Raw genomic sequence first — 576,716 nt, forward strand, 5'->3', positions numbered from 1 at the left:
AGTAGTTTTCTGGTGGCATCTTTAGGGTTCTCTATGTATAGTATCATGTCATCTGCAAACAGTGACAGTTTTACTTCTTCTTTGCCAATTTGTATTCCTTTTATTTCTGTTTCTTCTCTGATTTCCATGGCTAGGATTACCAAAACAATGATGAATAGTAGTGGTGAGCATGGACATCCTTGTCTTGTTCCTGATCTTAGAGGAAATCCTTTCAGTTTTTCAGCATTGAGAATGATGTTTGCTGTGGGTTTGTTGTACATGGCCTTTATTATTTTGAAGTAAGTTTCCTCTATGCCCACTTTCTGGAGAGTTTTTATCATAAATTGGTGTTGAATTTTCTCAAAAGCTTTTTCTGCATCTATTGAGATGATCATATGGTTTTTATTCCTCAATTTGTTAATATGGTGAATCATGTTGATTGATTTGCATATATTGAAGAATACTTGCATCCCTGGGATAAATCCCACTTCATCATAGTATATGATCCTTTTAATGTGTTGCTGGATTTTGTTTGCTAGTATTTTGTTGAGGATTTTTGCATCTATATTCATCAGAGATATTGGTCTGTAATTTTCTTTTTTTGTGATGTCTTTGGTTCTGGTATCAGGGTGATGGTGGCGTCATAGAATGAGTTTGGGAGTGTTCCTTCCTCTGCAATGTTTTGGAAGAGTTTGAGAAGGATGGGTATTAGCTCTTCTCTAAATGTTTGATAGAATTCACCTGTAAAGCCATCTGGTCCTAGACTTTGGTTTGTCCATTTTATTGGCATGGAGTTGCTTGTAGTAATCTTTTAGGATGCTTTGTATTTTTGCGGTGTGTGTTATAACTTCTTTTCATTTCTAATTTTATTGATTTGACTCCTCTCCCTCTTTTTCTTTTTTTTTTAACATCTTTATTGGAATATAATTGCTTCACAATCGTATGTCAGTTTGTGCCCTACAACAAAGAGAATCAGTTATACATATATATATGTTCCCATATCTCTTCCCTCTTGCATCGCCCTCCCTCCCATCCTCCCTCTCCCACCCCTCCAGGTTGTCACAAAGCACCGAGCTGATCTCCCTGTGCTATGCGGCTGCTCCCCACTAGCTATCTATTCTACGTTTGGTAGTGCATGCGTGTCCATGCCACTCTTGCCCCGTCACAGCTTACCCGTCCCCCTCCCCATATCCTCAAGTCCATTCTCTAGTAGGTCTGTGTCTTTATTCCTGTCTTACCCCTAGGTTCTTCATGACATTTTTTTTTCTTAGATTCCATATATATGGGTTAGCATATGGTATTTGTCTTTCTCTTTCTGACTTACTTCACTCTGTATGACAGACTCTAGGTCCATCCACCTCATTACAAATAGTTCAATTTCGTTTCTTCTTATGGCTGAGTAATATTCCATTGTATATGTGCCACATCTTCTTTATCCATTCATCTGATGATGGAAACTTAGATTGTTTCCATCTCCGGGCTATTGTAAATAGAGCTGCAATGAACATTTTGGTACATGACTCTTTTTGAATTATGGTTTTCTCAGGGTATATGCCCAGTAGTGGGATGGCTGGGTCATATGGTAGTTCTATTTTTAGTTTTTTAAGGAACCTCCATACTGTTCTCCATAGTGGCTGTATCAATTCACATTCCCACCAGCAGTGCAAGAGTGTTCCCTTTTCTCCACACACTCTCCAGCATTTATTGTTTCTAGATTTTTTGTTGATGGCCATTCTGACTGGTTTGAAGTGATATTTCATTGTAGTTTTGATTTGCATTTCTCTAATGATTAACGATATTGAGCATTCTTTCATGTGTTTGTTGACAATCTGTATGTCTTCTTTGGAGAAATGTCTGTTTAGGGCTTCTCCCCATTTTTGGATTGGGTTGTTTGTTTTTTTGAAATTGAGCTGCATGGGCTGCTTATAAATTTTGGACATTAATCCTTTGTCAGCTGCTTCATTTGTAAATATTTTCTCCCATTCTGAGGGTTGTCTTTTGGTCTTCTTTATGGTTTCCTTTGCTGTGCAAAAGCTTTGAAGTTTCATTAGGTCCCATTTGTTTATTTTTGTTTTTATTTCCATTTCTCTAGGAGGTGGGTCAAAAAGGATCTTGCTGTGATTTATGTCATAGAGTGTTCTCCCTATGCTTTCCTCTAAGAGTTTTATAGTTTCTGGCCTTACATTTAGGTCTTTAATCCATTTTTAGCTTATTTTTGTGTATGGTGTTAGGGAGTGTTCTAATTTTATTCTTTTAAATGTAGCTGTCCAGTTTTCCCAGCACCACTTATTGAAGAGGCTGTCCTTTCTCCACTGGACATTGCTGCCTCCTTTATCAAAGATAAGGTGACCATATGTGCGTGGGTTTATCTCTGGGCTTTCTGTCCTGTTCCATTGATCTATCTTTCCGCTTTTGTGCCAGTACCATAATGTCTTGGTTACTGTAGCTTTGTAGTATAGTCTGAAGTCAGGGAGCCTGATTCCTCCAACTCTGTTTTTCATTCTGAAGATTGCTTTGGCTATTCGGGGTCTTTTGTGTTTCCATACAAATTGTGAAATTTTTTGTTCTAGTTCTGTGAAAAATGCCAGTGGTAGTTTGATAGGGATTGCACTGATTCTGTAGATTGCTTTGGGTAGTAGAGTCATTTTCACAATGTTGGTTCTTCCAATCCAAGAACATGGTATATCTCTCCATCTATTTGTATCATCTTTAATTTCTTTCATCAGTGTCTTATAATTTTTTGCATACAGGTCTTTTGTCTCCTCTAGGTAGGTTTATTCCTAGATATTTTATTCTTTTTGTTGCAGTGGTAAATGGGAGTGTTTTCTTGATTTCACTTTCAGATTTTTTATCATTAGTGTATAGGAATGCCAGAGATTTCTGTGCATTAATTTTGTATCTGGCTACTTACCAAATTCATTGATTAGCTCTAGTAGTTTTCTGGTAGCAACTTTAGGATTCTCTATATATAGTATCATGTCATCTGCAAACAGTGACAGCTTTACTTCTTCTTTTCCGATTTGGAATCGTTTTATTTCCTTTTCTTCTCTGATTGCTGTGGCTAAAACTTCCAAAACTATGTTGAATAAGAGTGGTGAGAGTGGGCAACCTTGTCTTTTTCCTGATCTTAGTGGAAATGCTTTCAGTTTTTCACCATTGAGGACGATGTTGGCTGTGGGTTTGTCATATATGACATTTATTATGTTTGGAAAGTTCCCTCTATGCCTACTTTCTGGAGGGTTTTTATCATAAATGGGTGTTGAATTTTGTCGAAAGCTTTCTCTGCATCTATGGAGATGACCATATGGTTTTTCTCCTTCAATTTTTTAATATGGTATATCATATTGATTGATTTGCATATATTGAAGAATCCTTGCATTCCTGGAATAAACCCCACCTGATCATGGTATATGATCCTCTTTGTGTGCTGTTGGATTCTGTTTGCTAGTATTTTGTTGAGGATTTTTGCATCTATGTTCATCAGTGATATTGGCCTGTAGTTTTCTTCCTTTGTGACATCCTTGTCTAGTTTTGAAATCAGAGTGATGGTGGCCTCATATTATGAGTTTGGGAGTGTTCCTCCCTCTGCTAGATTTTGGAAGAGTTTGAGAATGATACGTGTTAGCTCTTCTCTAAATGTTTGACAGAATTCACCTATTAAGCCATCTGGCCCTGGGCTTTTGTTTTTTGGAAGATTTTTAATCACAGTTTCAATTTCAGTGCTTGTGATTGGTCTGTTCATATTTTCTATTTCTTCCTGATTCAGTCTTGGCAGGTTGTACATTTCTAAGAATTTGTCCATTTCTTCCAGGTTGCCCATTTTACTGGCATGGAGTTGCTTGTAGTAATCTCTCATGATCTGTTATATTTCTGCAGTGTCAGTTGTTACTTCTCCTTTTTCATTTCTAATTCTATTGATTTGAGTCTTCTCCCTTTTTTTCTTGATGAGTCTGGCTAATGGTTTATCAATTTTGTTTATCTTCTCAAAGTACCAGCTTTTAGTTTTATTGATCTTTGCTATTGTTTCCTTCATTTCTTTTTCATTTATTTCTGATCTGATCTTTATGATTTCTTTCCTTCTGCTAAATTTGTGGGTTTTTTTGTTCTTCTTTCTCTAATTGCTTTAGGTGCAAGGTTAGGTTGTTTATTCGAGATGTTTCCTGTTTCTTAGGGTAGGATTGTATGGCTATAAACTTCCCTCTTAGAACTGCTTTTGCTGCATCCCATAGGTCTTGGGTCATCGTGTCTCCATTGTCATTTGTTTCTAGGTATTCTTTGATTTCCTCTTTGATTTCTTCAGTGATCACTTCGTTATTAATTATTGTATTGGTTAGCCTCCATGTATTTGTATTTTTTACAGATCTTTTCCTCTAATTGATATCTAGTCTTATAGCATTGTGGTTGGAAAATATACTTGATACAATTTCAATTTTCTTAAATTTACCAAGTCTTGGTTTGTGACCGAAGATATGATCTATGCTGGAGAATGTTCCATGAGCACTTGAGAAAAATGTGTATTCTTTTGTTTTTGGATGGAATGTTCTATAAATATCAATTAAGTCCATCTTGTTTAATGTGTCATTTAAAGCTTGTTTTTCCTTATTTATTTTCATTTTGGATGATCTGTCCATTGGTGAAAGTGGGGTGTTAAAGTCCCCTACTATGAATGTGTTACTGTCGATTTTCCCTTTTATGGCTGTTAGTATTTGCTTTATGTATTGAGGTGCTCCTATGTTGGGTGCATAAATATTTACAATTGTTATATCTTCTTCTTAGATCGATCCCTTGATCATTATGTAGTGTCCTTCTTTGTCTCTTCTAATAGTCTTTATTTTAAGGTCTATTTTGTCTAATATGAGAATTGCTACTCCAGCTTTCTTTTGGTTTCCATTTGCATGTAGTATCTTTTCCCATCCCCTCACTTTCAGTCTGTATGTGTCTCTAGGTTTGAAGTGGGTCTCTTATAGACAGCATATATATGGGTCTTTTTTTTCTATCCATTCAGCCAATCTGTGTCTTTTGGTTGGAGCATTTAGTCCATTTACATTTAAGGTAATTATCAATATGTATGTTCCTATTCTCATTTTCTCAATTGTTTTGTGTTTGTTATTGTAGATCTTTTCCTTCTCTTGTGTTTCTTGCCTAGAGAAGAAACATTAGCATTTTTTGTAAAGCTGGTTTGGTGGTGCTGAACTCTCTCAGCTTTTGCTTGTCTGTAAAGGTTTTAATTTCTCCATCGAATCTGAGTGAGATCCTTTCTGGGTAGAAGAATCTTGGTTGCAGGTTTTTCTCCTTCATCACTTTAAATATGTCCTGCCAGTCCCTTCTGGCTTGCAGAGTTTCTGCTGAAAGATCAGCTGTTAACTTTATGGGGATTCCCTTGTGTGTTATTTGTTGTTTTTCCCTTGCTGCTTTTATTATGTTTTCTTTGTATTTAATTTTTGACAGTTTGATTAATAGGTGTCTTGGCGTGTTTCTCCTTCGATTTATCCTGTATGGGACTCTCTGTGCTTCCTGGACTTGATTAACTATTTCCTTTCCCATATTAGGGAAGTTTTCAACTATAATCTCTTAAAATATTTTCTCAGTCCCTTTCTTTTTCTGTTGTTCTTCTGAAACCCCTATAATTTGAATGGTGGTGCGTTTAATGTCCCAGAGGTCTCTGAGACGGTCCTCAGTTCTTTTCATTCTTTTTTCTTTATTCTACTCTGCAGTAGTTATTTCCACTATTTTATCTTCCAGGTCACTTATCCATTCTTCTGCCTCACTTATTCTGCTATTGATCCCATCTAGTGTATTTTTAATTTCATTTATTGTGTTGTTCAGAATTGCTTGTTTCATCTTTAGTTCTTCTAGGTCCTTGTTAAATGTTTCTTGCATTTTCTCTATTCTATTTCCAAGATTGTGGATCATCTTTACTATCATTATTCTGAATTCTTTTTTCAGGTAGACTGCCTATTTCCTCTTCATTTGTTAGGTCTGGTGGGTTTTTATCTTGCTCCTTCATCTGCTGTGTGTTTTTCTGTCTTCTCATTTTGCTTATGTTACTGTGTTTGGGGTCTCCTTTTTGCAGGCTGCAGGTTTGTAGTTCCTGTAGTTTTTGGTGTCTGTCCCCAGTGGCTAAAGTTTGTTCAGTGGGTTGTGTAGGCTTCCTGGTGGAGGGTACTAGTGCCTGTGTTCTGGTGGATGAGGCTGGATCTTGTCTTTCTGGTGGGCAAGTCCATGTCTGGTGGTGTGTTTTGGGATGTCTGTGGACTTATTATGATTTTAGGCAGCCTCTCTGCTAATGGGTGGGGTTGTGTTCCTGTCTTGCTAGTTGTTTGGCATAGGGTGTCCAGCACTGTAGCTTGCTGGTCATTGAGTGAAGCTGGGTGTTTGCGTTGAGATGGAGATCTCTGGGAGATTTTCGCCATTTGATATTACGTGGAGCTGGGAGGTGTCTTGTGGTCCAGTGTCCTGAAGTTGGCTCTCCCACCTCAGAGGCACAGCAGTGATCCTGGCTGCAGCACCAAGAGCCTTTTATCCACACGGCTCAGAATAAAAGGGAGAAAAAATAGAAAGAAAAGAAAGGAAGGAAGGAAGGAAGGAAGGAAGGAAGGAAGAAAGAGGGAGGGAGGGAGGAAGGAAGGAGGAAGGGAGGAAGAAAGAAAGAAAGAAAAAAGAAGTAAGGAAGGAAGAAGGGAGGCAGGGAGGGAGGGAGGGAGGAAGGAAGGAGGAAGGGAGGAAGAAAGAAAGAAAAAAGAAGTAAGGAAGGAAGAAGGGAGGCAGGGAGGGAGGGAGGGAGTGGGAGTGAGGGAAGGAGGGAGGGGGGAAGGAAAGAAAGAAAGAAAGAAAGAAAAAATAAAATAAGATAAAATAAAGTTATTAAAATAAAAATAATTATTAAGAAAAACAATTTTTTTAAAAAGAAAAAACAGAAAGAAAAAAACAGATGGATAAAACCCTAGGACAAATGATGGAAGCAAAGCTATACAGACAAAATCTCACACAGAAGCATACACATACAGTCTCACAAAAAGAGGAAAAGGGGAAAAAATCATAAATCTTGCTTTCAAAGTCTACCTCCTCAATTTGGGATGATTCGTTGTCTATTCATATATTCCATAGATGCAGGGTACATCAAGTTGATGGTGGAGTTTTAATCCGCTGCTTCTGCGGCTGCTGGGAGGGATTTCCCTTTCTCTTCTTTGTTCTCACAGCTCCCGGGGCCCAGCTTTGGATTTGGCCTCGCCTCTGCGTGTAGGTCGCTGGAGGGCGTCTGTTCTTCCACTCAGACAGGATGCGGTTAAAGGAGCCGCTGCTTCGGGGACTCTGGCTCACTCAGGCCTGGGGGAGGGAGGGGTAAGGAGTGCAGGGCAAGCCTGCGGCAGCAGAGGCCAGCATGACATTGCACCAGCCTGAGGCGCGCCGTGCGTTCTCCTGGGGAAGTTGTACCTGGATCCTGGGACCCTGGCAGTGGCAGGCTGCACAGCCTCCCCGGAAGGGGTGTGTGTATAGTGACCTGTGCTCGCACACAGGCTTCTTGGTGGTGGCAGCAGCAGCCTTAGCGTCTCATGCCCGTCTCTGGGGTCCGCGCTTTTAGCCGCGGCTCGTGCCCGTCTCTCGAGCTCCTTTAAGCAGTGCTCTTAATCCCCTCTCCTCACGCACCAGGAAACAGAGAGGGATGAAAAAGTCTCTTGCCTCTTTGGCAGGTCCAGACTTTTCCCCAGACTCCCTCCCAGCTAGCCGTGGTGCACTAACCCCCTGCAGGCTGTGTTCGCGCCGCCAACCCCAGTCCTCTCCCTGCGCTGTGACCGAAGCCCGAGCCCCAGCTCCCAGCCCCGGCCACCCAGGCGGGTGAGCAGACAAGGCGCTCGGGCTGGTGAGTGCCGGTCAGCACCGATCCTCTGTGCGGGACTCTCTCCGCTTTGCCCTCTGCACCCCTGTTGCTGTGCTCTCCTCCACGGCTCCGAAGCTTTCGCCCTCTGCCACCCGCAGTCTCCCCCTGCAAAAGAGCTTCCTAGTGTGTGGAAACCTTTCCTCCTTCACAGTTCCCTCCCACTGGTGCAGGTCCTGTCCCTATCCTTTTGTCTCTGTTTATTCTTTTTTCTTTTGCCCTACCCAGGTACGTGGGGACTTTCTTGCCTTTTGGGAAGTCTGAGGTCTTCTGCCAGTGTGCAGTAGGTGTTCTGTAGGAGTTGTTCCACGTTTAGATGTATTTCTGGTGTATCTGTGGGGGGGGGAAGGTGATCTCTGCGTCTTACTCTTGCGCCATCTTCCCCTCGTCTCCTCCCTCTTTTTCTTGATGAGTCTGTTTAATGGTTTATCAATTTTTTTTTATCTTCTCAAAGAACCAGTTTTTAATTTTATTCATCTTTGCTATTGTTTTCTTTGTTTCTATTTCATTTATTTCTGCTCTGATCTTTATGATTTCTTTCCTTCTGCTAACTTTGGGTTTTGTTTGTTCTGCTTTCTCTAGTTCCTTTAGATGTAAGTTTAGATTGTTTATTTGAGATTTTTCTTGTTTCTTGAGGTAGGCTTGTATTGCTATAAACCTCCCTCTTAGAACTGCTTTTGCTGCATCCCATGGGTTTTGGATCATTGTGTTTTTGTTGTCATTTGTCTCTAGGTATTTTTTGATTTCCTCTTTGATTTCTTCAGTGATCTCTTGGTTATTTAGTAATGTACTGTTTAGCCTCCATGTGTTTGTGTTTTTTATGGGTTTTTTTCCCTGTAATTGATTTCTAACCTCATAGCGTTCTGTTCAGAAAAGATGCTTGATATGATTTCAATTTTCTTAAAATTACCAAGGCTTGATTTGTGACCTGAGACATGATCTCTCCTGGTGAATGTTTCATGTGCACTTGAGAAGAAAGTGTAATCTGCTTTAGGATGGAATGTCCTATAAATATCAATTAAATCTATGTGGTACGTTGTGTCATTTAAAGCTTGTGTTTCCTTATTAATTTTCGGTTTGGATGATCTGTTCATTGGTGTAAGTGAGGTTTTAAAAGTCCCCCACTATTATTGTGTTACTGTCGATTTCCTCTTTTATAGCTGTTAGCGGTTGCCTTATGTACTGAGGTTCTCCTGTGTTGGGTACATAAATATTTACAATTGTTATATCTTCTTCTTGGATCGATCTCTTGATTATTATGTAGTGTCCTTCTTTGTCTCTTCTAATAGTCTTTATTTTAAAGTCTATTTTGTCTGATATGAGAATTGCTACTCCAGCTTTCTTTTGGTTTCCATTTGCATGGAATATCTTTTTCCATCCCCTCACTTTTGGTCTGTATGTGTCCCTAGGTCTGAAGTGGGTCTCTTGTAGACAGCATATATATGAGTCTTGTTTGTGTATCCATTCATTGAGCCTGTGTCTTTTGGTTGGAGCATTTAATCCATTCACATTTAAGGTAGTTATCTATATGTATGTTCCTATTACCATTTTCTTAATTGTTATGGGTTTATTTTTGTAAGTCCTTTTCTTCTCTTGTGTTTCCCACTTAGAGAAGTTCCTTTAGCATTTGTTATAGTGCTGGTTTGGTGGTGCTCAATTCTCTTTGCTCTTGCTTTTTGTAAAGCTTTTTATTTCTCCATCGAATATGAGTGAGATCCTTGCCAGGTAGAGTAATCTTAGCTGTAGGTTCTTCCCTTTCAGCTCTTTAAATATATCATGCCACTCCCTTCTGGCTTGTAGAGTTTCTGCTGAGAAATCAGCTGTTAACCTTATGGACGTTCCCTTGTATGTTATTTGTCATTTTTCCCTTGCTGCTTTCAATCATTTTTCTTTGTCTTTAATTTTTGCCAATTTGATTACTATGTGTCTTGGCATGTTTCTCCTTGGGTTTATCCTGCCTGAGACTCTCTGTGCTTCCTGGACTTGGGTGGCTATTTCCTTTCCCATGTTAGGGAAGTTTTCAACTATAATCTCTTCAGATATTTTCTCGGGTCCTTTCTCTCTCTCTTCTCCTTCTGGGACCCCTACAATGTGAATGTTGTTGTGTTTAATGTTGTCCCAGAGGTCTCTTAGGCTGTCATTTCTTTTTCTTTAGTTTGTTCCGTGGCAGTGAATTCCACCAATCTGTATTCCTGGTCACTTATCTGTTCTTCTGCCTCAGTTATTCTGCTACTGATTCCTTCTAGTGTAGTTTTCATTTCAGTTATTGTATTGTTCATCTCTGTTTGTTTGTTCTTTAATTCTTCTAGGTCTTTGTTAAACATTTCTTGCATCTTCTCAATCTTTGCCTCCATTCTTTTTCCAAGGTTCTGGATCATCTTTACTATTGTTATTCTGAATTCTTTTTCTGGAAGGTTTCCTATGTCCACTTCATTTAGTTGTTTTTCTCAGGTTTTACCTTGTTCCTTCATGTGGTACATAGCCCTCTGCCTTTTCATCTTGTCTGTCTTTTTGTGAATGTGGTTTTTGTTCCACAGGCTGCAGGATTATAGTTTTTCTTGCTTCTGCTGTCTGCCCTCTGGTGGATGAGGCTATCTAAGAGGCTTGTGCAAGCTTCCTTATGGGAGGGACTGGTGGTGGGTAGAGCTGACTGTTGCTCTGGTGGGCAGAGCTCAGTAAAACTTTAATCCGCTTTGCTGCTGCTGCGTGGGGCTGGGTTCCCTCCCTGTTGGTTGTTTGGCCTAAGGCGACTCAACACTGGAGTCTACCCAGCTCTTTGGTGGGGCTAATGGCAGACTCTGGGAGGGCTCTCGCCAAGGAGTACTTCCCAGAACTTCTGCTTCCAGTGTCCTTGACCCCATGGTGAGCCACAGCCACCCCCCCCACCTCTGCAGGAGACCCTCCAACACTAGCAGGTAGGTCTGGTTCAGTCTCCTCTGGGTTCACTGCTCTTTCCCCTGGCTCCTGATGTACACACTATTTTGTGTGTGCCCTCCAAGAGTGGAGTCTCTGTTTCCACCAGTCCTGCTGAAGTCCTGCAATCAAATCCCACTAGCCTTCAAAGTCTGATTCTCTAGGAATTCCTCCTCCCGTTGCCGGACCCACAGGTTGGGAAGCCTGACATATAGCTCAGAACATTCACTCCAGTGGGTGGACTTCTGTGGTATAAGTGTTCTCCAGTTTGTGAGTCACCCACCCAGCAGTTATGGGATTTGATTTTATTGTGATTGCCCCTCCTACCGTCTCATTGTGGCTTCTCTTTTGTCTTTGGATGTGGGGTATCTTTTTTGGTGAGTTCCAGTGTCTTCCTGTCAATGATTGTTCAGCAGTTAGTTGTGATTTCGATGCTCTCGCAGGAGGGAGTGAGCGCACATCCTTCTGCTGCACCATCTTGAACCAATCTGCAGTTATTTTTTAAAAGAGGAAGTCATAATTCTGAATCTGGGAATACTTAGAAATAGATTCCAAGTTTGCCTGTGGATAACACCATTCAGTAGGCATGAAAGCAGAATATGTGTATATTTGTTTAATGAGGACAAAAATTATTGTTTTAACTTGCATCAAACAGGTTTTAAGCTTAATGTTAATGGAATAATTTGGGTAATGCTTTTCCCAAATACCATACTTGACAAAGAATAGAATAAAGGAAATGCTTTCTAAACTGAAGAGAATCTTTTTTACTCTTAAAAAAAATACTTGTAATTCCTGTGGTTTGTTAGGAGGTACACAGCTCCTCAATGTATCAGTATATGCAATTAAAATTTTTGAGACACTACTTTAAATTTTTTTATCAAAGTATACTCCAGTTTCTCAAATCCCAATTCTATTGTATGTGTATTTGGAAAGGAAAAGTGTAAAAATTCTTCGGTATAGACATTTATAGTATTTTTGGCTAAGTACAAAACTGGTCACTCCATTATGATTTGACCAGTAAACTTTAGATTAAATTTGAAATATATAACGGGCCAAATGCCTGTTAAATTATTAGTAGTAGAATCTTTATGAACCAGAGACATTGCCTCTTCCTCTGGCTCTAACCATTTATTTTTTATCATTGTCTTAGTATGAAGCCAAAGAAAATGAGGCAACACCAAGTTAACCAACCCAGCGTGATTCTCTAAGAAAAATGAAAGGCAGAAAAAAGTAAACATTCTGACTACTTCTGTTTAGTAGTCTTTAAGTCTTACTCTTTAACATTCAGTCAACATATTGAGTGCTCACCATGTGTCAGTCTTTGCACTTTGCAAGAGGAATACACAGGTAAAGAAGGCAGAAGTTTCCATGCCTAACAGGGCTTTCCTTCTAGGTAGTAAAGACAGGTATTAAAAAGTTAGCAAATAAGTAAACAGGATACTTTCAGAAAATGACAAGTGACTTGAAAGAAATAAACAAGCTATGGAATAGGAAATAAGAAACTGGTGGGTCTGCTTTATAATAGGGGGCCAACAAAAAGCCCTACTGAGTGGTATTACTTGAGCTGACCTGTGGAAGAATTAGAATTTAACTGGTTCACAAAATTGAATGCAGGAGAATGGACTTAGCTTTGTAGCATCCACAAAATAAATTAACCCTTTATAAAAGGCTAGGGTATGAAAGGAAGTAGCTTTTCCTCTGCATCCAGTATGACATTTCAGTTTTGACACCTTCCCTACCTATATGACAGACTTTCAAAAGACAGTAAGAACAAGAAAAATAGAGAACAGTATTTCTGAAGGTAATAATAAAGTTTGGTCTTTATATTATTTTCCTTTCAAATATTATTTTTACAACTAAAAAATTATCCTCTGGATTTGAAGAATGATTCTGAATCTAGTATTCATGTATCATTAAACTTTTTTGATATTTGGCTTTAAAAATAAATGGCTCCTTTTGCTTCCTATTCTACCTAGTTGTTCTGACCATTGTACATCTTCTGAGCTGAGTGGAAATTTGCTGTTTATATGATAACTTACTATGACTGGAAAGAAATTATATCAGTGGAAAATAAGAGTACTCACTTTTATAAGCATCTTTGCTATTTGATTAAAAGGGAAGTTGAGTGTACTCAAAAAGCATCCTGAAGTACTTAATGGATTGACAAAGCTAAAGTGATTTTACAATACCTAAATTATTTGTCAAAACTCTACCCACTCCCCAACTCACAAATATTATCTCTCTCTCTCTCTCTCTCTCTCTCTCTTTCTCCCCACAATTTCTTAGATTCACTTTGTTCGAAGAAGGCCCTAATTTTCAGTCTTAGGTAGAACAGTTATTAAATTGTTCTAGATAGATGCTCATTCTCTTCTATTTTTAAAAAATCTTTTTATAAGAAAATGTTAAGTTCTCCTTTGACAGCCCATTTCTGGCATGAGAGCCTTTCTCTGTAGAATCAAATAAAAAACTGATGGTTTTGGAGTACCCACTCAGAGTTTTAAGGGATGAGAAATCCTTCTAGTCTCCATGATACCAGTAACCTAAAGAAAACACAAAAAGTTTCTGGAGTTCTGGATCCTTGGTGTTGTGTGATATAAGTGGCCAGATCAGGATGAAGAAGAGAGCTTTAGTAGAGTCAGCATAGACATCACTGGGGCTCTCAACTCCTATTCACTTGTCAAACAGATAAAGTGAGAGATTGGGCTGGTGTAGAAGCAATTCTTTCCACGTCATTACCAGCTTAGTCTCCTTGCCAGGAGTTTCCTTGCCAGGAGATAGCTTGGTTACCAAGGGCTCCCAGAAGTGTTCCTTGGCAGCTCTGAGTGAATCTAGAGTGTGATTTCATGCTTATGCTTTTCTTCAGCTCGTGCCTCTCTGTGTTTTTTGAAAAATTATCTATGAATTTTTAATAAATTGTTCATATTTGCATATTATCTGAACTGTATAGGGACTTGGACATTATCTTTTATGTATTTGTTCATTTTAACAAAACAAAACTTTTGCCTTGTGAAATGCACTTTTTCTTCCTTGTATAGAGCAGTATGTGTGTGGGAAGATTTTTGAATCGTTCCTGCTTATTTTTGCCAGAAGAAAATAAAAGTATGTCTTTCACAACCATTTTCTTATGGTAGCCAGCGTTTTCTGAGGCTATCAAAATGCCAGCAGGTGGCTTCTTTTCTAGTTCGATACAATGCAGCATAAATATTCTCTTCTTTTGCATAAAACAGCTAAATCAGAGTGAATTTGCTTCCTATATCTAAAGGTTAAAGACCAAGAGATAAAATGTGCAGAGTATATTCCTTGTAATGTGAATGCCGTAGGACTCATGGGGATGAGATGTAGGTTAATTTTGTAATAATTTATTCTTTTAATATATTTTTAGATATATTGAGATCCTTAGATTTTGGGTCATTTTATTAATAAGATGCAGAAGATTAGTTACAGGAAAGAAATACTTAACATCTGATTTAAAGCTCATAAATATAAAACGTATTTTGAAAAACATAGTCCCTGAATTGATAGACTGTGGTATATCCAGACAACAGAATATTATTCAGTGCTAAAAAGAAATGAGCTGTCAAGTCATGAAAAGACATGGAGGAATCTTAAATGAATATTACTAAATGAAAGAAGCTCATCTGAAAAGGCTATATACTGTATGATTCCAACTATATTACATTCTGGAGAAGGCAAGACTATAGAGACAGTAAGATCAGTGGTTGGCAGGGCTTGAGAGGGAAGGGGAAGGATGGGTAGGTAGAACACAGAGGATTTTTAGGGCAGTGAAAATACTCTGTATGAGACCATAGTGTTGAATACAGGTCATTACATATTTGTCCAAACTTATAGGATGGACAACGTTGAGAGTAAGCCGTAATGTAAACTATGGACTTTGGATGATTATGGTGTGTCAATGTAGGTTCATCAGTTGTAACAAATGACCCACTATGGTGGGGGATATTGATAATAGGGGAGGCTATGCATGTGTTGGGCAGGGAGTATATGAGAAATCTTTGTGCCTTCCTCTCAATTTTTCTGTGAACCTTTAAGTGCTCTAAAAAAATAGTCTTAATTAAAAAATCCCATAATCTCATGTTATTTTCACTTTAAAATTTCAACAAATAAAGGAAAATATTTCAGTGTTGATATTTTTATTTTTAATTAAAAAATAAGCAGAGAAAAATAATATAAGGATTTATTATTGGGGGTGGTGGGTGGGGGTGTTTGCCCCACTCTCCACTCCACTACTGCTTCTGCCAGCTTCTTGCCTATCCCTTTTTCCTCCTGCTCCCCTCAAAGGTGGAGGTATTGGTAATCTGGCTAGTCAGTGTCTGGGAAAATTGGGCAGAAGTACTGCAAGCTAAAAGGCAGGAGCTATGCCCAGTTCCCCTCTCCTACTTCTTCATGCACGCATTGAGTAGATTAAGCCTACTGAGGGCAGTCCCTGTCAACCGTCACTTTCTCCAATCAGGCCTAAGCCTAACTGAGTACTAAATCCCAAGATTTTGAATTTGAGGTTTCTGATCAGAACCTAGTCTCTCTTTCTTTTAATAACAGATCAAGATTTGTTTTGAAAGCCATTATTATTGGTTGGTAGAATTGACCTCATTCCTAGCACAGGATGGACAAGAGGACAGGAGAAGCCCCAATTGACTTAATCCAATAAGCATGGTCTACCTTCCCGGTCCTGAGACTGGTTCACAAATGGGCATGTAACCCATCAGAACTATAAAATACAAGAGAATATTTTTGGAGCCTCTAAGAAAAAATAGCTGGGGTCTTCCTTCTACTAAATGTGGGAGTGTGAAGACACGAGGGTTAGAGCTGTGTGGCCTTTTTGCTAGCAAAAGGAATTCACCATGAGGATGAAGCTCACTCACAGAGGAAAGCACAGCTGAGACACACAGAGAAACCAAATCTTGATGACGTTATTTCAGTCTGTGGGTCAAATCACAGCTGAAGGAAGCAGTAGCACTGAATCTTCATTTTTGTGAGTCTGCATATTTCCTATTTTTCTTTAAATCAATTGAGCTCAGTTTTTGTTACTTGGAATATAGAGGATGCCCTTGGCCCACTGAGCCCTCATAGCAGATAGGCTAATCTCTGTTACATGTAATGCCCTCTGTTCCCACAAGTTGAACAGTATGTTTGCCAAGGATCTATGTTTCTTCCTAAACTCATTTAAGCCAGTTGTGCTTTATACAGTAAATCTACAAATTAATTAAATATTAAATTAATAAAATATAAGTATGAAAAGAAATTTATTGAATATACCAAAACTAAGCTTAATATTTTGAAAAGACTCATCGAAATTAAGTCATACTAAAAAGGTATCTAATTTAAAATGAGCAAGACAAGAACAAGAGTTTGGAAGAATTAAACAAAACTACAATAGTATGATTTTGAGCTTAGTTTGCTTTGAAGATATCTTAAATTCTCATTCCACTTAAAAGAAACTAAAAATCACAGAGAGGCAATTTGATTGTGGTTTATACTAGAAAGTGAATTGAAGCTCCAATTAACAGACTCATGCAAAGAAAAGGCTTTGCTCCTACAACAAATGGTTGGCAAATAAAAGCATTTTCACAAATTTCAAGTTAAATTACAAAGTTGTAAATCATATTTTAATGCTTTCCTGCTTTAACCAAAATTTTTGGCTAACTGACAGCTACAGGTTTCCAAATTCTGTGAGATCAGAGGCTTTTACTGCTCTTGATAGGAAGGTGGAACTGGGGATGGGAAAGCAGCATTGCTGAAGTGCGGCTCAAACTGTCTCAGAAAATGAATGTTCATCTGTTACAGGAGGCTGGAGGGACCGTAAGGAGGAAGAGCTGTTAGTTAAGGCATCAAGGTGTGAGATATTCTCCTGTGTCTTTGACACAGGTAACCCTTGTATAGTAGTTAGCAGCTAATTACTGATGGGTTTTAGGCAGATTTATATTTTAGAAAAATCTAAAGTAGTTAGCAGCTAATTACTGATGGATTTTAGGCAGATTTATATTTCAGAAAAATCTAAAGTAGTTAGCAGCTAATTACTGATGGATTTTAGGCAATTTATATTTTAGAAAAATCTAAAGTAATTAACAGCTAATTACTGATGGATTTTAGGCAGATTTATATTTTAGAAAAATCACTCTGGTGACAGGTAGGAAGATGGATTGGAATGAGCAGGAAATATGTTAAAGGAGGATAGTATCAATGGATGTGATCACCAACTAAATAACAAGAGTGAGGAAGAAGCAGGAACAAAAGATGACTTGGTGGTTGTCAGTGAATGGAGAATGAGGTGCCTGAGAAATAGACTCTTTGGCCGTAAAGAGTTTAAAGTTGAGTAGTGTGCTGAGACCAGCTAAATATTTATTGGGCCCTTTTTGTGCCAGGTATGGTGACACTAGGCACCATGGGGAAGATTACTATTCTCTAGAAGCTCAGAGTTATGAGGAAAAACTACATGCTACTGTGGATATTTGCTAGGGTTTAAAATTATTTATTTTTGTTTGCTCACATTCAGCCCCTTTTGTAGACTGCCCCACAGAGTGTGGGTAAAAGAGTTGTTTATCTCCCATTATGGAGGCCAAATGTGGCCAGACATTTCCTCTCCCTTCTCCCTGAAAGTTATCATTCCTCTAGGGGACCCAAGATCAGCCAAACAGATGTTCTGTTCTTGACCAAGCTCAGAATTTGGAGTTATTGATGCAAAGACATTGGGTAGTTGGAGATCAGTTAGGGTGAGAGTCCAGCTACCTAGTATCCTTCCAGTAAATTCCTTTTGTGGCCGAGTTTGACTGCAAAGGTACAAACACAGACATTACAGGACAGGACACAAAACATGATTTGGTGGACTAGGAAAGGGAGAGACCTTTAAAGTGTGCCATCAGTACTGAAAGAAATTCAGTCCACCTTCCTTCTAATATGCACTGGGAAGAGCCTTCTCAAGGGGCATGATTATAACATTCCCTCCTCTGAGAGCTTAGCTTACAGAGGAGCCCTGAACTCTTTAAGATGTTAAGGATTTAGAATTGTATAAGGACTTCCATCTTTGGCACTGGTCTATCAAACTTTCATTAACGGCATATTGACAACTTACATAGGGAATATGTACATGTTTGTTATATCTACATGTTTGTTAAGATTAGTTTAATAGCAAATATAAGTGAAATAAGCCAGACAGCAAAAGACAAATACCACATGGTATCACCTATATGCAGAATCTTTAAAAAAATGAACTCCTAGAAATAGGGGGTAGAAAAATGGTGGCTTGGGGGGTGGGGGAAATAGGGAGGGGTTGGTAAAAGGATTCAACCTTTCAGTTATATGATGAATAAGGTCTGAGACTCTAATGTATAACATGGTGACTATAGTGGATACACTATAGTTAAAATTTTCTAAAAGAGGAGAACTTAAATGTTCTCAAACACAAAAAAAAGGTAAAGGTGTGAGGTGATAGATGTATTAATTAATTTAATGAGAGGACTTCTTTCACAATGTATACATATATCAAATCATCACATTTACATTTTAAATATCTTACAATTTTATTTGTCAATTATACCTCAACAAAGCTGGAAAAAATATTTTAATAGCAAATAATAGGTATATGTATTGTTCATTTTAGGGATGAATGAAAATTGTGACAAACCAAGTGTATTAAAAAACATACAAGCTCATGAGTTCAGGGAACCGATTACAAATGGATTTATTATGCTTATTTTTTTTACTATATTGTATAAAAATGGAAAAAGAGGGAAGATATTAAGCTTAAAGAGTGATTTTTAAAATATGATAGCTCAGAAGTTGGACCACTAATAAACAGAAGAGTGGACTGGTATAGTTATCTGTGCAATGAGAGCACTTAGCATCATTTTAATTAGTGCAAATTTATAATATTGTTTTTGCTCCCTAGTGTTTTTTTAAAAAATAAATTTATTTATGTATTATTTATTTATTTTTGGCTGCGTTGAGTCTTCGTTGCTGCTCACGGGCTTTCTCTAGTTGCCGCAAGCGGGGGCTACTCTTCGTTGCGCTGAGGGGGCTTCTCATTGCAGTGGCTTCTCTTGTTGCGGAGCACGGGCTCTAGGTGCACGGGCTTCAGTAGTTGTGGCACGTGGGCTCAGTAGTTGTGGCTGGCGGGCTCTAGAGCACAGTCTCAGTAGTTGTGGTGCATGGGCTTAGTTGCTCCACGGCATGTGGGATCTTCCCGGACCAGGGATCGAACCCATGTATCCTGCATTGGCAGGCGGATTCTTAACCACTGCGCCACCACAAAAGTCCCTCCCTAGTGTTTTTAAAATGCAGTTGCCTACACATCAGTTCTGGCTTCCCTCTCATTTTGCTTTGTTAAGAAAAGTTCTTCAAACCAGCATAATTTCTCCTGATAAGATTCAGGTGGTATAATAATATGAGTAAAGACTGAGTTGGGAATTCCTAGACAGTCCTGGATCTGCTACTTCCTGTTATTCTCTCTGGGCCATAGTTTTCTCATCTTAATATAAGACTTAATTGCACCCCCTTTATTTGCTTCATAGTGTTATTGTGAAGATTAAATTAATGCCAGATAGAGAATACCACTCCCATCACCCTCTATCCCCTTACACTGCTTGTCTATTCTTATAATTCCTCTTATACCTGTCATATTTGCTTACCAAATTATTCTCTTCCTGAGCTAGAATGGAAGCTCTGTGAACATGGGGACTTCACGAGTTTGATTCACTGCTTTATTCCAAAAGCACAGAGTGGTGCCTGACACAGAGCAGGTTCTGAATAAAATTTGATTGGCTAACAGTGAATAAAAATATTACTATTGTGAAAGCCTTTCTTGGGAAGCTTGTTTCTGATTGGGGATTAGGCCCAAAGTCTTTGATTCAAGGGAGTTTTTTTCATATTTGATTGATGATCTTATCTTTCTATTTTCCATTGTACTGCTATTCTTCCAGGTTATCTCAAGATGAGACTGACTTGACTGCATCTTCCTGAAGTTTTTTTTTTTTTTTTTTTTTTTTTTTGCCGTACGCGGGCCTCTCACTGCTGTGGCCTCTCCCGTTGTGGAGCACAGGCTCCAGACGCGCAGGCTCAGCGGCCATGGCTTACGGGCCCAGCCGCTCTGCTGCATGTGGGATCTTCCCAGACCGGGGCACGAACCCGTGTCCCCTGCATCGGCAGGCGGACTCTCAACCACTGCGCCACCAGGGAAGTCCCTTCCTGAAGTTTTTATGCACACTATTTGCTGTAGCTACTGTTTTTTATTTTTAAGTAAATATCTCAATATCTTATATTGTGTTCATTTGATAATATTGGTGCCTTATAGATGAGTGTTTCCTTTATCAATAGAGAAATATATGGAATTTTAGCTCGCACATAACATAGCCTAAATTTTGCTTTGCTCAATACAAGTCATAAATAAATTCTTATATAGAAGTGATTACATTTTTAGAATCAAAGTTGCCATAAATTAAACAGGAGAATCATGGGGGAAAAAAGGCTTCAAGGACATACGCAAGAGGCAGGAATTTAATCTTGGTAAGGGCAGAATGTGTCTGTCCTGTTTACTGCTGTATAACCAGTGCTCAAGAGAATTTCTAGCTCACAGTTGGCACTGACTGAGAGAAAGGAGAGATACTTGAAACAAGCAGTACAGAGCAGAAGTAGTCAGGGAGACAAAGCAGTAAAGAGGGCAAGAGAGAGTAAATGTTCTTCATGAAGTTAAAAAGAAAGGCAGTTCTGAGCTGGCAGTGGAGACAGCAGCACTGCACAATTCTGAGCCTCCTCAGGTTTTCTCTTTCCATGTTCCTCGTACCATCAAGAGTTCAAGCAGCCAGAGGATAAGTTGTGCACTGTGCAAGGTCACACTGACATGTGACCTCAAGTCCCTGACCCTGGGTAGAAAGAGGAGCAGAATCCCCACTGATTGATGATTCCTTATATAAGGTGAGGAGTGTTTAACACATTGCAGTGTGATTTTTATAAAAAGTGGTTAAGGGCTTCCCTGGTGGCGCAGTGGTTGAGAGTCCGCCTGCCGATGCAGGGGACAGGGGTTCGTGCCCCGGTCCAGGAAGATCCCACATGCCGCGGAGCAGCTGGGCCCGTGAGTCATGGCCGCTGAGCCGGCACGTCCGGAGCCTGTTCTCCGCAACGGGAGAGGCCACAACAGTGAGAGGCCCGTGTACCGGAAAAAAAAAAAAAAGTGGTTAAACATTTTAAAAAGGCTTAAAGGATCCAGCTTCAGTTACTTAAACAATTAAATAAGATACAGTATTTTCTGATGGTGCCATTTGCCAACAGAAATACATATGGGGAGAGTGTGTGTTTATGCATTTTCACATTTCTATATATATGCTAATATATTACTATATATATAAAATATTTTTACAAGGAGAAAAATATCTTTCAAATACATATTTCTATAGTATTGGTCATTGAAATATAATTAGGAACCCAGCCTCTATTAAGTTCAAAGGCAGTTACAGAATACAGGCATGCATTATCTGTAAATTAAATTTGTCAGAGGAAGGCACTTGCATATGGTGATTCATGTACTTTTGACATTCTCTATTATTTTCAGAAACTGATACACCAAACAGTGCCAGTTGTAGATATCTATTCTTCCCCCTTTGTAAAGGTACATAACTTTTTACAAATGTAAGCAATTCTTTTCTGTGTGTGCTTTGCATCTTTTTTACACATAGTGAAAAGCTAGCAGTTCACACACTGTAACATTAATGTAACATCTCTGATGAATAAATTATAATTTCCAAAGCATGACTCCTTGGAAATTTGAAAAACAAAACAATAGCATTAAAAGGAATGAGCCTGATTTGATCTTAACAGTTCTTGATTTAATCAAACTGCAGGGGATTTTCATTTCCATAGTAATGTTGTTTATTTTATTAAAAAAATATCTTTGAGAGCTAGCTTGATGTCATTGGTATGTTGTTTCCTTCCATTAGCCAATAAATTCGCTTTCATGGGTAAATACTTAGTTTTTGGCCCTTAGGCTAACAGAGGCACATGAACTGAGGTAGTCATAAATTGGTCAGTCCTGAATTCTACTAATGGAAGATTTTATAGCTTGTTTCTCCAAATGGAAACTTTCTGGCTCAGTTTGGCACTTTACATCCCATTTCTTCTATTTTTCTTTCATCCATTCCATCATTCTCTCTAATTACTAAATTTTTACGAGTGCCAGTCTTTTGAAGACATGATATCTGCTTGAGGATGCATTTATTTCCTTTGATGGGGAAACAAAAGAGAAGGCAGTTGGCAGCAGGAATAATTAAAGATAATGCCAATGATAGTAATGATGATGATAATGAAAAAGCCAATATTTATTGAGCGCTAACTGTGTGCCAGGCACTGTGTTCAGAAATGTATATATTTGCATTATCTTATTTAATCTTGGCAACAACCCTATGAGATAATAATAATTTTAGCTTACATGTTTTATGTGGTAATCAGTATTATAAGGGTTTTAAATGGATTATCTAAGTTGGTTTAATTTAGCGTGGTATAATGGCTGAAGGCTAAACATTTTTTAAAATTTAAATGCTACACACATTATAGAGGTGTAAAAATCTATTGTGACCACATCCTACAATCCTATAAAGGGTTTATTATTCTCAAGTCTATTTTACAAATGTGAAAACTGAGGCATAGAGATGAGAAAATTATCCAAGGTCAAATAACTAGCAGGTGGCGAAGCCAGCATTCAAACGCAGGTCTTTTCACAACAGATTTATGAATATTTGCACTTTATGATTATGCTCAGCAATAGAAATAAAGATGAAAATGCCAAAGAATGAGTGTTGTGTGCCTCTCAGTGACTGTGGAAAACAAACCTGAATGAAATAAAAATCAGACAGATACACTTTCTCCTTTCAAGTTGAATTGCTGTTGGCAATATTTAAACCTCAAATACACTCCTTCTTTGCTGAAGGAGTAGGGTAGAGGTAATGGGGTGAAGAAGGTTTTTTTTTTTTTCTATTCTTTTCACTATTAATGGCATTGGATGAATTTTTCATTGAGGTTTCACTTGTTTTTTTTCTTTGTAAAGCTAAGTTGATGATCTTTTCATTTGCTTTTTTTTTTGTTTCATGGGTCAGTCTGTATATTTGGCAGGGACACTCCCATATTTGGGTATGTTTGTCATTTTGTGATACCTTTTATTTACAGGCTTGTTACAAGAACTGACAAGACTAGTATCCTAAGATCTTGAAGGATTCCGGGTCTGTGTGTGTGTGTGTATGTGTGTGTGTGTGTTCCTGTAGTTAGTATAATTCTATCAATTTCCAATAGTTATTTATTTTAAATTAAAAATTATATTTGAAAATACAGAGAGGAATTAACTTCAGATTTGTGGACTAGAGGAAAAAGAAATTGCTTTAGTGTGTCTTGTGGCCTCAGTTTCCCCAGGCAAAAATACAGGGTCTGAACTAGATGTTCTCTATAGTACTTCTCCACACTGGAACCATAATACATGTTTGCATCTGCCATTGAATAGAATCGGAATAGATTATGACAACCTCTGTAGTACACACAACCTTTAAATTAAAAAAATCATTTATCTTTCTCTTTCTGACTTACTTCACTCTGTATGACAGACTCTAGGTCTATCCACCTCATTACAAATAGCTCAATTTCGTTTCTTTTTATGGCTGAGTAATATTCCATTGTATATATATGCCACATCTTCTTTATCCATTCATCCGATGATGGACACTTAGGTTGTTTCCATCTCCGGGCTATTGTAAATAGAGCTGCAATGAACATTTTGGTACATGACTCTTTTTGAATTATGGTTTTCTCAGGGTATATGCCCAGTAGTGGGATGGCTGGGTCATATGGTAGTTCTATGTGTAGTTTTTTAAGGAACCTCCGCACTGTTCTCCATAGTGGCTGTACCAATTCACATTCCCACCAGCAGTGCAAGAGTGTTCCCTTTTCTCCACACACTCTCCAGCATTGATTGTTTCTAGATTATTTGATGATGGCCATTCTGACCGGTGTGAGATGATATCTCATTGTAGTTTTGATTTGCATTTCTCTAATGATTAATGATGTTGAGCATTCTTTCATGTGTTTGTTGGCAGTCTGTATATCTTCTTTGGAGAAATGTCTATTTAGGTCTTCTGCCCATTTTTGGATTGGGTTGTTTGTTTTTTTGATATTGAGCTGCATGAGCTGCTTATAAACTTTGGAGATTAATCCTTTGTCAGTTGCTTCATTTGGAAATATTTTCTCCCATTCTGAGGGTTGTCTTTTGGTCTTCTTTATGGTTTCCTTTGCTGTGCAAAAGCTTTTAAGTTTCATTAGGTCCCATTTGTTTATTTTTGTTTTTATTTCTATTTCTCTAGGAGGTGGGTCAAAAAGAATCTTGCTGTGATTTATGTCATAGAGTGTTCTGCCTATGTTTTCCTCTAAGAGTTTGATAGTTTCTGGCCTTACATTTAGGTCTTTAATCCATTTTGAGCAAATACTGTATGCTAACACATATATATGGAATTTAAGAAAAAAAATGTCATGAAGAACCTAGGGGTAAGACAGGAATAAAGACACAGACCTACTAGAGAATGGACTTGAGGATATGGGGAGGGGGACGGGTAAGCTGTGACAAAGCAGGAGAGAGGCATGGACATATATACACTACCAAACGTAAGGTAGATAGCTAGTGGGAAGCAGCCGCATAGCACAGGGAGATCAGCTCGGTGCTTTGTGACCGCCTGGAGGGGTGGGATAGAGAGGGTTGGAGGGAGGGAGATGCAAGAGGGAAGAGTTATGGGAACATATGTATATGTATAGCTGATTCACTTTGTTATAAAGCAGAAACTAACACACCATTGTAAAGCAATTATACTCCAATAAAGATGTAAAAAAAAATCATTTAGACTTCAGCTATTAAGCCACACTAAATTAAACTAGCTTCAAACTCTGCTGAAAGGAACTGTAAGTGAATACATTTGTTGATAGATGAAAACTGGCTGGCATGCACAGTCATTAGCAGTGGGTGATAGTTTCTTTGGATGTAATGTGGAAAGAACAGAGAGCTGTTTTGGAATGCCTTTGAAGTTTTTTCTTCTAGTTCTAAATATCTGAGATTCTTTACATTTTTCAAAGCAGAATGCTCTATAATTTTTCCTGGGTCTTAAAAAGTCACATATGCTTTATGGTCATGGATTTTCAGGGTACTTAAAATCAGACCTCAATAAGAAAAACTCATAAGTTGAAAAGAGTAATTCGAAGGTAACTCTAAATTCCATGTCTTTAAAGGCTGCTTTTAATATGAAAAGTAAAAACAATCTAAGTGATAAGATTGAGCATATCACATGGTTTAAAATTTTTTATTTGAAACATATGCTCCAACATGGTTCGAATGGTTTAAAATAAGAAAGGAAGGAAGAAAATCAAAAGTTATTGAGCATACCCTATGTGCCAAGCATGAGTGTCAGGAGCTTGAAATGTTAGGAAAGCCAAAAACTTGCATAATTAGAAGAATCGTTGACTTCATAATGTAGTGCTAAAATGCTAAAATGCAGCTTCTGGTCATATGGAGTGCCTGGGATCTGTGAAAACAGCAGTGACATTCAGGGACATGGAATAAGGGCTTCCAAGGAGATAAAGCCAGGACTCCAAGGAAAGCTTGTGTTCTAGCCCCATAATGTAAAAAAGTTGTTCAATGTCAGTGCGCATCAGCAAACATCCTTCTAACAGAATATGGACAGAGCTATGAAGCACAAATTTGTTTAAACAGTTTAGACAAAATTCAAAGGGTAATAGTTGATATTCAGTCATTCATTCATTCATCCATCCATTCATTAAGTTATCTACAATGCACAAAAGCCTAGGACAGAAGATGTCATGGCCATAAGGAATTACAATACATAGTAGAAAGTGAGTCATGTCATAAGAAAGTATAGGTCAGGTTTGTGGTTTTTCAGAGAGAGTAGGGGCCACCAGGGAAAACATCATTGAACAGATAGTCTTTGAGCTGGACCTCACAGGGTAGGCTTGGGTGCCTCATAGAATGGCTCCTTTAGTATCCAAGACTGCATAAGTTATGATCCTTACTGGGGAGTGTAAGGACTCTTTGGTGGTGCTCTCCAGCATGTATCTCCTTTTCCTGATATATACTCCCATCAGCAAAGAGTGATCTTTATGAACTGAACTGATGGTAGGGAGGGTTGGTGAAAGGTATTGGAATTTGGTTGTAATGGGAAGAAGTTGGGGAGGGGGTCAGGGTACATCTGCTGTCTATAAAGACCCCAGCTATTTCTGATATCGTCTCTTTAGATGGCCATCTCTCTTTCACATCATAGATGACAAGAGATATTAGGACATCAAAACTAAGTGCAACATTATCTAGTAATATTTGGTAATTGAGAACTACTAAAATTTATGAGGGGGAGGTACCTTGTAATAAAGCATGGTATGTAAAATATGAACAGAGTATGCGTGTATATGTATCATAGGGGTGGAAAGACTTTCCTTCTACCTTCCTAGTTTTGATAGCTGGTTATATAAAATAAACTAACAACAGGTAGATTAACAGGAGAAAAGGTATGTAAATTTATTAATTTTTAATATTACTTTCAGGAGGGCATAACAGGAAAAAAGCTAAAACTCAAAAAAGCATTGAGTGGAGAGCTTATATACCATCTTCATAGGGACACACACACACACATACACACACATATGAAAATTATGGTTCATTCAGCATTTAGGAACTGTGATATAAAGAAAAAATCTTCAAGGTAAACATTTTTCCCATGGTTGTCCTTCTGAACCTAATCAAGTTGTAATTCTAGACTTTTATGTACAGATTAAGATGAAAAACAAAACGTTATGTGCATTTACCATGTATATATATTATCTTATTTTAAAAACACAAAACTCCTATGAGGTGGTCACAACTATTATTCCTTCTTTGCAGATGAGGAAATTGAAACTTAAATTTAAAAAATAACTTTCCAAAGATCATACACCTTGTTAGAGAAGGGGCTGGGATTTTAAGCAAAGTAGGTCTTTTCGGAGATTTGATGCTCTTTATATCAAAGAAGTTATCATTTAAATGTGCATAAGAGTATTTATGCAAGTATTTAATCGTTTGAATTTAACATGTCACATGTGTGATGTAGGTCAGTTAATAAGCAAACAACAAAACCAATGAATTTGTTACTTATATCCTTCTCCTTCCATTTCTATGTACAAAGCAATTTATCCAGCTGAATAATTACTCTTTGCTTCGCAGTAAATGGACATTGGTTGTCAGTTCTTAAATCTGACCTTTCAGAAAATTATTGGTCTCAGACGAGGTATATTGTCATAACAACTCCTGACCAAAACAGGAGACTGTACTTAATTTAACAAATATTTAGTGTCAATAATATTTCTTTCCACCCTCTGACCTGATTTTATTTGTAGTAAACAGCCTGCCTTTATGTGATTAGTGGATAAGATAAATTTATCTTTGTCCTATGTTAACTGAACCTTGTGAGAGTATTCATGTTACTGGTATGCTGTACTAACAGAGTGGAGTGGTCCACCATCGCTTCCAGGCAGGAGGTTTGGTACCTGTACAAGTTTTTCATCTAGTAAGCATTTTAAGATACCATAAAATATTCCTGAGAAATCATTGCTAACCATTTTACTTTTTATTTAATTTATTTTAACTATTAAATTTAAAATATTAATATAATAATAAAAGCTGAGATGATGTAAACATGATGCCATGACTACCATTTAAATTGAAATGAATTGAAAAACATACTTGTACTTTTATCTTGCATATTAGCCATTTTAAATAGTGATAAATATTGAATATTTATGTCCCAGCATGCTGTCATTTCTATCATAACTAATTGCCTAATAAGGTTTGATGAAGTTTTGTTTTGATGGTAAAGACCTTTGACCATATCAAACATTTAAAAATACTAAGTCATGATTGAGGGTTAAAGAAAATACTCTTAAGAGGCATGAGTGATTTTATGCCAACACACTAATCTTTAAAACAGCCCAAGTATTTTTGAGCTGCAATAATGGAAAAAACAACAATACTGGGCAGGAATGAAACAGGAAATGTTTAAATTGTTATTGCCTTAAGCAGAAACTGATGTAAGTAATGGTATTAAAAGTTATACAACATTTTGTCCCTTAATGTTGCCTGAATGGTTGAGATATATTCTTGTGCTATAGACCTTCCTGTTTGTATAGCTTTCACATTGAAGCTAATTTGATTTTTATTGGCATAAGATATTTTCCTTTAAACTCCCAGATCAGCTCCCTAAAACAATATTTATAGGTTTCAACTCTCCTGAACAGAATCACCAACATTCATGGACCCTAGAAAAAATAATCTTGTTTAGAAGCAAAACAGTGTCATTTGATTCTATGTCAGATGGAAAATGGAATGTTTATTTTGAGGAGATAACTCAAGGTATAAACTACTTACTCTAAGTAATTTGTTTTACTGTTGTTTTTATACCAATAAAAAGCTGACTTTAGGCCATTCTATCAACGCTGTTGAGGTCTTAATATTTATATTTAGAAGGAAGTTCCTTTATATTTCCTCACTGTCTTTTGCAAATATTTATATTTTTATATCTTCAGTAAATGGTCTTAAGAATTTGAACTCCATTGCTTTTTGTCTGCATTAGCCTTAAGTGCTGAGAAAAATACAATCATTCACTTTTCAGCATACATAAGCTCATTTAGTTGCACTGAATGCTCACACATCACATTATACATTTCCAAACACAATTATAGTATGGCCTAACATAGTCTAAAATTCCATTTTCCACAGCCAGTAAAAACAATTTTTTGGACCAGGTCCAAAGTATGCCAAGTTTAACTTGTGTATTACAGGACTGTTTTAGCATACTAAACCCCAAAGGGTTAGCTATCTTTTCTACTCTTTTTTCCTTGTTCTTGTAAAGGAGATAAGAGTACTAAATTAAGTACTGAAGCCAATCTCTAGGTAAATTATAATTATATAATTATATATGCATGCATGTATGTGTGAATAGATGATAGATAGATAGGTAGCTAGATAAATTTCTTTTAGTAGAGGGTGGTATATAGAAGCCAAGCTCTGGGTGCTAGGTATGCCTATTTCTACTGAACTGTCACTGCTTGCAGGCCTGTCAGTGGACAGAACAAGGAAATAGATAGATTGATTTCTCTCCAAACTCAAAATTCGCAGATAGCATTTTGCAAAAGTATGGTATAGACATGCATTTAGTCATTGCCAACCTATTTTATGCAAGGCAGTGTTAAAAGAGATGTATGGAATAAAAAGATGTTATTTCCTCAACATCAAATAAGACAGGAAAGTTAATGATGGACCAAAAGTAGTAAAAAAAGATATTGCAATTATGCTGTAGATTTCTTAGAAGTGGAAGTAAGGATGCTCAACAGGCAGAGAAGGGACATCTATATCAGAGTTGGTTCTCAGGGAAGGCTTCCAGAAGCAAGGGATATACACACTGAGGGTTGAACAGTAAGCGGGAAATGGCTGGGAGAAGAAGTGAAGGAAGTATATTCTAGGCAGAAGAACTTAGAAACTGTAAATTTCTAGAGAGAGAACATAATGATCTATGTGAACTGAAAGTAATTCAATATGGTTGAAGCCCAGAATGTATGTCTATGTAGTGTGTAGTGGGTGGGGAGATTTTGAGACATGTAGCTAGAATATATAATATATGTTATATATGAAACATAATATCATGCAATATATCATTTTATATAATATGATATTAAAGGGTTTAAACATCTTGAGGGTGTCTGGGAGTCATTGAAAGATTTTAAGCAAATGGGAATTCTACCTTTAAAGAATGTTATTTAGTCCATTGTCAGAGACAGTATGCATGTAAATAATTATTATCTAAGACAGAAGCTTTTATATATCCCAGGAAAGTTAGAGAAACAATGGAATGTAAGGTAAGAGTTGGAAAATTATTTCTCCTTGAAAAGCTAAGGGAAATCTCTGTGAAGGGAGAACATTTTGGTTGGGCTTACAACTCAGGTAGGGTTGTAGACTACTCATTTATTACTGATCATTTTATCTTTAAAAAATAATTGTGAATATAAATAATACACAGGTGTCATTCTCCTAAAGTTAACCTTGCTTCTGAAAAATGATATCATGTTTTGATCTGGCAAATTTTATTGTAAAATTTATTGTAAGATACAATTTTTTTTTTTGCGGTACACGGGCCTCTCACTGTTGTGGCCTCTCCCGTTGCGGAGCACAGGCTCCGGACGTGCAGGCTCAGGGGCCATGGCTCACGGGCCCAGCCGCTCCATGGCATGTGGGATCTTCCCGGACCGGGGCACGAACTCCTGTCCCCTGCGTCGGCAGGTAGACTCAACCACTGCACCACCAGGGAAGCTCTAAGATACAAAATGTAAAGATAATGCTGAAGTATAAATTACAATGAAGTCAATTGTACATTGATTTTTCAATGTCTAAGATTTCAATACAAAGTTAAAAACTAAAGTTATAACAATCTTTAAAAAAAGTTTTATTTTAATATCATTTTAAAGTTAAAGAAAAATTGCAGGAATAGTGCAAGGAACTCCAGGATCAATTGTTTATATTTTGCTCCATTTATCATTCGTTCTCCCTCTCTCTCTCTCTCTCCCTCTCCCTCTCTCTCTCTCCCTCTCTCTCTCTCTCTCTCTCTCTCTCTCTCTCTCTATATATATATATATATATATATATGTATATATGTAAAATTCTTATTTTATTCAATGGGTAACAATAGATTACAATCATTATTTAATTTGGTGTGCAAATTGTCCCATATTTGATCAATGTAGCCTCTCTAATCTGTTTCCTGTATTTCTTTGATATGTCCCCTTTATTCTTTGAATGTTTCCTTTTAAGTTTGTCTTATACTTTCCCTCCCCAGCCCTAGATTCAGCCTATTTTATAAGGAATTCTGATTTCTTTTAGTAGTGAGTGGTATATAGGAAACAAAATTTGGGTGCTTGGTGTGCTAATTGCTAATGGTGTCTCGTTGCTTCTCAGCCTTCTCAATGGACATAGCTAGACATATATATTATATTCATTATCTATAGTTCATGCCAGTACCTCCAACTTCTATGCAATACCACAGGATATATTTTAGTCTTCCCCTTTCTCATATGTGGAGTTCCCTTCTCCAATCATGAGAAAACTGACTCTTGATATCCTTAATAATCCTTTGCTCAAGTCAATAGAACTTTTTATTTTTGATAAAAGATGAAAAAATTGATATAGAAGAATACATTTTTGTAAAAGAATAACATGCATGTGTAGTGAAAAAAAAATTTGTGGGAAGGGGATAAAGCTGAAGGAGGGCTGGTATTACCCAGTGTTTAAGCATGCTAAAAGCTACATTAACTAAACCAGTGTGATATTGGAACACAAAAATCAACAGAACAGGAGATAGACTGGGCCAAATAAACATGAAAATTGAATATTTGATAAAAGTGACATTTTAAACTAAAGGAAAAAATAAACAATATTTTTAAGAAATAGTATTGGGATAATAGGTAATTTGGGTAATTTGGAAAAATCAAACCATATCATACTGAGAATATGCCTTAAATTTTAGATACTGTTAATTCATTTCCCAAAAGAACGCTATTTTTATCTGAATTATTTTTTAAATGATGCAGAAAATATGTCAAGAATTTATTTTTCTTTTGCATGAATAAAGAAACATAGGCATTTATTGGAATTGAATGGGAATATATAATGCCTGCATATAATTAGGAAGAATAGATAGCTGACTATGTGGTAAAATTTAAAAGGCACCTATAACTAAATAGCATTTAACCAACCTACCATAATTACTTAACTTTAGAGTTCTTGATAATCATGTCCTGGAATTTAATTGCAAGTATTTATCATCTGCTAATACATTAGCAGATTTTATTTCTTTGTCAGGTCATCTGGCTCACAGTGTCATATTAAGCAATGAAACACAGAATAGTTAAGTTTTTACAGAAATCAGTATGAGAAGAAAATACACAGAATGTTGACTCTAGATGATTGATGTAGTTTAAGAGGTGAACATCGAGAGATCAAAATGTAAATGCTGGGATCCTAGAAGTTAACCCTGAGAGAAAGTTGAAGAGACATAAGAGACAGACTCTGACTACTTAAATAATATGCCTAGGGCCAGCAGAATGTCACTTTAAGATAACCACAAAAAAAGGTTATCCAAGTGAACGCCAAGCTGAAGAAGACATAGAGCAAATTTGTCTCGATCTTTTCTTGGATTCATATCTCTATTGAGTTCCCACACATGTCTTCCCCAAAGAAGACATTCCTTGGAAATTTTAAATCAAGGCATTAAAATAGGGAAGGAAAAAAACCCCAAAACAATTCCTTGAAGTGTTGTCATGTAGAAAGATGGTCATATTTCTTCTTTCTGTGACCCCCAAATTTTGTACAGTTAGCCCATATCTTCCTTTTCTAGTTATTTCCATAGACAGCATTAATTGAAGTGAGTTTGGTGTACCTAATCAGAAAAATTACCTAACCTCCATGGTTTACTGGTTTCAGAACTTTTGTCTTACTGAACATGTGATTGTTCCAGCACAGAAATTGCTTTCATTAAGACCATCAGTGGCTTCCATATTGATAGCTTTAAAAGAAGCATTTCTGTTCTCTTTTTACTTTTTAAAGTTTTAATTTGTTCTCTTTTTAATTGCTGTGCACATTTGGCACAAGTGACACCTTTCTCTTACTTGACATTCCGTCCAATTTTGTTGTAGGAAAAACTTTCCCTCCAACTCTCTGGTCTCTCTGACATCTTCACTGATAACGCTTCCCTCTCTATCCTTTCACTTGCCAGGATTTTGTTCTTGGGTCTTCACTCCTCTAACCTACATGTTCTCTCCGAGCTATACCATCCACATTCATAGTTTTATATTTATGTTGCAATACCTCCACCTTCCACACACACATTTTATCTCTATAACTGATTTCTTTCCTCTCTCCCTGTAATTTAAACATCTAATTGCCCATGAAACATCTCCTTTTGGGCCATCCTTTGGTATTGCAAACTCACTATGCCCCATCAGTGACCTTTTAAATTTTTAATTAAAAATTAATTAATTTTTAATTAAAATTTTTAACTTTTTAATTTAAAAATTTTTTTATACAACAGGTTCTTATTAGTTATCTATTTTATACATAATAGTGCATATATGTCAATCCCAATCTCCTAATTCATCCTACCACCACCCCCAGCCCCATCAATGAACTTTTGATCATACTTTTTTCTTTTTATTTCATTATTTTTCTTTTTATTTCATTATTCTTCTTCTTACTATCTGATTCTTCCCAGTTGGTGGTGGTACCATCCACCCGGATAATAAAGCAGAAATGAAAGTATTGTCTTAAAATCCTTTTCTTTCTCATTCAGTATACCGAATTATTCACTAAGCCCTAACAGATACCTGTTAGTATCTGAATAGGCTTTCTTTTCCAATTAATGCCTTTGCCTTACTTCAGGTCAGTATCATCTCTCACCAAGATTAATTACTCTAACAGACTTTTTACTGATATCCCTACATCCAGACTTGTTCGTCTCGAAAATGTCTTCCACGTGTTTATCAGTGAAGTCTTCCAAAACTGTAAAGCCGAAGGTGCCATTTTCCTGGCTGTAGCCCACCAGTGACTACCCATTGCTGGTTGAATATAGTCTAAGCTCCCCATATGGCACATATGATTTGTCATCTGTCTGATTTTCCAGCTTTACTGCCTGCCACTCTCCCACACACTTTTACCCTCAGTCATAGGAAGATACCTTCCAGTTCCTTAAAACTATGGTATTTTGCGCTTCTATGTTGTTTTTCACTTTCCTTTGCCTGGACTTTCTCCATTTCATCTTCCTAGTAAACAATTCTCCCCTGCTGAACTTCTACTTACTGGCTAAACCTTGCTAAAACATAATAAATTCCTCTATGAGTCTTTATTTCTCTCCCTTCTGAGTTTCTTTTGTCCTTTTTATTTATTTTATGAATCCATGTATTGAATTGGATTGAAATTACTTTTAAAAGTGGATTATTTTTTTCCTTTTAAACTTGAGCTCCCCGAGGAAAGAGCCTGTGTTTTAATAATCATTGTTGTCCTAACCCCCTGGTACATCTTTCGTCACACTGGCCAGTGAAATTAAGCCATGTTATTTTTAAAGGTAGTGTATAAAAGGTAAAAATTTACCTAAAACCAAAATTTACTTTTCAATATCCATAAACAATGTGCTACATTGGAGACTAAATACTCCTTTTCCATACTCCCAACACAGCCAGATTTCTCTTTGTAGTTGGAAGAGATTGTTGTTTCTTTGACTGTATACCAGGTGAAGAAGTTAGTATAAAAAAATGTCCCTATCTTGAAATACAAGTAGCATGCAACAAATGAAATTCTTATATTATGAGAGATTCTTGGGGATGGAGATCAAGGAAACAGCAGATTTACTTCTTTGAGCTCAGGGGCACTTGTGAGTAAGCCCTTTCTGAGATGGAAATCAAGAGGAATTCTGGAAAGGTTGAGAAGGTGAAAAACTTGACAGTGAAGGTTCCTTCAGATTCCAGGAGTCTATGATTCTATTTATAACAAATAACTCACTATCTCAAGGCCAAAAATGGATATCCATGAGCTCCTATACTGAAACAGTGTATACATTTAAAACAACAGCAATGTTCTGTATTTGTTGAACAACTGAGGAAAGTGAGTTCACAATCTCCACAATTTTAAGAAGGTTAGAACCAATTAATAATGATACTTGGAGCTCATCATTGGAAAAGGGAATTGTTAATGAAACAGGAGCAAAAGAAGAGGGAGAAGATAAAAATGCAAAATGACTGTGAGAAACAGAGAAAGGGAATCAAAGTGAATCATATTAGATGGCCTTAATCATTGGAGGCACTAGTGGTTAAATGCACGGGCAATGGAGGAAAGCAGTCCTGGGCTCAAATCTTTGCCTGGCCAGTCCCAGTTGTGCAATATTAACTATCTCTAAAATAGGGATTCTAACTCCTGTGCCAGGTTGTTGTCAGGAGACTTCAATGTAGTAGGGTTTGTAGAGTATTCAGAAGTGCCTGGTTCATAGTATGTGCTTAGTGAATGCAACAGTTGTCAATATTATCCTTGTAGTGGAATATAGTGGGTAGGTAACCACATAGGTAACTCTGAACTTTACAAGTCTATGAATGGGACCCATCCAGCTTTTTTGGTGAAGGTTAAGTATCTGTCTAATAATGTGATTTTGAAAGAGGGTAGGGAATTCTAATTAATGAATTAATTTTTTAATGATTTGGGTTGCTGGTGAGCATGATTTTAAAAAGGGGATTGCATTACAGACATACACCTCAGCATTGCAGAGCCATTCTGTATATTGAGGATAGAACCACAACTTCATTTATATATTTAATCTGACTTGTTTTTTTCCTAGAGTTTGTCAGTGATATTTTGACCAAAAATTTTATTTATCTACTTTTATTCAGTAAAGATTATACAGCAAACAAGTAGTAAAACTTAAAATTTAAGACCTCCATATTTAATCTGCTTTTTTCAGTTCACTTACCCATGCATGTGTAATGCTTACATTGCGAGAATGACCCAAATCAAACTAATGTGTCTCTGAAATCGAGCCTGAATTCTTGCTAGGGTGGTACCTAATTCAAATGATCAGAGTATTATATTTTCCAAGATGTGATAGTAAACCAAGATGCCTTTTTCTTGAAGATCTGAAATTCATCTGAAACAATTAATAGCAGAGGGAAGTCTGCTATTAAAACATATTCTAGTGTGATTATGGGGAGGCAGTGTTAGTAAGAATAAAGATATCAGCGTCAGATAGAACTGGATTCAAATCCTATTATACTATAACATACAAGACATACAGCCTTTGGCAGCTTATATAATTTTTCTCAATTCTAGTTTCCTTCAGTGTTCCTTGAAAGTAAGAAAATCTACTTTCTAGGTGTGTTATGTAGAATTAACTGAAATAGTGCATATAAGGTAGTCTGCCTAACATATAGTAAATGACTGATAAACACATATCAACTCCCTTGCTCCCATACTTTCCATTGGGCCAGGTGGAGAAAAGAATAGATGAGGGAAGACTGTCATTTTCTAGGACTATAGAGCAGGATAAAAGTTCATAATGTTTAAAAAAGATGCAGAATTTCTAAGATAGACTTGGTTTCCAGTATTTTGTCAGGTATTGGGCCTTGTGTTAGATGATGCAGTAGAAAATGTGTTTGGTGCTGGGCTTGGGAAAATGTTCAGTGACCAGCTTAAATCTGCTATGGATTTAAATTTAGAGTTTAATTAAATGAATGTACAAATAAATTATGGTAACTATAATATGTCATGGAACAATTGATAGGAATGATGCATTGATATGAAAAATAAGATCATACTTCCAGAGATGAGATTTACAAGGGTAGATCATTTCAATGCATATGGAATAGGGGAAAGTCAGCAGAAGTAGAGAGAAAAGCTAAAGTGGACTGAGTTTTTTGAGAAGTGAATGGATAGAAGGGTACAAATATATGTGGTCTGTAGTTATTCTCTCTGTTAAAAACATTTTTATTTTAAAAAGGTATAGGGGTAAGCGAACTATTTCTTTACATTTGAGTTATTTATGTAGAACCTATGAAACGTACTATTAAAAACTTGGCAAACTGAGGGGCTGCTTCCATTCAAAGTCAGTGTGAGTCACGATTATCTCTACTGCTGTCTAATTCTAAAAGCTTTGAGAGTCAATAGGCTAGCATTTAGGAATTTTCCATTTACTGACATTGATTCAATACATTTCTTGGTGGTAGCTCCACACATTTATTCATAGGCATTACTGGAAGCTTAAGACAGATTTAAAAATACCTGCCAATTGGATTTAAAATCATGTTGAAACCAAGCTTAAAATTTGGAGGAAAGCTGGTAATGATGACTCAGTACGGAAGCTAAGTTAATGATTTAGTGATGAATTTCAGATCTGCAGAGAAACTGAACCAGTCTCAGTGTGCAACTACCTTTAGACAACTTTCACTGACTGAAGAATTGCAGATAAGAACATTTTTGGCATGTTTCGAGAGTAATGGAATCCTTTGAATCAAATGCTTTTAAACCGTAATATCACATTGATTATTTTCCTAATTGCAGCTCCTCTTCTTATGTGATGGTGCAGCCTCTGTGATTCTGCAGGCTAATGTGACGGGAACCACTCCACACTGCTTCAGTAACAATGTACCCTCCAAATCATGTGTTGTTGCCTGGTGCTTAAGGCTGATATAACACTGCTTGCCTTTCCTCTTAGCCTGTTTGTTGAATATCTATTCATCCTTCAAGGCCCTGTCCAACCATCTCTTTCTTAGTCCTCTGACTCAAAGGGGATTTTACATTAAGGAGGTCTCTTTTTTTTATGTTTATTTAACTACTTACTATGCAAAAGCCACTTCCTTTTATAGTAGATTTAATGTTGCTTGATACACATTGAGCGGTGGGTTGGTGTTTGGTTATGAGAATAGTTTTTAAATGATTCTCTTTGTTGTTGATGTTTTCACAGAATGTCACACTCATTCAAAGGAAGTTGTTTGACTGCCAGCACTAAAGGCTGTCAGAACTTGTGGGAGTGCTAAGTGGAACCAATCAAATTCTAACTGACCTGTTTCTACACTTCAATGACAAAGAGGAATTTCTCCTACTTTGTGAAGTGGAAAGGCTCAGCTCCCATACCTGGCTGAAGAGTTAGCCAATTTGGGGGACAGATTTTCCTTGCCACTTGAAGCTATAAACCTGGTCTTCCTTATTAATTAATTTTAGAAAATAATTCTGATGTAATTTTTATTGAATAGACAATAAACTTTAAGTCTGACACACAAACAAGAAAATCTAGTTTAAATCCATTAACTAGGTAGAATGTGCTTTTTGCCCCAAGGCAGAAAACATTTTTAGTCAAATTGAGAACCATTTCCAAAGTGATTTTTAGATGCCTTGTCAGTTTTAATATCCCCATTGTATTTATTCTCAGATAAGTAGAGTTCCTGATTTGAAGAAGTGTAATGACAAATATTTTAAGATGAAACACATACGTAATTATTAGAAAATGTTTTGAAGCATCGCAAGAGATCAGTGAGAATCTATTTTTAGGTTATTACAGACAACACATGAGGGAAAACACATTTTCGGGATAACTTGACTAGATTTATTTTTAAGGTAGTCAGGAACAGTTAGATATTCTGATCTTCCCCTTAGTTTATTGCATCCTGCAGAATGGATGTATTCATTCACTGAACAGATGGATGTATACACAAATAATTGCACAAATTATGATATTGCTATGAGGGAAACAGTGCTGAAGTTACACAAAATTCAAATGGGCTTGTCAGAGTAGTCACCTCTGTGAGGAGGGGAAAGGGCAGCTGCATATGAGCAGTGGGCAGGAGGAAGATCATCTTAGGCAGAGGGAGTGGCACATGGAGAAGAGGCAGGAAGGAGTGCCAGTGTCGATGGAACAAAATGCCAGTGTGGCTAGTGTGGAATGAGCCAAAGGGTCAAGGTTTTGAGATGGAAGTATAGGTAGATGAGGGCCAGATAGGGCAGAAGGTTAATATTGTGGTATAGGTACTCACTATGTACCCACAGAAATGAATGAATAAAAAAGCTTCATAACATAATGGGAACAAGGTGCTTTTCTCTCTTCCATTTTGATGAATATGATCTTTCCTTTTTGCAGTCAGCCAGGCATCCATCTTCTTCATGCAGTGTGGGGAGTGGGGTTAATATTATCAAAGTGAAAGACAAATAAGAGGCCCAGCTTTGAATACCTAAATGGAAATTTTGAGCCTTCAACAAGACAATAGTGCTGAAAGCCAGGCTTTGTTCACACCAAAAAGGGTTTCCTAAATTCCTGTGATCCAGGCTCATAGACTTGAACACTGAGTTTATTATAAACCATGGACAAAAGACACTCAAGAGATAAAGTAAGGGATTTTCTGCCATATGAGATGGGGAAAGCATACCTCTTCTGCCCTGGTAAAGGATAGAAAAGGGAACCCTGATAGAAGGCAATTTATGCAAATGGTCAGACAAGGTTTTTTGACCTCTTACCTCTGAGCTGAAATCCCAGGGTGGGGAGCATGTTTCATTGAAATTGAAAGCTTACAGCACAGTTTTCCAGTGACTTAGTGAGTAGACTACAGCAGAATAAAAATGGTGGTATGGTATGGTATGGTCAATCCCAAGACTTCCTCAGTGCTTGTGTTGGATTGAGGGCTCAGAAAGTTCTGCTTGACCAGTGGGGAATTCAGAAGTCAGCTGAGATGGGCCAGTGTATCTGCCATGCTCCTGCCATGCCCACAGCAAGGGGTCAGGGGATCCCACAAAGAAGTCAAGCATTAACAACCTTGGCAAAGATCCAGATGAAGGATGTATAGGGGAAGGAAAAAATTTCCCTTTATGCTTTTTGGGTTCTTCTGGCTGGTCTAAGAATTAAATTGACATGAGACAGATTAACAGGTTAAAATCAAATTTAATTACATACGTAATGGGACCACATAAGAAAAATGAGACCCAAGGAGAAGTTAGGCAATTATATAAGATGGCTTATATGCCATCTGAGAGAAGGAGAAGGAGTAGAGTTTGGGACTTCAAAGGGCAGGAAGGCAATTCACCTGGAGACTTTGGTCTCCAGGTCCAGGAGTTCCCCCTACCACAACTAGCCCATATTCTTCATAGATATCTATGGTGATAATGCTCTTCCTGGATCAGGCCCTTTATCTAAATTCTTTTAGGCAGTTAAGGAGGTAAAAAAGAAAGACTTCCTAAGTTATTTGTTTCTTAAAAATAATCAGCCTAAAATAATCCTCCTGCCAAAGAGACACATTTTGGCGTGGCAAACTTTGCTTCCCTACAGATGTGACTGAGACTTAAGAGTCTTGCAGCTCCAGTAAAGGCTGAGATTGGGCTCAGTTAGAAGGAGATGATCATAGTTCCCAAACTGATCCAACTGAACAAACCAGCCAGGGATTTCAGCAGTAGATGTCAGCAGGGAGCCAAGTGACCAGACAGATAAGGGACGTGTTGCAGATTCCAGAGAACACAAAGGAGAGCAGGAACCTGCTGGTTTGGGTCTGAGGCTACCTTTTTCCTGCCACTACAAGGTCACAGAAGCCCACCTGTCTATAAACTCAGATACCTCCTTGAAGAAAAACTGTGGGTTGGAGGAAATACATAAAACTGAACATTTACCAGATATGACTAAGATTTTAGAAAAAGAATATACAAGAATATGATGAGGTAGCATTAATTAGCACTTTGTGTTAATTCATTCAATAAATAACCATTGAGTGTGTCTTATTTATCATGCATAGGGAATACAATAGACACTAACCCTTGTCCTCCTGGAGCTTACATTCTAGTGAGAGTAGTTCCCAGTTGAAGCTATAGAAAAAAAGAAAACAGAAAACACATAATTAGAAAAATAAAGATGGGACAATTTATTTTCACATTCAATAGTAGTGTGTTATATATCTTTAATTCCACAACAATGGGGATGAAAAGTATTCTGGTGGTATGCATGACCTTGCTGTGGTTAAGAAGAGCTAAAAATGGTTACAGAGTTTATTCCTGCTTGGACACTAACTTTAAATAACTTGACGTCTTAACATGCAGTCAGTCATAGAGTCACAAAAATATGGGGCTGGAAAGACATCTTAGTTTGACTGGTAAGGAAACAGATGTGCAAAGAATTGAAGATACAATCACTGCTATAGTTGGGATTTAAATATATGTTCCTTGACATTAGTCCAGGGCTCTTTATAATGGAACAGAGCTTCCATTCAGATCTTAATAGAACATATTCATTGATTACTTCACCTTGATATCAATAGGCCCTTTCTTGGGCAGGCTCTTATGAGTATGGAGAACACAATGGGCCATGCAAAGATGTTTAAGGAGGGTAGAGGATTAGTAGAAGAATAGACACTCATTAGAGGGGTTAGTTTCTTCTGTTTCTCTTTAGCATGTGAATGATAGCCCAGAAAAGGCCCAAGCAACCTTAGAGGCAGAGTGTCCACCAAGGTGACAACCTACTCAGTAGGGGTAAAAGCGAGGACTCAGGAATGAGGCATCTGGGTTCAAATCCCAGCTCTACCACCTGTCAGCTAGCTTCATAATCAGTTGGGAACCTTGTAGCAGGAAAGTTTTTAAATAAAAGATCAAATGCTGTCTCTAACAGTGTTGAGTTTTTGTTGTTGTTTGGTTTGGTTTGAGTTCTGGCACATTTTTAGGTGAGGCTCACGGTGTGAACAGGCAAAGGAGTTTTCTGTGGGAGGTAATGCCTGTAGGCAGAATGAACTGTCCGGTCTCCTCTTGGCGAGGAGCTCAGGGCTGTGAGAACAGAGGAGCTAGGGGGCCTCGAGGAAGGTTCGGAAGATGGAGGAGGTGAGATCTTGCCGGTGGTGTTGATGGTGCCTTTGCTGTCTGAGCTGGACTCAGAGTTGCTGCCCCTGCAGTAGGCGCCCAAGCCTGGGAGGATGCAGATACAGACGGCAGCAGAGGAGCAGTGGATGGAGGGGCCGCTCAGGCGGCCAAGAGACACGCAGGATGGGGCTTCTTGATTCTTGTCATCTGGGTCAGGGGTCGATGACAGTCTTTTCACACTGTTGTCCCTCTCTGAGCTCGTATGCTTCACAGCTCCCGCCAATAGCTTTGCCTGGGAGAATTTGTTCTTGGTGCTTGTACGTATGTGTAGTGGGTGGGAGTGAAAGGGTTAGGCTAAGTCATACTGAAAAAGGGTTCACCATAATAGGAAAAATACAAAAATCATTTCTGATCCCCACCCCCAGAAAAAAACTATTCAAAATAAATTATCCTTAGTATATTTTAATAGGAGATTTAGTCTGTTTATTTTTATGATAAATTTTAGTATTTTGCACAGTACAGTTGTTGAAGAGTATATTTTTGCAATTTAAGCAACAATAGTGAGGTTTTTTCATCTTACTGAATACTACATTAAATTTGAATAAGTTAACAAAGCAAACTTTTCTCTCAAATATTAAGTTTAAATGCTGTTAGAGAAAAAGTTAATGAAAACATTTAAGAAATACATATTTTTCTTTGTGCCAAGTGACTAACTTACAGTTATCTTCTTAGGGCTCCTTAAGTTCTAAGATTGGATTTAAAAATAAATATAGTGTAAGATATAAGTGGGAATCTAAGTTTTCTACCTTAACTTCAGAGCAAAAAGAATATAAACCTAATGCAAGCAATGATGTTATTTTATGGATTTTCTGTAATTAGTTTAACAACGTTCAGATTCTGCAGTTGATAAATCAAGCCTTTGAGCCTCAAGTAAGATTGTATACTTGCTTGTCATTTGAACTGTACCTTGGTTAGATGTTTATTAGTATTCCTGTTGAGTTCCTTCCATCATGTTAATGAAGAAATCATCTCAGTTTTCTAAAATCAAAGTGGACAAAACGAAAGTTAATAATAGAACTAGGACTAGAACCCACTTATTTTATTTTTAGTTCAATGCATTCTCAGACTGATTCCATTTCCTAGTGTGGATTAGAACTGCTCAATATGATCAATGATTTATTTTTAATTCTCTTCTTCTTTGTCTCTCCTCTGGGAGGAAAAAAAAAGGTGTTCTTCCTCCTGTGGACATATTTAGAGGGTGCTAAGAGCTACAGGTTGTCACCATAATGATCATATCCCCCTCTGTGACATTTGATCCTTATTTGTATGGATTATTCAACTAAAGCATGTGTGTCTCTCAGTTTTTTCACCTTTTATTACATGTATATTTTTAAAACATTTTAATCATGCTTTGAGATGGTTTATTTTATTACATAACATACCTCTGGCCTGGAATCTCATGACATTATCGATTGAGTAGAAATTTTTTTAGTGATTTAGATGCAGGAATGTCTCCAAAATAAGTTATATTAAAATATGGGGATTCGCCTTATCTGTAACTTGAACAAAAGTCCCTGCAGTGTGAGTCTCAGTCTTCCAAGTAAAACAATTTTTAATGTAATTTATTTTCAGCTGTTCACAACTTCTTATATCTACTTTTCTTTCTTTTTATTTTCATAAATTAAAATTTGATTGTATAATATAAAAACCTTAGGTTCCCAGGGAGTTTTGGGGGACTTAAAAAATTGTGTTTATGTGTGTGTGTGTTTCCATATCTTTTTTGCAGTTTCCCCTCTTAGTTGGAAAGCTACACTTGGGTACAGATATCTGGGTACAATGTCACTGATGGAATTAAGAAATTTTTGTTTTTCTAACTTTTGTAGCTCCGGCTAGCTTCACAGGGGTTTCTATCAGTTGAAATGGCATCTTCGACTTCAGCCAAGTGTAGGTTATTAGGTTATGAGTGCCAAAAACGTTGAGTCGTCTCCACACTTCATCCAGCAAGAATAAAAGCAAGATTGTAAAATAATTATAATCTCTTGAATCAAAGCCAGCCATGCAGCCTGAGTCCATCTTTCTTCATTAATTTGTATACAGTTCTTATTTTAACAGAACAAATTTTCAGAGGGTACTCACATGGGACTGCTGAACCAGCTGTACAACTTTTATTTTGAAGAAAAAAGTTGAGCCTCAGAACGGGCTGTTATAAAGACAGGGAGGGACTTAGCTTTTCCGAGCTTGACCAGCATGTGGAAGGAGTGCTCTCATGGCTGCAATAACCTAGTGAGCTCCTACCTGGGTGCCACGGGGGTAGGAAGGTTTCTGTTTGTTTTGTTCTGTTTCTGAGGGTCCTGTGCACTCCTCTTGTCCATGTCAACGTGACTCGGTGTTTTTGCACACCCTGCTCTGTGGGGGAGTGCCCCAACGTGCCTGTCTTATGTGGCCTCTATGGACACACTGCTCAGCTGGCAGAGAGCAGGGAAGTTTTCTCGAGCACCCAAAAAGAGAAAGAGAAAACTACTTTTTCCTTCTGGGCTCCTTGCAGCACAATAGATCAGGATAAGCTTCCACATTCCCTCCCTGGATTTCTGGAGTGGTTTCCAGGAACAAGTTAAACTTTCACCTTTAAATGGATGACCATGTCACAATCAGGAGGAAACATCTCCAAAGACCCATCTTTAGGTAAGTCATGCTACATCCTAGGTGGCTCCAGGGCTATCAGGAAAAGTAATTTCTCTTTTTCATACTTAACTTGGGAATTCTGGCACTAAACTACGGCAAAGCAATAAAGAGTGTGCCTAAAGTTTAATTTAATGCATACTGAAGGAGTCCTTTTATTTTCTATTTTCTGAAACCCTATGCCCAAGCTTTTATTAATTCTTCAAAATGTATTTTAGAAATGCATTGCATTAGCTTTTTATGCACATGAATGACATAGCACTGGAAAAACTTCTGAAACATTATGCAATCCCTCTCTGTTTCTAGTGGTTGCATAGCCCTGTAAATGGGAAATGTTGTGCTTGGTTCTTTCAACTGATTTCGCTCAGAAGTAGTATTTCACTGCTGTGAATGCTACACTTTTTTGAAGTAATATATGGGGAGACAAATTTGAACTTGATGGCTATTATACTAGAGTGTGTACATCTTACAGCTAGTTCAGGAGTATCTGTATAGCAGTTAAAGAAACAGTAGGGCAATAGGAGATATTTTACACTGGGGTGGAATCTTGGGCCAGGCAGAATGTAGATCTAGTATAATGGATTGGGCTAAGGTTTTATTTTGAGGGGAGAGACACTCTTTTTCTAAGACAGCAGCAATTTCTTCATTGACTCTATAACTCTTGATTCTTTAGTTACCTGTTATGTGCTTTAGAATCCAGAATTGGGAATTAAGAATTTTAAAGTAGCTAGAAAATGAACACAAACAATTTCTGCCTCTTAAAACGACAAGTTTAAAAAGTTAATTGTATAATAAATTTGTGTTTCCCCCCAGGTAATATCTTAAATATAGCAAAGATACTACATGTTAACAATACTAAATGTTAAAGTCAATTTGCAGCCACTGGTTGTTGATCTTGAATTAACAACAGGATGATAGAAGTTTATGGGTGGAATTCCTGACATTCCATCGTTGTTAAATAATGAATAAGAGTGGGCCTCAAGGAGTATAGTTATATAAAATGTTTCAATTTTATGTATTGATTAAGCATTACAACAATATTATTAGTAGAAAATAATATACTCTTGCAATGCTTAAAACAAAATGTTAGCCCAAATCTGTTTTAAAACCTTTTGAAGATAAATATTTTTAAATCTATGTTATGGATTTCATATAATGTGTCTACTTATATATGCATTTGTAAATTTAACCAAAAATCCAAAATGACCCCCCCCCCGCCGCAAATGTGTATTCGCCTGCCATATTTCTTATGGCAGGAACTGGAAAAGTTCTTCCAGTCCCTACATAATTCACTTCTATTTTCTCTCAAGTGCATGTGTGACTTCAAAGAGGTATGAGAGTTGCACAGATAATTCTAAACTCAACCGCACTGAGGCATCGCTTGAAGAGGGCACCTTCAGAAGTTCAGGAGGGCAAGGTTATGTTGGATAAAATCAGATCCACTTAGCCATCAACTTTAGTGTATTACTCCATTGTGGAGCTGTTGTGATTTGTGGCAGGTGATCTTTCATTGGTTTATGCCAAATCCTTGTCTCCTCCTGATAAATTATATGCTAAGGTGCCACTCGCAGGGGAATTGCAATTCGACTGTGCTTCTGTTATTTTTCATATAAAGAGCAGATCCTTTGTGGAAGGTGGGATTCTTTGTCCAGATAATTAGAATAAAATTTGGTAAATTCAAATGATTGCTTTATGATCCTGATGACCTAGAAGAGAAAACACAGCTACCAAAGAGGACATACTTTCACCCAGGCAATTATTTCAAGTAAGTGTTGAAATGGGTCCCTGGCTGAAAACAGATTAAGGCTAGATGTAGGGTGGGACTGATTGGTCAACTGGCATGTTGACAGCTGACTTTGCTTTAATCAGGATGTGATTGTGATGAAGGAAAAGGGAGGTAGAGAGTATCTTAAACGATCCAAATGACTAGATGTAATTCCTCAGAGAAAGTTTTAGGCTGTTCTTTAGTAATGGGCTTTCTAATAGCTAGTTGTGCTTTGGGGCAAGCTGGGAAGTGGTTTAAGCTTGGCGTTGGCATCTTTGGCCCATATCCCATGTCTCACTTCATTTTCTTTGTCAGCCTCCTTTCGCAGCTCCCTTGTCCTCTTGGGCTCTTCCTGGGCTGTCCAGCCTTTCACACTGAGACATCCTTCTAGGCCTGCCCTTTCTGGTCAGAGACCCATGTACCAGACCTTTCCTTCTCAGTATGTACTTGTGTACAACCCGCTTCCTAAGGGCTTTGCACACTGTTTCTCAATCCACATGGTAAGCGAATCTGTGCTAGAATGTTTCATATGTGCTAGTTTACAAGTTTAACAGAAAATTTGTGAAGTATCTTTGCTTTTTATAAATAATTCATTTAAAATTTTAGTCTTTAAGAGAGATCAGCCCAGAATTTATTTTAGGAACATCTGACATATTGACACCATTCAAATTTCTATATACATGCTACTTTCTTCTGGACTTGAACCCACAGCTTTAATTCAATTCACCTGGCATTCTCTGGTTGAGTAGACCTGTCCATAATCTGGGATATGGCACTGGGGAGGCCAGACATGATAACAAGAAACAAACCTTACTGACCCTCACAAGGCAGATCATCTAGTATATATCTAAGTAACCATGGCACAGGCCGATCATGGGTGCCAAAAAAGAGATAACAGCATTGTGGGAAATTATAATGGAAAAGACAGATTTCAGACTAATCTGGTACTGAGTGAATTGAGAAAGATAAGAGCAAGATTTTTTAAATTTAATTTTTGAGACTGAATTAATATCAATTTTTCATCAACATGATCTCCCTAAATTTCAGATAGTAAAAGTCATCCATCAGGTGTAAAAAATTTGAGAGATTTTTAGAGGAGATGATGAATACTGAAATTCCATTGCGATATGCTATTGGGAAGTCTGGGAGGAATCTTACGTGCTATTAAGAAACTGTCTCTAAGAATGTTTCTCCTACAGTGCTGATTCTCAAATCATTTCACATAGTTAGGTTATTAAATCTATATTTTAAAAGTCTATCATGGAAATTTTAGATATACATTTTCATGTCAGATCTGTGAAGCAAGGAACAAAGGCAGAGTTTCTTTTATGGCCGAGGCGGGAGTATATATGATCTCTTTCATGCATTTCACATGTTACTTTGGGATCAATGAGACTATTCAGTCCTGAGCATATATATATGATGCATCTCAGACATATTTTGTGGTTCTGCCTGCAGATGTTCTTGTAGCTCAGACTTGTACCAAGAAGAGATGGTTCTCCCTTTACTCAAGAGAAACACTTTAGGCTTTATATTGTAATTTTCTAGGAAGGAAACACTGTTACAAAACATGTATTAATGTGTTTTCCATCAACAACACTGAGTTTGTTCCTCAGCACTTAGAAAATAAAATTGCATAGATCTTTAAAATCCAAGATATGAATCAACACGATATGAGAGCCCTCAGATACACACATTCTTTAGACCTTTAAAAACTTTTTTCTGTATTACTACAGAGTTTTATCTCTAGTAATCATAATCTCTTTATATAAAAAGATTCATCAATTTACAGCACATTTCAGATGAAGTACCTTTATGTAACTTCAGTAAAACAATTGCTGAAGACACTTCCATCTTATTGCATACTCATATTGCTTAGTGAACTTTCTATATTCCCAGGGGATGAATCAATCTTAGACTTTGATACACGAAAAATCTGTTTCTCCTAATAAAATTGCATCAGTGAAAATAATTCTTATCTGAATTTCACTGCCATGAAGTGTTTAGTGTTTAAGTCTGGGTTTTTGTTGTAATTATCTCCTCCCACTTGATTTGATATTTTATTTTATCATATTCTATTGTATGTGCATCTTTTCTTTTTCTGTTTGTTGCTTTAAATTCTTTCTGAAAGTAGGTACAAAAATGAATTAAAAAATAAATTGAAACTCTTATTACATGTTAAGACTTATTTAGTATTTTTTAGAACCAACAACCTTTTGAAACTCTTTCAGAATTCAAAAGTGGATAAGTTATTTTTGGGGTGACTTCTCATTAGAAGTAGCACTAAAAAGCTACAAATGAAATCATACAAATAGTTCTTCGTCAGCCCTAGAATTGAGAACCGGTCTACGCATCCAGGAGCTGAGACAGTAAAGTACAAGTCAAATGGCTGCCAGGGCCCAAGACCAATGAAAATCATGTTGGGTTCTTCATAGCATTTAGAACATGCTGTTTCTTCTCTTTATGTCTTTTCAAAGTTTTATTTTTACAAGTGTCTGTTAGCAGAGGAATTCTGAGTGTATTTTTGGCAAGCATATTCTCTTCACATGAAGATGTAGAAAGCAGTGAGATGCCTAGGAAAAGAAAAGCGGTCCTAATTTTGTTTGTTTGTGGACCTACTGGGGATGGTTAGTACCCTATTGCTGGGTCTGAATTCTAATTTCTAGGTTGTGATCTATTCTTTATAGAGGAATAGCATAAAATATCTGTTACATATTTAAAATCATATACCTTTTGGACTGTAATCATTTTTATTTAGTCCCACTTTATGCTCAGTGTATTAACATCAGTGTCAAAGCTAGATCAGAAGTTGCTAATATGCAGGGATGACACCACATTTCTGATTTTTAGACAGTAATAAGGAATCAGTAATATTACTGATTTTTAGACAGTAATAAGATGGAGCACCTGACTGCTTTGCCAATTTACAGTAGTTTTCTAGGTGTTAATTATTCCATGTTTCAGACCCATTTCCTTCAGTGTTTTGGGAACAATAGAAAACGTGAACAAATAATATAAAATGCAGAATCACTTCAAAATTTAAACAAGTTGTAATACATTATAGGACATTGGCATTTTTGTCTCATAAATATTTAAGTATTTATGACATTCTGTGCTTTGTCTCTTTTTAACACCTTCTCACAAAAAAATGTGTACTTTAGAGAGAAATGTATTTAGTATAAAGTCATCAAAGTGAAAAGTAATTACATGGAAAAAAAAGTGTGAACTGTGAAAGTAGTAGGGTATATTAAATACCTTTTCTTTTATGAAATGTATTTCCTCATAAGAAAAAGCTCTATGTAAGTCAAATCCAAAATATAACTCTATATTTATGAAAATATTTTACCAATTTTTGTTTCTAGGAGATTGTGAATTCATTTATTTAAAAAAATAGAGAAAAAGGAAAATGAATTGACTTGCAATGGCTACATAGTTATATACTGGAAATTTAGTTTCAGGGTTTTTTTTAAATGATAATTTTTATGTAAGTGACAATTGAGTGATAGAACAAAATAATTAACAGTTAAGTTATTTCCACTTGCTATGAAAGTGAAAAATACTTCTGGAGGTGGGAGGGAGGGAGACGCAAGAGGGAAGAGATATGGGGATATATGTATATGTATAACTGATTCACTTTGTTATAAAGGAGAAACTAACACACCATTGTAAAGCAATTTTACTCCAATAAAGATGTTAAAAAAAAAAAAACTTCTGGAAAATAGACATAGTGATATGAATTTAAAGTCTATGACATTATCAGACACAATGCTAATTAATAGAAGAACAAATATATTTTATAACAGACATGTTCATTACAAATTAATCTTTTAGTTGTCTAGGTCAAGATATTTCTGCTGGTCAAAGGTCGTTGTATGACTTATAGGGAAGGAATAGACACAATTGATCTTTAAAATAAATTACAAAGATCAGGGTAAAACAACAAATACATTTGAATGTAAGACAGGAAATGTTTATCAAGGAAAAAACTGTCAGACATTGTGGTGCCTTTTTTTACCCCAGTTGAGATAAAAGTAGCTCTAATTTTTTTTTTTTTTTTTTGCGGTACGCGGGCCTCTCACTGTTGTGGCCTCTTCTGTTGTGGAGCACAGGCTCCGGACGCGCAGGCTCAACGGCCATGGCTCACGGGCCTAGCCGCTCCGCGGCATGTGGGATCTTCCCGGACCGGGGCACGAACCCATGTCCCCTGCATCGGCAGGCAGACTCTCAACCACTGCACCACCAGGGAAGCCCAGCTCTAACTTTTAAATGGTCATCACAAATAGATAAACTGTAATTTGTCATACATTTTAAAGTCAGGAAGTAATTCAGTCCTTCTGATATTATTTCACCCACAGTTTACAAAAATTTCAATTATGTCCAATAAACTTATCATCACTAGTGGCAGCAACAGCAGTAGGTGGTAACAATACCAAGAGCTACTATTCATCAAAATCTTAGCATATTTTTAGACAAGGTACAAGCATATATTCTTCAGGGCAAGTTCATGAGGAAGTATTAAATTCATAATAATTTGGGGTATGGATCCAGGAAAAAGGAATAGATTAAAACATGGGAAAGCATCTCTCACTCAGGAGCTATGCAAATTTTGTTTTCTAAGCTAGAGGTTCTTGGTGCTGTTTGCATTCATCTAGGACATCGGTATGATTAGAAACTGCTTTTCAAAGATCTGAAATGTTTGAATTGAGGAAAATCAAGATTATGCAGGTAAAATGATCTAGTGGGGATAATTTTAACGGCTTTATACCATCTGGAAAATTTAATATTTGGAATAATCAGCCTGTTACCTATAGTTTTAGGTAAAAAACAATGAAAAATAATAATAATAGCAATGAAAAAATAATAGTAAGTTTAAAGATGACCTGTAGGTTTATAGAGAATAAGCTTAAAGAAGTCTGCAGTATTTATAAACCTAGTCTCTTTGGTTCTGTGACTCAACATGACATAATTTTGATCGTTCTCATGGGAAAGCTTCAGTTTGTTTATGTATTTGATTAAGGCTACTTGGACCTGATCTCTAATTGAGAGAAATCCAACGTTTCCTGAATTGGAGCTGCTGGAAGTGTAGGGGGCAATTCACAGTGCATTTGAAGGAACAGATGATAAAGCTTCCAGAGTTACCTTTGTAACATCCCAAGCCTGCTCCATTAGAGTCATATTTTTTGTTATGGAGAACTGTAAATTCTGAGTCAAATTTGTGTCCATTTTTGGTGTTTTGGTGACTCTAGCTTTTAGGATCTTAGGATGTTATTTTTAGAAGTGTTATTACATCAAAACAAATATTTAAATATTAATTATATACTCATTAACAAATTGTTTTTAGGCATTGAAAGTCATGGGCTTTTATTATGAAAATCATCGCTTCAGATTTAAAAATATTAATATTTAATTTGACATTTTTAAGGATCAAAGAGCTTGGAACAAATTGTTTGAAGACCTGTGGTAATGAAGAACAGTAGGGTTGTATCTTTAACATACAAATGTGGCGATTTTCTGAGTCCTAATTAAAGAAGGAAAAGAAAATTGTAGTAGGTCAAGTCACTTTTAAATTGTATCATTAAATTAAAATTTGGATGAAATTAGGGATGTGATAATCTGGACCACCTGTCCGTTGGAGATCTGTAAGGAAGATTTCAAATGCTTATAACCATTCCAGTGATGGTGTCTTTGAGAAACAACTAATAGAAAAAGAGACTCTGTAATTTCTGTGCCCACTAATTAAGCATTGGCTTCTCAGTCCAGCTGCATCCAATTGTTTCTAATTCTGAGATCCCATGTCATTTTATCTGCATCTCTTTTAATGCACGTTTCACTCCAGTCTGTTATAATTACTTAAGGGGATCAACTCTCCTCCAATACTGTAGGATTCCTAAGGCTGGAATCCATATTGAATCTCTGTATTTCCTATAACTTTTGGTAGAATGTGAGTCATAAGAACTTACCAAGTCTTTAAACTTAAATACCTAAAGGGACCAGGTCAGTACTGTAAATGTTTGAAACAGGAAGTGCTGGGAACTGTGATAGATGGAAAACACAAAACATTTGGTTTCACATTTTTAAAAACACTGATAGACTGAACAAAATCCAACTGAAGCCTGTTAGCTGGTGACCCTTAAAACGAATGAATGATAGAATGAATAATTTGTTTCCTTAGGTCCACATAGTGGTCATCTCTCCATTTTCAGGGTGAATGATGGCCAATAAATCTTGGATGAAAATTCTGGCATCTACATCCAAGAGGATTACTAGAGGAGTGGGTACTTGGCTCTTGTTTCTAATACCAGTTAAAGAATGAGAAAACCAATATACTCCACAACATACTTATACTGATAATCTGTATATAATTTTGTAGCATTAAAGGCATAGGTGAAGAAATATATAATTGTTGAATGAATAAAATGCATGCATTTTAGCCCCAACTTGAATTATCCTAGAATCAGGGAATTCAATGCTGATATCTTTGAACAACTATGACTTGTTAGAAAGTACTTTCTCAAGTAGAAATCTGTCTTCCTATCAATACAACTTTTTCTCTCTTAGTAGAACTGGCACAAGAAGGATCCAAATGTTCTCTTTCACAGGACAGCCTTTCAAACACTGAAGACAATTGTGTCAGCTATCACTGTTTTTAAATCTCCCTAAAGCATAGCGACTTAAAATGACATGAGTCTATAGATTAGCTGGGTGGTTCTGTGATCTGTGCCAAAGTCGGTTGATCTCAATGAAGCTTTCTCATGCATCTGTGGCCAGATGGTGGGTCTGCTGTGAGCTGCCTCGTCTAGGAGGACCTTGGTTATACAACTTGGGTTTCCTCCACGTGTACCTCTTATCCCTCCAGCAGGCTAGACTGGACATGTTCTCACGGTAATAAAAGGAATTCATGAAAAGAAGGATAAACTCACACTTTTTCAAGTCTCTGATTGAGTCAAGTTGCTACTTCTCATTGGAAAAATCAGAAAGTTATAAGACCAAGCCCAGAATTGGTGGGGGAGGGCATTAATAAAAGGAAACACATTAATTAATACAATTAATGCTCTCCGAAAGCTCTTATGCTCTTTCTGATTCTTCTTTCCTTCAGTCCAGCCATAGTTCATTCAGCCATTGAAGATACAGCAATAATTTGAATTTTTCTTTCATGCTGTTAAAGTTATCTGAGTGACCAGGGAGAATAGGAAAAAATATATATTAACAGAATAGTGAAGTCTAGTTGACCCTTCGGTGGCTGATGGGTCAAATGTGCCTTACCTGACTCCAGGGGTATAGCATGCCTGAGATTCCTGGTTTAAAAAGTTTAAAAAAGTTTAAAGTTAAAAAAGTTTCCCCTAATTGCCTAAAACATGAGCTATTACACACATAATGACCTATACTTTCCTGACTCCTCTTGGAGAATTGATTTTACCAAGTGTCATGCTAACAGACTTGAGAAAATTAGTTGTTTTAATAAAAGCTGACTATAGTTAAGTATATAATTTTTGGCAATTCGATTGCAATGCCATTAAAACTAAGACATGGAAAGAAGGCCTTGTAAATAGTAAAATAAAATAATACTTTCTTATGCATTTGAATAATATTCGTCTCATCCATAATGTGTATTCTCTAGGGATTTATGATTATTATCTTTTAAAAATGATTTATTTTTATAGGATAGATTTATGGTATTGTTTTCTATTACTGAACCCTCCCAAACACTACCATAATGAGTAAATGTTTTCATAAAAGCACAAATTACAAAATTTCTCTTTTAAGTTATTGATTCACAAAATGAATGTTTGCTACTGACATTAGAATTGCAGCTTACAGAACTAAACTGAACTAAACTAAACTACACCAAACTAAAACAAAACAAAACAAACTTCTGAAATTAACCTCAGGGATTCTGCTTCAGTAGGTCTGGGAGTAGAAAGCTTTGATTATTTCTTCATGCTCCCTGTTCTATGCTGATTGACAGCTAGATTGGGAGCCACTTTCCTTAATGATATAATTTACATAAAATAGGAATGGAAAAGTAGAGTAGTTTGGAAAACCTTTTAATAAAATTAGGATCAACATTGGAAATGTAAGCCCAATAATTTTTTTCAGGTGAAATGAATTTTGTTAATTTAATAAACAGGTAAAACATATTCTATGTGAAGCAGTATATCACCTCCCCTTACTCTCCCACCTCTGGCAATCACCAGTCTGTGCTCCGTATCTATGAGCTTGTTTTTTGCTTTGTTTTGTTTTAGATTCCACATATAGGTGAGATCATACAGTACTTTCTTTTTTCATTCAAAAATGTCTATGGGTACAGGGAATCTGTGCCTATGAAGAGGGCTAAGTTTCTCCTCTAAAAAATCTGAAACCCTTTTTTAGGATGTAGGTCTATAAAGTACAGAGACAAATTACCATGGACTCCAGAGCAATTGTTCTCAGCATTGGCTGTCTTACAATCACTGGGGAATTGAAAATCCCAATACCAGGGTTGTATCTCAGACCTATTATATCAAAATTGCTGGATGAGACTCAGGAATCAGTGTTTTTTTAAAACTCTCTAGGTATTTCTAATGTATAGCCAAGTTTGAGAGCTACTGCCTTAAAGAGAAGCACACATGAAAGACAATGACATAAGAGGGAGGAACAATTGAGAATGAACATTGAAGGGTGCCTAGGCTTTTGACAGGCAAGTAGCAGAAAGAAAGGACATCAAAAAGATGGCATGGCATAAGCAAAGACATGGGAATATAAAAGTTCATAAGTGTTTGGGAGAGTTTTGCCAATAGGGAGAACTCCTGAATGGCCAGCATAGAGCTGAGCTTCTGTGTGTGGAAAAGATGTGTAGCTGAAAGTTTGGTTAGGGCTAGCGAGTCAAGGGCCATACTGCATTTATTTTGTAAATATGTGCTGGCACCCATCTGGTCTGTTGTTAAAACCGACAAACCTGATGAACCAAACTCCTGAGCTCGGTATTTCCAAAATGCTTTTTCATCATAGGGCACTATCCCCCCAAGATACTCTGAACAAAACATCAAATAAGTTTGGAAAATACTGCCTGTCATACTCATTCTCCTCTTAGAGATTTACAAAGAATATTAGAATTCGTGCAGTAAAATAAGATTGTTTACTCCAGTATTTCCCAAATCATATTCTATTTCTATATAATGCTTATACTAATAATGCTTATTAGTATCTCCAGAAATTAATGTTTCAAAGTACACATTTTTGTTCCCCTAAATTTTTTCAGAAAATGTCTCCTTTATTTTTCTGAAATTCATTTTGTTTTTGGGTAGTCTTGTTTTCATCCTTTAATTACTTCTTTTCTTATGTTACCTAGAATATAGTCTGACCCCAAGAAATTTCTCCATAGTTAACATTTTTTATCTACTCTTAGAGAAGCTTAGGCAAAAAAAATGTTGCCTAGTTGAGAGAATAGTTAATGTTCTATTACATAACTGTGATGGTGTGAGTTTAAAAAAAGGAAAAGAAATATTTTGAAAAGATTGAGAAGTGATGAACAAAGTCACATTATTGAAACAGCTGAGGGCAAATTAAGAAATAACAGATGGGAGCTATGTGTGGATTATCACACCCAGGTATCACTGTACACACAAGTTTGGCAGCATTTTACCCAACTCTTTTGCTTTTTTAAAAGAAGCATTGCCCTTAAATTCATGCTTAGTGAAATGTAGACTCTTCAATCTACAAATAACTCCATATTGAATAATGATGGCTTATGCTTGTGTAGAATCCCATATCAAGGGTTTAAAAAATTATTTTTACATGTTATACTACCTGTTCACATGATATCCTTATGAAATAGAATGAAAACTATATAGATCCCTATTTCATAGGTGAAGAAAGAAATTGAGGCTCAAGGGGTCACAGCAAGTCAGAGGAAGAAACATTGAAGAGTACTGACATTAAGAACAAGCAGTTAAGTGTGGCTTCTATTACAGATTGCACCTTCCTAACAAATACTGTTAGGAGACCTTAATGTGTATGTCAGGGCAGCTATACAATCATTCCTTGGGGTATAACACATTCTCACTTGCCAACAAATTCACCTGAATCATTTAAAAATTTTTTAGCTACTCAGAATTATTTAATACACACGATATACATGAAAATTTTCTTTTCTGGAGGTGAAGCAAGGAAAAAAAATGAGCAAAAGTAATTACTATGTGTCCTCTGAGCCGTATGATTTACTGTGAGGACTTTACAAACATAGGTTTTTTGTTTGTTTGTTTGCGGTATGCGGGCCTCTCAACTGTTGTGGCCTCTCCCGCTGCGGAGCACAGGCTCCAGACGCGCAGGCTCAGCGGCCATGGCTCACGGGCCCAGCCGCTTCGCGGCATGTGGGATCTTCCCGGACCGGGGCACGAACCCGTGTCCCCTGCATCGGCAGGCGCACTCTCAACCACTGCACCACCAGGGAAGCCCACAAACATAGGTTTGACATGGCACATATGAGGCCCTTACTAGGAATTTTAGGATATAAAATACTGTCTCTAGAAGAAGTAAAGAGGAGGGAATAGAAAGGTAAAGTTCAGGCAGTTACTTGAAAGTGTTTCTAAACAGAAGAGATTTGTTTCTACCATAATATAAACTGCATTTTCCAAGGTAGCGGAAAGACCCTTGCAGATACTGAAGGATGTGGCTTCTAGATTGTGTAAGACTAGAACTAACTTTCACTGTGACTTCATTATGAATTCATTAATAGAAATGATTAAAATATAATTTGACAGTTGCCACCTTATTAATCTTTTTTTCTCAGGCTTTACTTTCGGTAAATATCCTAATACTCAAAATGCTTGAAATTTACTGTTTTGATGGTGTTTTATTGTAATGTATTTAAGGTCATTCTTGAGTGCCATAAAACTCCCATGTTTTGTTATTTAAAAGTATTTTTCTTTATTGTGATAGTTTTTCTAAAATATTATACTAAGAATCTATTTTTTAGAGGGAAAATAAATCCCACATTCTATTAGGCAAACAATACAGTGCCCTTATAAGGCTATTTTCTCTGTCTTAAGAATCAAATATTTATAAAATTAAAAAAAAAGATATTTGGTTTGTGGTACAGGGTGGTAAAGACACAATTTGTTTAAAATACATTCCATTTCTAGACTAGATTCATTATTTCTTGATATTTGCTTATTTAAACAATGGAAAACACTTTCTGACTACATTCTGACTACATTCTAAACAGCTGTTGTTACTAAATAACCATTTACCTAAACTTTATATAAAAATTCTTATTAATTCTGTATACCAGTTTTTAGACAAACTCATGTGGAAGTTGAATTGTTAAAGTTGAATAATTTTCATCGATGTATATCATCAGGATAATTTGTTCTGCTTAATCCTTCTTCTTACCTACCAACACATTGTTTTCCTCTCTCTTATTAGCGCAGTTGGGAATTTAGCCCCATTTAATGGAGTCTATGTCAACGCTGCGCTGGTGAAGGACTCTAGCTTACATCTAATTGTTTAACTTGTTTCTCTCATAAATGTCTAGATAAAAATATGATTGTTGCTCCTTCCCACTCTCTGCTCTTTTCTTTCCTCCTCCTCTGCTGCCAGACCCCAGAATGCCTAGCATTACTCAGAAAACTAATGGTTATGCCTATTAGTATGTTATCCTGAGGTGTTCTACCTCCGAGTGTAAACATTAGAACATTTAAGGCCACCTTAGAGCTGTGAGTTTAACTCTGAGGAGACAATGGCCTTAGGACTTCCAGGTGGAGTATTAGTTCTGAATTTTCCCTTAAAGATTCAGATGCCAAGGGAAGGATCTGGAATGCCATGTTTAAGACTTGTCTTAGACTAGAACGTTTAGGTGACATCTCCATAACTTATTGAGTAACTTGAAGAGCTCATTCTAAAATAATTTTCCCTTAAGTTTTGTACTCCATCAAGTTACTGTTCAATCTCTCTTTCTTCCATTCATTAGTTTTTAAAATGTAGACTGCCTGTTGCTTCCACATCCTCTCATTACTTTCTCCAGTCTCTTGCAAAACTATCTCCTTTCATAATCTCAATTATCTTCTCTGTTAGGTGATTCCTAAATCTACATTTGTAGATCTCAGCTCTATCCAGAGTGACAGTATCTTCCCATCTCAGACATGTTTCACCTGAATGACCTCCTGATACCTGATACTAATCTGTCACAAAGAGATTTATTATAACACATACTTACTCTATAAGAGTAATTTCAGGAGCATATGTGTGCTTGTCTCTTGCAACATTAGTGCCTATGAGAGTTAATAGTTTTACACACATGTACACACACACACATTACTACACTATTTCCTAGAACTTTATTATGTTTATGTAAAATGTAAATATTTAAGAGGATGATATGATATTTAGTGTTTCCTAAATTGATAGTGGAAATCTTTGTGTTAAATATCTACAAAGATATTAAAGTCTCCAGTAAACTGTCGTTTGAGAAATATTGCTTAGACGAACAGCCTAAGCCCAGCTACTTTGTTGACAGCTATTAAGGAAAGCATAAAATGTTTCCCTCTTGCCATTGAGACTTGAAATCTCAGTTATTTTTGTTGCCTCCCTACTTCTTATCTTCCATAACAAAACAAATATCAAGTCCTTTCAGTTATGTCCTTAGAAAATTACACATTTCTCTCCTCTTTGTGACTTTTTACTTCACAACATTTTCCCCCTTATCTAAAATGTTATATTTTCCAAATTGACCTTATAATCTCCACCCCTTCCTTTCACAGTTCCTTGTTTCTAGAGTTATCAGATTAGTCTTTAGAGCTTTGTCATGGTTATGTCACTACCTTCCATAATTTTCAATGACCCTTCATTTTCAACTAAGTGACATATTGACTCTTCTGGCATTCCAAACACTTTATACCTACTGTTCGTTTACCTCATCTCCTTCCTCCTTTCACAAATCCCGTGCTACAATCATTTTGGATGACTCATTGTCCCCTAGGACTGTCTTATACTTCCCTTCTTGAGCTTATGCCCACTCTGCTTCCTCTACTTCAGTGCCTCTCCTCCATCTCCTGTCTGAATTTACTCTCTGTCCTCTTCAAGTCCATGCTTCAAGTCCTAATTCAAATGCTACTGTCTTCATGAAGTGTTCCCTGATTTTTCCAGCAAAAATAAGCTTCTCTGCTTTTGTGCTTTAATGATAGTAACACTTTTTTTTTTCTCATAGCTCTGTATTTCTGAGCATATTTGTAAAAAATTGGTATAATAATTTATTATTTAGTGCATATCTTATCTTCCCTTATTATAAACTTATTGATGACTGAGGCTTTGTCATGTTATAGAATTATAAAATGATCAGGTTGAAAAAACCTTATGTCTAGTGCAACTCTCTTATTTCATAGATGAATAAACAAAAAACTTTAAGACATTAAATGTTTTGACCAAGTTCTCACAACTACAGAGTCAGGTCAGAATCAGGACTAGAACACAAGTCTTAACTCTCAATCTAGTGTTCCTTCTAGTCTAACTTCTTTGCATCTCTTATGCTTCTAGCCCAAGGTAATAATCCCTATTGAGCATCTACTGTGAACCAGGGATTTTACCTACCTATTGTATCTAATAGTAAGAGTAACACTAGAATGTGGGCATTAATACCCCGATACTACAGATAAAGAAACTGAAGTTCAGTGAGGTTAAATAACTTTCTTAAGTAGAAAAATTTGGAATCAAAGCCAGGTCCACCTAACTCCAGAGCCTATGCTCTAGGGTCAAAGATTTAATAAATAAAGAGGGCTATTTAGTTTAGGGTGGAAGTTTGAAGTAGCTTTCTTGGGAACCTGAATTGGACTGCCACCTATGGACCAAGTCTCAAACTTTAAAATTACTGTATTTAGTTGTCATATAATGCAAATTAAAATCATAAGGAAATGCAATGATGTGCCTTCTGGAATGGCTAAATGTGAAAACCAAAAATTTACCCAGGGCTAGTGAGGCTTTAGAGTGGAGTTTCTCAGCCTCAATGCTAGATCAAATCTTTGTTGCAAGGGACTGTCTTGTGCATTATAGGATGTTGAGCAACATCCCTGGCCCCTACCCACATGATGGCAGTAATATACCCCCAGTTGTAATGAGAAATAGGTTTCCAGGCATTAACAAATATTCCTTGTAGTATAAAATCATGCCCAACTGAGAATCCATTGATTTAGAGAAATCAAAACTCTCATACATGATTGGTGGGACTGAAAATAAGTACAGCTTTGGAAAACTGTTTGCAGCATCTACTGAAGCTCAACATATGTACACCCAGAAATTTCACTCCTAGGTGTTTACCCAAGACAAGCACATATATATCATATATTCATCAAAGACCTGTACAAGCATGTTCTTAAAAGCACTATTTGTAATAAACTGAAATAAAATACCATCAAGTGCTCTTCAACAGTAGAAAGCATAAGTACATTGTGTGGAATACTATAAAGCCATGAGAAACAATGGTCCATAAATATATGCAATAATATGGGCTAATATCTCAAAGATCTGTTGAATAAAAGAAGCCAGACACAAAAGAGTACATATTGTATAATTCCATTCAAGGGTTAGGAACAGGCAAAACTAATATAGGTATTAAAAGTCAAAAAAGTGGTTACCTTTGGAATCCCTTGAAGGAAGCATGAGAGAAGATTCTGGGCCTTGGTGACATTTGTTTTTTTAATGTGGCTTCTGGTTATATGGGTATATTTAATTTTCAAAAATTCATCAAGCTAACACTTATGATTTGTGTAATTTTCAGTATGAATGTTACAATTTACTAAGAAGTTAGAAAAAAAAACGGGAGCATTTTCTATTTGGGGAAAGACTTACACATTCCATATTAACTGACTGCAGATGAAGCTTCAGAGAAAACCTGGTGGTGGTGCTAGAGCAGCTTTGAGGGGTATATACTTTGCAGATGACTTTGCATGGTGTGGGTGGGCATAAAAGGAATGAACAGTGCTTCTCTTCTGTGCCCTGTTAATGGAAACCTGTCAAAGATATTATTATTATTTTTTTTAACATCTTTATTGGAGTATAATTGCTTTACAATGGTATGTTAGCTTCAGCTTCACAACAAAATGAATCAGTTATATACATACATATATTCCCATATCTCTTCCCGCTTGCGTCTCCCTCCCTCCCACTCTCCCTATCCCACCCCTCCAGGCGGTCACAAAGCACCGAGCTGATCTCCCTGTGCTATGCGGCTGCTTCCCACTAGCTAATTACCTTACGTTTGGTACTGTATATATGTCCATGCCTCTTTATCGCTTTGTCACCGTTTACCCTTCCCCCTCCCCATAACCTCAAGTCCATTCTCTAGTAAGTCTATGTCTTTATTCCTGTTTCACCCCTAGGTTTTTCATGACATTTTTTTTTTTAAATTCCATATATATGTGTTAGCATACGGTATTTGTCTCTCTCTTTCTGACTTACTTCACTCTGTATGACAGACTCTAGGTCTATCCACCTCATTACAAATAGCTCAATTTCGTCTCTTTTTATGGCTGAGTAATATTCCATTGTATATATGTGCCACATCTTCTTTATCCATTCATCCGATGATGGACACTTAGGTTGTTTCCATCTCCGGGCTATTGTAAATAGAGCTGCAATGAACATTTTGGTACATGACTCTTTTTGAATTATGGTTTTCTCAGGGTATATGCCCAGTAGTGGGATTGCTGGGTCATATGGTAGTTCTATTTGTAGCTTTTTAAGGAACCTCCATACTGTTCTCCACAGTGGCTGTATCAATTTACATTCCCACCAACAGTGTAAGAGGGTTCCCTTTTCTCCACACCCTCTCCAGCATTTATTGTTTCTAGATTTTTTGATGATGGCCATTCTGACTGGTGTGAGATGATATCTCATTGTAGTTGTGATTTGCATTTCTCTCATGATTAGTGATGTTGAGCATTCTTTCATGTGTTTGTTGGCACTCTGTATATCTTCTTTGGAGAAATGTCTATTTAGGTCTTCTGCCCATTTTTGGATTGGGTTGTTTGTTTTTTTGTTATTAAGCTGCATGAGCTGCTTATAAATTTTGGAGATCAATCCTTTGTCAGTTGCTTCATTTGCAAATATTTTCTACCATTCGGAGGGTTGTCTTTTGGTCTTCTTTATGGTTTCCTTTGCTGCGCAAAAGATTTTAAGTTTCATTAGGTCCCATTTGTTTACTCTTGTTTTTATTTCCATTTCTCTAGGAGGTGGGTCAAAAAGGACCTTGCTGTGATTTATGTCATAGAGTGTTCTGCCTATGTTTTCCTCTAAGAGTTTTATAGTTTCTGGCCTTACATTTAGGTCTTTAATCCATTTTGAGCTTATTTTTGTGTATGGTGTTAGGGAGTGATCTAATTTCATACCTTTACATGTAGCTGTCCAGTTTTCCCAGCACCACTTATTGAATAGGCTGTCCTTTCTCCACTGTACATTTCTGCCTCCTTTGTCAAAGATAAGGTGACCATATGTGCGTGGGTTTATCTCTGGGCTTTCTATCCTGTTCCATTGATCTATCTTTCTGTTTTTGTGCCAGTACCATACCGTCTTGATAACTGTAGCCTTGTAGTATAGTCTGAAGTCAGGGAACCTGATTCCTCCAGTTCCTTCTTTCGTTCTCAAAATTGCTTTGGTTATTCGGGGTCTTTTGTGTTTCCATACAAATTGCAAAATTTTTTGTTCTAGTTCTGTGAAAAATGCCAGTGGTAGTTTGATAGGGATTGCATTGAATCTATAGATTGCTTTCGGTAGTAGAGTCATTTTCACAATGTTGATTCTTCCAATCCAAGAACGTGGTATATCTCTCCATCTATTTGTATCGTCTTTAATTTCTTTCATCAGTGTCTTATAATTTTCTGCATACAGATCTTTTGTCTCCTTAGGTAGGTTTATTCCTAGATATTTTATTCTTTTTGTTGCAATGGTAAATGGGAGTGTTTTCTTGATTTCACTTTCAGATTTTTCATCATTAGTATATAGGAATGCCAGAGATTTCTGTGCATTAATTTTGTATCCTGCCACTTTACCAAATTCATTTATTAGCTCTAGTAGTTTTCTGGTAGCATCTTTAGGGTTCTCTATGTATAGGATCATGTCATCTGCAAACAGTGACAGCTTTACTTCTTCTTTTCCGATTTGGATTCCTTTTATTTCCTTTTCTTCTCTGATTGCTGTGGCTAAAACTTCCAAAACTATGTTGAATAAGAGTGGTGAGAGTGGGCAACCTTGTCTTGTTCCTGATCTTAGTGGAAATGCTTTCAGTTTTTCACCATTGAGGATGATGTTTGCTGTGGGCTTGTCATATATGGCCTTTATTATGTTGAGGAAAGTTCCCTCTATGCCTACTTTCTGGAGGGTTTTTATCATAAATGGGTGTTGAATTTTGTCAAAAGCTTTCTCTGCATCTATTGAGATGGTCATATGGTTTTTCTCCTTCAGTTTGTTAATATGGTTTATCACATTGATAGATTTGCGTATATTGAAGGATCCTTGCATTCCTGGAATAAACCCCACTTGATCATGGTGTATGATCCTTTTAATGTGCTGTTGGATTCTGTTTGCTAGTATTTTGTTGAGGATTTTTGCATCTATGTTCATCAGTGATATTGGCCTGTGGTTTTCTTTCTTTGTGACATCCTTGTCTGGTTTTGGTATCAAGGTGATGGTGGCCTCGTAGAAGGAGTTTGGGAGTGTTCCTCCCTCTGCTATATTTTGGAAGAGTTTGAGAAGGATAGGTGTTAGCTCTTCTCTAAATATTTGATAGAATTTGCCTGTGAAGCCATCTGGTCCTGGGCTTTTGTTTGTTGGAAGATTTTTAATCACAGTTTCAATTTCAGTGCTTGTGATTGGTCTGTTCATATTTTCTGTTTCTTCCTGATTCAGTCTTGGCAGGTTGTGCATTTCCAAGAATTTGTCCATTTCTTCCAGATTGTCCATTTTATTGGCATAGAGTTGCTTGTAGTAATCTCTCATGATCTCTTTTATTTCTGCAGTGTCAGTTGTTACCTCTCCTTTTTCATTTCTAATTCTATTGATTTGAGTCTTCTCCCTTTTTTTCTTGATGAGTCTGGCTAGTGGTTTATCTATTTTGTTTACCTTCTCAAAGAACCAGCTTTTAGTTTTATTGATCTTTGCTATTGTTTCCTTCATTTCTTTTTCATTTATTTCTGATCTGATTTTTATGATTTCTTTCCTTCTGCTAGCTTTGGGGTTTTTTTGTTCTTCTTTCTCTAATTGCTTGAGGTGCAAGGTTAGGTTGTTTATTCGAGATGTTTCCTGCTTCTTAAGGTGGGCTTGTATTGCTATAAACTTCCCCCTTAGAACTGCTTTTGCTGCATCCCACAGGTTTTGGGTCGTTGTGTCTCCATTGTCGTTTGTTTCTAGGTATTTTTTGATTTCCTCTTTGATTTCTTCAGTGGTCACTTCATTATTAAGTAGTGTATTGTTTAGCCTCCATGTGTTTGTATTTTTTACAGATCTTTTCCTGTAATTGATATCTAGTCTCATGGCGTTGTGGTCAGAAAAGATACTTGATACAATTTCAATTTTCTTAAATTTACCAAGGCTTGATTTGTGACCCAAGATATGATCTATCCTGGAGAATGTTCCATGAGCACTTGAGAAAAATGTGTATTCTGTTGTTTTTGGATGGAATGTCCTATAAATATCAATTAACTCCATCTTTTTTAATGTATCATTTAAAGCTTGTGTTTCCTTATTTATTTTCATTTTGGATGATCTGTCCATTGGTGAAAGTGGGATGTTAAAGTCCCCTACTATGAATGTGTTACTGTCGATTTCCCCTTTTATGGTTGTCAGTATTTGCCTTATGTATTGAGGTGCACCTAAGTTGGGTGCATAAATATTTACAATTGTTATATCTTCCTCTTGGATCGATCCCTTGATCATTATGTAGTGTCCTTCTTTGTCTCTTCTAATAGTCTTTGTTTTAAAGTCTATTTTGTCTGATATGAGAATTGCTACTCCAGCTTTCTTTTGGTTTCCATTTGCATGAAATACCTTTTTCCATCCCCTTACTTTCAGTCTGTATGTGTCTCTAGGTCTGAAGTGGGTCTCTTGTAGACAGCAAATATATGGGTCTTGTTTTTGTATCCATTCAGCCAATCTGTGTCTTTTGGTGGGAGCATTTAGTCCATTTACATTTAAGGTAATTATCGATATGTGTGTTCCTATTCCCATTTTCTTAATTGTTTTGGGTTCGTTATTGTAGGTCCTTTCCTTCTTTTGTGTTTCTTGCCTAGAGAAGTTCCTTTAGCAGTTGTTGTAGAGCTGGTTTGGTGGTGCTGAACTCTCTCAGCTTTTGCTTGTCTGTAAAGGTTTTAATTTCTCCATCAAATCTGAATGAGATCCTTGCTGGGTAAAGTAATCTTGGTTGCAGGTTTTTCTCCTTCAACACTTTCAATATGTCCTGCCAGTCCCTTCTGGCTTGCAGAGTTTCTGCTGAAAGATCAGCTGTTAACCTTATGGGGATTCCCTTGTGTGTTATTTGTTGTTTTTCCCTTGCTGCTTTTAATATGTTTTCTTTGTATTTAATTTTTGACAGTTTGATTAATATGTGTCTTGGCGTATTTCTCCTTGGATTTATCCTGTATGGGACTCTCTGTGCTTCCTGGACTTGATTAACTATTTCTTTTCCCATATTAGGGAAGTTTTCAACTATAATCTCTTCAAATATTTTCTCAGTCCCTTTCTTTTTCTCTTCTTCTTCTGGAACCCCTATAATTCGAATGTTGGTGCGTTTAATGTTGTCCCAGAGGTCTCTGAGACTGTCCTCAGTTCTTTTCATTCTTTTTTCTTTTTTCTGCTCTGCAGTAGTTATTTCCACTATTTTATCTTCCAGGTCACTTATCCGTTCTTCTGCCTCAGTTATTCTGCTATTGATCCCATCTAGAGTACTTTTAATTTCATTTATTGTGTTGTTCATCGTTGCTTGTTTCATCTTTAGTTCTTCTAGGTCCTTGTTAACTGATTCTTGCAATTTGTCCATTCTATCTCCAAGATTTCGGATCAACCTTACTATCATTATTCTGAATTCTTTTTCAGGTAGACTGCCTATTTCCTCTTCATTTGTTAGGTCTGGTGGGTTTTTATCTTGCTCCTTCATCTGCTGTGTGTTTTTCTGTCTTTTCATTTTGCTTATGTTACTGTGTTTGGGGTCTCCTTTTTTGCAGGCTGAAGGTTCGTAGTTCCTGTTGTTTTTTGTGTCTGTCCCCAGTGGCTAAGGTTGGTTCAGTGGGTTGTGTAGGCTTCCTGTTGGAGGGGACTAGTGCCTGTGTTCTGGTGGATGAGGCTGGATCTTGTCTTTCTGGTGGGCAGGTCCAAGTCTGGTGGTGTGTTTTGGGGTGTCTGTAGACTTACTATGATTTTGGGCAGCCTCTCTGCTAATGGGTGGGGTTGTGTTCCTGTCTTGCTAGTTGTTTGGCATAGGATGTCCAGCACTGTAGCTTGCTGGTCGTTGAGTGAAGCTGGGTGCTGGCCTTGAGATGGAGATCTCTTGGAGATTTTTGCTGTTTGATATTATGTGCAGCTGGGAGGCCTCTTGTGGACCAGTGTCCTGAAGTTGGCTCTCCCACCTCAGAGGCACAGCACTGACTCCTGGCTGCAGCACCAAGAGCCTTTCATCCACAGGGCTCCTTAATTTGGGATGATTCGTTGTCTATTCAGGTATTCCACAGATGCAGGGTATATCAAGTTGATTGTGGAGCTTTAATCCGCTGCTTCTGAGGCTGCTGGGAGAGATTTCCCTTTCTCTTCTTTGTTCTGACAGTTCCCAGGGGCTCAGCTTTGGATTTGGCCCCGCCTGTGCGTGTAGGTCGCCGGAGGGCGTCTGTTCTTTGCTCAGACAGGACGGGGTTAAAGGAGCCGCTGATTCGGAGGCTCTGGCTCACCCAGGCCGGGGGGTAGGGAGGGTCACGGAGTGCGGGGCGGGCCTGCAGCGGCAGAGGCCGGCGTGACGCTGCAGCCTGAGGGCGCCGTGCGCTCTCCCGGGGGAGCCGTCCCTGGATCCCGGGACCCTGGCAGTGGCGGGCTGCACAGGCTCCCCGGAAGGGCGTGTGGCTAGTGACCTGTGCTCGCACACAGGCCTGCTGGCGGCAGCAGCAGCGGCCTCAGCGTCCCATGTCCGTCTCTGGGCTCCGCAATCTTAGCCGCGGCTCGCGCCCGTCCCTGGAGCCCTCTCAAGCAGCGCTCTTAATCCCCTCTCCTCGTGCACCAGGAAACAAAGAGGGACGTAAAAGTCTCTTGCCTCTTCGGCAGGTCCAGACCCCTCCCCGGACTCTCTCCCGGCCAGCCGCGGCGCACCAACGCCCTGCAGGCTGTGTTCACGCCGCCAACCTCAGTCCTCTCCCGGCGCTCCGACAAAAGCCGGAGCCTCAGCTCCCAGTCCCGCCCGCCCCGGCGGGCGAGCAGACAAGCCTCTCGGCTGGTGAGTGCCGGTCGGCCCGATCCTCTGCGCTGGAATCTGCCCGCTTTGCCCTCCGCACCCCTGTTGCTGTGTTCTCCTCCGCGGCTCCCAAGCTCCCCCACTCCGCCTCCCGAAGTCTCCACCCGCGAAGGGGCTTCCTAGTGTGTGGACACTTTTCCTCCTTCACAGCTCTCTCCCGCTGGTGCAGGACCCGTCCCTATCCTTTTGTCTCTGTTTAGTTTTTTCTTTTGCCCTAACCAGGTACGTGGGGGGTTCCTTGCCTTTTGGGAGGTCTGAGGTCTTCTGCCAGCGTTCAGTAGGTGCTCCGTAGGAGTTGTTCCACGCGTAGATGTACTTCTGGTGTATCTGTGGAGAGGAAGGTGATCTCCGCGTCTTACTCTTCCGCCATCTTCCCGGAAGTCAAAGAAATTATTAATAAATGTAGAGGACAATTAGAAGTTGATGGGCATACATTTAATTTTTAAATTTTCTATGTTTGTCCACATATCTAGCAAGTTTTATTATTCTACGTTATTAATGAAAGTGATTATACTAGTCTCATGAAGCAGAGTTTGAGAAATGGAAATGCTTTACACATAATGACACAGACCATGTGATCCCAGTTATATTATTCTATTATATACCCATGTATTACTTGTATTGCAATTTTTATATATTCATTAGAGAGATATTCCCACATTCATATTTAGATTGCCAATCATTGTTTTATAGTTGGGAACAAGTCATATCAAGACTTATACCAAGTCATATCAGGCCTTATATAAGATAAATTGTACTCTAATAAATGTTTATTCACGGTTTCAAACTGTGGGTGCATTTTAAAATGGTAAATTAGTTGAATTGTTTATTATACAATTTTGAATTTTTTCACAAATTTATTCTTAGAAAGTATAAATTTAGAAACCATTCATTAGGAGATGTCATATGGAAACAAGAGACATGGCCAGTGTTAGGAGGAGAGAGGAGAATTAGAGAGGAATGGAGGAAGTCACCAGAGAGCCGCAGAGCAGCAACCGACCAGTAACGAAGATGGAACAAAAAGTCTTGCTTTGGAACAGATCTGTGTCTCTGCCCAGCCTCTAGCTAGTGAGACAAATCACTTCACCATTTTGAGCTTCAGTTTTCTCTCTGAAAGGTGAGTGAATTGGCCTCAAGTGAATTTTGCAGCTCCTGAATTTTGTGAACACCTTTGTGAGAATGAGCAAAGGCCATAGAGTTGATCTCTGTTGGTAACATTTAAGTGAGACCTTTAGAAGAATAGAAGAAAGCAGGAAACTATGTAGTACTAAAGAAGGAGCAATGAGTATAGATCATTTATATAAATAGTTTATAAGAAAGTAGATTTTTAGCAGGAAAGATATCACAATTAATTTTAAATGTATTTTAGGAAAATAAAATAAACCCTCTATTTAGTCCACCAGTTATCACAAGTAATTGCTGCCCAAGATATTTAGGAGTCTGCAGCAGATGGCAGGTCCAGCACCAAGGCGAAGGGATAATCATGATAGTTACGTTGAATGAGCACCTAAGACGTAAAAGTGCCTTTTGTTTGGTATGTATGTAAGTTATGTCATGCTAGTGAGTATTTTTTAAAGTTGAAAAATTAAAAGTGAAGCTCAGAAGCATAGCTAACTTGCTTAAAATCACACAGCTAGGAAGCTAGGAAGTAGCAGAGCCAGAATTCAAACTCACATCTGCCAGACTACACAATCCATGCAAAGTCTAAATACTGTACTGTCTAAAATAGCTGGGAGTAATAGTGTGGGGGAATGAAATATGGAGGGAACATTGGGGAGCCACTGTTTTTTTTTATTGACAAGAACTTAAAAAATTATTATTTTTACATAAATTAATTGACTAAATCCCATTGGCTCAAACCAGTAGCAGTGCCTTGTGGGGCAGGGAGGCAGTTGTCCTTAGGTGCAGGCACTGTGACTGACATTTTCCATAGAGAATTTAAAAACAATAATAACCTGCTATAGCTCAGTCTTCTTTTTATTATTACTGTGTGCCAGCAATGCTAAACAGCCCTAACTCCTCCTAACTCCTAAATAATTGGTATAACTCCCAAATAATCGCCATGGTACTGAGTTTTAATTATCTACATATCTATATACATTATTATATATACATGTATATATCATGTGTATATATAGTATGTGTCTATGTGTATGTATATATTGGGTTGGCCAAAAAGTTCGTTCGGGTTTTTATAAAACTTTATGAGAAACCCGAACGAACTTTTTGGCCAATCCAATATTTTATATATACATACATATATTACTTATTCTTTAATAAACATTGTGTTCTACATGGGAGATACTTTGGGGGAAATTGCAGTTATTCAGTAGACTCCCAACACATGCAGACTCACCTACATACATTTGTTTCAAGAGTAAGCAGTCAGCCAAGTTTTGTTTTTTGGTCACTGGGCTGTCATTTATTTCAAATGTACTGTTTAAAATGTGTTGAAGAAAGCAAAAACTGTACTTAAATCGGACACAAACAATTTTGAGCAGTTATAAACTTTGGAAAAGTTTACCAAGTATAGTACAAATTTATGCAGACTTTTCTGGTGAAGTTACTTTAGTGGCAATTTTTTGATCAAAGAGGCATTTGAAAGCTATTAGACTCAACCCTGAAGAAGCAAAGATATGAACAGCATTTTATTGTGAAGTGAGATTTCATAAATCTCTGCCAAACTATAACTTTAATACTTTTCCTATATATTTTTATATCTGTTGCTTCATGTGAAGGAAACATTTTTAGAGTAAAATTAATATAAAGTGCTGTTTGAATCACTCTGAGCAAAGATAGATTGACAAATCTGGCTATACTGTCTACTGAAGATGAATATGTGAAGACAATCAATTTTGACAACTTTGTTGAAAAATATGCAGAAGTCTCAAAACAAGAACTGTAATATTATTGATTTCTTTAATAGAACACCATGTAGATATATTTTTGTTGTCTCTTATAATTAAAAAATCAATCTGTTGCTTTTTCATTTTTCTGTAATATCTATAATATATTTTAAAAATTATTTATATTTGTATATGGGCATACCAGCACAATTCAACTAGAGAAAATGTTTACTCTCTACATTTCCTTTCTGGCCATTATAATTATTAGTCTCACTTCATGATTATTTCTGAGAATAATTTTTTCATATATATAAGGGGAGTATTAAAAAATGATCTACTCTGGGTATCCAGTATGCTACGTATGCCACTGGCTAAAACTAAGAATTATTTTTTAAAATCTTGATTGATTGTGGGAAACAGCTTTTTATTGCTTTGTCTTCATCAGATATCAGAGTATAGCAGTTGATAATACATACTTATTGAATGAAAAGACAAATGATGAATGAGTAATAAACAACTGCTTAAAATAAGCCATGTTTGGTCTGCTAGCATTACTGGAAATCTACATTTTTACTCTGAGCCCAAGATCCTAACAATAATTTGACTGCTAATCAAAAGTACTCCTTTAGGTTTATGGCTAAAGATGAAAAGTCCTAAATAAATGCAGTAAACTTCAGAATTTTTAAAGCCTGATTCCCTAAAAATACTCTGTAAAAGATTTTGGAATTTCAGTCCTGGATTGACCTTTTGTTTTTTCATCTCTGAAGTGAGAATAATAATAATAGTAATGCCATATAGGTTTGAAATGAGAGTAAAATGAGATACTAGAGTGAGAGGACTTAACAGTGCTCAAAATAGTCTAAGCATTTGATAAATTATAGCTATCATGATCTATATGTCATGAGCTATCATGAGATGGAAACTTATATTTTTTGGTAAATTTATTCTGACCTAAAATGAGTCCATAAGCCTTTCCATTTGAGGAGAAAATATTTGTGAGTCAATGTTTTTTTCTTTAACAAATTTTAGGACACTACACTAGGATTTGGTGACTATAGATTTTGTCAGAATTAAGTGAAAGCCAGAAAATGATGAAAATGAGAAAGGAACAAAAAACATAAAGTGAGAGAAAGAAATTAAATCTTCTCTGAGAGACATATTTACAGCTTCCTGCAAGCTAAGTTTATGTCAGACCATTTAACAAAATCCTATCTAGAATTTAGGCTCATGAGATGCAAGGTTCCACTGACCCTGGTGGCATCCTGCAGTTTAAGGCAGCAGTAGGCCCCCTTTCAATATCAGCTCTGTCTTCTTGTTCTCCTTGTATAAATGATACTGGAGAAGTAGAAGAGTAACAATTCATTTATTTCTTTAATTTCCTATGTACTCCTCATTTTATCCTGAGATAGGGCTGTACCACTGAATTTTATATATTTATATAGTTTCAAAATTCTGTTCTCAGTCATGCCATCCGCCAACATGTGCCTTGACTACCACTAAATGTACACCATTTTGTGTGATTCATTCTGTTGTCATTTGGATGTTATTGACCCATAGTAGACGCTCTTTATCGCCTGCTTTTTTTGGTAAAAGCAATAGTCCTCTCTCACATTTTTCCTTTGGGCCACTACAGAAATAATATAGCTAAGTATCTAGTGTATTTCTATAGTTCATTTACATTCCTGTTCTACTGTTTTAAATTTAAATCTGACACAAATGCTGGAGGAAGAGGTAGTGTTTATAATTCTTCCTACACATATTACAAATGATATGATTATGGGTTGGAGACCATAAGTGCAGAGTCAGGAGTTATGTGTTTAGTAAGTAGTGAATTCCCATCAAGAGCACCTTACAGTTTTTGATAGAAGTTTGCAGTGAAACTACTGTTTGTAGCAAAACAGTATTGGATTGAGAAGCTGCAATATAAGTTGATATAAGCTAATTAGAAACTTGAATTTATTTCGAAACCATGTTCAAAATTTCTATTGAACAAATAATCATGTTAAGGGTGTGGTTGCATTGTTATTACAATAGTAATGCCACAAGTGGTTACTAAGCAACTCTGAAGGAACAATTTTGTGTGACTTATTTTCACCACTGTTGTATTTCTGTAATTTTGAGGATAGGGGACAAGTTGGCCACCAGTAAAGCAGCAATCAATAGAGATTTATGCCCAGATCTAAATCTTGACAAGCAGTCTTCTGTTATTTTCATTTATAAACATTGTGAGACTAAGCAGTTCATTTTCTCTTCACTTCAGTCCCTGCCCACTAACCTAAACTTCTTTTAATAACCCTTTGCTATGTGGTGCACTGAAATTCAAAATTCCCCACTGCTTGCAACTTATTGAAATCCATTTTTTTCTTAAATAGAACTAGAAATAGTGGTGTGCTGGTAAATTGCCTCTATAAAAAGAAATATTAACGCCTTTATTTCTAGCATTAGCCAGTTTCCATGGTGTAAATATTTCCATCATGGACTCGGAATTGGGAAGACATAGCACAGTGAGCTCTCAAGAGCTGCCAGGGGCTGGCTCCAGCCCAGCACTGGGGAGGGGATCAGAGATCACCCCACTCTGACCTCTCAAGTCACAGAGGAGGAAACTGAGGCCAAAGTAAAAGTAAATACTTACTCTTTCTCTCTTTTTTCTCCAACTATGGGTACTTAATTTAATAATTTACTGTAAACTACCTGAGGGCTGAGCAATTTATCCAGAAGAGGAGGTAATGGTAAGCAGAGGGCATGATGTTACTCTATAAAGTATATATGGGAGATGAGATAAAGCTAACATGTGTTGATAGCCAGAAGCCAAAACAGATCGATGACAGAAAAATGCTGTTCCCACCTACAGACGTTACTCTGTAACCAAACGGATTAGATTGACAATTTAAAAATCATTGAGCATTGGACTGGAGAGGTATCTGTAGCTTCAAATAATCTGTTACAAGTTTGTGTTTTCCTATCTCTTTGATTGCCGAAGTCACAGAGTGACTTCCTAAAGTTTCACTTAGATGCTGATCCAGTGATGCTGTTGCTGCTGTTCCTCCTGGACCACACTTAACCAGTGGAGTGTTAGATTTTCTCTCTAACCCTTCACTTTGCATTTTCTCTTGGAAAAGTTAATTAGAACTTACGCATAGATGAGGCTTAACACTGCCATGGTTTCAAGATGTTCTGGTTCTAGTTTCTGTCTTCCTGCCCTTCATGTAGTTTCTCACATTTGTTAGGCTTGATTTTATCATCTCACTCCTGGTTTCTTCCTCATTACTTTTTTGGGATCAGTTCTGCTAGGCTATTCTTTGATTCCTGTGGGATTGCCCACCTTTCAATGTTCTAATGCTGTCTTCCTGATATCTTCAAGAATAGCCAACTCTTACCTTTTGTTTAGCACCTCATCTTGAATCTCCCCATCTATTCTCTATCTCTGGTCTCCACATCCACCATGCCCATTTTCCTGGTCTGAAATTGTCAGATGTAAGGTCAAAAGGCTATTTTTTTGTCTAATATATTACTTAGTTATTAATTATAATTTTATTAAGTATTAATTAATTAAAATATGATTTAATTAAGACTCTCTCAAAAGTCTAATGACTTCTAGTCAATAAAGTTGAACAACAGCAATAAAAATGGATCTGTTCCATTCTGTATTTGACCTTTTTTTCTGGATATGGGGCACTTGAAAAATTGACTAAAAGTGAATTGTTAGGAAAAATTGCAACTCTCAGGTGAGAGAAAAACTTGGACTTCTGTTCTCCTTTCTGATATAGAAGATCTTCTTGGGATGTTCTTTTGCATGCCAAGATCTTATCCCAAGATCTTCTTGGGATAAGTCATTTCTCTTGAAACTTGGTCTGTGGGACAAAATGAATTTTACATATTTCTCAGTGATTTCCCTCTGCTCTTCTCCTGGGCCATTAGTCAAAAGATATCCAAGACAGAAAAAGGTGGAGCTACCAGGTTTGGAGCTTGGATGAACTTCCAGTCTATCTGTAGCATGGAACTTCTTCTTGGCTTGTTCCATATTCACTGAAGCCATTTTCAAAGCATACTTTTCTTCTAATAGAATATGAATATTTAAAAAATTTATTCTTATTGACATGTGATACCTCAGATTAAAACAAGGCTTTTGTCTTATTCTGTGAAGAAAAAGTCTTGGGGGATAGACAGTTTTTTTCATGTACACTTATAATTCATAAGTAAGGACTTATAGCAAAAAGTAAACACCAGTGGATTAATAAAAACTCCCCTTTAGTAGGAGTTGTTTATGTTTTGCACTGGACTTGAAGGCCAGAAATGCTCTGACATTTTGACAAAGGTGGTATTTTCTACTAAGCTTTGTGGAAAAAGAAATCTCTGTGACAGGTTTAGAGCAGGTTGACCAAGATAGCGCCTGCCATTATTCATCCCAGCAAGTGGTCCTTCTCTTGCCTGCTGTTTTGGCCTCAATTTCCTAACCTTTTCCCCAATCGGTCCTTCCCTTCATTATATTAAACTCAAAATATAATTTCAGGGCTTCCCTGGTGGCGCAGTGGTTGAGAGTCCGCCTGCCGATGCTGGGGACGCGGGTTCGTGCCCCAGTCTGGGAGGATCCCGCATTCTGCGGAGCAGCTGGGCCTGTGAGCCATGGCCACTGAGCCTGTGCGCCCGGAGTCTGTGCTCTGCAACGGGAGAGGCCGCAGCAGTGAGAGGCCCGCGTACCTAAAAAAAAAAAAAAAAAAAAATTTAGTGGCTTAATTTGAAAATTCCCCTCAGGGTTACCCTTCAGAGTCATCTGAGAAGCTAATTAGGGCTACAGCACCTAAGGAGACATTCAGAGACTCCTGCAAGTAAAGCTGTAAAGAGGTAGGACAGTCATGATATGCATGCTCTGAAAGCTCTTTCTGCTGCCATAAACGAAGTCACGTTGTCTGGGAGCATTATTCATAAAGGGTTTATCTAAAATTATTATAATATAGATGAAGCAAGCATTTCTCACTTAATAGAAGTATATTTTAAAATGTAAAATCTATTGCCTCCATGTCAGAGAGGTTGCTAACTTGAAACAATGCTTAGGAACAGAGAAAGGAAAATTTTAAGTTAGTTTGCTCAGTATCTGCTATATATCAAGGACACTTACTCTTCATTTAGTCATGGGAAAGACACAAATAGCTTGATAGAAAAGTGTTCAATGACATGAACAAAGAATTAAAGATTAAAATCAGTTATTACTAATTATTGTGAATCATATTATATTATCAAACTGTTCAGCAGCTATTAAAAAAATGAAATAGAGGTCTATATTAATCTGGAAATATTCCCCAAATATATTAATATTGAAAAAGTAAGCTTGTAAATTCTACCTTCAAATGGTTTCACTAAAAAGCAGAATGGGACTCTATAAGTTTAAATATATGTATAAGTGATTTGTAAACTGAGCATGGAGAAAGTTGTAGAAGGGTACATACCATACTATAATGTTGATTAGCTTAGAATCAATGGTATTGGTAAAAAGAATGGGAACACACTAGCTTTTAAATTTATGTACTAATGTATATAATTTTTAACTCTTTAGAATAAGCATATATTAATTTTATTATTAAAAATGTATAAAATTGAGAGCATATCAGTAGTTTCTGGGGATTAAGATTTGGGGGAGGGTTTGACTCAAAAGGGCAACATGAGGGTGTTTTTTGGCTGAGGAACTGTTCTGTATTATGAGTATGATGGTAAGTGATGATACATGAATCTGTGCATGTTCCAAAATTCATAGAATTTTACATCAAAAAAGCACATTTAATTGTATGTGAGTTTGTAAGAAACTATAAAAATCAGTTAAGAAAAAACAATGAATTGTTTTTAAATGTTGAGAAATGGGTAATAAAAAATAGTCCTCCAAAATCTACTAATTATAGACTAGACTAAAAGAATTTTTTTCCCAAGAGAAAACTATGTTATTATGTTGAAAATTTTAGGGTTATTTTCCAATTTGAGCCCACTTAGTCACTGATGGTCAGGAGAGCAAGTCAGTTAATCGATAGGGTAGATCAATAGGTATTATTCACTGAGTTTTATAAATAGCTAAACTAAAGCTAAAGCTAGGAGAGTTTAGTAATTACAGTTAATAGGACTTCAAGTTGAAATCCAAACTTTGGGAAAAAAAAGAAAGTCAAGATTTCTAAAAGTGAGAAATACACAGGATACAAACTATTTGTATGAATTAACTATAATAAGTTAGTAATGAAAAATCTAGCACGATTTGAGATAGAAATATACTACTCCTTTACAGTAAGAGTAATAAAACAGACCTTAGACAATAAGTAGTTACTCGTAGCCATGTCTACCCAGGAACTCCTGCAGGATCTGTGGATATAGTGATTACAAATTATTGGAATCATCTAAGTGTATAGCTCCAGGATGATGAAAATAAAGTAATATAATATTTTTATAAAGAATCTTAATTCAACTCTGCAAAAGAACTTGACCTACACACTTGCAAAAATCCATTAAAAAGTGAAATAGTAGAGGATAAAGAGTCAATCGTAAATAATTTAACATGGGGTCATTGTAGTAAAAAAGAAGTATAATAAATTTGAAGTCTGTTTGGTAGTGCTACATTCATATCTTATGACAATGTTGAACCCTGCGTTTTCATGTTAATAAGAGTAAAGCAGCAAAAGAGATCAGAGTTGCATAGATAAGGTTGACAGTTTGCATTGTAATTCATGGATATGTTCATTTCCAGTAATAATAGTGAATATTAAATATCTGTCTTCCTTTTAAGTGATCATAATTCAAGATAGCACATTTTAAATATAAACTGTTTTACAAGAGTAAAATAGAAATTTCCTCATTGACTTCATTCAACTCAAGATTTTAAATTTTGTATTTTAAAATTTCCTTTCATTTTTCTTTTTCAGTGTCAAACACTGTTTTTAATTTTTGCCTCTTCTATCTAAACCATGTCCATCCTTTCTGAGCTCAGTTGAAATTTTTCATGTAAACCTCTTTGGAAATAACACTTTTTATTTTCTGAAATCTTACTATAATTAGAATTAAATACTCAGTATTTTTTGTTCAGTGCAAGTTAATTTCATCTCTCTGAACAGATTGTAACTTAAGTGCAGAGACTATATCATGCTCCTTTGACATTTCCCTAGCATCCATTCATTCAAGCAATAAGTAGTTACTGATCACCTTCTCTGCTTAAGGCACCATGATAGCTGGGGAAGGAGATACAAAGATGACCTAAAACTTGTCTTGATTTTAAAGAATTTATCATTCAGTAGGAGATATAAAACTTGTTGTGCATATTACTCCAATACTAGACATTGTTTGGTACAAAGTGTGTTGAAAAAAGAGACAAAAAGACACTGGAGTATTGGTACAATTGGTGGAAGGCATTTTTTTCTGACTGATTTTTGAAACATTTAGTGAAACTACTATCCTATTCTGGTTTCTAATCCCAGATATTTTCCCTTATGTCTGACACTAACACTAATAATTTTAAAAATTATATGTACCTTTTTTTCTGGGAAAGAATTTATTGAAAAATACCCTTTTTTCCTGATTCATTACAATGATGTACAATCCCCTGTATTACAATGTGCCTGAAATTAGGTTGTGTCTTTTAATAAATGATGTCTCACAATGCCTTTTGAGGAGATGGCAATCATGACATATTAGGTTAAGCAATATGAAATTGATATTCAACAGTTTTTGACCTACAATAGCAGCAATTTTATATGACAATATAAAATTTTACATTGCCAGCCCATTTGTAAATTTTGTTATTTCTGTTCATCTTCTCATCACCTCAGGTGATGTTAATTATATTACTGCTACTACACATGTTGAGTTCATTAATCGCGCATAAAGAAAGGCATGAAAACAGAGCAGTGGGGCCTATATTTGACATTGGAGCAGATATTTACTATGGGGTACATGACCTTAATTATCCATTTTCTTGCAACGCAAAAACAAAATGCTTGAAGAGATCTCAAAAGTGAGAAACTCACAGGTAGATAAAACTGTGCTACATTGTTCCTTAGATATATGCACAAACATTGCTTTTACTCGCCAACCAATACAACTGGAAGTAATAGTAGTTGCAAAATCACCTGGATTGATGAAATAAATGCCCAAGTGATGATAAATGTGCCAAAGTGACAATTAGTGTCATGCAGGAATATTGTAAGAGCATTTGGTTATAGCTTAAGTGACAATTTTTGTCTTTTTAGTGTCTTACAGTGTTTTGGATTCAGTGTGATTGAATAATTTAAATATTTGTTCTTTCTTGCAAAACTTTTAAAAAGTTGTTTACACAAACTATGCTATAAAGAAACAGACTCTTCAAATGACTATAAGCTTTTGGAGAACACTCAATTAGCATATCTTCTTTTTTATCCAGTCAAGGCTAAAATGTGATTTCATTTACTTCTCCTTTGTGTTGTATTAGACGTAAGTTCTATTTCAAATTTTTCTTTATATTTATAAAAATTCAAGTGAACTGTCATATACTAATCATTTCCTATATTTATGATATGATCTCCTCTACAAGTGGTTGTGCTTTTGTGTACAGTACTATACAGTAAACTACACAAAAGCACAACCACTTGTAGAGGATGCACACACATGACAATGTATGCCAGACACGTGAACTAACTTACATGGTTGGACATTTGAGCTCACGTTCGCATTTTTGAAAGTTTGCAACTTGAAGGTTTGTATGTAGGGGACTTACTGTACGAGTCTTTTACCTTCTTGGTTAGAATACTTCCTAGGTATTTTGTTCTTTTTGATGCAGTTGTAAATGGGATTTTCTTAATTTTTCTTTCTGATGATTTGTTATTAGTGTATAGAAATGCCACAGATTTCTGTATATTTATCTTGTATCCTGTGACTTTACTGAATTTATTTAATAGTTTTAACAGTTTTTGGTGCCATCTTTAGGGTTTTCTATATCTGGTTTTATGTCATCTGCAAATGGTGACAGTTTTACTTGTTCCTTTCCAATTTGCATGCCTTTTATTTCTTTTTCTTTCTTGACTGCTGTGGCTAGAACTTAGAATACTATGTTGAATAAAAGTGATGAGAGTGGGCATCCTTGTCTTGTTCCCAACCTTAGAGGGAAGGCTTTCAGCTTTTAATCACTGAGTATATGTTAGCTGTGGGTTTGTCATATATGGTCTTTATTATGTTGAGGTACTTTATTTCTATTCCCACTTTGTTGGGAATTTTATGGTAAACAGATGATGAATCTTGTCAAGTGCTTTTTCTGCATCTGCTGAGATGATTGTATAATTTTTATTCATCATTTTGTTAATGTGATATATCATGTTGATTGATTTGTGGATGTTGAACCATCCTTGCATCTGTGGAATAAATCCCATTTGCTTGTGTTGTATAATCTTTTTAATGTATTGTTGGATTTGGTTTCCTAGTATTTTGTTGAGGATTTTTGCATCTATGTTCATCAGTAATATTAACCTGTAATTTTCTGTTTTTGTGGTGTCCTTGTCTGGCTTTGGTAATAGGCAATTCTGGCTTTGTAAAATACGTTTAGAAGGGTTTCCTTCCGCTTCAATTTTTTAGAAGAGTTTGAAAAGGATGGATATTAAATCTTCTTTGAATATTTGGTAGAATTACCCAGTGAAGCTCTCTAGTCCTGGGCTTTATTTGTGGGGAGGTTTTTTGGGTTTTTTTTTAACATCTTTATTGGAGTATAATTCCTTTACAGTGGTGTGTTAGTTTCTGCTTTATAACAAAGTGAATCAGTTATACATACACATATATCCCCATATCTCTTCCATCTTGCATCTCCCTCCCTCCCACACTCCCTATCCCACCCCTCTAGCTGGTCACAAAGCACCGAGCTGATCTCCCTGTGCTATGCGGCTGTTTCCCACGAGCTGTCTATTTTACATTTGGTAGTGTATATATGTCCATGCCATTCTCTCACTTTGTCCCAGCTTACCCTTCCCCCTCCCCATATCCTCAAGTCGATTCTCTAGTAGGTCAGTATCTTTTTTTTTTTTTTTTTTTTTTGCGGTACGCGGGCCTCTCACTGTTGCAGCCTCTCCCGTTGCGGAGCACAGGCTTTGGACGCGCAGGCTCAGCGGCCATGGCTCACGGGCCCAGCCTCTCCACGGCATGTGGGATCTTCCCAGACGGGGGCATGAAACCGTGTCCCGTGCATCGGCAGGCGGACTCTCAACTACTGTGCCACCAGGGAAGCCCGGTCTGCATCTTTATTCCCGTCTTGACCCTAGGTTCTTCATGACCATTTTTGTATTTTTTAAAAATTCCATATATATATGTGTTAGCATATGGTATTTGTTTTTTTCTTTCTGACTTACTTCACTCTGTATGACAGTATCTAGGTCCATCCACCACACTACAAATAACTCAATTTCGTTGCTTTTTATGGCTGAGTAATATTCCATTGTCTATATGTGCCACATCTCCTTTATCCACTCATCTGTCGACGGACACTTCGGTTGCTTCCATGTCCTGGCTATTGTAAAAGAGCTGCAATGAACATTGTGGTACATGACTCTATTTGAATTATGGATTTCTCAGGGTATATGCCCAGTAGTGGGATTGCTGGGTTGTATGTTAGTTATATTTTTAGTTTTTTGGGGTATTTTTGTTTTTTTTACATCTTTATTGGAGTATAATTGCTTTACAATGGTGTATTAGTTTCTGCTTTATAACAAAGTGAATCAGTTATACATATGTTCCCATATCTCTTCCCTCCTGCGGCTCCCTCCCTCCCACCCTCCCCATCCCACCCCTCTAGGTGGTCACAAGGCACCGAGCTGATCTCCCTGTGCTATGCGGCTGCTTCCCACTAGCTATCTATTTTACGTTTGGTAGTGTATATATGTCTGTGCCACTCTCTCATTTTGTCACAGCTTAGCCTTCCCCCTCTCCATATCCTCAAGTCCATTCTCTAGTAGGTCTGTGTCTCTATTCCTGTCTTACACCTAGGTTCTTCATGACATTTTTTTTCTTAGATTCCATATATATGTATTAGCATACGGTATTTGTCTTTCTCATTCTGACTTCACTCTGTATGACAGACTCTAGGTCCATCCACCTCACTACAAATAATTCAATTTCGTTTCTTTTTATGGCTGAATAATATTCCATTGTATATATGTGCCATATCTTCTTTTTTTTTTTTTTTTTTTTTTTCCTGTGGTACATGGGCCTCTCACTGTTGTGGCCTCTCCTGTTGTGGAGCACAGGCTCCAGACGCGCAGACTCAGCAGCCATGGCTCACAGGCCCAGCCATTCCACAGCATGTAGGATCTTGTCAGACCGGGGCAGGAACCCATGTCCCCTGCATCAGCAGGCTGACTCTCAACCACTGTGCCACCAGGAAACCCTGTGCCACATCTTCTTTATCCATACACCCAATGATGGACACTTAGGTTGTTCCCATCTCCTGGCTATTGTAAACAGAGCTGCAATGAACATTTTGATACATGACTCTTTTTGAATTATGGTTTTCTCAGGGTATATGCCCAGTAGTGGGATTGCTGGGTCATATAGTAGTTCTATTTGTAGTTTTTTAAGGAACCTCCATACTATTCTCCATAGTGGCTGTACCAATTCACCTTCCCATCAGCAGTGCAAGAGTATTCCCTTTTCTCCACACCCTCTCCAGCATTTATTGTTTCTAGATTTTTTGATGATGGCCATTCTGACTGGTGTGAGATGATATCTCATTGTAGTTGTGATTTGCATTTGTCTAATGATTAATGATGTTGAGCATTCTTTCATGTGTTTGTTGGCAGTCTGTATATCTTCTTTGGAGAAATGTCTATTTAGGTCTTCTGCCCATTTTTGGATTGGGTTTTTTGTTTTTTTGTTATTGAGCTGCATGAGCTGCTTGTAAATTTTGGAGATTAATCCTTTGTCAGTTGCTTCATTTGCAAATATTTTCTCCCATTCGGAGGGTTGTCTTTTGGTCTTGTTTATGGTTTCCTTTGCTGTGCAAAAGCTTTTAAGTTTCATTAGGTCCCATTTGTTTATTTTTGTTTTTATTCCCATTTCTCTAGAAGGTGGGTCAAAAAGGATCTTGCTGTGATTTATGTCATAGAGTGTTCTGCCTATGTTTTCCTCTAAGAGTTTGATAGTTTCTGGCCTTACACTTAGGTTGTTAATCCATTTTGAGCTTATTTTTGTGAATGGTGATAGGGAGTGATCTAATTTCTTTCTTTTACATGTAGCTGTCCAGTTTTCCCAGCACCACTTATTGAAGAAGCTGTCCTTTCTCCTCTGTACATTTTGCCTCCTTTATCGAAGATAAGGTGACCATATGTGCGTGGGTTTATCTCTGGGCTTTCTATCCTGTTCCATTGATCTATAGTTCTGTTTTTGTGCCAGTACCATACTGTCTTGATTACTGTAGCTTTGTAGTAGAGTCTGAAGTCAGGGAGCCTGATTCCTCCAGCTCCGTTTTTCGTTCTCAAGATTGCTTTGGCTATTCGGGGTCTTTTGTGTTTCCATACAAATTGTGAAATTTTTTGTTCTAGTTCTGTGAAAAATGCCAGTGGTAGTTTGATAGGGATTGCATTGAATCTGTAGATTGCTTTGGGTAGTAGAGTCATTTTCACAATATTGATTCTTCCAATCCAAGAACGTGGTATATCTCTCCATCTCTTTGTATCATCTTTAATTTCTTTCATCAATGCCTTATAATTTTCTGCATACAGGTCTTTTGTCTCCTTAGGTAGGTTTATTCCTAGATATTTTATTCTTTTTGTTGCAAGGTAAATAGGAGTGTTTTCTTGATTTCACTTTCAGATTTTTTATCATTAGTGTATAGGAATGCCAGAGATTTCTGTGCATTAATTTTGTATCATGCTACTTTACCAAATTCATTGATTAGCTCTAGTAGTTTTCTGGTAGCATCTTTAGGGTTCTCTATGTATAGGATCATGTCATCTGCAAACAGTGACAGCTTTACTTCTTTTCCGATTTGGATTCCTTTTATTTCCTTTTCTTCTCTGACTATTGTGGCTAAAACTTCCAAAACTATATTGAATAAGAGTGGTGAGAGTGGGCAACCTTGTTTTGTTCCTGATCTTAGTGGAAATGCTTTCAGTTTTTCACCATTGAGGATGATGTTGGTTGTGCGTTTGTCATATATGGCCTTTATTATGTTGAGAAAAGTTCCCTCTGTGACTACTTTCTGGAGGGTTTTTATCATAAATGGGTGTTGAATTTTGTCGAAAGCTTTCTCTGCATCTGTTGAGATGACCATATGGTTTTTCTCCTTCAGTTTGTTAATATGGTTTATCACATTGATTGATTTGCGTATATTGAAGAATCCTTGCATTCCTGGAATAAACCCCACTTGATCATGGTGTATGATCCTTTTAGTGTGCTGTTGGATTCTGTTTGCTAGTATTTTGTTGAGGATTTTTGCATCTATGTTCATCAGTGATATTGGCCTGTGGTTTTCTTTCTTTGTGACATCCTTGTCTGGTTTTGGTATCAAGGTGATGGTGGCCTCGTAGAAGGAGTTTGGGAGTGTTCCTCCCTCTGCTATATTTTGGAAGAGTTTGAGAAGGATAGGTGTTAGCTCTTCTCTAAATGTTTGATAGAATTTGCCTGTGAAGCCATCTGGTCCTGGGCTTTTGTTTGTTGGAAGATTTTTAATCACAGTTTCAATTTCAGTGCTTGTGATTGGTCTGTTCATGTTTTCTGTTTCTTCCTGATTCAGTCTTGGCAGGTTGTGCATTTCTAAGAATTTGTCCATTTCTTCCAGGTTGTCCATTTTATTGGCATAGAGTTGCTTGTAGTAATCTCTCATGATCTTTTGTATTTCTGCAGTGTCAGTTGATACTTCTCCTTTTTCATTTCTAATGCTGTTGATTTGCGTCTTCTCCCTTTTTTTCTTGATCAGTCTGGCTAATGGTTTTTCAAATTTGTTTATCTTCTCAAAGAACCAGCTTTTAGTTTTATTGATCTTTGCTATCGTTTCCTTCATTTGTTTTTCATTTATTTCTGATCTGATTTTATGATTTCTTTCCATCTGCTAACTTTGGGGTTTTTTTGTTCTTCTTTCTCTAATTGCTTTAGGTGCAAGTTAGATTGTTTATTTGAGATGTTTCCTGTTTCTTAAGGTAGGATTGTATTGCTATAAACTTCCCTCTTAGAACTGATTTTGCTGCATCCCATAGGTTTTGGGTCATCTTGTCTCCATTGTCATTTGTTTCTAGGTATTTTTTGATTTCCTCTTTGATTGCTTCAGTGATCACTTCGTTATTATGTAGTGTATTGTTTAGCCCCCATGTGTTTGTATTTTTTACATATCTTTTCCTGTAATTGATATCTAGTCTCATAGCGTTGTGGTCGGAAAAGATACTTGATACAATTTTCTTAAATTTACCAAGGTGTGATTTGTGATCCAAGATATGATCTATCCTGGAGAATGTTCCATGAGCACTTGAGAAAAATGTGTATTCTGTTGTTTTTGGATGGAATGTCTTATATATATCAATTAAGTCCATCTTGTTTAATGTATCATTTAAAGCTTGTGTTTCCTTATTTATTTTCATTTTGGATTATCTGTCCATTGGTGAAAGTGGAGTGTTGAAGTCCTCGACTATGAATGTGTTACTGTCAATTTCCCCTTTTATGGCTGTAAGTGTTTGCCTTATGTATTGAGGTGCTCCTATGTTGGGTGCATAAATATTTACAATTGTTATATCTTCTTCTTGGATCGATCCCTTGATCATTACATAGTGTCCTTCTTTGTCTCTTCTAATAGTCGTTATTTTAAAGTCTACTTTATCTGATATGAGAATTGCTACTCCAGCTTTCTTTTGGTTTCCATTTGCATGTAGTATCTTTTCCCATCCCCTCACTTTCAGTCTGTATGTGTCTCTGGGTCTGAAGTGGGATCTTTTAGACAGCATATATATGAGTCTTGTTTTTGTATCCATTCAGCCAGTCTGTGTCTTTTGGTTGGAGCATTTAATCCATTTACATTTAAGGTAATTATCGATACATATGTTCCTATTCCTATTTTCTTAATTGTTTTGTGTTTGTTATTGTAGGTCTTTTCCTTCTCTTGTGTTTCTTGCCTAGAGAATATCGTTTAGCATTTGTTTTAAATGTGGTTTGGTGGTGCTGAACTCTCTCAGCTTTTCCTTGTCTGTAAAGGTTTTAATTTCTGCATCAAGTCTGAATGAGATCCTTGCTGGGTAAAGTAATCTTGGTTGTAGGTTTTTCTCCTTCATCACTTTAAATATGTCCTGCCAGTCCCTTCTGGCTTGCAGAGTTTCTGCTGAAAGATCAGCTGTTAACCTTGTGGGGATTCCCTTGTGTGTTATTTGTTGTTTTTCCCTTGCTGCTTTTAATATGTTTTCTTTGTATTTAATTTTTGACAGTTTGATTAATAGGTGTCTTGGCGTGTTTCTCCTTGGATTTATCCTGTATGGGACTCTGTTCTTCCTGGACTTGATTAACTATTTCCTTTCCCATATTAGAGAAGTTTTCAACTATAATCTCTTCAAATGTTTTCTCAGTCCCTTTCTTTTTCTCTTCTTCTCCTGGAACCACTATAATTCGAATGTTGGTGCGTTTAATATTGTCCGAGAGGTCTCTGAGACTGTCCTCAGTTCTTTTCATTCTTTTTTCTTTATTCTGCTCTGCTGTAGGTATTTCCACTATTTTACCTTCCAGGTCACTTATCTGTTCTTCTGCCTCAGTTATTCTGCTATTGATCCCTTCTAGAGTATTTTTAATTTCATTTATTGTGTTGTTCATCGTTGCTTGTTTCATCTTTAGTTCTTCTAGGTCCTTGTTAAATGTTTCTTGCATTTTGTCTATTCTATTTCCAAGATTTTGGATCATCTTTACTATCATTATTCTGAATTCTTTTTCAGGTAGACTGCCTATTTCCTCTTCATTTCTTAGGTCTAGTGGGTTTTTATCTTTCTCCTTCATCTGCTGTGTGTTTTTCTGTCTTCTCATTTTGCTTATCTTACTGTGTTTGGGGTCTCCTTTTCGCAGGCTGCAGATTCGTAGTTCCTTTTGTTTTTGGTGTCTGTCCCCAGTGGCTAAAGTTTGTTCAGTGGGTTGTGTAGGCTTCCTGTTGGAGGGGTCTAGTGCCTGTGTTCTGGTGGATGAGGCTGGATCTTGTCTTTCTGGTGGGAAGTTCCACGTCTGGTGGGGTGTTTTGGGGTGTCTGTGGACTTATTATGATTTTAGGCAGCCTCTCTGCTAATGGGTGGGGTTGTGTTCCTGTCTTGCTGGTTGTTTGGGATAGGGTGTCCAGCACTGTAGCTTGCTGGTTGTTGAGTGAAGCTGGGTGTTGGTGTTGAGATGGAGATCTCTGGGAGATTTTCGCCATTTGATATTACGTGGAGCTGGGAGGTCTCTTGTGGACCACTGTCCTGAAGTTGGCTCTCCCACCTCAGAGGCACGCAGTGATTCCTGGCTGCAGCACCAAGAGCCTTTCATCCACACGGCTCAGAATAAAAGGGAGAAAAAGTAGAAAGAAAGAAAGAGGATAAAAGAAATTAAAATAAAGTAAGATAAAATAAAATAAAGTTATTAAAATAAAACATAATTATTAAGAAAAAAAAATTTTTTAAAGTAAAAGAGGGCTTCCCTGGTGGCACAGTGGTTGAGAGTCTGCCTGCCAATGCAGGGGACAGGGGTTCCTGCGCTGGTCTGGGAAGATCCCACATGCCACGGAGCGGCTGGGCCCATGAGCCATGTCTGCTGAGCCTGCGTGTCCGGAGCTTGTGCTCTGCAATGGGAGAGGCCACAACAGTGAGAGGCCCGCGTACCATAAAAAAAAAAAAAAGTAAAAGAAGAAAACTAGAAAAGGGACGGATAGAACCCTAGGACAAATGGTGATAACAAAGGTATACAGACAAAATCTCACACAAAAGCATAAACATACACACTCACAAAAAGAAGAAAAGGGGAAAAAATAATAAATCTTGCTCTCAAAGTCCACCTCCTCAATTTGGGATGATTCATTGTCTCTTCAGGTATTCCACAGATGCAGGGTACATCAAGTTGATTGTGGAGATTTATTTTATTTATTTTTATTTTTGGCTGCATTGGGTCTTCGTTGCTGCGCGTGGGCTTTCTCCATTTGTGGTGTTCAGGCTTCTCACTGCGGTGGCCCCTCCTGCTGAGGTGCACAGGCTCTAGAGCACAGGCTTCAGTAGCCATGGCACAAGGGCCCAGCTGCTCCGCAGCATGAGGGATCCTCCCATACCAAGGCTCGAACCCGTGTCCCCTTCATTGGCAGGAGGACTCCCAACCACTGTGCCACCAGGGAAGTCCCGATTTTGGAGATTTAATCCGCTGCTCCTGAGGCTGCTGGGAGAGATTTCCCTTTCTCTTCTTTGTTCACACAGCTCCAGGGGCTCAGCTTTGGATTTGGCCCCGCCTCTGCATGTAGGTAGTCCAAGGGCGTCTTTTCTTCGCTCAGACAGGACGGGGTTAAAGGAGCTGCTGATTCGGGGGCTCTGGCTCACTCAGGCTGGGGGGAGGGAGGGGTATGGAGTGCGGGGCGAGCTTGCGGCGGCAGAGGCCGGCGTGACATTGCACCAGCCTGAGGCGCACCGTGCGTTCTCCAGGGGAAGTTGTCCCTGGATCCTGGGACCTTGGCAGTGGCGGACTGCACAGGCTCCCCAGTAGGGAGGTGTGGATAGTGACCTGTGATCGCACACAGGTTTCTTGGTGGCGGCAGCAGCAGCCTTAGCGTCTCATGCCCGTGTCTGGGGTCCACGCTGTTAGCCGCAACTCGCGCCAGTCTCTGGAGCTCCTTTAAGCAGTGCTTAATCCCCTCTCCTCGCTCACCAGTAAACAAAGAGGGAAGAAAAAGTATCTTGCCCCTTCGGCAGGTCCAGACTTTTCCCCTGACTCCCTCCTGGCTAGCCGTGGTGCACTAAACTATTTTTAGTTTTTTAAGGAACCTCCATACTGTTCTCCATAGTGGCTGTATCAATTTACATTCCTATCAACAGTGCAAGAGTGTTCCCGTTTCTCCACACCCTCTCCAGCCTTTATTGTTTGTAGATTTTTTTGATGGCCATTCTGACCAGTGTGAGATGATATCTCATTGTAGTTTTGATTTGCATTTCTCTAATGATTAGTGATGTTGAGCATTCTTTCATGTGTTTGTTGGCAAGCTGTATATCTTCTTTGGAGCAATGTCTATTTAGGTCTTCTGCCCATTTTTGGATTGGGTTGTTGGTTATTTTGTTATTGAGCTGCATGAGCTGCTTGTAAATTTTGGAGATTAATCCTTTTTCAGTTGCTTTATTTGCAAATATTTTCTCCCATTCGGAGGGTTGTCTTTTGGTCTTGTTTATGGTTTCCTTTGCTGTGCAAAAGGTTTTTTTTTTTTTTTTTTTTTTTTTTTTTTTCCGTGCAGAAGCTTTTACGTTTCATTAGGTTCCATTTGTTTGTTTTTGGTTTTATTTCCATTTCTCTAGGAGGTGAGTCAAAAGGGATCTTGCTGTGATTTATGTCATAGAGTGTTCAGCCTATGTTTTCCTCTAAGAGTTTGATAGTGTCTGGCCTTACATTTAGGGCTTTAATCCATTTTGAGTTTATTTTTGTGTATGGTGTTAGGGGGCGTTCTAATTTCATTCTTTTACATGTAGCTGTCCAGTTTTCCCAGCACCACTTATTGAAGAGGCTGTCTGTTCTCCACTGTTGGAGAGATTTTTGATTACTGTTTTAATCTCCCTACTAGTAATCAGTCTAATCAGATTTTCTGTTTCTTTGTGGTTCATTCTTGGAGGATTTACGTTTCTAGGAATTTATGCATTTTTTCTAGGTTGTCCAATTTGTTGGTGTGTAATTGTTCACAGTAGTCTTTTATTGTCCTTTCTATTTCTGTGGTATCAGTTGTAACTTCTCTTTCATCTCTGATTTTATTTTTTTAAGCCTGTCTCTCTTTTTTTCTTGTTAGTCTAGTTAAAGGCTTATTGATTTTGTTTATCTTTTCAAAGAACCTGCTCTTAGTTTCATTGATCTTTTTTTTTTTAGTCTCTATTTCATTTATTTCTGCTCTGATTTTTATTATTTCCTTTCGTCTAATTATGACCATCTTTTTTTTCTAGTTCCTTTAGGTGTAAATTAGATTATTTGGGATTTTAAAAGTTTTCTTGAGGTAGTCCTGCATTGCTATGAACTTTCCTCCCAGAACTGCTTTTGCTGCATTCCATAGATTTTGGTATATTGTTTTAATTTGTCTCTAGGTATTTTTTAAAATAAATTTTCGTTATTTATTTATTTTTGTCTGTGTTGGGTCTTTGTTGCTGTGCATGGGCTTTTCTCTAGTTGCAGTGCGCGGGGGCTACTGTTCATTGCGGTATGTGGGCTTCTCCTTGCGGTGGCTTCTCTTGTCAGGGAGCACAGGCTCTAGGTACGCGGGCTTCAATAGTTGTGGCACGTGGGCTCAGTAGTTGTGGCTCGCGGGCTTAGTTGCTGTGCGACAAGTGAGATCTTCCCGGACCAGGGCTTGAACCTGTGTCCCCTGCATTGGCAGGCAGATTCTTAACCACTGCACTACCAGGGAAGTCCTAGGTATTTTTCGATTTCTCTTTTGATTTCTTGGATGACCCATTTGTTGTTTAGTAGCCTGTTTTTTAATATCTATATTTTTTGGTTTTTCCTGCTTTCTTCTTGTGATTGCTTTCTAGTGTCATACCATTATTTTAGGATAAGATGCTTGATATGATTTAAATCTTCTTGAATTTTTTGAGACTTGTTTTGTATGAGATCTTTTAAATAACTTTTTAATTTGGTGTAAAACTAGCATACATGCTATTGTTCTCAAAATGAATAAGGAAATGTATCACATTGTTATGAATGGATGGAGGGAATGGTGTACTCTACCAAGACAGGAGAGAAAGAAAACTTGGAAAGTTTAAAGAGCAGCTGAGTTTTCTAAGATGAACTGGTTTTGGAGAGGGGATCAGGGCAAGCATGAATAAAGGCAGAGGGACATGATAGAGCAGGGGACTATAGTAGAGAGCCTAAAGGAGAGAGTGTAGGAAAAGAAAAGAAAAGAAGAGAAAAGAAAAAAAGAAAAGAAGAGAATAAGATTTTGGTGGATCTGGTCTATGATGCTTAGAAGTGTGTCATAATGATGGTGGTCTAGATTCTTCAGCTTTGCCTGTGAGTTGCTGCAAAGTAAGGTGCTCATTCAAGAGTCTGGACCATCATGAATAAACAGAACAGAAAATATTTCATCTTGACAGAATCCACACCTACTACTTTAGGCCAAGTAAGATGATCCTGACATATATCCACTTTTGAAAAGAAAAGATATTTTATAAATAATTCATGGCTATCTTTGCTTCAAAGTAAGGACAGCCCTGTTAACACTTTATACTTAAACCTTTATTTTATATTTATTTTACATTTATTTCCACCTAAACTTTACAGAATGATGCATTTTTTCCTCCATTTGCAGGATTATTTACTCCTGCAAAATCCTTGCCTGTGAGCATTGCTTTATTCCTGTTTATGCTGTTAAAGTTCAGCCAGATGGAACTCTTCCAAGCCCTTATTTCTGTCAGATATTTGAACAGCTGGGATTGTGTAGTTTCTGAGTTTGAAGGAAAGGATCTGTAGAGCTCGTGTCAGCAAGAGCATGAGCTCTCATGATCTCTCTCAGTAGCTTTATATTCACACAGTTTCACTTGGAAAAGACTAACATCTGTAATTTGTGCCAAGATGGAAGAGAGCGTGAAAAGGAATTGTGTCTAATATCTGGCTTTTAACATTTCAGGCCATTTGTGATTGCTTTATTAAACTCACTTTAGAAAATTGTAATTATACCATTATTCTATCTTGTGAAGTCATTTGGCATGAAGTATGGACTTAAGTAGCTCTAGAATAATTTTTTTTTGAAAGGGGTTGAGATTCACCATGTTCAACTTAGATCACTAAGTAGAAGATAATTAAGAAAAACTGGTGTTGGTGTAGCATGTGAGATTTATCTCAAAGATTAAGTAGGTTTCAAAAAGTGTTCTTTACACTATTAAAAAATAATGGAGTTTGTTATTTTAAATTCTGAAAGTAATTATAAATGGGATTTAAACAAAATGGTTTCTTCTCTCTTCTCATTTTTAATGGCTTAATGTTCATAAAAACTAATTTAAAAAGTTTTGTCAAAAATAAATTTCCACTTGTTGCATGTACCTTTGTGAAGTATGTTGAAAGTCTAAGCAAATGCTATGATCAGATTAGAAACTATCCAGTTTTGATGCAGATAAAGCTATGCTAAAATAGTATTGGCTTTTAAAAATATGAAAATATTGGATAATAAAAATATTTCATAGTAAAGAGTTGTAATAACAAAAAAAGCAGGATGTTACTAGTAATGTAATTCTGATTGGAGATGAAGTGAGAAGGCTAGAAGACTGAGAGCCTTTGAATAATACAGTGAATGACATCTGAGTCACAGCTCATTAGTTGCAATTTGAAACTAATTGAATATCTATGTAATGTTAAACTTTTAAAATAGTAGCATGCAAATAGCTCTAAGTATTATATAATGTATAGAGTTCCTTCAGTAATTATTTTCATGAAAGCTAATACTTGGAAAATTCTTATAGTTTTGACAAAAATGTTAGAATAGGAAGGGACTCGTAGAAATCACATGGTCCAATCAGTTCTGTTTAATTAATTGAGGCGTAACTTACATATAGTAAAACACAGATTATATGTGTTTAGTCCAATGAAATTTGAGAGTTGTTGACACATGTAACTAAAACTCCAACTAAAATATTGAGTATTTTCATCTCTCCAAAAATTTCCTTGTGGCCCAGTCAATATTCACACCCTCCCATCACACAGAGGCAACCTTTGTTCTAATTTCTCTTACTTTACCTTGGTTTTGCCTGCTCCAGAACTTCATTTAAATGGAATCATTCATTATGCACTCTTTTGTATATGGCTACTTTAGCTCAACATAATATTTTTGAGCTTCAATCATGTTGTTTTGTGTATCAGTACTTGATTATTATTATTAATTATTTCTGAGTAGTATAATATTTCATTGCATAAAAATGTCATAATTTATCAGTTATCCTGTGTGGACATGTGGGTTATTTCCATTTTAGGAACATTATGAATAAATTTACTATAAACCTTCTTACCCAGATCTTTTTGTGGACAAATACTTTCATTTCTTTTGGGTAAATACCAAGGAGTAGATTTGCTGGGTCATAAAGAGGCTGTACATTTAACTTTAAGAAAAACTGCCAATCTAATTTCTGCAGTGGTAATAAAATTTTTCTCTCTCACCAGCAATGTAGGGGAGGTCTACTTGCTTCACTTTCTTAGCAACACTTGACAAAAAATATTTTATTCTATTCTTGTGGGTTCAAAGTGGTAACTCATTAGATTTAATTTGTATTTCCCTTACTATTATAATGACTATAATCACATTGAACATCTTTTTATGTTCTTATTGACCACTTGAATACCTTCTTTTATGAAGTATTTAATCAGGTATTTTGTCCATATTTATCGGGTTGTTTTCTGTTGATTATAGATTTGTAGGAATTCTTTAAATGTTCTGCATGTGAGTCTTTTGCCAGATACATGTCTGGTGAATATTTTTGTCTAGCTTGTGACTTGACTTTTCATTTCCTTAGTGGTATTCTTAATGGTGTTTTTTGAAGAGTGGAAGTTTAATTTTAATGAAGTTAACTTTATCAATTTTCTTTTACAGTTAGTGCTTTTTGTGTCCCAAGAAATTTTTGCTTACACAAGGATATTTTTCTGTTTTTTTCTCTAAGCTTTATAATTTTATCGTTCATGTGTAGGTCTTTGATTCATGCTGAAATCAATTTTTGTTTATGATGTGAGGCAGAGGATAAAATTTATTTTTTCCGTATGTGTATATAGGTGTTCCTGATGATATTCATCAAGCGTCTGTTATACCAGTCTTCGAGAGTTTTCTATTTTAATTTGATGCATGAATAAATTCACATACAAATTTTTAAATATCACATAGAAAAATAATATTAAGCATATGCTACAATCACTTATCTTTTATGTGGATTTATCTACCTAACAAAATTTAAAAATTTTGAACACATATGTACCCTGGCTAATATTTTTCCTCCATCATTCCCCAAATTCTTAGTGAATATTTATTGATTGAATGATTGGATTATTGGGGTGGAGAATCCATTAATATTTATTAGTTTTTTTTTAACATCTCTATTGGGGTATAATTGCTTTACAATGCTGTGTTAGTTTCTGCTTTATAACAAAGTGAATCAGCTATACATATACATATATCCCCATATCTCCTCCCTCCTGTGTCCCCCTGCCACCCTCCCTATCCCACCCCTCTAGGTGGTCACAAAGCACCAAGCTGATCTCCCTGTGCTATGCAGCTGCTTCCCACTAGCTATCTGTTTTACATTTGGTAGAATTTATAAGTCCATGCCACTCTCTCACTTTGTCCCAGCTTACCCTTCCCATTCCTCATGTCCTCAAGTCCATTCTCTACATATGCATCTTTATTCCTGTCCTGCCCATAGGTTCTTCAGAACCATTTTTTTTTTTAGACTCCATATATATGTGTTAGCATAGGGTATCTGTTTTTCTCTTTCTGACTTACTTCACTCTGTATGACAGACACTAGGTCCATCCATCTCACTACAAATAGCTCAATTTCATTTATTTTTATGGCTGAGCAATATTCCATTATATATATGTGCCACATGTTCTTTATCCATTCATCTGTTGTTGGACACTTAGGTTACTTCCATGTCCTGGCTATTGTAAATAGAACCGCAATGAACATTGTGGTACATGACTCTTTTTGAATTACGGTTTTCTCAGGGTATATGCCCAGTAGTGGGATGGCTGGGTCGTATGGTAGTTCTATTTTTAGTTTTTTAAGGAACCTCCATACTGTTCTCCATAGTGGCTGTACCAATTCACATTCCCACCAGCAGTGCAAGAGGGTTCCCTTTTCTCCACACCCTCTCCAACATTTATCGTTTGTAGATTTTTTTGATGATGGCCATTCTGACAGGTGTGAGTTGATACCTCATTGTAGTTTTGATTTGCATTGCTCAAATGATTAGTGATGTTGAGCATTCTTTCATGTGTTTGTTGGCAAGCTGTATATCCTCTTTGGAGAAATGTCTATTTAGGTCTTCTGCCCATTTTTGGATTGGGTTTTTTTTTTTTTTATATTGAGCTGCATGAGCTGCTTGTAAATTTTGGAGATTAATCCTTTGTCATTTGCTTCATTTGCAAATATTTTTCTCCCATTCTGAGGGTTGTCTTTTGGTCTTGTTTATGGTTTCCTTTGCTGTGCAAAAGCTTTGAAGTTTCATTAGGTCCCATTTGTTTATTTTTGGTTTTATTTCCATTTCTCTAGGAGGTGGGTCAAAAAAGGATCTTGCTGTGATTTATGTCATAGAGTGTTCTGCCTATGTTTTCCTCTAAGAGTTTGATAGTGTCTGGCCTTACATTTAGGTCTTTAACCCATTTTGAGTTTATTTTTGTGTATGGTGGTAGGGAGTGTTCTAATTTCATTCTTTTACATGTAGCTGTCCAGTTTTCCCAGCACCACTTATTGAAGAGGCTGTCTTTTCTCCATTGTATATTCTTGCCTCCTTTATCAAAGATAAGGTGACCATATGTGCGTGGGTTTATCTCTGGGCTTTCTATCCTGTTCCATTGATTTATATTTCTGTTTTTGTGCCAGTACCATACTGTCTTGATTACTGTAGCCTTGTAGTATAGTCTGAAGTCCGGGTACCTGATTCCTCCAGCTCCATATTTCTTTCTCAAGATTGCTTTGGTTATTCAGGGTCTTTTGTGTTTCCATATAAATAGTGAAATTTTTTGTTCTAGTTCTGTGAAAAATGCCATTGGTAGTTTGATAGGGATTGCACTGAATCTGTAGATTGCTTTGGGTTGTATAGTCATTTTCACAATGTTGATTCTTCCAGTCCAAGAACATGGTATATCTCTCCATCTGTTTGTATCATCTTTTTAATTTATTTTAAAAATTTAGTTTCTATTTCATATTGGAATATAGTTGATTTACAATACTGTGTTAGTTTTAGGTGTACAGCAAAGTGATTCAGATATACACATATATATGATTCTTTTTCAGATTCTTTTCCCATACAGGTTATTACATAATGTTGAGTAGAGTTCCCTGTGCTATACAGTAGGTCCTTTTGTCCTTTTCTAGTTACCACATATCTGTGAATACCTTTAAGTAGTTGCACATGGGGAACTTCCCTGATGGCACAGTGGTTAAGAATCCACTGCAGGGGACACAGGTTTGAGCCCTGGTCCAGGAAGATCCCACATGCCGTGGAGCAAGTAAGCCCATGTCCCACAACTACTGAGCCTGCCCTCTAGAGCCCATGAGCCACAACTGCTGAGCCTGTGTGCCACAACTACTGAAGCCCGTGTGCCTAGAGCCCATGCTCCACAACAAGAGAAGCCACTGCAATGAGAAGTCCGTGCACCACAACCAAGAGTATCCCCTGCTTGCCACAACTATAGAAAGCCCAAGCGCAGCAATGAAGACCCAATGCAGCCAAAAATAAATAAATAAAATAAATAAATGTATTTTAAAAAATGGTGCACGTGATTTGGTGACTCAATGCAGTCATATGTAAAAGTCTAATTTATTTTCCTATGCTATTAATATTTCCACTTTCTTTCTTATCATATTTCTCCTCCAAGTATTCCCTTTTACATGTGTTTTAAAACTGTCTCTTCCTTAATTCCTTCTTCACTGCCTTTAAACAAGCTCAGGCATTAAAAAAACAAAACAAAAAAACCCCACTACCCAGTTTTCAGTTTTGCTACTCATCAGGTACCATCTTTTATCTTTCTTCAGTCCTTTACTTCTTTGTTTATTACATGGGATGCTCTCATATACTGTGAGGAGTCTGTGACTCTTCCCATGAGAAATTTGGGTTTCACTTTAAGGAAAATCTATGAAATAGCCTTCCTATTCTGGTTCATCTGGGTAAATATCTTAAAATCAAGTTCTACCACAGTTTTAGAACTGCCCTTGGAATTTGTGTTTATAATTCCACCATGACCAAATGATAACCTAATGATAAGTCTGTTCAAATTCTCAAACAAGGAATGTGGCTTTACTAATAGATTGTGGAAGAAGTCATTTGCACTGTTGATTTCTTTGCCCTCTTCTTCCCTCCTTCCTTTATCAATCCCTTGTCATTTGGCTTTGCCTTCCACCATTTTATTAAAATTGGAAATTGATCTCTTAACAGTACCCACAACAGACTTGGCCATTCTTAGGCCTGTTCAAAAAGAGCTTAGATAGTACTTGCCCCCTTCCATTATTGCTGTGATGCCATATTTGATACTAAACTCTCATACTCAAGATGCATGATCCAAGTAAATCAGCCAAGCTCCTCTAATGCCTTTTTCCTTCAAGTCTTCTTCACTGACAACCACAGATGAGAACTGACATTCTATGAGGTCATGAAACAGCCGAGCCTCAACGATTCTGCCTTGTCACTACATGGTATCCTAGTCCATAGGACTTGGGCTTTTGTCTTAGTCCCATTTCACAAGTATTGAGTAGATACCCCACCTGTACATTATTGCCACCCTCAATCCCTGTGCTTATGACATCCCTGCTTCTGGGCTGTCGTGGCCAGTCTTTCCTCTATCCAGGAAGTAGTCTTGTATTACACTTCAGGTTGGTGTTTGAGCATTTTCTTCTTATGGGAATGCTCCCCAGGTGATAACCACTGGTCTGCCTTATTCTTTAGCATTCAACACGGTTCTGAATTTCTCTGTTTGGTTCTCTAGTGTGTACTCCAGTATTCTCAGATTGGTTATCCAGTATGAAAAACTTCTGAATTTGGAGTAAAGGTTGTGGCATTGCACCTTCTTAGACATTGCACATTCTCACTCTCCAGAGCCAGACCCTGGTTGAAGTGTGTGTCTCCCATCTCCACCCTCCCTAGCCCTGGATTCCTCACTAATTCAGAATGTTCTGTTTCCTTTGTACTTAAAGAAGTGCTATGATACTGGTGTATAACAATGTTACCTGTTTAATTCTTTGCATTACTATTTTCACATCATCACTGTTTCAAACATTTCAGTGTCTGCTGAGAGAGAGTGGGGAGAGTTTTCTCACACTTTTATTTGCAGCTATTGGCATCTTATCTCAGTACAATCCTTTCCCTTCACTCAGCTCCCTCAATCCTGTTAATAGTAAACATTTATCAGAATAAGTTTTCATGTCAGGAGATCTGATGGTCTTACTTAAAAATAACATTTCAAATAAAATATTGCTTGGAGAAGTTTCTTCTGGTTTTCTTTCCTTAACAAAACAAAATTTGTCAGGATCTTGATCTTAAATAGAAACTGATGCTTGTAGGTATTAAAAGAGTAATTTAATGTGGAAGAAATCTATATTTAAGAAAGGTTTATAATGCATATTTTATAACCACTTTTTCCGTGATCTTTTTTGGGACTGTTCTAATGTTTTTTAATGATTTTAGAATTGTGTGACATTAAGTTGTGATTCCACCCAGCTGCTACTTTAGGTAGGCAAAGACTTTCTGCCTAGCCTGTACCTCTTGGAAAATTTTTTCTCTTGTAATTCTCAGACATGTTAATTCATCCCATTTGATTCATTCTCCCTTTCTTCTTCTCCATCTCATGGTAAACTTTATAAGGGTTCTCTTTGCAGTTTTTTTCTCTTTCTTCTTTTCTTTGTCTTTGCTGGAAGGTCCCTGAAGGCATCGGAAAGATCATAATTTCAGTATCCTCAATGATAGTCCATTTAATAAACTCTTAAGAATTCTCTAATCCAATGACTTCCTCCCTGTTTCAGCAGCATACTCCCATAGTCCTATTTTTGAGATCTTGAATTTTGAAAGTTCCCTTTCTGACAACAGTCTTCTTCCTATCCTTCCATAAAGCTGTTCATAATACTTCAGTTTTTCACCTACTCTTGGCCTTCTTTCTCTTCCTACCCTGATTGAAGAGTGTTTTAATCTCTTTAACAGCAGTCTCACCAGTAACAGCAACCAACAAGAATTTGAAGAAAGATGGTCAACAAATACTTGAAACTCGCTTTTATAGTTTGTGGTGTTTTGTCAGGTTTATGGTTATCTTGTCATAGTAAAAAAGCCTGTGATGACTTAACATGGGCTTGTGACAATGATGCTTTACTCTATTTCTATACCACTCTGATTACTCTTTGTCCCACATTAGCCATGACTGCCAAGTCTACTAGTCAAAACAATTTTACAATTGAACATTAATGGACTCAAGAACATTAGCAGGAGCAAATATAAGCAGGATGCCATAGTAACCCATGGAGTCTGAGGAAATTATGGTCTATTAAAGGGACAGATAATGTCCAAAAATAAAGCTTTACATAAACAGATTGACTTCTCATACTTGAAATGTCTCTTAATGTGAAATGAGCTTCCAATTTCATACTGTCCATACTTCTCACTATCATCATAGTACTTAAAAATTTCTGGTAAAACTTAATTCATTTAAAAATTTAAGAATGATAGATTATTAAGTTAATTGGGGGAGAAGAGAAAATTACTTTATATAGAGGTAGTTTAGGGTTTTTAAGGTTATGTGATAAATTTTAAGAGAAACAGAAGGCAAATCATAGGCAATAGATTACTATGATTTTAGATTCAGCATTAACCGAAATGTCACTTAACCCATAAAGGCTCATAGGAAAACACCTCTCATTCTATTTATTTTTTCTCATCTTTTTACTTATATTGGTCATTCCCAACTCTGCAAATAAATATTTATTACAGTGGATTTCATACTTTTCACCCTTGAAGGGATTTTTTAAAAAGTCAAAATAGCACTAAACACAGAAGGAATAATTAAATTTTCAAAACTACGCTAGTAGAGATACTTCTCAGTGTCTATTCCTATAAAAGCAGTCACAACTGCAGAGAATTCACATCATCACCTTTCAACAGTGTGTCACTGAATATAGCTCTTTATTGCCACATTAACAACTCTTAGTACTAAGGAGGCAAATTCCTGCACGTTACAGACACTTTAGCATCTTTCAACATTTGGCTACACACCTAGGAAGAGTGTGGTAAATAGCAGAGGTGAGAACCACTGATTTATTAAGTGTTTACCAGGTGCAAAGCCCTGTGATAAGTTCCATGCACTCTTTTCATCTCCTACTTTGAGTTCAGTTCCATAGATGGCTATACAAAATGAGGAATAGATTTCTACTCAAGGAAACTAGCAAGTGGATATTTGTATTATATTCAATCAAAAGGATTCTAGGACGAGTCAGCACATTTTTAATATTGAGAAAAAGATAAAAATCTAAACATTAATTCTGTCATTTCAGGCCCAAGATATTGGTGAGAGAAAGGGAGGTTAAGGAGAAGAATATAAACAGGAAGAAGGAAAGATAGAGCATACAAGGAGCCAGTGATTTACAATGAAGAATTAACTTAGGAATGTGCATTTCCATTAGTTTTACAATTTGTCCATTTTGTGATTGAGGAGTTTTAGTTTAGAAGATTTAGTTTAATATGATTCTCCTTGCTTTGTAATACATATTTAATATATTTATACTAAACTGCATTAAATGTATAATGCTTAAAGTCATGCCAGCAGAGGGATGATCTAAAAAAAATAGCTGTGTTTAATTTCATGAAGACAGGAGAAAACAGCGATTGTAGAAATCATCAGATATTTTAAAGGATAGCTTGTAAAGCAGGAATCATATAAATTCATTGTGACCCATACATAGGATGATTATATCTGATTTGCCTGGAATTGTCTCAGTTTACACTTGCTGTCTCCCTATATTTACTAAGGGTGTCCTATTTCATTCTCAGAAATGTTCTGGCTTGCATGATAAAGAATATAAACACCCTATTCATATACTGAAGTTATAGTGGTATAGATTTTTAAGTCAAATTTAGGAAGAATTTTCCATAAGTTAAAATTGTTCAATAATGGAAGGAATTGCTTTAAGAGCCAATTGAAACATTAGACGTTCTCAATCAGATGCTGAAAAATTATTAATTAAGGGGGCCTAAACCAGATAATGTTTAGAGCAGCAGATCTATTAATGTGAATTACATAAAGGTGCCAATATTTGGTCCTTTTAGACTTGCAAAAATGTTAACTTCATATAGTTCAACCTAGCATAATGTCTGTCAAACTCTAGGAGTCTGTATTATGTTTATAGTCTCTTTGAAAAGATATAGACATATTGTCTATGTCTATTTGAAAAGTAACCTACAAATTGTTTTATTTTGAATCTTAAAACTTCATCAGGAATAATAAAAATTAAACTATCCCTTTATTTGCTATGCCCTTAATAGAATAATAAAGTATATAAGTCAGAGGGACAGCATTGAAAGCTGAGAGAAAAGTTGGATGTATTTTGATGCCAAGCTCTCATGAAATGTCAGAGCTCTATACTAGCACTTCCTGTAAGGGATAAGATTCCTAGAAAAGAATTCAGAGTACGTTTTTGAAAAACAGTGTTCTAATGTAGTCTGGGAATGCTGTAAAAGCCATGTTAAATTAAATCATGATTGATAACAGTTAAGATTAGTGAAAGGCTTAAAAAAGTAGACTAATATTTATTGATTTGTAAGATTGCTTTATAATTGTGTTTACCAAACAGAAAACAGTCTCAGGCACCCCTGTTATGTGGGAAATTGCATTGAGGCAATCGTTGCCTCTAAGCATATTGACTGACAGACATTCGCAGGAGTCAAAGGACAGAAAGACTCACAGATCCAAATTAAGGTTCTTGAATCAAATGGTTTATTGAACCAAATGAAAACACACAGCAAGAAGCAGGGGAAAGAGTTGAGGATAGGTTAACATACTTCGGATATAGTACAAGAGGTGTGAAAGTACCACCGACCTAAATCCTATATTGCAGAATATTTATATGTCCTGCCTCTCTCTCTGCTACATCAGACTTTCTTACTGAAAATGTGATTAAACATTACATTGAACAAGAGGGCTCAGGGAAGGTAGGTACTTGCTACCAACACGTTCTTGTTCTATTTAGGAGGAGGACCTAGTCAATTGCTGTCACTTTCACATGACCTGTTGAATAGCCTTGACTTTTCTCTGCACATGTGGGGCAGAACATACATGGGACCAAAATGGACCCATGATGTGTGTCACAAATGGGTGGCTGACTTAGTGATGATGTACCTTTCAATCTGAGGGTGGCATGATTTATATCTTGTGACTTGATTTTTCTGTTTCCATCTGTGATACTCCTGTTTATGCCATTCACTTTTAATCATATATTCCATTTACTCTATCTATAATATAGATATCCATATCTTACAAGTTACTAATTTACTTTCTATCTATACGTAACACATGAATTTTACCTATGCCTTTGAAACCAGCTGCTTGCTCACTGTCTCTAGTTAATATTTCTTGAGAGTTTCATTTATTCCATTTTGTTTTCTTGTTTTCTCCAAAGCAGAATTGAGTATTCTTAAATAATATGGCAAATACACATTGCAGTCCCACAGGAGGAAAGTAGGAGAGGAAAATAAGGGTGAAAGGCTGGATGTCTCCATTTCAGTGTCAACTTGAATAGCTATGATTTGTACTTTTACTATTTTGTGTATTCTGTACAAGATCTTGTGTGACTTAATGATGCTAATAAAAGAATCTGAAAATCAATGCTACATAAGGTTATTTACTTTATTATTTAATGTTTAGGTTTGATTAGTAATTCCATAATTATAAATGAAATTTTAAAATGCATGATTGCAACATTGTTGGGGGTCGAAATGAAAATGTTAGTGAAAATGCTAGTGGTAGAAATTTGCCAGAAATCAGATTTCATGTTTAAAATGAATGTTAGCAAAATAAAAATACCTTCGTAGATGAAAAGCTGTGGTTTAAATAAAGTTGTCCCAAATCATAGTCATCATTTCATTCATTCATCAAACTATCCATTTTTCCATCTTTCTAACAAGTATTATTTAGATGCCAGACACTGTCCCAAGAATTAGTGATACAAAGATGAATAAGACTCATCTCCTGTGCTCAAAAAATTCATCCTGGTAGAGAAGACAGAGAATAAAGGATCTGTTAAAATCCAATGTGATAACATTTTTAAAGGGGTCTGCTTTGGAGACACAGAGGAGGAGTGGAGTGGGGAGGCACTGTAAAGGAAAGCTTCATAGAGGAATTGAAGATTGAGCAAGAATTAATGGAGGTGAGGAACTAATTGGAATGAGGATAAGAGAAACACACTAGTAGATAGAGGAAATGGCATTATTGAGGGCATAAAGGGAAAACAGATGTAGATTCCAGGCACAGAATTATCAGGAAATGAGACCAAGACAAATCTGGTTATGAATAGTTTTCATGTTATGAAATAAGGATTAGAATTTACTCTGAAGCTTAGAAAGAGTGTCTGAAGAATTTTAAGAGAATAGCATAATCATGTGATCATGTTTGCAATTGAAAAGATAACTTTGGGAAGAGAAGAATGGAGAGGAGAAAGCCTCGATTGATTAATAGCCCATGACAGCAATCCAAATAGAAAAAGAGCTGGTATAAGGAGTAGAGGAGATTCTCAAGTTATTTAGTTAGCTACTGAGAATTAGACCACATCTCCTGACTTCTGAATAGCCCAGTACTATTTCTAGCTCTTCATACCACCACCACCACAGAGGAAATACTGGCTAATAGCGTACACATCTGTAAAATATCTATTGGCTTGCACTTCAATTTTAGAAGATGTGTGTTGAATTCTTAGTCATTTCACTTGTTGCATCAGAAATGTTTTCTCCAAGCTTAGTTCCCTGTTATGAAATTTAAAACTGATGAAGTTCACACATATTTGTGAAATGCAATTAGTTTATTAATATCAGTGTAGTTAATATCACTTTTGCCTCTTATTAAGATACAAAGCAAATTACTACAAATATAAAATGTTATTCGTGTTATATAGAATATTTTCCAAAGTTATTTATGCTCATTTTTAAACACAATAAGTACTGACTCTATCTCTCCTCAATCTATAAAACTCATGCTCATCAGAGCTCTAAGTCTCTCAAATCTTGTATCTGTAGTTTGCGGTAAACATCTCTTAGTGAGACCATTGCCTTGTTGGTCTCTAGAGGCATTCGTTTCTAATCCCTCCTGACAAAACCACCCCATGGTTAATATTGTTGTTCTAGTAAGTGTTGCACGCTGCAGCTAAATAGTCTAGGAGAATTTGAATTTCCTTTCTGACTTCATCTCTTCCTACTCTGTTCCCAGCCCCACCCTGGACTTTCACTTTTCCTCAAATACATAAAGCTTGCTCCCTGCTTAGAGCCTCCGTATGTGTTGTTCCTTCTGCCAGGAGCACACTTCTCCCCAATGATCCACGTTGCTGACTTTTACCTCCCTGAAGTCTATGTTCAAATGTCATCTTCTTAGTAAGCTTCTTCCCTGAACATCTTACTTAAGGTTGCTTCCCTGGATCAATCCCTCTCCTCTGTTCTAGCTTTTTAAACAACACTTAGAATTTTGTAATGTATTACATACTTCATTTATTTATTGTGAAAATAATTCTGTCTCTCTTCCCCTATTAAGACATAATGTCTTTGTCTTGTTTTCTTCCTTCTGTATGGCGATATATGTGCATATACCTGTATGGTTATTAAATATCAACAACCACATTCTCGACAGACAAATTTGAAAATAAAAGGAAGATAAAAATGTAATTTGAAAATTTAAAGAAAAACATTTTTCGCATCTTATTCTGGTTTGTCTGGAACATTGTCAGTTTTAGCACTAAAAATCCTGTGTCTTGGGAACACTTTCAACCCTTAGCAAACCAGGACAGTGGGTCACCTTTTATTCTTGTGATTACCCATCATTGTTTAATGTTTTTATCACCTATTTCTGTCTTGGTGTGAGATGGCTATGCCACTGCTGACCACTATGTTTCCAATAATTCTTAGTAAGATTATATATGTCTACCCCACAAATGGCCTGGGGAGCTTCCTCCTTTAACTGATAAATTTCTAAATTGTCATTTCTTTGTCTTCTGGCTTGGTTTGCAGGATGAATGCATGTTCCTCTCACCAATACTTCTCTTGTTATTATGAAGGAACTACAAGACTAGTAAACAAATTCTGCCACTGATTTGCTCAAATCATCTCACCACCTGGCCTCAGTTTTTTTCTTTCATAAAGTGAAGGGAGAACAGATGTTAAACCACATCCTTTTTACCACTAACATCCTAGGGTTCTAGTCTGTGGTATTTCTTCTGACCTGCAATTGAATCTGTTCCTTTTGCTCGGGAGATGTCTTAGCCACTGCTACCCTCTCAACTGGAAAATTTGGCACTTGGGGAAAAACAGGAGCCTTCTTGGACCACAAAATGTTGAAAAAACTTTTAGTTTCCTTACCTTCTCTATGTTAGAGCCTTACTTGCCCTTTCCAACTAAGATTTCCACATGAAAAGTGTGGTGTGGTTCAAAAACATTTTGCTTCTAAAGTGGCTTTGTTTCCTGCTGAATTAATTTGTTTTTAAAGGACCCAACTGTCTTTTGAACAATTTAAAACTTAATTTGAATTTAATAATTTACCAGCAATTTCCTCATAATACACACCTATGTATGACTGAAATAATACATACACATCTATGAGATTGAATTGTGTATTTGTGTGTATAGAATAGATTAAAGGAAACCTGACACTTCCTATATTTTCCTTATACCCCACATACCTAGGTTTATACTGTAGTTTTATGAGTTTGACTAAAACCTAGATGACAAACAAGTAGTTTCATCTATAAACAGCTCTCATATTTGGATCAAAAATGGGGAAAAAATGTTAGCAAAAGCAAATGTCATCATTTGCAATTAAATACTTTACATTTAAATGATTCTTTGATATTTAGAAATCACTTCATTCATTTATGGATCTGCGTACTGACTGGAATGAGAGCAGGTGTTCAAATGAGATTGGCTTCAGATGTTTGCTCTACCACTCAATAAATTTTTGTAGGTACTTGGGGGAATCAGGTCAGCCCTCTGATCCTTGGTATAGGCAGGTGTATAATGGTGATTGGAATGTCTGCCTCATTCAGCTTAACCTTTTCTAAGTTGTTGTAGGACTAAATGAAGTAATGTACCTAGGAGAGTATTAAATACATAGCCATGATTATTTTTTTAAATTATTTTTTATTGGAGTATAGTTGATTTACAATGTTATGTTAGTTTCAGGTGTACAGCAAAGTGAATCAGTTATACATATACATATATCCACTCTTTTTTAGATTCTATTCCCCTATAGGTCATTAGAGAGTATTGAATAGAGTTCCCTGTGCTATACAGTAGGTTCTTATTAGTTATCTATTTTATATATAGTAGTGGGTATATGTCAATCCCAATCTCCCAATTTAACCCTCCCCCCTTCCCCCTTGTTAACCATAAGTTTCTTTTCTACATCTGTGACTCAATTTTCTTTTTTGTAAATAGGTTCATTTGTACCATTTTTTTAGACTCCACATATAAGCAATATCATATGATATTTGTCTTTGTCTGACTTACTTCACTCGATATGATAATCTCTAAGTCCATTCATGTCACTTCAAATGGCATTATTTCATTTTTTATGGCTCAGTAATATTCCATTGTATATATGTACCACTTATTCTTTATCCATTCCTCCATCTATGGACATTTAGGTTGCTTCCATATCCTGGCTATTGTAAGTAGTGCTTCAGTGAACATGAGGGTGCATGTATCCTTTTTAATTATGGGTTTCTCCAGGTATATGCCCAGGAATGGGATTGCTGGATCATATGGTAGCTCTATTTTTAGTTTTTTAAGGAATCTCCATACTGTTCTCCCTAGTCATAGCCATTATTAATATTACTCCTGTTTATAGAGAAAGAAACTGAGGGTAGAGGAGGTTAAGTGATTTTTCCAATTGACAAAACTCCTAACTTGTGGAACCAGGACTTGTTTACTAGTCTAGGGATTTTTCTCTGAAAACCACAGTAATATTTTGAAGCTTGTCAAGTGTCCACTCAATAAAAGATCAACTAAGTTCAAGGCTGCATTATGACTTTCTTGGACTATGGACACTTTGCTTTCATGGGTTCCTTTCACCATAGGAAAAAAATAAATCCAGGTGAGGTTCATTATGATATATGCATTACTATTATATTCACTTTTTCTTCATATTTTAAAGGAGATTAAAATTAGAACATTTCCATGGGTCTCTAAATATATCATGGACCCTAGACACTGTACTCACTGTGCCTAATGGTTAAATGAACCCTAAGTTAGAAAAAAACTGCTTCATACTGGAACAAACAATAAAAATAATGGATCCTTCTATCCCCATGTTTGGTCTTGCAATTCAGAGAGTGTTCTAGTGAGGTCTTTAAGCTGCCCCCACAGAGCCTCACAAAGTATGCTATAGTTAGCTTCTGAACCAAGTTAGATAAAACTGGGATATTGGCCAAATCCTATTCCTTCACTCTCTATGAGTGATAGACGGCATTATACAAATTTAAAAGATCATGATAAAGAAGTTAATATTTTAAAATGTAAAATACAACAATTCTTCCACGTGAGATAATACAATCTAAGATGAATCACAAAAAATGCTCGCTAGGAAATGTAGTAATTCATCATTTGTTCTCCAGAAGCAATGTGTATGTTGAGTGTTTCCAAACAGTGTCAGAGTCAGTGTCTGGAGTCAATGAAATCAGGAAGGAAAAGGAGCCCAGAGTCATGCATTTTAAATCTGTAGATGTCCTATGATAATTCCTGTGAAGAAGAGGAACACTACATTGAAACTTCTATAGCATGTCCTACGTGATATTTGGGTTCCACTTTGAAGACTATAGAATTTAGGAATTGACGGTTTGAACTCATAAAATCATCAGACCATCTTCAAGAAACAAAGATAAATAAACAAGTCATTGCTGGGTAATCTCGGGATAAGCCTACCCTTCTTTGCTGGGTATATTTTGATGTGGCTTGACCATCTAAGTTTCCCCAGACAGGAAGGTTTATGAATGCAGGGGATAAAAGCTCATGGGAAAATGCCTTCTGTAACCTTTTCCCTGTTACTTTTCTTGACTTCTGGGAGCTTTATTCTCAGCAGCATAAAGTGTGTCTATGACATACAATCCTGTACAGATTTTAACTACTCAATTATTATGCTGACATGGACGTCAAACAACAAAAAAAACTTTACTAAAATGACATCAATAATCTTTCTGATGCATAAAATTGATGTTTCAAACTGAGGGAAATGTATTAGTTCAGATATAAACTTAGGCATCTGAATCCTTAGACCCAGCAACCGATCTCAAACTGAAAAAGTCATTTACATTAATCACTGAGGTGTCAGCTGAAAGGCTGTAAATTTGTCATCTCTAAAAGAGGTTTTACATTACAGAGTCACTCCAATGAAACCCCTCAAGTATAGGATGGAGGGCTTTATTGCCATTATTTATTACAAGTTTTAACATGATCATTTTTGTTTTGCCCTTTAAAAAAATCAATTAAGTGAGTTAGTGTGCTCTGAAAGAGTGTACTTAAATTTTTCTTCAAATGCATTCTAGTTATCATCAGTTTCAAACTAAGGAAACAGAACTGTTTATATATAATTTAACTTAGATTTGTTACACTTTTTAAGAGTTTGTTTGGGAAGACACTGTGCCTACCTTTCCCCAAGACCCACTCATGTGTGTTCAAACAATGTTAATTAATTTGTTCAAGAAACATACAGAGCTACAGTTAGAAACTATAATAGGCACTGAAAAGTAAAAACAAAAACAAAGGAAGAATGAAAGAAAGAAAGGAAAAAGGCAATGTAGAAAATTGATTAACAGTGGGGGTTATGGATTCAGATGGCCTCTGAATACTGTCTCTTCCAATAACAAGAAAGAAAGCCTTGAGGAAGTTACTTCTCTCTGCCTTAGTTTCCTCATCTTTAGCATTGGAATGATAATAGTCTAACCTCCTAAGGTTGTTATAAGGATCAAATGGGTTTATGCATTTTAAGTTCTTAGATTCATGCCTGGCATTATTGAGTAAGCACTCAATAAATGTTAGCCATTAACTGAATATCCCTGCTGCCAAGAAACTCATAGTGTTTCAAGAAAACAGCAAAATACAAATGCAGGTGTACCATATAATACAATGCAATAAATACTATGTTATAAATCTGAACAAAGTGCTAGAGGAGGCACAGAGGTGATTCCAAAGGAAAAATGTGGTGATTAGGCAATGGAGATGACAAGGGATTAAAAAACATCATTGGATAACACAAAGGAGGAAAGATCAATTCTGATTAGTGAGTCAGACCAAACTTCATAGAGGTGGTTGCCTGAAAGCATATTAAGATTTTAGAAAGCATGCAGATGAAAGAGCATGAGCAAAGGATTGGGGGTATAAAAATATAAGTTGACTTAAGAAATGTCGAGTGGTTAGGTGTCCCCTGAGGGAGGGAGTGGCTGAGTTGAGGAAGATGAGTCTGGAAAGTGAGAATCAGGCTGTCCATAGCTTCTGATGAGGATATGAACATTAGAAAGCCCTTAAAGGATTTACACGAAAAGGTGATACCATTGTATCTGTCCTTGAAAAGATAACTCTGAGTGTAGAAGAGTGGAGTCATGTACACTCAAAGCATGAAGCTGGGAAATTCAAGTAATTATGATAAAAAGAGAAGGTGGCTAAGAACTGGTTGAAAGGCGACCAACAAATGTCCATCCACTAGAGGTAAGAACTGCAACAGTGCTCATCACAGTGAAAGGGGCGCCCTATCCCACTTCCATCTCCCTTTATCTAGAATTCTAGAGCTCAGGCATCAGTGGGACCAAAGGCTTCCTTGGGACAAACTGCTTGGAAATCTAATTATTTCATGATCTACTGATAACAATTTATTTCTTTGAGGCATGTATTTAACTCAACGGAGCTGCCTTTAAAATGCATAATGGGACAATTGAAATTAAAATCATGGAACCTAACATTACTTAGACAAAACAGAGTTAGTTATAAAGCTAGTTTCTTCCAGACACCATCCAAAGCAATTTAATACTAAAATACAAAATGGACACAGTAATATTGTATTCTTACTCTTAGGAATTACATTACTGCTTAGATTTTGAATAAAGCATTATTATGAGGCTCTGTGGAAAAGAGTAAACTTTGTGCTCTAAGTATTTATTATCTCTTTAGATGCCAAGTGTTCTTGAAAAGCTCATGGATAGTGCAGAAACATGTTAAAGACTCTTACAGCTTTTCTTTGGAGAAAGTGTCTTGAGTGGTTATTGGATGTTTAATGTGAATTTGAAGGTAATATTATTTTGTACTTTTGTCTTTTTAAGTTGAATTATTTCAATTTCAGAAAACATTAAGAGGTATTTTGTACAAACATTTAAATTTCTCATAAGTCTTTTACCCAGGGCGTTATTAATGTTAATTACTTCTGCTGAGATTTGATATATATGAAGTAGTGATATTCTTATTTAAATCATAATGATTCAGCCAAAGAAATAAGCAAATTTTCTGCAACTCTCAAAAGCTTGTTGGCAGTATAATTCAGTAAAACTTAACCTTTTAGTATTGTAGTTTGACTTCTTATTTTAAAGAAAGGCCAGTGGGGTTTCCCTGGTGGCGCAGTGGTTGAGAGTCCGCCTGCCGATGCAGGGGACACTGGTTCGTGCCCCGGTCCGGGAAGATCCCACATGCTGCGGAGCAGCTGTGCCCGTGAGCCGTGGCCGCTGAGCCTGCACCTACGGAGCCTGTGCTCCGCAACGGGAGAGGCCACAACAGTGAGAGGCCCGCGTACCGCAAAAAAAAAAAAAAAAAGAAAGAAAGAAAGGCCAGTGAATTTGTGATAATTAATGTAATATTTGTTCTTTAAGATTTTTCCCTATATACATGGCAACAAATTATTAATCAGTTAAATTAATTAATCTAAGAAAGAAATAGAAAATTTTATTCAAACCAAATTTGAGGATTATAACCCAGGAAGAGCATCTCAGAAAGTTCTGAGAACTGTTCCACCAGTAAGAAGTCAAAGCACAGTTGTAAAGTTTTTTGAGACAGGGCAGTATATTAAATGACGTGTTATTGACAGTTTACACAATCCAGAGCTAAGCGTTATCATGACCTCTTATAAGCTGAAGAAGGAATGTTATCTTTTAAGGACTTGTTGATGCTGGAAGGATGTTGCTCTTTATGGTTGAGCAGGTATTTGTGCTGATGGGAGAGGTTTGGTCGATGCATAATGTAGATACACAATGCACAGTGCAGGGAGAGAGGAGGCCAAAGGCAGAGAAAATTTTTTGTTTAAATTTTTCTTGTCTTGGCATAAAATATCAATTTTATTTCACACACATTAAATAATTTAAAGCAATGAACTGATTTCAGGGATGATGAAAGTATTGATGTCAGCTAAGTGTTTAGACAGCTAGTTCTCCTTTCTGGTCTTCCTTTTCTCATTTCTCTCTTAAAAAATTTCTTTCTTGCTCTCTTTCTCTATCCATCATTTCATAAGACCCCACTTATCATAAAATGATTAGATCATAAGAAGTCAATGAGAAAGTTCTGTTTGTGTCAATAAATTATTAATTAGTATAATAAAAATTCTAAAGATATTATTTTTCATTTTTAAATAGATCAAAAAAGGTATTTAATATAAGATATAAGATATATATGATATATATATATATATATATATCCAAGCCCATGAAATCTCTTGCTTTTTCTTTTATTTTCTCTGTAGCCTATTATGCTATCAAAGCATTCCTTAGTTACTATTAAAGTCTTCTGTCTTTGGAATTTCAACAATTTTGTAAAATATCTTTGCATTTTTGTATGGTTCAATTGTTTCTTAATTTCAACACTCAGCAGGGTAGTTTAAAAGCTCTTGTTACAATCAAACTGACCTTTAGCTGTTTTCAAATTGTGCAGCTCTTAAATGTTAGATATTATCCAACTTGGACTTTCCTATTCTGTAATATAAACAACTCATAAAATTGTTGGTAAAATTAGTTTCTCTCCAAATCCCTATAACTCAATGCAACTTGAAAACATTGCAAAGAAATAATTTTAAGGGGGCGAGTCATTTGAAATCAAAAGCCTAAAATTTCATTAAATGTGTTCTCAATTAGAATTGTTCACTTTGAACATTACATTGAAAGAACTACACCGAAATCATTTGTCATAGAAATAACATTGCTACCAAAACTCTACCTTAATTAAAATCATTTTTAAAAGTTACCATGAAGTTATTTTTAAGAAATAAATGACTTAGGCAGTTTTAATTTGATAGCAATGAGTTTAGTATTAATGGATACATGTAAAATTCAGATGAGGATGATATATGCTTATAATAAAAGCCACGTAAACCATGTAGACATGAAATCCAGTCATTCAGAAATGATTGAAATATTCTTTTGAATGTTTCTTAGTTTTACAATTTTATTTTCAAATCTAGACTTAGAAGAACGAGAAAAATTGGAATAAAATTTACTTTTTAAAATGACAATCATTTTGGCCTAAAATTTTATAATACTTATATACTTACATTTATCATCTTCCCTGCACTATGAGTAGCAAGTCAAATTCAGGAATTGATTAATTTAATTGTTGATGGGGATATGTCACTATGTCTTAAATATAGAAATATCCATATTTATTTTGCTGTAATTGACCTATTGATATAACTGGCAATAGAGTATTCACATCTACATATTTCATTTGCATTTAATTATGTTTCTTGTGTGTATGAGAAAGAGTGGCTAATAGTAAATATTCATGTGAGTTAAAACACAAGACCTTTACTTATCCTCCTTGTTCTCCAGGTTTGGTTTGTGTATTTACTTTACCAAGTGCATTAACAAGTTAGTAAACTGTATTTTTTATTTATATTTAAGTTCAGAAAGGCAAGAATTAGAACATGTGTATTCAGATGTGGGGTGATCAGTAGGTAAGCCTATATCCACATTCCATGAGTAATTTTCATAATATGCATTTCATACCAAAGAATTCTGGATTTAGCAAATGCTATTAGGCTGCTACTTTTGATAAATGCTGACCATCTAAATAATTAGCTGATTAATTTTTAGAAAACAGGTAAAATAGAAGCATAATTGAACTCAGTTGGTTTTTTGGTTTGTTTTTTAAGTTTTCAACTGTAAAATAGGTGTGACTTTTCCATATGTACTTGTGATACTAGTTGTCAAGGCACATTTTTGCCTATCCATATGCTCATACTTAACTACCATTACTTTGTAGTTATTTCATTGGAACTTTAAGGTCCAGCCCAAATGAAATGTGCTGTTCAAGTATTGAATTTTGATTTATGTGCCTCACATATTTGAGATACACTATAAGTTGCTGATTTTATTTTTTATGATTTTAAAATTCTTGCTTTAGAAGCAGATTAGCTAAATGGTTTCCTTGACTCAAGATGAAATGTATTTACTGCTTAAATGAATGCAGCAGCTGTGTTTTGTTTACAAAATCTTATCTAAAATAAATGCTTTCTGCCATATATCAAGTCAGCTCTTGTAGGCAAGTCCCTTAGTCCAGCTGGCATTTGGGCAGAACACCCATACAATTAAAAGGAAAATTAACATTTTTAAGGGGATGAGCATTAGTTTACAGTAAGTTAAATGTCCTTGTCTTGATATCTCTGAAACAGTTTCTTTCTTTTCTTTCTTCCTTAGTTTATTTTGTTCTTTCCATTTTCCTTGGAAATGAAACCTAAAGTTGAACTATTTGGATATCCCATTTTAATTTCACTTCAGTATTTTATATTTGTGTCCCTTTGTCTTGGAATAGATTTAACCCTACTTACAAGCAAATAAATTAGCCTACTACCAGTTCATAGATGCTGGCAGAAGACACAAGACTCCTGGATCAGAAGCAAAAACTTTATTACTCAGGGCCCTGCAAGCAGCATGAGTATCAGCATGTGTATCTGCTACCCTTGCCCCAAATCCCACAGGGGCAACTTAATATGGATTCAGATGGACACTGCCTATGCAGTGACTTTATATCACAGCTGAGGAACATTGAGCTTGAGGAACCCACCTTTTTATAGCAAATTGTAGACAAGGCTTCTCTTTGTCCCAAAGGGAGACATTGTTACCTCATCCCTCAAGGTTGTTTACTGCAAAGACAACCTGAAAAATGGTCTGGGTAAAAAGCAGGCAGTCTGGGCACAGCCAGCAGGACATACAGGAGTACTAGAGACCCACGGAGGACTCCATCACATAACACCCTTATGTATGGATATTGTAAATACTTTGACATGAATAACCCTATTTTCGGTAGGTATATGTGCATATTTCTCGCATTTTTTGGTATATGACTAACTGAACATGTATATGATAAACTATGTATTTACCAGTTCACTTCTTAATCCAGATTATGTCTTAGAACATTAGCATCAAGTAAATTATCAACATTAACTAGTTATGGTTCAGGTTCATTGTCTTAAAAAAATAAACTTATAAGATTCAGTAAAGTTTATATGCACACAATAGAACAGAGGTAACAGGGTCTGGACTGTGATTTTACATTCGGAAGCTGAAGTAGACTTGTGACTGATCATAAAATGTCAGTGTAAGGAGCCAATGCTGACACCTGAAATACATCAAATGAAATGATTAGTTTGTAACATGCATGGAAAAGCATTCCAAATTTGTAAAGAAAAATGACATTCTCTGATATGACCCTGTGGGATATTTTCATGTCATATTCACCATTTAGCTTTTATACTCCAAACTTCTATTGATAATCAGATCCTAAAAACTATCTTCCAGATATGGGCAATCACATGACAACTTTAAGTTATTCTCCAAGAAATTGGATTTCATCAGTCTGAGATATTTAGAGAAAAACAAACATCTAGAAACTACCCTTAACTGTGGCATTGTTAATGTATTAGAAGATTTGAGCACTTGTCTGCATTTATAGCTATTGAAAACAATGGAAATTTTGATGACTACTTTGAGAAACAGCAGGATAAATTGTAGAAGCAGTGAACTAAGAGGGCAAAATGGTCTATAGTACTCAAGTAGTGCTAGATGTCAGAATTTAACGAAATTATTTCTAAAATCCTTAGAAGTCAGGATCTGCCTATTTCAAATGCACTTTTTCTTTAAATTATCCCAAGAAGAATATGTTCTGTTGCTCAGTGTGCTTTTTGTTAACATTGCTGAAACAAGGGAAAGCAAAATGGCCATCCTTCGCTACAAGCTAGGCTTGAATTTGTCATAATTCATAAAAATAAAAAGAAGCTATACAAGTTACAGAGTTGTGACAACCAGAGCCATTCCTTGGGATAAGGAAAATCAGGATCAGAATATTATAGGGCAGGGAGTAAAGACAGGTGGGTGAGTCAGCTGGTGAGGGTAATAATGGTAGTAGTCACGGTGGGAGTCAAACATCCTTACAGCTGAGTACTGGGGGCCTCTACCCTGGTCCCTGCTCTGGCCTCCTCTGGCCATATCCACCTCACAGATAGAGGAGTCCACAGAGACAACTGGAAATGTCCTGTACAAGCCGCTCTTCTTGACCACTTTTGAGGAACTTGGAATGCCAGAATTCCATGCCCAAGTCAATTAGAATCTGATTCTAGGCCCTGCATGAGCTTCTTCCCCAAGTCTATCTTCCTGAGGGTGGGTTGGCCTGTTGGTAATAATATATCATTTACTTCCTCTGCTATGATATGATTTCCTTCACATATATTTTACTTCAATTGATTCTCATGTGATCTCAGAACTTCTCCCTCAGGTAGAGGCAGATTTCACCTAAATGTCTTAAAATTCTGTAGCTAATACCTATAGGTCTAACTTCACCTACTTATTATCATCAAAAACTGTAAATAATTATATTGCAAGTGGCCTCCATTGAGAGCTCACCAGTGTTACTGTGATTATTTCTCTTGTCTGAATCTTACCTGTAGAACTTTAATTCACAAATATGCATTGTGTGTTTTCTCTCTAAGGACATGCTTGACTTCCAAGAGCTCTGGAAATTTCCTGCTCCTTCTTACCTTAGCTGACCTCCTGAACTTGACTCCTTGCTTGTTTGTTTTTGCTACTTTTCAGCTCTCTCCTTTTCAGAGAGTTTCCTGTCCTGGTCTCTCTTTGGTTAAACCATGGTACTTTATCTTTCTTTTCACTATCATTCAATTCTCTCTGGGTATTGTCTTTTACATCATCTTCTTTTTCAGCTCAAAGATGCTTTTGTTTCTGATTTTAGTATTTCAAATATAATTGCAAATGTTGCAGAAAGGTATAAGCATGTATAAGGGATTTACCACAAGCATTTCTTTTATAGGAGTTCCCTTGTGATGAATGGCCATTTTTGTACGTATCTAGGGATGGCTGTAGCTTGGGACGGGGTGCTCAAGGAAAGGGGAAATGGCTGCCTCAATTTCCCTAGAGCCCACCCTGAGCTGGGGCCTGGCATGTCGCTCCAGCGGCTGGTGGAAGGAGGAACCTGGCCTTCCTCAGACCTGCCAGCCACAGGGGGGCTCCTGATTCCTTGTGAGGGTCTGAAGGCAACTGTGAGAATCCCATGCCCCAGTGAGAGAGTTTCTTTGGCCAGATCTGTGCCAGGGGGCCCCTCTCTTCTTCCAACCTTGTTGAGTTTGGATTGTGTTGGTTCTGGCCAGCTCGAGATAGCTCATGAAATAAGAACTATGCAACTTTGGTGATTCCACGTACAAGCTGAATGCTGTTATAGTTGCATTTAAAACTGTTATTTTACAACATAGATATAAAGGGTAAAATTCCTGCTAATAATTTTAACTTTTTAATTTTTCTTTCCTGGGAATCTAATTATGTACCAAGTCAAGAGAAAGACCATAAGAAAGAGGAAAAAATTTATACTTCTAACTGCACTTTTTACTGCTTTTTTTAAAAAGGGGACCTTGTATTTTTATTTTGTACTGTGCCCTGCAAATTATGTAGCCGGCCTGTATGTAGACATTCTTTGTGAGAAAACACTTCTGCTTTTCCTCAAATAAGGATACAACAGCCAGCACACTAATGCAGAACAGAACATCCTTTAAAACCTAGCAATTTAACTCCTAGGGAAATACCTAATAGAAATACATAATATATTCATCTAAAGACATGCACAAGAATATTCAGAGAAGCACTATCTCTCATAGTCCTAACCTGAAAGCTATCCAAAAGCCAATAAATTGTGGGAACAAATTATATCTAACAGGAACAATGTACTAAGGAATCCATAAAGATCATGATGAATGAAAGAAACCAAATACAGAAGAGTACATACAGTATAATTCCATTTATATAAATTCAAAAACAGGCATGACTGATCTATGGTTTTAGAAGTTAGGATAATAGTTACTCTTGTTGGGGGGTTGGATAAGTACAAAAAGAAGGCATAAGTGGAACTTCTGAGGTCCTGATAATATTTTACTTCTCGATCTTGGTGCTGGTGTCAATGATATGTTCATTTATGAAAATTTATCAAGTTGTAACTTAACATTTGTGCACTTTTCTGTATGTGTGTTATACTTCAATAAAAAGTTGAAAAAATATAGCATGAAATATCCTCCATTCTTCTATTCACTGCTACTATAGAGTATGACCTTAATTCTGTGTTAATGTGAAGTTCAGTGGAAGAACTAATATAGCAAAATTAATTTATTTTCTTTTTTATGCTAGAGTTATAGGATATGTAAATAAAGAAGAAACCATTGTTTTTGATTAAGACTTTGTAAAATTAGAAGGAATAACAAGAGGAAAAATATATTTCTATCACAAAGGTCCCCCTAGACAGCAATTGGCAATGACTTGGAAGGGGTGACATTTTGAGAGATGTTCTATGAAGGTTCAGGAATTAGAACCATCCTTGCTGAGGTTAAAGCAATGTGTTTTTGTAATTAAACTACAACTGGGTGTATAAGAGGAATGTACTCTTGTTGACTCAGTCTAATTAGGTTTTTTCCTCTCTTTTTTCTTTATTGTCAATATTGATATATGAGCAATTAATTGAGGCAGTTTTCAAATATCCTCAAACAGTTTCCTCATAGGAGCAGTGAAAACTTTGTATAAATTTTGGCAAATTGGAGAGGATTAGACAAATACAATTTCTTACAAAAATGTAAGAATTGTAGAATATTTAAAATAATATTCTCTACTTTCCCATCATTTGTCAAATAACTTCAAATCCACGAAGGATGAACAATAATAGAAAAATAAATGTCTAATCACAGAATATTTAGCTAACTTATTATTATCTGTCCCTACCATATATGGATTCCTATATGGTGTCTCTGCCAATGGTCTCTTTAGACAGTTCAGCTTCCTTTCTATCACAAGTTAGTTTCTTCAAAACCAAATCTGGTAATATTAATCTTGTAGTTACAAGTTTATTTGACTTCCTATTACCTTTTGAATAAGATCCAGTTTACTTAATTTAGTCTACAGTGCCCTTCACAGTTTGCTCCTAACCTGGTCCCAGACTGCCTCTGAGATGAGGTAGTTAACTGTTTGAAATTCCATTCTGCTTCTACTATATAACCACAGCGTGACAAAATATTCTCCTACTGTTACCCTCCAGAGACTTCAAATATCTTTCCTTTTGAACATATGTGTGTGTGTTTGTGTTGATGGTTTAATTTTCAGATTAAGTACCATATCTAGAAGCCTATGGCTTTGGACAACAATGCAGTTTGACAAATCTTAAACTTCCTAATCAGAAAATTGATGGTTCACAGAAATTTCAAGTGCCTTTCAATGTCAGAAATACTACTAAAACTTCCACCAACCTGGTCTCTGACCAAGAACAACAAAAAACATCACAGAAAATCTAAACATAAATGCCTGTCACTGAAAAGCCTTCCCATTCAATTTGTTGTTGTAGTTAAGATCCCAAGGACTCAATGGCCATATTATTTTACTGACCTGTACTGGCTCCGTTGGAGGTCAGTACGTGATTTTGGCAAAGAGAAATGGAACGTGTGTCTTTTTCAGGCAGATTCTATGTTTATCCTGTTTACTTATGATATTTAAAAAAATTAAATTGTTCACCCACAGACGCTTCCCTTTTCCTCAGTAAGCTCCATTTTGTAATCTGGACTTGAGTATATCAAAATCCTGCTCCTGGCATCCACAGCAAAGAGCTTTCTGACCAAAAAACCTAGGCAGTCAAAGGTCTGGTCTGTACACTCACTTGGGTTATTTTCAATTCTCCTGAGACTAAAATCACCATAGCAATGACATTTTATTCTACCTACCTCCTTATTGGAGATGCCTATTAATATACCATTTATCAGAACAGATTAGTTTATTTTGGTGTTATAATAACACTTTTTACAGGAACTCAAACTATCCCTCCTCCTTTGCACAGCCTTTTCTGTCTTGAATTCTTTCCTCTGTTCACAAAATCATCAAGCTCTATCTGTTTTAGTAGGGAAAAGTATAGCATAATTTGAGCCCCCAATTTAAAATAAGGTACAATTACTGTCCCAGGCATGTAGTAGTCCAAAGCTCTGTCACAAGGTAAGATTTTGAGATTCAGGGCTAGAACTAAGAGTGTAGCTGGACACAGAGCTAAGGTGAACTACGGACTGCTCTATGTATTGAAGAAATGGAATGGGTAGGATCATGTGGGCTTCAAAGAGGCAGATGGATAGATGTGATCCACACACCTCAGTAAAATGTGCCAAAGAGAGGAAATATAGCTGGATCATGTGTAAGGAATGAGGAGAAATCCTGAGCCATGTGAGAACATAGGATGAAACTTTTCTAGGGAATCTGTGGTCCACTGCTAGGTGGTCTGAGCTGATTTTTATGGGAAATATAGACCCCCAAATGCCAGCGACCACAGAATACTGAAGTGTTCTATGCATGTTCTTGGCCTCATTCACCTTTTCTGTCTACTCCTTTCCTCTTAACTCTGATCATTTCCCTTTTTTACTGGAAGGGTCTAACAATCTCCCTAAATTCCTGAAGATTCTCATCAACATACACAGAGTGGAGAAATGATCCCTTTCTGTCTTTTGTATACTTCCCTTTGCCCACCCTGGCTTCTTCAGGCTATTGATGTAAAATCAGTTTATAATTTAATAGGTACATTAGTTTTCTTAAAAGATTTGGGTTGACAGAGAAAAAGTAGATCCCAAACAAATAACAAACATACTGATTGGCTTTACATCATCATAGCATGAGGTAGTTTGAGTTCAATAAGGTCTTCAAATCTCCAGGAGTGGATTTATTGCATTTGTGGCTGGCATTAATTTTTTTCCCATAAAAGTACTTGTTGCTTCCTTTATAGATGACCATGTACCACCATAACTCTATACCTTTTTCTTGTGCTTTTTCCCTCATCTAGCATAAATATCTTTAAATTTTCAACTTTCATGTCCCTCCTTCATGAAGCTATTTCTGATCCTCTCTATCAAAATGAATACTTTCTCCTAAGTGTTCTCATTGTACTTTGTTTATATCTCTTTGTTAATGGCTTTGCCTTATGATTGTTTATGTGCATCCCTGTATTTCCCACCAGATGAAAATCTCTTTGAGAATGGAGAACATGCCCTATTTATTCTTATTGCACAGTATCTAATATGGCACCTGTCTTAAGCACTTGATGTATGTTGGAGAAAGTTTTACTACATTATGGATAAAAAGCAATGTCCCAAGGGCTGAATTCATGCTACCGTTAACAAAGTTTTCAATCCATGATTGTATCAGAGGCAAAGGAAGTAATAAGTTATTAAGATCATGAGGGAAACATAATTTTAACAAAATGAAATGGATACCCAAGTTCATTTATATTGATACTGAATAGATGACTTACACAGAAGCATAGCACAAATTAACTATTACACTGCAGACTCCGAAGGTTTTAGTAGTAATTTTAGAGTTTACAACCCTAAATTAGATTAATAGTTGAAGTTAGGCAAATTGTTTTCTTTGTAGCAGTCTGTGTACACTCCCTCCCTCTGGGTTATTAATGTGAGATAGGGCCGATTGTCTATTAAAGGGGTATCTGGAGCTTTAAACAAAATTACAATTAAAAAAAATTCCTTATCAGTATTTAAATCAAGAATTTTCTGACCAAGTAGCTTTCACATTTAGGCCAGAGGGAAAAGCAAAACTCAGCTTCTTGCTATATTCTTTTTTTTCTCACATGGATGAGGATTTAAGCATTAATACTCAGATCTGCCTTTACAAGCCTTTATCTCAGATTTCATTTCAAAGAAATTTCTTGGAAAAGAAAAGAGGGTCTTAACCACTTACTTCTTAACTAGCTGTCAAATGAAGGAAAAGTGCTTCTATGGAGGACAGGTCAATTTTTTCAGCTGTCTTTTGGTGAAATAGTTGAAAATATTCTTGGTGTGGGCTTTAGAGTGAGACAGGTAGGAGCTCAAATGCCAGCTCTGCCATTTATTTTCTGAATGATCATGGGATTGCCATTCAAACTCTCTGAGGTGATTTTTCTCATTTTTAAAACAGGACTTAACCATTACTTGTATAAAAATACGTCAATATGCATATATTCGTATGTGTGTAGATCATTTCTAGAAGGCTATAAAAGAAACAGTTATAGTCTTTCCCTTCAGAAGAGAAATTAGGTGCCTTCCAGGTATCAGGGATGGATGAGAGATGTACTTTTTATGGTATACCCTTTTACACCTTTAGAACATTGTACTGCTACATGTATTACCCTTTCAAAAGTAAATTGCTTGATTAAAAAAACCAAGAAAGTATAAAGTAAAAATTTGAACCCAGTTCCTGACATGGTATTCAATAAATATTATTGTTTCTACCTTTTCTATTTCATCCTGTAACTTTCTCTGAGCTGGTATTCATGGAAAATATACCCACTCTTCTATGGAAATTTTAATTCTACTCTTTTTTATCTCAATTCATCTCTGTGTTTCACTAGAGGAAGTTTTAGGTTTTACTTTTTCAATTGTTTGTGACCACAGAGTAAGTTAAAATTCAAGATTAATTTGAAAAAGGTCAAGTTTTTTGTTTTTCACTTCTTGTGGATAGGGCTAATATATTTTAGAAATTTAAGTCTTTTAGATTATTTCAACTAAAATGGATAAATTTAAAGATACTGATATTTTTAGGAAGTTCAAATTGCAATGACTTAGCTTGTCATCCTTTCATGTAAGACATATACGTCTAAAAACCTGATGATAGCTCATTCATTCCTCTAAGAGATGTTTATATTGTCTGCTGTGGATGTGTCAGACGCTATTCTAGACTCTTGAACGAGACAGATAAATATCCTTCTCGTTGCCGAATTTACATTACAGGAGACAGACGATAAACAATAAACATGATGAATAAGCAAATTATTTAGTATGTTAGGAGGTGGAATTTGCCATGGAAATAAGACAAAGAAGATCGAGATAAGGAAAGATGAGAGTGCCAGGATTTGTGGTGACTTTAACTACAGTGGTTAGGGTGACCTTTGGAGAGAGAGACTTGAGCCAAGACTTGAAGTGGATGAGAGAATAAAACTGCACAGATTCCTGGGGGAAGAGCAGAGGGAACAACCATTTTACACTCTAAACAGAAGCATGGCTGAGTGTTCAAGGATTAACAAGTGAAAGGATGCAGAAGGAATGAGCAAGCGGAGGTGTGGTAAGAGAGGAGGTTTGGGGGTTAATAGGTTAAGATCATGTAGAGTCTTGTAAGATGTATTAAAGAGAGGCCAGCTTTTACTCTGAGTGAGATAGGGAGGCATAGAGGGCTTGGGGCAGAGATTTTAAAAGGATCGCTCTGCCTGTTCTGTTCAGACTAGACTATAGGAAGGCAAGAGAGGAAGCAAGAACTAGTATTTGTCCCTGTACTGTAGGCAAGGAATTGTGTCCAGAGTGGAGGTGCTGGATTTGATATGGGGTATGGTTGACGAACAAAGCCCCAAACAACTTGAAGCTATGTAGGCGGAGTACCTGGAAGAATGGCCTCTCCATTAACTGAGATGGAGATAACAGAGAGGATCGAAAATGCAGGGGGCAATATTGACAGCTCATTTTTGAATATATTAAATATGAGATGTCTATTAAATACCCAAGTGAAGATGGCGACGAGGCAGAGAGGTTCAGACTGAAGATATAAAGGTGGTAGTCACCAGTCTAAATAAAGACTCTGAAATGAGTCACCACCTCCAGCCCAAAAATTAAGTTCAGGGATCTATCTACCTGTAAAGGATATCCTGGTTGATCCTAAAAGCAGAGAATTCAGACCTAGAAAGCCAAGGGAAAAGGCAGTGATCACTGAATTGGAATGTAGAGCATGTAGTTGTGTCTGTGGTTGCTTCAGAATGAGGTGCCCATTTCTGTATACTGTGTTTGGGATGAGCTCATTTTTTTTTTTCTGCAGAGGCTTCCTTCAGGGAAGACAAATAACTGTAACCGGCACTTTGAACCTGATCTCTGGATAGAAAAAATCCTCCTAAAATCTTTGAAATCTTGCATGTGTGTGTGTGTGTGTGTGTGTGTGTGTGTGTGTGTGTGTGTGAGAGAGAGAGAGAGAGAGAGAGAGAGAGAGAGGAAATGAGAAAAGCAAGTAAAGAAAACCGCACACACACAAACACTATTACTTTAAAGATGCAAGCAGTTTTCTGCCTTGCAGAGGTGAAGACACCTTTCATGCAAAATATTTCTTTGTCCAAAGGAAAGCACAAAAGTGATGACATCATTGCATCATTGTAAAGCAGAAGCCATGGCTGGAAGTGTAGGTGTTTAAGAAGCCAAGGCAGCAATGAGCTGAATGCTCTGAGTGATGTACACAATGGTGTGGATCTGGGGATGCTTATACTGCTAGAGACCACGTTTCCTTTTTTTGGTCTTTATCAGAGATTGGTTTAATATTAAAGCCTGAACTCAGTTGTGTTGTGGGATTTAGAAAGGAAAGTTTGCTGTCCACACTTTGGCCATTTATGTCACCGTATGAGAGTAGCAGGTCCCCAGGCCACTGTCAAGGGCCCAGAACAACTGTAAGTGAACTACAAGGGTGACCTGAGGGAAGCAATAATGCAATGCTCATTGGAACTGGGAAAATAATATATTTACAGCTTGGGCTTCCAGTTACTCTTAAGGATGGAGGAAACACCAAAAGGAGGCTCCTTTTGGAGGCCGAAGCTAGTAGAATCTTGGCATACATATGAATGTAATTTCATTCATACACCCAGGGTGGTAAAGTCTGGAGACAATTAAATTATGTATAACTAAGTTATAATAGCTAAGAAGATTGAAGCCAATTTGCAGTCATTGCTAAGAATCATAAAATGAAATGCATTTGTGTATGCTGATGTTCTTGGGGGGTTTTTAAGCTTTGTTCTTTGTAAATATTTTATTGCATATTTGAAAGCTTCCTCATATTTATATATTTTGAAGCATAATGCAAGATATAAATAGTATTTTTCAATAAATACCAATGATGGTATCAAAAACATTAAGTGACTACTATGTCTTACATGTTGTTATATAATTCAGGAGAAATATTAAATATAGCCTATGGATATTCTTGTCAAAGAGGACATTTACTATTTTAGTTCCTAAAAATGAGAAATCATAGTGATAATATACTAATTCTCCCAGTTTGGCGCTCAATTTAATCATGATTTTGATAACTATATCACGAAACTCTTTAATTGTCTGAAGATGTAGATCTGTGTAAAATGCCAGCCTTGTCAATTAGGCTGCAAAAAATTTTAAGAGTAATAATTTTTAAAGATTGGGGCAATTTTAATGACAGATTTTCTAGCTTTTTGTCTTAGAAGAAACATAGTATTCTACAGTTTCTAAAGGATAAAATTCAAAAGAAGATCACCTAGTTTGGTCTACTGCCTATGACATTATACTGAACACCTTCAGACCTCTTTCATGTTTAAAAAATGTATGTATGCTATAAAGTGGTTGATTTTGTATAGTGTTGTATATCCATCCAATAATAAAATTACCAAATGAATACCATATGCTTGCACAATAGGCATTAAATATGATTATTGAATTTAATTTATAAATCAGCCTATATTTTCTGAGTATGTTTCTCATGATATCATCATATAAAGATGTTTACTGTATTAAAATTTTCACTTTCAAACCATAGACCATATGAGAAAAGCAATAGTTACTTTGCTGCTCTTTTTCTAACTTCTTGAAATGAATACTTTGCTCATTGTTAGCCTTTCTTCATATCTAATATCTACATTTAGTGCTATATGCATTTTCCTCTATTTTGTCTTATCTGCATTTAATGTTTTGATATGATGTATTTTTGTTTATAATTCAGCTCAAAAATAGCTTATATAATATGATTAATCCATGGATATTCTCTGATCCATGGATTAATCACAAAGGTATTTCTTAATTTCAAAGCATATGGGGGATTTTCTAGTTATATTTTCGTTGTTGGTTTCTATCAGTGAACAGCGAACACACTCTATGTTTCCAAGTCTTTGAGATTTGCTTTATAATCCAGATTCCCAGCAGCAAATGTTAGCAAAGTCTGCTAATATATAGCAGATAACTAAAGAAAAGAATGTACCAAATTTAAAGTTTTTTCAAAGAAAGTATACCATGTAAAACTCTATACTAAGAGTTTATATAAACACAATAAAACTCTAGAATAAGAACAATTTTCTTCCTATTAGTTGCTCATTCAGTGAAATTACAAGGAAAGTTTTATAGCTAAGGGCTTATACTATGTCTGAATAATGGCTAAGACAAAACTGCATCTCATACTTGTGTATTGAAATATCTGGCTAGGTCAGGATGGTGTTTCTGGGGATGCTGAATCTCAGGGAGAGTAACTAGAAGGCAGATTGTAGAGTACCCATATGGGTACACCCTGATGATAGAAATGTGACATCTTCAAATATGTCATTAAAGGACATGCAAGAGTTATAGCCACAAATATTTCTATATCTTTGATAGTTACAAACTTAGGAAAGTAACCTACCTCTACAACAAGCATGACTCAGAAATGACTTCATTAATAGAGTGTACTGGATGGGGGATCAGAAAACTGGAGTTTGGTGTCAGATTAGCTACTCCTTGGATTTAAAATCTAGGTAGGACTCTAATCATCTTGAATATCTGTTCTCTCCTTAGTGAAATGGAAAGAATTACTCTTGCCCCTCCTCTCAAGACGCTGTGAGAATTGGGACCAAAAGTAATGGTGCTTGAAAAAGAGATTTTAGACTGTAAAGTACTATTAAAAAATCAGATTTTATTATTAATGAATAGCCAAGTGCCCACATTAAGCAGTGCCAGAGGATGCCAGAGAAATACAGTCACTGACCAACCCCCCTCAAAAAAAGGTATACTTTGGAAAATTCTAGGAGGAAATAGTGCTTTAAGTCAGAGTCCTAAGAACTCAAAGGGACATTAGAAATTAAGTTACATATCCAAACTCTCCATTTTACAAATGAGGATTCTAAAACATAGAAAAATCTGTTTGACTTGTCCATGGTTCCGCAACTAGTAAGCCTGGCAAAACCAGGCTTTATTACTCTAAGGTGGTCCTACCATAGCATTACATTGGTTAGTAAGAAGGGGAAGTTATGCCATTAATAACATCTTATTCCTTGTGTGACATTTCTAAATATTCATGTTAAAGTTGAACATATATATTAATCTAATGTATGTAAATATGTAATGAAATGCTTGTTTAGAATTTGAATTGGATTACATAAAATTGGTAATGTGTTCATCAAATAACATGTATTTATATTTCAAAAATTTAATAACTTGTGTGCCAGGTGCTATGGGATGAGCCTGCTCTTGTTGAAAAGGGAGTTACTGACCACATTTTGGAGCCTCTTTAACCTTTTATGGTATCTTCCATCCATTTAACAATGAGATTTTAGGGTCTCAATAGAGAGAAAATATATCTTTAAAAATTTTTATTTTTAAAAATCATTTTCCCTTGTGTTTCTTACAAAAAAGCCTAGAGAACAAGAATATGTTTATGTTCTTAATGGAAGTCCACTTTCTGCCATGTCTTATGCCTGATTCAAGGAAATATAATATTTATGCTATTCCAAAAGATTTCTAAATAAAAAAACTTCTCTACAGTTAACCCATTTGACATGTGAAAATATTCATCATCAATAAAATATTGAACTATTTTCAATTCCCATATTTCAGTTAATTTCTTCCTGTATTAACATCAGAGCTATCGTCTCTGACATTCTAGCTATTTTAACGAGGCAACATAACCATATAATTTTTAGGGTAAAATCTTCCTTAAAAACTTTTCCTACTTGAAAATATGAAGATTCTAGATCTAGCTATGAGGTAGCTTTTTGTTTGTTTGTTATTCTGTTTCTAGTTTCAAAGTTTCCATTTTCTCCTGTTTTACAAGGGGTATTTTATGAAGTGAGTTTTATGACACAAGGTGTTTTTGGCTTAGATTAATGGCCAAAAGAAAAGGGGGGAGTGGGTGACGAAAATACGCTTCAGAAATTTTGTTCTTCAGAATTCATTCCACTTGGAAGCTCTCTGAAAGTTTGACAACAAGGTAGTCTTCAATGATGAGAGCAGATGTTAGCCATGCAGAAGTTATGGTAGTGTATTTTATTAGACAAACTTTCTGAAGAATAACATATAAATTTGATGTGTATGTCTGAAAGCAAATGGAAACACAAATTGTATATTTTACAAATGGCCTTAAAAGTATCTATTTGCTTATTTTGAAACTACTTTTGATAATTCTGTAAATCCTGCAGACTGTATATACTTCATTTTGCTGTTTATCTTGGCTTTATCATAATTCAACAATCCCCATAAATTGTTCTTCAATAAAAGTTGCATTTTATAGTATAATCTCAGTGATCTATGCCCAAGCTATGAAACAGGAGGTTCCTCACTTGAAGGCAGGTTTATATCTTTACAATGAATTAAGATAATGAATATATGGTTATCACCCCCTCTACCCCAAGTAAATCGGGTTAAGGACTTTAGAAAATAAACATTATTTTCCTTCTTTCACAAAACATAAACATAATTGCATTATGATTCACATTATGAAATTCACATGAAGTAGACCTGCTCAATCAAAATCTCATGGAGTGTTATTATTTTTTAAAAAGTTCTGCAGGTGATTATGATTCAACATTTTTGTGAACTTTTGTCATAGATGGAAGTAGAATATTTACTTTTCCCTGAAAGTGGGATCAGCCCTTGCCTTATACCCAGTCATTCAAGAGTTTAAAATGCATACGTTTCCCCTAGATTGAACAGAACACTTAGAATTTGGGGCACTTTTATGTGAGCATTTTTACCCAGAGAACTGGATTGAGTCACTTTTCAAAGCAATTACATTCTGATGATTATTCAAGACTACATATTATTAATGAAAACATATTATTCAAATTAAATTAATTTAATTTTTGTTGAATCCAGATTATGTTTGCATTTTATAGCGCTCTTAAAAGTGCTTTTCGAGGACTAGATTTTTGTTTGTTTGTTTGTTTGGCTGCACTGGGTCTTCACTGCTGCGCGGGGACTTTCTCTAGTTGTGGTGAGCCGGGGCTACTCTTCGTTGCGGTGCGTGGGCTTCTCATTGCGGTGGCTTCTCTTGTTGCAGAGCACAGGCTCTATGGGCACAGGCTTCAGTAGATGTAGCACGTGGGCTGAGTAGTTGTGGCTTGCAGGCTCTAGAGCACAGGCTCAGTGGTTGTGGTGAGCGGGATTAGTCACTCTGCGGCATGTGGAATCTTCCCGGACCAGGGATCAAACCAGTGTCCCCTGCATTGGCAGGCGGATTCCTAACCACTGTACCACCAGGGAAAGGAAGCCCCCTCAAGGACTAGATTTTTATTGCCATATTTTCATTTGTAAAATGGAAATTCATGGATATTTCATGGATAAAACATCTAGTTTATACTAAACATTTCCTTAGGTAACTAAGAAAATAATATGAAAAGGGCATGGTAAGGGCTTCCCTGGTGGCGCAGTGGTTGAGAGTCCGCCTGCCGATGTAGGGGACACGGGTTTGTGCCCCGGTCTGGGAAGATCCTACATGCCACGGAGCGGCTGGGCCCGTGAGCCATGGCCGCTGAGCCTGCGCGTCCAAAGCCTGTGCTCCGCAACGGGAGAGGCCACAACAGTGAGAGGCCCACGTACAGCAAAAAAGGAAAAAACAAGGGCATGGTAAGATAAATGCATCATTGAGAAGTACAAATTACATTGAAACATTTCACCATCTATTAAGCAAGTGTAAAAAGTTGTCTCTTGTGCTTCTTTTAGTTCTACAAGGGAAGGCCTATAAAATTTTCTTTTGTGCAATGATTCAAAGAAAAGGAAATATGACTTTGAGGTTTGAGCAAGGTTATCCTTTCATAGATATATAAAAAAAATATCTTCACAAATTCATGAAGAAGACTTTAATTAAAATTCATGTTCTTCAGTAAGGCATTAATAAGCACCAGATGAAAACAAGGTTAAGTAATGGTTTCAAACAGCTCATTAAATGCAATCTAGTTACCACTGAAATATTGACTATTGCCATTGGTGCAGTCATGCAAGAGAAAACAGATGAGTTACCTGCCTGTCATTTCAGACCCTTGCCTCCTGTTTACAAATGAAACCATATGCTTAGCAGAGGTGACAGGGACTATTGTGAAGAATGAAAATGGTTTTGATCACATAGGTGCTTATGTCAGTTAACATTCTAAGTGCTCAAACATCAAGAAAAGGGCTCTCATGTTAGTTCAAGTAAGTGAACTAACATTGATTGAAAGCAGTTTACATGCTCAATTCTTTAATTCCTTGTGAGGTAAGTGGTATTATCCCCATTTTACAGATGAGGAAACTGAGGCCCTGAGAGGCCCAAGAAACCCCACATAAAATACTGGGTGGTAGAGTCAGAGTTCAAGTGCAGGTGTTTCTGGTGCCAGCACTCTCCCTTCTACCCTTGCCCCATTTGAGACAGGAAGAGAATGAACTCAGTGGATCCAGAGTGTCATACATCTTTGAATGACTTCTCATGTCTGCAGCATTACTTCTAGAATGATGGTGTTAGAACACATCAGTCAGTCCACTGTGCTGACAGTGTGTAGGTACTGCTGATGGACATACCAAGGTGGGGTATCCAGTAGGAGAAATACAACTAAAAGTCAAAAATGATATAGGTATAAAGGCTCTAGAACTTCAAATGACAGGTAGCACTTAGAGGACCAAAACTGACAAAGAAGGTTTTGGTTAGTGTCTGATATTTTACCCTAGACACTACCAATGATAGTGGAATATCAGTCTTTTCTTTGAGGGAGAAAAAAAAAATTTATCTTTATCTTTAACATACTGAAATAGATCATCCCGGTTTTTTGCCCAAGAGGCAGAAACATACATTTAGTCCAGTTTAACAAAACTCTATCCTGTGATAATTATTACAACAGGTGACCTTTTTGGATTAGGAACAAACCTATCAACCATGTATTGGAAAAGGAAAGCAAGACCTTTTTTAAAAAAATTTTTATTATAGTTGATTTACCGTGTTGTGTTAGTTTCAGGTGTACAGCAAAGTGAGTCAGTTATACATACATGTATATCAACTCTTTTTTAGATTCTTTTCCCATATAGGTCATTAAAGAGTATTGTGTAGAGCTCCCTGTGCTATACAGTAGGGCCTTATTAGTTATCTATTTTATATAGGGTAGTGTGTATATGTCAATCCCAACCTCCCAATTTATCCCTCCCACCATTTTCCCCCCGGTAACCATAAGATTGCTTTCTACATCTGTGACTCTATTTCTGTTTTGTAGATAAGTTCATTTGTACAATTTTTTTATATTCCACATATAAACTTATTTATATAAGCAATAGCATACGATATTTGTCCTTCTCTGTCTGACTTAGTTCACTCAGTATGACAATCTCTAGGTCCATCCATGTTGCTGCAAATGGCATTATTTTGTTCTTTTTTTTACAGCTGAGTAATGTTCCATTGTATATATGTACCACATCTTCTTTATCCATTCCTCTGTCGATGGGTATTTAAGTTGCTTCCCACTCCTGGGTATACACCTGGAGAAAACCATAATTCGAAAAGATACATGCACCCCAGTGCTCATTGCAGCACTATTTACAATAGCCAGGACATGGAAGCAACCTAAATGAGACCACTTTTTGATGAACTTCTGTTTCCTCCTAAGTGCCTGGGCATCTGAAAGTACAAGACAAGGCCATTCCTCATACGTGGGATTAAAAAATATTCATCTGAGTAAATTTTAAAGATCTTATTGGCTTTATTCAACAGTTCATGAATTGGGCAGCATTTGATCTAGCAGACAGAAAGGAACTCTGAGGAGCTGTACAAAATGAAAGACTTTTTCAAGCAGAAGGGAGCAGGAATGAGGAAGTTATACTAGTAAAAGGTGGATTGGCTGTATCAAGGTCACTTTCCTTTAGGGCATGGCAGGGGTCTTTCAGACTACCTCACTAGTGCTGATCTAGGGATTCCTGATTGACGGGTTTAAGATTCCATTTCTGGGAAAGACCAAAATTGTAATTAATTTATGTCTCAGTTTGGTGGTATGGGGCTTAGCATGACTCCATTCTGAGTCTGATGTCTTATTTTTAACAGTGGAAACACTGGTGAAAGCTAATTTCCAGACTCCAGGGGCTAATTTTTACAGCGGAGGAGATAAAGTGACATGTTATTTACCAAAAGCTTCAGTTAATTAATAATTTTATGACTTTGAAAATGACAGAATTATTCATTATTCTGTCAAAGATTCCACACACAATCTCCCATTTAGATGGTAAAGTCAATGTAACTCAGTATTATGATGTGATGAACTGAATATATTCCAAACACTGTTAAAGTAAAATTAACTGTGAAACTCCTAACATGTAGGAGACTTTCTTTCTTTCCATTTAGTGTACTAATATTTTTTCTTTTGCATATTTTTCATGTAAAAGTTCACAACCTTTCTTTCTTTCTTTCTCTGCTCAAATGCTTTCCCTACATTTGAGGTCTTACACTTTACACTATGACATGTAATTCAAAGGGAACATATGGAAACCCCAAATAAGGAAAATAATACCTAACACATACTTACCATTTACGATGTATCATGTACCCATACTCTTATTACATTTTAATACTCATAGCCAACTTGTGGCATAGGGACTATTCTTTCATCCCCTTCTATAGATGTGGGAACTAAGGTACAGAAAAGTTCAGTAACTTACCCAGTTACTGAACTATGATGCTTTTGATCAGCTGCTCCATAACTGTGTGATCTCCACTAAGTTACTAAACCTCTCTGTGCCTCCATCTGCTCATCTGTAAAGGAGGGCAGTGGAAATATAAAATAAACATATAAGCTTCAAAGAGTTTACAGTCTTCTTGGTAGAGATGTTGAGTGCCTCTGGAATTCAAGAGGAAAGGTAGAGCACAAAGTCTGGAGACCAGCCATGTAAAGCATGCAGGGAAGCCCTGAGAGGTAATGAGACTTTCAGGAAGAACACACTAAGAAGTTTACCAAGGCAGGACCCTACGGGGTAAAGGGAAAGGGCAGTCTGACCTGGGTACCAAAGGATAAAAAGGTGAGTGTGGGAAGGAGATTAGAGAGGGTAGAGCAGCACTGAGTGATGCTAGAGAAGCCAGGGAACTGGCCAACAAGGCCAAACATAACTTTTTATATTTAAAGCCATGTCATTATGTTTGGTGATGAGGTCATCACTGACCTTTGGAGAGACGCCTTCCTAGAGCTGCAGCGGTGGAAGTGGGGTTGCAGTAGATTCTGAGGAGGGAGAGCAGGAGGCAGAGGCAGTGTGGAGAGTGACTGTCCAAGCAGTTTGGCCTGAAGAGAGGGCTGCAGCCAGAGAGAAAGCAGTGCTGAGAGAAGGGCTTGTGGATAGGGCTCATCTATGAGTGTTTCTACATAACATTTAAGGATCAGAGGAAGAACAGGGAGAGACTGAGAAGAGGAAGAGCAATAAAGTAAGATTCAGGAGAAAGAAACAAGCCTATAGGCCTTCTGAAAACATCTGCATTTTAACAATTTCTTCAGTGCTGTTGCCCAAGAAATAACTGATGAGAATTTGAGATCCATTCAACAGCTAATATTTACTAAGTTGTCACTACACATCTGATACCATTTTAAGTGCTGGGAATGCAACAAGAATAGCAAAGATAAAACAGGCAACATTTCTGCTCTTACGACACTTTCATTGTAGAGTCTGTTTCAAATAAATAGGAAACATGCAAATGAACAGATAGAAAGTATGTCCGGTGGAGATAAGTGCTATGAAGAAAACCAGATTGGAGTAAAGGGTAGAAATGGCCCCTGGAGGGATGGGGCTGCTTTTGTAGGCAGGGAGTAGGAAGGCTTATTTGACAAGGAGACATTTGAGTGGAAATCCGAAACAATGAGAGTCTGAATTTTATCAGTATATGGTGAGAAAACATTTCAGTCAGATGAACAGTGAGTGCGACAGGCTACAAGTGCAAAGATTTCGCAAATTCAAGGAATAATTTGCCAATAATAATTTGCCAATAATACAAGATCACTATGGCTGCAGTGGAATGAGCAAAGGTCGTGATGGGAGCTCGGCAAATTTAAATTGTACAACCTTATAAACAGGAGTCGCTATGCCTATAGGTAAAGACAGCCCTAGGAATGGATTACATTTGAATTACTATTTTACTTTTACTATATATAGTTTCTTATGCCTCGGTAGTAGTTTTTGTATTTGGGGATATTAGACCAGTTTGAGAACCTAATGAAAGCCATGGATTTTCTTTTTTAAAAAGCACATATTTACGCAAAGAAAAGAAGTTGCTTACAATTTCAGAGGATTCTGGGAATTCTACAATCCCTTCTATAGACTCTAGGTTAAGAATTCTTGCTCTAGAGGAAGAATTGGTGAAATGCTTTCCCAAACTGTTCTTCAGTGTTACTTTGATTTAAATAATGCAGAGACCCTCGCTCACTTGTCCTTAAAGAGTTTATCATCCAGCTCACTGTCTCTGCAATCGTATTTCCACGTAGAACCCTGGAATCTCAGTTCCTTGATCCCATTCCAGTCATTCTTAACCACCTGCTGCCATGGTCATACTCTAGACCTAATAACTGTAGCCCTTCCACAATCTCAGTTTCTAACAACTACCTTCTGTCTTTCCAGTTCACTCCCTCCAATGTCCCAATTCCAGAAACTTTGATCCAAATGGAATCTACTATCCATTAATCCTACCACCTTTTCATTTTGCCCCTGTCTCTGAACTGTGTCCTTATTTCTCTCCCCACACAGGTCATACTCAATGATCCATAATTGCATTCATGACCTTCCTTACACTCTCAATGTCCTTGTTCCATTACTCTCTATATTATTCTTCTGGTGAAACCCCAACACTGTTAAATTCAACTTTCAAACTATTGCACCAGTACTTGGGCAACATTGATAGCACATCTACCCACCTTACTGCACCCATGTTTACATATTCTGCCTTCACTCCTATAAATGTAGATAAGCCTGCCCATGAAAACCACCACTTCTATTTATACCTTAAATTGCATTCCTTCTCACCTTCTTGAAGACTTTATCCATTGCTCCCTCTTTACCCCACATCAATTTGTCCTATTGGATCAGTGCTTTCAGCATAAAAACCTACTTTTATTTTTTCCACTTAGAAAAAAACCTTCCTCAACCCACATTTTTCTCCAGCTTTCTCCCCATTCTTCTTTACCATTTATAGCAAAATCCCAGTGTGTTATCTGTATGTGCTTTCTCTACTTCCTCTTTTTCCATATTTCTTAAACTCACTTGAATCAGGCTTTGTCCCCACATCGCCACTAAAATGGCTCTTGTCTCCAGTGACCTCATGTTGCTAAACGCGGTAGTCTTATCTCTGTCTGCTCAGGGGAACTATCAGTAGCACTTGTGTTAACTAAATGCCCCTCCTTCTTGAGATCGTTTCTTCCCTTGGTTCCACCACTCTGTTGGCCACTCCATCTCAGTGACCTTTGTTGATTCTCTCTCATCTTCTCACCTTTAAAATTTGGAGTATTTTTTAATACTTTGACCTCCATACTCCTTGAATGCCTAAGCATGTCCTTGTCTCAGGGCTTAAGCAATTCAATTTTCCTCTGCCCGGAATGCTCTCCCTGCAGAAATCCGCATTGCTTACTTTTCCTTTCACTCAGTTCTCTATTCTAATATCACTTTAATCTTTTTTTTTTTTTTTAGACAGGCCACTGGCCACTTTATAAAATATCCCTCACCCTGGTCTCACCAAGTCAGTCCCTCCCTCTCCTCCTTACACTGCTTTATTTTCCCCCAGTATTGATCACCATCTAACATTACATATTTATTCAATTGTTTATTGTCTATCTCTCCTCAGATGTGTCAGCTACATTAGGACAGGAGCTTTGTTTTATACACCATAGTGTCCCCGAAGGCTAGGCTAATTCTTGGCGTGTGCTAGACATTCAATAATTATTTGTTGAATGAATGAGAGATAAGGAACTGACTTAGCATAACAGGTTTGTGTGTGATGTACTGTTTACTCAAAATAGCCTGTGAACTTTTTGAGGACTGGAGCCATGACTTGCTTATGTTATAAATAAGTGAATAAAAACGTTAATATACAATTGTAAAATGTTGAATAAATGAAAATAAAAACTGCATTGCTAATATTCAGAGAAAAGTAATGTTGTGTGCCTCCCCTCAATCTTTTTTTTTTTTTTTTTTTTTTGCGGTACGCGGGCCTCTCACTGCTGTGGCCCCTCCCGTTGCGGAGCACAGGCTCCGGACGCGCAGGCTCAGCGGCCATGGCCCACAGGCCCAGCCGCTCCACGGCATGTGGGATCTTCCCGGACCGGGGCACGAACCCATGTCCCCTGCACCGGCAGGCAGACTCTCAACCACTGCGCCACCAGGGAAGCCCCCTCCCCTCAATCTTTGACCCCAATTCACACATACACAGTTTTTAAAGGGCTGTGTACTCACCTTCTCAAGTAACTGCAGGCATATATTTTTTTAATTGTGGTAAAATACACATAACATAAAATTTACTATTTTAACCATTTTTAAGTCTACAATTCCATGGCATTAATTACATTCACATTGCTGTGCAATCATCACTATTATCCACCTCCACAACTTTTTGATCATCGTCATCTGAAACTGAAACCTTATACCCGTTAAACCATTCCCCATTCCTGGTAACTACTGTTCTACTTTCTGTTTCTATGAATCTGACTAATCTAAGTGCTTCATGTAAGTGGAATCATAGCATATTTGTCTTTTTTGCAACTGGTTTATATTACTTAGCATAACATTTTCAAATTTTATTCATGCTGTAGCATATACCAGAATTTCTCCCCTTTTAAAGGTAAATTATATTCTGTTATATGCATATGCCACATTTTGTTTATCCATTCATTCATCAATGGGCATTTGGATTATTTCTATCATTTGGCTATCATGAATAATGATTCTATAAACATTGGTGTACAAATATCTGTTTGAATTCCTGCTTTCAATTCTTTTGGGTATATACCTAGAAGTGGAATTACCAGATCATATGGTAAGTCTTTAATTTTTTTGAGGAGTTGTCATACTATTTTCCACAGTGGCTGCACCATTTTATATTCCTATCAGCAATTCACAAGGGTTTCAATTTTTCCACATCCTTGCCAATGCTGCTTATTTTCTGTTTCTTTGTGGTTTTATGCTAACCATTCTAATGGGTGTGAATTGACATCTCGTGGTTTTGATTTGCATTTTTCTAATTATTAGTGATGCTGAGTATCTTTTCATGTGCTTATTGGCCATTTGTATGTCTTCTTTGAAGAGCTGTCTATTCAAGTCCTTTGTCCATTTTTTTAATTGGGTTGTTTGGGTTTTTGTAGTTATTGAGTTATAAAAGTTCTTTGTAAATTCTGGTTATGAATTCCTTATCAGATAGATGATTTGTGAATATTTTCTCCCTTCTGTGTGTTGCCTTTTCTTTTTTTCTTTTTGATAGTGTCTTTTGATGCACCAAGGTTTTTAATTTTGAGAAAGTCAAATTTTTCTCTTTTCTCTTTTGTTGCCTGAGCTTTTGGTGTCATGTCCAAGAAGTCATTGACAAATCCAATATCATGAAGCTTTTCCCATTTTCTTCTAAGAGTTTTATAGTTTAAGCTCTTATGTTAAATCTGTGATCCTTGTTGAGTTAGTTTTTGTATAGAGTATAAGGTAAGAGCACATGTATACTTTTCAGTCACATTTGGTGTCATATGTTGGGACAATATCTATGTGTCACTAAATTAATTACTAACCAAAGAGTCTATATTTGCCAATTATTATCATACTTGAGACTTATATCTTCCTATTTCTAATTTCTCAGCATGGTCATCCTTTATTACACTTTTTGCTCCTGTTAACAAATGTTCATTCATACCCTAAGATTTTAGCTGGATGTGTTGTTTGTGTAGGAAAAAGAACAATGAATTCAAAGTCCAAAACTTGGATTAAATCCTAGCAATAACTAGTTCTATGACCCTGAGCAAGTCATTAAACATTTCTGAGCTGCAGGAGTAATAGTACCTACCTCAGAGTTTGTTGTGATAACCTCTGTTAAAGCCACTGGCGCATGATAAACACTTTAATGTTTGCTGAATCTATTGCCCAACACTGAACGACTAATTTTTTCTGAATGACTAGTTTCAGCTGACTTGTGTCGAGGGCAGTCAACCATGCAGTAGACAGAGGGTGGAGAGGGCAAGCCACCTACACTGGAATTAAAAAGGACAGGGGCCAAGGGATATCACAGAGGAGTGTAGATGTGGAGTGAACATGCTTGCTGCAATAGGTAACCACAGAGCAGTGATTTTGTTTCCTTATAGATTTGGGACAAAATATAAAATTTCAAGCAAAAAGTAATGGCAGTAACAAATTTGACCTCTAAAATAGAAAAATGTTTGGTATTAGGTAGAAAGTCTAAAGTGCTTGGAATTGGGCAGAAAGTCTAAATTTTTAAGATCACATGGGAGCTCTCTGATTTCCATCTCTTTTAAATTTTCTCACATAAAGGTAATTATGAAAAGTAAGTTGTTACATTTTGAAATCCCCTAAATTTAGGCATTAAAATATTTTATGCATATCATTTTATAATTAGCATATTATAATTTAAAAATACACCTAAAATTGTATACATTGATCCCCAAATGAATGATCCCCAAATGGAGCTTTATAAAGAGGATTAATGTAAGGTAGTCAAGCTCTGGTGAGGAAATTAAGGTTGGATAGATTCTGCTCCCTGCTACCTAACCACTGAGACATAGAAATTTTAGTGTTATTCCCTCCTCAATAAAATTGAAATAATATTTCTTACCTTATCTCCCTCGCAGTACTATCATGAGGTTTAAATGAAATGAAGCATATAGACTTGTAATGAGTATTTTTTTCCAGGCACTAGCCTAGAAAATGGACAGTAAAAATTAATAGCACCAGTAATATTTATGGCCCTATCTTCCGGTCTCCTACTGTATCTCAAAACAGGGATGTCTTCTCTCCTGGCTGTAGTGAGTCTCTGACTGATTCCCTGGCTCACTAAGAAAATCTGTGCTGTGCCTGAAAAAATTATCTGTTGCTCTAGAAATCTGCAGAGCATCACTTCAGTGCCAGGCTCTGTAGCTGTGTGTAGGATGTTGGGGATATACATTGGCCTAGTCTGCCAGATATAAGGCTCCTGTCAGAAGCCCCTTGAAACTGATGTAGCCTCTCACTACTGGAAGAAGTAGGGCCCTCAGATGGCTGCTCTCAAAGCTCCTAAGTTGCTGTACTTTTCTATACCATCCTCCTTGTGGCCCATGGGAACTTCCTGGCTCTGGTCACTGATGACAGTTGGACCTACTTTCCCAGGCAAGGACCCTACAAGCAGGGCTTACATTGGAATTGAATTTTTCCAGTTCTCCTCTGACAGACACTAATGTCTTCCAAAGAATTCCCCCTTATTTTCATAGACTTAAAAGAAATGTTTAGCTCCAATTGCTAGACATTAGGGAAGCAGTAGAAATGTTTTTTAAAAAAAAACTTTCTTGGTCTGCTTTCAGCCTGTGTTCAATTTTCTAATTGTCCCTATCTTTCTTCATTATTTTAGTTATTACTTCCCTAGTAGAGAACGTCTCTATATAACTTTTGTGACTGAATCTCTACCAAAGAAAAGCTAATTTCTTATTTGGGGAGGAAAAGTTGGAGTTTTTTCCCCCTTGATAAAATCATAAGATATGTTTACCGGCATTGACAATAAATGAATATTTTTAATTATTAAACAAAGAAGAGAGAAACTGGGTGTGTTTTCCTGACCTTTATTTGGATATATCTTCTTGGAATATCCTTTTTTCCCACTGCTTTAACTTGTTTACAAATCCAAAAGTCCTTACAAAGCCATTTATTTTAGATATTTGTTAAAACTCATCAAGGTAAAATAATATTTGTTTTATTTTGTAATAAATTAGAAAAGACACAATTTTTTGTAAAAGAGTTATATTATACATAACACTCAGAATATTGAGTACTCTTGGGCATTCAACTAGAATTCATTTTGTGGGAACTAAATGTGTTTAAAATTTTACTAACTCATAGAGTTACAGTATTATTTTCATGGAACATCATCTCTGATTTGATTTCTGGGTCTAATGCCTAGTTATTTATTCATTTCTGAGAAGCCACTTAATTTCTCTACTTTATTATTTCTTTTATAAAATAAAAAAATAATAACAAATATAGTTTAACGTATTTACTCCACTGGAGTGTTCTACAGATGTTTTCACTAAACTTCATAAAGTATTCTGAATGTCTCAAATGAAAATCCCATCAAGATGAAAATGAAAAATATTGGTGAATCACATAACCTTTTGCTTGTGTAGCAGAGATTCTGCATCATGAGAAATGAATTCAGCTTCTAATATCCAAGAAACTGTGAAGTCTGGGATTGATTCTTTGGCTTATTATTTGCCCAACACAATAGTAAGAAATTTCCAATACAATATTGCATTTAATCCTGGGGATGTAGATTCTACTCTCATTTCCTTTTATAAAAGAAGTTTAGGAAAAAAACCCTAACTTGCCCAAGATCACATAGCTGGTAAGTGGCAGGGTGGGATTTAAAGTCCAGTGTAATTTGGGAGCTCTCATTTCCAGTGATTAGTGACAGACCAACAAACTTTTTTTCTAAAAACAATTACTTTGAAATCATAAAGCCAGAGTAGACAACATTTCCTAGAACTCTTGAATGGTGAAGCTGGAAGAGAACTTAAAAGATTATCTAGCCTAGTGGCTTATAAATTGGTTCTTAGCCTTGAAACTCTTCCTGCAACTAAAAAATTAACTGGCAGCTCAAATATGTTTAGAGAGCTCTATCAAAGAGATTAAGGGCAGAGGGTAGCCTTGTGCAATTCTCATTTCAAGGTGCTTTCTGAGGGAGTCCCAAAGAATCTTCCCAGAATCAAGTCCTAGGGGAGAAAGTTGAAAAACCACAGTAAAGTCCAAGAGTCTTCATTCCATAAATGAAAAAACTAATTTTCAGTACTATAGTTAAAATGAAAGAAACGTTTTCAAAGTAATAAAGTCTCCCTTCTTTATGCCTTATTTCTCATTGCAGATCCACATGGCAGGACACTGACCACATTTTTTTTCTTCTTCTTTTAATCACTGAAACCCATTACTAGCAGAGTCCTGGCACCTAAGAGGAACTCATTGTTTTTGTGTAAATAAATTAAAGAATAAATGCGCAAGATAACTTTCTTAAAAATATTTGTGTGTGTGTGTGTGTGTGTGTGTGTGTGTGTGTGTGTGTGTGTGTGTACGTGTGCTAAGACTTGGGGAAAAAAAGTAATTTTTATAGCCACATGTTGATCCATAACTAAAATCTTCAGGCTGTTCTAACATATTGCCTTGGGGAGAGCTTGTGAACTATTAAAAATGGGACACCATGTCCCTTCACAGAGAAATATGCAAGAAATGGAGAAATATGTCAATTGGAACTCCAGGAGAGCTGGGAAATTCTGGCTGTGATCTCATGAATTGGAATACAGTCAGAGGGCATCAGTAAATGTTCTTAGTGGAAAATGCCATTACTCCTGGTTTTTTTGTTTTTTTCGGTACGCGGACCTCTCACTGCTGTGGCCTCTCCTGTTGCGGAGCACAGGCTCCGGACGCGCAGGCTCAGCGGCCATGGCTCACGGGCCCAGCCGCTCCGCGGCATGTGGGATCCTCCCGGACCGGGGCACGAACCCGTGTCCCCTGCATCGGCAGGCGGACTCTCAACCACTGCGCCACCAGGGAAGCCCCATTACTGCTGTTTTTAATGACCATTTTGGTTTTATATCTCCTTCAACATGAAAAACATCTATCTGCTTTAAATTAATAGTCACACAGCAGTCATTAGCAATCATTTGCCCTAAATGGTATTTTTTGCTTCTCGTTGAAACCAGATTTATTTTCCTCAAAACACTTTATTATCACCCATTAAAAGAGATTGAATGTGTAAATATTAAGATAAATTAGTATTTAATTATTGTATTCCTGCTAGTGATATAGGACAAAATATTTTGCAGATATGTAATATTTTACAGGCAGGATATTTCTCATTTAGGGTAGTAATTTGGAGGTCAGATCCCATGGGGACAAAGGAGTCACAAAATCAGTAATAGTGAATCTGCTATTCTGAACCTTCAAGATACTCTGTCAAATAATATGTGTAACTTTATATTTAACAGAAGCCTTTTTTAATAAGTAGCCCATTTGCAAATTGTTCAATTGAACTTAGCTAAGAATATAGGAAAAGTGATTTGATACTAAAGATTAAAAGTTAATTTTTAAAAAGCTAGTTTTATTGAGTCCTCAAAAGAGTAAATTCAAAACAAATTCCTAGTTATGGTCAATAATATCTACTTATTGAGGTAACAAAGATAAAGTAAATTAAAAAAAATACATTTCTTTAGTTCTAGAAAACATTGTTCTCTTATTTGGATTTATAATACACCTTTACAATATAATAGTTATTTAAAATATTTCTTAAGCCTGTGTAAAGCTGTATTTTTCTCTCAAGTTTCCTTCTGCCAATTTCCTACTGGTCAACGTGGCCTGCATGAAAACAGAAACCTTGCATCCCAGCACCTTGCAGAGGGTCTGGCATATTACAATAGGTACCTGCTACGTGAACACATTGGTGCCATGATCTGCATACTTTCATCCACTCAGACAACCTACTAAACCAACCTAGCACACTCTTGGCTCTGTGGATATAGTAACAAAGAAAACAGGCAGGAGCCTCCCCTATTGAGCTTGTTTGTCATTAATTTCAGTGTCATACCAAGCTTCATTCATGACTTTGAATATTTATTAATTAAACAATTACTATATTTTTCCTGTCTTCACTATGAGCCAAGACAACTTGTATACCTTCCAGCTGGCCCTTATTTTATAGATCTTAGTGAATGACAGTCACTGAAGATAGGCAATATAGAGCCTACCAGTTGTTCAGTACAAGAGATGCAGACCACAGGCATAGTATGCATTCTTCTGCAGAAGAAAGAAACTTGGAAGTGGAAAGCTGCTTTCTGATTTGACATAGCCTCTGAATCCTCTAGAGACTGAATAAATATTCAGAATCTTATGGTCTAATACTGAAGAAAATAATCCCATTGTATGACAATTAAACAATGTGCATCACATTTTTTTGCTTTGTCATGCCAATTTTCAGAGGAACTACATCTTTTTGTATTCCTTGATGGGTTGCTGTGCTTGTCAGCAGGGGCTGAAGTCATTCTGGCAGCTTCTAAAGAACAGCTGTACAGATATGGATGACTCAGCTAAAAGAAACAGGCAGAGGGCTTATGCATACTTCTCACTTCTCCTATTGTTCCTTTGAGCCATCAGAAAATCTGTCTAGGCAAAATTATCTCTTAGGTTGGTTACCACAGAAGTAAATAAAGTCCATATAATGATACACCCTTTTAATGCATTTATTCTAATTGTTTAAGCAAAGGAGCTCTGATATAGAAGTATCAGAGTAAATAAAAATACATTACTGGGCTTCCCTGGTGGCGCAGTGGTTGAGAGTCCGCCTGCCGATGCAGGGGACACGGGTTCGTGCCCCGATCTGGGAAGATCCCACATGCCGTGGAGCGGCTGGGCCTGTGAGCCATGGCCGCTGAGCCTGCGCATCCGGAGCCTGTGCTCCGCAATGGGAGAGGCCACAACAGTGAGAGGCCCGCGTACCGCAAAAAAAAAAAAAAAACATTACTGCTAAATATGGGCAGATTTAAAATGCAAAATTAAGGGCAAAACCATAGTGAGCATTTTAAAATTTGTTGATTAATTTAAAGCCAGAAAAGAAAAGTTAAACTAGGATTAGGATTAATTTATTCTAGAATCTTTAAAAATAATCTCCTTTAATAACTAAGACTTTCATCATCAATGTCCTAGATAAGTGTTTGTTTTAATAATATCAGTTAGACTTGGTAGAATATGTTTAGGTTATATAAAGATTAGGTGTTCGTTTTTCTCCTAACCCCACATAAATCTGTTGAGATTTGAGCCAACAAATCTCCTTACAAAAACCAAAAAAGATCAGTTTATCCTTGGATAACAAGCATATTGCATGATTTTTTTTTTGGCAAAATCAGAAATTACCAAAGCAGGAAAATCAATACATGAGGAGAAATAACCTTGTACTTTCAGGACATAAAAGCATGAAGGGTAAAATGAGAGAGGGAGCAATGGAGTAAAAGAAAATATTCATTCTCAAAGGCAGTTCTGAACGCATTATATATACTTGGGAAGAGTGACTAAGAAAAGAGGATAATGAGTAATTCATGTTGAGAATGCTAAGACATTGAAATTAATGGGCTTAACAGAATCTTCTTAAAAGTTATAAAAATGAACAGAATATAGAAGAGCCCATATCATATGGAATGGAATTAGGTGTAGCTCCAGAGAAAATTAGGACCACTGGTGTTCTATGAAATTTTAGAAGCCACAGAATTATCACGTTGTTACAAAGGTATTGCTTTCCCCATGGAGTCTCTATGACATTGAAGTGAGCATTTGGCAGCAGCCTCGGTCCTGTGGGTGAAGTTCTTTTCATTTACATGGTTGTCATATGGGCATCAAGACGTGAGTGCCAGGGAGGATGTGAAACCAGCACACTATTACTGCAGCACTGAATTTTCTGGGAAAGAGCCTTCCTACCTCTTTCAATGCTTTCTGTGAAAACTTGTTTCTTGATTATATAGATTTATGTATATGATGTTGTCAGTCTTTCAAAATGGAGGATACTAAGAATGGCAAATGGCAGGGCTCATTTCTTCGTGTGCAACAACATTAGGATGGGTTAGGCCAGGGGATAGCTTGGTGTGGTTTAGTGATTTTCAGTAGGGGACAACTGGGGTAGGAGAATGCATGTAGGTTGAAAAGAACATAGTTGGCATTGTAATTTTGTATTTGGAAACAAAAAAATATTACTAGATTTATATTATATACCAGAGGGATTGAAATTCTCGGCTAGTGAAAATATACAGATTATAGTGTATATATTGAGGGGACATATTATATCAGCTGGAAGTGTGGGGTGAGATTTTCATGTTTGTGAAAAGCAGAGGGAGGTTTTAAAAGCTGGAGAAACTGGTGTAATTAAAAGAAAATGAATATTGTAGCCAGAAAATCCTGTACTGCATTCCCAGCCCTGCTTGTTGTGTGGCCTAGAGCATCTGTTTCTACTCTCTGAGCCTCATTTCATAGATCTGTAAATCGGAGATAATCATATCCACACATAGAGTTAGACAATCATATCTATATATTAAAAAAAGTTAAACTATTTATGGTGCCTGGCACATGGACTAACCAAATGGTAATGCAAGCTCTCCCAGTCTCTGCCGGTTTCCCTCTCCCTCTAACATTTGCTCTTGCTGTCTTTCTGGCTTTCCCATCTCTATTTTTTTCCCACCTACCATATAAGCATACTCAAGAACTAATGAAAAAGTAAAAAGAGTATCACTTCTGTTCTTAGGTCCCCACCTTGTTACCACTCTGGCTCTCTTCTTCCGTTCACATTACCACTTCTTGGTCCACAGTCACTGTCTCCACCTTCCCACTGTCCATTGAGCTTTCACCCTTTGCAACTGACTTTGATCTCCATCAGTCCACTATAACTGGTCCCATTAACATCCCCAGTTCCCTCAGTTGCCAAATTTAATAAGTAGTTTTCAGGATTTTCTTTCTGGACCTTATCTTCAGGAGTACCAACATTATACCAACATTATAACTTCAGGAGTACCAACAATAAAACTATTCATACTTCCTTGATGTTTTCTCCCTCAGCTTCCTCACTGCCAGTTCTTTTCAATCTCTCCTTATAATGTTCATCTTTTCTTGCCCATCATGTAAATATTGTCATTTTCATGATTCCATCTTTAATATCCTTTCCTTCTGTTTACAAAGTCTTCTAGAGATGTTTGTTCACATCAATAACTTCAACTACTCTTCATTACTATATATGTAGTCTCTGAACAATGTGTTTTGGAATCACTTATGAACACTTAGAAGAAGTGAAAATCTGAGGCTTGACCAGACCCTCCTCTGCCTTCATTCTGATGAATTTCAAGTGCAGGTCACCACCTCAGAGAGATCTTGGTTCCAGACCAAGTGCCCTGCTCCTTCTGGGCATTTTTGCTTGGATGTCCCATAAGCCCCACATGTTTGGGGTGCTCAGAACTGAGCTGTTCATTACTCTCAGCCTAACCTGCCATGGCCACTATCATGGAGATGCTCACTAATCTCCCCCAGTTTCCTAAATCCTAGCATCTCCCTCTCTTTCATCATCACATCTCATCAGTCATCAAGCTCCTCCTTTCCACCCTCACTGCCTTCTTGTCTTTTATACTTGGGTAACAAAATAGTCTCAGTTTCCCTGCCATAGTCCCATCTCTTTTAGATTTGTCCTCCATCATACTGTAATATGTCAGTAGTATTCCCTACTCTATTTTTCGCTAGCTCCCCCAGAAGCCTCTGAATAGGTTCCAAACCTCTTAATAGTGCATATGGCCCCTGCCTGCCTTCCAAGATCCTTACCTGCCACACCTCACACAGGGGTCCTAAGATCCCTTGTGTTTAATGATTTGCAGTTTACTGCAGGCTTCCTGCCTTCAAACGTTTGAACATGTTGTTCTTTATGCCTGGGATTCCTCCTTCACCTGACGAACTCATACTATAGCTTCAGTACTTATTTCAAGGATAAACCCCAAAGATCCCCTCAGGAAATGTCCTACATCATCTGGATTGAAAGATACACATACTTGGTTTGTTTATTTGTTTCATAACAATCTGTGCTTTCCTTTGTCACAGCATTAGTCATTTTATGTGATGATCATCAGAGCACTTGTCTGTGTGTACTGCTAGTCTGTGAGAATGAGAATAGCACCTTTCAATTAAAAATCTGCCACACCATGCACAGTACCTAGCACATAGTAGGTATTCAATTGATACATGTTTGTTAATGTATTGGCTTGTGAACTAATGGTTCTTTTAGGTGGATGATGATGGCACTGTGAGTGGAAGGAAAGATACTATTTAGGATGTCTTAGCTCAATGAGTCATGATTATATCAAATAACACTTTTTTTCTTTTTTTATTGACGCATAGTTGAATTCCAATATTATATTAGTTTCAGGCATATGACATAGTGATTCAACATTTTTATACATTATGAAATGATCACCACAATGAATCTAGTTACCAGCTGTCACCATACAGTTATTACAATATTATTGACTATATTCAGTATGCTGTATGTTACATCCCCATGATTTATTTATCTTACATTTTTTAAAAATTTTGTGATAAATGTTCAAAGATCATCTGTTTTCTTAAAAAAAATTAAGCACAAATATTTAAAACTTAATTCTGGATCCACAAGTGTCATAAGGCATAAATGCATGAGAGTATTAACATCTGCTTAGCCTGGAAATATGTTTAAGTGTGGGTATTAAAATGCATTGCATAACTGAACTAGTCTAAACTCCAAACCAGAAATTTACTATTTGAAAGCAAGATGAAACCAAAATAGAAGCCTTTTAAACCTAAACACAGCCTGGTCAGAGGAAGAACAATGAAAACATGTCCATTCTTAATGTCTTGCAAAAGGATGTAAGTAATTTTTCACTTTTTTTAGTGAGTGCTGAATTCCAACAGGAATTTGGCAGATTTTCTTCACTTAATTTTAAACCAACATGTATCAGAAATGAAAGAAGCATCCATGTTTTTACCTCTGATTTTAAACAATTATAATACCCAATTTGGATAACTTTGAAATGTTTTAATGTATTTAGAGTGTGTAGTCTATGTAATGCATATTTGGAAGTAAAAGTACAGTATGTAATAATCTATTGAAATACAGTTTAAAAAGAGAATAAAAATTTAAAAATAAACTGCATTCCTGATTCTCTGAATATCCTCTTTTCAATCCAAAGTGAGGACTCCAGCAACCTTTTTCCAAATATTGTTAGCTATTAATATTAAAGTTGGTACTGCAAATTTATTCTTAACACGATGAGCTTAATAGAATGTAAAGAACTTTAGATTAGAATTCAGAAGACCCAGTCTTGTCTGAGCCGCTTACCAAATGTGTAGCCTTAGACAAATCACTCATCCCCTTTGAATCTCAGTTCATTCCTTTGTAAAATAGAAACAATAATTCCTATTTGCTTATTTAATAATTTATTTACTCAAATGATAAAAATATATGAAAGCTGTTTGTAAAATTTTAAATACATATAAACTAATGTATCAATATAAGTAATGCATTGCAACTTGAAAAAAATAATGCATTTTTTCAAAGTTTGACCACATACATTACCTCATTTTTATATGAGGGTAATCTGTTACCCTGTTGTTCATGAAGATGAATCAGGATAATCTGACATTGCATCTTTATTTCTTGATAACCTGTGTATAATATTATTGACATATTATTGACTCTTAGATGCACCTGCCTAGCATAGGTCCTCCAGCCACATTTAGAGCCTTATGCATTAGTGCTGGGAAACATCAGGATGTCCCCTCTGAACTCACAAACACTTTGCAGATTCTTCTGGTTCTGAAAAATTGATTCCTTGGTCAATTTTCACTGCTTGTGAAGTCACTTGTGAGCAGAGCTTTGCCAAGGCCCTATTGCCAGTATCCACCGTGGAAATGATAATGTGTTTACTGGGAGGTGCTTTCTTGTGGTTCTTCCAACACTGCATTTCCCATAATCCTCTCTGCTGAAACCACATGGTAGTCCTTGAAACTGTGGGAATAAACTTCTCTCCTCTACTCTGTGTCGTACTTAACTGCCTGAGCACTTATGGCATCCTACTTGTGCCTCTGAGTCTATCCCATAAAAACCCTCATGAAAATAGTTTCCCAGCTGTGTAATCTTTCTCTCTAATGGGATCAGTCCTTGAAGTTGGGCATGGAGAGCATTACTTCATAAGAAAGTGCTGAACTGTTTTCCACACTAAGTCTACCATTTTGTATTCCTACAATATATGAGTTTCAAGTTGTTCCATCTCATTGCCAGCACTAGGTTTTCTCAGTCTTTTTAGATAAGTTAGCCTTTAATATTTGATTAAATATTTATATAATTATTAAAATGATTTCTTAAGGAGACTGCTTATAATATCTCTTCTTCACAACCTACTAATCTTTTATCCTGTATTTAAAGTAGATCTATAATTTGTCAACCAGTAAACAATATAGTATTCCCTATTAGATACTCATAGCGGTAGAAGCTTCATGCTTTCTACCAATTCTCAATGTGCCCATCAATGGAGATCAAGGTGGGATATGAAAGTGTACAAAAAGAAGCCAAATATGGAAAGAAAATAAACTGCCAACTGGAACAAAATGAAGATGTTTGCTCTCACTGCTTCTATTCAATGTGGTACTGGAAATTCTAGCAAATGCAGCAAGACAAGGAAAGAAAGAAAATATATCTAGGTTGAAAAGAAAGAACCAAATCTGTTATTAGCAGAATAGATAGTCATCTGTGTAGAAAGTCTGATGGAACTTATTTTAAAAGGCTTCTAGAACTAATAAGTTTAGTAATGCAGTAGGATACATAATATTTATGATAGCAACAAAAAATTAAAAAATACTTAGGATAAATCTGATAACGTGCAAGGTTTATACATTAAAATCTATGAAACAGCAGAGAGAAATTGAAGGAGTCATTAATACCTGGAGAGGCATGCCATGTTTATAAGTATATCAGGTTTATGGGTCAGAAAACTGTTAAGATGTTAATTCACCCAAAATTGTCTTATAGACTTAATACAATTCCCATCATAATCCCAGCAGGCTTTCTTTTGTGTGTGTGTAATATAAAAAGCTCATTTTAGGGCTTCCCTGGTGGCGCAGTGGTTGAGAGTCCGCCTACCGATGCAGGGTACACGGGTTCGCGCCCCGGTCCGGGAAGATCCCACATGCCGCGGAGCGGCTGAGCCCGTGAGCCATGGCCGCTGAGCCTGCGCGTCCGGAGCCTGTGCTCCGCAACGGGAGAGGCCACAAGAGAGAGGCCCGCTTACCGCAAAAAAAAAAAAAAAAAAAAAAAAAAAGCTCATTTTAAAATTCATATGGAAATGTGAAGAACCTAAACTAGTTAAAACAACTTTTCAAAAGAAGAATAAATTTGGATGACTAATACTACCTGTTTTCAGGAGTTACTAAAAACCACAGTAATCAAGACAGTATGGTATGTATTAGTGTTAGGTAGAAAAATAGAAAAATGTGATAGAATAGAGTTTATAAATTGACCCACATGTATGTGGAAAATTGACTTTTTGTTGTTTTATTTTTATTTTATGTTATTTTTTTTGGCTCTGCTGCACGGCATGTGGGATCTTAGTTCCCCAACCAGGGATCAAACCTGTACCCCTTGCATTGGGAGCATGGAGCCTTAACCACTGGACCACCAGGGAAGCCCCTGGAAAATTGACTTTTGAAACAAGGCTACAAAGGCAATTCAGTGGAGAAATAATAGGCTTTTCAACAAATGATGCTCCCCAAAGTTGGATATCTATATACAAAAATAAAATAAACTCCCATCAGTACCTCACAATATATGTAAAATAAGTCAAAATGGATCATAGCCCTAAATGTAAAACCTAAAACTATAAAATGTCTTAAAGATATCATAGCAGAAAAGCTTAGTGATTTTAATTAGGCAAATATTTCTTAGATATGGCACAAAGTATATAATCCAGAGCATTTTTTAAAATGATAAATTGGACATCATCAAAACTTAAAAAAAACCCAAAAAACTTCTGCTCTTGAAAGACACTGTTAAGAGAATGAAAAGATGCCATGGACAGGGAGAAAATATTTGCAAATCATCAATGTGAAAAAGAACTTTTATCAAGAATATATAAGGAAATCTCAAAACTTTATTTAAAAAAAGAAAAGAAAAATAACCCGGTTAAAAAATGGGAAAAAAAATTGAAAACACTTCACCAAAGAAGATATACAAATGACAAATAAGCACATGAAAAGATACTTATAGCAGTAGAAGCATTCATCATTAGTGAAATGCAAATTAAAACCACAATGAGATATCACTACATAACTATCAAAATGGCTAAAATTATGAGGAATAACTATATAAAGTATTTGCTTGATGATAAAGTATTTGTTTGATGTGGGTGTACTGGAATTCATACACTGCTCTTGAGAATGCAAAGTGGTACAGTCACTCTGGAAAAAAGTTTAGCAGTTTCTTAAAAATTTAAACTTATACCTGTATATAATACAACCATTCCATTCCTAGGCATTGATATGAGAGAAGTGAAATCATACATCGGTACAGAGACTTCCATGTGAATGTCCAGCTGGGGAATGGATAAAGAAATTTTGGCTTATCCATTCAGTGGAATATTATTCCTTTAAAAAGAAACATACTTCTGATATATTCAACAGCCTGAGTGAGTCTTGAAATAATTGTGTTTAGTGAAAGAAGCCAGCCAAAAAAGCTATAGACTTTATGTTTCCACTTATATAACATTTTAGAAAAGAAAAACTATAGGGACAAAAAAACACATCATATGTTGCCAAGGATTAGTGGTAAGAAGAGAATTGATGGAAAAGAGCAATGATGCAACTTTTAAGGGTGATGAAAATACTCTAGATCTTTATTGTAGTGATTGTTGCATGGCTGTATATATTTGTTAAAACTCATTGATCTGTATACCTAAGAATGACTTTTTAAATTACATAAGTTATATGTCAGTAAACCTGACTTATAAAATGGAGTTATGCACACACTAAACAGTAAACAGCATTGATGAATTTGTAGAGAAAATCAGGAAGTGCCAGAGTGGGCAGGAACATTTTCCTGAAGTAGGTTAACTTGAACTTGGTTGGAAAATAGAGTTCCTATCTGAATGGGTGAAGAAAATAATGCAGTTATAATATTATTTAGGGCAGACTTACTACAGTAACAGTAACCCTAATCTTAATAGCTTAACATAGTAATGGTATATTTCCTGCTCACATGGTAGCCCACCATATTCAAGAGGCAGTCTTCAAGGCGTGATGTAGGAACCCAGGTCCTAGAGAGTCTAGGTCCTTGGAATCCTCCACTATATCTTCCGTATCAGGGAAGGAATATAAAGAAGTAGAGCACTTGCATGACAAACTGTATGGGAGATTTTAGAAACCAGGTATGGAAGTTGTGTATATCATTTCTTCCGGAACTCCATTAGCCAGAATATGATCACATGGCCTCATTTATCTGCAAAAACATTGGGAAATGTAGTTTAAGCTGGGTTCCTAGGAGGAAAAGGATACAAGTTTGGTGAGTACAGAGTAGTGTTTCTGCCACAGGTATGGATGTGTGAAAATGAGATGTGCAGTCACAGAGTGTTGAGGAATCTGTTTAGATTTAGGAAGCTGGTAACATTTGTAAGGGAATATGGGAGGAACTAGAGGAGTACACCGAACACCAAGATTAAGCAGTTTATATTGTCTTTGGGGCAGTAACTGGCCAAAGATGTCTTTGTATCAATAAAATAGGATGATATTTGCCTATCACTCAAAGGCATACTGAGGATGGAAGAAGATAACATACTGAAGCTGTCTTTCAAGGTTTATAAAGCACTAAATGAGCATATGACATATTATGTATTACTTCTAAGTTTCTACAATTGCAAAACAATTGCAAAACAATTTCTATATTCAATGACTTTCCCTGGAAAGTGCAAAGTTTTTCAGCAACTTTTGAACTTTGCTAATTATTCCCTCCATACCCCCAAAGGAATAATTATTTCCTTTGCCTATCTTATTCGTCTCTGAAGAAAAGATATTAATAAATTATTAACTGTAAAGGAAAGGAAACCAGAGGATTTCTTAGAACACTTCTCTTCTTTGCAATCTTTGTGGCTAAGGATATAGTATTAACATCTGTGCTAATAAAAATAACAATAAAAAACAAAAGAAAGAAAAAACAATTCACTAAAGAAGACATACAGATGGCCAAGAGGCACATGAAAAGATGTTCAACATCACTATTTATTAGAGAAATGCAAATCAAAACTACAATGAGGTATCACCTCACCCTGGTCAGAATGGCCATTATCAAAAAATCTAGAAAAAATAAATGCTGGAAAAGGTGTGGTGAAAAGGGAACCCTCCTGCACTGTTGATGGGAATGTAAATTGATACAAAAACTATGGAGAACAGTATGGAGGTTTCTTAAAAACTACAAATAGAACTACCATATGACCCAGCAATCCCACTACTGGGTATATACCCTGAGAAAACCATAATTCAAGAAGAGACATGTACCACAATGTTCATTGCAGCACTGTTTACAGTAGCCAGGACATGGAAGCAACCTAAATGTCCATCAACAGATGAATGGTTAAAGAAGATGTGGCACATATATACAATGGAATATTACTTAGCCATAAAAAGAAATGAAATTGAGTTATTTGTAGTGAGGTGGATGGACCTAGTGTCTGTCATACAGAGTGAAGTAAGTCAGAAAGAGAAAAACAAATACCGTATGCTAACGCATATATATGGAATCTTAAAAAAATAAATGGTACTGATGAACCTAGTGGAAGGGCAGGAATAAAGACGTAGACATAGAGAATGGACTTGAGGACACGGGTGGAGGGGGGATGCTGGGGCAAAGTGAAAGTAGCAGTGACATATATACACTACCAAATGTAAAATAGTTAGCTAGTGGGAAGCAGCAGCATAGCACAAGGAGATCAGCTCGGTGCTTTGCGATGACCTAGAGGGTAGGATAGCGAAGATGGGAGGGAGGCTCAAGAGGGAGGGGATATGGGGACATATGTATGCATATGTCTGATTTACTTTGTTGTACGACAGAAACTAACACAGTATTGTGAAACAATTATACTCCAATAAAGATCTATAAAAAAATAACAATACTGTGCACAAATAATGTTGAAATGTAGAATAATAATTATTTCAAAAAATGAAATTAAGTCCTGTTTTGTTTCTTCTTTCTACAGATTTCATTTTTGCATTATTTGTATTTTTCTTTTATCTTTAGTATGTTCATTGTGTCCTGCCTCAATTACCCTGATAACTCTGCTTCTCTCCCTAGGGCTATAGGCCAACTGATCACTTCTAAAACCAATTTTGTTCATTACATTGGCATTCTCTCCCCCTTTCTTTTAAAATTACCTTCTCAATACCTTTGAATCCAATTTTAACTATTTTACTGAGTTACAGGACAATTTTTCCACCATTCCTGAGCTAGTCACATCCATCACTTGTAGTTATTTCACCTCTCCATATTGTTATGACACAAACACTCTTAAAATTGTCCTTTTGATATTTTCCCCAACTGTATTTTCATGCATATTTTTATCTGGCTGCATATATCTGCAAAATAAGTTTTTCTTTATCAATTCACTCTTTTCAACTTTCAAACAACAGCTCATTTTTTGAATGAGATTTTAACTGAAATGACTGATTTGATATTCAAGTTGAGTAATTTATCCTTTCTCATCTTTGATATTTTCTTATCAGAGTCCACCAAACATGAACACAGCAAATCCTTTATAATCTTAGAGGATAATTGTGATTCCATCACTGGGTCCTCTATTTTTCTCCTATCACTCTGGGTACATATTTGTTTTCCTGCTTTCTAGACCCCACATTTCATTATTAGAAATGGAAATGTTTTAAAGTTTTGGTTAGTCATAAGAGGAATAAGTGATCTTTCATTGTGATTACTTGTAATTATGCAGTTATAATAATAATATTATGGTCAGTATTACTCTGTACTCTACACAACAAAATCTCGATATAAACATAAAATGCTGATTTTTCTTTATCTAATTTTATAACATTTGAAGTAAAAACATATTTATATTAAATATATAGTTTATCAGTTGTCTCTCTTCAGAATTAATAGCAAATTGAGTCTCTTAAATAAACATAAAATCATATCCAATTTTTCACCTGAAAGGAAAACCTGGGTTTCATGAAGTTCTTAGAGAGTAATTTGCAAGCCCTCTTTGTCACTTTTTTTTTAAAAAAAAACAAGATTAAGGCCTACCTTTTAAACCTACTAACAGATGTTTATGTGACATTTATGACAAATAGTAGAAATAAGAAGTAAGGACAAAGAAAATACTATTTAACTCTAAAAAGGTAAAACAAACATGGCAGATCATGGATAAGTGGTAGCAGTAAGCTGGTTTTTACTAAATTCTAATAGCCTTTTATGGGATAGAGAGTGCACTTCTTAACTACAGAGAAAAAACCACATACATTTTGCCTTCGACTGAATAAAAGAAATTAGTTGGGTTGTTTCTTACATTTTTAATTCTTTATGATGTAACTCATGCTATATCTGAAAAAAAATACATAGAGGTACAATTGGATGAAAGTGAAAATTTTCTGTTGAACAATTTATGGATGTAAAGAGGGAGGAGGCAGTGAGTCCAAATACGTATGTTTCCCCCCAATTAGTCACATTTATATTATCAGTATTGTCTAAAGTTTTAAAACTGTGCTTGGCCAAAGTTTACTTCATATATTATAATTACTTATTTGTTCCATAGCTATTTCTGTTAATTTCTGAATTGTTCTATTTTATTTCATCCTTTCAAGTATTCTGCCTGTTTGAAAAGAAAAGGGGAGGTAAAATGATATACATAGGAATTTAGTTAATTTACAGTTGCTTATTATGCAGAGATTTGCTTTCTAAAGTTCTCAATGACTTGAACTTACATTTCAGGTTCTTTATTAAAGATTTATTTCAAGGTATTTTATTTAGCACTTCAATCTCTAATTTATTTTTAGCAATTTAAAAGTGATGATTTACATAAACCACATTCATTTTTATTGGAGTCAGGAAATTTCTCTTACATTACTACATAATTGATTTAATTATAGCATTATGCTTTAAACAACAACATTTTCATGCTTCTAAGTTATTACATATGTTACATGTGGTGTTTCTTCCTGAGTGCTCTAACATGGAAATGATTCTTTTCTGATTTAGGCTACAGTTATTAAACTTGTGCAGAATAATATTGTCAGCAAGTCCTGTCATCTGAAAAAAAGAATAATTTCCCCAGTGGATATTATTTTTCAATAAAATTGTCAATGCCTTAATGCTAAATGTTCAAAAAAGTTCACTTTTAAAGATGGTCTATTATGAATGTATTGTTTTTACTATAAGAGGACTGATTTTGGATTGTAAAATCCTGGCAATAATTTTATATTATGTATGATTTTTATAAACTTTATAATGTCTTCATAGAGATATTGGTAATCTCTTGTGACTTGGAGGACTTTCCAAAGTGTTTCTTGTATATAGAGACATACCATACAGAACTTTAGACCATGAAGGAAGCTTAGAAGTAATTTAGAGCAAGGATAAGCAAACTACAACCCATGGATTAAATCTGGCCAGTAGTCTCTTTTTGTAAATGAAGTTTTTTTGGAACACAGCTACCCCCTTGTAAATCATCCCTTACCCCATGTCCTGAGGAACAGTATCTCTTATACAGCAGCATTGAAAGTTGAGTATGGAAAGCACAAATCACCCAGGTGGGTCACTAGGAGAGACAGTACAAGGGGCTACTTCTAGTTTGACCCTTGGTTCTCAGATCCATGTGTTCTAGCTACTTAGAGACATAGCACCACACAATAGCCACTGTCTCTTAAAAGATAGTACCCCAGTCCCACAGAGTAACAGTGTCATCATAAACTAGTGGTTTACTTGTGCCTCTAAGAGACTAATCCAGCATTATATCAGGCCAGCAGATTTGGGGTAATGCAATATATAGTAAAATGAGTGATATCTCATAGTCATGTACTTTTTGTCACCTTTCCCTTGCTGTAATATGGGCCATTTTATTCTTTCATTCAAAAAGAAGTTATACAGGATCCCATGACAATAAATCTCTCATTCTCTGAGCCCTTAGATAGTATTGCTGGATGAGACACTTGGGCAGAAAAGGCAAATCCACACCAAAATATTTATCAATCCTAGTAATGACAATTCTTTGCCCTTTCCAGGGAGGAAAGGGTCAGATATTACCAACTTGCAACCAGATGACTGGTTGGTTTCCTCAAGGGATTGTATCATACGAAGTGATCATTTTTGGTTTTTTATTATGACAAGTCAGTCATTCAACAGAGGCAATAGCTAGATCTGCCTCAGAAGAGAGAGCCCATGCGTAGTCTACATCTGCACCACAATAACTATTCCTCCAATGGGCCATTATACAGTAAGTGTAGTAGCCACAGGGGAAAACTTGTTCCACGAGACAGGTATTTCTATCCATTCCGTTGTTCAGTGTTTATACTGCAAGGTGTACAAGAAGCAAAGCTCTACACTCTTTGTGACTACCTCCAATAATTCCTTCCACTATTTCTTTTCTAGGCACTATTGTCTCCAGTCTTCCAATCCTGGTCTTTCCAAAGCTCTTAACCACACAGTCAAATCATTTACCGCTGCTCAGTATTCCATACATATCCTTACCTTGAGCCAATTCTCCATCCACACAGTTGATGACTAGATACACTACTTAAAGCCCTGCCCACTGGGAGGATTTCCCCATACTATTGTCTTTCAGGGCTGTCACTGAGTGAGGAAGTAGTGTGACATTTTCAGCTCCCAGTGGTTTATTGCAATGTGTTATCAATGAACCAAGCCCAGATTTTTCTCCAGCTCCATCAGCTGGTCAAACAGAATCCCCCCATGAAGCCATAGGAGTGAGCTGAGAGAGAGGTGTCACTGCAACACAGAAGTCTAGTCTACCTGTTCCTGAAACTTACTTTCTCAGTATACTCAGTATATTAGGCTTCATCCCATAAGTAACATTTCCTAATGTGTTATAAACTAAATGTCTTCAAAAATCTGTGTTTGTTAGTGCTGGAAATGCAAAGTACAATAACTTGTTCTTTACCTTGTGGCATGTATTCTGTCATGTTCCCAGCAATCAGATTCCTAAACCTTCACCCTTGAATCATTATAGGATTTATCTCCTACCCTCTGTCAGCCATATGTCACAGTATGGGTTTCCTTATCACTTGCTGCTCAAGTCTGAGTAACATGCTGCCATTAATATAGTAGATTAGTGTGATGTTCTGCAGAATGTCCAGATGGTCAAGGTCCCTGTATTGTGTCAGAGAGCAGGAGGATTAACAATCCTGGGACATGATCATGAACATGTGCTGCTATCCAGTCACATGAATCTAAACTGCTTCTGATCCTCCTTTCTGATGGGTATTGAAAAGAAAACATTTTCCGCTTCAGTAGTTGCATATCATGTAACAGAAGCTTTGTTAATCTGCTCTAGAAATGATAACACATTTAGTACAGCAACTGCAAATGGAGCTATTATTTAATTCATTTGTGGTTAGTTGACCATCATCTGTCATGATCTAGCCTGGTTTTGCAGGGCCAGAATGATGAATTAATTGGAGATATGATGGAAATGACCATCTCTGTACCTTTAAGTCTTCCATGGTGTGCTAATATCTGCCATTACACCCAGAATGCCATATTGCATTTGATTTACATTCCTTGCCAGAGGGGAAGAAGCAGTTTTAAGGACTTGTACTTGGTCTTTTCTGCCATAATGCTTCTTACTGTAAAGATATGGAAATCAGTTCAAAGATTTTGCCAGTTGATAAGTATATCTATCCAGATTCTGCATTCAGGGACTGCAGAAATAATCATAGGATGGATCCATGGACACAATAGTTCCACCATGATATAGATCTGAGCCAGGACTCCATTTATCACCTGCCATCTATATACTCTAAGAAAGCCTGTCCATGATGGTAGTTAAGGTCCCCTGGTATCCAAATGTGAGTATTTTTTCCAGTGTACAGAGTATTTTTTCCAGTGTACAGAAACCATGGTATTTGGGGGGAAATATTGGAATTTTTACTCAATATATTTGTTGTGCTGTTGCAGGCTTCTTCCACAAGGGGACCCTGTTTTCCTAATTGATGGTTTAAGTCTAGAACTAGTTCTGCTCTGGAAACTGGCTAAGAGTTTTTAAATTTCCATTATGGCAGCAAATATCAACCTTCTGTTCACCTGATATTAATCTTTTTTTGAGTGTGTATGTGTGTGTGCGTGTGTGTGTGCGTATGCATACCAACATTAGAGTCCAGTCCTTGTCTTTCAGCCCTTATATTCCAGTATCCCTTAAGATCAATTCTCAGACATGTTCTCTCAGTTTTTGCTGGTATGTAATATCAAGCTCCTACAGTTCTTTGTGAATAATCTCTTTCCTCTTATAAAAGGCACTGTACTTCTCAAACCAGGTCAAGCTGAGACTTGACCCTAGCTGTTGGTTTGGAAGTAGTGAAGTAAAGTGGGGGAAGATCAGCTTCTGAGCCATCTGCATAGACTCCAGGGAAGAAAAGACTGCTATACTTTAACAAAAGAGTGATACACCTCTGTTAGGGTTCAAGGGAATTTGGAGATTGTGTTACCAAGTGCATCCACTCCACATCCTATGGTCACATTCCTTTCTTAAGAGAACCTTACTGTAGCATAAGGGACTTTTCAGTTCTGTGTTTCAGTCTTTCTCACAATAAAGTCTTGGGCCTTATTTACAACATATTCCTCTAGTTATAGAGCATAAGTGTCTATTTAAATGCTGCCATGAAGACTTTCTGGCCCTCACACCTTCCCCTGAGTTGAGAGTGGGCTCAACTAACTCTGTCATTTTCTTTCCTTAAGCACTGCAATGATAGTTAACAATAACCATTCAATTCCATAGCTCCTTTAATTTCCATTGATCCCACAGCTCTTGAATGTTATGCATAAGTACCTCCTTCCATCTGTCTTTTATCCCATTTCTTTTTTTAAAAAATATTTTTGTATGGTTTAACTTTTTTTTAATTTTTATAAATTTATTTATTTTATTTATTTTTGGCCGTATTGGGTCTTCGTTGCTGCACGCAGGCTTTCTCTAGTAGCTGTGAGCGGGGGCTACTCTTAGTTGCCGTGCGCGGGCTTCTCATTGCAGTGACTTCTCTTGTTGCCGAGCATGGGGTCTAGACGCATGGGCTTCAGTAGTTGTGGCTCGCGGGCTCTATAGCACAGGCTCAGTAGTTGCGGCGCACGGGCTTTGTTGCTCTGCGGCATGTGGGATCTTCCCAGACCAGGGCTCGAACCCGTATGCCCTGCATTGGCAGGCGGATTCTTAACAACTGAGCCACCAGGGAAGCCCTATCCCATTTCTTCACAAGTGAGCTAGCAACTGTGGGGCTGGAGCACACCACAGATTATCACTATTGCAATTACAACCAGCAATGGGATTCTTCTTGCCATCTGGCTGGCAAGTTATCCAATTCCACTAGCTTGTGTATCTGCTTTTTAATATAGAAAACCACTGTCTTTGTTTATGCTCTCCCAAATGCTGACCTGTTGATCCCTGGAAACAGTGGTAAGGAAGTGGGGAAGTGATACATGGAAGAATGTGTTATCAAGCAAGTTATTAGTGTGGGAAACTGGAACTTACTGGGGAACTCTAGGAAGCAATGTAGAACACACGTCTCAGAGTGATGCCATGCAAGCGGTGAGGGAGATGGGGTATTATTATGGCAGCCATTGCTGTTGTCAGTTACTGGTTGAGGCTACTTTCAGAATCAGGTCTGACCGAGTACTCAGTGGCATCCAGAGAAAGTCTCAGGTAAAGATGTGTAGATGCTGATATTGGAAATGTAGGAAGCCTGGATTAAAGTAATAAAACCAAAATAAATAGCATCTGCTGTAAATGACTGGCCTAACATCTCAGAGTCTATACACGGTAGAATGGAAACAAGAACATGGGCTTTAAGACTCCTGTTTCGGTGAACCTACACTAAGCTGTTTCTTTCACATTCATTTCAACATTCCAAGAATGTTGTCTAGTTTGTACTTGAGTGTGGCATATATAAAAATGACTCCCAATCATATTTAATGATTAAATCTTCTCTTTGTTGTCAGCCCAAGGATAAGAGAAAAATAGCTCTTGACTTTTCTCCTCTGAGCTCAGGAAATGGAGTTTACTAAGCAAGGACAATGCTCTTATGCCAGTGGGAGGAGGAGAGAGGAAGAGGACAAGTAAGATTTTTTTCCACCAATGGAAGAGATCAAAACAAACAAAAAAAAGACATTGGACGCTTGATGCAATAGATAATAGTTTTTGTAACCCAGGGATAGCCAAAATTTACTTTATAGCTAACTAAGGCAGTGGCAGAATATAAATCTTAACATATCCACTAGCTTGCAGGTTAGATTTTAGAGCCTATGAAAACAATTGTACAGGGTATTCCTTACTTGAAGATGAGTGTCCTCTTCATTACTTGGCTTCATTTCTCTTGGGAAAGAGGTCCAGGGCCACCCACTGTACACCCTTAAGGAAGGAACAGAGAGATATAGAAAGGGTTCTAGGAGCAGCCATGCACACACTGACACGTCCACATGCTTGCAAAACCAAAGGTGCTCTCTTTCTTCAGTGCACCTCTGTTAATAAGCAAGCACATGTGTGCCTAACTCTTACCAAGTCCAAGCTCTCTCTGCTTGCCACAGGACAGGCCAATGAATTGGAGGCGTTGAGGCAAGGAATACGACTTTATTCGGAAAGCCGGCAGACAGAGAAGATGGCAGACTAAAGTCTCTAAATAACTATCTTATCGGGGTTTGGATGCCAGTTTCTTTTATAGCACAGAGAGGGGGAGGAGATGAGGAAGTAAAGTAAAAAGGCCATAAGTTTTGCAAATATCACCTGGAATGGCCAGCCTCAGGGAGGGGATGTGTTAATTTCTTCTTTCTTGTAGCCATCCACAGGTGGACAGGTTCCGGATGTTTCCCTGAACAAAGGCACTTTGGTTCAACATTCAGGCAGAGGGGCAGGGTTCCCCAAGGCAGGCCATTATGTATAGATAGTATCCTTTTAGTGAACAAAAGCAGCTGAAAGCAAAGGTTAAAGAAAAAGAAACAGATCCAACATGTAGTCAGATTTCGCTCTTCCCTGTTACATAACCTCACTTCCATCTTCCTGTATCTATGACAGTGTGGTGAAGTAACAAAACTAAGAGAAAGGCAGTGAAAATCTTCATGGTGGGATTGGTATACAGCAGCCAGAGAGCCTGTACATGCATTCTGAAGCAATCCCAAAGCTCATGTGGAGGCAGTTTAAAGGATAATCATCTTCACCTAGCACTGCTTGCTTCTTCTTATTTCCCAATTTGCATTTTTAAGAGAGAATCTATTGATTCCAGCTAAACTTTTTGTGCCAGGCTACATCTAGATACTCTGTAAACTGCCTGCCCTTGGACCAGTGCTCACCTTTTGCCCAATTTGTTATTGCCGAAAGGCACAGAATGATGTGATATTAAATATGACTGCCTAAAGTGTATCCTGTAGAAGAGACTTAGGACCTACCCTTAAAATAGAATGTGTGAGCAACATTGTCGATATCTACCTATCACATGTATGTTATCATGCTTAAGTGAGATCATGTAGATGAAAGTACCTTATGAATTATAAAATTCTAACCATATATGTGTTATTAATCCCATTATTATTAAAAACATAACTACAGCAGGGAAACGTGTTCTATAAAAGCCAAAAGTAAATGAAAAAATACTTTGTTAGTTGAAGTTTATTAAAAAAAAATCACATTAATGACCCCAGATGAACAGCTCTCTGACTAACATTTATCTGTCACATGTTTATTTATGTTGTATTATTCATACACTCACAATTTACTTGGAAGTTGTGTGTCATCATTACTTCATTAAAAAGTTTTTTGTTTGTTTATTTGTTTTGCTTAAAAATGTTAGCAAATAAATGCTTTCAGTACCAGGTGAGAGAAAAAAAATACAAGCCATTAATACTGAAGTAACTAAAATGTTCAAAGTAATAATGTTGTTGAACCACTATCTTTTATTGATATATATATTTTTAAATCTAAATGCTAGTTTTCTTCTAATTTATTTTATATTTATTTAGTCAAAATAAATCCTGAAAGTTTTCTTGAAGGCATTTATTAATAATATGAGAGCTCTAGCTTTTTTTGTTGTCAGCAAATTCTATCCTACATTCAAATCTCTGAATCTCAGAGGAGGGATTTGATGCAACTTGTTTTGTAGAGGATCCAGAGCCTTTAACTCTTAATTAGTAGTTTTTAAAAGACTATCTAATGACTGTCATTCTAGGGCATAAATTTAAAATAACAGGAGATCTATTCAAGATGGCGGAGTAGAAGGACATGCTCTCACTCCCTCTGGCAAGAACACAAGAATCACAACTAACTGCTGAACAATCATCGAGAGGAAGACACTGGAATTCACCAAAAAAGATAGCCCACATCCAAAGACAAAGGAGAAGCCACAATGAGACGGTAGGAGGGGCACAATCACAATAAATCAAATCCCATAACTGCTGGGTGGGTGACTCACAAATTGGAGAACACTTATACCATAGAAGTCCACCCACTGGAGTGAAGGTTCTGAGCCCCACATCAGGCTTCCCAATCTGGGGGTCTGCCAACAGGAGGAGGAATTCCTAGAGAATCAGACTTTGAAGTCTAACAGGATTTGATGCAGGACTTCGAAAGGACAGTGGGAAACAAAGACTCCACTCTTGGAGGGCACACACAAAGTAGTGTATGCATTGGGACCCAGGGTAAGGAGCAGTGACCCCATAGGAGACTGAACCAGACCTACCTGCTAGTGTTGGAGGGCCTTCTGCAGAGACAGGGGGTGGCTGTGTCTCACCGTGAGGACAAGGACACTGAAAGAAAAAGTTCTGAGAAGTACTACTAGGTGTAAGCCCTCCCAGAGTCCGCCTTAGCCACAGGAAAGAGCCTCGGTAGGCTCCAGTGTTGGGTTGCCTAAGGCCAAACAATCAACACGGAGGGAACCCAGCCCCACCCACCAGCAGACAAGTGGATTAAAGTTGTATTGAACTCTGCACACCAAACCAACAGCCAGCTCTACCCACCACCAGTCCCGCCCATCAGGAAACTTGCACAAACCCCTTACATAGACTCATCCACCAGAGGGAAGACAGCAGAAGCAAGAAGAACTACAATTCTTCAGCCTGTGGAACACAAACCACATTCACAGAAAGATAGACAAGATGAAAAGGCAGAGAGCTATGTACCAGATGAAGGAATAAGATAAAACCCCAGAAAAACAACTAAATGAAGTGGAGATAGGAAACCTTCCAGAAAAAGAATTCAGAATAATTCTAGTGAAGATGATCCGGGACCTCGGAAAAAGAATGGAGGCAAACATCAAGAAGATGCAAGAAATGTTTAATAAGATCTAGAAGAATTAAAGAACCAACAAACAGAGAGAACAACAGAATAACTGAAATGAAAACTACACTAGAAGGAATCAATAGCAGAATAACTGAGGCAGAAGAATGGATAAGTGACCTGGAAGACAAAATGGTGGAATTCACTGCTCTGGAAGAGAATAAAGAAAAAAGAATGAAAAGAAATGAAGACAGCCTAAGAGACTTCTGGGACAACATTAAACGCAACAACATTCGCATTATAGGGGCCCCAGAAGGAGAAGAGAGAGAGAAAGGATCCGAGAAAATATTTGAAGAGATTATAGTCGAAAACTTCCCTAACGTGGGAAAGGAAATAGCCACCCAAGTCCAGGAAGTGCAGAGAGTCCCATACAGGATAAACCCAGGGAGAAACATGCCGAGACACATAGTAATCAAACTGGCAAAACCTAAGACAAAGATAAATTATTGAAAGCAGCAAGGGAAAAACGATAAATAACATACAAGGGAACTCCCATGAGGTTAACAGCTGATTTCTCAGCAGAAATTCTACAAGCCAGAAGGGAGTGGCATGATATACTTAAAGGGCTGAAAGGGAAGAACCAACAACCAAGATTGCTCTACCCGGCAAGGATCTCATTCAGATTTGATGGAGAAATCAAAAGCTTTACAGATAAGCAAAAGCTAAGAGAATTCAGCACCACCAAACCAACTCTACAACAAATGCTAAAGGAACTTCTCTAAGTGGGAATCACAAGAGAAGAAAAGGACCTACAAAAACAAACCCAAAACAATTAAGAAAATGGTAATAGGAAAATACATATAGATAATTACCTTAAATGTGAATGGATTAAATGCTCCAACCAAAAGACACAGGCTCACTGAATGGATACAAAAACAAGACCCATCTATATGCTGTCTGTAAGAGACCCACTTCAGACCTAGAGACACATACAGACTGAAAGTGAGGGGATGGAAAAAGATATTCCATGCAAATGGAAATCAAAAGAAAGCTGGAGTAGCAATACTCATATCAGACAAAATAGACTTTAAAATAAAGAATGTTACAAGAGACAAGGAAGGACACTACATAATGATCCAGGTATCAATCCAAGAAGAAGATATAGCAATTATAAATATATATGCACCCAACATAGGAGCACCTCAATACATAAGGCAGCAGCTAACAGCTATAAAAGAGAAAATCGATAGTAACACAATAATAGTGGGGGACTTTAACACCTCACTTATGCTAAAGGACAGATCATCCAGACAGAAAATAAGGAAACAGAAGCTTTAAATGACACAATACACCAGATAAACTTAATTGATATTTATAAGACATTCCATCCAAAAACAGCAGATTACACTTTCTTCTCAAGTGCACATGGAACATTCTCCAGGATAGATGACATCTTGGGTCACAAATCAAGCCTCAGTAAATTTAAGAAAACTGAAATCATATCAAGCATCTTTTCTGACCACAACGCTATGGATTAGAAATGAATTACAGGGAAAAAAAGGTAAAAAACACAAACACTTGGAGGATAAACAACACGTTACTAAATAACCAAGAGATCACTGAAGAAGTCAAAGAGGAAATCAAAAAATACCTAGAGACAAATGATAATGAAAACACAACGATCCAAAACCTATGGGATGCAGCAACAGCAGTTCTAAAAGGGAAGTTTATAGCTATACAAGCCTACCTAAAAAACAAGAAAAATCTCATATAAACAGTCTAAACTTACACCTAAAGGAACTAGAAAAGAAGAACAAACAAAACCCGAAGTTAGCAGAAGGAAAGAAATCATAAAGATCAGAGCAGAAATACATGAAATAGAAATGAAGAAAACAATAGCACAGATTAATAAAACTAAAAGCTGGTTCTTTGAGAAGATAAACAAAATTGATAAACCATTAGCCAGACTCATCAAGGAAAATGATGGAGAGGACTCAAATCAATAAAATTAGAAAAGAAAAAGTTACAACAGACACTGCAGAAATACAAAGCATCCTAAGAGACTATTGGAAGCAACTCTATGCCAGTAAAATGGACAACCTGGCAGAAATGGACTAATTCTTAGAAATGTATAACCTTCCAAGACTGAACCAAGAAGAAATAGAAAATTAGAACAGACCCATCACAAGTAATGAAATTGAAACTGTGACTAAAAATCTTCCAACAAACTAAAGTCCAGGACCAGATGGCTTCACAGGTGAATTCTTTCAAACATTTAGAGAAGAGCTAACACCTATCCTTCTCAAACTCTTCCAAAATATTGCAGAGGAAGGAACACTCTCAAACTCATTCTATGAGGCCACCATCACCCTGACACCAAAACCAGACAAAGATACTACAAAAAAAGAATTTTACAGACCAATATCACTGATGAATATAGATGTAAAAAATCCTCAACAAAGTACTAGCAAACAGAATCCAACAACACATTAAAAGGATCATACACCATGATCAAGTGGGATTTATCCCAGGGATGCAAGAATTCTTCAATATATGCAAATCAATCAATGTGATACACCATATTAACAAATTGAACAATAAAAACCATATGATCATCTCAATAGGTGCAGAAAAAGCTTTTGACAAAATTCAACACCATTTATGATAAAAACTCTCCAGAAAGTGGGCATAGAGAGAAGCTATCTCAACGTAATAAAGGCCATGTATGACAAACCCACGACAAACATCGTTCTCAATGTTGAAAAACTGAAAGCATTTCCTCTAAGATCAGGAACAAGACAAGAATGTCCTCTCTCGCTACTATTATTCAACATAGTTTTGGAAGTCCTAGCTATGGCAATCAGAGAAGAAAAAGAAATAAAAGGAATACAAATTGGAAAAGAAGAAGTAAAACTGCCACTATTTGCAGATGACATGATACTATACATAGAGAATATTAAAGATGCTACCAGAAAACTACGAGAGCTAATTAATGAATTTGGTAAAGTTGCAGGAAACAAAATTAATGCACAGAAATCTCTTGCATTCCTATACACTAATGATGAAAAGTCTAAAAGAGAAATTAAGGAAAGACTCCCATTTACCAGTGCAACAAAAAGAATAAAATATCTAGGAATAAACCTACCTAAGGAGACAAAAGACCTGTATGCAGAAAACTATAAGACACTGTTGAAAGAAATTAAAGATGATACCAACAGATGGAAAGATATGCCACGTTCTTGGATTTGAAGAATCAATATTGTGAAAATGACTATACTACCCAAAGCAATCTACAGATTCAATGCAATCCCTGTCAAATTACCAATGGCATTTTTACAGAACTAGGACAAAAAATCTTACAATTTGTATGGAGACACAAAAGACCCCGAATAGCCAAAGCAGTCTTGAGGGAAAAAAACAGAGCTGGAGGAATCAGACTCACTGACTTCAGACTATTCTACAAAGCTACAGTAATCAAGACAGCATGGTACTGGCACAAAACCAGAAATATAGATCAATGGAACAGGATAGAAAGCCCAAAGATAAACCCATGCACCTGTGGTCAACTAATCTATGACAAAGGAGGCAAGGATATACAATGGAGAAAAGACAGTCTCTTCAATAAGTGGTGCTGGGAAAACTGGACAACTACATGTAAAAGAATGAAATTAGAACACTCCCTAACACTCCTAAACTCAAAATGGATTAAAGACCTAAATGTAAGACCAGACACCATAAAATTCTTAGAGGAAAACATAGGAAGAACACTTTTTGACATAAATCACAGCAAGATTTTTTTTGACCCACCTCCTAAAGAAATGGAAATAAAAACAAAAATAAACAAATGGGACCTAATGAAACTGAAAAGCTTTTGCACAGCAAAGGAAACTGCAAACAAGACAAAAAGGCAACCCTCAGAATGGAAGAAAATATTTGCAAATGAATCAATGGACAAAGGATCAATCTCCAAAATATATAAACAGCTCTTGCAGCTGAACATTAAAAAAGCAAACAACACAATCCCAAAATGGGCAGAAGCCCTAAATAGACACTTCTCTCAAGAAGGCATACAGATGGCCAAGAGGCATATGAAAAGCTGCTCAACATCACTAATTATTAGAGAAATGCAAATCAAAACCACAATGAGGTATCACCTCACACAAGTCAGAATGGCCATCATCAGAAAATTTAGAAACATCAAATGCTGGAGAGGGTGTGGAGCAAAGGCAACCCTCTTGCACTGTTGGTGGGAATGTAAATTGGTACAGCCACTATGGAGAACAGTATGGAGTTTCCTTAAAAAACTAAAAATTGGGGCTTCCCTGGTGGAGCAGTGTGTAAGAATCCACCTGCCATTTCAGGGGACACGGGTTTGAGCCCTGGTCTGGGAAGATCCCACATGCCACAGAGCAACTAAGCCTGTGTGCCACAACTACTGAGCCTGTGCTCTAGAGCCCATGAGCCACAACTACTGAGCCCGCGTACCACAACTACTGAAGCCTGTGTGCCTAGAGCCCGTGCTCCACAGCAAGGGAAGCCACCGCAATGAGAAGCCCACACACTGCAACGAGTAGACCCCGCTTGGCGCAACTAGAGAAAGCCGTGAAGAAGACCCAATGCAGCTAAAAATAAATAAATAAAGCAGATGCAACATTAAAATAGAAATAAAAAATGTTTTTAAAAAATTTTAATAAATAAATAAATAAAAATAGAATTACCATATAACCCAGCAATCCCACTACTGGGCATATACCCAGAGAAAACCATAATTCAAAAAGACACATGCACCCCAATGTTCATTGCAGCTCTATTTACAATAGCCAGGTCATGGAAGCAACCTAAATGCCCATAGATAGATGAATGGATAAAGAAGATATGGTACGTGTATACAATGGAATATTACTCAACCATAAAAAAGAATGAAATTGGGTCATTTGTAGAGATGTGGATGGACCTAGAGTCTGTCATACAGAGTAAAGCAGGTCAGAAAGAGAAAAATAAATATCATATATTAACGCATATATGTGGAAACTAGAAAAATTGTACAGATGAACCGGTTTGCCAGGAAGAAATAGAGACACAGATGTAGAGAACAAACTTATGGACACCAAGGGAGGAAAGGGGGCGTGGGATGAATTGGGAGATTGGGATTGACATATATACATTAATATGTATACAATAGATTACTAATGAGTACCTGCTGTATAGCACAGGAACTCCACTTCCCTGTACAGAAGAAACTAACACAACATTGTAAAACAACTCTACCCCAATTTAAAAAGAGAATTTGGCTTTCTACTGTGTTTTTTAACTTTTAAATACCACATTATAAGTTTGTTCTATCTTTACACTAAGATTTTCTGATGTAAACAGAGGGAATAATTTAATTCATTAAATTGAAGAAGCTATTCTGTCCCAGACTTTAAAGTTTAGTGGTTTCACTGAGTGTAAAAATAAATTTTATTTGGGGAAAAAAGTCCTGAATAAGTAGAGAAAAACATATTATATTTCTATCCCCAGATATTCCACTCAGATTTTTAGGCTCAGTGGAAAGAGAAGAGGACACAAGTTGGTCAGGTAAGCCTTTCTTTAGGCATAATTTGACCAGTTTGTTTGCTAGTAAATTTAGCCTTCAGCTACAGCTATCTTTCTCAATGTTAGTTTAAGCAACAAACTTGCTTTGCCTTTTTCAGCTCAGTAGAGTTGGTTGGGGCATTAAAGTGTGCCTAGCTCAGTGCGTAGAAATTTCAACACACTTCATTAATGAGTCAAATTTACTGAACACTAACCATGTATTAAACAATGCTAGCATGCTGGGTAGTAGGGTAGTAGATAAAACATACAAGGATCTCTGCCTACTTACACTGTGGGACTGTGGGACGAATAGATAGATAAGTGAATAGTTACATAGATACATAGATAGATATATTAGATAGATAGATAGATTGATAGATAGATAGATAGAAATACTAAGTAGATTTCTGATGGAAAGTAACATATCAAATTGTCATAAGTTCTATACAGAACATTACAATAGATGAATGTGCTAGAAAGTGACTGGGTGACTATTTTAGATTGGGTTGTCAGGGAGGGCTTCTCTGAAGAGGTGTCATTTAAGCTGAAGTCTTAGTGAGAGGAAGGGTGCCAGCCATGTGAAGATTATAGAAGAGTGTTCTAGGAAGAGAGAAGGGCCAGTACAAATACTCCAGGAAGGAATTTGGATGGTCAAGGAACCAAAAAACAATCAGTGTGAGTAGACCCTAGTGCACGATGAAGAGATAGGCATGAGACAAGTTCAGAAAGGTAAAAATTTTGTTTAACCAAAAAATCCCTCTGGCTCCTGCCAGGAATTAGATGGCAGAAGGACCAGCGCTGGAAGCACAGAGACCAGTAAGGGAAGTGGGGCAACATATGGCTAACTGTCCATCACACCCATCACTCTCTTTCCTTGGCACACAGTTGAATTGCCCTTCCCAGTCTCCTTTAAAGTGAGATGTGACCATGTAACTGATTTCTCCTCAGTGTAAGATGAATGGAAGTTATGAGCACCACTTTGATCTCTCAACATAAAGCCTTCTACATGCAACAACCTATGCTCTTTCCCACTCCATTGGCTTGATATGCCTGAGTCCAGTGATCATGGAAGCCATGTATTGAAAATAGTGGCACCATATGAAGGAAGGAACTTAGGTCCTAAATCATTTATTAACCAGAAACTCACAACTCTTTATGAGTGAGAAATAAACTGTGATTGTGTTAAGGTACTAGGTTAGAGTTTTATCTCTTATAATAGTTAGCAATACTTTAACTAAAATAGGGACTAATGCAGTAAAATAAGAGAATTAAGGTGGTAGCAGTAAGGAGAGGAGATGAATAAATGACATATATTGGAGGTAAAATTGACAAAAAATTGGACAAAAGGGTTAATGAAGGAGAAGCCAGAGGGGACACTTACTTTGCTCACTTGTGAGCTGTGTGAAACTGATTGTCGTTTTCAGTGTTAGGTACCATAGGAGGAGGAATACAGTGCTCATGATGGCACCTGTAGATTTTAAGGTCTCTAAGTAACCTCCCAGAGCAGCTTTTTAGTAGCATATTTGAGTCTGGAGATGAGGTGGTGGAATAATATTCTTTGGTGGAATAATAATAATATCAAGCATTAATTGGGCTCATATTATATGTCAGTTATTCAGTCACTGTGCTAAGCACTTCACATTCATTATTTCATATGCTTCATTTCCTCAACAACCCAAGCAAAGCATACACTGTTTTTTTTCCCCAACTTTGCAAATGAAAACACTAAGAGTCGTGTATGGTAACTTATTTGCCATTTATCGCAGTCTCACACTTTGATAGTGTGTCTGAACCTATAACTTCCCAGTGGTTTACAACATTTGATTTTTTTTTTTTTTCTTTTGCGGTATGTGGGCCTCTCACTGTTGTGGCCTCTCCCGTTGCGGAGCACAGACTCCGGACGCACAGGCTCAACAGCCATGGCTCACGGGCCTAGCCGCTCCGTGGCATGTGGGATCTTCCCGGACCGGGGCACGAACCCGTGTTCCCTGCATCGGCAGGCGGACTCTCAACCACTGCACCACCAGGGAAGCCCTTCTTTCTTGTTTTCTCTGGCATCACCTTATATTTATTAATTATTATTATTAATTAGTATAATATTTAAGACTGGCTGGCTACCTATCTAAGAAACTACTTACTAGTTTTGTGTGATCTAGGGCAAGCTACTTAATCTCCTGCTATCTCAGATTCTTCATTATAGAATCAAGATAAACATAAATTACCTAACAGAATTGATGTAAGATCAAATGAGTTAATAAGTGTAAAGCATTTAAAAGAGTTTCTGACACAATGTAAGTGCTTAATAAGTGTTAGCAATTATTTTATGGGAAAATGTTCAGCATGTTTATATACTGATGACAGAAATTTATATAAAGGAATGATTAAAAACCTAGGAAAGAGAGGATTTAATATTATGTTTTTATTTTAAAAATCACCACTCATCTATATTTTCTATTGACTTAGATGAAGGAAATCTGTTTTTTTTTCTTCTGAATAATTTTAGCCATCATGTCCCTTAAAGCAACACCAATTTGTTGCATATCTGACAGTTAATAACATTATAATGAAATTCAATCTATATTCATTTCCATTCAAAATATATTTTTATTACTCTGTAGCAAAGATAGTGAAAATAAAAAATTAGCCAATGATTCTTCAAGTTTGTGAGTTTGCTCAATTTGATTTTGTGCACTAATTTTGTATTATAATTCTTAGTCATCTAATTAAACTCTTGGTGATACATCAGTTGATAAACTCCTCTAATGCAGCTATTTACCTGTAAGTATAAATATTACTTTGGATTTAAGATTCTTTCTAGCTAGAAATTAAGCCAGATAAACCAATCAAAAACTGGGGAGGGGGAAGGGTAAGCTGGGACAAAGCGAGAGAGTGGCATGGACATATATACACTACCAAATATAAAATAGCTAGTGGGAAGCAGCCACATAGCACAGGGAGATCAGCTCAGTGATTTGTGACCACCTAGTGGGGTGGGATAGGGAGGGTGGGAGGGAGACGCAAGAGGGAGGAGATATGGGGATGTATGTATATGTATAGCTGATTCATTTTGTTATACAGCAGAAACTAACACACCATTGTAAAGCAATTATACTCCAATAAAGATGTTAAAAAAAAAAAAAACTGCTTTCATCATGACCATTTCCTAAATTCCCTCATGTAGTGTAAGGTCCAGACGCCTTACTAGAATTTAAATTCATAGGTAATGGGGCTTCAGTGGGGCCTTATCCCTTCTTGCCAGTAGCACATCCCTGTGTTTTTCCATATAAGCCATCTCCTTACCTTACTGCCTATTGAATTCCCAAATTCATATATGCTTTCCTGCAATAGGACGGGTAAAGGCTATCACGTCACTAGCTACTTGAAAACTGGGACCTAATTCAGTTGTACCTGGGAGAAAAAGAAGGTATGTACTTGATAATAGTAACGTTTACTATTACAGAACAACCTCCTTGAGCTTCTAATGCCCCAGTTATCCTAAGTGCTGTTAGGTGTCAGTTGTCATTGACATTTTACTCCATCCTTAGAATGAGATGTTAAAATGGAGTTTGATAATGTACAATTTTTAAGACACAATGCTTTTCACAAGTATTGGTATGTTGCCATGGAGTTCTAGCTAATCACTAATTTAATCAAAAGCATTCTCCCTTGTCTGGCTTTCACTTTATAATCTTTAAATGTGTGTCAAAAAACACCAAGTTAGAGTGATGCTACTTTGTGTCATCTGTTTGGGGATCAGGACTGCAGTTCCTAAGAATGATTTATTTTCTTCTGAACGAAAGTGGTTTTTGTTTCCTTTCAGAAAAACTTCAGATATGTGTCTTTCCTTGTTAAACTAATGGTCACTCATGATTTGTTCTGAGTTAATAGTTGAAAAGATTAAATAAAAAAACAGCTTCAGAAATAAAGTCAAAAGCCCAAACAGAGCCTCATATTGTTTTATTATTTTCTCAAATCTAAGAGTTTATATTGTACAGCATTTAAGGAAGGCTGCCACTGAGTTATAAAGTGTGTATGTGGGGTGTGTGTGTGTGTGTGTGAAACTCAGGTACCCTTCATACCAAAACCATGTTCGCATATTGATAAAGTAGACTCCTCAAAGGAGAACAGTTTAAGCAATGTGTTGTGTTATTCTCAGAAAGATTTGTTGGTTGAAAAATTCCATAAGAACCACTGTAATTATGCTGTATAGGTGACCATTTACTACTAACTATGGGACTTATCTGGCTGTATGTATGTGGACACTCAACAGATGTCCAGTACTATTTACTTTGCTATCACTTTTACCAATCCTTAGGAATGATTACATCATTACAGTTTAGAATGTAAGGATTTGAGAAGAAAATATTTCTTCCCTATTGCTTATTGACATTGATCAATATTTCAGGTATTTGCTAAGTATAATCTTAGTCTTATATTTAGCTTGGTATAGAAGGAAAAGGCATGGATTTTTGAGAAATATTTACTAGTTTTAGATTTACCTCTTCCACTATTTAATTGTGTAGATGTGAACAGTTTAGTTAAAACTCTGAGCCTCAGTGTCCTCATTTTAAAATTGAGAATAATTCATTAAGGTTTTTGTGAGAATTAAATAAGTTTTATGATCTTTAGGTAGATTTTATATAGTTTTTTGAATAAACAGGACTGCCAATGGTAATTTAGGACTAAGAGATTTATTATGCCACAAGACATACATGTAGACTATATATTCATATATTGGATTAATCATTTATAATGACAAAATATTCAATTAAATTATTGGTATATGTAGGGAAATAATGCCAATTTGGAAGCTCATGTATGTGTATAAATACACATACATAACTAATACAAAACTTCAGTATTAAGATATGAGATATGATATGGGTGTAAGGGGATGTCAGTACTTGGATCCTGGGGTATCTTGTATGCAATGGAACAGAGTTGAAATTTGATGAGAAGTGATGCTTTTGTGCTGAGTTTTTGTATGCTTGAGTTAAGGTTGCTGCAGGCTGTATAGCAGTAACAAGGACACTTATGAGCCTGATTAGTTCAAAGGGGTGAATTTTATCTACACAGAAAGCTTTTCTTAGGGAAAACAATTGATAATTAAAGTCAAGCTTAGAGATTGGAGGAAGGGTTACCAACCTGAAAAATGTATATCAAGTTGACTGTTAGCAATGCTGTATTTTATACTTGAAATTTGCTAAAAGGATAGTTGTTAAAGTAAATCTCATCACACACAGACAATGACACACAAATAACTATGTACAGATGATGGATAAGTTATTTAACTTAATTGTGATCTTTTCACAATGCATACTGATATCAAAACATCAAGTTGCATACCTTACATATATACAATTTTTATATGTTAAATGTATCTCAGTAATGGTGTTTTTTTAAAAAAGGATGCAGTGACTTCCCTTGACAGTGACCATCTCTGGGAGTAGAGGAACAGCCAAGACCTAGTTGAGCGTGGTTAATAGAGGAAGGTTTACATAACAGGGAATGATTAAAGGAGGGAGCTCAAGAGCAAGAAGATAATGAGGACAAGTGAGGGGAAGAGTGGAAGAGAGGTTAAGATTATGGTTAAAAATCTTCTTTATGGGGTGAGTGAGTTGAATCATCAGAGTTAACTGGATGGGTCTACTCCAATTTCAAGATTAAACTAGATAGTACAAACATCCTGTCTGCAATAATACCATCACTGTGTTGAGTGTGACATGGTTTCAGATGATGGGAAGTCACAGGTACTGGTGGAATGATCTAGATGGTCAGTAAAAAAAGCATACAAAACTATATTGGTAATGTATTGTTTTCTTATCTTCAACATTTTAGTCCAAGGTTTATTTCTTTAAAATATCTTAACTGCATTTAATATTAAACTCAAAAACATGTGGCTGTAGAAGCTGAATTAACCACTTGCTTGTTCGCTGCATTAAAAAATATTTTCCCCTTTCGATCAATACTCACTTGCTGAATCAGATTGAGTGTACAACAGTCTAAGCAGCCATTGAGAGAGGTAGCTTTAAAAAATAATAACATGTTTACAACCTCATTTCTTGAACATACTGACATTTGTCACACTCCTCTGCTTTCTTCAGTTCTCTTCTGGTTGTAAAAGCACATGGTGAATGTAATGTACCTTGAGTGTAAATAGTTATTTTCCCTTTCTTAGCATCAGTAGCAGCAGCAGCATTTGCTCAACATCTGGCTCTTTCATGGGGCAGTTGTTTACTGGAGTTCAGATCAAGCCTTCTAGTCCATATGGTTAGTTAGCATTCAGATAGGTTTCTTGACATTACTTTGCTATTTTATCGCTATCATTTCAAAGCTGCATGACTGTTTGTTCTGCAGGCTTGTTTTAAGTAGTTTCTTTGAAAAGTAATGTCCTTTTAAATACCACTAAGACAAAGCACTCATTATAACATTCTTCATCATGATTTTTTCATGGGACATTTTAAAACCAAATTGCAGTAGAAAACCAGCATCTGTGTTACAGAACTTAAGAGCGTATCACACACACCTTTAAATAAAAATTCTAAAGTAACTGTTGAAGACAGAAAATTAATGCTAAAATTAACAAATGAAAATGACTCATGCATTTTAGAGTACACAGACTCCCTGAGCATACGTCTCCTTGAGCCTTTATAGTTGTAGAGTCATGGGGGTGGATGGGAGTAACGAAGTGGAAAACCATTGAATTGCATGCCAATCAAGACACTGAGTTTCTCTTTTCTATAACAAACTCGATTCTCCCTACTATCCAAATGGACTTTCAGCTATAATTCTTTCTTTTTTCTTTTTTTTATGTCTTTATTGGAGTATAATTTCTTTACAATGTTGTGTCAGTTTCTGTTTTACAACAAAGTGAATCAACTATAAGTATACATATATCCCCATATCCCCTCCCTCTTGAGCCTCCCTCCCATCCTCCCTATCCCACCCCTCTAGGTCATCACAAAGCATCGAGCTGATCTATTCCTTGTTTCTCCAGTCATTTTTTCTGCCCCAGAAAAGACAGATTTTTCTCCTGTTTGTGAAAAACACTCTGTAATTTTTTCTATACCAAATGGGTTATGCCCATTTGCACCAGCCTTCTGTTTCCTCCTTCATTATTAATATTTTTTTAATTATTGAGGTACTTCATCAAAAATTAGTTTTCATCTTAGCTATACCTTATTATCTTCTTTTTGTTAATTTAGTTAGGCAGCAAGAAAAGAAAATGCTTACTTTTGAATAAAGGTAGTGGGTGGTCACATGTATCTATTTTTTTCCTACTTGAGACCTCCCTTAAAATAATACTAGAAGAGTAAAATTTTATAAACTTACAAAATCAAAGGAAAAATGGTGGCATTAGAGAGTAGGATATTTTAATGAATTTTTGAAATATGGAAACAGAAGGACTGTCAGAACAGAACAGAGTGACCAAGCACGTGACTTCCTTTAGCAGAAGAAATGAAGCACATTTTTCAAATTTTGAGAGAAAATGCTTATCAATCTAGAATAGTCTGTCAAGCTGTCAATCAAATGAGAAGAAAGAACAAAGAATTTTAGCAGAGATTCAAAGATTTATGTCACATACACATTTTCTTGGTAACTACTGGAGAATGTGCTCTTTCCAACAAAATGGGAGAATTTAGAAATGAAGAAGTCATAGAATCCAGAAACAGGGGCTCTATACCCTGTTTAGAGTGAGGGAGTGTGGGCAAAGGAGGTCTCAGAATGACAGCTGTGTTTCAAATCTGGAAAACAACTCATCCAGATTTGAAGCAGAAGATAAAGAGCTCTAAGACAGATGTCCCCAGAATAAAAGGGGGAATTGCTGATTGATATTTAGCAGATATAAATGGGATTTGGGGGGGAAATTTAGAATAGTCATAAAAAAACAATGATAGTAAAAAATAAAGTGCTTAATAATTCAGGAAATTTTTAATAATCCAGGAATGGAAATGTAATCATTATACACCATTTGGCCGTGTAATGAGCATTATATACATAATCATAAAATATAGACATTGATTATTGATTAAGAGTTGTATAGAGCAGTATTGGGAATTTAGAATAAGGTAAAATGGTCAGTCAGACATGTAAAACACCTAAATCTTCAACTACCATAACAGGAAACTGATAGGTAGCATCCAATATTGATAAATCAAGAAATAGAAAAATAAGTATACCATTAAAAAATAGGGAGAAAAATCCCACAAGAAACAGACAAAATATTTTAAAGTAGATGTCTTCTGTGAACAGAGCATAGAGTGAGGCTAGGTGGGTGAAGAAACTGCTAATTTTTAGGAAAGGATTTCAAATATATAATATTTAGTTATATATTTAAAAATTAAATATATGTATTTAATTTTGTGCATGATTTACTCTGGTAAAAAGTAAAGGCCAAAAAACAAGAAAAAAGAAAAACTTTCATATTTGAAATCTTACAAAAATCTTCTCCTTAAAAATAGGTCAGTGCTATAAATCTGAAGACCCAAAAGCTACAGGGTAGGAAACCAGGATTGATTCACTATGGAAAGAAGAGGAAAGCAGGATTTCTAGAAGTCAGATCCATGAATGTACAATCTATAAGGAAGGTTACTCTTCCCCTGCAACCAAAACTACTTTGTTTTGGTTGGTCATAGGCTCCCCATGAAACCAACCCTGAAGAAGAATGAAAGCAAATGGGGCTTTGATCTTTGCTATCTGGCTATTGCTTTCTAACTCAGAACACAAAAGACAGGCCCAATTTCTATACGGAGATTATTCCGGAAGTTGAAAAACAGGCATAGCTGTTAAGCCCAAAGGGGCATGGACCTTAAATAAATAAGGAAACAAAGAGAGAATAACCTTTTTACCTTATTATATATCTTAGAGAGCCCTCTGGTTCTGTTGTGGTGGCATGCTTTGTGAGTTCCTATAGGTTATAATGATTTAGGTTGTGCTTGCTAAGAATTACAGGATGGTGTTTTTTCTCCTACTACAAGCTAGTGTTGAAAATCTGCTTGTCCTCTGCCTATTAACAGTGAATATTCATTGCCTATGTAATAATATATATAATAAATATGATTTCTATAAAAAACCAAGCTAAAAAAAATGAAAATCTACTTTTTAAGAATCCTGCCTAGATACCTTATTTTCATTATACCCTAGTTATTGTTTAATAGAAGATAATTTATGAAGAATCTCTAAGACACTATGAAAGTCTCTGTTATTTGCCAATACAAGGGGTCTGAGTTGAAAAAAAATAAGGAAATGAAGTTGAACCTTGGAATTTCAACCTTAAGCTTTCACGTAATGCTTGTGCTCCTGCCATTCTGAGCAAATCTGTTTAAACTGCATTTGGCTTACTTTAAAAAATTAAAACTAAAATAAAGGAACTTCAAGCCTTCTTGGGTTGGTCAATTCTACCAGGTTTTTCTCCCCCCGCCACACATTAACCATTGCTGAGCTACTATAGAGAATGGGATTGCGTTTACCAGGGTGAGGACTCTTTCTGGAAAGTCAAGCAGGTATTGACTTCTAAGCCGACTCTTACATTTGGATCTGCATGAAATACTGTTTCATTTTTATTTTGAGAATTGACAAGAATCTGTATGATCTTAAAATATTGCCCATAATGCATAATGTCTCCACTTACCTATATACCCCAGACAAAAATGTGTAAAACCGCTGAAGAATCAAAGTGATTCATAAATCCCTCTGATATGAATGTCAATTTTACTGATCACTGCTTCTTTGAGGACCCCATTCTAATACTAGACCTTCTCTCTGTCTAAGGCTACCAAAACATAGAATTGAAGGCTTTGGGTCAGCATTTCTGGTTAAAGATTTGGAAAAAACAATGCTAAAATTTTATGCCTTAGGTCATTTGCCCCTGCAAATTGTGGAGTGTTTGAGGCATAACCACTAGAAACTTTGAAATTAGAAGCTTGACTTAATTATTTAAGCATATTAAATCACATTTTTCACTAAATCACTAATTAGGCCCGTTTCCTAATTAGTCTTTGTCTTGATGCAAGTTGGAATCTTTGTGGGGATGAAAGAAAAGACTAAGAATTCAAGATTTTCTCAAGAAATTGACCTGTTTAATCACCATATTAAAGACGTTTTCTGAAGAAATCATGATCTTCCAGAAAGATCAAGATCTAGAAGTCATCATGTCCTTTTGGCCAGACACAGATGGTATATATGTCACAGGGGACATGGATTTGACATAGGTCTAGTGCTGTGGACTGATTGACCTTAAATATACTGTAACTAATGGTATAACAATATAACATTGCCAGGCACTCACTGTAACCTAGTCATGGCAGGGATTCAAAAGAGTTGGATAAGGACCCTTTTTGATTTTGTGAATCATTCCAGGTAAAGAACTTTCTGATAGTGTCTCACACCACATTATTGTCTCACAGGGCCATTCAATTTTATTTGAAATGCCTGCTGAAACTCCAGAGCTGTGCATCCTAATACAGATGGGGCTGCATTTACCTCGATTGTGTTGGAGGAATTTGCAGAAAAGCACCTAATGTGGGGTGTGACTCTAGCATCTAACAACTCTCTAGCAAGAAAATCCAGACCACTGAGAATTCCCTGAAAATAAGTCATGGGAAAAATTGACCTAGGGCAGTTTCTTATTGTTTAGCATGTCATGTTTAAAATCAGAAATCTGTTTCATGTTTAAAATCAGAAATCTGTCTTGCTGAATTGCTTGCCTTGTTTGCCTCAATTAGGAGCAAAGGCCTTAGAAGCAAAATTATGTTGAGATTTCTGTCTGTGACTGTGTAGTGAGACTTCGGTAGTCTCCTGGGACAGGATCAGTGCTTGGTCTGTATTTTCAATAACAAAAAATGCATACAGGTGAGCGCAGCACTACCTCTGTGTGGATCTGCTAGGAAGGTGTGGTTTCTCCAAAGAGTTGCTATTTGGAGCATCTCTTCTAGGGCCAATTTTTAAAAATTTTCACCTACATTCTAGGAACTCATGAGAGCCATGTCTTTATTAGTTAAGAAAGAGAGGGAGAGAGAGAGAGAGAGAGAGAGAGAGAGAGAGAAAGAAAAAAAAAGGAAGAAAGAAAGAAAAAAAGGAAGGAAGAAAGAAAGAAAAAAAGGAAGGAAGGAAGGAAGAAAAACAGAGAAGGGAATGGAGAGGAAATATTTTCTTGTTATTATATTCATCCTTCAGCTCTGGATTTAGCTGCATTTTTAATTGTTTTACATGTTGAGAGTATTGGTATAAATAGTACAAAAATTTGTAGTTCTTTTGTTAAAATATACTTTTCAGAAAGGTAAAATCGTGAGTCATGCAAATACAAATAAAACATGTACCAAAATTTTGCTTAAATCAGTAGTGAGGAAATCAGTGAGAAGTTATGGCTTGCTCAAAAGGCATTTAAGAAGCTAGATGTATATAAGCAATGTTCTGATAAGACTGCTAGGGTAGATGCACAACTGGCTAATGTCTAACAAGGTCTTAAACCTGTGAGGTTGTTTGTTCCACTGAATAAAAAGTTTTGTCATTTCCACCAGACAGAAATCTACAAGTATAATGAACAAATAATTTCATTAAATCTGGATCCTTTAATCAATAGCAAACTGACCTACATACATTCCTCTAGATAACCCTTCACTGGATTTGTCCCAATGTTAGAGAGAAGACATGCCACTCACCTTTCTGCCATATTTCCAAATCTCAGAAAAAATTTTTGACAATTTCTGGTTACTGTGTATTTGGGTTCTTGACCTGTTTGCCCTTGGATCTATTCCTTGTTCTATCCCTGCTCTGCTCTGTATCATCACAGCTGAATTTCCCAGCCTCCTGTGTCAACTGGCATCTGGCTGGATTTGGCCAAAGGCAGACACTGCCAGGAGATTACAGGATAGGTGAGGAGGAAGAGAAAAGCCAGTGCATTTCTCCCTCCCTCTCTGCACTTAGGAAAACCTCCTTGCATCAGCTGTGTCTCTTCTGTGGTTCCATATGCCCCTTCTGGACAGGACCACTGGTGATCCGTTCTTCTGCAGGAACCCCCAAAGGTGCTAGGATCTGAGGACACTGCCTCTTTCCTTTGATCCTCCAAAAGCTTCCTGTAGTTGCTTATTTAGAGGGACCTACACTGTTCTCCTGGTTGTCTTACCATCTTGCATCATCCCAGTAATCAATTTCAAAAAAAAATGTATTCTCAGTTTTAAATGTTCAAAGTTGTTATATTTCCTAGTTAGAACATGACTAATTCATTTGAGAATCTTTTGTTTATTTTTTTATTCCTATTGTTAAGCTATACTAAATTTGGGACTCAGTAATTTATACAAGTGATGATGCATTTTCAGAACTGCTTCTGTCAATGTCAATATAACATTCCTAAGATCTCATAAGGAAAGAATTATTTCCAACAATCCTGAGAGATCATGTATACAAAAGTTACATTTCTATGGAGGCAAGGAAAACTCAGCAAAATCAAACATGAATTTTTGTCCTCCAATTTTAGTGGTGTCTTGAAATCCAGAGTATTCATATACAACATGGAGAGAGACAGGTAGTGGGGGAGATTGGGAGGGAGGGAGAGTGGTAAAGGGAGAGTGTTAGGGACAGGAAAAGGGGGAGGGGAAGAAGGGGGGAAGGAGAGAGAGAATTATTCAAATTAGGCTAAAATAATTTTTCTAATACATACAGCAACCTTCACAATAAAAGCCATCTTCTCAATCAATTAATTAGAAGTCAGTTTGGTCACTTATTATGCCACCAATTTCATCCCAACAGAAGGATTGCTCTTTCAAGACACTCTTCTTTAATTGATCCCAATTTTTCTATCTCTGAGTGTCAAGAGTAACAGAAGGACTTCTCTACTTCCCTGAACACTGATAGGATTTTGATGGTATTTGCCATGGAAATATTTCTGCTTCTTAGGTTTTCTGATGTTTATGATTTATTGTAATTGGAAAAATTCCATGTTGACTTTTCTTTTATATTTTTGTAAGCACATTTCTTTAAAAATCTATTTTAATATGATTTTCCTTCTCTGGTAGTGTATTTTTGAAGCATGTTGGTACAAGTACTGCATTAATTAGGAGTAAATGTCCCAAGCGCATTTTTAAACATTCCTTTGTTATTTTTGGTGGAACTGGTGCTGAAGTTGCTTTACTCAGCCAATACAGTCATAGACTTTACTGGTTTCTAGCCCCTTATTGCTTTAGGAGCACCCCAGATTCATCATGCTCTTTTTATGCCCAACCTCTTGTCTACTCACTTTAATTCTTTCTAAACTACATTCTAATTTGACTTTTGTAGCACTGCTCAATATACTTTTCCCCTTTCTCTGATTCTGCAAAAAATATGTAATAAATTCAGCCATCATAGTTTACTCTACTCTAATATTTTATACTATTGATATTCCCCCATATCTCCCTTTCTCTTTTTCACATATATATTTCCTTTTCTGTGTCTACCTCAAATCTAAAACATATGTCCCTGTTTTCAGTCAGTTTAGTCCATGAGCCTGGAACATGTGATGAACAGGTATATATTTAATTATCATGTGTAATATTCTTTCCTTTGGCTTCACTATGCATCCAAAAGAGGCTAGAACAACTGGAGTTCAATATAACCATCAACTCATGATTGGAATATTTTTTACCCTCTTAAAGCTTTCTTTGCTTCAATTCAAGATGAATTTTAACATCTTGTTATTTTTCAGTCCTTTAAATTTGTCATGGTCAGTGGTTCCATATGACCAAGTATAGGACCTGACTTCTAAGTTGTCACTTGTTTTGTGAGCAATATATCAAATATTGTACTTTAAGAGGGGATTATTTCATTAAAACTCTTTTTATTATTATCAAAAAACAGCAGTCAATTTCCCAGAATTAAATAATCTCAATGGTTTAGTTCGGTTTAGTTATTTGTTCTTTAACATACTTCCAAATAATATCTTTTACTATTTTTTGATTTATCAATTTCAAACTTTACCAACTGACATCTGTAATGTTAATAGAGGAATAGCTCTTGTACATTAATTTCACCAACTTCCCTACCCTCATCTTCTCAAAAGAGTTTTATTGTACCTTATTTTGTTTTTAAGTCACTACTGTTTAAGCAGTGTAATTTCTAAATATTATTCACTTCTCAATCAAGTAGTCAATCAAATGACTTATATCTTGTATAACTTTTTTCTTTCTCCTTGATTTCATAATCATTGTATTTTTATAATTTTATGCTCAACTGATCTGTCAAAGCAAAGTTCCAAATATCCCATCAGTTCCATTTTCACCCCCAGAGACTTCCCTCCTACTTCCTTTCCTCTGTACTCCTAGTTAATTCCTAGGATGGACACATATCTCTCCTTTGGAGGCTTCCCTTTTTCACTTATCTGTATTAGAGTTAGTGTTATGTTCTTGTTTTGGTCAAAGGTATCCCCCAGTGGCTTCCTGAAATAGAATGCATAGAAAGTCAAATTTTTAGACTCATTGAGTATCTGAAAATGCCTTTATTCTTTCTTCAAACTTGATTGATAGTTTGGCTGAGTGTAGAATTGTAGGTTGACCCCAGGACCAGCTATATTATGTTCAGGGCCCAGTGCAAAATGAAAATGCAGAACTTCTTGTTCAAAAATTATTAAGAATTTCAGGATGGTGACAGCAGAGCACTAAGCTAAGCGGGGGGAGGTCCTTCTAAGCTCAAGGTCCTCTATGACTATCAGGTTTAATGCTCATGAGACTGACCCCAGTAGGCTCTTTCAAAATGGAGATTCTTTGTTCTAGAAAATTGGGTGGTTTTTTTGAGAATTTCCTCCGTTCCTGATTTCTAGAACTTTAGTTAGCTAGATATTACATCTCCTGAACCAGCATTCTAATTTTCTTATCATTATTATTTTATTATTCATTTTGCTGTCTTTTTGTCCACTTTGTGGCATATTAGACTTTATCCTCTACCCCTTCTGTTGACATTTGTATGTAATAAATCATCAGTTTCAATTCCCAAGAACTCTTTCATCACCATTTATTCTATTTTTTAAAAGTACCATCATGTTCTTTTTTCACGAATAAATCTTCCCTTACTTTTCTCCGTTTTTTTTTAAATTGAAGTATAGTTAATTTACAATGTTATATTAGTTTCAGGTTTACCACATAGTGATTCAATATCTTTATAGATTATACACCATTTAAAGTTATTATAAAATATTGGGTTGGTCAAAAATTTCATTTGAGCTTTCAGAATGAACTTTTTGGCCAACCCAATAGTTGGTTCTCTGTATCTATGAGTCTGTTCCTGTTTTGTTATATTCATTCATCTGTTTTATTATTTAGATCCACATATAAGTGAAAACACAGTGTTTGTCTTTCTCTGTTCAACTTATTTCACTAAACATAATACCCTCTGGGTCCATCCATGTTGTTGCAAATGACAAAATTTCATTCTTTTTCATGGCTGAGTAATATTCCATTGCATATATGTACCACATCTTCTTTATCCATTCATCTGTTGATGGGCACCTAGGCAACTTCCGTATCTTGGCTATTATAAATAATGCTGCTATAAACATTGAGGTGCATATATCTTTTCAAATATGTGTTTTCATTTTCTTTGGATAAATACCCAGGAACTTCCATACTGTTTTCCATAGTGGTTGTACCAATTTACATTCCCACCATCAGTGAACTAGGGTTCCCTTTCTCCACATCCTTGCCAACAGATGTCAGCCATTCATCTGTGAGGTGATATCTCATTGTGGTCAATTCAGGTTTTTGTTTTTTTTTTATGTTTTCCTTTGGTCTCTATATTGTTTCTGTTTCCTTCAAGTTTCTTTTTTTTTTTTTTTTTTTGCGGTACGTGGGCCTCTCACCGTTGTGGCCTCTCCCATTGTGGAGCACAGGCTCCGGATGCACAGGCCCAGCGGCCGTGGCTCACGGGTCCAGCTGCTCTGCGGCATGTGGGATCCTCCTGGACCAGGGCACAAAGCCGTGTCCCCTGCATCGGCAGGTGGACTCTCAACCACTGCGCCACCAGGGAAGCCCCAAGTTTCTTTATTTGTCTAAATATATGTCTTTCATGTTTGAGGTTTTCCTTCAAGGCTTGCAAATTGATGACAGGCCATTAATATTAAAGAGTGTGGCTCTGAAAAGTGATTAGAATCTCTTTGTCATACGTGGTGCTTGTCACCTTCTGGGCTTTAGCAAGTACAAACTGTTGGTTTCCAAAATTTCATTTCTCTGGGTCTTTTCAGTCTCTCCTGCAGTGAATCCCTCAATCTTCATCCTGTAAATAGGTGGGAGAAAGGAACCTGGGGTATCATCACTCAACATGCTGACTTTTGTTTAATTTCTCTGTTTTCAATCTGGCAGTCCTGCCTCCTTTCCAGGTTTGCTATAGGAATAGGTAAGGGTAGTCTCCTGTTACTTGGGGTGGAGAAAGTAATCTGAAAGTTCTAAGAAGATTTTCACCCTTTTGTTTTGAGCCTAAAGACAGTTCGGCAGAAGACCTAAATAGACAGTTCACCAAAGAAGACATACAGATGGTCAACGTCACTAATCATTAGAGAAATACAAATCAAAACTACAATGAGGTATCACATCACACTGGTCAGAATTGCCATCATCAAAAAATCTACAAACAATCAATGCTGTAGAGGGTATGGAGAAAAGGGAACACTTTTGCACTGTTGTTGGGAATGTAAATTGATACGGCCACCTAAGGATAAACCTACCTAAGGAGACAAAAGACCTGCATGCAGAAAACTATAAGACACTGATGAAAGAAATTAAAGATGATACAAACAAATGAAGAGAAATACCATGTTCCTGGATTGGAAGAATCAACATTGTGAAAATGACTATATTACCCAAAGCGATCTACAGATTCAATGCAATCTCTATCAAATTACCAATGGCATTGTTCACAGAACTAGAACAAAAAATTTCACAATTTGTATGGAAACACAAAAGACCCCAAATAGCCAAAGTAATCCTGAGAAAGAAAAACGGAGCTGGAGGAATCAGGCTCCCTGACTTTAGACTATACTACAAAGCTAAAGTAATCAAGAAAGTATGGTGCTGGCACAAAAACAGAAATATAGATCAATGGAACAGGACAGAAAGGCCAGAGATAAACCCAGACACATACTGTCACCTTATCTTTGATAAAGGAGACAAGAATATACAGTGGAGAAAAGACAGCCCCTTCAATAATTGGTACTGGGAAAACTGGACAGCTACGTGTAAAAGAATGAAATTTAGAACACTTCCTAACACCATACACAAAAGTAAACTCAAAATGAATTAAAGCCCTAAACGTAAGGCCAGACACTATCAAACTCTTAGAGGAAAACATAGGCAGAACACTCTATGACATAAATCACAGCAAGATCCTTTTTGACCCACCTCCTAAAGAAATGGAAATAAAACCAAAAATAAACAAATGGGACCTAATGAAACTTCAAAGCTTTTGCACAGCAAAGGAAACCATAAACAAGACCAAAAGACAACCCTCAGAATGGAAGAAAATATTTGCAAATGAAGCAACTGACAAAGGATTAATCTCCAAAATATATAAGCAGCTCATGCAGCTCAATATCAAAAAAACAAACAACCCAATCTAAAAATGGGCAGAAGACCTAAATAGACATTTCTCCAAAGAAGATATACAGATTGCCAACAAACACATGAAAGGATGCTCAACATCACTAACCATTAGAGAAATGCAAATCATAACTACAATGAGGTATCACCTCACACTGGTCAGAATGGCCATCATCAAAAAAAAATCTAGAAACAATAAATGCTGGAGAGGGTGTGGAGAAAAGGGAACCCTCTTGCACTGTTGGTGGGAATATAAATTGATACAGCCACTATGGAGAACAGTATGGAAGTTCCTAAAAAACTAAAAATAGAATTACCATACAACCCAGCAATCCCACTACTGGGCATATACCCTGAGAAAACCATAATTCAGAAAGGGTCGTGTACCACAATGTTCATTGCAGCTCTATTTACAATATCCAAGACATAGAGGCAACCTAAGTGTCCGTCGACAGATGAATGGTTAAAGAAAATATGGCACATATATGCAATGGAATATTACTCAGCCATAAAAAGAAATGAAATTGAGTTATTTGTAGTGAGGTAAACATTGTAAACATTGTTTACATTGTAAAGCAACTATACTCCAATAAAGATGTTAAAAAAAAATACTTTTCCATTATATATTCTCCAGCAGAGTTATTTTGCTCCTTTAAATGTAGAATGTAAATATATTTGAAAGAGCAATAGTGTCTGCCATACAATTGTTCCCATTTTTTTCAATGATATCAATTTTGGGGGGAATGATTTATTCTATAAAATAAAGGTATCAAGGAGCTTTACACTTATAACATTGGCCTCTGTGGGGAAAAAAAAGTATCTTAAAAAGACTTTAAATCTATAAGCCTTGCTTTTTATACTAAGATTAGAATTTAATTTCCTAAGCATTGTCCTACAGAGTAGACAACACAATTTCATTATTTAATGGCTTCTTATCATCATTTTTTATCATGTTAAGATTAGAGGCATGCAGGACTTAGAAAATGACATAGATACTTCTAGTTCTGGCAGTACCTATTTGTGTTTTTGTGCACTCCTGCGTATGGCCATATTTTAAAGTTAATGTTAATATCACTATAGATATTCTTTTAGCTTTACCTCTTCTGCTTCTTAAGATGACATTCTTACAACCGTATCCTTCTCACTTTTGTTCGGTTAGGTCAAAAATGGGGACATTGACAGAAATATGATGAGTATCAATTCTCTCTTAAATTATTGATGTATATATCATTCATGCTTTACAGCATTAGGGATATCCTGGACATTTTTATCCTAGAATTAATGAATACATGCATAGACAGACGGAATTTTTCAGTATAATATTCTTAGTCATGTAGGTGGTCCTTTTGCATGATAGGGTCATGTAGCAATCTCAGAAGGTAAGTTTAGAGTATATGAAGTGCTTGATTCTGAAAACTACATCCCTTTATACTGAGTATTTTTTCATTTAGAAAGTGTCGGTTCTATATTTGAATAAAAAAATAATCATTTTCTACAGTTCAGTACTCTGTTCAATGGTAGAAATTATTTTTCTTCTGCAACTGCTTGATTGAATCACAGATCCAATCAATTATTTTCAAAGATGGTTTCTGTTTTCATTTCTATCTTCTTTTAAATGTTCTGATCGTTAGAAGGTAAGGAAGTCCCACCAAAAAGCTACGAACATCAAAGCTGTTCAGCACCTAATATTCAGGCTGATTTAAAAGTCTTGTGAATTATCAAAATTAGTGTCATTCTCCTTGGAGAAAGATCATTAACAGTTTAATGCTACTTTCGATTTTTTATCATGCCTTTCATGATAGTATATATTAAAAATTTAAGCATTTTAATAAAATTGATGAAAAATAAAGATATGTAACAGAAGCATCTATTTAACATATATGCTTTTTCTATCTCAAATTACATATTTCACTGTGTAATTTATAATTTGACAAGTATGAACATCTGTGTACACCTATGAAACCATCACCACAATGAAGAAAACAAACATTTCCATTACCCTCAAACTTTCCTCCAGCTCCTTTGTAACCCTTCCCCTCCTTTCCTCCTTCATCTCCTCACTCCCAGGCAACCTCTGATCTGCTTCCTGTCACTGTAAGAATAGCTTACATTTAAAAAATTTTATATAAATCGAATCATACATATGCGTCTATCGTATTTCACTCAGCATAATTATTTGAAGTTCACTCCTGTCATTATGTGTATCAATAGTTCATTCCTTTTATTGATGAGTGAACTTCTTTGGATGGATATGCCCCAATTTGTTTTTCCATTTACTTGTGGATGAACATTGGGGATGTTTCCAGTTTGGGGCTATTACAAATAAAGCTGCTTATGATGCTCATGTACAAGTATGTGTAAGGACATATATTTCTTTTTCTCTCCATCAAAGAATAGAGTGGTTGAGTCACATGGTAGATACATGTGTAACTTCTTGAGAAAATGTTTTCCAAAATGATTGTACTTATTTACATTCCCAACAGCTGTGTATGTAGTTTAACTTGCTTTACATCTTTGCCAATATTTGGTATGATCAGTTATTTTAATTTTAGTCATTCCAATAGGTATTTGATTATATCTCACTATTATTTTAGGTTGAATTTTTTCTGGTGACCAGTAATTGTGAGCATCTTTTCATGTTTGCCATGAATATATCTTTTTTGGTGATAGAAAAAAATCATTGGCAGATTTTGTATTGGATTGTTTATCTTATTATTGAGTTTTGCAAGTTCTTTATATGTTTTCTGAAAATCCTTTATCAGATATATGGTTTGCAAATATTTTCTCCCAGTCTGTGGCTTGTCTTTTAATTCTTGAAACAATGTTTTTGAAGAACAGAAGTTCTTAATATTGGTGAAGTTCAACTTATTTTTTTTCGTAGGTGTTGTACCTAAGACATCTTTGGCTGACTCAAGGTCAAAAAGATTTTCTCCTACGTTTTCTTCTAGGTTTCTAGTTTTAAGATATACATTTAAATCTGTGATGCATGTATGGATCAAAGTTCCTTTTACACATGGACATTTTTAATGATCCAGCACAATTTGTTGTAAAGGTTATCCTTTTTCCTCTAGATTATCATTGCATCTTTTTCTGAAATAAATTGATTATATATTGGGGGTCTATTTTTAGACTTTATATTCTGTTCCATTGATCTGTTATACTATCTTGTTGCTAATAATGTACTATATTATGCCATTTATTCTGTACTGATTACTGTAGCTTTAAAATGTCTTGAAGTCTTATAAGTCTTGAAGTAGTATAAATCCCCCAACTTTGTTGTTTTTGTAAAATTTGTTTTGACTATTTTAGCTCCTTGATTCTATGTGAATTTCAGAATCAGCATGTCAATATATACAAAAACAAAAATCCTGCTGGGATATTTACTGGCGTTGTATTGAATCTATAGATAAATTTGTGGAGAAATGACATGTTAACAATATTGGGTCTTCCAATCCATAAACATGATGCATCTCTCCATTTATTTAGGTCTACCTTTATTCCATTCATCAATGTTCTATAGTTTTCAGTGTATAGGGCCTGCACATACTTTGTCAGATTTATATCTAAGAATTTTACATTTCAGTACTATTGTAAATGGTATTGCTTTTCATTTTAATTTCAGATTGTTCATTATTATATAGAATGATATTATTTTTGTATCTTTTTTATATTATAAACTTGTTAAAATCATTTATTACTTTTTATTCTAGTAACTTTTTGTTATATTTCATAGATTTTCTACTTAGACAACCATGCTGTCTGTGAACAAAGACAGTTTTATTTCTTTCTTTCCAGTCTGGATAGCTTTTATTCTTGCCTTATAGCTTTGGCTGAAAGATCTGGTGAAATTATGAATAGCTGTGGTGAGACTAGAGCCTTGTTCCTGATGTTTGAAGGAAAGCATTCAGTCATTTAACATTATTTATGACATTAGCTGTAGATTTTTGTAGGCTCCCCTCTATTCCTAAAATGCTAAGAGTTTCAATCAGCAATTGATGTTGGATTTTGTCTAATACTGTTTGAGTATTTATTAAGATGATCATATGGCTTTTCTTAGTCTCTTAATATAGTGAATTACATTGATTTTTTTTCAATTTTATAACAACTTTTCATTCCTGGGATAAATCTCTTTTATGATGCAGTATTCTTTTATGTACTGGTGGACTTGATTTCTTAAAATGTTAAGAAATGTTTACATTTATGTTCATGGGGCATATTCATTAATATGTTACTGCTGCTGCTTCTTTTTCTTCTTTTAATGTTTTCATCTGGTTTTGTTATACGGGTAATTTTGTACTCCTAGAATGAGTTGGGATTCTTTTTCTGGAAAAGTTTGTAGGGAATAGGTATTATTACTTCATTAAATGTTCGTAGGAATTCACCAATGAAGTCGTTTGGGCCTGAAGTTTTCTTTGTGTGAAAGTTTTTAACTACAAAATCAGTTTATTAATTTCTTTTTGAAATTTAGTAGCTTGCATCTTTTAAGGAAATTGTTTATTTTGTCTGAGTTTTTGAATTTATTGGCATAATGTTGTTTATGTTATTTTTTTTAACTTTTATTGGAGTATAATTGATTTACAATGTTTTGTTAGTTTCAGGTGTGCAACAAAGTGAATCAGTTATATATATATATATATATATATATATATATATATATATATATATACTCTTTTTTGTAGGTTCTTTTCCCATACAGGCCATTACAGAGTATTGAGTAGTATGTTATTGTTTTAATTGTAACTTTTAACATCCTTGCTTACTTATTCTATCATCTTTGTAGTTTTGGGGTCAATTTTGACTGACTGATTTTTATCCTCATTATGGATCAATGTTCCTTCTTTGTGGGCCTTGCAATTTTTTTATTGGTTGAAAAATCAGTTGGGAAAACATCATGCACAAAATATTAAAATTATAGTGAAAGCCAGAGAAATATCAATTTCATAAGTGAGGGATAAATGAAGTGTGGTTTAGTTTCTAAGTCGAGAGATCACAGTGGATAAAAATCTTCTAAGTACCAATGATATAGATAGCATCCCAGATATGCCTGGTAATTAAACATGATTCAGACAGTTAAAGATGGGATACAGGAGAAAGGGATTTCAGTAAGAAATAAGAACTTGAATCTAGGATGATGTGAGAGTGTTTGAGGCACAGTGACTAAATCAGTTTGCTTGGAAATTAGGGAAAAGAAGTAATGGGAAATGTATGCATTCCAACATTTGATAACATTATTTGCATAAGTCATGCCATTCCCAGAGATTGCAGATATCTTGAAGACAGGTACTGTGGTGCATTACGTGTGTGTATCCATATATATGCATTCTTATATGTATTCATATACACAATTTTTCTTACACAGCCCCAGTTGCAGTAATAAATGCTAAATAATTATTTATTTAACAGACTTGGGTTTTAATACCTTCTTGGCAATATTATCTGCTTACAAACAGCAGGTCTTTGCTGTTTGATAGAACAGCTCTTGTTTGCTACCGTGCAGGGAAGCCAGTGGAGTCTCTATCCACAGATTGCTGAATTGCTGGGCCAGAAAGTGCTCAAGTTAGAACATAAAGTACATATACTTATCTTAAGCTTTGGGAACCAGTAGAATATACCTAGTCCTGGTAATACTGTACTGTTTTTCACCCGGCTTGCTTACTCCGATGAAAGAAACCAAATCATTATTTAAAAGAGTTTTTACTAAATTTAGGGAACTTATTTATTTTATCATATGACTTTGTGATTTCTTCTTCAGTTCTGAGAATTTGCTCATAGGATAGTTTAGGAATTACATAAATAGTCTATATCTTCTTAAAAAAATAAAAAAATTTGTACAGATATATTCAGTAAAGCCTTAATGCTTTGGAACCCACCAGTTTAAAATGTATGATCATTTGAAAATGATTCATGATAATATTTGGCCTTGTATTATCTACAAAGGGAAACTAAAGCCTAAATAAGATCGTTGGGGATTACTGTATGCATAAATTGATTACAAAAGCAAATTCACATTGAAATAACAAATATAGAAATTGTTTCCTTAACATGCTGTTCTAATTATAAATAATCTTTTTACAATACAAAGGTTTTTTCTTTTTATGTAAATAGAAATGTGTACTCACTAAAGGAAATTTTGTGCATACAGGCAAAGGAGATAAAGGAAGTCCTAATAATCCTCCAAAATATATTTCTGTTTTTTTGGTATTGACATAGTGAGTTTAGAGGTGTGTGTATGAGAGTGTGTGTGTGTCTGTGTGTGCATCTGTGTGTGTCTGTGTATAGGTAGGTATGGTTTTACAGAGTTATAACCATATCTAATTAGTTTTTCTAGTTGGGTGATAAAACTTTTCTGGAGTATTTTTTTCAAAGCTATTTCTTGTGTTAGATTCTAGGTTTATACCCCTATTAAGATTTTTCAAAGCTATTTTTTGTGTCAGATTACAGGTTATTACCCCTATTAACATATAACAATTTATAATGTTTGTTGGTTTTAAACTACATCAAGATATCTCTGTGAAAAAGCATGTTCATTGTGTAAGTATTAGAGCCTTTTGATGTCCCAGGTTTCATCACGTGTGATCTGCTGATGGATGACTCCCTGGGAACAACTGCAGGCTGTCATGAGTTAGGAAGTGAACCTGAGTATAGTTTACCAGGAGTGTCCTCTCTTGTTTTATATGATAATTTCTCTATTCTTGAGTTCCTTATTTTGTTTCATTTTTTAAAATTAATTTTTATTGGAGTATAGTTGCTTTACAATGTTGTGTTAGTTTCTACTGTACAGCAAAATGAATCAGCCATGCATATACATATATCCCCTCCATTTTGGACCCCCTTCCCATTCAGGTCACCACAGTGCATTAAGTAGACTTCCCTGTGCTACAGAGTATGTTCACATTAGTTATCTATTTTATACATAGTATTAATAGTGTACATGTGTCAATCCCAATCTCCTAATTCCTCCCACCCACCCCTGTTTCCCCCTTGGTTTCTATACATTTGCTCTCTGCGTCTGTGTCTCTATTTCTGCTTTGCAAATAGGACCATCTATACCATTTTTCTAGGTTCCACACATATGCGTTAATATACAATATTTGTTTTTCTCTTTCTGATTTATTTCACTCTGTATGATAGACTCCAGGTCCATCCATGTCTCTACAAATGACCTGATTTCATTCCTTTTTATGGCTGAGTAATATTCCATTGTATATATGTACCACATCTTCTTTATCCATTTCTCTGTCGATGGACATTAAGTTGCTTCCTTGTTCTGGCTGTTGTAAATAGTGCTGCTAGAAACATTAGGGTGCATGTATTATGGAAAATAGTATGGAGGTTCCTTAAAAAACTAAGAATAGAACTACCATATGACCCAGCAATCCCACTACTAGGCATATACCCCCAAAAGACCATAATTTGATTCATTTCTTATTCATTTGATTTATCAGTTAGGATTGCGTTCAGCTGCATTTAAAAGCAATCTCAAGACCAGTCCCTCCCATCAGAAAACTTGCACAAGCCTCTTAGATAGCCTCATCCACCAAAGGGCAGACAGCAGAAGCAAGAAAAACTACAATCCTGCAGCCTGTGGAACAAAAACGACATTCACAGAAAGATAGACAAGATGAAAAGGCAGAGGGCTATGTACCAGATGAAGGAACAAAATAAACCCCAGGAAAACAACTAAATGAAGTGGAGATAGGCAACCTTCCAGAAAAAGAATTCAGAATAATTCTAGTGAAGGTGATCCAGGACCTCGGAAAAAGAATGGAGGCAAAGATGGAGAAGATGCAAGAAATGTTTAACAAAGACCTAAAGAATTAAAGAACAAACAAACAGAGATGAACAATCCAATAACTGAAATGAAAACTACACTAGAAGGAATCAATAGCAGAATAACTGAGGCAGAAGAATGGATAAATGACATGGAAGACAGAATGGTGGAATTCACTGCTGTGGAACAGAATAAAGAAAAAAGAATGAAAAGAAATGAAGACAACCTAAGAGACCTCTGGGAAAACATTAAACGCAACAACATTCGCATTATAGGGGTCCCAGAAGGATAAGAGAGAGAGAAAGGACCCGAGAAAATATTGAAGAGATTATAGTCGAAAACTTCCCTAACGTGGGAAAGGAAATAGCCACCCAAGTCCAGGAAGCACAGAGTCCCATACAGGATAAACCCAAGGAGAAACATACCGAGAAACATAGTAATCAAATTGGCAAAACTTAAAGACAAAGAAAAATTACTGAAAGTAGCAAGGGAAAAAATGACAAATAACATACAAGGGAACTCCCATAAGGTTAACAGCTGATTTCTCAGCAGAAACTCTACAAGCCAGAAGGGAATGGCATGATATACTTAACGTGATGAAAGTGAAGACCCTACAACCAAGATTACTCTACCCGGCAAGGATCTCATTCAGATTCGATGGAGAAATCAAAAGCTTTACAGACAAGCAAAAGAGAATTCAGCACCACCAAACCAGTTCTACAACAAATGCTAAAGGAACTTTTCTAAGTGGGAAACACAAGAGAAGAAAAGGACCTACAAAACCAAACCCAAAACAATTAAGAAAATGGTCATAGGAACATATATATCAATAATTACCTTAAAAATGAATGGATTAGATGCTCCAACCACAAGACACAGGCTTGCTGAATGGATACAAAAACAAGACCCATATATATGCTGTCTACAAGAGACCCACTTCAGACCTAGGGACACATACAGACTGAAAGTGAGGGGATGGAAAAAGATATTCCATGCAAATGGAAATCAAAAGAAAGCTGGAGTAGCAATACTCATATCAGATAAAATAGACTTTAAAATAAAGAATGTTACAAGAGACAAGGAAGGGCACTACATAATGATCAAGGGATCAACACAAGAAGATGATGTAACAATTATACATATATATGCACCCAACATAGGAGCACCTCAATACATAAGGCAACTGCTAACAGCTATAAAAGAGAAAATCGACAGTAACACAATAATAGTGGGGGACTTTAACACCTCACTTACACCAATGGACAGATCATCCAGACAGAAAATTAATAAGGGAAACAGAAGCTTTAAATGACACAATAGACCAGATAGATTTAATTGATTGTTATAGTACATTCCATCCAAAAACAGCAGATTACACTTTCTTCTCAAGTGCGCACGGAGCATTCTCCAGGATAGACAACATCTTGGGTCACAAATCAAACCTCAGTAAATTTAAGAAAATTGAAATCATATCAAGCATCTTTTCTGACCACAACATTATGAGATTAGAAATGAATTACAGGGAAAAAAAAACATAAAAAACACAAACACATGGAGGCTAAACAATACGTTACTAAATAACCAAGAGATCACTGAAGAAATCAAAGAGGAAATCAAAAAATACCTAGAGACAAATGATAATGAAAATACAATGATCCAAAACCTATGGGATGCAGCAAAAGCAGTTCTAAGAGGGAGGTTTATAGCTATACAAGCCTACCTCAAGAAGCAAGGTAAATCTCAGATAAACAATCACCTGACACCTAAAGGAACTAGAGAAAGAAGAACAAACAAAACCCAAAGTTAGCAGAAGGAAAGAAATCATAAAGTTCAGAGCAGAAATAAATGAAATAGGGCTTCCCTGATGGCACAGTGGTTGAGAATCTGCCTGCCAATGCAGGGTACACAGGTTCGGGCCCTGGTCTGGTAAGATCCCACATGCTGTGGAGCACCTAGGCCCGTGAGCCACAACTACTGAGCCTGCGGGTCTGGAGCCTGTGCTCCGCAACAAGAGAGGCTGCAACAGTGAGAGGCCCATGCACCGCGATGAATAGTGGCCCCCGCTCGCCGCAACTAGAGAAAGCCCTGGCACAGAAACAAAGACTGAACACAGCCAAAAATAAATAAATAAAAATTTAAAAATAAGAAATAAATGAAATAGAAACAAAGAAAACAATAGCAAAGATCAATAAAACTAAAAGCTGGTTCTTTGAGAAGATAAACAAAATTGATAAACCATTAGCCAGACTTATCAAGAAAAAGAGGGAGAGGACTCAAATCAATAAAATTAGAAATGAAAAAGAAGTTACAACAGACACTGCAGAAATGCAAAGCATCCTAAGAGACTACTACAAGCAACTCTATGCCAGTAAAATGGACAACCTGGAAGAAATGGACAAATTCTTAGAAAGGTATAACCTTCCAAGACTGAACCAGGAAGAAATAGAAAATATGAACAGACCAATCACAAGCACTGAAATTGAAACTGTGATTAAAAATCTTCCAACAAACAAAAGTCCAGGACCAGATGGCTTCACAGGCGAATTCTATCACACATTTAGAGAAGAGCTAACACCCATCCTTCTCAAACTCTTCCAAAAACTTGCAGAGGAAGGAAGGAAGTCAGAAAGAGAAAAACAAATATCATATATTAATGTATGTATGTAGAACCTAGAAAAATGGTACAGATGAACCGGTTTGCAGGGCAGAAGTTGAGACACAGATGTAGAGAACAAACGTATGGGCACTAAGGGGGGAAAGCGGCGGGGGCGTGGGTGTGGTGGTGTGATGAATTGGGAGGTTGGGATTGACATGTATACACTGATGTGTATAAAATTGATGACTAATAAGAACCTGCTGTATAAAAAAAATAAAATAAAATTCAAAATTTAATAAGAAATAAGAAATCTCAAAATAATAGTGGCTTGAACACAACATTTTATTTTTTGTTATCTTATGAAGTAAGTCCAGATGTAGGTGATTTCATTCAGGTGGATTCACAGCATGGGACCCAGACCAATTCCCTCTTCCTTCTCTGCCATTCTTAGTGGGTAGCTTCCTTTAGTCAGATCACTTTATGATCCTATATAGCTCCTGGACCTTCAGACAGTTCCACTGCATTCCAGGCAATAAGGAACAGGCAAGGGTAAAAGAGAATCCTTTCTAGCTGAGTTAGCCTTCTTCAAAATAATCGTTCTGAAAGTCTTACTCAATGACCTTCTTATTCTCCTTAACTAGCATGCAGTCATTTGACCATACGTAGCTTTGAGACAACCTGGAAGATGTAGTTTTTTAGTAGTGAAAATTGCTAACTTAAATAATATAAGAGTTCAGTTATTCAGAAAGAATGGAAGGTAACCATCTGAAGTTCACATGGTTTTTAAGACCACATCATACAACCAAATACAGCAAAGCCGTACAACCAAGCTCTACCAACACTTTTCACAAGAAGGATACATGACTGGAATATTTTTAAGCCATTGCAAAGTATCACACTTTTGCTGCCCACATAAAACATAATTCCACTAAGTATAATGTGCTTGGGTCATAAGCATTACAAAAATCCCTCAAAATTCTATGTGTTGTTCCTTTGTCATCACATTCGGTGTTTTACACAAGCCTCAAAGCCAGGCTTAATTTTTTCTTTCTAAGTAACCTGTTTTAGTTATTATTTTTGTTTTGTTTTACTTTGCTGACTCTGTACAAATAAGACTTGTTTATTGATACATGGATTTATTTTGCAATGTTGTTGTCTGCTAATATTTTATCATACAAAAGTATATGGTACAAAAAGTAATTCTTTGTAGCTTCCTGAATAAGAAGTTTTAATCTAGGTGTGGTTTTTTTCCATGGAGAAATAAAGTATTTCTTATGGATGGAGAAATGTCAAATACCCTTGCTGAAATTCTTAACTTGCCTTTATACCCTAAACCTTGATATTGGAAATCACCCAAAGTAAATTTAAAGAAAATGTTACACTATCTTTAAGACAGTGCCTAAAAGTAGATACACTCCATTCTCTCTGAAATACATTTTCTTAGGAATGGAATTAAATTCTGTCTGCTGATTTAGGAAAATGGGTAACTTGTCTTTACAATGTTTATTTATAGTGTGTACTGACTAAAGAATATGTTTTCTTTTTCTGCCTAGTAAAGGGCAGTATCTTCAGAAACACTGGATTTATAATTAATGCATAAAAGTTTTTTAAAGTGTTAGAAACTTATTGAGGTAATTTGTATTATCTCACTCCATGAGATATCTATTGCTGCATAAAAAATTATCCCAAAATTTAGTGACTTAAAACAGTAGTATTAATTACATCACAGTTTCTGTGAGTCAGAAGTCTAGGCATGTTCTAAAATTTCTCAGACAATTGGGATACATCATCCCATGGGCAAAACCAAGAGAAAATATTTTATAGTTTTCCTTCAAGTGAAAAACCATTGCAGTAAAAATACTAAGCATGCATACATATATTTTTTTCTCAGCTTAATTATATTTTCTTGAATCTTTTGCCTTTTATTTTTGTTTTTACTGCTATATACAGTGAATAATTGCTACAATGGTAGTCAAAAGAGTAGACTTTAAATATTCTCTTAGTGCCAACTCTGAAGGAGCAAAAGAGCCATAAGATAAATTCTACTGTTAGAAATACTTTTATGAAAATACCTATATTGTTTTGAATTTTCAGAAAAACTATGTTTGAAATATGGTACCTAAACTAGCAACCTATAGCCCTAATATTATTGAGAGGTGAATATAATTTCTGAGTCATTTAAGTGATAAAGACTGATCTTAATTATACCCCAAATATACCTAAAAATATTCCTATTTAATGACCTGGAAAGATATACTGAAAGTTTAACCCAATTTGTATATTTAATATTGGACTATTTTCCATACAGTTATGATAAATCTCTTTTTATTTTTCTTTCTTTTTGGCCAACTTTTGGAAATAGACTAAGATGCTTAGTGAAGCAGCTGGAAAAAGGTGATGTTAACATCGTAGACTTAAAGAAGAATATTGAATATGCAGCATCTGTGCTGGAAGCAGTTTATATCGATGAAACAAGGTAAGTTTTAACCTCTTCTCACTTTTAACTTTTTGCCTCTCTCTTTTTTTCCCTTTTTCTTGACCCTCCTTTCATATCTTAGCCATGAAACCAAAATCAAAATCTTATTAAAACTTAAAATGTTCTTCTTCATGTAGCTATGGAAGAATTATGATTCTTTCTTTAAAAAATACAAATTTTAATCCAAATGCTTGAATAATAAAAAATAGTCAATAATAAAGTCAAAAAATAAACAAATTAAAGTCTCCTTTACCCCTACTCTCACTGTCCTTAGGCCCAGATTTTTAAATGTCAGAGACAGTGTAGGCTTACACTGATTTTCACTGATGTAAGAATTTTCCTATTATCTCAAGATTGCGGAGTTCCTTCTGAAAAAATGGGTGTCACATGCCCACATATTCTCATGATATTTATCTATCAGACCCTCTGTGCAGGGCTTGCTAAGGGGCAGTCTCCAATGTGTATTTGATTATCACCTAAACCCCATCACCCAGCCTGATAATTAGCAGAATGGTAAGGAGATTAGGAAATGGCAATTCATTTGAAGAGTGTTGTTAGGCTAGTGCTGTGGCTCTCAACCAGGCCATTTGCCTTCCAGGGGTCATTGGGCAGTTTCTGGAGACATTCTTGTTTTGTTGATGGGGGCGTGCTACTGTTAACATAATGGGTAGAGGCCAAGGATACCACTAAACATCCTAAAATGCACACGAAAATCCCCCACAACAAAGAATTATCTAGCCCCAAATGTCAATAGCATGGAGGTTAAGAAAACTTGGCCTAAAGGGAGGACTGTAAAGAGGGACCCTGTGGAGGGAAGGACATGCACTTCCAGACTTTAGCACAGAAAAGGTACTGAGTTTTTTCAAAGTCATGAGGCAGGTGGAGTAGAGAGGTCTTTTAAAGGTATTGACCAAAGGATACTGACTTCAGAGGGTGGAAAACAGCCTTCATGGGGTGATTGTTGATATAGAAGCCAGGGTAGGAATTGTAAAAATTCAGCCCAAATATCAGAGAACAAAGTACCCTCTTGGTGTAGTAAGCTGTCTCTGAGGGACGCACAAAAGCTCCCCAGGAGAAAAAAATAACCAACATTTGGGTATTTGTCACACAGATGACAACAAACACACCAGTCTTGTAAGACCCTTTGACCCCTACCTCCTCTCCAGATTGCTGAGCAAGGAGAAGCAGCAAAGTGGGTGGGACAGGGGACGGGGCATGGAGAGTGAAGACATTCATCATGCCCCTTCTCTTCCACAGGTGTCCCTGCCTGTGTCAGGCCTGAGCATGGGCAGGTGAGAGACGTTAAGTCAGATGTGAGACAGGTTTTTATATATCAGTGTGTACTGGACTTAGAGACACACACACATACAACAATTTATTTAATAGGTAAAAAATTCACGACTCAAAAATCAAAACAATGTGAAAAGGTATGTTATGAAAGTCTCGTCTCCACCTGTTTCCCAGTCTACTCAAGTTCCCCAAGTCATAAATTTCTTATGTATATTTTCAGTGATTTATTATAAATTTTTATTTCATATTTTCCCTCTGCCTTTCATAGAAGGTAACATACTATTCAGAACTTTCATTCTGATTTTTTTCCCCTCAGAAAGGAAACTTGATCTTCCTATATCATGGGCTGACATTTAAATTTTAGACAATAAGAATTTTTACTGGCAACTGATAGAAAAGTGCGTGGTGAGGACCATGCTGCACAGGTGATTCTTTGTCCGCAGAATGGAACTCTGTTAAAGCACAGTGTGAAGTCATAACTTAAGAAAAAAAATCATAGATATACTTTTAGAATGATTTTTTGGTTAACTTTCACTGAATATATATAAATGTATATGATTCTTCTATGTGAACAGAGATTCAAAGTGTAAATTTTTTTAAAATCAGGTATTTTTCCTATAATTTCCTTGCCTTCATTTTTGTGTGTGCTGTTTCTTGTTCACAAGTTGACTGAACTTAACGTATTTAAGATTTCTTCAATCTGTCCTGGACATTTCATTTTTTATACTTATTTATAAAACTGAAGAACTTTTACCTTTAATAATTATTTGGAGATTTACACTATACATCTTGTAATGACATAATGCAACTATCCATTTTGCCTAAGTGTCTCATCTTTCACTTGATAGGCTATTATATGCTTTATCTATTAATTTCTCTGTTGTATTTCCTTTTCCAGAAAATTATGATTTCATAGATATTTTTTAACTTAGTTCCCCAAGATCCCTAATTCACTTAAACATATGTTACATTTCAAAGTATAGTTCCTTTTCTTTTGAAACTTGCTCTTTTGTGGGAAGAAAAAAATGCTTAACTGCTTCATGATACAATGTGGATTTTTTTCCTCTTTACAGCAAAGTATCCCAGCTGTTAACAACACATCATTCCCAACTTTTACTCAAATGGCACAAAATTTTTCACTCTTTTATTTTAATGCCTCCATGGCATCATGAATTTTAAAATGGATTAATGATAATACCCCACATTTGTACCATCTTCCAAGAGCTCTTAGCTTCATTATCTCATATTAATCTCACCACAATCCTGTGCAGTTGGCAGGGTGGTCATTACTTTCCATATTTTACTAATGAGAGAGCCAAAGCTCTTGAAGTAAACTGGTTTGGCAAAGGTCACAAACCTAGACTTTGGCAAAACTGTGACTAGTAACTAAGGTATGAATTTTTTTCTTTTTAACATCTTTATTGGAGTATAATTGCTTTACAATGGTGTGTTAGTTTCCGCTGTATAACAAAGTGAATCAACTATACATATACGTATATCCCCATATCCCCTCCCTCTTGTGTCTCCCTCCCACCCTCCCTACCCCACCCCTCTAGGTGGTCACAAAGCACTGAGCTGATCTCCCTGTGCTACGCGGCTCCTTCCCACTAGCTATCTATTTTACGTTTGGTAGTATATATATAAGTCCATGCCACTCTCTCACTTCATCCCAGCTTACCCTTCCCCCTCCCTGTGTCCTCAAGTCCATTCTCTACGTCTGCATCTTTATTCCTGTCCTGCCCCTGGGTTCTTGAGAACCTTTTTTTTTTTTTAGATTCCATATATATGTGTTAGCATATGGTATTTGTTTTTCTCTTTCTGACTTACTTCACTCTGTATGACAGTCTCTAGGTCCATCCACCTCACTACAAATAACTCAATTTTGTTTCTTTTTATGGCTGAGTAATATTCCATTGTATATATGTGCCACATCTTCTTTATTAAGGTATGACTTCTTACTTAGTGCTCTTCCCTCTATAACTGGCTTCTCTCAGAGTATTGCTATCAAACAGGATGGGTTTCAATGACCTCTGAAAGATTTAGATGACAATGTGTAAAACATTCTGATGAGTAGAATTGTGAATTCTCGAAAAAACAATCCCTAACATTTATGACTAATAGCCTATTATTATAGCTATGTGCCAAGAACTCTCCTAGGCATTTTAATGCACTATTTTATTTAACCATCACAGCAATTCTAATGAGATAGAAACTTTATTATTACCATTTTACATATGAGCAAAGAGAGTCACAGGAAAGTTAGATGGCTTATGCAAGGTAACACAGAGGGTAACTTAAAGAGTGGAGTTAGGGTCTTGGCAGCCTGACTCTAGAGCCTGGCTTTTAAGCACAATTCTCATCTGCATCCCTTTAGCCACTTCTGACCAAAAGATGATTTCAGAGACTTATTGGAGGTTTTGATGAAAGCTCACATGATGTCAGGGTTGTGGGACCCAGTGGTGTGTGGACTGTGGTTACATCTTTTCCCAGCTCTTCCTTCAGTGATGTCATATCGTTAGCTTGAAATTGGCTACAGGGAGAGTATTTATACCATGGAAATTGGCAAATGCTACAAATCAGGATTTGTTTTTATTCTGGAGAGCCTGTGATTAAATATTGTCATCATGCCACTGGTTAGACCCAAGATTACCTTGTACATATCTTCTAAGACTGTGATTTTATGATTAAAATATCAGCCTAAGAAATTTTAAAGCAAAATTACTTGATGTGGTTTGATTTCCTATAGACTTAGTAAAACACAGCAGTAAACTGAGGATTTTTTTGTTGAGATGTATATATAATTATTAAAATTGCATTTGCCTTAGAAATATTAGTAAAACAGAGATAATTTAGAATGAGGAGGGATGAATAAGCATTTAGTTTCTTTTAAACTTTAAATTAAAAAACTGCTGACTTTTGAGATTTTTTAATGGAAAATTCTCTTTCTAGGAAAAATGTTTCAGTAAGTATTCAAGAGAGGCATTTTTTTTGGGGGGGGAAGCTGGATTACAAAAAAAATGATTAAAACATTATAAAGCAGAATAAAACAGAAATTATGAATTGGTTTAAATCCCCCCCCCCCCACTACACACACACACATATATCCCTTTTCCCACTAAGCCTTAGCAGGATTTCAATTAAGAAAACAAATCACAACACAAAATGTCTCTTGAAATATGATATGAGTAAGAAAAATAGAAAAGAATTTCTGATAGAATTTGAATTCTGACCTTCTTTGAGGGATGATAGCACAATTCCCTAATGAATATAATTATTGGTTTTTTAAGAAAACACTTTCAAATGCAAATGCCAACATTTTATGAGTTCTGCTTTCAGATGTGTCCCTAGAGGCTATTGTTTTTCAAAGCCGCATAGTTATAATCCAGAAACGTGACTTTAAAAAAAATAATTCTTTTTGATCATCCTTATTTGGATTTGGATGCTGCCAGGAAAAGTAGCATCCTTGGCCTCATGAATTGCTATTCATGAGGGTAGGCAGCTGACTGGGAGGTATACTTTCAGTGATGGATATTATGCTTATTAATACCTCCCTACAACACAATTTATAACTTTATTTTCTTAATGTGAACCAATCTAAGTCTTATGATTACCACAGTTTGATCACAGACTCTGGATTCAGAAAGAATGAGGTGATGAAAGTCTGGATGCTCCACTCAGTACTCTCTTTCTTTAAGCAAGTGGCTCAACTTCTATACTTTCTAGCTTTATCATCTGTAAATTAACAATAATGACATGCTAACCTCACAGGGTTGATTTGAGGATTAAATGTAGCACCATATCTGACAGAGTAAAAGTTAAATAATAACCAATTTTTGTTGTACTAATAAAATGCAGATACTTCTGGGTACATAACACAATAAAGATGTATAATTTATAGAAAAATATCAAATAATTTATTGAGAGAAATTTTTTTTTTTTTTTTGCGGTACGCGGGCCTCTCACTGTTGTGGCCTCTCCCGCTGCGGAGCACAGGCTCCGGACGCGCAGGCTCAGCGGCCATGGCTCACGGGCCCAGCCGCTCCGCGGCATGTGGGATCTTCCTGGACTGGGGCACGAACCCGTGTCCCCTGCATCGGCAGGCAGACTCTCAACCACTGCGCCACCAGGGAAGCCCGAGAGAAATTTTTGATCCTGAAAAAATGAAGTCAGATGGGCTCAAGTTACCAGGAAGTGAAAGCAAAGTGCAAACTGATGGAAACAAACCTTAATAATATACACATCTTGATAAAAAAAAAATCTTCAATTGACTCCTATGTCTTACTACGTCTAAAGGTCCTTCATTTTGAGAGGTTGTCTTGAGTGAGAATGCATGGATGTCAATCAGTACTTCAAGAAGTTAGTCTGCTAGCAACTGAGTGAAATCCAGGGCACCTTGAAGTCTAAGTCCCTTGAAATCATCAAGTACTGGAATTTACTAAGGAATATTCACTCATGACACAAATATCTATTGCGTATGTGAAGTGAATACCAGGCACACTGGTCATCAGAATCCAGGCTACAACCGTGCAGATAGCTGGTGGTTAGAAATGAGTCAAGAGGTGGGAAGATAAATGGAGGAACAAGGACTAATACCACAAACAAGAAACAGGGATGTTCGGAGTTAGAGAGAGAAACACAAGCACATTGACAGATTACAAGAGGAAACACTAAGTAGCCTCAGTAAATTATATACAGAACATGGGTATAACATGGTATAAAAACTGTAGAGTCAAGATTCCAAACCAGACATGGTTGGACTTGCTGAATGTTAAAGAGTTTAGTTCCCTGGCAAAGTTCCCTATGCCCATTCTCAAAGACATGGCTTCTAACAAAAGAACTTAAGGTTAAAAAAAAAAAAAAAAGGTCTGGAATGCACTAGATATATGGGCCCTAGAGCTCAGAAATATGGTGCCATATTACAGATGTGAATTGGGGGATTATAATCCAGGAGTCTCAGGGTTTTTTTTTTTTTAATGCTTTATTTCAATTTCACTATTCAGAGCTCCTATACTAATTCAATATGTTTCTCAGCCCAAAGTTTTTAAGAATGCCCAGTGAATGTTTACTTATTTAACCAATGTGTCCTGGCTGTCACTTTCCTCTACAGCCAGCTCTCTGGCTTCAAACTACTGATTTGTTCCTCTGCAGTTCACCTATTTCCCCCTCAAGTCCAGCAATCCACAGGCTGGTACTGCTCCCAAGCATGAGCTCAATCTCTTCCTCCGGTTCCCCAAACTGAAGCTAGCATCAGCTAGGCTCACTATAACTGCTGCAAGACCTCTCAGAACCCACAACTCAACCCCTTCCATAGAGGTCCCCTACCAGGCATTTCTCTGCATCCTCTAAGGTCTAAACCCATCTTGTAAAGCCACCTTACCATCCCCTATGGAAGTGTCTTTCAACATGTTTTCCTACACTGAATTCAGGATCTCCAGCTACAAGGCCAAGAAAAAGGAAGTGGGCTATCAAAATTAATGTCAAGGTGTGCATTCATCTCCAGGATCAACACCTATGCTCAAAGACTATGCAGTCTAAATCCATATTTAGAAAAAGAGTGACATTTTTCCAAAAGACACAGAATCTGCAGTGATGTAGCTGTGCTCACAATGAAGATAATTGTGCACATTACTGTTCAGAGTTGTCTAGTCTCTTGCAGTCACCTTGTCTCCGTCTTCTATGCGCCAGAGTTGAGACTTTATTTTTGTGTAACTTAAAGACCTATTTAAAAGATTTTTTCATAAGACAAAAGAGCAGTCTGCCTCTGAAGGTAAAATAAAGCCTCTGCAGAATAAAACAAATTATTTTTTGACTTTTCAAATGTCAGTTTTTCTCACCTCCTACTATTAAGGTTTTCAAAAACTCTTGGAGTTCCATCTCAAAATGGTCAACATGTTATCCTTGTAACTGAAGTCAAGGGAGAGGATGAAAATGCCAAATAGAGGTGTGGAGTGAGAGGGTGGTTATGGAGGGATGTGGGAACACAGCATTTAAAGTTAGGCATGGAGCTACTAAAGAGGATGCTCAGGAAGTATAGACATAGAAGCTGGAGGCAGATCTGTAAAATATGGAGTAGCAAAAGCCGGCAGAGAGTGGGGTTACTAAATATTGTAAATCAAATAACACAGGGAGAACCACTGGATGCAGTTAGGAGATTCCTGATGCCTCTGAAGTGCAGTTTCACAAAGAGAAAAAGGTACCTGCCAGATTATGGAAGTATGAGGAACTGAAGTGAAATGGCTCTGGAAGAAAGCAATGTGGACTGTTTTTCAAGAATTTTCTAGTAGGAAAAAGCAGCAATAGAATGGTCTATTAATGGGGACATAATTTTTTTCATACTTTTTCTAGAGTGGAAACCTTCTGTTAGCCTTGAGATAGAGTTTAAAAAGAAATTCTGGTTAAAGAGAAATAATAGCCATAGAAATATTAGGTCAAGAAATTATTCCTTGTAAGTTGGTGCAGCCACTGTGGAAAACAGTATGAAGTTTCCTCAGAAAACTAAAACTAGAATTACCATATGATTCATCAATCCCCGCTCCTGGGCATGTATCCAGACAAAACTATAATTCAAAAAGATACATGCACCCCTATGTTCATAGCAGCACTATTCACAATAGCCAAGACATGGAAACAACCTAAATGTCCATAGACAGATGAATGGATAAAGAAGATGTGGTACATATATACAATGGAATACTACTCAGCCATAAAAAAGAACAAAATAATTTGCAGCAACATGGATGCAACTAGAGATTATCATACTAAGTGAAATAAGTCAGAAAGAGAAAAATACCATATGATATCACTTATATGTGGAATCTAAAATATGACACAAATCAACCTATCTAGGAAACAGAAACAGAATCATGGACATAGAGAACAGACTGTTGGTTACCAAGGGGGAGGGGGTTGAGGGGGGGATAGAGTGGGAGGTTGGGGTTAGCAGATGTAAGCGCTTATATATAGAATGGATAAACAACAAGGTTCTACTGTACAGTATGGAGAATTATATTCAATATTCTATGATAAACCATAATGGAAAAGAATATAAAATATATATGTATAACTTAATCACTTTGCTGTACAGCAGTAATTAACACAACATTGTAAATCAACTGTACTTCAATAAAAAAGAAGTTATTCTTAAGTTATCTAGGGAAACAGACAAATAGCCAAGCATAGGTGGAAAATGTGGGTGAAGATGGAGCTAACTAGAGCGCAGCTAAGGGTCTTCAAATAAGCAAAACTTGCATAGCACTGTAAAATCAAAAAGGTTAGTAAGCATTGATTTTAAACTCAGTTGCTCAGCAGGGGTAAGAGGTGATAATAATTTTTACCAAAATATAGACTATGGGCTCTAAAACTCATGGATCAATGTGATGTAGAGAGTAAACCTTGGGTGGTTAATCACTACAACTGGCAAGTCATGATGGCACTGACACACGTGTACTCCTTAAACATTTAGAGCAAGAGTAGGGAAGAAGGAAAAAAGAAAAGAGCTGGACTAATGAACACCTTTCATTAACATTTCAGTTGTAAGTGACAGGAAACCCAACCAAACCATCTTAAACTCTCATTGCTGAAACGTTGATGGCTAATGCTGACTATAATCATAGGTCAATCAGGACAAAAATGATGTCAAGGGATCAATCTCTCTGTTTCAATTACTCTGGAATGACCTCCTGATGCTTTAAAGGTAGCAAATCAAGACAGGCAGTGTATCCAAGCGTTACATCCTCACACCTTCAAGTCCAGTGGCAATAAGGGAGGCTTTCCTTCCCAGAGGCTCTAACAAACACAACTTTTCTGTTTCATTGGCTCTAGTTAGGTCATATGCTTATCCCTCAAACTATCATGCCCAGAAGAACTGAATATGCAAGTTCACTGGTCAAGCATCTCATGAGGCAAGTAGGAGGTCAATTTTATTTAAATCACATGCCTAAGAATTGAGTGGAAGAGAGTGCTTTCCTAAACAACAACTATGTCATCTCTAGAGTGAAAACTAAAATGTTTATGTTAGTACCGCGTGCAGTGGGACCTGGAACAGGGTCTGTGCAGGACGTTGAGCAACTCCTGTCCTAGGTTTGCTCCTACTAATGACAAGCCTATGGGCAAGAGATTTTTTTTTCTCTAGTCATTAATTTTCTTACACAGAGATGAAGTCACCAGTCCCTTTGTGTTCTGGAATTCTGTGGTTTTATCCACAGTCCCAAAGTCCCTTGTAAAGACTTGCTTATGCCTAAACTACCCTGGCCCCCAGGAGGGTGACAGAGCCTATTGCTTATCATATGCTTAGTGGGGGAGCATTTATAAATTTGGGCTCCTGTATTTTTTAGAGCTGTTTCCATTTGGAGGAGTCCCTGAGGAAATCAATTTGAAGGGCATGTGCTAAGACATTGCTAGAGATCAGTGAATCATTAAAAAGCAAATTATGATTTTTATGAATTCCATTTTTATGGTGTGAGTTGTAGGGAGGGGTGGCTATTTGGAGTGCTGTGTTTGTAGGCTGTTCTCACCCTGTAGACTGAGTGTGAAAACCAGGCTTAGAAAAAGTTGCAATACATTTTGGTTGATTTTCATATTTTCTGCCATCTGTGGTGTGTTACTTTCTGCAAACTTTCAAAAACAGCCTCCCTAGTGAAAGGGGAAAAAAATAACCTGACCAGATCTTTTGAGAGATAACTGACATAAAAAGCTCCACATATTATGTAAGATCTTACTGTTGTGATATTTTAGATCAATAAAATATAAATGAATATGTCCTGGATTTGAAAAAGATAAAAATTTTATTATTCTTTTCTAATGATGATATTAATAACAAGATTATTTGATGGTTAATTATATCCAAGGCAACATATTATGCAATTTGCATATATGATTACAAGTAAGTCTCAAAAATTCTATGAATTAGATACATGTATTATTTTCACTATAAAGTTAAAAAATTTGAGACATAAAGAAAATAATTCACTTGCTTAGAATCATATAATCATTAAGTATCAGAGACAAGTTCAAACTGAGATGGAGCGTACCCAACATCAATTGTTTTCTTCCCTGGCAATAGAACGTTTTTTTTTTTTTCAATTATTCGCTCTTCTCTGCAAAGCCAAGTGATTCAGGGGAGACCAGTCATAGCACCAGGCTCAGGATGAGTGTGTCCTAATTGACCTAAACCAGTAATTGGTTTCCAGCTTCCTAACCAATGAGTTTGGATATGGACATATGTTACAATTCTGGCCAATGAGACTAATGGGGGTTCTGCAAAAGATTTCCTCTCCATAGAAAGGGAGTCCTGTGTGTCTGGGGATTCTATCTGTATATCATGCTTGAAAATGATACAACCATCTGGCTACAAGCTTAGAGCTAAACCTAACACTAAAGTTGGCAGCATAGAAAGATGGAGGAAACCTGAGTCCTTGATGATATTGTTGACCTGCTGATTTAAAAAACATAAATCCCTGCTGGAGTCTACCTACCTTTAACTTTCTTGTTAAGAAAAATAATAAAGTCCTCTATAATTTAAGCCACTTTGGGTTAGGTTTGATGTCACCTGCTATTGAGAGCGTCCTTCTAGCCACATAGGTCTGCCTTGCTCCAAAGCCCATGTTCTTAATTTCTAATCTTTGTAGGTAGTCACATTATCCTAATAAGAAATCCTAACACAAGTGCTTGTTATCTAAGATAGTTACTTAGAATCTATTTTCCCATAAAACAAGGTAAGACGTTGATTGAGTTTCCAAGGCAGCTTATAAAACATACTGATCCCATGATACAGTTAAACAGCATAGGTGGTTCTTGGGCAAGTATCAGGTACTGGATGTCAGAGACTTAAGTTTTTTCTTAGTAAATAAAAGGGTGGGGTTAGGGGGTGGAGTGGGCATCCAGCATCCTTCTGCTCCAGGATCCTAGAAATGTACTGTGGTGTTCCATTTCCCCACTCAGTGTTTGTCTTGGTTTGGAGAATTTCAGGTTGGACTCAGTGTCCCTTCTCAAAATCTCTTCTATCTTCCTTTCTGACTCCTCTGGCTTAACCTAGGGCATCTTTGGATAATAATAGGAATGGAAACTCTGCTCTGACTCATCACATACTCTTCCATTATCTTGGGCCTTTCCTCCTTCCCTGGGACCTAGATTTTGAAACTCAAATCCAGGAACAGGAGTTTTTCCTTCCCCAGGTTATTCTGTGTCATACATGAGTCAATGAATGAAGCCATGGCTGACTATATGGACAAAGGGCCAGGGTAACAGGAATTTTTTTTCTAATTGTGATATCATCTTTGTACACATGAAGCAGACCTGACTAAAAATGACTTTATTCCTCACCAAACCACTGTAAATATCTTAATATTTTATAACCTCTAAGACCAGAGACACTCTGCCTATGTTTTTATACATTTATTCACTTATTCAACAAATATTTATGAAGGACACTATATACATTGATAATTATTTTGTTATTCTGTTTGGCCCTTGTTAACTCCTTCTTGTCATTGCCCCTACTCTTTTAGCTTCATTGGTTTAGAAAGAAATATATTCCTTGTCTTCACTCACACCCATGTCCTTCAAATATACCCCAGTTCTTCTTAGTACCCCTTCTCTGCTCCCCACCCCGAGAATTTGACACTTCTGTATAGCATGGTGACTATAGTTAATAATACTACAACACATTTTTAAGAGTTGCTAAGAGTAGATCTTAAAAATTGAGAAATTGACTCTTCTATTTTTCAATTAAGTAACATACAGATCATTCTTATTCATAAAATGAGTATAAAAGATTCACTAATTAAGATACTTTTACTGAGATTCTTCTGCCAATCCCTTCCTGTATTGTTCACCAGCACTATCTCTGACAGTGAAATAATGGGCAAATGGACATAAGCAGTACTGCTAAGTCCACATTATAGAAAAGGATTAAACCTTACGTTCTTGGTAGAGCTCTTCCATTAATTGACACGTCATGAATGGATAAGAGCAATTCTCCAAGTGTTCACAAGAATCACCTGGAGGGCTTGTTAATTCAACAGGTCTGGAGTAGAGCCCTTGAAATTCCAGTTCTAACAAGTTCCCAGTTGCTGCTGATTCTGCCGGTCCAGGGACCACACTTATAGAGGATGACAAAATGAGGCTACAAAAGGAGAGATGTACAGAGAATGTTAGAAACCTAATGGTTAGAATTTTAAGGTCTTATCAAAGGAGTGTGGCCCAAATATTGCCCCAAGTTGTATATGAAATGACCCTGGGAGCTGAAATGCCTCCCCGAGTCAGGAAACTTCACCACCTACTAGGAGCAAAAAGCAAGGGGCGCTGGAGATTAGCAGCACCTCAGCAGCAACTCTTGGGCACAGAAGAGGGAGCCCTATCCTTTAGTCCATGACGTGGGCACCTCTCCCAGATCTGGGAAACCATAGCCCTTAGGCTTCATCTCTGGGCTGCAGCCCCAACCTTTTTCTTCAGCCTGCAACTCAGTGATCCTTGGAACAACACTTACTTAGATGGAGCCTGGAATACCCTCCTCTATGTCTCATTCCCTTGATTAGAAGAGGCAAAATATCATTCCTGAAAAGTAAGGCAGGGAGAAGATGATAGATATTGTATTGATAGTATTGTCATAAAATATAAATGTACCATTTTAACAATTTTCAGTGTACAATCCAGTGGAATTAAGTACATTATTTACAGTGTTATACAACCATCCCACTATCCATTTCCACAAACTTTTCATTATCCCAAACAGAAACTCTGTACCCATTAAACAATAACTCCCAGTCACCCCCCTCCCCTCAGCCCCTGGTAACTTCTATTCTTTCTGTCTCTATGAATTTTCCTATTCTACTCAGTAAAATTTTAAAGTAGGTAAAAAATATTTTTGGAGGTTCCTCCCACTGCCTCCTCACAGCCCATAGAATGCGTAAGTTGTTCTTTGGCTCCCCCAAGTCCACTTTGACCAATTTCTTCCAGTAATGTCTGAAACACTTCCATCCCCAGACACCTTCCTTTTACTGCACCTCAGAAATAGGAGATCTGCTTAGACTAATTCATATGGATGTGTGAATGGCTGGGAGTTTACTGAGGGCTTGCTTTGTGTCAGACACTGTTCTAAATGCTTTCTGTGCATTTACCCATTTCATCCTCCAACCCCACCACTAGGGATACTATTATTATCATCTCTATTTTATTGACAAAGAAACTGAGATTCAGGCAGACGAAGTATTTTTTCCAAGACCACACAACTAATAGGTGATGAAGCCAGGATTCCAACTCCTGAGGCAGTTCTCCTAACCACAGAGGATGCTTACTAATCAAAAAAAAAAAAAAAACGATAATTAGTGGAATGTCAGGCTTTGAGCCTAAAGGAGTATTTTCAAAGATATTTTTGAGCCAAAAGGACTTCCTGGTGGGAAGCCAACAGCCATCAGAGAAGCCTAGGGCAGTTTCTGCTTCACCCGTTCCCTCCACTTTCATCTCCAAACTAACTCCCAAAATCTTGATGCTAACTCTCTGAGATCCTAACCCCTTCTCAGAGCCCTCCCCCAACATTTCTTGGACCTTCCTGCCTGTCTTGGGGGACGACCCTCCTCTGCTGGATCTCTGCTTCCTCGGCTGGATACAAAAGAGGTTCAGAGCTCTCTGTAGGCATTAGCTTGGAGAAAGCCACATCTAACTTTAACACTCTCCTTTGTCAACTTCATTTTGGCCAAATTTGCCTCTTGGAATTGAGCTAAGGTCAGCGTAACTGACTTATCTACCCAAATGTTCAGTCTTCAGTCGCTCAGATATAATACTCATCTTCTCATAGTTAAAAAGAAAAAGATTGATAAAACCAAAGGAAACATTGAACAAAAGCTATCAGGTAGGCAGAAAAAGAAAACTGCCCCCCCCAAAAAAAACCCACAAAAAAATGTTGAAATAAATCTGTGAGCCTGCCATTTTATGTCTCTTTTGAAACAAGGCAAATAATAAATAATAAATAAATAAAAGTGCATGGGTGGTGGCCTGGAAAAATTAATTCAAATGTATTTAGTACTCAGGAAGTAGGTTACTGACAAGTTGATAAGGCTTTTCAAATGTATTACCTCTTTCCATCCTGACATTTAATTTATTGCACTTCAAAATACTGTGAAATTCTACCATCCAGATACATTTCTCTCTGAGAAAATGATTCAGCATACCAATCATGGGAAATAAATTTAAGCTTCCTCCAACCAAAACTCTGGTGGACCAAACTCCTTTAAGATCAATTATTTTTAACCCTGAATTTCAAGGTAGAGATGGGATAGAGAATAATGATTACTGATATTTTTTATTGTTTCAGTGTGAAGGTAGTCTGGGCACTTAGTAAGCAAAACACACGTTTGAGGTTAGGGATAGCTCAGCAGTTAAAAACTCAGACCCTGAAATCAGAGACTTGAGTTCAAAAAATAGCATGGCCACTTCTGGTTATATGATTTGAGCAAATCACTTAGGGTATCTGTGCGTCAATTTATTCATCACTAAAATAGGGGTACTGATAATAATTGTGTCTCCCACATAGTGAGGAAGGAATGAAGTAAAGCTTGGAAGATTAAATGAAGTAAACCTTGGCTCCTTGCCTGGTTCGTAGTAGGTAAGCATCCCGTATCCTGGGCACTGAGACCCCAGAGTTCTCTACCCAAAGGTCTCCTAGCCTGTCTCCTAAGTCTTCATGGGTCTCCTCCTTAGGTCTTTCCTCCTGAGGGGGCCCAGGACACTGTTGGTGTGTGCACCCCTCCACCCCTAAAGAGTGGCCAAGAAGCAGCTGCTTTCAAGGCTGATGGGTTGATGGAGATTGTACTGGGGCCATGGTGTCCACCTGCTCATATAGTGAGGGCCTGAACAGGAGGCAGGCAGGTGCAGAGAGCCAGCCATAGTCCACTGGCCCAGCCCTGTCACACAAAGAGCTGAGAATTCACAATTCCAATACAACTTGTCAGACTTTTATGAAACATTAAAAGGTAGAAGGATAGAACAAATATCATATTTGTTCACTTGATATATAACTTTTAAATATTTAATGTGGTATTTCGGAGAAATGTGCTCCTACCCTGAGCCCAGCAGATATTAGAGGTAGAGTTGAATGAGTTAGTTTCTTGTTGAAGTGTGTTCCTTTATAAGAATAATAAAGCAGGAAAAACAAAATTTCAAACTTGAGAAGCCAGTTTCCGGCAATTATGCATCCGGCAGATGAATTTTAGTACTTAATAGGTGTAAATGTGGGCACTGATTGCCTGGAAATAACTGTGTGGGTACACGAGTGTAACCATTTTCCAAGAGTCTACTGTGGGCAGAAATATTCTCACTGATATTACTGTAAGAGTCAAAATCCCATGACCTCTCCTTCTGTGGCTGCCTCTTTCTTTATGCCCTTTTCCTACAAACTTTCTAGTTCAAAATATAAGCCCTTTGGGAGTTGTGTCATCTGATTTGAAGAGAAAATTTGGAGTATAAATAGCTCCCAAAGATCAGTACTGCGCTGATTGGATGCAGGGTCAGTTTTCACAGCTTGCCGGCCCTGCATCGACCCACAGCTTACGTTTAGGGACCCCTCACTTTCTGCTTTATTGACTCCATTGGGGCTAAAAAAAAAGAGTTGCATCAAACACCAGTTGAAGCATTTTTCAGAGGTCCATAGTGTTAACATTTTACACATATACATTTTACTCCATATACTCCTATCGTTCTTTTCTGTATAGTGCATTTTAAGAATTCCCAAGGAAAATGTACCAATGATTTTTTTTTCATGTTGTAAGTTTCTTAAACACAAAGTCTTAATTTTTAAGAGCCCTCATGGAGTAAGCAATTCTGCTCACCCTGCCATCCAACCCTAGGATGAAGAGCAATTGAGCTGTTGGATGTTTTGGAAGCAAGATTCATTATAGTATTTGAGATCTCATTTTATCAAGCTTCTTGCACAAATTTATGTCAGAAATGAAATGAAGGCAGAATGTAGTCACGTGTTTTACATGTGACATAATCTTATATAAGTATTTAGATATCTTCACATCTTAGATAAATGTATAGAAAAATTGTTTCTGATAATTCTCTAACAAAAGCCCAGGATTACTATTTGATATTATACTATAGTTTTCATTCCTGCCCTATCTAGCATGGTCAAATGAAATCTGAAGAGCTCCTTTTGGTGCTCAGAAGAAGAAACAGTATACAGGGCAGGTGCCAGGGAAAGGGAAAATAAATAAGGGAGAGAGAGGAGAAATATGTGCCATTAGGTGTGTCGGATTATTTTTTAAATTCATTTAAATTTGTTTTATCTACCTGCCTTTCAACTTTCTTCTATCCAAACTTGAAAAATTATCTTAAATAGTTTGATACAAATTATTTGTGTCTTTATTAGGAATTTCTTACCATACTCTACTTGATAGATGAGGCTAAAAGAGTTAGTTCTGATAACTGATACTTAACAGAGATACTGAGGTCCTTGGTTGAAGGCATGTAAACAGTGCATACAATTTTAAAAATGTTTCTTTCCTGGGCCATTAATTCAAAATGCTATTAGAAATGTTTAATATCTTTTCTTTTTTTACATTTTTTTATTGAAGTATAGTTGATACACAATATTGTTTTAGTTTCAGGTGTACAACAAAGTGATTCAGTAATACATACATATATATCTTTTTTTTTTAGATTCTTTTCCCTTATAGGTTCTTTTATACAGCTGAGTAATATTCCATTGTATAAATATACCACATCTTTTTTATCCATTCATCTGTTGATGGACACTTAGGTTGTTTCCATGTCTTGGCTGTTGTAAACAGTGCTGTAATGAACATTGGGGTGTAGGTATCTTTTCAAATTACAGTTTTCTCCAGATATATACCCAGGAGTGGGATTGCGGGATCATATGGTAGCTCTATTTTTAGTTTTTAAAAAAACCTCCATACTGTTCTGAATAGTGGCTGCATCAATTTACAGTCCCACCAACAATGTAGGAGGGTTCCTTTTTCTCCACACCTTCTCCAGCATTTATTATTTGCAGACTTTTTGATGGTGGCCATTCTGACTGGTGTGAGCTCATACCTCACTTTAGTTTTGATTTGCATTTCTCTAATAATTAGTAATGTTGAGCATCTTTTCATGTGCCTTTTGGCCATCCGTATGCCTTCTTTGCGGAAATGTCTATTTAGATCTTCTGCCCAGTTTTTGATTGTTTTGTTTTGTTTTGTTTTGCTTTTTATTGAGCTGTATGTGCTGTTTGTATATCTTGGAGATTAATCCCTTGTCAGTCACATCATTTGCAAATATTTTCTCCCATTCTGTAGGTTGTCTTTTTGTTTTGTTTATGGTTTCCTTTGCCGTGCAAAACTTTTAAGTTTAATTAGATCCCATTTGTTTGTGTGTGTATGTGTTTTTATTTCCATACTCTAGGAGATGGAGACAAAAAGATATTGCTGCAATTTATGTCAAAAAGTGTTCTGCCTGTGTTTTCCTCTAGGAGTTTTATAGTATCCAGTCTTACATTTAAGTCTTTAATCCAGAAAAATGTCTAATATCTTTTCCATGTCAAATATACATTTCCCTATAATTTGCCTCAAAAATTGTAAAGAGATTGTTCAAGGGCAAATTAACCAAAAGGCAATGAAGAGATGATTAACAATAGTGAACTACTCCCAGGATGCTGCTGCTCTTATCAATCAAATAATATGGGACTCTAAAAGACTAAACTTTCTTATACCATCTCCATTCTCACTCCACTCCTCAAAGATAGTCACTTGTAATAGTTTAGTGTAAATATTTCTAGATGTTGATCCCCCCAGTCTGTGCCATGCACTGTTGCACATGCTGGTGATATAACAGTGCACAAGAACAGACCGACTCTCTGATCTTGAGGTCTTTACAGTCTAGTGGATAAATCATAAAATGAATGAACAAACTGATAAACTTATGGCATGACATCAGCAGTGGTAAGTGCTAAGAAGAAGTCTATAGAAGGATAAAGACAATAAAAGTGTTTACTCTTTGAGTAGCGGGGTCAAGGAAGCCCTTTCTACCTAAATGCAGTGAGGAAATGATCCACACATCTTGAAAAAGAGATTCTAAGCAGAGGGAATGGCAAGTACAAAGACCCTGAGCAGAAGCAAGCTTGGCAGGTTTGAGTATACCAAGGAGGCCAGCATTGCTGAAGCAAAATGAATAAGGTGGAAATTGTTAAAAGATAAAGGTAGAGACATAGCTTGTGGTGAGCTACATAGGGCTGTATGAATTAGGCACTGACATGGTCTGACTTATACTTTAAAGGAGGCTGACACTGGCTGGAAATTCTGACAGCAGTAAATGTTGCAATCTTGAGTCTGAAAGTAGTCTGGAGGCAGGATTACTTCTTTGGGGGACCTCCGCCTTACCGCTAAAGGCCTTTAATTGATTGGATCAGGCCCACTCACATTATGGAGGGTAGTCTGCTCTACTCAGTCTATTGATTTAAATGTTAATCACATCTAAAATATACCTTCACAGCAACATCTAGACTGGTGTTTGACCAGACAACTAAGCATCATAACCTAGCCATGTGAACATATAAAATTAACCATCACAGAGGTATTTTTTGTTTTTCCAAGATTTCCTTTTTTAGTTATACAATAGAATATTTCATGCTTTTCTCTTTATGTACTCTCCTCCTTTATTTCTATATTCATTAATTAATCTATATCACTCTTTTTTCCCTGAAACTATATCTTATTTCATTTTCAATAAATGACATCATGCATCATGACTAAGGGATTGCCAGACTCCTGGGTACCACATCCCTATATGAACTGTCATTTTCATGTGCTAATTTTGTCATATTCGATGATCTGTCATGGATAATTTATGATTTTAGGACATATAGCCCTAAAGTCATCCACATCAGATTTGCAAAGGAGCAATTGACAACCATTACTATGTGTCTGTCATTGTACTTAGAGTAGCTAATAAAACAAGATAGCAGTAGAATTCCTGGAGCATGGTGACATCACAGGATTATAGCACAATGATTCCCATTCCATCTGTCCTGCTCTGTGGTTTTATTTGATCACTGCATGAGGAATAATAGAAATGGCATAAGCCCTGAAATTTTCAAACCATGTAGTGTAGTGACTTGCCATAATTGGCTAAGGAATCTAATTTTAAATGGTCAAAAGTAGAAAAAAAATATTTTGCTTTGAATTACGATGTCCATGTGTTAAGTATAAACGAAAGTCATCCAAACGTAAGAGCCAAATGAGAATTAAATATGATTTAGGGTAAGTATTAATCAATATTTTTTAATATCTTTATTGGAGTATAATTGCTTTGCAATGGTGTGTCAGTTTCTGCTGTACAACAAACAAAGTGAATCAGCTATACGTATTCATATATCCCCATATTCGCTCCCTCTTGCTTCTCCCTCCCACCCCTCTAGTTGGACACAAATCACCGAGCTGATCTCCCTGTGCTATGCAACAGCTTCCCACTAGCCTTCCATTTTACACTTGGTAGTATATATATGTCAATGCTACTCTCTCACTTCGTCCCAGCTTCAATATTAACTTCCAAGTATGTCTTTTTTATCTTCATATGTATAAATATAATTTTACAACTCCAGCACTTAAGTTGTATATAGTTTTTCATAAGGCATTTCATAAATGCATTCACACTTATTTAGTACTATGAAAAATAAATATTGGCAAATGACTGACATCGATATGCTTATAAACAGTAGCATATAGAGGAAGTCATATTATCTTTTGAGTCTCTTTTTGGTAGTTTTTGCTCTCTGGAGATGATGTGTGACTTGTTCTGAAGGCTGTAGCACTCGCTGTCATCTCTGGCTACCTTCCTTCCATCGGCTCATAATCCTTAGGCCTCACTCTGTGCAAAGAAATTTACTAGCGCGAATGGAACCCAAAGGTCAAAGCTAAAGTGCGCCAAAAATAGCTCTGAGTTATTAAATTGGTGCGCCAACAAGGAAAAAAACCTAGTCAAGCAAAGGGCAGAGCTGACCTGTATTCTTCCTGAAGGCAAAGCTCAATTGCTTTGTAAAGCCCCTTTTGTATTTTGTGGGGAGCCTTTCACACTATCTTGCCAGTTCAGACCTTTAGGAAGTTCTGGATCACTGGAGCTGCCCACCCTTAATGCAGCTATTGTTACTGGTCAGTCCTGTCCACATCATCTACCTGGAGCTTCTGCTGGAGAGTGGCAGGGCAGTGCTTTCAGCTCCTGGTCACTTCCTCCTCACACAGCTGATTTCCTCAGCTAGCAGTTCTAAGCCCATCAGATCTCCACCCTCAAGACATCATTTGCTTTAACTTTTCCACCTGACACTGGCTAAATCACCTAAAATTAGCTTTCAAAATAATCCACTTGTTTTCATCTTTATTTTTCAAGTTATTATTTTCCTAAAATTTAGGGATACCCATCAAATAAAATAACACATGTGAATGACTTCTGTAAACTCCAAGGCCTTATTCAAATAGCATGTACTTTCTGTACTAAATATACACAAGCTTATTAAATATAAGACAACTTTTATAGCTTCGACTCCCCTTTTTCTTTCCACTCCAGTTGCTTCCTTTAATAGACCTTTGTTTACGAACTCTCTTCCCTATCTTATATTAGTTTCATTTATTATTGGAAATATATATTATTATATATTAATATATTATAAATATATTAATATAACCGATATCTCCAGACTCATATCATTGTACTTAAATGTTTGGGAATGCTCAAATGTTCAAGTCCATTAGTCTTTGCCCTCAGAAGATGACCAATTTGAGAAATTCAGAGATTTCAAAATGTTAACCCAATCATTTTTTAAGACAGTTCATATTAAAAGATGATCAGAGAGTGACTTGTTATACTTTAAATCCTATTGCCATGCTTGTTTTGTTATTAGTTTTTCTTCACTTTTTCCTAAACTTTAACCACTATAAATTTTTGTAGAAGACTGCTGGATACTGATGATGAGCTCAGTGACATTCAGTCGGATTCGGTCCCATTGGAAGTCCGGGACTGGTTGGCTTCTACCTTTACACGGAAAATGGGGATGATGAAAAAGAAATCTGAGGAAAAACCAAGATTTCGGAGCATTGTGCATGCTGTTCAAGCTGGAATTTTTGTGGAAAGGTAAGTGAAGTTGTTGGTATCTCAAGACAAAATTTAAAAGACAGCAAATATACTTACTATGTCAAAGTTATGAGAGTCCTGTATTTTATTTATTGAGGAAAACTGTAATCATAAGTATAATTGGAATGAACAGATTTAGGACTTTATGGTGAATTTACCTATAACAAAAATATCTTGTCCTGGATTTATTATTTTCATTTATATTTAAATTGACATAAAGACTAAAGGCAAAGGCTTTTGAATGACCATTCTCCTCAGATGAACTTTTGTGAATAACTGTTTATAATACATTTATAAACACATTTATATGCTTTACACCTAATAATACATTTATATGCTTTACACCTAATTTTACCCAAATACAATGTAACACCCAATAAAATAAGTTCTATACTATATACCAAAATGAAGCAGGCCTTTTCTTGGCACTAAAAAGAAAAGACCATTCTCTTACCATTGTGGAAGAAAGCTCTCTCATGTCCACTTTCCTTGAAGAACTTTTTAACCTTTCTGTCACTGAAGCATTTCTGTCACTTGTTGGCCCCTAGAAACACCAGAGTTTCTAAAGTGAAATACATGTTAATATGACCCAATTTAAATTCTTTAGCCTTTAAGAGGACAGCTTATTTTTCTGTCTGGAAACAAGATGTTTCAGAACTAAAACTACGAAAAGACTTGAAATAACATCTAATATCTGACAATGTTGAAAACTAGTTCTTAGAAATCCCTTGGATTAAAAAACAATTACATTACATTAAATTATACATAAAAAGGTTATTTTAACATTTTTGAAACAAATAAAATCGAGGAACAGAGAAATTTTTTATCAATGTATCTAAAATTAAACTTAAGGGAGACCACATCAATTTTTATCTTCAGACATCTCTAATCATTACCTCTAATGAACTTCATAAACTTTCGTTTTCTTCTTCTAACAGAACAATGAGAAGCACTCTTGGGTTTCTAAAAATCTAAATGACAATGCATTGCAAGAAGTATTCGAAGTGATTTAGAGATGTATTATAACCATAAGACATGAAGCATCTAGGATCTTGGTTTATGACTATATTATCCAAAATAACAACCACTCAGTGATTATTCAAATTATTTTGACTACTTCTTGACTATATCTAGTTGGCTTTGATAAAAGAACCCTCATAATAACCATTATGAGCTTATAATCATGATGAGTTAGGTGAGATGACAACCCCCCCACCCCTAGTGCATGAACTGCTCCCAGCTCTGCCAGGTGGGACCAGAAATCTGAAACAGAGAGGTAGAGAGGGCTGGAGAGAAATAATTTTTATAATTATGTTCCTATTTTTTAAAACAACTTAGGCAAGTATATGGCATTATTGATTTTCCTTAATATAAATTCGAAAACATCTAAATCATAGTTCAGAAAGTCAGTGAGAGAATCAGAGAAAAAAGAGTGTATGTTTGCTTTAATGAAGGAATGTATATTTTGTCTTTTTTGTTTAAGAAAATATTGCAGAACTTGGCAAACTGAAAAGAAATGTAAATTATTAAAGTAAACCAACTAAATTTCCATTCCCATTAAATAGAAAAATCAAGACAAATTCTGTGAAATATATTGACACGTTAAACTTTCAGTTTTTTTATATGCTACACAGAAATATCAAAACGTACTTAAGGTAACTAAATTAGCAAGCAGTCTTAAAGAAATTAATGTGCTAAAAACACATGGAAATGAAATTTTTAAATTACTTTTGAATCCCCATTAGTAAGTGTGTAAACAGAGTGAGATATGTTTATCCTGAATTTTCAAAAACAACCATCTTCAGTCTTGAAACTTAGAAAGTCTTTTTGAGTCTTCTCTCAGGCAGCCCCTCCCAAGAATCAATACCTCAACAAGTCCAGGCAATTTGCTTACCCCGGTGTATCCTGAGCCTACTCACTTTCTCAACTCCACTCCTGCAACCCCAAACTGAGCCTTTGTCACCTGCCATCAGAAATATGGCAATAGCTTTCAACTCTTCCTCACTTGCCCTCTCCAAACAAGTCATTCTGTAGTGATTTTTAAAATATAAATTAGTTCCTGTCATTCTTAAGCTTAAAACCATCTGACTGTTTTTACCATTTCACTTGATATACCATTACACTTGGTATTAAAGGCAACTTCTGTATCATAGCTTTGCATGACTAAGCCCCTTACCCCTTCTAGACTCATCTAATGCTACTCCACCCTTACCTGAATATCTTTACTAGTGTGATTTCAACTCCATGAATATCCCTAAACTCTTGCTTCCCTTGGGACCAGTAATCCTGCTATTCCCTCTATCAGAAGAAATGATTTTCCCCACCCTTCACTCTGGCTAGCCCTTTCTATCTTTCCAGAGGCCTTTCCTGGTTACTCTGTATACTGTTCATCACTTTCTCTATCCCAACCAGTGGTTTACCTCATAGCATTTAGTGCTGTTTTTAATCATATATTATTTCTTATTTATTGTCCCTCTTTGCCACTGAATTAACCCCATGAAATTTTTCTTGTTCTTCACTGAATAGTCTCTTGCTTAGTACTGTGTCTGGCATAAGATAGTGGGTTTTTTTTTAAGGTTTTGAATTATATTTTGTAACTGTAGTAAAAACCTTCCAAGAATAATCTACCGTATTTCCAGCTGGACTTTAACCACCTATAGGAGAACAGGAAATCCATTATTCTTTTTCAGCAACTTTTAATATAGTGACTATTTACTCAAGTGTGAGGCCACTGTATTAAGGTTTCTCCCACATTCATTTGATTCCAGAATGAGTAGTCCTAATTTTCCATCCTAATTTTCTATTTCTAAGTTTTCATCCTAATATGCTATTCCCAATTATAGGGTTAGAAAATGATAATGGGGAAGTTTCTCCTTCTCCTTGGATGAGTAATCTTCTTCCTTGTCTTTCTTTACATTCCATATAATGAGAATATACAGGGATGTATGTATGCATGTGTGCTCTTTGCTCCATCATACTGCCTTTTGTGCCATGAAGTCACACTGATTTAGTTACTTAATTTTTTTTTTTTTAGTTACTTAATTTTTAAGGTTCCTTATTCCTGACCTTTTTATTTCCTCGCCCATCATCCTTCCATTTCCCCCATACTTCCATTTTTTAGTAATGATTCAAAAAATAGATAGAAAAGCCTGTTTCCTGAAAAAAAAAAAAAAAGGAACTAAATATCATTACTGACAGCAGTTATTTTCTGGGTCTTTTGTAGTGTGATTAAATAGTTTCCTTGCCCTGCATTATTAGAATAATTATATCTATCTCAGTGGAGTAATTAACACAGGTATTTTTCTTATAAGAAATCTTCCAATTGAGATAGAGGGTAAGGATAAATTTTTATGATAACTGATTGCCACACCTAAAAATTATTTAACGTCATTTAAGATAAACATAAAATGGGAACATGGAAATAAAGTAACAAGGTCTCTGTAATAAAATGGGAAGATACTTTATCAAGGAAGTCTAGTCTCTATGTAAGTAAATACAATATTTTAATTCTGAGCTTCCAAGAAGTGAAGATTAAAAAGGAAAACATGAAGAATTACTTAGCTTTTATAATCTTGAAAAAAATGATAGCTTGTACATAGAAACTGAGTAATATCTTAAGGATTTTTAATATAAGGTACATTGAATCAAAAGGTTAGTATCTCCCATAGTGGTTTTATAAAAGATGCAGAATATTTTCTTATGTTCTTATATTTCTTATATTGACCCCCAATATAAATTAAAGATATAATCATTAAATTATGGTTTTGTCCAGGCATCTTGGGAAGAGAGTTTACTTCAGTATAGCCTAGGAATGCAGCTTGCTTGTGGACTAACAATATAAAAATTAAGGGACATGATTAATAATCAGTTAAATTCTTTCTTCACAGGACTTTGTGGAGGAGCCATGTTCCTTTCAGTCCTGATTAGAAACCTATTGCTATTTTTACCCATTAGGGTATCATGTTGATTCTATTTTTGCATGAATCAATGGAGGAGTTTCTTATATTTGGTTTAAGTCATCTTGGTTGTCCATTGGAAGCTGGAAAACTCCAACAAATTACTGATTAATAAAAAAATATTTTTGTTATTGATGCTATTATAAAAATAGAAACACCCTGTTCTTTCTGGATAATCTTTATTAAATAATATTAAATGACAATTTGAACAAACTTAAGCAATTTTTGTCAATATGTTCTCCAATATTTTTAACTTAAAAAAAAGGCTCTGTAAATTCTGATGATAGTGCATATTCTCTCCTATAATTTTTACTTTGTGGAAAAAAAAACCTATAAGGAAACATTTCCATGACATTCAGCTTCCAGACTGAGAATTTTGGAACACAAATAGACACAAAATAAGACTACTGTGCTGTCATGCATGTGGTGGCATGCTAAAAGGTGTTGTTGCTGCCCGTGCAAAGGACAGTCTCTGTTTTTAATAAGATGACGTTTAGGGAAAGACCTCTTCACATAGAATCTAAAATCACACTGACTTTGTGGTTGTGATGCAAATGTACTATTTGCATCTGTCACATTGTAGATGCTTAATAAGCGGTGACAATAGTTATCATTGTTGCCACAAAGGGAGACTGTGACATGATACAAGGTAAACACATCAAAGGTAATTTTTTCTTTGTTCTTAAGAAATAGCTGAAAACTTTGAGTAACTGATTTTTACATATACACTTATTTTTCTTTTTCAGAATGTACAGAAAATCCTATCACATGGTTGGGTTGACATATCCAGAAGCTGTCATAGTAACATTAAAGGTAAAAAAAATGTTCAATTACTTTAGTTTTTCAACTAGTCATTTTTTCTAATCTCCTTAAAAGGACTAGGAGAAAATGAGAATAGGTCTTTGCTGCAGCTTACATGTTGGAATGTAAAAAATATTTTAACCATTTACAAAATGTCATGTGTTCAAGTCATGACTCATTGTAGATTTAAATGAGGATCAATTTACCCTAACAAACTATATCAATACATACATATACACACACACACGTGTGTGTGATGTTTTCTTCTTCTTCATGCTTTATTTAGGTGGATCTTGAATTCAGTTTTTTTTTTTTTTTTGTGGTACGCGGGCCTCTTACTGTTGTGGCCTCTCCCGTTGCGGAGCACAGGCTCCGGACGCGCAGGCTCAGCGGCCATGGCTCACGGGCCCAGCTGCTCCATGGCATGTGGGATCTTCCCAGACCGGGGCACGAACCCATGTCCCCCTGCATTGGCAGGCGGACTCTCAACCACTGCGCCACCAGGGAAGCCCTTGAATTCAGTTTTGAGATGGCACCAGCAGTTGTCAGAATACACATATTTTGTTACTGTATATTATGAAAGAGTTGAATGCTTTATAAATAAAAAGATATTTCAGTCAAATATGGTTAAAGGCAAAACTTATATGGAGTGAAATTGTTTAGAATTTTAGGTCCGAGAAAATATAAAAAGTAAGATAAAATTAAGAAAGGAAACAAAAAAGAAATTCATATCTTTTGTCTCTGGCTTTCCCTGTGGCTGCCCTAGTCTGAGGCCCAATTGCAGTATTATATGTGTTAGAAATAACTAGAGTTGAAAATCCGAAGTTGTGAAAGTTTTTGACTTGCTTGTTCCCATTGCATGTGTGTGTGTGTGTGCACGCGCACACTATTCCTAGACTTTATTACTAAAGAGGCATTTTGTAGGCTCATCGTTCTACATTCCTTATTTCATTCCATCACTTAATTTGGGTAGGAAATTCAACTTCGTCTCCTCTAACAGTTTTATGGTGGTTTTCCTGTATTAACCACAAATTTAAAGAATACTAGCAACAGAATATACTGGGTTATTTTATTTTTGATTTATTAAACTCCTTTCCTAGTTTAAATCTATATTGCTTTCTTTTGTTCTTTAATTTCCTTTAAAGCATCCCCTTTGCATTTGTTTTTTCTCTGCTGCATATTAGATTTTAATCTTATTCATTTAAAAAGGTAGTTCGTTTTTCTTAGAAGCTTTTTTATATTCATGTTTCTAAAGCGATAATAGAGGCAAGTATATAACTGAAATGTCACATTATCAGATATTAATTACTCCTTGGCTCTTGAGAGATTTTGATTTCCTCATTATTTCCTGAACTGTGGGCATGAAAATTACTTATTTTTATTTATTTTTCTTAGAAACCAGCTAACAGAGTATTCTGGTATGAGAGAATGTAAACATTTTTCTAAAATGTAGTGTAGGGAAATCATGAACTAACAGGTTGAAGAGAATTATCACTAAGTTAAGAATGTTTTAGTAATTCTAATTTCCTGAGATACCTCCTTGTCTTGTTTGTTCTCAATCTGACAAAGTAAAAGCCAAGCATCTGCAGTAGTTTACAGATGTAAATCACCATTGTTGATTTAAAAAATCCCCCAAAATGGAGAGCTAAGCTTTTACTCAGTGGGAAACCCCTACTGGGAACTGTAAATAGCAGCCTGTAACATTCTGAACTAATTCTGTGTTAGCTTTGGAATTTGGTGAGATTTGTTGGTCTCCTTTGAGCTTTGTTGATGGTAAATGCCTTCTAACAGAACTTTGAGAGATTTTTAAATTTACAAACTGATCAAGCGAGTATTTCAGGATCAAATTAGGGCCAAACGCAAGGAATTTAACAAAGGTACCCAAAGAAACCAAAAAATATTTCACTGGTGTTTTGAAATGATTAAAAACACGTTTGATGTTATTGTTGCTATTTGTGGAAAGAAATAGTTTTAAGAGATGGTTTGGATACTTTTTATCAGATTTTCAGTTTAGTTTCAGCATGTTACAGCATGTATTGTTGGCCTCTGTGAAATGTGTTAAATGAATGAAGTTCTAAACAGGGCCTGCTCAAATTCAAAATTAATGTATAGCTTTAAGGTTGTCCACTTACTGTTCAATACTAAACCTGTTGTGTGTATGCAAACACTAGACCTTCTTTACTAATAATTTATGATAATCATTAGAACTGATTCTGCTGTATTTATGTAGATTTTTAAATTTCAGTGATTTATTTACTGTTGCAACTCAAGCTTTACCTTAATGTACTGATGTACTTAATACCTCCTTAATGTACTGATACCACTTGCTACAAGTCCATTTTGTGGACCCCTCTGGCAAGTTTTTGTCCTGGAATTACCTGAATCAAAGTCGTGAGGTGGCTGGAGTAGTTGGATATACCTGCTCATTGCCCTCTTTTCCCACAGTTAGGGGGGACTTTCCTAGGGTATCTATTTCCCTACAGGCCTGGCCACTTCCCCCGGGGAATTGCCTGAAATGCCAAAATTCCTAACCTCCCCCTCAATCAAGAGACCCACTTCCTTTATCTTACCATCTGGCCCTGGTAGAAAGTAAAAATGAATCAGCCAAGGTTAGAGTGAGTAATAAGGTAGTAGTACTCTACCGAGAGAGCGAGCTCTGTCTCTCTAGGGTATCTTCATTTTAAAAAAAAAAAGACATAAAATATCAAATCTTTAAACCAAATTAGTAACTTTTAAACGGTAGAATTTCAAGCAACGTAGCAGGTGGGTGGATGGGTGGGAATGATAAATTGGGGCTATCTTCCCTCTCTCTCTCAATTACATCACCCACATAACCTGCAATTCCACCCTGAAATGAGGCCCACTCTGGGAAAATGATTTATGGCATGCATTTGGAGAGAGGCTAAGAATATGGGCAGTGTTATAGAGTTATCAGGTTTACTACATCATATTGGATAACCTTGGGATTAAGGGGAAGATCTTAAGCATTATTGACCTCACTTTTGCGGATACACAGATACTAAGTGTCCCTGTCACATCAGACACTGGTAAAAATGAAGTTTGATGTGCTGAATTGAAATCTGACCTGCTGGATGTACAATGCCTGAGCTTTCCAAGAATTTTTTCATAGAAAGAAACAGAATCATATGATATTGCCAACTAAAATATTTACTTTTTTTCCTACAGGATGTTGATAAATGGTCTTTTGATGTATTTGCCTTGAATGAAGCAAGTGGAGAACATAGTCTGAAGTTTATGATTTATGAACTATTTACCAGATATGATCTTATCAACCGTTTCAAGGTCAGAAACATGGAAGAAAAGTAAAATGCTCTTAGAATGAGTTATCTGAATAAGAATGAAAATGCAGAACTTTGGGTCATTAATCAATTCATTTAATAATGTTTCTGGATTGTCAGATCACAGAACTAAGGGGACGAGTTCACCACTTGATATAGCCATTCTCTACAAATCAATGACATTTCTGTATATCCACTGGGGTATCATAAGGCCATGATAGACTCATTCCAACAGGATACAAACATCCCCCTGAATTATTCACAGAACGCTCATGTAAAGATTGGAATCTATGTCTTAAAGAAATATGATTTTCCTAAAATGCAGAACGAACCATTATTGGCAGCTTTTTTTAAATTGAAATGAAAGAGTTTCTAATTAACTTCACTTAGAGCCATCTCAGCAACAGATTTGATTCAGATTTCTGAGCCTGTATCTATGGAATCATGTTATTTTTAGAGTTAGAATTTACTGGGAGGTCATTTATTTTAACCCCCTTGAATTACCGATAGAAAAACTAGACTTCACCAGTTGTAATTGGAAAATTTTACCCCTTTAAGAACTAGCCTTCTTATCTGACTCTGGAAGATACAAAATTTAAAGATTGCTATATGGATAAGACTGTTATTTCATCTATCTTAATTAAACACTTGGGGGTTATAATCCTTCTCAGCATTGAAAACTGACAGGTTAATGAAGTGTTTTTTCAGAACAATCCACATTTAACTTTAAGAAACTACTGCCCACATCTGACTCACTAATGTATCCCATCCCAAACATCTTTGTGCTCATGTTGATTTAGTGCCACTCTTTTGGTCAAAATATAATCATAATTGTTACTTTCTGCAGATTCCTGTTTGTTGCCTAATTGCCTTTGCAGAAGCTTTAGAAGTTGGTTACAGCAAGTACAAAAATCCGTATCACAATTTGATTCATGCAGCTGATGTCACTCAAACTGTGCATTACATAATGCTTCATACAGGTATCATGGTAAGAAAGTCTTTGTAACTGAAGTTTGTTAGTTTGCAACATCAAATTCCATTCCCTTCTCACTGTCTCTTTAATACTCAAAAAAGTATTATAAGTAATAATCTTCTGGATTTTTGAGGGTTAATGAGTTATTTACAATATTCATTTTTCAAAAAATATTTTAACTCAGTGAATAAAGATCTCCAGAAGCAAATGAAAATAGGCCGCAAATTTTTCAAAATTTGGACTATGTAACATTTTTCATTTGTAAATTCCTTTTCCCATAGGTATCAACCCCCAGAAAAATGACCTAGAGAAAAATTCTTTGGAATAAAAGTTAGTTGTAGTGCTCTCCCCTCCTTTCATCACCCAAGCTGAGCTCAGTAGCTTTTTCTCTTTTACATGTTTGCATTGCTAATTACAATCAAATCCTAATAGGGATTTTTGGAAATTATTCATTTGGATTTTTCCGAATTCTTCTTCCTTCTCTTTGTATTTGAACAAATCAGTTGATGAGTGAATAAATGGTTCAGCAGTGCAAATCCTGGGACAAAAATGAGTAGATGTTGGGAAGTCTGGGACTGCCTAGAATTTCTATAGTGTCTTAGAGCATAGGATTACTTCCAAGGGATAAAAAGGGACGGGAAGTCCTTCCTTCTGAAGGTTCCAAACTGGGATGGGTTCAAAGGGTATGAGCCATGTGAGATCCCCAGAATCTGAGTACATTTTTGATTCCTCATGTATCAGCCTAGGCTGAAGCAGTACCATATAATGCATATAAGTAGAATGGTCCACCAAACCTCATAATTTACATTGCCTACCTGTTTAGATTTCAAAAGTCACATTCTTTTTATTGGTAAGTCTCATTGGCATTCAGATCTGTGTAACTAGTACTCCTCCATATCTCATCATTCTGCCCCAGAGACTGTGTTCCTTACCTGGTCCCACACAAAGCCCTTAGGGCCACAGTATAGAGTCCTGAAGATCTTGAAAACTTGTAGCAGGTATATGATTCTCCAAGTTTATTGTATACAGATGATAATTGTATACATTTTCCTCCAGAATCCAGTGTGTGGTTTCCTACACATAAGATCCCTTTGCTATGATTCATCCAAAGGTATCTCACGTGATGAATGAAGAAATTATCTATTTTACTTCTCCATCTTTTTTGCCTCCAAAATGTTGCAGATCCATCAATGCCTTGGGCTCAGATTCCACTCCTGCCCCGTGTTCCAATTATCTGTTTTCTCCAAAACAAACTACTCTAAACTCAGTGGCTTAAAACAATAATTTATCATTGTTTCTCATGGGTGTCTGTAGTTAGAAGGGTCCCAACTAGAAGGTTCTCATTTGGGGTCTCTTGTGTGATTGTGACCAGCTAGCAACTATGGTCAAAGACATCTGAGGACATCACTGGGCAAGACATCCACAGTGGTTCACTCACATGGCTGGCAGTTGATAATGGCTAATAGCTGGGAGCTCAGCTGGGATTTTAATGAAGAATTTTCTTCGAATATCACTACCAGTTCAATAGAAATATGCATTATATTGGCAGGGTCACTAAGTAATTATAGCCTGCTTTGGAGTTAATGCCTACTATGGGGAGGTAAAAATCTCAAAAACCTTCACTGATGCATGACTCTCTTGTGGCCTTCTAGAAGGTTGAATTATATGTGATGTTAACCTTATACCTTTGTTTTCTCTTTTTAAGATGTAAATGTGGCTATCACCCAGTTAAGATATAAATGTGCCCATCGAGCCAAATCAAATGCAGTCATGGCTGAACTTGGTCCTTGGTTGAAGTTTACTCACCATTCATTCCAGGAGTCTGATTTGACATTTAAAGGGAGGGAGTAGAACTTAGCAATAATAAGTAGAAACTCAAACTTTCAAAGATATAGCTTCGAAATATTGTAAGCTTTTTTAAAGTAGTATATGTAACTTTCTATCTGTTTCTCTTTCTAGCATGTGTGCGTGTGCACACACACATACACACAAATTATTTTAAAGCTCTGTTGGTTTAATAAGTCTTCATTGTCAGAGCTGTTTCTTGAACTCTGTGTTTTCATTTGGTTTGATATACGCGGCAATTAGTGTGAAGAGCAAAGTGCCTCCTGACAGCTGCAAATGCTGTTAACACTTGAAAAACTTGCTTTAACATCTTCCTGGTTAGATTTGCTTTTCCTTTCTAAGGCCTTGGAATTAAATCTGATTGTGAGGTGGTTTTCATTTCAAGTGTTTGGCATTTCCTCTTCCCTGAATTCTGTGGCTTTGAAAAGTTAACTGAAAAATGAAATATTTAAGTGTTAGTCTGAAACAGAAACTGTACTAATTAAGTTTCCTCAGAACAAAATGGAGTGGAAAAGTAATGCCTACTTTGGTATAAAAAAAATCTCTGCTTTAATTATGAAGTACAACCAGAAGATATATGCCATTTCAGGCTGTTAGGAAACCAGGATTTTGTTTTGAAATACATTTTTGCTTAAGTACCACAAGTGTAAAGGGAACCAAATAAGAGACTCCTAGTTCAGCTTCAGAACCTCTGTTCTGAAGGTGACATTGAACAGATGAGGGATGCTATATTGGTGGGTAAATAGAGAAATGCAAATCTGCAATGTGCATTTACCCTCAGACTTGCAAGGAAGACTTGTTCCAGGATCTAACAAGCCATTCCAACTTCTCTGGAAGACCGGGGAAATCTGGCCGAGCCTGGCATGACTCTTAGAAAGCTAAAGTTGTTAGTAAAGATCACATAGTCACTTTTTGAGATATATAACTTCACTCTACTTTAGCAGGTTTGATTTAGAAACATTTCTAAATTTATTCATCCTTTACCAAAAAAAGTGTCGGTGGACTCTTCACTTATCCCTTAGTTTGGCCATTACAAAAATAGTCGGGTGGAAGACTGTCAGTGTTGTCCAGGATTGGGAAAATATATTTAAACTAATGAGAAATTTTATGATTGATGATGAAAGGAAAGGCAAAATGAATTTTCAGTTTATTGACTATTTTGTCAAAACTATGTTACATTGCCAGCTTGAGGGTTTTTTGCAAGTTATTTTAATAAGCTTTTCTTTAGATTAAAAAAATGGTAGTAGGAGAGTATTAGTTTTCATACATATGAATGTGTTCGTTCTTTGAAACAAAAAACAAAGCATTACAGAAATATTCATTTAACTGAAACCCCTGGGCTTTGATATGGAGAAGACAGAGTCACTTACTTTAGTGTTTTAGTCATCTCCTGCTGTTTCAAGATGGTTTTATCAGCATGACATTTATGGAGCACTCCAGTAGCAGCCCAGCACTGTCAGATAACTAGTGCAGCCTGTCACCTGCAAAATGTTCGCAGGACCATTGCCTGAAAGGGATTGGGATGAAACCATTGTCCTTCAGTTTGTTAATGTCATATTGGGACACTCTCAGGCCTGGGAATAGGCAGTGCAGAGAGGATGCCAGGACACCCTCTGTCTCCCTCTCTCTCCGTTTGTCACTTAATTAATTTGTAGCCACGTGTAGTGCCACGGTGATAGGGGTGTGTGGTAGCTCGATCCATTTGCTAAAGAGCAAATGCTTCACCGAATGCTGCCAAGCCACTTCCAAATGTCTTTTTGAATATGAAATCATCTGAGGGCCTTGGCAAGGGAACACTTGTATTTCAGGGCTCCTGGCACTGTGTTCCCTCTAATACTGAGAGTAGAAGAAAAAGAGATAACTTGAAAACTATTCCTTTGGAACTTGTAGTCCACTGACTACACCCAGAAATAGCCCCTCACACTCAAATTACTTAATTTTTCTCCAATCTACAGAAATTCGCCACTATGTCTCTGTTCTGCAAACTACATGGAAATTCTGTTCTTGTAAATGGCTTCCAATACAACAGTGTTTGGAAAAGTGGGAAGAGTGTGGGCTTTCAAGGCAAGCAAACACAGATTTAAAACCCTACTTCCCCACTTCCTAGCTCACTTGCTCTCCATATCGTTCCCTTGTCACTAAAATGTGGTTAATAATACCAACTACCTTGTAGTACAACAGTGAGGAGTAATGATATCATATGTGTAATCCTAACCTAGTTCCTGAAACATAATAGCTATTAGTAAAAATTATTAGTAATTTATATATTATATATTAACTTATGTGTATTATATGTTAATATTATTATAATATACTCACTTTCCATATTGAGTAAGTTATAGCAAGGTACTTCAGTCTATTCAAAGGGATAGAGAAAAAAAGGTCCGACCCTACCTATCACGTAAGCTAAAGGGGTTGTTAATTACGCCCTTTTAGACACACCGGCATCTAATATGTCAATGTGATTTTCTGACCTAAAATTCTCCCAGGCCTATACATATACACATATACATTCTCTATCATACACACACACACACACACACACACACACACACACACACACACACATTAAATAATTCAGATATGAAAATTACATCCTAAGTCTTAAAGCTTTGTTAGCTTCTCTACCTATCAGTATATTTAGTTAAATTATCTAGAAATTCTGCTTTTGAAATCTTAGAAGAATGTATTCAGCATATTACCACCCTGGAATAATGGAGGCTATTGTCATCCATAGAAGGAAGGAATATTGTGATCTGTGGAAAGAACAGAAATTTTGGAATCAGACAGATTTTAGTTTGAATTCCTGCTCTGCCACTTGAGAGCTATGTGACTTTTGGCAGGTTGACTCAATTCTTTAGGCTTCAGCTGTGTTATTTGCCAAATAAGATTTAAAACATTTACCTAGTAAATGGTAAATAGGGTGATTATAAAAATTAAATGAAACCATCTACCTAAAAAGTCCAGTTAATGTTAGTTCTTTCTCCTTTCTTTCCATCAACATTGTACATGCTATTAATGGAAGTCAATGTCTCTCTCTGGTATAATTTGAGGACTGAGCTTTTTACAGCAAGTCTACCTGAGCAATTCTCTAGGCAAAATGCAGTTTAGATGAAGCACAATGTCTACACTGCTCATGACTCTTCATTTTAACCCTTTATTTCTGCCTATTAAGAATCAGAAGAACTTAGGTTATGTACTGACCACTGTTCTAGTTGGGAAGAATGATATGATTCAGACTTATTCTCTCTGACTTGTCATCATGAGTAATTTACAAAATTCATGAATTTAAGCAACCATTTTCTGAGTTAGAATTCTCATTCAACACCAGTGTAAAATGAATTGTCAACTAAGGACATAAAAATCAGCCCCCAATTCTACTTTCACTAATATGAAATAGATGTATTTTTCAATTAAGTGTGAATGTTCAATGTTTCTCTCTTCCCAAACTAGTTTATAATGTAAACTTAATTGTTAAGACTATACTGTGGCAATAAGTAAGATGAATTGATGAAGGAAGTACTATTTATAGGAGGCAGAGATTAATGAGACTAAAAACAGGAAACATGTATAATCAATTTTGAAAGTTAGAAAGATAATAATTTTAAATACTTATGAGATAATCTATAATTAAAATTCAGCTCTTATTTCCTAATTTAATTATTTTTACAATTGCGCTTCATATTCTGTATTATCGTAGTAGATATAGAATATTGCTTTTTAAAAATCACAGGTAAGTCTGTAAATCTTAAATATAACTAATAGGAAATACTTAAGAAAATAGGTGATTTTTTTTCTAATAACAATTTTCTTTATTAAAACAATGGATTTCTGGGGTTACAAAATCTGGTTTAACTTCAATTGCTATTCAGTTCATGGTGTTTAATTCCACAGTCTCAGTGGGGACATTGGAGGCTCAGTCCCAGTTCAGCCTCTAATATAGACCTTTAATGAGGTAATTTCCTTCCTTTTAATGACTCACAATTAAATGCACCTATAAACACAGTGCAGCTAGTTATATCAACTCTCCTTAGTTCTAAAAATTATTTCTGCTTCAGTCATCCAACTGTGAGGCATTTATTCTTGAATTGCAATCACTAAAGATATGTTAGCTCATTATTATTTTCCAGATTCAATACCTTAAACAATGTATTTAAAGTAATAAGTTCAGTAAAATGCCATTTATTCTGTATTTTACTGTATATTAAGACTTGTAATAGGCACAGCACATACATCAACTTTAAATTTCTTTTAAAGTCCACAGGGGAATGATCACTAATTTTATTTTCATGGAAACTGTGCCTGAGAGGGTAAATAGCTTATTTGCCTGAGGATTAACAAGGCTTAAAATCAGGATTCTCTGATTCCACAGTCTCTTTCCACTATTCCCAATTAACTCCTCCAAATGCAAAACTAGTGAAATTCAATTCAACAGACAAATGCCAAGTTCCTACTATGTGCCAAATACCATGATGGGTTATATGAAAGGAGCAAAGATGAATAAGACTGTGCCTTTAGCAATCATGAGACTCAACAGTGTCACCTCCACTGTTAGACCCATGGACCTACAGTGGCTTCCTGTTGCCTTTTATTCAAAATCTTAATTCATCAGCTCTAATCAAGGTAGCTTATCAATTCTTTCCCATACTCCACCTTCAATCTCACTTCACTTGACTCTCCAACACAATTGTACTATTAACAATTCAATTTCCGTACAGGCCTCTATAGTATCATTCCATATTTACTCTTTCTATTTAGAATCTCTCTGTTTCCAACCTTGCATTTAGCTACCAATCTTTGTCCATCCTTCTTCCAAGATCCACTGCCACCAAATAGGTGTCCTATCTGCCCTTCTATTCTGTGAGTTTTCATCAAGTATGCATGTACTTTATATTCTTCTGCTGCTTTGTGCAAGGTCTTTTTTTCAAGTGTATGGCGTAAAACCACTAAGAGCCAAGTTCCACATCACTTTGGATCCTCTATTCTTACCATCAAGTACCACCTACTTACAGCGCTCTCCAATAGAACTTTCTGTGGTGATGCAAATATTTTGTATCTGTACTGTTCTATAAGATAACCACTTGCCACTATTGAGCAGTTGAAATGTGGCTACTGCAACTGAAAAAGTGAACTTAATTTTACTTAATTTTATTTATTTTTAATTTAAATAGTCATATGTGATTATCATATTGAACAATGCAGTTAAAGTGTTATGCAAAATGTGAGTAATGAATAAACTATCAAATTACCTAAATGGACTTATAACAGTAGAGAAATTTTATTAAAACCATCCAATTGATAACAACAACAAAAAAATCAATGTATATGAAGCAGTGCTCTGGATTTTACGTGAAAGCATTTATTCTTTCATTGCTATTAAGTTTAATTGTATAGTCATAGAATATATGTATCATGAAGAACAAACTTGATAAATTCTTGGAATCTCTTCTAAATCTCTAAATATAAAAACTAAGTTCAGTTTCTCTAATGACCAAAGTGAATATTTTCAACTCACAGGTGGAAAATTTTCTAATAGTAGGGTCTTCTACAAAAGTTGTGCTAAAAGACATTTTAGTGTTGTATGAGTTATATGTTAAAAAATCACTAAACTGAAATGATTTCATGAGATCCCAAATTGGTAAGGCTGTAAATTCAAAATCCATTTAGAGTTCACCTTTTAAATCATAGAAAATTACTTCTTTTCCAATTAGCAAGGAAAATTATAATGTCTGAATTTTTAACTTAACAAGCCATGAAACAATCATCAGCCTCATGAAGAATCCATTATGCACAACTAATGGAGGTAAAATAGGGAAAAAATTATTTAAAATTCATATAACAGTTGTATATATTGATTTATACTGTGTGCAATGAAAATATTTATTTTTTAGAAAGACAACATTGACTCCGCTTTTTGATATGATGGAATCTTTGTTTAATTTAATAGCACTGGCTCACTGAACTGGAAATTTTAGCAATGGTCTTTGCTGCTGCCATTCATGATTATGAGCATACGGGAACTACAAACAATTTTCATATTCAGACAAGGTAAGTTAGATAAAGGATTAACTTTTCTAAGTTAAAACTTGAAATTTATTTTTCTGAATATTACTTATTTTTAAGAGGATTTTAAAATAATAATGAAGATGTCTAATAAGAATGGATTTTAGCAAAATGCCTTAAGCTTGGAACACCTCAATCAGCAATTCTTATTTATCAAGAATCTTGTATTTTGGTGGCATATTTAGCAATTTACAGAACATAAAAATGTATAAGGTAATTTTTCTTTGCCCAGAACTTGCACTAAACTATCACACAACTCAGACATTTATTCACTGGGACAAATCTTACAATATTATTGTTCACGGCCTCAGTCTGGTGTCATTATATATTTGAAAGTAATGAAGTTCCGCTTCTGAAAAAAAATCTAAAGATCAAAGAAATCTTATTTCCAGGTTAGCATGCAATATTAAATTTAAACTAATTAGAAAATTGGATTTTTAATTATGGTGATAATGGCAGTTATTAGAATCAAAATACCAGAGTAGAGGTGCATTAGTCTGTTACAAATATTACATAATACTACAGATTGGGTGGTTTAAATAACAGGCATTTTCTCACAGTTCTGAAGACTGGACATGCAAGATCAAAGTGTTAGCAAGTTTGGTTTCTTCTTAGGTCTCTCCCCTTGGCTTGCAGATGGCTGACTTCTTGCTGTGTCCTCACATGACCTTTTTTCTGTGCTTGAACATACCTCAGGGTCTCTTCCTCTTCTTATAAGACATCAGTCATATTGGATTAGGGCCCACCCTTTGACCTCTTTTAACATTAATTATCTCTTTAAAGGCCTTATCTCCAAATACGTCACATTCTAAGGTACTGGGGTTAGGACCATAAACATATAAATTTGGGGGAACACAATTCAGTCCATAATAGAAAGGGGCTCTAAGCTCTTTTTGGCTGAAAAGAGATTTCAGTACCCGGGAAACAGAATTTGGTTTAAGACCCATCAGGATCCAATTCACTTGTTTACATAGGATCCTGAATTTCTATGTCTTTCACTAGTCAGAGATGCTTAAGATGGAGATGTAAGTCGAGAGACTGGTTTCTTTCTGGAACTACTGTAAAGCTCTCTATTCTTGTTGAGGGAAAACTAAACCCAGTTATTTTTTGTTTGTTTTTTTAAATTAATAGACTTTATTCCTTAGAGTAGATTTAGGTTTACATAAAAATTGAACAGAAAGTACAGAGTTTCCACATACTCCTTCCCCAACCCCACATTTTCACCTAGTGCTAACATCTTACATCAGGTGTGGTACATTTGTTACAATCGATAAACCAATATTGATACATTATTATTAGCTAAAATCTATAGCCTGCATTTTGGTTTGCTGTTTGTGTTATACATTTTATGGGCTTTACAAATGTATAATGCCATGTATCCACCATAATAGTATCATCCACAATAGTTTCACTGCCCTAAAAAGTCCCCTGAGCTTCATCTTTTCATTCCTCCCTCCCTCCTTCCCCCTTTACCCATGGCAATCACTGATCTTAAGATCTCTAGTTTTGCCTTTTCCAAAATGTCATGTATTCGAAATCATGCAGTATGAAGCCTTTTCAAACTGGCTTCTTCCGCTTAACAATATGCATTTAAGGTTCCTCTATGTCTTTTCATGACTTGATAGCTCATTTCTTTTTACTGCTGAATAATATTCCATTGCATGGATGTACCAGAGTTCACGTATTCTACTATTGAAGGATGTCTTGGTTTCCTCCAAATTTTGGCATTTATGAAAAAGCTGCCATAAATGTTCATGTGCAGGTTTTTGTGTGGTCTGTTCATTTGTATTTTAAGAGCAATATTTCTAAAAATTGATTTTCCAGCTATAGGAATTTGTTGTTTTGATGTGGGGAGCATGGAACATTTCATTAAAATACTGAACATTTTAGGGCTTCCCTGGTGGCGCAGTGGTTGAGGGTCTGCCTGCCGATGCAGGGGACGCAGGTTCGTGCCCCGGTCCGGGATGATCCCACATGCCGTGGAGCAGCTGGGCCCATGAGCCATGGCTGCTGAACCTGCGTGTCCGGAGCCTGTGCTCTGCAACAGGAGAGGCCACATTAGTGAGAGGCCCGCGTACTGCAAAAAACAAACAAAAAAACAAATACTGAACATTTTAGAGCTTCAAGGGATCCTACGGTGACTGAGGTCCACATTATAGATCATCTGGTCTAAGCCTCACAGTCTAAGAAAAGAAAACAAAGATCTTAATAGGTGAAATTACCTAACTATATGCACATAGTCAGCTGATGGCAATAGCAGGGTTGAGAAGCTGAGATGAGGGACACTTACTCTCAATCCAGTCTATTTACATAACTCTGCTCCCATGGGCAGAGACAGACATATAACAGTCAATCTTTTACAGTCTTAAATGGATGGACTTGAAAATTATGGCCCCTTGACAGAGACAGAGGGAGAGTTGAAATTCAAACAATGAAATGTTGGGGAAAGCATTCTTTCTATCCCTAGAGTCTCCCAGATTGACAGAGCATAAAGTGAAAAGGAAGACCTTGAAGTCTGGTTGTACAGCAGGGATGTTATTAACCTACACTTTTGTAGAGTATAGAGATGTCCTGTCTTCATTTGTGTTAAACATCAAAGGAAAGGTAAACTATGCAGATCATTTTTGCTTAGCAAAGGCTCTTCTATATCCACCAAATTCATAATAAGTGGGATTTTAATTAAAGACAGCTCATTACTGAGCCGGGCCCAGTGTAGGACCACAGTTTTAGGAATTGGAGAAGGGAGCAAGTGATTTGCTTCCAATAAATATTTCTTGCTCTTTCTATTTTGAAAAGTAAAGGCAATGGACTGACCTCCAGCAGCAATATTAAATTATCACTTCTAGATTTCTCCTTTTACCATTGATTTACAACTGGATGAAGAGTCCTAATGTACTTATACTTTAGACTGCAGAGAAGGAAAAGGAGATGGAGAAAAGAAGGAGGAGAAAGAACAGAGAGAGTAGGAGGATGAAGAAGAACACACTTTTTACCATTTTATATTAAGAAGCTCTGTATAAACACTGGGAAAGGTCTATTATTTTACTTATTTTCTTATATATTGTCTATCAGGATCAATTATTTAATAGATTAATTCTATAAGAACTTGAACATTTTATGAAAAAAAAAGTTGTAATGATCACAAATGCAACAATATGATGTGCTTTTTGAAATTATTGGCTTCACATTTTGTCCAAGTATATATTGGTTTTATGTTACTGATATCAATAATTCTATCGTATTTTATATTATTCTTGTTACTTGGATTTAGAGTTGCTTTTCTAATATGGAAACCTACGTACTAGATAATGAAAAATGACTGAAAAATAATTTAAAACATAGTGCAAGGCTAGATTTGAGTTCAATACAGACATTATAATTCATACAATCCTTGAAAGTGTAAATAAATAGAAATAATTTCCTCTTTGTGAAAAGAAAATGCCAAGCTACATGTAACCATGGACACTGGGTATTGCTTAGAATCTTGTTCTTTCCATAGCAGTCAAAGATTATCTCAAGCATTAAGACCATTCTGTATTCTCAGCGTCCTTTTGGATTTATGAGACAAAATCACACATAATTTGCTACAATTAAATCTGGTTAAAAAACACATCTTTGCTTGTTGCTGAGAGAAAGGAATAGTGATACTTAGATCCACATCATGCAATAACCCTGGCAAAACTGCCATGGCTAGATTTGAGATTGTATGATACAAAATATGTGATTTGCAAATCACAGTTTTCCCCATGATCTCAGCAAATTTCTGGAGATACTTGGACAAGATCTATTTAATTTTCTCTCCAACAAGGATTGCATGTATGCTCTCCTAGTTCAGTTTTCTGTGTATCGAGCTATGATTATTGCTAATAAAATTTTTAGGCCAAGGCTGGGATGATTAAAAGAAAGTCTATTTTGGGGTTATATGCTATTAGCTAACTACACGTGTTATTCTACTTTTATGATAGTGCTAGGAACAAAAGAGGAAGTAATTATTCCACTGCCTAATAGGTCATTTCCCCTATATTGGATTAATAATCAAGCTTGGTTTATCCACCAGACTATTAGATACAGATCTCAAATAGGTTGCTTGCTACAGAAGCCAGATTTCTTAGTTCTTTCTTATATTTGTCATTGTCTACTCTTTGGTAAACTTTCAGTGCTAAGGTCAGTGCTAGATCACTACCCACTGAAAAGCCTGAAATAGTCTTAGTGAGACATTTTTAGTGCTGACAGAATATGTGTCTACAGGAGAAAAGAAAGGTGAGAGGAGTGTGTTGTGTGTTGGTGTAAGTGGTAGCAAAATTGTTACAGGTTTCACCTCGACTTTCCTTTGGTGCTATTTTTACTGCCTACCTACAAGTTGCCAACTTATTTGCATGGGACACTGCACTGAACATAGTAGCTCTGCTTCCATTCCACACTTGCAAAATGATCTGGCAACTTAAGGGGATAGAGGAAGAAAAAGCAAGGGCTCAATTATACAGATTTGAGAACACTTGGAATATTTCACACTTTATGCTAGAATACCAATTTCAATAGTGCAACTTAAGTACTTTATTTGATGATCAAACGATATAAAAATACAAACAGGTGAGACATAAAAGCCTTCCCTTAATGAATTCATCATTTTAAAATATAATGCCCATTATAAATTGGTGGTGAAACATACATTTTAAGTTTTGTTTTACAAAATGGTTTTCCCAGTTTAACGGTAGAGGACCTATAATACTCAAATCGAATTACAGCATTATAAGAGAAAAAAATAGAATCATAAATAGACCAAATGATTTTTAACATCCCCTCTGCCTTCTACCCAAAGTAAATTTAGTCCAAGGGAGTAAGGGTGGTAATCAACTATATAGAATAGGTACAAAAGGATTGGTTCTTTCAGTGATTAAATGAGGATGTTAGGTGAGTTTTTTCTCTCTCTCTGTGTCATATGTAGATCTTGCAGGCATCTGGATTGCAAATTGAAAGGAAAGGGCATAAATACATTTAAATTATGATAATACAAGGAGACTAGGCACATGACCAAGTGGGATTTATGCCTAGGTTTGACATTAAAAATTCAATTGAGGTAACCCGTCATATCAATAGGCTAAAGGAAAAAACACACAATCATATCAAGGCTAAAGAAAAAAACACACAATCATATCAAGATACAGAAAAAACACTTACCGTAATCCAATAGCTATTCATGATAAAAATATTCAGTGAATTAGGAATAGAGGGAAACTTCCTCAACCTGACAAAGCATATCACAAAAAACCTACAGTTAACATCATACTTAACAGTGAGAAACTTGAAGCTTTCCCACTAAGATCAGGAATAAGGCAAAGATGTCCCCCCCTCTCTACTGCTTTTCAATATCATATTATACAGGTTGGGAAGGAAGACAAAACTGTCTTTGTTCATAGATGACATAATGGTCTATGTAGAAAATCCAAAAACTTAACAAAAATACTTCTAGAACTAATAAGCAATTATAGCAAATAGCAAATTTTCATGATACAAGGTTAAAACTCAGTCACTCTCATATATACTGGCAATGAGCAAGTGGAATTTGAAGTCAAAATTTAATAAAAATTTTATTTAAAAAATTTAAAACTAAAATTCAATAATGTAAAATATCATTTACATTAGCATCCAAAAATTGAAATACTTGGGTATAAATCTAACAAAATGTACAAGATGTATATAAGGCAAACTACAAAACTCTGATGAAAGAATTCAAAGAACTATATAAATGAAGAGATATTCCATGTTCATGGATAGGAAAACTCAATGTTGTCAAGAAGTCAGTTCTTCTCAACTTGATCTATTGACTTAATGCAATCCCAATAAAAATACCAGCAAGTTATTTTGTGTATATCAGCAAGCAGATTTAATGTGTATATGGAGAGGCAAAAAGACCCAGAACAGCCAACTCAACATTGAAGGAGAGAACAAAGCTGGAGAATTGACACAGTCCAACTTCTAGACTTACTATAAGTCTACAGTAAACAAGACAGTATGGTAATGGCAAAAGAACAGACAAATAGGTCAATGGGGCAGAATACAGAGCTCAGGAATGCACTTACATAAATACATTCAGCTGATCTTTAACAAATGAGCAAATGCCATACAATGGAGCAAAGATAGTCTCTTCAACAAATGGTGCTGGAACAACTAGACATCCACATGCAAAAAAATGAATCTGGACACAAACCTTACACTCTTCATAAAAATTAACTCAAAATGTATGATAAGGCTTCCCTGGTGGCGCAGTGGTTGAGAGTCCACCTGCCGATGCAGAGGACACGGGTTCGTGCCCCGGTCTGGGAAGATCCCACATGCCGCGGAGCGGCTGGGCCCGTGAGCCATGGCCGCTGAGCCTGCACGTTCGGAGCCTGTGCTCCACAGTGGGAGAGGCCACAACAGTGAGAGGCCCGCATACTGCAAAAAAAAAAAAAAAAACAAAAGTATGATAGACCTAAATGTAAAATGCAAAACTCTAAAACTTCTAGAAGGTAACATAGGAGAAAATCTAGATGATCTTAGGCGTGGCAATGACTTTTTCAATACGACACTAAGGCACAATTCTTGAAAGAAATAACTGATAAACTGGACCTCATTAAAATTAAAAATTTATGCTTTATGAAAGGCAATATCAAGAGAATTACAAGATAACCAGAGTAGGAGAAAATATTTGCAAAAGATACATCTGATAAAGGACTATTGTGCAAAATATATAAAGAAGGCTTAACACTCAACAATAAGAAAATAAAGAACCTGATTTAAAAATGGTCCTTAACAGATACTCACCAAAGAAGATACACAGATGGCAAATTAGCTTATGCAAAGATGCTCCATATTATATGTCATCAGGGAAATGCAAATTAAACGAGATATCACTACACATCTTTTAGAAAGGCCAAAATCCAGAACATTGACAACACCAAACACTAGTAAGGATGTAGATCAATAGGAACTCTCGTGCATTGCTGATGAGAATGCAAAATGGTACAGCCGTATTGGAAGACAGTTTGGTGGTTTCTTAAAAAACTAAGCATGCTCTTACCATGTGAGCCAGCAATCACTCTCCTTGGTATTTACCCAACAGAGCTGAAAACTTATGTCCACACGAAAACCTGCACAGAGGTGTTAATAGCAGCTTTATTCATAATTGCCAAAACTTAAAAGCAACCAAGATGTCGTTCAGTAGGTGAGTGGATAAATAAACTGTGATACATCCAGATAATGTAATGTTATTTAGTGCTCAAAAGAATTGAGCTATCAAGCCATGAAAAGATATAAAGGTAGCTCACATGCATACTAAAAGGTTCAAGAACTCAATCTGAAAAGGCTACATACTGTATGAGTCCAACCATATGACATTCTGGAAATGGCAAAACTGTGAAAACAATAAAAAGATCAGGAGTTGCCAAGGGTTCAGGGGATGGGAAGGGAAGGATGAATTGGCAGATCACAAAGGATTTCTAGGGCAGGGAAAATACTCTGTATGATACAACAATGGTAGATGTATGTCGTTATACATTTGTCCAAACCCATAGAATGTACACCACTAAGAGTAAACCCTTAATGTAAACTATGGACTCTGGGTGATAATGATGTTCAATGTAGATTCATCAATTTCAACAAGTGTACCACTGTGATTGGGGATGTTAATAATGGGGGAGGCTATGCGTGTGTGGGGACCAGGGGGTATATGGTGAATCTCTGTACTTTCTGCTCAATTTTGTTGTGAACCTAAAACTGCTCTAAAAAATAAATGCTAATTTTTAAAAATTATCATATAGTAAAAAAGAAAGGAAACTAAGTACTTCCATAAGTCTAGGTGTTTAATTATAGGATTTTTATGGATGATATTGTGTCTTATGACTTGAGTAGTTTTCAAAGACACTCATGAGGTCTAAAGAAATCCTCTACTTGGCATTTTGTTTTTAATTCTTAGGTCAGATGTTGCCATTTTGTATAATGATCGCTCTGTCCTTGAAAATCACCATGTGAGTGCAGCGTATCGACTTATGCAAGAAGAAGAAATGAATGTCCTGGTAAATTTATCCAAAGATGACTGGAGGTGAGTTTCAGAGGAAACCTAGAGGAAATTTAATGTTAGGGAAAAAGTTAAGTGATGTAAACTGAAGAAAACAGATGAAAGTCAACAATCCTTTACTCACAAAACAAACTCAGTTCCCTTTGACTGGATGATTCTGAGAATGATTAGTGCCTAGAAGACGGTTCAGGAGCCAGGCTCTGTTACATGGAGCTGAACTATTTCAAGGCCAGTTCAACATCTATATGCATCATAGCCAATCCATAAGATTATGTACCACATAAGAAAAACCTTAAGATACATAACTACATACTCCCAGGAATGGAGCTCTACTCAGCTGTACCAATATGTGGTCCTACATGAATTCAAAATTTTAGCATCACACTGATCCCTTCATATATTACTTTTCTATATGTGTTTAGCTTCTCTAAAAATCAAAGAACTCACTATTTGGGGAAAAAGTTATGAATATAACATACTAAAATGACCTAGATGCAAAGGGTAATCTTACATGTTTCTCCAAGGCATCTGTCTTCTTAAAAAGAAAAAAAAAATTACGTGAAATGGTATTGCTTATTGCCATGCAGGGAAAAATAACAAGATGCACCCCTACTGCTCAGCATAACATTCCCTCCTTTCTTCTTGATCCTCAGGTCATCATCATCCCCTTCATTTGACTATAGGCTTGCCAGATGTAACAAATAAAAATACAGGACATCCAGTTAAATATAAATTTCAGATAAACATAGACATTTTTTAGTGTAAGTATATTCCTAATTTTCTGTGGGACCTACTTACATTAAAAAAAAAAAAAAAGGAAGCCTTTATCTTTAACTAAGATCTTGTTAAAAGTCAGTTAATGGCCTGAAAAAATTCCTATTCAAATTCAAATGTCAAAGTGTTCTTTAGGTTTGTTTCTGTTTTTGTGTTTTTCTTTAAATCAAGGTGAAAAGAAATGTCCAAAGAAGTAACCTGGAATTAAGATCTGCCTTAAAATACATAAATAAAAGTTTAATTCAGAGTTTAAAACAAGCCCTAATTTCCCATGGTTACTTCTCCAAATATTAAAACTTCCTGGATTTTCAAGGCTGGAAAAAATATGGGCTCACTTTTGCAACTGTAGAAAAAGCTCTGAAGTTAGGGGAAGGAGGCAATTCAGGCCTCTCATTTTATGCCACAGGAAACAATAGCACAGTTGGGTCACCAGCCTAGGAAGGCCAGGATCTAATTGTGAAGCCACCACTGCTGGGTATGGGGAAAACAGAAGGGCAAAGGTAGAAGCAGGGACACAGTGCAGAGGTGTTTCCTAAGGTCTGAGAGATTGACTGTTTATATCTAGAGTATTAATTTATTTCTTCATCAGTGATTATCATTCCCAGAGGTAACATTTGTATTATTAATTTTATTATTCCTTTGAATTAACGTTTTTCTTCTCAAAGTTATTCTGTTGCTATTTCAGTGTGATTTTTTTCTATTACACTTTGTTCTTTAACATCTTTATTATTTATTCTCATAATTTACTCCTCTAATATTTTATATTTTTGTACAGTAGCTAAGAAGTTACTGTACAAAACATCCTAATTGAGTGTTTTTATAGAATTTTTCTTTTCAGCCGCTCCACAAGGCTTGCAGGATCTTAGTTCCCCAGCCGGGGATAGAACCCGTGGCCCCAGCAGTGAGAGCACCAAGTCCTAACCACTGGACTGCCAGGGAATTCCCAATTTTTTTTAACACATACTATAATATCACATGATTTATGATTTGATTTATCATATGATTTAACACTGTTTCCAAAAAGCTGTAAAAGATTTATTTAATAGTATAAACTTGATACTATTTTACCAAGAATTAAAATATGGATAGCGGGACTTCCCTGGTGGCTCAGTGATTAAGATTCTGCCTGCCAATTCAGGAGACAGGGGTTCAAGCCCAGATCTGGGAAGATCCCACATGCGGCGGAACAACTAAGCCCGTGTGCCACAACTACTGAGCCCACGTGCCGCAACTACTGAAGCCCGCGCGTCTAGAGCCCATGCTCCACAACAAGAAAAGCCATGGCAATGAGAAGCCCGCACACTGCAACGAAGAGTAACCCCCGCTCACTGCAACTAGAGAAAGCCCACACGCAGCGACGAAGACCCAACACAGCCAAAAATAAATAAATTAATTAATTAATTAATTAAAATAAATAAATAAATAAAATATGGGTAGCTAGCTTTTTAAGGGTTTGTAGGTTTTCTGTTTGCAAATCTAGTTTTTAAAGTAACTTTAGTAACTATAAATGCAGTAATTTTTAAATTTTGGCAAGAAAAATGTATAAATAAAGTAACATTTCCTTTGTGTACTAGTTTGCCTATTGATATTAGTTGATTATTGACAATATCTAACATTTATTGATTACTGTTAAAAAACAAAGTTCAACTGAGTAAATTTTAAAAATCTTATTGGCTTTATTCAACCCAATTCATGAATTGGGCAGCATCCCATCTAGCAAATGAAAAGGAGCTCCAAATAACTGTACAAAATGGCAGACTTTTATAAGCAGAAAGAGGAAGACAAGGAAGTTATTCTATCAAGGAGCTGATTATTTCAGGCAAATTCACCTTCCTTTGGGGGATGACAGGGGTCTGTCACGTGGATTACCTCACTAGTGCTGACCAGGTAATTCCACATTGATTGGTTTAAGTTTCCAATCCTGGGGGAGGTATTAAGTCTTGTTTGGTGATGTGGGCTTAGCACAAGGACTCCATTTTGGGTCTGTTGTCTCTTTTTTAACATCACATCTGCAAAGTACAAAGTATTTATTAAATTTTATAGATTTCATAAAACTTTTGTCTCATTTTTCCTAGTTAACATGAATATTTTGGTACAGTTGGTATTGTAACATGGGTATCTCGTAATTTAGAAGAAAAAATGTAATTGAGAATAAGTATTAACTATCTTTGATAGCTTCCATTCCCTTAATATTTGGGTAAAAGAATTCTAAGCAAGCTATACAATATCATGAACAGTAATCAGAGTATTGTTTTCTTATTGCTCCTATCTAAAAATCCAACTGAATTGAGCACCCATAATTTTCAGCAAGAATCTCCAGTATGTGGTTGTTCTTAAAAACAAATCATTCAATCATACCATCTTTAGGTAAAATATCTTTGACACAAGATCATAATTCAAGTTTAGCATACACCTGTAATTTAGCTTATTCTACTGGCCACAGAATGAAATAAAATATCATTTCCAGTATAAGCGACTTTTTTACCTATCTGTACTGAGCAAGCAATGAATTGTAGAACATGCAAGCCTTTACTGGCATTACTCATCTCCTGCTTACTGTGAGAATGAGTTATTCATTCATAGACTTTGTGATATGTTCACCGTATTTGCAGTGTCTTGGTTAAAATTTTAACAGTACCAGTAGCTCTGTCTATGATATGTAGGATCGAGGTCCCCAGGGCTTAAACAGAGAATTCCCACTCACTTATAGCCTTGGTTTCTCTGGAGTCCTCATGATGGAAGCTCGGTACAGTGGAGTGATCCAAGTGTCAGCTTTGCTAGTGGGAACTCTTGGGGGTGAATCTTATCTCTGCTATGTACTAGCTGTGTGACTCAGCAAACAACTCAATCCCCTCTGGTGGGAAATAGTAGTACCCCCTCACATAAAAGCACCTAGAACACTGCCTTGATTGAAGAAATACTGAATAAATGGTGGTGGTTTTCTTAATTACAAATTCTGCCTTTAGAATAGTTTTTTCTTTAAAATTAGTTAGGATTCTTTCTGATACTATTATTTCTAAAAATAATATTTAGAAATTATGAGTGGGGGAGGGATGTAGGTGTGGGAGGGAAAGCATCCAGTTCTTTAAAAGGAGATGTTGCCCAGCATCATTCACAAATCACTCTCCTGGCAACATCCTAAAGCCAAACTTTTGTAAGCTCTTTTACATTTAAAATGTAGCATCTTTTGTGCTCATACCATTAGAAAAAAATAAAATGTAATTCGCAATATTAAGGAAATATTTCACTTGAGAACAAAAAGGGACCAAACAAACCTTTCTGCTTTTGATGACTCCACAGGGATCTTCGGAACCTAGTGATTGAAATGGTTTTGTCTACAGACATGTCGGGTCACTTCCAGCAAATTAAAAATATAAGAAACAGTTTGCAGCAGCCTGAAGGGTAGGTGTTTTTTTGTTTTTTTTTTCATGTTAAAGGTATGTGGGCTTGGACTCAAAGGAGACTGTAATTGGTTACTTTGTTCTGATAATTTGAGCATGTCCTTGTTTTGACAGGCTTGACAAAGCCAAAACCATGTCCCTGATCCTCCATGCAGCAGACATCAGTCACCCAGCCAAATCCTGGCAGCTGCACCACCGATGGACCATGGCCCTGATGGAGGAGTTTTTCCTACAGGTGCCTCTTTCATGTTCTGTGTCTATGCAAATGTTTTTGGAAATAGTGACTGTGCATATCGACGTACATCTTCTCTGTAAAGAATCCAGGCCTTGTGACTTGCTATTACCAACTTGGCCACAACACATTCTTGGGACTTCAGGCAGAATTTATTAATCTTTCAAATGAATGTATTAAATAATCCTATGTAGTATAATACACGTTTTAAAGAGGGTCAAGTCTTGGATCTCAGATGCCAATCTCAAGAGAGAAAGAAATTAACAAATGAGTCGCTATCTGCTGTTAAAAGGTAAAATGCTAGGGTTAGGTTTAGGGTTAGGATTTGCAGAGGCAGCAAATAGCTTTCATCATAAAAAGAGAAAGGGAGGATTTATAACACTTCTGCATACATCTTGCTGGTTAGAATTTAGTTATACATGTATAGTTCCAAGGATGGCTGAGAAATATAGCTTTTAGCTGGGTGAACATGTACCTAACTGCAAAAATCTATTGTTATGTGAAAAAGCAAGCCTGGATATTGTTGACAAAAAATTAATCAATAGCCAATCTAAGAAAGAAATGGAAAATTTTATTTGAGCCAAAATAAAGATTATAACCTGGGAGACAGTCTCTCAGAGAGTTCTGAGAACTGTTCTGAAGAGGTAAAGGGGGAGGCCAGTATATATGTGATTTCGGCAAAAGGGGTGCATGCAATCAAGTATGCATCTCAGTAGAAGGTTGCTGCTAGTCACAAGGAACAGACATTTTAGTTAATGGTTTTAGTGCTTTTCTAAGTATGGGAAGATGCAAGAATCCAAGTTCACAAGAAATTTCTCCTGAAAATATCTAACTATCTGAAGGCCAGTTCTGTCAGTTTCCCCCCAGCACAAAGCACCACATCCTGATCTTCACCCTGAATTCCTTTCAGGGTGTATTGTAAGTCAGCAACTTCAGTGCCTGATGACTTGATTATTGTAGGACTGGATGGCGGGCAACATTCTTTATTTTACAATCTCTCACCTTTAGGTCTTAATTTCGACCAAGATTTGGGAGGCATTTCATGACCAATTTGTTCCATGGCACTAGGAATACTCATTCCCAGGTTGGGCAAGAATTTCGTTGTTAGGCCACTCAGTGTACTATTACTGGACTAAACCCTGTTAACAGTGGCCAGAAACTTCTGGAACGCCTGTCATACTAGTCTCTTATGGTTCAGGAAATGGTTCCCTCTTGTTGCTTCTTCCCATATCTAGAGTTACACTATTGTAATCATTGATCTTATAGAACTGTATATTTGGTCAATTGTTTCAAGTTGCCTAATCATCATTAATTTTATCACAGTCACACATTTAGTAATGCAAGAAACAATAATCTTGTAAAATAGGCAGAATACAAGTACTAAGGTCATAGTGAGTACTTAAGTTAAAAACTTCCATTAGGTGTGACCCAGTATCTCTCCAGGTCATCTGACCAGTCTGCTTTGCACCAATCGCTATCTTTAAGGGAAATGATGCATTGGCATTGTACATAAAGTGCACCAAAGATGTCTGCACATACGAGGTGAGCAGTGGGTCATCTTGACCCCTTACAAGATTGCAAAAAGCAATGTTAATTTCTAAGGAGTTACATGGCTGGTGCCAGAAGGAAAAGAATTGATCTTTATGATTGAGCAGGTATTTCTGCCATTGGGGAGGTTTGGTTAATGCATAATGCAGATGCACAATGGACACTAGAGGGGCGGGAAGAGGCCCAGATGGGCAGAGCAAAAAATATGTTTAAATTTTTCTTGTCTTGCCTTAAAATGTGAATTTTTATTTCATCAATATGGAGAATGACCAGTGTTCTCTACAACAAGTATATGTTTTTTTTTCTCTATGGTGTCCTTATTCTGTTTCTACTCCCACTGGGGTACTACAGTAAAATGAGCCAAGTGACTCAGGAAAGTGCTCTACTTACAATTATAGTTTTATTATAAAGAATACAACTCAGGAACAGCCAAATGAAGAAGTGCATAGGCCAAGGTCTGGAAGGGTCCCAGATATGAATCTTCCACGCTCTCTCCCCGTAGAGTCAGGGTGTGTCACCTTCCTGACACATCCATGTGTTCACCAACTAAAACGTGCCACTGAGTTTTGGTGTCAGGAGTGTTTATGGGGATTCATTACATAGGCATGACTGATTAAATCATTGCCCATGTGATTGAACTCAACTTCCAGCCCTCCTTTCCTCCCAGATGACGCTGCCCCAATATTCCAACCCTCTAATCATGTGATTGGTCTCTCTGGTGAGCAGCCCTATCCTGAAGCAATCTAAGGGGTCTTATGCCATGAATCACATAATTAGCATAACAAAGAGTCTCCTATCACTCAGGAAATTTTATGGGTTTTTGAACCTTTGTGCCAGGAACCAGGAACAAAGATCAGATACATTATTTATGATGCCACAGTCCTGTTTAGAGAAGCTCTTTTTTAACTTCTGTATTTTCAGATTATTTGATTTCTCAACATTGTTCTTTATTTGTAATCTTTATTTTTTAATGTTTCACTTATTCTGAAAACATAAAGACCAAATACATTACTGTAGTTAGATGACTATGGTTTTTGTCTCCTATTGTCAATAGGTATATGGTTTCACTTTGAAATAGCGTTGCATAGTCCTAGAGAAAGTTACTAAGTAACATGTTCGAAATTCAAATATTTTTACATTAAAAATGTCTTTAGGGCTTCCCTGGTGGCGCCGTGGTTGAGTCCGCCTGTCAATGCAGGGGACACGGGTTCGTTCCCCGGTCTGGGAGGATCCCACATGCCGCGGAACGGCTAGGCCCGTGAGCCATGGCCGCTGAGCCTGTGCGTCCGGAGCCTGTGCTCTGCAACGGGAGAGGCCACAGCAGTGAGAGGCCTGCATACCGCAAAAAAAAAAAAAAAGTCTTTAAAAAATATTTTAATACATTTTGTGCTTAACAATAAAAAACCAAATGTTAAAATCTGTTCAATTCTAAAGGCAAGCTGCATGCTATGGCCAATTAAAAATTATAATTTTAGTTACTCAACGAATCATCAGACAATGGTAAATATAAAATAGACTTAGAGAGCTTTAATAACAACATTCTCACATTAGAGATGAAAAAAACAGAACCAGGAAAAGATAAAATGACTTTTCTTGGGTTAAGAAGAAATATTAAAATATTTTTAATTGAATGACCATGAAAACACAACATATGAAAATTTGTGGGATGCAGCTGAAGCAATGCTAAGAGAAAATTTTATAGCTTTAGATGCTTATATTAGAAGAATGTATAAATCAGTTATCTATGTTTCTACCTTACTAAGTAAGCTAAGAAAAGTTAAGAAAATTAAACCAAAATAAGTTGATGGAAGGAGATAATAAATATAAAAGCAGAAAATCGATGAAATAGAACAAGACAAACAATAGCAAAAATTAGCAAAAGCAACAGTTGTTTCTCTGAAAAAAATAAAATAAAATTACTAGCAGGATCAAAAAGAGAAAAAAACAGCATAAATTGTAAAGGAAAGAAGAGATATCGTTACAGATCTATATATATCAAAAGGATAAAGAATGTTATACACAATATAAATTTAATGACTCAGATGAAATTACCAAATTATTTGAAAGATACAAATTACCAAAACAGACACAAGAAAAAAACTGTAATCTGAATATCCATATATCTGTTTTTAAACACTGTAGTTTAAACTCTTCCTGTGAAGAAAATTCCAGGCTTAAATGGCTTCAGTTTTTAATTTTCATTTCAATTCTTAATTCTCAGTTCAGCTGAGAGAGGGTGAATTCTCTCAAACTTTTCAGGAAAAAATAATGCCAGTCTTACACAAATTCTTTCATGACATGGAGGAAGAGGGAAAATTGTCAATATAACCCCTGACAAAAGCTAACAAAGCCTTTGCAAGTAAGAAAATTGTACACCCATATCTGTCATGAACCTAGATGTACAATTCCTTAAAATATTAGCAAATCCAACTCAGCAATATAGTAAAAGGGTACACATCATGACCTCCATTGACTTACTAATCAAAAATCATTTAGGTACTTTACCATATTAAGAGGAAAAAAGGGGGGGGAATCCTATTATCATCTCAATACTTGTAGAAAAAGCATTTGACAAAATTCAAAAGACATTTATTATAAAAACTTTCAGCAAACTAGAAATAGGAGACCTCTCTCAACCTGGCAAAAGGTGCCTATAGTTAACAATACTTCATGGTGAAATATTGAACACTTTCATTCTAAGATTTGGATGTCTACTCTTACCACTTCCATAACATTGCATTTGAAATTCTAGGTAGTGCAATAAGGTAATAGAAGGAAATAAAGAATAGATTGGATAAAAAGAAATAAAACTGTCTTATTTCCAGAAACATGAGCATCTACATAGAAAATCTTAAAGAATCTGTTAAAAGCTACTTGGACTGATAAATGAGTTTATCAGGGTTGTTGAATCAATTGTATTTCTGTATGCTAGCAGCAAAAAATTTGAAAATGAAAATTTAAAAACAATATTATTTATAATAGCATAAAAATAGTAAACTATATGGGAATATATTAATTAAATGCATATAAAACCTTGATACAGAAAACCACAGAATATTGTTGAGAAAAAAATTTTAAAGATCTATATAAATGGAGAGATATACTATGTTAATGGATTGAAAGATCTAATATCGCCAAGATGTCAATTCTTCCAAAATTGTTTAATATATTTAACATAATCCTTATTAAATATTACAATAGTCTTCTTTATAGAAGCTGAAAGAAAAGCTGATCCTAAAATCTCCATGGAAAAGAATCTAAAATAGCCAAAATAATTTTGAAAATGACTAAGAGTTGAAGGACTTACACTTCCTTATTACACAACTCGGTATAAAGCTACAGTAATCAAGTCAGTGTGTTACTGACATAGGGACAGACAAATAGGCAATAAAATAGAATAGTGATTCCAGAAATAGTTCCATACTTAGACGATCATTTGATTTTCTACAAAATCACCAAAACAGCTAAATGGGGAAAGGGAAGTCCACAAATAGCAGTGGAACAACACATTATATGTATGGAAGAAAAGGAACCTGCCTGTCCTCTACCTGTACCATGTATAAAAATTAAATTCAAGATTAACCACAGGCTTAACACAAAACTATAAAGTTTCTACAGGAAAACTCAAGAGAATGTCTCTCTAATCTTAGGGGTAAGCAAATATTTCTTAGTGAAGACACATATAGCACTACCTATAAAAGAAGAAATTTGTAAAGTGGACAAAAGCAAAATTCAAAACTTCTGCTCTTCCAAAGATACTATTAAGAAAAGGCAAGCCATAGACAGAGAGAAAATATTTGTACTACAGATATCTGGCTACAGGCTTGTACCAGATTGCATAAAGAATTGCTACAAATCAGTAATAAAAAGAAAAGCAGCCCAATTTGATCAGACACCTCATAAAAGAAAACACACAAATGGGTAGTAAGTACGTACAAGTATGTTCATTTTCATTACTTATCAAAGAATTGCAAATTAAAAGCACAATGAGATACCACTACACCCTCACCAGAATGGCTAAAATTAAAAGGACTGACAATATTAAGTGTTACTGAGGATGTGGAGCCACTGGAAGTCTCAGGCATTGATGGTGGGAGTATAAATCATTACAATCCATCTGGAAAACTACTGGTTGACATCTATTAAAGTTAAACTTAATATCGCCTATGACCCAGCATGTCCACCCATAGGTGTATAACCTACATAAATTAGTGCTTATGCTCACCAAATGTCTTATGTAGGAGTAGTTGTAATGGTATTACTTATGATAGCCCGATATTAGAAAAAGTCCAAATGTGCATCAAAAATAGTAATGCATAAGTAAATCATAGTATAGTCATACAAAAGAATGTCATACAATAAGAAATGGACCAATAATATGAACCACAGTGAACCTCAAAAAAATGGATACTATAGGGCTTCCCTGGTGGCGCAGTGGTTGAGAGCCCGCCTGCCAATGCAGGGGACAGGGGTTCGTGCCCCGGTCTGGGAAGATCCCACATGCTGCGGAGTGGCTGAGCCCGTGAGCCATGGCCGCTGAGCCTGCGCGTCCGGAGCCTGTGCTCCGCAACGGGAGAGGCCACAACAGTGAGAGGCACGCATACCGAAAAAAAAAAGGATACTATATGATTCCCTTTATATGAAGTTCAAAAACTGGCAAAATTAATCCATGGTGATTGAAATCTGAACAATGGTGGCCTGCCTATATGGGGTAGGATTCACTAGAAGAGGGTAAAGGAACCTTTTGTGGGTGATGGAAGTGTTCTATATCTTTATTGAGTGTTAGTTACACAAGTGTGTTCATGATTTATACTGTTAAGATTTGTACATAAATTTTTCCTTAATTTAGAAAAGGAATATATCAGAATGAAGGTGCTTCACTAGTGACTTAAACAAAATACTCTAAAAAAAATAAAAAACTCTAATAAATCCCAGAAACTCTTGAAAATTACTGTTAGATCTCCAAATAACACCATGACTTGTATTACCCATCTTTTATTGATTTAAAACCAAAGATTTTCATGAATTCAATGAAATTGAGGCCTGATGATTTTGAAGTTCACTACCTTATTCTTGAATTTTCTAGAAAGGTGACTGATAACTGTTAATGAAACTCCTGGCATGCAGTAATTTTTGACATCTGAATTTCAGGGTAGAGGCACTTTGTTTTGTGAGGCTACTTAGCTCCTCTGTCATTCTCAGAGCCTGGTAAACAGTGACTCAGATATCTGAATACTAGAGATTAAAATACATCCAACACAAAAGGTCAAGTCTTGGAATAGGTATAGCATCATGCTGCTTGGAATGTTTTTGTGATCTTCATTTTTCAGAGTGTGTTAGAGTGAGGAGGTGTCAGGTTTTCATTTTGTTTTGTTCTTTGATAGGACTCTTGGCAATAATAGGCATTTATGTAACCCCAAAATATTCAGAAATGACAGTCTTTGCTTGAATGACCTTAACATATAAGGCACGATACTTACAGCCCAAAGGAGAGGAAAGTGTATGTGTTAATATGGGCTATTATAAAATCAAAACATCTCTGTTTGCATTGCCTCATCTCTTCAACTATGAAAATCTTCTCAGATCATAATAAATTAATATAGGACTGAGTTTTAAAATGGAATCATATTTAATAATGGAATCTTAGATTTTCTCTGGATTTTTAAAAGTAAATGACTTTTTCTTCCAGTTTTTTATTGAGATATAATTGACATCCAGCACTGTATAATTTTAAGGTGTACTGCATAATGATTTAACTTACATACATCATGAAATGATTACCGAAATAAGTTTAGTAAACACCCATCATCTCATATAGATAAAAAAATTAAAGAAATAAAAAATTTTTTTCCTTGTGATGAGAACTCTTAGGATTTGCTCTCTTAACAATTTTCATGTATAACTTACAGAAGTGTTAACCATATTTAACATGTTGTACATTACATCCCTAGTACTTATTTGTCTTACAACTGGAAGTTTGTACCTTTTTATTACCTTCATCCAATTGGCTTTTAAATCCCCTTCAGAAATATATTTAGCAAAACAGGAGAATGTAGAGCTAAAAGTCAAAATAAGTGAGTTTGCACTAACAGCGATTATGTTTTACAAGCAAAACAAGTTTATTTTTACGAGACATACTAAAATATGACTGACTCCAGAAGGAATCCATTTTTTATGCTTTCAACTAACTAAATGAATCTCTCAGTACCCTTAATTTTCTTAGCCATACCACATATTTTAGCCTTTTGGAGGTAGATACAGCAATGAATCTGAAACCCCTTGGTTTGTGCTTTGCTCTGAATATTTTTGACATAAGCTATTTAACTGGATCTATGTATCTATGCAGATGCCCTAGAAATTGGCAAGACTGCAATGGTTTTTCCATGTTTCTTCTTATTCCTGCTCATCCTCACATAACCACCTGTAACTATCACTTTGTAGAACCCACAGTGCTAATAAATAACTTCTTGGTATGGATCTAGCCAAGATAACAGGTTTTTTTTTAATTAAAGTATAGCTGGTTTACAATGTTGTATTAATCTCTGCTGTACAGCAAAGTGGTTCAGTTATATATATATACATCCTTTTTAAAATATTCTTTTCCATTATGGCTTATCACAGGATATCGAATATAGTTCCCTGTGCTATACACTAGGACCTTATTGTTTATCCATGACAGGTTTTTTATCTCAGTTGAAACATCACGTTTATAAAGACATTTGAAAATATATTCCTTCATTCCTTTAGAATGTACTAAGAATCTAAATTATGTAATATGTCACACGATCTACTGGTTATTCTAGGGAATTTGAGGCAAATCAGACAAGATCTGCCCAGAACTCATCGCTTCCCTGAGCTGCAGTAAAAATGTAAACATTTATGTTTCTTGTTAAAGTATTTGATATACATCGGGCAAACATAAGAAGTCTAATAATGCAAAGTAAGTGATCATTGGACTTGGCTTCAGAAACCCAAGTGTGAACATTAGCTTTCTATCTTTCCAGCAGTGGTGGATATGAGCCTTCACCTTCTTACCTATAATAAGGGATTAATACCCATTCTGTCTCCTCCCCAGGATGGCTATGAGGAACAAAATGATACAATGAATGTGAGAGGTCTTCTTACATTATAGACATGATACAAATGTGAGGAATTGGTATTATTTGTTATCCTCCATGTCTATGTTAATTTCCATATTTTTCCAAGGTCAAGTATCAGAGAGCCATTGACTATGAAATATTTTATTTGACAGTCACTTAAAGCCTTTGACTGAACACAGGTTTTAAAACACATTCCCTATACAACCATGAAGCTTAAAAAGCAGCCAGTTAAGAGAAGCATTTTTCTTTTGCTATGAAAAATATAGCACTAGACTTGAAATCCATTCAATGGGTTTTGAGCAAAATTAGAGACTGGATATAAATTCAAAAAGTTAGTAAAAGTACTCAAAGGAAGGAGCTAATTTTGGAACTTTCAAGAGCAACAATAAAATTTATGTGTGTGCATGTATGTGATATATATATAGATAGATATGTGTATATATATATATATGTGTGTGTGAGTGTATATATATATATACACACACATATATATATATATATACATATATATATATATGTTTTAGAAAAATCCAGAAAAAATTTGGGATGCATTGTCTCCTAAGTCAATTTTTCATTAATTTTTCTACGAAGTTCATTTTAACTAACAAATGGGCTTAAATAGACATTAAAAATTTTAAAACGCAATGTATTTCTGGAGGACAAACCAATTTCTGGATTCAAAGCTTTTGTATCATCCTTAAAAATCTCATCAGCTTTACCCTATTCTTTGGTGTAACTACTTAGGTACACCTTGTAAAACCATGGGAAATTGTAACCAGAAGAGATTAAAATTGAATCTAGAATTTGCAGTCTTGACAAATTTTTATTTCTGATTCTTAGTAAGCAGCTGATGGTAAAGGAAGTAAAGCACGTCCCCATCTCCGAGGCATGTTTCATAGCAAGCTTGTGATATTCATGAATGCAGTTAACACACTCCCTTCAAGTGTTCGCACAGCTCGACACAGTTGCCTCTGCCCCCGACTGTAATGGGAGAATTTGGAAGATGCTCCATTCATTTCAACTATGACTGATAAGACTGATAGATTAGAGGTGGAAGTACTAGTCAAGAAAATAACCATTAGTAGAGGAGACAGGTTTTTTTGTTCTTATTCTTTTCTTGAACATGTTAGGTTGGCAAGATAACAAGAAGTTAATAAAATTAAAAATTTTAAAAAATAGTTTCCATTAAAATGTGTTCATATTTTATACTATGTGAATTTTTTCCTTCTTCAACTAGTCCTTTTGTGTGATACATGAAAAAAGAATCTATATCTGAGCAAAATCTACATTTGCCAATAAGTATAACTTTATCAACAAGGAGAAACAAATAATTGGAAATGCAAGTTATTTGGAAAGAAAGGTCAAAATGGTTATTTTACCCTAAACTGTATACAGTAAGACCCCTCTATTTTCTTCAAAATTGCTAGAAGTAGTATAAAGTGTGTTATTTCAAAATAAATTGTATTTTCTGTAGCAATAAAAATATATTTAGTTAGTACATTCTCAGCTGAGGATCTGTCACTAAAAATAATAGATACAAGAAACAAAAAAAAAAACCCAAACTTCACAAACATACAGAACTGTAGCTATGAGCCAGGATAAAAAACCAAAGCTTATAGTATTAAGAGGCATAAAAGTGTTACAAACATTGATTACACAGGGGTACTAATGTCCTGCAAAATATTTATAACACGAAAATACAGCTATACCATATCATAAATTTTACTGAAAGTGAATATGTTACTATAATAATCATTAAACTTTTATACAGTTTGGGGGCTTTCTTAGAATTTGGAAGGGCCCATTTTTAGAAGGAATGAAGGAAGGTAATTAGATGAGCTAAATCCCTTAAGTAAGTTGTTCCAAGAAGGCCAAACTAGTGCATCTTCCCCTCCTTTCACAATTAAATTTGACGGACTGGCGGTCCCTCAAATTCTACCCTCGGCCTTATAGTGGCCTCCAAGCCTGTGGTCAGGATCTTCCTATATGCTTGCTGTTGATGTTGCTTCTGAGATCAAAACCTCTTCAACACAAGAGGTTTCTCAAGATATCTGTACTTCACCCTTTCTTATCTTCTGCATTTCTTTAAAACTATAGAAATTGTTTTGGCTTCACAGAAAATGCAAAAAGGGAAAAAGAAAAAAATTTGCCACTAAATCACTAGATTTGACACCTTGTTGACAGCTATCAGAGTATTTCACACCATTTAGGAAAGCATAAAAACAATTACAGGCATTACTCATTTATTGTGCTTCACTCTATTGTGCTTCTCAGATACTGTGTTTTTCACAAATTGAAGATTTGTGGCAATCCTGCACAAAGCAAATCTATCAGTGCCATTTTTCCAACAGTATTTGCTTACTTCATGTCTCTGTGCCACATTTTGGTAATTCTAACAATATTTCACACTTCTTCATTATTATTATATGTATTCGTTGTAGTGATCTCTGATCAGTGATCTTTGAAGTTACTATTGTAATTGTTTTGGGGTGCCACAAACCACGCCTATACAAGAAAGCGGACTTAACTGATAAATGTTATTTGTATTCTGACCGTTCACTGACCAGCTGGCCATTCCCCTCTCTCTCTCCTCCTCAGGCCTCCTTATTCCCTGAGACAGGGCAATATTGAAATTAGGCCAATAATAATCCTTTAATGCCCTCCAAGCGTTCAAGTGAAAGGAAGAATTGCACATCTCTCACTTTAAATCAAAAGCTAGAAATGATTAAGCTTAATGAAGAAAGCACATCAAAAGCTGAGATAGGCTGAAAGCTAGGCCTCTTTTGCCAATTAGCCAAGTTGTGGATGCAAAGAAAAAGTTCTTGAAGAAAATGAAAGGTGCTACTCCAGTGAATACATGAATAAGAAAGCAAAATAGTCTTATTGTTGATATGGAGAAAGTTTTAGTGGTGTAGTTAGAAGATCAAAAAAGCCACAACATTCCCTTAAGCCAAAGCCTAATCCAGAGCAAGGCCCTAACTCTCTTTAATTCTATGACGGCTGAGAGAGGTAAGGAAGCTGCAGAAGAAATTTTGAAGCTAGCAGAGGTTGGTTCATGAGATTTAAGGAAAGAAGTCATTACCATAACCTAAAAGGGCAAGGTGAAGAAGCAAGTGCTGATGTAGAACCTGCAGCAAGTTATCCAGAAGCTCTAACTAAGATAATTAATGAAGATGGCTTCACTAAACAATAGATTTTCAATGCAAGGAAATGGCTTTCTATTGGAAAAGATACCATCTAGGATTTTCATAGATAGAGAGGAGAAGTCAATACCTGGCTTCAAAGCTTCAAAGGACAGGCTGACTCACTTGTTAGGGACTAATGCAACTGGTGACTTAAAGTTGAAGCACTCATTTACCGTTCTGAAAATCCTAGGGCCCTTAAGAAATATGCTAAATCCACTCTACCTGTACTCTATAAATGGAACAATAAAGCCTGGATGACTGCACATCTGTTGACAACATGGCTTACTGAATATTTTATTTAATTTTGGCTGTGTTGGGTCTTCATTGCTGCACGCAGGCTTTCTCTAGTTGCGGCGAGCAGGAGCTACTCTTTGTTGCAGTGCGCAGGCTTCTCATTGTGGTGGCTTCTCTTGTTGCGGAGCATGGGTTCTAGGCATGCTGGCTTCAGTAGGTGTGCACGTGGGCTCAGTAGTTGTGGCTCGCAGGCTCTAGAGCGCAGGCTCAGTAGTTGTAGAACATGGGCTTAGTTGCTCTGGGGCGTGTGGGATCTTCCCAGACCAGGGATCAAACCCGTGTCCCCTGCACTGGCAGGCGGATTCTTAACCACTGTACCACCAGGGAAGTCCTACTGAATATTTTAAGCTCACTGTTCAGACCTATTGCTCAGATAAAGATTCCTTTCAAAATATTACTGCTCATTGACATTGCACCTGGTCACCTGAAAGCTCTGATGGAGATGCACAACAAGATTCATGTTGTTTTCATGCCTGCTATCACAACATCCATTCTGCAGCCATGGATCAGAGAGTAATTTCAACTTTCAAGTCTTATTATGTAAGAAATACATTTTATAAGACTATACATGCCATAGATAGTGATACCTCTGATGGGTCTGAGCAAAGCAACCGTCTGGAAACCTTCTTGAAAGGATTCACCATTTCAGATGCCATTAAGAACATTTGAGATTCAAGGGAAGAATTCAAAATATCAACATAACAGGAGTTTAGTAAAAGTTTATTCTAACCCTCATGGATGACTTAGGGGTTCAAGACTTCAGTGGAGGAAGTAACTGCAGATGTGGAAGTAGCAGGATAACTAGAATTAGAAGAGGAGCCTGAAAATGTGACTGAATTGCTGGAATCTCATAATAAAACTTTAATTCATGAGGAATTTCTTCTTATGGATAAGCAAAAAAAAAAAAAGTGGTTTCTTGACATGAAATTTGTTCATGGTGAAGATTCTGTGAAGATTGTTTAAATGACAACAAAGGATTTAGAATATTACGTAAACTTAGTTGATAAAGGAGCAGCAGATTTCTAGAGGGTTGACTTCAATTTTGAAAGAATTCTACTGTGGGTAAAATGCTGTCAAACAGCATTGCATGTTACAGAGAAACCGTTCATGAAAGGAAGAGTCAACTGATGTGGCAAACTTCATTGTTGTCTTACCTTAAGAAATGGCCACAGCCACCCAACCTTCAGCAACCACCACCCTGATCAGTCAGCAGCCATCAACATTGAGGCAAAACCCTCCACCAGCAAAAAGATTACAACTCACTGAAGGCTAGCATTTTTTAGCAATAATGTATCTTTTTAATTAAGATATGTTCATTGCTTTTTTAGACACAATGCTAGTGCACACTTATTAGACTACGGTATGGTATAAACATAACTTTTATATGCACTAGGAAACAAAAAAACTCATGTAACTCACTTTATTGCAATGCTTGCTTTATTGTGGTGGTCTGAAACCAAACCTACAAAATCTCCAAGATATGCCTGTACTAGTTCTTCGTTATGGCCTTTCCAATAAGAAACCCCAACAAGTCCCAAGGGAATTGCTAAGATGGGCAAAAACTATCAGGCCTGAGAACATCAGGCTATCTTGTGTTTCCAAGTTGATGAAACCACTTTCTGTGCCTCTCTACCTGCAGGCATATCCCCAAGAAAAGATGCAGACATCCAGGGGCATAATTAAGTGGTTGGTTAATTAATTGAGTTTAGTGACCTAGGAACCTATAATTCTGCTGCAACCACTTGTGTGATTCAATATACCAGAACATACATGTATTCAGTAAGCTATTGATTTTTAAAAGTATATTTTTGACCTCCTATGAGTAGCACCCTCAAATGAAAGAACAACCTCCAAGAAAAATATAAACTAGTTGATGTACACAACGTCTATTGCTTTTGACCTCTGATTTCATCTTGATGAAAAGTAAATGGGAGAGAGTAAGGAAAATTGTAAAGTTTGTCAAACTTATATTCAGGTTTCCTGACTCTCCCTTTACATATCTTTTCCCCTCCCTTAGGAGAACCTCCCTTGTCCTATTGGATTTCTGATTCCCTCATAGTCTGGCTACAGGGCCCCTTACTAATCTTGCACTCATGGTCTTTATTCACCCTAAAGAATAAATGACACTTTGAAATATTTATAAATAAGTTAAATAATTACTTCACTATAGCATTCAATGTGCTTAGCAATGGAAACTTAATATTCTAAATCAATTGTGGAGTACAAGAAGCAAATAGACTATAGAATCTCCCACATCATCTGTAGGAAGATCAACCCTACATATGTCTGTCATATGCTTAAGTCCTATATAAAAATGTTGCTATCCAGCATTCCATGAAATTTAGCTCATGGAAGGTAAATCATCACAATGCCTTTTGCAGGCTGAAACAATAATTTTCAGGTCAAAGAACTTAAGTGATATAAAACTACATCTTTTAAAATATCACCAACACCTTAACTAATAAAATCAATGGATCATCTTTGCATACATCAATTAAGAATCCCTGACTGAAGGCTGTTGCTGTGTCTTGCCCTGGTGTCCTGCCTGCCATCTGCTGCAAACAGTGGGGTGTCACTCCAGGACTTTGCTTCAGACAAATTGTGGTTCAAGATGGCAGAGTAGAAGGATGTGCACTCACTACCTCTTTCGAGGGCACCAGAATCACACCTAACTGCTGAACAATCATCAAAAGGAAGACACTGGAACTCACCAAAAAAGATACCCCACATCCAAAGACAAAGGAAAAGCCACAATGAGATGGTAGGAGGGGCACAATCACAATAAAATCAAATCCCATAACCACTGGGTAGGTGACTCACAAACTGGAGAACAGTTATACCACAGAAGTCCACCCACTGGAGCAAAGGGCCCCACGTCAGGCTTCCCAACCTGGGGGTCCGGCAATGGGAGGAGGAATTCCCAGAGAATCAGACTTTGAAGGCTAGTGGGATTTGACTGCAGGACTTTGGCAGGACTTGGGGAAACGGAGACTCCACTCGTGGAGGGCACATACAAAGTAGTTTGCATATCAGGACCCAGGGGGATGGAGCAGTGATCCCTTAGGAGACTGAACCAGAACTACCTGCTAGTGTTGTGGGATCTCCTGTGGGGGGTGGGGGTGGGGCGACTGTGTCTCACTGGGGGGAAAAGACACTGACAGCAGAAGTTCTGGGAAGTACTCCTTGGTGTGAGCCCTCCCAGAGTCCACCACTTGCCCCACCAAAGAGCCTGTAGGCTCCAGTGCTGGGTTGCCTCAGGCCAAACAACTAACAGGGAGGGAACTCAGCCCCACCCATCAGCAAACAAGTGGGTTAAAGTTTTACTGAGCTCTGCCCAGCAGAGCAACACCCAGCTCTACCCGCCACCAGTCCCTGCCATCTGGAAGCTTGTACAAGCCTCTTAGATAGCCTCATCCACCAGAGGGCAGACAGCAAAAGCAAGAAGAACTACAATGCTGCAACCTGTGGAACGAAAATCACATTCACAGAAAGATAGACAAAATGAAAAGGCAGAGGACTATGTACCAGATGAAGGAACAAGATAAAACCCCAGAAAATCAACTAAATGAAGTGGAGATAGGCAACCTTCCAGAAAAAGAATTCAGAATAATGATAGTGAAGATGATCCAGGACCTCAGAAAAAGAATGGAGGCAAAGATAGAGACGATGAAAGAATGTTTAATAAAGAACTGGAAGGATTATGAACAGTACAATAACTGAAATGAAAAATATAATAGAAGGAATCAATAGAAGAATAACTGAGGCAGAAGAACGGATAAGTGACCTGGAAGACAGAATGGTGGAATTCACTGCTGTGGACCAGAATAAAGAAAAAAGAATGAAAAGAAATGAAGACAGCCTAAGAGACCTCTGGGACAACATTAAACTCACCAACATTCGCATTATAGGGGTCTCAGAAGAAGAGAGAGAGAAAGGACCCGAGAAAATATTTGAAGAGATTGTAGTCGAAAGCTTCCCTAACATGGGAAAGGAAATAGCCACCCAAGTCCAGAAAGTGCAGAGAGTCCCAGGCAGGATAAATCCAAAGAGAAACACGCTGAGACACATAGTAATCAAATTGACAAAAATTAAAGATAAAGAAAAATTATGAAAAGCAACAAGGGAAAAATGACAAATAACATACAAGGGAACTCCCATAAGGTTAACAGCTGATTTCTCAGCAGAAACTCTACAAGCCAGAAGGGAGTAGCACTACATATTTTAAGGATGAAAGGAAAGAACCTACAACTAAGATTACTCTACCTGGCAAGGATCTCATTCATATTCAATGGTGAAATCAAAAGCTTTACAGACAAGCTAAGAGAATTCAACACCACCAAACCAGCTCTACAACAAATGCTAAAGGAACTTCTCTAAGTGGGAACCACAAAAGAAGAAAAGGACCTACAAAAACAAACCCAAAACAATTAAGAAAATGGTAATAGGAACATACATATCGATAATTACCTAAATTAAAACGTGAATGAATGAAACGTGAATGAATTAAATGCTCCAACCAGGGGCTTCCCTGGTGGCACAGTGGTTGACAGTCTGCCTGCTGATGCAGGGGACGCGGGTTCCTGCCCTGGTCCGTGAGGGTCCCACATGCCGCGGAGCGGCTGGCCCGTGGGCCGTGGCAGCTGGGCCTGTGCATTCGGAGCCTGTGCTCCGCGGCAGGAGGGGCCACAGCAATGAGAGGCCCGCGTACCGCAAAAAAAAAAAAAAAAATGCTCCAACCAAAAGACACAGGCTTGCTGAATGGATACAAAAACAAGACCCATATATATTCTGTCTACAAGAGACCCACTTCAGACCTAGGGACACCTACAGACTGAAAGTGAGGGGATGGATAAAGTTATTCCATGCAAATGGAAATCAAAAGAAAGCTTGATTAGCAATACTCATATCAGATAAATTAGATTTAAAAAATAAAGTATGTAACAAGAGACAAGGAAGGACACTGCATAATGATCAAGGGATCAATCCAAGAAGAAGATATAACAATTATAAATATATATGCACCAAACATAGGAGCACCTCAAAACGTAAGGCAAATGCTAACAGCTATAAAAGAGGAAATCGACAGTAACACAATAATAGTGGGAGACTTTAACACCTCACTTATACCAATGGACAGATCATCCAGACAGAAAATTAATAGGAAACACAAGCTTCAAATGACACAATAGACCAGATCGATTTAATTGATTTTTTTTTTAAGAAGATGTTGGGGGTAGGAGTTTATTAATTAATTTATTTATTTTTACTGTGTTGGGTCTTTGTTTCTCTGTGAGGGCTTTCTCTAGTCGTGGCAAGAGGGGGCCACTCTTCATTGCAGTGCGCGGGCCTCTCACTATCGCGGCCTCTATTGTTGTGAAGCATAGGCTCCAGACGCGCAGGCTCAGTAGTTGTGGCTCACGGACCTAGTTGCTCCGCGGAATGTGGGATCCTCCCAGACCAGGGCTTGAACCCATGTCCCCTGCATTAGCAGGCAGATTCTCAACCACTGCGCCACCAGGGAAGCCCCGATTTAATTGATATTTATAGGACATTCCATCTGAAAACAGCAGATTACACTTTCTTCTCAAGTGCACATGGAACATTCTCCAGGATAGATCACATCTTGGGTCACAAATCAAGCCTCGGTAAGTTTAAGAAAATTGAAACCATATCAAGCATCTTTTCTGACCACAACGCTATGAGATTAAAAATCAGTTACAGGGAAAAAAAACCCATAAAAACACAAACACATGGAGGCTAAACAATACATTACTGAATAACAAGAGATCACTGAAGAAATCAAAGAGAAAATCAGAAAATACCTAGAGATAAATGACAATGAAAACAAGATGATCAGAAACCTATGGGATGTAGCAAAAGCAATTCTAAGAGGGAAGTTTATAGCAATTCAATCGCACCTCAAGAAACAAAAAAAATCTCAAACAATCTAACCTTACACCTAAAGGGAGTGGAGAAAGAACAACAAACAAAACCCAAAGTTAGTAGAAGGGAAGAAATCATAAAGATCAGAGCAGAAATAAATGAAATAGATACAAAGAAAACAATAGCAAAGATCAATAAAACTAAAATCTAGTTCTTTGTGAAGAACAAAATTGATAAACCATTAGCCAGACTCATCAAGAAAAAGAGGAGGAGGACTCAAATCAATAAAATTAGAAATGAAAACGGAGAAGTTACAACTGACACCACAGAAATACACAGCCTCATAAGAGACTACTACAAGCAAATCTATGCCAATAAAATGGACAACCTGGAAGAAATGGACAAATTCTTAGAAAGGTATACCCTTCCAAGACTGAACCAGGAAGAAGTAGAAAATATTAACAGACAAGTAATGAAATTGAAACTGTGATTAAAAATCTTCCAACAAACAAAGTCCAGGACAGATGGCTTCACAGGTGAATTCTATCAAATATTTAGAAGAGCTAACCCCCATCCTTTCAAACTCTTCCAAAAAATTGTAGAGGAAGGAACACTCCCAACTCATTGTACGAGGCCACCATCACCCTGATACCAAAACTAGACAAAGGTACTACAGAAAAAGAAAATTACAGACCAATATCACTGATGAATATAGATGCAAAAGTCCTCAACAAATACTAGCAAACAGAATCCAACAACACATTAAAAGGATCATATCACCATGATCAAGTGGGAGTTATCCCAGGGATACAAGGATTCTTCAGCATACACAAATCAATCAATGTGATACACCATATTAACAAATTGAAGAATAAAAACCATATGACAATCTCAATAGACGCAGAAAAAGCTTTTGACAAAATTCAACACCCATTTATGATAAAAACTCTCCAGAATGTGGGCACAGAGGGAACCTACCTCAACATAATAAAGGCCATATACAACAAATCCACAGCAAACATCATTCTCAATGGTGAGAAACTGAAAGCATTTCCTCTAGATCAGGAACAAGACAAGGATGTCCCCTCTCACCACTATTATTCAACATAGTTTTGGAAGTCCTAGCTATAGCAATCAGAGAAGAAAAAGAAATAAAAGTAATCCAAATCAGAAAAGAAGAAGTAAAACTGTCACTCTTTGCAGATGACATGATACTATACATACAGAAAGCTAAAGATGCCACCAGAAAACTACTAGAGCTAATCAATGAATTTGGTAAAATAGCAGGAAACAAAATTAATGCACAGAAATCTCTTGCATTCCTATAAACTAACAACAAAAGATCAGAAAGATAAATTAAGGAAATAATCCCATTCACCACTGCAATAAAAAGAATAAGATACCTAGGAATAAACCTACCTAAGGAGATAAAAGCTTGTACTCAGAAAACTATAAGACACAGATGAAAGAAATTAAAGATGTCACAGATAGAGAGATATACCATGTTCTTAGATTGGAAGAATCAATATTGTGAAAATGGCTATACTACCCAAAGCAATCTACAGATTCAGTGCAATCCCTATCAAATTACCAATGGCATTTTTTTTACAGAACTAGAACAAAAAACTCTTAAAATATGTATGAAAACACAAAAGACCTCAAATAGCCAAAGCAATCTTGAGAAAAAAAATAACCGGAGCTGTAGGAATCAGACTCCCTGACTTCAGACTATTTTACAAAGCTACAGTAACCTAGACAATATGGTACTGGTACAAAAACAGAAATATAGATCAATGGAACAGGATAGAGAGCCCAGAGAGAAACCCATGCACCTATGGTCAATTAATCTATGACAAAGGAGGCAAGGATATACAATGGAGAAAAGACAGTCTCTTCAATAACTGGTGCTGGGAAAAGTGAACAGCTACATGTAAAAGAATGAAATTAGAATACTCCCTAATACCATACACAAAAATAAACTCAAAATGGATTAGAGACCTAAATGTAAGACTGGACACTATAAAACTCTTACAGGAAAACATAGGACGAACACTCTGACATAAATCACACAAGATCTGTGATTGACCCACCTCCTAGAGTAATGGAAATACAAACAAAAATAAATAAATGGGACCTAATGAAACTTAAAAGCTTTTGCACAGCAAAGGAAACTATAAACAAGACGAAAAGACAGCCCTCAGAATGGGAGAAAATATTTGCAACCAAATCAATGGACAAAGGATTAATGTCCAAAATATATAAACAGTTCATATAGCTCAATATTAAAAAAACAAACAACCCAATCAAAAAATGGGCAGAAGACCTAAACAGACATTTCTCCAAAGAAGACATACAGATGGCCAAGAAGCACATGAAAAGCTGCTCAATATCACTAATTATTCAAGAAATCCAAATCAAAACTCCAGTGAGGTGTCACCTCACACTGGTTAGAATGGGCATCATCAGAAAATGTACAAACAACAAATGCTGGAGAGGGTGTGGAGAAAAGAGAACCCTCTTGCACTGTTTGGAATGTCAATTGATACAGCCACTCTGGAGAACAGTATAGAGATTCCTTAAAAAACTAAAAATAGAATTGCCAAATAATGCAGCAATCCCACTAGGCATATACCTAGAGAAAACTATAATTCAAAAAGACACATGAACCCCAATGTTCACTGCAGCACTATTTACAATAGCCAGGTCATGGAAGCAACCTAAATGCCCATAGACAGGAGAATGGATAAAGAAGATACGGTACATGTATACAATGGAATATTACATCAGCCATAAAAAGGAATGAAATTGGGTCATTTGTAGAGACGTGTATGGACCTAGAGACTGTCATACAGAGTGAAGTAAGTCAGAAAGAGAAAAACAAATATCATATATTAACGCATACATGTAGAATCTAGAAAAGTGGTGCAGATGAACTGGTTTGCAGGGCAGAAATAGAGACACAGATGTAGAGAACAAATATATGGATGCCAAGGGGGAAAGCACGGGGTGGGGTGGGGGGGAGGAAATGGGAGATTGGGATTGACATGTATACACTAATATGTATAAAATAGATGACTAATAAGAACCTGCTGTATAAAAAAATTAATTAATTAAATTTTAAAAAAAGGAATCCCCAATATCATATTTCCCATGAAGTCTATGAGTAGCCTTATTTCTACTTTAATAATAGTAATATCATCTATATTTTAGCAAGTTATTAATATTATTCTTTCACTTTATTCTCAACATGTTAAAATCAAATTCATAATAGTCTTTAAATCAAGCCCTCATCCAGATCATCTTATTTCTATTAGTGGCCCCAAAGTCTCCTTTTCATTCAGGTTTGAAGCACAAGCCTCACCCTAAACTTACCCCAAGCCATCTCCCACACTGCCAACAAATTAGTGTTTCAAAAGTAGAATTCCTCTTATGTCAATTCCATATAGAATAAAGAGGGGAAAAGCCAGTGCCTCCCCATTACATGTAAATTAAGTAGTAATCCTTTTCCTTGTGGTTTAATACCATCCAAGATGTGCATTAGACTTCATAAATACCTCTAATTTGCACAGCTCTGTGTTTTAGCTAGTATTATGAATTATGATTCTTATTAGCTAACATTTAATGACTATTGACTATATATTAGTCAGTGTCCTTAGGCTTCACATAAATTATTTTAGATAACCTCAGGATAACCCTATTAGGTAGATACTATTATATCCTTATTCTTAAAAACAAGTCAACCGAAATCACTGAGTTGGGTAACAGGAGAATTCATTTCGGCAAAGTCTGTGATGTGTCTGAAGTAACAGAGACAGCCTGTTGAACAGCAGTGATTTAGCTCTGCGTCTTGTAACTCCAAGGCTAATGACACAGTAATTTCTGCCCCCCCGCATCTGTCCCTTAAGCCAAGTATAAATATCAATTCCAAATGGAATGGATGTTATTCTCTTGGGGAATGGTGAGGCTTGCTGGGAAAGGTCACAGAAATTCTTGCCCTATTTTCTCTAAGTCATGACATAGTGAGACATTCCTATTTGTAGCTACTTTGCCTACTTCTTTGGTGACTGTATCTAGATTTTTCCAAGCAATTCTCATTTCAAACTTTCTCTCCCTTCTAATCAGAGGCATAGTTTAGCGTAAATGCACTAGAAAACATCATCAATAAAAACTTTAAAGCCACATGTTGACATAAAGTTGTAAAGATCATGATGAAAAGCTGCTAGAGGAAGCAAAGGAAACTGAAGTTCTCAGACAGGTTTGCCTTGTAATATGGGCTCTGCTACAAAGTAAAGGCCACTCCCTTTTGTCCCCTGATCTCAACCATATATTCTAAGTTGTGGTCTTATGCAAGGCCAGTGTACCCCATGAAGGTATACAACCAACAGATTAGGAGAAAATAGAACCCAAAGCATTCTTTCAAATGTCTGGGCAGTTGAAGTGAATGGGGCAAGTGAAGTATCCTACCTCCTTTTTCTTTGTGAGCACATCTTGAATGCAAAGAATCAATGTTTGATAAACCTTATCATAATAAAGCTTTGTCCAGAGCAGCCACCTTTATTTCAGGAAACGAAAATCTAATTATGATGTTAACCCAAACAAAAACGGAATTCTTTAACCTTTGTGCTCAATCTACAATTGATAAGACCAAATAATAAAAAATCATTGACATTTCAATTTTCTCTGAGAAGAATACATTAAAATAAAATTTATGCACACAGAATGTAAGAATGTTGCAGATATTCCTCATTACTTGCTGTAGGAGATTCAGTAAAACTTGGTTAATAAGTAAAAAGATGTTTCAAAATGCTCATACACTTTTAAATTTAAAAAGCCGTCCAATCATGAATTCTTGATACTGAAGGTCTGCTGATGTATTTGGCATGAAAAATGAAGCAGAAAAATCCATGAGATGGATTGTTAATTAAATGCCAAATAACACACCGAGAAGACTATTTTATGGTGACTTTAGAAAATTCCAAAGAGCAAAGGTTTGTCTCTTTATAATCGAGGGGTTGTAATACCAATGTGGAGTCTCTAGGTGCTGAAAATGTTCATGTTTTTTTACTTCTGCAATGTGTGCCATATGCAACATATCCCCAAAGGAGACCATGTGAGTAAAATTATATGAACTTGAACAATAGCTTTTTGTTTTGTGATAAATACACAATGCTAATTAAGAAATAAAATATGCAGCTTTTAAGCCTTTTTATCTAAGCTGCTTTTAGTTTCTCCACACCAAGTCTGTACTAATGGGCTTTCCTTTCCGCAGGGAGATAAAGAAGCTGAATTAGGGCTTCCATTTTCCCCACTTTGTGATCGGAAGTCAACGATGGTGGCGCAATCCCAAATAGGTAATACTGAGGATTGGTGGTTGTGGAGAGCGGGTGTGTGCCTGTCAGTTTTCAAATGGATACATGATGTTGTTCACCCATGAAAACCTCACTCCATATTCATGATGAATTTGATCTTTAGACTGATCTATATGGTGGTGAATGAAGAATTTTGAAACATTCTCACAAAATGAACTCAATAAAGCAGTATTAGTGAATAATAATTGTTATTCTCTTTGTAATCCTTTTACAAAATAGAGGACTTTCTTCTTTTGCAAGCAACAGCATTTCTTGTTTTGTTGCTGATTATTTTCTGTAATTCAATCCTTTGTATTTAGGGCAATCCAATGAAAATATTAATATATCTGTTATCACTGTTTGCATAATATTCTTAATATACAAGCTCATATTCTTTTGGGAAAAAATTCTTATGATATGAATAGGGAAGCCAACAACCGGAAATCTGTAAAATGATACTGCTCCCAACCATATTTATCCTTTTCATTTGTGCTTATATTGGAGACTTCAAGTCCAGCCCATGATTAAAACATATTATTGCTATGCTGCATGGTTCATATATTTGTAATAGTTATTCCCTGGGCCAGCATCTTCATTACTGATCTATATGATCAATAAATATAAGGATGACTGCCTTACCTCTCTAGTTGGTCTGGTACCACCTCCTACAAAGTGGTGGTCAGCTGTCAGAAAGCTTCTTGCTCTCACCTTTCCCCTCTTCCTACCCATGTTCCAACAGCTGTTTTCCTAGCTACCATAACGCAGGTGACTCTCATCATTTAGAAGTTGTGAATATGTGAGGTTAAGGACCTCCTTGGGCAAGCTGAGAAGAATAGAAGTGTGTGAGGCTTATTGCCGTGATGTAAACTGCTGCCATGTTAGTAGAGGTGACTCATTTGATAGTCTCTAGATCCCAGGCATTTAAAACCATAGACAAAACGTGAAAGAACACCCTGGTGGTCAATTAACATTGACTCAACTTGAAGTCATCAATTCAAACACAAAACTATTGAAATTTTTGAATTAAAAATGCATCTTAGGGCTTCCCTGGTGGCGCAGTGGTTGAGAGTCTGCCTGCCGATGCAGGGGACACGGGTTCGTGCCCCGGTCCGGGAAGATCCCACATGCCGCGGAGCGGCTGGGTCCGTGAGCCATGGCCGCTGAGCCTGCGCGTCCAGAGCCTGTGCTCCGCGATGGAAGAGGCCACAACAGTGAGAGGCCCGCGTATGGCAAAAAAAAAAAAAAAAAAAAAAAAATGCATCTTAATGTATGCTATGGTGAATACAATTACTTGAAATGTGAATTACTTTATCCAAGTTTCTGATGGATAGGATACTTTTTAAATATAGATATTTCCCAGGACACTATCATTTAAAAAGCATCCTCGCAGTGTTCTCTTATGTCCAGATGGTAGTCTGTTGCTCCCAGTCGTGTTTAAGGCAACAAGTGCTTGATTTCCAGCACCACACCTCTCCTGGGACCTCGGGTGTTGAATGTACACAGAGCTTGTCTCCTCCTCCACCTAAACACAGGTGGTAAATGCTCCTAAAGGACCGTGCCCCATTCTCTGTGTGTGTCATTTTCTAGTTTGATGAGTACTTTCAATGTAAAATTCTTTATTCAATCCTGTCATCTCAAAGTGGCGGGATTAATGCTGTTCTCCGTTCTGATTTAACAGAATACGCCCACACGTTGCGAACTTAAAGCTTTACATCCTGGGAATAATAAACAGCAATTTGAAATATTAACACACTGGCAGAAAGCTCTGACTGATACAGTGTGAGACAAAAAAGTGGTTGCCTTCCTGTGGCTTGAGAAAAAAACTTCAATTATTTAGTTTCTTTGAAGCTTACATATTATTTCTTGTTAGTCAATAATAAAATTCAACGAACAAGTGAAGACCTTTCAGAAAGAAGAGTGATCCCTCTCATTAACAGAGGAAAATAGATTGACTCTGGTTAGATCTGAAATTATTGTTAACAATAAGATGAGGCTGAATATTAAGTAGGAAACCCAATACACTTGAGTTAGCAAGCTTAAATTGTATCACTTCCACTGCTTGAGAGATGATTTTGTAGAACAGTTAAACTCTCTCTAAAGATTGTGTTATTGGATTAAAAATAATTGCAATGGGCTTCCCTGGTGGCGCAGTGGTTGGGAGTCCGCCTGCCGATGCAGGGGACACGGGTTTGTGCCCCGGTCTGGGAGGATCCCGCATGCCGCAGAGCGGCTGGGCCCGTGAGCCGTGGCCGCTGGGCCTGCGCGTCCGGAGCTTCTGCTCCGCAACCAGTGAGAGGCCCGCATACCGGGGAAAAAAAAAAAAAAAAATTGCAAGGGGTAAGCTGAACCAATGTTGTAGTTGAAACTTGTTATCAGGAGCATCAGAATCTCTGCATTATTACTAATGTTAAAATTCAGGAAATTGTAACACTTGAATATATTTATTTATGTTTTTGCTTTTGTAGGTTTCATTGATTTCATAGTAGAGCCAACATTTTCTCTTCTGACAGACTCAACAGAGAAAATTATTATTCCTCTTATAGAGGAAGACTCAAAAACCAAAACTCCTTCCTATGGAGCAAGCAGGTTTGATGTTTTCTTTTTTGCATCTTTTCCTTTTTACTTATGATTATCTTTATTATTCCTTACATTAGGCAGGAAATTCTTAGAAGAATTATTAGGTAGTATTGCCACCTAATGGCTCTACAATATATTGCATCTGCCTTTGAAATTAGGAATTTGATGTCCACTACAAAAAATATCAAAGTACTAAGGAGTATAACAGAATTGTATTCAATACTCAAGAGAATAAATATTATTTTAATTTTCATTAAAATGTATGAATTATGTCCTGGATATAGTAACATGTCTGGTAGTGGTGGGCAGTTGGGAGACGGGCATTGTGTTGGCTTGCTAACAAATCAATCACAGCCCAATTGTATGTCTAGAAAGATGCCTACATCAAAGTTAGCCTTTTAGATGACATGAATACAGTGGATCTGTATAACATGTAACTTAAAATATTTCAATCTAGATTTTTTTCAATGATAAATGTGTTAAGGGATGTTATTTAAAACTTCCAGTTGCAGAAAAATTATGCTAAATTCTTGTCCATCTGAACACATAGTTTTTCCAAATAACATACCAGCATTTCCTAAATGTTGCCCTAATGAGGAAACTGAGGGAATGTTCTACCTGAGAAAGATCCACATTATCCTAGAGATTAAATGGTGACGGAAGGGCAGGGACCATTACCCCACTTTTAGCTCCAGAATGATGATGCCGCTGTGCTGCTCACCAGTGGACTCACCACTAAGTCAGCTCATCTCAAGGGTCTGCTGCTGTAATTAGGCCTCACCCACCCGCACCCCATAATACATGTGGGCCCTGACCTGCTGCTCTGGGAATCCCAACAGAGCCTGGCCCTCTCCATGAGGGGAGGAAGGTAGGAGGTGAGCAGCTCTGACAGGTGCTCAAAACTGGGCCTGAGCAGCTGCCTTCCTGCTTCTGTAGCTGGTTTTGTAACGTGTTTCAGGCTTTGCTTCCTCATCCCATATACTGCCCTTGGTATTTCCTGTTTTCTTTGGTGGTTACTATTAGCTCAAGCACCTTTATGTTATCACATCTTTCTCATTCCTCTAGACGATCAAATATGAAAGGCACCATGAATGATGGAACCTATTCCCCAGACTACTCCCTTGCAAGCGTGGACCTGAAGAGCTTCAAAAACAACCTGGCGGACATCATCCAGCAGAACAAAGAGAGGTGGAAAGAATTAGCTGCTCAAGGTACGGTTGTTTATGAAGGTTTACTACCATTTCTCTCTGTCCTAACTCCTCTGAGATGTTGGATTTTTTCCCCCTAGATTTCTTCTTTTATAAAATATGCAAGCCCTTGGAGGTGTTTAGAATTTGGCTACCCTTTGACTACTCATAAGAAAATTGGTTTCTATGTTAAATAAAAAGACATTCTGCTCTGTTTGTGCCATGTGGGCTGCAGAAGTATTGACATGGGTGGCAGTGAAGTGGATGTGAAGGATGGGACAATAAAAGAGCGACAAGACTTTATGTGGCACAGTAACGTCCTGTTCATTTCTAAAGGTGCTTTTGATCCTGTGTTTTAGGCTTTCCAAGTAGTTTTGTGTTGCATTAGGAATGCAACACTTAGTGTTAGAGATTTGAGTATATGTTTTTTTCAGCTTTGCTAAGTTACTTCTTTGGCTGACAGGTTCACGGATGAGTTGGGAGAATCGTTTGTAATCGGCTACCAAAGAAAACAAATGGGAGGCTAGCTCTGTATTTCTGACATGTTTTTTATTCAGATTAATTAGTCTATTTGGTTTCCAAGGCATGTGAGTTAGTATCAGTCATTATCCTTCATGCAGGAAATTAGCTTTCAAATTCCACATCTGGCCCATCTCCTTTCATGCTGCATCCCATAGACCTATCTCTCTCATGCTTTATACTCCCTGCACAGTGGCATTCTGGCAGGTTCTTATAATACCCCAGGGCCTTTGCAATGATTGTTTCTTCAGCCAGGAATTCTCCTCTTGGAGCTTTTGCAAGGCTGATTCCTTCTTGGCTGGCTGATTCATTCCTTGGCTGGAGTGTTCCTCCCTCTGCAATCTGTATTTTATTTCTAATTTGAAAAACACAGTACTTAATAACTTTTTAAATTCTCACATGGATCTTACTGTTATCATTCCCATTTTACAGATAAGGAAACTGAGGCAGAGGACAGTTATGTGACTGGCCTCAAATCCCACAACTAGTAAGTGAAGGAGCTGAAATTCATTCTTCCTCTACAAATGTAGTGCCCTAAAACCCCATGCTAGGCCGCCCACCAAAAAGACCCTCCTTGACCACTAAAAGTAATGTCCTCTGTCCTGGTTTCCCCTATTCAAACCCAGTTTAGTCATTTCAAAGTGGTATCACTAGTCCATAATCAATGATGTTGATTTATTCCTTTCCTTATCCTCTGTCTTCCACATGGGAACGTACAATCCTCAAAAGTCGGGTTGTGGTCTACTGTGTTTCCCAGGGTTTCCTCAGCTCCTGGTACAGTGCTGGGCATATCACAGGCACTCAGTAAATATTTGTTTAATTAAATAGTTAGTTAATCCTGAATGGGGCTGCATTATTTCTCCACCTCTGCTATTAGAAAACTTTTAAAAATACCAATCTAATGCCTTCATCTGAGTCTGTAACTTGTGTTCTCCCAGCCACTTAAGTCTGATCTTAGTTGAAAGGAAACAGAGTTTCCCAAACATTTGTGGCTCTATACAGCCATTACAAGGACTACTTCCTCGATGTATAACCTGTGTGATCACACAGTTCCTCCCCCACCCCCCACTCAGAATGGCCTATGCATAATTAAATACTCTAGTATCATCATCTTGAAATTCTTAAAAAATTTGGAGCTAGGGGCCTTATTTTTATTTGGCACTGCGCCTTGCAATTATATAGCTATTCCTGGCCCTTACGAAGGGTCTTTGTAGTCATACATTATTGTCACTCAATAAAAAACATCACACAATACAAGATCCAGATGACCATACTAAAACATTTTCAAACCCATCTAACTGGAGACTTCAAGTGACTAGAATTTCCCCTCTATATGAACAAATTATACTCATGATATTGACCCTGAAGCACTATAAGATATAAATCGCTAGACCATAAGCTGTTTGAAAACAGGAACAATATCTATTGTATTGTCATTATTTCTCAGAGCTGGCATGTCCGTGGCATACTACAGGTGCTGTAAAATTATTTACTGAATGTGGTTTTGAATGAAAGAATGAATGCTTAAACTTCACTTTGAATATATTCATTCAGAAAGGAAAATGAATGAATATATTAGATTTTCAGCAATGAAGGGAAGAGAGGAGGGAAACAAGATTTCTGAAACCCCTCCTATGTACCAGGCATTTTAGACGTATTGTCCTATTTTCTCCTACAACCTTGTGAAGTAGAAAGTATTATCCCCATTTTATACTTTTGGAAACCGAGGATCACACAGCTTCTAAGCACTAGAGTCAAAACTGATTCTTTACCCCAAGGTTTTTCCCACTCCCTCCTATTTTACTGTCCCATATCTTTCAAGAAAGTTTGAAAAAATTGACTTGAAATATTTATCTTCAACAAATCCAAAGAATCCAATTGACCAAGATACACTCTGTTCTAAGAAAGTTTTAACTAAAATGAACAACAGTGAACCCCAAATATCAACCCATCACCTGGAACCTATTTGTCATAAAAGAAAACATTGTGTCAAAATTGTATTAGGGCTACAATTGCTCCCTTTCTAATAAACTTTCTGGCACTGTGATCTATTGAATGTTGTGTTGCACACAGAGGTAAATTTTAGATTTGCATAAAGTTTTCAACTTACATTTCTGGAATTGAGTAATAATAACTTAGTTCTGCAGTTAGAAAATGTAGAACCAAGATTTGAGCACAGGAAGTCTGGCTTTAAGCAAATTAAAATTATAAAGTACTTTGATAATATAATTTCCAAGGGGTATTTGTGTAGAGTACACATAGTTTGAATAAAGCAAATAATGTCCAATTTTCATTATTTATAAAATTGTACACTTGGTTTCTATTTCCAATGCAATGGTGATCTAGATAAACTTAAAGAAATATGGTAAAAACAACTAACAATGCTGGATGAAATATTGTTGAAAAGAAATTGACACCCTTAGGACCTGTCCAAATAAAGATAAAACAGAAATTCAGAGAAATAAGGAAACTTTGGAGCCACAATCTCTCCTGAGGGCCCTGTTTACCTCTACTGAAGTCATAGGTTTGCAGACTGAATTTATTACCACGTCGGGTTTATGCCAGAAGTGCAAATTTGGTTTTACATTTAAAAATTCTATTACTGCAATTCACCATATTAATGATAAAAGGTGAAAAATGCTTCTCAAAGGACGCAGAAAGAACATTCAAGAAAATTCAATATCTGTCCATTTTTTTAATTCAGGGGGATAGTCCTAATCTACTATTTTTTTCCCCACTTTTCTTGCCTTCATTTTTACTGCTTAAGTTTTTGTTCTATCCTAATTTATTTCCTTTATGGTTTGAAACATTTGCACTCTATTCCTATTATTCTCATAATTAATTAGAAGATTTTAAATGTATAATCAATAGTAAATAACAAAGAGGTTAACCAATAATTTTACCTTTCCACCAAATAACACAAAAACCTTAGAAAACTTTGTAACTGATATTTTTTAAAGTTTTAGAAATACAGACTTTATATTTAATAATTAACATTTAAAACATCTTCTTGAAATTCAAGAATATGAGACTGCTTTCTAACATTGTTTTGAAAAATCAAACTAGTGCAGGAAGACCCTCTCAAGGTTCTTCCTCAGCCAGTCAGAGATGTTCCTCAGATAATCAGTGGAGAGCTATCTCAGCCCTTCCAGGGCTCTTTGATTGCTAGGATTTTTCTGTTAAATCCTGCTGGTCTACCAGTTACCCCAAACTTGGACCACAATCTCAGGCTTGCAAAGCTGTGGGTTTTCCCTGTTTATTCTAAACTAAATCCACCTTTATGTTGGAGAAAACAGGGTTTTGTTTCCCTCTTGTCCCAACCCAAACTGAGTCTACCTCCTCTGGCAGCAAAGCTGTTTTCCACTCTCAAGCTGGGGTTGGCGGAGGAGGTTGGGAGTAGCTCCAGGCAAGAAGGTCACAGGTTCCTCTTGTTCTTACCTAAATCTCCAGAAATTTTTCAATAAATGCTTCTCAGAGTGTTGTGTTGCCTTGATTGATTTCCGGTGTGATGGAATAGTTGTTTTTGTTAATGTTTTCCAACTGTATACTTGTTTTCTGTGGAGAGGAAACCCTCGGCCTCTTTACATCACTCTAACGGGAAGTCCTCTCTCTCCACGTCGGTTTTTGGGAGAATTAAATGAGTTGATTTACGTAATCTACTTACAAGTACCTAAAATAGTAGCTACTACATGAGTTGGCTTTTATTATTGTAATTATTATTTACTGTGCTTCTGGGATACAGTAAAAAACTAAAGAGACAATAATACCTACCTTCATGAAAGAATGGGAATTAGGAGCAGGACTGAAGTTTTAAATAAGGTGGCTAGGAAAGGCTTTACTGAGAAAGTGATAATGTAAATAAATACATGGAGGAGGTTAGAAAGACTTATGGGGAGGTCTGGCATAAGAGGTGGGGGAATAAGTTTTCAGAAAGAGGAAATGACTAGCACAATATCTGGGATGTGGAGCTTGGCTGACATGCAAGAAATAACAGGAGGCAAGTGAAACAGGGAAATTGGGCAAGTGGGAATAATGTAGGCAATGTGTTAGATGGGTAACATGATGTCACATCATTGGTTTGGGTCCAAGAGAGATAGGAAAACCTTATGTATGATTTTGAAGAAGAAAAGTAAAAATGAAATGAACTGGGGCTTCCCTGGTGGCGCAGTGGTTGAGAGTCCGCCTGCCGATGCAGGGGACACGGGTTCGTGCCCCGGTCCGGGAAGATCCCACATGCCGCGGAGCGGCTGGGCCCGTGAGCCATGGCCGCTGAGCCTGCGCGTCTGGAGCCTGTGCTCTGCAACGGGAGGGGCCCCAGCAGTGAGAGGTCCGCGTACCGCAAAAAAAAAAAAAAAAAAAAAAAAAAGCTGAAGATGCACGTGCCGTATTTCCCAACAATCTCACTTCTGTATTTTTACCTTAGAGAGACTTTTGCTCATGTGCATCAGAAGACATGAGCAAAACATCCATTGCAGCATTGTTCATGAGTGCAAAAATCTGCAAACAACAGTAAAATGAATTCATAAGCTGTGATTCATATTCATATTATGAACCAGCATACAGCTGTTAAGAAAAATAAAACTTCACTGTGAATATCAACAGGGATGAAAGACACAAATGATATTAAGCAAAATATGCAAGCTGCTATAATATAGCAAGATACCATTTATAGAAAGTTTAAAAAAACTAAAAACTGAATAATAGGTTTTAGAATACACACATGATAAAACTAAAGAATGATGGGGAAAATATTCAGAATGGAGAATCTAGGGAAAGGATGGAGAATTTATTTAGGAGTTAGTAATATTTTACTTCTTTGGTTGGGTTCTAGACATACATGTTCATTTGGTGATTATGGTTATACCTAACATATATGCTTTATATATGTAAATATCCATTTTTTATGAATAGAATATTTCATAATAAAAAATTTTAAAATGTGATCTGCTGTGAAAGCACAGCAACTAGAATAGACATCTTTTTTTTTTTTTTTTTTAGACATCTATTTTAAAGTCAGTGTGTATCAGATACTGCCATTGTAATTTCCCATTGCCATCACCTCTGGTCTTAAATATACTGAAGATGAAGTTTTCCTTATTGCATTGAGATGAAAATAAGCAGGTTATATGGTGCTTGATTAAACATCACGGTTCTGAGCAGAATCCCGGATGTTTGGTCATCATCATGCCGGCTCTGAAACTATATTTCATAGTTGTCTCAAAAACATCCCACTAATCCTAGAGCAGTAGAAGGTGTGGATGCTTAGGCCCCAAGGTTTGTAGCTCCTGGGTCATCACTAAAACAAAACACTTTTTTAAAGGGTCATTTCATTCAGTAAGCCTTCTATTAAGGATCTGAGAACAATCTGTTTAAGAATGTTGTATGTAAATGCATTCCTTTTTGACACAGTGTGTTTTCAAAAAGTAAAGCCAGTGAATGGCAAACACAAAAAGGAAAAAATTCTTTCCTCCAACCCAAACTGTTTTTGGTTAAATTTATCCATTTAGTGTGAGGAAAATGCCTTCATTGTCTGTTCAGCTTTCCTCAGCATCTTAAGTCTCTGCCCAGTCTCTATGTTTTTCTGTATTACTTAAGAGCAAACAGGAGATTTTAAGAGGGTGTGTGACTGTCCTCTAGTGAGGCAGGTGGAGGGAAATGGTGAGGAAAGTCACTTTTCTATTTCTACCTATGGAGTCTCAGGCCAATCACATAACTTTTCTTACCCTCAGTACATGTTATTATTGGGAAAATCCTATTTGTCCTAATGAAGGAGCAGACATTCCCATAAATTCTGACCAATCCGCATTTATGCTCCAGAGTTTTGAATGTCTGTGATGCAGCTTTGAGAACAAGGCACCAAGGAAATGAGAAAAAATAAAAGAGTACATTTGCCTATACTGATGGCCAGTGGGTGAGAGATGCCCCCAATTAACAACCAAGGAAGTCCTATACAGGAAAGAAATGTATACATTTTAAAGTGCCATATAAAAGTAACTCATTTTCACTGGTGGCCTGCCATCCTGCGTCATGAGCAACACCTGGGTCTGAAGCTGAGCTGGAGTAGATTAGGTCTTGTTTAGAACAGTACCTGAATGGCAAACACAAATATCTGTTCTCCCTTGAAGCAGAAGGGTTGCTTTTGTAAGTCACCTGAGAGACTGGTTCCTCTTTAGACACAAGAATTCCAAATTGACCCAGGTCCACCAAATCCACCTAGATTGGAATAAAAACCATAAATCAATCCCAGATCTGTTTTCTTTTCCATCTTCTCAAAGAGAATGTGTACTTGAGAAAACTAGTTATGTCCCAGAATGAAATCTGGGTGGTCAGTCTGGAATGGAATGCACTATGTTTTTTACTGTACTGAGTAATTTTCTGATTTATTTGATATTGATTCAGACCCCAAAATACTAGGCTCAAAGATGATTAAGAAGTGAGAAAAGGAAGCAACATGGGAACTGAGACGCTACTGGAGTTGCACTGTGCCCAAATCACAGCTGTTTAGAACCAGAAGGAAACCTAGAGCTAGCTTAAGGCAAGCTTGACATTTTAGAATATGTATTAAAAATCTCAAACATAGCAGTGTTTTCTAGTTTCTTTTTGTGACTTACTTCCTACATAATTGCTTGAGAGTCATAGAATATGTTCAATATAATATTATTCATTTGAGCATTTTGAGACCTGCTTTTGGCTTAGTAGCTCATCTGTTCCACCAAAAAAGAAGGAAAAAAAATAGGATTTTGATTAGAATTTCTTTGATATCAGTTTGGAGAGAATTGTCATCTTTATGGTATTGAGTCATCCTATTCATATATATCTTATCATTCCTATGTCTTCTTTCATGTTTCTCAGAAAGCTCATTTTTCTTTGATAATAATAACAATAGTAATGATGATGGAAAATATTTGATAGTGATATTAGATGTTAGGCACCATACTAAGCATATAATATGTTATGTAATCACTTAATATTTATAATCAACAAAACTATATTTTAAATTTCTGAATATATTTTGTTGGATTTTCCATCAGTATTTAATATTTTTTATTGATTTTGTGAATGAGTATTTCTTGCAGGTGTATACAAATCCAATTTGCCTTTGAATACTTATCTTCTGCAAATAATGACAGTTTTTTCCTTTCCGAAATGTATATCTTTTATAATTGTTTCTCTTGAGTCAACTGCACTAGCAAGTTTATCCAGAATGATCTGAAATGGAAGTGATAATGGCATTCAGCTTGTCTCTGAATTTAAAGGGAAGATGTTTAATGTTTCAGCATAAGTGTGATATTTCTTACTTTCTTTGATCTGCTCTTTATGAAGTTAATTTCCCATCAATATTAAGAAAATAAATTTAAAATAAAGTGTTTAGTTTTAACAAATGTCTTTTCTGTAGCTTTTTAAAATAATTCACTATTTTTCTTTTTAATTGGTTCATACAGTGAATTATATTAATAGATTTTCTAATGTTGAACTATCTTGTATTCCTTGGATAAACCCAACTTAATTGTTAGGTATTAACTTTGTAAAAGTGTATGTATTACTTTGGCTGGCATTATAAAATTTATATTTGTGGGTGAGATTAGCTGTTATTTTTCTTTCTCATACCGACCTTGTCTAGTTTTAGTATTGAGGTTATACTAGCCTCATAAAATGAGTTGGAGTTTTAAAATTCTTGAGCTTATGTGAAATTGGTAGAACTATCTTTAAAAACCATTAAGACTAGTGTTTTATTTGTGGGATAATTTTATCTGCTGATTCAATTTCCTTAGTGTTTACATAGGATTTTTAAAGTTATTTAGTTTTTTATTTTTTTTAATTGTGAAATATAGTATACTGAAAAGGAATACATAAAAACATATGCACTATTTATAAGTAAATAACAAAGTGTACATTCTTATAATAGACAATCATTATAGTGGCCTACAAAGAAGTAGTATGCTGGCAAAGTTTAACAACTAGTTCAAAAAAAGTATGTATATATATGCACATATATATGTATATATATGTATGTATATATACAGGTTTATTATTACTATACAGGTTTATTAATATAAAGAATGAGTAGCACATAATTTATAAGTAATAATAAAATATACAATAGTCTATTATAAATTCTATACAGCTAATTGATTATCACAGAATGCTTTCACTGATTTTTGACAAACTCTTGTGTCCATTGTCGACTTACGGTTGCAACAGACAAATGGGTGTCATTCAGACTGATATTTTCATTTCTATCAAGGAGTAAGATGAAAGTACATAAATATATGTCAGAACTTAGAAAACATAGGCATATATCAACTTTACTTGTTCATCAGAGATGCAGATGGTTTCTTGGTCATTTAATTGGTTAGTGGCATTTGAATGCTGGAAGAAAATTCCCTCAATTTTTGTGCTATTTATAATGTAGCAGCTATAGACATGACACAGTCTTAAATTCAATCTCTATTTTTATCATTATCTCCACCATTTTAGACATCAATAAAACAATAATTTGAGCCCCAGTTCGGAAAGTTTGATGATATCCATGGTGTGAATATCCCCACCATGGCCAGTTTCAAGCTATCCATATAATTTCTCTAAACATGGAGTTGGGAAAAGGTGCATGTTATATATTTGCATTTTACAGATATGGTAGAAATAACCTCGCAACACAGATAATAGTAAAATGTATCAAAATAATTAGGCAATGATGAGTTCTGAGTATTTATCACCTTTTTTTTGAATACAGTTTATTTAATTGTAAGTTTATATAATTTTACTTTTAAGAAGTAGTTTTAACAAATAGTTTGTAAAATTTCTGAAATGTAACAATTGGGTCTTGGTGCAACATACTGCTGCCCATAAAGCTTTCTGTGATCCACCCTCATCTCCTTTATCTTGCTGAGTCAATTTGCATTTCTCTTCTCCTCACCCGCTTGCCTTACTCCAGACACACTGACCTCCACACTGTTCTTTTTTTTCCTGTCTTACAACATGTCAGATACCTTTCTGCTTTAAGAGCTTTGTACCGGCATCATTGTTAGAAACGCCTCTCCCCCAAATACAACATAGCTGCCTCCCTCTCTGCTTTCAAGTCCAGCTTCAGCTGTCACCTTGTCAATGAATGACTCCTCCCCTGGAAAAAATTTTCAAATTCCACCCATGTTCCTCCCTTGCCCCCGATAACCCCCACCAACTATTTCCCCATAACACAACACTGTCTAGTCTATAAATAATTGCCTTATTAGCCTTAATTTTTATTGTCTCTCTTACCCCATTAAAAATAAGGTTCATGAGAACAAGGATGTTTGTTTTGATCACTGATGTATTCCAGGCTCCTAGAACAGTGACTGTCATGAATTCAAAATTCAAACAATTATATGTTGAAAAAAAAATAGGAGAGACAGAGAGGGGGAGAGAGGGAGAGAGGGAGGGAGGGAGGAACAGAGGAAAGGAAGAAGGAACAAAAGAGAAAGGGAGAGAGGGAGGAAACCTACCATCTAGGCCAAGAAATAGAATATTGTGCCATGCCTTAGTAGTTCTATACGTCCTTCTCTAATCATTTCTTTCCTTCTCTTCCTTCCATGATCTAATCACTACCCTGAATTTTGTGATAATTATACCCTTGTATAACCTTAAACAATATATAGCTTAGTTTTGCTTATTTTAAAACTTGGTGACAATGGAATCATGTCATATAAATTCATTTATGTTTAGCTTTCCACTCAATGCCATGTTTTTTGAGAATTATCCATGATGACCCAAATAGCTGTTGTCTCATTCAGCAGAGATGTTTTCTTGGATCCTGACAGAAAACATGAGACAGAAGAAAATGTATCCAAGTACTGTGTAGATTTTTAAAAACTATTAAGTATTTAAGTTTTTCAAATAGTATATAACTATACTATTTCTTAGGCCACAAATCAGATGCACAGATAATGTAACTTCCATTATTTTTCTGTGACCAAACATAGTTTCCAGCTGAAGTCCCCTTTGTTACATGTTTGTAGAAAGCATAAGCTTATCAGTCAAATGTTTTAATTGAATCAGAGTAAGCCTGGTCAATTTAGGATACTGGGGAGGAAAAATTCAGATTTTTTAACCTCCTTTTCCTTCTTCTTTAGATAACATCAAAGTCCCCAGAGACTAATGAGGTGTTATGGATTTGGGATAAGTACCAGTCCTTGTTTGACTTCTGGACACTCTCCCTCTCATCTTCCCAGACCTATACCCTCCCATCTGCTTCTGGCAATTATCAGCTCCTGCTTCTGACACGGGACCCCTTGTTTCTACCATTATAGGCTGTCAAACCTTTGCTCTCCCCAGCCTGCTTACTCTCTCTCATTCTTCTTTCCTCTTGATGCTTCTCATGGCCTGAGAACAGGCTGCTCTTCCTTACATATGACTGAAGACTGCAGGGTTCTCCCAGGCTCTTTACCCTGACCTTCCATATAGGCACTACTCCAGTCCTTGTACTTGAGAGCACCTACCTTGCTGCTACCTTTCAGAATTCCAGATATGGGAATTCTGAGGAGACAAGGTCTCCTCTACTCCTAGATGCCTTAATTTATCTATAAAATCTTTCATACTTTCCCACTTAGAAATAACCCAAAATGTGACAGGTCTGGCTAAACCCAGGGTCCTGTCTCAGAGGCTGTAAGTTTCTAGCCCTCTTGTATCTTCCAACTCTCTTCTCTCTCCCATCTTCCTCTGGTTCCATAGGAATGGAAAAAATTGCCACTGGAACAATGAGTCAAACCTGTGCCACCTCCATTCTGAAGGCTACCCTTATCCTTCTTGCTACTCTTGGTAAAAACCTCAGTCCATATCCAGGAAATGAGAAACCTAGATATCTTCTGGAGGTATGAGTGGGGAAGTATAGAACTTGACTAAGTATTTTCCAAGAAACTTTGTCCCATTGATGGATGTGGCTTATGAATCTGAAGACTAAGTGTATGCATTGTTTCTGGGTACGTCTCTAATAATATCTATGTCTACTTGTCTGAATGGGCATGGACCATGGTGACCAGTGGGAACAAAACCAGATAAGTTAACAGTTCACAGCATCAGCACAACAAGACAAACAGCTTTTGCAGTTGTTTCAGAAGAGAAATTAAAAATAAAGTTTGATTGTTAAATTGACTTTATTTAAAACAATATTACTCAATTAACATTTATCAAGTGTTTTTTACTACTTTGCAAGAAAGAAAAGATTGAAAGTTCATTTTTCTTTTAATTTGAATGATTTAAAGCTAACTGAATCATGTGATACAAATTGAAATAACTTTAAGTTCTTTGAGGTTTTTCAGGGTGGTTAATATTTTTAAAAATGTTTCAGAGGGAAACTGACATTTTTGATCATAGAGAAATCTGTTTTAAAGATAAAAAAAAATGAGACAACCTTCTCTGTTTTCTACCAAGGTCCAGGGCAATCTTAAGACATGTTTAGGAACTTTAATTCAGTTAAACTATTTTTTTCTAAGAAAATACTTACAGGATCCTAAAGGCCTCTTTTAAAAATTGAGTGCTATAACAAATAGCCAATTTATTCTCATTTTCACTCAATGTCTAACTTAGGGAACTTTAGGGACAAATGTAAGAAACTGTTGTCTCACACACACACACACACACTGACTCCCACAGATTGTTCTGTCCGTTTTGAAAGTTCCACTATTTAAATCGGGCTGATTCCTCCTTTTGGTTTCAACATGGTGTGAGAGAGTTACCACTGGAGCAATCAGGAGTAATCCCATCTGAATGCCACCCTTCTCTTCCTCCTTTGCTTCTCTGGGGGAAACCTGGATCCGTGTCTTTGGGCGTCATCAGGAAACAAGGCTGAGGGGCTTCAGACTCTATTCCCAAAACCCTTAGGACACTTAAAGAGGCTTCCTCAGTAAATCATCTTTAGAGCTGAAAGATGATAAACTGCCCGGGAAGAATAAATTTTTAGCCCAAGCATCACACCCAAACCAGTTACACAGCAGTACTTTCACTCCCACAGACTTGTATCACTCTGCACTCTGATCTCCTAGAGCTTTACTAGACTTTTTTTGCTTTATTTGGCAGCAGTCCCTATTAGTCCCTAATAGTGCACCTCACTCTTACGTCTGTTGCTTAGAGAAAATAAAAATAGATTTTTTGAAAAGAACAAAAACATGCCATGTTACTTTGTATTGAATTACTTTAAAAGGTTATGTTTATAAATATTTTTTCACAAAATATTTTGTTACTCCTTTCCATTATCTTTTAATAAAACATAGTGCATTTATTTACTTATTAATTTTTTTGGCTGCATTGGCTCTTTTGTTGCTGCACGCAGACTCTCTTTAGTTGCAGCAAGCAGGGGCCACTCTTCGTTGCCGTGCGCAGGCTTCTCGTTGCGTGGCTTCTCCCATTGTGGAGCACGGGCTCCAGGCACGTGGGCTTCAGTAGTCCTGGCGCATGGGCTCAGTAGTTGTGGCTCACAGGCTGTAGAGCACAGGCTCAGTAGTTGTGGCACACGGGCCCAGCTGCTCCGTGGCATGTGGGGTCTTCCCGGACCAGGAATCGAACCCATGTCCCCTGCATTGGCAGACGGACTCTTAACCACTGTGCCACCAGGGAAGTCCCCAAACATAATGCATTTTATGTTATAACTCCTAAACTCCCAGGATAGTTTAAGCATAGTTTTGAGAAAATATTTGCATACTTTTATATTTCAGAAGAGACAAGTAATCAAACAGAGAAGCAAAGCCTTTCAGAGATAAAAACTAGAGCTCACTTATTTTCACTAGAGCTCACTCATTTTCTAATTATGGTTCAAAAATGTAAGTTAACAGTTTAAATGAGATCTTGCTACTAATTTTTAAAATAAATAATCATATTTTAAATTATTTTAAATCATATTTTAAATTATTAGTAAATTAAATTATATATTAAATTATATATTCTATTATATATTTATTGTATTATTCCTATTTCTAATTTAGTCTCTTCAGCTAGCAATCTACATTATATTATTAGTGCAGTAGAGCAGAAATATGCATTTGATGGAATGGAACATTTGGAAGATCAGAATTATAAAGTTCTAAGAGGTGGCATTCACCAAAGTCGCTTAACCCTAGAAGAGCTTAAGTGACAGTTCACACAATGAGTATGTGCTTGTGTGTTATTCTTTCATTCACTCGCTCATTTATTGTAAAGGTATTGCTCAATAGTTTTCAAGCATATTAGCATCATCGGGAATACTTTATTTTTTAAACGTTCGGCATGGCTTATCTCTAGTTCACAGAATTAGGTCAAAAATAGAACACTTCTGGGCTTCCCTGGTGACGCCGTGGTTGAGAGTCCGCCTGCCGATGCAGGGGACACGGGTTCGTGCCTCGGTCCGGGAAGATCCCACATGCCGCGGAGCGGCTGGACCCATGAGCCATGGCCGCTGAGCCTGCGCGTCCGGAGCCTGTGCTCAGCAACGGGAGAGGCCACAACAGTGAGAGGCCCGCGTACAACAACAAAAACAACAACAACAACAAAAACAACAAAAAATAGAACACTTCTGTGCGTTTAAATGAATGCAGAGGACATGAAAGGGAGAGCAGGAAACTTGATCAGCTCATGGTCAAGACAAGCCAAGTACAGATTAGGATCTGAGCCAGCTTCACCCTGGCCAGCTGTACTCAGAAAACAGCAGTACGTACCTTGATGATGCTGTCCCTTAAAATATCTGTCTTTGGTCACATGTCTCTACCCTGGAACATTTGCCTTCTCCTGGAAAAGTCAGTGGACTTTCTCTCTACCCTTATCCTTGTTCTTTCCTCCTCATGGAATGCACTTCTTGCACCCCCTCCTGCACTTTGCTTACTAAAATCCTACCTATCTTCCAAAACTCCATTAAAATGCCTTCTCCAAGAAGCCTATCACTTACATAATAAGCATAGCCATCTTATTCGTACTGCAGTTGGAATACTTATGTTCTGCCTTGCAAGTCCCAGAATGGGAAGAGAAAAATGTATTCAGAAGGAGTGTACCAAAATCAGTGTTGGTATAGGAGTGGGATTGGGGGAGATTTAGAAAATGATTGCAATTACACATGCCTTAAGATTCTGACATTTCCCTTTGGAGATGGGCACCATCCTCCACCCAATGAGAACCATTGCATATGATGAGATATCACAATCAGAATGTGTTACACATGCTAAAACTACGGAGTCTGACAAAATATTGAGAACTACTAATGAGGTCATTCCAAAAACATTTACACAGGCCTACTGGGTGCAAAACAAATGCCTGTAGATTTTTTTGAGAGCTGAACTCATGGGATGTTCAGCTTTAGATCTTTGATGGTTCCTGCTCATGGCTGGGTAAGAGCTCTGTCAGTGTTGAGTAGGGGAGAGTTGACTTGATTCTAGGGAAGTCTCATTTTAATGGTGAGTTCATATAAATGAAATGGTATTACCCACTATATTGTACCATATTTTTTTTTTGTTAGCTAAAAGATCTAAAATAAATCTACAGATAAATGACAAAAGAGAAAACTAAATGTGGGGGACATTCCCCCAAAGCTCCTCGCTTTCTTCAATGCCTGCACTTGCTACATTTTCAGGCACCCAAAACCTGGTCCCTAGCTCTAATTCTACTTTGCAATAAACTGCAATAAATAAGTATAAGAGCTCACAGGAGTTTTGTAACCTCTGAAAACTCTGGGGTAAGGAGTGTGACAGTGGATATTTGGGGAATGAAGAAGCTGGTGGTGGGGAAGCGAGTTGTGGACAGGATGCTGCACTGTTGAGCAGAGATGATGGGGGCAGAGGAAGACTGAAGAGTTGGGGCATGAGGTAGGGAACAGCTCTTTGAGACAGTTCTCCCTTTCAGGTCCTACTCTCCTCCAGCAAGTGTAACTAGACTTTGTACCCAGAATTTGACTGAGTCCTTCACATTGCTCACACTCAGCTAGGTTCAAGACTTTGTCAGTTTCCCCCAATAATAAACTCAGTTCCACGTACATTGGAAGATTTATTGTCTTAACATTATGCTTCAGAGCAAAATTTAAATCATCATTTGTCACCACTCACCTCTGTTCTCGCTCCAAAACCTCTAATCTTTCATTTCTCTTGACTTAAGGTCTCTCCTCCTCTCTTTCCTCTCTCTGCCTCTAAAATCCCCTCAGCTGCACAGAGCAATTTAGTTCTGGCCTCAAATTTAATCCATTCAACAAAACAAAAGCCTAACAATTGGCCTAAAATGATATCTACAGTTCTTGAAATAAGTACCTTTTTTTTTCAGAAGCAAAAACCAGTTCACAGAAATGTTAAGTTTTCCTGATCAGTAAACATCTTTAAGTAAAACCTCATGAAAAAAAAAAAAAAAAAAAAAAAAAAAAAAAAAAAACCTCATGCATGGTAACAGCTCTAATTTGACCAAAAGACCTGGAGATTTCAGTCTACTTGCTGGAAATCTATGGGGCCCTGTGAGAGAAAGGGGATCCATTTCTGCAGATTGTTTAATTGGTGTCACAAACCACATAAGTAACAGCTACAAATTCCTTGGTTGACCTGGCTCAGCTGCTATGACAACATCAGCATCTTTATGTTTTGAAATATCTGTTTAAGTGGCATTTTGTAGCATTTCTCTTTACTAACATGGTGAGTGTCAATAAATTTTCTTTGAGCAGCTAATCCCTAATTTTGTCATTTCTGCAATAAAGTTTATCCATACATTTTCACTTTGGATATCCCCTTTCCAAAACACCAAAAAGGTAATGTGACTTTCATAAACTAAATTTATCTTTTATATTAATTCTATCATTGTCTTGCTGAGCAAATGCTTTAATAATTTTCTGCCATTAAAAATGATTTATAAAAGTTTTACGGGACAGATATCTTTGAAAAAATGTCTATATTTTAGTAAGTGTGAACAACAGGGGAAAAATGGCTTAATATATTGTTTTTTTGTGAGATTTGAGAATGACTTTTCCAATGTATAATTCAGTTTAAGGTTAGCCAAGGTATTTTCCTCCTGAAAAGTTTATTTTTTTGAGAATTGCTCTTCTACCCCTTCTTTACTGTGATCCCCTAATAGTTGACCTAATGGTTATGGTACTAGACTAGTAGGAACACCCCAATAATTAATTAGCTGAGACTGGCTGGTGTCTAATATTGAAGAATGTATTTTCACAAAGAAGTTTATTTATTCTTACTCTCTGGCTCTGCCTTCAGGAAAAAAAAAAGGCTATAATTTACCAATCAGATGTAATTTCAAAGATAAGGCAGATAATTATACTGAGGAAAGACAAAAAAAACATAGCAGGTATTAAATTACACCCAAGAAGGCTGCATAGTAGAGTATAGAACCCTGGAAATGGACTATCTCATTTGATCCTGTTCCCATCACTTATTTGCTATGTAATCAAACAAGTTATTTAATCTGTTTCAGTTTGCTGATTTCTAAAGTGAGGATCATAAAAATAGCTGTTGTGAGAATTAAATGAGTAAATACTTGTCAAGTTTTTAGAATTTAGTGTTTTCTACTATAATTCTTATTATTCTCCTGCACTCACATATATGTCTCCAAACTATATGGAGATCTTATAGAAGGCTTCCTTAAAGAAATATACTATGGAAAAACAGTACCTGCTCATAAAAATTTTGATATGAGTTTATGCTTAGCTCATGAGAAAATATGCAGTGGATCAATTCCATCAATCAACTGAGTGAATTGCTGTACGGTAAATTGATCGTAACTCTTCTATCAACTTTCATTCTTAGCTTAATCCATCAAGATAGCCTATAGAGTGTATCTCCCAAATATCTCTCAGATCCATACAATTTTCTGCATGAGTGAATGAAGGAATGGAATTGGCTTATTCTGGATATCTGGTAGAGTTACCCGATTTATAGAGCTGAAATGAACCACCTTTATCTAAATACTTTCTGTTGAGGACTCTGCCACTTAAGATACTTGCCTTTACTTTTTCTTGGCATAGAACCCTTTAGGAAAAGAGAACAATTCTAAAAAAGAGTATTCTGCAGACCTAAATGCTCTCAAAAAGAATAAATTTTAGCTAATCCAGCAAACTTGGTTTGTGGCAATTCACTTCTTTCCCAAAAGAATATTTTACCATCGTAGTTATTATCCCCAAAAGTATGCCTAGATTTAGGCCTTCTATACAGCCCAAACTTTTCATTCCTGAGTTTACTCCTTCTAGGACTGTTGTTCATACTTTGCCTAACATAATTTTCCCTTGTTAACTATAGGAATCTAGGAAATTCCCAGAAATCATGCAAAAAATGTTTATAGCTGAAGTCTTTGACCTTTCTTAGATATATTTAATTCCTCCGAAGAAATTATGAAAAATGAAGGGGAAAGGAAAAGTGATCCAAGAAATCTCTTCAGGTGAGGGTTAGTATATAAGCCCTCTAGGGAAAATGATGAAAACCTTCAAGAATCTGATGCTCAAACTTTATTTCTATATCATTCTTCAAAACCCAGCCTAGGCTAATTTTTTAGCAAAACAACTTGTAGTGAATGATCTTGGAGGACTTGGACTAATTGTGATTTGTATCAGGAAACTTTTGTGAAGGTTAAGAGAGAAGTTCAGCACAAGAACCCACACAATAATATTATCTCATTACTCTGGACATGGGATTCTTTCAGAAGGGGTCTATGTTTCCATATCATCCTTCCATCTGGACTAAGCTTCTGTGCAGGTCTGTTGGTTACAGAAAACCCAGAGTCATCAGTAAGAAATAGAAATCTCATCAAATAAAACAAGTTCAACAAAAATAAGGCAATAGTTTTTTTTTTTTTACATCTTTATTGGAGTATAATTGCTTTACAATGGTGTGTTAGTTTCTGCTTTATAACAAAATGAATCAGTTATACATATACATATGTTTCCATATCTCTTCCCTCTTTTGTCTCCCTCCCTCCCACCCTCCCTATCCCACCCCTCTAGGTGGTCACAAAGCACTGAGCTGATCTCCCTGTGCTATGTGGCTGCTTCCTACTAGCTATCTATTTTACATTTGGTAGTGTATATATGTCCATACAATTCTCTCACTTTGTCACAGCTTACCCTTCCCCCTCCCCATATCTTCAACTCCATTCTTTAGTACGTCTGTGTCTTTATTCCTGCCTTACCCCTAGGTTCTTCATGACATTTTTTTATTTCTTAGATTCCATATATGTGTTAGCATACGGTATTTGTCTTTCTCTTTCTGACTTAATTCACTCTGTATGACAGACACTAGGTCCATCCACCTCACTACAAATAACTCAATTTCGTTTCTTTTTATAGCTGAGAAATATTCCATTGTATATATGTGCCACATCTTCTTTATCCATTCATCCGATGATGGACACTTAGGTTGTTTCCATCTTCTGGCTATTGTAAATAGAGCTACAATGAACATTTTGGTACATGACTCTTTTTGAATTTTGGTTTTCTCAGGGTATATGGCCAGTAGTGGGATTGCTGGGTCATATGGTAGTTGTTTTTGTAGTTTTTTAAGGAACCTCCATAAGGTTCTCCATAGTGGCTCTACCAAATCACATTCCCACCAGCAGTGCAAGAGGGTTCCCTTTTCTCCACACCCTCTCCAGCATTTATTGTTTCTAGATTTTTTGATGATGGCCATTCTGACTGGTGTGAGATATCTCATTGTAGTTTTGATTTGCATTTCTCTAATGATTAATGATGTTGAGAATTCTTTCATGTGTTTGTTGGCAGTCTGTATATCTTCTTTGGAGAAATGTCTATTTAGGTCTTCTGCCCATTTTTGGATTGGGTTGTTTGTTTTTTTGTTATTGAGCTACATGAGCTGCTTATAAATTTTGGAGATTAATCCTTTGTCAGTTGCTTCATTTGCAAATATTTTCTCCATTCTGAGGGTTGTCTTTTGGTCTTGTTTATGGTTTCCTTTGCTGTGCAAAAGCTTTGAAGTTTCATTAGGTCCCATTTGTTTATTTTTATTTCCATTTCTTTAGGAGGTGGGTCAAAAAGGATCTTGCTGTGATTTATGTCATAGAGTGTTCTGCCTATGTTTTCCTCTAAGAGTTTGATAGTTTCTGGCCTTACATTTAGGTCATTAATCCATTTTGAGCTTATTTTTGTGTATGGTGTTAGGGAGTGTTCTACTCTCATATTTTTACATGTAGCTGTCCAGTTTTCCCAGCACCACTTATTGAAGAGGCTGTCCTTTCTCTACTGTACATTCCTGCCTCCTTTATCAAAGATAAGGTGACCATATGTTCGTGGGTTTATCTCTGGGCTTTCTATCCTGTTCCATTGATCTATATTTCTGTTTTTGTGCCAGTACCATACTGTCTTCATTACTATAGCTTTGTAGTATAGTCTGAAGTCAAGGAGCCTGATTCCTCCAGCTCCGTTTTTCGCTCTCAATATTACTTTGGCTATTCGGGGTCTTTTGTGTTTCCATACAAATTGTGAAATTTTTTTGTTCTAGTTCTGTGAAAAATGCCAGTGGTAGTTTGATAGGGATTGCATTGAATCTGTAGATTGCTTTGGGTAGTAGAGTCATTTTCACAATGTTGATTCTTCCAATCTAAGAACATGGTATATCTCTCCATCTCTTTGTATCATCTTTAATTTCTTTCATCAGTGTCTTATAATTTTCTGCATACAGGTCTTTTGTCTCCTTAGGTAGGTTTATTCCTAGATATTTTATTCTTTTTGTTGCAATGGTAAATGGGAGTGTTTTCTTGACTTCACTTTGAGATTTTTCATCATTAGTGTATAGGTATGCCAGAGATTTCTGTGCATTAATTTTGTATCCTGCTACTTTACCAGATTCATTGGTTAGTTCTAGTAGTTTTCTGGTAGCATCGTTAGGATTCTCTATGTATAGTATCATGTCATCTGCAAACAGTGACAGCTTTACTTCTTCTTTTCGGATTTGGATTCCTTTTATTTCCTTTTCTTCTCTGGTTGCTATGGCTAAAACTTCCAAACCTATGTTGAATAAGAGTGGTGAGAGTGGGCAACCTTGTCTTGTTCCTGATCTTAGTAGAAATGCTTTCAGTTTTTCACCATTGAGGATGATGTTGGTTGTGGGTTTGTCATATATGGCCTTTATTATGTTGAGGAAAGTTCCCTCTATGCCTACTTTCTGCAAGGTTTTTATCATAAATGGGCGTTGAATTTTGTCGAAAGCTGTCTCTGCATCTATTGAGATGACCATATGGTTTTTCTCCTTCAATTTGTTTATATGGTGTATCACATTGATTTGCGTATATTGAAGAATCCTTGCATTCCTGGAATAAACCCCACCGGATCATGGTGTATGATTCTCTTAATGTGCTGTTGGATTCTGTTTGCTAGTATTTTGTTGAGGATTTTTGCATCTATGTTCATCAGTGATATTGGCCTGTAGTTTTCTTTCTTTGTGACATCTTTGTTTGGTTTTGGTATCAGGGTGATGGTGGCCTCGTAGAATGAGTTTGGGAGTGTTCCTCCCTCTGCTATATTTTGGAAGAGTTTGAGAAGGATAGGTGTTAGCTCTTCTCTAAATGTTTGATAGAATTCGCCTGTGAAGCCATCTGGTCCTGGACTTTTGTTTGTTGGGAGATTTTTAATCACAGTTTCAATTTCAGTGCTTGTGATTGGTCTGTTCATATTTTCTGTTTCTTCCTGAATCAGTCTTGGCAGGTTGTGCATTTCTAAGAATTTGTCCATTTCTTCCAGGTTGTCCATTTTATTGGCATAGAGTTGCTGGTAGTAATCTCTCATGATCTTCTGTATTTCTGCAGTGTCAGTTGTTACTTCTCCTTTTTTATTTCTAATTCTATTGATTTGAGTCTTCTCCCTTTTTTTCTTGATGAGTCTGGCTAGTGGTTTATCAATTTCGTTTATCTTCTCAAAGAACGAGCTTTTAGTTTTATTGATCTTTGCTATCATTTCCTTCATTTCTTTTTCATTTATTTCTGATCTGATCTTTATGATTTCTTTCCTTCTGCTAACTGGGGGTTTTTTTGTCCTTCTTTTTCTAATTGCTTTAGGTGCAAGGTTAGGTTGTTTATTCGAGATGTTTCCTGTTTCTTAATATAGGATTGTATTGCTATAAACTTCCCTCTTAGAACTGCTTATGCTGCATCCCATAGGTTTTGGGTTGTTGTGTCTCCATTTTCATTTGTTTCTAGGTATTTTTTGATTTCCTCTTTGGTTTCTTCAGTGATCACTTCGTTATTAAGTAGTGTATTGTTTAGCCTCCATGTGTTTGTATTTTTTACAGATATTTTCCTGTAATTGATATGTAGTCTCATAGCGTTGTGGTCAGAAAAGATACTTGATACAATTTCAATTTTCTTAAATTTACCAAGGCTTGATTTGTGACCCAAGATATGATCCTTCCTGGAGAATGTTCCACGAGCACTACAGAAAAATGTGTATTCTGTTGTTTTCGGATGGAATATCCTATAAATATCAATTAAGTCCATCTTTTTTAATGTATCATTTAAAGCTTGTGTTTCCTTATTTATCTCCATTTTGGATAATCTGTCCATTGGTGAAAGTGGGGTGTTAAAGTCCCCTAATATGAATGTGTTACTGTCCATTTCCCCTTTTATGGCTGTTAGTATTTGCCTTATGTATTGAGGTGCTCCTATGTTGGGTGCATAAATATTTACAATTGTTATATCTTCTTCTTGGATCGATCCCTTGATCATTATGTAGTGTCCTTCTTTGTCTCTTCTAATAGTCTTTATTTTAAAGTCTATTTTGTCTGATATGAGAATTGCTACTCCAGCTTTCTTTTGGTTTCCATTTGCATGAAATATCTTTTTCCATCCCCTTACTTGCAGTCTGTATGTGTCTCTAGTTCTGAAGTGGGTCTCTTGTAGACAGCATATGTATGGGTCTTGTTTTTGTATACATTCAGCCAGTCTGTGTCTTTTGGTGGGAGCATTTAATCCATTTACATTTAAGGTAATTATCAATATGTATGTTCCTATTCCCATTTTCTTAATTGTTTTGGGTTTGTTATTGTAGGTCTTTTCCTTCTCTTGTGTTTCTTGCCTAGAGAAGGTCCTTTAGCGTTTGTTGTAAAGCTGGTTTGGTGGTGCTGAACTCTCAGCTTTTTCTTGTCTGTAAAGGTTTTAATTTCTCCATCAAATCTGAATGAGATCCTTGCTGGGTAGAGTAATCTTGGTTGTAGGTTTTTCTCCTTCATCACTTTAAATATGTCCTGCCAGTCCCTTCTGGCTTGCAGAGTTTCTGCTGAAAGATCATCCCTTAACCTTATGGGAATTCCCTTGTGTGTTATTTGTTGTTTTTCCCTTGCTGCTTTTAATATGTTTTCTTTGTATTTAATTTTTGACAGTTAGATTAATATGTGTCTTGGCGTGTTTCACCTTGGATTTACCCTGTATGGGACTCTCTGTGCTTCCTGGACTTAACTATTTCCTTTCCCATATTAGGGAAGTTTTCAACTATAATCTCTTCAAATATTTTCTCAGTCCCTTTCTTTTTCTCTTCTTCTTCTGGAACCCCTATATTTCAACTGTTGGTGTGTTTAATGTTGTCCTAGAAGTCTCTGAGACTGTCCTCAGTTCTTTTCATTCTTTTTTCTTTATTCTGTTCTGCAGTAGTTATTTCCACTATTTTATCTTCCAGGTCACTTATCTGTTCTTCTGCCTCAGTTATTCTGCTATTGATCCCTTCTAGAGTATTTTTAATTTCATTTATTGTGTTGTTCATCATTGCTTGTTTTATCTTTAGTTCTTCTAGGTCCTTGTTAAATGTTTCTTGCATTTTCTCTATTCCATTTCCAAGATTTTGGATCATCTTTACTATCATTATTCTGAATTCTTTTTCAGGTAGACTGCCTATTTCCTCGTCATTTGTTAGGTCTGGTGGGTTTTATCTTGCTGCTTCATCTGCTGTGTGTTTTTCTGTCTTCTCATTTTGCTTATCTTACTGTGTTTGGGATCTCCTTTTTGCAGGCTGTAGTTTCGTAGTTCCCGTTGTCTTTGGTGTCTGTCCCCAGTGGCTAAAGTTGGTTCAGTGGGTTGTGTAGGCTTCCTGGTGGAGGGGACTAGTGCCTGTTTTCTGGTGGATGAGGCTGGATCTTGTCTTTCTAGTGGACAGGTCCACGTCTGGTGGTGTGTTTTGGGGTGTCTGTGGACTTACTATGACTTTAGGCAGCTCTCTGCTAATGGGTGGGGTTGTGTTCCTGTCTTGCTAGTTGTTTGGCATAGGCTGTCCAGCACTGTAGCTTGCTGGTCGTTGAGTGAAGCTGGGTGTTGGTGTTGAGATGGAGATTTCTGGGAGATTTTTGCTGTTTGATATTACGTGGAGCCAGGAGGTCTCTTGTGAATCAGTGTCCTGAAGTTGGCTCTCCCACCTCAGAGGCACAGCACTGGCTCCTGGCTGTAGTACCAAGAACCTTTCATTCACACGACTCAGAATAAAAGGGAGAAAAAGTAGAAAGAAAGAAAGAAAGAGAGAGAGAGAGAGAGACAGAGAGAGAGAGAGGGAAAAAGAAAGAAAGAAAAGAAAAGAAAGTAAGATAAAATAAATTTATTAAAGTAAAAAATAATTATTAAGAAAAAAAATTTTTTTTAAGTTAATAAAAAACAGAAAACAGATGGATAGAGCCCTAGGACAAATGGTGAAAGCAAAGCTATACAGACAAAAACTCACACAGAAGAATACACATACACACTCACAAAAAGAGGAAAAGGGGGAAAAAAAATAAATCCTGGTCTCAAAGTCCACCTCCTCAGTGTGGGATGATTCGTTGCCTATTCAGGTATTCCAAAGATGCAGGGTACATCAAGTTGATTGTGGAGATTTAATCCACTGCTCCTGAGGCTGCTGGGAGAGATTTCCCTTTCTCTTCTTTGTTCGCACAGCTCCCGGGGCTCAGCTTTGGATTTGGCTCCGCCTCTGTGCTTAGGTCACTGGAGGGCGTCTGTTCTTCGCTCAGACAGGACGGGGTTAAATGAGCCGCTGCTTCGGGGGCTCTGGTTCACTCAGGCCGGGGGGGAGGGAGGGGCACGATACAGGGCGAGCCTGCGGCGGCAGAGGCCAACGTGACGTTGCACCAGCCTGAGGCGCGCCGTGCGTTTCCTGGGGAAGTTGTCCCTGGATCCCGGGACCCTGGCAGTGGCGGGCTGCACAGGCTCCCCGGAAGGGAGGTGTGGATAGTGACCTGTGCTCGCACACAGGCTTCTTGGTGGTGGCAGCAGCAGCCTTAGCGTCTCATGCCTGTCTCTGGGGTCTGCGCTGTTAGCCGCGACTTGCGCCCATCTCTGGAGCTCCTTTAAGCAGCGCTCTTAATCCTCTCTCCTCGTGCACCAGGAAGCAAAGAGGGAAGAAAAAGTCTCTTGCCTCTTCGGCAGGTCCAGACTTTTCCCCGGACTCCCTCCAGGCTAGCCATGGTGCACTAACCCGCTGCAGGCTGTGTTCACTCAGCCAACCCCAGTCCTCTCCTGGCGCTCAGACCTCCGAAGCCTGAGCCTCCTCTCCCAGACCCGCTCACCCCGGCGGGTGAGCAGACGAGCCTCTCTGGCTGGTGAGTGCTGGTTGGCACCCATCCTCTCCGCTTTGCCCTCCACACCCCTGTTTCTGCGCTCTCCTCCATGGCTGCGAAGCTTCCCCCCCTCCGCCACCTGCAGTCTCCGCCCACGAAGGGGCTTCCTAGTGTATGGAAACCTTTCCTCCTTCACAGCTCCCTCCCACTGGTGCAGGTCCCGTCCCTATTCTTTTGTCTCTGTTTATTCTTTTTTCTTTTGCCCTACCCAGGTACGTGGGGACTTTCTTGCTTTTGGGGAGGTCTGAGGTCTTCTGCCAGTGTGCAGTAGGTGTTCTGTAGGAGTTGTTCCACGTGTAGATGTATTTCTGATGTATCTGTGGGGAGGAAGGTGATCTCCACGTCTTACTCTCCGCCATCTTCCCTGCCGTCTCAAGGCAATAGTTTTGATGTTTTCTTCGATGTAGAGATAGTAGAGCACTTACAATTTATTTTAAATGAGTTCATCATGAGAATAATCCTGTTGTATTAGCCATTATAGATTAGAGATAGCACTGCTCCCACAACCGTGGCTAAATGTTGTAGATCAGTAAAGTGCTTTGTGACTAATTGCTTAAAGTGCTTTTATTTTAAAGCATGGATTTGCAATTTATAAAGGAGTACTGTAGTAGGAGTATTGCATACATGACCAAGAGAAGCAATTTATTCCACTACTAACTTCAACAACTATAAGTAGATAAGGCTCTCTCCACACGTTTCTTCAAAATAGCCCCTCAGCATAACCAGCCTAAGTCAGACAGGAACATGTACATAGGAGAGAAAAAATAGCATGGAAGGCATTTTGTAAGAATACTAGTCTTTCTCATTCCAGGTTAAAGGATAGATGATTATGTGAGATTGATTTCTATTTTGGCTGATTCTTAGACCTTAATTAATGAGTTACCAACTAAGCCCTCTAAGATTTGGTGACTAAAGCTGAATAAGATGGAAAAAACAATTAATTGTTTGGGAATTTGGTATCACCAAGTCAATTTAGTTTATGCATTTGTCAAACAATATGTATAGAATATCATCAGGGGCATCTAAAGCCTCCTAGAATTTTGGATTATTCATGCCCCCAATATTTTATGAATCTTTTTTCTGTAGTAAGTACCTACTTGCTGAAAATTATGTATTCCACTTGATGAAGATTGTAAGTGGTTTTTGTATCCAAGGGGAAAATGATGAACAAATTCAAAGGAGACATACTTTCCTGATTCTTTCTTCTCTCATCTTCCCTAGATGGAAACTCATACCAAAAAAAAAGTGCTCTCTCCACTGAAGAATTTGATCATAAACACTAAAAAATTAGTAATTTGTGATGTTTGCCATCTTAGAGTAGAAGCAATTCATTGCTCTTGCTATGCATGAATATGCAAGGTAAACAATGTGTGCAGTTTGCGATCCCTAAGATCTAGAGTGGTTGGTTGGCTCTGGTATTACAGGATGGCTAGTCAGAAATCGAGACAAAAATGATGGTGGAGGGCTTCCCTGGTGGCGCAGTGGTTGAGAGTCTGCCTGCCAATGCAGCGGACATGGGTTCGTGCCCCGGTCCGGGAAGATCCACATGCCGCGGAGCGGCTGGGCCCGTGAGCCATGGCCACTGAGCCTGCGCGTCCGGAGCCTATGAGAGGCCCGCGTACCGCAAAAAAAAAAAAAAAAGATGGTGGAGTTTTCACATTTACACCTTTTGATTTTTTTAAACATAGATATTTACCTCAGTCATATATTTATGCTGGCTTTTAAATTGAATAACTTCTCATTATTCCTGGAGTCAGAAATTTCTATTATTTCTTCTCCATGGTATGAGAACATGGCAAGAGAACGTCTGGGTCCTTCTTGCAGCCCTTCACTTTGAAATCCTCCTGAGTATAGGCCTGTGTGGGTCTTGGGATTTGAGTCTTTCTTAGCCTGTCTTCTACTGCAAGTGTTACTACAGGAAGTAATAGTAAAAAGTGAGTTTTGTTTTGTAGGGAGGGCTGCTTGCTATCAAACTACTCATTCTTCTCTGAAAAACTGAAGTTTGAATTTTAGTAGCTTGTCAGAACATGAAGATTAAAAATGCCATGTTTTTTCAACTTGAATCTTTGCAATTGCACGTCTCCAGGCAACACAAAATGCATTCACTCTTTCAGATCCAATAGAAACTTGCCCCTGTGGGTCAGGGAGTTAGTACTGGGTGACCAAACTATTCAGGTTAGTACATTGAGGTTGAAGGCTCAGCTCTGCTCCTTAGATGGTATGTGATCTCGGGCAATAGAAATTGTTGGCAGGATTAAATGATAAAATATAAGAAGCACCTGGCATAGTTCTTGGCACATGGTAACTATTCCCTTAATATTAACTACTGTTTTTGCTGTTGCTGCTAATATTATTAATAGTAATAAACTTTGCAATTTTTACTCATTAATCTGTATCTAACAGATCATTTATGATTTAATAAATCAATATGTAACAGCCTATTCATGTTAAAATACATGTAGACAGATTATAATAAGAATTTGAAATTTAAAGTTGTTTATGTAATTGTATCCTTTTTAAAGGTTTTATGTGAAGACCTACAGTTTAAAATCTGATCACACCTTCTTCACGTCCATGTTTGGATCCATTTTAAAACACAAGAGCTCAGAACCTTATGGAAAATTGTAGGCCAGAGATTGTGGATAAGTGGGAAGATATATCATGTACATGCCTCATTGATTTTTCTTTCTGACATTATTAAAATTGAGCAATTTGAGAAATAATTTTCTGATAGTAGTAGCATTATGTTATAAAATCTCACATTGAAAGTAGAACTTTCAGCGATTTTTTTAACTTTCAAATTGAGTAGAATTGGTGACAAAGCAGTAAAATCAAGAATTGATCTTTTTAGTAGTTACCTAGAGCCACTAAACATGAATGATACTCTATTCTACATGTATAGGAGAGTGAGAATTAATGGCTTATGTTTAGAACAATAACCCTCAGGTTTTTTTGCAGGATTATCTATCATTAAAACAAGTTCAGTTATGTTCAGTATTCTCCATTTAGGCACAAAAGTAGGTTTACATATTGACATGTTTAAACATTTTTACTGAAAGCAATTGAAATTTTTTTTTCTTAATCTAGCTTTAAATAGAAAACCCAATTAACTAGAATACTAAAAGCAAAGCCAAAGTGTTTCTATCATTTTACAATTTTTTTCCAAGTTTTAACTTTTAAAACTAGTTTAGATTACCTAAAATTAGTACTCTTTATGTATTTTTTTGCTTATAAAAGACAAAGAAAATGTGAATTTTTGTTGCACCTCTCAGATTCAATTTTCATCCCATCTTTTCCCTGATTGAGAAAGTAGAGAAGACCCATACTGCCTCTCACGTTAAACTGGCTCTAAGAGCCAAATCTTAAAATTTCCGCAACTGTTCCCACCACTCTTTACAGCAGACAAAGTATGATTTGAGTGGTCTTCATTTCACTACCCTAGACCTTCTTTCTCCATTGCTACCCTCCCAACTTCCCTACCTTCAAAGACAATCAATGCCCTTACTTTCTCACCATCTCCCTGCCACCAGAGCCTGCTTAAAAAAGAAAATAAAAGATCTGTTATTCAATCAGACAAATTCCATCTGAGAATAAGAGCATTTCAATAGGTGTGAGAGCTTTCCTCTAAAAGAATGACGCTGAAGGAGAAACCATTACCTTAGTCGGTGGGCTGGAACTCTGAGTCAAGTTTTCGCAACTGGGCTTCACTTCTTCCTTGGCACATCTTTTTCTTTCCAATCTGCTGCCTTCACTCATATTCCTTTCTGCTCTTCCATCTCACCTCCTCACTCCCCTCATTAGGAGAATATTCCTATCCTCATGCCACCAAAACACATACATCCTATAGACCCAGTTTTAGACTGAACTCTTTTAAGAAGGCATCTCACTACCTCTCTTCATTGTTTAAACTCTAGTTTCTATGGAACTTTTAAGATTTCTGGCTGTTTAATGTGCTATTTCCTCCCCAAGTGGAATGAATTGTTACAGAATGGCAGATGAATATACGTAGAGATCGTGCATTCATTTTCCACAGATCACCTCTGATCATCTCTGTGCAGAACTCACCACATCTTTAGGTGCTTAATACATGTGTATTAGGATTCACTCACATTGCTAATGTGAATCGGTGTGTTTTGTACTGCTTTAGTTGACCAAAAAATAATTTAGCCTTTTCTTGATTTGTATCTTATATAACACTTTATGAAATAAGACATTACTTCCTCTAACTTTACAGGGTTGAAACTAGCACATTTGGAAAGAGGTGGAATTTTTCTTCAGCAGCCTCACCTCTTTTTTTCTTCTCATCTCTCTTGGTATTTAGTGTTCACTCCTTCCTTTGCTTACTGTTACCTTCATGCACACAGCAAAATTTATCCTCAGGCCGAAAATACACAACAGTTTCCTCTCGAGAGGCATTTAAATGAGGAGTATTTTCTCCTGATGTGAAGATTTCTTATTCCCAACCTACAAGGCAAATCATATTATACAGATGTCTAAACACCGTTTAGAATCAGAAGCTCCGATTTAGCCCACATTACGTTTCTCCAGTAACTATAACTTTCAATCCTAGATCATCAATTCTTTCTAGTTATTGGCAACATAAGCTACATAAATGGACCAAAAATAGAACTGAATCAACCTAGACAGATCTGCCTGCATGAGGAAATACTGCTATACATAGCAAAGGTAATGTTTTTCTTATGAAGAAATGATAATGCAGCATAACGCAGAACTAGTATTTCTGCTGAAAGGACTACACAAACCAATTTTTGCCAAGTATTTTTCAAACACTATTTGCTGCTTCTGCTAAATATGGAAAATTAACTGGAGTATTTTTTAAGGGATAATATGGGGGTCTGTCTCCCACACTCTCCCAGGCCATGGTGCCGTGGAGTAGTCAGTCATTCCTTCTGACCATGTGTTCCTCATTTCTAAAATGGAAATTATGGTGATAGTTTTACTACTCCATGCAGGGATTGTTGGGTCAGATAAGTGAGAAATGTATGAGGGCAAATATAAACCATTAAATTAAATCAATTATTGTGTTTATAGAAGAAATTATCTTTTTGCTAATTATGAATTCTACATGTTAGGAAAACACAACAAGCACATCAAATCTGTTATATCTTGGATATTACTATTCAGGACAAAACTAATCTTTGAAAAGAGAATAGATTTAAAGTCTGTGTAAAGAAAAATATTAGTAACTAATAGAATAAATGGCGTATAGATATGGCAGAAATGGTAAAGGTGGTATGCAAATAATTGTAGTTTGGGAAATGGAGGGCAAGATTCCGGTTGGACTTTGTCAGAGAGATTCAGCCACTAGACAGCCTTGAAACCTTGGTCAGATGACTCAACCTACATATCAGTTTCTACACTTTGCCGTGAAGATTCAGGTAATTAAGATAAGTGAAGCACTTAAAATAGTGCCCACCACCTAGCAGTTGTTCACAAAGTGTTATTACTGATATATTTTCAATTGTATAATAATTTATCCTAGCAGGTTATTTTTTAAATACTAGTTCAACAAGACCTAACTGGACAACTGGAGTCTCTAATACCCAGCTGATCATGTGCCTTACATTATTCTCTGCAAGTATTATTTATATCATCTACAAAGCTAACATATTATGATTCTAATACAATAATAGTGAGCTCAAATTGCAGGCTAAGATTTAGATTAGCTAAATTTAAAGGATTTTTGTTTATTTGTGTAGATCTGTCCCTCCTATGACCTCTATCCCCTCCTTGCACCCTTCTGATTTTACACTGTGTTTATAAAGCAAAAACCATATTTCCATCATTTTACAAATTACTTTTTTCAAATTTCAACAGTTAGATGAACACCTAAAAGCTCTTTGAGATGAACAGAATTATCCAAGTTTCCTTACTTTCACTGCCTTTTTCCTGGCTATCAACTAAGCTTCTATGCACCTGCTTTGAACAAACCCATTGCATTCATTCCTAAGGTGTAGCTTCCTATGTATGGGAACTTGCAAATCTCTTCAGTAAAATGAAATTCCTAGGTCAATTTATGGATCTTGTTGACATAATAGTGACTTAAAAGCCAATAATTTTTACTTCAGGTTATCTATTTGTGATCTACACTGAAGTAAATCACTTGATTATTCTGGGCCTGTTTCTTACCCATAAAATAAAGTTAGACTAGATCAAAGATTTTAACCCAGGTTATATAGATAGAGCCTGTACACTTGGAGAGTGATTTTTTTACTAACCTTTAACTAAAATTTAGGATTTCCTTCATTTGCAGGCAAAAATGCACAGAGTAACACTTGGGGTATTTGTGTTTGTCACCAATAGAAATCATCAATATTTTCATAAGATATTTAAATTCATGGGGATACCTTGAAGTATTATTTGATATTATTTCAAAATTACTCAGCTGATAGACCTGCAGCTAGACCTTGTTATTTAACTCATTGGTAAAGAAGCACATATATTACTGTATCACATGTTAAGGATTACTTAAAGATGTTGATAATTGTATTTTAATAAAAATGAAGTCCCTTGTAATCCCATGTATTTCATTTCATTTATTTATGACTTTTACTTTAAGGAGGTCATTCGTTTCATCAAACTAAAAGAGAGGACTCTGATTCAAAAATGTTTGGAACCTTGGATTTTAGGGATGCTTCTCAAGGTCTTTTACACAGATCACTCTTGGGTCATGAAGATTATCTAAGACGATCTGTAATGAATTGAAAAATGCAAATCAGTTCTTCTTTTCTGTCAGAATGATATGGCTTTCTTTTTTTTATGAAAGCCTAAGCGTTACTTTCAAGTAACCCTTCCAAGTAACCCTTTTTTATGAAAGCCTAAGGGTTACTTCCAAGTAATCCAAGTTAGTTGTAAAGGCTTCTACAACTAAAGATTTATTAACTAAAAGTAATGTGATTTGAATTTGCTAATTCAGTATTTTCCTAAGCATTCTGGCTGCCACGCGATTGATTGGCAATGTTGTATACCTGCCCCTGAAAACACCTGGAATTTTATGGTTTCAAGGAATATTTTTTTTTCCAGTGCTTCAAAAATCTTGTCTTGAATTGGTCATAGTTTTAAGTTGCTACTTTTCTAATTGCATGTATGGAATTACTCTTGGATGTAGTCTACGTAACATTTAGGGATTTTTTTTTGTAATTGCTGCATTTTAACCATTTGCCATTTTGCTCCTCTTCCACTGTTTTGTTATTGGTGAGTTCTTTATCCACTAGAAGTAAGAGCATTCGATTATTGGTAAAGCTCAGTGTTCTTTGTCCATTGTAAAAGATTCTCAAAATTTTTGAGAAACAGAGAATTAGTTAATTACTTATATTCCTTTCTTTTTAATTCAATCTGTTTTTTCCACTCTGTTCCATTCTATTCTAGTCTATTTTGTTCTGTTATAATCTAGTTATAAGTAACACGATATTAAATCAGAAGTATAAGCCAAGACTATATGTCAGAAATGTCAGAAACAAATTGACTTGGGAAGCAGAAATTTCACAGAAGATCCAAAAGTCAATAATAGGATGCTTATAACCTTCACCCAATTCAAACAATTGAAAGGGCCAGGTTGTTGATGGTTAGAATAGAATTTGTGAAAAAGATTTCTTTAATGAGTTCTCTGCTATTGGGAAAGATGTAGAAATGCTTCCCTCTTCGCCTCAGATCAAAGGAAGATAGCTTCACCCTTGGAGAGCTTGAAGTTAGGAGGATATTGGGAATGGAATTTAGTTCCTACGTGAGAGGTCTAAAAGGTTAGAAGGTGACAGATAAGCTGAAGAAGAGGAAGCTGTATAGGTTTCAGCCTTTTCTCAAGTAATTTATAGGAATAAAGGCCTAGTGAATGTTCCATGTGAACCAAATGTAACCTACCTGTATTTGTAAGCATGATTGGACCTCAGGAGACAGAAGCTGGAGATGTACCAACAAATTTCCAGGGGCTGTGGACATTGTAAAGGAACCAGAGTTTCATATGTCCATACCAAGGTTGTGCTAAGTCTCCAGCCATGGTCTTGGCAAGAGGTCCCTGGAGAGCCCATGAATGTGCTTACAGAATAGAGTCAGCTCTAAACACCTGCCTGGTCTAGTGAGTGCAAAGCCATCCTACAGTAGTACTAGTCATAGAGGAACTTTGCTGTTCTTCTTAGCCTTCTTCTCTCCCTTGCTCCAGCTCAGGAGTCCAAGGTAGCCAGTTGAGGGAGGGCAAACAGGAAATGAAAGAAACATCAATCATGCCCTCCCCTCCATCACCACCCTTTCTAAGCTCTGCAACAAACCCAAGGTTGGGAAGAAGTTTTATCTTTGTTTTAAGATTGATGTGTATTATATGTGACCAGACCTAAGACACTGGCATTTTAATGTTATCACACGATGTTTTTATTAACTAAGAATGACTGGAAAAGTCCTGATACTCTCTGAAAGATTGAACTTGGGACAGAAGATAAGTTTCTCCCACTGAATATATTTTAAAGAGAAAGTAAGGGACAAAATAATTTTGCTTTGTGATAATACTCCCTAAGTTCTATATGTTCACTAATTTTATAATTATATAATTGTTGGAGAAATGATCTCAAAATCAGTTGGTGCAAAGTTTAATTGTTAGTATATTTTCAATCAAATTTCAGATGGAGAGAACATTCTATCATATATGACTGTTTTCTGAAATAGCAAGTCATATAGTCATATATAGTCATATATAGGCATCATAATTGACCCAAAAATTAATTTCTGCTCATTTTTTAACTTTCTTATATAATAAGACTCTTTTATCTGTACATTTTGCTTTACGTTTCTATTTTTGATAGATTCTCTGCAACCTCTCTAGAAATGTTGGAACATTTTCCATGCTAATTTTTTTCAAGGTTTATATAGAAGCCGAGTGATTCTAAGATGATAAATTCCAATAGTTTGTTTTGGCAGATGATGACTTATCTTAAACATTACATTCTCTTGTACTCATTTGTTTTAAATTCATAGCAACTAAGCAATGTGTGATAAAAGACACTGAACATCAGAGGGTTTGTTTCAAAGAATTTGTTTCAATTAAAAATATTTGGGGAAAACATGCATAATTTTTATGTTTGATTTAAAGCATATTTAAACATGTTTCATCTGTTTCATTTCTGTATTCCCAGATTAAATTGCAACTTTACAAATTTGTATAACCACCAGAAGATGATTTGTTATACTCTATAAATCCACAAGCTGAAAAGAAAATATTTGGTATCTTTGGAGAAATGTGCCACAGATCCATTGTAAAATCCAGTCTTCAACATTTTCCTAATTGCTTTAGTTTCCTGACCTTATTAGGTTTTTTTCCTCAGACCTATTTTGTTTTTGTTTATTTGTTATTTGTTTGCTTATTTTTTAGGTGAGCCTGATCTTCATAAGAATTCAGAAGATCTAGTAAGTGCCGAAGAAAAACATGCTGAGACACATTCATAGGTTTGAAACACCTTAAAGGCTTCTGTCATTTTAAACATGAGAGGTAATTTTATTTTTTAGATGAGAAATTTATTTCTGAAGTGGATGGTTTGTAAAATATCATTAGAAACAAAGTTATCTTACTTATATGTCCTCCTGGATTCTTCTTTTAAATCTCTGTTTTCTGGAGCAAAACATTAACAGGTAAGCTTTAAATATTTAACTTTTAAATTTACCTTTTCAAAGGATTCTTGACTTATTCATCCATAAAAATTATATTTACTGAGGCCTTTTAGTCCTTTAAAAATAATAAGCTATATCCATCCTATGGGGAGGTTTAATCCTGGTTTCTTCCACTATTCCATAAAAGAAATATGAATGTTTTATACCAATTTCCTTTTCTACATCATGTAGGAAATATGAATGTTTACACTGAGTGATAATAACAAAGCAAGTACATATTATGAAACAACATCAATATTTGCTAAAATCCGTGGACATTTGCATCAATGATTCCCTTTTTAAAAATTCAGCTTCTACAACCTAAGTGTCCATCAACAGATGAATGGATAAAGAAGATGTGGCACATATATACAATGGAATATTACACAGCCATAAAAAGAAACGAAATTGAGTTATTTGTAGTGAGGTGGATGGACCTAGAGACTGTCATACAGAGTGAAGTAAGTCAGAAAGAGAAAAACAAATACCGTATGCTAACACATATCTATGGAATCTTAAAAAAAAAAATGGTCATGAAGAACCTAGGGGCAAGACGGGAATAAAGACACAGACCTACTAGAGAATGGACTTGAGGATACAGGGAGGGGGAAGGGTAAGCTGGGATGAAGTGAGAGAGAGGCATGGACATATATACACTACCAAATGTAAAACAGATAGCTAGTGGGAAGCAGCTGCATAGCACAGGGAGATCAGCTCGGTGCTTTGTGCCCACTTAGAGGGGTGGGATAGGGAGGGTGGGAGGGAGACCCAAGAGGGAGGAGATATGGGGATATATGTATATGTATAGCTGATTCACTTTGTTATACAGCAGAAGCTAATACACCATTGTAAAGCAATTATACTCCAATAAAGATGTTTAAAAAAAAAATCAGCTTCTAGGGCTCACCTTTGATTTACCAAATTACCAACTCTGGGAGTGATGCCTTAGGAATCTGAATTTTTAATAATTCACTCTACTGCTATTTCTGTACACTAAATTTGAGAACTACTGTCTTGGACCAACAGAGAAGGTGCAGGCAGTTAGAAGGGAGTTAGAAGGGAGGAATGTGTTTCTTATACTAGAAATCTCTTAGTATCTCCTTAAAAAAAATATAAAAATGAGTCCTGCTATCTTGTACCTTGATGGTAGGGACAAGAGAAAATGCTGCAGGTACCACGTCAAGCCTTTGATATACTATCAGTAGCTCCTTAAATGTTGTTTTAGATATGACACAGTTAAAATGTGATCAGCTTTTTTTTTTTTTTGTGATTAACTTTTAAGATGATTCATTTCTCAGTATTCTTGAGTTAGTTGTAAGACTCTTTAATTAATAATAATAGTTTCATTAATAACAACTATCAGTGTCAGGCACTGTGATCAACATCTCATATGTATTATCTCATTTAGTCCTATCAACAATTCCAGAGTTAGTGACTGTGATTACTATTTTACATAGGAATTGTAAATAGAAATCAAGCCACAAAGTTGATGGAGATTTTAAAAACCAGCTCTGTATTAAACAATTTAAAGATATTGTCTCATATTAGCTACAGCAATTTTTCTGCATACCCTCCATCCAAACTTTAAAGATACATAAATACACACATGCACGCATGCACGCACGCACGCACACACAGAAGAGACAGGAAGAATTCCAACTGATTTAAAGAATATCTATTATCTACTGATAAATCTCTTATTTTTACAAGCTATATGAAGTCCAACATGAAATTGCCATTCAGTGATTGATGCCTATATGTGACTAAAACATGATCTTCATTTTCATTTGGATTTTATTTCAGGATAATGAGAACAGCACTAAAATATCCTAAATCCTCAATTTTCCACAAACCTATATTCTCCTCTTTCAACACACACTTGGAAACAGGCCATTTCATGGACTCATATAAGAGAAGAACATAAATTCTGAACTAGTAATTCTAGCCAAATAAATACACTCAAAGTTGCTACCAGAGATTTTGGCCAGTGCTTCTGCCATTGCTCTTCCTCCACAATTTGGCCTTCTTCAATCAAGCCAGAGAAATTTTTAAGACAAAAAGTTGGACAGTTTTAATTTTTCATCAGTTTGAACCCAGTTACTGCATAGGCAACTGTGCAATATGTGTGCAGAAGATGAGGCATTTTAAAATTTGACTTTCTTGCTTTGTTTTATACAGAGTGCTGTAACTACAGTAAATTTTTCAAGATGTTAAGTAAAAGGAAAGCAAAAACAAAATTATAGAAAAATATTTTTTGCAGCTCTGAGGCTATTTAGATTGTCCTTGTTATTTTAAATACATGGGAACAAAGTGAGAGCCGGGGCTGCTCAGAAGCTGTGGTTGAAGCCCTATAACAACAATGGAGCATCAGAGCCCTGGCTCTGTGACCTGATGAACTCTTCATTGTAGCTCTCAAGCTGGGAAACCACAGTGAAACCTGCCCCTGAAAGCAGTGGACCAGCCTGCCTCCATCCCTGTGATTTCAAAGCACTAATGCATCACCTACATGGGCGTCATCACAATGCAAGTCACACATTGCCTACGATCCAAGATGACAAGAACCTCCAGCCATTGTTGGAGACAGACACTAGAACTGAGAATGGAATTTGCCTTCTGGGGTGTTGATCCCATCAGGATGTAACAAAATATATCACAGGCCAAGGGATAAGTGACAAGAAGTGTGTGTGTGTGCGTGTCTGTGTGTGTATTCAAAAATGTCTATGAAAATGGAATCCCACACTTTTCTGTACAGATAATGTTATTTGACATGAGTTTATAATTTTACCACACAGAAACAAACTGCAACCCTTGGAGACTCTGCTTCCTTGTCATGTTTTGCCTGAGCATGTGCAGAGCCTTGCCTTTGCTCCAAACTGAAGAGCTATATTTATTTGTTATTAGCTGACAAGAAAGGTCAAGCACAAGTAGGTGTTGTAACTTTTCACTGTACAAACTCTTCAATGATTGTGAGACTAAGCGAATATGTCTTTGTGAATGGTAGAATTGGGTGGAAAAAATTAAGAGTAGCCATCAATTAAAGAAAAAAGTGAAGGTGGGTTGTCCATCCTAATGAGTTTTCTGTTGCACATGCTTCTTCCCTGGGTTCCACAATGCTAAGCAATATTTTAGAAATGGATGCAATCACAAGCTTTCAAGTCTAAGTAGTGGGATTTTATAACTCACAACTTAGATCTCTTTTCATGTGTAAGCCATATTCTATATGCATATTAGGTATGCATTTTAATTTAAGATATATTTGTGCATAGACTGTGTATAAGATGCTTTTAAATGTTCTGTGAATAAGTTCCTTAGATTTTGTTTCACCTGAAGCATATGTAGAACACAGCTAAATAATTGAATTGTATCATAGACATTATAATGCAATTGATATTTTAAATGTAAGCAGTAAAGATTGATCTATAATGATGTGTTGGGGGAAATTTATAGATACGTACATCATGGTGACTTTTTGTCCTACAATGGATTTCTTATTTCTATTTATGGAGAAACTGCAACTACTGCTTTTAATGTCTTTTTTAAGGTAGCTATTTACAAGCTAGAAAATATTCTGCATTTAAGATTAGAATATGACTGTCAGGGAAGTCTAATTACTATTGTTCCTATTTGAGCCAGGTGTCTCTCAGTAAAGCTATAGAGTCTCTCAACAGAGAAATAAATTGAAACACTGCTTCTTAATTGTCATAAGAAACATGTCCACTTTGTTCCTATTAATACTTTAAGATATATAGACTATTACTAAAAAAAATAGAGGAATATAATGAAGTCATTATTTTCTGTATATGGGGTTTAACCTAATTTTCCAGGTTATGTAATTTATAAAGCGCTGTGACGGAACTTCCAGGGGAGTGGAGAAAACTCGCTCCATCTCTTCAGAAGAGTTGTCACGCTATTGATGCACTTTTTTCCCCCTAATCTCCCTCCCTCACTCCCTCTTTTGCTCCTTCCCCTCCCTTCTCTCCTGCTCTCCTTTGTATCTTCCTTATTCCTTCCTTCCTCTCTCTAAGACAGGCACTAACTCATGTTAATTAGCGGGAAGTCAGAGCAGAGGGTACCAGTGCCCATCCCTTCTGCCAACATCAATGTTGAATCCATCCTAAAGAGAGGGATGGATGAATTCGGCTGCTGAGCCTTAAATGGCCTGCTTTGCATTTGTATCCTCAGCTACTCAACATATATCTAACAATTTCATATGCCTCTTTATTTAGCTGGTATCTCTTTTATTTAATTTTTAACATGACAAGCTACAATTCTTGTGTTTTTATTCTGCTGTAATTCTCTGTATTTCCTATTGTATATGATTGTTAAATAAATCATACTTGAGGGAAAATATCATGAACCATTTGGTGCCTGATGTAATTCAATTTGGTGGGGCATTGAAAAGTTGGCAAAATCAGGGAAAACCAGAAGTACACCATCTTGAAAGTTGATATGAGTTCAATCAGAAAGTGATTTTTGCTCTATGAAAGAAATGTTCACTGAGCATTTATTATTGCACCTATTATTTGCATACTCCTGGCTAGATGCATGGCACATATAGGATTATGGAAACCTGAATCTTTCCTCTAGAAATTTCCTATTTTATAAAGGAGATAATCTATACACATGAATAACTAAAATGCCACATGTGAAAGTAACCACGTGCAAGTAAAATGCACCTCCGGGTATTAAAGGAGGTAAAACCTGCCTCCATCTTCAGGGCTTCCAAGAAGACTTCTTGGAATGGGTGGCACATGAGTTGATGTTTCAGTAACAAATAATAAACAAAAGCTCATATTCATTGCCTATTTTCTATGTACAGGCTCCAGGTAAACACTTAACAAATATTATCCCTAATCCTCAATAATCCAGCAAAGTGGGTATCAATATGAGTAAGGAAACGAAGTCTCAGAGAAAGAGCCTTGTCTAAAGCCATGTGGGTCTCAAGCAGCAGATTCCAGACTGGAATTGGTCCTAGAATGCTGATACCAAAGACCTCTTTTTCTTTCTACTACATCTGTGTAGGATGGGACAGAAGCACAGTGGAAAGGACAGCTCTGTGAAGAAGGACAATGTGAATAAGGTAATACCAGAGAATAATAAAGAAGCAAAGAGTGTCAAGTCAAGGTGAAGACCTAGAGAGTTTTAATTAACTGAATTAAGAGTAATCGGTACAATATGTGTCACCTCTCAGGCTGTGTCTCTGTGATGCTAAAGCATCTGATGAAAATGTAGAAATTTATCTAGTCAGCAGATACATGACACTTAACTGAACTTTTTACTTTAAATGTGATTCCATGATAAGTTTTCACCTAATATCAAAAAGCTTTCAAAAGCCACATTTTAATTTTGAAAATAATTTAATTTTGTATAATGTAGGTATAAAACACATATTTCCTTTGGAAGCTACGTTAAGCCTTGTATCTTCTGTTTAATTGCTTTCCTAAATATCACAAAGTTTATCCATCCTTTAGTACAAGCCTTAAACTACAATGAAAACATAACATTTTAGAGTCAAGAAACAAGCACCTAATGATGTCCCACGTTACATACATGCAATTTCTTTGGAGGGAATTCCAAATACTTAAGATACAAATCCCATGTATGGACCAACATGTATATTTAAAGCTCTTTTGGGGGCTATTTGTCCTTTAGTAACATTAATAAATTTCTAGGTTATTTCCTTACCAGTTGTGATGGTTGGAGAGCTTCCTTTGCATCTCAAGCTGATACCTTTTTATCTCTGATAATTAAAGATTCAATTATTTAGTTCTTATTACAGTCTTACTACTGCATTACATTATTTTCTGACATTATCTCTTTTACTCCCTGTAACTAACTGCTCTTTGAGGATTTGTTATCCCCATCTATGGATGAGAAACCATGGCAGAAGAAGGTAAATAATTTGTGTAAGATCACACAGCTATTAAGTTGAGGACCCTGGATTCGAAGTCGGAGTGTGGCTCCCCAAACCACTAGATAGACTGTCCCTGGCCACTATGGGAGGATTGGTCCTGTCTTCTCCACCCACTGTATCCATTACCTTCCTTTTCTAACCTTTATTCCATCCTACGCTTTATTCTCTATCCAGGCACTTGTCCCTAAAAACTACCGCTCTGAGAGGACAGAATTTTCAGTGACCAACTGCAGGGGCAGGTGTGCTTTGATAACCAATTAAATCATGTATTACGGCAGAAGAGGTGCCTTTGATTTCTGTGGATGGAGGAATTATTTCCCATGCTTAATATGTGACCTTAAAAGTTTGCTTTTCAAATAACCACTGGTGTTCAGTCTAGAACTTTGCTACTGAAAGTGTGGTCCCTACTTGGGAACGTCTTAGAAATGAAGAATCTCAGGCCCCATCCAGAATTTTGAACTGGAGTTGGCCTTTTAAGAAGATAACTGGTTGATTTCTATACATATCACTGTTCTATGCAATAATTAAATATTGTGGAGATAATCTGAAACACCCACTAAGCACTTAGACATTAGGTTTTTTCCTCTACACTAGACAAGAGCTCCAGAGTTCATGCTCTCAACACTGTCCTACTCCCTCAAAACTAAACCAAACCAAACCCCAAGAAATTGCTGAACTGGACACAGTCTATGATTTCTCCAGTTGTTGAGAACCTTGCTATGGCATAGCACTTGGGTCAACTGAAAGTTAAGTTATATTGTTTCTATAAGTATTAAAGACCCATTTCCTTTTTTCTGCTCAAACAGCATTGCATGGTTTAGATCTTTACGATCTCACTTGTGTTCCACATTTGGCTTCTCTGCTTCTAGCTCTTTTCAATTTTTCTTTTCTGCATACTGTTATTATATTAAATATCCTTAATTCATTCTTTGGACCTATCACTCTTCTTCTCAAAAACAGTTTCTCCCTGTCTACACCAGGGGTCAGTAAACCTTTTCTATAAAGAATCAGGAAGTAGATACTTTAGGTTTTGCAGGCCACATTCCATCACACTCTCTCCTCTCCTTTTCGTCCACCTCCTTCTTCCTCTTCATTTTCTTCTTCTTTCTTCTCTTCCTTTCCTTTTTTTTTTTTTACAACTCTTTAAAAATGTAAAAGCCAAACATAAAAACAATGTAAAAGCCATTCTTAACTTGGGGGACAGGAGTGGCACACAAAAACAGGCCATCTGGCAGATTTGGCCCCTGGGCCGACACCTGCTTCCTTTTCAGATCAAGGAGTGTGTACCCTAGCATGAAAGAGAGAGGTTGCTAGTGTAAGTGGCTGTCATCGCTAGGAGCTCTAGCTTCTCCAGGGCCTGTGTAGCTACCCTGAGGATAAGGGAGATGATGACTTCCAGTACCCCTGTCCCCCATTCATGGCCCACAGAGCAGTTTAGCAAGGCTGACTACAGCACTGGTTCTCAACCTGTAGCAGGCATCAACATCACTTGGAGGGTCTGTTAAACCGCAGATGCTAAGCCCCACCTCTCAGAGATTCTGATGCGATAAGTCCGGGGTAGAGCCTGAAGCGATGCTGATGCTATTGGACTGGAGATCTCACTTTGAGAACCACAGGCCTACATGTGAGTAAGGTTTAAACCCTTTAGCATAATACTCAAAGCCCTTCACAGTCTAACCCCAGCTATCTTTTTTGCCATAGCTTTCGCTACACCGCTCACTACTCCTGGATCTCTGCTATGCCTCTGCACAGGACGCCTCCTCTGCATGGATCTTGCGGCTCCCTTTGCCATCTTTACCTGTCACTGTCCCCCCTTCCTCCAAGGACCTGAACACATGCCAGCTCTCCCAGAAAGCCTCTTCACATCACTCTGGTCAGAACTCTCAGATCCTCTTTTCTGGACGAACGCATCTCATACCCCTCCATGCTGGAAACTTGCAGCTCCCCATGTCATATGTTTGCTGCCAGATTTTAAGGTAAAGAAGCGCTTAGCCTTACATATAGTAGGTATTCAGTAAATATTTGTTGAGTAAATGAATATGAATAAATAACTGAAGGCAGGAAGGAAAAGCTTATTCTTGTTTGTCCTAAATGTTTGATATATGATTGAGTTAATCCTTTCAGAGAACATCTCTAGTTAATTCAATCAAAATGAGACTCACTTTTCAAACACTTCAGGTCTACATAATTCCAAGAAACCATTTATGTTTTTCCTCAGAGCAGACAAATGGGGAGTGCATCAATTCTTAATTAATTCTTAATAGCATGCTAAAAGCAAACCTGAATTATACGAGAAAAACATTGTCTCCCCATCTGTCTCATGTCTACCCTTGGGAGATGGGTCTGCTGGTGCAGAGATATATTAACTGTAACTAATCTTACCAACTTTGCTAAGGAGAAAAGCTCGCATTTCCTGGTTGATTTCCTATAGCCTTGATGATTAATAATGGGGACCATACAAGCTTTGGAGCAACAGTGACCTCAATTGTCCTTGGTAGTTGGTAGTTGTTAAGCTTAACCTAACCTCTCACCACAAAGACTGATGGAGTGATAAAATAATAATGAAGAATATTTGAAGGATCTAGACAGTACTTGACACATTGTTGGTTCTCAGTTAACAAAGTTCACAATATTATTGTATATTTTATATTTATATTTTATATTTATCCAGATGCTGTTATTTCTCATTGAGTTCTTCTGTGGAAGACCTGAGGCAAGAAATATCTCACCCAAGGACTGAATTTGGCCCTTAGTTCAGTTTCAGACTTTGTCGGTAATGGTTTCTGTGATCTTGTATAAGCCTCAATTTTCTCACCAATGAAATGGAGATAGTAAGAGTACCTATTTTATAGGATTATTAGAACGATTAAATGAAATGGCCCATGTAAGGTGCTAAGAATATTGACTGACACATTAAAAAACTGAAATAGTATGAACTATAAAAATAAGAATCTACCAGGAGCTCCACCTTCTTCCTTTAAAATTAACTCATGCTTATAGTTGTACGGTTTTGACTTCAGTAGCAATATCCTAGAAGTCCGCGTAATGGGGAGGTTGTTCCATGTAGAGAGTAGTCCAGCTGTTTTATAACAGAGATCATATCATTGACTTCAGCATTTATGTCCTTGCTTTAGAAAGACAAAACTACATATAGATATATTGAAATACATGTCAATATATATGATATATATAGAGAGACAGATAGCTATATTGATATATATCATATAGACATTCGATTTTAGGGAAATTTTTTAAATGCAAATATTAAAAAGAAAAATATTAGCATAAAGATAAAATAACAATAACTTCTAGACTTCCTGGATGACATGTTAAAACACATGATTAGACCATCCAGGTGCACTTAGAAGCAACAATAGCAGTTTCTCAAAAAAATAAATAAAACAACAACAACAAAAACTGCAGGCACACACCCCAGCAAACCCCAGCATTTCACAGAGTCCTTATCAGCAAAATAAAAAAGCCTTTCTTTGGCAGAAACAAAAACGGAGAGGAACTTTGATAATGTGGAAACTGTGTGAGAAGAGCAGATGCATCCACTATATGTGGTAAGTCAGATGCCATCTAGAAGCCAAGTGGGTCAACATTGAAACCATAATCTTCCAAGCCACCAGAGACAAGAGGGCTGCTAGAAATAACCCTGGTGCAAAAGACACATTCAGATGGAGATGACTTGGCAGCCGTGGGCAGGAACTTACTAAGAGCAAGTTGTGTGGCCAGGGATGGGGAGAGAGAAGGAGCTGGCCTCGCCTTTTCCTGGGGCTCTCTCCCTCTGGCTCCTTTCTCTTTCCATCTCCCCTGGCACCACAGCCCTTCACCTTTCCGTTGAGGTAGCCTCCCTTTCTTCCTTTCGTCTAGTTTGTTCTAGCTTTCCCACCTAGCTTTCCCTTAATAGAAAATAACATGGAAATGATAACTTAGGGAAGTATTTATTTTAAAAAGTTTTAATTCTCTGTGCTTAATAGCAAATGGGTTAAATCTCTTCTCACTCTTTAAAAAAAGTTTCCTTTTTTATTTCAGTGTGGTTACATTATATATATGTACATATATATTTGTACACATACGTATTTTATATACATACATATAGAGGCTCCACACACACATATATACCTCAATAGAAAAAAATTTTGACTCCACATTACACAATGAAAAAAAGATTTTTATGACTTAAGTAAAAATGTATTGATTTTGACAATTGTATTTTTCTCAAAATATTGCATTAAATTATTTTATACCAGTACAGCTTTTGGTGGTTTATGATGATAATGTCTAATTTTTAATACTTTTCTGCCCATATTATGAAAAATTATTTTTTTAATTTCATTTAGATATCAACCAGTTCCAATAAACTACTTCCTATGAAAACTTTATTTATACTGACAATGAAAATGGATAGCTCAAGGTTAGTATCATACAGAAGTCCAGGGTAACTATACTAGTATAGCATGGTTAGTAGTAGTGTAATGAGTAATATAATTCCTATCTTAGTCATAATTGGCCTTCATGTCAAATTTTAATCTTTAGACTGTTGAATGTTTTCAAAAGCAAATAAAGGACCCACATAATGTTTAAAACACTGGACAAATATAACAAATAAGTGACAATTTCAAAATAGGAAATCTATGTCCCATTAGGGCAAAGAAGAAAGTGAGAGCAACATCTGGTAACGTAACTAGTACGATTAGGGAAAATTTTAATCTTTAGACTGTTGAATGTTTTCAAAAGCAAATAAAGGACCCACATAATGTTTAAAACACTGGACAAATATAACAAATAAGTGACAATTTCAAAATAGGAAATCTATGTCCCATTAGGGCAAAGAAGAAAGTGAGAGCAACATCTGGTAATGTAATTAGTACGATTAGGGAAACACATCCACAGAATTTACTCTGCAGGGGAAATGTAATGGGAAACCACCCATTTACTGCAATGCCTTGGCAAGTGCTAGCCTCTAAAACATAAAGAAGAGAGAGAAGATATTCTCCTATAATTCTTTAAGAGATGTTCAACCATCTCCAAGTAATTTTTGTAAAGTTCTTATTGTTCCACTGCTTTGATTCATACAAAGCCATGTTATACCTTTGCTACTGTAACTGTACTGTGGCGGAGGAAAGTTATTCTCACGTCTTAGGGTTCCTGGTTGGGTCTAAAAATTAAACTGGTAGAGACAGATTAATAGGAAATAAGTATACAATGTATTTAATATAAGTTTTACATGACACAGGAATCTTCATAAGGAAATGAAGATCCGAAGAAACAGATCTGAGTCTATTTGTGCTAGCATTTATGAAGTATGGACAGCTGTGGAGGAATATGACAGGTTAAGGAGTGTAAGGTAAGTATAGTAAACTGGGGGAAACCTAGCAAGACCTCTTTGTTTGGATTCTTCTCAGTCCCTTTGTCTTCAGAGACAAAGATGCTCCTTTCCTCCAGGTATAGGGAGGACACCTTTCACATGAGGGTTTTATAGCCTGTTTCAGGGGAGAAGGACAGTGGGAAGGTCACAGTGAGCCTCCGGCTTCTGTTTTCTCAAACTCCTCCAACTTAAAATATTCACTATGCCAAGGTGCCATATTTTGGAGTAGCGTGTCCTGAATCCCATCACTACTTTTGAGAAAAAAGGATTTTTAAATTCCAGGGAAACTCATTCCTCAGTTAGCTTGAGGAGAGTATCAGTTAGAATGTTCTCTTTGGTTCCTCCTTAAGCAGCATGTTGTTTTTTTAATACCATGATATATATAGTATATTCTACAATTATGCATTTAGGTCTGAGGTAATTATGCTCATTTACATTATTTTTACTTTCTCGGCAATACAAAATCTGGGAGATGGTACGTGAAAATTACCATTCCTCAAATTCTGGGGGTTGGGGAGTGCAGAGAAGATGAAAGGTAATAATAAGAAATAGCAATTTGTGAAATTATTTTTATTTTACAATTTATTAGAAATCAAGAAAAAGAAACAACTTAAAAAGATTGATGTCTTGCTCTCTAAGAAGATATCATACATAAGATTGTCATAAATTTGGCAATTCTTTTTTTTAAGATATTAAAGGTTATTTTAAGTATAGATTTAAACATAGAAGAGATTTTTAAATGAGCCAAATACTTCAAAAAGAGTTTCAAATTTGATTTTTTATTGGCCATAGGTCGTTTTAGTTTGAAGTCGATGCCAAAGAATTAAACTCAGATTCCTCTTCCCATCCAGCCTCATTAGCAAAATTATCCCCGTGTGCTTCGTGTATGAAATGTAGAAAGCTTACTTCTAAGTGGATCTATAAAGCACTATAAGAAAACGTAAAACCCTCTTGTTCTTAAGGAGGATGTGCTTTTTCATCCTAAAAACTATTACAACTTCTCAAACAAATCATAAGCTAGTGGAAAAGTTCGTTGGACTATGGGTTCATTTAGGGCCACTTTCTTTGGACTCTAGTTTCCTGATCCATAAAATGAATCCTACCTGTCATACATATTTAATGTGATTATTAGCTGAGAAACATAGGTGAGGCCACTTTATTAATTGTAAAGAACTAAACAAAGAGTTACTAGCAAGATGGCAACAATACTAGCCTTCTCATTTTTATAACTCTAACATTTGAATCAGTAGTTGGTATGTAGTAGACTATCTATATATATGTATTTGTGGAACTAAATTGAATCAAGACCAATAGAATTTGAAAAAGAAACAAAGGAATAAAAAAATACAATGGAATTTGAAAAGCAAGCAAGAAAATATATTTAAAATCCTCCTTATTGTAAGAGAAAGCTTGTATTCCAGAACTAGAAAAACTAAAAATGAATCACTTAAAATTTACTCAAATTCAAGATCACACTTTTGGTTATAGAGAGAAATAAATTAAAATGAAAAGGAAGAATTTGGCAAATAGTGCAGCATCAATGATTAGCAAAAAAAAATGAAGGAACAATTTCTGAAAAATATGTCAATATTTATGTATAACATATCTAAAGTGCTTCAGAAAGCAATCCTGGAGAAAGAAAATAACACACGATGATGGAGCTGGAGGTGATGGTGGTGATGGTATTTGTTTTGTGTTGGTATTTTTCCAAGCTCAAGTAGGAACACAGCAATAACAAGTCAGCTTCTGTTTGTTATCAACTCATTTTGCACCTGGAGGAGAAAAAGAAAATAACTAACTACTTCAGAACACCGTGGAAACATTCCAGAGAATTTAATACCATGTCATGTAAATCTCTGCAAAGGGAAAAATCTGTTAAGCATCACTTAATGGCAACAAACTTGTATGCTTAAATAGAGTATCCAATTAGGCATTTGCAGCAGGAAATTTTTCCTGGAAAGTTTCCTTTTAAATCTTAAAACAAAGAAACAAACAAACAAAAACTGATCACCATTTTTTAGGTCATTTTCTAAGGATAAGTTGTGAAAGAAAACAATTGGTTACAATGCTAAGGTTGTTACCTACATACATACTATACATGCATACATACGTGTATGTGTATTTCTAACTCAGTTTTGTTCTGTTGGCTGTCAGACAAGCATGCAAAGATACACCTTTTCTCTTCTGATTCCATCTTCCCTTAATGCTGCTGCTTTCTGTCTGTTCCCACCTCTTCTCTCCTTTGCTGCTTGCCTGCAGTTCCTGAAAGAGTCAGAGGGAGAAACAAAGATCTTAGATTTAGAAGGAGCCTCACATGATCATCTGGTTACCCCTCCCCCATATCATTCTCCACATTTTACTGAATAGGAAACTGGGTCCCAGAGTAATTAAAGAACTTCCTCAATGTCACACAGTTATGACAAAGAGGAAATGACACACTCTGCTACATCACCTCTTTCTATTTCCTTCTAGTTTATCACTATCTGAAATGACCTAATTCACTTATTAATTTACATATCTATTGACAGTCTTCAAATACTAGAATATTCATCCATGAATTTAAGGACCTTAACTATCTTGTTAACACCTGTGTCCTCAACACAATGTTTAGCATGTCATAGGCATTCATATATATTTATTGAATAATAAACTGGAATACTGGTTTCTTGTTTCCAATGTACACTTTTATAAACTACACCAAATTATCCCATGAAAAATAGTATAGAATAATTAAGGATGTCTGACTTGTTCTAATTCACACAGCAGCGAAAAGATGCCCTCCATCATTTTCCTAAAGCTCTTCTTCCTCCGAAATTTAGTTCTTCAGAATGTTATGATAATAACATATAAAATCTAATAATTTAATTTCTTTAACAGATTTCACATTTCAGTAACATAGACATTTTTAATGATTAATATATCTGCTGGAGCTTTGAAGACTGGTTTTTGGAATCAAAGACTTGGAAAACTAAGGACATTTCTTCCCCCATCCTCCTTCAGAGAAATCAAATGCTCAAAATTACATGTAAGCATAAACACTTTAATGTAGTTAGACAAGCTTTTCTATTATCAGTTTGCACTTTACACTGTTTGCTTTCAGATGTGGATAAAGAAACAGAATTTTTAAATCAATACAATATAACTGGTTTATTTATGAATATATGAATATATATGAATATATGAATATATCCATATTGTGACTAAATAAACTCTGCAATACTTGCACTTAAGTTATTTGCTATGACAATACTCCATACTGGTGTTTCCAATACTTCACTCAATGGTGTATCACTTTTGTGATTTTGAGGTACCACTTCTACTATGGTTATTTAACATTTTTTAAAAAATTGATTTAAAATACACTAACACTTTAAGCTTGTCTCATCCTAAGCAACAATAGCTTAGGGGCTGGTGATTATGTATCTTTTCTAATATATAATAGTATTTATAAATATAAAAAATAAGTATAAAAATAATTTGTCCGTGGCTAACCTAAAATAATGTTTCCACAATGTAGAAAGCATTGGCATAATTGAATCAAAATTTTAAATGGATGGTGTAAACTTTTTTGAGAATAGAAAATAGTCTGAGAATTTTGTTTTTTATAAAGATGCTTACCTTGCACAACTCTGGGGTTAGAAAATCACTGTTTAATAGAAAGAACTCTGGCCTAGAATCCTGCTCTGCCCTTCTACACTCTCTGCTTCAGTTTCTCATGTTTAGGGGGACACAAAAAATACTCAGCTTGTTACTGACCAGGATTCTTGGCCTCCTTCATCAATAGAAATTGATCAGAGGCCAGACAAGAAAATCAGGCAAGGCTTTATTGGGCCACCTGCTGTGGCAGGGTGCAGCGAGAACAAACAACAGGTTCCCTTGCTTGCTGGCTACAGAGGGGGTCGGGCTCTTTCCTTATATGGAATGAGGGTAGGGCTGTGTCCAGGGGTCAGGCCAGAGGGGTGGCTTAGATGTTTTGCCCACCCCTTAGGTGGTGGTGTGTGCAGGGGGCATGTGCAGTACCCCGCTTTTGCTCCAGACTTTTCAAAAGTGGCCGTTGGGTTTTTTGGTCTCTTTGTATCTTTTGTCCAGAATTTGCCCCAACTGCCCAGGCATGCAGTTGTTTTTAGTCCCATACAGTTTCTTTGTATTTTGTTGCTTGAGGAGAGGTGTATCCAGGTGTAGGCACTGCAGCACTGCAGCAAAGGGTCCCAGGTCCCAGCCTGTCTCAAACTTATCCACCTGACTTAATCTTTCTCAGATTCAGCGTACACAATTGAAGAGATACAAGAGCGAGCGGCCAGGATGATGAGAAAAGATTGGGAAGAACTGGTGATATTTTATCACAGAGAGGAGACCACTTAGGAGATGACACCAGAGTGTTCTTCAGTATCTGAACAGCTGTGCCATAGGAAAGGAGGTAAAGTATAGGAGAAGGAGAGAGTTTAACACACAAAAGAACAATTAGAGCTCCTTGGCTGGGTTTGGGGTTCAGCTGGAGCTATTCAAGAATTAGAGAAGCAATCAATCACTTGTCTGTGCTGTTGGAGAGGATCATGAACTAGAGAAGGTTTAGATAGATAGTCTCAAGTCCTTTCTCATTCTAGTAATAATAATTGCACCAGTTATTAAATGCTCATTATGCTGGGCTAAACATTTTATAGGTCTTTTCTTGTTTAATTTTCAAAATAATGCAATACGGGTAGGTATGATCGTACTCATTTTACAAATAGAGAGACTGAGTCTAAAAATTTGGTAGGTGTTGAATTTGAACCCAAGTCAGAGTGACTCAAACCCTGTCTACTAACTATTATATTATATTATAAATGTTCTCTGGAAAAGATAAAGGTTTTGTTTTGTTTTGTTTTGGTCAGAAACTCTCTTTGCCCATTCAGCCAAACAGAAGCCAAGTTGTCATCATGAAAAAAATTTTGTTGTAAACTGTAATTGTGTGAAAAGGAAACTGAAAAGCCATTATCTCAGCTGGTTTCCTTCAAATTTCTGAGAAAGTCAACATTTTTCCCAAGGAAAACTTATGCTTTTAATTGTGATCTCTGTGTTTTGAGAGTGGAGAACAGAATAAAAGAAACCAACATTTCTGAAGGAAGACTTATTCTTTTAATTTTCATCTCTTTTCATTTTTAAGAATGGAGAACACAATGGAAGAATCCAGAAGCCATTGTGTTTATTTCCCCATGTGTTTCTTGCTGTTACAAAGTAAGCAAAAGCTTTTCTTTTGTTTGTCTGAATTCTTTTGAAAAAACATTTATAAAAATGTCTGTTCATGGGAAGGGAAGGGCAATTTTATTTTTTAGGGCCTCAGGGTATCTCAAATAACCTCAAAGGGTATCTGGGATGTTTTACAAACACAAATAATTCAAAATCACTTAAAACAAATATGTGTCTTAATCAGATTTTAAGTAGGGAGAAACTTTGAAAATCAAATAAACAGTCACAGCAGGTGGTCTAGAAACTCCAGAAATTTTGGGGAAACTGGTTTAACAAAAACAAAACAAAACAAATAAGGCCAGGGCAAGGGAGGAAGAAAAGAAAGGAAGGCAGGGAGGATGAGAGGAAGGAAAGAAGCAAAGAAGGAAGGAAGAAAGGAAAAAAGAAGGAAACTTGGAACAAGTACTCATAAATACTTGAGATACTACTTATCAATGAGTTTTGCGTTTATTTTCTTGGGGAAAATATACTAAGGAAAATTATCATTATCTCTATTGTATTGGCTTATTGATTCACGCATTTCTTTTAATCTCTATATTATAAAACTCACAGTCAAAATTAAAAACAGTACTTTTACTTCTTTGAGTCCTGATTTTACGATCCCACAGTGGATTTTGCATTTGATTTTTTTCTTCCTATCTTAATTTACCTCTTTATTGACTTTTGAGAAATCTTTTCATCTTTAGTTTTTTAATCCATGAAACATTTGAACTTCACTAATATCATTAATGTGGGAAGCAAATTGGGCATTCCTCCACCTCTACTAAATTATGTGGTGTAGATACTTTACATTGAAATGCAATAAATAATTGTTCAGGATGCCAGAACTTTGAATTATCAAAAGCCATATTCAGTAAATACATATGGTCTTGGAAAACCTTGCTTTGTACTGATGCTTATCTTCTCTGCCAGTTCTGTAGGGGAGAAATTATCTTTCCTTTATTTTCATAACACCCAGCAAAGTGCCTTCCTAGAGATGAACCCATAAAAAATAGTTGTTGAATTAACGAATTCATGAATTAATGAAATTTCTTATCTTATGATAATAGGAGATTTATAAAATCTAATGATTCATTAAAATGCAATAGGAAACACTCCATATTTCCAGTAATAGCCAAAAATAAGTGACAGGGGAAATTTGGCATATTTTATTTTAGATTTATAATTTTTCTTTCTTAATAACTAGTGGAAATGATGGAAAATACACCTCTCACAGCTTAAAAAATGAAGAGAAATCTGTGGTTCTTTAATCATTAACGTGTTTTTGGAGGGAAAAAGATGTTTAATATCTAAAGAGTAATACATTTTTATCTTTTGAATCAAGAAATCTGGCATTTCTCCATCATTCGGAAATAAATACCATGTACCATTCCGTATACAGCAACAGGATAAATGCAGATCTTAAAAGTTTCATTAAACATTCCTCTGTAAGTTAAACCCAGACACACACTCATGTCTAAATGTATTTAATATTTATTTTTTACTTTTAAAGTGGTGCTATTTACATTTGACATTAGAAGGCAAATCTTAGCAGTAGGGCATCAGGGATTAAACTGGGCAGTATTAAAGTTAGAACACTCACATGTTTGCAAATTTCTATGTTGTTAAAAAGAAAATCACTGTTGTAAAATAAATACTTATTTTTTAATTGTAAGTAATATGGAACAATCTGTAGGTAGTTCTAAAGTTCCATCAAGGGGCGCTTCCCAGGAGGTGTATTACTACTTTGTGAGTGTGGAGAGCAGAGATAGAAGTCAAGCAGTGGTGTTCCATGGGATATTCAGAAAAGTTAATAGTTCAGTTATTCCCAAGAAGACTTCTTGCTGCAGACCCGTTATTAATGGTCCCACTGCTCTTCTCTCTCGTTCACGCCTTCTTCTTCTTCGGGGAATGCTGATTCATTCTGGCCTTTCATATGCTTAACCCCTGAAATTATAAAAATTATGCTCAATTTATTTCTGGCAGATTCACTGCTTTGCTGCAAGAGGTAAAGAAAATGAGTGGAACGTTTTTACTGGTGTATATGTGTTTTCTCCAAGGATCTCAACAATCTAATCTTATATAAACCTTTTAATTCACTGAGGAATAAAAACACACCCAGCCCAATTTCCCTTCGAAACAGAATGTCTTTTATAGTAATTAAATTTTCTCCATTAAGAATTGCATCACTGCCTATTAAAAACCTGTTAACTAAAAATCTGCTCACAGGCTCTTACTGCCCCTCCTCAGGAGCGAGGAGATGTGTGTGTGCCATTTCTGTAACTTTCAAACAACAAAAGAATCAGAATACTGTTAGTCTTCTTTAGGAATCAAAACATACAGATTTGATTCTGAGACTTTTGTATTAAAAATTCTTCAATCACTTCCCCCAAAACCTACACAGAGGAAAACCATTGGCACACCTTTGCCTGATATATAGGCTGTGTGACCTGGCCTCTCCCTACCTATCTGGCCTCATTTCCACCAGCCTTTCCTGGTTCCCCCTTTCACAGTAATTTATGCTTTAACAATACTAACCTGCTCTTCCACATTACAGGTCACTCCAGGCTCCCTCAAGCCTCCATGTCTTTCTCATTCTATTCTCTCTGCCGAATAGCTTCTTCCTACTCACCCACCTGATAACCTCCCACTCATCCTGACAGCAGCTTGCCTCCTCTGTGAAGGCTCCCCCAGTTCCCCAAGTAGACCTAGCTGGGTCTTTCTCATATTTCCCCCTGCTCTTGGATCACTTTCTCTTGTATCAATTACTTTATAGAACAGTATTTGTTTCCATATTTTTCTCATTAGAACAAACTTGCTGATGTCAGGATTATGGGGTTTCACTTTGGGATCCCAGACACAGAGCCTGGCAAACAGTAGGTGCTCATTAATATTGATTGCATAAATGATTGATGGAATTAATGAGGTGACACTTTGGTATATGTCTTTGGCAGTTCCACAGTAATGTATATTCAGATTTTTTTCAAAATTAACTCAAATTTGGAGTATAAATCATAAGGTGACTACTACAATCATTACAAAATTATCTTTCATTTCACTTGGGTCTATTCTGTTATAACATCATACTAGCTGACACTCTGCGTATAGTGATGCGTAACATGGAAAGTTTATAGATTTTTATATTTTAGTAAATTGGTTTATGAGATTTTTCTAAATATTACTGAAAAACATTGCAGTTAGAATTGATAAATGAAAGGAAGTCACTGCTCATGTTTACTATGAAACAAAGAAACTTAAAAAAGGAAAAAAAAAAGAGTGGATTTGCATATTGCAGTCAGCAACCTCAGAGTGCCATTTGGCAAGGAATGACACCCCTGGACTTGGTTGATTATCTTGCAAAAATATTTGATAAGTTGTAATAATATTTAAATACTGTAATTTCATCTGCAAACACAGATCACTCACAATCACCATAGAGAGAAATTTGTTGTTAACAAATGGAACTTATTTCATCATGTTATAGATTACACAGGAGAAAAAGAGGTCTAAATGCTAAGAAGGAAAAGGAGTTCAATGAGCATCCAATCAGTCACTCTGCTGGAGTCTTACATACCTGGGTCACTAAACCTCACAACTCCACGAGATAAATACCTGGATGGTGAAATCTAGACTTCAAGAAGATAAATGATTTGTTCAACTTTACAAGGATAGTGTGGTTCTAAAAGAAGTTCTGACACATCATAGTCCCTCAATATAGACTGACTGACTGACCCACTGACTCACTGACTGACTGACCGACTGACTGAGTGAATGAAGCATAAAGTTCCATTGTCAGGAGACCCCAACTCATTTTCACTTTTAGCTTTTTGGATGGTAACCTAGACTCACCTATCAAGCTCTAGGATTTATTGTAGGTTTACAGTACCTACTAATCTGGTTCAAACCATCTTGGCATTCCCTCTGAAGTATTAAAGCATAGTAATCATTCAGCCGCCTGCCACTGTTTCCTCAGCTAAAATTGTCTGCACCACCCAGGATTTGCAAAGGTTCTACTGCCTCCAGGGCTCATCCCTTTTATCCTCAAAGTAACTACAGAGTAATGCAGTTGTGTTCAGACAATTTTCCTTAAATTAGGTTTAACTTAATGCCAACATTGATTTGTCTATATGAGGGAGTCAAACATTAAAAAAATGGTAACCAAATGTCCAACTTATTAAACCATTAATCATCCACTTCCCATACTTGACTATAGGTCTACCCACTTATTTATTTTATAATGATAACGGCCACAAAGTTATACGAGAAAGCCTTCTTTAAAGTAAAATCACTCACTTGAGCAAACCTTGGAACGGGCTTTTCTCGGTCTTATTTGAGTGTGGCATTAACTATTGCCAGGTGAAAGATTTTGATGAGTCAGGAGTAGGTGACGTCACAGAGCTGTTCTGCCGAACCTCTCTACAGGACCACAGATTCCTTGGTCCCCAAAGCAGTTTACACTAACGTCATCTTTCCATTGGATAACGGATGGTTGATTAATTTGTGTTTTGAATTTTTCTTTTTTCCTTTCAGCAATGTTTGTTTGGTTATAGATGCAATAAATGCTGAGATTAATGTGTGAAGTCTGTGAGAACTAATAATTTTTCTCCCCACGCCCCTCCTCCTATCCCCAAACACACATATGCCTTGTATTTAAATTTTCTTTGAAGGCTCATTCAATATTTGAGTAATTCTGGAGGTGGAGGAAAGTAACTTGCTCTGGAGGTGTTGGTGAAATTCTCAGATTCTCCTCTTCTGCCAAATGCTAACGAACACGCAGGAAAACACCTCACCTGCACGTGAACTGATTCCCAGCATGTGGCAAAGGGCCTCCTGGAGCAAGAAAGACACAGGCAGCCCTGCACTCGGGCAGGAGGCAGAGGGATCCCCAAAATGCACAGAGGCTCTTTTCTCCGTAACAAAATGAACATACAAGAAAAGGAGCCATATATAAGACAAGGATATGCGGTATGAATACATGAAGGAGTGAAGAAAATAGAGTTTGAGGAAAAGAAAGTAGACTGAGTAAAAGAAGGAAAGGAAAAGAAAGAAATGTTGCCCCTGCACAAAACGTTATACTCGTGCTCTTCTCCATTCTGTAGATCAGGAGGTTAAATGTGAGTTGGATGAAGTTGTAAAGTGACTGAGTGAAGAATTATGAATAATTAATCCCTAAAGGGAGGCTTACATTTGGCAAACCACACATCAATATGTTTATCGATTAATTCAGAGGGGAAAAAGGCAGGTTTATCACATTTGTAGATGACATGAAACTTGGAAGAAAAGATGACATGATGAGTGAAAAACTAGTATTCCAAAGAGCTGGAAAGATGGCCTAAGCAATTAAGGTAGAGGTCAAAGGGAGTTTTGTTTTTAGGAAGATTATTTTGGTTCTAAAAGATAGAGAATGAGGACAACCTAGATTGAGTATAGTTAGGGATTCAGGTGACCACAGTTTCAACATGACCCAACAGAGTCACCTGTTTGTAGGAACAGAGCTCTTGGCAGTGTGGGTGGCATTTCTAACAGGAGAGTCAGCAGTTTAAGAGAGGAAACTTCTCTCTAACTATGTGTTGTTCAGACTTTTCTGGATTATGCTGCCCAATTCCGGATTCTGCATTTCAAGAGTTCCATTGAAGGAAGTAATTGAGATTAAAAGCAGTTTTATAAAATCTCTTCCAGAAGAATTGGATATGAAACTGCACTGTTTAGCAAAATTAAGAGAGGACAAAAGAGGCTGCCATTGAATTCCTAAAAGCCTGGAAAAAGAAATAAAATTTATCTAAGTGGCGACTGAGAGCAGCAATAGTGTCAATAGCTGACATTCATGTGGTGAGGGCAGAGTACAGATCTTCCTAGATTTACAATGGGGTTACATTCCAACAAACCCATTGAAGATATCATAAGTGGAAAATGCATTTAATACGCCTACCCTACCGGACATCATAGCTTAGCCTAGCCTACCTTAAACGTGCTCAGAACACTGATGTTAGCCTGTGGTTGGGCAAAATCATCTAACACAAAGCGTATTTTATAATAAAATGAGGCATATCTCATGTGATTTATTGGATACCATACTGAAAGTGAAAAACAGAATGGTAGTATGGGTACAGAGTGGTTGTAAGTGTACTGTATTTGTTGTGTACACTCATTACCCTGTGGCTACCTGGGAGCTGGGCTCACTGCCCCGCCTGGCATCACGAGACCATATCCTACTGCATGTCACTAGCCCAGGAAAAGATCAAAATTCAAAATTTGAAATACGGTTTCTTCTGAATGCATATTGCTTTTGCACCATCGTAAAGGCAAAAAATCTTAAATCAAACCATTGTTAAGTCAGGGACATTTGTATGGCTCAATATAAAGAAGAAAATTTCTAAACTCTTTATGTTTGCCCAGCAATAAGCATGTGAGTGAGCTCCCCATCACTGTGTGTGTCCAAGTCAAAGCTAAATTTCCATCTCAGGCAAGAAGGAACCCTGGATTGAGTAGCAGGGCAGGCTCACAAGCTCACCAACCCTGAGATGCATTCATATACAAAGGAGATCTTCTTTCCTACTGAAAATTTTGCTTTACTCTGAGTACTATAAGTTACAAAAAAGTAATTCTAACTTTAAATGACTTAAGTGGCCCAAATCCACATTTTAAAACAATTCACATCAGAAGTAGCAAATGTAAATGGATTCTTTTTTTTTCAACCACAACTTTAGAAGTTTGAAATCATTCTAAAGTCTTCTGGGGAATTTGTGGATGTATTTTGAGAGCCTCTGACCCTCTTGGAATTCTATTTATACTTGTTTCTGTGGCTTTTCAGTGAAGAAGGTCCATAGTTTTCAGCAGAATCTCAGAGGGGTCTCTGACTCACAAATAGTTGTGAATATGAATCCTAGTCTAATCTCTTCACTTTAAAGATGAAAGGACAATTTCAGATGGCAAAGTGACTTGCTTAAATTCACACTGCAATCATAAGCTGGGCTGGGACACAAACCTGGGCCCCTAATTCCTACTGGGGGCTCTTCACCTGGGCCACCAGGACTCAATCTACCACCACTGTTATTGATCTTTTCCAAAGTTAAAACCTGAAGGAAAATGTGGTGACTCAAGATCATAAGGCTTTTTTCATTATCAAATTCTTTCAACTTATAACTGATAGATTTAGATGTAACTTTTCAGTCTTTTTTGTCATTATTGCTGTTAGTGTTTTTAATAGAGTTTGTAAGCAGGAAGATGTACAATTTAACTTTGCCCAGCAACATTCCCAGAATGGAACCAAGTTACAAATAATGTACATGTTATTAGAAAAGAAGCAATAGGAGTTAAATATAATAAAGTTCCTACTGTGTGTTGAGCAGGAGAGAGGCACAACTACAAATCAGATGGGGATGTAGGTCAGGGGTGATGGCATGCACATAAATGAAGTTAATTTAATGAAGACATGTAGAATTCAAGCATTTGGAGAGTTCTGATGTGGGAAAGAAGAGCTCCAACTCAGGAGATAGTAATTTGGACAGCCGTTGACTGAGCAATACACTGGTTAGATTAAGGGAAGCAGTAAGTCTGATTTCTAAATGAGAACACTATTTGCAAAATACATTTAACAAGCATTAGTTTTCTGAAGGCCTACTAGGTACAAAAGAGTGAGTTCAGTGGCCCTAAAAGAATGATTTTTCTAATGGTTGCTTGTATATTGATCCTTCAAATTTTATCAAAAAATCATGCTAGATATACTCAAGGACTATAATTTAAGCTATAATATGGGACATCAAGTCTCCTCAGTAAAGGCCCACCATCTCTGATTGAAAATGTGCTTTGCATTTCCCCAAATGCTTTCACATGTATTTTGTTTAATCTTTTTGTCATTCATTTATAATAAATAGCTATACATTAATATACTGAGGGTCACAGAGATCAAGTGACATATTGATTTCATCCCAAAGCTAAACACACATCATGTCCTGAACTCATCTTAAATCTATCCCTTTCTACTTCATTTGGAGTAAATTACATATAAACAGCACAGTTGATCTCTGCTCTAATACGAGGACTGTTCAGTTAATATAAACTGCAAATCAACACAGGATCATTTCACTTAACCGCCCATTACTTACAGAAGCATTTCTCTGCAGAAGAATAAATGTATAATATGCTTCTCTCTTCATCATACATGAGAATAGGGGCAGCATGTTTATATGGTATTCATATGTATTCATAACTATTATATATTTATGTATATTTTACCTATCGTATATTTTACCAAAGCTGTTGCCCAAGAGTAAAACCTAGGTGAAAGGTTTAGCAGTAAATGCTGAGGAGAAGATAGGGGAGGAGGTATACTTACCTGCTGTCATTAGAAGTGTGAATTCAAAGAATATCTTTGGAGAGTAATCTAGTCTCACTTATCAAAATGTAAAGTGCCCACATCTTTATCAGTAAGTCTGAGGCTGGAGCCAGGCAAGAATATGTTCTTTAATTTTGCAAGGATCCTGCTATTCAGCCTAGGGTGAGAATCACTTTGATAGACTGAGTGCCTCTTTTGCTCTCTACAGCCAAGTGCCCTTCTAATACCCCCTTTCTCTTCAAAGCTAATGCATTCCATGAACTCAGAAGTAAAGTTAAATTTTTAAGTCTACACATAATGGAGCTAAACAGTGTTGGGCAATTTCACTTAAGAAAGAGACAGAATGGCTCCCTCACCTGCCGGACTTGACTGCCATTGATTGAACACAATAGCATATCTAAAATAAAGAATGCATCAATCCACACGAGTCCGTGGTTAGCCTTGAAAGCACTAAAAATAAAATAAACAAAAGGAGAGTTGCATTTAAAGCCACAGAACAAATGATGCCTGTGTTTTTTAAGTGTGTCCACAGAAGGATGTCCTGTGCTGGCATTATAGAAGTCTGTGTCTTCCAAGGAGAGTACCTTCCTATTGAAGCAACAATAGTCACTATTGGCTACCATAGCCTTGAAGTGCAGCAGGGCCCTATGGTCCTTCCCCCATTTCCTCAGCCTGCCTTTTGTCTGTAGAAAAACTTTAGCCAAAGAATAAGTTTAGTCAGAGAAGTGGAAAAAATGCAGAAGTAAAGGAAAGCAGTCAAACAAGACCAAATAATAATAGTTTAGTCATCAAAGTCAAGGACCTTTAGTTTGTCCTCAAGGGCTGTAGATAATATTCTGAGCCATATCCTTTGAGCTGTCTTGTAGATACTGAAACCCCCACCAGGTGGAAGAAGTTAACTACATGATGAATCAGAGTGTAGCCATGACATAAGCTGCCATAATTCTGAGAATTGGCCTCAAAGAAATGGGAACAAACCGACCCTGGAACTGAAGACTAACTGTACTTCAAACAATCAAGATGACACTGATCAGTCCACCGCATGGCCAATTTCGAGGTGACTGTCAGAGATGACTGTGCTATTTCTGCATGTAGCCCCTTCCCTCCACCTATAAAAGCTCTTTCCCACTGATTGTCAGCGGGGGGAAGTCAGCCTTATGGTATTAATTAAGCCACCTGTATCAAGAATCACTTTGAACATCACTGGTCTAAATGCATCAGAGATTGTCAGATTGTAAGATTTTTTCACTCCTCAAATCTCCAGTAACCCCATACTCTCTTCACACTCAGCTGATTTTTTCAGGGATAATTGAAGTAATCATTAATGAATTGACAACAGCATGGCCAAATCTACCAAGATATTTGAATCAGCGCCCATATCTCTGCCTCCTCTCATAAGCCTCACCTCTCATTTTTTCCACCCCTCTTTTTCACAATATCTTTTACCCTTTCAAAGAATCTCCTAAAATTAAGACCTCTCTTTCTTGCATCATCAGTTTCTTCCATTCTACTAAAATAGTCCCATAACCACAACATTTCTTCCATTTCAAGAAACTGTCTCTTGACTCCACTCCACCTCTCATCACTGCCCCTTCTCTCTTCTTTAGAAAACTTTAGAGCAAAACTCATAGTATAATAAATAGACTACATCATGTTATAACCTCTCCTTAACATACTCCAATCAGACTTCTATGTTCATCACTCCATTAATAGTTCTTGTCCAAGAGGGAAGACATATGGGAACATATGTTTATGTATGACTGATTCACTTTGTTATAAAGCAGAAACTAACACACCATTGTAAAGCAATTATACCCCAATAAAGATGTTAAAAAAAAAAAAAGTACAAAGTATCAAAAGAAAAAAAAAAAGTTCTTGTCAAGTTTCCCCAACATACTCCATCTGGGGAAATCCAGTGGTCAGTTTCACACCATTTTAGACAAAATCTTGGCAGCATTTAACATAAGTGGTCACTTCTTTTTGTTGAAACACTAATTTGACCTCAAGATGACCAAACACACCTGTTTCTCCACTTACCTTATTGACTACTTCTTCTTGGTCTTTTCAGCTAGACAGTCCTACTCATTCTCACCCTACATGCCAGCCAGTTCCAGGACTTGGTTATTGAATGTTTTCTCTATTTGTACTCACTTCCTAGGTGATCTCATCCAATACTATTGCTTTAAATATAATGTATAAAATTGATGATTTCCAATTGTATATTATCAGTCCCAATCCCTCATCTGAGTTCAGGTTCATAAAACCAACAGCCTAACTGTATTCTGACTTTTAAGTGTTTAATAGGCATCCCAAATTTAGTATATCCAAAACATGATCTTGATTCTGTCCCCAATCTTCAAACAAAGAGAAACAAGCACCTGGCCCCTACCAACCTTCTGTTTTCCAAATCTTTTCCATCTTAGTTAACAGAATATTCTCAGGCCCAGTGTATTCTTTGCCTCCTCTTGTTCCTTTCATACTCCTCTTCCAATGCATGACCAAATTTTGGTCTCTACATGCGAAATTGTATCCCAAGTCTAATCATTTTTCATCAGTTCCAGCACTACCACCTTAGTCCCATCCATCACTAATCTCTACCTCGAGGACTTCAATAGCCTTCTAACTTGCTTCCCTACTTTCTCTCCTTCCACCCTATAGTTAATTCCCCAAACAATTTACAGAATAATCTTTTAAAAAATTACATTATTCCTCCGATGAAAATCTTTGATGACTTCTCATTATCTTAAGAATGAAATTCAAATGCCTCACCATAAAGTTATAATCATTAAGATGCTTCATGATTAGGTTCTGTCTCCTTCTGAACTTATCTCCTTCCAACGCTCCCTCACTTGCTTGCCTACATTGGTATTTTACATAGACCTCAAACAGCCTCAGGCCTGTCCTCCTTGCTCTCTTTATTGGATTCTTCTTCTTCTGAGGGACTCACATGTTTTTTTCTTCACCTCAGTTGGCCAATCAGGTCTTTGCTGAGATGTGATAATTTCAGAGAAGACCACTGACCGTCCCATCTAAAACATCCCATCTCTTTCTTTCCCTTACTTTCAGTCCACTTATGGTGATTTATCTTATTTTTTTTTTCTTCCTTTAGAGCATTAATCACTCCCTGGTGTCATATGTCTTTATTTATGGAGTTCTGGTATGCCTCCCGCTAGAATATCAGCACCATGAAATCAGAGTCAATACTCTGTTTTGTTCGCTGACTGATCAGCAGAGCCCAGAACAAAGCCTGAACATTATAGATGCTTAGTGCTTTTTTTTTTTTTGCAACTCGTAACTTTTTTTTTTTAACATCTTTATTGGGGTATAATTGCTTTACAATGGTGTGTTAGTTTCTGCTTTATAACAAAGTGAATCAGTTATACATATACATATGTTCCCATATTTCTTCCCTCTTGCGTCTTCCTCCCTCCCACCCTCCCTATCCCACCCCTCCAGGCGGCCAGAAAGCACCGAGCCGATATCCCTGTGCCATGCGGCTGCTTCCCACTAGCTATCTACCTTACGTTTGTTAGTGTATATATGTCCATGCCTCTCTCTCGCCCTGTCACAGCTCACCCTTCCCCCTCCCCATATCCTCAAGTCCGTTCTCCAGTAGGTCTGTGTCTTTATCCCTGTCTTACCCCTAGGTTCTTCATGACATTTTTTTTCCCTTAAATTCCATATATATGTGTTAGCATACGGTATTTGTCTTTCTCTTTCTGACTTACTTCACTCTGTATGACAGACTCTAGGTCTATCCGCCTCATTACAAATAGCTCAATTTCGTTTCTTTTTATGGCTGAGTAATATTCCATTGTATATATGTGCCACATCTTCTTTATCCATTCATCCGATGATGGACACTTAGGTTGTTTCCATCTTCTGGCTATTGTAAATAGAGCTGCAATGAACATTTTGGTACATGACTCTTTTTGAATTTTGTTTTTCTCAGGGTATATGCCCAGTAGTGGGATTGCTGGGTCATATGGTAGTTCTATTTGTAGTTTTTTTAAGGAACCTCCATACTGTTCTCCATAGTGGCTGAACCAATTCACATTCCCACCAGCAGTGCAAGAGTGTTCCCTTTTCTCCACACCCTCTCCAGCATTTATTGTTTCTAGATTTTTTTGATGATGGCCATTCTGACTGGTGTGAGATGATACCTCATTGTAGTTTTGATTTGCATTTCTCTAACGATTAATGATGTTGAGCATTCTTTCATGTGTTTGTTGGCAGTCTGTATATCTTCTTTGGAGAAATGTCTATTTAGGTCTTCTGCCCATTTTTGGATTGGGTTGTTTGTTTTTTTGTTATTGAGCTGCATGAACTGCTTGTAAATTTTGGAGATTAATCCTTTGTCAGTTGCTTCATTTGCAAATATTTTCTCCCATTCTGAGGGTTGTCTTTTGGTCTTGTTTATGGTTTCCTTTGCTGTGCAAAAGCTTTTAAGTTTCATTAGGTCCCATTTGTTTATTTTTGTTTTTATTTCCATTTCTCTAGGAGGTGGGTCAAAAAGGATCTTGCTGTGATTTATGTCATAGAGTGTTCTGCCTATGTTTTCCTCTAAGAGTTTGATAGTTTCTGGACTTACATTTAGGTCTTTAATCCATTTTGAGCTTATTTTAGTGTATGGTGTTAGGGAGTGATGCTTAGTGCATTTTAAGTAAAGAAATGACTAACTTCAATCTCACTTTCTTTAAAAATATTCCCTATTCAACATACAAAGACTTTTCAACATAGCCAAATTTTTTTTCAGATAAATGAACTTCTGCTCAATCCCTTTAAGTCACATCTCCTATAATAAATAGAAAAGGTAGTTTATTTTTGGCCTGGAGTTAGTTTGTTCTTCTCAGTCTCCTATAGTATTTTAGATTACCACTCTAGACTAACTTAGCAATTATGATTCTGAAACTCCACCTAGTCCAAGAAAATAGGCAGTAAATGTTAAAGATGGAAAGGAGAAATTGCACTTTCCCCAGTATATAATGTTCTGATCACCAAACACAGTTAATTAATCCCATTGGGTACATGGCTTTCACAATATAAGTAATGTAAATGGATTTGATTAAGTATTTTGATCTCCTCAGTGATTCTCCTGTAACTTAAAATTTTCTTTTATGGGAAAGTATTAATCCTGATGAGTTGATAGTTACATGCAGTCTCAAAATCAGCTCAGTTCTCTCCTATCCTGAGGCTATTTCCCTCCCCTTTTCTCTGCCGAGGGCCTCAGCTCAGTTTGTTTCTCATTACACAGCTTGCTGGCCCTGGCTGCCAGGAAGCTTCTGAATGACGAGATTGTTCTGTTTTATCCTCTGCCTGACCCAAGGACTTGCAGTTCATACGCTGAGCTTTGCAACTCTTGCTCTGACCCTGCTTTTTTTGCTCAGATTTACCATTGTTCTCATAGGCATTCTTGTGCACAGGCAGTTTTACTCTCTGACCATCCCTTTAAATAATACCAATTCATTGTATCACCATGGGGCTCGCTGACCTACTTTCTTCTTTGATTTGCTGCCCTACAGTTGGTCTGTTTTACTTGTCTCCCACGTGTAAAATCACAGTCTCTCTTCATTTTACATAGATCTTTAACAAACTCTCCTTGGATGAGCTGATACCACTTCTTTTATTTCTTTTCAAATTTTGATTTTATTAAGAATACTTGATGCAAAGGAGCAATTATATACTCAAATTCTATAATGAGTAGCCATTTTATATTGTTTACATGAAGAAGGAATAATAGTAATAACATTTTTGCTTAAAATGGTAATTTTCTGTTATTTCTGCCCTATAATATTTAAATGTAATAATTAGGAAAAATATGTGTTTACTTACCTAATTTACTCAGTTTCTCAACACATGAGTATCAGTTACCTGCGAAAATTTTTTCAATACCAAAATTAGAACACTCCAACCCCGCTCAGACATTATAAATTAATTGCCCTAAAACCACGGCTTTTGAATTTCCAAATTCTTCTCTTGAAAGCAAAAACAATCTTACTTTCAGTATACATACATTGCATTCAATTTACAATCACCTTTGTCTTAGAAAAATTCTAAAATTATTAATAAAAATTAATGTAAGCTTTTTCAAAAACCCTTGTTGAATTTCATTGTTTCAGAGGCAAAATTCTCTTAAAGTATGTTTATGGCTTAGCACACCCAAAATTATTTGAAATTTTTTCAGTTTGTTCCCTTAACTTACTGTGTATCTAGTCTGTTTACCTTTTCTTAGATATTTATTTCATTTCTTCCTCAAATAATAGACACTACTCTGAGGGAAAAAAAAAATATATATATATATATAAATATATAATATATAAATAAAATAAATATATATATAAAACTGAAAGTAACCATCAGATTTTTAGAGATAAAATGAAATTATTGAGAATGAACACTATTATTTCTGGCTTGATACACTGACTAGAAACAGTCTCCAATTTGCTAGCACAAGGTAGCTGGGCCTCTCAGAGAAGATACCAGAAGGGCCATTTGGCTAGGGCCTCTTATGCAAAACTGGCCATGATTTAGACTTTTGATATTATCTCCAAATGTTCATATAGACAATAACAGATATATTTATTGACATATTTATTGACAAGTTTATTGACAATACTTTTTTAAAGTACCACTCATAAAACTTCACACATACATCTGATTACTGGACCATACTACCTGGATCATACCATGATTTATTCTTTTTTTATTAATATTATAATTATGAATAGTTCAATTATATCATATTGTAAATTTTGTTGTCAAATGAAAATATTGACAATCCCATCATTTTTGCAATCCTGTTTTGGCATCTCTTCATTTGTTATTATAGGGAACCTCAAGAAAGGAGCATGACCAGACCCCTTTATCCTCCAGAAGGCTTTAGTAAGGGAGCCATATAAACCAATGGACATGGAAGAAGAATAGCCTGTACCCCTGTTCTAATCCCTTCTAGTCTCCTCCCCACAAACTATATTAGCCTAGAGACCTAGATTGAGAAAAGAGCTTTTTCTCAATCATAGAAGCATGTCCTTTCAGGGTCGAAAGAACTTTAAAAAGCAGTCTTGAGTTCAAAGGACAGTCCAACTGCCTCTTAACATATATACATACACACACACACACACACACATACACTGCCACCACCACCACCATCATATTAAGATGTGAACCAAGGCCTGTTTTCTGAAGTCCCACAGCAAAGAGCAATCATTCAATCCAGAACACGGTTCTTTGGACTTTATTCTGTATTCTCTGCCTTGTGCCACACCAGACACAAGAAGTGACAAAAATGCTGGTGCCTGGCAGTCCCAGGGGACTTCCCTTCCTGCCTTCTCTTACCCAACCACAACCTGGCTACCTGATGTCCATGCAAAACCACTAAGAGGTAAAATGTCTTCCATGGTATGTGGAAGCTGGACACTCTAGGAAGATTCTCTAATGGATGTTTTGTGAGATTGAAATGGACAGTTAGTATAATAATTTAGGCAATATCATAGACTGTGTTTCTATAAATTGGCCTAAAAAAAAAGGCATTGATTCTGTGTATCCTCAGTTCCAAATCCCTTACAAATCAAGTTTCTGAGCACAATCCTTTTTTATAATTGGAGGCTGCATGTTCTGGAAATTCACCAACAGTACTACCAGAATATAATTAGAAGTGGGTGGAAATAAGAGGTATAATTTTCTAAGTTTCTAAGAAAGATTTACTTCTCAACAAGTAACATTATCCCCCAGATATTCCTGATTTGTTCTTTATAATGAGTGTCTACTGTTTAGTCTTTTCTCTACTCTCCCCTGCTTATAGGGAATGACTGTTCTCCCCACTCACTTTCCTTCAGGAACCACTCTTCTCCCCACTCCAAACACAAGGTACAAATCAGCAGTGCCTGTTTCGTATATTATCTTGTCCTCTGGCCACTGTGCCAAAGCCAGGGGTATCTGACCCACGCTGGGTTAAGTATAATCCTTCCCCCATGATCTTACTGTCAGAAACCAAGTCATTATAAGAGAGTTTTTAATTTATGGATGGTGTACAATGTTAAACTTGTTTGCTCTTGATGGCCAGGTTTCCTACTTAAGGAGATAGCTGGTCTGCAGTGGACCATAGGGAGGATGAAATTGACAGGTAAAATAAAGGAAATGGAAGAGATGGCAGACTTTGATTCTCTTTGTTTCCTGAGGCTCAGCTTCCTTTCCTTTCTTTCCTAGTAGTTTGTTTTCCCTTAATAGCATAAAGTAACCAAGTAATCTTGCAACAAATTTCCCTTTTGCCTAGGCTAATTAGATTTGAGTTTTGACATGTGAAACCCAAAGTGTCCCAAATAGTCTATTCTCTCTTATGTCTTCCCTGTGATCTCCTTCTGGGATGGAAGACAGAAAAGGAAAATGAAAGGCAACTGGGGTATTCCTTTTCCCCCCCATACCTCCATCTTTGAATGCAACTTATAATGAGCTGAGAACCAGACAAAAATGGAAAATATTCCGATATGTCTCAGGAGTGACCTTCAAGTTAAATCTAAACCTTACACTAATGATTGGAACTAAAGTAATAAAAAACATTTAGGACATCTTTTACAAAGACAGTAATTGTCTCCCCACAGGCAAGGCATCTTTTGAAGAATGAATATCAGACTTTCAGGTCAGGGGTCAAAATCATCACAACTGGTTTCATGCTTTCTTTGGTTCCTGAGGCAATAATTTTATTACTACAAAGCCTTGTGCATTCCTGGTCAGTGCTCATTGTGTGGATCTGTAAATAACCAGATGACAGAATTTGAGTGATTATAAAAGAAGTATTTTGCCCAGAATTGTCACAACCTAGGTTTTCGAATGCTTAAAATTTGTCAGTTTTCTCAGAGTAAACACTTACTTCAGTGAATTGTGGAGAAGACATGCCAGATACTGACACACATGATATCATAACACATTAAAAGCAATCTCCTGGAGATTCTAGGAAAACATAGCAAAGAAAAACTTTTTAAAAATTCCCCCCCAAATTAGCTCTTGAGCTCCTCATCATCATTATTTCAATTTGGTTTTGAAAATACAAGTAAACAGAATCTATAATTCTTGATACCATTTATTTTGTTGTTTTTGTTCATCTGTATTTTCCCACTCACCTAATTGATCCTTGTACTATGATCATAGTTAATTTTAGATAAAAGTGAGGTTCAGTTTAAGCATGACTTACCCCAACCTCTTTGTGGGACATCCAATGTGTCTTGGACTGGAGGATTACTTTGGAAGTTTCATCCACTTTCCTTCCTTTGCACCTTTATCCTATATTACCAATATTTATAATTAATACTATCTAAACTACAGTGGGGCTCCCTTCTGTTGCCCCTATTATTCTCCTGATTCTAATTCCATCATCATGTGTAATAATAGTAATAACATATTATTATAGCGCTTTTCAATTTTTCAGGGCAAAAAGTATATATATCATTCTATTCTCAACATTACACTGTAACATGGAATGGGCTACTGCTATTATTCCCATGTCACAGCTAGAAAGCTGTGTCTGCCAATAATTAAATGAGTTGCCCAACATGGCTTGGCAAGTCAATATCAAAACCCAAAATTCCTGAATTTGACTCTACAGTTGACCCTTGAACAACACGGAGGTTTAGGGCACCAACCCCATCCCCACCCCCAGCGTGCGCACACATACACACACACACACACACACAGAGTCAAAAATCCACATATAACTTTACAGTCAGCCCTCTATATTTGCAAATTCTGCACCTGCGGATTCAACCAACCACAGATTGTGTAGTACACTAGTGAAAATGAGCAGGGCCCTATAGGGACCTGCCAAGCATAAAAGCCTTTCCATGTCCCCCATTTCTTGTTTGTAAACAAAGGCTTTCAGCCTCCTAGACCCTCCCTGAGTCCCAAAGGTCAGATTCAAACAGTTACTAATTAGGAAAGTGAAGGAATGCAGAAAGAAACAACAGTGCAGCCATGGGGCCTGATCCTGGTTCCTCCTAGGGGGATGTGCGGATCAATTTGATACATATCTCTGAGTTCTTCTACAGGAAGTAAGGCCCCCACCCAGGTGGAGGATGGTAACTTCAGGCTGAGCAAAGAATGTGGACCCCAGGCCAGTTGGAACCAGAAGGCTGATGGTTGAGATTTCTAGAACACCACACTGTTACCTCACCACAAGCCAATCAGAGGAAAGTCACACACCCTGCAGACCTCCCTCCAAATCTTGCCTATAAAAACCTCTTCCCTGAAACCCATCGGGGAGTTCAGGTCTTTTGAGCACGAGCCATCCTGCTCTCCTTGCATGGCCCTGCAATGAATAATCCTTTCTCCACTCCAAGTGCCGGCGTTTTGGTTTGTTTGGCCTCACCGTGTGTCAGGCACACAAACTTGGGTTTGACAACAGTAGTACGTATTTACTGAAAAAAAATCCATGTGTAAGTGGAACTAAGCAGTTCAAACCTATGTTGTTCAATGGTAAACTGTAGTTCTTTTCCCACTATGACATCCAATTTCTCATTCCTGTTGGGCCAAGATCTCATTCTTCTAGTCACAATGTATTCCTAATTGAAGATTTACCTCCATTCCCTTGCAGTATAATATGATAAACATTTTAACAATTTTTTTTTCCTGAAGAATATGACTTCTTTTCTCATAGTCCAAAGAAAGTTTCAAGTATGGCAATTTTAATCCAGGTGTCAAGAAAGACAATAATAGATGGAGATGATTCAGAAAATCAGGACTTTATATTTCTCCTTACATCATAATATTTAGACAGCTGCTTGTTCTCTGCCTATTTGTAGAGCTGATGCTACTTAGGAATAAGGCAGATATTTTTCCACGACTGTACTAATTTCAAATATTCTGAAGTACTTTTTCCATAAATTATGGAAATGTCCTACTCCTCCTGAACTACTTCCTGCACCAATATTACTGCAAAATTGCAAATGAACTTAGTCCTGATTTTTTTTTTTCCTAGAAAATGTAATCGCCAAAAGAATGTAGAAAGACAGATTACATCTGTTGAAGAGTCAATTACTGAATCAAATTTTTCAGTTTTTTTTTAAACAAAGTTATTTTAGGGCACTTATTATGATAGCCCAATTATTTTTAGATATTTGTTCTTAGGTTAATACTCTGTACACAAATAAGTGTAGATTGGTGTGTGTTGAGACAGAACAGCTTGTACCTTTTTTGCTACATACCAAATATCATCATAAGAAGCCACAACCATCATACTTGAAGAAAATCCAAACTTAATGAGCATTGTTTTTTCTATTTCTTGTATTTATGAAGTCTCCAAATTAAGAAGAGCTTGTGTTCCACAAACATGCTTGTAAGGTGTTTAGAACTCAATCTATTTTTCTATAAGGACATGTAAAATGTGGGGAATTTTGTTTTATTTTTCAAGACTGCTAACATACAAATCCTCCAGAGGACCTACATTTGCTGTTTTGGTAAACATTCATTCATTCAGTGGATGCTGGGCTTTGGGGCCTGTGCCAGTGATGGCACCAAGGATTCAGAAAAAAAAAAAATAAAAGGTAGGTTATTATGCATGTGAAAGAAAAGAAACACGTTTGCTTTTGGAAGAGAAGGGATGGAATCCACAGGAGCTGGGCAGCATCTGAGGGAAGGGAGAGAAGAGAGGACATCTGCTGGATCACAAGAGAGGCAGGAGGGACCTGGAAGACAGACCTGAAAGAAGAGAGGTCGCTCACGAAGATTTTAAGAGGGTTTACTTTGGAGTATCTGATATTAAACCCTCCCTTTATTTTATCTTATGAAATTGTTGGTAAATTCTACATTGCTGTTTACATCTGTGTGCAATAAATATACTCCAAGAAGCAGGAAGAGAAAAATGGGAAGAACATAGTTCAGGTTTCATGACAGTTATTCAGGGAAGCCTTCAGTGCCTATTTAACCCATAAAGATACAGAAATGCAGAAGCAACGGTTCCATTTTTTTTTAATTAAGAAGTTGAGTATTTTATTATTAAACTTTATTTTCCTGCAAGGCTGTTGCTTCAGTGTCTAAAAATAGCACCAGCAAACAAAGTATATTGCAAAATTAAGACAGTGTTGTTCTTTATCTGACACTGTACAACTAACAAAAACTCTTCTCCACTGCCAGTTATTTCTAATGGGAAGATCATTAGGTATTTTGACCCAAATTCAGGGATGGCTGTAAGCAAGTTACAGTATTATATAAGGCTTAAGATAACAATGTTATCTTTGAATTACATAATTTTTACAACTAGTTTTACCACAGTTTCAGGAATTCTGAATATTATAACTGGAGCCTATCCTAAAAATCATAGGGTGCTGTGAAAAAGATGCATAGTGTTTACGTGAAGTCATTAGGAAATTAAGGGGTATTTTCTTCAGGTAACGTGGCAAGCAGTTCCTTTTGCTATAAGCTGCTTTTTAAAAATCTCTCCACCACTAACTTAAGACAACTATGCTAGATCAAGTTGTCTCAAACTAGTTTATTTAGGGGTTCCATCTTCACTCCTCATTTTATGTATCTCTCATATGCATCTTCACACATCTAGTACTGAAAGGTTAGTGAGTGTCATCTTGATCAGCCAACCATCTTCATAACGAGATACGTTGACAAGCCCTGGATTTTCTGCTAGAGCTGCATTCATTTCAGTTACTTCTGCTGAGAGAGGAGACCAGCGTTCACCAGCAGCTTTCGCACTTTCCAAAGCACCGAATGAGTATGTTCAATTTTGTCCCAGCTTCACGCAAACTACAGTAAACAACAGCTCCAAAGCTTCCTGTGCAAAATTGCCGATCCCCACACTATTCCAACAGCGTTTTCTGTTGTTATCCATTCAAGGGTGTCTGTTAATTTACGCTCGGAGAACGGAGGTGGGCCGGTGCGCACCGCCTGCAAGTCGTCCACCAGCCGCCCGCCCTCAGCCTCCAGGGACCTGGGCGGACACTGCAATCCCGGCAGCCTCTGACCCCGGCGCAGAGACGCTGCGCAGGCGTATAGAATGCAGACCTCGGGCCACGTACTCCGTGCCACGCTGTGCGTAGCACCACGTGCCGCGTGCGCCATGTTCTCCTTGTTCGCCATATTCGGTTTGTTCTCCGGGCTGCGGAGCGTCCTTTTAAGGGCCAGATCAACACTGGCCTTGTTTCTGTGACCAAATACATTTCAAGTTACAATGGGAGTGCCAGAAACAATTTCTTCAAATCCCGTCAGTTCCATGGAAAGAATTAAGGAGTAAACCAGTCACTCATAGCCCCACAGTAAGCCAACTTTTTATTTTCTTGTCAATTCACTCAAAATTGGTTTAAGGTATGGAGAGGGGAAGGGAGGAGAGGATTCTCAGTATTTGTTCTACGTATGAGTGATTGATTCCTAATATGTTTCTTATGATGTGCTTTAAAACACGTCATGGAGTATGTGGTGTGTGTACATGTACAGGAATGAATATGTGTTAATTTTATCGACCCTTAGGAAGGGTTTATTAGTATTTCAGGTACACTAATCAGGACTAACACTCCAGGGAGTGAGTTAGCATTTGAAGGACACTAATGGAAAACTTACATAAGAAGAGCACCGTTTGTAACTCCGATCAATACCAGAAAGTTTTACATTAGCATATAATATGTTAGAAACAATTTTTCTTCAGGGAAATAAGAGGTGTTCAAGATACGTCTACTGGCTAGATACATTGAATGCATACATTCATTGCATTTTCATGAACAGGGTTTAAGAATCTAGTAAACCTCATAGTGTACACTCTTCAAAGTGGAATGTAATTTCGGAATTCCAGTCTGTTCTGTATGCGGTCTTTGTCACTTGATTCTGACTAGAAGTTTAAATTAACCCTGCCCCTAGAAAATTGTCTCCTTTGCCTTGAGTAAACCTTTTATGCAAGTCGCTTGTTGGAGATCTTAAAAGGACAGAGGGCTGAGTTGCATTGAGATTTCAGAGCAACTTGTATGGGTCTGACGGAGGGGGCTGCTTGTTGACAAATATTTGCATGTGTGACAGAATTAGACGCCAGCCATGCTGATTATCTGAAGGAAAGAAATTGCGGTAAAGGAAACTGAAAATATAAAGGCATAGAGTCTGGAGGGAGCTTGATATATTTAAGAAAAAGGAAGAGGGCCATTGAAGACAGAAAGTAGGAGTGCATTTAAAGCCAAGTGGAGAGTTGTGAAGGGAGTTCAGTGGATTGGAGCAGCCAGGTCATATAGGATCTAATTAGCCATGGTGAGGAGTTTAATCTGTTTCTAAGGATAAAAGAAAACCCCATTGGAACACAAATTGCCTGTTAGTTGAATACTGTCAATGTCATGGATTGCAAGCACATTTGCCTAAAAGGCCAGGAGAGATGAAGCAGCCATACTATACAAAACATTAGCTCAAGTTCAATAATAAATGGAAATTGACAACAGATTTAGGGCTTAAGGATACCATAGTGAATGGTGAGGACTTTGGCAAATGAAGATCACGTGCTTCATCTTGTGAACCTATGTCCTGGGTGGTGGTGGTGAAGGGACAGCCTCAAATCAGATCCAGGTGATTGTTGTCATGCTGAAATATGAGTCAAGTATTGCCACATCCTCCGGCTTTCCAAGATAAGCAGTACATCTGAATTGCTGCATTAAATCTAATGTTTAAACGATGGTAGCTAATTAAAAAGAAAAATAAATCAGTATGTGGGATAGACAAATCATGAACTGAAATGGGGCTCTCGGACTACCATAAATAATCTCTGATCTATATAGTGAATGTTTACCTTTCAGTATATATGAAATCTCTCTTGAGCTTACTTTCCTTATAAATTACAGCTTAATTATCCCTACTTTGCAGAAAAAGGAATAAAATCTTTCAAGCTAACCCCAGCAAAATTTAATTTCTACACTCCAACATCTTTTCATTTAGCAAGTATTTGTTGAGTGCCCACCATGTTGTAGGGGTTGAAATATATGAATGAACAAAAGATAAAGATCTCTGCCCCTGTGAACTTTATAGTCCTGGGAGGACATTTAGATTTAAAGGATAAGTGGGAATAGCAGGAAATGAAGAGGTCACAAAGGAGATTGAGGTGGAGAGGTGAAGAAGACAAATGGTAAAGGTAACAAAAAGTGAATTATACAGTATTATGAAGGTCTCGATGCTCTGGAGAAGAGAGAAATAGAGCAGGATGGGGGGGCGTTGGGAGTGCAGATGGTCTTGGAAGGATTTCCACAACATCTCCAATTCCAGAATTCTTAGGATCTGCCTCTGCTCTCATATCTAGAACTTCATTTTATCCTTTCTCAAGTGCCTTCTTCCCCTCAGTTTATAAATGTCCTCAAATGTAGTCAAGTATCTTCTATCGTAAAATAAACAAACAAACAAAAAGCTCCTTTAACCATGCATATTCTTCTTGCTTGTATCTCATCCTTTAAGAAAGGAGCTTTCTAAACTGCTGGTCCCACTTTCTGACATCCTGTTCACTCAACAACCTACTCTGATATGACTTCCACTCCAGTCTCTGTACCAAAACTGTTTATAGATGACCTTTGATTGGCCTCATCCAAACACCAACTTGGTGTTTCTTAAGCTTTAATCTTATTTCACCGTTCCCCAGTCTTTGCCATTGTTAAATATTTACTCTTTCTTGAGGATTCAACTTCTCTTAGCTTCCGAGATATTCTACCAGTGACCTCCCTGCTGCATTTAATTACTCCTCCTTCTGTTTCCTTCGTGTTTTATTTTTCTGCATTTACTACCTTCTTCTTAAATGTTAGCATTCCCGCAAGGTAATTATTACTTCTTTAAGGCTAGGAAGTCCTTCACTAACACAGGCATCAGAACCTCAACATATCCAAAACTATACACTCATTTATTCTCTTTTAATCTTGGTTAACTGGTCTTGGTTAACTGCTTTCAGTATTTGTTTCTGCAAAAAGAAGGTAAAACTTTTGGATCATTTCATCTGCCCTGGGAAACATGTTGCTTATTTTTATTTTCAAATTTTAAAGTTTTTATTTTTTAAAATGATGGTTTATATTCTCATGCAACTGTGAAGATTACATGTGTGAATAGAGAATTTGGGTATAAAAAATTAAACACGTGTTATGAGAAACTTACTAGTTATCATCCATCTGAAAGCATTTGACTTTCAAAATCTGGCATATTGCCTAAATTTATTCTTCAAGAGATTAAGTTTATATTGTCATTTCTGGAAGATTGCATCTGGAATGTCTTTATCAGTTCATCCTAGACTATCTTTTTAAATAAGATTCAGTTTAAATATTAAGCACAGCATTTAAAGAAACTGAGCTTATCTAATCATCAGAGGTTAGGGCAGAAAAAAATTATCATCTGGTTTTCATCTGTTATAAATAGCAAATGTCACCCAATTTACTACTTGTGTAAGGTTGAGAAAGACATCCTTCACCAATTCACTCCCTGCAGCCTTATTTTCAGAAAGTATATTCAACTACATAGCTTCATCACAGATGCACATATACACACACACACAAATTTATAGTTCAAGAGTACTGTTTAACAGTACATTGACATAACATCAGGTGAGAAAATGAACTTTGGCTTTGATTCTGAACTGCTACCCAATCAGAATTAGCATTTATATGTATATAAAATATTATTGGATGGGTTTGTTAGGTCTCCGTAGACAAGAATATCCCAACAAAACATACATACTATGCATATATACTAAAGGAAAATGAATCCATTTCATCTTGAGAGACTAAATATTTATACTTGAAATGTTTTGCTTTTGGTCAGGTGTTGAAATGAAAACCAAATTCAAATGTATAATTTATAAATATAAGTATTAAGAGAGAACATACTATAAGCATGTAAAATGGAATATAAATATAAATTGTTTAAAAATACATGTGCTCTTGGAAGATAATGCTGGGCACAGAGTAAAACAGGAGGTTTATTTACCTAGAAAATAACATTATTCTATCTAAATTTTAGATATGTACTATTTTTCATTTGACTGGTAACAAAGCATATAATTAAGAATACTACCAAATTAAACAGCAATATAGTGATGATTATTGTGATTAAAGGAAATTGCCATCTGGTTATGTTACTCTGAGTACTTTTTTTAATACTTTAAATAGTACTTGCTTTGTGCTGTGTAATGAAAATGAGACTTTATAGAAATATCTATACCTGCTTGCATTTATAAAAAGGCAAAAAAACTAAATGTGAGACAAAATACACAATCCACAAACAATTATGATTGTGGAAGAAATACATGAAACATTTATCTCAAAACTGGCAGATTTTTGAAGTTCCTGAAAAAGGGCTAGCTTTTCCAACTTGGAAATACACACTGGGTAGCAAATGCTCATGCTTATGCTTGGAACAATTTGAGACACCAAAAGACTTATAGTGTTGGTAGCTGGGCCAGTTAAAACTGCAAGTGAAAATTAATGCCTTCCTTTTACTATCCTTTCTAAGCTACTGCTGAGTGGTAGTGGTCTTGAAGGATTTGGCTTTCTATCTACCTACAACTTTAAACAAGAATTTACTACTGATAGTCCTTTCCGTGGTAGTATTTAGTTGTTCTTGTGTTGCGATAATGTAAACAGCTGGGATCTATTTCAGAATTGTCTGGCTCCAGCTGGACATGCCTTTAAAAAAGAAAAAACCCTTTTGTTCAGAGCTGGGTTTTCACTGTAATCACAGAATTTAGTTTACAAAACCAAGACATAAATGGTGTTCCTGCACGGAGCTGGTTTGACTTGGTTGTCTAGAGAGAAGAAACTCCAACTGCTTGTTCTTTCCTTTCCTCTAGCATTTGAGATTGTCTCACTCTATTAAAAAGGCCTAGAGGTCTAGTTCCTAGTGGGATTTTGTTAAGTAGTGTAAGTGAATTTAAATAAGAGATGTTGTGTGCACCAAAGAATGATTCTGACTCATTTAGGTCAAGCGTGTTTATCCCATTCTTGCTACTAGAAACTCTATTAGTGAAATTTTTTGTCTTAGTCTTGATTACATTAAACCAAACATGTAGAGCTAAGGAAAGAACACATTACTAAGGAGCAGAGACAAAGAAATAATCAGTGTAGTTGAAATATCCACAAAACTTTTCAGGGCAAGAGGAATCAAGTGATAAGAAAACTGCCAAACGCTGAGTCAGCCTCACCTGATTGTCAGTCTCTGCGTAGTCATGGGAAATCACTCGTTCCTTGGTTAGAGCCTCACTCTGTGTCCCTGTCACCGTGACTGCTACCCATGAACTCTGATGACCAAGCAGGCAGAAAACACCACCACGGGGCTGCTATGGATGAATCTCAGTAACCCTCCTCCAAACTTCATCAAACTGGTTTCCAGTTTAGAAGTCTATTGAAACTTATGTATGTGGACTAGAAAATTTGTATTGAGTCCATGTTGAGTCCCCTCAGTATATGAATCCCAAAACATGTGTGAAGTATCTGTTTTTAATAGTCTAAAGCATGTTAGAATCTACTGATAGTAAAATCCCTGAGTAGAAAGTGGGAGGTTGTTGATACCACTTTACTTGTTATCCCAATAAAGCACACGGAGTAAATGTTCAAGGCAGTTGCCTAAGAGATCTATCTGTAAAGTTTTAAATCTTCTGTGCAGTGTCAGTTTACAATCAGAGAATGCATGTTGATTTTTAAAGTTTCAAAATAAAAGTTAGGGGGAAACCTGCACAAAGTTAAAAACAGTTGTCATTTTTTTTTTTTGCGGTACGCGGGCCTCTCACTGTTGTGGCCTCTCCCGTTGTGGAGCACAGGCTCCGGACGCACAGGCTCAGCGGCCATGGCTCACGGGCCCAGCCGCTCCGCGGCACCTGGGATCCTCCCGGACCAGGGCACGAACCCGTGTCCCCTGCATCGGCAGGCGGACTCTCAACCACTGCGTCACCAGGGAAACCCTGGACCAGGTCATTTTAATGGCGAAGTTTGCAGCAGCAGGTGATTGCCATCGCTCCATTTCCTAGTCTATGGTTTCCCTATGGGAGCTCACTAAATAGTACCTTTGTGTAGCTTATAAATTGTAAGTATTTCTAATTTTGAGCAACAAGGAAAAATATCTACTATTGTAAACTGTGGACGTGTGCCATGATTGATAAATCCACTTCTCATTCTCATTCATTCATTCAGCAAGTACTCATGTAGTATGCTAAGTGCTAAATAGTCTGCTAGGCTCTGGGGATCCAGTACTGACCAACATAGACATGATCACTGTTTCATGACGTTTATAGTTATTGAGTTCATTAATTAACTCAATAGATATTTCCTCAGTGCTGCTGTATGCCAGACATTCTTCTGTAATGAAATATGCAAGTAAACAAAAAAGAAAAAAATCCTGACCTTGGGGAGCTTCTTCTTAGTGGGAAAATCCAGATAATAAGCACCAAACATGATAAATAAGTAAGTGATAAAATACGCTAGGAAGATAAAAGTATCATGTGGAAGTATAGAGGAGGGGAAGGGAGCAGGAGTTCAGTCTGAGTGGTGGTAATTTAAATACAGTGGTCCACTTAAGAAGCTGACACATTTGAGAAAAGACATGAAGGAACTAGGGAGTTGACCATGCAGACATCTAGAGGAAGAAAGTACTAGGGCAGTGGGAACAGAAAGTACAAAGGCCATAAGGTAAAGGGATGGCTGGCATTTTCAGGGAACAAAAAAAGAAGCCATTGTGCTTCAAACAGAATGAGCTAGTGGGAGAGTAGCAGGTAGAAAGATCAGAGAGGTAACAGGGATCCAGATTCTGAGCCTTGTAGTCCTTATAAGGACTCTAAAGAGTCACTCTTGTTGATGTATTAAGAATATACTGTAGTGTACAAAAGTAAGCAGACCCATTAAGAGATAATTGCAGTAATCCAGGCGCAGAATACTGATAGCTCAAACAAGAGTGATGACAGTAGGGGTTGTGAGAGGTGGTTAAATATCTTTTGAGAGTAGAACCAATGGGATTCCCTGATAGATTGATTATCAAATGTGAGCGTTAAAAAGAAGTCAAGGAATACTAAAGTTTTTGGTCTAAGCAACTGGAAGAATGGAGGTATCTTAAACTGAGAGGAAGAAGATTGCAGGAGAAGCATGTTTTTTTCCTTTAGTGAGGAAGTTAGTAGGGGACAGGAGACAATCATGGTTTTTGTAAGGGACATGTTAAGTTCAAGATGTCTGTTACATACCCAAGGGAATATCCTTTATATTTCCAAGGTAGTTTGATATGTGAATATGGAATTTAAAGGCTATAAATTTGGAAATCATTTGTACGTAAAGGTATATGGAACCACTAGACTGGATGAAATTACCAAGGGGGCGAATATGGTTAGAGACGAGGACCCAGACTAATCCCTGGGTCACATCACTATTGAGAGGTCTGAGTGGGGAGGATGAAAAAACAAGAGGAACAGAGAAGGAGCAACCAGTGAGGTAGGAGGAAACCTGGGAGGTGTGGTGCACAGGGGCCAAGGAAAGAAAGTACACCATGGAGGAGAAAGTGATCAACTGTGTCAAGTCCTGCCAAGTAAATGGTGTGGCAAGATTCCATCACAAGATTTAGCATAGTAAGGGAAAGACAAAAAAAAAATCATTAAAAATATGATTAAAGTCATGAAAGACCATTTTTAAGAGACCGTCTTAGTGATACGTATAAACGTTTCTTTTCCCACACTCTCATAAAGTGTGAATATTACCTTTCCAGAGAGAATTTTAAATGTATAGGTTGTTTTATTTTTCTCCAATTATGAAAGAGCTTTTCTTTTTGTTTGGGGGCACTAATATTTTTCTACAAAGTGTTCACATCTTTATTTTTCTTTTAAAGTATTAGCATGATTTTTCCTTGATTAAGAGAGCTCTTGATATAATGATGATAACATTTTGTCTGCCATGTTTTCCAGTCTGCAATTTATCTTTCAATAACGTCTTGGCTCTCAGAAGTTTTTAAAAATTTATTTCTATAGTACTCTTTTACTTTTTTTCTTTGTAACTTCTTAACTTTTCATTTATGTCTTAGATGTATTTTGTAAATATATTTATATTTCCAGACTCAATATTTCATATGTATCCATCGAATCCATGTATCCACATTGTTTTCTAGGTTATTTTACACTATCATTTAAATTTTTTATTCTATGATCTACCTAGGGTTTATTTTTTTATTTTTCTTTAACATCTTTATTGGAGTATAATTGCTTTACAATGGTATGTTAGTTTCTGCTTTATAACAAACTGAATCAGTTATACATATACACATGTTCCCATATCTCTTCCCTCTTGCATCTCCCTCCCTCCCACCCTCCCTATCCTACCCCTCTAGGTAGTCACAAAGCACCAAGCTGATCTCCCTGTGCTATGCGGCTGCTTCCCACTAGCTATCTGTTTTACGTTTGATAGTGTATATATGTCCATGCCTCTCTCTCACTTTGTCACAGCTTACCCTTCCCCCTCCCCATATCCTCAAGTCCATTCTCTAGTAAGTCTGTGTCTTTATTCCCATCTTACCCCTAGGTTCTTCATGACCTTTTATTTTTTTTTTCTTAGATTCCATATATATGTGTTAGCATATGGTATTTGTTTTTCTCTTTCTGACTTAGTTCACTCTGTATGACAGACTCTAGGTCCATCCACCTCACTACAAATACTCAATTTCGTTTCTTTTTATGGCTGAGTAATACTCCATTGTATATATGTGCCACATCTTCTTTATCCATTCATCTGATGATGGACACTTAGGTTGCTTCCATGTCCTGGCTATTGTAAATAGAGCTGCAATGAACATTGTGGTACATGACTCTTTTTGAATTATAGTTTTCTCAGGGTATATGCCCAGTAGTGGGATTACTGGGTTGTATGGTAGTTCTACTTTTAGTTTTTTAAGGAACCTCCATACTGTTCTCCATAGTGGCTGTATCAATTTACATTTCCACCAACAGTGCAAGAGTGTTCCCTTTTCTCCACACTAGGGTTTATTTTTAATGTATTTATCAATACACATTCATTTGACCAAAACACTAAAATATACTGGAGGGCAAAATAGACCAAACATGCATGTTATGTGATCAGCTCTCTTATCTGTCCCTTCTCTGTTTTGAAACAGTTTCCCTTCAGGCATGTTGCAGTGTAGTTTTTCATTGAAGAAACACCAAATATTTGAACTTCAACAAATATAACTGAGGTCTATTCTGTCATACAGTCAAAGGAGACAGTTGCCTTAGGCAGCAAAAACATTCCACACAGCAGATTCTTTAGGGATTGTTTTTAGTGTGAGAAGCTAGAGGCAATAAAATACAAGGCATTTCCCATTTTGTCTGAAGTGATTAAACTAGAATTTAAATACTTCTTAGAAGTATCATCTTTGGCACCTATATTCATGTTTATATTCCAATGGGGGCTGGAGGAATATAAAGCTACATAAAATACTGATGAACATGTTAGGAAACAATTTAGTAGCTATCCATTTCCTACAATTAAAGGATAAATATTCAGAACGTGTTACTTTTATTGGAAAGAGTTGTGTGTGTTTGTGTGCATGGAGATGAAAGTGTGTGTAAGAGAAAGCTTGCAAAATGGATAAGAAAAAATTAATTTTACCTCTAATTATTCATCTCTGTCAATTAGAAGGCTCAAACCAAAAGCAAGCAATTGGAAATATGAAAATTCAATCTTTTATAATTTGATTTTTCCCAGACTTTAGCAATCTGAGGAATTAATGAGATCTTAAAATCAGTAATATTTCAAATCTCTTTTCACTCTTGGACCCACTTAAGGCCTCTTTAAAAATCCACCCTGCCCTGGGCCTGCCCCAAGGTGTTCAGGTCTTTGTTAGGATGTAGTATGTAGCAGTATGCACAAAGGAATGTATTCCAGTCAGGCTGTCTTATTTCTGTCCCTCCAGGTACCGTAGTCTCCCACTGGGTGTCACCAGACTCCACTCAGTGCTTCAGTTTCCCATCTGGTACAGCTTTGCTCCATAAAATATGTCAACTAGGGTCCTCCTGACACCAAGGCAGAGGGAGATCTGGGATAAAGCAGGATAGAATGTGCTTTCTGCCCTCCTGCTGCAGTTGATTAGAGGAGTTCCCTAGTAATATTGCTTAGGCCTTCAATGTCCAACAGTGCCTTTACTAAAACAAATCGTTCAGTCTCTTAGTTTCTCTTAGTCTCCCTAATGTTTCTATAGCTAGCATAGTCAGCATATATTCAGCACTTATTGAGCCCATATTCTTCTAGGGCTTAGACATGGGCCAATAAAGACAGAGCAGAAAACAGTGTGAGTTACCAAATGTACCCTGTGCTCAGAATCAGGCCTTCTCACTCATTAAGACTCTCTTCCCAGGTCCAGCTGAAACTCACAGAGTCTGGTCCTTTTGTCCTTTAGAACAACTTTCCAACAGTGATTTCTATGCTAAACACATGTAAAGATGCTTTAGAGACAATGTTTCATGATTTTGTCAGACATAATCTGAGTCTTTCTCAAAAACCAGGTGAGATCTTTGCTACAAAATATTTTCTTAACTGTACCCTGTCTGATCACCTTTCTAAGTTCTATCACTTTAAAGGCAAATGACTTACTTCCAGCATCACATGCATGTATTTATCTGTAGCTTTATGTATCTGTAGCATGTATCTTGCATGGAATTCCTAACCAGTTCATAAGCTTCTTATGAACAAAAAATGTCTTTGTGTCTCCTTATGGGATACAGAACGGTAGGTAAAGGGCAATATATAACCCTGAGTAAATCTCAATACTTTGGGATCTACTTTGTCAAAGTAATAGCTACTAGGGAAAAAAAAAGACATTTTAAAAAAAGAATGTGTGTGTATATTGTTAGAACTTTTGGGTATTTATTTTCCCATTAAATGTAAAGTTTCTGCATATGAGGCTTCTCTCCCAGCCATCTATGACTTAATATGTGGGATATTGGTAATATGCAGAATAAAATATGTAGCCATAGTGAAATGGACATGACCTTACACAGGATATGAGGTGTATTTAAAGAGTTTTCTGAGTGGCATTTCAACCACACACATTAGACTCAGTTAATATAATTGCTGCTAAGTGCAGTTTTTATTGATAGCACAATATGTTTAAAGGAAGCCATTCAGAAGTCATGAAACCTCACCACTATATTAACGCTGCAAGTTGTATCTCAGAATTAAGGCTTAACTGAGTGACCATTTTCATGGGGTCCAAAACTCTTCAGAATCTCAACATTCAATAGTTGCTGAATATATGCTGATTATTCTAGCATTAGAAATGTAAGAATTTCAAGTTTCTATCACAGTGCTCTAATGCTTTCTGTCCAGATACCTTGTATAACCTCTGCACCATAATGGAATGCATCATCTGTTTTGTTCTTTTGGGTTTTTTTTTTCTTTTTAAATAGCCAGACGTTCAATTTTACTTTATTTTATTTTTAAAATTTTTATGGGAGTATAGTTGCTTTACAATGTTGCATTAGTTTCTGCTGTACAGCAAAGTGAATCAGCTATACAAATACATATATTCCCTCTTTTTTGGATTTCCTTCCCATTTAGGTCACCAAAGACCACTGAGTTGAGTTCCCTGAGTTATACAGTAGGTTCTCATTAGTTATCTATTTTATACATAGTATCAATGGTGTTTATATGTCACTCGCAATCACCCAATTCATCCTAACCCTCCTTGCCCCCCTTGGTATCCATATGTTTGCTCTCTACGTCTGTGTCTCTATTTCTGCTTTGTAAATAAGGTCGTTTATACCAATTTTTTCAGATTCCACATGTATGTGTTAATATATGATATTTGTTTTTCTCTTTCTGACTTACTTCACTCTGTATGACATTCTCTAGGTCCATCCACGTCTCTACAAACGACCCAATTTCATTCCATTATATATATGTACCACATCTTCTTTATCCATTCATCTGTCAATGGGCATTTAGGTTGCGTCTATGACCTGGCTATTGTAAATAGTGCTACAGTAAACATTGGGGTGCATGTGTCTTTTTGAATTATGTTTTTTTCTGAGTATATGCCCAGTAGTGGGATTTCTGGTCACATGGTAGTTCTATTTTTAATTTTTTAAGGAGCCTCTATAATGTTTTCCATAGTGGGCATACCAATTTACATTCCCACCAGCAGTGCAAGAGGGTTCCCTTTTCTCCACACCCTCTCCAGCATTTGTTGTTTGTAGATTTTGTGATGATGGCCATTCTGACCGGTGTGAGGTGATAACCTCATTGTAGTTTTGATTTGCATTTCTCTAATAATTAGTGATATTGAGCATCTTTTCATGTGTTTGTTGACCATCTGTATGTCTGTTTTGGAGAAATGTCTATTTAGGTCTTCTGCCCATTTTTTGATTGGGATTTTAAAAAAAATATTGAGCTGCATGAGCTGTTTGTATATTTTGGAGATTAACCCTTTGTCAGTTGCTTCATTTGAAAATATTTTCTCCTATTCTGAGGGTTGTCTTTTTGTTTTGTTTATGGTTTCCTTTTCTGTGGAAAAGATTTTAAGTTTAGGTCCCATTTGTTAATTTTTTTAATTTTCATTACTTTAGGAGGTGGATCAAAAAAGATCTTGCTGTGATTTATGTCAAAGAGTGTTCTTGCTATGTTTTCATCTAAGAGCTTTATAGTGTCTGGCCTCACATTCAGGTCTCTAATCCATTTTCAGTTTATTTTTGTGTATGGTGTTAGGGAGTGTTCTAATTGCATTCTTTTACATATAGCTGTCCAGTTTCCCAGTACCGCTTATTGAAGCGGCTGTATTTCCTCCATTGTATATTCTTGCCTCCTTTGTCATAGATTAGGTGACCATAGGTGCTTGGGTTAATCTCTGGGCTTTTATCCTGTTCCATTGATGTATATTTCTGTTTTTGTGCCAGTACCATACTGTCTTGATTACTGTAGCTGTGTAGTATAGTCTGCAGTAAGGGAGCCTGACTACTCCAGCTCAGTTTTTCTTTCTCAAGCCTGCTTTGGCTATTCGGGGTCTTTTGTGTTTCCATACACATTGTGAAATTTTCTGTTCTAGTTCTGTGAAAAATGCCCTTGGTAATTTGATAGAGATTGCATTGAATCTGTAGATTGCTTTGGATAGTATAGTCATTTCCACAATATTGATTCTTCCAATCCAGGAACATGGTATATCTTCCCATCTGTTTGTTTCATCTTTAATTTCTTTCATCAGTGTCTTATAGTTTTCTGCATAGAGGTCTTTTGTCTCCCTCGGTAGGTTTATTCCTAGGTATTTTTAAAATTTATTTTATTTTTTGTTTTTGCTGTATGCGGGCCTCTCACTGTTGTGGCCTCTCCTGTTGCGGAGCACAGGCTCTGGACGTGCAGGCCCAGCGGCCATGGCTCATGGGCCCAGCCGCTCCGCGGCATGTGGGATCCTCCCGGACCGGAGCATGAACCCGCGTCCCCTGCATCGGCAGGCAGACTCCCAACCACTGCGCCACCAGGGAAGCCCTATTCCTAGGTGTTTTATTCTTTTTGTTGCAATGGTAAATGGGAGTGTTTCCTTAATTTCTCTTTCAAATTTTTCATCATTAGTGTATAGGAATGCAAGAGATTTCTGTGCATTAATTTTGTATCATGCTACTTTACCAAATTCATTGATTAGCTCTAGTCGTTTTCTCGTGGCATCTTTAGGATTCTCTATGTATAGTATCATGTCATCTGCAAACAGTGACAGTGTTACTTCTTTTCCAGCTTGTATTCCTTTTATTTCTTTTTCTTCTCTGATTGCTGTGGCTAGGACTTCCAAAACTTTGTTGAATAATAGTGGTGAGAGTGGACATCCTTGTCTTATTCCTGATCTTAGAGGAAATGCTTTCAGTTTTTCACCATTGAGAATGATGTTTGCTATGGGTTTGTCATATATGGGCTTTATTATGTTGAGGTAGGTTCCCTCTATGCCCACTTTCTGGAGTATTTTTATCATAAATGGGTGTTGAATTTTGTCAAAAGGTTTTTTCTGCATCTACTGAGATGACCATATGGTTTTTCTTCTTCAGTTTGTTAATATGGTTTATCACATTGATTGATTTGCGTATATTGGAGAATCCTTGCATCCCTGGGATAAATCCCACTTGTTCATGGTGTATGATCCTTTTAATGTGTTGTTGGAATCTGTTTGCTAGTATTTTGTTGAGGATTTTTGCATCTATCTTTATCAGTGATATTGGTCTGTAATTTTCTTTTTTTGTAGTAGCTTTGTCTGGTTTTCGTATCAGGGTGATCGTGGCCTCATAGAATGAGTCTGGGAGTGTTCCCTCCTCTGCAATTTTTTGTAAGAGTTTGAGAAGGATGGGTGTTAGCTCTTCTCTAAATGTTTGATAGAATTCACCTGTGAAGCCATCTGGTCTTGGACTTTTGTTTGCTGTAAGATTTTTAATCACAGTTTCAATTTCATTAGCTGTGATTTGTCTGTTCGTATTTTCTGTTTCTTCCTGGTTCAGTCTTGGAAGCTTATACCTTTCTAAGTATTTGTCCATTTCTTCCAGGTTGTCCATTTTATTGGCATTGAGTTACTTGTAGTAGTCTCTTGAGATGCTTTGTATTTCTGTGGTGTCTGTTGTAACTTCTCCTTTTCTATTTCTAATTTTACTGATTTGAGTCCTCTTTTTTTCTTGATGAGTCTGGCTAAAAGTTTATCAGTTTTGTTTACCTTCTCAAAGAACCAGCTTCTAGTTTTATTGATCTTTGCTATTGTTTTCTTTGTTTCTATTTCATTTATTTCTGCTCTCATCTTTATGATTTCTTTTCTTCTACTAACTTTGGGTTTTTTTGTTCTTCTTTCTCTAGCTGCTTTAGGTGTTAGTTTAGGTTGTTTATTTGAGGTTTTTCTTGTTTCTTGAGGTAGGATTGTATTGCTATAAACTTCCCTCTTAGAACTGCTTTTGCTGCATTCCATAGGTTTTGAGTCGTCATGTTTTCATTGTCATTTGTCTCTAGGTATTTTTGATTTCCTCTTTTATTTCTTCAGTGATCTTTTAATTGTTTACTGGCATATTGTTTAGCCTCCATGTGTTTGTGTTTTTTAGTTTTTTCCTGTAACTAATTTCTAATCTCATAGCATTGTGGCCGGAAAAGATGGTTGATACAATTTCAGTTTTCTTATGTTGACTGAGGCTTGATTTGTGACCCAAGATGTGATCTGTCCTGGAGAATGTTTCATGTGCACTTGAGAAGGAAGTGTATTTGCTGCTTTCAGATGGACTGTCCTATAAATATCTAGTCTGTCTGGTCTAATGTGTCATTTAAGGCTTGTGTTTCCTTATTAGTTTTCTGCCTGGTTGATCTGTCCATTGCTGTAAGTGGGGTGTTAAAGTCCCCCACTATTATTGTGTTATTGTTGATTTCCCCTTTTATGGCCATTAGCATTTGTCTTATGTATTGAGGTGCTCCTATGTTGGGTGCATAAATATTTATAATTGTTATATTTTCTTCTTGGATTGGTCCCTTGATCATTATGTAGTGTCCTTCCTTGTCTCTTGTAACAGTATTTATTTTCAAGTCTATTTTGTCTGATATGACAATCGCTACTCCAGCTTTCTTTTGATTTCCATTTGCATGGAATATCTTTTTCCATCTCCTCACTTTCAGTCTGTATGTGTCCCTAGGTCTGAAGTGGGTCTCTTGCAGACAGCATATATCCGGGTCTTCTTTTTGTATCCATTCAGCCAGTCTGTGTCTTTTGGTTGGAGCATTTAATCCATTCACATTTAAGGTAATTATTGATATGTATGTTCCTATTACCATTTTCTTAATTGTTTTGGGTTTGTTTTTGTCTTTTTGGTCTTCTTTTGGTCTTTTCCTTCTCTTGTGTTTCCTGCCTAGAGAAATTCCTTTAGCATTTGTTGTAAAGCTAGTTTGGTGGTGCTGAATTCTCTTAGCTTTTGCTGATCTGCAAAGCTTTTGATTTCTCCATTGAATTTGAATGAGATCCTTGCTGGGTGAGTTATCTTGGTTGTAGGTTTTTCTCTTTCCTCACTAAGTATATGCTGCCACTCCCTTCTGGCTTGTAGAGTTCCTGCTGAAAAGTCAGCTGATAACCTTATGGGGCTTCCCTTGTGGTTATTTGTTGCTTTTCCCTTGTTGCTTTTAATATTTTTTCTTTGTATTTAATTTTTGTTAGTTGATTAATATGTGTCTCTGCAGGTTTCTTCTTGGATTTATCCTGTATGGGACTCTCTTTGCTTCCTGGACTTGGGTGGCTATTTCCTTTCCCATGTTAGGGGAGTTTTCAACTATAATCTCTTCAAATATTTTCTCAGATCCTTTTTCTTTTACTTCATCTTCTGGGACCCCTATAATTTGAATGTTGGTGCGTTTAATGTTGTCCCAGAGGTCTCTGAGACTGTCCTCATTTCTTTTCATTCTTTTTTTCTTTGTTCTGCCCTGTGGCAGTTATTTCCACCATTCTATCTTCCAGCTCACTTATCCGTTCTTCTGCCTCAGTTATTCTGCTATAGATTCCTTCTAGTGTATTTTTAATTTCAGTTATTGCATTGTGCATCCTCATAAGAAGAGGAGAGGACAGACAGAGACATAGAGGGCAGGCCACATGGAGACAAAGACAGGGATTGGAGTTATGCTGCCATATGCTAAGGAACAGCTGGGGCCACCAGAAGCTGGTAACAACAAGGAAGGATTCTTCCCTAGAGCCTTTGGTGGGAACATGACCCTGCTGATAATTTGATTTCAGACTTCCAGCCTCTCAAACTGTGAGAAAATAAACTTTTGGTCTTTTAAGCCACTAAGTGTGTGGTAATTTGTTAAGGCAGCCCTAGGAAACTGATACTAAGTGTACACTTTTATATCACAATTTTATAAGTGAAGGAAGTGAAGCACAGATGAGGCATCCCATGTACTCTCTCAAGGTCATTCAAGCAGAGCTAGAATTCAAACCCAGATTATCTGGCTTCAGACATTTGCACTTAACCACTACCTATACTGCCTCTATTATTTTTTATTACCAGATAGTAAAGAGTGACCTAGCCTTTGTACATAGAACTAGAGATAGCACAGTATTCCCTGGAGGCAGACAGTCGCTCAGAATAGATAAATGTTAGGCTTAAACCACTTTTTCCTATCTAGCTATTTGATTATAAAACCATTGTTTACTGTCTTGTCAAAACCTAGTATACTAAAATAAACACATTTACTATATATATAGAAAAAGAGAGCTATCAAAGACATGCATTTATTTGTAATAATCTGTGACAACACCTGTAACTGATTATCTAAATCCTCTTCAGCAGAATATGCTGTTTACCTAGCTTCTTTTACAGCCCGACTTAATAGGTTTCTGGGACCCACGATTCTGTAGGGTCAACTATATTTCTTATCTTGTCTCCATATTAAAAAATGAATGGGTTTGGATTGTAGATTCTGTTAACTATTAATTTCTTTCAATAAAAATTACATTTTGTATGATTGAACACGTTTTGTGGCCATACTTTAAGAATTTTTAGAAGGGAAGTTCTCTTCTGCACTCTCTGGATCATTGGGGCAAAAAACCCATATTTCTTAGAATTATGTTAACTACGATTAATATGCATCTGCTACATGCCAGGCTATACGTATATGCATTACTTTATTTATCCCTCACAAGGACTCTAATTTTATCTCCAAATTATTGATGTGAACAAGAGAGAGCAGAAAGGATAAAAAACTTGAAGAATACCACACAGATTTTAATCACCAGAGCTGAGATTCAAGCCCATGTTTTTCCGATTCTCATCCTCTCTCTTTTTCAGCTTTTTGCCTGTACCAAGTAAAGGTGGTCACCAGTACCATAAAGATGAGACGCATAGGATTTTAATTGGTCAGTTTGAAAAAGAGGTTCATTTCTTTACATCTTTTGTTTGCCACCCCCATAGATGGAGGTAACTTAAGGCCCTTATGAATAACCCCCTGCCTAATGGAGGGATGGAACTATTAAAGTGGAACTGATAGGCTCATGAAGCTTACTTTGGCTGTAGTTGTTCAGAAAAATTACCATTGTTCTAGAGCTTGCTTTTTATTGCAAAAAGTAACATAGTACAGGCACACATAATAGTAAAATAAAGACAGATGGTGAGGAGGGTGGCTCACAACTTAAGAAAAATAAAAATGAGAAGTTTTTCTGTTGCTTATTTCTTTAGTTTAACCCCATTGCATACCTAAAATTACACTTTCGCCTAGAGGCTCTAGTTCGTGAACACCATTTTCCACTTGTCCTTTTTTAACTTTCTAAACCAGCAGAGGGAGCTGTAGGGTCACAAGCAGTTCTTTTTAAAATGATGTAATAAGCACCAAATGTGAAGCTCTTCTTTCTGGTTTCATTGCCAGTGAGAAAATACAACCCCCTTTGCCCACACAGTGTTTATTTAAGGGATCAGAACACTCCTAGGGGGATCTATTGGCCAATTATCAGGGGTAGAACAGAACATTATTTACATGGCACACACTGGAGTGGCTCCATGGGTTCTGGCCTACCACGTAATTATATAATTACATGAAAAAATATATTTATCTCAGAGATCAGTAGGGATTAAAATGCCTGTCTGGAAGACAAAGGATGCTGATATAAGTGCAAAGAATTCTTTGGTTTGGCTTTACAGGTAAAACAAAGGACCTGTGGTGATTCAACAATTAATCATAATAAGATGAAAGAAGGCTTTGACATTGACAACAGGGACCTGTGATATTTACTTTTGGAATATTTTCCATCACTAATTTTAGTAAATTGATATGTTAATTAAAATTAATTTGCATTAAAAGTAAGACTATGCAGGTGTTTCTCCAGTTTATCTTGGTTCAGCTCTTAGAAAATGTATCTTAACCAAAAAAAAAAAAAATTTACGTTCATGACATTCCAAGTTATTAAAAAACAAATAGCATATTGTGGCAATGTTTAAGTTATATGAAACTTGAAATGTATTTAGCCATGCTTTGGGCTACTTTGAGGTAAGGAGAGTTTTAGTTTTCATTTTATGAAGCGTGTATTCATGTTTTACTTCTTTAAAAATTTGAAAATAGACTAGATTTTTTTTTTCATTAATTCTAGAATGCATTTGTATGCCCAGGTAATTGTAAAAGGTTAATTAAATAATAATAAAATGACACTTTGCCTACTACTGTCTAAGAAAGCCCAAAGTAAAATTAATTCTATTATTGTTTTTCACAAAGTTTAGGATGAGTAAGATTAGTACAAAGGAGTATGTAGAGATCAACATTATCACATAGCCTAAGAATCTTTGGCAAACGAATCCCTCTCCCATATTTCTTCATGCTAGGATTTACAGGTATGTTATTTAAAAAAATCCAGTTGAGTTACTTAATAGAAAAATTACAATGTGAAAGAAAATAGCATAAACAAGATACCACAGGCATACATAATTGGGAAAGACTAATAGAAAAATATTTTGGAAGTAATTATCGCACAAGTGCTAATTTATTGTTTAGAGGGGGAATTACGTCAAGGAGTAATAGTAGGGTTAGAAGATTTCGGCGAGCTCTGATTGACTACATTAACCATCAGGGCTTAAAGCATGGAAGGGGAGAAGTGTAGGAAATCTCAGATCCAATACTTCTTCCTTCTATTCTCTAGTATTCCTTCCATAACATCAAAGGTAGGGACAGTTACCTTTTACCTGAACAGATGGAAGAAGAGGACTTCCTTTCTTGCCCCATTCTTTTAGAAGTTCAGGATCCTTTAGAGATACTGAGAACTGTCCCGAAAGATCCAGACTCATTCCCACAATAATAGAATAATTTTGTTCAAGGCAAACATTAAAATAATAGAGAAACTAAATTTGAAAGCTAAATATAAAATAACACTTGTTATAAATACACACCTAAAAATAAAATGTATTTTTAGTACTTTTAAAAACTTTTTTTTGGCCATATAAAAATTTACATTGAGATCTCTATAGTTATATAAGGTTAGCATGATCATGAAACCAAGTTCCCTGCTGAGTTTATGATTAACCTATGTAAAACTTTGTTCTCTTTCTTATCCTGCTCCTGTTCCCCTGAGGATTGAGGAGTATCAAAGAAAAGGAGATTTTGAAACCAAGCAGGACCCTGTGGGGCCTTCCCAGGTGCAAAAGCCCCTCCATGTCCTTCATTTCTTGTTTGTAGAAAAAAAGGCTTTAGTCTTATAAGCCTTTCCTAAGTTCCAAAAAGCAGATTCAAGCAGTTAATGATTAGGACAATAGAAACACAGGATTCCTAGTTTCTCCTGGAGGGATATAGGTAACAGTCTGATACATATCTTTGAATTATTATTCTACCGAAACTAAGACCCCCCCACCCAGGTAGAGGATGGTGGCTACATGCTGATCACAAGCACATAGAACTCAGAATGGTTGGAACCAGAAGGCTGAGATTCCCAAAACATCACTTTGTTACCTCACCACCAACCAATCAAAAGGTCCACGAGCTGATCACACATCCCATGACCCTCTCCCCTAACACTGTCTTTAAAAACCCTTGCCTGAAAGCTGTCAAGGAGTTAGGGTCTTTTAAGCATGAGCTGTCCAATCTCCTTGCTTGGTGCCCTGCAAATAAACCCTTACTTTGCTGCAAACACCCACCGTCTGAGTTTGGCTTTCTGCTGCACAGGCATATGAGCCCTTGTTCAATAACAGTCATCCACAGGTAATTTTCAATACCTGAAATATATTTATTTTTCACTGAACTACTGTAGGTTAAGAGGCAAAACTGATAATCTGGAGGTCATCAAATGAACTCAAAATGGAAGCTCTCTTCAGAATTTGAACTAGGATCATTAGACTTCATAGTCTCACATGAAATGGACAATAGGGTCCTACATAGGGTGAAGAGTCAACAAGAATTTTAAATTAGATGAAATATTTCTCCAAGTATCATAGTATGGAAGAATAATTTATTATTACTCTGATTATTCATTAGTTTCTGAATAGTCCACCAAAAAAAGCATTTCATTGTGGTTGTTTTGTTTTTTTTAAAAGAATTTTCCCCAGTACATTTTACTTGTTTGTTTATTTACTTACTTATTTTTGACTGTATTGGGTCTTCGTTGCTGCGTGCGGGCTTTCCGTAGTTGAGGTGAGCAGGAGGTACTCTTCACTGCGGAGCGCGGGCTTCTCATTGCAGTGGCTTCTCGTGGAGCACGGGCTCTAGGTGCATGGGCTTCAGTAGTTGTGGCACGTGGGCTCAGTAGTTGTGGCTCATGGGCTCTAGAGCGCAGGCTCAGTAGTTGTGGCTCATGGGCTGAGTTGCTCCGCAACATGTGGGATCTTCCTGGACCAGGGATTGAACCCACGTCCCCTGCACTGGCAGGCAGATACGTCACCAGGGAAGTCCTCAGTGTGGTTATTTGTGACAATGAATCGCTATGGTGTTGGTAATTTGGCTCAGGAGTTCACCATTCCAAAATGAAAAGTCAAAATACTTTTTAAGGTTTCAACATAATCCTTTCAACTTTACAAACATGATAAAATGTTTTGTAGGAACTGGAGGAAATCAGAAGCCAGTCTTCATCTTTAGATTTCTGAGAAAGATTTTTAAGGAAATCTCCGCTACATGTTAGGAGGCAAGGTACTGACTTAGGCAAAACTTCTAAATAGGCCAAGTTTGTTTTCGCATCCTTCTTAATGTTCTTGAATGACTGGAACACCAGTTTATGAGCCACTGAGCTTGAGACCTTTTCCCATTTCCCGTCGTTCACACCCTCCCTAACCCTTTGGCCACTGTAGAAGATTGTAGGAGTGGGCATCATTGCTTTCAAAAAGACAACCCTCAGAATGGGAGAAAATCTTTGCAAATGAAGCAACTGACAAAGGATTAACCTCCAAAATATACGAACAGCTCATGCAGCTCAGTATCAAAAAAACAAACAACCCAATCAAAAAGTGGACAGAAGACCTAAATAGACATTTCTCCAAAGAAGATACACAGGTGGCCAACAAACATGAAAAAATGCTGAACATCACTAATTATTAGAGAAATGCAAATCAAAACTACAATGAGATATCACCTCACACCGGTCAGAATGGCCATCATCACAAAATCTACAAACAGTAAATGCTAGAGAGGGTGTAGAGAAAAGAGAACCCTCTTGCACTGTTGGTGGGAATATAAATTGATACAGCCACTATGGAGAACAGTATGGAGGTTTCTTAAAAAACTAAAAATAGAACTACCATATGACCCAGCAATCCCACTACTGGGCATATACCCAGAGAAAACCATAATTCAAAAAGACACATGCACCCCAGTGTTCATTGCAGCACTATTTACAATATCTAGGTCTTGGAGAAACCTAAATGTCCACTGACAGATGAATGGATAAAGAAGCTGTGGTACATATATACAATGGAATATTACTCAGCCATAAAAAGGAACGAAATTGGGTTATTTGTAGAGACATGGATGGACCCAGAGACTGTCATACAGAGTGAAGTCAGAAAGAGAAAAACAAATATCGTATATTAACGCATATATGTGAAATTTGAAACAACTGGTATCAACGGTCTTATTTACAAGGTAGAAATAGAGACACAGACGTAGAGAACAAACATTTGGATACCAACGGGGGAGGGAGGGAGGTGGAATGAATTGGGAGATTGGGATTGACATATAAACACTATTGATACTATGTATAAAATAGATAACTAATGAGGACCTACTGTATAGCACAGGGAACTTTACTCATTGCTCTGTGGTGACCTAAATGGGGAGGAAATCCAAAAAAGTGGGGATATATGTATACGTATAGCTGATTCACTTTGCTGTACAGTAGAAACTGACACAACATTGTAAAGCAACTATACTCCAATAAAAATTTTTTAAAAGTCTTCAGAAAAAGAATGAGAGGGCATTCACACTTGTATTTTCATACACTGTGACGTACATTCCGCACTGAGTAGGAACTCTAAAAAAAAAAAAAAGTAGGATTTAAAATCTTTCATTGCATACTTTCAGTTTCTTGCCTTTTAAAATGCATGTTACATTAAAAATAGTACAACTTTTTTTTCTGAGTGATTCCAGGTCAGTGTTTTGGTCATCTTGTCCTACACAGTGATGTAACTGTAAATTTATGGTGTTTCTGCTGCTTCCCTCCTCAGACAGCTAGCTCATACATCTCTGCCAATCATTTTAATTGTTACTTCTACAGCTTACTTCCTTTATTTGCCTCTAGACTGCCAGGGCCTAGGGGGATCAGTATGCTTTTAAGAATTAAATATTTAATAATAGACTTAGCAATGGCCTCGGATCCAGAAGGGGCAAAAGGATGCCATTTCCAACCCTCAAAGTCCTTTATCAATTCTAGTCCATCTGTATTTAAAGCTGAGATTGTCTTGTTGTTATATTGAGGGAAACATATGAGAACCTTGCTCTAAGACAGCTTGTTGAAAGTCAGTAAGATCATTTTAAGTTTGGTCTTGAGAATAAAATCTTACAAACTTACTCAAGAATGCAGTGAATAAAATTTCTGTCAAGAAAAAAAAAATGTGGCTTTGGCTTCCTATCAAAGGTAAGGAAAGCACAGCATGGCTCCTGTTGGTAATTACACCAGAAAGAGATATAGAACACAGATCATAAATGCAGTGCTTATCATGTAATTTTCATCATGTGGGCCTAGTAATTTCCTGAAACTAATCTTTGGACACTCTTAACTTCTGTTTGATGTTTTTGTCTCTTAATGAAAAAATTGAAAATTTTCAGAATTTGACCTAGAGTGTTTTAAAACTTGGTAGTTCATTTATTTAACACGTGGCTCAGAGCTTTGCATAGAGTTCAAGTTTAATAAGTATTTGTATACTGATTGGCAGCAATGCTGATATCTTTACTGTTCCAAAAATACACACTCCACAGAAAGAATGCAGCCTGTTCTGACAACTGAAACGTGGGATATTTTGTCATGAGGACCTGTTGAGAAAGGAATTAATGAAACTGTTCTTAAAGCTATCTTGTGATCAGACAAGAATATAAGGTTTTAAAAGGGAAAATGTTTAGAAAAGTTTCATAGGCCAGTACAAGTTTGTAAGAATGTAAGAATGTAATCCTGCCTTAAATTTGCCCCACTAAGAACCAAGTCTTCAATTTATCTTGACATTTTTATTTTATAACGTATATAATATATATGTTATATAATATATATAATAAATATATATTTATTTTATATTCCTAATTGGATTTCCATTAATTTATTTTGGAAGATAATCTGATGAGTATTTCAACTTCTCACAGCTCATAAATATTATTTAGAAAGTCAAAATGAATTAAAGCAAGAGAAAAAGAAGTTGGTGCTAGTTGTTAGCCATCTTCTATAAATAAGAGCAGTGGAAACAGGCAGATGAACTGAGGCAAATAAAATCTAGGGTAGACTAACTTTTAAAAATTAACTCTGTGAATCAACTTCTTTTTATCCATTAATCTTTTTTTTTTTTTTTTTTTTTTTTGCGGTATGCGGGCCTGTCACTGTTGTGGCCTCTCCCGTTGCGGAGCACAGGCTCCAGATGCACAGGCTCAGTGGCCATGGCTCATAGGCCCAGCTGCTCTGCAGCATGTGGGATCTTCCCGGACCGGGGCACGAACCTGTGTCCCCTGCATCGGCAGGCAGACTCTGAACCACTGCGCCACCGGGGAAGCCCCTGAATCAACTTCTTAATCCTTTTCCCTCTTCCTAATATTTTCAAAGCACTCAAGAGAACAAGGTAACATACCAAGTAATCTTAAGAATTGTCCAAAAGTGCTCTGTTTTCTCCAGACAAAATTTCAGCTCCTGAGCACATGGCACACAGGACCTTTGACCAGTCCCCAGCATCTCTCCGTGTTCCCTCCTCCACAGGCCTCACCCCCAGCCACAGTGTTCCGGGTTCACCTGCCCTTTGGCTTCTGTGCCTCTGCAGCTGCTCAACCCTTTGTCTGGAATCCACACCATGGGCTTCTCTATGAAAATCTTACTCATCCCTCAACTAACAGATGAAGTTCATTTCTCCTGCGAAGTCTTCGCTATCTGTGACAGGGAGAGCTAGTGGGTTCCTCTTCCATACTCAAATAACATTGTCCACATCAGTTTTATGGAACTTATTATTGTTTTACACAGCTTTCTTTTCCATTTGACTATGTTGTTTCCTATGGACAAGGACTGTGTTTAGCTCATCCTCAACCAAAAGAGCCTAATACATGACCTGCCAGCATTTTTTAAATGTAGAATGAATGAGTGAGGGTGAGAGAGTAAATGAATGAGTGACTGAAATACACATCAGCAATTTGTAATTTGTTTCAGTACGGCTAAAATTAAACCGTTAAACTGACATTCATTTTTAAATCAGAAAGGTTATTCAGTCACTGATTCAGTGTTTACTAAGAGTCCTCAGCAATACAAATGGAAGACATAAGAATACTCCTGAAAGACAAATAAGACATTGGCCCTGTTTCCAAGGAATTCAGTCTAGCTAGAAGGGATTACCCATACACACAAATAGATAGGTATAATGCATTCTGAGTCTCAAAGGAGCACAGCTCAAAGGATTTAGAAGTAGGGGCTCAGAGAGAGGACATCTATGCAAATGAAGCTACAGAACAAATGTGGAGGCGAGAAACCACGCATTGTTTTTGAGGAACTTAATGCAGCTCTGCATTGCTGCAGCCTGAGATTAAAGGAAGCTGTGGTAGGAGGTGGGGCTAGACAGGTAGGAGGGGCCAGATCGTAAACAGCCCTGCAAATTATTTCCAGGGCCTTGTCATAAAGGAATGGGTGCACATTTGAAGGGTTGTAAACAAAAAGTCACAGGGTTAGATTTGTGTGGTCAGCTGTCGGAGGTGGGGAAAGGCAGATTGGAGAGAGAGAAGATTAAGGCAGACTTAATCCATTGTTTAAGTCCATTGTTATTACATATGGACCTATAATGTGAGTTCAAAATATAAAAATTATTAAAAACAAGAGTACTAAGCATCTTGTAGGAACTTTGTATAAAAGATTTTGTAAAAACTTCACTAAGTTATAAGACTGAAGGATCTTTAGATTTTAATTAGGGCAAATAGGATAGATGGGTAAATGGGAAAAATACTGACTATTCCAACAGAAAAGCAGAAAAAGCTCATGTCACGATTTGGCCTTGTAAAGGAGCATGACATTAAACATGGGAACCCTGCTCTCTTCTGTGAGCCTCACTTTCCTCTAAAATGAAAGATTCTGCTTACCTTACATAGTTTCCTGTAAAAAACAAATGAGCTATACAAAAACACAGTTTATGTTGAAGCACTACACAAATATAAGGTGTTTACACATTACTTTTTAAAATCTTTGATATAAGTAAAGCAAATAGCCAATCTCCAAGAAGGCTGCAAACCTGTTCCCAATTCGGCATCTTTATAAAGAGGCAATACATATCTCATCCCAGAAAACATAAGGGAACACTGTATTAGGTATTAAATGAAGGAAGGCAAGCCCATACAGACAACATCTGCCTATTCTACCTATAGGCATTGTTTTTTCTTCCTGGACTCCCATTAGCGTTAATAAGGATGGAGTGTGTACGTCTTAGTATGCCAATAGTGTGTCATTAACCCTCCTAAACACTAATGGATATAATGCACATACATTTCAGCAGAGCAAGTGATAGACTTCTCTATTTTTAGTAACTATATACTGATGCAAACACATGTTTTACAGTATACTGACTCAAATAAAAATTGTAATTTGAGGGCTTCTTAGAGAAATATCTGATTCTGTAAGACTGGGGTAGAAGATATACAAATGAGCCTGGAGTATCTTGTAGCACCAGAAAGTAAGAATATGCTAAAACAAACAAAAAAAAAAACCCCACAGTAATGGTGTGAGCAACAAAATAAAGTAGTACTGAGTTATAACCCAGAGTATTAAATAAATATCCATGAGTCCATACTGATAAAAATAAATGATTGAATAAATGTAAAAAAATGGAGGAGCAGAGACAAATGTTCTGTGCAAAATGAATTCCAAATAGTTATTTATTGGAATTTATTCCAAAAAATTTATAATATATTTACAAAATAATTTTATGTAGATACATTTTTTTCAAGGAGTTGGAGTATAACTTCCCACTCCTTGAGTGTGAGCTACACATGGTGATTTCCTTCCAGAGAATGAAATATGGAAAGGGGGTTAAAAAAAACCAGTAACTCTGCAGTGGGGAGAACTGGTGAACACTCCCTCAACCAGGTGATCAAGGTCAACGTCAGCAGTGATAAATCAGATTGATAGCTTGTACCCTTGATACCATGTGATGAAATGGTCACTTTATATCTATAGTCTTTCTCCCCAGAACCCACAACCCCAGTCTAGTCATGAGAAAAACATCAGACAAATCCCAATAGAGGGATATTCCAGAAAATACCTGACCAGTACTCCTCAAAACTGTCAAGGTCATCAAAAACAAGGAAAGTCTAAGAAACTGTCAAAAGCAAGAGAAACCTAAGGAAATGTGATAACTAAATGTAAGGTGGTATCCTGGATGTGTTCCTAGATCAGAAAAAGGACATTAGGCAAAAACTACACAAATATGAATAAAACATGGACTTTAGTTAATAATAATGGATCAATATTGGTTTGGTAAGTAACAAATGTACCATATTAATATAAGTTATATATCATAGAAAAAACTAGATATAGCATATATGGAAACTCTGTATTATCACAATTTTCCTGTAAATCTAAAACTGTTCTAAAATATAAATTTTATTTTTAAAATAGTATAATTTGAGTTGGAACTTACTCTGTTAAAAGTAATATTATTAAGAGGAAAGACAAAGACATGAACCAGACTTTTAAAAATGGAATCAAATGCACAAGGATTTCCAAATGCATTGGAAAGTGATGTCTATGTAGTCCATAAGTAGGGCCTTTTTAGACTTTGCATGGCAGCAAAGTACTTGGTGATGATCCATGTAGGATTTAACTGTCTACATTATGGTATCATCTTAAATGCTTTGGAAGTTTGTATGAGCAGGAGGAATGAAAATGGTGAGATGTGTGTTCCACTTTTCCATGACCCAGTCTATTTAACTCTGCAGACACGTGTAAACACGACTCTTCCTTCTGTGATCTAAAAGGCCTTACCTTCTGGTCCCCCAGACGGCGTGGGTTTCCTCACATCCCCTGATAACTCTGCTTAAATCCCTGTACAAGGACTTACCATGGTGTGCTCTGCCTGTCCACTTGTGTGTTGCTTCCTCCAGACTGGTCTCCTAGAAGGTGCGGATTTTGCCTTTCATCTCTGCAGCCACACCACTTTAAGGCCATGCTCGATACACAGTGGAGGCTTATATGTGATGTGTGGCAGTACATTTTTAGTGCTTATGCAACTGAATTTTACCATTTGCAGACTTGGGAGAAACCTAGAGACACTGGGTCTTGATTTATCTGTTCCAACCAAATACAAAAGTTCATCTCTTCCCCTACTTCTAAGATAGGAAGCAATTTTAAAAGTTGTATGTTATTTAAACAGAGGAATGTATTGATACATTTAAAAGATTAAGCTTAAAATAGGTGTAAATATATACAGACACCTGAATGGAACCATATTGATGAAGAGTGGTCTCCTTTTCAAAGTTTAATTGGCACCACATGGGGACATATGTATGCATATGGCTGATTCACTTTGTGCAACAGAAACTAACACAGTATTGTGAAGCAATTATACTCCAATGGAGATCTATTAAATATATATAATATATATATATATTATATATATATAAAATGCACATACAATACAATCCCCCCCCAAAAAAAGAAAGATACATTCTCAGATCAGTTCTCCAATCTGACCCCACCTTCTGAATTCAAAGATATGAGGAAAGATGAACATAGAACTTAGTGAAAAATTGAAGAGAAGTGAAGGAAGTGGATCTGGAAATAGAAGCATATTTGGTGGGTTTTTTTTTTTTTAAGGCAAGACTTGTATATATTTAGAATGTTCTTTGTTATCTGGAAATCTGTTAAAGTGTTTCTTGAGTTGCATAAATAAACCCCACCCTACACAGTAAATAAACCAGGCCAGCACAAACATAAAAGCCAAGATTTAGAAAGGCAAATGTGATGAATACCTGAAGAACAACCACAGAGGGACAGAAATGTTATAAAAAAAAAAGGAATGCAATGTGGAGACGGCCTGATGCGAAGCTAAAAGATCTTGCTACATTCTCTCCCTGACTTTTCAGCATGCAGGGGGTGATGAAAACAGGATACTATGGCTAGTCTATTCCTTTTGAGAATTTTTTTTTTTCAGCACAATTATAAGAGGTTTCAAACTCAGGAAGAGTGATTTGATCATAGTTCTATATAATCATTGTTAACCTACCTACATTGCCTAATTATAGGCTGAATTTATATGATTTCCTACACATCCCCCTGGCTAGAAATGTTTATTGTATGATCTTCTTTAGCACCCCCAAATTTACCATTAAACACCACTTTCTTAGGCTTTTTTGAAATATGAGATTGATTAAATATCAATACCTCTGAGAGGGCTGTTAGTTAGCTGGGAAAAGAGGGGTTGGGTGTCTGAGAGGAGGAGGCAGGTGAATGAAGCAAAGCAGGGTTTTGTTACAAAGGAAGTGAAAGGTCAAAGATCAACTCCACAAATCTACCTGAGATTGGTACAAATAAAAGTGGAGTGAGTGTTGCAAGGTTTGGTTGTCCACATGCTTATTAGGATCAGGCACCTTTAGCCATGACTCTTCAGTTCCTACTGGGATGAGAGCAAAGCTCTGGCAGGGATTTTATTCATCTCCAAGACCTTCCATCCCTCCTTGGTCTCTCCCCAGGACTTCATTCCTCCTTTCTGCAGCCTCAGGGGAAACGAGGAGGAGTGTACCTGCCTCTTAATCCAGGATTCAAATAATTACTCAAAATAGATCTTACATATTGTGTGCCTTTTCTAAGCATGCTCTTTACACATATTGTTTCATTTTGTCCCCACAACAGGCCTGTGTGGTGGGTATCACCTCTATTTAACTAATGAGAGAAGAGACAGGTTAAAATCATTGACTTGCTGAAGTTGAACAGTTAACAAGTGGTGTCACTGAGGTTTGAACACTGATTGCTTCCCCCACAATGTCCACGTCTTTTCCTGCTGGGTCCCATTAAATTACTACGATCAACAGCTTTCCCTGATTTGAAGATTATCCTTCAGTTAATATTACATGGCACATCTTTGTCACTGTCACCTACCATTCTCCAAAATCCATGTTAGACTTTTTATGGGGCCAGTTTGATTTATTTCCTTCCCTGGGCTCTTCCTTATTTACATTTATTGCTTTATTATGAAAAGAGGCTAAATTGAGATAAAATATCAAGATCACACCATCCTTGGAGGAAAAAAATGTAGGAGTTACAATGCTGTAAGCATTCAGAGAAGACATACTGGACATGTCAGAAGAACAATCTCTGGACACTGAAGTAGCAAAGAAATTATGAAGGATGAGAGGAAGAAGATGTTTTTCAGAAGTCCATGAAAAATCTGACTTGTTATACATTAAGAATGGTAATGTAATACTAATAGACCTGCTCTACAAAGCTGTTTTTCAGTCAGCTGCTTTGTTTCGTGTTCAGATTTCCTTTTAAATCGATAGCCCTTGCTTTGCTGTCTTCAATTGAAGGCATTTGCCTTCCAGTAAAACACACACACACACAAAATGGGGGTGGAAATGAGTCAGCCATTTCCTGCCCCAAGATTCAAACCTACTTTGCTTTTCTGAAAACATGATTCAAGCTATCCAACAATAATTTAATTGGCTGTTCTGTAAATTACAGGGCTGACCACCATATAAACACCAGAGAAATCACATGGGTATTCAGTAGTCAGCTATCATTTTTCTGATAATCCTCAGAACTTTCTATTTACATAATTATAAAGCACTATATCACACAGGGTAATAGAAAAGTAAGTCTGTTTTCTATGCAACCTTCAACTTGTGATTTTTTTATGCATAATATATATTGCAAATTTATGACTCATCTATAGAGATGAAAAAATGTGGTCAGCACACCATATCTGAAATATCATAATGTATCTAATGAGAGTTTATAATATCCTCTGGTTTTAAGGGATGTAATCTTGACATAATAAGTCTATTTTATAACTGGTTGAATGATGACCTTTAGGGGGACCAGTGTCAACTAGAGGGAGATATGTGTGCTGCAGGCCTTTCTTTGCCCTGTTCTGTTTGATACGTCTATTACAGATGTGGATAAAAATATCAGAGATAAATTTATATAACCTATGGATGACAAACAATTGAGATAATGGAAAATAAAATAGATGATGGAATTGTGATATGAAATATAACATGATCATGTGACAGTCTAACTCTAAGAAGATGAAAGTCAATTGGAATGATAGCACTGTCTTGCTTTTTGGTTAAGAAAAGACATAATTTTTAAATGAGCTATACATTATAAATAATATGGCTTTAAAGCAGTACATGAAAAAGGCTTGGAAGTTTTGAATTTATGGTAAGCTCACTATTTGTCACCAATGTATGTGGCTGCCAGAGAAAGCTAATACAATTTGGGGTCGCATTAATGGAGTTAAATTATCTGGAATGAAGGAGGTGACAGGCATAATTGAAGTCTCCATTCTCTTCTGGTCAGACCACTCCTTAAATATAATTTGATTTTGAATGATGTACTTCTAGAGTGATATAAGCAAAGTAAAGCTTATTAGGAGATCAGGAGTGAATGTGAAAGGACAGGCATAATTGACATTGAAATGTTTTAACCTGGAAAGAGAGAAATTAGGGGTGAGGCAAGGACCTGATAGATGTCTTGAAATATTCAGATAGTTGTCATTTTTAAATTTATCACAAATAGCAACAAGATATAGAAAAGAATCCATGAATATAAATTTCAATAGAGAAAAGATCTTTCTAATAGACCAGAGAGAAGGTAAACACCCTAAGGAAATGATTCATTCACCATCAGTAGTGTTGGGTACATTTAAAAAAATTATTTAAAAGTATATGTATAAGCACTGCTTATGTCTCAAGCATTGTGTTAAGCCCTGCAGATAAGGTAATAAACAAAATAGACACTGTCACTGCTGCCATGTAGATCACTTCTGGTGTAGTTGGAGAGACAGACACGTAATATATAATTGAATATTGTGATTACTTGCAATGAAAGAACTATAGAGAATGTGTAACTATTAATAGAGAGTTCATAGCTACACATAATTTAGAAGGGAGGGTTAGGGAAAGCTCCTTTCAGGATCTGACCTTTAAGGACAGGGCTTGAATGATAAGTAGGAACTAAGCAAATAAAGAATGAGGACAAGAAGGAGGCAAGGGAGAATATTCTAGATGAAGAATGTATGCAGACTCTTCAGGAAAGAGCTTGTTGCATTTAGAAGCTGGCAGAATGCCACTGTGGCTGGGACCTAGTGGGTAAGGAGAGGAGAGGCATATTGGAGCCACAGGGCAGTACGCTTTCTAAACTTTGCTCTGGAATAGGAATTTTGTCTAAGGGCAGTGAGGAGCTATTGAAGAGTTTTAACCAAGGAAGTGGCATAATCACATCCGGTTTTTAAGAAGTTCACTTTGGGTACAGTATAGAAAACAGATGGGAAGTAGAGGAAAGAGACTGAATGGAGAGTAACCTTTTATAACCTGGCAAAGAAATGAATGTGACTTGAATTGTGATGGTGACATTGGAGATAGAAGAGGGGAAGGTGGGAGAGGAACTAATGGGGCGCAATCCACAAGACCTGGTGCTCTACTAATGAAGAGAGTGAAGGAGAGAGAGAGAGTCCTTGGAGACCCCCAGAACTCAGGAATAAGCACCTTTCTGAGAAGGGGAACATGAAGGACAAATTGATTTGCTGTGGAGATCAGAAGGTCAGTTTTGAACATGCTAATTTTGATCTCATGATCTTTGATTTCCATGAGATTTCATTTCATTTATTCAACCTATGACAAAAGAAAGACATGTTAGATAGATGATTGGATATCTGGAGTCTGGTCAATTTTTAGACTTGCTACAGCAGAATCACCTGGAACTTCTGATTATTTGGCTACAGCCCAAGCCTAATATATTAGAACCTTCAAGAGAACATAGCCAATCTAATACCCTGAGGTTAGATGCAGTGGAAAAAATGGAAGTGATGTTTGATGCATCACTAGATAGTTGTACTAGTTAATCTTTAAACTTGACAACTTTGAATGACTGTAATGTTATGACTATAAAGATGGCAAGACCAAGAACTAATTCTACTATTACTTTCTAAGAGTAAATGTTCTGATCAAGACATGAAGCATCTCTGAAGGAAGAGAGCCATCTCCAGATTCTTCTATTTACATTGCCAAGTTTGTTTCCCACGATGCTGCCATCTTGGCCAGAAACTAACTGTTGGAGGAACCAGGCTCTAGTCAGAGGCAACCACCTAATGGTTCCAGTGGTCCATGAGATAACCTTTCTTAAGAATGCAGCCAAATTGATGCATCATTCTGGATGGTAACTAATTTTCCAAATCAGATTTTCTCTTTGACTGGAGGGGAAGGGAGTGAGAAAAAGAAAAACAGAAGCATACGGATAAGTAAGAACATAAGAGTTAAAGGGGGATCAAGCAGAGAGAGAAGCAAAGAGAAACAGAAGCAGGGTCACAAGTATGACAATTAGTAGAACAAGGTTTAAGGGACATCCTCTTCCCAGCAGATGACAATGTAGCTGGATTCCCCAGTTCATTACAGTCCGTTTATTCAACAAGTTTTTATTGAGCACCTATTATGTGCCAGAAACTGTACTAAGTGCTGGGAATATCAAATGAACAAAACTGTTGTCATGGACCCCTCATTCTAGGTACATAATGATGAGTGCCATGGAAAAAATTAAGGCAGTGTTATGAGGACATGGATAGTGATGGTAGGATGGGCAGTTATCAGGAAATGAAGACCTTTCTGAGGAGGGAACTGAGTCACCTGTGAGGCCACTGGGTAAAGAGCTTCTCAAGCAGAGAAAGTGGAAAGTACAAATGCTCTGATACAGAAGTGTGTTTGAGATGTTTATAAACCGAAAAAGTCCATGACATTGAACCCTGATGAACAAGGGGCAGTGTGAAAGGAGGTAAGATCAGGGAGAAAGGACAGTGCAGCTCATTCAGGGACTTGTAAGCCGTGATTGGATTTTTCATTTTATTCTGAATGCAACAGGAAGTTTTTTAGGATTTTGATCAAGGGGGTGGCATGATCACATTCGTGCGTTAGAGGAATTACTCTGGTTTGTGTGTGGAGACTCAATTGTAGAGGGTCAAGAGCAGAAGCAGGAGAGCAGTAAGGAGGCTACTTCAGCAGCCCAGGCAAGAAACAATGGTGGTTGCACAAGGTAGTAGCAGTGGAAGATACGGAAAATAGAGAAGGGGTACATCTTGAAATTAGCACCAACAGGAGTAGATGATGGATTGGGTAAGGGGGAGCAGTCAAGGATTATGCAAAGGTTTTTGTTCTCAACAGCTGAATAAGATTTATTGAAATGGGGAAAACCCAAAAAAGAACCAATGAGTTTGGTTTTGGACATATTAAATTTGAGAAGTTTCAATGAATGTCATTCATTCAGGTGAAGAAATTTGGTAGCTAGTTAGAAATGGGAGTCTGAGGTTCAGGAGATAAGTTATGGCTGCAGATATGAATTTGGAGGTCATCAGGCTATCAGTCCTGATGGTGTACCTGTTAAAATGGTTTCCTCACTCTATTTCTTACCCCCTACCTACCCATGCACCTTCATAAAGCCTTCATCACAAGAGGTGATCTGGACATGTCTCTGTTTTCTGAGAGCTGGTGGAGCCATAAATACCATAGTAACTGAAAGAGGGAAAAATAAATGAATGTAGGAGCTGGGAGACTAGTCTGTCTGGGCATTTATTGAAATGGCATAGGCAGAATGTAGCATCTCTCTCCTGGGTATAGGCCTGTATATCCAGTAACTCCTCACTACCTAATACAAGAGAAGAAGGAAGGAGTCTAGCTAGTTTGTTTTGTTTTGTTTTACTAATCAGCTACTCACTGGGTCATTCATGAAGCTCTAGTTGGCCATTTGGTCAGAGTGATTTCTTTCAGAACTATTAATCGTATCTGGTGCTACTTTGCTCTCCTAGCAAACATTTTTTACATTCAATAATTGCATGTTCCACTGCAGTCTGAAGAATTATACATTTCAGAGCAGTTGTTATTATTGATTTTGCATTTCAATAACATTTCCTTTCTAATTCATCTTTTTTATGATTGAAGCTTCTTAATGTGCTTACAATGCACCATATGTTACCATTGCTTAATTTTGTCCCAAAATATTCATTTCTAGCTCTAAGGGACAGGTAGACTGAATAAAATATGTGGATTTAGCTCTCTTTACTCTTTTATCAGTAGCAGACGACTTTGCTAAGTATTTACAGGTAATAAATGAGGACCTAAGTGGCTTGTAATTATACCCGAATAGCCTCATGAAAGAATTACTGTGCTTTCTCAAGCCTTTAACTCATGACCAAAAATGATTATCATTGAATGGCCATCTTGGAGGGCTCAACAGTAGTAAGGTTATGGGTAAAAATATACAATATGACTAACTTCCCTAAACGTTAGCATCCCACATTCTTACATTTGAGAGCTAAGTATAAAAACCATGAGCCTTTGGGGCCTTGATTTTAAGATTTTTCCTTTAAAAATAATGCTGTTATTCTCTAAGGACATGAGAACAGTCTTTATTTAGTTAAGCTAACCCAAAATAGAACAGAGGAAATTATTAAATGAGTGAACATGTATCTTTCTTTGGGACCCATTCACGCCAAAACTGATGTGTTTTAAAAGTACAAGATGACTTACAAGAGGGAAAATACCTTCAAAAATGATTACACTGATCTTGAGAAAGGGATGCCTGATAGCCTCAATAATTACCCTGGAATTAACTACAATGCTGATGACTGCATTATTTACTGCAGTCTTATGAACAAGCAAACATTGTATTTTATAGCTGCACAGGACAGAAGTTTATGGAAAGTAGCTATTAATGTGTCCCCTTATGTCCCACCTCTCTTTCAGAGAGAAGCCCCAAATCTAGAGAGCATACAGCATGGAAAATTTCACTCCCAATTTAGACATCTCTCTAGACTCCAGAGGAAGCTGTTCAGCTGGCCTCTCCTGTAGTTGAAACCGAGCTGTACGACAGCATGATGAGTCACTGGGCTAACAGCCCAAGTGCCAGGCTGGAACACGAGCAACTAGATTGGACACACTCTGCCTCATGTCAGGAATACTGTTGTGTGAGAAATAAAAGAAACCTTCTCTGGAATTGATGTTGGTCAAAATTCTGATACACTTAGATGTTCTTTTAGCAGTTCTAATTTGGTGGGGGAGGGGTGGAAATTCTGGGAGAACACCAGAATCTGAGCTAGCATTCTTAGTTGCTATTTCAACAGCTGTTACATGTACAGCTAATAGCTGTTTGACTGGGTTTCTTAGAACTGCTCCTGACACAGGGCAGTGAAGCAACACTTTACTGTATCTGTATCTGTCTGAAATTCAAGACATACTTTGCTTAAGCTAAGGAAAAAAAGGTAATCATCTGCCAACACTTGCAAGAGTAATTAGGGATTCTAGAAAAATCTCTTCAGGGAAAACATGTGAGGAAGGGTAAAAGAAAACTTTTGTCAGTATTTTGGAAAATCTGAATTTCCAGACTGAGATTTTGAGACATCGCTAGTTGTCCCTTCTTCACCTATTTCACTCTTGATGAAACTAGGTTTCAAATAACATATGTTACTGAAAGTCAGTAATGTGACTTTCAGTAAGATAGATCTAGCTTATAAGCAGGTATAAGGCGCCTGAGAACAGCCTGCCTGCCATCCATGAACTCAGCACTCACAACAACCGGAAACAGTACATGAACAGTACCTTTCATGGCGGGTGGTGTGTACACGCTCTGCTTCCTTTGCTTAGGGGATGCATTCTGTGACTGGATAGAGAGAAAAAAGTAATAAGTCTTATATTTGGATAAAAAGTACAATGTCATCAGCCCTTTGAGGGAAATAAACACCTAGTAACATTTGTTTATTTTAAAAAGAAAGAAAGAAAGAGATAGTACTAATCCTTTCCATTTTAGAGAAAAGCATAAGTCCCAGGACAAAATATACTCCAAAAGCTATGTCCATGGTATAATTATATCTGTTCATAGGATTGTCAGTGGTTCTGGAGGGTTAATGAGAGTCCTTGCTAAGTAATATCAGTCTATAATCCTATGGAATTGAGATGTTCAATCTAATAGCTCCATTTCCTTGGAATTACAATGTTGAGGTAATATTCTTTTACATGTTCAAAAGCTCTCTCCTAACAAAACTGCTGCTTAACACTCTTAAGCACACTGGATCAGAATTAATTTATTGAGGCAGAAATTTTTGCACTAAAAATGATACAAATTGGAACAGAGGAACATATTTCAGGGTCAGAACCACAATAATAATACTTAAAGTTTAGATAGAAATAGATATTTATATATGTATAAGGCATTACTTATTATAATAAATTATATATATATGTGGTCTACACCTCGATCAGATTATGTCAAAGACTCCTTTTTAATGGTGTGTCTACTTATATTTCAGTGTGTCAAAGGCAGGAGTTTTAGTGTCTGGAGCAATTATTTTTGCTTTGGAAAGTTCAAGTATAAATAGTTACAAGATACTTTTTGAGGATTGTTCTAGGCTTTCCATGCATATTAGAAAGAACATATGTACAGAGTCTGAAGAAAACTAGAAACTGTTTCATGAAGTTGTAAATAGAGCTTGAGGCATCTTTACTCATATGTACTAAAGCTTAATTGCCCTCAAAGGAGTCATCAAGATGTTGGTATTTAGCTGATGCAAAAACAACCTATTAAAAAGTAAAAAATTCAACCAAATAGTTACCAAATCCATATCAATCAAAGCAAATGGTACAAGCAAATTTCTGCAAAATAGAGTGTTTTGATACCAGTCTATTATGCACAGATGCAGGCAGGGCAACTCTACATTAGTATACGTGTGTGGACGATTGAGCCTTCTGTTGTACCTCTGCTGTATTCTGTCACATTTGGTTGATTTTAAGAAGCATTCACTTCCAGGTTTTCTTATATGTTTATTTCCATATACATATTCAAAGATTAAGTAGAAAATTAATTCTACAGAAAAGTTGGTTTGTTTAGTAACAGTGGTAAAACTTACTAATAAAAATTATATTTATGTAAGAGTTTAGCTTTCAAAGCATTTAACATTTACAATCTCATTAAATTTTTAGAAAAGTCTTGAGAGATACTTTCTGGTATTTTGTTCTTTCTACATTTTCCACTGAGTTTTGCTAGATGCCTACTCATGTGGCCATGGGAATTGAGTATCAAGTCTGCATGAGTCCTACTCAATATTTGTTCCATTTCTGGGCACAAGTTTGCTCATTTTCTTGTATTCTGTGTATCCTATGTTATCAGCTCCCCTAGGCCCCCCGTCCCTGGTTCATATTTTCAATCTGAACTCCTACATGTGTATGTGGAGACTGGCCTCAGGATCTGCTCTTGGCTCCACACACCAGAGGACCCTTAAGAGGTGTCTGTCCCCCACCTTCTTGTTCCAGGGTTCCAACATTGGCTGTCCCAACCTGTGATGGTCATACACAACCAGTCACTACATTGAAATTATCAATACCATATCTTGCCTCTAAAATCAGTAGTTTATTTTAGAAGTTTTTCCAGGGGTTAGTATTTCATAGGTGGAGAATCAAGGGTAACCTAGAGGTGGAGATTTTATGACACCATTTTACTGTTCGTTCAGTAGGGGAAAGCAAATCAAATAGTTTTTACAACACAGTTATATTGATACCATATTTTATATCACATCAGATCAAACTGGTAGTGTTTTTAGTTGGTTGGACACATGTTTATACAGAGTATAAGAAAACTTACTTCTGCTTGTGTGTTGGTCATTCTCTTGTCATCTATTTCTGCAAGAGAAGTAGGTGTAATTATTAGAAAGTTGATATTTTTCCTTGTAATATGCACATTAAATTTTCAATAACATGGAACAGAATGATTTAATAATTGCCTTATGCTTATACAATATCCATGGCTTAGTCTAGTGGCTGAGAGGGCAATGGGAGGCAGAAAGAAATAGTTTCCTTCTGAGATAACCCTCTCCCACAGGTTTAAAAAAGGCAATAAAAAAGCATCCCTCCTGAAATTCCAAATTGCCCAACTTCCAGCAGTCCAGAAGGGGGACCAGAGAAATGCCTCCTAGAACAACTGTTGGCATCATCAACCTCACAGTGCTAAGGCGTAAACAACCTCCTCTCCTCATGGATTTTGCAGCACTGTCTATTAACTGTAGCCTCTGTCAATTTTCCTTAAGTTTGCCAGTAAGCAGAACAAACCTATCTTTCCGCTCAGCCCAATCACTGACTCTAAAAGAGGCACCCTCTTTTCTATATGCCCCTGGAAAGAATCAGTAACTTTATCAGAAATATTTTTTGTAACACTTCTAGGGCAACTTCCACGTAGTCTGTGTAAAAAAAACAGTTGTGAGGAAGGGGAGAAAGGAGGAAGAGGCGCTCACATACTCCCCTTCCACAGAGCGAGGACATTCTGGGCTGGGCTTCTTTCCTACCTCCTCACCTACTTTGCATGGATTTTGCCTCTTGGCTTCTAGACCCAGTTGACCGTTCCTCACTTTTAGGTTAGTCCCACAGCTGAGAGGTTGATGCCATGGTTTAAATACTGAACGAGACATTCATGAAAGAATGTCTAAAAGCGAGTATAATTGTAACTTTGGTTTGTAACTCCGTATTTTGTTCTCTACATAATTTAAGAGGCTAGTGAATTTAAAGAATTATTAGTTTATGTTTTTGGGTACATAATGTATAAGTATGTAATTTTGTGATATAAATAACCATAAGGGGTTGGGACAGGTGTAAAAGAAGAGTGTTTGTATGTTATTGAAGTTAAACTAGTATAAATTCAAATTAAAGTGTTATAAATTTAGGGTTTTAAATGTAGTCCCCATTGTAACTACAAAGAAAACAGCTATAGAATGTACACAAAGGAAATGAGAAAGAAATTTAAACAATTCACTACAAAAAATTAACTAAACATGGGGCTTCCCTGGTGGTCCAGTGGTGAAGAATCTGCCTTCCAATGCAGGGGATGCAGGTACATCCTGGATCGGGGAACTAAGATCCCACATACCATGGGGCAACTAAGCCTGTGCACCACAACTACAAGCACACAAGCCACAACTAGAGAGCCCGGGTGCCACAACTAGAGAGAAGCCTGCATGCCACAATGAAAGATCCCGTGTGTGGCAACTAAGACACGACACAGCCAAAAATAAAATAAATAAATACATATTTTTTAAAAGTAAGCATAAAGGAAGACAGGAATTCAGGAAATGAGGGACAAAAAAAGCTATAAGTCATATAGGAAACAAATAGCAAAATGACAGAAGGAAGTCTTATTAGTTACTTTAAATGTAAACAGATTAAAATCTTCAGAAGACCAAGATTAGCAAAATAGATAAGAACATATGATCCAATATGTACTACCTACAAGAGACTCACTTTAGATCCAAATATACAAATAGGGTAAAAGTCAAAGGTTAGAAAAAACAATTCTATGCAAGTAGAAACCAAAAGAGAGCGGGGTGACTATACTAATATCAGACAAAATAGACTTCAAATCAAAAAAAGTTATGAGACAAAGAAGACATATATTAAGAAAAGTTTCAATACAGAAAGAAGATATATAAAAATTATAAACATTTGTCTACCTAACAACAGACCATCAAAGTATCTGAGGCAAAACTAACAGACCTGAACAGAGAAATAAACTGTTCTGCAGTAATAGTTGGAGACTTCAATACCCCACTCTCAATAATGGGTAGAGCAACCAGAAAGAAGATAAGCAGGGAAACAGAAGACTTAAAAACTTAATAAATCAAATATATCTAATAGACATATATAGAAGATTCTACCAATTACAATCGCACACATAGTCTTCTCAAATGTACATGGGAACTTTTTCCAGGAGAGACCATATGTAAGGCCACAAATTAAGTCTTTTTTTTTTTTTAACATTTTTATTGGAGTATAATTGCTTTACAATGGTGAGTTAGTTCTTGCTTTATAACAAAGTGAATCAGTTATACATATACATATACATATATCCCCATATCTCCTCCCTCTTGCGTCTCCCTCCCTCCCACCCTCCCTATCCAACCTTTCTAGCTGGTCATAAAGCACAGAGCTGATCTCCCTGTGCTATGCGACTGCTTCCCACTAGCTATCTATTTTACATTTGATAGTGTATATATGTCTATATATACATTACCACTCTCTCACTTTGTCCCAGCTTACCCTTCCCCCTCCCCGTATCCTCAAGTCCATTCTCTAGTAGGTCTGTGTCTTTATTCCTGTCTTACCCCTAGGCTCTTCATGACCACTATTTTTTTTTTTTTTTAGATTCCATATATATGTGTTAGCATATGGTATTTGTTTTTCACTTTCTGACTTACTTCACTCTGTATGACAGACTCTAGGTCCATCCACCTCATTACAAATAATTCAGTTAAGTTTCTCTTTACGGCTGAGTAATATTCCACTGTATATATGTGCTACATCTTCTTTATCCATTCATCTGTTGATGGACACTTAGGTTGCTTCCATGTCCTGGCTATTGTAAATAGAGCTGCAATGAACATTGTGGTACATGACTCTTTTTGAATTTTGGTTTTCTCAGGGTATATACCCAGTAGTGGGATTGATGGGTCATATGGTAGTTCTACTTTAAGTTTCTTAAGGAACCTCCATACTGGTCTGCATAGTGGCTGTATCAATTTACATTCCCACCAACAATGTATGAGGGTTCCCCTTTTCTCCACATTCTCTCCAGCATTTATTGTTTGTAGATTTTTTAGTGATGCCCATTCTGACTGGTGTGAGATGATATCTCATTGTAGTTTTGATTTGCATTTCTCTAATGATTAATGACGTTGAGCATTCTTTCATGTGTTTGCTGGCACTCTGTATATCGTCTTTGGAGAAATGTCTGTTTAGGTCTTCTGCCCATTTTTGGATTGGGTTGTTTGTTTATTTGTTATTGAGCTGCATGAGCTGCTTGTAAATTTTGGAGGTTAATCCTTTGTCAGTTGCTTCATTTGCAATTATTTTCTCCCATTCTGAAGGTTGTCTTTTTGTCTTGTTTATGGTTTCCTTTGCTGTGCAAAAGCTTTTAAGTTTCATTAGGTTCCATTGTTTATTTTTGTTTTTATTTCCATTTCTCTAGGGGGTGGGTCAAAAAGGATCTTGCTGCGATTTATGTCATAGAGTGTTCTTCCTATGTTTTCCTCTAAGAGTTTGATGGATTCTGGCCTTACATTTAAGTCTTTAATCCATTTTTAGTTTATTTTTGTGTATGGTGTTAGGGAGTGTTCTAATTTCATTCTTTAACATGTAGCTGTCCAGTTTTCACAACACCATTATTGAAGAGGCTGTCCTTTCTCCACTGTACATTCCTGCCTCCTTTATCAAAGATAAGGTGACCGTATATGAGTGGGTTTATTTCTGGGCCTTCTATGCTGTTCCATTGATCTATATTTCTGTTTTTGTGCCAGTACCATACTGTTTTGATTACTGTAGCTTTGTAGTATAGTCTGAAGTCCAGGAGCCTGATTCCTCCAGATCCATTTTTCTTTCTCGAGATTGCTTTGGCTATTCGGGGTCTTTTATGTTTCCATACAGATTGTGAAATTTTTTGTTCTAGTTCTGTGAAAACTGCCAGTGGTAGTTTGATAGAGATTGCATTGAATCTGTAGATTGCTTTGGGTAGTATAGTCATTTTCATAATGTTGATTTTTCCAATCCAAGAACATGGTATATCTCTTCATCTATTTGTATCATCTTTAATTTCTTTCATCAGTGTCTTATAATTTTCTGCATACAGGTCTTTTGTCTCCTTAGGTAGGTTTATTCCTAAGTATTTTATTCTTTTTGTTGCAGTGGTAAATGGGAGTATTTTCTTAATTCTACTTTCAGATTTTTCATCATTAGTGTATAGGAATGCAAGAGATTTCTGTGCATTAATTTTCTGTCCTGCTACTTTACCAAATTCATTGATTAGCTCTAGTAGTTTTCTGGCAGCATCCTTAGGATTCTCTATGTATAGTATCATGTCATCTGCAAACAGTGACAGCTTTACTTCTTTTTTTCCAATTTGGATTCCTTTTATTTCTTTTTCTTCTCTGATTGCTGTGGCTAAAACTTCCAAAACTGTGTTGAATAATAGTGATTAGAGTGTCCACCTTGTCTTCTTTCTGATCTTAGTGGAAATATTTTCAGTTTTTCACCATTGAGAATGATGTTGGCAGTGCGTTTGTCATATATGACCTTTATTATGTTGAGGAAAGTTCCCTCTATGCCTGCTTTCTGGAGGGTTTTTATCATAAATGGGTGTTGAATTTTGTCGAAAGCTTTTTCCGCATCTACTGAGATGATTGTATGCTTTTTCTCCTTCAATTTGTTAATATGGTGTATCACATTGATTGATTTGCGTCTATTGAAGAATCTTTGCATTCCTGGGATAAACCCCACTTGATCCAGGTGTATGACTCTTTTAGTGTGCTGTTGGATTCTGTTTGCTAGTATTTTGTTGAGGATATGTGCATCTGTGTTTATCAGTGATATTGGTCTGTAGTTTTCTTTTTTTGTGACATCTTTGTTTGGTTTTGGTATCGGGGTGATGGTGGCCTCGTAGAATGAGTTTGGGAGTGTTCCTCCCTGTGCTATATTTTGGAAGAGTTTGAGAAGGATAGGTGTTAGATCTTCTCTAAATGTTTGATAGAATTCGCCTGTGAAGCCATCTGGTCTTGGGCTTTTGTTTGTTGGAAGATTTTAAATCACAGTCTCAATTTCAGTGCTTGTGATTGGTCTGTTCATATTTTCTATTTCTTCCTGGTTCAATCTCAGAAGGTTGTGCATTTTTGAGAATTTGTCCATTTCTTCCAGGTTGTCCATTTTACTGGCATATAGTTTGCTTGTAGTAATCTCTCATGATTCTTTGTATTTCTGCAGTGTCAGTTGTTACTTCTCCTTTTTCATTTCTAATTCTATTGACTTGAGTCTTCTCCCTGTTTTGCTTGATGAGTCTGGCTAATGGTTTATCAATTTTGTTTATCTTCTCAAAGAACCACCTTTTAGTTTTATTGATCTTTGCTGTTGTTTCCTTCATTTCTTTTTCATTTATTTCTGATCTGATCTTTATAATTTCTTTCCTTCTGCTTTGGGGGTCTTTTGTTGTTCTTTCTCTAATTGCTTTAGGTTAAGGTTAGGTTGTTTATTCGAGATGTTTCCTGTTTCTTAAGGTAGGATTGTATTGCTATAAACTTCCCTTTTAGAACTGCTTTTGCTGCATCCCATAGGTTTTGGGTTGTCGTGTTTTCATTGTCATTTGTTTCTAGGTATTTTTTGATTTCCTCTTTGATTTCTTCAGTGGTCTCTTGGTTATTAAGTAGTGTATTGTTTAGCCTCCATGTGTTTGTATTTTTTACCGATTTTTTCCTGTAATTGATATGTAGTCTCGTAGCGTTGTGGTCAGAAGAGATACTTGATATGATTTCAGTTTTCTTAAATTTACCAAGGCTTGATTTGTCACCCAAGATATGATCTATCCTGCAGAATGTTCCATGAGCACTTGAGAAGAAAGTATATTCTGTTGTTTTTGGATGGAATGTCCTATAAGTATCAGTTAAGTCCATCTTGTTTAATGTGTCATTCAAAGCTTGTGTTTCTTATTTATCTCCATTTTGGATGATCTGTCCAATGGTTAAAGTGGGGTGTTCAAGTCCCCTACTATGATTGTGTTACTCTCAATTTCCTCTTTTATGGCTGTTAGTATTTGTCTTATTTATTGAGGTGCTCCTGTGTTCGGTGCATAAATATTTACGGTTGTTAATATCTTGGATGGATCCCTTGATCATTATGTAGTGTCCTTCTTTGTCTCTTCTAATAGTCTTTGTTTTAAAGTCTATTTTGTCTGATATGAGAATTGCTACTCCAGCTTTCTTTTGATTTCCATTTACATGGAATATCTTTTTCCATCCCCTCACTTTCAGTCTGTCTGTGTCCCTTGGTCTGAAGTGGGTCTCTTGTAGACAGCATATATACAGGTCTTGTTTTTTTGTTTTTTGTGGTACGTGGGCCTCTCACTGTTATGTGCTCTCCCGTTGCGGAGCACAGGCTACGGACGCGCAGGCTCAGCAGCCATGGCTCACAGGCCTAGCCACTCCGCGGCATGTGGGATTTTCCCGGACTGGGGCATGAACCCGTGTCCCCTGCATCGGCAGGCAGACTCTCAACCACTACGCCACCAGGGAAGCCCAGGTGTTTTTTTTGTATCCATTCAGCCAGTCTGTGTCTTTTCGTTGGAGCATTTAATCCATTTACATTTAAGGTAATTATCAATATGTATGTTCCTATTCCCATTTTCTTAATTGTTTTGGGTTTGTTATTGTAGGTCTTTTCCTTCCCTTGTGTTTCCTGCCTAGAGAAGTTCCTGTAGCATTTGTTGTAAAGCTGGTTCGGTGGTGCTGAATTCTCTTAGCTTTTGCTTGTCCGTGAAGGTTTTAATTCTCCGTCAAATCTGAATCAGATCCTTGCTGGGTAGAGTAATCTTGGTAATCTTTTTCCCTTTCATCACTTTAAATATGTCCTGCCACTCCCTTCTGGCCTGCACAGTTTCTGCTGAAAGATCAGCTGTTAACCTTATGGGGATTCCCTTGTGTGTTATTTGTTGTTTTTCCCTTGCTGCTTTTAATATTTTTTCTTTGTATTTAATTTTTGATAGTTTGATTAATATGTGTCTTGGTATGTTTCTCCTTGGATTTATCCTGTATGGGATGCTCTGTGCTTCCTGGACTTGGGTGGCTATTTCCTTTCTCATGTTAGGGACATTTTCAACTATAATCTCTTCAAATATTTTCTCAGTCCCTTTCTTTTTCTCTTCTTCTTCTGGAACTCTTATAATTCAAATATTGGTGTATTTAATATTGTCCCAGAGGTCTCTGAGACTGTCTTCAATTCTTTTCATTCTTTTTTCTTTATTCTGCTCTGCAGTAGTTATTTGCACTCTTTTATCTTCCAGGTCACTTATCCATTTTTCTGCCTCAGTTATTCTGCTATTGATCCCTTCTAGAGAATTTTTTCATTTCATTTATTGTGTTGTTCATGACTGTTTGTTTGCTTTTTAGTTCTTCTGAGTCTTGTTAAACTTTTCTTGTATTTTCTCCATTTTATTTCCAAGATTTTGGATCATCTTTACTATCATTATTCTGAATTGTTTTTCAGGTAGACTGCCTATTTCCTCGTCATTTGTTAGGTTTGGTGGGTTTTTATCTTGCTCCTTCATCTGCTCTGTGTTTTTCTGTCTTCTCATTTTGCTTATCTTACTGTGTTTGGGGTCTCCTTTTTGCAGGCTGCAGGTTCATAGTTACTGTTGTTTTTGGTGTCTGTCCGCAGTGGCTAAGGTTGGTTCAGTGGGTTGTGTAGGCTTCCTGGTGGAGGGGACTAGTGCCTGTGTTCTGGTGGATGAGGCTGGATCTTGTCTTTCTGGTGGGCAGGTCCACATCTGGTGGTGTGTTTTGGGGTGTCTGTGGACTTATTATGATTTTAGGCAGCCTCTCTGCTAATGGGTGGGGTTGTGTGCCTGTTTTGTTAGTTGTTTAGCATAGGGTGTCCGGCACTGTAGCTTGCTGGTCATTGAGTGGAGTTGGGTCTTGATGTTCAGATGGAGATCTCAGGGAGATTTTCGCCGTTTGATATTACGTGGAGCTGGGAGTTCTCTGGTGGACCATTGTCCTGACCTTGGCTCTCCCACCTCAGAGGCACAGCCCTGACGGCTGGCTGGAGCACCAAGAGCCCGTCATCCACACGGCAGCTGTGAGGTGTCTCCAAAGAATCCACAAATGCACAAGGTAGCAGGAAGAGCATTCAGGACCTTGACACACGAGGACAGGGTGTCATTAGCAGACCAATTCGGCCACATCTTGCCATGGTTAACACTGCACTGTGGAAATTAGCGTGGGCCTTCAACACCAGTGGGGATAGTGAGACAACTGAATGAGGAGATGCAATGCTGAACTTGAGACCATCCAGAGGCATAGGCAGAGCACTGGGTACTTTCAAACTCCAGAACTCCACACTCTAGAGGCCCTCCTTTAGACGCGCTGTCTGCAAATTAAGTCTTAATAGATTTTAAAAGGTATCCTAAAGTGACTTCTCCAACCACAATGAGATGAAGTTAGAAATCAGTAACAGATAAAACTGGGAAATTCACAAATTTGTGGAAATTAAACAACACACTCTTAAACAACCAATGAATCAAAGAAGAAGTCATAAACACAGCATACCAAAACTTAAGGGTCACAGTGATAGCAGTGCTAAGAGAAAAATGTATAGCTGTAACTGCTCACATTAAAAGTCAAGCAAGATTTCAAATGAGCAGCCTAACTTTACAACTTACAGAACTAGAAGGAAAAGAACAATAAATCCAAATCTGAAAACCTGAGAACCAGGGAGGCTGATGGTGTAAATTGTGGTTCAAGTCCATTGGGCCTTTGGACTTGAGCCAGAACTTACACCATTGCACCCCCTATTTCTCAGGCCATCAAATTTGGACTGAAGCTATACCATTGGCTTTCTGGGACTTTAGCTTGCAGATGACAGATTATGGGACTTTTCAGCCTCTGTAATCATATAAGCCAACCCCTTATAGTAAATCTCTTTTTATATATTCTATTGTTTCTGTTTCCCTGGAGAACCCTGACTAATATAGTCATCAAAAAAGGAAAGTCTGAGAAACTGTCATAGCCAAGAAAGAGCCTAAGGAGATGTGATAACTAAATGTGATGGTGTATCCTGGATGAGAACCTAAAACCGAGGAAGGGCATTGGGTTAAAAATGAAATCTAAATTAACTCTGAACTTCAGTTAATAATAATATATCAATATTGGGTCATTAATTGTAATAATGTTACACTTTAATGACTAATGTAAGGTGTTAATACAATAATAGGGGACCGCTGTTCAATTTTTCTGTAAATCTAAAGCTCATCTTAAAAAGCTGTCCATCAATTAAAAAAACTTAAACAAAAGGAAAAAAAGTAAAAGTACTAAACACAAACAAAAATTACCCCCTGAAAATATTTTTGTTATTATTGTCAGGATTCTGTATGTGATTTGAAGTACACCAGATAGTCATTATTAGAAAGTAAGTAATGTAACTAAGAAGAAGTTCATGAAAAAAATATAATTTAAGATATTTTATATGGGGCTAATTAAAGATATAGAGAAAAAGGTATGGTTAAGGAAATGAGAATATTTTAAACTTCAGTTAAAATTGTTAAAAGCTGATGTAAGCTAGGATATGTTAGTGGAGAAAAAGAGTGAAATGATTTTCAAACAAGACCAATGATAATAACAGCTCTTAGTTTATTTATTGATTAGATATGGAAAGAGAAGGACCAAAATATATTTAAAAAATACTGATAGTACCTTTTTGATTATACATATCCTCCAGTTTGCTGCTTTTGTGTGTTTGTTCCTCATATCCAGAATGCTCCTTCCCTCAAACCAAATACTACCATCCCTCAAAGTTCTCTTCAGATGGCATCTCTTCTGGGAAATCTTTCCCAATTATGCCTCCCCTATTCCCAACTGGAAGTCATCTCCTTCACCCAGTACTCACAGCACTTCCTTATACCTGTATCATTGTATTCATCATTATACCTTATACTATGGTCATTAGTGTTTTATCTCCTCAAATAACCTATAAAGGAACGGAGATTAGTCTCCATGCTTGATTCTTCCACAGCTCTTAGCACAGTAGCATGGCTGACACATAACAGCTTGTCAAATAAATATACCTAGTGCCTACATTTCATAAAACAGACCCTCTGTTTGCTGCTTGTCTACAAAATAAAATACAAAATAAAATTGTAGCATAATTACTTACTCATACTAGGTGCTAAATAAATAGTTTTAACAAATATGTGTTTGGTTTGAAAACTTGTTAAGGTAGAGGCCATACCTTCTATTTCTTTAAACCAATTTATTAGGTCATTACTAAGGCAATGGTACAGACACTCAAATTCTTATAAATATCATCTAAGTTGTTGACCTAGAGATTGTCATACTGAGTGAAGTAAGTCAGACAGAGAAAGACAAATACATATCATTTGTGTGTAGAATCTAAAAAAATGGTACAAATGAACTTATTTACAAAACAGAAAGAGAGTCACAGGTGTTGAAAACAAACTTATGGTTACCAAGGGAGAAGTGGGGGAGGGATAAATTGGGAGATTGGGATTGACATACACATAGTACTATATATAAAATAGATAACTAGGAAGAACCTACTGTATAGCACAGGGAACTCTACTCAATACTCTGTAATACCTATATGGGAAAAGAATCTAAAGAAGAGTGTATATAGGTATATGTATAACTGATTCACTTTGCTGTGCAGCAGAAACTAACACAACATTGTAAATCAACTACACTCTAATAAAAATTAATGTAAAAAAATGGGATCATATATACTAAAAAACAAACAAACAAAAAACCAAAAGGGAATCTTGGAGGAAAAACAAGGATATATGTCTTTGTTCTGTTAGTTTTTAGAGGTTGAGAAGACAACAGGTATATATCTAGGTCAAGAATAATATATATCATAAGAGAAAATTTTTAAAGTGATAAATAAAGTCAAATTTAATATACTCTTTTATAGATATCAGCCTCAGACAATAACTAAAACCATGGAAATGCATAATTTACTCAGGATATTGGCTGCAGAAGAGCACTGACCCATATATAGAATGCTTTGGTAAAAAGAGATAAAACTTCTTAGAGTAAAACCAAAAGATACAGACTTTTGACGAATTTAGATAATAGAGGGTGTGAAGGGAAAAGTCAGTTTAAAGAGTCCTTCCAATAAAAAGAGTGTTTTAAGTTTATGCTTTGAAGACTTTTGGGCTCAAAAGCAATAAAAATGACAGATTAAATATAAAAAGAGATAACTAAAATGATGTAGTCACAGTTCAGAATTAGTCAAACATCTCTATGGACTCGAAATATAAGAATAGAAAAATGCAACAAGCAGGTAAGAAACCATGGGCCTGAAAGACTTTTTTTTTTAAATTTTTTTTTTTGGCTGAGTTGGGTCTTCGTTGCTGTGCACGGGCTTTCTTTAGTTTTGGCGAGTGGGGGCTACTCTTTGTTGCAGTGCGTGGGCTTCTTATTGTGCGGGCTTCTGTTGTTGTGGAGCACAGGCTCTAGGCACGCCTTCTACAATAGTTGTGGCATGCGGGCTCAGTAGTTGCGGCACTCGGGCTTTGTTGCTCCACGGCATGTGGGATCTTCCCAGACCAGGGATCGAACCTGTTTCCCCTGAATTGGCAGGCAGATTCTTATCCACTGCACCACCAGGAAAGCCCTGAAAAACTTTTTAGATCTAGGAGGAGGCAGAGACAGCTCAGAGTTCTTTACCCTTGAGAAAAGAGATTGACTTCATGTGAAGGAAGGGACAAAAGCCAGGCTTGTTGATTGGAACCAGAAGCAGGGCTCTCTCACCTATGCTGAGAAAAAGCACTGATCTGTATATCCAGGGAGACAAGAAAGCAGACAACTTGGGACAAGCCACTATGGGCTCAGTGACTTTATCTGCTCTGTTTCTAATTTCACCGTGGAACAAGAGTCTTAAGGTCCAAATTAAGACCTGATTCCAGATTAAAAATCTGTAATTCAGTGGGGAAAGACTCAAGAACATTAACAAGGAAAGGTGAACACAGAGGGGGGGTGGATTTTCACTCATGATGAATTGAAAATTAAAATCTCAAAACACAAGAAGAAAAGACACATTTAAGAATGACTGCCAAAAAAGCAACTGGAGGATGAATTCCCTCCAGATGAAATGAAAACTTCAGAGCAATTTGAAAATGTCCTTAAAATGAATATATTTGGTACCCACAAAGAGAGAAAGAAGAAAGTATATCTATTTCTTAAACATCAAAAAATGTTGAAACAAGATTAGGCTAAATTGAAATAAGAACAGATGGATATAAAAAGAAACAATTAGAAATATAAGTTTAATCATGGAAATTATAAACTCAATAAAGGTGTAAATCTCTAGACTGCTAAGTATAACTTAAAAACCTTGGGCATTATATATAAAACAAACATAAGGAGTCTCTAAAAGGCAGAGAGAAGAAAACAGACCAACCAGGGACTTCGAACCTAAGGAACAACATAGCAGCAATTCCCTAGGTCTCCTTTTGACTATACCCTGGATTAGATGCTGGAGAAGCTGGCAGTCCAGAAACGCTAATAGTAACAGACAAAAACAAACAAACAAAATACTCAAGAAAGCCTACTTTCTAAACAAAGGACCAAGAAAGGGACACCTACTTTCTAAAATACTGAAAACTTTTAGGCATTAATTGCTCTTCTTCCTTCCTGTTTGAGAAAGCCAAATGAGAAGGTGGCACTTTCACAACCATCTAGTTGTAATGAGGCAGCCTGAGAGAAGTGACACCTTATTTCTCCTCCTGAGTTTTCTACATTACGTTTGACAATTGATGGAATAATTTTAACATTACCTGATATGGTTCTCAGTGTATGTAGAGAAAATACTTAAGAAAATACTTTAAATGAGAGAAAGTAGAGACTTAAATAGTTTGTATTCTTCACTAAAACTGAAGAGACTGTGATAAATTATTTACATACAGTAGAGCAATCACTAAAAAATCTGTACAAAGGCGTACACTCAGAAATCACTGTAGATAAAATGGAATTATAAAAAATGTTCAAGCAAACTACAGGGAGATATAAAAAAAAGAATCCAAAAACAGAGAAAACAAAACAAAAACCAAGCCCTAACTCAATGAATAACTACATTAAATTTAACTGACCTAAATATACTAATTAAAAGATAGAGATTGGCACAGTGGATAAAAAATCGAAATGACCTAATTATATACAAGGGCAATATGTGGAGTGAAAAAAGATCAATTTCAAAAGGTCACACACTGTATGATTCAATTTATATAACATTCTTGAATAACAGAATTATAGAGATGGAGAACAGATTAGTGGTTGCTAGGGATTGGGGATCATGGGAGAGAAAGGGGTGAGTATTACCATAAAGCTCTAGCAAGAGGGAGATCTTTATGGTCATGGAATAAGTCTGTTTTTCAGCTGCAGTGGTAGGAATCTACACATGAAAAGTGGCATAGAACTATAAACAGATTGTAACAATATCAATTTCATGATTTTATTATTGTACTACAGTTACATAAGATGGGGGAAACTGAGTAAAGGTAAGCTTGTTTTGTATGATTCCAAAATAACTTCTATTTCTTCCCTATTCTGAAGTTTTGGAAAGTATCCAAAAAAAAGGAAACATGTTACATTTTACTTAGGATTCTAACATACGACTTTTCTAGTTCACTCATCTGGGAGCTGTTCTAATTAGCTGACAAGAATTTGATCTATTTTAGTCAACTGTCAACAAATTATAATCATACGTGTTTGTTATATAATAATGTAATCATTTTATTTTACTGAAAATATTAGAACTCATTAAGAAAAACTTCATATTTTGTGATTTCAGTTAGGCCAAACAAATACTAATCCCAAAATGCAGTGACTAATTTATTTTTTTATTTGTACATAATTTTTTAAAATTGAAGTATAGTTGATTTACAATGTTATGCCACTCTTTGCTGTATAGCAAGGTGACTCAGTTATACACATATATACATTCTTTTTTTTTAATATTCTTTTCCATTATGGTTTATCCCAGGAGATTGGATATAGTTTCCTGTGATATACAGTAGGACCTTGTTGTTTATCCATTCTAAATGTAATAGTTTGCATCTACCAACCCCAAACTCCCAGTCCATCCCTCTCTTTCTTCCCCTCCTCCTTGGCAACCACAAGTCTGATCTCTATGTGCAATGACTAATTTCTTTTCCTCAATTTACAGAATGGCAGGTGAAGCAACAAAGTAATATCTTGCTTTGTTGCTGCAGTGATATCACATTTGTCACTGTGAGGGGAATGTCAAAGGAGAAAGTAGTGTGGCCAATCATAAGCCAGTTCAGCAGAATTCACTTGAATTCAGTAGGATTGAATTTCACAAAACTACCATCATAGTGTGTAATGACAAGTCACACAAAAGAAACCAGCTAGATTATTTCATTTATCAAGGCATTCCTTTGGCATTGTCTAAATGTTACTACTAGCTGATAGGGTGAGCGCCAAGTATGCCTGATCTAACAAGAGGAAGGAAAGAGATTTCCCAATATATTTTTCGTTCTGTGACAGAGACTATAGGTTTGTTTTAGTTGATACTTGTTTTTTCTGACCACTTCAGCATGGATCCAAGACTCTGGTCACCTAAAACATATGCAAAATGTTATTATAAATATCCTGTTATTTATTTATAAATATCCTGTTTAATTGCTTTTGTCAGTGGCACTCATTTGAACCTACTTGTCCATGCCATCATTTAACTGCAGTGTGATCAACTCAGTTTGCATAACTTCTCTTCTTTGCAGTGGTTGTCATGAAAACCATGATTTAATCACTACCATAGGAAAGTTTAGGAATGAACACTGTAATGGCCTCTTTTAAATGCCTCTTTGCCATCCATATTTAGGTCTCTATTGGATTGTCTCTTTATAGAAATACTTGAGATGGTCACCCACTTCCTTCATGCTATAACTAGCATATATCAAAGCCTACTTAAGGAAATAATAAGAAAACCAAGTGAAATAAATTCTAAAATACAAGAAAATTTTGTATATGGAACACCTATATTCTAGTTGACCAACATGCTAAGACACCACCAGGCTCTTGGCTGTGTAGGCTCACTTCATATGATAAATTGACTCATACCACAATTAACAAAAAACTGAGTGAAAATTGATTCAAGGCTCTTTAATTTCCTGCCAATTAAGCTTTTTATTGTATGTGGAATTAAGCATTCAATACATTAACTTAAAGCACTTTCCATAATTTTTATGTTTTTATTAATAACTGAAAAAAATCATTGCATCCATCCCATATTAAGCAATCTAAGACAGTGCCTCTGCAGACAGATCCTTCTCAAGGCAGTGATTGCAAAAGCAGAGGACACAGACACCTTTACAGTTAAACTGTAATTATTCAAAACCATCCCTTAAGACAAATCTCGGAAAAATGATCAGACTAATTTCCTGAATTACTTGAACTAAAAAGAAAAAAAAAACCTAAAATTTTTATTTATATTGCTAAAATGTTTATTTCATTTAATACCTTTTCTACCAGATACAACATTAAAAAATCATCAATCTACTATTGATGCTTTGCAGTGTTTTAAAAAATATTTTCACATTTTTAAACATTTTTTTTTTTTTTTTTTTTTTGCGGTACGCAGGCCTCTCACTGTTGTGGCCTCTCCCGCTGCGGAGCACAGGCTCCGGACGTGCAGGCTCAGCAGCCATGGCTCACGGGCCCAGCCGCTCCGCGGCATGTGGGATCTTCCCAAACCGGGACACGAACCCATGTCCCCTGCATTGGCAGGCGGACTCTCAACCGCTGCGCCACCAGGGAAGCCCTAAACAGTTTTATAAAATATCAACCATCCATCTCTACTAAACATAAAACATCTCATATACACCTTTATATCCAAAATCAAATGGTTTAAATATATTCCAAGAGTGGGAATAAATATGGAGAGATCATTATTTAGTTAGCTAGTCAAATTTTTGAATAAAAAATATTTCCAAAGCATTTTCTAAGGCAGTGAGACTCATCTGATATAGCTGTAAGAATTCCACATGCTTTCATACCAAAGTTTGAATTGGAAAATAGAGGCCATGTAAGTTTATGAAGCATGATGAGAAAATGACAATGTATTGACTGATTTTTATTTTTTTAAATGTCCATCAATGGAAATATTGCAACTGTTGGGTTGTGATATTTAGTTATCAAGAAAGACCAGGACTAACCCTTATGAATATTACCACTTTCCCATATGCACTGAAAAAGTTCCTCATTAAACCACAATATTCCAGTTGCCATCTTTACTATTACTAGAGGTTGATTCTTCACCTCTTCAGTTCCCTTAATCTACAAACAAGAAAGTAAACAGTACAATATATCACAGCCTTTACACACTAGGCAGCATCTAAATTATTCTTTCTTCCTTCAGGAGATGCTACTAACACATTCTGCACAGAAAATATCAATAACATTGCAGAATAAGTCTCAATCATGCACAGATTCTTTCTCCATTTATTTTTCTACCCAGTTGAGCTAGTGCTTGAAACAAACGCTGCATCTGTCCCCATCAGTTTCCTCAGTAAAATTCAAAGTATTCAGGTGAAGATAGCTTTATTTTCGCATCTAACCTTTGTGTTTTCCTGGATTATGAAAGGCTTAGCTACAGTTTTGGTTTTGTTTAAAAGCAAAATGTACTCCCTTCTCTATGGGAAGCTTCTCTGAGACATTGAGAGAGAATGTTTTTGATTCCCTTTTTTTTAAAGTTAGTCAAGAGAACATGTTTGACTATTGTAATACAAGTTGGTTGAAATTGCAGTCAAATATGTCCTAGGACCCATACTCTAGGAAAGGTAGGTAAAGCATACCCAAATTGATAAAGTGGAAAAAAAGTCTTCAACATTAAAATGTTTTTCTTTTAAATTTTCTCTCAGCTTTGCAGTTGATTTATACTCCACTGTATTGAAAAAATATAAGTACTGGTTTATGGATGAGAGGTGACCAGATATTACTAAGTGATGCAATGCTAGTATTTATTGTGGCAAAGGTCTAGAAGAATAAAATAATTTAAATTGACTATGGGATCAATGAATACCAGAGTATGATACATCAGAGAACCAGGTAAGGGTGGCATTGGAGCAAGTAGTCCCACAATGCTGTTAAGAGTCAACACACGCACAGGCAGAGACTTGTAGAGTCAGTAGTGGGTGGTAGAGGCAGCAATTTTGTATCCAGAAGACCAAACTGAAACAATGGTCAGCAGAGGGAGTGGGATTCTGAGAGGCAGTTCAGTCCTAAAGACCAGAATTAGAATTTCAAGGTACAGTACAAGCTCGCAGGGTCATATGACTAGGTGGTGAAGATCACCTTTCACGAAACCAAACATTAAGACCAAGCACACAGCCACTGAGAGCCTGGGCCACGAGAAAATGGATACTGAAAGACTGACTGGGTAGAAATTACACGGGGCAGTTACAGAGCTAGGAAAGGAAACAAGGCGGGGGTTGGGAGGGGGAACTGCCTTAATATTAAATGTGAGGTTTTGTTTAGGGTAGTATGAACCAATTCATGGCAGACCAATGATTTCACTTACCAAAATTAGAAAAGCAAGGCATCAAGACCTGCAGAAGCAAAGAAAACTATAGAGATCAGAGACATTTCAGAGTGAGAAGCTGACAAGTCATATTTGGTCCCTGGCGGAGTGCAACTGCAGGAGAACAGAAAAGCCAGAGGAGATTTTGGTAACTATGTGGGACTAACAAAATTGAAGACTTGAGGGGCTTCAAACGTACAATCTGTCTTCCCCTTAAAACATTTGAGACATTTTGAAGCTGTAAAGGGTAGGTGAATAAGTAATTCAAAAACCTCTTAAACACAGAACATAAATTCCAAAGAGACAAAGACCTGCAAGCTCTTAATTGAAAGGACAAGACCCAATGCAAAACGTACATAAACTGAGCCATACCAAAACTAAAATCTGGACTCACCTTAGCTTAGTTTATGTTTGGATTGGATTAAGTGATCAGTCCCCTACTCTATCTGCCTAGAAGAAGAAAGGTGAATCCTTTAAATTTTTTTTTTTTTTTTTGCGGTACACGGGCCTCTCACTGCTGCGGCCTCTCCCGTTGCGGAGCACAGGCTCTGGACGCGCAGGCTTAGCGGCCATGGCTCACGGGCCCAGCCGCTCCACGGCATGTGGGATCTTCCCGGACCAGGGCACGAACCTGTGTCCCCTGCATCGGCAGGTGGACTCTCAACCACTGCGCCACCAGGGAAGCCCCTCCTTTAAACATTAAAAAAAAAAAATTTAAACATTTTGGAGCCTCTAAAATACAAATGTCCGGCATTCAATAAAAATTACTAGATAAAAAAAGAGAATAATAACTAAGAGAAAATGAGAATATAGAACACAGGTGATTCTGCTATTGAAGTTCACAATCTAAGACTATGATTAATACATTCAATGAAAATAGAAGGGAGCAAAATAGATTTAAAGATAAATAATTTTAACACAGAAATAGAATCCATGAAAAGAAACAACTTCATGAACTTCAACAGACAAGATCTCAATTTAAGAATCCAATGGATTGTTTTAAGGGCATTTTGGATCTAGCAGAGGATACAAATAAGTTAATGAACCAGGAGACAGGTCAGTAGAATTATCCAAACTGAAGTACACAGAGAAAAACAAATGAGGGACTTCCCTGGTAGCACAGTAGTTAAGAATCCGCCTGCCAATGCAGGGAATTCGAGCCCTAGTCCGGGAATATCCCACATGCTGCGGAGCAACTAAGCCCATGCACCACAACTACTGAGCCTGTGCTGTAGAGCCAGTGCGCCACAACTCCTGAGCCCATGTGCCACAACTACTGAAGTCCACACACATAGAGCCTGTGCTCCTCAACAAGAGAAGCCACAGCAGTGAGAAGCCTGCACACCACAACGAAGAGTAGCCCCCCGCTCACCGCAACTAGAGAAAGCCCACGTGCAGCAACGAAGACCCAATGCAGCCAAAAATAAATAAATAAATAAATTTATTTAAAAAAAAAAAAGAGTGGAAAAAACAGAACAGAGACTAACCAACATTTGAGACACAGTCAAAAATGTGTAAAATAAGAGTAATTGGAGTCTGAAAAGTAGAAGAGGGAGAGATAATGGTCAAGAATTAAAAAACAAAGAAAAAACACCAGATGACACTGATACAAGAAGCTTAACAAACCCCAAACAGAAACAGGAAAAGCAAAAGGAGAAAAAGGAAAATGGTGTATAGCCATACGATAGCAGTACTTCTGACGGCCAAAGATAAAAGAGAAAATCTTAAAAGCAGCCAATTTAAAAAAAAAGTCTTCAGGGCTTCCCTGGTGGCGCAGTGGTTGAGAGTCTGCCTGCTGATGCAGGTGACACGGGTTCGTGCCCCGGTCCGGGAAGATCCCACATGCCACAGAGAGGCTAGGCCCGTGAGCCATGGCCCCTGAGCCTGCGCGTCCATAGCCTGCGCTCCGCAACGGGAGAGGCCGCGCCAGTGAGAGGCCCGCGTACAGCAAAAAAAAAAAAAAAAAAAAAAAGTCTTCAAAAAGCAATAAGGTGGACCAAAACAACAAAACAATGGAATCAGATGGTAACATTTAAAGTACTGTCAACCCAGAATTTTATATGCAGTGAAATTATCCTTGCACAGTGAGGGTGAGTTATCAAATCATGCCTGCTCTAAGACACAGGTTTGGTTTTCCTAAAATATATATTTCTTTCTTTGGGTCAAAACTGAAGTAGTAAAGCTCCTTGGCTAATTTCTAATTTTAAGGTATTGAAAATTAAAAATTTTTCTAATTTCCCTTTGAGTGTAATTATGGCGATATGGTTCCTGAAATATTTCTAATAAGAAAAGTTTGTCGTATCTTTATTTTCATAACACCATTAAGAACGCTCAGCATATCTTTCAGTTATATGTTCCACTCCGTTTAAAAAATGGACTTAACTACTTTGGCAGAAAACTGAGATACTATCCTAAGTATAATTATATATTCACTCAGCATTCTTTTAAATTTTTTCTAGCACTACTCTGTGGGAAAAAAAATTAATTCTCTTCCACAGAGGAGTAGCAACGTAGAACAGCCATGTAGTCCTCTTTTTGAGGTGCTCTAGAGATTTAATCACATTGGTGCCATCTTTGACAATCTCAGAAGGAATTTGCCATCAGATCACTGAAAACAGCAGTGAAATCTAAATTACCACATTTCAGCTGATTCTCTATGTTTGCATCTACTGTGTTTGAACACATTTTTTTCAGAGACCCTGGGATCACAACTATTGATGAGATAATCTACAGTTGAGCCATACAGGGAGGGGCAAAGTCAAGGACAGAATTTCCATAAAGGCTTTAGGTTTACTAGTTCAAGAATGATCACCGACCCATAAGCCTTCAGAACTGAATGAGAATAAATCAAATACAAATGAAAGAAATTGCTGTGCACAGCTCAGCTCTTCATTTTGCATGTAAATTTGTCATTTCCTTGTGGTTTTAGCATTCTAACATAGAATCAGTCAGTTTAAAGTGCCAGAGAACTCTATCAGGTATTTCTTACAATAGGTGACTAGAATATGCCCTGTTTCATTCTAGTAGGGCTTTGTAAAATCTCCTAAGACAGCTATGGTAAAGCCTCTGTTTTTGACTTATTATCAAACTCTTCACTTTCCAAAATGAGCTCTATTCATGAGCCTTCTTGCTGAAAACCTGCTGGGCTCTGTTGGAGGCCTATCATTTGGGGCTGTGAGTTAAGCCACCAGGCAGTGGTTTCAGCTGTGTTTTTCTTTCAGCTCTTAGATTTAGTGAAAACTGGGGCCCAAATTGAAACCACCAGAGCAATGAATTCATATGCACTGGAAAGGGGGATGTGGGGAAAAGAAGCAAACAGTAGGGATAGTTTCACCCTGTTATGCCAAGATTCACACAGCTGTGTTTTTCTTTTTATATTATTTATAGCTTTCCACTTTTAATTGATGAAAGTAGGGATATAACCTCATTACCAAATAGATTTTTATCTCTCAGAGCCCCCCACAAAAATGATTCATTTTAGTGGCAGCCAATAAGAACCAGGTACAAAGTATTCTATGTGGAAATAGTGAAGGAGATGACAAGGAAAACACAAGATGGATCATGTTGGTTTATTAAGAAAGAACTCTCAACCAGTAATTGTCTTATGATGGAGGTTAGAAATATTCCAAACTACCTTTATACTTGTATTTCATGATTTCTGCTGCTACTTCCAAACACACTAAAAGAACAGAAAATCAGATCATTTAAAACCTCAAAAGTCTGTTTTTCATTAGTATTCTGGATTTTTATAAACTTGGTTTCTCTTATAAAACATTTTTTATCCTACCACAGAACCAGCTTATGTGAAGGCCAAAGAACTGTTGCATCATCTTATCAGTTGTAATTTTCAATCTTTGGTAAAGTTTTTCTTCTTTTTTGGCGTTTGGATTTTCCACATTTGCTCCAGGAAAATAAATTGATTTACTTAATGCATGGGTTTTTTTGGGGGATGACATCTGTTTAAACAGCCACACTCATTCCAGTAATTCTAATTTTTAAAAAATCCATCTCCTTTTCATAGAATTACCTGGAGAACTGATTATAAATCATACTTTTTACATCAATTTTATAGATCTTTGAAAAAATAATTATCAGATGTTTCAGGTCATGTGGACTACCAATTAAGTAATTATTTAACAAGCACTTATTATCTTCTTAGCAGTGTGCTGTGTCATTTTGACCTAATAAACCTTTCCTTTAATAGTTACGGTATGAATAATTTAGGTTTTAACCAACTTAAAACACTAAAACCTCACTATTTTATCATATAGGATACCACAAAGGTATTCTTAGCAGAGTCCCCAAATAAAGACCCATAATTAGGTGCCTTATAAGTAAGAGTAGGGGAAACGATTGAGGTGAACATGAGAAAATTATTCAGAGGTTAAATCATTAGAATGGTGATGATAAGGAATTTTGAGAAAACCTACCCTAGACATAGGTCTGAAAGGCATTGGTGTGAGAATAGAGTTAGCTGCTTACCAAAATTTGGAATATTTAGTACTCTTTCCACTCCATAGAATGCTTTCTCTTTTTTCATTGGCTGCTAAAATTGACAGGGACTTAAATCTGATTTACAACCTGCACCAGTCCGTCAGAGAAAATGGAATAGTTTCCATTTCTAAAAAAAGATAATGGAATATAAAGATAAATTTCTAAAATGTTTCTTTATATCTCATAAATTTAATTACTTGACACGATTGTTCAACCTGAAAGTGTGATCAATGTACTTCTTTGCGGTATGCGGGCCTCTCACTGTTGTGGCCCCTCCCGTTGCGGAGCAGAGACTCCGGACGCGCAGACTCAGCGGCCATGGCTTACGGGCCCAGCCGCTCCACGGCATCTGGGATCTTCCCGGACCGGGGCACGAACCTGTGTCCCCAGCATCGGCAGGCGGACTCTCAACCACTGAGCCACCAGGGAAGCCCGATCAATGTACTTCTAATTTGAATTGTTAGTTCATAATTTTTGAAGACCAGTTTTGGGGGCTACAGTTTACGCAAGAAAACTGGGAAGCAAAGCTACACTGAAAATTAGGTTTAAATGTATTCTTATGAAGTCAAATATAAGTGGACATTTGACAATTTTGGAGCTTCTGTACCTTCATCAAACTGCTAAACTAAAGGATTTCTTGTTTAAGTCAAATTCTTATTTCTTAATCATATTATTTGAGATCCTCCACTGAAAAATAATTTAAGTTTTTTTCAAAATCCTTTTGCATTTTCAACTATGTAGACATACCACTGTGAATTTCAAAATAATTTATCTGAGTAACTCTATCGTGAACAAACTATTGTAAAATGACCTAAAATAAAGTAACAATTTCCTTTTAACCAGAATTCTCTATAACAAGGCAAAATACTCTTTTTTAGTTATAGATGAAATGTATATTCCTAAAAATCACAAGGTATCTACACATTAAATACATGTAGGTCCCTGTAAACATGTAATATTTTCATAGCTTAATTAACTAAAGGCATCCCATCATCGATGGCAAATGTGTTTTTGTTAGTAACAGAAAGGTCAGTGGAACTGTATCTTTAAAATCCTACCCCACTTTATATAACTTTTTGTAGACTTGAAAAATACAGAAGTTAACTTTTGTCTTAGAACATCTATAAACATTTGCTTGACATTCTAAGTAATATTTCTCAGAAAAGATGCTTTATTTATTCAGTTTTAAGGAGTAAAAGATTAAATATCTCTGTAATGAAGTTCTCATTCCAAATCTTAGTATTTTATCTGTCCTACAACTCTTAACCTTCATACAGTCTCTCAGTTTTCTTGTCTCAAATGTAATACTTGAGGATTTTGCAGTATGCTCTAAAAAGCAATGATTACTATAGTAGGTATATAAAAGAACTATTAAAGGACAAAGTACTGTAACTGGATATTCATTTGATGTTTAGCACCAAGTTCAGATAGGAAAACAGAAAAAAAAAGTGTATGTCTGTGTGTGTGTGTGTATACACATCAACAGGGAAAAAAGCTTTATATTTGTATAAGTCTTAAAACATTTTTCATATGAATGATGATACAAGAGGAAAATTAAATGAAAACACATACTTACATGCAGTTTGTAAGTTAGCACCTATGATAGTCTGTTTCGTATGTAAGGCTGTCACCATGGATCTAAAATGCATCCTGTATTTTAACAATAATTTATTGCATGTATAATATGTATTGGGAGTCCTGCTAGGAAGTGGGGTTTAACCCTCCTAGAGAGGTTAAACTGTACTGAAACAGACTGACAATTAAAGAAACAGCTACAGTACAATGTGATAAATAAGAGCTGTAACAGAGGAAGCACAAGGGGTGGTGGGGCATCAAACAGCCTTGGCAGAGCCAGAAAGGCTTCCTGGAAGAAAGGACATTTAAGCTGGCATGGTCCAGCGAACGTGGGTGGGACAGGAAAGTTGATGAGACAAGGAAGTTGGATGGGATAAGACTGGGGAGGAGAATAGATTTTAATCAGAAGAAACTGCTTGCAGGAATGTCCCTGATGTGTGAGAGAACATGACAATTTTTTAGAAATTAAAAACAAAACCCTCAAATATTTGGACAATAGAATGCCAGGGGTGAGTTCAGAGAGAAGAGGTTGAAGACGTAATAAGCTGGATAATTTAGGGCTTTGTAACTACATCGAGAAGTTTAGACTTTACTCTAAAAGTCATGGGAAACCACTAAAGGATTTTAAGCAGAAAGAGGCATGATCAGTTTTCTCTGGTAGAAAGATCCTTCTGACAATTATGTGGAGAATGGTTTGGAGGAAGCCATCCTGGGTATAGTTAGTTCAGTTAGGGAGGTATTGCAGTAATTCAGGTGGTGGAAAATGATGATTGAACTAGATTAGAGAGATGTTTAAGAGAAAGAATGGACTGGACTTGGAGGCTGACTGGAGGTGGGAGGGGAGTGACAAAGAAAGAAAAGGGAGTCAAAGATTATATCCAGTTTCTGGGTTATAAAATGAATACTTATGGAATTGTTGATTTTGAGGTACTTATTGACTATCTAAGTGGGAAGATTTCAGGAATAGTCTTTCTCAAAAGTGAAAGCCGAACTGAAGATACAGGTCTGAAAGTCATCAGCATCTAGATGGTCAGTGATGCCATGAGAAAGGATTAAATTGCCCAGGAAGAGCATGGTGAACTAAAGAAGCAAAGGACCTAGGTGGAAACCTTGAGTAATAGCGATAGTTAAGGGATAGACTGAGGCAGACAAGCCTGTAAGGAGACAAGGGAGTAACCAAGGGGTAGATGGGGAAACTCCATTGGTAACCTATATGACTTAAGTCATTCTTCAGAGTAAGCATAAATTTGTCCGGGGTCATCCATTCCACATTTAAACTAGTGGCTCATACGTAAACTGCTTACATATGGCTTCTTGTGTAGGTTGATTATTTGCATTATACCATATCTGAGCATATATGCACTAAAAATAGATACTGTATAGAACTTTCTCCTTCTTTACTCTCTTCTTTTATGCTTCATTTCAACACGAATGGCATTGTAGCAGATAAATCAGATATTCTTTTGCTTGTTTATTGCGTATTTTGATTTAAAAACCAGTATATTGATTTTTAAATTTAAAAACCAGTATATTGAGGAGGTTCAGTACAACATCCACATTTCAGACTCTTTGAGCAGCCTTGGCAGGAGGTTGGGGATATCATAAGACTCCTTGGAAATCAGTTCTTGTAAAAGAAAATGTTGGTGGTTTAAAAAATAATTCAGAAACAGATGGATCAAATTTATTTCCACACACATGATTTTGAATACGAAGTAGTTGACCAAATGCATTTTGCACTCCTCTAAATATAACTCTATGAATAGTGAATTGAAAAAATGCTGATTTGTGTTTTCTCTTGCTCTTCTAATATTTAGCTATCACCCTTTACCAGTCAGTTTTTCTTTGATTTCTCTGGTGCCTCACTGGAGTTGCATACCCAATTTTAAGGTTAAAAAGAGTTTTAAAATAATATTCTTGTTAAAGTTTTCTTAAAGATTACTTATTGTAACAGATGCTTCAGATGTCCTGTGTCTTATCCCCTCAACCCATCCTGGTTTCAGTCACAGCTGCAGTAAACAGCTCCAGAAAAGCTCAGCTTCCCCTCTAGCTGACTGAACCTATCTTTTTCTCCTATCTTCTCTTCAAGCTACCACCTCCAGCTTCTTCAGTGCTTTTCCATGTGACTTGGTTTCCATAACCCCTGTTATCCTGTTTGTTCTTATCATGTGATGCCCCCTCTTAAAAGCTGGTGTGCAGAACTGTGAAATAAGACTCCAGACCAAGGCACGAGACATTATAATTGTGTCATTGTAGTAAAGGACTATAATGCTTTTCTTCTCTGCATCCCACCTGCAATATTGTGATTTATAGGAAAAATGTGTATTTGGTTATCTGAATTTGGCCTTCATCCACAATTCCTGGATTACAGCTCCCCAAACTCTTGGAATTTCCTGAGATAAGAGCAGTGGGATAATATTTGGACACTTGTCCTCAGTTCTTAAAAACACTTCAGGGAAGGTGACTTTTGGATCCCACCCAAGGGTGGGGGCTGGTTGCCAAGAGAACCAACTATGTGATTAGAGGGTTGGAACTTTGTCTCCCCTCCTGATTTCCAGGGAAAAGGAGGAGGGTTTGAGATTGAATATGACATTGCCCTGTATATCTGTTCATCTGGATGTTGATTCAAATCCTTTAATATCCTTTTATAATAAACTGGTAATCTAGTGGGTAAATGGCTTTTCCTGAGTTCTGTGAGCCATTCTAGCAAATTAATCAGACCCGAAGAGGGAGTCATCAGAACCTCCAGTTTGTAGCCAGTGGGTTAGTAGCGCAGGTAATAACCTGGGCTAGCAGCTAGCATCTGAAGCAGAGGATGGTCTTGTAGGACTGAGTCCTCAACCTGTGAAACCTGATGCTATCTCTGGGTAGATAATGTTAGAATTGAGTTGAATTCTTGGACACCCTGCTGGTGTCCTGAGAATTGCGTGTTGGTGTGGGGAAGCCTCCACACACCCATGCTGGAATTGGGTCTGGAAATCCTTTTCACCACCTCAAAAGAGAAATGCCACATTTATCTTTTCTCTTCTCCCTAGCCATTCCCTGGCTAGAGGAGAATGGACCACAGGTGGAGTTAGTGTTGCTGGGGGACAGTTTGTAACCAGTGCGGAGAGTGAAGACAGTGGATAGAAGTTCCAGCTTCTTATTCTTCAGGTGGGCAGCACTAGAAAGGCTGTCTAGGTGCTTCTCAGGAGATCACAACACAATCGAGCCTCCATTCCACAGCAGTGACCTTGATTATGAGTGTTTTCCTTTTTTCCTTCCTCCTTGTTTCACTCATTCTTGTTTTCTGAGATTACATTCCAGGTAAGTACTTCCATCTCAATCTCTGCATTCCAGAGAATCCAAACTAAGTAGCTTTTATTTAGCATTTTACCTATAACATGGAATAGTATATACTTGGACTTACTTGCACAAAGATCAAGAATCATTTTTTCCTATTTTTTCATTGAGCTTTCACCAAATGTATAGGGAAAAAATGAGTCATAACTTTTTATTCTGGTTTAGCAGTTCCTTTTCAGTGAATAAAACTACATAGTCCAATTGATTATGAGTAATATTTTGGGTTAACTGCAGTATATGTTGACATGTAAATGGAAGAGAATTACATAGATAGAAAAGAAAAAAGTAGGCACTGACCCTGACTACCAGAAGTTCACAAAATAATTGGAAAAATGGTATACAAACACATATGAAATAACTAGACATCATATCAAAGGAATGTAGATAAATATTCTGTAAATTAAATTATAAGCACTGTGAAGCTACCAAAGACAGAAATAAACATACTCCTATATTCTCAATCTAAGGGAAGAAACAAATAATAAAACAGATTTTGTAGGGTGAAGGGTAACTAGATTAACACATGAATGAATGTAGGTTACATGAACAATTTGGTCTACTTATGAGAATTTTTTTCTTTTTTTTAACCTTTTATTACATTCTCTTGTCTCACACCCTTTATTTACTACTGATGGCTACATTTGGAAAACTTAATAAGATAAGAGCTTTGTATAAAGTTTTTTTCTATGGTTGATGATTGACATTCTATTTTTAGAAATTTTGGAAAACTTTAGGTAAAGAGTAGCTATTTTCTTTTTAAAACATCTTTAGTATATCACTGTACTACTATTTAAATATTGCACATGTGCTTTAAATTTTTCAAAATATGACAAAGACTTCTAATTTGCTGAAAGATTGAAATAGCCAATCCAGGAAAAATGAGAAATCTCTAACAGAGGGCTAGTTTGAGCAGGACCATTTGAAGATCACTTCTGAGACACTTTCAACAAAAATTATGATGAAATAATGTAAGACAGCAACATAAGAGAGGATTTCAAACTAGGCTAGTAACTAGTTCATGTTTCCAATCCTAGTGGTAATATTTATTCTGCTCAATAGGAACAATAGAAAAGTAGATCAATACTTGTATAGATAGAAAAGTAAATTTTCCAATATTATGGACAAATAAAAAACAGAGAAATTTAGATTGTGTGGGACAACTTAATATCTACTCTAAATTCTTACTCAAGGAGAGTTACATCATCAAAATGGTGAAATAGAAGTTTTCCACCCTCTTGCCTCTAAAGAACACTGATATTGACAATCTCACAGATGAGAGTGCCTTTGTGAAAGCTCAGAAGTCTAGTGTAGAAGTTCCAGCACACTGTTGGGGCAAAAAAAATCTGAGACTGTACACATTGAGTGGCATAAGAACAGTTTCACTTTACCCACATCACTCCTCCCCCAAGGCAGCATAGCTCAGTGCCAAGAGAGACCTTATTTGCCCACTGTTTCTCCCACACGGAACAGAGAGAGCCTGTGAGTGTGTACCCAGCTTCCCCAGTTGTGTGGGATGCTGCTAAAGAGACCCACTTCTTTCTCAACCTATCCAGAATACTGAAGTGCTGGGAGACCAGCAGCCAAGGCTTTCAGTAGGCATTAAAGAGACCATGTTACAGACACCATCAGGAAGCCCACCCACAAGCCACCAGGGGTCCCCTGCCTGCAGATCCTCCCAATTGACCCCCAGCACTCTGCACACGTCACCCACACACACTCCCACTTTGTGCTAGGCCCTGCGCTGCCCTCAAGGGCAGAGGGAGCAAGCTTTTGCAGTAGACTAATGAGCAGACACAAAAGCTGGCTCAACTCTGTGGGACTGAAAGAAAGCACACAAACTCAAGCATTCAGCATTGCCCAAGGGAAAGCAAATGGGAGACTGTCAGCATTCAGCCTGGCTTTGCAGGGTCTAGAGAATGTATACAATCTTAAGAATCCCATTCCCCCAAGAGGGAACAAGAAGTGTGGAACAGGCACATCCGTAGAAAAGCTTTGAGAAAGCCTCAGGATCCCTAACAGGGCTGACAGAGGTATTTCTCTCCTGAAGTCAGTCAGTAAAGACTGGTTTAGGTAACTGCTTCTTCAGATGTGAAGAGAGCAATGCAAGACATTAAAGACATGACACGCCAAAGGTACACAATAATTTTCTGGTACCTGACCCCACAGAAATGGAGAACTGCAGTTTGTCCCATAAAAAATTTAACAGTTGTTTTAAGAAATCTCAGTGAGCTACAAGATTCAACAAAAGACAATTCAACAAACAAGAGACAATTCAAAAAACTCAGAAATCAGGAACACCTGATTTGTTGAACTGTCTTTCTGCATATACGTGTATATGTAGCAAATAGAAATTCTGGAGCTGAATAATACAATGAATGAAATGAAAAATGCAATAGAGAGCAACAGCAGACTTGATCAAGGGACAGAAAGAATCAGCAAAGTAGGAAGCAGGCCATTTGAAATCATCCAGTCAGAGGAGAGCAAGAAACAAATAATGAAACAGAGTGAAGAAAGCCTAAGTGAACTATAGGAAACCATTAAAAGAAACAAGCTATGCATCCCAGAAGAAGAGGGAAAAGGGAACAGAAAGTTTATTATTTAAAAAAACAAGAATTTCCTAAATCTGGCGTGAGATTTGGGCATCCAAATACATAAAGTTTATAGATCTCCAAAAAATTTCATTTCAAAAATATATTCTCCCAAGACACATTATAATAAAACTGTCTAAAGTCAAGAACAAAGGGAGAATTTTTAAAGCAGCAAGAGAAAAAAAATCCTCACATACAAGAGAACTTCCATGAGACTATGATAAGTTTCCTCAGCGGAAACCTTGCTGTCCAGGAGAGAGTAGAATGAAATATTCAAAATGTTGAAAGAAAAAAAAAAAAACCCTGCCAAGCAAGAATATAATACCCAGCCACTATGGAAAACAGTATGGAGGTTTCTTAAAAAATTACCCTATGATCCAGCAATTCTGCATCTGGGTAATTATCCAAAGAAAATGAAAACACCTATATTCATTAAAGCCTTATTTACAATAGCCAAGAAATGGAAACAACCAACTGTCCATTAATGGATGAATGAATAAAGAAAATGTGATATATATATACAGATCTTCCTTAACTTATGTTGGGGTTATGTCCTGATAATCCCATAATAAACTGAAAATATTGTAAGTTGAAAATGCATTTAATATACCTAACCTACTGAACATCACAGTTTAGCCTAGCCTACCTTAAACGTGCTCAGAACACTTGTATTAGCCTACAGTTGGGCAAAATCATCTAACACAAAGACTAGTTTATAATAAAGTATTGAATATCTCATGTACTTTGTTGAATACTGTACTGAAAGTGAAAACCAGAATGGTTGTAAGTGTATTTACCCTCATGATCACACGGCTCACTGGGAGCTGCAGCTCGCCGCTGCTGCCCAGCATCACGATAGAGTATGGTAACAAATATCGCCAGCTGAGGAAAAGATCAAAATTCAAAGTACGTTTCTACTGAATAAGTATTGCTATAGCACCATCATAAAGTTGAAAAATTATAAGTTGAACCATTGTGAGCTGGGGACCATTTGATACAATGGACTATTATTCAGCCATAAAAAGAAGGAAATTCTGCCATTTGTGACAACATGGATAGACCTTTAGGGGTTATGCTTAAGTGAAATAAATCAGACAGAGAATGGCAAATACTGTATGATCTCACTTATCTGTGGAATCTTAAAAAGCTGAACTCATAGAAACAGAGAGTAGAATGGTGGTTGTCAGGGGCTGGAGGTGGGGGAAATACGATGTTGTCAAAGGATTCAAATTTCCGGTGGTAAAATGAATAAATTCGGGGAATCTAATGTACAGTACGGTAACTATAGTTAACAATATTATATTTTTTGTGCTCTCTCAGCCTATTGATAACCAATGTTGTGGCTAGACAGGCCCTTGTGGTTCTTATTATGATTGCAAGATGGCCTTCAGCAATAACCACCAGAAAAAAAACTTGGAAAAAAAAAAAGGTTTATTACTGATACTTACAAGTTCTGGAAATACATGGCACACCTATGGCCACACAGCGAGGTTGCAGGTAGAGATACAGAGCAAGCGCACTCCAGCCTGGGGTTTTGCTTTTTATTGGTATTGAGGGTGGGGACCTAAGATTTCATGGGCTCACTATTTATTGGTGAATTTAAAACATAAATGTGGAAATTTAAAATGTAGGAAAAGAAAAAACAAGTGGCTCAAATGGTCCATTATCAAAATCAACCAATAACTCCAAAGGAGCCTGTGGGATGGCTGGGGGAAGGGATGGACAGCCTTGTTCTTTATTTAATCACATGGCTAGCAATATGTTAATTTGAGATAACCATTCCTGTAGTGGATGCCTCTTTGAAGCGGATGCCTTGCCAATCGGCAGTCAAAGTTTATTAGGCACTTGCATTACAAAAAGAAAAGCCAGCAAGCCCAAAGTCAGGGCTTGTACTACAGTATTATATACTGTAAAGTTGCTAAGAGAGCAGGTACTATATGTTCTCACCACACACACACATACACACAAAGGTAATTATGTGAGTTGATGGATTTGTGGTAATCATTTTGCAATATATATGTGTATCAAATCATCACAGTTGTATTAAACTGACATAATGTTATGTATCAATTATATCTAAATAAAGCTGGGGGGAAAAAATCCTACTCAAAGCAAGAATCCTTTCTGTGAGTCCTAGCACACTGTCCTCCAACATCAGTTTAAACAATTTCAGTAAAAAGGAATTAATTAAGGAATTTTTATGTAATCCATTGTAAAATCAAACTATTAGGGAAACATTTTCTGTTCTGAGCTAAAATCTACCTTCATGGAGCTTCAGCCCACATCTTCATTACTCTTGTCAATTGGTGACCCTCTTAATAGATGATTTTCAGAACTAAACACTGTGTTCCAAGTGAGGGTACATCATGATTCTCTTAAGGCTGCAAAAGACTGTATCATCTGTTATACACAATAGGCTCACACAGCCTATTGTCCCTTTAAATGCATGGATTTTATTCAGATAAACTCTTTTTCTTTCTTCTTCACATATTCAACTTTAAATTGTTAAATACAGGATCTTACATTCTTCCCTGATATATTTAATCTCGGAAGCTTTCAATCCATCTAAATACCTTGTCAGAATGTCTTTCACTTTGATTCTGCCATCCAATGCCTACATATATCTTTCCAGCTTTGGGGTATTAGCTGATCTCCGAAAATGCAACTTTTAGGTATATACAAACACATGTACACACATAATGATAATCGTTTTAAAACAATGTTTTGATAATGTATGTTATGACACTATGCCAAAAACTTTGTCAGGCAGTGTATGTTGTAATTATTACACTGTCTTTGTTCTCAATAAATTTAGAATTATGAAATGTTGATAGTGAATAGTGGACTGCATAGAAATATCTTAGGGACCATTTTCTAGATGAATATGTTCTAGCTAGTTATTACAGTTGTCCAAATATTAAAAATTATATTTATACTGAGAAGCAGAATTAAGTATTAAAATGCTTGGTAGCAATTTCATGTTTAAAATGTTTGTGAATTTAAATATGCATATGGAAATGAGCAGTAAATAATAATCCAATAACTACTCTTTAATGAGTACTTACTTTGTAGCAGGACTGTGCTAAGACTTTTAATATATGTTATTCTATTTAATCCTGTCAACAACACTATTTTATAGTTTTTATTCTCCCCCATTTATAGGCAATAAAAGGAGACAAATCAAACAGTGAATGGTAAAATCAGGATTTGAAACCAGGTCTAAGCAGACCCACTGAGTCCTTAAGAGGAGAGATTGTTACACAGACTGTAAGGGGGATAAGAGGCTCTTCTGCTACCAAATAAATGTAAACTCAATTTGCATTGAATTTGTAGTTCCAACCTTCCAACTCTTTTTCTTGAAAGGACTTGTTTTGGAGAATCTCTTTTCCCTTTCACCACCTAGTCACACTTCTTGTACGAGAATAAGCAAAAAGTGGTGTTTAAAAGCACAATGAAATGAGTAAGTACAGCATAGGTCTCTATAGTAAAACCATTGTTGGATTAGTCAGAAACAAATTAAGCTTCTTTTTCCCCCCTAGCGTATTTAGAGTTGTCAGCAAGAATGCCAAGAAGTAAACTCTGTGTAGAAAAAAATTATACATAATTCCTCGTGGCAATTAATTTTTTAACTAAGGCACTTACATGACTAGTTAGAGGCTTATTCTTCAAGAAACAAGTTGAGCATTTATTAAAAGCTAATGAAATATTGTGAAAATATTTTACTTAGGCATTTTATTTTAAAACCTAGTTTTGCATTACAACAACCATTTCTTCATTTACTCACTCATTCATGCAATAAACTTTCTCTGTTAATCAGGTACTCTGCTCCATGCTAGAGATGGGAAGAAGCAGTGATGTCATGATGAAGAGCCCAGATTCTCAGTCAGACTGCTGAGCTATTTAACAGACATGTACATGGGTGTATGTTCACTCTCATTTCCTCTCCAAGTATTTACTGAGCGACAACTAGGTTCCAGGCACTGAGCTAGGTACTGGGAATACAAAGTGAAATCAGATACAGTCCTATCTCAAGAAGACACAGATCAAGAACTGACAGTGTAGTGCTGTAATTAGTATGTTAAAGTGGTGTAAGGGGCCATGAGAATGCAGTTCAATCCAATAAACTTTCATTGCACTCCTAACATGTGCCAGGAACTATGGATAAGTGTGGATTCTGGTGACCGAGCATCTCATTTTCTTTCCCAACAACAACCTGATAAATTTTGAGGCATTCTGTTTTTCCTCTTTGGATAATTCAGAGAGATGACAATTGCCTTCTATACCCCAGAATTTACTTGAATCTGGCCCTTTTATCAGCATTCCCATCATGTCTGTGATTTCCTTGTATTCTTCCAACTTGAACTTTTTCTTTAAATTGGCCTGAATTGGTTTCTGTTGCTTAAAATGAAAGTACTCTAATCTGACTGATTTAAAGATCAGTCAGACCAGTCCTACCCTCAATCCTAGGTGTATATCTGGAAAAAAAATGAAAACACTAATTCAAAAAGATACATGCACTCCAGTGTTCATAGCAGCACTATTTACAACAGCTAAGACATGGAAGCAACCCAAGTCCCCATCAACAGATAATTGGATTAAGAAAATGTGTGTATATATACAATGAAATATTACTCAGCCATAAAAATGAATGAAATACTGCCATTTGCAGCAATGTGGATGGATCTAGAGAATATTATGGTTAGAGAAAGACAAATACTATATCACTTAATATGTAGAATCTAAAAATAATACAAATGAATATATATACCAGACATAAACAGACTCACAGACATAGAAAACAAACCTGAGGTTACCAAAGGGGAGAGGGAAGGAAGGAGGGACAAATTAGTGGTATGGGATTAACAGATACAAACTACTATTTATAAAATAGATAAGCAACAAAAATATACTTGGGAATTATACCCATTATCTTGCAATAACCTATAGTGGAATATAATCTTCAAAAATACTGAATCAGGGGCTTCCCTGGTGGCGCAGTGGTTGAGAGTCCGCCTGCTGATACAGGGGACACAGGTTCGTGCCCCGGTCCGGGAAGATCCCACATACTGCGGAGCGGCTGGGCCCGTGAGCCATGGCCGCTGAGCCTGCATGTCCGGAGCCTGTGCTCCACAACGGGAGAGGCCACAACAGTGAGAGGCCCACGTACCGCACAAAAAATACTGAATCACTGTGCTGTATACCTGAAACTAACACAATATTGTAAATCAACTATACTTCAGTTAAAAAAAAAAGTTCAGTGTCTATGGAGAAACAGTTTCAATATAATATGGTAAACACTTCACCTCATGACACTTTTCCTGCACAGTCTCTGCTGTTCAGCCTCAATGACCTTCTAGTTCCTCAAAAGCACTTTGTCACAGTCAGGGCCTTTGCACATGTTCTCCTACCTTCTAAAAGGCTTTACACTTTACCTCACTCCCATTTTACACTTCAAATATTAGTTCCATGAAGAGAGCCTCTTTGACTTCACAGTCTAGACTGCATCTGTCTTCTTATATATTCTGATGTCACCTGTTAATCCTCCTTTATAGCATTTATTATGTTATAATAAATTAATCATTTGTGTACTGATTTATTTAATATTTGTGTTCCCTTCCTAAATAGCACACACTATAAGAAAAAGGACTTTATCTCTATCCCAAGTAGGACAGTTTCCTAGACGTATAGTAGGCACTCAAAAACGTTTCACTAAAAGAATAAATCAGTGATTAAAAGTATATAATGATGTGTACACAGAGTCAAAGAAACCTGAAAAATATACACATTCTATCCTGGAGTTTTAAAAAAGCTTCTTGATTCCAAATCTGAATCTTGACAAAGAAGAAAGAGTGAGCTGCTGGAAGAAGATCAGAAGAGCCTTACAGGAACACAGAAAGCATGAATAAAAGGATACATTTATACAATAGTATGCTGTGTCCTGGTACCTAGAAGTGATGCAGAATGATTTAGAGCAGGGATGATAATGAAAAGATAAGTCATAGGGAGCCATTAATGTCGTGCAACTGAACTTGGACCTTTTCCTACATTTCTTGGGGGGATTTTAAAAAGTGTTTAAGTAGGGCATGCATCTGGTCAGATGTGTATTTTAGGAATATCACTCTGTTGGAAAAGAGAAGGATAAAGTTGAAGTTGGTACAATGAGTCAGGCAGGTTATTGGAAAAGAACAGTGATGATAAGAGCCTGAGTTAAGAAGTGGTAGCAATGAAGATGTGGGCTACGTTTGAGAAATATTTAGAAGATAAAATTGGCAGTAGTTGGGGATTGGTTGGATGTTAAAGAATACATGAGAAGGGGCAAATTTGGGCAAGTGAAAGAAAATGATAAATTCATTTTTTGACATATTTTGATATGCCTCTGGGACACCCAAAATAAAATGTACAGACAACTTTTTTTTTTCTTTTTAGAAGATGTTGGGGGTAGGAGTTTATTAATTTATTTATTTTTGTTGTGTTGGGTCGTCGTTTCTGTGCAAGGGCTTTCTCTAGTTGTGGCAAGCGGGGGCCACTCTTCATCGCGGTGCGTGGGCCTCTCACTATCGCGGCCTCTCTTGTTGCGGAGCACAGGCTCCAGACGCGCAGGCTCAGTAGTTGTGGCTCACGGGCCCAGTTGCTCTGCGACATGTGGGATCCTCCCAGACCAGGGCTCGAACCCGTGTCCCCTGCATTAGCAGGCAGATTCTCAACCACTGCACCACCAGGGAAGCCCCAGACAACTTTTAAACATAGATATTTAAAGATCAAGCAATATTTTAGGCTCAAGTAACTGATTTGGAAGTCATCAGTATATGATTGACAGTTGTCTGGTTGTTAAGAGTACTATAATATTTCTGTAATGTAATGGGAGAAAAAAACACTGAGGTAAAATTTTAGAAATTGGTAAAGTTCAAGTAAATTTTTCTTCACCAAAGAGGTAACAGCTCAATAAAGATCACTCTTAACATGATTTTTTAAAAAGGTAATAGAGAACACTATTTTTAACTAATATTTCAAATATAATTATTATTAATTGACTATCCTATGAAAAATGAAGAAATTTGTACTTTTATTTTTCCTCAAACTTCTTCCCTAAGTCCTGAACTTTTTGGTTCTTATTGTTATATTTCAAGACTTGTAATATTTATATTCTCTTCTAAAACATAGTTGTTTAATCTTAATTGTGAGAATGCTTACAAATGTATCACAGTTTCTTCATCCTGAATCCTTTTTGTTTTAATTTCCCTTTCAGTTAGCTGGATATCACTATTAATTTTTTTTTCAGAGGGCCTAATATAAACTCTTTTCTGAATTCTTGCATGTTTGAGGATATCTGTACTTTGAGATACAAAGATAATTTGGCTGGTGTAAATATGTTGGGTTACGCTTTCCTCTAGAGCTATGTAGCTACTGCCTCTATCATTTTCTGTAACCTAGTGTATTATGAGAAGGAGCAATTTTCTTTTTATGCCTGCACATCTGAAAAGTAATTTATTATTGGATTTTAATAATTTAATACTAATATTATTTTATCTTGGTTACATTACACAAGGTTTTATTGGATCATCAGATGCTCTTTCAGTCTTCAGTTATTTCTTCCATTATTATAATTAAAAATTTGGTACTATAACTTTGGGTTTCTTTCCTTTGGTGGGGGTGGGGTGAGACCAATTGTCCTTAGTTGGATTGTCTTTGCCCTCTCTGCTTTGTTTTTTTTTTTTTTGCGGTACGCGGGCGTCTCACTGTTGTGGCTTCTCCCGTTGCGGAGCACAGGCTCCGGACATGCAGGCTCGGGGGCCATGGCTCACGGGCCCAGCCACTCTGCGGCATGTGGGATCCTCCTGGACCGGGGCACGAACCCGCGTCCCATGCATCGGCAGGCAGACTCTCGACCACTGCACCACCAGGGAAGCCCTGCCCTCTCTTTTTTTCTAATTGTTTCTATCTGTCTTTCCCCTTTGGATGAATCCTAATTATTTCAAGCTTTTCTTCTATATCAGAAACTACAGTTTTAGTTTGCCTATTACGTTTCATTTTTGTTTGTAATGTATTCATTTATCCTATAGTGGTGTCATTTTGGTCTGTAGTCTGTCTTTTGTTTCATTCTCTCTTATCTCAAGTTTTAGCTATGAGACTATGATATGATAAGCATTTTTTGTATTGTTAAGTATTGTTGAGTAAATTTTCTTCTTTTTTTTTTGCATAGCTTGTTCTATACTGCCTTCTTGGTCTGTATTTAGCAAGCCACATTATAGTTTTTCTTTTTTCTTTGTGTTATATTTACAAAATTGCCATTCAGTTTTTTTCATAGGATAAGCTGTGGAAAATTCTGCTTAATACAATCACCACTTTATATTTCACTTATTTACTTTCTTATCCGGTTACAGTTGAAGACTGGTTTTCATTTTGTGTGTCCACTTTTGCATAACCTAAGGACTTAATAGGGGAGGAGTGAGGAAGGAGAGCTCCATTGGTTTTGGCTCTTCTATTTCTTCAACATCTTATTTAAATTCCCTACATTAGGGTTCACTCCACCAGTTAGCAATGTATACTATTCATAAGAGGGGTACCCTTATTCTTCCCATTAAATATGGCAGCCTGGATATGATGATCTCTAATAGGTTTTCGAAGCTTCTATTGAGAGCCTAAGATTTTAAACTGGTAGATGACAGCTTCTACACTTCACAGTTTTATTTTCTCCTCCATGATTTTTATTGGATGCCCCTGAATAGAGGTCTCTCCAAGCAGAAGATTTTAAGTAAAAATTCATAGAATATATTGTACTACTTATGGGGGCGGGAGTGAGGATAGGGGAGGACTAAGGAGCTATTCTGAGTTGGGACAGAATTGTAATTTCCTTGGCTGACACTTTTTAAAGTTCATGATGGACTTCCCTGGTGGTGCAGTGCTTAAGAATCTGCCTACAATGCAGGGGACACGGGTTCAAGCCTTGGTCCAGGAAGATCCCACATGCTGTGGAGCAACTAAGCCCATGTGCCACAACTACCAAGCCTGCTCTCTAGAGCCCGCAAGCCACAACTACTGAAGCATGCATGCCTAGAGCCCGTGCTCCACAAGAAGAGAAGCCACCGCAATGAGAAGCCTGAGCACCTCAACAAAGAGTAGCCCCTGCTCGCCGCAACTAGAGAAAGCCCGTGCACAGCAACGAAGACCCAACGCAGCCAAAATTTTAAAAAATTAATTAAAAAATAAAGTTCATGACATGATTTTACCCTTGTGCTCTTTTGGGTTTTGCAAGTTTTTATCTTATTATATTCTTGCTGGGTTTACTTTTGAAAAAAAATTTTATGAAGAACTGAGGAGGGAGAGTCTGTAATGTAGCTCCATTAAATTGTATTTACCAAAATTTATGAGTTATGCTTTCTTTATCTCTGATTTTCCCCTAGCGCCCAGCACAGTGGTTCAAAATACCTTTTGAATTTAATTGAAAATGTGAATTGACTTGAGTGTGAAGATTGTATTAACCAAATTTTTTTTTATCAATTTGTTTCCTAAAATATGTGCTGGGATTTCTTTAATTATTTGTTTCTTTTAAATAATAGTGTAAATTAACTAAACACATTTTTTAGTTAAACACATTTTTTACACACATTTTTAAACACATTTTTAAGAACATACAATTTAGATCAAGACTAAAAGAAACATCTTACAAGTTATTCATTGACAACCCATTGTAGGATCTGTCTTGTAGTCTAACCCAGATTGTAATCCACATTAATTTATGGCTTTTCAACTGTGGTCTCTTCTCCTCTTGCTGTTTCTGACCATCTCATTTACAGGTAACTAAAGATCACTTACAGTATGCCAGGTGAGTAGCTCTGATGTCTAAGGTAATGGTCCATTTGTTTGCAATGACCACTTTCTGTTTTTTCTGGGAAGAAGTAAACACCTTCTTGAGACTTTTTAGAGTTTATTTAGAGTTTATTTTACTAATTGCCCTTTTATCTACCTTCTTTTTACCTCATTAGGTCCCCTCTGTTCTTTTTCCCCAGAGAAGCTTAAAACAATCAAAGGTAAATGACTAACATCTGCTTTCCTGTAGTAAAAACTCTAAAATTTTAGAAAAATAACAAACATTCATTCAGTAAATAAGGCTTAGATGGCTTGGGCCATATTAATTGATTCTTACAGTTAGAAGAAACCTTTCAAGAGTCTACTCCCCACCTCCTCCTGGAACAGTGGAGGACTCTTCTACCACACCTCTGAAGAGACTATCATAGAGATTCCGCTTGAGTTGCAGAAGGTTCATTTATTCATATTTCAGCTCATCTTTCCCATGGTGGTGACTTTGATTGTCATAATGTAATGCTTTCAATTGTATTAACACATGTGTCCCTATAATCACAACCCATATTGGTCTGCATCAAAATTATGTACTTTGCTTACACTATTATAAATTATACCTATTTTGGATTATTAGAAGAGCTCCCTTTAGCTTTTTTGTTTTTTTTATTTGTTTGTTTTCTTTCCAGGGCCATTGCCAGTTTCTACTTCACCCTTTCCTTAAGACTTTTTTTTTTCACCAATTGGAAAATTAAGAGATTGTAGTGGTCTTATTTAGAACAAGATCTTTACTGCCACTGTTGGAAAATTGTCAAAGTAGTTATACAGTTCTATTATGTCTATGATGTAAATGTATTTAGGAGGTTGTTTTTGTTTTGTTTGTAATTAGTTTAAAAAAATATTTTGTGACTATCTATGAGTTTGGGGGCACCATTCAAGTTCAGGCATACCTCTCATACAGAAATATCACAGAAAATTTTTAGATAAAAGCAATAAGAATTAAAACTTTCCATTTACAAAACTCTAAATTAATAATATGTTTGGAAAATTCAGATTTCACAATAACTAATGTTATTTTAAAGTGGAAATTCAGTCAATAACATTGATTAGCTCTCTGCCATATATAGAGCAATCTCACCCTATAAATCTATTTACTGGAGTATACAAAGCACACCTTCATGAAACAACTCATGGAAAATTATAAAGCAATATATCCATGTCCCAGAGTGATAAATAGGAAGAAAAGTTGACTTGGAATCAGAATATGTGGGTTTGAGAAGCGACTCTAGTGTCTACCAATAAGGAAATTCATTTAGGTCTCCAAGAACAGGTTTCCTTATCTTTAAAACAGAAATTATAAGAACATATGATTTATCTATCTGATAGCACTGTTAAAAGAAGCAAGTGAGAAAATGCATATAGAAGTGTTTTGCATGCAAATGAAAATTAAAGAAAAACATCTTGGTAAAGCAAGAGCAGTATAAGATGTAGTCAGATAAACCTAAGTTCATTTCACAGACCTTGTACTATCCTCTCTGAACTTCAGTATACAAATCTGCAAAACAGGCATTAAAATACCTTCAGGAATTGTGGTGAGTTTAATAAATATAAAAACATATATGTGTAGTTGTTTGTATTACAATATGAAAGATAATTGTTATTTAAGTCAGTAAATGCTGAAGAGATGCTAAGGGATAAACTATAAAGAGATAGCTGCCAGACAAGCAGCTGGTGGCACTAATTCTGAAGCAGAGTAAGGGGTAAATATTTGAGCCCTGGGAAAATCACCCTTTATTGAGGGTAGTGGGGACAGAGAGCCACCAGTCAACAGTACTGAGAAAGAGAAGTCACCCTGGCTGTGAGAGAAAAGGACATGGAATCACAAAAGCCAAAGGTGGAAAGAATTTCAAGAAGGGAGTTGTTAGTTTCAAAAGCAGCTGAGAGGTCAAGAAAGGTAAGCACAGAAAATAGACAAGTGTGTTTGGATAAAGTGACCTTTGAGAGAGGAGATTTAGTGAAAGCCAAAGTAAAGTGGGTTGTGTGACTAATGAGATTCTAAAAGCAAGGGCAGACTAACCCTTGAAAAGTCGAGTTATAAACAGAGAGAATCAAGTAGCATAAAGAAAGGGGCGGCAAACGTCAAGACAAGAGTTTTCTTCTTAAGATGTAGACTCGTATTCATGTTACAAGGCAGAAACAAGAAAGATAAAGGGAGAATGGGGAGAAATAATTTTTATGGAAAAAGAAGAAAAGAATCCAAGGATAGTGTTGAAAAGAGTTGTGATTTCTTCTGAGGCTGTCAGGGAAACATGCAAAATAGTGTTCAGGGCAGGAAGGGCCCCAAGGGACCACTCATTCTACTTAAGCTTTCTTCAAACATTTTCTTTTATCCTTAGATCCCCTGCGGTCAAGAAGAACCCTCATGTCATTCTCAGAGGAGAAAAAGAGAAAAGTAAAGGTTGTATAGTCTTTCTCTTTTTTTTTTTTTTATTTTATTTTTTTTATCTCTTTTTTTTTTTGTCTTTCTCATTCTTAATCCCCAAACCTAGAATCTAGTAATTTTTTATTGCTTAAGATATTCTTCTTTCCTCTAATTCTGTGCAATGATAATATGAAAATTAAAACATATAATCTACTTACCTCAGATTTTTCCTATCAAGATTCACAGTATGAATATTCATAAATACATTAAAACAATTTATCAAATCAAAAATAATGCTATTTTAATTTAAATACATATAGGGTATTGTAGTCCTTTTAATCTTTCCTTCAGTTGTCTGTAATATGCTCCAATCTGAGAACTAATTATGTTTCTCATGAATCTTCAATATTAAATGTCAAACAAACATCTAACTTGTTTAAACCAGTTTCAGCATGTTCATATTTTCAGGGAACTAATTTCTTAAGCATCTCAATTGTTTAATATATCTGATATTGTTAAGCTGCTCTTATAGAGATGTACTTGTAAGCCACTGCCTACTTTGAAATTAGTGCCTACTTTACCAAATTAGTTACTAAGCTTGGTTTTGGTACAGGGATTTCTGTTTCCATCTTGTTGATTTGATAAACCTCTGGATCTGATCCCCAGAGCTTATTTCAGTGCTGTTTGATGAGACTGCATGACACTTATAATTATTAAAAACTCTGTGGTTAAGAGTACAGGGTTTGTAGTCTGATCTGAGTTCGAATTCCAGGTCTGCCATTGATTTGTCATATGGTATCTGCCACATTGCTCAATCTCATTGAATTCATCTCCTCATCCAAAAATGGGGAAAGGAGCTGTAACTAAAACCTGAAAGAGACACATTACCATACTCTGTAATGAACTTGCTCCCAAGTATTTTGGAGGCCCACTATTAGGTTAATACCAAGAGAGAGACATTGTTGACTAAACAAAGCATGGTGCCGTTGAATCTCCTAGAGGCTCGGGACTGAGGGTGGCTACAAACTGAAAAAAAGATGTGCCTGGTGGTTAAAACAGCTCAAAGTAGTAGCAGCTGTGCCCAGTAAAAATAATGAGAAGTGCTACACATGTGATGCTTCACCCAAGGGTGAAATATTTGATTGGGGAAAGCACTTTGCATGGGGCTTGAGGGAGCACATTAGTAGATAATGGCTACCACACAAGGGAATTTAAGAATTGTTACAAATAAGATCATATCTATAGCCATAGACTGGCAAGACCTAGGAAAATACGAGTTGCATCTATGATGGTATAAACCTCTACTCTGTTAAGGAATCTCATTTTTAAATAGTCTATCATTGGGTTTTATTTTTGAAGTTGGGTTTTTGTGTATAAACGTATTATCATGGCACAAATATGGTTATAACTATAATATATAATAACAACGTATCAGTAACGTACATGTCGCATACACTATATAAATTTGTGTAACGTATTATAAAGTAGCTACATAACCATTACTTTTACATTATGACTACATTTTGATCACAAAATTATTTCCTTCCTCCAGATTTCCCAGTTCCTCTACTACCCACACCTGGAGTCCTGCTTTACTCTCTTAGATTCATCATCTCACACCCATCCAGGCAGTCAGTTCAGGCAGCTGATTCATTTTTCTCAATGTCTGACGTTTGTCTTTTATAGTCCATTACTTCACCATCCTTCAGTTTAGATCCTTCTCGCTTATTCCTGGACTCTTCCATTGGTCTCCCAGCTGACCTTCCTGCCATTCCTCGTTCCATACCGCATACTGCAGGACTGAGCTTTATTTGATGCTCATGATGCTCACATCATGCTCTAGCTCATACAATCCCGGTAAACTTCAGAATTTCTCATCCCGCCCCTCCACACGCTGGCTTCCACATACATAAATTTTCACTGATCTCCTATAACCATCAGTTCCAATCCAATTGACCTGAGTGTTCATCTTCACATGTTCTACCTCCATGATTTTCCACAAGCTATGTCTGTAATGAAACTCCAGCTCCTCTATAAAGTCAGTTCTACAAACATCAGTCTTCTGAGAGTTCTCACTCCTCTGAACTCTTAGAGCATTTACTGCTGACATCATTCAATAATGAATCATCTTCTGTCTCACTGTAATTCCTTTGTTTTTTCTTTCCTCTATTAACTGTTCTCATTTCCTTGTCTTGTTTCCTAAAACTAGATTATAAGCTCACAAATCAGATCCTTGCAATCTATTTTATCTAGCACACCTAATACAAAAACTGGGCTCAGTAATTAACATTCTCAATATTTTTATTTTGCCTTAATTTAGATAGATCATTATAGCCAAGAGGTATAGTGTTAAGTCATTTTTTTCACATTGTTGTCACTTTTTTCTTTAACTATTTAAGAAAATAGGATCACAAAGATAAAATTTGAGGAAAATCAACTGATTAGTCTGAATGGACATAAATTCTCAAAAAACTTAAACTATAACCATGTTCTTTTACTGACATTAATTTAGAATAATGACCATTCATCAACATAAATAGCACATTGTTTTACAGTGCAAAACAAAAGAGCATGGTTTTTCTTCTTCTGTTGACATCCCAGAAATTTAGAATTTTAGTGTCACACATCTGTTTTGGGACTACAAAGGGACTGCAGTATGATAGTTTCGAGGAAAACAACGTGTTCCATAGTAAACTATTAAATACATGGAGGTGAATGAATGTATTTTGCCAAATAGAACACTAAGAAGTGCTCCAATGAAGCAATGAGCAATTTCCACTTTAGGGGTCTACCTAAGACTTATGAAAACCTCCACCCAGGCCCCCAGCTTTCTTCTTTTTTTTCAGTTGCCTTTTTCTCCCCCCCCCACAGCTTTATTAAAGTATAATTGACAAATAAAACTTCTTCATTCCATCCTCCCTTCCCCTGAATGTGAGTGATGATGTATGCATGCACACACACGGACCTGAACGTTTTATCCTTGATTCCAAACATGCATAAAGGTTTTGCTTTTCTCTTCTGACATTGGTCATACCTCAAATCTGCTCTGTTGAACAAACTTCCAGTATCATCCTTATACTCACCTAGCATCTAAACCCTAGCCAGACCATGATTTGTACTTAGCCTTGACTCTGAAAGCCCATGCTGGTCTCATCTCCTCAAGGATAGATAGGACACTCCTTCATTTTATGTATGAGCAAACAAATGCCTAGAAATGTTTATCAACATGTTAAGCAAATTGGAAACAGACATAGACTAGAATTCTATTGATTGTATTGTTCAGAAAATGTAAAATATTAACTCCAGAATGTGTTGACATATCTTGATTACATATATTTATATACATATATGTACATATACATTTGCATATGATATGTACATATATTTGTATATATATGGCTCCCAGAAATGTAGTTTTCTTACTCAGCTTATTAATTTATGGCTAAATTCATACTAAATGAATACATAAATAAATAACCTAAAAATGAAGTTAGTCCACTTGGAACATCAACCTTTAGTGGAAACATAAAATCTGTTCGCCTACCAGGTATTTGGCAAAGACTTCAAAGATGGCTAAACCTCTTCAAAGATGGGTAAACTATATACTATCATGTATTTGTGATGACAAGCAAAGGTTCTTTTTGGATCATGGATGAAAGTGAGATTAAAACTTTAGTTTTATAATTGGAAATTTGGCTATGAATCACACAAACTTAATATTTTAGGGCCCAGCCTACTAAATGACACAAAAGTTGAAGAGATGTCTAACTACTTTTAAGTAGTTAATAAAAGGAGAAGTACAATTGACCATATAATCAGAAACCCAGATTCTTACAGTTAATTATCAGAAACAAAGACAAAATTAGATACTTTGACTAAATGATGCCTATGGTTAAAGAAGCTAGACTATTAACATGCTTTAGCTATAAAAATAGTAATCAGTTTCTCCTTCAAATATGTATATTATCTCCTTAAAAATGCCAAATCAATCAAATTTTGTTTAAAATGAAAAATGCAAACCATATATCTGATAAGGAGTTAATATCCAAAACATGTAAAGAACTCATACAACTCAATAGCAAAAAGATAAATAACCCAATTAAAAAATGGGCTAAGGACCTGAATAGACATTTCTCTAAAGAAGATACAAAAGGCCAACATGTACAAGAAAAAAATGCTCAATATCACTGGTCATTAAGGAAATGTCAATTAAAATCATAATGAGATATCATATCACACCTGTTAGAATGGCCATCATCAAAAATATGAGATAACAAATGCTGGCATGGACATGGAGAAAAGGGGACTTTTGTGCACTGTTGGTGGTATTGTAAATTGGTACTATGAAAAACAGTATGAAGGATCCTCAAAAAATTAAAAATAGGACTACCATATGATCCAACAATCCCACTTTTGGGAATATATCCAGAGGTAATAAAAATACTAACTCCAAAAGATATCTGCACCCCCATGTTCATAGCAGCATTGTTTACAATAGCCAAGACATGGAAACAACCCAAGTGTCCACTGATGGATGAATGGATAAAGAAGTTGTGAAGAGATATATATATATATATATATATATATATATATATATATATATCTCATTCCATTATATATTATATTTTATATTATATTATACATAATGGACTATTATTCTATTATTAAAAAATGAGAAATCCTACCATTTGGGACAACATGGATGGGCCTTGAAGACATTATACTAAGTGAAATATGTCAGACAGAGAAAGACAAATACTGGATGACTTCTCTCATATGTGAAATCTAAAAAAAAATTTTTATAAGAAAACAAAAAAAGAAAAGGAAAGGAAACTAACATTTCATTAAGAAACTCCCATGTCCCAATAACTGTATAATTTCGTTTAACCCTCATCTCATACTCACATAAGATGAATAGCCCTGTACTATTTTCCAGAGGAAGAAACTGGGTTTGAAAACTATTGTCACTTTTATTGGATCCCTTAACTGTTGAGTGGTAAAGCTAAGATATAAATCCACATCTACCTTACTCCAAAACCCTTATGCTTTGCTCTACTAACTTCAAAGGTAAACTTATCGCAAAAGTACATTTTCTAAGTTGTTTTTGATTGAAAACCATCAAGAATTTAATAAAAGCATTTTTTAAAAACAGTGAACATATGTAATTGTAAAGTGTTAGAGATGAGAGTGTCCTTTGAAAACATTGAGTCTGTCCCTCTTTACCAATTTGCCTTTACCAAAGGCATAGGCATTGACTTGGAGGGCCTATCCTATATCATAATATATATCAAGCATATCATAATGCACTCAGCTCACATCAAATATGATCTGTTTATAACTACATTCTTTGAGTTGCAAATAACTAGCTGACACTATATTTTATAGACATTTATGCAAATACATTGATTTATATTTTGAAATATTTATAAATACACTAAATCCATTTAGAATTTTCAACCCTACATTTTTCAATAGGTCCAGATAAAATTCATAGTCCTAGGGCAATATGTGTTTACTGACTAATGGAGAAAAAAAATGGCACTGAGAAAAGAAAGGAAACATGCTTTACCAACGTTAGTTGGTTAGTGGAAGACAGGACAAAAGCCCCTATTACCCAGGGTTCTTTTATTTCCATCATCATATGCCTCAATGTGGCATTATTTTCAAAAGCGTAGGATTCTATACAAAGCATTATGTACAAGGCAGATTTGGGGGTCTATGTTAAGTGGTCTCTCCTGTGAAATTCAGGCTTTGAATGGAATTTTAATTGGGTATTAAGTGACATTTGGATTTTAAAGGAAATGTAACTAAGGTAGTAGTAGTAGTAGTACCGGTACTGGTATTTTCTAAATAAAGAAGCCATAATATGCAGTCACAGGATAATGGAATACCATGAGCATTCAATTATGCATTGTGTTAGAATATGTATGTAGATAGACAGTGTGTGTGTGTGTAAATCCAACAATACCTATAAAAATTGTTAAATTTCAATACAGGGAAAGGATTAAAGATGTCATTTCATCAAATCTCTTCATTTCATAGATACAGAAAATGACACTCAAAGACATGAGGTGATTAACCCTTCCATATAGCCAAATCATGGCAGGCTGGAAATAAAAATCCAGATTTCCTGACTTCCAGTACACAGGTTATTGTGGGGCTTTTTTGTTTATTTGTTTGTTTTAATTTTTCCCATGTTGCTACCACATAAATAAGGTAACAAAAAGCAAACAATTTCTATAGATGGAACACAGTAATATAGGCAACCACCTAACCAGTGTTCCTTGTAGACAAGGAAATTCCTCATTTGGAAGACCAATTCCTCGTTTGGAAGACCACCATGATAAGTACTCTGCAAACCATTAACCAGCAGTGAGAAGCCAGCTTAACCCGTTCACATCCTGATACTGCAGTGTTTCTTCAGCCCATGGTTTTCACTTTGATCATTGCTCAAAACGTTAAGCTTATTGCTTTATTGTAATACCTCAAATAGCTCAGTAATGCCTCAAGTGTAGGGTTGGGTTTCAACTTCTTTGTGTTTCACTCATAATGGCACATGGCTCCATGTGCATGTTTCAACACATCTGCCTTATAAGAGGAAACTACTTAAAACTCAAGGCCGCTGTTAATAAAAGAAAAGATTAGACAGAAAGAATGCCAGGAAATTTTAAAGATGATTTTAAAATTTGTCCATGCAATTTTGTTCAAAACTGTAACCACATTCAACAATAATATTTATCCTTCAGTCCTGAGAACCAATGGGCATCACCAGCAGACGTAGACAAACTGGCCAAAGCACCACCTTTTTTTTTTTTTTTTTTTAAATTTTAAGTCTTCTTGTTCCGGCAATGCTCTAGACCATCTGATTAACTTGAAATCCACTTTTAGTCTCTCTCATCTAATCCTTATTTTCTAGCTAAGAAATTGAAAGACAATGTTTTTTAAGTCTTCAGAATGTTCCAGTGAAGATCAAAGTAAATGTCTTTAATCTTTCATAACCAAAGCCTTACTTCCAAATAGCATTGTTTTTATTTTGTTTAGTAAAATCTTAGGCAATAAAGCAGGTATTAGGCCAGACTTCCTTTCAGTGATTTTTAAATTGCCAGTACCTAAATTTTAACCAGTGGTCTTTGGGGACACTTCCTCCCCAAATCAATAAAATGACCATCAGACATAACCAATAAGTACAATGACTAGATTGGCAAGATTTCCAGTTGAGGAAGGAAAAGAGCACATAACTCTTTGCTTCAACAATTTCCAAAATATTAATATTTTACTATTGCTGTTATTGGCTCTGAGATGCTATAATGTAAGACATTTTCATTCATTATTTTCATCTTTAAAACAACTCAGTGAAGTAGATACTATTAGTTACATTTTGTATGTGAGCAAACTGAAGCTCAAAGAGGATGGGTGACTTGCTTAAAGTCACAGAACTAATAAGTGGCAGAGTTGGGATTCAGGCCTAGGTCTTTCTGTTTCCAAAGGTTATACCTTTTGATTATACCATACTTCTAGAATACAGTTTTTCTAAGATTGAGGTGGAAAGGACTGAGAACAAGAGAATGATAAAGTAGATAGTATAGTCAGGCATTTGTTTGAGACTTGAAAATAATGGCATAGGGACTTCCCTGGTGGCACAGTGGGTAAGAATCTGCCTGCCAGTGCAGGGGACACGGGTTTGAGCCCTGGTCTGAAGATCCCACATGCCGCAGAGCAACTAAGCCCATGTGCCACAACTACTGAGCCTGTGCTCTAGAGCCCACGAGCCACAACTACTGAGCCCACGTGCTACAACTACAGAGCCCGCACACCTAGAACCCATGCTCCACAACAAAGAAAAACCAGTGCACCACAACGAAGAGTAGCCCCTGCTCGCCACAACTAGAGAAAGCCTGCACACAGCAACAGACGCAGCATAGCCATAAATAAATAGTCAAAAAAATAATCCTCTAAAAAAAAAGAAAATAATGGCATAAATAACAGAAATGACAGAAATTACATGTAGTTATATGGCGAATAACAAATACACTTACAGATTGAAACAATTTGCTGCATCTAACTTTATAAATCTTAAAAACTTCCAAGATCCATACTTAGATAACTTGTTCAGCCACACATGCTCATTTGCTAAATATTGAAAATGAGAAGTATATATAATTCATCAAAGAAGAATTTAAGATTTTGCTCCAGTTGGACTTTGAATTTAAATAGATGTGTTGAACTGAGGCCATACAGTTTAGGATTAGCTATTCCTTGGAGCCCATGCATACGGAACAGTCGTCAGACCGAGGATAACACCCACGCCCCGGATTGTCTGGCAGCAGGTTAGTGACTCAGCAGATAAGTAGATGTGAGTAGCTGAGCAGAATTGCTTGGCTAATAATGTATGTGTTTAATTGGAGACCTTTAATGATTAAGAGCAATTATTGTTTTTCAGGTAGTTATACTGAGCCTAAAGTAGATATATTGCCAACATTATTAAGGTAATAATTACTAAGTAAACATTTCCTTTTTATAAGAACATTGTGTTTACTCTTAAAGGGCTCTAGAAAATTGGTTTTTAATACTAGTGGCTCCATTATTGAGGCATTACTTCCAGGAATGTTATGAATATTTCATATGGAATTTGAATGAGAGCTGTCTCTTTTATCCACTGTATCCAAAGTAATGTGTTCCATTCTGAACTCATCACCTTTCCCCACTCCCCTCCAAATGTGCACTGTGTTTTTAGGAAAGGCTCCAGCATCTATAGCCATAACTCAAACTTCTTTGTTATTACCATCTCCCTCTCTGCCATCCAATTAATCAGGTCCACTGACTTCCCATGCACTCAGACCTTCTGCCTCCTATCCATTTTTTATCTGCAGCCACAGGGACCATTTCAGAATAAAATTTGAGCATGTGAGCTCTCCTGCTTAAAACCATTTGGTGGGTCCTAATCATAACTCCTTTAAAATGTTTGTGATGCTCCCCAACATGGTGCCTGCCTAATCTCCACCCCTACCCGATGCCACTCCACACTGCATCATACTGGACTCCTCTCACTTCCTTGAATCTGCAGTGCCTTGCCCTGCTTCTGAGACTTTGTCCCTGTTTTCCCCTCTGTCTTGAATAGTCTCCCCTGCTTTTTCCTTCAGGTTTCAGCACAAACATCCTTCCTCCATTAAGCCATTATTGACTGGGCTATGTGTTCTGTGTGCTTCTAAAGTATCCTATGTTTCTGCTACCACAAACCCCATCACCTTTTATTGTGAATCCTCGCGTTTTTTAGATATATATATGGCACTGGCCTGTAGTCGATGTTCAGTAACTAACAGTTAAATGAGTGAAATTTGGGTACTATGCTAAAAAATATGAGTATCACTAGGGAGCAAAATGGTGAGATTTCTGAAAACCATATCACAATCATAAAGATAAATGTGAGTATAGGATTAACAGATAGAAACTACTATACTAAAATAGATAAGCAATAAGGATTTACTGTATAGCACAGGGGACAATATTCAATATCTTGTAATAACCTATATTGGAAAAGAATCTGAAAAAAAAATATATGTAACTGAATCACTTTGCTGTACACCTGAAACTAACACAATATTGTAAATCAACTATATTTCAATTTTAAAAAGATAAATGTAACTGAAAATTTTAGTCAAGAGAGAACTGAGGGTAAACGAGATGCCTGTCCCCAAACATATGAAGTGTTCTCAGTTGGAAGAAGTATTACAGTTTTTCTGAAATCCCTTTAGAAGAACATACCAAGATCAGTAGTTGAAAGATTCAAGAAGGATATTCCAACTAGATATAAGGCATAACTTTCTAACAAATAGAGCTGTCCAGTCATAACCATGATGCTTCAAAAAGAGCTAAACCTATCACTGGAAATGGTCAAGTGGAATCTGACTAATCATCAACTGGGATCCCTAGAGAAAGTAATCCTGCATAGAGTTGAGACCAAAATAGAACCAATATCATGGCTTTTACCCATTTTACTGCATCTTTCCTTTGCTTGTCAAAAATAATCCTTTCAAACAAAATTAATGGAAGAGGATGGTTTCAGTGGAAATTAGGGTGGCTATTGAGCATTCCTTTTTTCAATGATTAATTACTCTTTTATCAAGTCCAAATAATAAGGTTTAGTTTCAGAAAAAAAAAAGTGGCAATTCAACAAAAATCATAGAGGTTGACTTGAGTTTATTAGGTTGGAGATGTCACAGACTGAATGTCCAGCTGTAGTAGAATATAGGAAAGTTGTGAATTTACACTACTACCTAACTGAACTCTACTTAGTAGTATTTTTTCAGCTCTGAGCTGCTAGAAGCTATAGTTTTGATAAATGTCCATGTCCAGAAATGAATGAAATGAGATAAATCTGAGCATCTTAAAAAGCGTAAGTATTTAGTAAAATAAAGTAGTGGTGAGGGCATTCTAAGTAGGAAAAATTTTTCTTTTTTTTTTTTTTAATAAATTTATTTATTTATTTTTGGTTGTGTTGGGTCTTTGTTGCTGCTTGCGGGCTTTCTCTAGTTGCGGTGAGCGGGCGCTACTCTTCGTTGTGGTGTGCAGGCTTCTCATTGCAGTGGCTTCTCTTGTTGCAGAGCACGAGCTCTAGGCATGCGGGCTTCAGTAATTGTGGCACATGGGCTCAGTAGTTGTGGCTCACGAGCTCTAGAGTGCAGGCTCAGTAGTTGTGGCGCACGGGCTTAGTTGCTCTGTGGCATGTGGGATCTTCCAGGACCAGGGCTCGAACCCGTGTGCCCTATATTGGCAGGCGGATTCTTAACCATTGCACCACCAGGGAAGCCCAGGAAAAAATTTTCTATTCAAAGATTTAAGGTGGAAATTGTTAGAGAACAAGTAGCCAATCTTGTCAGAGACACAGGTTCAGGCCTAGGAATAAAGTAGAGTTGGAGAATTTGGTTCAACCCAGACCGTCAAGGATCTTGTATATCAGGCTAAGGGATCTAAGTGTTATTCCATAAGGAGCAGAGAGGAGCAAATGCAGTGAAATACAAGAGTACTGTTTGGAAAAGATGAGGCAAGAATATGTAGCATACATCTCAAATATAAGCACAAATTACAGAGGACTTTATCACAGTAGTTTAAAATGTTGACAATTTACGTACTTCTTTTTCATTCTGATGTGTTGATACTTGTCACAATGTCATTAACCACCACCCTTCTCTCCAAAGGAAGCTCCTTACTATTTTTGTCCCATAGGACAAAATACAGATCAGTCCTGTCCAGTAAGATGATTGATGGCATATTTTGGGGTTATGTACAGATACTCAGAGTGAGCTTATAAACAGACTTTTTTTCGTATATGCTTCCAGCTACCAAATGTTTGGTGGCAATTAGTATGAATATTTCTATATTTGTAATTTGGATTTGGAGTGTTTAAAGCATGTAAATCAGTCTAGGTCATGAAGCACATTAATAAACTATTAAAAAACAAATAGTTTTTAGTTCTTTGAAATATCATTTTGGTGCTTTTTTTATCTTAGTAACTTTTTTCTTCATCAAAACATTGAACCAAAGTTATTAATAAAAAGCAAAGTCTACGTACTATACTTTAAAAGCAAGGAATCATTCATTTTTACATAATTACATTATTAATAAAAACATAAATCTGATGACTTACATACAAATGATGTTTTACGTGTTTATTATTTTGTCTTGTTTTGTTTCGGTTTGCATATTTGTATGTTTGTTTCCTTAGCATGTAAGATTTGGAGTAGGAAGTCATATTCTATTTCTTCTCGATTTATTTTGTGTCAAAGTTTCAAGTTTACTTCATATCTAAGAAAGCTGTTTTCTCATAAGGAGTTTGATGTTAAAGCCTTTCAGATTTTTCACGGCAGTGAAATGTTAAGTCTATAGCTTAAAAAAAAAATGAGGTCGATTCCTCATTTTCTCGCTGCTACACAGAAAAATTTAATATTAAAAGAGAAAAAATCTCAACAGAAAATGGATTGTGGTATGTCTGGAAAATTTGCCAAGAAGAATGTCAAACTAAGTTAGAAATGAGGAAATGGAGCTGATGCCTGTAATGAGCTTATTTTGGCGTGATATACCAGCAGTAGCCCATAATGATAGACATGTTAATACGTACCCAGATAACAGGAATACGTAAAACACAAATTGTATCTGACTCAGTCAGAAAATAATAAAGCAGCTGGAATGCTGTAATGTGAAGCTAAATACAGATATGTTTGCAAATAATTCACTGGGGCCAAAAGTAATTTGTTTCTATGGTTTCTTTGTGTAAAAAGTGAGGGAGAGGAAGAATAAGGTGCAAGGTCCACTCTAAAATTATTTTTCGTGCAGTCATTAAGTTTCACTTACGTACAAATCTTGCAAACCAATCAAATGGATTTTTCAGTGAAGTTGTATAATTTTAAATGCTTTTGGTAAGTAATGAACTGTTTGCTTTCCAGTATTGGCTGCAGGTTACTAACTCTTCCCTGACAGCTTATTGCTAAAGAAAAGAAAATAGTGGAAGGAAAATTACCAGGTAAAAGATTTATTTCACTATTCAAAGAAAATGAAAAGAAGACCTAGCCCCTATTCATCTGGTCACATATGTTAGCATAGAAGGAAAGTATCTGGCCGTTCATTCAGTGCATAAAGACTGCTGCTGTTTGCTGGTATTGAATTGAACTCTTGAACCCCTATATTTTTCTAAGAAAGCAGACAAATTGATTATATATTCACTTTCCCACCATTACCATTTTACTGACATTTTAAAATCAGGTTCAAATAATTTAAAGACAACCAAAGAATAAAATTAATCATTAGGCAAAACATACTCAGGCTTTAAATTGTCCTGTAAAACATAAGAAATCCCAAAATCATCATTATGCAAAATTGCCTGTGTATCCACAGTCACCGGTTGCCTGTGGTGTTTAATTCAAAGCATGTCTATACGAAAACAACACAACTAGCTCAAGTCCTCTACTACTAAAATGTATCCTTGCTGAGATGATTCCAAGAATTTTGTTCATGTTGTGTGTTACAGAGCAAAGGCCACTTTAAGTTATTTCCATAAATATTTAATGTAAGAACTCATGACGATCCAGTGAGTCATCATTTGTAGGTACTTGTGAGATGTTAGGATGGGGATAAACTTTGTGAAATAATCAGGTTAGTTTTAAATGGTCTCTATTTTCCCTCCATAGTAAGGCATCTTTCCAGTCATTCTCCCAGATCCTCGGAGCCCTTTTCCGCAGCCCTGATACCCAGGGAATACTTAACTAAAGCCTGATACACACGGAAGGGCCTTGTGACCCAATCTTTTTTCTCCTGACTCACATCAAAATTTATTAATTCTGGGACTTCCCTGGTGGTCCAGTGGTTAAGAATCCACCTTCCAATGCAGGGGACGCAGATTCGATCCCTGGTCGGGGAACTAAGATCCCACATGCCTTGGGGCAACTAAGCCCATGCACCACAACTACTGAGCCCCCGAGCTACAACTACAGAGCCCACACACTCTGGAGCCCACATTCCACAACTAGAGAGAAGCCTGCGTGCTGCAATGAAGAGCCCGTGCACTGCAACAAAAGATCCTGCATGCCACAACTAAGACCCGACACAGCCAAAAAAAAAAATTATTCTATAATTCATTTTTTCAGGGCATTACTAGGTGACAGAAAGTCATCAACAATCAGTGGGAGCAGGGAGTAAATGAGTTAATGGATCCAGTGACTTGTTACTTCTCCTGGAATAAAGTCTTCCAGCTGGAGTGGTCAGTGAAGGTTTCATATAAGAAGGGGGGTTTGATTTGAGTCTAGGAGGATACGAACTACAGTTGATGGGAAGGGAAGACGACATCCCAGTATATGTACAAATTGGTCATGTTCTTGGTCAACTAGGATCCAAATGTAAACTGTTAGCCCTCCAACTAATGTTTTAAGTTAAGACAATTAGTTTTCTTAATAAGTACAGATAAATAGGCAAATGGACACATGCATAAATAAAGAGGTCTAACTCTAAGACTGGAATAATGGGTAAGATTTATATTTCTGTTTGGCAATCTGATTTTTTGCTTATATAATAAAAAATCTAGTATTAACAACTCTGAAGTCCTCTTATCTAATAAATTATCCAAGAAAAGAAAAAAAAGGTGTAGAATTACCACTCTAAAACAAACTCACGTTGGAATAGAAAGAAGTACATTCTGGTGTCATATCAAACAGAATCTCACTTGGCCAAGCTACAACGAAGAACTTGCTTATAATTGCTTCCATGAGGAAGACAGAAATAAAATAGTAAGGGTATGACGTTGCTTATTTGTAGAGAGAAAAGTGTTATTAATGTAGTGGAAAGCACACTGACCTTGGATAGACAATGTGTGTTTAAATTTCAGACCCACTAATATACTAGCTTCTTTGACATTGAGCAGCTCATCTATCACGCTTTTTCTAAAATGGAGGTTATAATATTCATCTCACAGAGTTGCTGAGGATATATATGTTATAAGTGAAATCGGTTTGCAAATTAGAAAACTACCAAAGGTGAGATACATTACTATCAACCTCTTTAAACTTGCCTTTGAGCTTATATGGTTTTTAAAAATTATTTTATTTGTAGCTTAGAGGTAATTTTGTCTTTTAGGTCCTAAATGTACTTCAAAATGTATTTTACGTATGTCCCTTATACTGTAGCTGTCCATATAAACATTACAGCTGGTGTTTGCCTTGATTCTAATGATGTCAGTGGACTGCAGAATTAGGGTATGAAAATATCTTCAGCTGTCTCCAAGACCTTGAGCAAAAAGGTGCCCTTCATTGGCTAAGTAACGCAGGAATTCTGGGCTATTCACAAAGTAAAATGACCTGTGGTAGAATTTGAGATGAGACATTTTAGCTCAATCATTCATGACATTTTACTTCACTGAAATGTGTTGGTGAGTGGGTCTCTGGCATTATTTCTTGAAAGCATTTTAATCGTTGGGGGCAGGTGGGCTGTATTTAGGATCCGTGAAGGGAGAGTGGATAATCCTTAGAGTGCTTTGGAAAGCAAATCTAGTCTGAGTCTGTCCTGCTTAATCGGAAATCGCTGCCCATTTTCAATAGGAAGGTACCTATGGCAAATGAACAAAGTTCCTGTTCAGCCTTCAAGCCCTCCACCAAAAATAAAGAAGGAAATAGATATAAAGCTGCAGTGCCAGCCATAATCTAACACAACTATTTTCCTTTCTTCTGTTCATTTTTTAAATCTCAACTTTAGTACAGTTATCAACAATTTGTGTAATAAAGACTCCATAGACTACGGTGGAAATGACTGACTTATTTATTTTTAAACATCTTTATTGGAGTATAATTGCTTTACAATGGTGTGTTAGTTTCTGCTGTATAGCAAAGTGAATCAGCTATACATATACATATATCCCCATATCTCCTCCCTCTTGTGTCTCCCTCCCACCCTCCCTATCCCACCCCTCTAGGTGGTCACAAAGCACCGAGCTGATCCTGTGCTATGTGGCTGCTTCCCACTAGCTATCTATTTTACATTTAGTAGTGTATATATGTCCATGCCACTCTCTCACTTCATCCCAGCTTACCCTTCCCCCTCCCCCTGTCCTCAAGTCCATTCTCTACGACTGCATCTTTATTCCTGTCCTGCCCCTAGGTTCTTCAGAACCTTTTTTATTTTTTTGTAGATTCCATATATATGTGTTAGCATACAGTATTTGTTTTTCTCTTTCTGACTTACTTCACTCTGTATGAGACTCTAGGTCCATCTACCTCACTACAAATAACACAGTTTCGTTTCTTTTTATGGCTGAGTAATATTCCCTTGTATATATGTGCCACATCTTCTTTATCCATTCATCTGTCGATTGACTTACTTAAAGCAAGAAGTAGGAATAATGTGCACATTATGATGAAACCTAATGAGCTCATCATAAGACAAGTTTACGTGCCTTACTCTTCTTCTTAGCTATGGCTAATTAAAAACTGGGACAAGTAAATTATATTGTAGTATACAAAGTAGAGCTCATAACAAATCCATTTGGAAAAGTAAAGCTGGCCTAGCCAATCACCCATTATATAATTGTCTGCCAAAACCCTTTCACACAGATTAGGATGGGGAAAGAATAAATCTCCCATCAGTCGCGTTGCTAGCATACATCATCTTGCTTCGCTCCAGCAACACGACCAGTGTTGGAATTGCCATGATCCGTGCTTCACAGAATTGGAAACTAAGACTCAGATATTCAGTCATGCCATGATTTGACTCTAAGTCATGCCATGTTCATTGATTCTGAAATTAGGGCTCTTAACTCTACACAAAACCACCTCCCAGTGTTAAAGCAATGGAAAAGCAGTTTGCAAGTTACTGTATTCTTTTGGAATAACGCTATAAGTGCCTAGACTGAGCAGAGAAAATAAAAATATAGTGAGATAGATTCAACCTGTACAGAAGAATCAGCAGAAGAGCCATTGATAGGTTCAAGGGGCAAGGGAGAGAGAGAGGGGTTAGAGCTGATTCCAAGGTTGTGTGGTTCAGCAATTAGAGGAATGGAGATACCATTAACAGAAATGTTGAGGTCAAAAGTTTAAATGTTGATTTCAATTTAGGGGACATATTTCAGTTAGACATTGATTTTCAGGTGGTAGTTGGAGGAGCTCACTTTCTGTTTCTAATTAAAATACTTCTCCCTGTATTCATGAATTATGAAAATGGGCACAGGAAACCTCCAAAATGAGAGAATAGTCTTAAAATAACTAATATTCAATAAATGTAACTTATTTTTTTAAATATTCTTCTGATTTAAAAAAATAATTTAACAAATCTCACCATTTGAATCTATGCCAGTAATTTCAATGTTTTTTATTCATGGGTTTTCAAATGTGATTAGTTTTTGATTTATTGGTTTCAATTTCAAAGGGTTAGAAATTTAAATAATAACTATTAGCTTTATTCCATTTGTAACCTGAATTCATGAAGCTTTTCTAGATACTTTGGTAGGTGCTAGCCTTTTTAAAATCAGGTCACTTAGTGCAAGTGGATTTTATTATATGGATAAATAGCCTGTGATATTTTTACACACAGTTGTGTATTTGGCTTATATAAGCATGTGTACATGTGTTTGTGCATGGAAATATCTATTGTGTATATGTGTTCTAATAGTATGTTCTTCAACAGACAGGGAAAAAAAGCATAAACTGATGTTACATTGAGGCAAATTATTCTAAAAATTGGATTCCAAAATAACTGTTGTTCTCATTCTTCCATTTTGTGCACTCAGTTCTATTTTTATGAGCAGGTCAATATGTATTTATATGTAAAGAGTGTGATTATGAAAATTGTTTCCCATAATGAAGGAAAATTGCTCCCAGAGAATGAAACAACAACAACAAACCCAGAAAGATTACAAATTTCCTAGCTTTTCTTAGTTCTCACAGTACTTTTTTCTCAGCATTATTGCCAAGGTTGCACTGTAATTGTATTCTAACCAGACTGTCAAGATATCTCCCTTTGATGATGCAGGTTTTGGCAACTTATTTCACAAATAGCCTTGTTAAGCGCTATAATTACTATATCAAATTACCCTAAATGATACAAAATCATTGAGTTAAATTCAAAGATAATCTTCTTTCCATAACACAGAAAAGACTCATAGATATAGATTTAAAATTTCCCAGCATGTTCAGGGGCCCCTGAAATGCTAAGGAAGATATGAAGAGGATGAGTATGGAGAAGGTAATAACAGCAAACAGACTGGGAGGGAAGAGATGAATTCGGAGGGCCCTAATCCTTGCAGCTGGGACATTTGCTCCAGGACCTTCCTTTCTCTCCACCTCAGGCTTTTTGAGCTCCAGGTAGACTACTTGCCAGGACAATATGTTACATCTGGTCACAGTACTGGTGTTTCAAAAGATAGAATATAGTAACGATATTAACAACAACTTCAAAAGGTAGAATTTCAGGTAGTATGGAAACGGATTTAGGGAGATATTTTCCAGCATCTCTAAAATCTTACCACTTAGGTGCCTCCGTCCCTTACAGTGTTTTTTTCTTTCTTTGTAGTGTTATCTGTTTAATTTGACAGCCTTGAATGGAGCTTGCATCCTCCAATAGACCACGGTACCCTTCCCAGCATCCTACATGGAGCCCAGGCAGGCATCTATGTCACCTGCCTGGACCCTGTGCGGACATTTCAGCTTTAGCCCCTGGTAAGTTCTGCTACCAAATTGTGTCTGGTATTGCTGGAACAGCATCAGATCACTACTTGGTCAAAGTCATGAATAGAAATGGTGGAAGAAAGGATAGAAAATCCCAAAGCTTGAAAGCTTGTTCCTGAGCAATTCTAAAATAAATACATAAATAACCCTTCTCTATTAACTACATAGCTTGGTTAGATTGTTTGTTAGAGATTTGGTAATTTACTGTTCTCCTTGAATATGATTATGAAATAGAAACAATTAGAAAGAGCTGTTAGAAACTTTTTCTAGCTTAAATTTGAAATTGAATGTGCTCTTAAGCTCCCCAGAACAGCTGATTACAGTGCTGTCCATGTGTACTATTATGTAGACACAAAAATGTGCATCTGTTTATTCAATGGATGCAGAATAGCCTTATTTCTAATGAATATATTTTATATTGAGTGAAATCTGGTAGTGTTAAAAAAACAAGCTTTTCAGAGCCTCGTGAACCCAGCTTCCCCACTTTTAATGGACCTTAAAAGGATGAGCCACTTTTTTGGGGTAACACAGGCAGTAAGCAGCCATCTGAGAGCCAGATTCAAGCCTGAGTGATTCCAACACCTCTATTCCTAAGTAGTACATGCCGGCCTCTCCAAAATAAGAGTTGCCATTTATCAAGCATCTAGTCTCTCTACCGTATTTTACAACATTATAACCTAATCACCCAAAACATCCTATGGTAAACATTTCTGCACTGAATTGAAATATATTTTGTATTTTGCCACATGTTGTTGATCTTACTACCAATATATATACATGTGTCCAATTATGCCTCAGGTAGGTTTCTCCATGAGGTCAGGGATGGTGACTTACCTATTTTATCCCCTAGAGTAGCTAACACTGTGCCTTAGCCAGAATAAGTGCCCAGAAAAGTTTAATAGATTGCCATTGGATTTGAGAATATATTTTTTTATCCACTTAAATTTAATAGACCATGGGCATCTAATATCTACTAGATATGCTACTAGTTTTGAGTAGCTGTATCTATGCTACTAGTTTGGAATAAATAGTAAAATTTTAGCTCTGATGCCAATTCTTAAAAGCTTAAAGCCAAAAGATCAAGACAAGTTTTACAAATGTTTCATAGAATAGTGAGCATGATAAATAAATGCCTCTATGTCTTGGCCAGAATTAATCTTACTGTGGTCTGAGCTGTTGGAATTTCTGTTATGACAATTGTATCCTGGTTCATCCAGATGTATTATTCTCTGTTACCTAGTCCACATGTTCCTCGAGGATTTAGAATAAGGACTCAGTAAATACTTAATTGAATTGAATGTATAAATCAATAAATACCTTCAAGAGTTGCAGGTGAGAGGAGAGTATTGGAATAACAAAGCCAAACAATGAATCAGATTAGTTAGGGGAAAGTTTTGAGATTTAAATGAGTCTCAGGCTGCAATTTAAATAAGATTAATTGGAAAACATGGAAAGTGATTTACACAAATGAGTCAGTCTAGGCTGTCTTAAGAGTTGGCAAAGGAACCAAAAGGAGGAACCAGAGGAAGAAAGCTTACCCAGAATATAGCACAGGAATGGTGTATGGAAGGAAGTGAGAGCAAATGGAGTGGAATCAAATGTGAGCAATCAAATGAGAGTTTAATAGATATCACTAAAGGATTTTTATACTCCATAGTCAATCTTCTTTCTTTCCACATACTATTAGGATATGAATTGCATTTTTTTTCCTTTTTTTTGATTGCACCAAGTGGTTTGCAGGATCTCAGTTCCCTGATCAGGCATCGAACCCGGGCCCTCAGCAGTGAAAGCACAGAGTCCTAACCACAGAACCACCAGCGAATTCCCATGAATTGCATTTTTTGATTGGATACAAATCTTTCACAAAGATCTCTTACTTGCAATATATTTTTTCATAACTTTATAGACATCAGTAGCATGCTTATTTTTAAAATATTCCCAAGGACTCATATTTCATGAAAATTATGTTTGTAAACCAGACATGGTGAGTTGAACAAATGCCACAGTATAAGATCCATAACAATTCCATAACTGTGTATTCTTATCCTGATGAATTCGGAATTATGGTACATCTTTTCTCTTATCAAGAACCAATGCCTCATGGGGACACTGTTTGACACCGCCTAATGCAGTCAGGAAGGGAAAAGAGCTGGGCCATCTTCTGATAAGAAAGGCAGGTTTTAGGGCTTCCCTGGTGGCGCAGTGGTTGAGAGTCCGCCTGCCGATGCAGGGGATGCAGGTTCGTGCTGGCTGGGCCTGTGAGCCATGGCCGCTGAACCTGCGCTTCCGGAGTCTGTGCTCCACAACGGGAGAGGCCACAACGGTGAGAGGTCCGCATACCGCAAAAAAAAAAAAAAAAAAAAAGGAAATGCAGGTTTTAGGAGAACTCAGCATGGATATAATGACACAGGGGGATCGCATGTCTTCAGTATCTGTTTGGTTGCAGACACTGTGCTACGCATTTTCTTATACCTCGATGTCCTCTTTTAAAAAGGGGGAAACTGAGCCCACAGAGGTCAACTGCACACCCAATGTCTCACTACCAGAAACCGGCAAAGCTGGAATTCAAACCCAAGTCTTACTCCAAAGGCAGTGCTTTACCTACTACAAACACTGCCTTTCAACATTATGCAGAAGTACCTTAGGGTTATTTTCACCTGCTATAATCCCCACAAGTAGGAAAACAGAGACCAAGAAAAAGGAAGTGAATTGAACCTACCATAATTCATATTTCACTAAGCTATTTCTTATTAAACTCAGTGTAAAAGATGAGCAGTATATGCTATTGCTCAAAATGAGCAAAAGTGGTAATCTTGCTGAAATAAAACAGCACTATTTCATAGTTTTGTAATTTGCCCTTTCATTTTTCTTCCATTCAATTTGAAGATTACACTAGTCCTTTGAACCCTTATAGTATAGCAAACTTTGGCATGACTAAGAACTGGAACCTCATCTTTGGCTCACAATTATTCCTATTGATGGGGCTATTTGGCTGCACAGACTGAATAGTTATAGGAAAATCAGTCAATCAGTTGTACAGTACATGAACCTCTGAAAGTCACATGCATCACTTATCTTTGAAATTTTTTTTTTTTTGGCTGCGCTGTGCAGCATGTGAGATCTTAGTTCCCCGACTAGGGATGGAATCTGTCCCCCCTGCATTGGGAGCTCAGAGTCTTAACCACTGGACCACCAGAAAAGTCCCTGCATTACTTATCTTTAACTCATTCAGCATGGTTTGGCATTCCATAACTTATAGAAGTAAATGCTGAGGAGGAAAAAATAGGCTTTTCTGACAGAAATTCATACCAGTTAAACCTTGAAGAGTCTTCAAACACTGGACCTTTCTTTCTTTTGTACTGTCATTAATGTTCAGAAGGCAAAATAAATGCTGAACAATCAGCGACAATTGTAGATCAGAATGAATTACAGCCATATTCCCAAGGAAGATGAGAAAAAAGAATGAAACAAAACTGTATGGACTATAGGTCCAGTACAGCTTTTACTTGAACACATTTGATTGGAGGTCCCTGCGGGTGACAGGCCCCTCCAGGTGTGGGACTGATGATGTCTTACCCATCCTTAAGAATCCCAGGAAAATCCTCAGTGAGATTCCTGGAACTTGTACTCAGGGTGCCCATTGCCTACCAATCACTCATTTTGTAAAATACAGGGTCTCCATGAAGAGAGACTGTTTGCATATGAATGCCCTAACACTAGAAATAAATGTCCACTTTAACTTGATGACTCTGCAAAACCTCACATCACTGAAAATTTCTGGAGCCTCTCTGCTTTGAACAGCTCAGTCTGAGTCCAGCAATATTCTGTGTCATCCAGTGTCTCAAGATTTTAAATACAGAGCCTTGAAAATCTTATTAGTCAACTTACTGTCAAATTCCTAAAATGCAAGCCTCATTTAGAAAGTCACATGCTACTTCCAGAACGGACTGTGGCTTCTTTTTCAGTGTGTGGAGACAAATAGCCCAATCAACTGGAAATCCCCGTTCTCTTTACTGACTAGACTTACTCTCAAGATTGAAAGGAGATGGTGAGATATTGAATTCATATGTCTCATTATTAAGTAATTTTTAGGAACATGGCCCATGTGAGAAAATGCTTTATTTTTATTCCTCATTTCTAAGAATATTTGGAGCGAAAAGTGTTGAAGAGAAAGTCAGTCTCCCCCAAATTTGGCTGTGATAGGAAGTTCAATAAATATCCCCCATTTTACATTATATGTCTGGTCCCACTTATTAGATGTACAACAAACTTCTAAATGATGCCAGAACTCCTGTGTACTTATCCAAATCTTCAGTAAGCTCCTGGCCTTTTACAGTTCACTCATGTTCAATAGGCATCAGGTCCATTAAACTTAGTTGTAACCATATTGTCTCTGCCTAACAGCAAGTGGAAAAGAATGCATGCCACAAACTTTAATATTCAGAAGGCCTGTTCTAATCTGGCTTTTTACTGGAAGACTGTGTCCAGCGCTAGGCTCCAAAGGCCTAGAGACAAGGAGAATTTGGATAGAGCTCATTAAGGCCCTTATTGGGTGCTGGGAATATTCAATCCAGAAAAGAAGGTAATGAAGAATTGCCTTATGTATTTAAAAAGGTGAGTAGGGAGTTCCCTGGTGACCTAGTGGTTAGGATTCTGGGCTTTCACTGCCGTGGCCTGGGTTCAATCCCTGGGGAACTGAGATCCCACAAGCCCGCAAGTGCAGACGAATAAATAAGTAAGTAAGTAAATAAATAAATAAATAATTTTTTTAAAAAGGTGAGTAAATGAACTTTTATTGACAAAAGTAAATGAGTTATTTTAAAATAAAGTGGGGCATTACTCAAGTTTTTCATAAGAAACTTTTCTAACCTGTAAAATTATTTGATCTCATATTGAAAACTAGTTGTAACTATGGATTCTTCTCTGATATATACAAAATGGAGCAAGTCTCAGGGACTTGGGTCGATTTCTGTATCTTTCATGAAGAAGTGTGCTTAGATTAGGTATTTTCTGAAGTTCTTTCCCAATTCTAAGTTTCTAATACTGGTAGCCAAATAAATATACAGTCTTCTCATAAGCCTACTATTGTAAATACAAGTAATGTTTAAGTAAATCTAGAAATGTGATGAAATAAATTGCAGAAAGTGACATTGCCATTTACTTCTAAATAGAGAAGATTTATATATAGTCATCCCTTTAAAAATATAGAAACCAAACCAGTTAACTACATATTGTACAAGAGTAAAAGCAAATAGTACAAGACGAGACAATGAGACTCTTACTGTATAACCTCAGAGAGGTTATCATAAATAGGCACTTACTCAGAAGATTAAAAATTCTGAAAGATAAGCAGTTTGCTACAAGGTCAAACTGGTAGCCCTAGAAAACATTTGAAAAAGATGAAATTTGTCTTTGGTGCACCTCTACCCCTGCATCTCTGGCTTCTAGTACCTTTTTACTGCCATTGGCTGTTTAGAGTCATTCCAAGAAGCAAACATTGTTTCTGCCCTCTCCACCATAAAGACACACCCTTTGCTTTTAAACTTTTTCAGGTAAGATGCCTTCAATTTAACATTTTTAGTCTTGTGTCCCATTATTTTGAATTAAATTGATTAATCTATGCCGGAGGATATATCCTTAACAGGTTATGTAACTGTTTCCCTCGTGTTTCTACTGCTGAGAATTCTAGGCTGTTGGTTAGAAAGGGACTGATGTGACATTTTGTTGCCCCTGGAATCTTACCAATCAGGTGCCCACCTCATCTATATGTTTACACAGGCAAAGATGAACTAGCAAACAATCTGGATTTACATGTTGAAATATCTTGCTATTTCCTTTATTTCTAATCTAAAATTAAATCATTCTTTCAAATATTCTTTTATAACAGACTATTTCTGCAAACTCCTGAAAAGATTTTTTTTAAGTAAGCCATGTCTAATTCATTTAACAATGATTACAATATACTGATCTTATCATATGAATTTGGAAAGGTTTGTTAATTATGTCTCTGTAATGGAAAATTTAATTTTCTTTGCTTCATTAATTGACAAGAAAGATTTTCAGGGACTTGAATTTTAAAGAGCATTAATGATAGGTGATTCCAAGAATACTCATATGTGTCCTGGGCAATTTCAATAAATTGAAGAGATTTGTTTATTTACCAGGATTTAAAGCTGCACCCGATTTTTATTTGTCAAAGAACACATTGCTTTTGAGGGCTAAAAGCAACAATTGCTTTAACAAGGTCATTTAACAATTAAGTTTTTTTGTTGTTGCTGTTATTTGTTTTGTTTGATAGAGAATGTTCAGATAATATTTGAAACATAAAGAATTGTTGGATAGGAAAGAAGTATTTAGTACAGATGAAATTATGAAGATTCTGTTCTTGTTATATCTTTGGGCAACACTTTTCAAGGTTAGCATAGAGAGGTAAGTTCTAGGACACTGTGGAGAAGTCTGCTACTATGAGCAAAAGGCTGTGATGGAAAATTGCTCTAAAATTACCTCCAATATGAAAAGATTTCATTATTATGTTTATTTACTTCTATTTATTTGCACCTCTTACCAGTTGCGTCTCTTATTCAACCAAATATGTTATATTTATTAAGTGAAATAATATATTTGAAAATGATTTTAAAATGCTATAGCACTTTAAAGATACAGCATCAAATTATAATTCTTTGTTTTCAGCAGGAATAAATTTGCCTATTTGTTTCCCAACAACTGAACATCTTTCTGTATTTGGGCTCCATGACTAATATGCTATTAGAATTTTACTTTCTTATATATGTTTCTCTAATTAGAAAGGAATCTGAAAAAGTCAAAGACTGTTTTGCCCCAGTGTTCTTAAAACGAATCATTCACTACAATCTGTGATTACACTTACTATGTTTCCACTAAACTCTTTTTAGCCACCTTTATTGTTTGTACCTGCAAAAAATCCAACAACAAGTCCTGCCTGGATACAAATTAGTGCCGTGACCTTTGCTGTCTTACTTGTATTTCTAGAAACAGAGCTTAAATGTGAAATTAAAATCACCCCCATTCAATAAGTACATAATGTTTGTGTGTTGCAGATCATAGTCCGTTATCAGGAATAATAATGCAGCTTTACTTTATACGGGAAATGGAGAATAAAACCTCAACAAATGGATGCAACTCTTCAGAATGGCTCCCAAATGGGCAGTGCTGAAAATTGATCTGGTTACTTGTCAATTGCATTATTCAGAGATTACATCAGCATCAAAGCTGTAGCCAATGCTGGCTCATTGCCCACCCCATGATAACCTTTGATTAAAAAACAACTCTGTAAAGATATAAGCATCTCCAGGGCTGCAATTTGAGCTATGAAACCTAATTAAACAACTTTCTACCAGGCTCATTAATAAGCACTGAACCAGATTCTATGCAAACACCTGAACACATGACAGTGATTGCTAACAAAACATTTCATAGCATATCGTCACCAGTAAGTCATTCTAGAGGAAAAGCAGGCAGTTGACTGAGACAGTTTTCATAATATCTATTTCTGATTTTGTTTATGATCCATTGTATAGACTAGCTTATTAGATTATTGCTAACTGAAATCCCAAATTGAAATCTGTTGGCAATGGCATGCTCTTTGATGTTCCTCAAACAATTCTATTCTGTCACATCAGTACATGAGACATCGTGCTTCTTTACCTGGGGGGTTATGTTCATTGAGAATCACAAGTGATGCTGGTGTAGGTCTTCTTTTCCTGATCTGTGAACAACAAAGGCCCAGCTAAGGTCAGAGACTGTCAGACTCTGTTCCAGGTTACTCTACAGCTTGCAAGGCTGTCCCATCCTCATCTTTTCCCAACATAAAGAGCAAATTTCTGGGGGGCACACAGTAGGCGCTCGCTAATTTTATTTTGAATAATAGAAAGCCAGGCAGTAGAACTGTCAGATATTAATATCACCTTCTTTGATCAAAAAGCTGCATTTCCACAGAAAAGAAATAGTTGTATGTAACCAAATGATACCACCGAATACTAATATGCAGTGAAGGTACAGGGATGACTTGCTCATTTTAGTGGCTCTCTTGGAGCCTCATAAATTGATGAAGCTTCCGAGATCCATTACACTTATTTCTAAATGGGGTAAGAGAAGCTTAGAAAACTCAAATTTCCAGCAGGTTAAATTTCACAGCATACGTTCTTAACTTCAATTAATATTATAAACTTTTCTTATTTTCTATAGTATTATTTAGAACAAATTAACACAGAAAGAATGAATATGGATCTTACAAAAGTACATAATTCACTTAAAACTAATAGGTTTGGTGTGGGGGTTTTTTCCCTTATTTTAGGAGTTACAGGAACATATTATGATGAGAATTTCTAATGTATCCTTGATTTTTTAAATATATAAGTAAATTCCCAAATCAGTAGGATAGTGAATAAATTTTAAACAATGATATCTTGTCCAGGATAGAACCAATGCCCCATTCAACATAGATACATGTTCAAGGTTGTATTTATCTGGCTTGAGTTTGGGTGAATCTACTTCAGCTTATCAAAACATCCTAGGAAGTTGAGAGTCTCAGGTTCAATAATTACTTTTAAGACTTTGTATATAATATTTGGGAGAGGATTCAGGAATAATTTAGGGTTTAAGAAATTAATGAATTAGGTAGCAGACCCTATAAATTTGTTTTTGCCTCCTCACTGGTGTAATTTTACCACAAATGATCTTTTGAGTGGTTCCATTGAATCAAGAGTCTAAGTAATCTGAATATGAAAGGTGATACAGTAAACCAATCTCACATGAGAGAGGGAGAGAGATAGAACTAAAGATATATAGACATATTAAACTTGGGAAAAATCCAGGTTGTGTTAAAATACCATTTTTAATACCTGAATAAAATGTTTCTTAAATTATACATATACCTGCGATCCTATAATATATTACATATAATTACTGCTTTGGATACACAATGAAAACATTAAAATGAAACATTAAGCCTGTAATCTGAAATTATACCAAGATTTAATGCTTTCATTGTTAAATGAATAATAATAAATAATTTTATTATAAATAATAAAATAAAAACTTGCTAATTTTGAAAAAAAAAATTGAAGTTTCTCTAAATGTTGAACCTGTTATTTTAATAAGCAAAAGCAAACAGATTTTTGGATCCCAATCTAAACTACTAATATAACCATTTTTCCTTAATGGGTGCTAATTTGTATCACATGAAATGCTGCATTTTAGCCAGTAGTTCCCCCAATGCAACTCAAATACAAGTGCATGTGGAAACGAAATTATTTCTCGTTCATATGTCCTGGGAAGTCACAAAATTAGGCAAATTCAAGAGGTGGAGAAGCTTTCAATTAATAACAAGAATATACGTCTGTATTACTTACATACAGGAGCTGGTCCCCACCCAGTTCCACTTACCTGTTCAGCTGCTTCAGGTGCAATCTGACTCTGGAATAAAGGCACAGCAAATTGTATCTTTTTGGGACTGTTGGGCTCCATGACAATGACGAGAATTAGAGATGTGAAGGGCTCAGAAAGACTAACCCCAGGTGGTGTCTGGGATATGTTTCCTCAGGCGCACTCCACCCCGCTACAGAATGCTTCGTAATAAATAGCTGTAATTCTAGAGAAAGCAAGTGAAGATGCCGAGGTCTGAGTAACTCCCTTCTTCAACATCCACAGTGATGCCTGGCTTGCCTGTTCCCCCACCAATCCCTTAGATCCTCTCAGCACAATGCAGAAACGAACTGTAAGCTAATTGTGTGCCTCTTCACTAATATACACATGCCAAGAATTCACTCAGCAGCTAATTGAAAATGCAATGCTAGCCTTGAAGGACCTGCTGCCCCGGGATTTGAAAGAAAGGCTCTATCCACTGTACATTACTAACCGGCTGCTCAAAAGTGCAATGTAAGCTCCCTCTGAGTATTGCAGGGATGGGCCATTCATTATTGATGAACATAAAGCAGTAAGTTTTTAGAGTTGGGGGCAGGGTTTGGGTATAGGATCATTTCATTTCTCTTGGAGAACCTTATCCGTCAGACACCTTTGTTATTTCACATCCAGCTACCAAATTGATGAATTGCCATGGAGGGTAAGCCACAACCAATAATATCAGCTATATTTATGCTGTGAGATCTGGTTAGGTAAGACTGATCATGGAATGCAGAGCGTCTGTGGTGGAGTGAGGACAACATTGCCCTCAGGACTGAGCAGATCTCAACTTCTATCCCTACCACTAACAAGCTCTGTGGCCTCAAAGCAAATCAGAGGCTATATCTAGGCCGCCATACTTTCCTCAGACAAACAAGGAGATTGGACTTAGTGACCTTTAAGCTCCTGTTCTGTTCCAGCATTCTATAATTGTAGTCCACAGTTTTCATTAGAGTGGAAAGTATTGGACAGCTAAATTTAGCAAATGGCTTGAAAGTCACGGCTGCTGCAATGACCTCTTTTATTTCCTGGTGGAGCCAGTTATATCCTCTGATATGGAAGAATACAGAAGTGACTAGAAGACATTAGTGGAAACCTAATGGGATCCAGCATTGTGATTTGTTGCCAATAGTGGGGATATATGTAACCAAAGGTCTTAGGGGAAAAAAGTGTAAAAGGGGAAATCTTCAGAATGATAGAGGGTGATGATTATATTGGCTAGTGGTGAAGGTCGAGGGGGCCACTGGCCTGCTCTTCACATCTGTTAATATCTAAGGAGAGGCAATAGCACAGCCAGATGGCTTCATACATTCAACTCCTTTTGCAAAGAAAGGCTGAAAATGAAGCTGCTTTAATAGGAGAAAGAACTTCTCTACTTCTTTATTTGAAAGATAGTGTTTGATGAATGCTAGACTTATATATATATATTTTTTTTTTTTCTTTACATATTCATTCCCCCTGTATGTGTGTGTGTGGGCAGAACCTTACTCAATGCCTAGACTATGCAACTATATTTTTTTATGTTTCAAATTTTTTATTTATTTTTCTTACATGTTTATTGGAGTATAATTGCTTTACAATGGTGTGTTAGTTTCTGCTTTATAACAAAGTGAATCAGTTATACATATACATATGTTCCCATATCTCTTCCCTCTTGCGTCTCCCTCCCACCCTCCCTATCCCACCCCTCTAGGTGGTCACAAAGCACAGACCTGATCTCCCTGTGCTATGCGGCTGCTTCCCACTAGCTGTCTATTTTACGTTTGGTAGTGTATATATGTCCATGCCACTCTCTCACTTTGTCACAGCTTACCTTTGCCCCTCCCCATATCCTCAAGTCCATTCTCTAGTAGGTCTGTGTCTTTATTCCTGTCTTACCCCTAGGCTCTTCATGACATTTTTTTTTTCTTAGATTCCATATATATGTGTTAGTGTATGGTATTTGTCTTTTTCTTTCTTTCTTTCTTTCTTTTTTACATCTTTATTGGAGTATAATTGCTTTACAATGGTGTGTTAGTTTCTGCTTTATAACAAACTGAATCAGTTATACATATACATATGTTCCCATATCTCTTCCCTCTTGAGTCTCCCTCCCTCCCACCCTCCCTATCCCACCCCTCTAGGTGGTCACATAGCACTGAGTTGATCTCCCTGTGCCATGCGGCTGCTTCCCACTAGCTATCTATTTTACGTTTGGTAGTGTATATATGTCCATGCCACTCTCTCACTTTGTCCCAGCTTACCCTTCCCCCTCCCCATATCCTCAAGTCCATTCTCTAGTAGGTCTGCATTTTTATTCCTGTCTTACCCCTAGGTTCTTCATGACATTTTTTTTTTCGTAGATTCCATTTTTGTGTGTTAGCATATGGTATTTGTCTTTCTCTTTCTGACTTACTTCATTCTGTATGACAGACTCTAGGTCCATCCACCTCACTACAAATAACTCAATTTCCTTTCTTTTTATGGCTGAGTATTATTCCATTGTATATATGTGCCACATCTTCTTTATCCATTCATCCAATGATGGACACTTAGGTTGTTTCCATCTTCTGGCTATTGTAAATAGAGCTGCAATGAACATTTTGGTACATGACTCTTTTTGAATTATGGTTTCCTCAGGGTATATGCCCAGTAGTGGGATTGCTGGGTCATATGGTAGTTCTATTTTTAGTTTTTTAAGGAACCTCCATACTGTTCTCCATAGTGGCTGTACCAATTCACATTCCCACCAGCAGTGCAAGAGGGTTCCCTTTTCTCCACACCCTCTCCAGCATTTATAGTTTCTAGATTTTTTGATGATGGCCATTCTGACTGGCGTGAGATGATATCTCATTGTAGTTTTGATTTGCATTTCTTTAATGATTAATGATGTTGAGCATTCTTTCATGTGTTTGTTGGCACTCTGTATATCGTCTTTGGAGAAATGTCTATTTAGGTCTTCTGCCCATTTTTGGATTGGGTTGTTTATTTGTTATTGAGCTGCATGAGCTGCCTGTAAATTTTGCAGATTAATCCTTTGTCAGTTGCTTCATTTGCAAATATTTTCTCCCATTCTGAGGGTTGTCTTTTGGTCTTGTTTATGGTTTCCTTTGCTGTGCAAAAGCTTTGAAGTTTCATTAGGTCCCATTTGTTTATTTTTGTTTTTATTTCCATTTCTCTAGGAGGTGGGTCAAAAAGGATCTTATTGTGATTTATGTCATAGAGTGTTCTGCCTATGTTTTCCTCTAAGAGTTTGGTAGTTTCTAGCCTTACATTTAGGTCTTTAATCCATTATGAGTTTACTTTTGTGTATGGTGTTAGGGAGTGTTCTAATCTCGTATTTCTACATGTACCTGTCCAGTTTTCCCAGCACCAATTATTGAAAAGGCTGTCCTTTCTCCAAGGTACATTCCTGCCTCTTTTATCAAAGATAAGGTGAACATATATGCGTGGGTTTATCTCTGGGCCTTCTATGCTGTTCCATTGATCTATATTTCTGTTTTTGTTCCAGTACCATACTGTCTTGATTACTGTAGCTTTGTAGAATAGTCTGAAGTCAGGGAGCCTGATTCCTCCAGCTCCGTTTTTCGTTCTCAAGATTGCTTTGGCTATTCGGGGTCTTTTGTGTTTCCATACAGATTGTGAAATTTTTTGTTCTAGTTCTGTGAAAAATGCCAGTGGTAGTTTGATAGGGATTGCATTGAATCTGTAGATTGCTTTGGGTAGTAGAGTCATTTTCACAATGTTGATTCTTCCAATATAAGGACACGGTATATCTCTCCATCTATTTGTATCATCTTTAATTTCTTTCATCAGTGTCTTATAATTTTCTGCATATAGGTCTTTTGTCTCCTTAGGTAGGTTTATTCCTATATATTTTAATCTTTTTGTTGCAATGGTTAATGGGAGTGTTTTCTTGATTCCACTTTCAGATTTTTCATCATTAGTTTATAGGTATGCCAGAGATTTCTGTGCATTAATTTTGTGTCCTGCTACTTTACCAAATTCTTTGATTAGCTCTAGTATGTTTAGGATTCTTTATGTATAGTATCATGTCATCTGCAAACGGTGACAGCTTTACTTCTTCTTTTCCGATTTGGATTCCTTTTATTTCCTTTTCTTCTCTGATTGCTGTGGCTAAAATTTCCACAACTATGTTGAATAAGAGTGGTGAGAGTGGGCAACCTTGTCTTGTTCCTGATCTTAGTGGAAATGCTTTCAGTTTTTCACCATTGAGGACGATGTTGGCTGTGGGTTTGTCATATATGGCCTTTATTATGTTGAGGAAAGTTCCCTCTATGCCTACTTTCTGCAGGGTTTTTATCATAAATGCATGTTGAATTTTGTCGAAAGCTTTCTCTGCATCTATTGAGAGGACCATATGGTTTTTCTCCTTCAATTTGTTAATATGGTGTATCACATTGATTGATTTGCATATATTGAAGAATCCTTGCATTCCTGGAATAAACCCCCTTGATCATGGTGTATGCTACTTTTAATGTGCTGTTGGATTCTGTTTGCTAGTATTTTGTTGAGGACTTTTGCATCTATGTTCATCAGTGATATTGGCCTGTAGTTTTCTTTCTTTGTGACATCCTTGTCTGGTGTTGGTATCAGGTTGATGGTGGCCTCGTAGAATGAGTTTGGGAGTGTTCCTCCCTCTGCTATATTTTGGAAGAGTTTGAGAAGGATAGGTGTTAGCTCTTCTCTAAATGTTTGATAGAATTCGCCTGTGAAGCCATCTGGTCCTGGGCTTTTGTTTGTTGGAAGATTTTTAATCACAGTTTCAATTTCAGTGCTTGTGATTGGTCTGTTCATATTTTCTATTTCTTCCTGATTCAATCTTGGCAGTTGTGCATTTCTAAGAATTTGTCCATTTCTTCCAGGTTTTCCATTTTATTGGCATGGAGTTGCTTGTAGTAATCTCTCATGATCTTTTGTATTTCTGCAGTGTCAGTTGTTATTTCTCCTTTTCATTTCTAATTCTATTGATTTGAGTCTTCTCCCTTTTTTTCTTGATGAGTCTGGCTAGTGGTTTATCAATTTCGTTTATCTTCTCAAAGAACCAGCTTTTAGTTTTATTGATCTTTGCTATCGTTTCCTTCATTTCTTTTTCATTTATTTCTGATCTGATCTTTATGATTTCTTTCCTTCTGCTAACTTTGGAGTTTTTTTGTTCTTCTTTTTCTAATTGCTTTAGGTGCAAGGTTAGGTTGTTTATTCGAGATGTTTCCTGTTTCTTAAGGTAGGATTGTATTGCTATAAACTTCCCTCTTAGAACTGCTTATGCTGCATCCCATAGGTTTTGGGTTGTTGTGTCTCCATTTTCATTTGTTTCTAGGTATTTTTTGATTTCCTCTTTGGTTTCTTCAGTGATCACTTCATTATTAAGTAGTGTATTGTTTAGCCTCCATGTGTTTGTATTTTTTACAGATATTTTCCTGTAATTGATATCTAGTCTCATAGCGTTGTGGTCAGAAAAGATACTTGATACAATTTTAATTTTCTTAAATTTACCAAGGCTTGATTTATGACCCAAGATATGATCCATCCTGGAGAATGTTCCATGAGCACTTCAGAAAACAGTGTATTCTGTTGTTTTTGGATGGAATGTCCTATAAATATCAATTAAGTCCACCTTGTTTAATGTATCATTTAAAGCTTGTGTTTCCTTATTTATTTTCATTTTGGATGATCTGTCCATTCTGAAAGTGGGATGTTAAAGTCCACTACTATGAATGTGTTACTCTCGATTTCCCCTTTTTTGTGTGGTATAGGGGCTTCTCACTGTTGTGGCCTCTCCTGTTGCAGAGCACAGGCTCTGGACGCGCAGGCTCAGCGGCCATGGCTCATGGGCCCAACCGCTCCGCGGCATGTGGCATCTTCCCGGACCGGGGCACGAACCCATGTCCCCTGTATCAGCAGGCGGACTTTCAACCACTGCGCCACCAGGGAATCCCCGATTTCCCCTTTTATGGCTGTTAGTATTTGCCTTATGTATTGAGGTGCTCCTATGTTGGGTGCATAAATATTTACAATTGTTATATCTTCTTCCTGGATCGATCCCTTGATCATTATGTAGTGTCCTTCTTTGTCTCTTCTAATAGTCTCTATTTTAAAGTCTATTTTGTCTGATATGAGAATTGCTACTCCAGCTTTCTTTTGGTTTCCATTTGCATGGAATATCTTTTTCCATCCCCTCGCTTTCAGTCTGTATGTGTCTCTAGGTCTAAAGTGGGTCTCTTGTAGACAGCATATATATGGGTCTTGTTTTTGTATACATTCAGCCAGTCTGTGTCTTTTGGTGGGAGCATTTAATCCATTTACATTTAAGGTAATTATCAATATGTATGTTCCTATTTCCATTTTCTTAATTGTTTTGGGTTTGTTATTGTAGGTCTTTTCCTTCTCTTGTGTTTCTTGCCTAGAGAAGATCCTTTAGCATTTGTTGTAAAGCTGGTTTGGTGGTGCTGAACTCTCTCAGCTTTTGCTTGTCTGAAAAGGTTTTAATTTCTCCGTCAAATCTGAATGAGATCCTTGCTGGATAGAGTAATCTTGGTTGTAGGTTTTTCTCCTTCATCACTTTAAATATGTCCTGCCAGTCCCTTCTGGCTTGCAGAGTTTCTGCTGAAAGATCAGCTGTTAACCTTATGGGGATTCCCTTGTGTGTTATTTGTTGTTTTTCCCTTGCTGCTTTTAATATGTTTTCTTTGTATTTAATTTTTGACAGTTTGATTAATAGGTGTCTTGGCGTGTTTCACCTTGGATTTACCCTATATGGGACTCTCTGTGCTTCCTGGACTTGATTAACTATTTCCTTTCCCATATTAGGGAAGTTTTCAACTATAATCTCTTCAAATATTTTCTCAGTCCCTTTCTTTTTCTCTTCTTCTTCTGGAACCCCTATGATTCGAATGTTGGTGCATTTAATGTTGTCCCAGAGGTCTCTGAGACTGCCCTAAGTTATTTTCATTCTTTTTTCTTTATTCTGCTCTGCAGTAGTTATTTTCACTATTTTATCTTCCAGGTCACTTATCCATTCTTCTGCCTCAGTTATTCTGCTATTGAATCCTTCTAGAGTATTTTTAATTTCATTTATTGTGTTGTTCATCGTTGCTTGTTTCCTCTTTAGTTCTTCTAGGTCCTTGTTAAATGTTTCTTGCATTTTCTCTAGTCTATTTCCAAGATTTTGGATCATCTTTACTATCATTATTCTGAATTGTTTTTCAGGTAGACTGCCTATTTCCTCTTCATTTGTTAGGTCTGGTGGGTTTTTATCTTGCTCCTTCATCTGCTGTGTGTTTTTCTGTCTTCTCATTTTGCTTATCTTACTGTGTTTGGGGTCTCCTTTTTGCAGGCTGCAGGTTCGTAGTTCCCGTTGTTTTTGGTGTCTGTCCCCAGTGGCTAAAGTTGGCTCAGTGGGTTGTGTAGGCTTCCTGGTGGAGGGGACTAGTGCCTGTGTTCTGGTGGATGAGGCTGGATCTTGTCTTTCTGGTGGGCAGGTGTATGTCTGGTGGTGTGTTTTGGGGTGTCTGTGGACTTATTATGATTTTAGGCAGCCTCTCTGCTAATGGGTGGGGTTGTGTTCCTGTCTTGCTAGTTGTTTGGGATAGGATGTCCAGCACTGTAGCTTGCTGGTCGTTGAGTGAAGCTGGGTGCTGGTGGTGAGATGGAGATCTCTGGGAGATTTTCGCCATTTGATATTACGTGGAGCTGGGAAGTCTCTTGTGGACCACTGTCCTGAAGTTGGCTCTCGCACCTCAGAGGCACAGCACTGACTCCTTGGCTGCACCACCAAGAGCCTTTCATCCACACGGCTCAGAATAAAAGGGAGAAAAAGTAGAAAGAAAGAAAGGGGAAAAAAATAAAGTAAGATAAAATAAAGTTATTAAAATAAAAAATATTAAGAAAAATTTTTTTTTTTTAATCGGCCCTGATCCTCTGTGCGAGAATCTCTCCGCTTTGCCCCCCGCACCCCTGTGGCTGCGCTCTCCTCTGCGGCTTCGAAGCTTTCCCCCTCCGCCACCCACAGTCTCCGCCCACGAAGGGGCTTCCTAGTGTGTTGGAACCTTTCCTCCTTCACAGCTCCCTCCCACTGGTGCAGGTCCCGTCGCTATCCTTTTGTCTCTGTTTATTCTTTTTTCTTTGGCCCTACCCAGGTATGTGGGGAGTTTCTTGCCTTTTGGGAGGTCTGAGGTCTTCTGCCAGTGTGCAGTAGGTGTTCTGTAGGAGTTGTTCCACGTGTAGATGTATTTCTGATGTATCTGTGGGGAGGAAGGTGATCTCCGCGTCTTACTCTTCTGCCATCTTCCCCCTCTTAGACTTTTTAATATATTTTTGGATTTAGCTAATACATTTAGACATTGACTACTGTTCCAGGTATTTACAAATAAAGTTTATTTTATTTTTTTTAATTTTGAGTCCATACCCAAGACTCCATTTTAATGATTTAAGTATGCAACGTTCTGTTGAAAGAGTATAGAAAGTAATATGCATTATTCAAATAGTTTTCTATACCCTCTGGGGAAAAAGCAAATGAAAATGTGGATGTGAAAGCACTTTCAGTTGGAGAACAGTGCTGACCACAAAGAAATCTTGTGATGGGTTCATCTTTGTAGTGTCAAAAGGAAACATAAATTACACTGTGTGTAACAGTTTACAAAAGTTCTCAGAATGAAAATCTGAATTGATATCACTAAAGCAGTTATTTCTCTAAATATTTCTTCAAATTACATGTAAGGAAAACAAGATCACTTCTAGTGAGCAGTTAATCCAAAACTTCATTTAGTGTAGTAATTAAGAGCATGCACTTTAAAGCCTTGAGTTCAAATCCTGGCTCTGCTACTTAGTTTATCAAGGTGGGCAGTAAGAGAATTTCCTTCTTGTGAAGTTTAGATGAATTAAAATGAATTTATTTAAAATGAATTTTTTAAAAGAGCTCATTACAAGGCCAGCACATCATAACTACTAAGTAAAAGATTCCTAGGTTTTTCAAAAGGCTGAAAATACAATTTTAATCTGGCTTACAAGGAATCTCTACCTATTTAGAATAATTGGAGATCAGTTAGAACAATAGGTGACAAAGTGAAATACCACATATGCATTATGGTATAAACATCAATAAAATGATTCTCATTAACTAATTCTCTGTTTTGAATAGTTTGGCGAGAAATAATGTCATAAATAGTATTGACTGTCTAGACCCTTTCTTCATCAGGCCAGCTCCTGTGCATACTTCAGGCCTCAGCTGAGTATCACTGCCTCTGGGTAGCTTTCATAGATCGCCTCCCACCCACGTTGGGTTTAGAGCCACCTCTTCTGTGTTCCCAAAGCACCCAGAATACCTCTACTTAGTGCAATAACTACCGGTCTGTCTTTTAACTGTTTAGCATTTTCAGTGCCACTCATTCACACAGCAAGTGTTTGTTGAGAAGATACTACAACCTACTCCATGCCAGGCCTTTTGCTATGGCATTGGAGGAGAGATTGTGTTAAAGGCATCTGAGGTTCTTTTAAAGGTAAATTGTTATTCTGAGAATCGCTTAGAATGTAACTTGAATTTGAAATAATCTAAACATTTTTAAATGGGGAGTATAATTATGGTAAATATTAGGTGTATATTTTTTCTCCCTGTTAGAGATAATCGTAATAATTAACCCTTGCATGACACTATGTGCCAGGCACAATTCTAAGTGCTTTATCTGCATTAACTTATTGAATACAGTATTCATAACAACCCTTTGAGGTAGGTACTACTGCCATCCTTAATTTGAAATGAAGAAACTGAGAATTTAGGTAATTTGCCCAGCGTCATCCAGGTAACATGTGGCAGAGCCGGCATTCAAATGCAGGCAATTTTGCATCAAGCCTGGGCTTTAATCACGATGGCTACTATCATATAAGGGCCCAGAGAGAAGTCCATGGAAGCCACCAGAATCTCTACAGTGGTTAGATGTTCTAACCACAAGAGTCCCATGGTGAAAGACCTTCAGATGACATGACATATGAATAAAAGGAAAAGAGATAGCATGATTACAGGGTACAAATAATCATGATCTTATATTTCAAATTATAAATCAACATAGAATTGAGAATCTAGAGTTCGATGTTATGTCACCAAGCTGACTTGAAAGAAGGCAGCTTTCCTTTTTCTTAATATAATGGGTGCTATCATTAAAGATTTAAAAAGCTTTCTAGAATAAGCGATAATTACAGTTTCTCTTCAAGATAAGTGATACTATGAGTAGAGAAGGTAAAACATCAGGACAATAGGCCATTAGGCCTTCCTAATTTTACTCTATAATATCTGTCTGACCCTATTTCCACAGCTCCTCAAGACCCCCATTTGGCTACACTTTACCCCACAGCTAGCCTTTCTGTGGCCTCCTCTGCCTTCCTAGGAAGCTCTCCTTTTATCCAAATTGATTCATACTCCAACTCCACCTCCTTAAAAAGGCACCCTCAAATTCTCCAGACAGGAGGAATCACTCCCTTTTTTCCTCTCCTGGTATTTAATTACATGTAGTTTTATGTTATTCTCTACAAATTTCCTTTGTGTTCCTTTGGCCTCCCCTCCTAGACAGCAAATCCTTTTGTATCCTATCTTAATATAAACAGAACAAGCAAGATGTTGGGGATCTAGTAGCTTCCAAATAACTCCACTTAGGCTTCATCTGTCATATTGTCAGGAAACAAGGTGTTGCAATATACTTGAATTTTCCCTGGTCTATAGCTCATGCTTTTAAGCACTACACCTTGCTTTTATTTGAATATTTTAAGGGGCACTTAAAAATGTATTCCATATTTTCATGCCTTTTAAAGGAGTATATATCAAACATAAGTTGTCCTTTTTCCTTACTTTTTAGCATTCATATAAACAACAGTTGTTGTACTCTGTGATATACAAAGATGCCATCTGAAGCTATTGATATTTCTTGCTGTCTTAATTGGCTGCAAATTCCATAAATACATAGTACTTATAACTGTTTTAAAGTTTTTGTCTGATGAGTACCAACAGTCATTTTTAAAATTGTCACTTGCCTTAGTCCATTCAGGCTGCTCTAACAAAATACCAGAGACTGGGTGTCTTATAAACAGAAAACGTTATTTCTTACTGTCTGGAGTCTGTAACCAATAGAATACAGAGGACATGATGATACATGACTGCACAGTCGAGATCATAAAAGGCTGTACTAATTCTGCTTAGTTCTCTTGCAACACTTACTGTCTTGTGCCTCCATCTGGGAATGCTTCCACCTAGACACCAGCCACCACACTGTGAAGAAACCAAAGCCACAGGGAGGATACATGTAAACGCTCTGGTCGACGTTTATATTTTTGTACGTGATGTGAGAAAAATATTTGGAAGAATCTGTTCTGAGTTGTTGCTAGGGATTATCTCTGGGAGGTAGGATTATATGTCACATCTTCACTCTTTATGTTTTTCTATTTTATACAACAGGCAGGTATTCAGTTTATAATAAAAAAGTAGCTTCCAGAATAACAGAATTTTTTAAGTAATACTTTCTGTAAAAGTTCTTAATTTTCACACATAAAAAGATTGTTTTCACTCTCCCTTAAATTAGATTGAAATAGAATAGTTTTTTAAAAAACATGTTTTATCTTTTAATTAAGGAGTCTTCTTTGGATGAGATCATTATTTTCATAAAAATATTGAATTTGCCTCACCTATTAAATGCAAAAAAAATTACATAACACTCTTATATTTACCTATAACAACAATATTACAGGAAAGACTGCAGGTACACAAAGGGCCTTTCAATATACTTGCTGATATATGCAATATAATGCATAGGCGCTACAATAATAATCGGAAAAAATCAGGAGAATCTTTGTTTTCTTGGAATTTCCTTGAAAAATAGCTATTATTTTCTTGGTAGCCTTATTCATTCTCTAAGCCATGGATGAGAAATGGAATATAGCCTTACTTTTACAGTTACATAATTAAAACAGCATGAAAGGAAGGTGAGAGAAAGAGAGGGAATTAACAGGGCAGTAAATGAAGCTCCTTAAACTTTAAGGAACCTCGCGTCTTTTACTCAGAAGAAACGTTCAAAATATAAATGGTATTAAGTACTACAAAATGTGATCAGGCAAAGTATGAAGTAGGTTATGGTAATACTTGTCAATGAGATAAGACTTGAAGGAACAAGTTCTTTCGAAGTCCTTTCCAATCTTACTTTTTTAGATGTTTTTCAAAAAAGAAACTTGAATAGACAACACATTTTGAAGAAAACAAAATAGGCAACAAATAACTCTCCAGCTAATAGCCCAACTGTAGTTTAATTCTTTAAAATCTGTCATCAAATGCCAGATAGTTGCAAGATTTTAGATACAGAATTTTTCGAAGCAGGGTTTGGTGAGTCACCTAAGATCGGTGACTTGTGATGTTATATAATTGATGTCAGACACAATTTGATAGTCATCAAAATTTTGGTAGACTCCTAAACCCTTTCATCCATATTACAGATATCAGGAAAAGCATTTTGTGTACTACCTTATTGAGAGACTATTTTAAATGATCGAAGAAGACAGGAAAAGACTACACTCCTATTACAATGAAGCACTTTACTTTAAAACACGTGTAACCTTTTAAAGGGTACTCAGGCATAGCTAGTGGAAGATTACCAGGTAGATCCCAGCCAGCTGCTGCCACCGCCTTAATTCTGACCCCTGGGGACCAGTGAGAATTCTGATTCATTGTTCTTAGATTAGGGGCTTCTTCCAACCCAACACTGACCTTCTGTTGGTGCTTTGGTCTATCTCCCCCTCACTCCTTCATGCTTGTACTGTCTCATAGTTTCTTACAACCCTGGGGCACAAACAGAAAATATGAGTTCCCCAGAGAAATTCCAGGAAGGGCCACCCTGTGTGTAAGGTTGTGATTGAGATGTTTCAGGTTTATCTTAATTCTAGAAGAATCCCATCTCAGAGTGGACAGCAAATCTTTATACAAGAATCCCATCTCAGAGTGGACAGAAAATCTTTATGACCACAGTCTTTTCCAATTACAATTTGTGACAAAAACAGAAGTTTTTTTTTTTCCACCTAACTTCTGTGATGATGTAGAAAAGCAGATAAGATTTTTCATTTAATGTTTGGTTGTTCTGGGAAATGTTTTAATAACATCTTCTGCTCAACTCATTTGTACCTGCAAAGATTCTCAGAGTAATCCAATTTGAAATGTATACTTGTTTTCCCCACTATTGGAAAGTAGAGTGTTCCTATGAAAGTCTTCATAAGCTGAAATGATCTAAAGTAAAGAAGCAATTACCATCAATTTATATAAGAACATTTTTTAGCATTCCCAGACACCCAAAATAACCTATTAAATCATACCAAATAATGCATAAAAAATTTTATTTCATGCACTACGATTGACGTTCTTAATTACATCCATTTTTATGATAAGCGTAACACCCCTATGAGCTCTCTTAGGCTTTTGTGATATCTTAGGACACATTTTGCTAAGGGATGCACAAAATAAATCGAGATAAAACACAGATGCTCAAACACAGTTCAAAGCCATGGAGGCTTGATGCTGAGATGCTGAGTGTAGTTCCTAGGGAAGGAGCTTGGTGTCATTCTCTGCTCAGGGTGTGCGCTGCTGCTGTGATGGTACTCTGCAAAACAAACGTTGAACTCTGATTTCACTTTTCGCCTGTTTTCGTAGAAGCGAAAATCCTCTTTGGATTTCTTTTGGTTATCGAAAACATGTATAATACTGATAATGTAGGTCTTGAAGAAAAGCAGAGTGGTATAAAACCGATCCTTCAGGTAGTGGGGTAAACCCGTGTACCGCTGAGTTATATCAAGTATGAAATATTCTCAGAGTGTAATGGTACGTATGTTATTTTAATTAATATTAGACAACCTTGGATTGTCTAATATTAGCCCTTTCCCACACAAATCCAATCTCTTGGATATTTAGGAGATTGCTTAAAAGGCAAGATACGGGGAAGACCGGAGGCAAATGTCTACATAAGACACAAACTGATTCATCAATCCCCAGAAACAGAAAGCTGGTGTTCATAGTAATTGATTTGACAAGCTTCTCAAAATCTTTTTTAAAGAAAACGGGGTATGATTTTAAATGAAGTATGCATGTGATTTGTAAGTTTTATACAATATAGATGTCAGTGAGGCTATGGTATTATATGAATGAATACTATATTCATATTGAGTGTATTTTTAATTTTTCAAGAAATATATTTGATTAGAACATCTCTAGAAGGAAGCCAATTATTTTCTATACTCTCAAGGTCAGAAAAAGATCTGCTTTGCCAAAAACCCCTTTTCTTCTGACGTACACCTCAAGAAATGATGAGTCTAAACTGGCACTTTTAACGCTCGTCATTTTGCCTGTTTTATCATCATTATAAAACTTGACAAATGCTCTTCTTTAACTACTTTTTCTGCTCACCTGCACACTTACTATGTAAAATGCATTTACATATTTAGTATTTTATATACGTTCTTTTTGTTCCAACTTCCATTTACACAAAAATAGGTTCTTTATGAGACAACTGCAACTTTCAGCTTCATGTTGTTGCAATTAGCAATCTTCTGGTTCTAAGTAGACTCTAAAAAGGAATGTGATCCAATCTTGAGTGTTTGCCCAAGTTTCTGTGTGCAACTTAGGCTTATTCATATCCACAAATAATCTTAAATAATGGAACATTAAAAACTAGCATAATTTACTGATCAAGATGAGTCATTTCCAGTCAAAGCAAACCTCTTTGTAAGAACATGAAACCTGTATTGAATTTCTCAGGGTGTTTGCCATAGTTTCTTGGTCATGTTGGTCTGTAGTGACTCTGGTCTGGTCTGTAAGTCAGAGTTGCCTATTGATCACATTTATTTCACAGCAACCTGTTATGGGGATCATCAGTACTGTCCCATAGTATGTGTTTCTTGAGAGTTTAAAATATTATAAACTTTTTTTATGATTCCCTAGACACCTAGTTTTAAAAGTATATGACTCATCACACTGCTTGTGTAAGATATGCACAATGCTTTTGAAAGCAAAGAGATCATTCTTAATTCAGAAAGAATGAAATTTCAGCAGGTTGTCATGTGCTAAGCCTTATTTTCCAGTGCAAATGATGAGTCATGGAGCAAGATGGATGATTAGTAATAGTTAGTGAAGAAAGTATGATAAGGAAGTCAGCTTAGATCATCACCTGGCCCTTTAGAGAAGAAAGAAATTTAAAAATCTTATTTTCCAAGCACATCTCAGGCCACACACCCTCCAGCACCACTGAACTTCTTCTATCTTGAATAACCCAATCCCTTGCACAACACTGCACCCTTTGTACATGAGGACACTTGCTCAGAATGTCCTTTTACCCCACCTCTGTTACTTGACAAATACCTCTTCCTTTAGGACTGAGTTCAGATGCCCCCTCCTCTGAAATATCTTCTCAGAATCCTCTGGGCTTTCAGAGGTTTTGTTCAGACATTGTTTTCTGCCCTATTACAAACTAATTATACTAATAATTACTGTCATAGATGAATAATATTCATTGTCTGTATCTGCCCCCAAACAGGACACTGTGTCCCTTTCCCCAGACTTTACTCACCTGACATGGTGAAACAATCTTTTGTCTTAATCTCGGGGATTTTTCCCTTCGCATTGTATTATGACATGTTATTTCATTTTACTGCTTTATTTCGCCACCATTGTTCTTATATCCCACTTCATCTTGGATTCATTCCATTTGCTGAACTGTGTTCTTCGGTAAATTTTTTAGAAATGATTTATAGGTAGTAAACTTTCTAAGTCTTTGCATATCTAAAAATGCAAATGTTTATTTTGCCCTCCCACAGGAGTGAGTTTGGCTGGGTAAGGAACTCCAGTTTAATTTTTTTTTTCTTTCAGAACTCTGATAATATTTCTGCATTGTCGACTTGTATCCAGTGTTACTGATTTTAATCGGGAGAGAACTCTCTCATAGGCTGTCTGATTTTTTCTCTTGAGAAACTCTTAGGATATTATGTGTATGTTTGGCATCCTAAGGTTACATTAGGGTGTGTCTAAATGTGGGTAGTGTTTTTCTATTCATGCTACTCAGAAACTTTTTGGATCCTTTCAACATTTTGAATGACTCACTTTCATCGTTAAGTTTCTTCAATTAGTTTGTACTTTGGGGTTGCTATTTATATTTATAGTTGAGCATCTTTATCAAACAGGATTGTTAGAGTGTATTTCATCAGATCAAGTGAGAACCTCTTTTATTGTTTTATGTTAAATTCTGAATATAGAAGATGCCTTAGATGTTTGGGAGGAGGGTCAGGCTGGGAAAATTTGCAAGGTATACAAATAACTTTTATTTAGGGTCTGGGGGCTCCCCAGCCCTGCTGGTTTTTGTATGTTATCTGGCCCACTGCCCACTCTGGGAGTATCCTGTGTCAGAACTCCCATTTCAGAGTGCGCCACCCCCAAATTTGTCCTGTGGATGAAAGGAATCAATGGTTCTCCTTCCTTCTCCCTCTTTGCTGTGGATTTGGAAGTTCCAAGTTAGCTCAGGCTCTGCTTCCCTTCATCTTTATCCCCATCCTTCAAACAAGGGACTCCCCTAGGGAGGTAACTCACTTGGTATATGAAACAGTCTTCCAGGCTTCATCCTGGGGCAGATACTGCTGCTGCTTTTGTACAGAGGGTGGAGGATGGGAGCGAGGAGCAGGCCAGCTGTCCCAGGCTGTCCAAATGAGGCCTTTAATCAATTGCCCTGCCTGCTCCTAGGGGTCCCTCCCTCTCTTTGATTTGTTCACTCTGAGCACAGTGGTTCTCCGAGCTTCTTCAGGAAATGCTAAGGCAATGTAGAGCCTGCCTTCTCCAGCAACAGCCCTTACATTACAGCTCTCTCTTTTCTGATGCCTCCAGCAAGATCATCCTACCTGCTCTTTGCCATCAAAAAAATCCCTCAAAATTGCTGGTCTGTGAATTCATCTTTTTTACTTAGGGTGTACAATGGATTTATTATCTATTATAATAGATAGATAATCATTTCTGTGTATTTCAATAGAATTCCTGCAATTCCAAAAAGCACAGACGGGGAGCTAGAGCTAGGTTCATACTTTTCATGAATATATTGATTGTACACTAGAGTAATTGTTCTCTGTTTACATAAGTCTCCCCACTAGAAAGTGACCTTGGCAGTCCCCATTGTGAGCCCAGTCGTCTGTAAGTGGGCAGACGGCGTGAACAAGGGCACAGAAATTGAAAAACAGAAAGGCTTATATGGAAGAGAGAATTCTGACTGTTCTGTTAGGGGGAAAAAAACCTAGAGAAACTGGTGAGGAGAGAGAGATGGAAATTTTTTGTGTGATAGTGAGGTTGTTCTTGACGCTTTTCTGAGCCCCAGTTCTTCCATTTGGGAGAGAGAACATGGCTACAAGATGCTCAAGATGCTTTTCCTGTTTAATCACTTTGTGGTTCCCTGAATTAGGTATTGGAAATCAATAGACCTTACCAGACCACTGATCTTCTCACAGCATCCTACAGATAGAAGCCATATGGTTTGCACTCATCCTAAAATGAGTAGGACCAGACTTTGGTAAAATGGTGAGGAAATTATTCTTTTAATTATTCTTTTTTGTGTGGTTTATGAGCAGCGCTCTTTTCCCTTCAAACAATTCTCCACTGTTATCCTTGGTTCTCTCTCTTTCAACCACCAATTTCCCAATGATTTACTCTGGCTGATTCTACAAATCTCTGTTAAGGAAAGTATTGGCTGATAAGGACTGAGGTAAGATGCTTTATAGAATTATATACAATTTTTTGAGGCAGCACTTAATAAAATGCATTATCTTTTTATTTTTCAAGATTTGTTTTTCAGTTGTAAGGAGAAAAGCTAACATACAGATCATATGGTTGAACAACGTGGGGGTTAGGGGCGCCACATACAATGGCCTCTGATTCTATAGCATGATTACCTAAATTAAAAGCAATTAATTGGCTACTGTTAAACATTTGAAAAGATAAAGTCATACTAGTAAAATGATACATAGGGACACCGATATTTGAGGAAGGGCACTGCTCAAAGCCTTCTCAAATTATAGTCCAGAGTCAAACAGCCACCTCCCTCCTGCTCGCTATCAGGTTTCAGCCTACAGAAAAATATAACTTTTTTTATAGCCTCATACATCTTCACTGATAATGTGTTTCTTTTCCCCCATTTGACACTAAAATAACTTATTTCTAATTCTTTACATTCACACAGATGTCAAAATATCTCCACATACTTCTACCAGGTGCCTCTATCTTAAATTGGAGCTAGAAAATTCTAGGTTGAAGACTAGCCAACATAAAATATTTTTTGTAAAAGATGTGGGTTCAGTTGATAGCATTAAATTTGCTCTATATAGAGCAAATTCAAACAGATATAGGAATGGACAATATAAGAGAAATCTTGTTGATTCAGATACAGATGACTTAAAAATTTAAAAAACAAGTTTATCAGTTGAATAAATAAATAGTAATATTTAGCGTTTATTTTATGTGTGGGAAGAGTAGTTAACTCACCAATATCAGCATTTCTCAAAATGCGGTTACTGGATTCAAGGAAAGTTTCTGCAAAATTTTTAATTGTGAATTTTCAATTTAATGACCATTTAAAAAACAACCAACACACCCAGAATGGCTAAAAATTACAGACTGAGACTACCAAGTATTTTTCGGGAGGTAGAGCAACTGACATTCTCATACACAGCTGGTGCGAGGTAAAATGACATAATCACTTTGGGAAACTATATATATGGCAGTATCTACAAAAGCATAATATATGCATAGTCTATGCAATCAACTCTACTCTCAGGTATCTATCCAACATACCTCCCAGAAATGCAGCTATTTGGGCCTCAAAATACATTTACCAGAAATTTGTAATAGCATTGCTTATAATAGCCCCAAACTGGAAACAATCCAATTGCCCATCAGCGCCAAAATAAATTGTGAAACAGCCGTATGATGGAATACTCCAGAGCAATGAAAAAGAATGAACTGCCGTTAGATGCTAAGACATGGATGAATCTCACAGTAAGTTGAATACAAAAGTCTGACACACAGGAATACATACTGTACAGTTCATTTATATAAGGCTAAAAAGCAAACAAAACTATAATCAGGGAACAAGTTATCTTCTTAAAGGATCTATTGACTGGGAGGAGGCACAAGGAGTACTTCTAGGGTGCCTGTATTATTCCATATCTTGTTGTGGTTTGTGATTACCCCTGGGAAGAAGGCTACGAGCCTGCCCAAGGCCTGGCTGCATAGACAGCGGTCACCCACCATGCGCCCTCGCAAGTTTACGTCGTTGCAGTGGACACAGATGGTACTCCACCCACATGTCCTTGGATAGTCTTATGGAGCCCTGTTGGCTTCTATATGTTGTACTTTTGCCAGCTCACAGCTGCAATTTTCAGAGGACTCTCCTTTGGTTACTGGAACCCCTTTGGCTGTACCTGCATGGAGCAGGAAGCGCCAGGGAGCTTATGTCCGCCACAGGGCAGCCTGTGGCCACTGACTGACTGGTGTGGAAGAGTGAAAGCCCAGCTCTTTTCCCTCAAGACAAGACAAACTCTCTGCACAACTACCTATAGGGTTAGACTAGGGCTGTGACTTGACCTAAAACTGCTCCCTTCCTTAGCTTCTTTCCCCTACCTGTCTAGCTTCTGCTACACCTCTACTGGCTTCTCCTATGAGTTCTGCCGTAACAAATCTCTTGCCCACAGATTCTCATGTCAAGGTCATCCTCTAAGAATTGGACCCCAAACAGCCATGTTGGAAATCCAGTATCACATGAATGTAGCTTTCTCTCCCCCATTCCCCTTCGAAATGCTTAACACTTCCTTCCTTATTGCCTAGAGTTTATACCCCAAACAGTCTGTTTTAGGGATTAAGGTTCTGAAAGGCTTCTATGAATTAAATGGAGACTAATTCAGGAGGCAACACTCATGAAGCATTCATTCTCCCGAGTTCCTGGATCATCTTTATGATCATTGCTGTGAACTCTTTCTTGGGTAGATTGCCTATCTCCACTTCACTTAGTTCTTCTGCGGTTTTATCTTGTTCCTTTGTCTGAAACATGTTCCTCTGCTGCCTCATTTTGTCTAAGATGCTATTTGTATTTTTATGTATGGGGTAGGTCACTTACGTTTCTTGACCTTGGAGAAGTGGCCCTCTGTAGGAGACGTCCTGTGCATCCCAGCAGTGCACTCCCCTCTTATCACCCAAGGTGTATGCTCTAGGGATTCCTCCTAAGAGAGCTGCATGGGTCCTTCTGTTGTGGTGGACTGACTACTTGGGTGGTCTGGTAGGCTTGGTTGGTTCCTAGTCTGGTTGACTGCAAGGCCCTGCCTGTGTGGATGCTGCTGGCTGCTGTTTAGCAGGGTCTGGTCATGAGGTGGGCCTGTAGAACCCTAGGGGGCCCTTGGGCTAGTGCTGGCTCACTGGTGGGTGGAGTCCGGGTCCCAAAGACTCTGGGGCTGTTGCTCCCCACCACTGGCAGGTGAAGCCAGATTCTGGGGTTGGTGACAGACTACTTGCAGGCAGAGATGGTTCCTGGAGTCTAACTGCAGGACCCAGGGATCCCAGAGCTTGGTTCAGATTGTTAAGGGGGCAGGGGCATGGTTCCTGACAGTTGGATACAGGGTCCAGGGTAAAGCTTGCATTGGCCTGCTAGTGAGCAGGGCCAGGGCCCCGCTGGTCCCAGGGGTGGGTCTAGCCTGCACTGCAAGGTCTTGCTTCTGGTGTCTGCCCCCTGGTGGGTGGAGCTGGGTCTTGGCCCTCTGGTGGGCTGGGATGCGTCTAGAGGCAGATCCAGAGACAGCTGTGGCTCATAGTCTGGAGGAAGCCTGTCTGCTGATGGTGAGGCTGTGTCTCCGCCCAGTTAGTTGTTCGGCCTGAGCCGTCTCGGCACTGGCGCCTGCAGGCTGTTGGATGGTGCTAGGTCTTGGCACTGAAGAGCCACCAACAGTGTTCAAGCAGCTGACTGTCCAGTGTTTATGTCCCCGGGGTGAGCCGCAGCCATGTCTCAGCCCCGCCTCTCCAGGAGACTCTCCAAGACCAGCAGGTAGGTCTGGCCCAGGTGCCTATCAAATTACTGCTTTTGCCCTGGGTCTGGGTGCGTGTGAGATTTTGTGTGTGTCCTTTAAGAGTGAAGTCTCTGTTTCCCTCAGTCTTGTGGGGTGCTTGCAATCAAGCCCCACTGGCCTTCAAAGCCAGATGCTCTTGTGCCGAACTCCCGGGTTGAGGAGTCTGACATGAGGCTCAGAACTCTCACTCCTGTGGGAGAAACTCTGCAATATAATTATTTGCCAGTTTGTGGGTTGCCCACTATGGGGGAGGGGTAATGGGATTTGATTATATCGCGGGTCTGCCCCTCCTACTCATCTCATTGAGGTTCCTTCTTTATGTCTTTAGTTGTAAAAGATATTGTCTTTTTCATTGATGGTTGCTCTGCATATAGTTGGGATTTTGTTGTGTTGGTGAGAGGAGGTGAGCTCAGGGTCTTTCTCTGTCATCTTAGCCTGCCAACTTCTCGTGAAGCATTTATCAATGATTTGCATTTTAGCAAAATGCAATAAGATTAGCGATGCAGTCATCTGACAGGACCCTCAGCCAGCAGGAGACCCACCACTGACTGGTGATTGTGGGTGCCAGGAATCATGTTCAGAAAAGGTCCAAAGCACAAGCCTTGCCTGGAAAGGAGAGCTGAGTGGGGCATGAGAGACATTCCTCAGGCTACAAGCAGCGATATTAGATTTCAGTCACCTGGGCACAGGAAAGGAAGACTCAAAATAGAAACAATTTTGAGCAGAAGACAATCTAACTTCATGAATTTCATCTAGGACTAGCCCTGAACTAATATTTATTAATTCTATGTATGAATGCATGTTGTGATTTAATAAATCAGGGGACTTATCATATTTTTAAGTGGTTGAGAATGGGGAAAATGACTGCCTGTCCCAGATGAAACCAGTCAGGCTTCATGAATTGAGTGAAATTTCAAGAGCTTGCTTGGTAAGAGCACAGTTATCCAATGGAAAAACACATCAATTCTAATTATTCTAACTCAAACAGCTGATCAAAATTGCTTTGGCCCAAAATCCATCTTAAGGTTTAGCAATATGAACAGCTGGTGGTATGAGCTTTAGAATTAATTACCGAGTGAGTCAATAATCATAAAATTATCTAACATATCAGATGGAAATTTCAAAAATATTTTAAATCTATACTCTCACAATTTCAGTTTAGTTATATCTAAAATTATCTTAAATTGGCCTTTTAAACAGTTTGTGCAAAAAAGAAAAGTGTTAATTATCAAGTGTTGACTGAATTGGAGTGAATGGTAATTAAAGTTACCACAAGAACTTGTGACAAAAGGCGATGAACAAAACAAAAAATGTATAAACAACAATATGCATAGACAAAGCCTAGACTGAAGCATGCCAACATTTCAGTAGTGTTTATCTGTCTGCTAGGATTGAGGATCATTTTATTTTCTTCATCAGGAAGAGTGTTGTTTATGAACAACATGATGTGTAAGATCCTGTCTCCCATTCAAAGTTACCTGAAATAAAGGCTTAGTGGGTGACTGTCATCTAGGCATGGGCATGCTCTGAAAGCATTATTATGAAGGCTTGTGTGAATTAGGCAGAGATTTACTTTGATCTCTTTGAATTACCATATACTACCTAGAAAACATTCCAAAATAAGGGAGCATTGCAGACAAAAATAGAACTGTTTTTGTTGGTAGTGGTGAGATTAAACAATCAGCCATTTTCCTAACATCTATTTCCTTGATGGACAAATACTAAATGGGAGGGGATAGGCGCATGTAAACACACACTCACACGACCTTTACCTGGTAGAGAGGAAAGTATATTTGTGCAGGTCTCCCTTAAGTAACTGCTCAATGACTCCCTTGCAGGTTATAAATACCAGCCAATTTCAAGGCATGGTAAAAGAAGAAAAAAGGAACAAATTTCAGAGAAAAGGCATAGCTGATGAGAACAGAATTCTTATCAAGGGAGTTTTCAATTAACAAGTTTCCATCACATTGAATGGGATCAGATGTGAACCCATGGGACTGTTTATTTCATACTTGGCATTTCCTGTCACACCTTTTATCTGAGCATCTCAGAATATTTTTTAAACACAAAACTTCAGTAACACCTGCAATTTTTTTTGCTTTATAAATGGACTTAATAAGTCATCAAAGAGCTTGTAAAGTTGACAGTCACCTAGGATGAGATTGATTCTATATCTGTACCTCTCCCAGTGATGGCCGTCAATTAGGGTTTGAGAACGCCACAGCTTCAACTCTAGAACACTCTGTAACATGAAACTCATGTCTTTAAATTTTAAAGATAATTTTTAAGGAGACGTCTCTAGGAAAAAAAAATCTCTATATATGCACACATACAGATAAATATCTATAAATATAGATACTGAGATATACATAGAAAGGGTTCATAACCAGTAAAGTAGCAGTAAATTGATAACAGGCATTGAAGGTGGAGACTGGCTCCTGGCCACGAACATCTGCCTTTGTTTACATAGCTGAGAACAAAATGGGGGAGTCTGTAAGCAATAAATAGAAAGGTGGAAGGCTTGGGATTTTTTTCCTAGCTCCTTTGTCAGTTGTGATCTTCCTGACATCTCTTAACCTTTGTTCAGAGGTTCCCAAACTTGCTTGGCTCTTGATTCCCTGAGGTCTCAGTAAATTTTCCCTGGGCCTCTAAGGCAAAAGAAATACCTAAGAGTTCTATTTATTAAGTAGTTTGGTCTGAACAACTAGTAATAGTAGTTGGCGTGATGTCCAACAGATGGCACTGTGCTTTCCTCGACAACATTCTCCCTTGGGAGCTCCTGGGCATCTGGGCTCAGTTAGGGACGCACTGCTCTAGATCATCTGTGGACGAGGTGGTGCGAGGGGCAGAACTGGCCTTGGGGGAATTTGAAAAGGGACTCCAGGGAGGTATCTTTCTCTCATTATAGGAACTCCAGGTAAAAGTGCCTACTGCTGCCTTTCAAGCCTGATGACTAGTGTGCCCACCCTAGTAAAGAGGGGAACAGCGGGTCTCTCCTACACAGAGCACACAGGAAGCCTACTGCTAGCGCAGATTTAGCTATCTCCTCTTCAGACAAAACCTGCACAATTACAAACCCTCTAAGTTGGTTTGTTCTACTCACTTTATGTTTTCGTTGTCTATGACTCATTCTACAATCCACATAACCTTAAAGATAACCATGTAAATAAAATCAGTCTCTGTTTGTATCTGAATCACACCAAGAGAAATAAACAGACTTCTTGTAAATACTGAAGCTTGTTTGGGACAGCCAGATTTAAAATATAAGCATAAAGGAAATCTGTTTTCTCGAACCCTGAAGGGACAGCCCAAAGAACTGGGCAGTTCTCGGACCTGACAATGAGCTGTGACAACAAATCTGTGTGCTTGCCAGTTGGATGAGAGGTGCTGGATGCTTTAAGATGGCCTGGGCAGAGGAGATGGTGGTATTCAATGAACCTGCAGATGAGAAGTTTCAAGAGTAGGGGCCTTTCAATTGCAGGCATTGATTGGCTCGGGAACTGACTGTCACACAGGCAGCTCCATGAAGCATGCATTTCGGAGAAGAGCAGCAGGGTTTTTTGTTTGTTTTAACCAGTAATTAGTGATTCTCCTAAGTCACACCAAGAATGCCAGAGAGCTTCTGATCAGGCTCGGTTGAGACGAAATGCTCTGTTCATAGTTAAATACAATTCCTCTTTTTAAGAACTGTAGACAGAGTGCCTGCTAAGCGCCAGGCACTGTCTAGGTTTATGGAAGATCAAGGCCTGAGGTGAGGGATGAGCAGGGGGAAGACGACTCCTGTGCTTTCAGAGCTGGACCTTGTGGTTAAGAACAACAGGAGGTTCCATTTTACAACTCAACTCGGAGGAAATGGAGGAGGTGTCTGGGCAATTCACTTTCCTCTCTGACCTCAATTTACTCTTTTTAAATGAGGGGGTTGGACTACATGATCTCTGAGCCCTAAGGTTCTGATTCTAGCACCAAACAAAGTTCACTTCAAAGTCAGGGAAAGAGTTGCAGTAACATAAATAGACCTCAGGGTATAAACACTATGTTATCCAAAGGGAAAATAAAGATGACAGACTGCATGTTTTAAAATAAACTCACTGTGGGTTTTAATTCTCAATTCCAACCTTGAATTTTATGAGTATTGATTTCCTAAGAAAAGAAAGCTTACAACTGCTACCTTCCTTAAGTACCTTTCCATTCATTTTAAATAAGGCCATTAAAAATTTTTCAGACCCAATATATATAACTTTCAGTTTAAATGTCCTTATTACCATCCCCAAAAGGACCTTTCTTATGTAACTAAAACAAAAGGTTTAATTTTGGACGCAGAAAAAGTTAGACTTGACATTTACAAGAAATGAATACCTTGCTTTGCCTAAAAAAAACAATCTTGACTGTTAGGTACTTCAAACACTGGCGTGTAGTGTCATTGACAACACAATGGGATGGGCAAACAGAGGGACTGAGACCTACAACGTCTATGATTTACTTAAGATCACGCAGTTATTTTATGTCTCTGCCTCGTTTTCATCTTACTGTATTTTATTTATCCCTCACAGTAGTCCTCTAGGGTAATTTCCATGCTCTACAGACTAGAAAATAGTTTCAGAGAAAGTGTGTTCTTACAGTCATAATGGATTCGAAACTAGGTCTACCTATCTCAGAAGCTCTTGAAATTTTTCCCTATACCTTATGGGATTCTAGCACATAATCCCTACTTTCCGAATTGTGCATTCTCGCATAGATCAAATGGAAGGGATATTTTCATTTTTCTTCAGAGAATGAAAAAGAGGCAACTGTAGAGGAGGGATGGGGGGTAAGTGGGGTTAAAGAACTGCTGCTCTATTGCTCTAAAATGTTTCCAGACTTATCTTACATTGCCCCTGCCCAGAACTTATATTGTACCCAAACTGTACTCCCACAGTTCCTGGGATACACCCTATCCAGCCTCAGCTTCTTCATTCTTTTCTCTCCTACAGTGCCCTTCCTCTCCACGCAGCTTACTGAAAACCTATTCATCCTGTAAAGTCCATTTCATGAGTCACTGCCATCCCATGAGGCTCTTTGAGCCTCAGTTTCCTCAATCACAGAGTGGAGAAAAGAATTCCTACTGAGATAATCATGTCTACCTGGCAGCGTCATTTAAATGATGTTTATGACACCTCCATCAGTAATAAAATGTAAAGAGAAAGTAAATGTATTATTTCTCACTGTTAAAGATCAAACTTTAGTAGGTCCGTAGCTTTTATACTCACTCTTAGATTATGTTTTGGCATTAAAAGCTCCAGTCTAGTCTAATAATTGCAAAGATGAAGTCCAGTTCAGTAAAGAAATAAATTATCTGAAATCTTATTCAGTGTCAAGTTCTCCCCATTCCCAGAATGGAGGTCCAGGCAGGGAGGGGAGAAAGTTAGCTTTGGAAGCAACTCATCCTCTGTCTCCTCTCCGACAGTGTAAGCCACATTTCTGGCCTCTCCCAAGTCAGCCTGGGAAAAGAGCGACTAGAGGAAAGGGACCATGGCTGGCAGTGCTCTCCTGGATAGTTCTGTTTTGAGCATCCAGGAACTCACCACTTCTTCGTGTATCATAAACCACTGAGGCTGTCCTTTTGGAAGATTCCTTTTTAAGATGACCCAGGTCAGCTCACGTTTGTGAGAGGTCTCATTTTGTCCCCACGAGCCATTTGGAGTGGAAATGCATACCATCACAGTGGAGTCTCTTTACAGCTCTTGACTTTAACTTCTCAGACTTAAGTCAAGCACCATTGTCTGTCTCCCTCAATCTCCAGGACACAAATATCAAAAACTCCCCATTGTCTTCGCTTATTGGCCTGAGGTGAAAATAAAGTATCTTTCTATGTCTGTGAGGATGGAGAAGAGAATACAAAGCTCACACAAAGAAATCTCTCTACTCTGCAAACTTTTCATCCTTATACCGGCTGGGGTACCTGATCAAGCCGGCAGAAGCATCTTGTTATCCCTCAGCATTATGCATAGCACTTCACTTCAGTATCTGGATCATTGGGTGGGGTGGGGGTGGAATTATTCTTTGGAATCTATTATATTAGTCTTTGGGCTCCATTTAACAACCTGTTCCACAGATAATGGGCTTAAGGAGTAACTGAACCATGAAAGTCCTCAAGAACCAAGGAGGCTTTTCTTTGTCTTTCCCTCTTTAGAGTCAAATAACTACCTTAACTCTGCTTTTCCCTGCTCATAATCTATTTCATTCTCCTTTCTCGGCCCAAACTCTCTTTCTTGGTTTCTCTAAAACAGCTACCCCACAGCTTCCAATGTTATATGTTTGCTCCCACAGGCCACAGAGACTAACTAGTTTGAATCTCATTTCAAAATTCCTAAAGATAAGAGACAATTGGCCTAGTCTAGACCAAATGTCTATCCCTACTCCAATGACCTTTGTTCAACAAACAGGCTATCAGAGCCCATCCCTGAGGGCAAGGAAATTCTCAAAGAAAGGAGGTAATAGGCTAGGTAGATGCTCCCCAATAGTGTGAGAAATACATATATTGCTGCCGCAAGGCCTGGCATAAGTAAATACTTAGCATGTTTTTCTGCCCTTTCAAGACATTTATTCTCTTCTGAGGAGTTAGAGCAGACATTGTGGCTGGCTCTCCAAATTACTCTCCCTTTCCTTAGTCACTACTCCAGTTTTCATTCAGATATCTTCACCTCCCCTGGGCATCTCACACTAGCCATGGAGCAAGTGGCTGAAGCCCCTCCTTGGTCTCAGTTATTTGTTCCACGATGACTGATCTCAGGCTGAGGAGATCAGAGGAGAGGTTTTCTGGTGGTTTCTTTAGAAAAAGCGTCCTCCTTCTTCTGAGAGCACTCTTGGAAATGATCCCCTCGTCTTCCTTAGATGTGCATGGAGAAACACATTGCCATGGGAGTTGACACAACCATCTTATGACCACAAAGTAGAACCAGGCTTAAGAAAAAGCTGAACCTGGGCTTCCTTGGTGGCGCAGTGGTTGAGAGCCCGCCTGCCGATGCAGCGGACACGGGTTTGTGCCCCGGTCCGGGAAGATCCCACATGCCGCGGAGCGGCTGGGCCCGTGAGCCATGGCCGCTAAGCCTGCGCGTCCGGAGCCTGTGCTCCGCAACGGGAGAGGCCACAACAGTGAGAGGCCCGCGTACAGCAAAAAAAAAAAAAAAAAAAAGGAAAAAAAAAAAGCTGAACCTGCAAGAGACAGGAGATAAAAGGAAACTGAATCCTTGAAGAAACGATTGAGCGGCTGATCAAACCAACCCTGAAGCCAACTTATATGTCAATTTCCAGTTATGTGAGCCGATGAATCCTTTCCGTCATTTTAACCAACTTGTTAAAGACCTAATTTGCATGTTCATCCAAAATTATAACATGTCAGGACAAACAGTAAGTATATTTGCAAAAGAGTCTGTTGTTCCCTGAGGGGAAGTTGTACACAGACTCTAGAAAAAAAGGAATCAAGAATTAAATCTCCGGCTTTCCCGGTGGCGCAGTGGTTGAGAGTCCACCTGCCGATGCAGGGGACGCGGGTTTGTGCCCCGGTCTGGGAAGAGCCCACATGCCGTGGAGGGCCTGGGCCCGTGAGCCATGGCCGCTGAGCCTGCGCGTCCGGAGCCTGTGCTCCGCGACGGGAGACGACACAGCAGTGAGAGGCCCGCATACCAAAAAAAAAAAAAAAAAAAATTAAATCTCTCCTCAAAGAAGAGGATAAAAGCAATCTTAGAATCTCTCAGGGAAATAGTGGATATATAAAAAAAAAAACTCAGGGAAAGGAGTAGGAAGATGCTTGAATTGAATTGTAGGAAACTGGCTAATCTTGTAGTAAAAGGTGATATTTCCAGGTGACCCAATGGAATGTCATATGGATTGTCCCAAAACTGCTCATGGAAGATATTATTCTAATTCTCTCAAGAAATTGAAGAGGATATCAAGAAGCATATAACATCTGGCGCTACAGATAGGACCTGAGAAAACTATAAAAGCTACTCTACCTAGACACCACATAAAATAATAATACTGTTGAGGGGAATAGACTTTCTACCACCATCAGTAGACTCACCTAGAGGAGCCCCTGCACACCAGGTCCCCAGGCAGCAATCCTGAGACCAGTGTGGAGGCCAAGCACGTACTGCCCATAAGAACTCCATACCAGAGACTCTGCCAAGAAAGAAAAGTATTTTGTAATCTAAGGTCTAGCAGTATCAGTGGGCTAGAGAGAGAGAGGAGAAGTAGCTTAGAACAGAATACTACTTTTATAAAAAAAACTATTGTTTGGTGTTACCTAGTTCTTCTCTATTATTTTTTTATGCATGGTTAGAAAATCTTATATTTGTGTAGTGAAATAATATTTTGAAATACATTACTATAGTTTTCAGCACTTCCTTGTATTTATTTTTAAAAATCCCCTATTCAACAAGAGCTTTCATTACCTCTGGGAGGGTTAAGATTATATAATTAAAAAAGAAAAAGAATCAGTAGTCAGAGTTTGGCTTTTGGCTTCCAAAATTATGTTCCTAAAATCAATTTCAGTAAAAACAGTTTTGAAGTTAGTTTTCAATTTCAAGAGCCAGCAAGAGATTGAGATAGAGAAGGTTTTTTGTATTTGTTTTGTTTTTGTTTTTAATTTCATAATCTCTCCTTTAAATGTCAAGAAAAAAAGCCTAGAAAGCTGAGAAAAGTATTTTTACTAAAAACTTTTAAATATGAAGGATACAGGAGATGATGGGAGGGCAGTTTTCAAGTCTAAAGAAAGGAAACAAAAAAGTAACAAAACTTTCCTTAGGTGTGGTGTCTTAGACTGCTTGGGTTACTATAACAAAATACCACAGACCGGGTGGCTAAACAACAGAAATTTATTTCTCATAGTTCTGAACTGGGAAGTCCAAGATCAAGGTGCCCGCTAATTGAGTCCTTGGTGAGGCCCTTTCTCCTGCCTTGCAGGTGGTTGCCTTCTCTTTGAGTCCTCATGTGGAAGAGAGAACAAGGATATGGGTGTCTCTTTATAAATATGCTAATTTTATCACATCAGGGATCCACTCTTATGTTAGTTACTTTTTTCCCCTGGGTTTTCTGTTTTGTTTTTTTTTTTTTTGAAGTATAGTTGATTTAGAATATCATGTTAGTTTCAGGTATACAGAATAGAGATTCAGTAGTATATATTTATATTCCTTTTAAGATTCTTTTCCCTTATTATAAAATATTGTGTACAGTTCCCAGTGCTATACAGTAGGTCCTTGTTGGTTATCTATTTTCTATATAGTACCGTGTATATGTTAATCCCAACCTCATAATATATCTCTCCCTGACCCCTCTTTCCCATTTGGTAACCGTAAGTTTGTTTTCTATGTCTGTGAGTCTCTTTCTGTTTTGTAAATAAGTTCATTTGTATCATTTTTTTAGATTGCACATATAAGTGATATCATATGATACTTGTCTTTCTCTGTCTTACTTCACTTAGTATGATCATCTCTAGGTCTACTCATGTTGCTGCAAATGACATTATTTCATTCTTTTTTATGGCTAATATTCATTGTGTGTGTGTATGCCACATCTTCTTTATCCATTCCTATGTTGGACATTTATGTTGCTTCCATGTCTTGGCTGTTGTAAATAGTGCTGCAGTGAACACTGGGGTGCATGTATCTTTTCGAATTAAGGTTTTCTCCAGATATATGCCCCAAAGTGGGCTTGTAGGGTCATATGGTAACTCTGTTTTTAGTTTTTTAGGGACCCTCCATACTGTTTTCCATAGTGGTTGTGCCAATTTACATTCCCACCAGTGGTGTAGGAGGGTTCCTTTTTCTCCATACCCTCTGCAGCATTTATTATTTGTAGACTTTTTGATGATGGCCATTCTGACAGGTGTGAGGTGATAACTCATTGTGGTTTTGATTTGCATTTCTCTAATAATTAGCAATATTAAGCACATTTTCATGTACCTTTTGCCCATCTGTATGTCTTCTTTGGAGAAGTGTCTGTTTAGATCTTCTGCCCATTTTTTTTATTGGGTTGTTTGTTTTATTTGTTATTGGGCTGTATGAGCTATTTCTTTATTTTGGAGATTAATCCCTGTCAGTTGCATCATTTGCAAATATTTCTTCCCATTCTGAGCGTTGTCTTTTCATCTTCTTTATGGATTCCTTTGTTGTACAAAAGAATTTCAGTTTAATTAGGTCCCATTTGTTTACTTTTGTTCTTATTTCCATTACTCTAGGAGACATCTGAAAACATATTGCTGTGATTTATGTCAAAGAGTGTCCTGCCTATGTTTTCCTCTAGGAGTTTTATAGTATCTGATCTTACACTTAGATCTTTATCCATCTTTATTTTTGTGCGTGGTGTTAGAGAATGTTCTAATTTCATTCTTTTACATGTAGCTGTCTGTGGTGTATGATCCTTTTAATATATTGTTGGATTCAGTTTGCTAGTATTTTGTTTAGGATTTTTGCATCTATGTTCATTGGTGATATTGGCATGTAATTTTCTTTTTTTGTGGTGTCTTTGTCTGGTCTTGGTATTGGGGTGATTGTGGCCTTGTAGAATGAGTTCGGAAGTGTTCCTCTGCAACTTTTGGTAATAGTTTCAGAAGGATAGGCGTTAACTAGTCTCTAAACGTTTAATATAATTCACCTGTGAAGCCATATATGATCCTGGACTTTTGCTTGTTGGGAGTTTTTAAATCACAGATTCAATTTCCATACTTGTAATTGGTTAGTTACTTTCTTATTCCAAACACAGCTGCCCTGGGGGATAGGGCTTCAGCATATGAATTTGGGGGTACATAATTCAGTCCAAAGCATGTAGAAAGGATCCTAAAGGTAGTAGATCAAATAAGTGAATCATAGTTGAGTTTCCAAACAGGGCCCTGCCCTGCCTCCTCCCCCTGTGGAGAGAAGGTGGGTTGGACAATAAACTAGATGGCAGAAAAGTCTCAAGTAGCTCAGTGCTATGGGCAGAAAGGAACTTTCACTTGTTTGGGGCCTGGAATTCTAAATGGAGGCAGCCTCTAAGAGTGTTCCATGCCACAGTGGCATGGGTGCCATAAAGTGGAAAGCAATAGGGCATATTCAGACCAAGAAGACCTGTGATAGCACCTTGTGTGCAGCCCCTTCTCCATCTACAGAAATTTCCACATGCTCAATTTGGAGTTGCCACAGCCCTTAGTAGTGGGCTGGAAGGAGGAGTCCGCTAAGCCAGACATTGATTGGGAATCCCAGAAAAATCTCATCAGATCCGAAATACTAGCAAGAGCCGAAGTGGGCTCTAGTCAACTCTGGGAAGTTGGTCTACTTTCTCCAGACATAGTGGCTGCTATACCATTTGTTGGCATTCTACTATTCCAATATACGATGGTAAGAAAACACAATATTTTTGTTGGCATAGTTTTATTCCAGAATCTTTTTATTTTTATTTATTTATTTATTTTTTACATCTTTATTGGAGTATAATTGCTTTACAATGGTGTGTTAGTTTCTGTTTTATAACAAACTGAATCAGTTATACATATATATATGTTCCCATATCTTTTCCCTCTTGCATCTCCCTCCCTCCCACCCTCCCTATCCCACCCCTCCAGGCGGTCACAAAGCACTGAGCTGATCTCCCTGTGCTATGCGGCTGCTTCCCACTAGCTATCTATCTTACGTTTGGTAGTGTATATATGTCCATGCCTCTCTCTCGCTTTGTCACAGCTTACCCTTCCCCCTCCCCATACTTCTATGAGAGCACAATTGCTTGTGGAACTTACCTTCCTACTGCAAACAACTAGAAAACTGGACAAAATAGATGAAACAGCTGTTTTTATACATTGAATAACTACTCTCTGAGAGAAGGAAACTAAACAAGATGAGCCCTGTGTTTACCCCAGCAATTTCTGGACTGCAGCACAGGGGGCGCAAACACAAACAGACCCTAGCAGTTGCAAAGAGTTGAGAAAACAGAGCTGATGAGGGAGGCTGAGGCAACTAAAATTTGCAAGGAAGATTACCAGAGAGGAGGGAGCTGTGCAGAGAATGAGCTCTAGAAGTCTGCATTGAGGTTTTTGGTGGTCTTTGGTCCCTGGTGGGTAAGGGGAAATTCAACATGGCCAGACAAATAATAGCTGCTGAGAGAAGATAGTTACTAGGGAGCTGTAATTGAACTATCCGCAGAACTCATATGAACCTGGGAATCTTTTGATGTAACATCAGTCAGAGAGGAGAAGTCTTGAACACACCTGTCATTTCATTAGAGAAACCAGAAGGTTCAGGGTGAGCTGTGGGATTAAGGGCTACTATAGACACAAATGAAAAACTGAAAGGGAAGCCTTGAAAGGATCAAGCTGATCTGCAAGTAGCTTACCCTGCCAAAGCAATATCCAAAAGTTTTTAAAGGAATACCACAAAATCCAGCACTAAATGACACAAAATCACAACGTCCAGCATATAATTAAAAAAGTACTGGTCATGTGAAGAAGCAAGGAAATATGTCTCATAACCAATAGAAAAATCAGCTAATAGAAACAGTCTGCCAAATGACAAACATGGAATTAACAAACAGGCACTTTAAAACAGCTATTATAAATATGTTAAAAGATTCTAAGAAAAACAGAAACACAATGAGGAGAGAAATGGAAGATATAAAAAGAACCAAATAAAATTTCTATAGCTAAAAAATATTGGAATTGAAAATTTCATTGAATGATACTAACAGCATATTAAATATTAAAGAAAAAAATCCATAAACCTGAAGACATAGAAATAGAAATACTCACAAGCCTCTTAGACAGCCTCATCCACCAGAGGGCAGACAGCAGAAGCAAGAACAACTACAATCCTGCAGCCTGTGGAACAAAATCCACATTCACAGAAAGATAGACAAGATGAAAAGGCAGAGGGCTATGTACCAGATGAAGGAACAGTATAAAACCCCGGAAAAACAACTAAATGAAGTGGAGAGATAGGCCACCTTCCAGAAAAAGAATTGAGAATAATGATAGTGAAGATGATCCAGGGCCTCAGAAAAAGAATGGAGGCAAAGATCGAGAAGATGCAAAAAACGTTTAACAAAGACCTAGAAGAGGACTTCCCTGGTGGCGCAGTGGTTGAGAGTCTGCCTGCTGATGCAGGGGACATGGGTTCGTGCGCCCGTCAGGGAAGATCCCACATGCCACGGAGCGGGCTCGCTGAGCCTATGCTCTGCAATGGGAGAGGCCACAACAGTGAGAGGCGCACGTACTGCAAAAAAAAAAAAAAAAAAGACCTAGAAGAATTAACAAACAGAGATGAACAATACAATACATGAAATGAAAACTACACTAGAAGGAATCAATAACAGAATAACCAAGGCAGAAGAATGGATAAGTGACCTGAAAGACAGAATGGTGGAATTCACTGCTGTGGAACAGAATAAAGAAAAAAGAATGAAAAGAAATGAAGACAGCCTAAGAGACCTCTGGGACAACATTAAATGCAACAACATTCACATTATAGGGGTCCCAAAAGGAGAGAGAGAGAAAGGACCCGAGAAAATATTTGAAGAGGTTATAGTCGAAAACTTCTCTAACATGGGAAAGGAAATAGCCACCCAAGTCCAGGAAGCACAGAGAGTCCCCTTCAGGACAAACCCAAGGAGAAACACGCCAAGACACACAGTAATAAAATTGGCAAAAATTAAAGACAAAGAAAAATTATTGAAAGCAGCAAGGGAAAAAACAACAAATAATATACAAGGGAACTCCCATAAGGTTAACAGCTGATTTCTCAACAGAAACTCTACAAGCCAGAATGGAGTGGCATGATATACTTAAAGTGATGAAAGTAAAGACCCTACAACCAGGATTACTCTACCTGGCAAGGATCTCATTCAGATTCGATGGAGAAATCAAAAGTTTTACAGACAAGCAAAAGCTAAGAGAATTCAGCACTACCAAACCAGCTCTACAACAAATGCTAAAGGAACTTTTCTAAGTGGGAAAAACAAGAGAAGAAAAGGACCTACAAAAACAAACCCAAAACAATTAAGAAAATGGTCATAGGGACATACATATCGAAAATTACCTTAAACGTGGATGGATTAAATGCTGGAACCAAAGGACACAGGCTCGCCGAATGGATACAAAAACAGGATCCACCTATATGTTGTCTACAAGAGACCCACTTCAGACCTAGGGACACATACAGACTGAAAGTGAAGGGATGGAAAAAGATATTCCATGCAAATGGAAATCAAAAGAAAGCTGGAATAGCAATACTCATATCAGATAAAATAGAATTTAAAGAATGTTACAGGGCTTCCCTGGTGGTGCAGTGGTTGAGAGTCTGCCTGCCGATGCAGGGCACGTGGGTTTGTTCCCCGGTCCGGGAGGATCCCACATGCCACGGAGCGGCTGGGTCCGTGAGCCATGGCTGCTGGGCCTGCGTGTCCACAGCCTGTGCTCCGCAACAGGAGAGGCCACAGCAGTGAGAGGCCCACGTACGCAAAAAAAAAAAAAAAAAAAAAAAAAGGAATGTTACAAGAGACAAGGAAGGACACTGCATAACTATCAAGGGATCAATCCAAGAAGAAGATATAACAATTATAAATATATAAGCACCGAACCTAGGAGCACCACTATACATAAGGCAACTGCTAACAGCTATAAAAGAGGAAATCGAGAGTAACACAATAATAGTGGGATACTTTAACACCTCACTTACAGCAATGGACAGATCATCCAAAATGAAAATAAATAAGAAAACAGAAGCTTTAAATGACACAAGAGACCAGATAGATTTAAGTGTTATTTATAGGACATTCCATCCAAAAACAGCAGATTACACTTTCTTCTAAAGTGCACATGGAATATTCTCCAGGATAGATCACATCTTTGTCACAAATCAAGCCTTAGTAAATTTAAGAAAATTGAAATCATATCAAGCATCTTTTCTGACCACAACGCTATGAGATTAGAAATAAATTACAGAGGAAAAAACTTAAAAAACACAAACACATGGAGGCTAAACAATACGTTACTACATAACCAAGAGATCACTGAAGGAATCAAAGAGGAAATCAAAAAATACCTAGAGGGCTTCTCTGGTGGCACAGTGGTTGAAGGTCCACCTGCCAATGCAGGGGACACGGTTTCGTGCCCCGGTGCAGGAAGATCCCACATGCCGTGGAGTGGCTAGTCCCGTGAGCCATGGTCACTGAGCCTGCGCGTCTGGAGCCTGTGCTCTGCAACAGGAGAGGCCATAATAGTGAGAGGCCTGCATACCGCAAAAAAAAAAAAAAAAAAAAAAACCTGGATACAAATGACAGTGAAAACACGATGATGCAAAACCTATGGGATGCAGCAAAAGCAGTTCTAAGAGGGAAGTTTATAGCAATACAATCCTACCTCAAAACAAGAAAAATCTCAAATAATCTAACCTTACACCTTACAAATAATCTAATCTAACTAGTGAAAGAAGAGCAAACAACACCCAAAGTTAGCAGAAGGAAGGAAATCATAAAGATCAGAACAGAAATAAGTGAAATAGAAACAAAGAAAACAATAGCAAAGATCAATAAAACTAAAAGCTGGTTCTTTGAGAAGATAAACAAAATTGATTAACCATTAGCCAGACTCATCAAGGGCAAGAGGGAGAGGACTCAAATCAATAAAATTAGAAATGAAAAAGGAGAAGTTACAACAGACACCACAGAAATACAAAGCATCCTAAGAGACTACTACAAGCAACTCTATGCCAATAAAATGGACAATCTGGAAGAAATGGACAAATTCTTAGAAATGTATAACATCCAAGACTGAACCAGGAAGAAATAGAAAATATGAACAGACAAACCACAAGTAATGAAATTGAAACTGTGATTAAAAATCTTCCAACAAACAAAATGTCCAGGACCAGATGGCTTCACAGGTGAATTCTATCAAACATTTAGAGAAGAGCTAACACCCACCCTTCTCAAGCTCTTCCAAAAAATTGCAGAGGAAGGAACACTCCCAGACTCATTCTATGAGCCCACCATCACCTTGATACCAAAACCAGACAAAGCTACTACAAAAAAAGAAAATTACAGACCAATATCACTGATGAATATAGATGCAAAAATCCTCAACAAAATACTAGCAAACAGAATCCAGCAACACATTAAAAGGATCATACACCATGATCAAGTGAGATTTATCCCAGGGATGCAAGGATTCTTCAGTATATGCAAATCAATCAATGTGATACACCATATTAACAAACTGAAGAATAAACACCATATGATCATCTCAATAGATGCAGCAAAAGCTTTTGACAAGATTCAACATGCATTTATGATAAAAAGCTCCACAGAAAGTGGGCATAGAGGGAACCTACCTCAACATAATAAAGGCCATATATGACAAACCCACAGCAAACATGATTCTCAATGGTGAAAAACTGAAAGAATTTCCTCTAAGATCAGAAACAAGACAAGGATGTCCACTCTCACCACTATTATTCAACATAGTTTTGGAAGTCCTAGCCACGGCAACCAGAGAAGAAAAAGAAAGAAAATGAATACAAATTGGAAAAGAAGAAGTAGAACTGTCACTGTTTGCAGATGACATGATACTATACATAGAGAATCCTAAAGATGCCACCAGAAAACGACTAGAGCTAATGAATGAATTTGGTAAAGTTGCAGGATACAAAATTAATGCATAGAAATCTCTTGCATTCCTATACACTAATGATGAAAAATCTGAAAGAGAAATTAAAGAAACACTCCCATTTACCATTGCAACAAAAAGAATAAAATATCTAGGAATAAACCTACCTAGGGAGACAAAAGACCTGTATGCAGAAAACTATAAGACACTGAGGAAAGAAATTAAAGATGATACCAACAGATGGAGAGATATACCGTGTTCTTGGATTGGAAGAATCAATATTGTGAAAATGACTATACTACCCAAAGCAATCTACAGAATCAGTGCAATCCCTATCAAATTACCAATGGCATTTTTTACGGAACTAGAATAAAAAATCTTAAAATTTGTATGGAGACACAAAAGACTCCGAATAGCCAAAGCAGACATGAGGGAAAAAAACGGAGCTGGAGGAATCAGACTCCCTGGCTTCAGACTATACTACAGAGCTACAGTAATCAAGACAATATGGTACTGGCACAAAAACAGAAATATAGACCAATGGAACAGGAGAGAAAGCCCAGAGATAAACCCATGCACTTATGGTCAATGAATCTATGACAAAGGAGGCAAGGATATACAATGGAGAAAAGACAGCCTCTTCAATAAGTGGTGCTGGAAAAAGCTGGACAACTACATGTAAAAGAATGAAGTTAGAACACTCCCTAACACCATACACAAAAATAAACTCAAAATGGATTAGAGACCTAAATGTAAGACCGGATGCTATAAAACTCTTCTAGGAAAACGTAGGAAGAACACTCTTTGACATAAATCACAGCAAGATCTTTTTTGATCCACCTCCTAGAGTAATGGAAATAAAAACAAAAATAAACAAATGGGACCGAATGAAACTTCAAAGCTTTTGCACAGCAAAGGAAACCATAAACAAGGTGAAAAGACAACCCTCAGAATGGGAGAAAATATTTGCAAACAAGTCAACAAAGGATTAATCTCCAAAATATGTAAACAGCTTATGCAGCTCAATATTAAAAAAGCAAACAACCCAATCCAAAAATGGGCAGACGACCTAAATAGACATTTCTCCAAAGAAGACAACATACAGATGGCCAAGAGGCACATGGAAAGCTGCACAATATCACTAATTATTAGAGAAATGCAAATCAGAACTACCATGAGGTATCACCTCAAAGCAGTTAGAATGGGTGTCATCAGATAATCTACAAAAAACAAATGCTGGAGAGGGTGTGGAGAAAAGGGAACCCTCTTGCACTGTTGGTGGGAATGTCAACTGATACTGCCACTATGGAGAACAGTATGGAGGTTCCTTAAAAAACTAAAAGTAGAATTATCATATGATCCAGCAATCCCACTACTGGGCATATACTGAGAGAAAAACATAATTCAAAAGGACACATGCACCCCAATGTTCATTGCAGCACTTTTTACAATAATCAGGTCATGTAGGCAACCTAAATGCCCATCGACAGACGAATGGATAAAGAAGATGTGGTACATATACACAATGGCAGATTACTCAGCCATAAAAAGGAACAAAATTGGGTCATTTGTTGAGTCGTTGATGGATCTAGAGACTGTCATACAGGGTGAAAGTCAGAGAGAGAAAAATAAATATCATTTATTAACACATGTATGTGGAACCTAGAAAAATGGTACAGATGAACCAGTTTTCAGGGCAGAAGTTGAGACACAGATGTAGAGAAGAAATGTATGGACACCAAGGGGGGAAAGCCGTGGGGGGTGGGGGGTGTAATGAATTGGGTGATTGGGAATGACATGTATACACTGATGTGTATAAAATTGATGACTAATAACCTGCTGTATAAAAAATAAATAAAATTCAAAAATTAAAAAAATTATAAATTAATTTAAAGAAATATAAATACTCAAAATGAAGCAGAGAGAAAGAGGGTGGCTAAGGGGGAAGAACAGGTCCTCGGTGACCTGAGGAACAATATAAAAGTTTAACATACAGCAGTTGGAGTTGCAGAAGGAAAGGAGGGGTAGGAGGACAGAAAAAAAAAAAAAACTGAAGAAATAATGAGTAAAAATTTCCAAATTTGATGAAATTATAAACCCACAGATCCAAGAATTTTATCCAAGAAACTCAAACCACTCCAAGGCAAACTGTAATCAAAGTGCTGCAAACCAGTATTAAAGAGAAAATCTTAAAAAGTAGCCAGCACTGAGGGATAGGGAATAGAGTTGGTATCATTTATATCTTGATGTATTCCCAGAGAGTAATTATACTCCTTTAAAATTTTGCATTAAGCAATGGCGCCCTCATTTAGAAAGCATCCTTTTATACTGCCGCAATCCTCAGTTTGGAGTTAACACTTCACATTACCCTGACTAATTAAAAGTCAAAAATCCTTTTTCAATATCTGTAACAATTTACACAAAAGCAACCTTGCCACTTAACTATACCAGTGTTCAAGGGCTTTATTTTTCTTGTTATTAAAAATTGAATATTATGTTTTATGATTAATTAAACTTTCAGCATTTTATGAGTCTGATTTAATATTTTCATTATCCTTACATTTTATGTTAATTTATAGTAGGCTGACAAAATGTTTTGTACATATTTTATAAATTTATTTTGCGATTTGTAATTTTTCATAAATTTTGTATTTAGTTTTATTAACTATTTTGTTTTGACTTCTGAAAACACTTTTAAAATTAAAAAAATCAATACTGGTTTTTAGTTTTACATAAAATAAATACTGAAATATTTGTGTCATAATTTCACTCCCTTATTGGAATCACAGCTCAGGAGGAATCACTCTATTTCTCATTTTGAGGGAAAATATAATTAATTATATCAGGACAGTAAAAAGAAAAATCCCAAAGTGGGAATAGGCAAAAGATTGATTCTTTAAGGGTATATAGTTTGTTTTGACTTAATATTCCCGTTAATTAGGGTATCTTACAACTGTAAGAAAGTAAATGTTAACTTATAGAAAACTGATAGCAATTCAAATTATCTTTGTCCATAGCATTGCAAATGAATTTTTCCTATAGAAATGTAAATAATGGTTTCTGTCTAGTAGAAAAGATTAAAACACAAGATTTTAAAATTTAACAATCTTAATTTGGTATTCTTTTTTAAAAATTATAATATTTCTGCCTGTCCAGCACATTTTTAAATCAATTTTTTAATTGAAGTGTAGTTGATTTACAATGTTGTGTTGATCACAGCTGTACAGCAAAGTGATTCAGTTGTACACACACACACATATATATATATGTGTGTGTATATTCTTTTTTATATTCTTTTCCGTTATGGTTTATCATAGGATATTGAATATAGTTCTCTGTGCTATACAGTAGGACCTTGTTGTTTATCCGTTCTATATATAGTAGCTTACATCTGCTAACCCCAACCTCCCACTCCATCCCTCCCTCAGCCCTTGACAACCACCAGTCTGTTCTCTATGTCTGTGATTCTGTCTCTGTTTCATAGATAGGTTCATTTGTGTCATATTTTAGATTCCACATATAAGTGATATCATGTGGTATTTGTCTTTCTCTTTCTGACTTACTTCACTTAGTATGATAATCTCTAGTTGCATCCATGTTTCTGCAAATGGCATTATTTCATTCGTTTTATGGCTGAGTAGTATTACAATGGATAGATGCACCATATCTTCTTTATCCATTCATCTGTCCATGTCAATGGACATTTATGTTGCTTCCATGTCTTGGCTATGGTGAATAGTGCTGCTATGAACATGGGAGTGCATGTATCTTTTTGAATTATAGTTTTGTCTGGATATATGCCCAGAAGTGGGATTGCTGGATCATATGGTAATTCTAGTTTTAGTTTTCTGAGGAACCTCCATACTGTGTTCCTTAGTGGCTGTACCAATTTACATTCCCACCAACAGTGTAGGAGGGTTCCCTCTTCTCCACACCCTCTCCAGCATTTGTCATTTGTAGACTTTTTAATGATGGCCATTCCGACTGGTGTGAGGTGGTACCTGATTATAATTTTGATTTGCATTTCTATAATAATTAGCACTGTTGAGAATCTTTTCATGTACCTGTTGGCCATCTATATGTCTTCTTTGGAGAAATGTCTATTTAGGTCTTCTGCCCATTTTTCGATTGGGTTGTTTGTTTTTTTGTATTGAGTTATATGAGCTGTTTTTATATTTTGAAAATTAATCCCTTTTCAGTCTCATCATTTGCAAATATTTTCTCCCATTCTATAGCTTGCCTTTTCATTTTGTTTATGGTTTCCTTTGCTCTGAAAAAGCTTGTAAGTTTGTTTTTATTTCTATTGCTTTGGGAGACTGCCCTAAGAAAACCTTGGTATGATTTATGTCAGAGAATGTTTGCCTATGATCTCTTCTAGGAGTTTTATGATGTCATGTCTTATGTTTAAGTCTTTAAGCCATTTTGAGTTTATTTTTGTGTACAGTGAGAGGGTGTGTTATAACTTCATTGACTTATATGTAGCTGTCCAATTTTCTCAACACCACTTGCTGAAGAGACCATCTTTTTCCCATTGTATATCCTTGCCTCCTTTGTCGAAGGTTAATTGACCGTAGGTGTGTGGGTTTATTTCCGGGCTCTCTGTTCTGTTCCATTGATCCATATCTGTTTTTGTGCCACATCATGCTGATGTGATTACTGTGGCTTTGTAGAATTGTCTGGAGTCTGAGAGCGTTATGCCTCCTGCTTTGTTCTTTTTCCTCAGGATTGCTTTGGCAATTCTGGGTCTTTTATGTTTCCATATGAATTTTAGGATTATTTGTTCTACTTCTGTGAAAAATGTCATGGGTTATTTGATAGGGATCACATTAAATCTGTAGATCAGCACATTTTAAAATTAGCTTTATTATCCCTCTGGTTCCCTTAAATAATTAACTAAATTAATCTTTGACACTTGCTGATTTTATATTTGTCAGAGTTGTGTTTTTAATTTTTTTTTGAAAATTTCATTTTGATGAGCATCAGATGCAAATGGTGAACAAGCTCAGTTTTAAACTAAAAATCTACATTTCTATATATTTAATTCACAATGAATGAATTAAAAACTCACCTCAGTTGTGTCATAGGATTAGTCAACCTGCATGGGAATTTCTATTTTCAAGAGATCAGCCTTTTCCCACACTGTTCCTTAGGCTAATCTCCCAAGAATGTCTAAACACTAGGCACAATCTTACTAGCTGACCCTCAAGATAAGTACACAGATCTTTTATGTGTGTCACTAACGTTCATTTTAGGAAAACAGATGGACATGAAAAATAAAAAAAAAACATTGGGAAAACTACAAATTTAAGACCCTCCAAATTCTTTTAGTCATCATCCTTTGCAGAGTCCTTAATTTCCTTTTGACCCAGTGATAGGAAGTTCTATCAGATTGTTTACTTTTACATGAACTTTGAAATTCACAGAGGTTGTCCCTCCTCTTCCTGAAAATAATCCTAAAGAAAGGGTATGTGGTCTTCATTCTATGGAAGTCCTTCTTCTTAGCCCATGTTCTATATATGTCATCAGAGTTGAACTGTGGGTGCCTGGTCTGCACCATACCCATATCTCCAGGTATCCTGCCATGGAAAGGTTGTAGTTGCTGTCTTGTGGTGGTGGTGGGTTTGCTCATACAACAGTCCAAAGATGAGGGCCAAAGTGGAGCCGTCTCAAGGGTGGGGTCTGGGAGAGCAGCTGCTTCTTTTTTAGTGTTGGATAATCAGCCCTGCATCGTAATCCTGAAACAAGGGATTATAAATCTTGACTAGTATCTTCTAATTGCAGTGAGAAGAATACTAAGGAAATAAGCATAAATTAATATAAAGAACTATCCTGCCAGAGCAAATTAGGCATAAAGACCTGAGAGACATTGACTCTGTTAAACTATACAAAACTAGACCAATCAAATGATAAACAACTAAAAAGTGAGATTCTACCATCACTCAACATTGTCTTGAGTTAACGACTTGATTAAATTGGTGTGTTTCTTTCTAAGTTAATGACTTTGAATCCAGAACAAGTGACTAGTTGTTCAAACAGTAGAAAACCATTTGTATAGAACTTGCCTAGAAATGCTAACTCCTTAGGCCAAATTCCATATATGTCTCTTTGAAGCTTGGGAAACAAGAACAAGGGAAGCTGCTTCACATTTTTAGCTTTCCATAAACAAGGATGACAGAGAAAAGGATGAGCTGCTGATGTTTTTCCATTTCATCCTGTGAACATTACATTCTGGAAATTATCACCAGGGCTAAGGTCTTCATGCTCACCATAACTGGATTGTTTTACAAGGAGTGCAGCTCAGCTGGTACTTACTTAGTTACTGTTGACACTGCCAGTACATGCTGCTCAGGGAGAGACATACTTCACACAGGGTCTGAGACAATCCCAAATATGTACTTGCTGTAACACTGACTTCCAGTCCCCAAATGCCTAATGCAAAGGGAAGTATTTTACATATACCTAACTTCAGTTCACCCCCTTAAACTTAACATAATTGAATGAATAAAAGGAAACACATGGAATAATCCTCTGTTGCTTTTCAAACAGGATCCTGCCAATATTTAATGGTTCTACTGACAATATTTTGGTGTGATATTTGCTTCCTACTTTTTTTTCCATAATCCATGAACTGTTCCTAATAGAGGCAGTTAACAATGTAATCTCCTTGCTCTGGGATTTATAGCTAAAGATATTTAAGTAGTTTTTCAGTCACACCAAATCTAGTAAGACAAATATCATCTCCATGATCATCAAGAAAAGTTTTGTAGTAAACAAAAGATATAACTTGTTCTGATCTTTGACAAAGACTGCATATATCTGCCCTGAAATATTAGTGTATTTCTGGCCAATAGACTTTAAGAAAGAGCAAATCCATAAAATAGACAAAAGGAAATCATAAACTATTGAAGGAAAGTAGATGGTGGGTAGTGGGTGGGAGGAGACTACATTTTGACAGAAAAAAGCAAAAATAACTCTAGTGTTTCTCAATCTGAAAGTCAGTGTGATAGTTTATTTGAAGCCTCTAAAACTTACTAAATTAATGGATTGAGGACAACATCTTGTTTTAAAAATTCCAGTAATATTAGAAATAAGAAAATGCCCTTCAAAAACAGAAACCTGAAAATTTAAGACACATGAAGTAAAATACATCAGCCAAGCAAGGCAGATAATCTGATCTAGCACAAATGTGTGGATTGAAAAGGCCTGCCTCTAAAAATCTGGGGATCCAGGGTCCTCTTCATTTTATATTATATCTCCTGCTTTCAGTCTGAACAGATGTAATTTGTTAAAAATTCTTGTGGGTTTCTTGCATATCAATTGATAACCAACTCCATTAAACAAAAGACAAATCCACAAAACTCTTGAAGACAAACACTTGTATAGTTGGGATTCTTTTGAGACTGCTGTGGGAGAATTCTTTTAAGACTCTTAGGGCTTCCCTGGTGGTGCAGTGGTTAAGAATCCACCTGCCAATGCGGGGGACACGGGTTCAAGCCCTGATCCAGGAAGATCCCACCATGCTGCGGAGCAGCTAAGCCCGTGCACCACAACTACTGAAGCCTGCGCGCCTAGAGCCCGTGCTCTGCAACAAGAGAAGCCACCGCAATGAGAAGCCCGTGCACCGCAACGAAGAGTAGCCCCTGCTCGCAGCAACTAGAGAAAGCCCGCACGCAGCAATGAAGACCCAACACAGCCAAAAATAAATTTAAAAAATTAATTTATTTAAAAAAATAAAAGAATCTTAGAAGTCCTATTGTTTAACTGAAATGTTGTGGCCAGGTAGGTATTAAGATCCCTAAAGGACCTTTCCTCTCTTGAAACGTTTTATGAACAACTGTCTTAAATCCTTCTGAGGTATTAACAATGATCTCACAGACTCATCTTGGATTTGATCTTTCCAGAGCCATTTTTTAGAATTTAGTAATTGTTTTACAGAATGTGGGTATGAAAAATGGTTCTATTTCAAACACAGCAAGTTTGAGCTCTTTTATATTTAATGGTCTATTCTTTAGCTCGTTTCTCTCTCCTCACATTTCATCTTAGGCAATGAGAAAAAAAATCAGGTGGCATTTTGAATATTATTCCTAGAAATCTCCTTAGCTACATCATTGAGTTTATTAGGTACATTTTCTCCTTGCCACATTATTCTAGATGACTGTGTTGGCAAGCTCTCTGCCGTCGTGTAACAAAGGTTCCTTTTCTTTCAGCTTCCAATAATATTTTCCTCTCTTTTTTTAAGGCTTTGCTGACAGCTTCCTCAAGGCCTTGTAGGTCTTCCACAACCCTTCTACTTAAGACCCCTTTGGTTTCACTAACAGTCTCCTCAATACCATTGCAACTTCTCCCCACAGTCCAGTTCCAAAGCCAATGCCACATGTAGTAGATTTCATTATGACAACATCCCTTTTTTAGGTACCAAAATTAGTAGTAGTTACCTATTGATATACAAGCTATCCCCCAAACTTAGTGGCGTAAAGCAACAACCATCATTTGTTTTGTTCATAAATCTGTAATTTGGGCAGGATTTAGCAGGGACAACTTGTCTGAGCTCTTCATGGCATCATCTGGGGTGACTTTCCTGGCAACTGGAGAATCCACATTCATGACAACTCATTCACATATTTGGTGCTATCCATTGGCTGGGAGTTCAGCCAAAGCCAAAAACCAGAAGCTTCTGTTTTTCTCCACATAGACCTCTTCTTCCAAGGTGTTTTGGCCTTCCTTACAGAATGGTGGCTGGGTTCCAAAACCAAGCATCCCCAAAGAACCAGAATGACATGCATAACATTTTTATGTTCTAGCCTTAAAAGTAGCGATCATCGTTTCTACTAGACTCTATTGTTTGAAGCAGTCATAAAGTTTCAACCAATTGCAAGGGGAAAGGATATAGACTACAGCTTTTGATGGGGAAGTGGCAAGATTTTAGAAGAGTATGTGGGTGGGACAGGAGATATTGCTGGACCCATCTTTAGAAAATATAATCTGCTACCTTAAGTTTTAAAAATTTGCATAAAAAGTTAATATTTGGGGGGCCTATTTCTTATCACTGATGCCAAAACTATGAAGAAGAATTAAACACTTTATAATATAGCTCTTGTTCCTTTGCAAGTAAATAAAATCTGTCTAGATGGATTATAGATCTAACCCAGTTTCGGAATCTTTTTATGCCCATCTAAAATGGACATATCCTCATAAAATATAACTATCCTAAAAATCAAGTAATACTGCATGTTTCAATCAAAATAACTTATTGTTTTTTAGTATCAAGAAAAAAATGGTCTATATTTACAATCCAGTTAAGTTCCATTTAACAAGTATATTTTGAACATTAGATGCCAAGTACTGTGCTAGGTATACTACGGTAAATAAGATATGTTCCTCTCTTTGTGTAGTTTGAAAGGCATACGCTAGTTAATTATACCATAGTAAGATAAGTGTAAAAATATTAAAGGTATGTACTGTATCCACATGAAAATTAATGAAGTTGGACCTCTACATCACATTATATATAAAAATTAAAACTCAAGATCCATAAAGATCTAAATGTGAGAGCTTAAACTATAAAACTCTTGGAAGACAATGTAAGAGTAAATCTTCGTGACCTCGAGTTAGACAATGGTTTCTTGGATATGACACCAAAAACACAAGCAATGAAAGAAAAAATAGATCGATTGGACTTCATTCAAATTAAAAACTTTTATGCTTCAAGGACACCATCAAGAAAGTGAGAAGACAGCACACAGAATAGGAGGAAAGGTTTTCAAATCATACATATGATAAGGGACTCATATCTAGAATAAAGGAGAAATAACTCAATTTTTTTAATTGGATAAAGATCCAAATAGACATTTCTCCAAAGAAGATATACAAATGGCTAATAAGCACATGAAAAGAGATTCAATATCATTCAGGGAAATGTCCATCAAAACCACAATGAGATATGGCCAGTCACCCATTAGGAGGCTAGAATTAAAAAAAAAAAGCAACAGAGAATTTTGTCAAGGATGTGGAGAAATTGTAGCCCTCATACACTGCTCGTAGAAATGTAAAATGGTTCACAAGGTAACTCTATTCAACCTTTGTTAACTCTGTCTAACCAGCCACTATGGAAAACAGTCTGGCAGTTCTTCAAAAGGTTAAACATAAAATCCACTTCTAGATACTACCCAGAAGAAATAAAAATATATGTCCGTACAAAAACTTGCACATGAAAGTTCTTAACAGCATTATTAATAATAGACAAAAAGTGAAAACAGTCCAGATGTCCATCAAATAATGACGGATAAACAAAATGTGGTATATCCATACAATGGAATATTATTCAACAATAAAAAGAAATGATGAATTGATACATGATACACATGGATGAACTTTGAAAACATTACACTAAATGAAAGAAGCCAGCCACACAAGTTTACATATTGTATTATTCTGTTTATCTGAAATGTCCAGAATAGGCAAATCTATAGAGACAGAAAGTAGATTAGTAGTTGTAGAGGATGGGAGTGGGTTGGGGAGAAATGGAGAGTGACTGCTAAGTGGTACAGGATATTTGGGGAGGTAATGAAAATGTTCTAAAGTTAATTGTGATGATGATTGCACAACTCTTTGAATCTACTAAAAACCATGGAATTGTACACATTAAATAGGTAAACTGTATGGTGTGTGAATTATATTTTAATAAAGCTGATACACACACACATAAAAGTATGTACTATGTAAAGTAGAGTCAAAGGCAAAGTAGTGATCTCAACTTGGTGGATCCCAGAGGGCTTCTTGGAGGAAGATATGCTTAAAGTGGGTGGCACTGGAGAAAAAGGAAAGGACTTCCAAGCAGAGAGAATAGAACATGCAATTACAGGGAAGGATGGAGCAGCATGGTTGAGTGTAGCTGAAGCACGGCCGCATGCTGAGGGCTTGCAAGGAATGAGGCTTGGAGATGTAAAAAGGGATGCATTTGGACTTTAACTCCAAAACAATGGGGAGTCATTGGAAGGCTTTGAGCAAATGGACAAAGGCAATAGGATCATATTTGCATTCAGGGTAATAACTCAAACAATATGGAGGAATATGGACTGTAGATGAATTACTATAAGCAGAATGGCCTACGTGGTATATAGTGCCATAACTCAGGCAAGAAGTAAGAGGGTCTGAACTAAGATATTAGCAGTGGAAATGATTAGATATGAAGGAGTTAGACTCGCAGGACTTGTAAAGAAGCAAGGTACCTAGCAAAAAAAGACAATATTTGCTAAGCAAAACCAGAACTTGGTGGGGCTTTTACTTGCTATTTCAATGAGGGAAAAATGTAAAAAGTAATCTGAAATGGCTAAAGCTTCAAAGGACATAATCTTTGCCTGTAATGTTTCCTTGAAGGGAAAGAAATGATACATGGCACAGCCTAGAAATGTATTTTTATATGCTTGGAATCTGTAAAGGTGGGCTCAAATATATAAAATTGTTCACACATGCTCCTCAAGAAGAAGTCAAATATATATTTTAATAACTGCATAACCACTAAACCAGAGGCTTATTTTAGATATTGGGAAGTTCTTTTTAGAGTTATTTTTGCAAATTAGTGTCATCATTAATTAGAAGTCCCATAATGTTTGAGAATAACTGTGAAGTTTTGTACCAGCAACCATAAAAATTGGTGGACTGGGCAGAAGCACCTGCTGATATGGGATGTTTCTCTAGCATTTGCCAGAGGACTTTGGAGAGGTCTAAATGTTCCTTGTTTGAAGAAGAAACCAGGAAGTTGGCAGTGAACATCACTTCTCAAAAGGGCCTCTTTTTTTTCTCGCCTGTAATGAGATGTCAGGGTCATGAAAGACTGATGTCCACACTTCCTGATTTTCAGTCTCTATGATGTAGAAGTCATGGTTAGGTAAGTATTACTCCCTTAGCAAACTTCATCACCCAGAGCTGTAAATTCTTCCCTCTAGAGAGAAGATGCTGACTGCTCCATTGTAGTGACTTAAACATTTGTTGTTGAAATTATTTGCAATTTCTACCAGTTGAATATTTATTCAACTTTAGATTGTATGTCTTTCAGAATTATATCAGCTTGAAGATCATTTGACAGTTACATATCAATTAAGTAAACACTCTGGATATAGTACAGAGTATTTGTACTATATTATATGCAGTATTTCTATGTTGATAATAAATTGGCTTAATTTGTTAGTTTTTCTCAACTTTTTAAAACCCACACCTCACCAGTTGAGATTTTGAAAGGCTGTGTTTTAAAGGCTTGTATTTCAAAGGAATATTTCTTCAAATACAAAATTATAAAACTGAATAAAAACATACCCATGCATATGTGCATAAATACACACACACACACACACACACACACACACAAACGTGTATTCTCATAATTGCCTTTGCCCAACTGAGAATCTCTGTGCTTAGAGGATTTTTAAAAGCTCAACTCGGTAGTTCATTAATTCATTTTTTTTAAATGAGAAAAAGAAAAGAAACAGGAGGATTATGCTAAGAATGTTGTTGTCAAGCGCGTTCTTAGAAAAAACAATAAATGGTTGCAAATAGCCACAACTAAGGATTCCAGTTTTCTGAAACCCCAAAGCCTTTGAATAGATGATACCGAGTAAAGCACCTCATCATTGGCAATTATCCAAATCATTTACTGTGGTGCCAATTAAGTGTATTATAAATAACAGAAAAGATAAACTTCTGACAAATGTACCTAATGTTGAGCTTTTCCTGAATTAAATAAAGCTTAAGCAGGACAAATCACACAATTTTGATTGTGGTTCATTTAACATAAAATTGGGATGATGTCAACTGTATTTTTACTCATATTTGACTCAGATAATCAACACAGTGTATCATCTTGATATTTAATACAGTGCTGTGTATTTTTGCTTTCTCTTCTACTGTTATTACTACTTCTTGCTAATAGCTAATATTTACTGAGCTCTTATCATATGCTAGACAGTATCCTAAATGTCCTTATGTTATTACACCTTATTAATCTCTCCCAATAAACCAAAGAGGAAGGGGTTATTGTTATTTCCAGGAGATCGAGTAAGAAAGTGGCAGAGCTAAGCCTGGAACTGAGGTCTCTCTGCCTCTGGATTGGGCCTCTTAATGCTTACATTCATCTACTCCCTTCAGTTATATATATTTTCAACAATATTTTCTTGTAAAAAGAAAAGTGAACATAGATGTCTTTGTGTTTTAGCAAACTCAGTACAGACTCAAACATGTAGGCCAGATCACATGAAGAACTAATTTGTTTTACATAACCTGAAGTCTCAAACTCAGTGTTCAGGCTAGAACGACATTGAAAGGAACATTTGTTGACAAAATGTTATATTTTAATCCAGTTATGATATTTAAATCCATAACCAGATATGCTAATGCACAGATTTGAAAAAGAAAACAATGTTCTCAGAGCAGAAAAGTGAGGTTCAAGAAATCCCTCGGTGGGACTTCCCTGGTGGTCCAGTGGTAAAGAATCCACCTTACAATGCAGGAGACGCGGGTTCGATCCATGGTTGGGGAACTAAGATCCCACATGCCGCGGGGCAACTAAGCCTGTGTGCCACAACTTCTGAGCTCACACACCTCAGCTAGAGCCCACATGCCCTGGAGCCTGTGCACCACAACTAGAGAGAGAAAACCCACATGCCACAACTAGAGAGAAGCCCGTGCGCTGCAACGAAAGATCCCACATGCCTCGACGAAGATCCCACGTGCTGCAACTAAGACCCAATGTAGCCAAAAATAAAAAAATAAATTTTTAAAAAAAGAAAAAAAAAGAAATCCCTTGGCGAGGAAGTAATTTCTAGGTCTTGAAGGGCAAGAGGTAAGAAAAGAAAAGAGCAGAAAGGAAATGCTGAAGTTGAGAACACACTATAAAAGAAACACATATTACTCTACGGTACCTGTGGTTACAGTTTTTCAGTCATAGAAGTATTTCCTCACCAAACAATTTAAGTTCAGGCTATTACTGATTGCCCCAACTGCCTCCTGTGCTTCCTTTATTCTTGTTATTAATTGGAAAGTATAGAGTACTTTGAAGAATTTGGTTTGCTGCCAACTTTGCTATAATTCAGCGAATCCATAAACCAAGACATGTTGTAAATGAACGGTTATCAGTTTCACTGATGGTCCATGTTGAGTTCCAGGTATTACTTATAAAGCCAAGTATTCTGTCACTTGGATTTCTAAAAAATGATAATTTATCTAGAATAGACACAATCTAAAATCTTTGGAAGGTAAGCCTGTTTTTGGGAAACTGTCCCCAAAATCAGGAGTGATAAGTACAGCTGTGTTCTATACTCACCTAATTTCTGATCATGGATGAAGTTTCCTTCACTGCTACTGTGCCTTTTTACAAATAAGTTCTGTCAAATGTGGATCTGGAGTCTAAAGAAGTAGAACATCTCACAAGAGATGGGCTGTTTCACTCACTTCCCTTTCCATCATGGGCATTACAGGCAGAATGGACCAAGCAAAGACTCTTCTAGGAAATTAATATCTTCTCTAAAAAATGGTTTAGGATTATACCTGACAGAATTGGTGGTGTAATTTGTATTCTGCTTTTGGCTTCTTGTACTGCAGTTGAAAGGTAATGACAACAACAATAATAAATTGTACCAAAATAAAAATTCTCTTTTGTGAATCTGGAGAAACTTGATCCAAATGCCAGCAAAATTAACATTTTAGCCAATAGTAAAATAAGAGCACAAAAAATTAACTTTGTAATTAGTGCTTTGTACTCAACAGTTGTTCATTAGCTGTGTATTAGATGAATCTAATTGTGATGATATTTCAGAGTGAAAAAATAATAAAAATATGAATGCTTAACATTTGTCATTAAAATGCTTGTCTGTTCCTAAGAGTAAGAGGGAACGAATTTGTACCTACATTGTGCCTCCTGCTAAATATTCAGCCTCTGTTGATTTGAATTAGTTGATTTGCAGGACGGTGTTTTGGCAGAGAGCAAGAGTGCTTGCCAGCACTGGAGAACAGGGGATGGGAAGGACAGCAAAGTGTTTATCTCAAGTGCTTTTCACCCGTGGCCAAGCCCCAAGGAGATGGTAGTAAAAGCATAAAGGAACAAAGTTGTGTTCACAAGGGGGAGAAGGCTGGATTTTAAGAAGTGCTGCTTTTCTGCCAATGTAGTAAGTGGTAATAATGGCACGAGAAGCTCTCCACTTCCAAACAGCATGATACCATCACAACTTTGGCCTATTGAGGACCCCAGTGGAAGAGCAGGGAAGCAAGAGAAGAGGAAATTAGCTGGAATTGATTGATAAGGACTATTGTGAAGATATATGAATAACTCTTCAGACTCTCAGTATAAATGAATGAGATTTGGAAGAGGATATGCCTCAGCAGGTGATGGAAAAAAGACTTTTTAAAATGTCTATCACCATTAATGCAATCCTATTTGTCCTCACAGTCTGATGAGGCCCGGGTAAGCACATTACATTTTTTCTTCAAATGCTTATATGAATAAGTTTATTTTACATATCTCAATAGGTTAAAAATGGTATGAATACTTTGTAACCAAACACAGAACATTCACAGCTGAGATTTATCTGATGAGCCTGTGATTCAATCAAGAGCAACCTCTGCCCAGGCACAGGAGTGTGATAGATGCTACAGAATCAACTCATCACATAATACCTACTTTGCAAGACCTCAGGGGTTTTTAATCTTGGGACTGGAAAAATAATAAAAGGAGTTATATGACATATACCAAAATAAAACCATGAATCATTTGTGGATGGGTTTACTAAACAATTTATTCAAGAACACAACATATTACAATGTGTTCAACATAGGTGTAATTGTTTTAAATCACTAATCCCTTCCCAAAAGCAATGGTAAACTCCTCCAAACACCAATTACTGGAACAAACTCCACACTAGAGCTCATCTCCTCTTTCTGAAGCATCTCCAGAGCTAGTTCTTTCCTTTTTGAGTCTCATTCTGTTTCTTGACTGGTTGACTCTAGAAGGACTCAGACTATCTTTGCGTTTTCTCATTGTACACTCAACACAGTACATAGACTTATTAGCTGCTATCATTAACAGTAAAATAGCTCCTAGCTCATGCTGCGATTGCTGCCACATAAAACTCTCTTGAACATTGTACATTTCTATGAGTCCTTTGGTGGGTTCCCTTCCTATGTGCTCTGCTTACATTTGTTCTCAATTTTTAAAAATGTATTGTATTGAAGTATAGTTGATTTACAATGTTGTGTTAATTACTTCTGTACAGCAAAGTGATTCAGTTTCATATACATATTCTTTTTTATATTCTTTTCCATTATGGTTTATCATAGGATATTGAATATACTTTCCTGTGCTATAGAGTAGGACTCTGTTGTTTATCCATTCTATATATAAACGCTTACATCTGCTAACCGCAACCTTCCACTCCATCCCTCCCTCAGCCCTTGACAACCACCAGTCTGTTCTCTATGTCTGTGATTCTGTCTCTGTTTCATAGATAGGTTCATTTGTGTCGTATTTTAGATTCCACATATAAGTGATATCATGTGGTATTTGTCTATCTCTTTCTGACTTACTTCACTCAGTATGATAATCTCTAGTTGCATCCATGTTTCTGCAAATGGCATTATTTCATTCTTTTTATGGCTGAGTAGTATTACATTGTATAGATGCACCATATCTTCTTTATCCATTCATCTGTCCATGTCAATGGACATTTATGTTGCTTCCATGTCTTGGCTATGGTGAATAGTGCTGCTATGAACATGGGAGTGCATGTATCTTTTTGAATTATAGTTTTGTCTGGATATATGCCCAGAAGTGGGATTGCTGGATCATATGGTAATTCTAGTTTTAGTTTTCTGAGGAACCTCCATACTGTGTTCCTTAGTGGCTGTAAAAATTTGCATTCCCACCAACAGTGTAGGAGGGTTCCCTCTTCTCCACACCCTCTCCAGCATTTGTCATTTGTAGACTTTTTAATGATGGCCATTCTGACTGGTGTGAGGTGGTACCTGATTGTAATTTTGATTTGCATTTCTGTAGTAATTAGCGATGTTGAGCATCTTTTCTTGTGCCTGTTGGCCATCTTTATGTCTTCTTTGGAGAAATGTCTATTTAGGTCTTCTGCCCATTTTTCTTTTTTTTAATTTATTTTATTTTTGGCTGCATTGGGTCTTTCTTGCTGCACGCAGGCTTTCTCTAGTTGCAGTGAGTGGGGGCTACTCTTTGTCGCGGTGTGCAGGCTTCTCATTGTGGTGGCTTCTCTCGTTGCAGAGCACGGGCTCTAGGTGCTCAGGCTTCAGTAGTTGTGGCGCGCATGCTTAGTTGCTCCGTGGCATGTGGGATCTTCCCAAACCAGGGCTCAAACCCGTGTCCCCTGCGTTGGCTGGTGGATTCTTAACTACTGTGCCACCAGGGAAGCCCCTGCCTATTTTTCAATTGAGTTGTTTATTTTGGGAGGTTGAGTTGTATGAGATGTTTTTATATTTTGGAAATTAAGCCCTTGTCAGTCTCATCATTTGCAAATATTTTCTCCCATTCTCTAAGTTGTCTTTTTGTTTATGGTTTCCTTTGCTGTACAAAAGCTTTTGATTAGGCCCCATTTGTTTATTTTTGTTTTTATTTCTATTGCTTTGGGAGACTGACATGAGAAAACATTTGTATGATTTATGTCAAAGAATGTTTTGCCTGTGATCTCTTCTAGGAGTTTTATGATGTCATGTCTTATATTTAAGTCTTTAAGCCATTTTGAGTTTATTTCTGTGTATGGTACGAGAGTGTGTTCTAACTTCACTGATATACATGTGGCTGTCCAACTTTCCCAACAGCACTTGCTGAAGAGACTGTCTTTTTCCCATTGTATATTCTTGCCTCCTTTGTCAAAGGTTGATTGACTGTAGGTGTGTGGGTTTATTTCCGGGCTCTCTGTTCTGTTCCATTGATCCATATGTCTGTTTTTGTGCCAGTATCATGCTGATGTGATTACTGTAGCTTTGTGGTATTGTCTAGAGTCTGGGAGGGTTATGCCTCCTGATTTGTTCATTTTCCTCAGGATTACTTTGGCAATTCTGGGTCTTTTATGGTTCCATATGAATTTTAGGATTATTTGTTCTACTTCTGTGAAAAATGTCATGGGTAATTTGATTGGGATTGCATTAAATCTGTAGATTGCTTTGGGTAGTGTGGCCATTTTAACAACATTAATTCTTGCAATCCAAGAACATGGGATATCTTTCCATTTCTTTGAATCATCTTCAGTTTCCTTTTTAATGTTTTATAGTTCTCAGCATTAAGTCTTTCACCTCCTTGGTCAGGTTTATTCCTAAGTATTTTATTTTTTTGGGTGCGACTTAAAAAGGGATTATTTTTGTTCATTCCCTTTCTGATATTTTGTTGTTAGTATAAAGAAATGCAACAGATTTCTGTATGTTAATCTTGTATCCTGCTACTTTGCCGAATCCGTTTATCAGTTCTAGTAGTTTGTGTGTGGAGTCTTTAGAGTTTTCTATATAGAGTATCATGTCTTCTGCATATAATGACAATTTTACCTCTTCCCTTCCAATTTGGATACCTTTTATTTCTTTTTCTTGCCTGATTGCTATGGCTAGGACTTCCAATACTATGCTGAATAGAAGTGGTGAGAGTGGGCAGCCTTGTCGTGTTCCAGATTTTAGCAGGAAGGCTTTTAGCTTTCACCGTTGAGTATTATATTGGCTATGTGTTTGTCATAAATAGTTTTTATTATGTTGAGATATGTTCCCTCTATACCCACTTTGGTAAGTTATCATGAATGGATATTGAATTTTATCAAATGCCTTTTCTTATCTATTGAGATGATCATGTGGTGTTTGTCTTTTCTTTTGTTGATGTGGTGCATCACATTAATTTGTGTATGTTGAACCATCCTTGTGACCCTGGGATGAATCCAACTTGGTCATGGTGTATGATCTTTTCTATGTGTTGTTGGATTTGGTTTGCCAATATTTTGTTGAGAATTTCTGCATCTATATTCATCAAAGATACTAGCCTGTAATTTTCTTTTTTGGTAGTATCTTTCTCTGGTTTTCATATACATTTGTTCTTAATTTTTAACTTTGGGCTGTAATGAAAAGTTTCCTGAAGGGGGCCTCTAAGATGACATCTCCTTGAAGATAAAAATTCCTTTTTCTGCTTACCAAATTTCTCCCTTTGAAGTAACTGGCAGACAGGTAGTAAGACCTACTAATCTAAATCCTTGCTACTAAAAGTACAGTTCATGGACTAGAAGCATCAATTTCACCTGAGTGCTTCTAGAAATGCAGAAATTTGGACCCCAGAAAGTAGGACCCAGACCTACTCAATCAGAATCTTCATTTCCACAAAATCTCAGGTGATTTGATTTCTATGCATATTAAAGTTTGAGAAGCATTACTCTAAGTGGTATTCCATTAGAAAATTTTTTTGTTCCAAAGAACAAAATTTCTTTGTTGAAAACTGAAACTCAGTAATGTCCACCTTTCATGTAACAGGAGAGTCAGGGTCCTTTGCCAGTCCCTAGTTCTACTGCTTGAAAGACCACAATGAAGACAAATGGTTCAGATCTGGATCTAGAAGTTCAGGTTCTCTCTTCCACATAATGCCTAATTTGCCATACCTCATCTACATGTTACCCTGTTTCTACCCATCATCATTACCACCACCACCACAAATCTTATTGAGCTGTGCCAAGTGCATTTATATTCATACTAACAACTCTATGAAAGAGGTACTATTATTACCATCCCAGTTCTACATAGCAGACATCTGAACCCAGCTTGAGCCTTAACCACTAGAAACATGTACAACTTTGTCAAGTCAATGACTGCATGAATCTCATATATACTAGCCCTCTTTAAATATTTTGTTACCCTTTCTAGTGATCTAGTACGTTGCTTTCTGAGAAAGTACCTGTAGAAATAGAGTGATACTTAACCATTTTTATTTAACAAAAACACTACTATTACTAGCTATAAGCGTAATTACACTGGAAAAAATAGGTATTCTATTAAAATGTGCATGTATTTATGAACAAAAAGTAGCATTTACATTTCTGTATTTCATGAAGCCAAACATATGACATTTAATAATATTTTTAATAAATTATTTATTTATTTTTGGCTGCGTTGGGTCTTGGTTGCTGGGCGCGGGCTTTCTCTAGTTGCGGCGAGTGGGGGCTACTCTTTGTTGTGGTGCGCGGGCTTCTCATTGCGGTGGCTTCTCTTGTTGTGGAGCACGAGATCTAGGCGTGCAGGCTTCAGTAGTTGTGACATGTGGGCTCAGTAGTTGTGTCTTGCAGGCTCTATAGAGCACAGGCTCAGTAGTTGTGGCACATGGGCTTAGTTGCTCTGTGGCATGTGGGATCTTCTCGGACCAGGGATTGAACCCATGTCCCCTGCATTGGCAGGTGGATTCTTAACCACTGCACCACCAGGAAAGTCCCAATATTTTTAAAGGCATAAAATTATAAAGTATATTTTGTAAAGTGTGTTACACTGTCAAGTTGCTCTCTTAGGAAAATTAAGAGATTTATGCATATTAGAATCAAGAACCAAAAATAATTTAGTATAAAACGTGAATCTCTGTTTTAAAATATTATATTGTTGCATATCATTTGAATGTTCAAATTGAGTATACTTGTCATTCAATACTACTTTTATTAATTCCATAAAAGTGTATTTATGACATCAAGGCTGATTCAAGGGACATTTTTGTACATCTAGATCAATAGGGGCATCAAAAGTATAGAATGTAGGTTCTATAAAACCACAAGAACATAGAAATATTTACAAAATGCATGTTTTATCTATAGTTGTGTGATCTCCTCTTAAGTAGTATATATAAGGTAACTTCTCAAGTTTCCTTCAGCTTTTTTCTTCTAAGCCTAGAGGTTAATCAGTTTATTTAAGATATTTTGTCATCACTTCAAATATTTTTATTTCTAAAATAAAGCAACATTCTTTGCTCAGTTCCACTTCTAAGTCATTCTGAAGTCTGCTCTTCAAATTGCTTTCCTATTCATTCCAACTTCATGTTACCTACATTTAATATACTTTTCTATCCATTAAAGAACGCTTTAGATTTTTTAAAAAATGGACAAAAAGAGACAATATAATTCCTAAATGTATTGATCCTTTCAAAGGTCTAAACAAGGTACTTTATTAACTTTCCTTAAAACATGCTCTTAACTCATTCTTTATATTTCCATTTTCCCAAACTCAGAACCTTAAAAAGTGTGGGTATCCAGCAACCTTTTGAGTGAACAGAGTGAACACGTAAACTAGTTAATCGTTGTACACCAAAGATTTAGCCTCCGTTGGGATATCCTACTGGAGGAAATGGCCCCTGGCATTTGTTTGACATGTTTCTTAGAGTACATTTCTGATTTGTTGCTGGGCACACCAACATTCTGTACACAAGCCATTACTTATTCATTAGGAGAAACAGAGCATCAGTTGTGAAAATGAGAACAAAAAAAGGTGAAGGGCCTCACCTAACAGTAATAAATGGAAATAAAAAACTGTGTAGGAGAGAGCTGTTAATTAGGTAAGACATCTTAACTTTGTACATTTAGAATGCAGCTAGAGTGTTAACTAAATGCTTTCAATATTCATAAATGATTCTAACAGCCATACATAACCTACTACAACTTAGATCCTTAATTTAATTATAAGATAGAATGCTTTGTCTTCCGACTTCCTAAGTGCTATCAATTCTTCCTTTCCAGGAAAAGGTAAGACAAACAAAAACAAGAAACTGTGCTTCAGTTCTGCTTTATTCTCCCAGCTAGCACTACACTCCCATTTGGACAGGTCAGGAGAATGGACAGTACACCATCTCTTCAGGAATCCCCGAAACATATTTTTTTTTTACATTATTTTACATGCACTTTACTGCATTCTTATTTTCCTCTACAACAAGTTAAATGTTGTAAACCTAAAACTGCTCTAAAAGTAATGTCTTTAAAAATAATTTTAAAAAAAGAGGTGAGACATCCAGCTGAGCTTGTCTTAATTGGTGTAAGACAATTTTTTTTTTTTTTTTTTTGTGGTACGTGGGCCTCTCACTGTTGTGGCCTCTCCCGTTGTGGAGCACAGCCTCCGGACGCGCAGGCTCAGCGGCCATGGCTCACGGGGCCAGCTGCTCTGCGGCATGTGGGATCTTCCCGGACCGGGGCATGAACCTGTGTCCCCTGCATTGGCAGGCGGACTCTCAACCACTGCGCCACCAGGGAAGCCCTAAGACAATTATTTTAAATGTTACAGAAATTCAACCTAATGTTCTTAGAGGAACAGTACTTACTTCAAATCTGAGAAGCTGCCCATTTTTGTCAATGGTACATCATTCACAGTGGCTCCCAACTTCCATATCACCATTTCAAGTTTCGTTTTCCTCCTATGCCTTCTTCATTCAGGCTCTTAAGCACAATAGGTACAAGCTATACACAGCTTGGGCTCTTAAAAACATGTCTTTGCCAATCATATAGTAATTCAAACTCAATTTATAACCTTTGCTAATATTCTTGATAACTTAAACCCTATCCTTTCCACTTCCCATTCTTCAAGACTTTACTCAAACCAAATCTTCTTGGTGAAGACTTACTTCTCCAACCACCCCAGGCTACACTTTTGCAGATTCTTTTTATGATCTTCATATTTTTCATTTGATACTTACCGTTGAGAAAAAAAAAATGTCCTGTCCTTCCATCTAGATCCGCTCTCATTCATTTCAGCAGCTAGCATGGTGGCGTGAATATAGTAGCTTTCAAATGTTCAAGTACACAAAGATTTAGAATGGAAAGAGGAGATGAAGTTCATTTTATTTGACTTATAAACTGTGTAAGGGATTTGCCCATTGACTCAGGCTGTTATTCCAGTTGTATTACCTTTCATTTTGATTGTCAAATTCTGGGTATCTTGTATTGTCAGACATGAACTATAAGTGGCTACAAAGCTGATTAGTTAAAAATCACTGATATCTGTATAACTATTAACGTTGGGTGTTTGGCTTATATGTGTCATTGCAATTATGAGAATCAAGTAGTCAAATTGCTGAATAATTTGGCCAAAGACTAAGGTAATATTTTAATGTCTGTTCTTTGTAGTTTAACAGTGCATTTTAAAGAAAAGTTTTATTTTGCCTCAGATGGTAATCATTAGGACCACAGAACTGGATGAGACCAAGAGGCATCAGTGTGCACTCCTTCTCCAGGGTGGTCTAGTCTTAACCATTTTTGAAAGCATCATAGAGGCCTCTTGAGGAAAAGAGAATTTTAGCCTATTAGGTTATATGCTCCAGTTCTTTTGGACCTTATTTGTTACTCTTCATATCTAATCCAAATTCTTCATGTTGTGGTTCAAGAAAAGAAATCACTAAAAACATGTTAGGCAAAATAAATACTTTATTAATTTTTTTTTTTTTAGAAATCAGCCTTTGTGTGATAATTCAGACATTTAAAAACCTTTTAGATATTCTTTCAAAGTATACTGTTAACATCTCAACCACTTTTGATTAAAACTTCACACAAAGAAATATGATAGGAGTTGAAAATTATAAATGCTAAAGAATAATTCTAATAACATTTGGTTGTTACTTTACACATTTATTTAACATATATGAAACCAAATAGGAAACTACCTTCCTTTTTTCCCCATAAACAGTTCTCACTGGTTAAAAATGAATTAAAACCATCTATTATGAGAAAAACAAATCTAAATTACTTCCATTTTGAAAAAACAAAACCAGCTTATTCATTTCTATCCATTCAAGTCACAGGCCCCATTATTTTGGCAATACTCCACTATTTAGTCTAAAAGAAGAAACATCTCCTTATAATAAAGAAGTCTGGAAAATGCAATAAGTACATAGTGTTTAACCTAAGGCATGTTTCCAAAATAAAATTAAAAAAACTACATAAGCTATAATAAAATTGCAATTGTCTTGGGTAAAGTAACAATGCTTTACAGTGTAAGAACATTAAGTAGTTTTAGGTAACATATAAATTCTATCCTACTGCTATTAGTAACCTCCTCAAGAATTAAGAGCAATTTTTACAAGAGAACAATTTTTCTTCTTGGAAGTGACACTAATTAACAGCAGTGGAGGGAAAAATCATTGGTTGTTTCAAGCTCTCAAAAAATGAATCAGTTATTGCACAGTAAATACCTCATAGAGGTCAGTGTTTTAAGAAGCTAGTCTGAAGAAATATGTTATTTATAAGTTGGTTAAGTCTGGAAGTTTTCAAGTTTTAAAATTAATTCTTCCTAGGGAATCAATTGGAAAATATTGACATACAAATAAATATTAGGCTTTTCAAATGGCTACAGTTTTGATAGTTTAGAAAAGAAAGTCAGCAAAGTGCCTAAGTTTCTATGTTTTTTAAAAAGATATGCACAGAAGAAATAAACATTGTACACTGTATACAGTAGCCCAGCTCAGCAGCAAGTATCTTCTGAAGCACAAATGACACCTCCACCAGTGTATATCATTGATAACTCCAATATCACACAGCTAATAGGACCCATGCCAATCTTAAAAAAGAAAGAGAAGTGAACATTACACATTTTTCAATTACTACTGAAAGGTCTTTAAAAGGAAGGATGAGAATATTCTGTAAAAATATATATATATAAATATATATGTATGTGTGTGTGTATATATATATATATGATCCTCCTTTATAAATTATGACATGATTAGATATGGGACCTATGGGATAGGTTTCTTTAAAAGACAAAGATACTAAAAATTTATGATTAAGGCTTGAAATCTTGATCCATAAATTGTACATTTGAAATAACATTAAAACCAGTGCTATCAAGATAAAACTCAGGTTTGAAGGTCCCAATTTCCCCAATTCCAGAATTTATTTACTATAATGAAATTTCAATAAAATGACAAAATATCAATAATCCCTTGGAGGTTTGAGATTATGAGGTTTGACTTGCTTACACTTCAAATGAGGTTGTAAGAGGTTTTCACACTGCAGGATAACATATTACATACTTTCTGTAAATCAAAATTTAGCTAGAGAAACAGACCTGTATACTAAAAAAAAAAAGTATTAAAAACTAAGTACTAATTTACATTTATCTAAACAAAGAAATTCAGAAAAATTTACCTATAAATTCCATTTAATGACTATCTTGCTTAGAATTAGATGCTTTACTTGAAGATACTGCTGCCAGAAGTCCACTTACAATTTCCCGTCTGATTTCCCCAACAATAGACTCTTTAATCTAGAATGGAAGAAGAGGAAAATAAGAATTTAACAATATGACTATAATCCATTTTATTCTATTTTCAGAAAAATAAATAGTATTTAATTCCTGCAGTCAGCTAAACTATAGAGAGAACTACAACCTTCATGTAAACCCTTCATGAAATACAGAGAGCAAGTAGGGAATCACATCCATCTATCCTCAAACTCAGATCACATTGTGAGGTCTTGTCTAGCACAACTCAGATAGCTCCATTATAAAATATCACAATTCTCAAGTTGAGAACATTAACAAACGTTAGATTTAAAAACTTCATTAGATAATTTGCCCCATGACACAAAATAACCTGGAAGAACTGATTAAATGTTAGGTTCACTTTTATGTTTTTTGTTAATGTCTATCTTTGTTTGGTAACCAGCAGGATACTCAAGTATTCTCATTGTTAAGAAAACCTATTAGTGGCAAAATAATATACAGGTGTATTGCCTGTTTATACTAACTGAAAGCAAAGTATCTAAAGAAGTTATTACATATTATTCTAACCTAACATGTGCATTTTAAGTGAAAAGAAGAAATGATCATTTAGTACAATTTAATTTAAAACATGAAAAAAAATCCTCTAATCAACCATAAACTCTAAAGAAATAAATATTTATTTAATTGTATGGTACATTTGTCACCTGTCTGAAAATTTTGCTTTGGACAAGGGTTACATCATTTTATTGTTGGAAAAGGCAAACAGACCTAGGGGCAATGACAATTCCATCAAGATTTTCTTCTCCAGATGCCCAAACACTACACATGCCTATCTAAGCCTTTTTCTCTCTAATGACATAGCATCACCTCCGAATAGCCCTCTGTGAAGCCTTTAAATGTGTATTTCCTGAAATAAGCTGATAATGCCTTCCCGAATTAGCACTTGAGACACTCTCAACCAGCTTTAAAAAATTCTACATTTCCAGTTTCCTGTCAGCCTGATCTGTTCCCTTAAATGTTCCTAAGTACATCCTGAACACATCTCAATCAAAGTCTTTCCAAAAATGGCTCTGTATTAATGTCATGCAAAATTGGTACACAATACATATTTATACATAAGTATTCAGAGAAACAAATGCTCCTTAGCTACCAGCCATCTGTACTGAAACATATTTGAATAAATAGAAGCTTCTCATCTTACCTTCTACCAATATTTCTAAGCTTTAAACAACAAAACATCAAAAGTTTAAGTTCATAGTACTACAGATTCATTTTTTAAACAAATATGTATTGGATACAAATATTATGAAAACCAGAATCTCTTTGCCACAGTATACAAGTGCAAATGCAGTGTGTTGAATCAGATCCTCTGTAAATCTATATTTACAAAAGACAGTGAGTAGCAGAGTCAGTCCTGTTGTCCAATGCACATCTCATCGTACTTCATCATTCAAAAACAAACTAGCTAGAAAGTATTCTCTACAAACCAAAATGTGTGCCAACATTTGGGGGGGTGTGGGGTACAGATATTACTGGAGTAAAGCATAGAAGAGTCTCTACCAAGGATGTTATAATCTAGATGGGCACAAAATGAATATTGTTTCATGAAATATTGAAAGGAGAAAATTATTTATTAATTCATTAATGACATAAGAACAAAATTTTAAAAATGAGAGACTAGTATGGGCTAGAAGAGGAAAAAAATAAATTCTCAGAGAATAGCAGTCTTTAACATAATAATGAAAAAGTAAGGAAAATTTCAGACAATAGTGAGGATGAAAACTACATGTAGCAAGAGCACCTTGGAGACACAGCAAAAAGAAGCCTAGCCAACAAGACAGTTCCTACTAGGTAAAGAGTACAGGGGAATTAGAATAGAAACGGGGAGCTCAAATGGAAATTAATCAATGTATCCTGGCACACAGTAAGTGCTCAATGAATGTCTGAATAAATGCATCCATGAGAGAGTGAGACAGCACATGCCTGAGAGAGACAGTATCAGACACACAAAGGAACAGAAAGTAGAAAAACAAAGGACTACAGCCTAGCACTGAAAATGACAAAATGCCTTTGATAATTTATTGAAGTAATAAATGTATGAACAAATAAATTAGTTCCAAAGTCTCCCACGCTACAGAGAGGTGGGAAGGATTAGTAGTGAGAAAATCAGTGGGATGGATGGTGAAGTCACCTTTATAACTTTCAAAAAGTAAGACAGGCTGAAGACAGACTACTTGAGATTAAGGAAGGAATGCACATTGGCAAATAAACAGGCTGACAGCAAGCCTGAAGTGTGGGGCAACACGTCCATTTACTATGCATCTACTGAGTTACTGAGTGCTTCCTGTGTGGCAGCCATTATATCAAGTGATCACTAATAGAATTGTAATAAGAACACACGCAAGCTGTGTATTTACCAAAATACATGTTAAAGCTTGCCAGATGAAATGTAATAGATACAAAAAGGCATGAACCAAGCCTAGGAACTTCAATAAACAAAGTACTCTCTACACAGAGCAATCTATGTTTATGCTTTGATATGTAATTCTGTTCCATTTGCTTCTGTGGGCAGATGCTCATTTATTCTATTAAGTAATCCTCTTTCTTACTTTTTTTTTTAAAGTAACTATAAACAGTTTCAGGCCACTGATTACATACATCACAGACCACCTGGGCAAATTCCAAGAGTGCGTACATGTCCCCACTACAACATACGCAATCTGCACAGGAATGGGGTATCTTTCATCTGACAAAAAGCTTAGTTATTAAATGAGTGTATTGAATATTTGCAAGAACTTCCAGTGTGTTCCTTCAAAAGAATTCTACTGCATTAAACTACTACATTAACACATTATAAATAATGAAAGGATTCTTTTAAAAAAGTTCACATATGGTGAAATAATGGAAACAAAGGCCTGATAGACATCGTTTCATGCATCCATGACTGCAATAAGAAAACTTCCCTGAAAGTGTCTGCCAAACATGTTTAATCCTCACTTACAAAACTGTTCAACCCAAGCTTAAATCTTTTCTTCATGAATAGTAGCTTTGTTAATGGGGTTAGAGACCCATAATTTACTGGGAAGACAATCTAATTTTCTTGGTAGCTGATACAATAAGCTTAAAAAAAATTGGAATTCAGTACCATGTATATTTAAGTAAAAAGATTACCAATTTTAAATGAACAGAATCAAGACTAATCTGAATTTTAAGTATTTTGTAAACAAAGTTTAACAGAACACCATTGTAATTGAGCTAAGATGATAACCCAAATTATTTCTTTAAATTGTAAATGGCATTAGACTAAATTATCTATTAACACATGCTTTTAAACTGCTTCAGAAGAGTTTATTTTCTTAAGGACATCAGTATTCCTTTTTTTTTAACCTGGTTCTCTGATGCTATACTTATTTATTTTTTTAAACATTTTAATTGGAGTATAATTGCTTTAAATGGTGTGTTGGTTTCTGTTTTATAACAAAGTGAACCAGTTATACATATACATATACCTATATCCCCATATCTCTTCCCTCATTTATCTCCCTCCCTCCCATCCTCCCTATCCTACCCTTCTAGCTGGTCACATAGCACCGAGCTGATCTCCCTGTGCTATGCGACTGCTTCCCACTAGCTAGCTATTTTACATTTGGTAGTGTCTATATGTCCATATAGACACTACCACTCTCACTTTGTCCCAGCTTACCTATCCCCCTCCCCGTGTCCTCAAGTCCATTCTCTAGTAGGTCTGTGTCTTTATTCCTGTCTTGCCCCTAGGTTCTTCATGACCAATTTTTTTTTTTTTAGAGTCCATATATACGTGTTAGCATACGGTATTTGTATTTCTCTTTCTGACTAACTTCACTCTGTATGACAGACTCCAGGTCCATACACCTCACTACAAATAACTCAGTTTCATTTCTTTTTATGGCTGAGTAATATTCCATTGTATGTATGTGCCACATCTTCTTTATCCATTCATCTGTCGATGGACACTTAGGTTGCTTCCATGTCCTGGCTAAATAGAGCTGCAATGAACATTGTGGTACATGACTCTTTTTGAATTATGGTTTTCTCAGGATATATGCCCAGTAGTGGGATTGCTGGGTCATATGGTAGTTCTATTTTTAGTTTTTTAAGGAACCTCCATACTGTTCTCCATAGTGGCTGTATCAATTTGCATTCCCACCAAGAGTGTATGAGGGTTCCCTTTGCTCCACACCCTCTCCAGCATTTACTGTTTCTAGATTTTTTGATGATGGCCATTCTGACTGGTGTGAGATGATATCTCATTGTAGTTTTGATTTGCATTTCTCTAATGATTAATGATGTTGAGCATTCTTTCATGTGTTTGTTGGCAATCTGTATATCTTCTTTGGAGAAATTTCTATTTAGGTCTTCTGCCCATTTTTGGATTGGGTTGTTTGTTTTTTTGATATTGAGCTGCATGAGTTGCTTGTATGTTTTGGAGATTAATCCTTTGTCAGTTGCTTCATTTGCAAGTATGTTCTCCCATTCTGAGGATTGTCTTTTCGTCTTGTTTATGGTTTCCTTTGCCGTGCAAAGGCTTTGAAGTTTCATTAGGTCCCATTTGTTTATTTTTATTTCCATTTCTCTAGGAGCTGGGTCAAAAAGGATCTTGCTGTGATTTATGTCACAGAGTGTTCTTCCTATATTTTCCTCTAAGAGTTTGATAGTGTCTGGCCTTACATTTAGGTCTTTAACCCATTTTGAGTTTATTTTTGTGTATGGTATTAGGGAGTGTTCTAATTTCATTCTTTTATATGTAGCTGTCCAGTTTTTCCAGCACCACTTATTGAAGAGGCTGTCTTTTCTCCATTGTGTATTCTTGCCTCCTTTATCAAAGATAAGGTGACCATATGTGCGTGGGTTTATCTCTGGGTTTCTGTCCTGTTCCATTGATCTATATTTCTGTTTTTGTGCCAGTACCATACTGTCTTGATTACTGTAGCTTTGTAGTACAGTCTGAAGTCAGGGAGCCTGATTTCTCCAGTTCCATTTTTGTTTCAAAAGATTGCTTTGGCTATTCGGGGTCTTTTGTGTTTCCATACAGATTGTGAAATTTTTTGTTCTAGTTCTGTGAAAAATGCCAATGGTAGTTTGATAGAGAATGCACTGAATCTGTAGATTGCTTTGGGTAGTAGAGTCATTTTCACAATGTTGATTCTTCCAATCCAAGAACACGGTATATCTCTCCATCTATTTGTATCATCTTTAATTACTTTCATCAGTGTCTTATAGTTTTCTGCATACAGGTCTTTTGTCTCCTTAGGTAGGTTTATTCCTAGGTATTTTATTCTTTTGTTGCAATGGTAAATGGGAGTGTTTCCTTAATTTCTCTTTCAGATTTTTCATCATTAGTGTAAAGGAATGCAAGAGATTTCTGTGCATTAATTTTGTATCCTGCTACTTTACCAAATTCATTGATTAGCTCTAGTAGTTTTCTGGTAGCATCTTTAGGATTCTCTATGTATAGTATCATGTCATCTGCAAAAAGTGACAGCTTTACTTCTTTCTTTCCAATTTGGATTCCTTTTATTTCTTTTATTCTCTGCTCGCTGTGGCTAAAACTACCACAACTATGTTGAATAACAGTGGTGAGAGTGGACATCCTTGTCTTGTTCCTGATCTTAGAGGAAATGGTTTCAGTTTTTCTCCATTGAGAATGATGTTTGCTGTGGGTTTGTCATATATGGCCTTTATTATGTTGAGGTAGGTTCCCTCTATGCCCACTTTCTGGAGAGTTTTTATCATAAATGCATGTTGAATTTTGTCAAAAGCTTTTTCTGCATCTATTGAGATGATCATATGGTTTTTCTCCTTCAGTCATTAATATGGTGTATCACATTGATGACTGATTTCCGTATACTGAAGAATCCTTGCATTCCTGGGATAAACCCCCCTTGATCATGGTGTATGATCCTTTTAATGTGCTGTTTGCTAGTATTTTGTTGAGGATTTTTGCATCTCTGTTCATCAGTGATATTAGTCTGTAGTTTTTTCTTTTTTTTTAAGTATTCCTTCTTATGCCTTGTTTGATCTACTACGTATTTTGCTTGCTAAGTCCTTCTTTGTAGACAGTTAAAAGGGTCAATACTAAGCCAAAGTTTGTCCAAACTATGCCAAATTCTCAATTAGGGAGTTTCTAATTAACAGGTTTAATAACAAATTCTGAAAAATTCTTCAAATATTTGCCTTGCATATCAGTCTTCAAATTATAAAATCTTCCATATTTGATGGGTTGTTCTTACAAACGATTAATTCTCTAGCACCACCACATTATGATGGAAACAACCAACTTTTCTACATGTACGCCAATTTCTATCAGCCAAAAAAATCAATGTTCTGGCTTAGGGATGCTTTACACCCAGGAAATTACTTACAGCACATATCAGGCCATCCATTAACAACTTTAAAAATGAGGATTCAAGTGTGCATTAAGGGAGTATTTGTGCTAAATGAGTACATAAAGTCCAGTTTCCAAGGAAAATTTTCAAACCAAAACAAGCTAAAGGGAACAAAAATATCACATTTCTGGGCGGGGGGAGAGTACCTTAAAATTTATTTCCTCAGTTAACAAATATATTGTGGAGAAAAATAATTTTTTGAGTAAAACTCAATTCTACTGAAAAATTGATCTTTGATGTGAAACACATAAATAAGAATGAATTATAATCAGTCACACCTAACTAACTGAGCAAGGTAGATGTACAGACCCTGCTAAATATCTGCCAGCCACAATCAACCTACAAAAGTAATTACATTTGTAGGACAAATAAATTTATGGAATTAAGACCTTTTAAGTTGGTAATTCATGTCATGGAAAGAAATTACATACATGCAGTCTCATCTGCTAGAATGCTTGTTTTGTAAATGTGAATTTGTCTGAATGTCAGTTGAACCAGGGAACAGATTACCCAAACTGTACAAACATTAAACACCTACCAGCTGTGTCAGTTCACTGTGTTATGAAGCGCACCTATCTGCATCTGGCATTAAAACTTTCTGCTGGACTTCATGTCACCCTCCTCCACCACTCCACAATAACTCACAAGCTGCAACCCTTCCAAAGTCCAATTCCACAAGCAAGTTTCAGGTCTTTTTCAAGGTAAAGTGTCACATTATTGCAGTATTTATGTATTTCTTAACCATTTAACATTATAAAATAGTGTTACTGTTTTTATTAGGTTTTTACCTTTTTAAAAACATGTCACAAGTTTTGAGTGTTATGCTTCTAATACTATTTTCCCCATAAGCTCTGTGTTTTTATTATACAAATTTGCATAGCACAACGATTTTTAGGAATGCATATATCATACTATATAACAAAACTGAGTATTTTCAGTATACTTCTCAAGCTACTATCATGCAGCTATAAATGGTGGCAACTAATACACATGAACTAATCTTTGGACCCAGAGGATCAATGGCCCATTTGAAGGAACATTTTGGTCTGTTGCCACCATTATTGACCTATAACCACTAAAAATTTGTTTTATACTATTCATGAGTTAATTCTAAAAATATGTTAAGTTCACGTTACTGAATTTATTGGAAATACACAGATTAAAAAGAGGGAGTCACTGACACTAATTATTTCTCTGGCTCAGTTTGATTTTTTCCAGTTCTAAATTCTTAGTTCTCAATACATTATACCAAATGATTTCTGTATGATTTTTCAATTGTTTCCTGAGTTAGTTAGTCTTATTTACCTTCCTACTGGATTTTAAGCTTAAGGATTCATGTCTCATATCTTTCTTTTACCCTTACAGAGCAGGTACTCATTAAGATACTTATAAACCTTTTTTTTTTTTTTTTTTAACTTATAGGATATTCTTCTTTTCAACTATTGGAAAGAATGAATGATCCTTTTTTATCATAGATTTTAGTATCTCATTTGGAAAGAATTATGAGTAATTATGGTTCTTCCTTAGAGTTACTCTTAATACAGGGAACAGAATGAAAAAAATAAATTCAACATATGTAATTTTTATTCCATGCACTCTATTGGATTTTGCACCCAAAGACACAATGTGATTTGAGAAGAAAAGGAAAAAAAAGTCATCATAAACATGTATCTATAGCAGTTTCCCTTTTTAAATGATATACATACTATTCCTTACCACCTGATCCTAGTGCCAAAAGCAACTATTTTACTAATTTTCTCAATTAATGTTTGCCCTTGATTACTAATCCTCCTAAGTTTCTGCAGTCTTTTTGGTAACCTACAACTATGGTTAAATATTTCAGGTCTGCATACTGCTAATCACACAGGGTAAACCTTCTTTTCATTTTGTATTTCTATCTTTGAACAACTTACATAATTTCCACATTTCTCCACCCACTAAGCCAAACAGCTCAAATTTTTTTTACTTCTTAAAATCTCAACACCATTTTTTTATGTCAATTGACATTATTAAATGACAGGAAGAGATCTAAATTACAGATCCTGGAAGAGATCTAAATTTTTAATCCTGGAAGAGATCTAAATTATAATCCCTAATTTTACAAAGGTGGAAACAGAGATCTAGAGAGTTTGTCATGTGTTCACTTATTTGAACCCTACATATGCCTTCTTCATAGATACTTAATAGACACAAATTGGATCAATGGGAAAATTACTGAATACAGTGAATCAAAGGAATAGCTTATAAATAATTAATGTTCAAACAAAACCTACTCCAAATAAACTAAGCGTAGATTTTACTCACCTCCCTTATGACTTGCTGTAACTCATCTTGCTCCACATTTTTATGCATTTCCTCAGCAGCTGGCAATAATGAGATTCTTCCATGCTCTTTCTCCACTTCAGATTTAGGTCCTACAGCCTCTGAGGCTTCTTCAGCTGCAAAAACTTCCTCAGAACTTTCCATATCTGGAGGTGTCTGTACAGAGCCTGTTCTAGAAGGAGCAGTTGGTGTTAAGGCCACCGACGCTCGGAATACTTTCTTGCTTGGTACCAGATGGGTTTTGGGTCTGCCCACTGAGTCACTAGAAGGTACTCCAGTTCTATTGGCATGAGAGGGACCAGAACATACAGAAGATGACTCTGATGTTGCTTGGGAGAAAACAGATTCTAAGCTTTCTCCAGGAGGAATTTCAAATCCCATTTCTCCAAGGCCCAGGCCCAATTCAGACTTCAGATATGACTGTTCCCGCATCAGTTCAGTGACCTGGAGATGAGAAAAATTGTAATTCTTCTCTCTTGAAATTAAGATTGGTAGTTAAAAGAAGATTAAAATCCTAGGTGTGATTACTGCCCCAAATCACTTAACTTGTAAAGACATGATTCTAATGCATTCATTTAGTTACTACTCAATTTCATTTGCAAAAATAGCAAGGAAAATTTAAATTCACAGAGATCAAGCCATGAAATGTGTAACTAAACTATAGCTGGATGAAATTTTACTTGGTCCCACACAGGGGTCCAAATTACTTATCAAGAAGAGTAACTTGGGCTTCCCTGGTGGCGCAGTGGTTGAGAGTCCGCCTGCCGACGCAGGAGACACGGGTTCGTGCCCCAGTCCGGGAGGATCCCACATGCCGCGGAGCGGCTGGGCCCATGAGCCATGGCCGCTGGGCCTGCGCGTCTGGAGCCTGTGCTCCGCAACGGGAGTGGCCACAACGGTGAGAGGCCCACGTATCGCGAAAAAAAAAAAAAAGAAGAGTAACTTGTAAAAAATAAAATAGCTACTCATAATGCCCCCCAAATGAACTGACTTGCTTAAAAAATAATAAAAATCATACTTTTGTTCAAAAAGTAGTCATCTTACAGATCCAATTACCAAAAGGACCTGGAATCAGACTGTGAAAGCACATTTCCTGGAGCATGAATTACTTTTTATGATGCATTATTTCCTTTAGACCACAAAGATAAATCACTTTTGCAATTAACTGGCTCTTCAGTGGCCAAAGATGGCGGTGGACTTTCAGAAGTGCCCGAGTCACTTCTAATCAATTTAACTAACTTATCAAATTCTGTATTTTAAAAAAAATTCATCTACATTAGGAAAACTGTGTGTTTATGAAATATTATATCATTCCCTTCCCCAGTGATTTAAAAGGAAAGAGGCTTACTGGTTCCATTACATTCAATGGAGAAGGGCATGACAAGTTATCAGCGCTTCTACTGCCACACATTCCCTGAAAAAGTAAGAACAATATGTGTGTGTGTGTATTTTTTCAAATTGCAAGTGTTTTATAATGAACTAACTATTGCTCTGAAGCAGTCCTTTATGTCACAAAGGTCAGTCTAAACTGTCACAGGATCCTATAAAATGTGTTACTGTGACTGAAGTTTGTATGGAAGATGTTCTGATTCTCTGCCCTCACCAACACACATTTCTCAGAATAATGGATCAAAGCCTTTTATGGAAAAAGATATTCATTGACAATACAGGATATTCTTAGTCTATGCTATACATATATATGTGTATACACACACACATTCTTATTCTACTCCATATGTGTGCATATATATGTGTGTGTATTCATGCATTTATTTTTAACAAAATCAGGTATGTTGTTCAATTAACAAAGAGAAAATTCAGTATTTCAACATTTCAAAACAGTATATTCTACGACTGAAAGATTTTGGCAAAAATAAGAATACAACCGTTGGAGTTCAAATTGCGTGGAAAGGAACCTTAGGAGTAAGAACAGTGGTACAAAATAAAGAGAAACAGTGTTTCTTTCTATTCTCTTGGTTGAATACATGTTTCTCTGCTTTTACGAAGATATCATTTGATTCCTTAAAAAACATAAAGAATGGAAAAGAATCCAAAATAAAGGGAACGTTTAAAGGAAACAGTTTTTTTTTTCAAAGGCAAGAAAGGGGGAAAAGAAGTCTAAGTGAAATATATATATAACACATATATCTGTGTTCTTCACAGTTACATGCAATGATTAACATCTCTATCAGTCATATGTTAACCCACTATCATTTTCCCTTTAAAATCCCTAAACTTTTGTATTGCTCCTTATTTTCTATTATTAAAAATAAGGATTTTTCAATGTATTTCTAAATATACTAAACATTTAAGAAAATAATTACAACTTGCACATTCCACTGATTTGTGGGAAAGGCTCCTTAAAAACTCTGCATGTCTCTAATGCCATTAAAATAAGTGTTTTTAAATTGAGACATCTGTCCTAAATTGTGTGGAACATTATAAACAAATCCTGAGTGAAAAATCTATGCACAACCCAAGGTAGCGTACCATGAGTGCTGAGGAGCGGAAGGGCGAAGGCACACTCACAGCGTGAAGCTGCTCCTCCAGCCCCAGCAGACGCTCCTCCAGCTGCATCTCCAGGTCCTGAAGTTCCATTCGGACTGAATTTCTCAAGCTCTGGAGCTGATCAACTTCATATCTATCAGTAGGCACAAAGTTTGAAAAAAGCAGTTTGGAGATTCAGTGTTCACAACTCTCTCACAAGCTTTCAGAAGGTACTGAACTCCAAGTTCTATAAATTAGCACAACAGCGACTGCAATAGGTATAACCACTGGGAGAACTGGTTTTTCTTCCTCTCTCCTCGATTACAAATATCCCAAACAATAAAAACAGATTGCAACCACTATCTTCCTCAATCCACCAAAGGCAGAGAAGTTTACCTAGCAGAACACTATGCCCAATTTTATTTATACTGGTTCACAGACTACATAAAGGGTACGCAACAGTAGAAATAAGACCCAGCTTCAAAAAAAAAGTTAACAATGCTTTTTAGAAAGAAAAATATTGTGAGTCAAATGAACTTTTACCTTTCGTCCTCAGTCATATGATGATAAACCATGGTTTGCTGACGCAGCACTGCCAATTCTAAATCCATCATTTGCGTTCTAAACAAATTCAGGCTCCGCCTCATTACTTGGAGCTCCTGAAAAGTATTCTAAAATACAATACAACAGCATTAACTTCTAAATCACACAAATTATTTTGTAACACAGAGATTTAAGTAAGAACTTACTTCATAAAGAGGTAGAACAGATGACTTCTGAGTACTATAGGGAGCAGCAGCAAGATCAGGCCCTCTCATCACAGGGTGCTTCAAAAGAGTGGAAGTATGATTAGGAATCAATGTTAAAGTGACTGCTTCCAAATTATCTAAGGTGTTAAAAAGGCAGAATTTTGGGTCTACATATTTTTCTCTTTGAGGCAAAAAACAAAAACCACTTCATGTTATAAGCAGGAACCAAATAAATCAGTACCCAATGCTACCCACTACTCCTATCTGTCGAAGGTTATAAGTCAGTGTATTGGAACGGGAAAGAGGCAAAGGAACACAAATAGTTCAAACCTATGTCTTACAGGACCTCTCTCTTGCCTTGAGAAAGCAGAAAAATAAAAACAAAACTCAGAAATGTAGAAGCAATAGCAAATATCATTCTGAGATTACAGAAATTACTAACTTGGCTGGAGAAAGTAGCAAGCAATCATCACACTCATTCTTAGACATCTGAGTATCTACTATGCTTCACTATTTTAGGCAGTGAAAAAGATAAAAGGAAGTAAAAGTCACTTCCAGCCTTCAAGTGTTCTCACAGTGTAAGAAAAAAGAGAAAACAGAAGTAAAAAATATATATATATAATATTGGCTGGGGGCAGCATGGGGAGTGCTAGGATAGGAACAAGCAAAAATCCAGATTAGTTAAGTGTTCCCGACAGTGGTGACCCCTGAGCTGAGCCTTAACGGTAAAAGGGACTTGGTCAGGTGAAGAAAGGCAAGGGCGGGGTGTTCCAGGTTAAAAAAAAAAAAAAGTAGAATGTGTAAAGAAACAGACACCTAGGGACACACGCCTGTGTAGAGGCTTGCATGCAGTCCAGTGTGGCTGGAGCACACACACAGGGAATGGGCCTGGAGAGAGAGGCAGAGGCCAGGTCATGAAGAGCATCTGTCTACTGAGGTGGGGTGGTGTGAGGGTGGGGAAATTAATTAGCTGAGTTACTGATGGGACACTGAAGAGAAGACCACATTTAGAGCAGAACAAGCTGGCCTAGACAGGTGCACTTGAGGGTGCAGGTGGACAGGACCCTGGGAATCCCCAGCTTCATATAATTGCAGCTGAAAGGTTAAATGTCTCACATGTAGATAGAACTACATTTTGTAAGGAGGAAGAAGAAACACCCACTTTCTGGTTAGACTGAAAATCATTAGGAGACAATCATCATGAGGATAAAATCTATACTTAAAAGAAGGTGTATTTTACTACATAACTTGAAAAGTTCCACCTTTCATTTTTACTGTCCAAGTGGCTTCCTGTCTACTATGTCACCATGATAAGGGATCTATTATATACACTCTATGCCTCTCGACTCTTAACTGAATAACCCGATCATTACATTACACTGTCATTTTCTTCATTTCCTCAACTGTCTAAATATAAGTAGTTTAGAAAGAGATTTAGAAAGGAAATGTGGGGCTTCCCTAGTGGTGCAGTGGTTAAGAATCCGCCTGCCAATGCAGAGGACACGGGTTCGAGCCCTGGTCCAGGAAGATCCCACATGCTGCGAAGCAATTAAGCCCGTGTGCCACAACTACCAAGCCTGCGCTCTAGATCCCACGAGCCACAATTACTGAGCCCACACGTCACAACTACTGAAGCCCAAGCGCCTAGAACCCATGCTCCGCAACACAAAAAGCCCACGCACTACGACGAAGAGTAGCCCCCTCTTGCCACAACTAGAGAAAGCCCGCACGCAGCAATGAAGACCTAACGCAGCCAAAAATAAATAAATGAATAAATTAATTTAAAAAATAAAGGAAACGTGAGAGGCAAACCAAGAGACAATTTACTTCTTTTCAAAGCTTATTTTGGAAATTATTTCCAGCCCACTAACAAATCTGAGAGCGATGACTTTAAAAGTGACAAGACACATAGACCGTTTTTATTCAAATTCACACTTTACCTGATTTTTTCTCTTCTGGGGTGGTCCCAGCCTTTTAACTCAGTGGTAGCAGACTAATTCTGTGCCAGGCGGCCAGCATCAGGAGTCAGCAGATGAAGGGAAAGCTTAGTCAGAGAGCAACGAGTGGAACCAGGAGAACATACGGCGACACAGAAGCCAAGGGGAGGAAAACTTAGAAAGAGGTGGTGAACACTGTCAGATGGAAAAGAAAAGGACAGACGGTACTTGAGAGGGAAGTTCTTTTAATAACAGAGACAACTTGACTAAGACAACGACAGTGCAGGAGAGGCTAAAGAAGGGAGGAGACCTAATGAGCAAAATCTTTTCTCTAGAAAGGAGGGAGATTGTGAGCAGAGAAATTCACCTTGTTCAGAATTAGTTACAGCTGTTCCCTTGAGCTAGGCGGGAAGACGCTGGGAGGGGGCAGGTACAGATAAGCTGAGGCATGCAGGAAAATGAGGCTGAGGTAGCTCAGGCCTGATGGGTCCCAGCTTCCCTGAAAATTAAGAGGTACTCAGACCAATAAAAGAAAAAAAGGTAAGAAGGATAAACTTTTTCTCATACCTGTGAAAGATTCTGCAGTGAGTTTCTAATATCATGCAACACTCTTCGCAACTGCATTTCGATGGCAGAAGGAGGGTTCACAGAGCACACTCGGTGAGGGTAGGCAGCATGTCTATGTGAGTAAGGACACCCGAGAGGGGAAGTGAAGGCACTACAGGTGGTGCCTGATATGTTGGGAATGCTGTGAGTGCTCAGAGTTCTCATGTGCTCACACAGGGGCCCTTCCTGCCACTCGGAGGGGACAGAGTGAAGGGAGCAGGTGGACTGAGATACAGGTGCCGGAGCATACAGCGAACAGGCCGGAGTCCTTTGCTGATGGCACTCCTCCAACCGGTTCACCTCACTCTGGGCGGCGGCTTCTTTCTTCACAAATGATGGAGAGATGAAAATGGTGGACTTAACTAAAGACTGACCATCATGCTCAATCGCCTCTCTTTCTAATTTCTGTTCCTCTTCTGGTGTGTACTTGTAAGTGAAGGAAGGTGGACTGCATCTGGTCTCTTTTCCAGGGGATAACCGAACATTGACAGAGGATACAACCCTTACTGGGCTCAGCAAGGTGGTTGGTAAAGACTGAGACCTTCTTAGAGGATAGCCAGCTTTTGCAAACAAGTACCTCTGTTTTAACAGATCTTTTGACTTTATCAAGCTACGCCCCACTCTTTGATTAGACAGAGTGCAAACCTTCATTTGCGCTCTTTGCAAAGCTGTATTAACTCTGTCCACAGAAGAGGGAGGCCCAGTTGTATTTTCAGCACCCTTCTCATTGCATTTAGCTTCAATAGAAGCCAATGATTTAAGAATATGGTGGGTGGTATACTGGGCAAATTCACATTCACTGCTTTTATCCACATCACTTTCAGCACTTGCTTCCCTCAGTAGTTCCACTGGCTGTGCTGGAGACACATCCTCTTTCCTTTCAGTAATTTCAGTAACGTGATCCCCTGCACTACAGGTGGACTGTTGATGTCCTGTATTCTCAACAGTCTCGCACTGGGGGAAATCCTGGCCATCTGACCGTCTGTCAGCAATTGTTGCTGCCTTCTCTCTTCCCATCTGAGGACAGGTAAGAGACTCCTCTTCTGATTCATTAAAATAAGGCTGGTCTTGTGCTGTTGGTGTGACAAGGTCTTCACCAAATGATGTGACTGTTGTCTCACTGTCACAACTATCAGCACTACTCCCCATGGCTTGCAAGGACTCGTGAACCTGTGAAAAGAAAACAGGTAGAAGGATGGAGAATTCAAATAAGTAGTAGCATTAACAAAATACCAAACTGATACGATGCTTCTATACTTTTGGGGTCTCCCACCTTGGTTTTGGCTCTGGTGCTGTTCTAAACTGCTTTCAGTGCCCCTGATCAACAACCCCTCCACTTTCTCACAAAGATTATTCCAGATCTTTACTATTTTCCTTAAATCCCTTTTCAATACCCACTCCTTTTCTTCTAACATATGACACTGACACAAAGAAAATGGACAGACATTTCTTAACTTCTTTCCCAACACCTACAAATTTCCCCATACCTTTCCTCATCATTCCCTCCTCTCCATTCTGAAAGAAAACTGTATCTCTTTTCAAAGCTAATCCCTCCAACCTGTACTTCTGATCACATCCTCTCCAGGGCTAGGGTATTTCTCCAGTTTCATCCCAGATTTTTCTGCATCAAGCTCTCTTTCTCTTAGAGCCCTTTCCCTTAGTCATTACTGTATGAAAAAGACAAAAAGACCTATAACTCTTAAGCTATCATTCTTATTTGAAAAAACAGTTAACATTCATATCTTCTCTTCATCACTGATCTACTCTCCATTCATGCTTTTGCATCATTTAATACATCAGAACTATTTGCTCAACTACTCAATTTCAGAATAAACAAATTCTCACCTTTTCACTCCACTGGCCATAGCTTTCCTTTTAAAAGTTTCTCCTCCATCTCCCAATTTTTATGCCTGCTGGATTATTCTGAGTTTCCTTAGAAACTTCTTGTTTGTCTACTCCTTAAATGCTATGTTTCTAAAGGGCTTTTTTAGGTTCTCTTTTTCTCTTATTCCAATTTTCTTTAAAATTTCCTTACAGATGTTTTAAACACTTTTCATGTACATTCTGTGTACTGCACACATAAACTATAAGCTCGATGGGGATAAAGATGTGGCTATTTTCTGGGTTATCTAACACACTATAGCATAACAGTCAGATAATATTCAGCAAGCTATGGATCCACAGTTGTAGTTATTAAATAATTATTGTAAAATACTGAAACACAATGACGGTAAAAAAATTTTTAAATAACAGACAGAATAGGTTAAGGATTAAAATACTCTGTTTACTGGTGGTGCAAAAATAAAGGAGAAGCTTTTTTTGTTGTTTCTCAGAGAGAAATGAAGAATTAGTGAAACCTAAAATTTGCAGTCATATGCTCAGATAACATCTGCATCCTAGAATTTTAGTCTTATCGTCATTTGAAAAATAAAGATTACACAGATGGTCTTGAAATATACAGCCAGTGAAAAACCACCTAAATATATAGAAGTTAATCACAGTGCCTACTACAATAGGAAATTTTACCTGAAGATGATTAAGGGAGAGGCAGTCTGTCGAATCTTCAGCAAAACCACTGCTATCAGAGTGCTGACTTGCAGTACGTAATAGTTGATCTACCAAAAGAAATTTAGTTATACAAAACTGCTAAATAAGACTTCAATGAGTACAGTATTACAGATATATGATTCCCAAAAGATATATGATACACAACAGTGATTCTTTCTTAGAAAAGTATACATCACTTATGCAAAATTGTGGCTTCAAAGCATAGGAAGTAACTTGAATTCAAACAAAACTGAATCAGATCAGAAATCCTCAGTGTTCAGTTGCTAATTAAGCTCTAATTATAATGTATTTTTTGGTAAATCCAATTAATGTCTTATCCTTGGAGGACAAGAGCCTGAAATGAAAAATGGCTCTAATAAAAATAAAGTCCCAAAGTAAACCATTTTCATTATGTAAATATGTGAAGACACGTAGTAGGTGAAATCAGAAGTTTAAATGTAGTGTGTAAAAACTTCTATTACCTTCACTAATAAGAAAATAAAAATACAATTAAGGCCAACAAATTAAATAAGTTGTACACAAGAGTACTTACATGTCTCTGATGTTTCAAATGATGCAAACATTTGTAAGTTATGAAAGTTATTTCTTAACAACTGAATGAAACTCAATCACATAGGTTCAACTAGTAGGTAATATTGTTAATTTTACAATAAACTTGCTTATTTTTTGGCCTCAAAACTCTAATTCCTGGTTAGTATAACCTAGAAAATTTTTTTTTTAAGTAACTAAAATGACCAACTAAACACAGCTGGCCTGATCACATGCCCAACCACACTACAAGTACCACAGTGGGGGAGACTTTACAGCTATTACATTTACTGAGGGAGACACTTCATGAGATAGTCAAGTTCCACAGGACTTAAAAAGCAACAGGCTAAATAAAGTGTGTTTACCAAGTCCACATTCATTTAAGACTTGAATGATAGAAAGTACTTAATAATATGTTTCAATAAAATCCAAAATTAATTACAGGTTGCCTGACTTTGAAAAATATTATAATAACCTTAGGTTCAATCTGGAGCAACATGAAACAGAATAATTTTTTTCCCATTAAAAATTTAAAATAATTCTGTAATGTTGTTTTGAAATTAACAAAACTGCATAATGAAATATATGGAATTGATCCATATCCTTGATAAATCTAGGTAAATTGTAATAATTGTGAAAGTGAATTGGAATAAGCTGTTACCATAGGTACTGATTATGCATTTTATTATTTGAGAAGATGACTAACATGTCATAGGAGTCATCACCATAATTATGTGTTTGCATGTCTTTTTTTTAAAAAAACTAGATTGTCAGCGTTCTGAAGACAGGAACATTATTTATTCTTCTTTGTATCCCAAGTACCTAGACCAAGCCAACAGTAAAAAATGTTTGCTGAATGAATCAATGATAACTATCTCCTTAAAGCAACAACAGAATTAAACAGTTTCTTAAAGGATTTAGAAGTGAAACTGCCCCATCTGCTTGGGCAAAGGGCAGTTGCAAAAGAGCCCAGGAAGCCCTGACCAGCTCCGTTCAGGTTCTCTCTGCTAAGATCTGTTTTATCCGTAGCATACTACAGCCTGTGCCGAGTGCACCTCTCCACGGTTAGTCCTCCCTGAATTCACACACATCAGGTCGAGGGTAGACTGCTCAGGCTTCAGAGCAGGTGTGAGGCAGTGGAAAAGAACAAGGAAGCCTGGGTTCAAGTTTCGGCTTTATCATCATAAGCAATAACTTCTCTCCTCCAAAAAAGTGGGATAATCATTCTACCTCACAGGGTTACTTCAGAAACTAAGTAGAACATAAGTGAAACTGTTTTGTAAACTATAAATCACAACTGAGGTTCTTTAGTCAGATGTTTCAGTTTCACAAAAAACACAGTTCACCAAAGAAAAAGGTACAATTAAAAAGAAATAGACCTCTGTCCTAACTGAAGAGATAAGACATTATTTCTAATTAAAAACTAGGAAGTTAGAGCAAACATTAAAGTGAGAACAAAACAGATGTGGAAATTCTATTTATCCAGTATTGCAGAGAAACTGTAAACAGGACACCCATATACTCTGCTAGACTAAAGAGAATATTGAATGTCTTCAGTAATTAGAAAAATGTTGAACTGCTCTTAATATACCTACTGAATGTTAGCTTGTGACATGAGTTGAGTCACTAAACCTCTCTTCTTCAGTATGTAAATCCCAGGACTGGATTTGAGATTAAGATCACTGTAACTTCAAAAGTTCTATTACTAAAGTGTGAAGTATTTTTATACATGCATTTTTACATTTATACATGCATTTTTACTAACTTTGTGAAATGAATATATTATACCAGTGATTCTAAGTCTGCCACTATGATTAATTTAAGATATTTGCATATCACATTATCAAAATTTGATAGGCTACTTTCAAAAAATGACTAAAACACTGTACTGTTCTCACTCCCTCTCTCTCATGCACACGCACAAAACCATTTTACTGTTACTTTATAAAGATGTGATTCAAAAAAAATGTTACCATTTTTACTTATGCCACCAGAAATAAGTGCTCCTACATAGATAAGAGGAAGAAACCCAGATGTGAATAAAAACCACATTCCATCTTTCCCACCACAGGAAGCTTACTCTTCAAAGATCTTAAAGTAATTATGCTGTTTTTATCCTCTTTTTTACACAGGGCAAGCTGCTTTTTCCAATGCATCCCTTGTCTACCTATCTAAAGCAAAGATTCCTGGATGGCTGTGAACTCTGCCTATGGCTCAGGAACACATACATAAATTTATGGACTCACAAAGGGAAGAAAATTAAGCAGGAAAGTTCATTTTGTGTCTGACCAGAACTGTGATGACCTAGTGAGAGTGGAGCTCTTGTTTCTCAGTATCATACTGCAATAAAAGAAAAATTATATGCAAATTGTCTCATATGAAGTCACTTCAGAGATCAGAAGAGAACAAACATGTAATTTCCTATTCTAAGAACATACATATGAATCTTTGCTTAAAAAAAAAAAGGGTGGTTCAGCATGTGTAAAGTTTTAAAAATAAACACTCCTACCTTCAGTGGTCATTTTAACTTCCTCTCTCCTTTTCTCTAAATCTCAAAAGCTTTGTGACTTTAAAGATGATCAGACATGTTTTTCTGTTGTAAGTTAAAAGTGAAAGAAATGGATTCAAAGGTTCTTTGGTCAATAATAATTCAAGAGAAGAACAATGTCTGAGCCACTGACCTTTGATTTACAGTTTGAATTTAACTAGCTTTACCTACTGCTGAGAGACTGACTGGTGTTTTCTGCCAGAGGCACATTCATTTATTACACCTAGGAGTCGCATTTAAATAATAAAAACCCAGAGGTGGATAATACAAGTGTACATTTCAATCCCAACCATGTAAAAAGTAGGCCTGATCACTTCCCATCTAGCCCTTGTGTAGAACTGAAAAAATATTTAGAATACACAGAATTGTGTAAGGAGGTCATTACAAGATAAGCAAACTAAAATTACTTTATGAGCACAAAAGTCTTCAGGAAGATAAAAAAAATTCTATAACCAAACCATAATGAAGCAGGCACAGCTGTGTTCCTAATCTTCTTTTTACACTTACAGGTACTACAAACACTGATAGATTAAAAAAAAAAATACCTTTTCCAAATCCCCCAAAGATGCTTTGGTAATGTGCTCGGGAACTACTAAGTACTGGTTTACTTACCTCTTTTTGACTTGTTAAGACCTAGCTGGTAAGTGGTTGGAACATGAGGAGCTTCTCCCTCTGTACTTTGAACCTAAAGAAGAGTTTTAAGTAGTTAAAACTTAAGAATCTATGGCAAAGAAGAACACCTCTTAATAGTCATTTACTAAACAACCAACCTAAGAAGGTACCAATGCTTTATATATTTAAAAAGTGCATCCTATCTCAAAATCGCTATAATGTCCCACATCTCAATTTTACGATCTATTTTTCAGTTAACAACAGGATTGCAAGCTTATAGCTAGCAACGAAAAATAACTACATGTGTAAACTACTTCATTAAAAAAAGTTACCATTAAATGAAAAACAGATCCAAAATTAAAAGTTCTTCTCTAAATGTTAAACTTCAAAGTGTAAGGTCAATCCCAGGAGAAATACTGACACACTCACTGCAGCACACCGGCACACACTTGAAGCAATTACAAGTCTTGTATCTTGAAAAATGGCAATCATGCTCCCACTGCAAAATCTTATAAAAGTCCACAAATTTTCAGGTATCAAAAACCACTCCTGTGGAAGACTGCTTTGTCCTGACACAAATGTTCTTTTAAGACATAACTTGGGAGTTGTAGGTAGAAAAGCAGGTTTCATTATAGGACTAAAATGTTGAAAGATCTTAGCCATAAATCCTCCCTGAAAATTATGCTCAAAAAGATACCAAACCCACAGAAGTTGTCCTTTTATGCTGTCTTTTTTTTCCTACCTAAACAACTACATAATTTAGGAATTTCCAGATTCTTTACTCATCACACTCACTCCCCAAATACTCTATCTATCCTAACATAACTAACCCTATACTAAGAGTAAATATTTGCGGGGGTATGCTACTAACGCCCCACTCTTTACCCTATAATGATTAGTACTTAAAATAATAAATAACATCCTAGTAAAGTGGGCAAACTAGCCAAACATTTGGGCTTTCCGCCTTGAACAAGCTGGAGAGCAAAGAGCAAACAGGTTTTAGATTGAACCCTCGCAGTTTTGAGCTATGACTCCATTCCAGAGTAAGAAAGATTCCATAGGAGTAAAAGTGGAATAGCCAACATGAGAAAAAACTTCAAAGGTTAAAGATATTACCCAATTTAGAAATTGCTCTGATTTGTGATATCTTTGTTCTACATAGTTGAACATGAATCCAAGTTTATGTATCTTTTGAAAACTGAACGCGTACTGGTCATTTAAAACCATCACCTATAAATCATATATAAAATGGTTTCTACTATCTTTGTTTTTATTGAAAAATCATATTCTTCAAAGCAGCAGACATAAGTTCAAGAGGAAAACTATTGTTTTGTGTGCAAAGAAACAAAATGCATTTTCTCTTTGTAGTCAACAGGAGGTCTATTATTAGCCTCTATTCAGGACTAGCCTACTTCAAAGAGTTTTCTGTAAACCAAATATCAAACAGACCAAAAAAAGTATAACAGAAATCTAAATGTCTCTTTAATTTTATTCTAGGAATCTCAGCTTAAGCAAAAGATTATGATCTCTCATTTTTAAATGCAGAATTATCACATATTCTATTCTTTAGATTTATAAAATTAGTCACAAGGTAACATGACTTTAATGAATATGTAACCTCAGAATATTATCCTTCAAGATGCTGCTACTCCATGGACAATAAAAAAACAAAAAACACTCCCTGTCTCCCTCTACTACAAACTCCATAATTAACTGAAAGAAAAGAAGAACAGGACCCTTAAAAATGAGCTGACAGGATCATATTTTACTAATAAAGTTACTAAAGTTAGGATCCTTCCTCCTACTTACTCAGCAAAATCATCAATCACTTGCTGAAGACAGAAATAGACTTGCTAGTGTTAATGGTTGAATTTCATAGCTTATTAGGTTTCATTATTGGCTACAGTTGTGCAGAGGAAAGCCGTCAAATTCAAGATGGGGTGCACCACAGAAAATTATAATGCAAACACAGAACTTAGATTTATGTGGCAGGATTTTTCCTATTCCATGGTTTCAAATCCTCAGTGGAATTCCGGTCATTTGCTACAAGTTGGTCTTTTATTAAATTAACTATAGCTAAATATTGATAACCGAATTGAGTGACGGATAATGGGTGTTCATTATACTATTTTCTCTAAACGCTGGGTAAGTTTGAAACTTTTCATAATAAAAATTACAAAAAAAAAACCCAAAACAACCCAGTAAACCAAAATGATAAAATCACTTGGTCTCAGTGTTTTGGGATTTAAAGCTGTAGGACAACAGCTTTAGAATAATTCACACATTTGAGTTACTACATTTTAAAAATATTTTAATCAAACAAAGGTTATATCTTTTTGAATCAATGTCCTGCTACCACGCAGATACCTAGTTTGATTTTTCAACATCTGTCACATTTATCTTGACTAAGACATATCTTCTAGGCACAATACTATTGTACTATGTTTTATAGAGCAGTAACACCGTAGAATGTTCTAACTCAAATCATCCTTCCTCTAAGGTTTAAAGAGACCTATACAGCAGAAATCCAAAACTGGAACTTCAAAAATTACAATTCTGTCTAATTTTTAATGATACCTCAAAAAAATTCAAAGGAAAGCATTATTTTTCCAAAAAGGGGCAGGGGGCTGGGCATGGGATGACGTGAGTTCTTGTCCTATGTCTGACCCTATCAACCAGCCGGACCATACTAAGCTTTACGGTGTACTCAAAAGGAGCAGGTTTGTACAAAGACTCAAATTCACGTCTCATTCTGAAAGGCCAACAGAACAACTTAACTACCTGTCAGGTATTTGACTGATTGGGGATTACTTTAACTCAAGCCAGTAAATAGAATAAAAAGAATCCTGAAACTTAATGGCTAAAACTAAGTAATAAGGTATATTAGTTAAATCAACAATCAGTGTGAAGACAGGATTAGAAACATTTACTAAAACTTCAGTAGCTTAAAAAATTGTATATGCTGCCAATAATATCTTTATTTAAATGTTTATTTATAGAGTAAGAGACACAGGACAACCTATCTACAGAAACACACAGATAAAAGTTCTCCTTCCTCTAGCGTTTAAGCATGAGAAAATTTTCCTTTACGCCTAAAAGATGAACAATTGTTTACTGAGTAAAATCATTCTGGTTTAACTGTGAATCATTCATGCTACTAATTTATGGCTCTAGAGAGTTACCATGATGTATTTATTCAAAATAAATCATTTCAAGAAGAACACAAGAATTATCCAAGCAAGTCACTAAGAATCAGAAAACTCAAGAGTGGGGTTTTACAACTTTTAGATACACCAAAACAGTCTGCAAGATATTTTTTATATGGCAAACTGACTTTTAATTGAAAATAGTGTCTGGCCTTTTTTGCTTATCATAAGAGATAGTCACTTTCACTCTCCAAGGCCTAGGTCAGTCTTGTCATCTATTTAACTCTTTCTATATTTAAATAGTTCTCTCTGCTCCTGGTGACTGTCAGATCTTACCTTCTGCTTCAGAGGGACTAGGCAGCTTCATGCGCAGAGCCGCATCTGCAACATTTTCTCCTACCTAGTCACCCAAAGCAGTGGGCATTCAGTTAATCTGTTTAAAAACTGGCTTACTGACAGCGTGTGCGTGCTCTAGCTTATATTTATTTGCTATTTTTACAAAAGGAAGAAAGTTCCCAATAGGAATCAAACCTCAAGGGAAAGGAGTGCAAAAGAAAAATAGTAATGACCTACTTTGAATGGGATCTAAAAGTCTGCTTTAATAAGATTGTTCTCTTCATTTGTCAGTATGATTCAACAAGCTTGGGAGAAGAGGAAATTAAAGAAACACATTATTTCCTTTCTTTATCCATTGTTCTACAAGCTTTCTTTAAAGTTCCCAAAGGGATTAAAAACACAATTCTAGGAGGTTTTTATCCATATTTGAAATATGTCTGAAAAATAAGGATTATCCTTAAAATTCCCTGTTATTTACAATGTAGCTATGGTTGACCATATATTTTTTTGAAAACAAAAATCTTCCATTATCCTTAAGCCACCAATGCCTATAATTTTGTACTTCAAAAAAATATTCACTTCAATGTTGTTACTTTCTTCACTAACTGCTTTTGCCAGCAGAGGGAGCAAAAAAAAAAAAAGAAAAAAAAAAAACCCAAAACACCAGCCTATTATTAAATGTTCACTTGCTGCCAAAGTACATCTGTCTAGCACTTTATAAATGTTGTAAAGAACTTTCGTGTATGGCATCAGTAATTTAAAAAACAAAAACACAACTCTGGCTTAGAATTCAGGAATTCTAGAAATTTAAAAGCAAAATACGAGTGTCTCCTCATCTGAGTCACCAAATCAGGTCTGCAAGTATCTAACAAGTATCTGCACTCTATCCAATTGTCAGAAGAGGGGCCCTAAAGGAAGGCAAGAGGTTACACTTCAATTATGAATGCTAGGACAAGTTTAGACCAAAACAAAGCCAAAAAAAGAATCGAACAGTGAAATGGAACAAAACGGTTCTAATTAAAGTTGTCATTTTCTGAACTCATTATAATGAGAAATAAAGAAGCTTACAAAAAATGTAAAATATTTCAAAGGGCTGCTCTTGCTCCCTTTTTATTTCACTTTTTAGTCAGAATTAAAGTATTAAGAGGTGCATTCAAAGACCACAAAAAAAGCTGTATCAGCAATTGAAATTTTGCAATAAATGAAAAATCTTAACTGATGTGAGAGAGACACACTCACCTAAGAGGACATTTTATGGGCAGAATCAATTATCCTGTTTCCTAGTTCCCTAAAACAATGGCAAGTGATTCTAAAACAGCTGTGAGCTATTACTAAAACTATTCTATAATAAATTTTAAAAAGAAAAATTGCACATTGTATAATTTATAGCCACATATGTGCCTGTTTCCTCATATGTAAAATAAGACCAGCACTGCTGGCCTCACACACTGAAGAGAGAAAAGTACTTCAAGGGCCTAGTACAGTGACTGCCACAAGGTAGGTGCTTGATAATGTTCAGTTTCCTGCCCCAAGGTATACAGCTCCAATGCATAAGTTATCCTCTGACTATTCAAAAGCAGTTTTAGGTGAACCTCATCAAAACAAATATTTTTACCTTGTCCAATTTGAAATTTATGTAAAATAGTAAGAATATCACTAGGTTAAAAAAAAAAGTAGCCAAACGCTGGTCTTCTGGGGTTGCAGAAATCCTTTCAGTGGCCTTTCAAACCTTCTTCCTCAAGATTCCCTATCCTCCCCTTCAGGAAATGTCTTCACGTTCATGTTCCCAGACCTACCCTCAAAGCCTTCTTCACACCTAACCTTCCACTGAGATACATTAAGAAAAGCTTGCCCAAAGGCACACAGCAATTCAGTGGCCCAAACAGGACTCAAACCTGTTTGATTTCAAAGCCTGTATTTTTAACTATTATGCAATATGGATCTGAGTTTGGATATATTCTCTCAGGGCTTTCTCAGAGAATCAAAATCTTAAATTGAGAGAGAAAAGGGGTTAAAGTTCAAGTATGAGCAATGGATTACAGAAGATCTAGAGGGGCCATTATCTTGACATCACATAGTCCTGGGACTTCTTGGTTTGTGAAACATAAAACAAAAAATCTGGAAAGTCAAAATCAGGATGACTTTTTTCTAGTATAAATCTATTCACCACCTTTCATTTTAAAAACATTTTTTGGCACTTTTTTCCCTAACTCACTGTTTAAAACAGTTCTCAGTAATTTTTTACCTACCTCTTCCATTTCAAAGGAGTCCTTCTGCTGTGCCATTATACTTCTTATGGATGGGATCGTCAACGGTGCACATGGCTCTTTTTCAGGTGTGGACAAAGGGACATTTTTCAGCTCCCTGCTATTTTCCAGCTCACTGTGGCTGGACATGTTGAAATCGCTATCTAAATGAGTTTTTATAATACCAGCTTCCTCACCTAGTTTATTCTCATGACTTTGAGTTTCTTTACTTTGTCCACTTTCAGCTTCTTGGTTAAAATTACTGTTTGCTTCATCAGAAAGTCTATCAATGTCAGCATTCTCCATAACAGCTGCTGAACTACCTGATACTTCTTCTTTAACTGTAGCCAACATAGAAGATGAATCTTTCTTCTTCACAATTTTTTGAGACTTTTGATCACTTTTATTGCCAATTTCTTCCATCACTGAAAGATTTAGAGTCTTTCCTTTGTCAACTGCTGGGGAAAGGGTACTACCTTCTCCTTTCTCTGTTTTATCAACACATAAATTTAGTTTTGATAGTGTTTTCATTAAACGATTTGCAGTGTTACTTCGGGTTAAAGGTGGAGGCGAGTCTGTCTCCTTGTTAGAGGTCACCGAGGACAGACTCCCAATTCTCTGCAGGGGAGTCCCAGAGACTTGGGAATATAAAGAAGAAAATGCATTGGCCACAGTAGTAAGCACTTCAATTTGACGAAAACGGCCTATAAAAGGAAAAAAACAATAATTATATATATTTATATTTATATGTGTATATACACACATATACACACACATATATTACTTAAACCATCACTACTGTTCAGAATTTCAATAACTGAACTACTTAAATCACAAAGATTATGAAACCAGATTTTTTTCCTATCACTTAAAACTTCTCTACATTTACTGTGGAGAGGGAGAAAGATTTTTCACTCTTAAGCACTAGAATTTACATTTTAAAAAATCAAAAGGAAGGACAAAGCATAATGACAACACTGAATAAAACAGAAAGGACTAGCTATTGATCTATAGTTGTGACCCTGTTTTTAGGTCTTGAACTCTTCCAAATGTGAAGTATATGTAAGTATATATTTTATACCTAATGGGAGGGAGGTTGGATTTATAGATCTCTTAAAGCTAATCCAAGGACCACCTAGGGATCCCATTTTGGGGATTTCTGGTCAGCAGAGAAAAATAAGCAAGATTTAACTTGAAAAATCATCAAATTAGCCTTGCCATTGTAGATTTACATGAAAGCATCTGAAATTGACTGACTTCAACTAATAGTAACAAGGCCCCTCCTCTACTTCTTTCCTTTTGGAACAAAAGCAATTTGGCGATAAGTATAAGGGTCTACAAGTTACATTCTACGGATGTAACACTTAAGTATGTGGAGAATGGGGTGGGGGGGGTGGGGAAATAGGTAAATTAACTTCTATAAATAGAATAATAAAAATTTATAATATGCAAAACAGCTGTTGTGTTAACCTCAATAATTAAATTGCCACTGCTATTTCTAGAAATTAATAAGGCTTTAAAAACAAGACCATCTTGCTGTAGATGCCATAATTTTAAAAACAGTATGCTAACATTTAAAAACCTTACTTGTTAAAGCATAATTTGGATTTTCTACTTCCATCCGCTGCATTTGCGCACTCAAAAATACTTTAATATCTATTCCTCTGGCAAATGATGATGAATTAAAAAATCTGGAAGGAATTTTAGAAGCAATATCTGGTTCATCTCGTCCAAATCCAAGATTATAAAGGATTTCTTCAGGATCTTCCTCATAAAGTTCCAACAATTCTGAAACACTAAAAAGAAAAAAAAAAAAAGAAACAGCAAGATGTAAGTTTATAATAGTACATATCACAATATAAATGAATTCATATTCCTGCTTTCCTGTGAAAAAGTCTTCTACAGCTTCTGCTGTTTAATCCATTATTTATTTCAGCATCTTTATACATTGGGTACCAAATGCAATAAATAACCCTTAAAAAGGGTCCATTCTCTCAAGCTGTTAGTTTTGGGAAAAAGAGCTAAGCCCTAAGAACATCCTCAGTAAGAAGCTCTGATTCCTCACCTTATTTTTTTTGTCATTTTAAAGAGATTTCCAGTAAAGCAGCTAAACAATCTGAGGACAGATAAGGGAGAATAAGCAGTAAACAGATTAGGAAAAAATGAAAAGGGAAAATGCACTAGGAAGTTGGTACAACTTTGGTACCAAGGGACATTCTGCAGAGCTTGAGTTTTTCTGCTCTTTGGCTGTCCTAGAAGAGGCAATATAGGTAACAACTGATCTCAGAAAAGTGAAGGAGGAGCTTACTTTCAACTTCTCTCTAACCACTTGCACTCAGGAAGTAGGAGGAGTAAAGTAATGAGAGTATGGGTTACACAAAGGTAAATTCTTGCTCTAATTCTATTGTGAATTGAACATTTATTAACTCTTATCTCTCATACCAGTGATAATCCAAGCTGAGACTCACCAGGGAAAATAGGAATGTTAGAAATAGAACTTGAGCAGAAGGAAATTTCAATTTGTTTCAGAGAAAATGTTCAAATTCCAAAACAATAATTTGGATAATAGTTTAAACTGGTTCATTATGCACACGTGTTTGCTTATTTTAATATATAGTTTAAAGATCTTTGGTTTTATATGAAGATAAATCTACACTTAAATATCAAGCTTTAAATTATAAAGGTTTATTCTGATTTTTATATCAGAGTAACTCAAGACCCTAGCAGAATGGAGAATTTGGGAAGTAGAAATTATTCCACTATGGATTTCCTCTTTCAAGCTGTTGATAGGACTCAAAATACTCATTAATGGATTCCAGCAGCATTTTTAACATATCTGTTAATTTTTATTTAATCTTAATTAAAAAAAAAAAAAGAAGACGCTTCTCTTCTCTCAGTTATGTTGACCCACAAAACACTGTGGATTCCTTTTGACTTCATACTACCAAGCCAAATCCAAGGCTGAAAAGGGTTAAGAGTAGGTCATCTACAACACAATGTAGTTGCAGTATAAATCCAGAATAAGTTACCTTGAGACTGTTCCACTACTTTTCCCGGATCCAGTGGAATTCATACTTCTCCCCTTCTGATGAAACTGTAGTCTTCTCTCTTTGGCCAAGATATTATTGCTATAAACAAAATTAGATTATATAAAACTTTATTTCCATAACTGTTCTTCATTTTTAGAAAGGAAAAAAACAAACAGCTACGTACCAGTTTTCAATTTGAGCATCAGTTTCATGGAGGTGGTTGGCTAAAGGTAAAAAGAATATATGCAAAGCACAACTGTTAGTAGGACAATAACTACTATGATACAATCAACAAGAAAGCAAATTAACCACATTATTATAGCTAAATGCCTAATATGCCAGACTCTTGTCCTGGTTCATTAAATCTGCACCATTAAAGGTAATATACAGATAGATAAGAACAGACTCAGCAGCTTTTGGAGGGTGTTTTAGGTTTTGTTTGTTAGCAATGTAAAACTACCTCCACTGAACGTTTAATATAAAAAGATATATAAATAACCAATTAAATTTAACAGTTTGAAATAAGTAGTAAGAAGATACGTGGTATATGTACTTCTAATTACTAAATTTAAAAACTGTTAATAAAGAATATCTCAAAAGCAAAAACATGATTTAGCATTACTTAAGTGTGGCAATATCTATTCCTAACGTGGTTTTTTTAAGGCTGATAATTCACTCCAGTTACAACCAATTTTTCATGCACCTACTTTGAAAATTCCTACTCATTTCACATAAGTTTTCTTTTAAAAGTTGCCTTTCAAGTTTATCCTAGACTTACAAGTTCTAAACAAATAAATGTTGTTAAGTTTACAGTGGGTTAAATTTACTGCATTTAAATTTTATAGACAAACATAAAGAATGAAATTAATTAAAAAGATCTTTTTCAGCACAACAGACTTTTTTCTTTTTTCATTTCTGATCTGCAGAGTCATGGCAATTTCTTATCAACCAGAAAGGTTGATGAATGAATGAAATGAAAATAATGAATGAATGAAAATAATCTTGAAACAATTTTCAGTAAAACAACATAATAGCTCCACTCTTCTCTGAGACTTCCTTTTTGGGTCTGGCTTCCAATAAAATCATTCACTATGGATGAACAGGCAGAGCACGGAGGATTTTTAGGGCAGTGAAAATACGCTATATGATAGCATAATGATGGATACGTGTCATTACACATTTGTCTAAACCCATAGAATGTATAGGACCAAGAGTAAACCCTAGCATACACTATGGACTTTGGGTAACTATGATGCCTTATCCTAGTTTCATCAATTGTAACAAATGTACTATTCTGGTGAGGGATGTTGACAATGGGGGAGGCTGTGCACGTGTGGGGCAGAAAGTATGTTGGAAATCTCTGTACCTTCCCCTCAATTTTTCTGTGAACAAAACTGCTCTAAAAAAATGAAGTTTTTAAAAAGAATTCTATATTGTGAAACTACTAAGGCAGATATCAAAAGTGCTATTTACAATAACAATAAAATGAATTTTAATAAGGGGTTAACAGTATGTTCAACTATCCTGATTGGGAAGCAGTAAGTTTGAGTTTATTTTATAGAGTTTAATCCTTAAAAGCATATTAACAGAAATAAAAAAACTAACATATACACATTCTAGAGTTTTCAATGTTAGAAGGCTCTAAATAAGTATTCTTATCATACAGATTGACTTCAAACTGCAAAAGACCAAGGATATTAAATTCAGTGGATAAATTCACTATTCATCAACTTACAATTCAAAAAGATTTAATAAAATCCTTAATTCTTTTTTTTAATAAAAAGCACACATTGGGACTTCCCTGGTGGCACAGTGGTTAAGAATCTGCCTGCCACTGTAGGCGACACGGGTTTGAGCCCTGGTCCAGGAAGATTCCACATGCCGTGAAGCAACTAAGCCTGTGTGCCACAACTACGGAGACTGTGCTCTAAAGCCTGTGAGCCACAACTACTGAGCCCGTGTGCACAACTACTGAAGCCGACGCGCCTAGAGCCTGTGCTCTGCAACAAGAGAAGCCACCGCGATGAGAAGCCCGCGCTCCGCATGAAGGGTAGCCCCCCACTCGCTGCAACTAGAGAAAGCCCACGCACAGCAATGAAGACCCAACGCAGCCAAAAATAAATAAATAAATTAATTTTTTTAAAAAAGCACACATTAATAACCCAGCTATACAGTTACCAATAATTTTAAAATACCAGTAAAACAATAAAAAAATTCTTAATTTTATGTTGTGGAAAGCTTTATTATGAATCCACAGGAAAAGATTATATAATCTGTGAAAATTTAAACATTGCACAATACACTTAAAATCCTAATGCAGCCTTGAACAGACATCAGCATAATGCTTTCTAATTAACTTCTCGTAACTCTATTTTGTCTTTGTCCTTTAGTCTTCTAAAAATCTGGAAAAAGAGGAAGCGGGAAAGACAGGAGACACTTGAATGCAAAGAGAAAGACAAGCTGCAGCTGTTAAGTCTGACATAAGGCTACCTCACACTAAAATAAGCTTCACTTTAGTTTTCTCACATATAAATATTTAAGTTTCCTTCCTTTTGAGAGACAATTCTTCCCTCAGTTATATGACCATTGTTTGCCCCCAAATAGTTCCTGTAAGCTACAGAGTCCAAGGAAGACCTTTGGACATTGCACAATGGTTTTCCAGAGCCATTCCTACAGGTCTCCTATAGGCTCTTACTAGATTATTAACACATAAAAGGTTCTGTAAAATGTGTCTGAGCCACTTTCAAGAACTTTAAATTTAGCTTTGAGGATCATAAACATGAAAACACATGACTTTCTCTCTCTCTCTTTTATTTTTTTTAATTTTAAAACTATATGAAGGTACAGTTCTTCCAAACATACCTTCAGCTCCCAAGGACAAATCATCCTCAAAACTTCCTCCATTTCTCACAAGCACACCTGAAAGAAACATTAGAAGATTCATGCTGGTATTCTGTTCTTTCTGACCCCCACAGAAAATCACTGTTTTAATTAAAACAAACTGACCAAGCAAAATATAAGACACAGTAAAGCATTTCAGACCTGAATGTACTCACAGGTTATTCTGATTATATAATTTCAGGAAGGAAATATAAGTTTTCACTTTATCGTAAAGGAAACCATGATTTGCAGCCAGGTAAAGTTATTAGAAGCCCCAATCTACAGGCTACTTTATACTTAATAAGCCTCTAAGATGTTCAGTTAGATAATGTATCTTACCCAACAGTTTCATGGAAAACCAGATCCCAGCACAATCATTCCTTTTACCCCCTTATATTAAGTCAGGAGCTCAAGCTAGATTTTCCTGATACTATAAATGTTTTTCATATGCCTTGCCACTACCTGCACATTCTTGTTGTACTTTGAACTTCAGAATTTTGCCTTGCACAGGTGTGGCAATCTCAGTTAATGTAAGCAAAGAAATGCTACACTAAATGCTACACTAAAGCTCACCTGATTCACTCAACATATATTTTCCCTATGTTTACATATCATATTTATGTATTTAATTAGTCTTTATAATATCTAATTGGACAATAAAAAGAAACGAGTTTCATATTGTGGAAAGGTTTGGTAATTTGTTTAAACTCATCACTGTTTTATGGTTCATGACAAGGTTTCTCCCTTTAGGCTTTTATCTTAAAACACCATACTTTATAAACATGAACATCACTTTTATAATTTATACACACACACACTCTTTCACTCAGAGGACATATAAAGTAGGACCCTCATAAAGAACAGATTTAGAAAGGCAACTTTCTCTTACCCTTGAGTGTACTACTGCTTTGCTCATCCAGTGAGGCTCCCAAAGGGGTACTGAAACCACACAAACATATAAACCTTAGTCTTGAAAAGCTGTCTGGAAAGCTGTCACTGCACAGCCTTACACTTTAAAGGGTTATAGCTAAGCAAGCTTCTAATCACAGGTGAATTTTCCTCCCAAATGCACATGGAATGCAAGTGAATTACATAAGTAATATCCTACTAAGCAAATACCTATCATCAAGTCAGATCACCAGGAATGATTTAATCACACGTCTGATCTGCCAGCAATTAAGAGCAAGAATGGCAATTACAAATGATATGAATTGGCATTTTCTTTACAAAAACAGAAAAAGAAAAGAGAATGACAACAGGCCTTAAGAAAATGTCTGCTCCCCTCAATCCCTTCCCTAGAAACAGGAAAGAGAATTAAGAAAAAACAAATCTTTATCTCAATAAAATTAAAAAGTCAGAGTATAGTTAGAAATAAGGTTCAACAGTTTTCTCAAATCCCATCAAGCATTTTAGAGCACCACTCAATGCCTCCCTTACCCCAACTATTATCTTTTCTGATACAATGGAGAAGTTTGGAATTTTAGGCTTTTAAACTAAAAAAAATACATGTATTCTTCATTTAACTCTGAAAAGAAAATTACTAAAAAGTTGGCTTGAGAATCAACCCTAAGAACTAGCCATTACTAAAATTCTTTCACATTCTTGTTGTTCAAACACAGATAACTTAGAAATCTTTTTAATGCAAAATGTTTTTCATTTCTTTCTCAAAACTAAGTTAAGAAAGAAACAGGTTGTTTCATTATGAAAGTTCTACTTTGTGTTATAAGCCTTTCGTCAGCAACAATTTATACCTGTTATAAATTCACATCAGAAATGGGATCAATCATAAAAATATCAGTTTCAAAGAAATATTACTGAAATGCCACTTAAATGTTAAATGTTAAAACAAATATACAAGCAATGGCAGTTCTTTAAAAGTGCTTTTGAAATGAAAAAGAATAAGCCATGACCATAAAGATAATAAAACCTCGAAGTTTTTGCATATATTTTAATAAAACTATACTTTATGCCCTCAAAAAAGTCATTCCTCTTCCCTGGCGGTTACTTTCGTAGGACAAAACATTGCATTACTCCTTCTGTAAATGTCTCAACTGGCCTGGGCACCAACAGAAAATGGCAAATGAGCAGAATATAACTGGCATTCTCCTTCAAAAACAAGTCTCTCACTCTTATAATTGCCCTCTTAAAAATCTTATCAAAAACTCTATCCCTTCTTAGATGCTACTTATTCAAGCAATTTGTTTCAGCTTAGCCACAAAAAAAAAAAAAAATTACCAAAATAAAGACTCCCTTTAAGGAAAAACAACATGGTATCTTTATTCAGGATATGGAAAGCAATAAGAAAACAAAGAATATTTGAGAACTTATCAGGGGGGTTGGGGGCGGATGCTGTCTTCAGATCATCTGTACATAATATACAAAGTAGACAGATGCCTGACTCTGGGAAGGACCCTAAATTGTTATAGAAAAAAAAAACTTGCATATATCCTAGCAGTCAAATCTGTGATAATAAAGCTAACAATAAAAGACTTTGTTCTAGCTCTCCAGAGTACAAATGAATGTCCCTTTCGTACAGAATAGGTGAAGCTGTAGGGAACAAGAAAGAAACCTATGTAGGAAATCCGCAACAGACTATAGAATCTGCCTACATAAATCAAGATTAGCAACAAAACTCCTGGAATTTTCAGAGATCTTGTGTCTTGGTGAATGTTAACATTTGCCCACTGCATTTATCTTAAAAGATGCACTTATTTACTGTCTACTTGATATAACTCTTATATAATCTTAACTCCCGTACACCATAAAATAAACATAACATGATTCTTCTCTTGCTCTTAAACATTTTTTTGTGCATCTTTAGAGAAAAGGTCCATATATTTCATCATATCTCAGAAGGGTCTATGACATCCTCAATAAAGGTTAAAGAGCTCTATAATAAAGAGTGTTCAGTAAGGCTCCAGGCAATTCACCAAAACAGGATAGCAACAGAGTAATGGCCAATATTTTATGTCTTTAAGAAAGAAAAATAAACTGGCATATATAAGAATCATTTCTCTCTCCCCACCAGAAAAGACTTCTCAAACTCTGGTACTTGGACAAAAGATTAAGAAAAGCCCAAATTGAGATGGCAAAAAATATGTACAGAAGCAAACATCTTAACAAAAGTTAAAAAGCCAACATTCTTCATGTGAGATTTTATAAGTAGCAAATAAGTTGGAAAAAATAATTAAAATATGAAATAAGTACATTTTACTGTAGTAAGATACGATTAATCTCCTCTGTACTTTATCAAACATTTCTGTACCAGCTACCAAAGCATGTAATTAAACAGATTTATGCAGCCTGAATGTCTTCAAAGCTCTATTTCCCTTCTGTGAATTCCAGGGCCATCTGACAAATTCATGTCCAAGAAGTAAGCTAGAACAAAGGAGTTAGCTAGTTTTAACAGTTCTCCAAACAGAATTAAGGCACCAACATAAAGTTAAAGCCCGGTTAGTGTAGTTAAGTAAATTACATTCATCTAAAACACATTTGAAAGGAAAATGATTCTTCTGCCAGATATACACATGTCAAAACAAAAGCAAAATAAAATACTGTGTGAAATGTGACAATCCTTTCAAATAGAAACAGGGCAAGCATAATAACATGGCATGATTATCTGTTTCAGGTTTCTGATCTCTGATGCTAACATCACGCACCGGAGCTGAAGTCCTAATAACTGTGAAGTCAACATGGTCACCAAATAATCGGCGGTCACAGCACTTCCATTTCTAATCGCTTAAAGGAGGAAGCTATCCGCCGGCTCACTTTCCGGTTTATGGCTTACGAGGTCCAAGGGACCCGCAAGGACGGCGGCCCGAGTCACTCCGCCCAGGCGTCCCATCAGCGCTGATCTTTCCCCGGGACGCGAGCGGCGCAACCGAGGACTCACCGGCAGTCCTTGAGCCATATCGCGATCTTCTCGTTGGGCACGTTTCCTGCGGGGCAGAGCGAGGGGACAGCTCGTTACCGACCCCAGGAGGACTCCTACCGTGGGGTCACCCTGGATACCCCCAGGTAGGAAAATCTACTGGGGGCAAAATGCAGCCTAAGCAACACGGCTTAGAGACCATCTGAAGGGAAATGATAGCACCTGGGTGTCTCGACGCTGGAGACGCCTTACCAAGCACGCACGTTTAAAGGTCGGAAGTGTCCCCTCTCCCCTCGGCCTCTCGAGCCCAGGACGATCTTCCAGAACTCACAGCAGTCGCCCAAAGCGCACGAGACTTTTCCCCGCCCGCCCGAACTTCCCTGAGCTCCCCGCCCGCCGCTGCCCCGCGGGGCGCACGGACCTCTCCCCGCGGCCGCCGGCAGCTTCGCTCCAGAGAGGTCTTCCTCGTCGTCCTCGTCCTCGTCCTGCGTCGTAGCTTCTGTGGACAGGTCCTCCGTCTCCGACGCCTGCCAGGAGCCGCGGCACTTGGCCCAGGCCTTCCTCCTGCGACTCGCCACTTGCCACTCCAGTTCCTCCTCCGCCTCCGCCGACGCCACCAGGGGCCGGTCCATGGCTGCACCGGGGGCTCCGCAACCCCAACCGGAGCCTGTGAGAGACAAGGCGGCGGCTGGGACCCCAGCCCCTGCGGTCAGCGCCCGGCCGGGCTGGGGGCCCCGGGGAGCTGGAGCAGGCGCGGGGGGAGGAGGAGGAGGAGGAGGGGACGGGAGGGAGGAAGGGAGGGAAGGAAGGGGAGGGAGGGGGCGGAGGGCCAGCGTTTCACATGAAGCCGGCCGGGCGCGGCGCGGGAGCGCGAGCGGCTGGAGCGAGCGCGGCTGGGAGCCGAGCGCCGGACGGCCCCAGTCCCGGCTCCCCGCCCCGCCCTCCCCTCGGCCCCCGCCCCGCCCTCCCCTCGGCCCCCGCCCCGCCCCGCCCTCCCCTCGGCCCCCGCCCCGCCCCGCCCTCCCCTCGGCCCCCGCCCCTCCTCCCGCCTCAGCCGGACGCGCCAGGGGCCTGGCCGGCCGCCGCGCGTCAGCGCGCCCCTCCCTCAGCGGCGTTCCACGCCCCCTTCCGGCCGGGGGCGCGCGGGGCGGGGCGCGGCGAGCGCAGAGTGGAAAGGCCCGACCCCTGTCCCCCGCCCTCTGTCCCCTGCCACCCTCCCTCTGTCCCCTATCCCCGGTACCCCGCCGCGGCCGGGGGAGCAGGCGAAATTTGGTTCCTTGTTGGTTAGTAATCTTTGCTTATTAACTTCTCCTCTCACCCCAAAAACAGAAGGAATGTGGAAAGGCCAAGTTTCACTCAACGCCCTTCTTCACTGCGTCCAAACTGAGTGTCTGCTTGGGCTCGCTGGAAGTTATTCTTCGAGGAGTCCAAAGAATTCTGTCCAAGAAATGGTGGAGAAAGATGGGAGAAAGAGGCGCGTAATTGGTATTTCTTGTCAAAATATCAGAACTGGAAAAGACTAAGCTTCGTGGAGTGCTCCTTTCACGCTTAAGAAAGTTATTTATTGTGGTCGTGTTATGTATGAAAGATTTAATTTGGAAATTCCACATTGAAATTAGACATAGAGAGGTGAAGGAAAATAGAGCAAGGAACAGCTGGGAAAAAGTAGAAATACTTGCTTGGATTTTGGTGCTACAAGATACAAATGATGTAAAGGTTTAGAACATTTTAAAAATGAGTTTGAGCAGTCCCTTTTGTTATTTTTAAAATCTTATTAGCAGAAAGACTATAAAATCCTATTCAACATCATATCCAAGATCCAGACAAACTTCCCAGAACCATCATAATATCATTCTGGGCCTTATACTGTGAAATATGAGAGGGAGCTAGAACAGGGATACTGGTATCTCATTGCCTTGCCATTTCACTATTTTTTCTTTGAATCTTAAAAAATTTTTTCTTTGAATCTGAAAAGCTTTGCAGCCTTCAAGAGTCCTATAGCAAAATGCAGCTAACAGTTTAATGGTCCTTCAAAATAGGCCAGTGTCTAGCTGCCTGTAGGAAAGGTGAGCAGGAAAGCAAGTGAGGGAGGTACCTGGAGAGAAAGCACTGAAAGGGCTGGTCAGAAGCCACACAGAACAAAGTATACTGTCTTCAGTTTCATGCAGGGCCCTGATGGACCCCACCCTACCCAGTTCCATCATTTCCACATGCTGTTGCTAACTCTCTATCCTAGCCTCTCATTTCATTCCTGTTCTTTCTGTCCAATACCTTAATGATCTTCAAGATCCAGCTGATCCAGAACTTTTCCTGGACTACATCTTTCCACCACCTCTGGTCACATCTTTTCCACAATTCCCTGGTATATAACTGAATGCCTGTCTCATTTATTTTGGGACTGAACTGTGCAGTAAATAATATGACTGGCTTCTGAGGGTATGTTTGACTTCCTAGGCAGACTGCAAATGGAGACTAAAGAACATTATTCTATATTCTTCTTGCACACCTTACACTTTTAGTACAGTGCTAATCCCACAAGGAACATTGAGTTCTCTTGAGGTAAATTTTCTATGCTTTACATCCTTCAGAATGGACTGTCAAATGGATAAAATATTTACTTGCTTTATGTTGTTTCTCTATGGCCTATTACCTTTTACTTAGTTTTGTTGTTTAAATACTTTAAGACAATAAAGAATTTTTGAGAATAATGAACCACATTTTATATTTAAAAACCAAACCACCAAGTCAAATGATAAAGAAAGTGGGAAAAATTGCCAGCAGGTAACATTAGAATAGAGTACAGCAATTCTTGAATCACCAATAGCACAATCATATGTTTTCTTCTACATGATAATTTTAATGTAAAACGTTGAGGATACAGAACTAATAAAGAAGGAAATCCTTGAAACAGCAAGCTATTTTGAAAAGTAAGGGGTTTTAATTGTATCCTCAACTTTGAGATTTTAGAAAACTGCCCAAGGTATTTAATTTATTCAGAAATGAATGCCATACTACACCTGAGGAGAGTCTAGTTGTTTGCTTGCTTCTGCAAGGATTTTTTTTTCTAAACAAGTACTGTATTGTAGACCTACTGCCAATCAACGTTGCAGAAGTTCTACATAAAGAATAATGTCTGAGTTACTAAAGCCTACAAGGTGGAGGAAGAAATACATTTATGTTAGATGTGGATAATCCCATCCAGCATGATGTAGTGGGAACAGTAGGGTCTTTGGTGTCAGACTGAAGTTTGAAATCAGTTTCTGTCTCTTTCTAGTTGTATGGCCTAGGGTAAGACAGCTAATATCTCTGGATATCACATTCCTCATCTGTGAAGTTGCAATCATGATAACTACCTTCCCAAGGTGATGCGAGGATTATATGAAATAAAGTGGTTGCTCAGTATAGCTCTTGGCATTATTATATCGCAGCAGACAAAAATCAGTTAATTTTATATGGGGGTATTATTCTTATAGTAAATGGCATCTGTCTTCATGCTTATGCAGCTGAATTTTTTAAATGGCATAAATTCAGGCTAGGACAGAAAACAGACTAGTTAAATTAGGCAATTTTAAATGGTAAAAGCATATATCAAAAGTGAAACATTATGCTCAGTTTAATTAATTACTTATTTTTTGCTTTTCTAGGCCTTAACACATGCCTCCAAATTACAAAACAAGATTTACTACTAGGTAAGCTAAGGCATTTTGGTTCTAGTTAAGGTATTGTTTCTTTAGTATTTACATAATTAAAAATTTTATTTTGTGCATCAAAATCTTAGTAATTAGGAATCTGATCAGAGAGTGGTATAGTGCTGCAGTTTACCAAATTGAAATATAAAATGCTACACTTTTTATTTAATCTGCCATTCTATTTACCTTACACCTCCCAGATCCCTTTTGTCTTAATAATAGAATTGCCTGGAGGAAAGAATTCTGTATAAAGTAAGTTTGGTAAACTCTGCATATTTTCACCTCCCCCAAGGCAATCCCAGTGGCAGTGAATGTTAAAGACTTGCGAAGTTTTCAAGATTTATTTTTTTTAAATAAAACTGTTTAACTTTGCTTAACCCAGCATTTCTAAAATTCATTTCGACATGTAATGTTTTGGGCCCCCTCAACATAACTGTTAACATTTCCAGGGATACCAGTGGGATGATTTACAATAGGATAAAAGAGGATAAAAGGGAAATGTTACTGAATGAATGAATTCTTCAAAAACTTTCAAAGGTTTATTTACAAATCATGTAATTGAACTATGAGGAAAGGTGGTTAGTCTGACTTAGACTGATTTTTTGATATGTTTCTTTGTCATTATTAACCATTAAAATATTTCTGGTTATTGTGTATATTTTAAAGTAATAAAATTAAATATTTAAGGTCTATAAACCTATTACCTATACTTTTGGGTTTTTCCACATTAGCAAAAACTCTTATTATACTAGTTCATTGTCCTCATAAGTAAGCATTAACATAGCAAAACCATCTATTTTGATTTCCTTCATTCTCCCAGGTACACATCGGAAGAAGCAGGTGTTAATACCATTGGAACTTTGCCTTGCAAATTATTTACATAATCTGGGTAAGTTTACATACTTTCTGATTTTGTGCATGCTAAAACTTGTCATTTATCATTCATTTCACCGTTCCCAGATCACAATTTCTTCAGTTTGCCACATAGTGCTAAATTTACCCTTTCCATGGTAAAACGTTGTTAGCCTGCTTGTTTTCTTTTCAGTGGCTCAATTCTCTGGTGTTTCTGAGCAACAGGTAAGAATGGCTCATCTATTCTTCATCAACAATGGGTGAAGCAAGATTATATAACAGAATAAGCTTTATTTGGTCTGTTTCATAAATTCATGAAACAACTCAAAGGAGGTTTTGAAATCCTTATAACTGGACATAGTAACACATGGGAAAGCCAAAATGTTTTTAATTCATCTGTGAAGCTTTAATGCTCATGTTTAGATCAGTCCTTTTCTTCATTTTCTTTTCAGTCCTGCCCTAAAATATTGTTTTTAAAGGTCTCTGATATTTTGAATCATAAAAGCTTTGGAAAAGGTATATTTATTGATATCAGATGCTCAATCTATGCCACTTGATATAAAACGTTTTTCTGCGGTACACAACAAAACAAGAGGGAGTCATTATTGCATTTTCGAGTTTTAACACTACTTTTATATGATCAATTTATTGATACACGTTTTTTTCCTAATTTAAGATTAATTTCTAGCTCTTATGTTGCCTATATGATTCTTCCTATTTGAAGGCATTTAGAACTGTAAAAAAATGATTTCACTATGCATATATTTGGAATTATATATTTACATGTAAATCTCCCCTTCCACATTTTATGAGGATCAGAAAAAGGGTTGGTAACTAGATGAACCATGTATCTATGTAATACGATGTATCTTTAAAAGCTTTAAAGGGTACAGACCTCATAAATGTTTTTTTTAAAACACACCACACACACACACACACACACACACGCACACACAGTGTCTTTTTAAAAAGTAATTCTGATGTGTTCCTGAACCTGAATAAATATAAACTGCACTAGCCTATCCCACCACATTTCCCCTCTCTAATCTCCATTCTGCAGCCCCTTCATGCCCATCTCAGAACAAACACAATCTGCATTCAGTACAGGACCGTTTACAAGTTCAATGGAGTTATTTTGGGTGAGTCATTGAAAACACAGTACAAAACCTTTCCTCACTCACCAGAAATGCATTTTTAAAATAAAGCCAAAGTGAACAAGGCTTGGCAAGTTTGAGGGTGGACAAAATGGGGAGAAAGCAGGGTTTCTGCCAGATTCAGACAGGATTCTGCTAAACCATTTTTGGCTATTCTTTACATTCAGCTCCACCAACTTTCCTTACCATCACTAACCAAAAAGTACAAGATTGAGCAGGTAGGCCGTCAAAACAAGGACACTCAATTTCCACCAGCACTGTATTGGTGGGCAGGGCCAGTAGATCCCTTAGAACTTAGTGACAGTTTTAAATCCCCCTTTGTGTCTCCCTTAATTCAGAAGCTATAAGATGTATCCACTTAATAATCTCTTTCCTCTGATTAAATCATTTTGGCAAACAAATAATGATTATAAGCAATTTTTAGAAAGTTGTGTATTAAGAAAATAAAGTGTATAAATTCAGTAAGCAATCCTTTAAAATTGCTTTTAAAATAAGTGAAGTTCTATGAGAGTTAATCCAATAATAAAATATTGAAGGAAATAACAGCTATAGAGACAGAAAATAATAAGCTAGTTCCTAAGAACTTTTTTTTTTTTTTTTGCGGTACACGGGCCTCTCACTGTTGTGGCCTCTCCTGTTGCGGGGCATAGACTCCGGACGCGCAGGCCCAGCGGCCATGGCTCACGGGCCCAGCCGCTCCATGGCATGTGGGATCCTCCCAGATTGGGGCACGAACCCGTGTTCCCTGCATCGGCAGGCGGACTCTCAACCACTGCGCCACCAGGGAAGCCCCCTAAGAACTTTTAAAATTGAATTAATATGTCTCTACAATGGCTTGATAAATTTGGGGTTTTAACATGCAGGTATTCAGGACTTAAGCATCAGTGTAGAGTCTTATTTATCTATCTATAAAATATATTACTCACCTTTTATCCTGCAGAGAACTTTCTAGCAGCAATACAAGTGATTACTCTTTCACAACCGGTTACAAATCAGTTGAGGCTCACATCTCATGAATGAGGAAAAACCTAGAATCAACAAGGAGACTTCCTTAACATATAATGGTAATTCTGAACTCTTTTGCTATAAAATTTGATAGTCCTTGAAAGTCATGTTTGACAAAGGTTGACCCAGCACATTACCGCATGTTAATTAATACACCCTGTAGGGGGACCTACTCTTAGAAGTGTTCTCTGTTCACGAAGAATTTATCGCCAAGTTGTGGGTACAAGCCAGGCTCTAGTGGATTTAATTATACAAGTATTCTTCTCGAACTCCCTGCAAATTATCAGTTTCCACAGTCAGGGTGACAATTGTTGGTTAAGAGGAATAAAAACTCTGTGTTTGAATGTTAATCTGGCTATGGAAGCACTAGGGTCATAATAAACAAACACGTATTTCCTGCTGTAGTTAAGAGCACAGCAAAGAACTCCGGTTTCCCACATTTGGGGGAATTTTTTTCCTTTTCTTTTGTGGGTAAACAATTGCTTTAAAATTATAAAATAAGTACTTAGCCTTCAAAGCTTATCTCTGCTATCTAAGAATGATTTTATTGTACTTAGTTGTATTGAAATATAATCTACATATGATCAAAAGTTAAAAGGACTAAACATCTATTGATGGGAACCCCAAACTAAGAACTTCTTCACAATCTTGTTTCAAAACAAACAGAAAAGTAAAGCAAATGCCATTAAAATTTCTTTGAGGCGAAAAAGTTTATTATTGCTGTTAGGTAGCATATTTGGCCTGGATTACATTAGGACTAATCAAACAGCTTAAAGTGGTGTTTGCTAACAGACGGTTATTAAATAAAAGAACTACAGGGTAAAGGTCAGCACACAGGTTGTTTTGCTTAATTTTTAAAAATTTCCCTGAGCCTACGTCTTTCCAATTTTTTTCTAAAACAAGTCAACTCAAGTTGGCACCTCAAAACCTTTAAACACTGTAATTAAAACCTTTAAACACTGTAATTACACTAGTGCTGATATTCAACTTGGAGAAATGCTGTTAGAAGAGCGATTATTTCAGTGGATCCAGGGTAATGATATTAAAAACGGACAGTTTTGATTGAGCACTTGCTTTGTTCCAGACACAGTATTTATACCTGGATTTATACTGTCTCATTTAGTACAACTCTATAAGAGCTTATATTACTTTCACTTTACAGAAGGGAAACTGAGCTTCAGAGAGGTTAATACTTGCCCCAGGCCACATACTAGTAAGGGGCAGAGTAGAACCAGGACTTTTCCCCTGCAAAGCCCATGCTCTTAGCCAAGATGTGTGACTGTCTTAGATACTCCAGGTCCGCTGTTAGAGAAACATTAGCAACCACTTACTGTCATCAAACTGAGGGGATTCTCCACTTACAGCTGATGGGCAGAAGGAATTCAAGGGAGGCGATTACCTACTAAGACTCCCTCATTTCACAAGGGAGGAGAACTAAGCTCAGAAATTTTAAGAAGCCTGCCTAAGGTCAGCCATCTTAGTGACAGAATTATTGAGGGACGAGAATCCATAACTCAACAGTCCTGCAAACACAAAGGCAAAGGTAGAAAAATTGTTTTTATCTCACCAAATCTTCTGAAAAACTCAGAGAATGTAAAAACAAAGATTTGAGTATTCAGGTTTCTTACTAGCATGTAATATTACAGAAGTAAAGTTGATACTTCTGGCCCAAAATCTGTAGCTCCACCTATGCATATTTCTGGAGAGGACTCAAGGTTGGAGACAGTGAGAATCTCTGCAAACAAGTATGTTATTCAGGTTATGTTTGAGTCCTTCTAGGATAACATTCTGTTCTTTATTAGATGCAAAAGCCCAAGACTGTAACATCCCTGGCCCAGCCACATTCTTGCACTCAGAGGACTTTCTCAAAGGGAACAATGTTCCTGATCAAAAAGAGGGAGTTTTTGCTTCTCAACCTAAAATCTGGTCTTCCAAGCAAGCTTCAACTGCCCAGTATGGGACATGACGTTTTAAGATTTCACCTAAGAACTATTTTAAACTCTATCTTGAAGAGAAACAATATTCAGAAAGTTTTTCTAAAGGATAAACTTCAGTCACTACTGTGACTAACATATATGATATGTGAGTATTTCAATATATTATATTTACTCATGATTTAAAGCAGACCAGCAAAGAGCTGGGTGCCTTGATAGTATCAAATGATTTCCAAGAAGATGGTTTTTACAGAATTACTCTATGATTTGTGCAATGGCATCTGCCTATACTGATTCTTGATTTGAGCAGTGACATGAAATGAGATGTACCATCTCCAATAAAGAATCTTCCCACAGGTTGTTAAGTATATCGCCCCTGTATTCCCTTCAGGAGAAATATCTTTTCACAATATTTGTTCCAAGAAGAGTTAAAATTACCAGGACATTTTTGGTTAATCTCACGGGCACTGGGAGTTAGATAACTGACAGAGTTTCTCTTTTCACATTGGCAGCTAGAAAATTGAAAGCCAAATGTGTGGCTCACTCATGGTGGATGAGTAGGTCATCATGGAATGCATCTTAAACTTTATTCATGGCTCGATTCTGTCCCCACCCTTGTTTTTTTCCTCTTTTTTCTTTCATTTCTTTTTTTTTTGTGTGGTATGCGGGCCTCTCACTGTTGTGGCCTCTCCCGTTGCGGAGCACAGGCTCTGAACGCGCAGGCTCAGCGGCCATGGCTCACGGGCCCAGCCGCTCCGCGGCATGTGGGATCTTCGCGGATCAGGGCACGAACCCGTGTCCCCTGCATCGGCAGGCGGACTCTCAGCCACTGCGCCACCAGGGAAGCCCCATTTATTTCTTTTTATCAAAATAAATTTTATAATTTTTGATATTTCTTTTCTGCAACATAACAAGGAATAGCTAAATAAAATATGTGAGAATCTTAAGCAAAATTATATGTTTACAAATATGTATTTTCAGAGAGGAACGTTAGGAGGGAAACAAAGATGTTCTATTAAATGACAATATTATGGCTAAATTTTTTTCTTTTATTTTTCAAACTTTTAAAAATCTTAATAATTGTATTTACAATTTAAGGATAAAAACTTATTTGAACTTTGAAAGCTCTAGGTATTCCAGATATAGAAGTGTGGGAAGTATGTGTCTGACCCCATGCAGTGTATTTTTCAGTTTGATTATGTTAAGGCAAGTGAGGAACTGTCATAGACTGAGGTTGAAATGGTAGGTGAGAGCCAAATTTTAAAGGCCTTGGTGTGCTATTTTAAGGGAGTGTATTACTGCCAGTGTGAAGTTGGAAGCAGCACTTTTTAACTAAAGTGCTTTACTGAAAGATAACTGTAACTATACAGTTGAAAGAATAGGGCATGGGAAAGCCTCAGGCAAGGGAACCAGGTAGGAGGCTTATTAGTTTGGTGGCAGGGGTTGGAGGACGGAGGTTTATAAAAACTTGAGTTAGACCAGTGGAGATAAGGGCTGCAATCAGATTTGACAGATTAGAAGTGGGTGGGGAGGAGGAAATAGAATGATCCCCAGGTTTGCTTTGTACTTTAGGTAATGGATAGGTATTGGTGTCATTCAACATGATAGAGAATTTAGAATGATTAGGCATTAATTTGTTTGAAAGTAAGGAGAACAGAGAAGAAAGGAATTGAGTTCATTATTGGACATATTAGATATGAGGTACTTATAATACATATAAGAGATGTAGCCCCAAGCAGTCAGAAATACAATACAGGGACTTCCCTGGCGGTCCAGTGGTTAAGACTTTGCCTTCCAGTGCAGGGGGTATGGGTTCAATCCCCGGTCGGGGAGCTAAGATCCCACGTGCCTCGTGGCTGAAAAACCAAAACGTAAAACAGAAGCAATATTGTAACAAATTCAAAAAAGACTTTTAAAATGGTCCACATCAAAAAAAAAAAAAAAGAGAGAGAAATTACAGTACAAAGGTGGAACTCTGAATGAAAGTTTGGCTTAAATATTGTAAGGGTGTGTGTGTGTGCGTGTGTGTGTGTGTGTTTGGCATCATTAATATCAGACAGCCATTTTTTCTATATGATTCTGGTCAGCCTTCCTCCTATTTTCCAAGTAAGCTATTCTAAGCCTATTAAGGCAGTAGTCATCAATGACTTATAAAATGTCAAGTCTAGTGGATCCTTTCAGCTCTAATTTTATAGGTATCTTTATAGCTCTTGTCAGGATTGATTATGCCTCACATTTCTTTCTTGATCTTACATTTTACTACTTCCCAGTCTCCTTCACCGGCTTTCATTCTTTTACCAGTATAAACTATTAAGTTCATACACTGTCTCTGACTGAAATGAAGAAGATTAAAGGTGGAGGAGTTCTGGGAGAAATAAAAGTTTGTTCAGTGTGTTAAGTTTGAAAAGCCTGTTAGACATCTAAGTGTATATATTGAGTAAGCATTTGGATATATGAGTATAGAGTTCAAGGGGAAAATGTGGACTAGCACATAAGTTTAGGAGTCATCAGCATATAGGTGGTATCTAAAGCTCAAAAATTAGCTGGGGCCACCATGGGGGAATTGGTGAAGAATGTTAAGAAGAGCTATCTAAGGATAGTGTCTTGGGGTACTTCACATTTTAGAGGCAGATAATTGAGAAGCATCCATCAGAGGAGGCTAAGAGAGATCAACTAGCAAGGTAGGAAGAGAACTGAAAGTGGTATCCAGAAGGCAACTGAAAAAAAAAAGGTTTTAAAGAAGAGGAAATGGTAAATTCTACCAACTTCCTGAGAAGTTGATTAAGATGAACACTGAGAATTGACCTCTGGATTTGGAAATCGAGATGTTATTGCTGACCTTGACAGTAATTGTGGTGGAATGGTGAAGAGTGAAGCCTTGATTGTAGTGGGAGTCTGTAGGGCTAATTCTTTTTAGAAGAGGGAAACAGGAAATAGCAGGGGTAGTCAAATGATAACAATTAATTCGTTATGGTAGAACAAAAGAGCAGGAAAGCCGTTATATAAATATACGAGCATTCAAGATCATGAATATCTATGTCTGGTTAAGGTTGGGAAAAAGCCAAGTTCTAAAGTTTTGATCCCTTGAAGTTTATTCCCACTTGATTTTAATATTAGACCTTCTTACAATTACTATCATTTCTGAGTAACATAGTCATGAAAGAGGTAAAGGTAGAAACAGGAAATGTAGGCATCTGATGAAGAGAAAGACGAAGATAGGAAAATAGCTAAAAGGAAATGTAGAGTTGAAGAAGGATTTTTGGTTATTTTTTGAGGGGAATGCATGGGAATTAACACATGTTTACTGGTTAAAGAAAGGAACAAGTAGACAGAGAAAGGTTAAATATACACAGAAAAGGTTAGGTATTTGAAGGGAGGAAACTTAATTTTAGCAGGTGATTTCTTTCTTTTAGATTGGAAAGAGATATAAATGCACCAATGTAGTTAAATTTCTAGGGTAAGATAATTTAAAGGAATTCACACCTACTGTCCTATATGTACTCTGAGAATGAGGACAGATCATCTGTTGAAGTGATGGAGAGTGAGCTTTTTGGAGAATTAAAGAGAGTGAAGTTTTGAAATAGCTGTTATTAAAAATGGAATAAAAACTACAAGGGAGAAGTAGAATACTTGTTTATTTAACAGTTACATACCTCTCTAAGCACCTTATAAGTATTAGCTCATTTATTCATCATAGCATCTCTATGAGATGTGTTCAGTTATTATTACCTTCTTACAGATGAAGAAAATGAGGCACAAAGTGGTCACGCTGTTTTGCTAAGAGCACCCAGCTAGTAAGTGGAGGAGCCAGGAACTGAGCTTTGGTGGTCAGGCTCCAGAGTCCATGCTCTTAACCACTTTACAATGCTGATGGCAATGATATAACTTTATTTGGCAGGCTTAGGTACGTAGGTGTGGAATTTCAGGAGACAAAAGTTTAGATTCCTCCAGGAGAGGAGCTCAGAGCTTGAGTGTGATGATAGTAGAGACATTAGTTGGTGAGATAAACCACAGAATGCAGACTGGATGGAAGAGGTAGGGCAGAGGATAAAGAAGCAGGGTCATAGAGGGGCTCAGAGACTTGAATCTTTGCTGTTTTCCTAAGGTTTTAGATTCTTTATGAAGCCAAAGAGTTAGTTTGCCAGAAGTAAAGAAGAGGGATAGTTGGAAGAAGCAGGAACTCAGATTAAGACAGTATGATTATGAAATGTAATTAAGAGAGATGAGGAGTTTCTGGGGAAGACAAGGTAGCACTGGGGTATAGCACTGGTAGTAGATCACTGAGATCCAAAGGAGTTAAAAGGCCTGAGCAGCAGAGGAGGTCAAGAAATAATGAGTTCAGGGTGTTGGGTGGGGCATCTCTATAAATATTGAAGTCACATATGAATCACTCAAGATGACACAGGAAACAGGGTGGAGAAAATGGCTGCAGAAACCAGCAATTTGCAATGTGAGTTTGATGAGGGAATGAGAGATGGCGTAAGATGAGAGATCAGGCTGACATAATGAACAGACTCCAGACAGTAGAGTCATACAGGCCAACCAACGTTTCTTGTAGCCACCTGCTTCTGTGAGTGTGATAGGGAAGCCAAAATGGCCATTCCATCAAGATGTGTAAACTGGCAGCATTCCTGAAGAGCTTTTTAAAGGGGTTGAACTTTTGAAACGATTAAAGCCTTAAATTACCTTAGAGGTCCAACACATTAGCAAAGTAAATATTAGCACAGTTAATCTAGCCCATATAAAACCATTATCACGTAAGTACAAATAGGGCTCCAAGGATATGGATATGTTTTAAAAGGTGGGAAACTGGAAGGAGGAAGGGAACACAGGAAACTGAGGTTTTGGCCATGGGTAATGTGAACAGCTAATATAAAGGAGAAGGAGCCAGCAACCGTGTACATGGAGAACCTCTAACATGTGCCCTAAGAATGATGTAGAAAAGGGGAAATGTGCAAACGAGCTATCTCCTTCTCTTAGTTCAGAATACTCAATAAAAATTATGTTAATAATTTCACATGCATTGATGTGTGCTTTCCCTGTTCTAACAATGTTAAGAGCCTCAGAAACAAAAAATCAATGTTTATAGAAAAAAATCCTATCCCTGAATCAGAAGGCAGGCTAAATTACATACTGTTATAGAACTAACTACTTAATATTAGAGGAAATTATGTTTTAGTCAACAAAAATTCAGATTTGCCTTGGTGACCTATACTGTTGGTTACCTGCCAAACCATCACTGCTCCATCTTCTTCCTTACCAGCAGAATCCTTTTTATGCCACTGGATATTAGCATCTACACATAATACTAAGAGGTCCTATAACAACTAATATTTTCTGAACTAGAATAGGTCTTAGAGAACATCCAATCCACTAAACTGTGCAGAGGGAGACATGATGAAAAGCAGTAATTCAACAACTCTGACATGGAGTTTCTTGAGTTATGAATACGAATTAGAATGAAGTCCTTTATCCATATGAATGCATAGTTTTGATTCTTAATATCCCCAAAGTACAAAATAACCTCCAGCAAAAGAAAACAAGAAAAATGATGGAAAATTTCTGAATGATTATAATCACAGGCTGTGTGGCCCTGGAAGTACCAAAAGTTCTGAATTTTCTATCCATTTCCAAAGATTTATCAAAGGGCCAAATTAGTTTATGAATGCTCTTAAAGTTCTATTTTCTACCATGAGTACAATCACAGTGATTCAAAACCAGTGTAAGTTTTACCTGAACCGACCTTGCCCGGTTAGTGTGGAAATGGCTTAAGCTGACAGGTGCTTTTTACATGGCGATATACATTTGTGTGCATGTATGCACAGGTCTGCGTGTGTGCATGTCTGTGAATGTGTCCCTATGCTTGTGAGCCATCCAGAAGTTATTACATCAAGAAGCCTCTGCTCTTTCCCCAACACCCATCCTCAAGGCAGGTCCACCCACACAATACCAGAGCGGGTGAAGTCAATTTTACTAAGATTTACAAGGCTGGAAAATGGAGGAGGACTACCAAGGAGAAGATTATAATCAACATTGTTATCTGGCGTATCAGTACTCTTCAAAATTATGCTCTTATCTGAAACTAGCCATCTCATCACCCTTCTCCCCTCCCTTTCTTAACACGGTTTTATTTAAATGCAATTCCGCTCTCTTTCCAAGCTTGCCTTCTAAGAAAAACTAAAACACTGCATTATAGAAGCCATTCATTTTAGAAAACTGTCCAGTTACCACTATTCTCACTCAAACATACCCTTTGATGGACTTCCCATGCACACCCCTCAATAAGAATATCAAAGTATCCAGCAAAACCAGGTAATTCCCAAGAAGGAATTTTTTTTTCTCCTTAGAAAAATAATTTTCTCCATATCAGACTTTAGCAAAGGAGAACCATGGCACATGCATGCATAGCCACACACCTCCATAGTGGACTTGGTAAAAGAAAAAGAAAAGAAGAATGGAAACATTTAACATTCAGTTGGGTGGTCCAAAGACACTGGAGATTGAATAAATATATTTAGAAGTTAAAAATATTTTTGTAGGATAATTTTCATTTGAGATTGATTTTAACCTATATAACAGATGTGTTGCTTATAAAAAATGATGGTTTATCTGCTTCTGCCTAAAAATTAATAGTCATACAATATAGGGACCATTCATTGGATTGACCTTGGAAGGATATTTCTAGTCCATTGATTCTTCCTTTATATTATTCATTTATGCTAGGTAAAATTTTGTCTCCATGTCTTGCATAATGAAGAAACAGAAATAAAAGCTATAAATGGAAAAGAACACTTCTCCAGGGTCATTTAATTCAAATCTTTTTAAGGGAAGTTGTTTCTTCAGTTTTAATTATCTTCAGTTTTAATTATCTAGTAATAGTAATTATCTTGTTTTTCTACTATATCCAATAGTATTTCTACTCTACGAGAAACAAGTTTATTTCGAATATCATTTCTCAAACACATAGCGCTTATCATTAAGCAAAATTTCTTAATTTATTTTACAAATTATTTAAAAGGAATGACAGAAATTTTAAATTATGCATATTACATAAATATGACATGAAATATATGGATTAGGTCATGGTGTACACTTCCTAAGCTTTTTTTTTTCCAGACAACAGAGTTGTGAGAGCAGTATAAAATGTCCATGTGTGTCTACTATTGCATATGTGATTTTAAATCTCTAAAAACAATCTAGCATCTTTTGAAGTACCACCTACATTTTTTCCACCACCAGTAATTTAACACAATAAAAGAAACTTCCTTGAATGTTCAAAATGCACTGCCAGCCTGCTAGCACTAAAGCACATCTTCTGTTGAGTACCAAAGGTAGTACCATATTGCCCTTATGCATACTTTAAATGTACAGTCCTCAGTTACCTTCCAGGGGCTTCTTCAATAAAACCCCATTTTACCAATTCAAGCTCATATCCCACTGACACAAACAGTCCTCTCCGTTTGGTTGTATCTTCTTTCTCTTCAATAAACATGATTTTTCCCCCCCTTCATCTCTGTTGTTCTTGCCACCAGGAATGCCATCTCCCTTATCTTCTACTCTTACTTGAGTGCCTCTTTTCCAGAAAGCTCTTCCTGAGTCTTTTAGTCCATATTGTGCTCTTACTGTCATTTAACTTTCCATTGTTCTGATTTCTGTTAACTAGTTTATTCTTATGCTTTTCTGTAAGCCTCACCTGTTCTTGCATTCTGAAACACATTGGAAGTTTCTCTACCAAACTTTGTTTATTCATTGTTCATTTTTGTACAATTCAAATTTCTAGAAACACTAAGTCAACAACCGATGTACAAGAAAAAAAATAATAAAATAGGGCTTTACTTGTACAAAAAAACTACATTCAGGATCCCTTTTCCCTTATTTTGGAATGCAATTTCTAAGTGTTTCTCATGCTGGCTACTAACAGGGACGTCATTTCAAATTTGGGTCTGATATTCCCCCTCTTCCTTATGGTGCACAAGGTAATACAGTGGTTTTCAGATTTGCTTTTTAGGGACAGAGTTTTTTCTTCAAACTAATTCTTACCTAGAATTTCAAATATGTAAAAGAGGTGCAGCAGAATAACCCTTATTAAAGAGAGTGCAGTGTGTGAGGGAAAAGTGAGGGGTCCTGCCTGCTTAGCCCTTCTACAGCCCCACCAGTAGCTCCTAGGGCTCCTTGGAGGAATTCTGGAGGCACCAGGTAGAAACAGGAGAAAAGCTGACCTTGGCTCTGCTCTCTTTTCTCTGTTCAGGCTTGCGCTTGAGTCTCCTCAACCTTAAAAACAATGAACTTGATCATCAGAGACCCTTCGTATAAACCACAAAGCCTCATAATGCAAGCAGTACTCAAGTGAATCAAAAAAGATTCACACCTAGACTATTTTGGTGTTCTATTGTTGTATTGAGTCAATATTTTTAGAAACTTTCTTTTGAAAAAAATTGCTTGATGTTTGATAAAAATTAGTATCGAGGATTGATTAAAGATTTGAACAATTTGGGGGGAGTTATTTAGATTCTGGTTTGTGAGTACCTTTTATTGTCAGTAAATTTCAGTTTTGAAAATTCTACTTTGAGTTAGCATTTCAAAAAAAAGAAACCAAAGTTTGTATTCAACATTCACAACTTCTAATCTTCTGTATTCCTTCAAGTAAGCAAGCAGTGTAACATAGTGTTCCTACGTAGAAACAGTCTGGTATAAATATCAGTCAGATATTTGCTTTGGCAGGTGTTCATTTAACAGAATGTGTGAAGAAATACACAAACCTGGTGTCAGACAAATGCCATTAAAGAGTACTATCATTCCAGTTAATAAAATATATTGGTGAAATTAGCCATTTCATTTTGGCTGTATTTAAAAAACTATTTCTATCTACGGGGCATTGATTCACTTGTAAATGGAAAAAAAGTCAGGCAAAACACCAAAACAGTAAGTTCCACTTGATTCCGAGCAACTTGTTAAATAAACCATTGCTGCTTTTAACTGCAAAGTACTTAAATGTGACTGCCAAAGTCTGTAATTTTTTTAGAATTCCTGGTTTCTCCATCAGACAAACTTGACTCAGCTATCAATATAAAAGTGACTTAGCTGTCAATTTGGCTTGATCAAAACAACTTTTGATACTACTAATCTTTTTAACAAAACTTTTCATTTTACAAAGTTGATTTATAATATGAAAATCTCAGTGAAAAACCCAGTTCATCTATGTGCATGTATGTGTGTGTGTGTGTGTATATACATACATATATATATATGAATAGACATATAATTTTAGAAATATTTATTGCTAAATAAAGTTATTTCTAGTGAATTAAACTTTGCAAATAAAAGTAATACATTTATAAAACTTACTGCAAATTTAATTTTTTGACTGGAGTGCCCTTGTTACTGACAAATTATATAAAATTTTAAATATACTTAAAGTAAGAATCATTCAATCCATGTACACTTTTTTTAAATTCAATTAATAGTTGTGTCATGCTTTTGTACAAGGAGATTTACTTGACCCAGATAGGAATTGAGTACTAAGAGTTAGTTTCTGATACCCAGAAACTTACAAACTAATGAGGGTCATAATGAGGAACTTCAGTATAAGGTTGTTATCATCTTAGTGGTACAGGCAAGTGCTTTAAAATGTCACTTAAAAAAAATGTTGAAAAGCAAGTAAGGTCAGAAAATGAATCAAAGGGGAACTTTTTTGCCTGGAGAAGCAGTGAGAGATTCCTGTTCACACTTTCTTTCCCTTTTGCTGTAGAACCAACATCAACCAGCTTTAAAAACACTGTTATTAAAAAAGGAAAAAAATTTTCTGGCAAGGGTGAGGAGAGTGATTTTGACTTGGGAAATCCTGACGGAGAGGGGAAAGGTAAAGAAGTAAGATAAGAAAGAAAGGGAACTAACATTCACTGAGTATTTAGCAATTGAACTTTTATGTCTATTATGACATTATGTTTCTTCTTAAAGGAAACCAGCTAGAAAGCTATTGAAACCACTGAGGTATAAGCAGGAATGGAAAATGAACAAACAGAATAGAATTTGTTTAATCTTGGCTCTATTCAACTTTGTCACAGTTGACCAGTCCTTGAGGGAAGAGTATCTAGCCCCAAACTAATAGAGAATGTTAAATAAGATTTTCTTTCAAACTGTATTCATTCCTTGAATTTAGTAGATCATCAATGTTTTTAATTTGTTTGTTTTTTGGCTGCATCGGGTCTTAGTTGTGGCACGCAGGATCTTCGTAGAGGCATGTGGGATTTTTTTTTTTTTTTTTTTTTTTTGCGGTGCACGGGCTCTTCGTCGTGGTGCACGGGCTTCTCTCTAGTTGTGGTGTGTAGGTTTTCTTTTCTCTAGCAGCGGTGCAGAGGCTCCAGGGTGCATGGGCTCTGTAGTTTGCAGCATGCAGGCTCTCTCGTTGAGGCACGCGAGCTCAGTAATTGTGGTGCGCGGGCTTAGTTGCCCCGTGGCATGTGGGATCTTAGTTCCCTGACCAGGGATCAAACCCATGTCCCCTGCATTGTAAGGCAGATTCTTTACCACTGGACCACCAGGGAAGCAGCTTAATTTAGTTTAATTAAGCTATAAGTTACAATGGAAAATGGGTAAATAAAGGTAATGCTCAGAAGATATATTATGAAATAAGTTTTTGGAATAGATGCCTACCCATAAGCACTTGAATATAACTGCTACTGATAAGACCCACAAGAAGTATAGTATAGCCATGAAAAGACACTTGAAAGTTGGTTGCATTTCTTTTTAGAAAGATGTTGAGTTTTGGGTCTTTAAGGGAAAGATCCCATTATTTTTCGATAGCTGAAATACATCAAAATAAAACCCCAAAGGAAAGCATTCTGACAGTTAAAATGTTGTAGTTTCATTTTTTTTTTAAATTTAAATTTGTTTATTTATTTTTGGCTGTGTTGGGTCTTCGTTTCTGTGCGAGGGCTTTCTCCAGTTGCGGCGAGCGGGGGCCACTCTTCATCGCGGTGCGCGGGCCTCTCACTGTCGCGGCCCCGCGTTGCGGAGCACAGGCTCCAGACGCGCACGCTCAGTGGCTGTGGCTCACGGGCCTGGTTGCTCCGCGGCATGTGGGATCCTCCCAGACCAGGGCTCGAACCCGTGTTCCCGCATTGGCAGGCAGATTCTCAACCACTGCGCCACCAGGGAAGCCCCTGAAATGTTGTAGTTTCATTTTTAAAAACAACTTCTAACTTTACTATACATTTGTGTTTCATTTATCTACACCAGTTCTTTATTTTATGTTCTGAAATAAATTACCCTCAAATTTCTAGCAGTAATAAACGGGAGTCTGGTTTTTCCCATTTCTCCAAAGTTATATATCTTAAGAGTAGAAAGACAAGAGGTAGGCAATAATTTGAAGTTATGTATGCCTTCCAGAGAATCTGTATTTAGTTCATTTGTATGTTCAACTGGTGAGAATCTATTGATACATTTTTACATTACATATCATAGAATTAGAGCGCATCTTGTCTGAAGATGATGTTTCTAAAGAAAGAGCCAGATATTTGTGCTCAAGTGTAAAACTCCGTAGTAGGAAATGATGTTCAAAAGTAAGG

The 576,716-nt window shown here is 36.8% G+C and overlaps 3 protein-coding genes and 1 long non-coding RNA gene across 23 annotated transcripts; 2 read left to right on the forward strand and 2 right to left on the reverse strand.

Annotated features, from left to right (window-relative positions):
• The first annotated feature begins 43,461 nt into the window (after window positions 1-43,461).
• On the forward strand, window positions 43,462-332,334 carry PDE1A (phosphodiesterase 1A). Of its 10 annotated transcripts, XM_060152511.1 has the most exons (27): window positions 43,462-43,862; window positions 198,542-198,655; window positions 219,875-220,057; window positions 224,760-224,826; window positions 228,001-228,117; window positions 228,961-229,101; window positions 236,879-236,979; window positions 244,949-245,074; window positions 249,125-249,226; window positions 249,340-249,460; window positions 272,737-272,818; window positions 275,281-275,401; window positions 276,458-276,603; window positions 310,987-311,103; window positions 313,065-313,939; window positions 314,054-314,185; window positions 316,284-317,154; window positions 318,649-318,799; window positions 319,000-319,151; window positions 319,847-319,948; window positions 320,671-320,741; window positions 321,522-321,595; window positions 322,418-322,528; window positions 325,427-325,574; window positions 326,808-326,966; window positions 327,693-327,763; window positions 331,239-332,334. In XM_060152511.1, the coding sequence occupies exons 1-14, from the start codon at window positions 43,810-43,812 to the stop codon at window positions 311,058-311,060; spliced, it is 1,548 nt and encodes a 515-aa protein (XP_060008494.1). In that variant the 5' UTR covers window positions 43,462-43,809; the 3' UTR covers window positions 311,061-311,103; window positions 313,065-313,939; window positions 314,054-314,185; window positions 316,284-317,154; window positions 318,649-318,799; window positions 319,000-319,151; window positions 319,847-319,948; window positions 320,671-320,741; window positions 321,522-321,595; window positions 322,418-322,528; window positions 325,427-325,574; window positions 326,808-326,966; window positions 327,693-327,763; window positions 331,239-332,334. The 10 variants fall into 10 exon arrangements, with proteins under 10 accessions (XP_060008494.1, XP_060008491.1, XP_060008492.1 ...); XM_060152508.1 differs by having other exon boundaries at window positions 313,065-314,185; window positions 318,877-319,151; XM_060152509.1 differs by having other exon boundaries at window positions 313,065-314,185; window positions 319,847-320,006.
• PPP1R1C (protein phosphatase 1 regulatory inhibitor subunit 1C) lies at window positions 324,119-457,479 on the reverse strand. 4 transcript variants are annotated; one of them, XM_060152516.1, is made up of 6 exons: window positions 457,306-457,479; window positions 455,566-455,626; window positions 387,981-388,018; window positions 385,946-386,006; window positions 324,724-324,811; window positions 324,119-324,321 (listed from the first exon to the last, which is right to left on the reverse strand). In XM_060152516.1, exons 1-5 carry the CDS (start codon window positions 457,384-457,386, stop codon window positions 324,750-324,752), a joined length of 303 nt encoding a protein of 100 aa, XP_060008499.1. In that variant the 5' UTR covers window positions 457,387-457,479; the 3' UTR covers window positions 324,119-324,321; window positions 324,724-324,749. The 4 variants fall into 4 exon arrangements, with proteins under 4 accessions (XP_060008499.1, XP_060008498.1, XP_060008500.1 ...); XM_060152515.1 differs by lacking the exons at window positions 324,119-324,321; window positions 324,724-324,811 and adding an exon at window positions 329,186-329,701; XM_060152517.1 differs by lacking the exons at window positions 324,119-324,321; window positions 324,724-324,811 and adding an exon at window positions 347,696-347,774.
• An 11,036-nt stretch (window positions 457,480-468,515) lies between these two features.
• On the forward strand, window positions 468,516-540,215 carry LOC132522255 (uncharacterized). 5 transcript variants are annotated; one of them, XR_009541128.1, is made up of 4 exons: window positions 468,517-468,608; window positions 530,297-530,394; window positions 535,668-535,778; window positions 539,980-540,215. It is a non-coding gene; the product is annotated as an uncharacterized LOC132522255 (long non-coding RNA). The 5 variants fall into 5 exon arrangements; XR_009541129.1 differs by lacking the exon at window positions 468,517-468,608 and adding an exon at window positions 478,232-478,394; XR_009541127.1 differs by lacking the exon at window positions 530,297-530,394 and having other exon boundaries at window positions 468,516-468,608.
• On the reverse strand, window positions 518,413-557,429 carry ITPRID2 (ITPR interacting domain containing 2). 4 transcript variants are annotated; one of them, XM_060152520.1, is made up of 18 exons: window positions 556,937-557,425; window positions 556,537-556,582; window positions 553,534-553,583; window positions 552,627-552,683; window positions 549,949-549,988; window positions 549,765-549,863; window positions 548,323-548,531; window positions 546,739-547,439; window positions 541,008-541,080; window positions 537,278-537,366; window positions 534,713-535,921; window positions 532,209-532,286; window positions 532,003-532,130; window positions 531,463-531,613; window positions 530,321-530,386; window positions 528,955-529,416; window positions 520,150-520,267; window positions 518,413-519,559 (listed from the first exon to the last, which is right to left on the reverse strand). In XM_060152520.1, exons 1-17 carry the CDS (start codon window positions 557,145-557,147, stop codon window positions 520,163-520,165), a joined length of 3,774 nt encoding a protein of 1,257 aa, XP_060008503.1. In that variant the 5' UTR covers window positions 557,148-557,425; the 3' UTR covers window positions 518,413-519,559; window positions 520,150-520,162. The 4 variants fall into 4 exon arrangements, with proteins under 4 accessions (XP_060008503.1, XP_060008506.1, XP_060008505.1 ...); XM_060152523.1 differs by lacking the exon at window positions 520,150-520,267 and having other exon boundaries at window positions 556,937-557,429; XM_060152522.1 differs by lacking the exon at window positions 530,321-530,386 and having other exon boundaries at window positions 531,502-531,613; window positions 556,937-557,426.
• Window positions 557,430-576,716: the final 19,287 nt, after the last annotated feature.

The sequence above is a fragment of the Lagenorhynchus albirostris genome, chromosome 6 (assembly GCF_949774975.1).
Source record: "Lagenorhynchus albirostris chromosome 6, mLagAlb1.1, whole genome shotgun sequence".
NCBI lineage: Eukaryota > Metazoa > Chordata > Mammalia > Artiodactyla > Delphinidae > Lagenorhynchus > Lagenorhynchus albirostris.

Excerpts from the sequence above, each read along its gene's own strand:
- PDE1A (XM_060152508.1), top strand. The coding sequence starts at position 43,810 with ATGGATGACCATGTCACAATCAGGAGGAAACATCTCCAAAGACCCATC. Across the intron at positions 245,075-249,124 it reads TTATCCAAAGATGACTGGAG|GGATCTTCGGAACCTAGTGA; the intron begins GTGAGTTTCAGA and ends ATGACTCCACAG. Across the intron at positions 272,819-275,280 it reads GGTGGCGCAATCCCAAATAG|GTTTCATTGATTTCATAGTA; the intron begins GTAATACTGAGG and ends TTGCTTTTGTAG.
- PPP1R1C (XM_060152515.1), bottom strand. The coding sequence starts at position 457,386 with ATGGAGCCCAACAGTCCCAAAAAGATACAATTTGCTGTGCCTTTATTC. Across the intron at positions 386,007-387,980 it reads TGACCAACACACAAGCAGAA|TCACAGAATGCATCCCCTAA; the intron begins GTAAGTTTTCTT and ends CTCTCTATCCAG. Across the intron at positions 329,702-385,945 it reads CACACCACCCGCCATGAAAG|GGGTTAAGCATATGAAAGGC; the intron begins GTACTGTTCATG and ends TTATAATTTCAG.
- ITPRID2 (XM_060152520.1), bottom strand. The coding sequence starts at position 557,147 with ATGGACCGGCCCCTGGTGGCGTCGGCGGAGGCGGAGGAGGAACTGGAG. Across the intron at positions 549,989-552,626 it reads TTTGTCCTTGGGAGCTGAAG|CCAACCACCTCCATGAAACT; the intron begins GTATGTTTGGAA and ends TTTTACCTTTAG. Across the intron at positions 535,922-537,277 it reads TCTCCCTTAATCATCTTCAG|GTTCACGAGTCCTTGCAAGC; the intron begins GTAAAATTTCCT and ends TTCTTTTCACAG.